Source organism: Symphalangus syndactylus, chromosome 19, assembly GCF_028878055.3.
Source record: "Symphalangus syndactylus isolate Jambi chromosome 19, NHGRI_mSymSyn1-v2.1_pri, whole genome shotgun sequence".
Taxonomy (NCBI): domain Eukaryota; kingdom Metazoa; phylum Chordata; class Mammalia; order Primates; family Hylobatidae; genus Symphalangus; species Symphalangus syndactylus.
The window spans coordinates 25,119,571-25,580,399 of NC_072434.2; the positions used below are offsets into that span (position 1 = coordinate 25,119,571).

Sequence of the window (460,829 nt, forward strand, 5' to 3'; positions counted from 1 at the left end):
TTAATGAAAGCTATTTATCATACAAGAAACAGCAAAGATAAGTCATCATACAGAGGTGTACACTAGAGGTGACATATGTAAAAGTGCATGCAGAGATTTCTGTTTAAAAAGGAAGTAATAAACAATAATGCTAAAATTACTGGGGTTTGATCCCTATACTCTTAAATGACTGATAGCTTTTCTTTGAATTTACAGTTGGAAAATGCCATTAACAGGACTAATACACATTAGCAAGCAGGTGAAATGAATGTTTTGGACTTTATTTTACAACTATTTGTGCTTGACAAATGTGTGAAATTTTTTTCAATAATAATTTTTTTCAAATATGGGGTGGGCACACTACTGCCAGGTTGCTCTGGTTTTGTACATGGTTTATCTAATTTTGTTTAAACCACATAATTTTAGGCCTTTAGTTGTGTTAGACACCATAAAGAACACAAGTTTTGTTAACATTCAGTAAATGACATTTAAGTCTCTCTCTCTCTCTTTTTTTTGGCTTAATAAATTTTTTAATGTATGATTATCATAACCTAATAGTGTCTTTGTCTTCACTGCAGTGGATTTCCGATCAAACTTTTCCCCTTCTTTTAATACTTTAGGGAATTTTCAAACGTCGGGATGTTTGGCTGTAATGCCCCAAGATTTGTTCTCCCTGAAAAAAATCATAGTGACAATTTATTAACTACAGAGCAACTTGGCTTTTAGGGGTCTGCAATTTCTATTTAGATTTACAAATATCCATTTGTGCTCAATAGACCTAACATGAAATCTTAATCATATTTAAGGTTTCTTTCCATGCAATTACTTTATATGCTAATTAGCCTTTTTATTCTAAAAATTGGACTGAGTCAAATCAGTGGGGCATTACTTTTGTTATAAGCAAATATATTCAAAGGTATTTCTAGGTTGAATTACATTGCATGTGCAACAATGTGTAACATTTCATATGAATCAGAAGTTTGGAAATCTAAAAACTATTTGTATGTTTAAATATTTCTAAAAATGTTGTATTACCATTTGAATAGCGTTTACATATAGATGCTGGAACACACTAGTACAGTTAAAACTTAAATAAAATTGATGGGAAAGAAAACTCCTTAGATTCAAAATGGTTTATTCACACAAATTTAATAGGATATATCACAATTGTTTGGTCCATAAATATTTAGGGGAAATAGTTTCTATACAATGCATTTATCAATAAACAAAGAAACATGGACAATTTTGCTAGACCACTTACTGTACTATAAACACGAAGCTCAATATATAAGATTATTGAATTTATCAACTATGTTTGAAAGAGTGCACAACTGCTTTCTATGACATGTTTGTCCCCTCTAACAGGATACACCATAAAAAGAGTTTCAGAAATAAGAGGTAAAACAGTACAAAACTAGTGAGGTGTCAAAAGGGCTTAAAACAGTTAATTTAACAAACAACACATATATCCTGATTTTTCACAAACTTACTTCCAAGTTATATCATAAGGCACATAGGAGAACTGAGTTATAATTAGTCTACTTAATAAAGTAGATCTATATAGTACCATATATTGTTCTGTCAAAGAACAAAATTTATAAGTGTCAATATTTTACCTGTAAAAGTGTATTAATAAGATCTCAGCCTTACCAAGGTTGTTTGGTCTGGTTAGTGGTAAATGCCCAAAATGTAATAGAAATATGAAAAGTCAAGATTTAAGCTCCATATAAGATGATAACCATACTTGCTAAATATATAATGGCAATCACACCTTTCTTCTGTTACAGTGTTAACTTATCTTCCATCAACTTTTTTTAAAAAATAAGCTACTTTCTGTGCTAATTTTCTAAAGACCCTGAGCAAAAGTTACAATAATGCACTTTAATGTGGGCAGTGAACTGTCAATATGTAACCACACATTTATACAGCCAGAAGGACACCTTTAAAATCTATTAAATAGCCACTTCGACCACCAAAGGAGATTTAAGGGGTCCAAAAAGTGGAGAATATGTGCAAAGTTATTCTTAACAATCCACTAAAGCAAGACATATATCTTGACTTCTTTTTTATTTTTTTAGGAAATCCACAATCTAATTGGTATTTAACTACAACAGAAGCGTAATAGATGAACATTCACCACTGCCCAGACCATTAAGATTTTAGCTTAAATTAAAAGAAAAAAAATGCTACTGTAAACTAGGAAATATATTCAGATCAGCATCCACAAGGCTTCTGAGTTTATCTACTTCAAGACTAATAAATTCAAATCTCTAATATCAGAAAAATTATTTCCAATACATAAGTCAACCTATGTCAAAATAAAATAAAACAAAACAAAACCAATTGTTGGTATAAGTCTACCAGGCTGGGTATTTTAAACATTATTCGTATAGAATGCCAGATACAATATCATGGTACAGCTGAAGCCAATTAATAGAGCTATTAATTAAATTATACTGATTTTTTTACTTCTTAAAACATTATATTTTGCTTATTTCCATTTTCCCTGGGAAAAAAAGTAACTAGAAAGAATGGTTTCCGAGCTATTGTTTTTAGCTTTAGGAGGTTAAAAGTATGGAATGTCAAAATCAATGCGGAATTTTCATGGATACATAGGGAGCTTAAGAATTTTTCAAATGTTGAAAAACAAATAACCAAGTAAAAAGTTTTTAGAGTTGTACACCCCTAAGAGAAGGAAAAGTCACATTCCTGTTATAGATTTCTCACCTAATTAATCATTACTATTTAAAATGTCTGTAGTTAATGCTTTTATTTCATCATATTCCTCACTTGAATTAACAGTTCAGGTAAGAAATAGAAATACTAAAAACAAGTTTTCAGTTTTAAGATTTAAAAAATGTAATGTTTTCAAAACTCCATAATCACACATACAATTGCAAGATTTAAAAAGAAACTAATTAATTATCTGGTTCTTTATTAACCTAATCATTTTAACTGGGAATATGATTATTTGCCCATAATAATACCACTCTTTTTCTTTTTTCTTCGAGATTCTGGAAATAAGTAACATACAATTTTAAGAGGCACTTATTAGAATTATTCAAAAACTCTCCTTACCAACTGAAAGATCTAATTAATTTTTTTTAAATCCAAATACACTTTGTAGACAAAATATATTCACTTAAAGGAGACAATACTGTAAACTCATTTGCCAAGTGGCTGCAGATGCTACACACCAAGCTGTTATTTTTATTCCCCAAATATCTTGTGGGTTAGAAGGAAAAAAAGTCTTGTAAATAATAAAATAATAATAATTAGAATAAAAAAAAAAAGAAGAGGAAGAATTTAAAAAAAAAAAAAAACCAATGTTAGAAAAGGTTCGTTAAGGTAGTTTGTGAGGGGCTTCCGGATTCGTGGCTGTCCATGTTAGAGGTCACGGATGTCACTACAGTGATAGTGGGATTGGTCAGGTCTGTTAAAGTGGTCGCAGTGCCGGGTGGAGTGAGAGCTCCGCTGTCTGCTGAGGGCGGGGCCGGAAGCGACGTGCCGTCAGCTTTATCAACACCCCCATTCTCCTGCCGCAAAAGGTTCCTTCTGAATTTGGCTCGTGCGTTTTGGAACCAAACCTGCAAACCAATCCCAATTGATTTCTTTACCGATGTTCATTTTTATTTTTCTTTTCTTTCTCTCTCACTTTTTCTTTTTTTCTTTTTTCTTTTTTTTTTTTGATATATGTTTCTCCTTTTAAATATAATTGTTTGTTTTTCTTAGGAGGAAAGGGGCTTTTTTTCCTTTCTTTTAAAACAGAGTTATTCAAGTAACACTACGGATTTATTCTCTCTCAACTGCACTTATTCCACCCTGCAGCATTAACAAGTGCCACTTGGAACAACTGATGCTTAAGTGGATATACCATGGAAATGAACACATGGTGATAAAAAAAAAAGGGGGAAATATACGGTGATTCCTCAACTGTTATCTTTTGAGAAGGGGTAGAAGCAGGGCCATTGAAAGTATGGCAAGGTAAGAATCACTCATATGAAATGGACATCACTGAAACAGACTTCAAGCCATTCCTGAGCCCAACACACGGTATATATTCTTCACATAGAAAAAACTCCCAGGGCCACAGACCTCAAACAGCCTGAAACTGTTCAGCAGAATTTAAAATGCCTGCTATTTGTCACCAAGAAGTGAGAGAAGATCACAGGGGACTCACAACAACCTATCATAATTTCATTAGTTATATGTTCTTGCCATGATGAGTTTAGGAAATCAATTGGACAGCAGAACTAACTTCCAGTATTTTGTTTTTAATTATGGTTTGTTAAGGCAGGAAAATACTTGCTCCAATTGGCTGCTGAAACACTAACCATACTTTTGGCTTTTCAGGAGTGGAAAAAAGGTTCCACCTGAATTTGGAAGGTGAGTGAGGCTGCCAAAAGTTTGCCGAGTTAAGACAGTGCCAACAGGTCCCTCTCAAGTCTGCGTACTGAGCATATTAATGGAAATCGATAAAGCCACGGCCTGTGCAAATAACATCACTCACATTTGCACAGCGGTGAGACAAGCTGTGCTGCCTTTGGAGGGCCCATCTCCACATATGTAGAGAGAATGTGGCTGTATTTAAAAAGACCCTGGGTCTCTGTTTGGGCACCCTCCAGGAAGCCCCTGCAAAATCTCAGAACACCCTCTAGGGAGATAGCTAAGATAAACTAGTAAGAAGCAATATAGGAAATATCTGCGTCGCTCTAACCAGGGAAGAGCACTATTTTTACTGGCAAGGGGAAGGGAAATGTATGCACAGTCAGTGATGCACGTGTCTTACCTGCAAAACTCTTTTGGTCAGACCTGTTTTCTGGGCAAGCTGCTTGAGGTCCTTGGCATCCGGGTTGTGGTTGATGGCAAAGTAGGATTTCATGGTCCGGAGCTGGTGATGCTTGAAAGAAGTTCGCATGCGCTTGGTCTTCTGCGAGGGTGGATAAGGCTGCTGGTCCCGGTCCAAGTGGTCTGCCTCATTCTCATTACAACCTGTTGCAGTAACAGTGAACAAACAACTGCTCAGTGGAAATTCTTGCATTAGCTGACATGATGGCAGGCTGTATGACACTGCTTTGGTAATAAAGCAGCAGTGAAAAAGGTTTTCAACCCAATTATGAGTAGTATCTAGACAAAAAGAAAGAAGATAATTGCTAAAGTAAGCTGAACTCGTCTGTTAATGTAGACACAACCAAAGCTTATGCAATACAAAAATATTGGTTAAATCCTCTCTTTTGTTTAATGGCTGCTAGAAGAATTTGAGAATATGAACAAACCCTAAGTAGTAAAGTGGGAGTGAGAGAGACCTACAAGAGTGAGAAGAAGAAACCCTTTTCTAATATAGTTATTTGTACCAGCTCTCCACTGCCCACACTCACAGTGTTTTAAGACTCTACCTTTTGTCTATATTTCTGGAATGAGACACACTGTGTGAAGGTATTGCTTTTTGTCATGAGACATAGAGAAACAAGTATTACCATTCTCTCAAGTCTGAAAGTTTCTGAGAGCCCACCAACTAACGAAGCATCTAGGTCAATTCTGAGGGTTAGCCTTTTCTCATATTCCTAGAGCTCCCTCAGTCAGGAGAAAGTTAGAAAAGGCTGAAAAAGGAGGAGAAGTTAGAAATTTAAAATTTGTGAATTTCTTATGTAAACATAAGAATATTATTTGTTTCAGCTTTTAGCTATGACTGGTTAACACAGGGCTATACCAGAAAGAAAATATTTTTCCCCCGGAGTGATTTTAATAAATATTTCTGAAAGAGAATGAGCCCAGACTTCCCTTCACACGGTTCATGCCTGAAGCGCTCCCCACAGCTCACAGTTGAGAGACACTAATGGTGCTTATTTCTAGGCTCAGATCTTAGTCCCTTTCGCTCCAGATGTGTGTGAGTGGGATGTGAGCTGTGCCCCTGGCTGGCCTGGCAGAGAGAGGGCGGCATTTTCTCTCCCCTCACAAAGACTTTCTTAGCACCAAGGGCAAAACAACCCAGTCTTTGAAACCAGCCAGAAAGTCATTATCCCCAGGATGCAAAGCTGCACATTTAAAGGGTCATTTCCAAGAATCTACTGGCTCTGCATAGGAAATACAATTGTAAAATGAAAACATTTTGTGAAATATTTACAAAACCAACTTCAGCCAACTTCACAAATTAAAGAACATGGCAATTTTTTTTCTTTAAATCCTTCCTTCAGATAGTTATATAAATTTAGATCTGATCATCCTGCCCTGTACTGCTTTATGATAGAAAATCTAAAACCAACCTGATCATGTCATTCCAGGGAGAAAGAAATCTGAATCTTAAAAAAGGGAGGCATCCCTTAATATGAGCTCTTTCAATCTGCTTAATAAAATGTTATCTGCCTGCTAGGCTCTGTTTAGAATTACTTTTTAAAAAATATTCAGCAAATCAGCATATTTACAGAAATACAGAAGTTTTGTAGTCATCAACCAAGAAGCCACATATAAAACTCACTTAACAAGAAATTCCTCCTAATGTAAAAAGACTAGACACAAACAAACGTCTCCTTTGTTTGTATTTCCGTAAGACGCGTAAGTAGGAGGACACACTTGGCAAAAGAACAGGTGAGTTCATTGAGGGAAATGACTATACCATACTCAACTTTGAATTGATTCCCCGAGTCAAACACAGGGGTAGGAGCTCAAGAAGCATTCAATCAAGATGTTGGGCCCTTTGTTCATCAGTAAATTACAAGTGAGTATTAATGCGAAATTAAATCAACTTGAAGTGGAATCCAAGTCAGATGTATACATTTGAATGTAAAACATAGGCTTTTTAAACTCCACCAGAAAGGGTACCATATGTCCAGAGATAACAGAAAGAGTATACATTACATTTTATCCTATTTTGGCCCAGTGGGGATATGTCAAGTTCAAATATTCTACAGAATTGCACTTCCATATCCTGAAATGGATGAAACAGCATCTCTATGACCTACTATAAAACTATACTTATCTCCAGTAAACTCAGCCATATTTCATAACCAGATTATAAATATACCCACAAAAAATAGTCAAAGAGGCACACGTTAGTTATCAGAGGGTTCTTCAAGCAAGATTTCTTTCCTATCATATGTAACATGTAACCTTTCCTGAACAACACATCAAATTGAATTTCACACTTGGGACAGAGGACTTGGTGTTTAAATAATGCCCTTGGCCATCTTTCCCCCACTCCACACCAGGGTAATATATAGAAATGAGTATGATTCCCAACCTGACTATATAATCATTGGTTCTTAAAATGAAATTTATGAAAAATAATTGTAGTAAGATTTAATGAAATTGCTTCCCTGAAAATGCATTCTATATCCGTTATTGCTGATTAAAAACTCAGCAGAGCCTTTTAGTGTGTTAAATACAGTTATAGGCCCTGTTTCCACATAAAATACACAATCCAATGTGTAAGGAGATAGCTCGTTGGGTCTTTATTAAACAGATATTACTATATATGATTTTCCTGTGACTGTTATATAATGCAACTTAATAGAGAAACCTATTTCTTCTACAGAGTAACAGTGCATTATCTGATATTATTTATGTTTAACTACACATGCGTTATATAAACTTGCAAATGACTCTTTCTCCAAGGCTTATTGCTAAAGCTGTAGGGGATTCCCCCACTCCCCGAATTACGAGACGAAATGATAACTCTTAAAGCCGTCTTAAATATCTACCTGTCAGTTCACATCCAGTATTATAAAGTTAATGAGAAGATCTAAGTATTTTATTTCCAGTCACTTATGCAATGGTCACCCATCCTAAAGTGAGTGTCGCTGTGAAGGTATGCATGCAGCCTTCTGAGAATGAACTGATCCCTGGAAGACCACTAGGGGTCAGTGCCAGGCTAATTTAACCACCAGGAGCCTTAAAAGTTTGGATAGGAAGAAAGGATTTAAGGAAAGGGTATTTTGAGAAGTGGCAAAAGTTTAATCTCTCAATTAATGTTTAAATTACACAAGTAAGAGCTTCCTATCCTAAACTAAATCTTCTGCTCATCCCTAGAGGGCTTTATTTCAAGCTAGCATTTCAGGTAAACTTTCCATGTCTCTTTCTAAAATATTTGTCTGATTAATTTGCACAGAGGTATAAACGAAACTAGGGACAGTCTCATTAAAAGGCATTTGCCCTATTAAGCACTAGCTGGCCTTTGCCAAGTTTCACATCTTCTCTGAGATTCTTTGAATCACAAACATGTTTTCTGCACATTTTGAAAACATATTGTGTAAATTATACTTAGTTTAGTATCAACCTTACCCTTTATGAGACTTGTTTACATTTAATGTTTACATTTAATGAAAGGTAGCAAGATAAAATCCAAAGAAGACTAAAATAATGAGTTAAAACTGGATTTATTTTATTTTTTACATTTTAACATGTGTTTAATTTGCTGAAGGGTTTCTTTCCCTAGTTTTGTAACAAAGTGGCATCAGATTCGCAAGCACTGTTTTAAATGATGGCCTGATTTCTGGTCAGGCATCTTCAAACCAATTCCCATAGATAATTTTAATCTAATCTTTAAAATATATATACTATTGAATAGTATCTCTGGGAAAAGTCCAGAAAGGATGGAGTAGATGTTAACTAAGAGGCATCCAGTTTGTAGTGGTGCGAGGTACAAACTCTTCAGGCTAAGGGGGCCTAAGCAATTTTTCCCTCCTTTGGGAGCAAGACAAAAGCGACCTTCTCCACAACAACTTGTAGCAGCATTAATTTGCAAACTAAAGACCTAAGTGGCTCAGAAGTATTCTTTTATTCTTCTTAAAAATAAATTTGTGCTCTCTAGTTATTTTCAGAGAAGTAAAAGAATCTAAATTCTACTGCTCTTAAAGCTCCTTGGATCTAACATGAAGATCCAAGGCGAAATCAAATTTAGCTAATTAGATTAAATAAACAATCAAAAAGTCAGGCTTGCCTACTGTTTGGCTAGAAATCTTCACCCTTTTGGACTTTATCCGGCCTGAGAGATCCCTTCTTTCCAAAAAAAAAAAAAAAAAAACTCACTAGTTGTGTATAAGTGGCTTGCTTTCTCTCTCTCTCTCTCTCTCTCTCTCTCTCTCTCTCTCGGGAATTAGGGCCTTGGTGAGTGGCTTGAGATTCCAATGTCACCTTCTATTAATAAAGAACAATTAGTGCCCTGCCTGCCCTGCCCCGGGGACCACGCATCAAAGAAGATGAAGTAAGCATGCTGGGCAAAGTGGCCCCTAACCAAATCTCCTGCCCCAGCACAGCAGGGGCCAGTGTGAGGGCACAGCCACTACCGACGGTTGCCAAAACCTGGGGCTTCGCCCGCTGCCCTTACACAGATTGACCGACCCTGGTGAGATTTGCAGTGAGCCGGCGGGTCCTATTCTTTTCGTCCAGCAACCCTGGTATGAATCCCCTAGGGACAAGTGCTGCCGCACAGTGTTCCCCATTGCTCCCTATTCTCCCTGCAAGGCCACCCGCTGTGCTTGCCCATAAAGGATTCTCCTCTTCAGTTAGATCAGGCGGTAGAGAACCCCAGGAGAGAGCCTAACGGAGGTCTGAGAGAGCGGCCACTCATCCTGTGTGGATCCCCCTGAAAACTCTAAACTCAGAGCAGGACTCTTAGCTTCACATTCACACTGGCTGTGTGATCTTGGGCAAATCGCTTAACTGGCTGGACACTGTTCTTTACCATTGACTAGCAATGTCAGGCACCATACCAGGCCCTGGGAACTGGAAGAGAAAAACAGGCAAGATCCTGTGCTCCGGGGTGCCCATGCTTGGTATCTGGGGGCATTCGTAGTAATAGAGTGGGGTTGCCATAATAAGGTCCTCAAGCTTCCTTCCAACAGAATGATCTCCCCTGTCCTGAGTGTCAGTCTGCTGAGATTCTCAGCCAGGTGTGGGCCAGGGCACTGAAAGCCAAAGCAGTTAAGGTCCTTAGGCTCCCCAAAGGTTAGCCAGGGCTTTCTAAAGCCTCTTTTTTCCAGTGATTGGGACGCACAAGAATAGCTTCTGTTCTGTTCAGAGTTAGATTATCATCTGCAGAGCCGATCACCATCCTCACCTGGAGGATGGGGAGTGGGGGCAGGCTACCAACAATGGGAAACTGATGCATGTGAGAGATTGATACATGATAGGCGTGTCCCCCAAAGCAAGGAAGAATGTGTTCTTGACTTGTCTGCATGTTGTTTTTAATGAAGAGAGGAGGTGGTTGAGTATAGATAAATGGTCTGAGATACCACTAAGCCTCTTCAGGAGGCCTGACCTGAAGGTACTTTCAGTTCCAGGGGTCTGGATGTCTGGATGGTCTATCACACCGAGAATGAGACGGCTGGATGAATATCCTGACTTAGGAAAGACACAGGCTAGCTCAGCTGTGGAGAGTGATTCCCACCCCTACAACTGCTTTTTGCCAAGATCAGGGATTAGGTTTTTCAACAGTCTTGCCAACTGTGTTCCTGATTAACTTTGGGCTGCTGACCACAGCCTCTGACCCCTCTAGACAGACTAGGGTTGGGCTCTGTAGACTTTTTTTTTTCTTCAGTATTTAGGAAACCTCCTCCAGGATCTATAATTTGGCCTCCACAAAGAAATTGCCCTGGGGCTGTTTTGCTCCAACTGAGAGCCAGAAACTAATGGGCTCATTAACTAATGGGCAACAAGGATTTGGCTCTGCCTGTTTGGGGAAAGTCACTACAGCCCCATAGTTATGAATGTGTTTTTTGCCACAACCTAAATAAAGTGCTGCCTCTCCCTCCCTTCCCCCTTCCTCCTCCCTCTCTCCCTTCCTTCAGAGTGAGAGGGAGTTGTAGTGAGAACAGAGGCATTGGGCAAAACACACTCTTGCAGCAAGACTTTGGACGGGGAGGGAGCTCTACGAATTTTCCTCAGGGAGGCCGGGGCTGCGCCGGGGGTGAGGATAGGGGGCACACCTGAGTTGTAATTGACGATGTCCACTCCCAGCGCTGGGCTCTTCCGCTTCCGGGGCCGCCCCTTCTGCACGGTGCCCGTACCGTTGAAGTAAGGCAGGGCCAGGCCGCCGCTCTTGGCCGCCAGCTCCGTGTAGCTCAGCTGCGGTGGATACTCTCCTTGCAAGAGGGTCTCGAAGTGGGCGCGGCAGTACACCAGGCTGTCCTTCATGCCGAAATGGTCGCCCGTGGTCAGAGTCTTGTTGCAAGTGGAGCAGGTGAAGCAGCTCAGGTGGTAGACAGAGTCTCGGGCGCGCATGACCATCTCCGAGGCGGAAATGCCAAGGTGGCAGCGGGCACATCTCTGCACAGAGAACCTTCTGGAAGGAAACAGTTGAGTCAGGGCGCTAGTTGAAGCAAGGCAGAGCCATCTCCCACCCGCGACACCTGGGTTTGGTCTGCAGTGGCCTGAGACTGGGACCTGGGAGGGTTCCAGGAGGACAGGACAGTGGGCATTAATTTTATTTGCTCATCGACATTTTCTGATAAACCAAGACAAAGGATCTTTACATTAAAGTCAGAAGAATCGGGCAACTAAGCCTTAGTTTTCTTCTCTGTAAAGTGAAAATTTTAAAAATTTAAAAAAATTAAAAAAGCAAACCACTAGTTAGCACTAGCTAACTCACAGTACTAGAATATTAAATTGCCATGCCAAGTGAAAACACTTAATCAATTACAAAATATTATATGAATGAAAGAAGATATAATTATTCCTGGATGTGCGCGGGTGTGGGAAAGCATGCAGACACAGTCCTGGAAAATGACGATTTTGTAGAGGACAGGTTATTATTTTTTTAACCACTTATCTTGCTTGCCTGAGAGCGGAACTAGGTCACCTGCACATAGTTCTGTCTTTCCCAATGCAGAAACATAACTGAGAAGAATCAATAAAGACGCCTGCTGCTGAGTTTTCTCCAATCTGGCGGGCATGGTTGTAACTAGCGATGAAAGGAACTCGGAATTGAGTGGCTTGGGTTTTGGCAATGGCATTTATTCCTTTTCATAGTCATTTACAGAGTCTCCTGCCACCTGCGAAAACCTAACACTCTGTTGCTGCTGCCCGAGCCACTAGTTCAGTTTCAAGGCGCAGAACTTGCCCAATTCGTAGCAAGCGGAAAACAAAAACACAATCAAGTCTCGGTCGACCGAGACCACGTCCATTTACTCTTCCCCAGATTTCCCCAAGTTCCGCCAGCCAAGCTGAGAAGTGATGGGAGCGTGTGGTATTCGCTGAGAAAGCTCTAGACCTTTAATGTCCCTCCCACCTACCCTCACCGTCGGTCAGGGAGATTGCAGCTTGAAGGCATATGCAGTGGGTTTCCCTGGTCTCCGAAATGATAACCGCACCCGGAATGGGGCAAAAGGTAGGGGACGGAGAGGGGATTCCGGGCTCAGGAAGATGGCCCCGCTAGGTGTACTCGGGCGTAGGAAGTGGGGGTGTAGGGGAGTACCTGTAGTAATCCTCCTTGCAGTAAATGCTACCGTCCTTGGCAAAGCAGGTGAGCTCGGACTCGAGGGCCAGCTTACATTCACAGCACTTCAGGCATCTCAGATGCCACTGTTTGTCCACAGCCAGCAGGTAGTACCTGTCCGAGATCTTGCCCCCGCAGCCGGCGCACAGGGCGGGCTTCTCCGGGCTGAGCGGGGGCATACCCTGCAAAGAAAGCACACCGCAAGGCTGAGGAGGGCGCGCGGTGTAGCCGCACGACGCGGGGTTCTCCCCCAGGCAGGCCGAGCCCAGGGCGTGCAGGGAACGCGGCAGGGGCCAGGGTCCACTGCACAAAGGCAAAAGTCAGGGGAAACATTTGTGATTTCTCTCTTTGCGGCTCGCTTTCTTTCTTCCGTGTCTGCCTGAACCGGCGTTCGCGTCCTCCCGGGACTATTAACCTAAAGACATCCCGGCCATCCGGAGCCTCGCTTAAAAAGGACTAGGAGAATATTGACTACAGTTTGGTGATCGTTTCCGAATTCAAATAATTACAAGCTAAAAATTGTGGTTTTCGACGCACACAAAATAAAACAACGGAATGATAAGGGAGTGAAAAGGAAATTTAAACGAGCACAGATTATTTTTAAACAAAAAATATTACAGTTCGATTTCTCTAAATTCTTATAAGCAGCATTGAAATCAAAAGCAAAGGGGAGATTATTGGACCTGCGCTCATAATTTGGTCGACTTTGTTTTAATTGAGATATATTTGGCAGACCCTGCTTTTCCCTAATTTTCAGGGCTATTGGTCCCGTTCCCAATAAGTGTGTAAAGTGGCTGTTCCCAAAGAGGGTCTGTTGTCCAGCCCGCTCTATACAGTCCCCTCTTTCCCTAGCATCAACAGGCGTACTGAGACCTTTGTCTTGAAAATCTGTTTAGTGCCCAAGTTACGCTTCCGTCTGGGTCCCACTGACCCGACTGGGGATGCCCCAGTGGCCCCACCTTGAGGAACCCAGCCCCGCTGCAAAATTTGGGTTTGGGTTGCTACTATTTGTTTTTAAACGTGATGACCAGAAAGAGGGAAAAGGAGTTAACCTCCAGACATTTCCCTCACGACTAGCAGAAATGGGTTGAACTTCCCCACGAAACTTCAGCGGGCCTGAAAAGGTAAAGTTTAGCCCTTTACTCCGACCAGGGGCCCCGGCACTGAATGAGTGTTACAAATATAGACACGTTCACCAGTTGGGCCACTTGGCCGGATCCAAAACCCAGCTGACAAGGACTAGAGCAGTCTCCTGATTAGTTTGGGCTACAAGTCCTACTGCGGTACCAAAGGATCTACACAGCTATGTTTGGCTGAAATCATTTCCGGAGACTTCTGTAGTTCCCCCCCTCCCGTTAGTAATCTGGAAAGGGAAGCGCTTAGATAAGTAATTAGTTTTCTTTATTAAAAGGACATGAGTTTATTATTATGGATAGTAGAAACAGTGGTAGTTGATTAGCTTGTTTAAGGGCTGGTTATAAAGTTCATGCGTTTCGACTGGGTGCCGCGCTCCTCCGTACGTTTTATTTGATTTCCCCCTACACATGACACCCGCCCGGTCCTGGCGCCAAACGTAGTGCTGTCTCGTTAGAGGGACTGAGTCTGGATGCTAGAAACCCTGAGATTCTCTCGGTTAGGGGTCCCAAGCCCCGAGCGTCTAGAGAACTGCAAATGACCCAGTCGCGTCCGAATCTACTCCAAAGGTGCGGTCATCAGGCCCAGAGACTAAGGCCACCTGGGCTCCTGCTTGGTTCGGACGCCTCGGCAGCGCGCCGTCCTCCTATTGCTTGCGCCCAGCTTGCCCTCGGAGCTGCGGATCCTCGCCGGGGAGATGCCCGCCCCGGAATCAAGGGAACCTTGAGGTCTGTAGAAGAGAACGCCACCGCCCCCCACCCCACCTCCTCCCAGTTCCTCTCCCTGCCCTTTCGGAATCAGCTGCGATAGAGGATAGCTAGCTAATGCAGACATTTCGATTCAGAAAAACGACCGTTTCTTAGCCCTGCAGACCTGGGTGGACGGGAGAAAACTCGCCCGCCACCCTCAAGTGGACGTCTGTACGGCCCGCCGCCCCGGATCTCCACCGGCCAGGGAGTCGGCTTGGTTTAACAGAGGGCGCAGAGGTGCCCGGCTACCGCTGCGGCGGAGCCCTTCCTTACCGCGTCGCGGCCGTTGAGCTGGGCGCCTTTGGCCAGACGGGCCTCAGTCTTGGATCTGCGCTCCATCTCCTCCATGATGCCTTGGATGTGGCCTCCGGAGATCCCGTGGAAGAGCATGGCTGGGGGGCGGAAAGGACACGTGTTGTCTTCTGCTCGGCACCCAACTATTTCCATATACACACGCCCGGGGCTTTCAGCTCATCCGAGTGAAGGAGGCAAGGGACCCGAGAGGGCTGCGCTGTGGGAGCGCAGAGACGCTCGAGGATGGAGGGAAAGAAGGAGAGAGAGGAGGAGAAGAAATAGATGGAGTGGAAATCGCTCTGCTTGGGGGGCCGAGGGGAAGTAAAAAGAACTGGGAAGAGTGGGGGGGAAGCCTCAGCGGCTCCCTGAAGGAGATGTGCAGAAAACAAACAATTCGGGCGGAGGGAAAAAGAGGCGTAGAAGGCGAATCTTACTGCTCTGAGAGATCGAGTTACTAATGGGAAACAACTGCAGCGGGGGGAGGAAAACAAAATCTGGTGAAGAAAGAAAATAGTTTTGAACAAAAAGAAAGAAAAAGACGTGCTATTTTCAGCGTTCCCTGGCTGCTTGCAAGTTCCCAGTGCCTGTAGGTTGGGTTGGGGACTGCTCCTGCCTGAGCTGTGTCCAATTTGTTAAGAGACTAAAGCCAGCCCATTTTTGATAATTTAGTAGGAGGAGTTCTCTCCCCGGAGCTGCCACGGATTTTTATTCAGACAACAAAGACCTGTCATACTCCTCTCAACCCCCTGGTGATGGGCAAGCAGGACAAACATTACAAAGGGGTGGGGGGATAGAGAGCGGGGAGGCAGGAGGAGGGGGCATTTACCTCCCCACAAAACACACACACGCGCGCGCGCGCGCGCACACACACACACATCCTTCCAAGAGTTCCCAGCAGTCATGTTTTAAAGGGGAAAAGGAGCTCTTGTTGTCCCCGCCCTGGTGCAGGAGGCCTAGAGCCCGCCTATTTGATCCGAGTTCAAGATCAGACCTTGGCTCAGGACACACAGAATATCAACTTCAAACTTTGAATTTCCTCCTTGTGGACTTTTTCATCCCCAGCCTGCAGGACTGTCACCCGAAATGCATAAATATTGAGCAGAAATGTAAGCACTTTACTGAAGTGGAGATAATGCTGGTTCCTCTCCTCCCCATCCCATCTTCCTCAATCCACTTTTAAAAGCAGCTGTCTGACAATTCATCTCTTTGCCTCACCTTCTTGAGGGCCGGAGACCCTACTAGATGCTGGCTTCATCCAAAGTGAAAAGGGCGTTTGGAGCGTCTGCATTTCTCAGGGTTACTTTTGGCAAAACAATTTTCTTTGAGAAAATTAGAGTGTAGGGGACAGGGCATGGACCTGTACACACGGGTACGCAATTGCGCCTTGGCCATAGGGCGGCTTATTCTCTTCCCCGGTTCAGGTTTGAAGGAAGGCTGCCGGAGATTCTAATGTCTCATTTGAAACTTGCCAATATGGGAAGCGACTTGAGGACTCCCGGGAGCTTGGCGCCTGCCCCCGCAGGACTGGGCGCTAGCCCCATCGCATGCTGCTCCCACTACCCTGGCAGGACAGAGGACTTGTAAAACTGGGTGCACCCGCACACTCAGAAGGGTGTGAAAGGGACTCTTTGCCGTGGAGGAGGGGAAGGTGAGAACTGACAAGCAGAATGGCAGACCTGCTCCTCACAAGAGGTGGGATTGTACCTGTCGCCCTCTGTTCCCGGTAGCGGCGGCCCCTCCCTGGCTCCATTAAAAAGTGTCCACAATACTATGATATTGTCGATTCATTCAAACGGCCAGAGGCCCCCCAGGGTACCGAAGCACAGCGCTGCGGCAGGAACCAACGCGGCTTTACCCAGAGATGAGGACGCGCCGGCCGCTCTCTATTCCTTTCGTCCCCATCGTCAGCCTGCGTTCCCCACTACTTCCCGCCGCCTTTCCCAGGACTGCGGTGCCTGTGTCCTGGCACATCCTAGATACCTCAGAAGAGCCGCCCGGCCGCAGACCCGCTTCCCTCCGCCCGGGGGAGCCCGACCGGGAACTGTGGCCAAAGCTAGAAAGACCACGGGAGAAAAGCCAGGGAGAGAGGGAGGGAGGGAAGACGGAAAGAATAAAAGAAGGGAGAAGATGAGAAGAAGGGGAAGGAAGGAAGGCAGAAATAAAGCGAGGGAGGAAACGACCCCTGGTGCAGCAGCCTGACTTCCTGTCCCAACGCGTTGCCTTCTGAGGCTGCTGGAGTGGCCTCTTCCATGAAACTCAAGACTCTACTGCTTCCTCTCCTTTTTTCTCAGGGTCAAAAATAATGTTATTTGCAGACTGGACGCAGTTTAGGTACTCCGGGTGCCAGAATGCAGCTCATAAAACACAATTTCACACAAAAATGAAGCCAATCAAGTGAACTAAGCTGGAGACATCCCCCTCCTCCTTACTTTGGCAGCTATACCTGACAGCAGGGCTGCTATTTACTGTAAGTAATGTAATTAGCCCCTTTGGATGGGAATCAATGAGCTTTTCAAACCCACGTGCACACAAGAAGGGCCCTGAGGAGGGGCTGGGGGCAGCAGTCCTTTCAGAGACAGCAGGTCCTCTCACAAAGGGGCAGATTGCCTTCACACAAGTCAGAGGCTAAACTGGCTCAGAGCTGGAGGAGGAGAGGGAGAAAGAGGAGGAGGAGGAGGAGGAGGAGGAGGAGGAGTCGTCTCTGAGAAGTCCCCTCAGTCAATTCACCCAAGGAAGCTCCAAGCAAAAAGTAAATACAGGACTTCAACCTACTTTGTGTAGTTTCTGTGCTAAACCCTCTCCCAACGCCCAAATGGGGGTGTTTGAAGTTAGGTTTGGTTCTTGTTGCATATTGCCCCTGCTCAGCAAAATCAACAACGAAGAACCCAAGAATACCACTGCTTCCTTGCAAGAGATAAAACTTTGGAGACTGCATGCAGGGAAAGTTAAACAACTCCAGGAAAAAGCCAGAACTTTACAGCATCTCCAGGGAAGCCAAACACAGAGGTTTTGTAAGCCCTCCAGTCATCCATTCATTCTTCTCTTCCACACAAGTTTGTTAATCATCTAGGTACAGGCAAGGCAGAACACCTTCTGCAATCAGTTTCCAAGTTGAATCCTAGCTATTCCTGCTCTTATAAAACTCAGGTTATAAGTTCCTGCATCCAGTGGCATTTGCTACTTCCTGTAAAGAAGAAAACTGCCAGGATTCTTCCTTCTCAGTGAACGCAGGAAGTCTGGAGAAAGCTGGGGGTGGGGTGGGGGTCAGCTGGAGTTTGGGAGGTCCTTGTTAGCTCTGCGGAAATAGGTCCCCATGGGTCCAGCCCTGCCTCCTCTCACAGTTCCTAAGGAGGAAGCCCATGAAGGGTGGGAAGGAATGCCCTCAAATTGGGTGTGTGACCCTGGGTTTTCTACTGTTTTTGTCTTGGAGCCCCCAAGAGAGATTGCCTAAGAGCTCCCCGCTCCTCATTCTCAAAGGACTTTAAATAAGCACTTTAAATAAGGAGAGCATCTTTGTACCTCTGCCTTCTTTCACCTCCCCAGCAGAGGGGCTGAGGCCCGGTGGCTGGGGACAAAAAAAAATGTTCCCCCTTCTCCCAGCTGTAGTCTGAATGGCCTGCAAGTGTTCTATAAAAATTAGAGTGTTCATTTTTTCACTTTCTGAGCTGAGGGACAGGTGCATGTGGTTTTCTCTAGCCTGCATCAGGGATAAGATCTTAAGTTTCCTCTAAATTCAAAGCTCTACCAGGTATAATGGGGCGGGTCCCTTGACCAGCACTGCTCTCCCTCACAACTGAGCACACGCAGTCCAGTAAGCTTTCTTTCCTTTCTATTCTGACAGCACCCATCCCGCTACTGTTGCCGCTTTTAGGAAAGTGGACGGCCGGACTATAGTGGAGCATAATAGTTGGAACTGAGAGTTCGGGATCTTAGAATCTCAATGAAGGTCAAAAAGACTGCAGCGCCCTTGTCGAGGGCTCAGGTGGGTCTACATGGGCAAAGAACCCTCACCCAGTAGAATTCCCTAGGGGGGAGGAAAGGGAAATTAAACCCACAGGACAGTTAGGGAAGAAGTAACCCAACAAATATGCATATTTTGAGAGCAAAGGTGACTTAAGGTCTCTTTCTACCTGAATTTTAGAGGCCATGATTCTGTGCCTCTAAGTTTGCCCTTTAAGAAGGAGGCGTTTGGGTATATACCCAAAGGACTATAAATCATGCTGCTATAAAGACACATGCACACGTATGTTTATTGCGGCACTATTCACAATAGCAAAGAGTTGGAACCAACCCAAATGTCCAACAACGATAGACTGGATTAAGAAAATGTGGCACATATACACCATGGAATACTATGCAGCCATAAAAAATGATGAGTTCGCGTCCTTTGTAGGGACATGGATGAAACTGGAAAACATCATTCTCAGTAAACTATCGCAAGGACAAAAAACCAAACACCGCATGTTCTCACTCATAGGTGGGAATTGAACAATGAGAACTCATGGACACAGGAAGGGGAACATCACACTCCGGGGACTGTTGTGGGATGGGGGGAGGGGGGAGGGACAGCATTAGGAGATACACCTAATGCTAAATGACGAGTTAATGGGTGCAGGAAATCAACATGGCACATGGATACATATGTAACAAACCTGCACAATGTGCACATGTACCCTAAAACCCTAAAGTATGATAAAAAAAAAAAAAAAAAAAAGAAGGAGGCGTTACCTTTCCTCCAGACCCTGTTAAGCTGGTTAAGGAGCCCCTTTGGTTTGAAAGGCGCGGCTCTTAAAACAGTATCCAGCGTCTGGCACTGTCCTGAGCACCCAAGGCCCAGTGAAACGTCAGCGTCAGCCTGAGGCTGGGAACCATGCGTTCAGAGCCGTGCCACCCGGCCCTGGGTGCCCGGGCTGCGCTGGATGGAAGGTGAGCGGATTGCCGGGACACGCTGGGGCCTTTCTCCAGACAGTGGAGACTGAGATACTCCCTGTGCAAAACTTCCGCCTACACTGAGGTTGGCAGATCCATACTGGGGCTGCTGCACGGGTGCACTTCTGATTCAGTCCTACTAGGGAGTCCTCCCTCAAGACAAATGGGAGTGAGCCAAGCAGAACTGGGACAGGGGGAGTTCGGCTGCCTGGAAAGGGGGACCCGAGGCCACGCTCCAGATGCGCACCCTTGCCAGCCTTTCGCTGGGCGGTACTCCCCGGCCAAGGCCCTGCCCTTTCGCTCGTTCTCTGCCTACCCTCACTCTTCGCGACAAAAAAAACCTCTCGCCAGCTTTTGCTTCCTTCAAACCTCTGTCCTCTATAGCCCCTGGGCTCTTCTCCCCAAAGGGGCCTGCGCCAAGTCTAGAATACAGCGCTTCTGAAATCTGATGCTCTTTAACCTGAGATGTGTTGCGCCGCCTGCCCTCAGCTCTGTAGAAATAAAGGGAGAAGTCCTGCACTGCGTCCGCTGAGATCAGGCGCAGAAACGGCTGCGCTGGGTTAGGACTGAATAACAACAAAAAAATGTGGGTGAAGCCAGTTTCCAGTTAACCCCTACAAGGGTGAGAAACGGTGTCTTCTCGGCCCCTCTTCCTTCCCTTCCAAGAAAGAGACACCCCCAGCAGTTCCCCGGAGGGTCAGGAGCACCTCCCTTGAGCAACTGACTACTGGAGGATCAGTGGAACCAGGACCTCTGCCTGGCGCCCCGGACGCTGATCCTGAGGAAAGTCAAAGACTATCAAAGAGAAAGGCAAAAGGAGGGAAACGAAGGTTTCAGGAATCCTATCGGGAGACTCTGAAAGAGAATGTGTATTTTTGAGCCTACGAAGCGAGGTTTAATTTTTAAGACAAACACACACTCCTCTTCGTTCCACCCAACGAAGGCGCACACACACGCACACACACTCACATGATATACGCACTGGCCCAAGGGGTAGAGAACATCCGAAGGAACCTGGCACATAACTCACCTGCCTCTAGAGTGGTACCGTTCAGCATTCTTAGAGGAAAATGAGTGGATCACGCCGTAATGGTGGTTGCACTGGCAGAGAAAAGCCGCGCGTCAGCCCGGCGGTACGGCCCGGCTTCCCCAAGCACTTCCTCCCATCCGGTGGGGCGCGTCCAAACCGCTCCTCCCGCGGAGACCTCAGGTAGGGACGCGGCTTGGAGCAAAGCCGGGCCTTCCTCCGGTAGTCTCCCAAGACCTCCCTGAAACTCCCGGCCGTCCGGGCGCACTCCGAGGGCAGAAAACTGCTCCGACTAAAACATCTCCATCAGCGTCTTACCTTGATGTCCAGATGTCAGACGTTTCCCCCACTAGAACTCGGTTCTCGGCGAGGAAAGGCGGGAGGCGGCGGCCAGAGGTGCGGGCCAGTCCCCGCGTCTCGCTGAGGGTCCCCCTGTTAATCCAAATAAATAAATAAAGCTTTGGATGAAAATTAATTTCTCCCTTCTCTCTCTCCCCCACCCCGTTGGAGTTGGTCTGATTCCCTCACCTCTGACCCTTAGCTCTCTCCACCTGTCTTTTATTTTCTGTTTATGCTTCCATATCGGGAGGGGGAGGAGGAAGGGGTGGGCAGAGGGCACAGACGCGGGCTGGTGCCCAGAGAAACGCTCTGAGGTTGCGTTCAGCCCTTCCAGCCTCTCAATAATCAGAGGAGGTGTTAATGGAGGACTCGGCGGTAACTGAACCTCATAAAGCCCAGAGCGTCTTGAGGCTGGGGCGCAGCAGGGGGGCTTGAGTCCCGCGGAGTGCCCTGGGCTCCCAGCCCCCCAGCCAGCTTTTGCCTCCCTGCAGCTTGTACCTAAAAGATGCTGCCGCCAGCTGGTGCTTGCATAGACGGTGAATGGGCGGTAGCTCCTGCGGGGAAACTAGGCTAAGCCATTGATTGTTCACCCACCGCCTCCCCCCCTTCCCCTCCCGGTCCCTCCTTCACTCTCCGCGCTCCCGGGCTGGGTATCAGGAACCCAGCACTCTGGGGAGTATTCTGCGCTCGAGGTCGGCGTTCGAGGCCGGGTCAAGGAGAGAGCCGGGGCATCTCTTCTTCCTGGGACCCGGCTAGGGGATGGGGGTGGTGATTAACCTTCCGGGAGAAAACCCTCACTTGGACCCGGGCAGGCAAGGGTTCGAGGGGATGCAGCCAGACCCGGGACGGGGCGGAGGCCACATTACCTGGTCTCAGGTTCCCGACGGGCTGTGTTGCCCGGGGCGCAGTCAGGCCGCGGGAAAGTGGAGGGAGAACCGGGAAGCTGGGCCTTGGGCGGTTATTTACCCATTCCCCCACCCGGTGCGCCCCTCACAGTCGGAGATGGGGAGGCTCCCGCGCCGGTAGGGAGGAGAGTATGAGCAGTGAGATTGGCCGCTCCAAGATGCTGGTCCGGGTGATGGTGCCGCCCTGCCTACCCGCCCCTCCTCCACGTGCCACCATAGCTATTCCTTGGCGGTACGTGGCGTGGGTCCAGGGCGCAGTGGGCGGGGTAGGGGGACGCCCGCTTGCCTCCCAGCCGCTTGCGAAAACCGCGTGGGATTGCTGCTGCATGTGGGGCACGTGGGGGTGGACGCCGCCTCCACGCCTGCCCTACAAGCTCCGCCATACAGTTTAGGGTCGGTAAGGAAAAAACCAGGAGCGGTTTAATTTTTAAGACAAACACACACCCCTTTTCGTTCCACCCAACGAAGGCGCACACACACGCACACACACTCACATGATATACGCACTGGCCCAAGGGGTAGAGAACATCCGAAGGAACCTGGCACATAACTCACCCGCCTCTAGAGTGGTACCGTTCAGCCCCCTGGCTTTCTCTTTTCACCTCAAATCCCGGAATGTCGCTCGGAGCACCTCCTACAAGATCTCTCTTCCTACCCAAACACTTGGCTTCGCTAACTAGTCCCACCAGCCCGGTCAGTCCCACCAGTTTACCTTTTAATCTCCCCCACACCTGACTTTCCTCTTTCCGCCCTGGCCTCCTTAGCTCTTTCTTCTAGAATCTCCCCTATATCGGTCAGGTTTCGCAGCCAGGAAGGGACAGTCCTTCCAGGTTCATCTTCTGTGCTCATCAGCGAGGCCATAGAATGGATGGACGGCGATACCCACCCGAAAACGCTTGGGTGCTTTCAACTCATTCCTGTCGAAAGCAACCGGGTTTAACCTCTTTGCGGTCCAATACCATTTTAGGTATTTGGTAACGACATGCATTCTACACACACGCACACACACACACACACACACACGCAGGCACACGCACACTGAAACGCGCACCAAAGCTCACACTTTAGAATACAATTTCTGCTAGGAGGATGTGGTCGTTAAGGATCTTCCAATTCCTCTAGAGTCCATGATTCCTTGGTTAACACTGTCTTTTATGCCTGCAGTGTCAGGAAGGAAAGCCGTGAATATGTGCGTTTTGTGTCGTGAGCCCAACCTCGAAGCTGTTTGCGGGGACAGAGGTCAACCCAGTGCCCTGGGCATCCCAGCACACATCAGAGCATCCAGAGGTCCAGGGTACGCTGGACATTCCAGGGATAGCTCAGTCTCTGGCTAAAGACAGCTGCGAGTTCTTCCACAACCTTTTTCTCAGAAATCAGGCTCTTCACAGAGATGGCAAAAAGGATGTAGACTTTCTCTGCCCTCCACCCCCGACTTAAATATCTTACTTTTTTAATGAGGGGAGGGGATAGTTTTGGCATCAAGGATTATGTCTTAATTTTTGCATGGTAATGAAAAAATATCACCGATTTTTCACTCCTCCACCACAGACATCCAATCCACTAACTCAAGCTGTGGCTTGAATGTTAGAAAAGATGAAATGGCAGGTGTCAGCAAGGAGTGGAGGGCGAGGTTCCTTTTGCACTAGCCAGGGGCTGTGGGATCTCAAAGTGCTCATAGGAAGGCAACATGCCAATTGCCATTTGTCTGGTAGTGAGCTCTCTTCTCCAGCCTTGTCTGGAGACAAATCTAAGATCCGCAGATTTCTGACAGTGGAACTGTGTGTGCGGAACAGACTTTGCCAGTGCCTTTGGAGAAGGGGTGCTGCACTGGAACAAAGACCTGCGCCAGGCCCAGAGAGCGCCTCCACTTCTCAGGGCGAACATGCCCTGTTTGGGAACCTTAAATTTTACTTGAAAAAATAAAAGCCCTTCTCTTCCCTGCTCTGTATAAACAGTGGGGGCAGTGCTGCCGCTTGAAGAAAGAGGAGTGTGCATCATGATCCACCTGCCACGACAATCAAGGCTGCAGGAATCCGTCTTCACACCCCATCCTGGCAACCCTCACAACAAGATTCCCCAGTTTCCGTTGGGTCGTTTCACATACGAAGCAATCTAAAAATCATTTTCCCTTGATTTATTGCACCCTGGGGCAGGAGTCTCCAGAAACCTTGAAAGTGAAGCAGCGCCAGAGTTGATTTAAACTCTAAAGTCTCCAAGTAAGTCTCTATTTCTTGGCATCCACATGTGTTTGTATATACACACCTAATAAGAAACCTGAATTTTACTTTACAATGTGCGAATACAATATAGCTTAAAGCTCTTACAGGGAGACCCCTTTACGTGGCCATATTGTATTTAATGTGGGAGCACTCGCCCCCGCTGCCACCTCTAACATGTAGTTCGCATGCATCCCTCTAGAACTACAGCAAACTTCAGCCCTCCTTCTGGCTCCAGGAGCAGGGAAGACTATAAGCATCTCTCTTCCCTAGTCCCAGCTGCAGCCCTCCAGCGGCTCCTTTGCTGTTTTTGCCCTCAAGGCTTGAAGTTCTGCCGGGGAAGAATTGCCGATAAGAATTACGAACGTCCCACATAAGGGTCCTCCGTGACAAACATCCTTTCTTTTTCAGCCGGTTTCCTACTACAGAAAGTGCACTGGGAAGAGGCAAGAGCTGCGGGTAGGAAGGAGGCATCTTTCCACCTGCTAAGGGGCTTTCTCAGAACAGTCTTACCTCAGACCCCTTTTCAAAATGAATTTCCTTTCTTCGTTCCACCATTCTCCAAAAAGATGACGTTTTAGACTCTTCTCTCTTGCGGGGGGAGGGGGCTGCTAAAGAAACACTATCTATACCCCACACAGAAAATGGCCTTGTTAATCTTCAAATCGAGCAGAAAACATGGAACTAGCTGGTTGCTTCTTGACCAAAAAATGGAAAGGAAACTGGCTCCCAGGAATCCCTATGCTTCTGTGGAAAACTGCTTCAATTATCATAATGCTGATCACCTTCTCCTATTCCTCTGAAAGTAATTTCCAGATAGGACAGTACCAGTCCACAGACACCACTCTTTTACATCCTGCTGTTACCTCTCAGGTCTCATGGGCAGTGTTACTTAGGGCACCATGGTTAGAACACCAGCAAAAGTAGGGCACCAAAAAAGCCAACAATTTGGAGAGACATTTTAATAGTTGACATTTAAAAATAAAAGACATAATCAAGAGGAAAATTAGAACCTTATTGGGCTTCTTCTCGCTCATTTCACGGTTAAGAATGGCTTTTATTTTGAATTGAATGTGGAAGAAGGTACCAAAACCTTTTGTTTGCTTAAGATTTCTAAAGCTCTTATTTGGGCCACAGGCAGAACCTGAGGCAGACCCCTGAGATGTCTTAGAACCTTTCAGATTCCACTGAGGGAAGGCTGGGAGTCAGCTCTGGGCAAAGCCAGTCTTCCAAGTGGGAAGCACCCTCATTTTTCTGAGCAGCTGCAACTGGTTAGCAAAGGGCTTCCTGGGGATTGCTGTCCTCATAGGAAGCAGAGAAGGTATGGAAAGAAGCTCTTGTAAGCTCCTGACTCAGGCTGGAGACTGATGCCCAGGGGTATCACCGCAGTGAATGAAATAAGTGTACAGCTAATAAAATGTTCAAAGATAGATTTGCCTAGGAAGTGCCAAAAGAAATACAGGAGGAAAGGGTAGGGGAGAAAAGAAAGGATGGTCTAAATGACACATCTTCAGCTGCCTGACCCTCAAGTCAAAATGATTTAAAGTTTTTATTGAAAGAACAGATGGAAGATGAGAGCATTTCTTGACGCAGGATGGCACTTCTTGGGCACTCATATGCTGCACGATATATTATATCAATCTCCGTATAGCTCAAGATATAAATAAAATGAAGAATATATCAAAACTCTTCTATTTGCCAGCAACCTCCCTGGGATTGCTAACACTGATGAGAAAACAGTAGAATGGAGGCTAAGAAAAACCAAGAGCTACTAATGTGACCTGATTGCTACTATTTATTTAATGGAACAGCCATTATTTCCTTTCTTCAACATATGTGTCTGATAATGAAGCAAAAAGAAAGGAAAATAACTATCAATGTGCCATTTCAGAAACACACAAACATTTGTTAGCTTTTTCATTTTATTGCTGTTCTTTTAATATATGTATTTAGGATTAAACTAGTGTTCAAGTACTAATAACCCAGTAATTCTGAATTAGGGCTTTATTTTTAAAAAAATACAAGCACAGTTAGGGAACAGAGATGAAATTGTTGTCAAACATAAAAATATGAATTGAATTGCTTCTTTTTAGATGGATCTTTAACATTGACTTGACCATATGGACACTGCAGAAGAAATAAAACAAATTATTATTAAATTATTTAACAATCATCTTGAAAAAGCACACTGCTCATGGTGACAAAAAGAGACTGTTGACAATTTTATATAGATCATTTGAACTATCAGGTCCTGCAGACTAAGATAAAAATATTGGCAACCTCAGGCAAATGGTCCTAATTAGAGTCCAAGAACCATTTCCTAAATTCATCCTTCCAAATTTAAGCATTTTACTGTCAAAAAATCCACTTTTAGAAAATTCTCAAATCCTCAATTTACAAAAAGCTCTCATGCATTTGATCAGAAACAGCTAAGGGCACAGGAACATACATAAAACGAAGGTTTAATTTTTAATCCTGGCTACAGTTAATACATGCATTTAGTGTCTATTCTTTATAGAGTGGCTAGTTAAAGGAAATTACACCTCCTTGCACCAAAACATACAAAGTGTTCTGTAAACAGAGGTTGTTACTGTTTATAACCTTGACTCTGTAACAATTTACCTCACTACTATGCCTTTAAAAAGTAATAGTGAAGAACTTATTCCCATTTATTTTTTGCTTATAACAGGGAAGGAGAAGTCTGTTTATCTTAATTAGTGAACATAGAGAGGTATCTATTGAAATAAACATTTTAGGAAATGTACAGGCACTACGTGCAGTATAATGTAGTTTCACAGTTATTTCAAATACAGACTGGAAAAGAGCCACAGAAAGGACCAGAGAGAGGAAGGTGGTGGTAGTGGGGGGGGGAACAGAGAGAGAGAGAGAGAGAGAGATGGAAAGAAGAGAGGAAAAAAGGGAGGGAGGGAAGGAAGGAAAGAAGAAAAGAAAAAATCATTATCTGAAGGAAACCTACCTCTCAATGCTGGGAGAGTTTCTATTTATTCAACTAATAAAGAAGAGGGATCTAGTTTGCAACATTCTAGATTTCTTTTCCTGCCCTCTTTGTACTTGCCTCATGAAAACAACTTATTTGAAACCCCATGAAAAGTTTCCTTGTAATAAAGAGCTCCCATGAATTTCAAATCACAGCATTTCAAGGAACTGATGCTCACAGTGAAACTTTACAAAATTCCATTAACTTTAAAGGTCCTACGTTGGTACTAAGGACTTCATTGTCGTTGGCTAAAGTAGCTTGTGAAAAGTTCACTCCAGGTCTATTTGGCTTTTTTATTTGACTTGTTGTTCAAATAATAGGTATTTACGAAGTTACAGAAGCACCGCAAACTGCTGCTGTAATGCGAGAATTGCTACTCACATGTCTGCAAGCAGAGCCACAACATTCACCTCTTTGCAAGTGGGCAATCTGTGTGAGCACCACATAGCCAGTAGCTGGATCCACATAGTTTAGCTGGCCAGCCTGAAGTGCAATAAAATGAAACAATTCATTAATCTCAATATTCATCATATCTCCTCACAATAATGTCTACTCATAAAATACAGCAGAAAAGTTTTAAACAATATTAAACTTCTTCCCAGCAGTTTTAGTGGCACTTGCAATTAAAGACCAAATGCACTCCAGCATTATACACAATCCAACTTTATGTGACATAAGGAGAAAATATACAGTTTGAGAAAAATGAGAAGTTGATGGAAAAACAAGAACTCCTCTGTACCTAATAACTATGTAGCCACTGCTCTGATATTTTTCATTTGGTTTCTAGGTAACAAGCTTAATAACAGGTGATTTAAATGATTTTAAGAGCTTAAGAGGCTGAAAATGAACTTTCACTCAGAAGTTGCAGTTGGAATTTCAGTACTTAAAATATGTGTATAATGATTTAAACTTACAGAAAAGGTGCTAATCAAAACCAACGGTCCTTATAGAAAAGTATTACCTTTGCTATTATTGAACACTTTCTTTACCTTCATGTGTTACTTCATTGCACATTTTATACTTTTTTTTTTTTTGCTGGTGTGTTATTAGTTGTATTTTTAAGTGAAAAAAAGTACTGTTTTAACATATTAACACTCACTGCTTTCACAAGTTTGATCAAAAGAAACTTCTATTGTACTATTTCAAATGTCAAGGAAGTATATTCTATCTACATTCAAACATGACTTAAAACGGTGCCTCAAGTACTTTGTGGGAAGGGAAAAGTAAATAACATAACCTTTTCTGTGGATTTGGGTCTTTTGGGTGATATTACTTAGCCTTGGGTTTTTGTAGAGGAACGTTCCCATGGACTTTTTGTATAACCTTTTTACCACTCAGTAACTCAGTGCATCAATCTTGTACAGAGCTTTTTTCATTAAAATACACATGAAACTTGCATGTCTTCTGACAAACACATTTTTGTACGAACCACCAACAACTTCTTCAGTGTCTTATTTAATGGCAGAATATTTTATTCCGGTTGAGGTTTTAACCCAATATGTTTCATGAATAAAGTGTGTAGCAAAAGGACAGGTACAGTTGAAGTCTAGCCTCACTCTAAGGCATTCCAGCAAAGCTAGAGCAGGGCAGGGCAGCAGAAATCCGAGCAGATCCCAAGGCTGGTCTGAGAGAGACTTCCCAAATCCAGGGGGACCACAGAAGCAGATTACATGAAATCAGGAGCACTCAGCACTGCCTTAGAATGACCGATTGTCAGGACCTCACTTCTTTATTTATTTACAAAGCTCGTGTTTGGAGACTTGGAAGAAAAACAAAAAAACACTAGGAACTCTGTAGCAGGCTTCTTTTCACTTTTCATAGCTTCTGGGAGTCTTCTGAGGGCAATTATCTGGCAACCTGGAAGCCTAACAGATTGCTCCTGCGCATGCGCCTGCTCTACAGCTTTCCATGTTGATTGAGCACCTCTGAGCTTGCTGCTGCCCACACAAACTTAATTTGTCCTCAGTAAATGAGCTTCACGTAATGGTGGTGGCCACAGACAAAGATGAAGCAAGGGTGATGACAGTTTGACTGGAGAGCAAGATGTTCAGTGATGCGCATCGGTACCCGGAGAAAGAGGTAAGAGAGCTATCTGTCTTGAGGCTGGAAGAAGGACCATAGTGAGGGGGCTCTGATTTGTCGAAAAAGAAAAACAAGCAGCTTGTTATTTACTGGGCTTATTTATGGTCTCCTGGATAGTCATTTAACCTGTGATACTGACACTGATGAAACAAGTGTGGATTTCCCGAGTGAGAAAAAGTTCCTTTCCTTCCCTAGACTGATTGAAAATTTCTTCACATGATACTGGTGTTTGCTCTAAAGAGAATGAAACTTTTCTTTAATATCTGCCATATCTATATGGTGAAGTATGAGAACAAATTGTACACATTATTTTTAAAAGGACAGCATAAACAAGAACAATCAAAAGCTGCCAGTCACTTCCTCATGAGTCTTTATTCAGTTTCAGCACTTGAATGGGTCAGACCGACAGTGGATTCTCAGGGCCTACTGTCATTATTTAAATAAGTCAATTTTAGGCAACCTCCGGGATTTTCTTCTTTACCCCTTTGGTTCAAGTCATACCACATAATCTTAGTCCCATCAAGTGCTGGAGGCACACACACACACAGCTTATTAAATGGGTTCATTTCATACTGCTTTTCTATCTTTATTATAGTCAGTTTCTCTTTTTTTCTCACTGTTTCTTTTGTAAAGGAAACCATGCTGCCTTTAAACTCACGCAGACTGTGTTAGAAGGCGTAAAGGGAGAGAAGTTTAGATACTGGTACTAACAGACAATTGTCAATCCGCAAAACAGGAGAAAACAGCCGAGTGTCTACAAATGCCAGATTGTAGTTCCCTATGTTCCGTTAACAGTTAAGAGAAAGGATAAGAAGGCAATGGAAAAAATAAAATAAATGTGTCAATGTCTTATTTTTTTCACTCTAAGAATCACTGGATGGCTAAGTGTTCAACTGACACTGCAGAAAAACACACAACACATTTTTGTTGTGACTTCTCAGTCCCTCCACCTTCTCCATCAATTCCTTAACACCGCCTTCCGCAACACACACACATACACCACAAAAGAGTGGTAGTGGGTCCCACACTGCGACCGGAGTTTAGCTCGGACGCTAATTGGAAAACAAATCACACTCATACCCAAGACAGATACAGGGTAAATAAACCCTTTGTCTGGAACGCGAACTGTGGCCAGTTTTCCCGCGAAAAGGTCGGGGCTGGAAGCTCGTGTGCGTGCGCGCGTGTCGCCCGAGGCAGGACCGCGCCGGTGTCCAGCAACCTTTGCCTCTGCCGGGCGGCCTCCGGGTCCGGAGAGGCCCGGGATGCGCAGGCGCGCCGAGCCCGGGGTGGCCGCGGCGGGGCGGGGCGGGGCGGGGCGGGGCGGGCAGGAGAGAGTCTCACCGCGCAGGCGGCAGTGTGCAGCTCCGCGATCCGTCGCTCCGCCGCGGTTAACTCTTCGCTCACCGAAGGCCTCGCCGCTCTCTCCGGCCTACCGGGCGTGCTGGGCGCGGAGCCGCCGCAGTTTCCCTCGTTAGCAGGGCAGAGGGTTAAGCTGAGCTGCTGTCGGAACCCAGCTCGTACCCAGAGAGGTGCTGGCGGCGAGGCGGCGGAAGGTTGCCTCCAGAGCGCGGGACCCGCCCGTGCCCAGAGCTGTCTGGCCGCCATGCCGCCGCCGGCCTTGGGAGGCGGAGCACCCGGCGCTGGGGCCAGGAGGGGCGACTAACGCGGGCCTGGGCGCGGCGAGCGGGTCTTGGGCAGCTCGTGGCCACCGCTGCGTGCGGTCGGTTCGTGCTGCCGGGGTAGCAGGTGGAGGCGGACGGACTGAACCTTCTGCCTTCACCACTGGGCCCGCTGCGGAAATAAAATGGGCTTTTAAGGCAGCTAACGAGGCTCTGATGAGCTGCCTGGACGGGGAAGAGCCTGGTGTTTCTACATCTTTGGACTTAAATTCTAAGCTCTTCTTCTCCCCCGCGCCCACCCAGCTGAAAGGTGGACATTTTTTGTTATGTCAAACTGGACTTGGGATCATTCAGTATAATCTCCACAACTGTTAAGATCCCAGAAGGTGATCAAAAGACCCGAGGTTTGTGAATAACCACCTTGGGCCTATCCAGAAAAGGCTGCGTGTTTCCAGGTAATATGTGATAGGAATAAAGGTGGAAGCGGAGCCTTCTTTGCATGGTTCTTTGGCCCATCCTAGAATAAGGGCCAAAAGTAAAATCGCACACTGAATAAGAAAAGGTGTTGTGTTCATGTTACTGAATATTTACAAAATCCAACGTAAAACTTATCTCCTTTCTGATGGATGAAAGTGATCTTGATACCGTCACAGAATTGAATTTGAGAAAATTACGGCAAGCCCGGGAAGTAATTTCAGGTGTTAGGATTAAATTAACACCACCCCATCTTCCTTCCCCCAGTCTGAGTTTCAAGAAAAGGAGGGCTGAAGAGTACAAATTTTGTTAGTGCTCTTCAATACTGAAGAACTGAGGGCAGGAATTGATCTTTGAGGACAAAAGTAGATTATTCAGTTGTACAGGAGAAAGGCGACTAAGCCACTATAGACTATCACTACGTGTTTTTTGGTTTCTGTGTTTACCATGCAACCCTGTAGTCATATTTTCATTTTCTTAAATCTTAGTAGGAGGTGATCGAAACAACCCTATTGGTTCATTAAAAATCTCAGTGAATTAATAAATTGGAATTCTATTTTGCAAATTGATTTTCTTTTTGTTGGAATAAAAAATCAGGATCTGGAGACTGTTCAAAGTAACCTGAGGAGAGTTTAAAATCTGGAAACCGGAGGAGGGACCCTAGAGAAAGCTGTGAAAGAGTGGGACCAAACTTGAGATCACCAAAAATGAACAACTGTGATGTTACTCACATTCACCATAAGTCAGGTCCCCTCACCAACAAAAACCTGAGATTGATTTATTGCATTGTCTTTAAAATTAAGGATCAGGATCCACTAATAGGCCATGACATCGATTCAAAGGGTAGAGACAGCATTTTACAGGAATGAAATAGACTAGACCAGATTTAAATAGAAAATAAATAGAACTATCTTATAGAGGAAGAGTACATATTGTTACATGAAACTTCTTTTGGTGGAGATGAGAGGGTGGAAGTGACTGTACAGGGCTTGAACAACAGAGATCTGTGGGTAACAGAATAATTCTGTATCTTGACCATGATGATTACACAAATTTACATGTGATAAGGTGCCATGGAGCTATACATACATTGTTTTCATGTCAAATCCCTGGTTTTCATATTGTAAGCATGTAAGGTGTAAGCATTGGGGGAACCTGCGTGAAGTAAATACAGTACCATATCTGCAACTGCATGTGAACCTGTAATTATTTCAAAATTTAAAAACAGTAATTTTTTTTTTTGAGACAGAGTCTTACTCTGTTGCCAAGGCTAGAGTGCAGTGGTGCAGTCATAGCTCACTGCAATCTCTAACTCCTGATTTCACGTCATCCTCCTACCTCAGCCTTCTGAGTAGCTGGAACTACAGGTGTGTGCCACCGTGCTTGGCCAACTTTTTATTTGTAGACACGGGGTCTCCCAATGTTGCACAGACTGCTCTTGAACTCCTAGGTTCAAGGGATCCTCCCACCTGGGCTTCCGAAAGTGCTGTGATTTCAGGTGTGAGCCACCACACCTGGCTTAAAAACAGCAATTTTAAAGAGATGTAGAAATGGATTTCAGATTATTTGGTAAGGCAGATTACTGAATTAACCAAAATTGACATTTTTTTCCTGTTTTCTCCATTCCCAGTATCATTTAGATGTTAAATAAATTATCTGCCGCCTTCAATTTTCATTTGATCTTCATACTTTAGAGTCAGTGTCATTTCTCACCAAGTAACTTTCATTCATTATGTCTCATTTTAGAAAGCCTCCTCAGGGCTTCACCCTTAGCTTATTCTATCATGTGTTCATTTCTCAGATTCTCTGTGCTCAAAGTAGACAAAACTGTATGAAAGTGGGGCACTAAGTCCCACCTTAGAGTGGTACATAAAGTTTGAACTTTATTTACAAAGCATTTACATTTAGATTTGCTCTAGAAAGAGTCATTTTGTACCACAACTCTGTGTGTAACATGTAATGTAATATTTGATATATTTTATAACATTTATTATATCATTTGGGATGTTTGTGTTAATATTGAACATGCTTGTTATGTCGGAGGTAAGGGATCAGAGAAATGCATTCCCCTACATTAATTTTTAAATAGGTATGTTGGGACTCTCTAGATTGCAAGATATAGATTACACAACTCAGTCTGGTTACAATAAAAGGAATGTGTTTGCTCATATAACCGTGAAGCATGACTTGATTCAGGATTCACCAGGGCTTGGTTTTCATTTTTCTGCTTTGCTTCTTCAGTGCTAAATCTCTTTTCAGGCAGGCGTTTTTCTCATTGGTGAAATAGAGCTGCAGACAGCTCCCATGGTTTCATCCTTTCTGGTCCTTGTCCAAGTTAAAAAAAAAAAAAAAAAGAGTCATGTTATGAAGCTCTAGGATAAGAGAAGCCCTTTTTCCCTTCTGAAAGTCCTGTCAGCCATATCTTTATCATGTGCCCACTTCAGAATCAGTCTTTTGAGTATAGAATTATATTTAAGCCAATCAGGGCCTATCCCTGGATCTGCCTATGGGCAACCAACCCAAATCTATTGCTGAAAATGGCCTGTATTAGTGCTGAGGACACAATTCACAAAAGTCCACTACAGCGTGACTTTCAAAAGCAAAGAAAATTCCGCCAGCCCACCCAGTCCTTTTTAATACTTAGTATTTAAATACTCATTTTTAAAGTTTTTTTATGTTCCTCTGTCCCCTCTAGAAGCCTTCTTTGATTTCTCACAATTATTTGTGCCATTTCAACTTTTTATATTTTTTTGCATTGTTTTCCCAACAGATCATAAGATGATAGGGAACATGTCATTTTCATCTTTTTATCTTCACAGCCCAACTTGTACTTCTGCAGAAAGTATTATGGCACATAGTGAATAATGAATTTTCGAATGGATAAATGAGTAAGCAGTTTTTTATTCTCAAATACATATTCCTAATTACTGGACAAAAATGTCATGAAATTTTAATATTCAATTTCTATACATAGTATTGCATATTTGAACATATATAGTTGCAAATATTTCTTTAAAAAACTAAGTGAAAAGGGGTACTAAATCTGAAATCTTATTAAATTATATTATTAAATAAAACGAGCTATTTTACTGGCAAACAAGACAGATGCCTATATTAAATGATCTGATCTAAGCCCTTGAAATGCTGCCTTTAATTGACTTTAAGTGTTATCTTTTAATGAATTATGAATATATTGAGCTGATAGTGGACAAATCATTACTGGAGCCACAGAGCTACCAACAGACTTCTTGTCCATTTATTGCCTGTTTTGCACACTTCCATTTGGACACTGATTATGTATTTCATGTTTTCCAAGTAGCCGAATGGTGTGTTATGACGTGTCATGCTCCTTGTAGAGTGGATTTTCACTATCAATTCTTATGATTGAGAGCAAATGTTACATGCCCCTAAGGTTGCCTATAGGGAGTCTTTGTTTCATTTAATCGGACATCCAGTGGCACACTTTGTTTCGCAGAGCTGGTCTTAGAAAATTCTTCTGGGAATTATAAACATTTCTATTTGCAAGCCCAGCAAATCTCTGCTGACTTCACAGAAGATGCTACTCCACCAGTATTACATGCCTAGAGCACTGCTGCATTTGGCGCCCATCTTTCCATTTTGTTTTTGTTATCTTGGATGAGTATAGATGAGCTATATAATATGAAGTAATCTAGCCATTTCATCTCCTCATCCACTCAGTCATTCTCTAACGGAGTAGTAGTCTGGCTTCTACCTGCACTGCCAACTTTAAGTGTTACTAAATCCAGTGCACTTATACAGTACTTCCCTAACTAACACTCCTTGTACTTTTAAGGTGGTCAGTAGTCTGCCCCTCAAAGCTATTCTCTTGACTTCTTGGACCCCATATTCTTAAAATTTGCTTTTTATTTTTAGGATTATTCTTTGAATTTTTAAAGAGCCCTTCTTCTCTCCTCTTCATCCTTAAATGTTGATTTTCTTCAGATTTCTTCAGCAATTCTCAGCCCACTGCTCTCACTGTATAATACTTCTCCAAGTGATTTTACCCATGCTTATGTTTTTAATCTATTACCATGTAATGATTCTTCATCGGGTTCAAAGCTTTTGAGAGCAACATACCTATCTAGCCATCTTCCTGCTAGACATAGATGTTTAAAATTACCCCAAACTCATCATGTCCAAAACAGACTTAATCACCATTATCTTTGAAATCTTACTTTCCCGTTTATTTTCAATTTTAAAGGCATGGGTGCCCAATCATTCATCAAATTCAGAGATCTTGGAGTAATTCTACTCTTTTTCTACATCTCCCCATCCAGACCATCACCAACTCTTGTCAGTTTTTTCTGTAAAGTCTCAAATTGTCTCTAATTTGTCAAAAAGTCTCAAGTCGGTCCTTTCCTTTGTTTCTATCATTGTTCATTATCTTTATCATTATCATTTCTTTCCCCTGACTACAACTATAACAGAATGGTTTCTTAATGGAAATAATATATAAGGAGGGCTTACTGTGTATCAGGGCACTCTGATAAGTGCTGCAGATTTATTATATTTTTCGCATGCTGTTTAGTCTGACAAAAAATACCGTATTCTCATCTCCACCTCAGTCTTTGATGAAGTTATACCTGTTTTTAAAGCCTCAGCCTATGTGTCACCTTCTCTAGTGAGCTTTTCCTGACTGCTTACTCTGCTCCTTGTCTCATTTCCCCAGTCCTCTCTGCAGGCTGGCTAGGCACGCCACCCCAAGGCTCTCATAATATCCAAAGCATGACTCTACATTTGCACTTTCCTATTGTATAATTTTATGTTTATGAGTTTTTACTGCCAGACTGTGAGGTCTTTAAGGATAAAGATTGTCTTAATAATCTGTATCTGCAGTAGCACAAGTTCATAGGAAATGCATAAAAAATGCTTGTTTAAACGAATAGATGAATGAATAATGGCAGCAAAAACCTACATATGAGTAACATAGCAAATAAATTATACAAATGTATTTTTCCTTAATATTTTGTGGTTATGAAGCAGTATTGGGTTTTGCCAATACATTAGTTGTTTTCTGGCTATTGTTTATGAGACACAATATACTAAAACAACAACATAACTGTGATTTTATTTGGCAATCCGTTTAGTAAGTTCCCCCAAGCAGTCATTGAATTAATGGTAAGTGCAGTGTATGAGCTGCATTCTAAATGAAGTAAGTGTATGTTGACAGTGAAGTGTAGCCTTGTTAACCCTGAACAATCATTTCAATTATAAACTACATGTACACAATCACTGTCGCATAAAATATCCAGACTAATTACTTCTAGCCCTTTTGTTATGCAAGTATTAGAAATGAAACCTACTCTTAGGTATATTTAGTATAACAGTGAAATCTCCAGGAACATCGTTAGAAAAAAAAAGGAAGAATTTTTACATTATTAAGATAAATGGATTAGCATCGTGCTTTTAAAATTGCATGGGCAGCCACTGTTTTGTAGGATTTCCCACATACCAACACATTTGTAACAGATCTTGGTTAAGGCCATAAATACAACATACAAATCAGAGCGTTGTTCTCTGCACTCTTGTGCTGCCTGAGGGAGAAAACCATGTCCACTGTTCCATGACTGGAATGAAAGGCACACTGAGTTTTAGGTCAAATATCCATGACATTGACGTGTATGACTAGTCTACTGAGTATGATACATGTTAATATCTTCCCAGTGGTGGGCACGAGTGATATGCCTCAGTGATCAACACAGCATGCACAACCCCTTTAGGTTTTCTACAGGTGTAAAATTGAAATTGATGCATCTTTGAAATCCTGTGGAATGTGATTCTTCTGTGCAGTTAAACTGTACTATTGCTATGTGAGTTTTCTTCTTTGTATAATTCTGTAAGAATGTCATCAACATCAGTTGCTCCATCTGATGATATTTTTGATGGCACATTTCAGACAGCATTATTATGAGCTAAACCTGTTTGCGTTGCATCGTTGGACCAATAAAAATAGAAGAAGCAAAGTTTCGTGGCTGACTGAGTGCTGCAAAATGTAAGTGCTATGCCCACATTGTGATTTCTGAAATGGTCAGTGGTATATTTGTAACATAATTGTGTAATTCATATACGATCTAAGTTTTATGATAGAAACATATATGCTCTGCCTATCATCTTATTCCACTGTTAAGGACAGTGACTAACCCATAATTCACTGAATGAATATGTTCTTGAGTGGTAGCATGGAATATTGAAAGAGCATTGTCTCTGAAGGCATGAAGACATGAATTGAATCTTAACCTATCCACTTTCTAATTCTGTGACACTGAGGTTATTTAAACTAAACCTTGGTTTCCTCCTCTGTGGAATGTGAATAGCATCTCAAAGCTGAATTATTGTGAAGGTTAAATTACATAGTATATATAAAACATCTGTCATGGTGTCTAGCACGTAGAGGGAGCTCATAAATATTAGCTGTTGTTACTACTGAACTGGGAAACCACTTTTGTGCTTTTAGCCTTTTTGTATGTTAGCCTTCAGCTGCTTAATAGTTGCCTGTTTTACCATCAATCCTTAATGAGATGAGGCTTAGGTTGTTTGAATGATGACTTTTTTTTTTATAAATGACAAAATCTTTTTATATACCTACATAATCAAACAGATTTTTCCATTAATTAAAAGCTTTGTACAGTGAGCTAAAATTATATGTTAAGATTCCAGAGATCATGTTTCCAAAGCATATTGACTGTAAGAATATAAATAACCTACTCCTTGAGTAGCCCTAAATAGTTATAGACAGTAAGTGATAAAGGTATTCAGAATAGGGAGATATCTTTGTAAGTTTCTTGGTGAGAAAAAGTTGTATGACAGAAGAAGAATTTGAACTGAGTATTAAAGAATGTTTATAATTTTGCTAAGAGCTATGAATGAATACCTTATTTTAGGCAAGAAAAAGATTTGAAGAAGAGAGCTTTTGTGGATGCTATTAGGATGCTTTTGGTTACAAGTGAAAGCAAATGGCAACTCTCTTTGCATAAAAATAACATTGATCATGTCACAAAAGAAGTCCAGAGCTAAGTACTGCAGGGTAGCCTGGCTTAATGGCTTTGTAGCAGCCCCAAGGACCTAAGTTCTTTGTCTTTCACCCTGGCATTCTGGGTGAGCCCACCTGATACTCTTACTGCTTGCCTTAGAATGACAGCCTGGCTTGCCGCAGTTTCAGGCATCATATCCAGACATGACAATGTTCAGTTGATATAGTTTGGATGTTTTGTCCCCTCCAAATCTCATGTTGAAATGTGACCTCTGGTGTTGAGATGGGCCTAATGGGAGGTGTCTGGGTCTTGGGGGCAGATTCCTCATGAATGGTTTCAAGTTGTCCTCAAAGCAATGAGCGAGTTCTCACTCTATGAGTTCACACAAGATCTGGTTGTTTAAAAGAGCCTGGCACCTCCTCCCTTTCCCTCTCGTGTACTCTCTCTCTCCTCTCCTGTCCTCGCTCTTGCTCTCTCACCATATGAAATGCTGGCTCCCACTGGCTCCCACTTTGCCTTCTACCATGATTGGAAGCTTCCTGAAGCCTCACCAGGAGAAGATGCTGGCACTGTGTTTCTTGTACACCCTGCAGAACTGTGAGCCAAAATAAACCTCTTTTCTTTATACATTATCCAGCCTTAGGTAGTCCTTTATAGCAATACAGATAGACTGTCACACCAGTGAAAGAGGAAGGATGAGTTTTCTTGTGCCTCTTAAATTTTGTTATGGATATGCAAACACACATACAAATATGAAGAGAGTATAACCAATACCCATATTCCTGTTACCCAGTTGAAAACATTAGAAACAAAGTTCTAACTCCCTGTGCATACCACTCCAAGCATATTTCTCTTCCCCACATTCTGAATTTATCATTTCTGGTGTGCTATGGCTTTAGTATATACGGTCCTCCAAAATTTTTGTGTTGAAACCTAATCAATAATGTGATGGTATTAGAAGGTGGAGCCTCTGGGAGGTGACTAGGTCATAAGCACTCTACCCTCATGAATGTGACTAATGTCCTTATAAAAAGACTGGAGGGAAGTAGCTAGGTTCTTTTACCCTTCCTTCCCTCTGCCTTGTGAAGACACAATGTTCATTCCTTTTTGTCCCCCTTTTTGTTCATTCCTTTTTGTCCCCCTTTTGCACCCATGTGAGGGTGCAGCAAGAGGCACCATCTTGGAAACAGCAGCCTTCACCAGGCATTGAATCTGCTGGCACCTTGATCTTGGACTTACCAGCCTCCAGAACTGTGATAAATAAATTCTTGTTATTTATAAATTACCCAGTATCAAATATTTTGTTGTAGCAGAAACAGACTAAGATACCATTCATCCCTTTCACTACATGCATATCCCTCAACAATGTAGTATTGCTCCTCAACAATATAGTATTGCTTAACAATATCGTATCCCTCAACGATATAGTATTGCTTTTTATGTTGTTCAACTTTACATAAATGATTTCATATAGCTATACAACCTTATAAAACTTGATTTTTCAGTTAACTTTGTGAGATGCACCTATGTTAATTCATGTAGCTTTAGCACATTCCTTTTCATCATGTATAGGATTCTATTTTGTAAATATAGCTAAAAGTGTTCAACATTAATAATTCGGAATGTAAATCAAAACTATAATGAGATATCTATTAGGATGGTTATCCAAAAATAATAATAAAATGAAAATAACAAGTGTTGGCAAGGATATGGCGGAAAGGGAACCCTAACATACACTGTCAGTGAGAAGGTGAATTGGTACAGCCACTATGGGAAACAATATGAAGGCTTCTCAAAAAATTAATAATAGAACTACAATATGATCCAGCAATCCCACTTCTGGTTATTTATCCAAAGGAATTGAAATCAGGATCTTGAAGAGATACCCATATTTATTGCAGCATTATGCAGAACAACCAAGACATAGAAGCAACCACAATGTTCATCGACAGATGAATGGATAAAGAAAATGTGGTATATACGTACAATGGAGTACTACTCAGCCATAAGGAGGAAGTCCTGCAATATGGGACAACATTGATGAAGCTGGGGGACGTTATGCTACACGAAATAAGCCAATCACAGAAGGACAACATGATACCACTCATATGGGAAATCTAAAGGAGTCAAACTCAAAGAAGCAGAGAGAATAGTTGCTAGGGATTTGGGGGAGGGGAAAACAGAGAGGTATTAGTCAAAGGGTACAAAGTTCCAGTTACGCAAGAGGAGTAAGTCCTAGTGATATACTGTATGTCATAGTGCCTATAGTTAACAATAATGTATACTGAAACATTGCAAAGAGATTAGATCTTAAAGTTCTCACCACAAAAAAAAAATATGTGAGGTGATGGATATGCAAATTAGCTTGATTCAATCATTTAACAATAAATACATTTAGGAAAACATCATATTGTACACCATAAATATAAGCTTCTGTCAATTCTACCTTGATAAAGCTGCAAAGGGGAAAAAGTTTATTTTTTACTTATCCAAAATCAACTGTTGATATTTCTCATCAGTCAGTTCTACTAGACAGTTTTCCATTAAGTAGTAGTCCAAGAAATCAGGCTCCTTTTATTTTTTTGCTGCAATTATTTGTAAGATATATCCTTTAAGTTTGCTGAAAGATACATAAACTACTCAGCCTGGAAGTGAGTTTACTTCACTCACCATTCATATTCCCTCAGTCTTCAACTTTACTTTCCATTTCTGACTTACCGCTGTTATCTTTTGTTCTTCGTACCTTTCTTTAACACAGGAAAATTTGTATGTCCCTTCTCCCAGCAGTTCCCAACACAATAAGCTATAACAGCCTTAAGGAATAGAGACACACCTACTAGGTCCTGTTGCAGTACCCACATTAAATCCTTACATATGGTCGAGATGCCCTAATGTTTATATAGTTTTACATAATTTTTGAAGTACATTCAGAAACTATAATTTTTACATTATTTTAAAATAAGTATTAAATATATAATCATCTCAGTTTTACCAATGAGAGAACTGGTCTTTATCACAGTATCAAATATATTTAAGGGCACCAAATACTTGCCTTTTTCTCCCGTACTTATCCTATATCCAACTGAATCACCAAATTCTATTTATTCTTCTCTCATAATTTGTCTCCCTTCCTTTGAATTTCTATTGTAATTTAACATGGTTTAGTTCATTATCATTTCATGCCTAAGTTACTGCAAAGCTCCCTAAATTATAATTACTGCCTCTAGTCTCTTCCCTGTCTAATTCATTCTCAACACTATTTACAAAATAGTACACACATTTTTATTGTCGTTTTCTGGTTCAGAAATCCTCAATATCACAACTGTACATGTAGGATAAAATATTAACTAATTACCTAGGCTTTTGTGGTACTCCCACACCTTGACGCCTGACATACCTTTTCAGTCTTATGTTCTGCTGCCTTCTAATTCAAACACAAGGTTCTAGTCAGACTAATCTGCCCATTCTCCCCTAAATTATCCATATTGCAGACATGCTATTTTTGTCTCCCCAAAAGCTATTCCCCCAATTCCCCAATTTTGTTTCATTGTCCATCACCTTCCTATGTGTCCCTGAGGTAAATCCTGACTAGTCTTTAATTAAATTTTGGAAACCACATTTTTCTTGCCATTGATTGATTTATGCAAGCAAGTGGCCAATGACAAACGAGAGGAAATTCTGCAGGGAGACTCCTGGGAAAAATTTTCTTAAGGGAATTTTGGTTTTCAAGAATATGGCATAGTAGATATCCTTAAAATGGAAAAATAAAACTATATCTTTTTTTATTTTATTATTTTTATACTTTAAGTTTTAGGGTACATGTGCACAACGTGCAGGTTTGTTACATATGTATACATGTGCCATGTTGGTGTGCTGCACCCATTAACTCGTCATTTAGCATTAGGTATATCTCCTAATGCTGTCCCTCCCCCTTCCCCCCACCCCACAACAGTCCCCAGAGTGTGATGATCCCCTTCCTGTGTCCATGTGTTCTCATTGTTCAATTCCCACCTGTGAGTGAGAACATGTGGTGTTTGGTTTTTTGTCCTTGCCATAGTTTACTGAGAATGATGATTTCCAGTTTCATCCGTGTCCCTACAAAGGACATGAACTCATCATTTTTATGGCTGCATAGTATTCCATGGTGTATATGTGCCACATTTTCTTAATCTAGTCTATCGTTGTTGGACATTTGGGTTGGTTCCAACTCTTTGCTATTGTGAATAGTGCCGCAATAAACATATGTGTGCATGTGTCTTTATAGCAGCATGATTTATAGTCCTTTGGGTATATACCCAGTAATGGGATGGCTGTGTCAAATGGTATTTCTAGTTCTAGATCCCTGAGGAATCACCACACTGATTTCCACAATGGTTGAACTAGTTTACAGTCCCACCAACAGTGTAAAAGTGTTCCTATTTCTCCACATCCTCTCCAGCACCTGTTGTTTCCTGACTTTTTAGTGATGGCCATTCTAACTGGTGTGAGATGGTATCTCATTGTGGTTTTGATTTGCATTTCTCTGATGGCCAGTGATGATGAGCATTTTTTCATGTGTTTTTTGGCTGCATAAATATCTTCTTTTGAGAAGTGTCTGTTCATGTCCTTTGCCCACTTTTTGATGGGGTTGTTTGTTTTTTTCTTGTAAATTTGTTTGAGTTCATTGTAGATTCTGGATATTAGCCCTTTGTCAGATGAGTAGGTTGCGAAAATTTTCTCCCATTTTGTAGGTTGCCTGTTCACTCTGATGGTAGTTTCTTTTGCTGTGCAGAAGCTCTTTAGTTTAATTAGATCCCATTTGTCAATTTTGGCTTTTGTTGCCATTGCTTTTGGTGTTTAGACATGAAGTCCTTGCCCATGCCTATGTCCTGAATGGTAATGCCTAGGTTTCCTTCTAGGGTTTCTATGGTTTTAGGTCTAACATGTAAGTCTTCAATCCATCTTGAATTAATTTTTGTATAAGGTGTAAGGAAGGGATCCAGTTTCAGCTTTCTACATATGGCTAGCCAGTTTTCCCAGCACCATTTATTAAATAGGGAATCCTTTCCCCATTGCTTGTTTTTGTCAGGTTTGTCAAAGATCAGATAGTTGTAGATATGCGGCATTATTTCTGAGGGCTCTGTTCTGTTTCATTGATCTATATCTCTGTTTTGGTACCAGTACCATGCTGTTTTGGTTACTGTAGCCTTGTAGTATAGTTTGAAGTCAGGTAGCGTGATGCCTCCAGCTTTGTTCTTTTGGCTTAGGATTGACTTGGTGATTGTAAAACTATATCTTAAAAATGTATACCTGAGCCTACATAAAGTAGAGACAATCTAGGCACTAAAAATTGAAAACTGAGCTAAACATTAGAGAGGTAATTTGTCTCTGGCACTACTGTTGCCCTGGTGAAATTTGTCAGTCTTTGTAACCATGATGATTGGGTTTTAGCGTCTGAATAGAGTCAGGAGTAAGAGCCTTGGCCTGTGCCAGGCGAGGAATTTAAGCCAAGATCCCTTTGTAAAATTGGAAAATTTAAAGAGCTATACCCTTAGTCAGGCCAGGACTAGGGTGAAGCAAGTAAGGAGCATACCTTAGTCACAGCCCGGCCCTTAGTGAATGAGTGTACTATAAACTAAATCTACCTGCCAATCATGGGACAAGGCAGAACACTTGTCTATCTCTGTCTAAGCTCCCCTGAAAATTTATGAAGAGATGTCTGCTCACACATGAGTTTGAGACTAAAAGTTATGTTTCCTAAGTAAAACCCACATCAGGAAAACCCTAGTGCAGTAAAATCCAATAACAAGAACTTGTCTTAGGTTGGTAAAATCCCTAGTTGCTTGAGAGAAGCAAGAAGAGAGAAATAAATTATCTGTAGAGAATTTACAAAAAAAAAAAAATGAACCTTAATCCTTGTCTCATAAGATTCCTATAGAAAAAGCCCTGCTGTGCCGGGCACGGTGGCTCACACCTGTAATCCCAGCACTTTGGGAGGCCGAGGTGGGCGGATCACGAGGTCAGGAGATCGAGACCATCCTGGCTAACACAGTGAAACCCCGTCTGTACTAAAAATACAAAAAATTAGCCAGGTGTTATGGCGGGCACCTGTAGTCTCAGCTACTCAGGAGGCTGAGGCAGGAGAATGGCATGAACCCAGGAGGCGGAGCTTGCAGTGAGCCGAGATGGCGCCACTGCACTCCAGCCTGGGCAATAGAGTGAGACTCCGTCTCAAAAAAAAAAAGAAAAAAAAAAAGAAAAAGAAAATGCCCTGCTGAGCATAATCCCACAGCCCAAAATTACAAAACACTTGAGGAATTTGGGCATCATGTAAACAGAAATAACAAACAGCATAATTTGACAATCAAAATTTCCAATAATGAAATTCTTGATGTTAAGAGAAAAACATTTGACAAACTAAACAGAGTTTAAATAAGCAAAGAACAATTTATGAATCAGGCAGCCCCTAGAACCAGAACAGGTTCAGATAAACTCCAGGGCTGCCACATGGTTGGATCACATTTATGGAGAGAAAAAAAAAATTGCATACAGAAAACAGAAGTAAGGTACAGAAACAGCTGGATTGGTTCAGCTAGGTGTTTACCTTATATGAACCTTACATAATTTTACCTTATATGATTTAAACAGTTGGCTGCGTATTGTTGACTAAATTTTAGCTACTGTGATTGGCTGATACTCCAATACTTGTTACAAGAGTAGGTTACATTCTGCTTACACATCAAGTTTTGTTACAGTTTATTATGTATGCAGAAATCTTTAGGCCAAACTTAAAATACATAAGGAGGCAGCCTTAGGCCAAACTTAATTTAATAGTGGATAGAGAATATAAAATAATGCTTTAAATTTGTGAGGAAACAAGAGTTAGAATTGGAACATGAGAAAGGAACAGGATAAAAGATTTTAAAAAGCCAGATAGATGTAAACAACAACTAAATGAAAATTCATCACTGAAAACAAGAATAGCTAACATTAAAAACTCAATGAGTGGGTTAAAGAGTAGGTTCAGCACAAGTGAAACAATAATTAGTTAATTAGAATTAGAGAAAAAGGGAGTGGTGGCTTGTGCCTATAGTCTTAGCTACACAGGAGGCTAAGGTGAGAAGACTGCTTAAGCCCAGGAATTTGAGACCAATCTGAGCAACATAGTGAGACATCATCTCTAAAAAAAATAATAATAATAATAATTTGAATTAATCAAAAATTAGAAAAAAATTCATATACAAGGAAATCCAGAATGAAGCACAGAAAGAGCAGAAATGTGAGGTTTTAAATGAGGTAAGGAGACATAAAAGACAATTAGAAGATCTATAATATAGATCTTCTAAAAGGAGATAATGGAGAGAATAGGAAAGAGCAGCAAGAATTTTGTTCTGTAATGGACTGGCAGGGTGGCTTATGCCTGTAATCCCAGCACTTTGGGACGCCAAGGCAGGTGGATCACTTTAGGCCAGGAGTTCAAGACCAGTCTGGCCAACGTGGTGAAACACTGTGTCTACTAAAAAAAGTGAAAATTCCAAAATTAGCCAGGCATGGTGGCACATGCCTGTAATCCCAGCTACTGGGGAGGCTGAGGCACAAGAATTGCTTGAACTTAGGAGGCGGATGTTCCAATGAGCCAAGATTGCACCACTGCACTCCAGCCTGGGCGACAGAGCAAGACTCCGTCTCAAAAAAAAAAAAAAAAAAAAAAAAAAAAAAAAAAAAAAAAGATTTTTGTTCTGTAACTGAAAGAACATATACACTCTGAGATTCAGGAGGTACACTGAATTCTTAACAGGATAAAAATAAATAGGCACTTATGAACACCATAGTGAATGTGCAGAACATTAAAACAAAGGGAAGATCTTTTTAAAAAGCCAGAGAGAAAGGCAAGTTATCTTCTCAGGAATTACAATTAGACTAACAGCTGACTTGAAAGCAGCAACAATAGAAACCAGAAGGCAATAATGGCATACTGTTTTCTAAATGCTGTGAAAAAATCTATCAACCTGGAATTGGATATCAAGGTAAACTACTGTTGGAGAATAGGGGTGAAAAATATTTTTCAGACATGAGCTTAAAATATTGACCAACAGTAGATACTAAAGGAACTCTTCAACGATGTACTGCAGAAAGGACTGAGATGTGTGAAGGGAAGGTAAGCAATGATAATTGTAAATATGTGAGTAAAGCTAAACAAAGGATGATTATTTGAAATTATGATCCTAATGTATAATTTATGGGATTTAAAAAACACTATTAAATCAAGCTAAAATAATAGTCAACAGTAGGATGTAAGCCTAGGGAGGGATAAGCAGAATTAAGGAGTTTTAAAATCTTGAATTGTTTGGAGGAGGAAAAAGTTATTATAACCTTAGATTTAGTTAAATATGCTTGCTAAAATTCAAAGGTAACCACAAAATGTATAGAAATAGAGTATACAATTTTGAAAACAGAAAAAAAATGACATAAACAAAAAAATCAGTCAATCCAAAATATGGCAGGAAGAGAAAAAAATTGGATAAGAATAAAATTAGGGAAATAAACTAAAATATATCAATAATCATTAGTAAAAGTGAACTAACTTCTTAAAATATAAAAATTATTAGAATGAGTTTTCAAATCTCTATGTTATTAAAAAGAAACACAAATAAAATATGAGTGCAGAAAGGTTGAAAGAGAAAAGAAGAAAAATATATACCAGGCAATTCTAACCAAGAGAAAGCTGTTATATTAATATCAGACCAAATAAACTTTGAGACAAAAACATTACTGGAATAAAAAGGAATGGCACATAAACATAAAAGGTTTAGTTAGCCAGAAAACTAGTATTTCTAAACAACTGTGTACATAGGATTAGAAAGAATCTTCCTAAAATGATTTAAACGTAGCTGGAAACATCGACCGCAAACATCATTCTAAATGGTGAAACTTTAGAAGACTGTACTTTAAAACATAGAATAAGAAAATGATATCTGCTATCACCACCTGTTTCCAACAATGTACTGAAATCCCTTATCAGCATTAAGACAAGGTAGATAAATAAAAAGTATAAACTTTGAAAAGATAGAAATAAAATATTATAAATTTGTCATAAAATACACAAAAAGTTTAATTACCTATTAGAACTAATATGAAAATGTACAGGGTTATTGGAGTTCAAAATTCATATTAAAAGCCAACTTCATTTTTTCTATATATGTTACAAATAATTAGAAGATAACAATTTTAAAAGACAGATTTATAATGCATCAAAAATAAAAAGTATCCAGGAACAAATAGAACAAAAAATGTGCAAGAATGTTTTGGAGAAACTTTTAAAACTTTATAGGAAGACGTAAAAGACAGCATAAACCAATGAAAAGCATTATAGATAGAGACCCAATATAATAGCAATATCAATGGTTCTTACACTGATCTCTATATTCAATGTATTTCCCATCATGAAAATCAACAGGGATTTTCATTGAACATGAAAAGCTGATTTTAAAATGAAATCATTCCAAGTGTAATCATTTTTTATGGAAGAGAAATGGGCAGACTACTACAGAAGACTTTGAAAAGAAAGAACAAGATATGGGGTAGTACTACCCTCTTAGATTTCCAGATGCATTGTAAAAGTAATGCAATTAAGACAACATGAACTTGGATAAGTGGTAGTAGACAAATAATTATTGGAACATAGCATACATCTCATAAACAGACACACAAATATATGGAAACTTGATATAATGCAGTGGTGGCATTGACGATCGGTGGGAAATATGTAGACTATTTAATCAATAGTTCTAGCTTATTTAGATAAGTATTTTTTTAAAAAAAGATGTCTATTTCACACTATATGTAAAACCTAGCTTCTGCTGAATAAAATACTTCAAAGTGAAAAGTAAAACTTTAAACTTTCCAAGACAATACATGAGATTACTTTATGACTTTTGAGTTAGGGGAATTTTTTTCAAACAAGATATAAAAAGTACAACACATAAAGAAAATGATAGATAAATTTGACTAAATTAAAATTAAACTTCTGTTCTTCAAAATACACCATAAAAGTAAAGAGAAAGGCCACAAACTGGGAGAAAATATTTGTAACATATAACTGACAAGAGATTATTGTCCAGAAATATAATAAACTCATATGAACCAGTAAGAACAATACAAATTAATAAAATGTCAAGTATTCCATGGTGTCAAAAGACATGAACAGTTATTTCAAGAGAAGAAAACATAAATGTCTAATAAAAGTATGAAGACTGAATTCCTTAGAACAATTCAAATTAATACCACAATTAGTTATTATTTTATACCAACAGATTGTAAAAAAAAAAAAAGTCTGAGAATATTGAGTATTGTCTAGAGAATGGAACAAAGGAAACAGTTACACTCTGTGGGTAGGAGTATAAATTGACACAAGTGTTTTGGAAAACAACTTGGAACTCTCATAAAGGCGAAGATGTGCATATCTTATAACCAATAATTTCACTTTTGACAATATATCTGCCGTGTTTCCCCCAAATTCATATGTTGAAACATAATCCCTAATGTGATAGTATTAAGCATACAGCATTTGGGAAGTGATTAGGTCATGAGGGCTCCACCTTCATGAATGGTGTTAGTGCTCTTATGTAAGAGGTTTGAGAACTGCCCTTCCACCATGTGAGGACATATAGAAGACACCATCTGTGAACCAGAGAGCCCTCACCGGACACTGAATCTGCTGGTGCCTTGATTTTGGACTTTCCAGCCTCCAGAACTGTCAGCAATACATTTCTGTTGTTTATACATTACCCAGTCTAAGGTATTTTGTTATAGCAGCTAGAGGAGACTAAGAAAGTATCATAAATGTGTGTCTGCAAACTTGTAGAAGATTGTTCCTAACAGCATAGTTTGTAAACAAAAACCTGTAGACCATGAATATGTCATCCAGCAATGTGATTCCAGACAGCAATGAAAGCAAATGAACTGCAGCTATACAAATCAACATGAAAGAATCTCACAAACATAATATTGATGAAAAAAAGTTTTGAAGAATATGTACATGCAAAATCATTTATATAAAGTTCAAAAACCATGCAAACATCAAACTTATTTACCTATGAACATATGTTTCAAAAATTATAAAGAAAAATTGGAGCATTCATAGTATGACAATGCTTGGTTAACAGTCAATATTCCTCAATCACTGATGTTCAGAAATCTGGTAAGATGCAACACAGCATGATTTTACAACTGTGTCTTTAAGCATTGATATGGCTTGGCTCTCATCTTGAACTGTAATTCCCATTGTTGGGAGGGACCTGATAGGAGGTGATTAAATCATGGGGGCAGATTTTCCCCTTGCTATTCTTCTGATAGTAAGTTCTCATGAGATCTGGTGCTTGAAAGTTTGTAGTAGCACTTCCCCCTTTGCACTCTAGCTCTTTCTCTCCTGCTCCACCATGGTAAGATGTGCTTGCTTCCTCTTCACTTTCTGCCATGATTGTAATTTTCCTGAGGCTTCCCAGCCATGCTTCCTTTATAGCTTGCCAAACTGTCAGTGAACTAAACCTCTTTCTTTATAAATTACCCAGTCTCAGGTAGTTCTTTATAGCAGTGTGAGAACAGATTAATACAAGCATTTCAAAAGCCAGTTTCTCCAATTATTTAAAGTTTTTGGAGGCTGGCAAGATGGTAAAATAGGAACAGCTCCAGTCTGTAGCTTCCATCAAGATCAATGCAGAAGGTGGGTGATCTCTGCATTTCCAACTGAGGTAACCAGTTCATGTCATTGGGACTGATTGGACAGTAGGTGCAGCCCATGAAAGGTGAGCCGAAGCAGGGTGGGGTGTCACCTCACATGGGAAGTGCAAGGGGTCAAGGGACTTCCCTCCCTTAGTCAAGGGAAGCCGTGAGAGACTTTACCGGAAGGTACAGTGCACTCTGGCCCAGATACTGCACTTTTCCCAGGGTCTTCACAACCGGCAGACCAGGAGATTCCCTCTGGTGCCTACGTCACCCAGGGCCCTGGGTTTCAACCACAAAACTGGGCGGCCATTTAGGCAGACACTGAACTAGCTGTAGGAGTTTTTTTTTCATACCCCAGTGGCACCTGGCGCCAGTGAGACAGAATCATTCACTCCCCTGGAAAGGGGGCTGAAGCCAGGGAGCCAAATGGTCTGGCTCAGCAGGTACCATCCCCGTGGAGTCTAGCAAGCTAAGATCCACTGGCTTGAAATTCTAACGACCAGAACAGCAGTGTGAGCTTGACCTGGGACATTTGAGCTTGGTGGGGGGAAGGGCATCTGCCCTTGCCAAGGCTTGAGTAGGCGATTTTCCCCTCACAGTGTAAACAAAGCTGCCTGGAAGTTCGAACTGGGAGGAGCCCACCGCAGCTCAGCAAGGCTGCTGTGGCCAGACTGCCTCTCTAGACTCCTCTCTGGGCAGGGCATATCTGAGAAAAAGGCAGCAGCCCCAGTCAGGGACTTATAGATAAAACCTCCATGGGACAGAGCACCTGGGGGAAGGGGTGGCTATGGGCACAGTTTCAGCAGACATGAACGTCCTTGCCTGACATCTCTGAATACAGCAGCGGATCTCCCACTGCAGCATTCGAGGTCTGATAAGGGACAGAATGCCTCCTCGAGTGGGTCCCTGACTCCTGTGCCTCCTGACAGGGAGATACCTCTCATCAGGGGTTGACAGACACCTCATACAGGAGAGCTCTGGCTGGCATCTGGCAGGTGACCCTCTGGGACGAAACTTCCAGAGGAAGGGACAGGCAACAATCTTTGCTGTTCTGTAGCTTTTGCTGGTGATATCCAGGAAAATAGGGTCTGGTGTGGACCTCCAGCAAACTCCAGCAGACCTGCAGCAGAGGGGCCTGACTGTTAGAAGGAAAACTAACAAACAGAAAGGAATAGTATCAACATCAACAAAAAGGATGTCCACTCAGAGACCCTATCCGAAGGTCACCAACATCAAAGGCCAAAGGAAGATATATTCACGAAGATGGGGAGAAACCAGCACAAAAAGGCTGAAAATTCCAAAAACCAGAATGCCTTTTCTCCTCCAAAGGATCACAGCTCCTTGCCAGCAAGAGAACTGGATGGAGAATGAGTTTGACGAACTGACAGAAGTAGGCTTCAGAAGGTGGGTAATAAACTTCTCCGAGGTAAAGGAGCATGTTCTAACCGAATGCAAGAACGCTAAGATCCTTGAAAAAAGGTTAGAGGAATTGCTAACTAGAATAACCAGTTTAGAGAAAAACATACATGACCTGATGGAGCTGAAAAACACAGCACAAGAACTTCACGAAGCATACATAAGTATCAATAGCTGAATTGATCAAGTGGAAGAAAGGATATCAGAGATTGAAGATCAACTCAAGGAAATAAAGTGAGAAGACAAGATTAGAGAAAAAAGAGTGAAAAGAAATGAACAAAGCCTCCAAGAAATATGGGACTATGTGAAAAGACCAAATCTACATTTGATTGATGTACCTGAAAGTGATGGGGAGAATGGAACCAAGTTGGAAAACACTCTTCAGGATATTATCCAGGAGAACTTCCCCAACCTAGCAAGGCAGGCCAACATTCAAATTCAGGAAATACATAGAACACCACAAAGATACTACTCAAGAAGAGCAACCCCAAGACATAATCATCAGATTCACTAAGGTTGAAATGAAGGAAAAAATGTTAAGGGCAGCCAGAGAGAAAGGTCAGGCTACTCACAAAGAGAAGTCCATCAGACTAACAGTGGATCTCTCAGCAGAAACCCTACAAGACAGAAGAGAGTGGGGTACTCCTGAAGGAAGCACTAAACATGGAAAGGAACAACTGGTACAAGCCACTGTAAAAACGTAAAAGTTGTAAAGACCATTGACTCTATGAAAAAATAGCATGAACTAATGGGCAAAATAATGAGCTAGCATCATAATGACAGGAACAATTTCACACATAACAATATTAACTTTAAATGTAAACAGGCTAAATGCCTCAATTAAAAGACACAGACTGGCAAATTGGATAAAGAGTCAAGACCCATTGGTGTGCTGTATTCGGGAGACCCATCTCACGTGCAAAGACACACATAGGCTCAAAATAAAGGGATGGAAGAATATTTACAAAGCAAATTGAAAGTAAAAAAAAAAAAAACGCAGGGGTTGCAATCCTAGTTTCTGATAAAACAGACTTTAAACCAACAAAGATCAAAAGAGACAAACAAGGGCATTACATAATGGTAAAAGGATCAATGCAACAAGAAGAGCTAACTATCCTAAATATAAATGCACACAATACAGGAGCACCCAGATTCATAAAGCAAGTTCTTACAGACCTACAAAGAGACTTAGACTCCCACACAATAATAGTGGGAGACTTTAACACCCCACTGTCAATATTAGACAGATCAACAAGACAGAAAATTAACCAAGATATCCAGGACTTGAACTCAGCTTTGGAACAACAGAACCTAATAGACATCCACAGAACTCTCCACCCCAAATTAACAGAATGTACATTCTTCTCAGAACCACATTGCACTTATTCTAAAGTTGACCACATAATTGGAAGTAAAACACTCCTCAGCAAATGCAAAAGAATGGAAATCATAACACTCTCTCAGACACAGTGCAATCAAATTAGAGCTCAGGATTAAGAAACTCACTCAAAACCGCAAAACTACATGGAAACTGAACAACGTGCTCCTGAACGACTACTGGGTAAATAACAAAATGAAGGCAGGAATAAAGATGTTCAATGAAACCGATGAGAACAAAGATACAACGTACCAGAATCTCTGGGACACATTTAAAGCAGTATGTAGAAGGAAATTTATAGCACTAAATGCTCACAAGAGAAAGCAGGAAAGATGTAAAATCGACACCCTAACATCACAATTAAAAGAACTAGAGAAGCAAGAGCAAACAAACTCAAAAGCAAGCAGAAGACAAGAAATAACTAAGATCAGAGCAGAACTGAAGGAGATAGAGACATGAAAAACCCTTCAAAAAAATCATTGAATCCAGGAGCTGTTTTTTTTTTTTTGAAAAGATCAACAAAGCAGATAGACCACTAGCCAGATTAATAAAGAAGAAAAAAGAGAAGAATCAAATGGATGCAATAAAAAATGATAAAGGGAATATCACCACTGATCCCACAGAAATACAAACTACCATCAGAGAATACTATAAACACCACTAAGCAAAAAAACAAAGAAAACACACTCAAAAAAAACCAAAAAAACTGAAAATCTAGAAGAAGTGGATAAATTCCTGGACACATACACCCCCCCAAGACTAAACCAGGAAGAAGTTGAATCCCTGAATAGATCAATGACAAGTTCTGAAATTGAGGTAGTAATTAATAGCCTACCAACCAAAAAAAGTCCAGGACCAGATGGATTCACAGCCGTGTTCTACCAGAGGTACAAAGGGGAGCTGGTACCATTCCTTCTGAAACTATTCCAAACAATAGAAACAGAGGGACTCCTCCCTAACTCATTTTTTGAGGCCAGCATCATCTTGGTACCAAAACCTGGCAGAGACACAACAAAAAAAGAACATTTTATGCCAGTATCCCTGATGAACATTGATGCGAAAATCTTCAGTAAAATACTGGCAAACTGAATCCATCAGCACATCAAAAAGCTTATCCACCATGATCAAGTCAGCTTCATCCCTGGGATGCAAGGTTGGTTCAACATATGCAAATGAATAAACGTAATCCATGACATAAACAGAACCAATGACAAAAACCACATGATTATCTCAATAGATGCAGTAAGGCCTTCGACAAAATTCAACACCACTTCATGCTAAAAACTCTTAATAAACTAGGAATTGATGGAATGTATCTCAAAATAATAAGAGCTATTTATGACAAACCCACAGCCAATATCATACTCAATGGGCAAAAACTGGAAGCATTCCCTTTGAAAACCGGCACAAGACAAGGATGCCCTGCTCCCCACTCCTATTCAACAGAGTATTGGAAGTTCTGGCCAGGGCAATCAGGCAAGAGAAAGAAATTAAGGGTATTCAATTAGGAAAAGAGGAAGTCAAATTGTCTCTTTTTGCAGATGACATAGCTGTATATTTAGAAAACCCCATCTTCTCAGCCCCAAATCTCCTTAAGCTGATAAGCAACTTCAGCAAAGTCTCAGGATACAAAATCAATGTGCAAAAATCACAAGCATTCCTATACACCAATAACAGACAAACAGAGAGCGAAACCATGAGTGAATTCCCATTCACAACTGCTACGAAGAGAATAAAATCCTAGGAATCCAACTTAACAAGGGATGTGAAGGACCTCTTCAAGGAGAACTACAAACCACTGCTTAAGGAAATAAGAGAGGACACAAACAAATGGAAAAGCATTCCATGCTCATGGATAGGAAGAATCAATATCATGAAAATGACCATACTGCCCAAAGTAATTTATAGATTCAATACTATCCCCATCAAGCTACCATTGACTTTCTTCACAGAATTGGAAAAAACTACTTTAAATTTCATGTGGAACCAAAAAAGAGCCTGCATAGCCAAGACAATCCTAACCAAAAAGAACAAAACTGGAGGCATCACACTACCTGACTTCAAACTATACTACAAAGGCTACAGTAACCAAAACAGCATGGTACTGGTACCAAAACAGATATGTAGACCAATAGAACAGAACAGAACAGAGGCCTCAGAAATAACACCACACATCTACAACCATCTGATCTTTGACAAATCTTGACACAAACAAGCAACGGGTAAAGGAATCCCTATTTAATAAATGGTGTTGGGAAAACTGGCTAGCCATATGCAGAAAGCTGAAACTGGATTCCTTCCTTACACCTTATACAAAAATCAACTCAAGATGGATCAAAGACTTAAACATAAGACCTAAAACCATAAAAACCCTAGAAGAAAACCTAGGTAATGCCATTCAGGACATAGGCATGGGTAAAGACTTCATGACTAAAATACCAAAAGCAATGGCAACAAAAGCCAAAATGGACAAATGGGATCTAATTAAACTAAAGAGCTTCTGCACAGCAAAAGAAACTGTTGCTGGGAGCGGTGGCTCACGCCTGTAATCCCAGCACTTTGGGAGGCTGAGGTGGGCAGATCACGAGGTCAGGAGATTAAGACCATCCTGGCTAACATGGTGAAACCTGTCTCTACTAAAAATACAAAAAATTAGCCGGGCATGATAGTGGGCACCTGTAGTCCCAGCTACTCAGGAGGCTGAGGGAGGAGAATGGCATGAACCTGGGAGGCGGAGCTTGCAGTGAGCCGAGCTCACGCCACTGCACTCCAGCCTGGGTGACAGAGCGAGACTCCGTCTCAAAAAAATAAATAAATAAATAAATAAATTAATTAATTAATTAAATAAACTATCATCAGAGAGAACAGGCAACCTACAGAATGGGAGAAAATTTTTGCAATCTATCCATCTGACAAAGGGCTAATATCCAGAATCTACAAAGAACTTAAACAAATTTACAAGAAAAAACAACCCCATCAAAAAGTGGGTGCAGTATATGAACAGATACTTCTCAAAAGAAGACATTTATTTGGCCAAAAAACATATGAAAAAAAGCTCATCATCATTGGTCATTAGAGAAATGCAAATCAAAACCACATTGAGATATCATCTCGTGCCAGTTAGAATGGCAATCATTAAAAAGTCAGGAAACAACAGATGCTGTAGAGGATGTGGAGAAATAGGAGCTTTTACACTGTTGGTGGGAGTGTAAATTAGTTCAAACATTGTGAAAGACAGTGTGGCGATTCCTCAAGGATCTAGAACCAGAAATACCATTTGACCCAGCAATCCCAATACTGGGTATATACCCAAAGGATTATAAATCATGCTGCTATAAAGACTCATGCACACGTATGTTTATTGCGGCACTGTTCACAATAGCAAAGACTTGGAACCAACCCAAATGCCCATCAATGATACACTGGATTAAGAAAATGTTGCACATATACACCATGGAATACCATGCAGCCATAAAAAAGATGAGTTCGTGTCCTTTGCAGGCACATGGATGAAGCTGGAAACCATCATTCTCAGCAAACTAACACAAGAACAGAAAACCAAATACCACATGTTCTCACTCATAAGTGGGAGTTGAACAATGAGAACACATGGACATACGTAGGGGAATATCACACACCAGGGCCTGTTGGGGGGTGTGGGGCTAGGGAAGGGATAGTATTAGGAGAAATACCTAATGTAGATGACAGGTTGATGGGTACAGCAAACCACCACAGCACATGTATACCTATGTAACAAACCTGCATGTTCTGCACATGTACCCCATAACTTCAAGTATAATAATAAAAAAAGAAGTGTTTTTCAGACCTCATTGACAGTGGTACACAGTCAAAAATAAAGTTTGCTTCAAGACATAGTACATATGTACTGAAATACAAGTTTTCATAAAATATATACACTCTAACAGAAAAGACTGTCCCACACGCTGGCTGGGACAAGGATGTTTTGGGAATATAAGCCACAAAACTCTTCTTGGAAATCAATTGTATGTCTGATTAAATGCTTAAGCAATTTTCTGACGAAAAAATAGAATCAAAAAGTTTTGTATACTTAGAAAAATTCTGGTTTATTTGACTAATTATTTCTGCTCTGCCATTTTTATTAGGAAAAGTAGAGGCAAAGGCCAAGTATGTAAAAATAGAGAATAAGATGGAATATCCTATCTGTCCAACAATTAGTGGATTACTTAAATTATGGCAGGTTTTAAAATATATGTATAGGATGATCCAATTTTTAAATAAAATGGAGCACACACATATACATACATGCAAATATATAAGAATAGAAAAAGATCTTAGTAGTATTAGCTGAATTTTCTCAGGGTAGATGGGATTATGTAAATTCATTATGTTATCCTTGTGATTATCTATGTTTTTTGATATTGCCTTTGTAATAAAACTTAGTCAAAGAAATTAGAAGAGAATCTTACAATTAGGCATTAGGTTGTTCCAACTAAACATGTACACATTCCTTGCCCATAACACTTAGCCATTAAATATGTTGAGTGAAAGTTTTTTCAAATCAATCTCTGTTTGGATATATGATTTTTTTTTCCAAAGTACCAAAGGGATATTTTGGTAACCACTTTGGTGGAATAATTTCAAAAGCATTGTCTTATAACATGTTTTCAGATTGCTACATATGAATACATATTGTTGATTCTAATTTTTAGAATCAACGATTTTTATTTGGTCAGCAAATACTCAACCTTCTTACTTAAACTGACACCTAAATATTTATTCTGGTTCATTTGCTTGAAGTACTTAGTATCTCCTCACCCAATCTAAATCTTGTTTCCCTAAAGAAAAGGGAAAACTTATGAGCTGTTCTTAGTTATATAGACTTTTTCACTAGTACTCTTTTTTATAATTTTTAAATGTCTCAGTGCTCTCTTAAATGAAGTGTTATATTTGAGTCTCAAAAAACTCTCATAAATTAGATTCAGTAGATGCTAAGTTACTCCTGTTTGACACACCAGAGAATTATTATAGAGAAATTAAATGAGTGATAATAATCATAGCTGTCATTTATTTTGATACACATTAAATATAAGAAGTCTCCCTAATTACTTAATGTAGGGGCCATAAAATATGCTGCTCAAATCACCAGCTGCAAGGAGCATAATTGACTGATGGACCCAGCTGCTGCCCCTCTTGATAAATATGGAGACAAAGACTCTCCCAGAAATGACAGCACCACTGGAGCACTAAGGCAGGCCCATTTGGGTAAGATGTGGGACTTGTTTCAGGGCCTGTCTGAATCTTTCTTGGAAATGCATTGCAGTCTGACACTTTTCTTACCCAATTCTCCCTCCTTCCCTCTCTCCTTCCATAGGTGTCAGACCTGTCTATGGTCTTAAAGCTCTCCCTGCCTTCTCTTACTGTCTCTTCCAAAAAGTATCTTGCATGTCCAATGCTGTCTTAGCATCTGCTTCTTGGTAGGCCCAACCTAACACAAGTGGCACTGAGCGTGGTCTGAGAAAACAAGTAGTAAGATGAAGATTTTTAACTGGCCCACTCACTACCAGGAACAAAGAGTATGTCATCCTAGTTGGTAGGCAGGTGGCACATGAATAGTCCTTGGCACAATGTGGTGGCCTAATTGCTAAAGATTTCACCAATAGTGACCTAGGAAAACATCTCATGGAGGGGAATGTCCTTCAGGTGTGATGATTCAGGTATTTGAGATATGGTGGGGAAATGCTTACATATAGTAGAGTTGGCTGATTACAGCTAAGCTGAATTAGTTCCCTGCAGAAAGAAAATGAGAAATTGAGGGCAATTAACAATCAGTCAAGGGTTAGGTGTGAGTGCCTGAAGGACTCTAGGGTAGCTTAAAACAGACCATTATCTTCCACAGTGGAAGAGCAGACACAGCTGAACAATAGACTGTAAGTCTGATAGAGTATGTTTGGATGCTCAGCCTAGACAGGTCTGGTGTACTAAAGTCAGTACTCCAGTTGGGGAGACCTGGAACCTTGAAACATGGGATTGAAATACCTGAATTTCAATACCTGGAGTACCCTGAAACTTCAAAGCTTGCAAGAGGTGGCCCATCCTTCTCTAATAATGGCTGGAAATTCCCCTCTGCTGGAAATTGCCTTAGAAGCCTCTCCTCCACAAGGCGAACAGTGCCTCCCTCAGGAGCTGCCCCCCGCCCCCCGCTCTTTTCCTGGCTTCTAGGCTGATATCTAGGGTTAAGTTCCAGCATAATCCAGCTGATGACAGCTGAATAAGAGACAAAAGAAAAAACCCACCAAGGAAGTACAAGAATTGTTAATACCATGTACCAGGAGAAGTCAGATGAGAATCTCTGAGACTGAATTTTCATGGCTAGAAAATAAGACTGGAATAATTTTTTGACTTAGAGAATCTTTCTTAGGATTTAATACCCTGTCAAGGGCTCCAGGATATCATTGCTAAAGTGGCTTTTATTTATTTATTGAAACAAAGTCTTGCTCTTTCAACCAGAATGGTGTGCAGTGGTGCAATCTTGGCTCACTGCAACCTCCGCCTCCCAGGATCAAGCGATTCTCCTGCCTCAGCTTCCCGAGTAGCTGAGATAACAGGCACGCACCACCACACCCAGCTTATTTTTGTATTTTTAGTAGAGATGGGGTTTTGCCATGTTGGCCAGGCTGGTCTCGAACTCCTGACCACAAGTCATCTGCCAGCCTCGACCTCCCAAAGTGCTGAGATTATAGGTGTGAGCCACTGTGCCTGGCCTAGAGTGGCTTTTACAAAGCTGAAAAAGGTGAAGGACAACACTGACTGGAGTGCAAATTCCCAAGATAGCCTAGGAAAAGGTAGAGGAAGGGATAAAGATGCTGAGAATGGATAGATTTTGTGAGGGTGGAAGACTCATAAGAGAAATATGTTCTCTGGAATGGCCCAGAGAATGTACTATTCACTAAGGCCATTTTAGGAATGCATTGGTTAGAGAGTTGCCAACATCATCAGTTATGGCTCTCCTCTAAAAGCCAGAGAGAAGGGGAGGTAGTAAACTGACCTTGCTGAAATCCAAGGGGATGATGGAGCTTTGATGGAACAGAGGCCAGGTGATGGGGCTTAAGCACCAGGGACCAAGAAGGCAGAATTACCATAATGTCTGGCTCAGTTGGAGGGGCAGCCAAAAGAGTTTGAACCACAGGAAGTTATAGAAATGGTTAATGAAGCATAGCATTCCTAGGGGCAAAATAGATAGCCAACAAAGCTACTACTTAATATCTGTGAACAACAAAAAGTGTCAAGAGTGGAAGAATATGATGATAAGGATGGCCACCCAATAAAATGTCCAATCTCTTGCTCAGTTACCTGAGCCAATTTTCAGTTCCAGAACTCATTAACTGAAGAGATTGCCAGGTTCCTAAGAAGGACCATGTGAACCATGTTAAGAACATCCTGTAATGATTCCCTCAACTCCTCTGTAGAGGCCATTTCCTTGAGTGAATGTATGTTAGGTAGAGATGAATCCCTAGGTATTTTGAGATCTATTGGATACAGAATCTGAGCTTATTTTGGTACTTAGAGATCTGAAGCATCTATGAGAATGCATCTGTCAGGTCTCTGCCTGATAGCCCCAGCTGCTGTGGTCTAAAATCCATTAGCACATTCATGCTGAGGCTGCACTCCTTCCCTCATGATGACTGAGCATGGCAGGGATACAAATGCAGGCTCACTCCTGGGAGGTGTGGGATTCCTCTGACCAGCAACTTTGGGCTTGAACACCCCCACACAGCCTTGTTGAACTTTACTTAGAATTGCAATGCTAAGACACTTCCGCCCGATCTTCCTGCCCTCTGTCCTTCAACTGGGGTCAGAACTGCGTCATGGTTTGATAGCTGTCCCAGTCTCTTCTGGCTGTCTCCCCATCTCTTCTGGCTGTCTCCCTGTAGGTTTTCCCCTCTGAATACATTTCTTGCATGTTCAACCCTATCTTGGTCTCTGCTTCTTGAATGACTTGGACCAACACAATGGTCCCTGTTAGATTGGGAATTGTAAGTGCTATGTAACAAATGAAGCTCTAGATAAAGTCTGGCTCATAGTAGGTCTTGTCCATTGTGGACACACAGTAGGTATGCAGATCCATCCAGTGGTCACATACCCAGGCCCTGAATGTCTTACCAGTATTGTTATATTTCGTGATTGGAGTAACCCAAACATTGAGTCCCTATCCTATGGTATAATAGCTATTACAGTGGTGAGGGCCAAGTGGAAACCTCAGCAACCACCTGCCTCTCTACCAAGATAGTTGTCCAAAAACCTTGTTGCATCCCAAGGTTCATGATGGAGATTTTTGTCACAATTGAAAACCTAAAGGATGCAGGGCTGACTTTCCGTGTCATATCAGCAGTCTGTCTCCTGTAGAATCTAGAGAATAGCTATAGACTACTGCAGACTTAACAAGCCTCATTGTGTTGCTATGCCAGATGTGGTACCAAGGATTGAACAGATTAATATGGTCTCAGGTACACAGTATAAGGCCATTGAAGTAGAGCATTCATTCCTTTTCATTTTGCTTAGAAAAGAGCTGGGGTCAAAAAACTATAGCCTGTTAGCCAAATTCAGCCAGCTGTCTCTTTTTGTAAATAAAGTGCTAATGGAACACAGCCATGATCATTTGCTTACCTATTGTCTGTTTGCTTTCACTCTACAATTTCAGAATTGAGTAGTTGCAACGGAGACCATATGTGAAGCCATAAATCTTTACTCCCTGGCCCACTACAGAAAATTTTGCTGGCTTTGAAAAAGAGAACACAAAACAGTTTGAATTCACATGGAATGGACAACAGTATTCACTTACAGTTTTGGGCACACAATGCTCTGTTAACTCTTTTGCCCCGTGTCATAATATAGTCTGAATAGATCAGGACAACCTAAACATCCTACAGAAAATCACTCTGGTCCATTACATTGGTTACATCATGCTGATTGGACACAATGAGCAGGGGGTGTCTAGTACAATGGAGAATTTTGTAAGGCACATGCATTCCAGTGGGTGGGATATAAATCCTAAGAACATCTGACAATTCAGTGAAGTTTTTAGAAATCTGGTAGTTAGGAGAGTTTTGGCATATCTCCTACTAAATAAAATTGTCATATTTTGAATCCTCTACCACAAAGAAGGGAGCACAATAGTTGATGGGCTTCTTTGGGTTTTGGAGGCAACATATTCCACACGTAAGAATACCTGTCCAGGTGATGTGTTGATTTACATGGAAGGCTGCTAGCTTTGAGTGGAATCCAGAGCACAAAAAATTCCATAGCAGGTTTTAAACTGCAATACAAGCAGCCCTACCACTTGGATCATACAATCCAGAAAATTCTATGGTGTCAGTCGTGGGAAAAGATACCATACCATGCTAATGATAAGCCCCAGGAGGAGAATCATAACAGATGCCTCTGGAACAAGACAGCATCTGCAGCAGAGTGTGATCCGTTTTTTTTTTGAAAAACAGATCTTGAAATTGTTACTGGACTCACAGAGAAAGAATACTTGACCATGGGGCACAAAAGTATTATACATCTAGAATAACACATTATGACCTAGACCAGACCCACCAAGTCATGGAGTCAGGTGGGCCCAGCAATAGTCTATCTTAAGCTAGAAATGATATATTGGGATCAAGCTTGAACAGGACCAAAAGACATGAGTAAGCTGCATGAGCAGTGTTATGGTCTGAATATTTGTATCCCTCCAAAATATATATATATTTAGGTTTAATTACCAGTGTGATGGTATTAGGAGCTGGGGCCTTTGGGAGGCAATTAAGTCATGAGGGTAGAGCCCTCATGAATGGGATTAGTGCCCTTAGAAGTAGCAATACAAGAGCTTGCTCTTTCTGCTCTCCACCATGTGAAGATACAAAGAGATGACTGCCACCTGCAAACCAGGAAATGGGCCCTCACTGGATAATGAATCTGCTGGCAGCTGGATCTTGGACTTCTCAGCCTTCGCAACTGTGAGAAATAAATGTTTGTTTAAGCCACCAAGTTTATGGTATGTTTGTTATAGCAGCCTGAACTAAGATAAAATATATCTCAGACTCTATGTTATCCACAACACCTGAACTAGTGTGTCCCTTCCACAGCTTGTCACTATGACCATATGGGGGGGTTTCATAGGACCAACCGAAGGAGGAGGAAGAGGCATGAGCTTGGTTTACAGAAAGGTCAGGCATTACATGAGTATAAACTAAAAATGGATGCTAGCTGCATCACAGACATATCTCAGGGGTAACCTTGAAAGACATTAGGAAGATGAAAAATCTTCCTAATGGGTGAAGCTGTGAGGAGTGCACCTGATTATTTATTTTCCACGACAGAAGAAGTGGCCTCATCCATCGCCCATAAGATATATAAAGATTCATGGGCAATGGCCCTTGACATGGCCATCTAGTCAGGAGTCAGAAAAAAAGAATGGAAGGTTGAAGACAAGAAGGTCCATGTTACAGGTGATGGACATATGAGAATAGGTACAGAGTATAGTGATTTTTGTTAACATCTACTAGAGAGCACTTGCCATAGAAGAGACACCAAGCAACCAAGTAGACAAAATGACTTAGTTGGTGAAATTGGTATGGTGAACACATATATGAGGTGACCATGTTGGCAAAGAGGGGGACTATGGATAGGCCTAGCAGAATAGACTACCACGTATAAGACTGATCTAGTTACTGCTGCCTCTGAATGTTCAACCTGTCAGCAACAGAAACTAGCACTGAGCTCCTGATGTGGCAGTACCCCTCAAGGACACCAGCTGGTTACTTGGTGGCATGTCAAGTATACTGAGCCCCTTTCATATTTGTAGGATCAGTGGTTTATCCTCACAGGGATATATACCTCATTCTAAGTATAACTTGCCTTTCCGCCTCAGCCAGCACCAGAATCCAGGGGCTTACAGAATGCCTGATCCATAGGCCTGGAATCCCATGCAACATAGCATCTAACTAAGGGACTCATTTCACAGTGAAAGAAGTGTGGGAGAGAGAGCAATGGTTAGGGCAGGCTGAGGACCTGCAGTCTTTTAGTACTTCAATTGCCACCAAATTTCGATTCCCGCTTGCCATTAATGGGAGATCAGCAGAGTGAACAGCAGCGGATGCTGCAACGCCACCAGTGCGAGAATAAAGTCACAGGCCCGCATCCAGAGCATGAACTCCGTCCCCAAGAGCGACAAGAAGAAAGCAGTTGCTCCGAGACGTGACCGAGATGGAGCAGAAGCACCGGCAGGAGTTGGGGAAGTTCCAAGATAACAGCAACCTCGATTCTGTCGCTGAAGATCTAGCCAAGATGGATCTGGAAAACCAGCCTCCCCGCCTCTTCAAGGAACAGAGAATGCGAGAAAGAAGGGTGGTCCTAAGAGGGATCTTCCAGTCCGAGAAGGAGAGGATCTTCCAGTCCGAGATGCAGCACTTGGCCAGCTTGAGGCGCGAGGAGGAAGAGAAGTTCGTCGTCTTCCTGGGGGCCAGGAATCTGGAGATGAAAGATATCCCGGCCGACCGCCACGTATGTGCCGCGCCATCCAAGACCAGCTGCTGTTCTCCGTGTCCGCGGAGAGCCTGCGCGGGCCGCATGGCCAACTACACGCAGAGGCACATTGACCTCTTGCTGCCCTTCTTCAACAACGCCGGAACTGGCGATGCCTAGGGCGGCGATGACTTCATGAGCTACTGCAACTACACCGTGCTCAGCGCGTCGTGAGGAGGCCAGGGGGAGCTGAGGGCCCTGTCACACGTCCTGCAGTCCCTCATCGAGGCGATCCAAGCCGACTCTCCCGTCGTCGTCATCAGGGAGGAGTCCGCGAAGAAGCCCCTCACCCTGGTCCACCTGCACCACGCCTGCAAGCCCGGGAAGCACCATAACTCCGTGAAGCTGCTCGAGGCCGGCGCCGTTGGGGGCGCGACTCCGCGCCTCTTCCAGGCCCGATGGCGCCGAAAACCTCCTCCATTGCTGTCGCCGTGGCTGTCGTCATCGCCGCCGGCGCCATTGCCGCGGCCGCAATGTCTCCTCAGGAAGCTCTGTTCTCCCCTCCCCCACCATTGCCCTCCCCCATCCCCCACCCGCTACCCCTGCTCCCCTGGCGCGCCCTTTGGGTTTTCTCCAGGTTTTTGTTTTTTGCCTTCGTTTTACTCAAAATTGCCTCCGCCTCCCCCACCTTCCTACCTTCTCATTCCTTCGTTGCTTCTTTCACCGGATGAGGGATGAATTTCGAGGAAAATACCTGCCTTGTACTACACGAGGGGCGTTAAGTGGGATATGCTCTGACCTCTTCTTGCCCTTCTGGGTCTTCATCTCCCTCACCGACTGAATATTGGTCATGTTGCGAATAACGTAGGGATACAAATAGAAGTTTTGGGTTTCACGTATTATGGGAAAAATAAATTTAGTTGACTAGCTCCAAGTCTTCAGATTTTCCTATGAATATATTGGATTACTCAGGTAAAACTGGAGTTTATGTCATCGAAATGCTTTGTGAGTGCCTTTTGCTGAGCTTTTTTTGAAAAATAATGTCATGGTTTGCTTTTTACTTAAACTGGGCTACTCAGGAGATGTCTCCAGTTATGAACAAGAGCTCCATTAGTACTCTGTTTTGTTCTTTTATCAAAACTTGTGTGGTTCCAAATTATTTTTTGTTGTTCAGATGTTTGTTAAATTCTAAATAATGGCATTTGTTAAACTTGTAAGGTAAATGCGTTTATAAATAGAGTAAATTTAGATAAACTGATAGGCTAGATAAGGTTTACTTTAAAGTGAAAGATCTGAACTTAATTTCTGACATGACTTTATTCAAATAGTTGATCCATTTCATCATCTCTACAACTGGTATAAAGCAAAAATAGAAAATGAATAGGTAGTTTAGCTTACTGTAAGGGGTGAAGATCTGAATCTAGTAAGTCTCCTTTAGATTACTACATTCATATCTTTCACACTCCAAACCAGTTGATAACAAGGTAGGTCATCTACTTGAATAAAGTCATAGCCTTTTATATATCTAAGAATAAAGGAAACTTAAAAATTTTTTAAATGGTATTTGTCTTTTAAATCATGTGGAAAACAAAGTGGAGTTACATATCATTGTTATAATAATACTAGCTTTTATAATTGCCCATATGTTTACCCTTACTACTTATTATTTCATATGGCATCAAGTTACTGTCTAGTATCCTTTATTTCAGCCTGCAGGACTCACTTTAGCATTCCTTACAGGGCAGTTCTCAGGTTTTTGTTTTTGTTTGCGTTTTTGGTTTTTTGTTTGTTGGTTGGTTGGTTTGTTTGACAGGGTCTCACTCCATTGCCCAGCCTGGAGTGCAGTGGCATGATCTTGGCTCACAGCAACCTCCACCTCCAGAGTTCAAGTGATTCTTCTGCCTCAGCCTCCCGAGTAGCTGAGATTACAGTCACGCGCCAACAGGCCCAACTATTTTTTTTTTGTATTTTTAGTAGAGACAGGGTTTCACCGTGTTGGTTAGGCTGCTCTTGACCCCTAACCTCAAATATACACCAGTCTCGGCCTCCTAAAGTGCTGGGATTACAGGTATGAGCCACTGCACCCAGTCGGTTCTCAGTTTTTGTTTATCTGGGAAGGTCTTAACTTTTGAAGGACAATTTTTGCCAAACATAGTATTATTGGTTGACAGGGTTTTTTCTTTTACCATTTTGAATATATTAGCTCACTGCCTTGTGGCCTTCAAAGTTTCTGATGAGAAATATGCGTTAATGTTATTAAGAATCCCTTTAAAATGTCCATTAAGAATGTTGGGAAAAGGTCTGAGGTTCATTTAGGCTTGCTACTGCCAGTTGGGTGACATCAGGCAAGTCATCTAATCTCTTTAAATCTAATCTCCAGATTTTATACATACATACATATATATATATATAAATACACTCCTCAAGAAGAGCAACTCTAAGACACATAATTGTCAGACTCACCAAAGTTGAAATGAAGGAAAAAATGTTAAGGGCAGCCAGAGAGAAAGGTTGGGTTACACACAAAGGGAAGCCCATCAGACTAACAGCAGATCTCTTGTCAGAAACCCTACAAGCCAGAAGAGAGTGGGGGCCAATATTCAACATTCTTAAAGAAAAGAATTTTCAACCTAGAATTTCATATCCAGCCAAACTAAGCTTCATAAGTGAAGGAGAAATAAAATCCTTTACAGACAAGCAAATACTGAGAGATTTTGTCACCACCAGGCCTGCCTTACAAGAGCTCCTGAAGGAAGCACTAAACATGGAAAGAAACAACCGATACCAGCCACTGCAAAAACATGCCAAATTGTAAAGACCATCAATGCTATGAAGAAACTGCATCAATTAGTGGCCAAAAATACAGCTAATATCATAATGACAGGATCAAATTCACACATAATCTATTAGCCTTAAATGTAAATAGGCTAAATCCCCCAATTAAAAGACACAGACTGGCAAATTGGATAAAGAGTCAAGACCCATCAGTATTCTATATTCAGGAGACCCATCTCACATGCAAAGACATACATAGGCTCAAAAGAAAGGGATGGAGGAAGATCTACCAAGCAAATGGAAAGCAAAAAAAAGCAGGGGTTGCAATCCTAGTCTCTGATCAAACATACTTTAAACCAACAAAGATCAAAAGAGACAAAGAAGGCCATTACATAATGGTAAAGGGATCAATTCAACAAGAAGAGCTAACCTAAATATATATGCACCCAATACAGGAGCACCCAGATTCATAAAGCAAGTCCTTAGAGACCTACAAAGAGACTTAGACTCCTACACAATAATAATGGGAGACTGTAACACCTCACTGTCAATATTAGACAGATCAATGAGACAGAAGGCTAACAAGGGTATCCAGGACATGAACTCAGCTCTGCAACAAACAGACCTAATAGACATCTACAGAACTCTCCACCCCAAAATCAACAGAATATATATTCTTCTCAGCACCACATCACACTTATTCTAAAATTGACCATATAATTGGAAGTAAAGCACTCCTCAGCAAATGTAAAAGAACAGAAATCACAACAAACTGTCTCTCAGACCACAGTGCAATCAAATTAGAACTCAGGATTAAGAAACTCACTCAAAACTGCACAACTACATGGAAACTGAACAACTTACTCCTGAATGACTACTGGGTAAATAACGAAATGAAGGCAGAAATAAAGATGTTCATTGAAACCAATGAGAACAAAAACACAATGTACCAGACTCTCTGGGACACATTTAAAGCAGTGTGTAGAGGGAAATTTATAGCACTAAATGCTAACGAGAAAGCAGGAAAGATCTAAAATCGAAACCTTAACTTCACAATTAAAAGAACTAGAGAAGCGAGAGCAAACAAATTCAAAAGCTAGCAGAAGACAAGAAATAACGAAGATCAGAGCAGAACTGAAACACATAGAGACACAAAAAACCCTTCAAAAAATCAATGAATCAAGGAGTTGGTTTTTTGAAAAGATCAACAAAATTGATAGACTGCTAGCAAGACTAACAGGAAAATAGAGAAGAATCAAATAGATGCAATAAAAAATGATAAAGGGGATATCACCACTGATCCCACAGAAATACAAACTACCATCAGAGAATACTATAAACATCTCAGTGCAAATAAACTAGAAAATCTAAAAGAAATGGCTAAATTCCTGGACACATATACCCTCCCAAGACTAAACCAGGAATAAATTGAATCTCTGAATAGACCAATAACAGGCTCTGAAATTGAGGCAATAATTAATAGCCTACCAACCAAAAAAAGTCCAGGACCAGACGGTTCACAGCTGAATTCCACCAGAGGTACAAGGCGGAGCTGGTACCATTCCTTCTGAAACTATTCCAATCAGGTGCAGTGGCTCATGCCTGTAATCCCAGCACTTTGGGAGGCCGAGGCAAGAGGATCACAAGGTCATGAGATCGAGACCATCCTGGCTAACATGGTGAAACCCCATCTCTACTAAAAATACAAAAAATTAGCTGCGCAAGATGGCAGGTGCCTGTAGTCCCAGCTACTCGGGAGGCTGAGGCAGGAGAATGGTCTGAACCCCTGGGGGCGGAGCCTGCAGTGAGCTGAGATCGCGCCACTGCACTCCAGCCTGGGCGGCAGTGAGACTCCATCTCAAAAAAAAAAAGAAGAAGAAAAAGAGGAAATACTCCCTAACTCATTTATTAGGCCAACATCATCCTGACACCAAAGCCTGGCAGAGACACAACAAAAAAAGAGAATTTTAGACCAATATCCTTGATGAACATCGATGCAAAAATCCTCAATAAAATACTGGCAAACCAAATCCAGCAGCACATAGACCAATATCCCTGATGAACATCGATGCAAAAATCCTCAATAAAATACTGGCAAACCAAATCCAGCAGCACATAAAAACCTTATCCACCACAGTCAAGTTAGCTTCGTCCCTGGGATGCAAGACTGGTTCAACATATGCAAATGAATAAACATAACACATCACGTAAATAGAACCAACAATAAAAACCACATGATTATCTCAATAGATGCAGAAAAGGCTTTTGACAAAATTCAACAGCCCTTCATGCTACAAACTCTTAATAAACTAGTATTGATGGAACGTATCTCAAAATAGTAAGATCTATTTATGACAAACCCACAGCCAATATCATACTCAATGGGCAAAAACTGGAAGCATTCCCTTTGAAAACTGGCACAAGACAAAGATGCCCTCTCTCACCACTCCTATTCAATAGAGTGTTGGAAGTTCTGGCCAGGGCAATCAGGCAAGAGAAAGAAATAAAGGGTATTTAATTAGGAAACGAGGAATTCAAATTTTTCCTCTTTGCAGATGACATGATTGTATACTTAGAAACTCCATCATCTCAGCCCCAAATCTCCTTAAGCTGATAAGCAACTTCAGCAAAGTCTCAGGATACAAAATCAATGTGCAAAAATCACAGGCATTCCTATACACCAATAACAGACAAACAGAGAGCCAAATCATGAGTGAATTCCCATTCACAGTTGCTACAAAGAGAATAAAATACCTAGGAATCCAACTTACAAGGGATGTGAAGGACCTTTTCAAGGAGACCTACAAACCACTGCTCAACGAAATAAGAGGACACAAACAAATGGAAGAATATTCCATGATCAAGGATAGGAAGAATCAATATCGTGAAAATGGCCATACTGCACAAAGTAATTTGTAGATTCAATGCCATCCCCGTCAAGCTACCAATGACTTTCTTCACAGAATTGGAAAAAACTACTTTAAATTTCATATGGAACCAAGAAAGAGCCCGCATAGCCAAGACAATCCTAAGCAAAAAGAACAAAGCTGGAAGCATCACGCTACCTGACTTCAAACTATCCTACAAGGCTACAGTAACCAAAACAGCATGGTACTGGTACCAAAACAGAGATATAGACCAATGGAACAGAACAGAGCCCTCAGAAATAATACCACACATCTACAACCATCTGATCTTTGACAAACCTGACAAAAACAAGAAATGGGGAAAGGATTCCCTATTTAATAAATGGTGCTGAGAAAACTGGCTAGCCATATGTAGAAAGCTGAAACTGGATCCCTTGATTATACCTTATACAATAATTAATTCAAGATGGATTAAAGACTTAAATGTTAGATCTAAAACCATAGAAACCCTAGAAGAAAATTTAGGCAATACCATTCAGGACATAGGCATTGGCAAGGACTTCATGACTAAAACACCAAAAGCAATGGCAACAAAAGCCAAAATGGACAAACAGGATCTAATTAAAGTAAAGAGCTTCTGTACAGCAAAAGAGACTACCATCAGAGTGAACAGGCAACCTACGGAATGGGAGAAAATTTTTGCAATCTACCTGTCTGACAAAGGGCTAATATTCAGAATTTACAAAGAACTCAAACAAAGTTACAAGAAAAAAAAAACAACTTCATCAACAAGTGGGAAAATGATATGAACAGACATTTCTCAAAAGAAGACATCTATGCAGCCAGCAGTCACATGAAAAAATGCTCATCATCACTGGTCATTAGAGAAATGCAAATCAAAACCACAGTGAGATACTATGTCATGCCAGTTAGAATGGCAATCATTAAAAAGTAGGAAACAACAGATGCTGGAGAGGATGTGGAGAAATAAGAACACTTTTACACTGCTGGTGGGAGTGTAAATTAGTTCAACCATTGTGGAAGACAGTGTGGCTATTCTTCAAGGATCTAGAACCAGAATTACCATTTCACCCAGCAATCCCATTACTGGATATATACCCAAAGGATTATAAATCATGCTACTATAAAGACACATACACTTGTATGTTTATTGCCACACTATTTACAATAGCAAGACCTGGAGCCAACCCAAATGTCCATCAATGATAGACTGGATTAAGAAAATGTGGCACATATACACCATGGAATACTATGCAGTCATAAAAAAGGATGAGCTCATGTCCTTTGCAGGGACATGGATGAAGCTGGAAACCAACATTCTCAGCAAACTATCACAAGGACAGAAAACCAAACACCGCATGTTCTCACTCATAGGTGGGAACTGAACAATGAGATCACTTGGACATAGAGCGGGGAACATCACACACTGGGGCCTGTCAGGGGTGGGGGGCTGGGGGAGGGATAGCGTTAGGAGAAATACCTAATGTAAATGATGAGTTGATGGGTGCAGCAAACCAACATGGCACATGTATACCTATGTATCAAACCTGCACGTTGTGCGCATGTACCCTAGAACTTAAAGTATAATAATAATAAAAAAGAATGTGAAAAAACAAAACAAAAAGAGAAATTACTTTAAATGTAAACTGATTAAACTGTCCAATCAAAAGACAGAAATTGGCAGAATGGACTTAAAAAACATGACCAAAGTATATGTTGAATATAAGAGACTCAGTTTAGATCCAAATGCACAAATAGGTTGAAAGTGAAGTAAGGGAAAAAGATATTTTCTTTCCATATACCATGCAACTAGTAACTAAGAGAGATTAAGGGTGACTACACTAATCTCAGACAAAATAGAATTTAAATCCAAAAAACTTACAGTAACAAAGACAGACATCATTCATCAATGAAAGCTTCAATACAGCAAAAGATATAGCAATTACAAACATTTTTGTACCCAATAATAGATCATCAAAATATGAACAAAACATCAACAAAATCGAAAGGAGAAATAGACAGTTCCACAATAATAGCTGGATATTTCAATACCCCACCCTCAGTATTGATAGAACACCCTGACAGAAGGCCAGGCATGGTGGCTTATGCCTGTAATCCTAGCAGCTTGTGAGGCTGAGGCAGGTGGATCACCTGAGGTCAGGAGTTTGAGACCAGTCTGGCCAACATGATGAAACCCCATCTCTACTAAAAATACAAAAATTAGTCAGGAGTGGTGGCGCATGCCTGTAATCCCAGCTACCCGGGAGGTTAAGGCAAGAGAATTGCTGGAGCCCAGGAGGCAGAGACTGCAGTGAGCCACAGTTGTGCCACTGCACTCCAGCCTGGGGAATGGAGTGAGACACTGTCTCAAAAAAGAAAAAAAAAAAAAAAGAACACCCTGACAGAACATAAGTAAAGAAATAGAGGACTTGAACAACACAATAATCCAACCAGATCTAACACATATACAGAACACTCTACTTAACAACACAGAATACATATTCTTAAGTGCAAATAGGATATTTTCCAAGGCAGACCACATGGGACAAATTAAGTCTCAATAGGTTTAAAAAGATAGATATCATACAAAGTATCTTCTCTGACCTCAACAGCGCAAAATTAGAAATCAATAATGAAAGATAAACTGTAAAATTTACAAATTTGTGGAAATTAAACAAAATGCTCTTAACCACTGGATCAAAGACTAAATTATAAGGGAAATACAAAATACTAAGAGACAAATGACAATAAAAATAACATACCAAAACTTATAGGACACAGGGAAAACAGTGCTAAGGAAAAAAAAGTATAGCTATAAATGCTCACATTAAAAAACAAGAAAGATATCAAATCAACAACCTAACTTTACAATTTAAGGAACTAGAAAAAGAACAAAGTAAACCCAAAGCCAGCAGAAGAAACGAAATAATAAAGATTAGGGCAGAGTTAAATGAAGTAGAGAGTAAAAAAAATAGAGAACAATCAATGAAACCAATAGGTTCTTTGAAAAGATCAACCAAATTGACAAATCTTTAGCTAGTAATCAAGAGAGATTAAGAGTGACTATGCTAATACGAGACAAAATAGTCTAAGAAAAAAGAGAGAAGACTCAAATTCTCAAATGACTAAAATCAGAAATAAAGTGGAAATGTTACTACTAATTCCATAGAAACAAAAAGGAATACTTTTAGCAATTATATGCCAACAAACTGAAAAGCCTATAAAATTGAAATATTACTAGAAATACAAACCCTATCACCACTAAGCCACAAAGAAGTAAAAAATCTGAATAGACCTATAACTAGTTAGTAGATTAAACCAGTAATTAAATATATCTCAACAAAGAAAAACCCTGAACCTGATGGGTTCACTGGTAAATTTTACCAAACATTTAAAGACAGACTAACAATCATTCTCAAACATTTCCAAAAAAATTGAAGAGAAAGAAACACTCTCTACACATTTTATGAGGCCAACATTGCCTTAATACCAAAGCCAGAAAATTACATACAAGAAAGCAATAGATCAATATCCCTTGTGAATATTGATACAAAAATCCTCTATAAAATACTAGCAAACCAAATTCAGCAGCATGTGAAAAGGATTATTCATCAAGTGGGATTTATTCCTGGAATGCAAGGATGGCTTAAAATATGAAAATTGATCAAAGTATTACACCACATTAACAGCATGAAAGGGAAAAAACCTGATCATCTCAATTGATGCAGAAAAATTATTTGACAAAAATCAACACTCTTTTATGACAAAAACACTCAAAAAATAGGAATGGAATAGAGCTACCTCAAAATGATAAAAGTCACATATGAAAAACCCACAGCAAATATCATATTTAGTGATAAAACACTGAAAGCTTTTCCTCTAAAAGCAGGAAGAAGGCAAGGATGCTTAATTTCACCATTTCTATTCAACATGGTACTGAAAGTCCTAGCCACAGCAATCAGATAAGAAAAAGAAATAAAGCATCCAAATGGAAAAGAAGAAGTAAAATGATCTCTGTTTGCAAATAATATGGTATTATATGTAGAAAACAAAAAATTCCACAAAAATATTAGAATTAATTAAGAAATTCGGCAAAATAACAGGATAAAAAGTAAACATACACCAGTTGCATTTCTATTCACTAACAATGAAAAATCTAAAAAAAAAAAAAAGGTAAGAAAACAGTTCCAGTTACAATAGCACTAAAAAAAATAAAGACAGGAATTAACCAAGGATAAGGAGGTTGTACACTGAAAACTACAAAAACTTTCTAAAGTAAATTAAAGAAAATATAAATAAGTGGAAAGCATAAATAAATCTAGAAATTTAATATTGTTCATATGTAAATACTACCTAAAGTGATCTACAGATTTAATGCAATGTTCGTCAATATCCTAATGACTTATTTTTTGCAGAAATAGAAAAACCCATTCTGAAATTCAAATGGAATCTCAAGTGACCCCAAATAGCCAAAACAATCTTGCAAAAAAAGAATAAAGAATACGTCCTGATTTCAAAACTTACTACAAAGCTACAGGAATCAAAACAGTGGGACATAAAAACAGACATATAGACCAATGGAATAGAATAGACAGTTCCAAAACAATCATTGCATATATTGCCAGATGATTTTAGACAAGGGTGTCAAGACCATTCAATAGGGAAAAGACAGTCTTTTTAAAGAAGTGGGGCTGGGAAAACTGGATATATCCACATCCAAAAGAATGAAGCTGGATCCTTATCTAACATCATATACAAAAATTAATTCAAGGCCAGGCGCGGTGGCTCACGCTTGTAATCCCAGCACTTTGGGAGGCCGAGGCGGGCGGATCATGAGGTCAGGAAATCGAGACCACGGTGAAACCCCATCTCTACTAAAAATACAAAAAATTATCCAGGCATGGTGGCAGGCGCCTGTAGTCCCAGCTACTCGGAGAGGCTGAGGCAGGAGAATGGCGTGAACCTGGGAGGCAGAGCTAGCAGTGAGCTGAGATCGTGCCACTGCACTCCAGCCTGGGTGACAGAGCGAGACTCCGTCTCAAAAAAAAAAAAAAAAAAAAAATTAATTCAAAATGGATCCACCAGCTAATGTAAGACCTAAAACTGGAAAACTGTTAGAAAACACAGGGCAAGAGTTTCACAACTTTGGATTTGGCAATTATTTCTTGGATATGACACCAAAGGCACAAGCAATAACAATAACAAAAAGACAAATTGGGAGGCTGAGGCAGGCGGATCACCTGAGGTCAGGATTTCAAGACCAGCCTGGCCAACATGGTGAAACCCCATCTCTACTAAACGTACAAAAAAATTAGCTGGGCACAGTGGTGCATGCCTATAATCCCAGCTAGTCAGGAGGCTGGGGCAGGAGAATCGCTTGAACCCAGGAGGCAGATGTTGCAGTGAATGGAGATCACACCACTGCACTCCAGCCTGGGTGACAGAGCGAGACTCTGTCTCAAAAAAAAAAAAAGAGAAATTGAATTTCATGGCCAGGTGTGGTGCTTATGCCTGTAATGACAGCACTTTTGGAGGCCAAATTGCAAGGATCACTTGAGCCCAGGAGTTCAAGACTAGCTTGGGCAACATTGCAAGCCCCTATCCTGGTATAAGAAAAAATAAAAATTGAACTTCATGAAAATGTAAAAATTTTGTGCATCAATAGACAACTATCAACAGAGTAAAAAGACAACCAAAAGGAAAAATATTTACAAATCATCTATTTCATAAGAAATTAATATCCAGAATATATAGAGAACTCCTAAAACTCAACAACCAAAAAACCCAAGCAATTTAATTCCAAAATGAGCAAAGAACTTAGACATTTCTCCAAACTAGATATATAAATGGCCAATAAGTCCATGAAGAGATGCTCAACAACACAAATCATTAGAAATACATATTAAAACCATAAAGAAATACCACCTCATACCTATTAGGATGGCTGATATAAAAATGAACAGAAAATAAGTGTTGGTGAGAATGTGAAGAAATTGGAACCCTTATGTTTTGTTGGTGGGAATGTAAAATGGTACAGCTGCTTTGGAAAACAGTATGGCAGTGTCTCAAGAAATTAAAAATAGAATTATCATATAATTTAGCAATTCCACTTCTTGGTATATACCCCAAATAATTGAAAGCAGGAGCTTGAAGAGGTATTTGTATGCTCATGTTGATAGCAGCATTATTCACAATAGCCAAGTGGTAAAAACAACCCAAATGTCCATGGATGGATGAATAAACAAAATGTGGCATAAACAAGCAGTGGAATATTATTTAATCTTAAAGAAGAAGGAAATTCTGACACGATACAATATGGACGAACCTTGAAGACATTATGCTAAGTGAAATAAGCCAGTCACACAAGGAGAAACATTGTGATTTCACTTACACTAGGTACGTGGAGTAGTCAAATTTATACAGGCAGAAAGTAGAATGGTAGTTGGCAGGGTCTGGGTGGAGGGGAATGAGAAATTATTGTTTAATGAGTACAGAGTTTTGCAAGATGAAGAGTTCTGGAGACGGATGATGGTGATATTTGCACAACAGTATGCATGTATTTAATGCCACTGAACCATACACTTAAAAATGGTTATGATGATAATTTTTATATTATGAGTATTTACCACAAATAAAAATAATTTTTAAAAACCCTGTTGTTCTAAAACAATGTTCTTTTTCTGGAGAAAGTACTTATTAGTTCAAAACAATGTACATGTCAGTTCTCTGCCTCATATAATCTTTTGTTTTCAGTGGAAGAAAATACGTTGGAAATATTTATGCCCCCTAGTTTCCTCCTCTCCCCAAATAATAAATGATAGGCGGGTGGTATAATCTTGTCTTTTCTACTTGGGTGATCTAATTTTGGTTTAAACACATGTGTTAGTAGGTGTACTTTTTTTCTGTTTTTAGATTCCATTTGAAAGAAAACATTTCTCTGCTTCACTAGTACACTCCAGCTACATTCTTTATGGCCTATTCTTTGTTGAGTGAGACTTTCTAAAATTAATGCCTACTCTTTATTGATTTCCCACCTGTGGCAGACATTTTGCAAACATTATCTTTCACTTTTTGAATAACCTTCAAATGAACTATTATTACCCCCAGTTTTCAGGTAGTGAAATGTAGATAGTAAGTAGTAAGCTCAGGATTTGAATGCAGGTCTAGCTCTAGAACCTTGAAAAGTTGACTGCATAAATCTTTACCTAAAAGTTAAAACAAAGCCACAGCCAGACAGACACTCAATCACCCCATCCATTCTCTTTTAAACAGAGGAAAGTTATCTCTATTTAATACATATGAGTTTCAGTTTGCAAAATGGGCAACAAATCTTCATAGTTTTATAAGTGAGTAATTTGTAAATCCCTGAAGAAATGGTTTGTACCAGATGATCTTTAAGGATTTATGATGTATATGTCAAAAATAGATTATGTGGATTGTAAATAGATTGTATGGATTGACAGATTGTCACAAATTGAACACACCTGTTTAACCAGCACCTAGATTAAGAAACAGAACATTGCCAATACCCTCCAAACACCCTTATGCCCCTAGCTGCTATATCTCCACTTTCAATAGCAATTGATTATTTTCACCTAAATGTTATTTACTTACTATTATGGACATTTAGTTTCCAGTTTTACTATTATGAACAGTGTTGTTATAAACATTCTTGTTCATGTCTTTTGGTGACACACACGCACACATATTTCTGCTGAGTATAAAACTATGAGTAGAATTAATTGCTGGATCACACTATATCCATGTGCTCAGCTGATATGGTTTGGCTCTGTGTCCCCACCCAAATCTCACCTTAAATTGTAGCTTCTGTAATTCCCATGTGTTGTGGGAGAGACCCGGTGGGAGATGATTTGAATCATGGAGGTGGTTTCCCCCATATTGTTCTCGTGGTAGTGAATAAGTCTCATGAGATCTGAGATGGTTTTATCAGGGGTTTCCACTTTTGCATCTTCCTCATTTTTCTCTTGCTGCCACCATATTAGAAGTGCCTTTTGCCTCCCACATGATTCTGAGGCCTCCCCAGCCATGTGGAACTGTAAGTCCAATTAAACTTTTTCTTCCCAGTCTTGGGTATGTCATTATCAGCGTGTGAAAATGAACTAATACAGTAAATTGGTAACACTAGAGTGGGATGTTGCTGAAAAGATACCCAAAAATGTGGACGCAACTTTGGAACTGGGTAACGGGAAGAGGTTGGAACAGTTTGGAGGACTCGGAAGAAGACAGGAAAATGTGGGAAAGTTTGGAACCTCCTAGGATTTATTGAATGGCTTTGACAAAAATGCTGATTATGATATGGACAATGAAATTCAGGCTAAGGTGGTCTCAGATGGAGATGAGAAACTTGTTGGGTACTGGAGCAAAGGTGACTTGTTATGTTTTAGCAAAGAGACTGGCAGCATTTTGTTCCTTCCCTGGAGATTTGTGGAACTTTGAACTTGAGAGAGATGATTTAAGGTATCTGGCAGAAGAAGTTTCTAAGCAGCAAAGCATTCAAGAGGTGACTTGAGTGCTGTTAAAGGCATTTAGTTTTAAAAGGGAAACAGAGCATAAAAGTTTGGAAAATTTGCAGCCTGACAATGTGATAGAAAACAAAATCCCATTTTCTGAGGAGTAATTCAAGCCAGCTGCAGAATTTGCATAAGTAACAAGAAACCCAATGTTAATCCCCAAGGCCATCGGGAAAATGTCTCCAGAGCATGTCAGAGGTCTTCACGGCAGCCCTTCCCATCACAGGCCTGGAGACCTAGGAGTAAAAAGTGGCTTCATGGGCCAGACCCAGAGTCCCCAATCTGTGTGTAGCCTAGGAACTTGGTGCCCTGTGTCCTAGCCACTCCAGCCATGGCTAAAAGGGGTCAACGTAGAGCTTGGGCCATGGCTTCAGAGGGTGGAAGCCCCAAGGTGGCAGCTTTGACATGGTGTTGAGCCTGCGGGTACACAGAAGTGAAGAATTGAGGTTTGGGAACCTCCACCTAGATTTCAGAAGATGTATGGAAACGCCTGGATGCCCAGGCAGAATTTTGCTGCAGGGGCGAGGCTCTCATGGAAAACCTCCACTAGGGCAGTGGGGAAGGCAAATGTGGGGTGGGAACCCCCACACAGAGTCCCTAACTGGGACACTGCCTAGTGGAGCTGTGAGAAGAGGGCCACCGTCCTCCAGACCCCAGAATGGTAGATCCACTGACAGCTTGCACTGTGCACCTGGAAAAGCCACAGACACTCAACACCAGCCTGTGAAAGCAGCCAAGAGGGAGGCTGTACCCTGCAAAACCACAGAGGTGGAGCTGCCCAAGACCATGAGAATATACCTCTTGCATTAGCATGACCTGGATGTGAGACCTGGAATCAAAGGAGATTCATTCTGGAGCTTTAAAATTTGACTGCCCTGCAGGATTTTGGACTTGCATGGGCCCTGTAACCCCTATGTTTTGGCCAATTTCTCCCCTTTGGAATGGCTGTTATTTACCCAATGCCTGTACCCCCATTGTATCTAGGAAGTAACTAGTTTGCTTTTGATTTTACAAGTTCATAGGCAGAAGGGACTTGCCTCGTCTCAGATAAGACTTTGGACTGTGGACTTTTGGCTTAATGCTGAAATGAGTTAAGACTTTGGGGGACTGTTGGGAAGGCGTGCTTGGTTTTGAAATGTGAGGACATGAGATTTGAAGGGGCCAGGGGCGGAATGATATGGTTTGGCTCTGTGTCCCCACCCAAAGCTCATCTGGAATTGTACTCCCATCATTCCCACATGTTACAGGAGGGACTGAGTGGGAGATAATTTGAATCATGGGGGTGGCTTCCCCCATACTGTTCTCATGGTAGTGAATAGGTCTCATGAGATCTGATGGTTTTCTCAGGGGTTTCTGCTTTTGCCTCTTCCTCATTTTTGTCTTGCTGCCACCATGTAAAAAGTGCCTTTTGCCTCCCACCATGATTCTGAGGCCGCCCCAGCCATGTGGAACTGTAAGTCCAATTAAACCTCTTTTTCTTCCCAGTTATCAGCAGCATGAAAATGAACTAATACATCAGCTTTAGTAAATATGGCAAGTTTTCCAAAGTATACATTAAATTTTTTTTACAAAGCATTAAGTAAAATACTGACAGCCAATAGAAGAATAGGTAAAAGACTTGACAAAAAGGATCCCAAGTAATAAGAATAGCACAACTTTTGAAAATTGTAAGTCTTTTTAACCTTAACATTCTCTGATGCAAAGAGGAAAAAAGTTATTCTATAAGTATATTTAAAATGTTTGTCTCAAGCTAGCCAATTCTCTATTATATGTTCTACAAAACAATTGTTTAAAATTTATGAAATAAATAGATACATCAATGGTTATGTTTTATCTGTAGCATAGTTGTTCAGAAGTTGAAAATACATGTATTATTTTTCATTAAAGTCCATATTTTTAAAAAGCTTATTTACTTCACTTAAATTTAGAAAACAAAATATTTTAAAATTTCCAAAGTGATAATATCTGGTTAAATTGTCTTCAATTTATTCAATTAATAATTAATAATCAAGCTGAAAGCAAACCAATAAAAGGGATATTCAGATAGATTTAACAATTATCTTGAGTCCACTACTTAAAAATAAATAAAACCAAATTTTTATAAATATATAAATTTTTTTACAAATTACAGATAAATGGAATACACACACACAAAATCCGTAATCACCTAACCTAGCTCTTCCTTTGTAGTTTTTATTTTAGTGTTTGGAAGGAATGTTTAGTGTTTAGTTCTAAATTATTGCAATGCAAGACTGCGATACAGGTTAGGCTGTTATCTTGAATGTAAAGTGATGATGAATGCATTGAAAAATAAGCAGTGAAAAAATGCAAGGCAGTTGCAGGAATAAAGCTCCATGTGCTCTTGACCTCACATGTGTACAAATTAACTTAGCAAAATAAAAGAACTATAATGTTAATGTGGCCTGGATTTTAAGAAAAATGCTAATTTTATTCTCTTTTCTGAGAGTGCAAAGGATAGAGAAAAAAAGTGAGAAGAAATAATTCTGTGACTAAAGAGATTATAAATGGAAAATATGGTCTAAATCTCAGGTATTTTAAGAGCAAAAAGCATGTTGATAGAGAGAGAGAGAGAGAAAGAGGGAGAGAGAGAGAGAGTCCCTATGTTAGTAAGATCAGCCTTACATTAGTGTATTCTTGCTGAATCTTTGATTGACATACCAGATGTTCATCACAGGCACACTTTACTTCTATTATGCCATCTGGTTTTGTTTGTTTTCTATTTGTGTTTCTACGGAATCCATTCTCTTGTGATAAATGTGGAAATTTTGGTTGTTTTAATTTTATGATTGTACCCGCCATTATCTTTGAATTCCTCTAACTGGAACATTATTAAACTTGTCTCTTATAAGTGCCGTACTCTCATTTGTCATTGTACTACTAAAGGACCTTAATCCTTTGGTATTTGAGGAAGTCTTTCTTGGAAGGACCTTTTAGGAACATGCATTTCACTGATGGATTTGACTGGGACTTTGGGAATATAATGGTTTTATGTTAATCTTGCCCATTAATGTTTATGTCTTAAGACTGGAGACTTGGCTCCTCCTCCTGAAATTTTTAGCCCTATTTCCTATAAAGACTCGTAGCTAGCTTGATTTGGGGTCTGCAATAAGTACGAGATTTGGTCACATCTTTTCTCTCTCTTGCTATTGGGTGGATTCTATGAGCTGATTTTTCTTAGTCTTCCATTAAACACACTTTTATTTCTAGAATTAAAGACAAATAGATAATCTCATCGCTATTTGCAAATATTGGTAGTATTTGCATATGCAACGGTTTAAAGAGAATTCTTGGAAACCAGCACAGTAGAAGTAGGGGCAATACAACAAAGCTACAGGAAGAAATGTTGGGCTTTGTATAGAGAGTTAGCATTCACAGTTTTCTAAACCTGCCTCTGGGAGGCAGTAGGGTGTAGAGGTTGAGTATGGCTTCCCATTGACTTCAAATCCAATATAACCACTCGCCTGTTGTGTGATCTGTGCCTTGGTTTATTCTGTGAAATAGGTATAATAGTAAAGGCTCCCCCATTGGGTTTTTGTGGGGATTAAATGAGATACTTCCTGCCGGGCACTTACAATTCTGTCTGGTACAGAATAAACGTTCAATAAAAGTTAGCTTTATTATTATGGAATAGGCTGTCTGCTTTTGTATGTTCTCCATCTTTAGAGGAATTTAAGCAGAGGTGAAATAATAAATTGGTAGAGATTTTATAGTTAAGATTCAAGCATTGGATAGCTCCTTCAGCCCCTCAGATTTGTGTTTCTATTATTTTGGTTCCAGTGAATATCAAGGTATCTTTCATATATGACAATGGTGGTATTAACCTGTATAACATGCTTTTTTTTGGTAGTTCAATTCCAATGATACAGTCTCCTGTAGTCAATCTGGGACCTCAGAGTACGACAAAGAAAACCACTGCTTAAGTCCAGTCTACATGCTGACCTTATGAAGCAAACCAGCTATAGATGACAGATACCTAAACAGATAGACTGTGAATTCAATTTGAGGAAAACACTGCAGAACAGTTCTTTTGATAATTTACAATCTTTCCTATCTGATGGCAAAAATTAAAAAGGGTTATAACATTCATTGTTGGTAAGACATAAATGGGAAAACGGACAGTGTAATATATTGTTAGTGGGTACATAAATAGCAAACATTTTGGAAAGAAAGCTGTCAATGTCTATTATAATTTTAAATATATATTCTCTTTGACCTGCCAACTCCACTTTTAAATGGCTTTCCTATATGTGTGTATATATGTGTATATACATACAAATATACACACACACATATATATACACACATATATATACATATATACATATATACATATTATTTAGGGCCTCATTAAGAAACCTCTATTGTGGCATTAATTATAGTAGTAAAAATATGGAAACAATATAATTGTCTATTAATAGGGCAATATTTAAATGCAGTAAGCTCTTACAATGGAATATTATTAAGTGACTGTTTAAAGAAATGATTTAGATTTCTATCTATTGACATGAGAGGTCTGTGATGTACTGCTAAGTGAATAAAGTAAGTTCCCGCATAATATTTATAGTATATTTGATGTTTGAAACAGCAAACAAACAAACAAAAACTTCAAACTGCCTTTGCATGCTTTTACATGTAAAGGGAGAAGTGAAGGTGGTCACCAGGTCGATGACCTTGGTTACCTCAGTGTTGGGGCTAAAAGAGAATCAGTGTTTTCTATATATATTTTTGCATGTTTTTACATGCAATAAATGAAATTTTTTGGAATGAAAAACTAGAAGGAAATAATTTTATTTAAAGAACTTAATAATTACAAAAATGTACCTACTATAATACATGCACAATAGGAACATGCATTTCACTGATGGATTTTACTGGGACTTTGCAAATATAATGGTATTATGTTAATCTTTCCCATTAATGTTTTATGTCTTAAGGCTGGAGACTTGATTCCTTCTCCTGAAATTTCTGGCACAATGCAAATTTCTTGAGAAAAATAATCCCACTCTCCCTTCCTGTCCTTATTATTATTCCTTTTTCTTCTGCCTTGTCTATAACTTTCTTCCGTATGCTTTTTCATTCCCACTTCCCCTCAAAAAAATAAAGTATTTTTGTGAAAATGGAAACGTATTACCAGTCAAAATGTTTTACAAGTCTGAAGATGATACAAAAAAGCAGTTCATTTTTTTCTCTTTTTCACCTCAAACTCTAAAAATATTTTGTAAAAACTATTTTTAGGTAGAATACAGGCCCTCCGACTCATATATGGTAAAGTTCTGCCATTTCTAGTGACATAGAGCTTCCTAGATCATGCTGTTCAGAAAGAACACAAAAACCAAATGCCTTCTACCCTTCTTTCCTCCCTCCATCCCTCCCTCCTTCCTTCCTTCCTTCCTTCCTTCCTTCCTTCCTTCCTTCCTTCCTCCTTCCTTCCTTTCTTCCCTCCTTCCTTCCTTCCTCCTTCCTTCCTTTCTTCCCTCCTTCCTTCCTTTTTGATAAATATTAGGAGCAGCAGCAGTATTTCTTCTTGTGGTAAGCAATAATGGCATGTGCTCTAAAAGAAAACTAGAATATTTTGACTCTGACTTTATGTGGACAAGGGCAAAAAAAAGAATAAAATACATTAATTAATCGAAATTCATTAAAAAGAGGCAAATATAACCAAGATTTTTTCATGTAGTAGTAACAATTAACTGTTATTAAACATTCATATAAACTAATTGAAATTTCTTTTCCTAAAATGGTATATCTTTAAGGTTTTAAAAAATTATGTAAACTCTGTAGTTGAACAAATTATATCATTTCTGAGTGAACCTTTTTAGGGTTGTTATTGTCTTCCATTACTTTTTCTGTTTTATTCTTTTTTTTTTTTTTTTTTTGACTTGAAGTCTCATTCTGTCACCCAGGCTGGAGTACACTGGCGGGATCTCAGCTCACTTCAACCTCTGCCTCCCAGGTTCAAGTGATTCTCCTGCCTCAACCTCATGAGTAGCTGGGACTACAGGCACGTGCCCACACCCCACTAATTTTTGTATTTTTAGTAGAGATGAGGCTTTGCCGTGTTAACCAGGCTGATCTCGAACTCCTGACTTCCAGTGATCTGCCCCCCTTGACCTCCTAAAGTGCTGGGATTACAGGCGTGAGCCTCCGCTCCTGGCCATGTCTTCCATTACTTTTCTGAGTTCTATTTTTGTTCTTTTTTTTATTACCTTAAAATCTTTACTGTAGAAATACAAAAGCATACAGAAAAAATGTAATGAATCCCCATGTATCATAGCAATTCTTGTTTCATCTACAGCCCATCTATCTTCTAAATATATTTTGTAGCAGACACCAAACACCGTAAATGTTTTAGTACTTATGCCTACAAGATATGAACTCTTTTAAAACATAATCACAATACTGTAAGTGTACCTAAACAAAGAGGGATATTTTCTTAATATCAACAAATAGGTACTGTTAAAATTCCTAATTGTCTCTTAAATGCCATAATTTTTTATAGTGTTTAATGTATAAATTTCTCCTTAGTACACTGTTTTCCACTTTGAAATTTATTTGTTGAATAAACTGAGTTCTTTTTACTTCGGCTCTAGAGACTGATCAGATTTAGATTAGTTTGTTTTTTCTTGCCAAGACACTTTATAGATATTGTTATATTTTATTGGGAGGCACAAAATATTTGACTGGCTCTCTTTTTGTGATGTTATTGGCTGTTAATGCTTAGTATCTACTTCCATTAATTTATTACAAAATAGTGATATTCTAATTGTAACCTTTGTTCTTTATTAGCTGAAATATCTCTCTAAAGAGAAAAATTCTACTTATCTATCATTTAGTTACTCAGTGTTACAGTTCATATAAAGCAAGCAAGATAAATGTTTGATTGTATCCCTTTATTTACTAGTTTTCATAATGTATTTGTTCCCTAGAATCATCGAACAGTGATTAATTAGGTTTTTAAGAGTTTTTTTAAATCACAACAAACATATGGGTTTAAATATATTTTAGTTATGTTTTAAGCCATTGCAGCTATTATTCTTTTTTTTTTTTTTTTTTGATACGGAGTTTTGCTCTCGTTGCCCAGGCTGCAGTGCAGTGGTGCAATCTCAGTTCATTGCAACCTCTGCCTCCCGAGTTCAAGCAATTCTCCTGCCTCAGCCTCCTAAGTAGCTGGGATTAGAGGCACCTGCCACCATGCCCGGCTAATTTTTTGTATTTTTAATAGAGATGGGGTTTTGCCATATTGGGCAGGCTGGTCTCAAATTCCTGACCTCAGGTGATCTGCCCGCCTCGGCCTCCCAAAGTGTTGGGATTACAGGCGTGAGCCACCATGCCCGGCATGCAGCTATTATTTGTATTGATGCTCTTCTTGGCCAATGTTCTAGATGGTGTGAGTTCTGTCGACATGATCTTAATAACCTTTGATGGTTTCTTTGCTACTTGGTATGACAAGGTGTTCCACACTCATTTTGTACTTTTCCTGTCTTAGATTTAGAACTAGCTGTATTAGTTCGTTTTCACACTGCTGATAAAGACATATACAAGACTGAGTAATTTATAAAAAAAAAAGAGGTTTAATGGACTCACAGTTCCACATTGCTGGGGAGGCCTCCTGATCATGGCAGAAGGCAAAAGGCACATCTTACATGCTGGCAGACAAGAGGGAAGTGACAACCAAGCAAAAGGGGTTTGCCCTTATGAAACCATCAGATCTCATGAGACTTATTCACTACCATGAGAACAGTATGGGGGAAACCCCTCCACGATTCAGTTTCCCACCGGATCTCCCCCACAAAACTTGGGAATTATGGGAGCTACAACTCAAGATGAGATTAGGATGGGGACACAGCAAAATAATAGCACTAGCCAAGACTCTTTTGAGTTTTTTTTTTTTTTTTTTTTGGTGGGTTTTTAGTTCTATTAGGGTGACTACTTCCAGGCCTTTTCAGTGAACACAGTAGGGATTATTTTTTCAAATAAAATATATTATGAGCTCATATTTATATTTTCAATTCAGAATTAGAGCAGTCTTACATCTGTAGTGCTTCTATTTCACATCAATATATCCTTTACACTGCTGATAATCCTAGTTCTCAAGGCTATGAAGGACAATATAATTAGACCATGTCATACTTGCTTATTTGCCATATTCTCAATAAACACACAGACATCTCAGCATAACAGTGCTAACCCCACTAGCAAAAATAAAAGTATTGAAAAGAGTTAATTTTTTTTTACAGTTTTAATTTTTTGCCATGTTGGTGGGTATGTAGTGGTATCTTTGTATGGCAAAGTTTTGACTGAATTCCAAACATTGTAGTTGCTGTTGTATTTTGCTGAATCTCCTTAGATACTATTAGATTTTGTTCTAGGATTCTGCTAAATTACTTGTAAACGATTTTACCCTTTCAAGTCTTTTTTCCAAACTTTGTTAGGGCAGGTCCAGAGCAGCTGTTCCTCTGAGGACTTATGCAATTCCACTGCTGAGGTAATAACCGTCTAAGGAGTCTACTCAATTCCCTACTTAATCAGGGGTCTTTCCCCGCTGATTGATTAGAACATGAAAGATTCCCTATCCCTTGGATCTCCAGGGAAAAGACCACCTATTCCCTTCTGTTGATCCTTTCTGAGGCTTTATGTAGTTTCCTCCACAATCTCCATATGCAGATCCAATACTCTGCCATAGACTAAAGCAGACTCCTGGACCTGGACAGAACTTTGGAGCCCATTTGTTTGTTTGTTTTTTGTGCAGCACTCTTCTTCCTGAAATTACACCCAGAAATCTAGCTGTTTTGCCTTTCTTAACTCTGAATTCTTTTCAGCTCAGCACTACTTTCAGGGTCTGTTTGGGGCCTCTTCTCACTACTATAGCCTGGAAGCCCTCTCTTTAAACAATAAACTGGGGTAATTGTAGGGGGCTTCTTTTGTTTCCCTTTTCTCAAAGATTATTGTTCTATACTGCTTGTCATCTAATGTTTCCAGTTCTTTAACATTGGAGGATTGATCTGGCCCCTGTTACTCCATGATAGTCAAAATTAAAATGCCATTAATTTTTAACACTGAAAATTGAAGATCTACTGTTTTCTCTGGCTTCTGTCTATACAGCTTCATATCCCATTGTCTCTAGTATTTCTTTTTCTCTTAATATACAGGATTCATCATCCAAACCAATAATAAAGATCAGCTCACTTTTGGTCTATTTGCTTAAAGGCATGAAGAATCTGAAATATCCAAGTGGTAGTCTTGGCTTCCAATTTAATAGTATCATTTTTGTGTACCTAGAGGAATCATTTCTTCCCTAAGTGTTGATATTTCCAAAAGGTTAGATCCCAGATTCACCATAACAGAAAGTATGTCACCTACAAACCTCTAGTTCATTGCACGGAGGCTCCAACTAGGTTCCCAGCTTTGAGCATCACTGCAGATGCTAGGACAGGACCCAGAGAAGTCCCAGGAGGGAAGGTCATTACTCAAGGAAAGAAAAGCATAGGCATTTGCCTAAGGCTATCTCTCCTTCAAGGCAGAGGGGACAAGATAAACCATTAAGAGGTTTTGTCTTCATACTCTCCTACACATGCTTTTTAAAGGGTCAACCCAGGATGGGGCTGTAAAGTGTCAGTTGTGAATTTCTGTCTGGTGCCAGTAAATTATACAGTAATACCTGTAAATAAGGCTTGCACTTTTCCCCTTCTGGTCAATTAATAATAAGAAACTCCCCATGAGTCATAAATAGAGATTGAAGGAGGATGGCAGGGTAAAATACATAGGCAAGTTGGGAATGAAAATCAGTTGTTAACTCAATTTACTTGTGTTTTCAGGGTCTACTTTGTCTAGAGCCATGTATTTCACTTCCATCTGAATAATGTAATGCCACTGAGTTTGTCTAAATCTATGACTAGGAAGTCAAATAACCCCAGTTTGTTATAGCAGTGGTGTCATGTTGCCACCCGATGTTCCAAAGTCAGACTTTCTTTTTGTTGTTGTTTTTATTTCTGAACCTAACATTATGAACATACCAAAGTCAGACTTCATTCTCTGCCAGGGACCAATCAAGTTAAGAGCTGTTTCTGAAAAGAGGGTTGTTATTGCTAAAATACATGGCTTTGCTTTTAGACCTTGGGAGCCAACACTAGATTTTTTTCCTCCAGATTTGCCAAAAGTGTCACAACTGATCATAGACATTTGAGTATGATTAAAGCTTCATTGTAATTGCATTACATTTTTGTTCAATTTACACTTGCGCTGGGATCCATTAAAAATATTCAGTCTTGGCCGGGAGCAGTGGCTCATGCCTGTAATCCCAGAACTTTGGGAGGCCAAAGCAGGCAGATCACTTGAGGCTAGGAGTTCGAGACCAGCCTGGCCAATGTGGCAAAACCCCATCCCTACTAAGAATACAAAAATTAGCTGGTGTGATGGCGTGCACCTGTAATCCCAGCTACTCCGGAGGCTGAGGCAGGAGAATCGCTTGAACCCAGGAGGCGGAGGTTGCAATGAGCCAAGATCCTGTCCCTGCACTCCAGCCTGGGCAACAGAGCCAGACTCTGTCTCAGAAAAACAGTATTCAGTCTTTTGGCAAATCTGACAAATGGATATAAATCGTATGTTTAAATATGATATTCGTTACTTCCAAAATGAAAAGATGTTTACCAAGCCCTGTGCCTTTTTTTTATAGTAGGCAGTGAGAAGGTACAAAAATTTCTCCTTTCCTTTGGAGAAGGTATCTTGACATACTCAATTTCACTGGCTCTTCAGGAATTTTATGGAAGTGGCAGCTCCCTGTATTTTGGTGGAATTAGTAACCAATGCTCTGGCACACAAGAATTTTATTAAGGCATCATGCATATCTGCCACTACATTGACATCAATGTAAGGGACCAGCATGAGCTCCTGTGAAATGACAATACAATAAATGTCTCCATGAGCTCAATTGTGGCATGGCACAGAAGAGGGAGTTGTCACCACTCTGGAACAAGATAGAAAAGATATCCTGCTGTCCTTTCAGGTGAAAGAAACTGCGTTTTTGATTAGCATAGAATGAAAGTATTTACCGCCCCAATAGCTGCGTGTCACGTGCCAGTGGTATCAGTTTGCTCCAGGAAAAAGACACATCTGCAGTAGTTGCTATAACTGGAGCCACAAATTAATAAAAACAATTATTTGTAAACCATAGAAAACATTTAATGTGATAGTGTTTTTTAGACAGAGATGTAAATGTTTATTTCTTGACTGCTTTTTTCTGATATGTATATTCAATAATTGGCAAATTTTAAGAGTAAATCACTTGATACAAATTAATAATATTTGAATTTAATACATAGAAAATAAATACAGTCTAGGGCAGTTTTATCTGATTCATATTTCTGTGTGACTCTGGAAGGCTGTTATGAATGGCCCCTTTTTAATATCTACTTTGAAGTAATAACTGTGTGTTTAAAAATGTATCCCTTATAATATCTTTTTTTTTGCTGGTCTATTTGCTTTCTGATTTATTATTTAACATTAATCAAAGATTTAAAGTTATATCAACCAGATAATGAACTTTATTCATTTTAAGAAACACTAATTTTAAGGAGGAAGTCATTTATTTATTTGTTCAATAGTAGACAATTCTGGTTATTTATCTAGACTTTTAACATAATGTGATTACTTACAACAGACTGGGTTTCTCTATTGTGAAAGATGAATACAATCATTTACTTGGGCCGTTTCTTGTGAAAATACATTTAATCTGGTAATATTTTATAATCTAACCCTGTGATTGCTTTTACTATACTAGAAGGATTTCAACTAGATACAATTGAATTATTAAACAGTAAATAATTCCCATTTTCTTGTGTGTCTAATTCTCTTGTTTTCAATTACAACTCCTGGTCATAAAAATGCAAATTTAATATGCAAATTAAATTCACTTCAGTAAATATATTCACAGCAGCTTTAGGTGAAAACAAAACTACCTTTCAGCTAATGCCAAAACATAAATCATGCCACTTTATAAAATAAGTGTGCATAATTTTCTTCAGGAAAAAAAAACACAAAATCTGTAACTGTAGTTTCTTTCAAGACTGTTATATTTATGAAAAAAAGGGCATGTGTTGAAAATTTAGATAAATCAAGCAGAATACATAGAGATATATGGCTTCAGTTATTTATTTATTTTTTTAATTTGTTCGTTTGTTCTTGAGACAGAGTCTGGCTCTGTCACCCAGGCTAGAGTGCAATGGCACTCTCTCGGCTCACTGCAGCCTTCGCCTCCCTGGTTCAAGTGATTCTGGTGCCTCAGCCTCTCAAATAGCTGGGATTAGAGACGTGTGCCACCATCCCTGGCTAATTTTTTTTTTTTTTTTGTATTTTTAGTAGAGACGGGGTTTTGCCATGTTAGCCAGGCTGGTCTTGAACTCCTGGCCTCAAGTGATCTGCCTGCCTTGGCCTCCCAAAGTGCTGGGATTGCAGGCATGAGCCACCGTGCCTGGCCTTCAGTGACTCTTTGAACAGATAAAATATTGAGCTATTGCAAGGATGTAAGCAATGGCTAAATAAACATTATTATATACCTAGTGTGCAAAAGCTGTATAAAATGCTAAGTATGTAAGCTCTGAGGCTGCTGACAATAATATCAAGTCATTGGCTATACTAATTTAACAAACACTTATTAAATGCCTATTAGGTACCAAATTTGTCTTAGACACTAGGGATTCAAAGATAAAGTCATAAACTTTATTCTTGAAGAGCTTACTTCCATACATAGGGAGAAAGGCATATAACAAATACTTATAATTCAATGTGCAGTAGTAGAGATTTTAAAATGTTAGAGAGTAGACTCACAGATTTGCATGGAGAAGTGGCAAAGGCTCCATAAAGGATATGAATTTTGAGCATTGGGAGATATAAAATATGGTAAATAAACTATATTTTGGTATTCAGAAAGTTGTTTATATAAGGTATTAAGGGCATAGCATGATTAACTCTATCTATTATCTATTGCTGTCTAACAAATCACCCCAAAGCCAGTGGCTTAAGACAAAAATACTTTATTATTGCAAGTAATGCATCCATAAAGACCATTTGAATTCTCACAGAAAGTTACTCTATTCTTATCTTGCACCCTTATACTATAGTTAGTGGTTTCCTTCTGTAGATAGTAGCTCAGCAAACTATTGTTCACAAGACAAGCTAGCCTGCCATCTAGTTTTGAAAATAAAGTTTTGTTTGTTTATAATCATGCTCATTTATTTACTTATTGTATATGGCTGCTTTTTGTGCCACAACAGCAGAGCTGAGTTGTTCAATAGTGATTGTATGGTTTGCAAAGCTGAAAACCACAGCCACCACCCCCCCAACTCTAGACCAGTATTGCCCAATAGAACTTTCTGTGATGTTAATGTGGCTATAGAGCACTTGAAATGTGGTTATTGTGACTGAGACACTGGATTTTAAAGTTTAATTTTAGTTAATTTAAGTTTAAATTGTTACATGAGACAAGTGACTACATATTGGACAGCCTAGTTCTAGACAGTAAGTTCCCTGAAGCCAGTGACCAACTTTGGATTATGTTTTTTACTCCATTATATCCCATCGTGCCCAGTATATAGCTTTATACTTAGCAGACTCAGTTGTTGTCTCAACAAATATTTGTTGAATTAAATTTATCATGGTTGTTTTTATTTATTTTGGTCGAACTTTGTGAAATAGTTAAAGTATTTTTCTTGGGATGATTAGTGTTTGACTCAGTTCAAATGCCTAATAACTTCCTGAAAATGTCTCCAAAGGTTCTAGCCTACAGGAATTTTTCTCTCTGAAGGAGCAGCCATCTTCAAGGGTGTAATCCACAGCATAAATAATTCAACTTACGATAATGGCCTCCAGCTGCATTCATGTTGCTGCAAAGGACACGATTTTGTTCTTTTTTATGACTGTGTAGTATTCCATAGTGTATATGTACCACATTTTCTTTATCCAATTAATTATCCTAAGCAAATTAACACAGGGACAGAAAACGAATCCCACATGTTCTCATATATAAGTGGGAGCTAAACATTGGGTATTCATGGGCATAAAGATGGGACCAATAGACACTGGGGACTACTAGAGGGAGGAGGGAACAAAGGGGGCAAGGGTTAGAAAACTAACTGTTGGATACTATGCTCTCTTACCTGGGTGACTGGATCATTCATACACCAAACCTCAGCATCACACATGTAACCAACATCCATGTAACAAACCTGCAAATGTAGCCCCTGAATCTAATATAAAAGTTGATATTTTTTAAAAAAAAATTACACTGAGTGCCCAGTTTGGCCACTATCTCAGATGCTGGGGCAAGGCCCTGCCCACCAGAGCAGCCCTGGGAGGGAAAGTGATTCCTCAGGGAAAGAAAAGCTCGCCTGGGATCACAAGGCCTATAGCTCTTAATGACCCGCTCTGACTTTCCACACAGTCACTGCGCCCAGTGCTGAAGTCAGCCTCAGGAGGACTGCAACAATGCTTCAGGAACTACAGTTCCCTTTCTCTCAAAGACTCAGTTGCAGGGGCTGGCTTATCCATGCTCTTTCTTTGTTACCTCAAGGTAAATTTATTTATAGGATTTTACCACCCTGCTCTACCACTGCATCTTGGAAGGAGCCCATCTGTTTTTTCCAGAAGTCTTGTAGACTTTGAGTATCAGAGAATAGGAATTGGAGTGCAGGTCATTCCTTCTCAGTGGCGTCTAATGCAAGTTGGTTCTTTATGTGCCAGGAAGAGGACAACCTTGTTAAATAAAAGGTGCTGTTATTCTTTCCAAAAGCAGGTGCCTTCTTGTCTTACATTTGCATAACTAAATAGTACCACTTGAAGGCTAGCAGAAAAGGGAAGTCAGCTTGGAGGCAACAATTTTTTGTTGTTGTTCTTTGTGACAGATGCTTTAATGAGCAAAATTTAGGTGCTTCCACTTATAGACTGATAGAAGGGAGGAATGAAGAAAAGAAAGAATGAAGGAAAGAAGAAAGGAAGAAAAAGGAAAAAGGAAAGAAAAAAATTAAAAATGCTTTGATAGACATGTTTATATAGTTTTTTCATTTTGTAGTATACCCAATCTGTTTCCTCAATCCTATATTGGTGGCCTTTTAACTTTTCATCCACTTTCACTATTATAAATAAGTGCAATTTTACATATATCCTTGTGTACCCGATAGGGTTTTTCTACAGGAAACATTAAGGGAATGCACAATTTATAATTTGATAGATTGACAAATTGCCTTCCAAAAATGTTTACCACATAAAAATCTGTATTTCTGTTTTCTCTTGGAAAATTGAAAGTTTGGCCATCCTGGGCCTAAATTCCTACTAGGTAACCAATGTGCAGCAGTTGAGCAAGAGCTTCAGGCTTTCAACTGGGCCTGTGTGGTCCAGTTCACTATTATTGTGCCCCCCCGTCCCTACTGCCTGTCTCTTTAGAGATACCTACCTATTTCATGAGGCCTTGAGTTTGCAACTCCTGCCTTAACACATAGCACACAGACACAAACAACAACAACAACACACAAACAAAAACAACCACTTCCCAGTAAGTGGTTGTTTTTGGAATAACCAGAAAAAAAATGGTTGCTCAACTCCTCCCCTGTAGTTTTAAAAGCTGGGGGAAAAAATGAGTAAAATCTATACAGCGTTTTGAAAATGCAACTAGATTTCGAAAGCCAGACTGACCGGGCACGGTGGCTCACACCTGTAATCCCAGCACTTTGGGAGGCCGAGGCGGGCAGATCACCTGAGGTCAGGAGTTCAAGACCAGCCTGACCAACATGGAGACACCCCTGTCTCTACTAAAAAAAAAAAAAAAAAAAAAGATTAGCCAAGCATGGTGGCACATGCCTGTAATCCCAGCTACCCAGGAGGCTGAGGCAGGAGAATCGCTGGAACCTGGGATGCAGAGGTTGCGGTGAGCCGAGATTGCACCATTTTTACTCCAGCCTGGGCAATGAGTGAAACTCCGTCTCAAAAAAAAAAATAAATAAATAAATAAAATAAATAAATAAATAAAATAAATAAGGCCAGACTGTTCATCAGTAGTAGGATATGGGAGCTATGATTCAGACATCATGAAATAATTTACCCTGCCACCAACTTGCTACTGTATAAATGTTGAAGTGAGCATTTCTTCTCTGATATATTCTGAGGAATCTAGAGAGCAGAGTATAATGGACTCATTTGTGTAAGAAGTAAACCACTATAGTTATTAGTTCAAAGTCAAAACTTGTTTTTCAAATTTTATTTTATTTATTTATTTTTTAACTTTTAAGTTCAGAGGTGCAAGTGCAGGTTTGTTACATAGGTAAACTTGTGACATGGGGGTTTATCTTACAGATTATTTCATCACTCAGATATTAAGCCTAGTACCCATTAGTTATTTCTCCTGATGCTCTCCTTCCTCCCACCCTCCATCCTCTGAAAGGGCCCAGGGTTTGTTGTTCCCCTCTAAGTGTTCATGTGTTCTCATCTGTGAGCTCCCACTTATAAGTGAAAACATGTGGTATTTGGTTTTCTGTTTCATTGTTTGTTAAGGACAATGGCCTCCAGCTCCATTTATGTCCCTGCAAAGGACATGGTCTCGTTCTTTTTTATGGCTGCATAGTATTCCGTGGTGTACATGTACCTCATTTTATTTATCCAGTCTACCATTGATGGGCATTTAGGTTGAATCTATGTCTTTGTTATCATGAATAGTGTTGCAATGAACATATGCATGCATGTGTCTTTATAATAGAATGATTTATATTCCTTTGGGTATATACCCAGGAATGGGATTGCTGGGTCAAATGATATTTCTGTATTCAGGTCTTTGAGGAATTGCCACACTTCTTTCCACAATGGTTGAACTAATTTACACTCCCAACAGCAGTGTATGTGTTCCTTTTTCTCCACAACCTCACCAACATTTGCTATTTTTTACTTTTTAGTAATAGCAGTTCTGACTGGTGTGAGATGGTATCTCATTGTGGTTTTTATTTGCATTTCTCTAATGATCAGTGATGTTGCAGAGCTCTTCTTTAAAAAATAGAAAGTTAATTCAATTTATTTGAAAATATAGAGTTATTTTGATGATGATATGAATAGATATATGTCAAACAAAGAAATGAGATAGGAAATAGGAAGTTCTTTTTCTCTCTAACTTACCTGCAAGTAGGCAGGGTATGAAATTGTTACTCGTTAAAAGATTGAACTACATCTTTACCTAAAATGCAGTGTTAGGCCATCTGGCAAAAGCCTTTTTAGCCCATAAGTAGTTGGCCGTAATACAACTTCCAATTCTTGAGAGCCTGTGTGGTCTTCAATCGTTCTCAACGTGTATATGAGTGACAGTGGAGGTAAGGACAGGTTTAGGGTGTCTGAAAAGTGGGTTCTCTCTAATAGACAGTACAAATGGTAACATTTACAGAGGGCTGAGAGGAGTGAGAGTATTGGGAGTAGGGCTGTAAAGGCGATGCAGGACAGGGTGTGAGATCAAGTCTCCGGTGGTGTGGGAAGGAGAGATGCAAGGTTTTCTATGTGTAGCAGCCAGGTGTTACTCAGCTCTACCTTCAAGAATAAAGGCAATTTAGCTAAAAGGAGTACAGCTAGCTGCTAGCTTCCAGTTGCAGTGCCTTCAGGATACATCTTAGCTTTGGGGCTGAGGAGATGCTCTTCCTGGGCAGCTTCCAACCAGTAACTGAATACTAAAGAAGTAATAAGACCTTGTCATTTCTGTCCAACATGGGACTCTTCTAACAGGCAATATTTTTTCCAAGCTATCCACTGGGTTGCTTGAGACTTTACCAGAGATGCCTCCTGGTTAGAACCACATTCTTCCTTTCTCCCTTTCCTTTCACATGAGCAACATGGTCTGAAGGCTTTCCCTGCCCAATTCTTCAGCCTCCTCTTTTTAATCGTTCACTGGTGTTATTTCTGAATAAACTGTTGGCTCTCCTAACCCTATACCAGTTATCTGCTTTTTAGAGGACCCAATGTAGTGTCAGCTCTATGTAAACTCACTACTCCAGGAACAGTTAACCCTTGAACAACATGGGTTTGAACTGCATGGGTCCACTTATACTTGGATTTTCTTCCATCTCTGCCACCCCTACTCAACGTGAAGACTAGGATGAAGACCTCTACGATGATCCACTTCCATTTAGTAAATAGTAAATACATTTTCTCTTCCTCATGATTTTCTTAATAACATTTCTTCTTCTAGCTTACTTCATTATAAGAATACAGTATATAATACATATAACACATAAAATGTGTTTATTGACTATATTATTAGTAAGGCTTCTGTTCAGCTGTAGACTATTAGTAGTTAAGTTTTCGGGAGTTAAATTTATACACCAATTTTTGACTACGCAAGTGTTGGTACTTCCAACCCCTGCAGTTGTTCAAGGGTAAACTATATATATATTTAAAGATTCACTAAGTCTGATGCAAATGCTACGAAGTATAGCAGATGAAATTAAATGTTTACAAATGCTGTGAAAACTTTTTACAGAATTAATTATATAATTCTAATTCTGCTTCATATTGCTTAATTTTTTAGTGGAAGAAAAACTGACTTTATGTATTTTCGATTTTTCATTGCCATTTCAGTGGGACCATTTGTATAATGTTTTCTCATATCATTTTCTTGAACAGAATGTGTTTGACGTGTTGAAATGCCTGATTTCTGAGGTTGCACAAGAGATTTATCTGCATCTCTTTTCTCCTGACATTGTAGCATCTGCTGAAAAGAAAATCGTATAGATTTTGGATTCATGTTCTTCTGTCTTTCAGAATTCATGAACCCAACATCTCCATACTTATAATTGGATTTGAATCCCTAAGATACTGTTTAAATTTTTTTCCCTTTTATGAGTTTTCTATTTCTTCAGTGAAAATCTTAAACATGTTATATCACTGGCTTGTCGATAAGGAAATAAATAATTAATTCAAAGAAAAACACAGCAAATACAAAAACATGTCTAAAAGCAAACCTCAAGTATAATTTTTATGTTTACAACATTTATGTTTTCCATATTTATGTTCACTGCAAGTAGCCATATGCATCTTTAAGTAATGTATATAAACAAGCAGACAAAGAAATGATGTATGTATTTGTTTACTTATATTTAAAGATGCTCTGGATATAGCTTAGGTGCAGAGAGCACAGGAAACAAAGTGTTAATCTAATCTGTGCGATGCCCCTTAAAGATACTTATTTATCTTTCTTTTTGTCCTAGGCAGCAAGCAAATTGTCAGGAATTTATCAAATTGTTTACTAAAAGACTTAAGATGGTACTCTATAGAAGGTAACTTGATAAAATCTTTATGCTTTAGGTCCAAGTTATTCCTTCAGTGTTTATTTATGTTTTTATAAGATTTTTTAAAGTAAGGATAATTAAAGTCTTTTTTTTTTTTTTTTTTGAGATGGAGTCTTGCTATGACGCCCAGGCTGGAGTGCAGTGGCGCGATCTCCACTCACTGCAAGCTCCGCCCCCTGGGTTCATGCCATTCTCCTGCCTCAGCTTCCCGACTAGCTGGGACTACAGGCGCCCGCCACCACACCCTAAAGCCTTTGTTTTTAAAGGCATCTTCAAGTAATTGCACATATTCTGTCAGCAGGCTTTTTTTGGTCTTTTTAAGAAAATGTGCTGGCCAGACGCGGTGGCTCACGCTTGTAATCCCAGCACTTTGGGAGGCCGAGGCGGGCGGATCACGAGGTCAGGAGATCGAGACCATGGTGAAACCCCGTCTCTACTAAAAATACAAAAAATTAGCCGGGCGTGGTGGCGGGCGCCTGTAGTCCCAGCTACCCGGAGAGGCTGAGGCAGGAGAATGGCGTGAACCCGGAGGCAGAGCTTGCAGCGAGCTGAGATTGCGCCACTGCACTCCAGCCTGGGCGACAGAGCGAGACTCCGTCTCAAAAAAAAAAAAATGTGCTTATGATTGCACTGTTCTTATCAGCATACTCGTTTACTTATTTGATGAATGGTGCATGTTTAATGTGTTTAATATTAGATAGTCTTTAATGCCAAATCATACTTCTGTCATCTCTTAGGTTTTCAAGTACAGTTTTTTATGTATATGTTCATTTGTGTTTTTTAAACTGTTCTGACACACTTCAAATGAGAACAGCTAAAAATAGTGTGTTAAAGAAGAGCATTCTCCGTGCAGAAAACTTCTATTAAATCGTTGATCATTTATTGGTAGCAGTCATTGAATTAGCCTATGTATATATGTGCATTAGGTTCCTAGGGGTTCCCTAACAAAATACCACAGCCTGGGTGGCTTTAAACAACAGAGATTTATTCTCTCACAGTTCTAGGGGTTAGACGTCCAAAGTCCAGGCGTCAGCAGGGATGGTTCCTTCGGAAGGTTCTGAAAGAGATCTGTCCATGTTTCTTCTCTAGCTTCTGGTGGTTGTCTGGAATCCTTGATGATCTTTGGCTTGCTGATGCACCCAATTTCTGCCTCTTTCTTCACACAGTATTTTCCCTTGTGTCTATCTCTTATGTTTCTTATATTTTCTCATTTATTTTCAAACTTGTCATTTCTTTCACTATGCATCTTTCTTTTGATGATGAATTGGAGGGAATTATTATGACTCATAATTGTCTCATATTTAATTCTGGAACCATTAATATTTATTGCTAGTGTGTGAAATACAACTTCTTCACTAAAAGTCTTGCAACATGAACTAGTTTAAATATTCTGAACACTTACATCAAAGTGTTCATCATCTGATACACAAACTCTCTTCTAAATCTCTCTCAATGTCTGATCAGAATCTCTCAATCTATTAATTGAACAATTAAGTTTTGTCATTTTCAGTTCCCTTATTCTAAAATATTTCAAAGTCACTTAAGTTTTAGGTTAAATGTCATGTCATATTATAAGCATGGCTCTCCTGTTGACACAGGAGCTTGGTATGTACTCAGAAAGACATGGAAGACAGGATGTGCAGTGAAGAAAACACAGGCTTTGGACAGAACCTGGATTCAAACCCTTGTTCTGCGACTATTAAATTTTTAATCTTGAACAAGTTAGTTACTTTATCTGTAAAATGGTGCTGGTCATTTGGAGAATTAAATGACAATAGCTAATGCTTATGTAGCATTGACAAGCATTGTTCTAAGTACGTTACATATATTAACTTTATTATCCCCATATTATAAAGAAGGGAAAGTGAGACACAAGAAAGTTTGGAAGCTTTCCCAAGTCGATTAACTAGTAATGATGCAGATGGAATTTGAACACAAGCATTCTGGTTTCTAAATCTGCACTCTGAATAACTCCATATTGCCTCTCCAGTGAATCATTTATCACAGAGCAGCCTGACCCAGTGACCTCTGTACCTTTCGGTTTTTCACGTGGAGATGCATTCAGGCACCTCTATATATCTGCAGATTAATGGAAAATTCTTTGTTTTTACTACAAAATTAGATTAACAAGGTTCTGATTATTCCAAGCTCAGAAAGACGGTTTTTACATTAAAAAAAAAAAAAAAAAGTCAAGCATAATGTCTTCGGAAGGATGTGGAAGCTATTTTCTGCCTCTGATCAGCATTTTTTTAAATTAATTTAATTTTGAAGATGCCTTACTTATTCTCTTCATGAATAGCTATGAAGGAGATTATCTTATAGTCTTTAATATGTCCTAATGAATATGAGAGTATCTGTTGCATAGGGAATGTTTAAATCATTCTTTAGAGTTTGAAATTATTCAGCAACAATTAAGTGGCCTGATAACACTTCAGAGTAACATACCAGACCTTTTAATGTTCTGTTCTCATCCTAGATGGCTGGACAGACTTAGAAATATGTGACTAATTTATAGAAAACTTCTGATGGGGGTCCATTATGGTCAACTCAAATACCTAAATTATAAACACTGCAGCAAACACAACAGAACATGAAAATACCTTCTTCACATACACAACAACAAGGCACGTTGCACTCTGGGGACAAAACACTGTCTTTGATGAACTAATCTTGTAACTTTGACATTCACCGGGGAGCAAAGTATAAATAATTTGAAGGTATATTTAACTGAAAGAGACAGTCAAGCTACTCAGCTAGAACTAGGGCTTTTTTGTTTAGGTAGATGTGAAGGGTTAATTTCTGGTTCATGGCACTAGATAGTGGTGGTTCACTATCTGAGGAGGGGCCAGGGGAATCCAGTAGGAGGGTAAATCAAAAGTGTCTGGTGTACATGAGCAGCAGGCTGTGGGAAGCCCTTGTTTGACTGCTGATAACATATCTGTCTCCCTGCATTGAGGCTGGATCATGGTATTTAAAATATAGTCAGAGTATATTTTATGTTTGTGACACTATGGAGGTATTTATACAAATTTAAATCTTTAATAAATTAAACTATGTAATATTTCAAACTCACCAAATATACAAAAAATAAAATGACACTCACTTAGATATGATACATGTTTAACCACTTGGTTGTAATAGATGTTAACATTTTTCTTGCTTGCATCCATTTTTCTTTCTTCTCCTCCTCCTTTTTTAAAAAAAGTATTAATATGACATTTCAAATATATAAAAGAAGAAACAACAATCTTGTTTCATCTATATACCTACCCACTTCTCCATCTCCTTAGATTATTTGGTAGCAAGTCCTAGACATCATTATCACTTCATCCATACATTTTTAAACATGAATCTTTAAAATAAAAGGATTAATTTAAAAATAGATCTACATTACCATATATATCACCTAAATAATTAATAGTAATTCCTTAACATCCTTGAGTATTCACTCAGTATTCAACAATTCCTGTGTTTTTCATAATTTATAAGTTTGTTTGAATCGGAACCAAAGTGATGTCCGTACATTGCAATTAGTTGATAGATTGCTTAGCTCTCATAATTTACACACTCTAAATTTTTCTGATTGCATCCCAATAGCTCCATTTAACACTTTTCTGTGTTCCCTATTTTTCAGAAAATTGGGGGTTGAAACTAGATGTTTATGTGGAGATAAGCTCTCTTTTTTTGAGCAAGAATATTTCATAAATACCTTGTGTACTTCTATTTGGGGCATATAATGTTGATTTTGTCTTCCTCTTATGATTACTGCTAAGATCATCTGAGCATTTTCTCTTTTATCATCCTCTCTTTAAAGAAATAAAATGTTATAGATACCATTAGAGTCCTATCCTACCTTCTTTCCCTCCCTAGAGGTAAATACTATTCTGAACTTTGTATGTTTTGTGTTCATACATGTTTTTACACCTGGGCTATATATGCAGATTTTTATAAACTAGATTTAAAGTGTGTTTACAGTAAGATGCAATGGTTCACTCTTATAATCCCAGCACTTTGGGAGTCCCAGGCAGTAGGATCACTTGAGCCCAGGAGTTTGAGACCAGCCTGAGTAACATAGTGAGACTCTGTCTCTACAAAAATTAAAATAAAAAAATTAGCCAGGTGTGGTGATGCATGCCTGTAGTCTCAGCTACTTGGTAGGCTGAGGTAGGAGGATCACTTGAGCCTGGGAGGTTGAGGCTGCAGTGAGCCACGATCATGCCGTGGCACTCCAGCTGGGCAACAGGGCCAGACCCTATCTGAAAAAAAAAGTGTTTTTATGTTGAAAAATTTTACACATTTGTTATCACATTGCATGAAGGCACTTACAGCTTTCTTTTGGGTTTGATCTATGTCAATATATGAGAATATAATTCATCTTTTAAAACTATAGTTTAATATTGCATTATATGAATGAATCCCACTTTATTTTATCAATATCTTTACTTTTGGACAAGTATGTCAGTTTCACTTTTTCCTATTATAAATAGCACTGCCATGAATATTCTTGTGCCTGAGTCCTTGTGCATATGGACTCAAGTTACTCCAGGGTAGGTACTTAAAAGGGAAATTTCTGAGTTGCAGTTGTGTGCTGGAGTTAACTCATGCTGTCTCATAGGAGCCTAATAAATTGTCAAAATTCTGTAAGGTGGCTATTAAAAATAAAAATTACTAAAAATTAAATTATATAAACTTATAATTGTGCAAATTATAATAAGAACAAAAGTAATAAATACCTAAAATTCATCACTTGCTAATTATTTTACTCCAATTTACAATGTTCCTATTGTACATACTACAATTATCTGTGCTCTTGGGGTTATGTACATCTATTGTAAATCTGCATGGAGGAAATACTATATAACAGCATGCTATCACTCATCTCTTCCCAACTCTGAGCTGAGTGGCATCACATTGGTAGCTTGAAATTAGCATAATGGGAGTATTTACACCACAGAAATTGGACACTTCTATAATACAAATCAGCACTTAATTTATTGTTTTGTTGGTGGTCTAGATTTGAGAAAGTGAGGGGAAAATGTTAATAATGCAGATTAATTTTTAAAGTCTATCATGCCGTGCTGGGCATGATGGCTCACATTTGTAATCCCAGCACTTTAGGGGGCCAAGGCAGGTGGATCGCTTGAAGCCAGGAATTCAAGACTAGACTCAGCAAAAAAGCAAGACCCCATCTCTACAAAATAAAATAAAATACAATAAAATTAGTTGGGTGCGATGGCACAGGCCTGTAGTCCTGGCTACTGTGGAGGCTGGGGTGGGAAAGTCACTTGAACCCAGGAATTTCAGGCTGCAGTGAGCTATGATCACACCACTGCACTCCAACCTGGTTGACAGAGCAAGACCTTATCTCAAAATAATAATAATAATAAAAAAAGTGTTTCATGTCTATAGCCATTATGTTGATTGCAAATAGCATTAAAAAATTGAGGATATATTCTTCCAATATTTGATTAAAGATATCAAAGGACAATGCATTTAAAAAATATATTTTACTGTAGAGATGGGGTCTCATCGTGTTGCCCAGGTTGGTTGGTCTTGAAATCCCACGTTTCCACTTTTTTTTTTTCTCTCTCTCTCTCTCTCTCCCCCGCTCCTTTCTTTTCTTTTCTTTTCTTTTTTTTTTTTTTTTTTTTTTTGAGGCAAGGTCTTACTCTGCCGCCCAGGCTGGAGTGCAGTGGCATGAACATGGCTCACTACAGCCTCGACCTCCTAGGCTCAAGAGATTCTCCCACCTCAGCAACGCCCCCCCATCCCCCAAGTAACTGGGAACACAGGCGCTTGCCATCATGGCTGGCTATTTTTTTCAGATTTTTGTAGAGTCAGGGTTTCACCATATTGCCTAGGCTCATCTCAAACTTCTAAGCTCAAGCCATTCTCCCCACTTGGCCTCCCAAAGTGCTGAGATTACGAGCATGAGCCACTGTGCCCAGCCCACATTTTTCTTCTGAAAGAAAATGTAAGAGAATATCTATGTGGCCAACAAGGAGGTATCACCCAGATCCATTTTCAGTAAAGGTCTCATTGGTCAGCTGCAATAAGTGTGGAAAGCTGTCAGCCTCTAGCTGTTAGCTTTGTCTGGATCCACGTCAGCTTTTAGCTCACGTTCGTGCTGTTCTTGTGGATGCCACCAGACAATGAGTGAGCAAGATGGTAGTCAATGTTCAAGCCATTTCCACCCAACACGGGATTCCTTGGATAGGCAGTCTTTGCTCTGGAGTCCCTCCTGGGCTCGTAGAAATGTATCAAATCTGCTTTTGGTTTGGCAGCCCAGTCCTGCGCTGTCTTTTTTTCATTCTTAGATGTTCAGCCCCAGTAAGATTTTTGCACACCTGACTTCATCTCAGGGTCTGCTTCCTGGGGAACCCCACCTTCACTAATCTTTATGACTTTGAGTTAGAACAGGATTTTTTCCTTTATTATTTAAAAAGTTCTATTACATGAGTCCATTGCATTTTTGTTGGAATTGCTGATCATGATCATGTTATGGTAGGGATTGCATACAATTCCACTGAGTTTGGAATTCTGAACACTGAATTCAGACTCGATTCTAAAAGCAATTATTTGCTGAAATATTAGGTGCAGTTGTCAGGGCTGGGTGCAGTGGCTCAAGCCTGTAATCCCAGCACTTTGGGAGGCCAAGGCAGGTGGATCTCTTGAGCCCAGGAGTTTGAGACTAGGCTGGGCAACATGGTGAGACCCATCTCTACAAAATATACAAAAAATTAGCTGGTCATGGTGGCATGCATATGTAGTCCTAGCTACACAGGCTGAGGTGGGAGGACCACCTGAGCCGGGGAGGTCAGGGCTGTTGTGAGCCATCATGGCCTCACTGCACTCCAACTTGGGAGGTAGAGTGAAACCATGTCTCAAAAAGAAAGGAAGGGAAGGCAAGGGAGGGGAGGGGAGGGAAGGGGAAGGGAGGGGAGGGGAGGGAAGGGGGGGAGGGGAAGGGAGAGGAAGGGAAGGGAAGGGAAGGGAAAAAGAAAGGAAAGGAAAAAGAAAGGAAAGGAAAGGAGAAAGAAAGGAAAGGAAAGGAGAAAGAAAGGAAAGGAAAGGAGAAAGAAAGGAGGAAAAAGAAAGGAAGAAAAAGAAAAGAAAAGTTGCTTTGGTTGGTAAAATTGTGGCTGAAATTTTTGTTTACTTATCTGTATTTTATCATTGATCTATAATTAACTTATTCTACTTTTATGCGAGTTGTGTTAAAAAGTATGTTTCTTTAGGATGGGTGTTTATAACAATGGCTGGGAGCTTGAACATTAATTCTATTCAATTCAACAAACATTTGTTGAGAACTCACAAGTTGCCAGATATCATTCTAAAACAGTAAGGGGATTCAAATACAAGTCAAATTGTCCTTGCTATTAAGAATCTTACAAACTAGAATCAAGGAGAGAGATACTTCGTAGGAGTGTTTTGACCAATTGATTGTATTCTATCTTATTTGGTTTGATCAAATTAGCTTTGCTGAGAAACTTTTTATTTCCAGTTTAACATGCTAACACCATTACCTCTAGAAAATGACCGTCCCTAGATTTACTTGAGGGGAGAAATCATTCCTTATTGGTGACACAGAATCTTTCTCACATTACTTCAAAATGGCACTAGGAAATGACTGTTATGTGAATGGGAAAATTTCTTCCAATACTTAGCTAGTTAGCTGGGACTCCGCTGTCTACATCAGCCGTGTCCCCGTTTGCTGGGGGCAGCATCTAAGTGTTGCTGCATCTATAAATAGAAAGGCTGTGCAAATACGCGTGGAGTGCTCTTCTGTTTCTACCACACACGTTACTGTTCTGAAATCCCTTTCCTGATCTCCGATAATCAGCCCTTTCCTCCCTTCCCTATAGTGGCAAGAAGATGAGTGCCATATGTTTAGAAATAGGAATAGGAATGAACATTGCAGCATTTCTGGGCAATAAAATAAGGTACAGTTTTTAAAAAGCGATTTAGATTAATATTGAATGAAGAATGTGTAGGAATGAAAAGGAAATAGTTGTGTTCTAAAACTTTAAAATAAGCTGACCAAAAATCCCTTATGACAGAGAGAAATATGTGTCTGATGAGGCCAGTGGCACTAGACTAAACTCAGTGATAGTGATGATTTAGAATCTGGCATTGCAAAGTTTTTAGTTCTGTGTGTAAATTGTAATGCCCCCACACCCACCGAATCTGAATTAGAAAAGATACTCCAACTCATCTCCGTCAACCTTCAAAGGAAAGCTAATCAGAAGAGGAGCTGGAGGAGAGGAGAGAGGACTAGTTTTATGTCTAACCTGTCAGGGCAGTAGTCTCTGAATTTAGTCTTTCCAAACAGAAAAGATTGCTTATTGTTTTCCTTGTAGACCTATCACATATCTGGCAATGTCCCAAAAACTCAATTTATTCTCTAGGGTCTCAGAACCAGAAAAAGACAAAGGAGAGCCTTTTCTCATGGTCACTCAGAGGAAATGGAATGAAAATCTTGTGCAGCTGTAGTTAAAAAGAAAAACCTCGAAAACTAAGGAATCCTCTATGCAATTTCTGTGTTTGGGCTATTTTTGAATTTAAAGTGGAGATGCCTGAGAAGAGATAATAATAAAATATTTCATAGAGAGTTTAGTTTAGTGGTGTTTACTTAGTTGAAACTCTTATGGCCAGATATTTGGGAAAGAAAAAAGAATGCGTGCAAAGTCATGAGTTCCTGGTAGCTTTCTACAGGGCATATGGCCGTGAACATGATGTACAGTCACAAACTCAGGCTAGAAACCTAAGAATTCAGGCCTTGAAACCCCTGACAAGGCAAGGGACTGCCCTTTACACATTTCTTCTTACTATCTCTATTTCCTAAACCTCCTAATCCATGGCGCCTCTGAAATTGGCTGTATTGTGATCCCTCACTTAGCAAAACTAGTACATTTCATCTATTTTAATATTTTTTCACATTTTTATTCATGTGAAATGAAATTTACCTTGATGGCCCATCATTATTTAGTTGGCAATATTTCCTTTTGTTCTTGGTGGGAAACAAAAGAATGGTTCATTTTATAATAGATTAGGAAAAATAACGCAATATTCATGACAAAAAATAGCTGCATTTTTGAGAACCTTATTTGTACTAGTCACTGTGCTAAGTACTTTACAATTAGTATCTTAAGTAATCTTCACAAAAACGTATGAGGATCAGTGGCACCTTATGTATTAGAAAACTGAGACCAGGAGACTTTAACTTGTAAGAAATAAGGCCTTCTAGAACCCAAGTCTATCTGATTCTAAACTCTATTCTCTTTCCACTATGTTACATTGCTTCTCAAATTAACCACAGCTACCCCTTTTTATCCAGTTTCAATAACAACAGCAACAATAGCAATGTTGTAATAGCAGCAAACACTTACATGGCATTTATGTGCCACACAATGTTTAGATATATCTAAATTCATTTAATACAACACACATATAAGGTCGGTACCATCATTACCCTTATTTCACAAAAGAGGAAACTGAGGCACAGGGCCACTGCCCAAAGGCAGACAGCTAGTCAGTGGCAGAGTCAGCATTGAGTCAGGCAGGCAGTGTGGCTCCAGAGTCTTGAGCAACCCCTACTAGAATTAGCAACCTTCACTAGGGACCTCTCCTACCATAAGAGCTCGTAGCCCAGTGTTCACAGGCTTTGAACACTCTTCATTTATTTGTTTTTGGGAAGCAGATCAATTTCTATTCCAGTTTATTATTTTGTCCTCATGTCCTATATGCCTCAATATAAAATAGGCTTTTTGTAGGTTGCAAAAAAAAGTGTATATAATACTCTTTTGGGGGATTCCATTGAAATACCAGGACTTAGACACATAAAACAATTAAATTATAGGGCAAAAAGGAATGGGATTCGCGTATTTAGTACATAATGTGAGCTAGGCATTTTGCTCAAGATACACATATAATCCTCATAATAATCTATTACTGTTCTCATTTCATAGATAAAGATTCTGGGCAAAGGTGAGAGGTATGAAATAATGTGAAGAAGGTCACATTGATAAGGGTAGAACATGTACTTCAACCTAGGTCTGTCTGGTGCCCAAGCTGATACACAATGGATATCTAAAATGTTTGTGGACAATAAAGGGAAGAATAGGAAGAAAGAGAAATCTGAGTTGGAATCCAACATGGGACGTCCCAGTAGTGGCATCTGAATGGAACTTGAGGATGGGGGCAGCATACTAGGAAGCTGTAGACACTATGAGGAAAAAGCATGAAAGTAGCAGTAGCATGTTGTATGTGGAGGACGGTGGCCCTGAAAGGATGAAAGTAATTTTGCAGGAGTGGGAGGTAAGCTTGGTGACCATTTGATTTCATAATGCTAGGCTTTAGAAGAACACATGAAAAGTTTGAACCTGATTAGGAGTCATTGTGAGGCATTATAAGCCCCCGAGAAGTGTCTGAAGAACAATGTCATAATTAGTGAAATGAAATAATTATTTAGTGAACATGAGAGAGAGCACATCCATTAAACTATGACTGAGATTAATGGAAATTCTGTGGTTAAAATTTAAAATCGGACGAATGATAAAGAAAATTCAGCCAAGCTTTTGCCACAAATCTGCTGCTTATAAAGAAATAGTCATAGACCCTCAAAATAATACCCAGGCAATTGAAAAAGTCAGCAGGTGATTTACAATATGCCACTGAATTGAAGAGCTTTGGAAGGAGGTTTACTTAAACCTCATGAACACAATGATTTAAAGCATGGAGTGGAGTCACCAGTGTGGGCAGAAATGAGAAAGGTTATTGTGAAAACAGCCTGTCTTCTCTTGCATGGAAAAAAAAACAGAAGCAGGGAGGATCTGTAGTCAATCAGCATGTCTAAATGACTATATCACCCTAAAAAATGCAGATCAACACTGGGCTTTTCAAAGTTAAGATGGATTTCACCTCCCTTCCTCTTCCCTCCTCCACATGCTCAAGATCCTGTACCACCATCCTTTGTGATCACCACAGGATTGAATTGGTGATGAGCTGGAACTGAGATTTGGAACAGAACACTGTGAAGTCAATACACCAGCTGGGCAGAAAGTCCAAGAAACATAAATTTCTTGGAAAGTGACCCCATATTTTGGCAATCATTACTGTGAATGAAAGTACTTCAGAATCTTAACCCAGAATAAAGTAGCAGACTTTGTCCCACAAACTCCTCTACAGTATGTTTTACTGTAATGTTTATCCCTGACTCACACTTGCAGGAAAAATGATGTTTATTCCTGAATTACTTTGAAGGATTTTATGCTCTAAAACAATTTCAGACTTTATTGTGTGCTATTAAAACTTTAAATTCTTTTTCTCACTATGAAGATTTTTCTTTTGAAGAATGTTATAAATGTATTTCTGTGAAATGCTTTAAAATAAAAAACAATATATTTAGAATCTACTAATGTTTATGGTTTAAACATTTCCATTTTCAAGTATTAAATTTGTTGTAGCAAGTCAGGCTAACCTAGAACCTCCTGTAATTAGGACCCCACAGCAGAAAAGAGACAAATTACAAGTGAAACACTTTTGCCATTTTCCTAATTGATTTCTTTTGGCAGTGTACACTAGGGAACCTGATGAATTCTACCTTATTCTATAGTAAGTAGAGTGTGCAAGTCCAAAGGTCTTTCTCTGCAGAAATAGTATTCTTTAAAAGTCTAGAAAAGGCCACGTGTAGTGGCTAAAGCCTGTAATCCCAGTGCCTTGGGAGGCTGAGGCAGCAGGATCACCTGACGCCAGGAGTTTGAGACCATCCTGGGCAACAAAGTGAGACACCCCTCTCTACAACACATAAAATTAGATGGGTGGCATTTGCTGTAGTCTCAGCTACTCAGGAGGCTGAGGTGGGAGAATTATCTGAGACCAGGAGTTTGAGGTTTCAGTGAGCTATGCTCGTACCACTGCACTCAAGCCTGGATGACAGAGTGAGACCCTGTCTCTAAAAATAAATGATAAATAAATAAATAAAAATAAAATAATAAATAACAGTCTACAAAGGACTTGTGACCTGGAGTTTGGGCAATCAGGGAGAATAAAACACCCTCTATACTGCTTTGTTAAGCCAGGGATGCCATCTTTTGCCTCCATGTTCCTTCTTGTATTCTCTTAATCTCTGAAAAGCAGCTGATAAACATAAGTGAAAATAACATGAGAACGGGCACTCCTCTTGGAGTAAAGCTCTGAGTTCTAGACACAGCTCTGCCATTTAACAGTATGGTCTTGTGGCTGAGCACAGTGGCTCACGCCTGTAATCCCAGCACTTTGGGAGGCCAAGGCGGGTGGATCACAAGGTCAGGAGATCAAGACCATCCTGGCTAACAGGGTGAAACCCCATTTCTACTAAAAATACAAAAAAATTAGCCGGGCATTGTGGCGGGCGCCTGTGGTCCCAGCTACTTGGGAGGCTGAGGCAGGAGAATGGCGTGAACCCGGGAGGCAGAGTTTGCAGTGAGCCGAGATCGCGCCACTGCACTCCAGCCTGGGTGACAGAGTGAGACTCCATCTCAAAACAACAACAACAACAACAAACAAAACAGTATAGTCTTGTACAGTTTTAACCTCTGAGCTTCAGTTTTTGTATTTTTGTTTGTTTTTGTCAACTCATTTATTCAAGCAATATTTACTCTGTGCTCTGAGTTAGGCACTGAAGTTATAGAAATGAACAATTTACACACAGATTCTGCCTTTGTGAAGCTTATGGCCTATGGAGGAAAATAGATACTAAACAAACAATTGCATTAATAATGAGTTGGTTATAGTTTTGATGAGTGCCAAGAGGGAACAGTACAGCAGACACTGATTCCTCGTAACAGAGGATCCCAAGCTTGCTCTTGTGGGTCCTAAATGACAAAATGTGCCTGGCACATAGTAGGTTCAATAAACGCAAGCTGAATCTGAAAATATGCTACTTGGCTAATGGATAAACTGGCAAAACAAAAAACAAAACTCCATGTATTAGTCCGTTTTCATGCTGCTGATAAAGACATACCCAAGACTGGGTAATTTATAAAGAAAAATAAGTTTAATGGACTCACAGTTCCACATGGCTGGGGAGGCCTCACAATCATGGCAGGAGGCAAAAGTCACATCTTACTTTTTTTTTTTTTTTTTTTTTTTTAATTATACTTTAGGGTTTTAGGGTACATGTGCACAATGTGCAGGTTTGTTACATATGTATCCATGTGCCATGTTGATTTCCTGCACCCATTAACTCGTCATTTAGCATTAGGTATATCTCCTAATGCTGTCCCTCACCCCTCCCCCCACCCCACAACAGTCCCCGGAGTGTGATGTTCCCCTTCCTGTGTCCATGAGTTCTCATTGTTCAATTCCCACCTATGAGTGAGAACATGCGGTGTTTGGTTTTTTGTCCTTGCGATAGTTTACTGAGAATGATGGTTTCCAGTTTCATCCATGTCCCTACAAAGGACACGAACTCATCATTTTTTATGGCTGCATAGTATTCCATGGTGTATATGTGCCACATTTTCTTAATCCAGTCTATCGTTGTTGGACATTTGGGTTGGTTCCAACTCTTTGCTATTGTGAATAGTGCCGCAATAAACATACGTGTGCATGTGTCTTTATAGCAGCATGATTTATAGTCCTTTGGGTATATACCCAGTAATGGGATGGCTGGGTCAAATGGTATTTCTAGTTCTAGATCCCTGAGGAATCGCCACACTGACTTCCACAATGGTTGAACTAGTTTACAGTCCCACCAACAGTGTAAAAGTGTTCCTATTTCTCCACATCCTCTTCAGCACCTGTTGTTTCCTGATTTTTTAATGATGGCCATTCTAACTGGTGTGAGATGGTATCTCACTGTGGTTTTGATTTGCATTTCTCTGATGGCCAGTGATGAGGAGCATTTCTTCATGTGTTTTTTGGCTGCATAAATGTCTTCTTTTGAGAAGTGTCTATTCATGTCCTCTGCCCACTTTTTGATGGGGTTGTTTGTTTTTTTCTTGTAAATTTGTTTGAGTTCATTGTAGATTCTGGATATTAGCCCTTTGTCAGATGAGTAGGTTGCAAAAATTTTCTCCCATTGTGTAGGTTGCCTGTTGACTCTGATGATAGTTTCTTTTGCTGTGCAGAAGCTCTTTAGTTTAATGAGATCCCATTTGTCGATTTTGGCTTTTGTTGCCATTGCTTTTGGTGTTTTAGACATGAAGTCCTTGCCCACGCCTATGTCCTGAATGGTATTGCCTAGGTTTTCTTGTAGGATTTTAATGGTTTTAGGTCTAACATATAAGTCTTTAATCCATCTTGAATTAATTTTTGTATAAGGTGTAAGGAAGGGATCCAGTTGCAGCTTTCTACATATGGCTAGCCAGTTTTCCCAGCACCATTTATTAAATAGGGAATCCTTTCCCCATTGCTTGTTTTTGTCAGGTTTGTCAAAGATCAGATAGTTGTAGATAAGCGGCATTATTTCTGAGGGCTCTGTTCTGTTTCATTGGTCTATATCTCTGTTTTGGTACCAGTACCATGCTGTTTTAGTTACTGTAGCCTTGTAGTATAGTTTGAAGTCAGAGAGCGTGATGCCTCCAGCTTTGTTCTTTTGGCTTAGGATTGACTTGGTGATGCGGTCTCTTTTTTGGTTCCATATGAACTTTAGTTTTTTCCAATTCTGTGAAGAAAGTCATTGGTAGCTTGATGGGGATGGCATTGAATCTATAAATTACCATGGGCAGTATGGCCATTTTCACGATATTGATTCTTCCAACCCATGAGCATGGAATGTTCTTCCATTTGTTTGTATCCTCTTTTATTTCATTGAGCAGTGGTTTGTAGTTATCCTTGAAGAGGTCTTTCACATCCCTTATAAGTTGGATTCCTAGGTATTTTATTCTCTTTGAAGCAATTGTGAATGGGAGTTCACTCATGATTTGGCTCTCTGTTTGTCTGTTATTGGTGTACAAGAATGCTTAGTCACATCTTACTTAATGGCAGACAAGAAAGAAGGAGAGCCAAGCGAAAGGGGTTTCCCCTTATAAAAACATCAGATCTCATAAGACTTATTCACTACCAAGAGAACAGTATGGGGAAAACTGTCCCCCCCATGATTCAAGTATCTCCCACCAGGTCCCTCCCACAACACGCAGGAATTATGGGAGCTACAATTCAAGATGAGATTTGGGTGGGGACACAGCCAAACTATATCACCCCAGTACCAAAGTTCTCTGATTGCTATTTTAGTTTCCTTGCCTACCAGAAAACTGATAGCAATCTTCCCATTCAGGGAGCTGACAGAAGAAAAGTGAAGAATTTCATGTAGCATGTGCTTTACCTTGAGGAGAGGTAGAACATATTTCAAGGACTCAAATTTAGTATATCTCTTGGGTATAAAGAAATCTTAAGGAATTCATGTAAGTGGCTTTTTTGTTCTCTCTCTCTCTGTGTGTGTGTGTGTGTGTGTGTGTGTGTGTTCCCCCATACTGCTTTGGTGTGTTACCCAAAACTTAAATCCTTTGACAAGTGATTTTCTTTTCCTTAGAAAGAAGCTTAAAATATGAAGCAATGACTCAGGTGCCATTGGGTAATATATTTAATAGAAATAAATTTAATTCAATTTTGTGCATTTTACCACATTTCTGTGAGGAAAAAAAGTAGGAGGAATCTGACCTGATAATTGAATAGAGCCTTGTTCTACTAGCACTCATTAAATTAAATGATTATTTTGCTGCAAGGCAAAATAAGGAATATTATAGCCCCAGGAGGCAACCCAGGAAGTGTCATAATGGCTCACCTGATGAACTCTAAATCTAAATTTTATGAGGAAAAATACTGCTGTTAGTAATGCAGTGGTTCTGTTTTTTATATCATTGCTTGAGATATTTAGGATATCTTGTATTGTTGTGGCCATCTTTAAGATCAAGAAACCAAAACAAAAAAAAGGAGGAAGTTACGTCCTCAAGGAAATGTTATTAGTCAGAAGTAAGGCCAGAAGTACATGTCTCTGACTCACAGGATTCAGCTTCAGGAGTCAGTGGTATGATGAGGAGAAATGGCAAAATAAAGAGGGGGATGCGAAGAGAAATGAAGTCCATAGAGAAAGAGGGGAGAAAGAAGGAAGCTGAAGGAGAGAAATTTTAAAAGGATTGCTTCTTCCATATTAATTTAGAGTGGCTGGGAATAACTTTATAGAAATTTTAATGAAAGTTACAACATCTGGGAAAGTTTTTCTTTATTTCTTTTCTTTTCTCTTTCTTTCTTCTTCCTCTTCTCCTTCTTTTTTTTTTTTTCTTGAAACAGGGTCTCACTCCTGTTGCCCAGGCTGGAGTGCAGTGGTGCCACAGCCCACTGTGGCCTTGACTTCCTGGGCTCAAGTGATGCTCCCACCTCAGCCCCTATGAGTAACTGGGACTATAGGGTGTGCCACCATGCCTAGATAATTTTTGTAATTTTAGTAGAGAAGGGGTTTTGCCATGTTTCCCAGGCTGATCTCAAACTCCTGGGCTCAAACGATCCACCCACCTCAGCCTCCCAAAGTGCTGGGATTACAGGCATGAGCCACCCTGATTGTTTCTTTGACTGTTTTTGAATGAAAATTCCAAAACATTGATAAGTTAAATGTTCAGAAGATCAAACTTTGGAAGGGATAACATGATTTTTTTAAGTGAAAGCAAGTTTATTAAGAAAGTAAAGGACTGGGCTGGGCGCGGTGGCTCACGCTTGTAATCCCAGCACTTTGGGAGGCCGAGGCGGGCGGATCACGAGGTCAGGAGATCGAGACCACGGTGAAACCCCGTCTCTACTAAAAATACAAAAAATTAGCCGGGCGTGGTGGCGGGCGCCTGTAGTCCCAGCTACTCGGAGAGGCTGAGGCAGGAGAATGGTGTGAACCCGGGAGGCGGAGCCTGCAGTGAGCCGAGATCGCGCCACTGCACTCCAGCCTGGGCGACAGAGCGAGACTCCGTCTCAAAAAAAAAAAAAATTAAAAAAAAATAAAGAAAGTAAAGGACTAAAGAATGGCTACTGCATAGGCAGAGCAGCGAGCTAACATGATTTTAAAATTTTTACAGATTGGAAAATTGGGCCAAAATAAGTAATACAAGCTGTAGGACTGATAAATTAAAATTTAACATTCAGATTCTTATCTAATGACACAAATCCTGTCTACCCTAGCTTTGTTCAGAGCCCATGATGACGTCATCCATAGGCTCTGTTTACTCCTTGCCCAACACCCAGGGCTAATGAAAGCTGGTCTTGTCAGTGTATTTGTAAGTCCTTCCTCAAATGTGCCATAGAAGGTACCACACGTAATAGTTAAGAGTGTGGGCTTTGTCATCAAAAGGACTTTTCTTTGGATTATGCATCCTGCTGTATGATGTTGAGAAAATTAACCTTTCTAAGTTTGAATTCCTTCATTTAGAAAATGTGATTAATGATAGTAACTAACCTAGAGGGTTGCTGTGAAGATTAAATGAAGTAACACACAACAAACTAGTTAAAAGCACACTTGGGAGCCAAAATGCCTGAGTTTGAATTCTACCTCTGCTAACTGTTGTCCATTTGAGTTTAGGCAAGTTGATTATATTCTTTATGTCTCAGTTTCCTCATCTGCAATATAGGAGTAATACATACTATCTACCCCATAGATTAGGGGGGTTAAATTAATTTAAGCAAAACACTTAGAATAGTACCTGGCATTTAGAAAGCACCCAATAAGTGATTATGATTATTATTATATAATTGATCAATATATATTAGCTACTATCATATGTCTTTATTTTTAATATTATTATTACCACTATATACTTTATCTCCCTGAGCAACAGGGGAAGCATTGATCCTAAACATCTCTATATAATGGCCATTTTATGTGTCAAATTTCAATAACTCTTTTCCTTATTTCTGATTTAAATTCAGGTCTCTTTTGGTCTAGTAGCCTCACTGTGAACCACTATTCTTACTCTCTCAGTTTGACCAGAATTCAGTTTCCCTCGTCCCAGTTTTAGATGGTAATTTCAGGATCCTCCAAGTATTGATTGGCTCTTGCACCAATGAAGACAGATTTCTATGGGATGGTAACTCTGAGACCCACCTGATGACAAGAATCTTCTCCTCCTTGGAAAGCCACCCATTGTAGTTTTTGGATATCCACGCTAGTCTGGATCAAAATCAAGTTTCATGGGCCTTTAAATTTTATGAGTTAGAATTCTACACCTCTCTCAGGACTAGGTTGTGGGAATACCTGGTTGGCTATGGATGAGTTATTTCAGTTCACTAGTCTCAATTTCTGGCAGGCATCACTAATATACAACTAATTTATATGGACCTAACAAAAGGTTAGTGTGCGGAGAGGAGAACATCTTAAAAGATCCAATATATGAATTCTCAATTTTTAAATACTGGGCATCAGTTTGATTGACAGGAATTATTAAGAGTATATCTAGTTCATTTTTTTTAAGTTATACTTTAAGATCTGGGATACATCTGCAGAACATGCAGGTTTGTTACATAGCTATACACATGCCATGGTGGTTTGCTGCACCCATCAACCCATCATCTACATTAGGTATTTCTCCTAATGCTATCCCTCCCCTACTCCCCTACCCCTTGACAGGCCCCAGTATGTGATGTTCCCCTCACTGTGTCCATGTGTTCTCATTGTTCAACTCCCACTTATGCGTGAGAACATGCAGTGTTTGGTTTTCTGTTCCTGTGTTAGTTTACTGAGAATGATGATTTCCAGCTTCATCCATGTCCCTGCAAAAGACATGAACTCATCCTTTTTTATGGCTGCATAGTATTCCACGGTGTATATGTGCCACATTTTCTTAATCCACTCTATTATTGATGGGCATTTGGGTTGGTTCCAAGCCTTTGCTATTGTGAATAGCACTGCAATAAACATACGTGTGCATGTGTCCTTATAGTAGAATGGTTTATAATCCTTTAGGGTATATACCCAGTATTGGGATTGCTGGGTCAAATGGTATTTCTGGTTCTAGATCCTTGAGGAATCGCCACACTGTCTTCCACAATGGTTGAACTAATTTACACTCCCACCAACAGTGTAAAAGCATTCCTATTTCTCCACATTTTCTCCAGAATCTGTTGTTTCCTGACTTTTTAATGATCGCCATTCTAACTGGCGTGAGATGGTATCTCAATGTGGTTTTGATTTGCATTTCTCTGATGACCAGTGATGATGAGTTTTTTTTCATATGTTTGTTGGCCACGTAAATGTCTTCTTTTGAAAAGTATCTGTTCATATCCTTCGCCCACATTTTGATGGGTTTTTTTTTTTTTCTTGTAAATTTGTTTACGTTCTTTGTAGATTCCGGATATTAGCCCTTTGTCAGATGGATGGATTGCAAAAATTTTCTCCCAATTTGTAGGTTGCCTGTTCACTATAATGATAGTTTCTTTTGCTGTGCAGAAGCTCTTTAGTTTAATTAAATACCATTTGTCAATTTTGGCATTTGTTGCCATTGTTTTTGGTGTTTTAGTCATGAAGTCTTTGCCCATGCCTATATCCTGAATGGTATTGCGTAGGTTTTCTTCTAGGGTTTTTATGGTTTTAGGTCTAACATTTAAGTCTTTAATCCATCTTGAGTTACTTTTTGTATAAGGTGTAAGGAAGGGGTCCAGTTTCAGTTTTCTGCATGTCACCAGCCAGTTTTCCCAAGACCATTTATGAAATAGGGAATCCTTTCCCCATTACTTGTTTTTCTCAGGTTTGTCAAAGATCAGATGGTTGTAGATGTGTGGCATTATTTCTGAGGCCTCTGTTCTGTTCCATTGGTCTATATATCTGATTTGGTACCAGTGCCATGCTGTTTTGGTTATTATAGACTTCTGGTATTGTTTGAAGTCAGGTAGTGTGATGCCTCCAGCTTTGTTCTTTTTGTGTAGGATTGTCTTGGCTATGTAGGCTCTTTTTTGATTCCATATGAAATTTAAAGCAGTTTATTCTAATTCTATAAAGAAAGCCAATGGTAGATTGATGGGGATAGCATTGAATCTATAAATTACTTTGGGCAGTACGGTCATTTTCACGATATTGATCCTTCCTATCCATGAGCATGGAGCATTCTTCCATTTGTTTGTGTCCTCTCTTATTTCCTTGAGTAGTGGTTTGTAGTTCTCCTTGAAGAGGTCCTTCACATGCCTTCTAAGTTCTATTCCTAGGTGTTTTATTCTCCTTGTAGCAATTGTGAATTGGAGTTTACTCATGGTTTGGCTATTATTGGTGTATAGGAATGCTTGTGATTTTTGCACATTGATTTTGTATCCTGAGACTTTGCTGAAGTTGCTTATCAGCTTGAGGAGATTTGGGGCTGAGACGATGGGGTTTTCTAAATGTACAATCATGTCATCTGCAAACAGAGACAATTTCACTTCCTGTCTTCCTATTCGAATACCCTTTATTTCTTTCTCTTGCCTGATTGCCCTGCCCAGGTCCCTCCCTCCACACATGGGGATTACAATTTGAGATGAGATTTGGGTGGTGACACAAAACCAAACCACATCACCTACAGAAGCCTCTCCCTTGAGCCTCTGGCAACCACTGATCTATTTACCATCCCTGTAATTGTGCTGTTTCCAGAATGTCATATAAATGAAATTAAATAGTATAGATTCTTTTCAGACTGGCTTCTTTCACTTAGCAATATGCATTTAAGATGCAGGTATGTCTTTTCATGGCTCGATAGAAACCTTTCATTATAACTTCCTTGTTGTTACTTGTTCATGTACTTTTTGGTTTCACCCACAGTAATATAAATTTTGTGAGGACAAAGACTCATCTTTCTTGTTCATTTTATCCCCAGTGCTTAGCACAGTGCCTTAGTAGATTTTTTTAAGTCAATAATTATTTGTTCAATAAATAGACTCAATCAAATCCTTTTGGATATAGTTGTATAAAAGCTGTTTGCTTGGTTCTACTTTGCTAATACAAATATTACAATTGTCAATATCTGCATCAGAAAAAGAGACCTTGCTTTCCAATTTTATTTCCTAATATTTTTGAATATTAGCAGATATTTCTTAGACTTTTCATAAATGCCATGTATGAGATAGTATTTCAATTGCAGCCTTATTTGTGACAAGTACGAATCTGTAAGAGTTAACTTGCTTATCTTTCTTGGTACAATGTATATAACTTGAACATATAAAAATAGCATTAAAAAAATCTTAGCAGTAAGTTTTGGCATTAAGTTTTACAACTTGAAAGAAGTCTCTATTCGTATTTATTTATATTTTAAGAAAATGAGAGCAGCCGGGCACGGTGGCTCATGCCTATAATCCCAGCACTTTAGGAGGCCGAGGCAGGCAGATTGCCTGAGGTCAGGAGTTCTAGACCTGCCTGGCTAAAATGGTGAAACCCCCTCTCTACTAAAAATACAAACATTAGCCTGGTGTGGTGGCAGGCGCCTGTAATCCCAGCTACTCAGGAGGCTGAGGCAGGAGAATCACTTGAAGCCAGGAGGAGGAGGTTGCAGCGAGCCGAGATTGCACCATTGCATTCCAGCCTGGGCGACAAGAGAGAGACTTCATCTCAAAAAAAAAAAAAAAGAAAAGAAAAATGAGAGCAATACTTTTTACATTATTAAACTCTTTATTGAAATAAAATGCAGCTACAGAACAATGCATCAATCATAGGTGTGCATCTCTATAACTTTTCCAAAATGAACACATTCAGTTTGCCTTCATCCAGATTAAGAAATAGGATGTTATCAGAACTTCAGTAGTTTCTGCCATGCCTTCTTTTAGTCACTACCTCCTACCAAGGGTAATCACCCTTCTGACTAATTTGCCTGTTTTTGAACTATTTAATTTCTTATGTTTGGATTATTTTACTCAACCTTATGTTTCTGAGATTCATTCATAATTTTGTGTAGATTTAGGTATTTTTTTCATTGCTACATAATATTCCCATACATGAATATGCCACAACTTATTTATTTGTTCAATTGTTGGTGGGAATTCAGATAGTTTCTAGTTTGCAGATATTTGGACAATGCTGCTCTAAAGATTGGAGTACATGATTTTGATGAACATAACATACATGATGTGTTGGCTGTATATCTAGGAATAGAATGGTTGTGTCATAGAGCATGTGTAATTTTACGGTATAATCTGTTTTTAAAACTATGTTGGAATTCTATTGATTGTCCAACAAAGCTAAAATTAAATGTTTTTCAAATGTGCAGTGTTTAATAAAAACATAGTATACTGTATTTCATTTAAGAATATGAATATACCTGTGGTGGGCAGAATAATGTCTCTCCCATCTTCTCATAGGTGTCCACTTCCTAACCCCTGGAATTTGTGAAAATGTTACCTTGCATGGCAAAAGAGTCTTTGAAGATACTATTAAATTGCCTTGAAAAGGGGAGGATATCCTGGATTAGCCAGGTGGGGATAATATAACTTAAAGAGTCCTTTTAATAGGCGGCAGGAAGATCAGGGATGGAGAAGGAGATACAATGACAGAAAAGCAGAGGTCAGAGAGAGAGAGAGAAAGAGATTTGAAGATTCTACACCACTGGCTTTGATGACAGAGAAAGGGGCCACGAGCCGAAGAACACAGGTGATCTCTAGAAGCTGGAAGAGAAAGGGAACAGATTCTTCCTATAAGGGTCATCAGCAAGGGAACCTAATCTCCCCCAAGAGCCTCCAGAAGACACACAGCCTTGCCAATCTTGATTTTGGCCCCATAAACCATTTCAGATTTCTCACCTCCAGAACTATGAGAGAATACATTTGCATTGTTTTAAGCCACTGAGTTTGTGGTAATTTGTTACAGCAGCCATAGGAAATAAGGCAATATCAAATGTGATCCTTTAATAATCAGCTATTTTAAGCTCTACTTAAATGTTTATTTCTTAATGATATCCCTATTTCACTTTAATATAGTTTCATTTTAACACTAATGATAACTCATCTTTTGTATGTTAAATTCTACAGCATAATATTGAATAAACATAGGTTAATTTCAACCAAGTACTTTTATTTATTTATTTATTGTGTATTTTTTGAGATGGAGTCTCACTCTGTCACTCAGGCTGGAGTGCAATGGCATGATCTCAGCTCACTGCAGCCTCCACCTCCCGGATTCAAGCAATTCTTCTACCTCAGCCTCCCAAGTACCTGGGATTACAGGTGTGAGCCACCACGCCTGGCTATTTCAACTAAATACTTTTGAAAGCTACTTTGAAAATATTACATTTATTTTAGTGATACCGTATGTATTTTTTAGCTTTTCTTCCATAGCTTTATTTTCCCACGTACTCATTTTTCTCTACTTTGTTTTGGCACCTGTCATTTTTTAAAGCTCTCTATAGTTCAGTTTATATTCCAAGACCACACTTTCTTGGAAGTGGCAAAAGTTTGCCACTCTCAACATCAGATACAGAAGAGCAACTTTTTGTGCTGAAATTTAGGAAAACAATAATTATTGGGCCTCATTTAGTTATATTTCTAAAATATGGTTTAGTAAATGAATTGGTGGGCACAGAACACAGAGAATTTTAGATTGTAAAAAATCACTGTATTATTAACTTCTTTGAACTCTATCTTAATTAAACTTGTTTTTGATCTAAGTTTGGACAAAATTAATTCGATCAGCCGGAAAAGACAAGAAAAATAAACACAGAACCTATTAATATTCTTTAAACTCTATCTTCACCTGATCTCCCTAAATGTTTTCATCTATGTTCTCGCACCTTTTCTTCTTCACTAGAACATAGCCCCTCTTTAACCCAGCAAAGGAATAATTAACACATGGATAAGGACTCGATATAAAGAAAAGCATGATAATTAATGGTAAGTCCAGGAAATTTTTGGTTCTCAACATGTATTTCTGGAAATTAGAATATTGCCACAGCCCCCAGAGCTAAACCCCAACCCCCAAGGCAGCAGCATGGTAGCATCTGGGTGGGGATTATCTGATTCTAGGGTTTTGTGTTGAAATAAATCTCAGGGAAATCAGATCCTCTTTAGGGACTCTGAGGCAATGTCTAAGTTGCAACAAAGACTCAAATGGCAAGATTTCTTAAAATTATAGATATCGTGGGGTTTTCTTGGTACAGATTAGAGGGGAAATACTTTAACCCTGTCTTAAAGTAGAAAGTTGGCCACTATAGTATTGGCAGTTCTAGGCATAATGTATCAGCTGTATAGATGAGTCATAAAGTTGGAAAACATCATGTAAAAGAGACAAATTAGAGAGTGATTATACCTATGTATGTATGTGTATATGTATGTGTGTATATAAGTATATACGTATGTATGTGTATATATGTATGTGTGTGTGTATAAAATTTTGTTTTGTAAAAGGATTCATAGAAAGTAACTCACACATTTAACATATGATTCTTACATAATTGGTGAATAATATTTTTTAATCTCTTCCTGTTTCTCCCCATCCTGGGTTTGCAGTCTTGTCTCATTAAGGGCTGGTCAGAAGTGAACTGTGCAATTCATTGCTGTGCACTAGTTAGAGTTCTTAGCCCTGAGATAGCCTGCTGCAGATGCCCTTTGTTGAACTGGTAGTCTTGGTCGGAAGGAGAGGATATTGTATCAGGGTTAGTGACTAGAAAGAAAATGTATGAATTCAGGGTAGTATAAGTAGGTCACCAAGGCTGGGAGAGAAACAGACAACACCAGGAAAAGAAACTCTGGAATATTTACTTTCTTTGAACCACAGAGATAAGATGAGCCAAGTACCCAAGTAGATTCAGGGTTTTAGTAAAGGTTGAATGAAAAATACTGCATTCCTAGTTGCCTTTGCAGAAGCCTCTTCCCCATGCTAAAGACATTAAAATGAAAGAAGATGCATGCAAATTAAGCAAATAGTAATTATAACTGAGTAACACATGTCTAAGGGGGGTTAGTCTGGGATGTGGTGGTGCTACAGAAAAAAGATTAAATCGTGAAGAAAAGAAGTGAAGTTATAGGTTAAAAAGGTAAAATAAAGCCTGCATGCTCAAGTGCCTGTGGGATGTTGGAGACTTTGGCTAAGTGTAGATAATAAATCCTGTGATTGAATATGAATATATTTTGCCTGGTCCAGTCATCTTTATTGTTGCTTAGAAGTAACGTTGGCCTAGGAAGTCGTAGATCCTCATTCTCTTCAAAGTCTGGGCAATTCGGCTGGGGATTGCAGAAATGGCCTCAGCCTATAGCTGCAATTGTTCATGTGTCCCATATGATCATTCTAAGAATTCCAATCCAGAATGAGAATAGAAAGGATGTTAATACTCTGCAATTCACTGGCCTCTCCCCACAGACTGGGGTGAGCCTACTCATTAAGGAACCGTTCCAAAAATAGACTCCTCTTTGAACCCTAACTGGCTGCTCTGGATTTCTCCATCATCTTTCCTCCACAGTGTACCTCATCCTTTCATTTTGAATGACTTATTGCTAAACCTGTGAATGTACAATTGTTAGGTACCACTGTGTATGTATGATGGGCCAAGATTTCCTCTTCACTGATTTATATACCATTATACTTTTATGATATCATCCTTTTATATTAGGCCTTTTCTATCTTTAAGAGGCTATGACTTTTAGAATACATCTGCCATTATAAACTGAGATCTTCTGTCATCTTAAATAGTGTACCTCTGTATGGTAATTTGGGAATGTGGAAAATGTTAACTTTGTGACAGAAAAGAGGAAAACAAGAATTTATACTTGATAATCTTCTTTTAACCTTTTAACTGAGGCATTACTTATATACTGTAAAGTATATGAATATTAAGAAAACAGTTCAATAAATTCTCACATATATATATATACCAAGTAACCACCACTTAGATCTAGATTAGAACATTTCCATCACTTAAAAAGCTTCCCTCATTCCTCCTCCCAGTGAATACTCTCTCTACAGACAATGTCTATTAGTACTTCTATCATTATAGATTAAATTTCCCTATTTTTCAGCTTTGTATGAATAGAATCATACAGAATATACTCTTGTGACTACCTCCTTTTGCTCAATATTATTTCAGTGAGAATCATTCATGTTGTTGCATATAGAAAAGCTACATTCTTTATATTGCTGAGTAGTATTCTATTATATGAATATATTCAAATTTATTTATATAAGTTCCTATGGATAGACATTTGAGTTGTTTTCAGGTTTTGGCTCTTATATATGGAGTTGCTATGAACATTCTCGGACATGTCTTTTGGTGGATATGTATACTTCTTTCTCTTGGGTGTACACCTAGAAGTGGAATTTTTCATGTTGTAGGGTATTGTACATGTCACATTGCCATAGATACTGCCAAAGACTTTTTCCAGGTGGTTGTATCATGTTACATTCCCACTCAAAATGTATAGGAGTTCCAGCTGTTCCAAATCCTTGCCAATAGTTGGTATTATCAATCTTTTTATAATTTTAGTCTTATGAAAAATATACTGTAAGATTTCTTTGGTTTTAATTTACATTTCCCTGATGACTAGCAATCTTGAGCAGTTTTTTAATGTGCTTATTATTCATTTGGATATCTTCTTTTACAAAGTGACCAAGTCTTTTGCCCATTTTATTGAGTTGCTTTTTTATTGGTTAGTAGGAGATTTTGAAACATTTTGAATATGAGCCATTTGTAAGATACCAAAATATATATGTTGGGTTTAATTGTATATATGTCAGGTGAAGACATATATGTATATATATGTTAGCTTTTTTTTTTTTTTTTTTTTGAGACAGAGTCTCACTCTGTTGCCATGGCTGGAGTTTAATGGCACAATCTTGGCTCACTGCAACCTCTACCTCTCAGGTTCAAGTGATTCTTGTGCCTCAGCCCCCCGAGTGGCTGAGATTACAGGCGGCCGCCACCACGCCTGGCTAATTTTTGTGTTTTTAGTAGAGAAGGGGTTTCACAATGTTCCCCAGCCTGGTCTTGAACTCTTGACCTCAGATGATCCACCCACCTGGCCTCCCAAAGTGCTGGGATTATAGGCATGAGCCACTGCACTCAGCCCGTTAGCCATATTTTTTTATATAGACCAGATATAGCTATGTCAAATATCTGTGTATCAGAGAATATACACACACATATATACTTTTCTCCAATCTGTACCTTGACTTTTTAATCTCTTTTAATAAAAATATTTCTTAATTTTAATAAAGTCTCTTGAGCCCAGGAGTTTGAGACCAGCCTGGGCAACATAGCACGACCAACAACAACCACCAGAAAAACCTGTTTACTTCACTTTCATAAATGTATTAATTGGAATACAAATATTTGACAATTTGATCCCTACTTTCATCTAATTAACAAACATATGAACAAGCTTTACTTCCACATATGGAAATTTAACTTCTTCCCTTTTTTGCCTTAAATTCATATTTACATTTTATCACAATGTAATATTTTTTATGCTTTAGTCTTTATTGAACACTCTATTATACTTCTGTTCACAAAAATGTGTGTAAATTCATATTTTCAACATGAAATATGAATATTTTCAAATATTTATTTGATATTAAAATTTTATTTTAACTGCTGCATGTATTAGACATAGTGTTAAACTTTTTTTCTGGACTGAATTTTGATTAGTACAAAAGGATTAAAATGTAATATAAATACTTGCTATGAATGGTAATATTAATATTTAAATGTGAATGTTTTAATTCTTTAAGTTTAAAAATAAATATGCTGTTAAATGAGTAAATTTTTAATGGAAATGCAACTTTTAACAAAATTAATAGACTTTAAGGATAGCATATGTCTCTGTGGATAAATATGACTTTTTGCTAATATGAAACAAAATTAAACCTGAATTTGTCATAGTTTCAGCCTGAACAGTTTTTATAGATGGAAGTGCTGAAATATTAATTGCCCACGCAAATACATAGGTGGGAAAAGAAGTTTTGTTGTAGCAGTGTCACTCAATTATTTGACTGTCTTTCAAGTTATACATCAAAAATCAAAAACTGATCTATCATTTAAAATTATTTTATAAATATATTGTATATTCGAAAGCTGCTAAGAGATTTCAAGTGTTCTTACCACAAAAGAAAGTACATGAGGCAATGCATATACGAATTATAATAGCTTCATTAGGCCATTCTACAATGTGTTCATATTTCAAACATCATGTTGTATACCATAAATATATACAATTTTTATTTGTTAATTTAAAAATAAAATTATTTTAATAATATATCAGCTAACAATTGTATTGGATCTTATTTTTTCAATTTTGCCTTTTTAAGAGCAATGAACTGGAAAACATCTTATGTATAAGGTGATTTATTACTAGTTATTAGAGTCATTTTTCTATTTTTGGAATATACACCAAATAGTTGTTACCAAGAAGTAGATACCTGTTAATTGTACTAGTTACCCTTTCACTTAGGGACATACTGTTTATTTTTATATATTAAGAAAAGTTTCGGAAAATAGAAATGTTTAATCTCATGAAACTTTTGGGTTTTTTGTTTTCTTTAATATAATAAAATGTATCTTATTACAAAACACTACAGCTGCATATTTGTCTTATTCAGTTTACAAAAAGTGCTTTTATGTAACCTAACTGGCAAAGCCAGATCTTTTTTTGTGGGTACATACTAGGTGTATATATTTATGGGGTACATGAGATATTTTGATACACGCATGTAATTCATAATAATCACATCAGGGTAAATGGGGTATCTATCACCTCAAGCATTTATCTTTCTTTGTGTTACAAACAATCCAATGATATTCTCTTAGTTATTTTTAAATGTACAATACATTATTGTTGACTGCAGTCACCCTGTTGTGCTATCACATGCTAGATCTTATTCATTCTATCTAACTATATTTTTGTACCCATTAACCATTCTCACTCCCCCTACCCCATACTACCCTACTCAGCCTCTGGTAACTATCATTCTACTCTCTGTCTCATGAGTTCAATTGTTTTAATTTTTAGCTACCACAAATAAATGAGAAGATATGAAGTTCGTCCTTCTGTGCCTGGCTTATTTCACTTAATGTCCTCCAGTTCCATCCATGTTGTTGCAAATTACAGGACCTCATTCTTCTTTGTGGCTGAATAGTGTCCCATTGTGTATACGTACCACATTTTCTTTATTAAATTTGGTTTTCCATAACCTTCTTGTACTTGAATATCGATATCTTTCTCTAGGTTTATGAAGTTCTCTATTATCCCTATGAATAAATTTTCTACCCTGATCTCTCTTTCTACCTCATCTTTAAGGACAAGAACTCATAGATCTGCCCTTTTGAGACTATTTTCTGGATATTGTAGGTGTGCTTCATTCTTTGTTATTTTTTTTCTTTTGTTTCCTCTGACTGTATTTTCAAATAGCCTGTATTCAGACTCACTAATTCTTTCTTCTGCTTGATCAATTCTGCTAAGATACTCTTCGAACTTCTTCAGTATGTAAATTGCATTTTTCAGCTCCATAATTTCTGCTTGATTCTTTGTAATTATTTTAATCTCTTTGTTAAATTTATCTGATAGGATTCATTCTTATCTTTAATTTCACTGGGCTTCCTCAAAACAGCTATTTTGAATTACCTGTCTGAAAGGTCACATATCTCCGTCTCTCTGGGATTGGCCACTGTCCTTTATTTAGTTTGTGTGGTGAGGTCATGTTTTGCTGATGGTCCTGATGCTTGTTTGTTGGTGTCTGGGCATTAAAGAGTTAGGTATCTATTGTAGTCTTCACAGTCTGGGCTTGTTTATACCTGTCCTTCTTGAAGGGGCTTTCCAGATATCCTAAGGGACTTAGATGTTGTGATCTAAGTCTTTAATCATTGCATCCATATCTGCATTAGGGGGCACCCAAAGCTGAGTCATGCTGTGGCTCTTACAGACTTACAGAGGTACCACCTTGGTAGTCTTGGGTAAAATCCGGGAGAATTTCCTTGATAACCAAGCAGAGACTCTTGTTCTCTTCCCTTATTTTCCCCCAAACAAATGGAGTCTCTCTCTGGGCTGAGCTTCCTGGAGCTGAGGGAGAAGTGATACAAGCCCCCTGTGGCTACCACCACTGGGACTGTGCTAGGTTAGACTCAAAGCAAGCAAAGCACTGGGTTTTGCCCAAGGCACACAGTGACCACTGCCTGGCTACCACTAATGTTCATTCAAGGCCCAAGAGCAGGGAGTGAATCCAGCCAGGCTTCTATTCTTCCCTTAAGGGTGGTGAGATTCCCCTGGCCCTAGGCAGATCCAGAGATACTGTCTGGGTGTCAGGGCCGCAGTTCAGAACCATAGGAACCTACCTGGTGCTCTATTCTAGTACAGCTGAGCTGGCACCCAAGCCTCAAGGCACAGTCCTTGCTACTCTTCTCTTCCCTTTCCTCAAGCAGAGGAGTCTCTCCTCAGGGGCACCACTGCCTTAGGCCCACAACAAGTACTGTCTGGCTACCACTGATGTTCACTCAAGGCCCAAGGGCTCTTCAGTCAGCTGTGGTGCATGCTGTCAGGCCTGGGTCTCTCCCTTCAGAGCAGTGGGTACCCCTCTGGCCCAGGGCAGGTCCAGAAATGCCATCCAGGAGCCAACGCCTGCAATTGGCAACCCCAGGAGCTAGCTTGGTGCTCTACTTCACTGTGGCCAAGCTGAAAGACAAAGTCTCCTTTATTCTTCCCTCTCCTTTCCTCAAGCAAAAGGAGGCTCTCCTGCAGCCACAGTAAGTGGAAACATCATGGGTCACACCTAAATCAAGCACTGCTCTGAGTTTCACTCAAGGCCCACGGTGAGTACTGCCTGGCCACCACTCACGATTATTCAGGGCCCTGGGGCTCTTTATTCAGCAGGTGGTGAATCCTGCTAGGACTGAGTCCTTCCCTTCAAGGCAGAGGTTTCCCTACTGGCTGTGGGTGTGTCTAGAAATGTCACCAGGAGCTAAGTCCTGGAATGGGGGCCTCAGGACTCTGCCTGGTGCCCTGTTCCACTATGGCTGAGCTGGTCTCCAAGTTGCAAGAGAAAGTTCTCTTTCCTCTCCCCTTTGCTCTCCTCAACAGAAGGAAGGACTCTTCCCTGGAGCTGTGACCTGTATTGCCTGGACTTGGAAGAGGGGTCATGCAAGTACTCCTTTAGCCGCCCAGGCTAGGTCACGTGTCCCCCAGGTCCACTGGCTGTGAGCCCAGCACAGCACCAGGACTTGCCCAGAGCACTTTCCTTCATGGTGGCAGGACTTGCTGGAACCTAGGTTTTGATGGCTGGGATTGTCGAATCACCTCTGGCTAGGGCTGGTCTAAATGCCCCCTCCACAGGCTCTAGCTAAATTCCGCCCTACGATGCTTTCTGCTGTGACAGGGTAGCACTGAGTTCCAATGTAAAGTCCCACAATCACTATGCTCTCCATCCCCCCAAAGCACAGATTCTCTTTGTGCCATGCAGCCACTGCTGGAGGATGGGGGGAGAGGTGGTGTAGACAATTCAAGACTGTCTTTCCTACCCTCTTCAGTGTCTTTCCTTAATATTGATGTTAAAACCAGGTACTGTGATTGCTCACATGATTTTTGATTCTTATGAAGGTGCTTTTTGGTGTGGATAGTCATTCAGTTTGGTGTTCCTGCAGCAGGGAATGATTGCTGGAGGCTTCTATTGAGTCATCTTCCTTTAACCTCATCTCTGATACTTTGCCTCCCAAAGCCAGATCTTATAGCCAAATATGTTGTAAAGTGTCTACCTATATTTTTCAAGTAAATGTGTAGTATGAATTTCAATGCACTTCAAAAAAAACTCTCAAGAATATATTGCCAAACATGCTTTAAAAGTATGTTATTGGCTGGGCACGGTGGCTCACGCTTGTAATCCCAGCACTTTGGGAGGCCGAGGTGGGCAGCTCACAAGGTCAGGCGTTCGAGATCAGCCTGGCCAACATGGTGAAACCCTGTCTCTATTAAAAGTACAAAAATTAGCCGGGCATGGTGGCGGGTGCCTATAATCCCAGCTACTTGGGAGTCTGAGGCAGGAGAATTGCTTGAACCCGGGAGGCGGAGGTTGCGGTGAGCCGAGATTGCGCCACTGCACTCCAGCCAGGGTGACAGAGTGAGACTCCGTCTCAAAATAAATAAATAAATAAATAAATAAATAAATAAATAAATAAATAAGTTATTAAAGCAGTCAAGATTAAAATGTGTATTTAACATTATTTATTGGCTGGGCATGGTGGCTTGTGCTTATAATTCCAGTACTTTGGGAGGCCAAGGCAGAAGGATTGCTTGAGGCCAGGAGGTTGGAACTAGACAACATAGAAAGAACCTGCCTCTACAAAAACAAACGTAATTTATCAATCTTGTAGATTACTAAAGTAATAAATAAAAATGTCCCTTCTCTTTACTTAATTAATAATATGAAGTATAGATAAAATTTTTTATTAATTTATGAAAAGGAAAATAAAGTCTATCTTTCCTTCAGTTAATGTGTGTGGGTATGCATGTATCTAGTACATCAAACTTCAATGTTTGAATTTTTGGAATCATTAGATGACAATTAGATATAAAAATCAAGAATAACTCCATTACTTTATCTGAATATTATAATCAAACATTTCTTATGTATTTCATGGAAGAGAAAATATATACACTGTTAAAACTTACTGGTCCAGCAGCTATCATAAGATTTTATTTTTCTGTTAATATGACAAAGGAGATAATAAACATTTTATAAGATGAGAATTGACTGTAAAGAAAATAAATATTTCATAATATAATTTGTAAAGAAGGCTTTATTACCCAATTGAATAACATACCATGATAAAATATTTATTTTTCTGTTTTATCTAATGTATCTTGGCATTTTTGATAGTCCAATATTTCAAGTAGTGACCACACATTAAACATGTATTTATTTTAATAATGAAGGAACCAGAATATGGGCAACCTGGTTTAAAGGAATATAGGATAGACTGGAGAATATATAGTCAATGCAAGAAAAATAACGCTAGCATAAGAATGCAGAATTTCAGTGTAAAGTTGACTAAATGATCTGCAGACAATACAACTGTAGTTTGGGTGTTATCATTCTGCCTGGAACAAGTTATTTTCTTTTTTTTGAGACGGAATCTTACTCTGTTACCCAGGCTGGAGTGTAGTGGTGCGATCACAGCTCACTGCAACCTCCACCTCCCAGGTTTAAGCGATTCTCCCACCTCAGCTTCCTAAGTAGCTGGGATTACAGGTGTGCACCACCACACCCAGCTAATTTTTTTATTTTTAGTAGAGATGGGGTTTCACCATGTTGACCAGGCTGGTTTCGAACTCCTGACCTCAAGTGATCTGTTGGCTTCTACCTCTCAAAGTGCTGGGTTTACAGGCATGAGCCACTGCGCCTGGACCAACAAGTTATTTTCATTTCTGCTAAACAAAAGTTATTTGTATCAATGTTCTACAGGTTAACATTTAACTTTACCTAATTTGAGCCATAAACATTAGTAAGTTGCAAGTCAAATGTGCATTCATGGCTGGGTATGGTGGTTCATGCCTGTAATTCCAACATTTTGGGAGGTCAAGGCCAGAGGATCACTCAAGGCCAGGAGTTCAAGACCAGGTTGGGCAACATAGTGAGACTACTGTCTCTTTTACAAAAAGATAAACATTTAAAAAAAATTATGAAGGTACATTCCCTGAGAGAATTAGGCATTCTTTAGGTTGGTCTGTAAGACAAGGCAGTGTTTCAGAATGACTTTAAAAGGCACATAATTATCATTTTGCCTTATTTTCATAATGTGGATAAGTTTTCTTAACACAAGAAGTATTTCTGTTATATTTAAAAGAGTTATCATGAACCTACAGTTCTTCAACTGTCCAAAAGTACCTGACTTTTTAACTAATGACATTGTAACTGTAATTTTCAAGTAACTATGTAATATGGATGAATGTTGATAATGGCCAAAAAGAATTATTTTTCATTTTTTTTTTTTTTTTTTTTTCTTTTTTTTTTATTATACTTTAGGGTTTTAGGGTACATGTGCACAATGTGCAGTTTTGTTACATATGTATCCATGTGCCATGTTGATTTTCTGCACCCATTAACTCGTCATTTAGCATTAGGTGTATCTCCTAATGCTGTCCCTCACCCCTCCCCCCACCCCACAACAGTCCCCGGAGTGTGATGTTCCCCTTCCTGTGTCCATGAGTTCTCATTGTTCAATTCCCACCTATGAGTGAGAACATGCGGTGTTTGGTTTTTTGTCCTTGCGATAGTTTACTGAGAATGATGTTTTCCAGTTTCATCCATGTCCCTACAAAGGACACGAACTCATCATTTTTCATGGCTGCATAGTATTCCATGGTGTATATGTGCCACATTTTCTTAATCCAGTCTATCGTTGTTGGACATTTGGGTTGGTTCCAACTCTTTGCTATTGTGAATAGTGCCGCAATAAACATACGTGTGCATGTGTCTTTATAGCAGCATGATTTATAGTCCTTTGGGTATATACCCAGTAATGGGATGGCTGGGTCAAATGGTATTTCTAGTTCGAGATCCCTGAGGAATCGCCACACTGACTTCCACAATGGTTGAACTAGTTTACAGTCCCACCAACAGTGTAAAAGTGTTCCTATTTCTCCACATCCTCTCCAGCACCTGTTGTTTCCTGATTTTTTAAGCAATGGCAACAAAAGCCAAAATCGACAAATGGGATCTCATTAAACTAAAGAGCTTCTGCACAGCAAAAGAAACTATCATCAGAGTGAACAGGCAACCTACACAATGGGAGAAAATTTTTGCAACCTACTCATCTGACAAAGGGCTAATATCCAGAATCTACAATGAACTCAAACAAATTTACAAGAAAAAAACAAACAACCCCATCAAAAAGTGGGCAGAGGACATGAACAGACACTTCTCAAAAGAAGACATTTATGCAGCCAAAAAACACATGAAGAAATGCTCCTCATCACTGGCCATCAGAGAAATGCAAATCAAAACCACAGTGAGATACCATCTCACACCAGTTAGAATGGCCATTATTTTTCATTTTAAACACAGGAAGAGGCAAAATCATATAACAAAACTTGTTACCACTTTAACAATCCATTCTTTCATATATTTAAATTAATGATAACCCAATATGGTCCAAAATACCCTGTTTTTAACAGGCTTCACATTTACAGAAATAAATGTGAGAATGGAAGAGGCAGGAAGCTCCAGAGATTTATGGGGCTTTCTCATTAAGAAATGCTCTCCCTTTATTTGGAGCCCAAGGAGTTTTATATATCCTTGTAAAATATCTTTTTTTAAGATTTTGGATAAGTAAAATATAGAACTTGCCATTGCAAAATGAGAGGCTCATTTTCAAGCTGAACATTTTAAAAATGTACACATATGAAAGTTGAACATCTGGAAATTGATACTTTTACAATTATCCCTGCCTGTATACCTCTTGGAAAGCATTTACATGTGGGAACACATGTGTGTTCTTTAACCTTCGTTTGAGAAATTCTGTATTAAAACATGTTATCATTCATAATTTGAGCTATTAATAACTTCGGTCAATTATCAGAATCTGAATGGTTTTATGGTGTGCTGGGTATCTTCCATTTGCCCCTTGTTACCACTCATCACCCTTCACCTTGCTTCTTACTCTGTGAGGCTAAACTTTAATGGATTAAATCAATAGGAGCCTCTGCCCTCTGACTAGCAGTAGGGTTTAATCACTGGGAATCCCTGGCAGGAAGCAAGAGAATGAGGACAGGGTATCAATAACCCTGCCTTTTCTCCTGAGGAGCTCCCTTGAGCTGGCCATGTCCCTCTTCTAAAGGTCACTGCTCTGCTCAATCTAATTTTCTCTCCTGGGTTTTGATAATCTCTGCCTTCAGCCTTTTGGCCCTAGAGGTAGGATAGTTCTGCTGTTGTTAGCCCAAGTTATTTTGTGGCTTTCCAACACTGCCACACCTTCTCAATTAGTCCCTCTGTAAATTAACCCTCCTTGAATTTGATCCCAATTTGAGAGTGCCATCTGCTTCCTGTTTGAGACCCCCAACTGATAACTCAATTTAGAGATTACTGGCTATGCCCAAATTCCCTCAGGAGAGTAACTCCAAACATGTTTTGGAGCCAAGGAGCTCAAATTGGGTATGGATGAGAGATACAGAGGCACAGGGCCATTCTGTTGGTTTCCTATCCCATCATCTGCTGCTACACCAGAATGAACAAGCATAAGAATTGTCTAAATTTGGAAGACCGCTGGGTATTGTGGAGGCCTTGCTGGATGGGCAGACTACACAGTATCCCTCAGGGTCATGGCAGACTCTGAAGTGATGGCAAAGACCACAGAAGGGCCATACATTCTAGAAGGAGATTCCTGACAACAGGGTAGACATGTTTAATTTTACTGAAGATTAGGGAAAATAAAAGGAATAACAGCAGAGGAAGGAAACAATGTAAAACGATTCCTTACGTTACTGGGACATCAAGGTTTGAAGGAAAAAATAACCAAATAAAATAAATAGACAAAAGATTCCTTAGCTATAACTTTCCCATGCTTAAGGGACACAAAAGTTCAAACACTATTTCTCATGTTCTAACACCAAAGAAGTTGATGAGTTTACCTAGAATTATCCTGAAGATGATCTCAGTTTCTAACTTGTGTTTTATGTCCCTGTCCCCCTCCAGGGGGTTTGTTTCCTTTAAATTCTGTGCAAAATTTTTACTTGTCTCTGGAGAATTCATAACTGCATACTTACCAGAGTTTATTATCCCAGGATCCAGCCTCTTTTGTCTTATAGTTAATATCCCTAAACCTGGGTATTCAGGGTTTTTTGTTGTTGTTGTTGTTTTTTGAGATGGAGTCTTGCTTTGTAGCCCAGGCTGGAGTGCAGCAGTGCGATCTCAGCTCACTGCAACTTTTGCCTCCCGAGTTCAAGCGATTCTCCTGCCTCTGCTTCCTGACTAGCTGGGATTACAGGCATGCGCTACCATGCCCGACTAATTTTTGTATTTTTAGTAGAGACGGGGTTTCGCCATGTTGGCCAGGCTGGTCTTGAACTCCTGACCTCAAGTGATCCACCCGCCTCAGCCTCCCAAAGTGCTGGGATTACAGGCCTGAGCCACCGAGCCCAGCTGGTATTCAGTTTTAATAACTTCAGCAGACCAGTCTGGGATAGGCTTTGGCCCTCCAAATCTCATCAAAAAGCCAAAGTGGAGAAGTGCATTTGAAATACCTTTTGCCTTTATCTCATGAGGCTGAGTGCAGCGCCTGCCAAATAGTAATCTCTGAATCAAGACAGATGTTAGTTCTAAGAGTATACACTTTTTAGACCCTTAAGGAGAAAGATAATCACTTTCCTAACTTCTTCTTTGCAAGGCTATCTACCCCTGCCTTCCACAGTTAGCTTTTACATTACTATGCAAAATGTTTAAATTGCTCATGTTCAATGGAGTTAACCTTCCACATTATTATGCAGAATGCTTTAAGTTATTTATGTTCCTCCTTTCCCAAACTCTACCACTATCCCTTTCTACACTGTGACCTCTAGTTCTAATAGGATTAAGGGCCATGATCATTATAGTGATATTCATCTCAATGGCTACTTCCTTAGCTACACTTAAAAATTAAAAAAAAAAAAAGAAAGAGAAAAAAAAGGCCAAAGCTCTGACCTTCAAGCTTTTAAAGTCCTATGGTACTAGCCTCACAATGAAAAACAGCAGTCAGTACCTGCCCCATTCATCCCCACTCTCTCTTCCCATTCCATTTAGCACCTTCATTTTTTTTAGTTCTTTTATTTTATATATTTCTGTAATTTTAAAAAGTATGCCTAGTCTGCAACTTCTGGATTTTAGCTTTTTTGATATACTGATTGAGGATGCTGTGATGAGCTGCACCTTTAGGAATAAAAAGACTTACCCCCCTAGCTGCTGTGAGTGCTTCTGTCAGACAACCCTAAGTTTTCAGGCGTCTGCATCTGAAGAGAAATGCCTTTGCCCCCTCCGCCCCCACAACCTCTTACCAGGGAGGCCTACTTTCAGTGAAGTTATATATACAGGAGCATAAATGACTAGTCCCCTTGCCCCAACTTGGGCCAAACAACTTTGTGGAACTATCCAGCATCACAGTTTCCTGTAGAATTAGCAGAGGCCTTCTTTGAGACTCTACTACAGCCCAGCTGCTCCTTCTGCCCAATTCTGCTTTTTTTCTCCTTCCAAAGAACATTCCCCCAATAAACTTCTAGCATGTCGGCATGTCGATCTCCGTCTCAGAGTCTGCTTTTGGGAAATTCAATATGGGGCATTACCCACTGACTTTCTGCTATGGTAGATGAGGATTTTTCTATTTTGCACAGCACTTCTCTATCCTCTGTCTCTATCTCAGCTTCCCCTCATTTCACCTTCTTTATGTAGTGATAGTGACATTTTTAGATAAATCAACATGCAATATAATCACAGTATAATATTCATGGCTGAGTCATAGTTTACTCTATATTTTATTTCATATACTTTTTTTACTTGATGCAGACTGTTGCCTCATATTTTTATTTCCTTAGCTTTTATACCAATTATCTCATTTCAATATTGGAACTAATTCTCCTCTAAACATGTTCGTAAATATCAGCTATACTCAATCCGTTTTATATTCGTCTTAGAGACATTGCTCTTAGAGGCCTCTGTCCTGCTCTATTCTGGTCTTTTTCTGTGTCCGCTGACTGCTGTTATCTTGGTATTTCTGTTCTCCACCATTCTGCAAATTCCTTTTACATTTTCCCTAAGTTGTATCCCTTGTTTCCTGAATCCCATATCTTTGTCTTTCTTGGTTTTATTGGAGCACATTTTCTAATAGCTTTCTGGAAAAGAGATCATGGGAGGTAAATTTTAAGAGCTTCTATTTCTGAAAATGTCTTTATTCTAGTCTCATATTTGACTAATAGTTTGGTTGGGTATAGAATTTTAAATTCCTTAGAATTTTAAAGGCATTTTTCCATTATCTTCCAACTTCCAGGGATGCTGGTAGAAGCAATGTATATTATTATTATTTTTAACAGAGATGAGGTCTTGCTTTGTTACCCAGGCTGGTCTTGAACTCCTGGGCTCAAGCAATCTTCCCACCTTGGCCTCCCAAAGTGCTGGGATTATGGGTGTGAGCCACCATGTCCAGACCTGGCTGCTAGTGTTTTGGGAAAAGGGAGCCAGAGATTGCAACTTTTAGTATGTTAGGTTTTTACTAATTATCATTTTAAGTCTGGGGTGTCTCCCTTTTACTTTACCCTCCCCCCAACCCCCCCAACCACATTAGCTCTGCCAGATGTACTTAAACTCCTATGGTTTGACTGCTCTAGAGACTAAATGCCATCTTCTGTTAGGAAGTCGTATTTGTCTCGTCGTATGAGGTAGGAGAGATCAGGGTTAAAATTCCACTTACTTTAAAAGACTTTCATGTCTTCTTCTTTTCAGTCTCATCCACAACACTGTCTTGTGAAGTACCCATTGCCTCCAATTCCTTTGTCTTTCCACAATTCTGCAATGGGAACTGATTTTCATCTTTCGGACATAGATGCTTAAATTTCAGCTTTCTTTTGGACTCCTAAGTCAATTCCCTTTTCTGTTTCAAGATTTTATCTTTTGTATGCTGGCATATATTATATTTTCTAGTTTATGTCTATGTTTGCCATTTTTCCTCTTTGCAATCCTTGTAGCAGGGTTTGAGGAGGGAGTCTCTGCATAAGAGACAGTCTCTCTTATGTCTCCCTTTTTTTCCATTTTAAATGACAGTCTGAGGGCGAGTATGTGAGTCTCATTCTTTTAGCTTCATGTTCAAGGACATTTTAAAGAGTATCATTTTCATTTAAAAGAATGGTCATGGCCGGGCGCGGTGGCTCACGCTTGTAATCCCAGCACTTTGGGAGGCCGAGGCGGGCGGATCACGAGGTCAGGAGATCGAGACCACGGTGAAACCCTGTCTCTACTAAAAATACAAAAAATTAGCCAGGCGTGGTGGCGGGCGCCTGTAGTCCCAGCTACTCAGAGAGGCTGAGGCAGGAGAATGGCGTGAACCTGGGAGGCGGAGCTTGCAGTGAGCCGAGATCGCGCCACTGCACTCCAGCCTGGGCGACAGAGCGAGACTCCGTCTCAAAAAAAAAAAAATAAATAAAATAAAAGAATGGTCACTGAGACTTCATGAACAGCCTGGTCATATAGTACAATTCAGTGTGAGTTAATTGTTACCCAAGGAGGCCCAGAGGTAAGAAAATACAGGATAGGAGGAGAGCATGATACTTAACAATCTTTGGATGATTCAAATAAATACATAGAACATGAGGACACAAATAGGAAGGGCAAGTTTTGGCCTTTAACCAGTCTGAGAGAAAGAAGAAACAAATTGGATAAGCGTGTCATCAAGATTTTTTTTCTCCTTTTCAATGTTTTACCCTCAATGCCTATTTGAATGCTGGATGAAAAAAAAATGAAGTTAAACAAGCAAATGCATTCATGCTGCTATTTTAGTATACATCAGTTGTGAATCTAGAGTTTATGACTTACTTACTTCAAAAGGGTAGAAGTAGTTTAATATGTTAAATAATACAAAATGAACCATGGGCTGAATATCTTCTATTTGCCCCTCTAGATGACTCCTCTAGTCTTCTTTACTCTGCTTTCTGCTCTGGGAGACTGACTTGGATAAGTTTGTTGTTGTTGTTGTTGTTGTTTGAGACGAAGTTTTGCTTTTATTGCCCAGGCTGTAGTGCAATGGCGCGATCTCAGCTCACTGCAACCTCCGCCTTCCGGTTTCAAGCAATTATCCTGCCTCGGCCTCCCAAGTAGCTGAGATTACAGGCATGCACAACCATGCCTGGCTAATTTTGTATTTTTAGTAGAGACAGTGTTTCACCATGTTGGTCAGGCTGGTCTCAAACTCCTGACCTCAGGTGATCTGCCCACCTTGGCCTCCCAAAGTGCTGGGATTACAGGCATGAGCCACAGCACCTGGACTGGATAAGTTCTTATACCAGCTGTGTTTTTTGTTGTTGTTGTTGTTGTTGTTGGATCCAACCTAAGGAAAGCTGCAACAGGAGATTCAAGAAAGAAGGGGAAATGAACAAGGTATTTCTTCCTCTGACTCCCTCCTTGCAGTATCTTCTCCAGCTGCCTTTCTCCCTCTCCAAAGGAGATTGCTCTTTCGAGGCTCCGCATTTACAGGACACTCTTCTTGTAGCCTACTCACCCCTTCTTATCATGCAAATAGCATCTCCTCTTGCTTTGTAATTTTGTTGGGAAATATAGCTGGGGCTACACCTGAACTTTCAAACAGGATGTAAAATGTCAACATTCTGAATGGTTGTAAACAACTTGATTCTGAATGGTTGTGAACAACTTGGGCTGTGTGCCTTCGGGACTGATGTACTACAGGTTGGAGAGAGGACTGGTTTTCTTTTTTCTTTCTTTCCTTTTTTTTTTTTGAGACCGAGTTCCCCTCTTGTTGGCCGGGCTGGACTGCAGTGGCGCAATCTCAGCTCACTGCAACCTCCGCCTTCCGGCTTCAAGCGATTATCCTGTCTCAGCCTCCCCAGTAGCTGGGATTACAGGTGCCTGCCACCATGCCCGGCTATTTTTTGTATTTTTAGTAGAGACAGGGTTTCACCATGTTGGCCAGGCTGTTCTTGAACTCCTGACCTCGTGATCCGTCTGCCTCGGCCTCCCAAAGTGCTGGGATTACAGGCATGAGCCACTGCACCCCGCCGAGGACTGGTTTTTCTTGGGTTTTTTCTTGCCTCTGAGTCCATGACTGAGGGATCCAAGTTACTAATATGTGAATTTAGTGTTTTAATGACTCTTCTTTCACACCCTCATGCCTAACAACTAAACTAAATGGATACGCTTCTATTTTGTTGGCATTGGCTAAGTACATATTTTGCAGATTGATTGATGTGAAAGGACTAAAAGAACAAAGAGAAGCCTCTATTCTTGAGGATGTATAGGATTCCAATGAGGAAGTCTTTCCCCCTGTTTCTACATATGCCACCTTCTTAGGGGCTAAGAGGGGAGACTGAATCCACGTTGATTCACATAAATTACATCATGTAGTCTGATTCTAACACAATATTGAAGCAAATCTATGTGTAAATTGGTCATTAGGCAAAGGCTTGTTAGAAATGTGAGACAGTAATACGGGATCACAAAAAAGTAAGGTTCAAGGCAGTTTAAGTGAGATCAACGGTAAAATTTTTATGGACTCACAAGTTATTTAAGTCAATTTTCAAAGTTAGCCTGTGCCATAAAAATGATGTCAAATTTCCTTTCTAGGCTATTCTATATCATAGCTGTTTTATTTAAATTAAATTTATTAAAAAATTATATACTTGGTAATTATTAAAATCTAAAAACAAAATATTTAAGAGAAAAAAGTTGGCATTAAAATAGATTATTTTCATTCTAGAAATTGTAAGTTCAGTCACTGATAGAGATAATGATTTTTAGGGGTGATATTTTAAAGAACCACTGATAGGAATACACCAGATAGCTGAGATATTTATTTTTGCATGGTTAACGTGCCTGATGATAGGATAGAAGACTGTATTTTTCCTGTCAATTTGTGAATATAAAACACCATGGACTAGTTACATAGATGTTGTACACTAGAATATATCAGGCAAAGGTTTTGAATGTAGATACCAAGCACTGCAGGTAACAGGTGTGCTGGAAACGTGTTAATTGATGGCCCTGCTAGTGTAAATGCATGGTGAGAGATCATGATTATTGTACGTTTCACGTGGTGCTGCAGAGGGAATATAGGTTTAAATGCAACTGCAAAGATTCTGACATAGTGAAATGCTTGAAGAAAAAGTAAGCTTTTGGTACACTTGTTATCAAAAGAAAAGTAAGCTTTTCTGTGTGCCTAAAGAACAAAGCACTATTTATGTGAAAGCAAAGCTGATAGCTGTTGGTCATGTTGGTCAAAGTTCTATTAAGGAATGTCTCAGTTAACTGGAGGTTTTAACATCACAGCCGAGCTACTCTATCCATAAATTCATGATCATCCATGAGAAACCATGAGGGAGTAGCTGCTGCAAAACTCGGAAGATGATGTGACAAGAGACCAAATTTCATCAACAACACCCTGAGAGGAGCCAGTCGGCCAAGGGGAACAGCAGGGGAAACCCTTACCACTTAAAGCAGAAAATGCTCGTAACAGCTCCACCTCTACATTTGCCACATCTGCTGCAAAATACTTCATCAGCCTGAAAGGCGAGGTGTGACTAAGGGGCAGCACCAACATGATCTACAACTGTGAGAGGTTCACAACTCATTGCTCTATGGAAGTACAGAAGACACATTTTTCAAACAAAACTTAACTGCTTTCTAACAACAAATACTAGGGTTATGCAGCTCAGTCACTATGGTTTCTAAATACCTAGAAGCTGGGAAAATAAGTACTAAAAAATAGTACGCAAAAAGAGACAAATGAATGAAATGCTAAGTAGGTTTGGTAAAATTTAGGGGAAAGGAGAAGCAGAAAAGTCTGGAAGGTACAGAAACTTATATTCGATAAGGTTAATCTGGTGCCTTTGTGAGAAATCTCTAAACTTTAATTGACTGATGTATCCTTGTTACTTGTTGAGGAATGCTCCTATTCTCCCCATCCTCAAACTATTAGAACAATAAAATAATTAAGCATTCATATGCTAAGCCATTTTGATTTCATGGATTATAATCTTTTTACAGAAAAATTCATATTCAGTTAATATTTATTTTCATTTTTCATTTCAGCTTTTAGCTTTTTAATTCATTCAAGCATAATTTCATGCATTGAGCTGAATGCCTTTTATCAAACTCTTACAGAAACAAAGTTTTGCAAATAAACCCCATCCTGGAAACAGTAAAATCCAGAGTCTTAAAAGTTTCAGAATAACAATAATAGTTGTGCCAAATCCCTATTGACTTCAGTGAGCATGGCACCACATTCAAGAGGCTGAAGAAACTAGAGCCAGGAAATGAGACATGGGGTTTTATTTTTACATACACGGAAGAGAGCCCAGTGGTGGCAGGCTTGGCAGGAGAACAGCAACTTCTTGCAAAAGGCATGCAGTTTATATAGCATTTTCACTTAACACTCTTTCCCTAACAACTTCCACGTGGCAACCTTTATTTAATGCAAAATTCAGGGCCTTAAGTTTCTGTATGGCCAGTGTTCCATGGGGAAATGGGGGGTGGAGGGCTGTATGGCTCCTCATAGATAAGGAATGGATCTGCGGGTTTGCCACTTCTGGATTCCCTTAGCTCAGAACTCCGAACATACATTCAGGTGCATCTGCTATACAGGGTCATTCTCAGGGTATGCCCAAGTCAAGTTATCACTGTCAGGTGTGTCTACCATGCAACAGTTTATCATTCTTCCTTTCCTTGCCTGGTGGTTGTCACACTAGTGTATTAATCAACCAGTAAACATTTACTGAATATCAAATGGCCCCCAAAGAGGGGGGGAACACACACACAAAGTAGGTATCATAGTTCCTGCTCCTAAGGTATTTATAGTTGGAAGTGCTTAAATTGTTGTATATATAATAAAGCAAGGAGCAGTTAAATATTGAGCAGCTAAAAATTGGCTAAAAGTGCCATAGGAACACAAAGGAGAGACATGTTACTATTGACTGAAACTAGCGGAAGGAGATTTTATGGAGGAGAGAAGATCTGAGCTGGACCCGGAAGGATGGGTAGGAGGGAGAGGAAGGGTCATACAAATGGGATGGGTCAGCAGGAACACAGGCATGAAAGCTGGAAGAAAAACAATGCTGATGCTTGCTACTCACTTCCCCCATTAGAAGCCAAAGTGAGGTGTGACTCTCATAGCAAGTAACTGATTGAAAGTACCAGGCTATTAATACATGAGGAGAAATGCTGCTTCAGTAAATAGATAGGTGGCATTATTGTTCGGAGACTAATTTGAGTCTTTATGTTTTGTGCCTGCAACAGATGTGCCGAAGATACTTAATTAGTGATTAAAGAAGCTCCCATCAGTATGGGAATAATGCTGCAATGAATATAGAAGTGCATACATCTCTTGAACTTACTAATTTCATTTATTTTTGATATATACCTAGTGGTGCAATTAATTGCTGGATTATATTATAACTGTATTTTTAATTTTTTGAGGAACCTCTACACCATTTTCCAAAAAGGCTGTACCAATTTACATTCTCACCAACAGTGTACAAGTCTTCATTTTTGTCCACATCCTCACCAACATTTGTTATTTTTTGTCTTTTTGATGATAGCCATTCTAACAAGTGTGAGGTGATATCTCATTGTGGTTTTGCTTTGTATTTCCCTGATGAGATAGTTTTCTTAGTTTCTTTTTCAGAGAGTTCATTGTTAGTGTATAGAAATGCCACTGATGGGGAAAGAGGAGCAACAATGAAAGCTTTGAAAGAGCAGCCATTGACTTTGAGGAAGCCCCAGGAAAGGATGGTGTTCAGGAAGTGGGAGAATAAACTTTTTCAATGTGGAGAGAGATCCCGATACTTCAGAAGCCCCTGATCATTCAAAAACAACCAGCTATGCCGTGGGATCAAAATCCAGAACAATCAACTGGAAATTACAGTGAAGATGAACAAAATGGAAAGCAGAAATAGAGAGAAGGAGGAGGAGAAGCAGGCAGAAAGAGAGAATGAGAAAAAGAAGAAAAAAATGAAAAGGAGCTGCAAGATGAACAGGGAAAAAAAAGGAAAAGAGAAAATGAGAAAGAGAAACAGTATCCCAAGAAAAGATTAGTCAGCAAATCCCCCATGGACACTCTGGGCAAAGTTTAAGTTAAACAGGTGCCCCACTATACAAGAGAGTTTATCACTCTCATTTGAATTTGACATGACACATAAACAGATAAGTCAATGGTTTTGTAAAATGAGGAAGAAATATAATAAAGAAATGTCCAAGAGAAAGCATAAGAGAAAACACACGAGATGGAGGTCTCTGTGTTGCTAAGGCTGGTCTTGAACTCCTGCCCTCAAGTGATCTTCCCACTTTGGCCTCCAGAAATGCTGTGATTACAAGCATGAGCCATCGCACTGGCTAAGACATTTTACATGACACCATTCTCACCAATAAATGGAGTTCTGAAAGGATAAACAAGAAAATATTAACAGTCATTGATTCCGTGGAGTAGAACTAAATGAGGGGAATGCAAAGAAGTGTTTATATGTTTTATTTTTACCCTACTATAGATTTAAAGTTTTTATAATGGATGTTAATTGATTTTATTTAAGAAAAAAAATCGAGTCAAGGCCGGGCACAGTGGAGCACGCCTGTAATCCCAGCACTTTGAGAGGCCAAGATGGGTGGATTACCTGAGGTCAGGAGTTCGAGACCAGCCTGACTAACACGATGAAACCCTGTCTCTACTAAATACAAAAAAATTAGCCAGGCATGGTAGTGCATGCCTGTAATCTGACTTACTTGGGAGGCTGAGACAGGAGAATCACTTGTACCCGGGAAGTGGAGGTTGCAGTGAGTCAAGGTTGCACAATTGCATTCCAGTCTGGGCAACAAGAGCGAAACTCTGTCTCAAAAAAAAAAAAGAAAAGAAAAAAATCAACGAAGAAATTACCAACCTGTGGAAATGTTTTGAGACTGAAAGGGAAATCCATTATAGAAGCTAACGGGTTCAGTGCCTTCTGCAATTTGTCAATATATCTCTAAACATCCCCTCCAAACATGACTTTTCTCTACAAATGTGATTACACTCCTGGAAGGGCAAAAAAAAAGAAAGAAATGCCATTGATTTTTGCATGATGATTATATATCATGCAACTTTGCTAAATATGCTTCTTAGTTCTAACCATTTTTTGGTACATGCTACCATCTGAATGTGTCCCCCAAATCGTATGTTGAAACTTAATTGCCAATGTGGTAATATTAAGAGATGGGCCTTTAAGAGATGATTAGGTCATAAGAGTGAAGCTCTCATAAAGGGAATTAGTGACTTTATAAGAGTTTAAAGGGAGCATCCTAATCTTTTTTGATATTCCACCTGCTGCCATGTGAGGACACAACAGGAGCTGTAATCCCAGCTACTAAGGAAGTTGAGGCAGGAGAATTGCTTAAACCTGGGAGGTAGAGGTTGCAGTGAACCGAGATCGTGCCATTGCACTCGCACTCCAGCCTGGGCAACAAGAGTGAAACTCTGACTCAAAAAATAAGAAAGAAATAAAAAAAAAGAAATTTATATTATTTATCAATTACCCAGTTTGTCATATTTTGTTATAGCAGCAGGAAAAGATGGATATAGTGGAGTCTTTAGGGTTTTCCATATATAAGATTATGTCATTGGCAAACAGAGTTAATTTTACTTCTGTTCTGATTTGGGTGCCTTTTATTTCTTTTTCTTGCCTAATTGCTCTGCCTAGGACTTACAGCACTATATCAAATAGAAATGACAAGAGTGGACATGCTTGTCTTGTTCCTGATCTTAGAAGAAAAGCTTTCAGCTTTCCATCACTGAATATGTTGGTAGCTATGGGCTTGTCACATATGGCATTTATTATGTTGAGGTGCAATCCTTCTATACCTAATTTGTTGAGAGTTTTTTTTTTAATCATAAAAGGATGTTGAGTTTAGTCAAATTCTTCTCCCCATCTATTTAGATAATAATATGATTTTTGTGCTTCATTGTGTTAATATGGTATATCACACTTACTGATTTATGTATCACACTTGCATCCTGGGGATAAATCCCACTTGATCATGGTGTATGATACTTTTAATGTGCTGTTGAAATTGTTTTGCTAGTATTTTGTTGAGTGGCTTTTAGGATGATTTTTGCATCAATGTTCATCATGAATATTGGAGTTTTGTTTTATTTTATTTTAATTTATTTTAATTTAATTTAATTTAATTTAATTTTATTTTATTTTATTTTATTTTATTTTTGACAGAGTCTCGCTCTTTCACTAGGCTGGAGCACAGTGGCATGATCTTGGCTCACTGTAACCTCCACCTCCCAGGTTCAAGCAATTCCCCTGCTTCAGACTCCCGAGTAGCTGGGATTACAAGCGTGTGCCACCATGCCCAGCTAATCTTTGTACTTTTAGTAGAGACGGGGTTTCACCATGTTGGCCAGGATGGTCTCGATCTCTTGACCTCATGATCTGCCCACCTCAGACTCCCAAAGTGCTGGGATTACAGGCATGAGCCACCGCGCCCGGCTATAATTTTATTTTCTTAAAATGTCCAAAGTCTGGCTTTGGTATCAGGATAAATTCTGGTCTCATAAAATGAGCTTAAAAGTGTTCCCTCCTCCTTAATTTTTTGGAATAGTTTGAGAATGATTGACATTAATTTTTAATTGTTTGGTAGAATTCACAGGTAAAGCCATTAGGTACTGGGCTTTTCTTTGATAGCAGATTTTTTTAAATTATAAATTTATTATCTTTGCTCATTGTTGATCTGTTTAGACTTTTATATCTTTGTGATTCAGTTTTGGTAGGTTGTAAGTTTTCAGGAATTTATCCATCTCATCTAGGTTATCCAATTTGGGGAAATATAATTATTCATAGTGGTCTCTTGTTACAGGATTCTTGGGGTGTCGCTTTGCCAACCAGAAATCTCTGTGAGCAGTGGCGCCTTTGCCCAAGTTTTGCTCAGGCCCACTGGGCTCGTTCTGCACACTTGGACTGGCAGGCTGCACTCAGCTTGTGCTACTGGCCTGGATCCCATGCCTGCCAAAGGTGAGCCAGGCACGGAGCAGCAAGGGGTGTGTGAGTGAGCATGGGGTCCTGCCACTACACACAACCAGGCATGCCGGCTGCAGCAGCATAGGCAGCTCCAGGCAGTAGTGTGGGCACTGGCTCCCTGTGAGGCTGTGGCTGGACCAGGACCAGGCATACCACAAGCACCTTCCATGGCTGACACTGGAGAATGCGAAGGTGCCTGTAAGCTTGGAGACACCAGGAACCATGGAAATCTCTGCAAGCAGTGGCGCCTTTGCCCAAGCTTAGCTCAGGCCCACTGGGCTCGTTCTGCCCACTTGGCCCTGTTCTGCCCACTTGGCCCTCTGTAGCTGGTTGTTCCATCATTCCTTCAGGTCTAGCTGAGTCCAGGGCTTTTATGGGCCTCAGTGGGGAGGAAGTGTGTGCTGATTGGTCAATGGGTGGCCATAGGTGGGCCCAGAAAAAGCAACACAAGTTCCCACTCTGGTCCACAGGACTGCCAGCCCAGCCCCCAGGCTTCAGGCCCTCCCTGGGTGGGGTTTCACTGGAGACTCATCCCTCTCTGCCCAGGAGCCTGTCTGCCTCCTGCCACCATTCATGTCACCCAGGCTGTTCATGCAAAGGAGTGCCTGCAGGCCAGCACTGAGCTGCTTTCAGCACCCTCTGGCCTCCCTCCCATGTTCATTGGTGCCCAAAGTCTGGAGGGAGCCAAGGCAGTAGAGGGCTGGCATGTCAGTACTGCCCTGAGTGTGCACACATCCAGCCAGGCTGTGACAGCACCCAGGCTCAGCCCCAACCTTGCTCTGAGATCAGAGTGGGCACTGGGAGTGGGGAGAAGGTAGGCAGTGGGAGCAGACACCTTCAAGCCTGCATTGGAAAGGGGAAGTCTTCCTGGGCCCCCAAGAGTGCAGAGATTCCTGGGTTCGCAGTTGCGACTTGGGCAGCTGCAGCTGTGCCTGGGAGGGTGAGGCTTCTATCTACCTGCAGCTCTGCTGGCTTCATGGAGCGTGGCACTGTCCCAAGACCAGCTCCACCTCAGGGCCCCTGTATGCCTGCCCTTCCATGCCTGATCACGCTGCTCCTCCACCAGTGGGTGACTCAGCCTGGCCCCATTGCAGTGGCTCCCTCGCTGGTGGGCAACTTTGTCCATCCCCATCACAGTTGCTCCCAGGGGCAGGCTCCAGCGACTGCTTGCCTCCTCTCCACATTTTCCCTGCAGTGGTGGCAGGCAAAATGAAGGTGGTGTGGTGTCCCTGGCCAACCCTGCACAAATGAACCCGACACTCTCGGGGCTGGCCCCATGAGTCCTGGCTGCACCTTCAGCCAGGTGCTCACAGGCTCCCAAGATGCAGCAAAGAGCAAAGTTGAGATTGTGGCGGAGGCTTCAGGCCTGGGAGCAAGACCTGCCCAGTCCTGCAAGGGTGGGGGCAGCACTGTTGGCTGCCTTGGGGACCTGGGGCACATGGGTCCCACTGCTGCCACTGCTGCTCCTCCCACCACCTTCTGTGCCTCTCTGCTGCAGCCAACATGATGCCAGTACTCTGGACAGCCCACCACTGCCATCATTATGATCCTTTATATTTCTGTCGTATTAGTTGCATATCTCCTCTTTCATTTATAATTTTATTTTTATTTACTTGAGTCTCTTCTCTCTTTTTTTGTAAAATTATTCTAGCCAAACATTTGTTAATTTTATCTTTCAAAAAAGCAACTCAGTTTTATTTATATTTTCTTTTTTTTTAGTCTTTATTACTTTGATTTATGCTCTGCTCTTTATTATTTCCTTTCTTCTACTAGACTTTGGGAATCACTTATTCTTTTTTCATTCTTATGATATAATGTTAGGCTGTTTATTTTAAATCTTTCTTTTTCATAATGTGGGTGTTTATTGCTATAAACTTCCATCTTAGAACTGCTTTTACTGCATCCTGTAAGTTTTAATATGTTGGGCTCATTTTCCTTTGTTTCAAGATTTTTAGAATTTGTTTTTATCCCATGCCAGGGCTCTCAGGCTGGCATCAGCTCTGGACTCCCTTGGGACAGAGTTCTCAGAGGGAGAGGCAGGCCACCATTTTTGCTGTCCTATAGCCCTTGCCACTCTTGTTTCAGGCTCTGAAGGGTGCATGGTGATTAGGGACTGGCATGGACTCCCAGCACAACACAGCCACCCCTTGGAAAAGTGGTAGATTGTTCATATAGATCCCCATCCCCACTTCTCACTGGATGAGGCTGGGACTCCAGTACAACTACCCTGCCCCCACCTGAACACTTCAGTTGGAGGTGGCTTTGCATTTCTCTGAAGAGAAAATCCCAGAGTCAACTCACAACCCATCTGCCATTGGAGCTGCAGTGGTACTGCCCTAACTACCCTCAGGCTGGGGTAGGGACAAAGGGCCTAGTTGATATGATGGCACCTCCAGCACACCAAAGCTACCACATGGAGAGGAGTCCAGTCTCTCTTTCTTGTGAGTCCCCACCTCCAACTCTTCACCAGGCAGGGCTCACAACTTAGGACCACAGATGAGTCACCCCACACATAGCTAAGCACACTTACTGGAAGTGGCTCTGAGATTCCCTGGGGATGGTCTCCCAGAGGCAACCAAAAGTCCCTCCTCTAAAGCCACAGCAGCAGTTCTCCTGCTGCCCTTGGTCTGGGGAATAAACAAGAGCCTGAGGGCTTTACCTGTACTTACAGCATGCCACAGTCACCATACTTACAGGAATCCAGTCTCTCTTCCCTGCGAGCCCTCGACCCCCAACTCCTCAACAAGTGGAGTCCCCAGCTCAGGCCAGCAGCTCAGCTGCCACTACCCCGGCTGAACATTCCGAGTAGCAGCAGCTCTGCATTTCTCTGAAGTGGAGCTCCCAGAAGCCCCCCTGCCAGTACCACTGCAGCTGCCCTTGCTGCCCTCAGACTGGGGAAGGAGCAAAGACCCTGAGTACTTTAACCACACCTCCAGCAAGCCACAGTTACTCTAAGGAGAAGAGGCCAGTCTGTCTCCCCTGAGTCCCGCCCACCCCCTTGCTTGTCATCAGGCAGGGATCCCCTGATTTGGGCTAACAGCACAGCTGCCCCATCCCAGACCAGTTGCACTGATTGATTGCAGCTTTGCATCTCTGTGGGGTGGAGCCCTAAGAGACAAGTGAAAGACCATCTGCCATAACCACTAGTAAGGTCACTTCCCCTGCTGCTTCCAAGCTGGGAGGGAACCCCAGAACTGCAGTGTGCAGCCTTGGAGGGCTAACCCAAGATCTGCAGCCAGCACTCAAGTGGGAGAGGAACAACAACTTCAGAGAATTGAGAGGGAGCATGGCCACAATCATGAGGAAATACAGACTGAGTAAGAGCCTACCTACTGGCCATTATGCTTAAGTGCCACTTACTGGATCACAGCCCAAAACTTCAACACTAAAAATGCTTTGTTAATATAACACCGCTGTTAAACCAAGGATAATAATTCAGCTACAAATAAAGACCTGACACAAAGCCTAGACTCTCTGAAAATATCCAGAAAAGAAATCTACTGACTGTATTCAAATTTACACCATAGTTAAAGAAACATCAGTCCACACAGATGAGAAAGAACCAGGGCAAGAATTCTGGCAATTCAGAAACCCAGAGTGTCTTCTTTCTTCCAAATGATTGCACTGGTTCCCCAGCAGGGGTTCTTAACTGTGCTGAAATGACTGAAATGACAGAAACAGAATTCAAAATATGGATAGGAATGAAGATCACTGAGATTAAGGAGAATGTCAAAACCCAATCCAAGGAATCTAAGAATCACAATAAAACCATACAGGAGCTGATAGACAAAATAACCATCATAAAAAATGAAACTGATCTGACAGCTGAAAAACACACTATATGTGTTTCATAGTTTAATCACAAATATTAACAGCAAAATATACCAAGCAAAGGAAAGGATCTCAGAGCTTGAAGAATGACTCTCTGAAACAACTCAGTCATACAGAAATTTTTAAAAAAAAAGAATAAAAAGGAATGAACAAAATCTCCAAGAAAAACATGGGATTATGGAAAGAGACCAAATACATGACTGATTGGCATCCCTGAAAAAGATGGGGAGAAAGCAAGCAACTTGGAAACATATTTCAGGATATCATCCATGAATACTTCCCCAACCTTGCTACAGAGGCCAACAGTCAAATTCAGGAAATGCAGAGAACACCTGCAAAATATTATCCAAGAAGACCATCCTCAAGATCCTCCAAGGTCAAAATGAAAGAAAAAATGTTAAAGGCAGCTAGAGACAAGGGACAAGTCACCTATAAAGGGAACCCCATTAGACTGGCAGTGGATCTTTCAGCAGAAACCCTACAACCCAGAAGAGATTGGAGACCTATATTCAGTGTTGTTAAGGAAAAAAATTTCCAACCAAGAATTTCATATCCAGCCAAACTAAGCTTCATAAATGAAGAAGAAATAAGATCCTTTTCAGATAAGCAAATGCTGAGGGAATTCATTACCATGAGACATGTATGAAAGAAGAGCTCCTTAAAAGAACACTAAATATGGAAAGGAAAGACTGTTACTAGCAACTACAAAAACACAGGTATATAGACCAGTGACACTCTAAGGCAACCATACAAACAAAGCTGCATAATAAATAACTAGCTAACAACATGTCAGGATCAAACCCACACATATCAACACTGATCTTGAATGTGAATGGGCTAAATGCCCCAATTAAAAGACAGAGTGATGGGCACATGTTCTTAGGTTCTCCTGAGGGCTATTTCAGGGAAAAAAGAAAAGGCATAGCATGGCAAGCTGGATAAAGAATGAGGACCCAATGGTATGCTGTCTTCAAGAGACCCATCTCACATGCAATTACACACATAGGCTCAAATTAAAGGGATGGAGAAAAATCTATCAAGCAAATGGAAAACAGAAAAAAGTAAGGGTTGCAATCCAAATTTCAAACCAAACAGACTTTGAACCATGATAGATCAAAAAAGACAAAGAAGGACATTACATAATGGTAAAGGGTTCAATTCAACAAGAAGACCTAACTATTCTAAATATATGCACCCCACACAGAAGAACCCAGATTCATAAAGCAGGCTCTTAGAGACCTATGAAAAAACTTAGTTTCCTAAGCAATAATAGTGGGAAATTTCAGCATCCCACTGACAGTATTAGAGAGATCATTGAGTAAGAAAATTAACCAAGATATCCAGGACCTGAACTCAACACTTGACCAAATGGACCTAAAAGACATTTACAGAACTCTCCACCCCAAACCAACAGAATATACTTTCTTCTCATTGCCAAATGGCACATACTCTAAAATCAACCACACAATCAGACATAAAACAATACTCATCAAATTCAAAAAATCTCAAGTCATACCAACCATACTCTTGGACCATGGCGAAAAACAGAAATCAATACTGAGAAAATCACTCTAAACCATACAATTACATGGAAATTAAACAACCTGCACTTGAATGACTTTTGGATAAATAATGAATTAAGGCAGAAGTCAAGAAATTCTTGGAAACTAATGAGAAAAAAAGATACAACATACCAGAATCTCTGGGACACAGTGAAGGCAGTGTTTGGAGGGAAGTTTATAGCACTAAATTCCCACATCAAAAAGTTATAAAGATCCCAAATGAACAGCTAAACATCAAAACTAGAACAACTAGAGAAGGAAGAGCAAACCAAACCCAAAGCTAGCGTAAGACAAGAAATAATCAAAAGCAAAGCTGAACTGAAGGAAATTAAGACACTAAAATATAATACAAAAGATAAATCCAGGAGTTGCTTTTTTGAAAAAATTAAAAAGATAGATATACCATTAGCTAGACTAATAAAGAAAAAAAGAGAAGATTCAAATAAATACAATTAGAAATGACAAAGAGAACATTTCTACCAAACCCACAGAAATACAAATAACCATCAGAGACCACTATGAAAACCTCTATGCACACAAACCAGGAAATCTAGAAGAAATTGATAAATTCCTAGACACATAGAATCTCCCAAGACTGATCCAGGAAGAAACTGAATTCCCAAACAGACCAATAAAGAGTTCAAAAATTGAATCAGTAATAAAACACATACCAAACAAAAAAAGTCCAGGAACAGATGAATTCACAGCTGAATTCTACCAGATATATAAAGAGGAGCTGGTACTATTCCTGCTGAAACTATTCCAAAAAAATCGAGGAGGAAGGACTCCTCTCCAACCCATTCTATAAGGCCAGCATCATCCTGATGCCAAAACCAGACAGAAAAGCAACAACAAAAATAAAAACATCTGGCCAATATCCTTGATGAACATTGATGCAAAATTCCTCAACAAAATGTTAACAAATTGAATCCAGCAGCACATCAAAAAGGGAACCCACCATGATTATGTAGGCTTTACCCCTGGGATGAAAGGTTGGTTCAATATACACAAAACCATAAATGTGATTCATCACATAAACAGAACTATATAGACAAAAACCACATGATTATCTCAATAGATGCAGAAAAGACTTTTTATAAAATACAACATCCATTCATATTAAAAATCCTCAATAAACTAGGCACTCAAGGAATATACTTCAAAGTAATAAGAGCCATCTATGACAAACCTGTAGCCAACATCATACTGAATGGGCAATAGATGGAAGCATTCCCCTTGAAAACTGGCATAATACAAGGATGCCCATGGTCACCACTCCTGTTCAACATGGGATTGCAAGTCCTGGCCAGAGCAATCAGGCAAGAGAAAGAAATGACAGGCATCCAAATGAGAAGAGAGGAATTCAAAACAATCTCTGTTTGTAGACTACATGATTCTATATCTAGAAACCCCCATAGCCTCTGCACAAAATTTCCTTGAGCAATAAACAACTTCAGCAATGTTTCGGGGTACAAAATCAATGTACAAAAATTAGTACCGTTTTTATACACTTAACAACATCCAAGCTGAGAATCAAATCAGGAAAGCAATTCCATTTACAGCTGCCACAAAAAGAATAAAAAAATCTAGAAATACAGCTAACAGGGAGGTGACAAATTTCTACTGTCACCTGAGAATGAGGTGACAAAATGAGAATGAGAATTACAAAACACTGCTAAAAAAGTCAGCGATGACACAAACAAATGGAAAAACATTTTATGCTCATGGATAGGAAAAATCACTATCATTAAAATGGCCATACTGTCCAAAGCAATTTACAGATTCAGTACTATTCCTATCAATTACATTCTTCACAGAATTAGAAAAAAACAACTGTAAAATTCATATGGAATGAAAAAAGAGCTCAAATAGCCAAGGCAATCCTAAGTAAAAAGAATAAAGCTGAAGGCATCATGCTACCTGACTTCAGATTTATACTGCAGGGCTATAGTAATCAAGACAGCATGGTACTGCTACAAAAACAGACACATGGGCCAATGGAACAGAATAGAGGGCCCAGAAATAAGGCTGCATACCAACAGACATGTGATCTTCAACAAAGCTGACAAAAACAAGCAATGGAAAAGGACTCCCTATTAAATAATTGGTGCTGGGATAACTGGCTAGCCATATGCAGAAGATCAAGACTTGACCCCTTCCTTATACCGTATACAAACATCAACTTAAGATGGATTACGCCAGGCGTAGTGGCTCACGCCTATAATCCCAGCACTTTGGGAAGCCGAGGCAGGCGGATCACAAGATCAGGAGTTTGAGACCAGCCTGGCAACACAGTAAAACCCTGTCCCTACTAAAAATACAAAAAATTAGCCAGGTGTGGTGGCAGGCACCTATAATCCCAGCTACTCTGGAGGTTGAGGCAGGAGAATCGCTTGAACCCCAGAGGCGGAGGTTGCAGTGAGCTGAGATTGCGCCAGCCAGGGCAATAGTGTGAGTCTCTGTCTCAAAAAAAAAAAAAAAAAAAAAAAAAGATGGATTAAATACTTAAATATAAAATGTAAAACTATAAAAACCCTGGAAGATAACCTAGGAAATATCATTCTGAACATAGGTACAGGGAAAGATTTCATGATGAAGATGCCAAAAGCAATTGCAACAAATAGAAAAATTGACAAATGGGATCTAATTAAAATAAAGAGCTTCTGCATAGCAGAAGAAACTATCAACAGAGTAAATAGACAACCTACAGAGTGGGAGAATGTATTTGCCAACTATGCATCCAGCAAAGGTCTAGAATCTATAAGGAACTTAAACATTACAAGCAAAAAAAAAACCCCATTAAAAGTGAGCAAAGAACATGAACAGACACTTTGTCTCTGTCTCTTTCTCTGCCTCTGTCTCTGTGTCTGTCTCTCTCTCTCTCTCTTTTTTTTTTTTTTTTGAGGCAAGCTCTTGCTCTGTTGCCCAGGCTGGAGCTTGGCTCACTGAAATCTCCACCTCCTGGGCTAAAGCCATCCTCCCATCTCAGCCTCCAGAGTAGCTGGGATCACAGGCACAACCACCACACCGAACTAACTTTTGTAATTTTGGTGGAGATGCAGTTTTGCCATGTTGCCCAGGCTCATCTCAAACTTCTAAGGTCAAACGATCCACCTGTCTCAGTCCTGCAAAATGCTGGGATTATAGGTATAAGCCACTGTGCTTGGCCAACAGACACTTTTCAGAAGAAACCATATATGTGGCCAAGAAGCATATGAAAAGATGCTCAACATTACTAATTATTAGAGAAGTACAAATCAAAACCACAATGAGATATCATCTCACACCAGTCAGAATGGCTATTATTAAAAAGTAAAAGAAAAATTATAGATGCTGGCATGATTGCAGAGAAAAGGGAATGCTTATCAACTGCTGGTGGGAGTGTAAATTAGTTCAGCCATTGTGAACAACAGTTGCAATCCTCAAAAAACTTAAAACAGAATTACCATTCTATCCGGCAATTCCACTACTGGGTATATACCCAAAATAATATAAATTATTCTACTATAAAATACATGCATGCATATGTTGATTGCAGCACTATTCACAACAGCAAATACATGGAATCAACCTAAATAACCATCAACAATAGATTGTGTAAAGAAAATATGTTACAAATACACTGTGGAATACTACACAGTCATAAAAAAGAATGAGATAATGTCCTTTGAAGCAACATGGATGGAGCTGGAGGCCATTATCCTAGGCAAACTAACACAGGAACAGAAAACCAAATACTGCATCCTCTTACTTGTAAGTGGGAGTAATACAACAAGAACACATGGACACTAAGAGGGGAACAACAGACATTGGGGACTACTTAAGGGCAGAGGATTGGAGGACAGAGAAGATCAGGAAAAACACCTATTGGGTACTATGTTTATTACCTGGGTAGTGAAATAATTTGTATCCCACATCCCTGTAACATGCAATTTACGTATACAACAAACCTGCACATGTACCCCCAAACCTAAAATAAAAGTTAAAATAAATGAATGAATGAATGAATAAATAAATGAATACAATTAAAATTTATTTTCATTTCCTCTTTGACTTTTCAGACGTGTTAATGGCCACATATTTGTAAATTTTCCAATTTTCTATGCTATTGATTTCTAGTTTTATATCATTGTGGTCAGAAAAGATATTTGATATGATTTCAATCTTCTCAAATTTGCTGAAACTTGTTTTCTAATCTATCATATGATTTATGCTACAGAATATTTCATGTGCACTAGAAATGCATGTGTATTCTGCTACTGTTGAATAGAATGTTCTATATGTATCCATTAGGTCCATTTGGTATACAGTGTTGTTCACATCCACTCTTTCCTTATTGATTTTTTATTTTTATTTTTTGGTATGGATGTTCTATCCATTGTTGAAAGTGAGATATTGAAATCCTTCACTACAACTATATTGCTCTTTGTTTCTCCCTTTAGTTCTGTTAATTACTATATATATTTAGGTGCTCTGATATTGGGTACATATGTATTTACAATTGTTATGTTCTCTTAATGAATTGATTCCTTTATCATTATATAATGACCCTCTTTGTGTCTCATTACGGTTTTCTGCTTAAAGTCTATTTTTTTTTTTTTTTTTTTTTTTGAGACAGAGTTTCGCTCTTTTTGCCTAGGCTGGAGTGCAATGGTACAATCTCGGCTCACTGCAACCTCCGCCTCCCAGGTTCAAGCAATTCTCCAGCCTCCCGAGTAGGTGGGATTACAGGCGTGAACCACTGCCCGGCCAAAGTCTATATTGACAGGTATAATTATAGACACTCATGCTCTCTTTTGGTTATCATTTGCTTAAAGTATTTTCTTCCATTCCATCATTTTCAGTGTATGTGGGTCCTTAAAGCTTAAGTGAGTCTTTTATAGGCAGCATATGGTCAGATATAGTTTTTAATAATCCATTCAGGAATTATATATCTTTGATTAGATAATTTAATTTACTTATATTTAAAATAATGATTGATAGGTAAGAATTTGCTATTGGCATTTTTGTTAGGTGCTTTTGTATTGCTTTGTTGTTCTTTTCCTCCTCTTACTGTCTTCCTTTGCGATTTAATGATTTTCCCTAATGGTATGCTTTGATTCCTTTATATTTGTCTTTTGTGTATCTACTACAGCTTTTTTATTTTTGGTTACCATGAGGATTACATAAATATCTCATAGTTTAAAAAAGTATATTTTAAGCTGATAAGAACATAATTTCTACTGCATACAAAACTACACTTTTATAAATGATCAAAAAGTGTATGAGAAAGGGCTCAACATCACTAATCAATAGGGAAATACAAATCAAAACCAATATGAGGTGTCACCTCACACCTGTTAGGATGGCTGTTATCAAAAAGACAGAAGATTACAAGTATTGGTGAAAATGTGGAGAGAAGGGAATCCTTGTACCCTATTGGGGGAGAGGGGATTTTACGTTGGTATAGCCATTATGAAAAACAGTGTGAAGTTTCCTCAAAAAATAAAATATGGCCAGGCGTGGTGGCTCACGCCTGTAATCCCAGCACTTTGGGAAGCCGAGGCGGGTGGATCACGAGGTCAGGAGATCAAGACCATCCTGGCTAACATGGTGAAATCCTGTCTCTACTAAAAGTACAAAAAATTAGCCAGGTGTGGTGGCAGGCACCTATAGTCCCAGCTACTCGGGAGGCTGAGGCAGGAGAATGGCATGAACCCAGGAGGTGGAGGTTGCAGTAAGCTGAGATCATGCCACTGCACTCCAGCCTGGGCGACAGAGTGAGACTCCATCTCAAAAAAAAAAAACTAAATAAATAAAAATCAGAACTAGCATATGATTTGACAATTCCACCACTGGGTATATATTCAAAGAAAATGAAATCATTATGTCAAAGAGATGTCTGCACTTCTATGTTCATTCCAGCATTGTTCACAATAGCCAAGATACGGAATCAATCTATGTGTCCATCAGTGAATGGACAAAAAAAAATGTCAGCTGGGTGCGGTGGCTCATGCCTGTAATCTCAGCACTGTGGGAGGCTGACGTGGGCAGATCACTTGAGCTCAGGAGTTCAAGACCAGCCTGGGCAACATGGTGAAACCCCGTCTCTACAAAACAAATAAACAAACAAACAAACAAAAATTAGCCAGGTGCGTGCCTGTAGTCATAGTTACTCAGAAGATTGACATGGGAGAATCACTTGTTCCTGGGAGGCAGAGGTTGCAGTGAGCCAAGATCATGACACTGCATTCCAGCCTGGGCAACAGAGCCAGACCCTGTCTCAAAAAAAAAAAAAAAAAAAAGTCATGTATTTATATACAATGGGATATTATTTAGCTTTAAGGAATTTCTGCCATTTGAAATAACATGAATGAACCTGGAGCATATTATGTTAAATGAAATAAACTAGACACCAAAAAATATACATTGCATGATCGCACATATATGTGGAATCTAAAAAATTTGAACTCATATAAACAGAGAGTAAAAGGATTGTTACCAAAATTTGAAGTGTGGGAGAAATGGAGAAATGTTGCTTCAAGTGCGCAAACTTTCAATCATAAGATGAATAAATTCTAGGGATTTAATATATATCATGGTGATTATAGTTAATAATACTGCGATGTATACTTTACATTTGCTAAGAGAATAGATCTTAAGTATACATATCACAGACACACAAACAAAACCAAATGTTTGAACTGATGGATATGTTATTTAGTGTGATTTTTGTGATTATTTTACAATGTATATGTGTAATAAAGCACCATGCTATACACCTTAAAAGTTGCTGAGCTTCCTTAAAGCAATTAATTTGAATTCTTTGTTGGAGAGTTCATAAATTTCCATTTCTTTAGGATTCGTTACTCGTGCTTTAATTTGTTCCTTTGGTGGTGTCCTATTTCCTTGATTGTGCTTGATCTCTGTGGCTGTTAGTGTCTGCACATTTGAAGTAGAGATTTATTCCAGTCTTTGCAAACTGACTTGGTTTGGGAAAAGCCCTTCACCAGTCAGCCTATGCAGAAATTCTTGGCAAGCTGTCTGGTATGGTTTGTGGGTAGGCTTGCTGTTCATTCTTAGGCAGGATGCCCTAGTGCCTGGGTTAACAGGTAGGTGGGCCTGGCACCAGGTCCATGGAGTTGGGCGTAGCACTTGAATTCATTGGGGTGGAACCTGTTGATTGAGTCCATGGGAGTGCACCTAGAGTCTAGGTCTGTGAATGCAGGCCTGGAGCCCATGTCTGTGTGACCTAGCCTGAAGCCTGGGTCTATAGGAGCTAACCTGGTGCTGGGGTGAGCCTTGAGCCTGAGTCCACAGGGGTCATTCAGGCAGTGGGATTGGCCTGGCATCTGGGTCCACTGGGATGGTCCTGCAGCCTGAGTCCACAGGAAACTATCTGGTGCTAAGGCATGCCTGGAGATTAAATTTGTGAGGGCAGGCCTGGGTCTTAGGTCCACAGGGGCTGGCTTAGAAAATAGATCTGCAGGGGTGGTCCTGGAGTCTCAGTTTACAGGGACTGGTCTAGCACCAGGGTGTACTATGGTGGTGGGCCTGGATAGAGTCTCCTGGAGCAGGCCTGGACCATGAGTCTACTGGAACCTAGTACCACAAGGACCAGTGTGGAGCTTGGGGCTGGCCTGCTGCTGGGGCAGGTGTGGAGCCTGGGTTTGTGGAGACTGGTTAGGAGCCTAGGACTGTGGATAGTGGCCTCACTAGCCATGGGGGCTGACCTGGAGCCTGGGGCTATGGGACCAGCCTGGAGTCTGGGTGTTTGGGTGCTGGCCTGGAGGTTAGGTGCAAGATCTGGCCTGGATACTGGGGCAATGGGAGCTGGCCTGGAGCTTGGATCCACTGGGGCAGTCCTGGATCCTGAGTCTGTGGGGCTAGCTCAGTACTAGGGTATATTGGGAGAGCCTGGACCATTGATATGCTGTAGTATAGGGCTGTAGGGGCCAGCTTGGAAGGTGGGGCTGCAGGGACTGGCCTGGTATTGGGCAAGCCTGGATCCTGTATCAGTGGGTGCTGGCCTTGGGCCTGAGGCCAGGGGACTTGCCTAAAGCCTGGGGCTGTGTGGGCTGACCTGGCTCTGGGCTGGTCTGGAACCTGGGGCAGGCATGAAACCTGGTGCTTCAGGGACTGGCCTGGCCGGCATGGACCTGGAGCCTGACTAGAGTCTGGGAGATTATATCTGCAGGGAAGTTCTGAAGCTGGAGTCTGCAAAAGCTTGCCTGGAGCTAGGGTGGGTGGGCCTGGAGCCTGGGGCCTGGGGCAGCAGGGGCTGCACTGTTGGAACCTAGGGCTGTCTTGGAACCTGGGACAGTGGAGGCCAGCCTGGTGCTGGAGTGGGCCTGGAGCCCAGGTCTGCAGGTGCCAGGCTGGTGGCTTGGTCTAGCCTCGTGCTGGGGTTCACTGAGGTGGGCCTGGTGCTGGGGTGTGCAGCAAAGTTGGGTGCTCGCTTCATTCTCCTTCCCTCATGCGAAGGTTATCCCTCTCTGAGCTGCTCTATCTGAGCTTGGGGAAGGGTGTAATATGAAACTATCCTTCCTACCCTCTTCAATGCATCTTATCTCCATGCTTCACCCAGGTGGCATAATCTCTCACCTTAATTCTTGTGAAGGTATTTTCTTGCATGTATGATTGTTCAAATTGATATTTCTGTGAGGGGATAAGCCCTAGAAAGTTCTATTCTATCATCTTGCTGATTCCACTCTCTATTATATTTTTTATTTGCAAACTTTCTGGCTACTCTGTGAAATTAGGGAGACCAGTAATTGGGGGATAAAAGGGCCAGATCTCTGTATATTTAGATTCTAGAGTGATTAAATTTGGGGGACACAATAGATGTAAACTCATTTGAGGGCCTTTGCTGTGAGGGGTTTCTACGGGCATTGTAGCATAAGGTAGTGAGGTAACACATAGGAATAGTTTAATTATTAGAGACTTTTTGACATTTCGTTATTATTTCACTTTTTTTTTTGTTTTTTAGATTTCTTTGTTAAAAGATGGGAATAGGGACACAGCAAAGTTTCCATAGAAATATTTCTGCCTTCTGTCATGATGATTTGAGTTTCACCTATGCTGGCCTTAGTATTTGGTAGCATTTAATGTCGTGTTTTTAAACTTACCACTTGAACTTGATTCTGTGCTTGCCAAGCGAACTAAATGGAGGATCTAAATGGAAGATCTCAGCTCAGGAAGCTTCTGTCCTATCATACTAATTAGCACATGCCTGATCTGACTGGACAGCCCAGGGCAGAGTGAGTCAACAATGGCGAATCTACTCTGTGCTTCTTATAGGAACTGTTTATAACCAGAGGTGCCCATTGCAGTGTGTGTGTCTGGCTGGGGCGACTTCTGCCCTTATGTTTACAGGACTTAAGGCCTGATTTCAGGACATGTTGGGGTGCTCTTACAAGTGATTTTAGTGATTCTATAGATCCTATCCAAGTTTATTAAGCTGCCAAGCACCCACCCGCTCCCATAACCCCCGTAGTACCCCTGAATTAGTGTCATAGAATGTGAGACAATCAGAGAGCATCTTAATGCCTCCATGGTGAGTGCAAGGACACTACTTGCCTCTTCTTTTGATTGAATTTATGGATGCTTTATTGCTATGTATTTTAAGCTTTTTGGTACATATTACCAAAATAATGGGGTTCTATCTTTCACTTTTGCAAAGGGTCTCCTGGGGGCAATCAATCATTAGAGAAAGCCCAGGGAAGAGGATAAAGTCTGAAAATTTCATCTGTCTTTCTGATAACCTGAGTCTGGAAAGCCTTACCAATCAATGGGCTCTTAGTGTACCAGTAAGCCAAAAGCATGCCTCAAAAACTTCAGTTGTCTTCCTACAATGCCTGGAAATTATAATGCTATCAGCTGAGGTTCATAGGATGGAATATGCAGGGTGATTTCCTTGAGTGACATCTGTCTAGGACACATCTTTACTTTGGTGTCTAATGGTATCTCAACCTTTTATTGCTTAAAGACAGAGAATAAGGCTTCCTGGCAAAGGGAACAGGTTAATCCAAGTCCCTGAGGCTGTCTATGTCACATCTTTACTTTGGTGTCTAATAGACATCTCAACATTTTAATGCTTAAAGTAGAACTTTTGGTTCCTTTCTCACCCCATACCCACACATCTATCCATACTTCTATTCCTTATCAAATGGCCCAAAAGCTAATAGTCACCTTCTTCTATCCACATCCAATCCATTGGTAATTCCCATGGGTAGATTGCTACACGTATTTGAAATCTGTCTACTTCTTATCATTTGCACTGCAACTATAATCCAGAACATTATTATTTCTCCTGAATTACACAGCAGCAGCCTCATAGTCTTCCTTAAACTCTGACTTTGCCCCATGATTATTTCCTTCTAGTAGCTTCCTATAGCAAGTAGAATAAAATAGAGTCTGCGCCATGGTTTGCAAAAGCTCTTCACAATCTAGCCTCTGCCTAGCTCTCAGGCCTTGTCTCCCACTACCCTTGCCTGTCGCCCTAGCTTTCCTTAAATGTACCAAGCTTCTTTCAGCCTCAGGGACTTGGATTAACCTGTTCTCTTTGCCAGGAAGGCTTATTCCCCGAATCCTTACACAACTGCTGTCTTCTCATCATTCCAGATGCAGTTCAAATGTCTTCATCTTAGAGAGGCCTGCTTTGTCTATCCTAGCTAAAATAGTCTTCTGCCCATCACTCTATCTCATTAATCTGTTTCTTTTTATTTTAGCACTCATTACTATCAGAAATTTTATTATTTATATATTTACATGCATATATATATATGTTTGTTTTTTTTTTTTTTTGAGATGGAGTCTCACTCTGTCACCCAGGCTGGAGTGCAGTGGCACGATCTTGGCTCACTGCAAGCTCCACCTCCCGGGTTCAGGCTATTCTCCTTCCTCAGCCTCCCAAGTAGCTGGGACTACAGGTGCCTGCAACCACACCCGGCTAATTTTTTGTATTTTTAGTAGAGACGGGGTTTCACCATGTTAGCCAGGACGGTCTTGATCTCCTGACCTCATGATCTGCCCGCCTGGCCTATATTTGGTCTTTATTAACTAGACTATAATCTCCATGGGGGCAGAAACTATATGGTCTCTAGTGACAAAAATAATACTAGTTTAGGCAAAGAAGCCAAACTTTACCAAAGAGTGTTATTAGTTTTATAACCATGTAAAGAATATGTATCAACTACTCCTTGGCTTTGGGAGTCAAGACACATATGGTCATCTGGGAGAGGTGAAGTCATGCAGAAAAAAATGCAAGATAGCTGGAAACAAAAGGAAGCTATCTTTGAAGGCTTTGTTCCTTCAAAGGAATAGGGCAAGATCTGGATGAGTCAAGGGCAACTACGTAGCATAGCCTAGAACCAGAGGAGGCAACTTGGAGAAGAAGTAGAAAACACAATGGACAAACCAAAAAAGATGAGATTTGAACACTGATTCAGGGCAAGTGATTGAGCCCATCATAAAATAATGCCAAATCAATTCCACCCTAGCAGCTGGTTCTAGACTCCATTTCAATAAAACATCTTGACTATGTACATAGCTTATCTTCATTGGCATTTTTTCCCTTTAGGCCCCCATGCTCCATTAAAGAACAAACCCTATTTCATATATATTTTTTACATAAGGGTTAAAAACTGTATGTTAAGTATCATACCACAAATACACAATAAAATAAATATAAAATGAAAAATAATCAATAGGTTCATTAGCAGAGTCATGACAGATTTATTTTCAATTTGTATAAATGTCCATAGAGAATTATTCTTTAGTTTTAGTTTTTTATTTTCATCTTTAAGAACCATGAAATCCAGTTTTTAGACAAAGCGTTTCTCTAAAAGATAGAGTTTGTCTATAGACTAATTTCATTAAGAAAATTTCTTTCAACATTAGCTTTCATTATCTGTAAAATGAGAGAGTAATAGCAAGTAATAAAAAAAAAATGACTCTTTCAGTTTCTCACATAAATGCCTTTTTTGTTGTTGTTGAGACAGAGTCTTGCTCTGCTCCCAGGCTGGAGCACAGTGGCACGATCTCTTCTTCCTGCAGCCTCCGCTTCCCAGGTTCAAGCGATTCTCCTGCCTCAGCCTCCGGAGTAGCTGGGACTACAGACCCATGCCACTGTGCCCGGCTAAGTTTTGTATTTTAAGTAGAGATAGGATTTCACTGTGTTGGCCAGGCTGGTCTAGAACTCCTGACCTCAAGTGATCTGCCCACCTCAGCCTCCCAAAGTGTTGGGATTACAGGCATGAGCCACCATGCCCAGCCCATAAATGCCTTTTTTAATCCTGCAACTTGTACAAAAAACTCTTAAAGAAAGATATGATTACAGAAGTGTTTAGTGTGGCTTGTAATTCATATTTAAAGATATCAACAAGGCATCACCTTGACTGAGGATTTAAAACAAATACAATATTAACAAGGGAGATGACATATGATAATAAATGTTTCTGAATTGAAATATAGACTCACTTGAGCTTTGCTCGCTTTTGATTTGAGAGAGAGAAAGCAAGAGAGAGTGAGTGAGGAGAGATGCATATGTGCTTTATGAAGAAAATGGCTTTTGTAAATGACTCAGTAGTATGCAGGCCGACTTTTATTTCCTGGTGCCTCTGGCAGACATGGGAAAGTGCATTCTTCCACACAGGCGTTCTTGGAATAAAATGTCCCTGGAGAGTTAGCTTCCTGCTTCATCATTTATAGTACCTGTTTTACCTACTAATCTATTTACCTCACAGAACTATTGAGAGGCCTAGCTAATAAAAAATGGTCATAAAGCACTTGGCAAAATCACAACAACTATAAAAAAGAATACATGCAAATGTGGTAAAGCTTGTCTTTCTGGCATGTCCATGAAGTCTTTGTGCATGAAATGATACACTGACTCAAATGTTAAAGTTTTTTTTTCTTTCACAAACTGGGAGTAGTTAAGCCATCTGGTTTGCTGGAGTGAGTTGTTTCTAGCTCAATAGTAGGACACTTGATTTAAAACCTTCCTACTAATTCTAATATTAAGCCTCTCCTCATGAATTCCTGCATACATTATGTAATAATTAATGCCTGCTTATTTAACGAGGAAGTACAACATGTTTGTGTCAAAAATCAGATAGGCATATAAATGGGTTGTGTAGTAATCAATGGCTGTACCTACATCATCACAGAATCTGAATTAGCAGCACCTATTTGGTGGTTTTATTAAGTAACCATAGGGAGAACATAGTATAATTACTATGCACAGTATACACACTAATGTCATATGTTCCTGATCCACAACTCAGTCCAAGAGGGAAGTGAAGGGAAGGCCCAGGAAACAGTTGTGCAGCAGGCAGAAAGAAGTCACTACACACTGATGCAGTAATTTTATTAAGTCACATGCATACGGTCAGGCAAACAGACAGGATCATGGGTCCAAAATCCTCCTTCCCATTCCAGCCAAGCCCAGCTGTCCTGATTGGCAGTCTCAAGAAGAAGGGAAGAAACTTCTAGAATTGTGCACCGTGAATGAAGAACAGTCAGGTGAGACTGCATCCTTTTTACAAAGGAAACATATAAGTTCTCACCAAACTAAGAAGACCTTGATCAGTTTTACAGATCCTTCTTTCTGTTCCTTCTTTCCCAGAGAAGATTACAAGCAAAAATGGTCTTACCAGACCATTTTTTGGCAAGTCTTAATTGCCTAAGACTTGGGTCTGTGACATCAGAAACAACAGCAGAGGGAAAGATGATGTCCATACTTTTGAAGCCCAGAAGAACTCTCAGTCCTTGTTCATTTTTATCTTGTTATAATTTGCAATAGTAAGAGATCTGGAGAGTTTGTCATCTATTTTGGAGTTACAAGTCTCTGTTTATTATTCATAGGAACTTCTGCTGTGGAATTATACCATTTGACCTGGTATTTGACTGAGTTGTATTTGCTGGAATGTTACACTTTTCCCCTTCTAGAATCGATCATATACAAATGCATGTAATGTTTGCCCAATTATTTTCTCATATTTTAGAAACGAAGAACTTGGCACATAGCAATTTGTTTTGATAATCTCTCTGTTTACATTAGGATTAGGGTTGCTTATAGGGGCTGCTGATTTTGTTGAACTATTATCATCATGTTAGATGATCATTTATGTTTCCTTCCAGTAAATTCTAATGACATTGCTCATTGGATGTGATTACTCATTCTCCTAAGAGTATTAAATGGGTGTGAGCAAAGCTGCCATACAAGGAAAACTGTATTTATGTGGAGTATCTTGTAGGTGGGGTTGGGAAATTATTTCCCGTGGAATGCCACAGGGTTACACAAACACAGCACTCTTTCTTGAAGTCCAAATGAGAATCCTCAAAGAATCTCTGAAGAAAATTTGACTCCACTGATTACCATCTGTTGGTGACACTCTGCTTCAATTATTCTTTGTTCTGAACTCCAAGGACTGTTTTAAGTTCTACAATGTCTGGCAGATTGAGGAACAAAGATAAGGGAGAACAAGCAGAAACTGATCAGAGGTAAGAAAATTTATTTACAATTTTTGGCAAATCACCTGAAAAAGGCAGAAGAAGATCTTTTGCTGTGCTGTATTATTTTTTAGAATTTTACTGTATTTTCTTACTAAAAGTTTAACAGCAAGATATACAAATATCATCATCAACCCCTTGAATTTTAGAAATATTTGGATATGTTCAGATTTGGTAGTAAAGATGTTAAAACTTATCTGAATTCTTTTGTCCACAAACTGGAAGACAACATTTTTATTAAATTGGATTTTAAATCAACAGAATGCTAACTCTATGAGCTATGAGGTGTGAAACAACTCAGAAAGGCATACTTTCAGGGAAGATATTGCTCTCGAATCCTCACCTCCATCTTCTCTTTATTTTAAAAGTATTTCACATGTCTTGTTGAGGGAGGTTTTACCTTCAGATTCAAATTCATGATATTGCTGCTAAGTATAAAAAGGACAACATGCCAGGAGGATGTTTTCCTTAACAACACTATCTCAGTCATTTTAAAAGGCAGGTCCTGATAAAATAATTGAAAGATAGTTTCCTAAGAGCTTCAATAAATTTGGTTTGTTAAATACTTAATAACTTTTCTTCTATAATAAATGAAGGTGGTAATACTATTAATAAATTTCACCTAAGAATAGTAATAAGAGGTTGTGCAGAGTTACAGTCTAGGAAATGCCTGCCTTGGATACATGTTAGCTACAACTCATGAGATGCTTGCCTCAAAAAATTCATTTCTAAGTTAATTGTTTGGAACTCAAAATCTTCATATATATTGGTGAGGCTTATGAGTCTAGTTAATTTATATTGAACCTGAAGCATTATTAATAATATTATTTTTAAAAATACCATTCTAGAGTTTATAATAGTGTTTATTATTTCACATTCAGAAGGGAAAGGAGCTGTCAACTTTAGTAGTCCTGGGTATCAGTAACTCTTCACTTTTGTTTAAGGCATATTACTACACAGATTCAGTGAATACGTGGTTGGGGTTGGGAAGTCAGGAGTTACCTTTCTAGTTGTCATAGTATACTGGAAATCAGGGCAGTTGGCTCACTAAAAGCCCTGAACTTGGGTTTCTCTACACCATTAATATATAAGGATATATAAATTGGGGACTTTTTGGACATGGTTTGAGGAAGGTGGACGTTATTAGGTGGATAAAAAGTTGCAATTCGTCCATTTTACATGACACTATAGTCAGAACTAAGTAATTATTTATTATAGTCTGATCAAAACTTTCATGAAAATCAACTAAAAATTCAGAATTAAGTATTTTTAAAAGTTTACAATGCATTAAAGAGCAGGCAATCAAGTGGGAATACTTAGGGGTGGAGGATGGGGGACAAATAAAAGTAGCTACAAGAGCCACCTTTCTCTGTAATCCCAGCACTTTGGGAGGCCGAGGTGGGTGGATCACGAGGTCAAGAGATGGAGACCATCCTGGCCAACATGGTGAAACCCCGTCTCTACTAAACATACAAAAATTAGCTAGGCATGATGGCAGGTGCCTGTAGTCCCAGCTACTCAGGAGGCTGCGGCAGGAGAATCACATGAACTCAGGAGGTGGAGGTTGCAGTGAGCCAAGATTGTGCCACGGCACTCTAGCCTGGTGACAGAGCGAGACTCCGTCTCAAAAAAAAAAAAAAAAAAAAAAAAAAAAAGCCACCTTTCATCTTCATCTTTAGGGTTTTTCCTAAGCTGAATGAACTGGAAGACCATGAACTGTTATCACGGTCTTATGGGGCTTCAGACCCTTCCTAATGTGGGAAATCCAACAGGATACTCTTCATAAAGCTGATACACCCCAAAGGTATTCAAGGACAATTGTCTCAAACAATGGAGCAGAGTTAAGGGGAAAAAAGCTTCCCAGAGGATTCATAGCTACAAACCAGGTCTCACATGAATGGTCTGAAGAATTTCAAGCTGAGAATTTAGTATTTATGTTTCTGAATTGCTAGTGATCCCAAGCATCTACCAGCAGTAAATTAATATCTTCTCCAGAGAACTCATTTTCATTTCAGCTGTCACTCAATTTCTATATATAAAGTTCTAAGGATCACATAACATAAAAAGAAATCACATACATAGAAGAAATCAAGAGACCATAAGTAAGAACAAGTAGAAAAAAGATCAGTTAGTAGAAGCGACCCACAAATGCTTCAGATATTGGAATTTTTAGAAATAGAATTTAAAGTATGTATATTAAATATTTTTAATAAATTAAAGAGAGGCTGAAAATATGAGTTAAGAGAATACAGATTTGGAAAATAACCAAACAGAACTTTAGAAATAAAAATAATATAAATTAAAAACTAAATGGATGACTTTGACAGAAAATGAGACAAAGCTGAAGAAAGAATTACTGAACAGGATAATATTTTTGAAATTTTCCAGAATACAGCATAGACAGATAAAGAGAGTCATACTATAAAAGAGATGTTTGACAAACACGGAGAGTAGAATAACACATGTGTTATCAGAGTCCCAGAAGGAATGGAAAGAAAGGAGTCCAGAATTTTCCAGAACTGATGAAAGTCACCAATCCAGAGACAAGAAAATTAAAGAAACCAAGAAAGATGGATGAATAAAAATCTACACCTAGATACTTTACAGTGAAACTATAGAAAACTAAAGACAAAAAAGAAAAATCATAAATGCAGTCAGAGAGAAAAAACATGACATTTTAAGGTTACTTTCAAAGTTCCAATTGTTACTAGGGAACTTAGAAGACAGTGTAATGATATTGATAATATGTGGAAAGAAATAATAGTAAACTTGAATTCTTCATCAGTGAAAATATTTTTCAAGAATGAGGGATAAATAAATACATTCCAACTCAAACAAAAAGGGAAAGAATTTTAGGCAGAAGGAAAGTGATCCTATATGGAAGATCCAAGATGAAAATACAAAAGAATAGTAAAGTTCTGAGTAAATCTAAACAAACATGGACTGTATAAAACAACATTCATAATGCATTTTTGGAGAGGATTTTAGTTTTGAAGGGGGTTTTAGAGGTCCTTGTATTGTTTGAGAGAGGGTGGATACACTTGTGAACCCTGGCTTTAATCAGTTAAAATGTACCTATTAAAATTTCTAGGATAACTCCTAAATGAATAGAAACAGAGTAACTTCCAAACTAGAAGAGGTGGGGGCAGAAATGAAAGCATAAATAGTAATCCTAAAGAATGCAAAAGTGAAAGAAAAAAACAGATCAGAAGAAACAAACGGGAAGTACAAAATTAGATGGCAGAAATAGATTTAAATTTAAATTTATCAGCATTTCTCTCTCTCTCTCTCTCTTTTTTTTTTTTTTTTTTTTTTTTTTTTTTAGACAGTGTCTCACTCTGTCAACCAGGCTGCAATGCAGTGGCATGATCTTGGCTCACTGCAACCTCTGCCTCCCAGGTTCAAGTGATTCTGAAGCCTCAGCCTCCTCATTATCTGGGACTACAGGCTTGCACCACCCACCATACCCAGCTAATTTTTGTATTTTTAGCAGACAGGGTTTCACCAAGTTGGCCAGGCTTGAACTCCAGCCTCAACTAATCTACCCGCCTTAGCCTCCCAAAGTGATGGGGTTACAGGCGTAAGCCACTGCACCCAGCCTAAATTTATCAACAGTTTTAATAAATGCAAATTGTTTAGGGGTTTGATGTAAGAGCCAAAGATGATCAGATTAGATTAAAAACCAAGACTAAAAATTTTAGATAAATTTGAAATATGATGGTTTAGAAAGTTTGAATGTAAAAGGATGAAAAGAGATATCCTAACATCAGACAAATACTATTCAGAAGAAAACTGTTTAGAATCTAAGGCAAAAGTACGATTGGAGGTAAAGAAAGTAACAACATAATGATGAATGGTTGTATTTATTAGGTAGATATAGAAATTATAAACTGATGTGTATATTATTACACAGCCCCAAACTGTGTAAGGTAGAACCTGAAAGAACTATAGGCTGAAATAGAAAAATCTACCATCATGTTAGGATATTTAAACTCATTTCTCCCATTAACTGAATTATGTCAAGCAGATGCAAATTCAGTAATAGAAGATGTCAACAACACAATCATCGTATTTGATCATGGACATATATTTAGAACACTGTACCCTAAAGCTGCAGAATATATATTCTTTACAAACCACATACAACATTTAAGTCTCGAAACATTAAAAAAATAACTAAATTAATTAATTAATAACAAATTAATTAATAAAGACCATGTTCTTTGACAACAATACAGACTATGTTCTTTGACGGGTATGGTCCTGAAAACTGTTAATATTAATTATCAAGTAGGAAATATCATTGCTGAAATATGATCTTGGGAAGATTTAAGACTAATTTGAAGGTTTGCCCTTTGTACACTTCTCTATCAGTCATATGGGAAGTTCTATATGAAATGAGTATTGCTAAAGTTATACCATTGATTTCATTAAAGCTATTACCAAGGTAAGTGTATACTATTTGTTTTCTAATTTTTTAACACCTCATGCATGTAACTCATGTACACCTATGTTTCTGTTCCTTTTACTTCAGTAATATCAGAACAGATAAATCTCTTCATTACGGTCAGCCTAAAAGTTCGCTTAAAAAGATTTGCTTTGGGATGCGAATGTGTAGTATTTCCCTCGATATACTTAACATAAATGGAATGAAGAACAATTTTATACTGTGCAAGGGTATGACTGTCATTTAAAAAAAAATCCCAACAATGAATGAGGAAAACAATTGTATATTATCTCCTCACACCAAATTAAAAAGTCCTCAATATGGTCACCCCAAGTAGGGTTCCTTTCTTTGGAAATAATTAATTATAATGAAAGGAGAAGTTTGAGAAATTCAGTAACAGTCGGGGCAGAAGTGGCTTTTAGTTTACGAATTTTTTTTTCAAGGCTTTGGAGTATGGTCACTTATGCAGAAAAATCTTTATTTGGGAAAAGAAAACTTGTGTAGTATAGTTTGCCTAATTGTGAAACTGAAATTCACAGAATAATTTCTCAAAAGATAATACAAATTTGTAGCAACTTTTTTACTTGAACATCACACTGCTCATGTGATATACAAGTAATAATTCCCATTTTACAAATGTAGGAACCGAGAAACTGAAGTGTCTCACCCCGAGTCAAGCTATGACAACACTTTATGATAAACACATGTTTTTTTTTGTTTCCCAATTATGGCCCGTCCTCATTTTTGACTAACAGGCCCATGGCTATACAATATTTCTCATCTTTTTGACCAAGTAGTACCCAATTTTGGCAAGAAAGTTTAAGGTTGTATAACTGAGTGCAACTTCAGGTTCTCTGACTCTAAGTTTTTTAATTCTTGAGACTCCTTTTCTGACTTTTATGTCTTATGACTCACACTACATTCATACCACATTTGGTTTCCTCTCATCATCTTCACTTCTGCATGAATAAAGTCTGAAGTAATCACCTTTTGGAAGAAACACTGTGGCTATGTATCAAGGGTGGCAGTGTTAGCTGGGAGAAGGCCTTCCCCAGAAGATCTCTGTGTAAGAGCCTGGCCTGCCACAGTAATTTGAATGTCCGTCATAAGACTTTTCTACCTGTCTTCTCAGTAGATCCTAAATATGAGACAGCAGAGGAGGGAGACAGGCAATATGAGGTAGAAGTAAATAATCAGCATCAGATAGACCTGGTGTGAACTCCAGCTTTGCCATTACTCCCTGGTTTCTTCATCTGTAAAATGCTGATGAAAGTATCTATCACATACCTATGACAAGTACTGGGTGAGAGTGCACATAGCCTGCTTCACATGTGCTTTAGGGCTGTGTAAATCAGTCCCTCTCACGCTTATTCAGTGGTGCCCTCCCTGAACTCGCCTAAACTGCCAGATTATGAGACCTGCGACTATGTACATGTGTTCAAAAGTTAGTCCTTGGTTATTACTGCAGTCTGTCGTATAGGAATGTCTGCCTTCCACATGCGCAGACAAGTGGGGGCACTACCATTTGGCCACTTGACAGGGCTATTTAGCAGGTGCACATGTCTGAACATTCCTGAATCAGGAGGGGGTAGCTCTGGATTTCAGAGAGCTGTAACCAGGCCACAGCTGGAGTGACGCAAGAGCCAGGGGCACAACTTGAGCTCTGAATTTGCAGTATGAAATGAAATGAACCCAAGTCCGTGTGTATGTGTGTGGAAAATACTGCAGGTCGAGGTACTTTTCCAGGTACTTCGCCCTTTGTGGGGTTGCAGCCCCGACGCCCTGGAATCTGGACTGGACCCAGAAAGGAAGCCGGTTGGTTCATGCTGAGGACATAGGGGCACCTTGCCTTTCTGGCTCGGTGGCAAAGCGGTACGTGGGCCATCCCGGCAGGCACTAGCGCTCCCCCTGCACCCTCTGGCCGCCCGGGCGCGGGGACATGGCCCCCGCCTCCTCCACAGCCTCTGACTTGCGAGCCGCACGGCCCAGGTGAAGCCGCTGGGCGCGTCCCCGCGCGCCCCTTCCCCCTCCCGGCGACTTCCTGATTTGCAAGAAGGTGCAGGAGCCGCAGCGGGCGGCCCCGGTCGCAGGAACTGAGAGGCCTCAGCTTTGGTGGCGGCTACCGGCGGAGACGGGGGCGGCGGCCACGCCACCGCTGCTGTCACAGAAAGGCTCTGGTGGGTGGGGTGGGAGGCGGGGAAGTGCCGGGGGCGCAGCCGACATGGGCCCGCCGCCACGGCTGCTGTGAGCAGCTTCTTTCCCGGTGTGGCCGCCGGCGTGGGCGGGGACGGCGCGACCCTCGCGCGGCCGGGCTGCGGGCTTCCAGGCCAGCGCGCGGGGGCCGGACGGACAGCCCCACACCGACATGTAACCATGGACTGCAGGACCAAGTGAGTGGGGGGGCCCGAGCGCGTCGGGGGCGGGCGTCCCTCGGCGGCCCCTCCCAGGCCAGCTCGGCTCCTCCGCGCCTCCACGCTCAACCGGCTTCCCGGGCGGCCGAGGTTGGCCTGGCGGGCTGGGGGTGCAGTCCGGCCCCCAAGCCTCTGGCCGGCCGGCGGGACGGCGCTAGGCCGCAAAGCCTGCCCGCCCTGCGTCCCCGGCCCTCCGGGGTTGGCGCGGCTCCTCCTGGAGAGGCCACTAGCGCCTTGTCGACGCCCGCCTTTCGGGGGACAGGGGGAGGCCGGGCGGCCTCTGACACCGCCGCTGAGGGGTTCTCGTGCTTCCCCGGAGTGTGTCAGATGTGACTCTCCTGGGGCTGCCTGTGTGCGTGTGGTGTCCGGGAGGGAGTCAGCGTTGAGGTTAAGAGATTATTATTCCGAGTGCTCTCTGAGCATTAATATAACCGGTGTTTTCTTAAGTCTGTTTGTTACTTTTGTCTTGGATGTTTTCTTATGATTCTGCTTATAAAATTAGATTGGTCTCTGGTGTTTCTTTATGGAGGAACTGTAGGTGCATGGTTCTTGCAAAACGGTATCCAATTAGAGGGTATTTTTATGTGTGTGCTAAAGTATTTATCAACGACTACTTTGCTCAGGAGATTAGGTAAAAAGCAATTTTAATAACGGTGGTGATTTGTTTCTAGGTATCTTAGAGGCATGAGTTTTATATTTTTCTTCTGAAACTTAACTTTGGAAAGAATTCCTTCTTACTTCGCTTACCCACCCTTTACTACTTCCTTCTCACAAAGTTTAAAATAATGGCATGTATATTTGTATTATTGTGAAAGGCTGTTTGAATTTCACATAAGTAAAACTGAGTCAATATGTAACTTTTACACCTAAGAGAAATTCTAAAGAATATTAGGGAAAGAGGGGAATTATGTAATAGAATTATTTTCTTCAGTGTGTTTGACATCATGGTGGGCAGGGTAAGTGAGTAAAAATAGTATGCTTCTTGACATTAATTGTTTTAAGAGGGAGGAAGTCATCTGAGCCCAGATTATTCCCATTGAAACAAGTTAATAGTGGAAAGGCTGAGAAAATGTATATTTGCATGTTAATTTATGTCTTGTCACTTCCTATGTTTCCAGATTCATATCTTATAAGAAAAGCTTCTAAAAACAGAAATATTTTTTTTTTTAAAGTCAGAGCTGGCATTCGTTTCTTGAAGGAAGTATATATGAAATACAGCCAATGTACAAAGGCACTAAGGTCTTGTTAGCAGGAATAACTGAGATATTAACACATTGGCCGTTGTGGTACCAGACTTAATCTTTTACCTTATGATGGAACGAGAGATTTAAACAGCAATGTTATGAAGAAAAAGTGTCTCAGTATATTTCAGTTCACTTTTTGAAATTTAACCAATGTTGCTTTGAAATTTTGCAAATATGGCAAGTTAGTAAAAAAGTCAATAACTTCTGAATTAAGCAAAGTAAACTTATACAGTTTCTAGTGGGAAAATCTAACGTGGAAGCAGATGACTAGTTTTTCCAAAGATAATGGATAAAAAGAAGCCTTTTTATGTTGTTAGCCTTAGAGCTACGAATAGTTTGCTACTTTAAATATGCATAAGTACAGTAAATACATTTTAAGAAAAGTATATGCAACGTATCACATTCATGGAGCATTATCAATGTTTTATGGTCATCTAGAACTTGGCAGGTGGAACCACGTGTTCATTATTTACACTTACATTGCAAGTCCTTTGGAGAGAGCCTAAGAACCTGTGTCAAACTCTGTTGGCAGGGTATAATGACACTTAGGGACACTCTGGCTTTTAAATTTGATCCAATAAGATAAAACCAATACTTTGCATTTTTGTAGCACTTAGTACTTATGAAGTACTTGCATATATGTTATTGGATTTATAATCCTCACTGTTATTCTGTGAAGTGGACAAGGCACCTCCCAGGTGAGGGAAAACAGTCTCAGAGTTTAAATGCTTTTCCCCAAGTGTCAGAATTCCTAAGTCTCAGCTCTTTTAAGTCGCTCAATTGAGAAAACAGTTTCATTGTTATTTCTACTACACTGTAGTAATATAGTCACATAAAATGTATTGAGACAAAAACAAGATTAGTTTTAGAATTAAGAAAATACAAGTTTCATAGAGATGTTTATTTGTCATAGGAAATTAATTTAAACTTTTTGCTTTTAGGGCAAATCCAGACAGAACCTTTGACTTGGTGTTGAAAGTGAAATGTCATGCCTCTGAAAATGAAGGTATGTGTCTTCTGTGTTCTGTTATTTGTCAAGGTCTCTTTTTTTTTGGACAAGATCTCATTCTGTTCCTCAGGCTGTGCAGTGGCATGATCAGGGCTCACCGCAGCCTCTCCTTACCAGGCTCAGGTGATCCTCCCACCTCAGCCTCCCCAGTGGCTGGAGCTACCAATGCACACCACCATTTTCAGCTAATTTTTGTATATTTTTTGTGGAGACGGGGTTTAACCATGTTGCACAGGCTGGTCTTGAACTCCTGGGCTCAAGTGATCCACCCACCTTGCCCTCCCAAATTGTTGGGATTACAGGTGTGAGCCACTGTGCCTGGCCTGTTGTGCTAATTCTTAAAATAATTGATTGAATCTGTCAAAGCAAGTGTTAATATTGTGGAATGCTGGAACATGATAGTAATAGGAAAATAATACTACTAAATGTGTATTCTGCATTGAGTGTCTCAAGTTGCTGGTAATAAAATAGGTGTTAAGTCTTTGCCCTGGGATTATAAAAATCATGAATGTTATCTGTGCAGCTTGAATTTCAGGTGTGTGTTAAGCCCATATAACTTACAACTCAGTTTCACCATTCGTTGGTAAAGTTATCGTTAGTTTTGGTGAAAGGGCGTGTCTTTTCATTTTCTTTCATTTATGTTTGGAAATTTAGTGTCTTTTTTTAAACATTAGTGCACATTCTCCTGCTAGTACCAATGGAAGCTACACCACTTTGCTTCTGATGTTTCCAGAACGCAGAATGCAGACTGAGTAGCCCCTTCTGCCGGATTTGCTCCAATAGCACAGCACTTTTGCAGGGAGGTAAACAATAGTGTGAAATTACGTGGAAGGGTTTCAGCTGTCAGTTCCTTACAATTTCCTGAAAAGATGAGAGCATAGTACTTGAATGTCATGATTTTCATCATTTCCCTCCACTTTTGTCGTATTGTGTATTGTGCATGTGTGTGGTAGGGGGCAGGATTAGCAGACAAGAATAAGGAATTCTTTTCTTGCCTGTTTTCTTTTAATGTGTTCTTGCATGGTATGTCTTTCTAGATACTTAAAGTATGTCTTTACTTGCTGTGTGCTTAGACCCTGGATAGCATGATGATTAAGCATAGGCGTTTTGTGGACTTATTGGTCATCCTAAAGCTTTGGAGGAAAGTCTGCTGACACTTCTAGCTTCAGAAACTATCCAGCAATTACATACTCTTAAGTAATTTGGAGCTGCACACCTTAAAATAGAGAAGCCCAACCCAGTTGTGGTGAAATGGGCATGGCTAATTTTAGTATGAAGTCACACATTGTTGGCTCCACCAGCCCTACTACTGTACTCCTGGTCTATTTGAACTGCAGCTGTGGTCAGGTTTGTCTGTTGGCAAGGAGTGATCCTAGGTTGTAGGGAGCCTTTTCTAGTTGATGAAGTTATCTTTTATTGTCCTATATGTAGTAAAGTTTGTCCATTTGCATTATTTTGAGCCCCAACCAGGTTCTCTTTGAAGAATGGATATAATAAGTAGAATGGATACTCAAATGGATACATTATATTTTCAGCTCCAATTTAATTCTGTTCTATAGTGGTTTATGATATGAGTTAATCTAAAAAATACCTACCACAACATTACCGAAGGTGTGTGAAGTAACGCTCATCTGATATTGCTTGTAAAGGCGTGGCACAGTGGCTCATGTCTATAATCCCAGCACTTTTGGAGGCCGAGGTGAACAGATCATTTGAGACCAGGAATTCGAGACCAGCCTGACCAATATGGTAAAACCCCATCTCTACTAAAAATACAGAAATTATGCAGGCATGGTGGCCTATGCCTGTAATCCCAGCTACTGGGGAGGCTGAGGCACGAGAATCAGTTGAACTGGGGATGTGGAGGTTGCAGTGCACCGAGACAGCGCCACCACACTCCAGCCTGGGTGACCAAGTGAGACTCTGTCTCCAAAAAAAAAAAATATATATATACACACACACACACACACACACACACACACAACAGGCTAATTTCACTTGGAAAATATGGATTCTCTAATTTTAAATGTGTATTAAAGTGATCTTGTTAAAAGATCAGTTTGCCTTATGTAACACCCAATCTATGCATGTGTCAGAGAGATTGTGACCTTTTTATAAAGACTTTTGAGTGATTTACTCCCTTCTTCCTCTTTTTGCTCTTTTCCACTTTTCATGAGCTAGTTATTCCAGTTTGTATCTTCTACTTCTGCCCTGCTTTAATATTATATCTTGTCTTTTTGCTGTTGTTATTTAAATCACTACTTTTTAGAAACATCTTCATTTGTATTTTAACAGTTTATATCTAGCCTGGTAAAGTTGTAAATACGATAAAAGGTTAAAGTAAATAATGTTGGCTTCTCTGTAGGTTGCAAATAATCCATTCTATATGGCTAATTGGCAGAAAATTCTAAAGATTTTAAAAAACTAAACTCAGCCATGTAAGCAGCAGTAACCTTTCTTCTTTTATTATGACTTAAATGGTATGAATATGGCTAATATTTTAGGATCTAACATATAATAACTATAATCAATAACTATTATAAATAACAAATGATAAAATAGTAACTATATAATAAAATCAATAACTATAAGAGGGCTATAAAAGTAAATTTTTTTGCCAAATTGAGAGATTTATGTTTCTGTAATATTTTATCAATGTTCTACTTTATAGCTAAATCTTAAATATATGAAAAATATTTTAAAAGTTATTGGAATCCTCCTATTTAACTGTTAGTACCTATTTGTTTTAATGAGGCTCTGATATGTGCATTATCAGCTTGTTTAAGGTACAATAATTTTTTTTTTGCTAACATTAAATGAGCATGGGTGAAATTCTTAAATAGCAATAGACTTGGAAAACAAAATGTATAAATTAGGATGCTTTGGAGTACAAACATAAGATTGGTTTAAATAATGGAGAAACTAGAGAAACTTAATATAGTTCACACAAGAAGTCGTCAAACATCCAGGTGCTTTCTGCTTCTCATTTCTGCCACTCACAGTAATGGTGTCATTGGAGGGCTTAGATTTCTTGCGGTTATAAGACTGTCGGTAGAAGTTGGAACTCTGCTTTTTCGTTTGTGACTGTGGGGGTGACAGACACTGGCTTTACATGTCTCTATTTAGAGCCAGAAAGTTTCTTTTTCAAATCCCCTAGAAAGCCTTTCCTTAGATCCTGGTAGCCTAAGTTGGCATGCGCCTGACCATTCCTGAAATTGTCATTGGTGGGGTAGAGGTAAAGGGGTGGGTGGCAAGACTATCGTGATTGATTTATTTAAATTGGCAATGAATAGATGTTGAGAAATCAATTAAAATGCCTTTGTTAAAGAACTCTCAGAATATTTATTTTTCGATGACTGGTCAAATAGAAAATATATTTAGAGTAAATTTGGTTTATACTAAGATTGGTGACATTATGTTAAGGTATTTGGCATGCTTCTCTTGTTCATTTTTAATAGATAGTCAATGTTTTCATTTATCCTGAGTAACTTAGATAAGTATCTTCAGAGACAGGTTGTTAATTAAATTTTAGTTAACAGTGTGAAATGACATTAGCTTTTAAAATATAACTTGATAAAGCTCCTCTGATAAGATTGTGATCTTTATCTGATCTACTGCTATTTGGACTTGTTTCAGAGGCATTATATTGATTTTTTTTTTTTTTTTTTGAGAACAACACATTTCAGAACATTCTGGAAAATAGCTTGTTAGTTTCATATGGAATGCTCTACAAATCTAAAAAAATGCCATAAGAGGGGTTGGTAGTATTTCCCTATAGTGTCCCCTATGTGTTAGTAGGATTTGTTCTGGTGGTGTCTGACAGATTAGTTGTGGCATTTTTTTTTTTAATGGAGGTTTCCCTGGCAGAACAGCGTCCCAGTAACTTCTGCTCCAGCTGTCCAAGAGTGAAGTGCCGAAATTCAGATCTTAATGCTCTTCCTGGTAGATCTCCAAGATAATTGCTAGTGTTCTTATTCTTTTTGTTGTCTGTCTTCCTTTTAGCAGGCAGGGAAGTACAGCCAGCAGTGATGGCCTCTCCTCAATTCTGTTAACAGAAGTCATTGTTACCATACTGTCCCCACCTTCCCCAAAGTGACTTAAGACTTCAGGGAAATGAAAAGTAACTTTTCGTCAATAAAAGATTGGGTATGCCTCTAAGTATTTCTCTTCTGGGAAGTAGCCTTGGTACTCTAGCTTTCTCTTTTTTTATTTTGTTGATAGTTTATTCCAAGTGGTAATAGTAGCAGTAGTGGGGGGGGGGAGGAGGAGGAAGAGGAAGAGAAGGAGGAGGACGAGGAGGAGGAAGAGGAAAAGGAGGAGGAGGAGGAGGAGGACAAGGAGGAGGACGAGGAGGAGGAGGAGGAAGAGGAGGAGGAGGAGGAAAAGGAGCAGCAGCTGCAGCAGCTAATATATTGTACTTATTCTGTGCTGGGCACAATTCTGGGTATTTTTCGTGTACTATTTAAGCCTCACAAAAATCTTATGATATAGGAAATGCTTGTTTCCATTTGGCACATGAAGAAACTGAACAGAGAAATGATGAAACTTGCCCAGGGTAGTCTGTCCAGAGTCTGTATTTTAACTACTGCTCTGTTGCCTCCCGTTGCATAGTGACTTCACCTGTATAGGTGGTTTTATCATGCGAGGAAATATTTGAGTATAAACTGTATGTGGTACAAATATTTTTTTCCAAACGGGAATACAGTGTGTTCCCTAAAATTAATGAATCCAATATAATTCCACCTAAAACAATTACTGAGTTTTTTCTTTGTGGTTGCAGACCCTAACTCATCCCATTTCCCTCCCTATCGCTTTTCATTTTTAGGATTTGCATCTTCATGTTTAGTGAATCTTTGATCTAATACTGGCTATTTAATAGTAGTTTTAAAACATCTTTAGCATGTCTTGTTTTCTTTATTCCTTTCTTTTTACCTAGAACAGTTTCTCTTAGGAACAAATTCTTCTTTGCTACCAGCTTTCTACTTTGATCTGCCTATCCAACCCAGTATCAAATTATCAATTTTCCTTATCTGCAACTTATGTTAACAGTTTAACTGCCTTTCACTTTTTTGTTAAATTAGAACCTTAAGCCAAAGAATTCTTAGTGTCCTCCATGCCCTGCACAAGAAAGGTATTTCTAAACTTACTTTTTGCATTCGATAACTTTTTGTCTATAGTGATACTATCTACACTAGACTCTACAACATTTTGCTTCTGCTTGCCATTTTAGCACTTACTGTATTATTATAGATATGTTTAATATGGTCATTTAGAGAAATACTGATGTGTCTAAATGTATGTTTGCCCTGCTTGAGGTAAGTTCTTCATGAACCAGAACTTATTAATTTGTATTCTTAAGGAAAAACTTAACACATCTCACATGTTTAGTGAATATTTACAGAATGAATAAAAGAAATTGGGGCTGGGTGCAGTGGTTCATGCCTGTAATTCCAGCACTTTGGGAGGGTGAGGCAGGTAGATCACTTGAGGTCAGGAGTTTGAGACCAGCCTGGCCAACATGGTGAATCCCTGTCTCTACTAAAAATACAAAAATTAGCAGGGTGTGGTGTCAAGAGCCTGTAGTCTGAACTACTTGAGAGGCTGAGTCAGGAGAATCACTTGAACCCAGGAGGTGGAGAGAGATTGCAGTGAGCTGAGATTGTGTCACTGCATTCCAGTCTAGGTGATAGAGGGAGATTCTATCTCTAAAAAATAAAAAATAAAAATAAATTGGACCTAGCTTAATGCTTGGCCATTGAATAAATGAATGTTGATTACATTAATCTACAGAGAGCTGCTTGTAGAAATGATTTTAAATGTGTGCTGGTATGACAGTATAGGTGCATTAGAAATAGAAGTCCATATATGTCTTGGAATGGGCTGTTTTGGAATACCCCATCCTCAAGCTCTTTTCATACAGTGCTTATGTCTCCTTTCCTCTCCTCATATCAAAAGATTTATAAGAACAGTTGCTATATATAATGTTTGTGAATTTACCTTAAAACTCATCTATAACCATTCATACATACCAAGACCCAACAAAACTCTTAACATTTAGAAGGTAGAACCTTGATGAATCATACTGATAATAAAGTAGTTTAGGAGGTATTGCATTAGTATCCAACATGGAAAAAGTCTGAGTAAAATGTGGTTACCATGATAGTTGTTTTTGCTGTAACTTTGTGTTCATTTAAGAACTCTCAGTCTCTCTCAATTCAGATGCACTAGGATAAATTAGAGTAATGCAAACTGTATAAGCTAAATTGTTGAAGAAAATGAAACTGTGACCAGGCATGGTGGCTGATACCTGTAATCCCAGCACTTTGGGAGAAAGAGGTGGGAGAATCCCTTGAGGTCAGAAAAAGACCAGGCTGGGCAACATAGCGAGGCCCCCACCTTTATTGAAAAATAAAATAAAATGGAACTGTTTTACTCTTTTACACTGCTAGCCAGGAACAAAATGTAATGTGATTCTTCAGAACCATGTCCTTGGGTTATGCCCTTCTTGATTTATATAGAAAATAGTTGAGCACATATGTACTTTTATATGTGGCTTGGGGCATTACATCCTCCACATAGCTGCCTGCAAGTGTAAAAAGCAAATCAAATTTCACTGTTCAGTATTTGTTGATTATTACTTTCATAGGTATGTTGCAAAGTTTACATTTTAATGGTTTGGTTATCACTTTCTCATTAGGTACTTTCATTTGTTTACATGTTCTTTATTTTTGCCGCTTTAATCTAAGGTGACCTCTTGGTTTTTGATGTTCATGATTTCCACTGTTAAATGTGAGAGGCTGCTTGGCGTCTGCTGCAGATTTCACAGTGGTATGCTTTAAGAGGGTCACTGCTGTGTTGCCACAGTGCAAGTTTATTCAGGTTTTCTCCTATAACTTTGTTTTCTCGACTTTCAAGGTGATATGTTCCTGATGTGCTTTTGATAATATTCTCTCATTTTCAGATTTTTCTTAGGCTCAGATAATATATTATTTTTCTCTAAATTTTCATGTTTTATTTGTAAGTTAGAGGATAATAATTTACTGTGTACAGTATACATTTTAAAGTGTTCATATAATACTAGCAATAGATATGTTTAGAATGCTTTACGCAGATGGCCATGGTATTTTAGATAACAATGAGAATATCACATTTGAGCTCCTGGATTTTTAATCATTTCCAAAATAATACTTCTTCCCTGGAAATAAGCTTAATGTTTAACATTGAAAAACTTTTCCCACTTTCAAACTGTTGATTTATTTCAAGTAGTAATTTAATTTTATCTATAGAAAGTAATGTCTTGGTTCGCGTTTCTGTGATAGGTCAGTCATTGGCCTTGTGGGGGAACTTGCTAAAAGGTGATCCTGACTTGACCTTTTGGAAGTATTTATTTAGGAGATTGTGGTACTAATTCTTATGACATTGAATAAGAGAAGAGTAGAATAACAGAACTTGAGTTTCCTTAAAGAGCACTTAGTATAATCACATGGAGTGTGGGGGGAATTGCTTTGATGCCTTTTACAATTCCTGGATCTCCTCTGCTGTCACCTTGTAGGTGCCATTATCATCATGCTGCCTGGTGACTGGTAAAAATTCTCACAATGAGCATTATATAGGCCTGCTCCACTAAGATTACCCCTCTTCTCTTCTCACGACTTTTCAACTAACAATTTCTTTTAAGTACACCGGTGTTACTTAAAGTGTATATCTGATTAATTAACAGTGAGGTGTGAACAACTGATAGCCTTCAGGGAAACATTTATTTTTATTTTTATTTTTTATTATGTATTTTTTAAGGGAACATTTTAATTTTAAAGAAAACCTTGTAAACTCAAATCAATTAAAAATAAGCAGTTTTTATAATGGAAAGATCTGTTGACTAAGGGTCAAATGTATCTGTAACTGCCGAATTCTGGTTTCATTTTACCATTTTTCCACCATATGTGTTGATACTCTTGTAATTGTGATTAACAACTTTAGTAAATGTGTGAGTATATTTAGTCAGAGTATTAATTCAGTGAATTTCATAAAGACTTGTTTTTACTGCCTAAAGTTCCTAGTTAATGAACTAAAGCTATAATGTCATGGTTACAGGACCTTATTTTTCAATTTATTTTCTCTGATTAGGCTTCTAGTTAGATGTTCTACATAAATAGTAATAGAAACTATTTATTTGGTATTTATAATATGTCAGAAAATGTACCAAGAGCCGACATCTTCCATTTGTCTTCACTTCAACTATAAAATTTACTGACTGTTATTCTTTTCAAAACATAAGGAAATTGAGGCTCAGAAAGGTTCAACAACTTGCCCAAAGCACACAGACTTAAGAGGTAAGACTAGGACTTGAACCTGTCTCTATGGTACTAGAGCCTGAGCTCTTAACAATTATGCTGTGCTACCTTTAGAACAACAGCAGTGAAATCTTCTGCAGCAACTTTAAAAAGCCACTCGTGTTAGAAAATCCCTGACTGATTGTAGGCTTGACCAGAATTATTGTGATATTCTAAACAGACATCAGAAGAAGAGCTTAAACACCATAGAAAGGATTCAGCCCTCTCATTCCTTCAGTGAATGTTTCTGAGTGCCAATTATGTGTCATGCACGGATGAAATGCAATTGAGATGGCATTCTTGAAGGGGAAGTGTCAATTTCAAGTCAATAATTAAGAGTACTAAAGGCTGTGGTAGAGGTTGTATAGCGCATATAACACTGAAGTATGAAGAAGGCACCTAACTCAGCTCATTGCTTAGGGAACAGTAGAGGAGTGGGGAGATCTTGGGGGTAGTTGTGAGGTAATAGAGGGAGAGACAATTGGGTGTCAGGTGGTTATCTTTTTCTAAAGTTAATTGGAATTCATATTCAAAATCTTGTGTGAATAGTTAAGAGTAAAGAATATATTGCTTTTGGTATAAATAGTTGCATCTAATGAAGAAGATAAAGAATCTCTCTGCTACAGTGTAACTTGCCTTGGCAGGGGATTGTTGCATTTAATTTTGTTTACTCAGAGCCTAAAACAGTGTCTGACTCATAGTATGTGCTCAGTAAATATTTGTTGATTTGTTAAACTGATAAAGGTACTGAGATGGCTTTTAAAGAAAAGGAATGGAAATGGTGTAGGGTATTATGGGCTTAATAATTGTTAAATTCCTTTCTTTTAAAAAAAGTATAATTACAGTATTAAACAGGTAAGATTTGTTAAGGTGAAGCTTCAGAAGTAAAAAAAAAAATGTAAAAAGAAGTGACAAAATTATAGCTCACTGCAGCCTCGAACTGGGCTCCAGGGATCCTCCCGCCTCAGTCTTCTGAGTAGCCAGTACTACAGGTGTATGTCACCATGTCTGGCTAATTTTTACATTTTTTATACAGATGGGGTCTCACTCTGTTGTGGAGGCTGGTCTTGAGCTCCTGACCTCAAGTAATCCTCCTGCCTTGGCCTCCCAAAGTGCTGGGATTACAGGTGTGAGCCACCGCCAAGCTGGCAGATGTCTTTACAAGGTGGTGATTTTTATCTTTTTTCCAGAAGAGGGATTGCTGGATCCTGTAGTAGTTCAGCAGAAGAATGGATAAAGAAAATGTGATGTGTATACATATATGCAATATGGTGGAGATAATGCCGTGTGCTACAACATGGATGGGCCTGGAGTACATTATGCTAAATGAAATATGTCAGACCCAGGAAGAACAATGTTGCATGATCTCACTTATATGTAGAATATATATTTTTAAATGCTTGGATACACAGAGATAGAGAATGAAACAGTGGTTACCATGGGTAGGGTGGGGGTAGAGGAAATGAGGCAAGGTAGGTCAAAGGATGCAAAATAGCAGATATACAGAATGAACAAGTCTAGAGATCCAATATACAATATGAGGACCAAAGTTAATAAAATTTTATTGTATTAGGGATTGTTATTAAATAAATGGATTTTAGCTGCTTCTGTTGCAAAGAGGAAAGTATGTGAGATGATAGATGTGTTAATTGGCTTCACTATAGCAACCATTTTACTATCTATATGTATTTCATCATGTTGGGCACCTCAAATAAACACGGTACAATTTTATTTAAAAAGCGTGGTGGCGGGCACCTGTAGTCTCAGCTACTCAGGATGCTGAGGCAGGAGAATGGCATGAACCCGGGAGGCAGAGCTTGCAGTGAGCCGAGACTGTGCCACTGCACTCCAGCCTGGGCGACAGAGCAAGACTCCATCTCAAAAAAAAAAAAAAAAAAATGCTGACTAATAAGCCTTTTGGTGTCTGTCTCATGGAAGTTAGTCTATCTTGAGCTAGGTCTTTATTGTCCTGATCTATGTTGTTTACTGGATTTCAGGCTTTTAAGGACAAGTACCTCTTTGAATCTCTTGCAGATTTTGGGACGGTATCTTACACGAGAATGGTGTTCAATGATTACTTGCTAAGTTATATTGTTATTACAGTAAAATTAGTAAAAGATTGTTCTGATTATCAATTCCTATTGAAGATTTCTTAAATCTTAAAAATATTTGAACGTAAAGGACTTTGAAAGCTTGCAGATTTTTGTCATCACAAGCAATGGGCACTTTATTTTAAAAAAAAACTTTTTTTTTTTTTTTTTTTTTTTTTTTTAAGTAGAGCTGTTGAAAAACCACAAACTGTAACTTTGTAGGCAGAACTGGTAAAGATCAAGATAGAGCCTTTTCCTTTTTCAGTTCCTTCTTAATTATCACTCGAATCTGAAGAAAAGCACACAACAACCAGTTTAGTTCATCTGATAGCCTTCTGCGGATATATATGATTCCAGAAATTACTCATTAAAAAAATAATTTTGTCTTGGTTTGGTAGCAGAAATGCACCAGCATGAGGGTGTGTTTAGTATTCAAATTTACTATTAATTAGAATTAAGCAGTCCTTTAAAATTTTATCACCTGGGTAGTTATAAAAACTTAGATGACTTTTATTTTCTTAAGATTATTATCAAATTAATTATAAGTTATTTGAAATTAACTTGTATGTTTATACAGAAAACATGGTTCAAATGAAAGCCAAATAAGTTCAAATGTGTTTTAATATACGGGAACATCATATGTCCTCAAGGTCTATGCATTAAAATTATAGGTGCTCTTAAACTTGCATGGAAGTGGTTCAGAAAGGATTCTTTTTTTTCTTCTTCAAGATTACAGTGTATTTTAGATATGATATTTGGAAGAGGAAGTAATATAATATTTAGAAAATATTTTTGAAGCTCTTCATCATTTTTACTCATATTAAAAGAGCAATTTCTGTTTAATAATTATAAGCAGTTAATGAAGTTAATTTTTTTGGTTTTTAGAAAATAATGTCTTTAGAATTTTTTTGTTCTTATTACTTCAAGACTTGAGAACTAAGTTTTGGAGTCTTAGTTTTACTATGAAATGTGTGATTCTGTTGATGAATACCTGCAGAGTAATCACTGACAATAAGGAGCAGCACAATTTCATCAAGATTATGTGTTGGTTCTTTCATGATGTACAGGTTTAGACATGTTAGAGAAGAAATAATAAGCTGAGAACTGTTACGTACAAAAATACTAGCTTCCAACTTTTAATGATTACTGTAGTGTTTGTTAGGGACATTAAATATATACCCTAAACGTGGAAATATTGAAATGGAATGCTAGTTGAAAGACAAAATTTTAATTTGTAAATATTTGCCTCATTTTAGCTTAATAGTTGAAGACATAAATGAATCCACAGTATAATGTTTAAGATGTCATTGTTGTAAACTTTGCCTTTGATAGAGCTGATATAGCTGTTTAAAATTCATTATAAAGCCCATTACTAAACCCATTGACTAATAATTTACTCTTCTTGGGGGATTATAAAATCTTTGGGTAATTTGTTTTTTTTGTTTTTTTTTTTTTTTTTGAGACAAGGTCACACTCTGTTGCCCAGGCTGAAGTGCAGTGACGTGATCTTGGCTCACTGCAACTTCCACCTCTTGGGCTCAATGTGATCTTCCCACCTCAGCCTCCCAAGTAGCTGGGATTACAGGTACACACCACCATGCCCAGCTAATTCTTGTAGAGATGGGGCTTTGCTATTTTGCCCAGACTGGTCTTGAACTCCTGAGCTTAAGCGACCTGCCTACCTTAGCCTCCCAAAGTGCTGGGATTATAGGTGTGAGCCACTATGCCTGGATGGTAACTTTTTGATTCATTTCTCTCAGTAATTGTCCAGATTAACAATGACCATTTTGTTTATAAATGGATATGGAAAGAAAGAGAGGAGATGGCATTCATATCAAATTTTCCACCTTAAACCTTGCATCACTTACTGCTACTTTCTTATATACTCAAAATATTGATCAAAGCATTAAAAATGTTTGAAGTCACTGAAGTCTTCTGGAATGCCTTGCAAATCATGAAGATTAGAATTGCCTTCTAGTTATCCTATACATTTTAAGATGGCTTACACTTTACCTTTTCAGGGTATCTTAGTTCTTCAAAAACATATAATTTACATTGTGTTTAATATATATGACAGACTAAACATATAATTTAAATTTATTTTAAAACAATTTTAATTATGATTAAAGTCGATCTTTTTAAGGTATGGCTGAATTGGTCAAAACACAAAAATTATTTATGTATTGCTGTTAAGGGATTTTTCAATCTCATTCTGAGTTAAAACTTAATTTAAAAGCTGGGTTTGAGAAGAGTAGATTGAGGGTGCTTTTGCCTGATTTATGGGGAAGAGATGAATAAGCTGGTGCTCTCTAAGAGGTATCTTCCTCCCACATACTTTTTTTTTTTTTTTTTGAGACGGAGTCTTGTTCAGTCACCCAGGCTGGAGTGCAGTGGCACCGTCTCGGCTCACTGCAACCTCCCCCTCCCGGGTTCATGCCATTCTTCTGCCTCAGCCTCCCGAGTAGCTGGAACTTGACAGGCATCCGCCACCACGCCCGGCTAATTTTTTTTTTGTTTGTATTTTTAGTAGAGACGGGGTTTCACCATGTTAGCCAGGATGGTCTTGATCTCTTGACCTCGTGATCCACCCACCTCGGCCTCCCAAAGTGCTGGGATTACAGGCGTAAGCCACCACGCCTGGCCCCACATACTTATTTTTAACCCAGAAGGTTGCAAGTGTTGAATCTTCTGCAAATAAGGGGGAGAACAAAGGTCCTGTCTTCTACTTGTGGGATGTGTAACCAGAAACTTGGCCCAAAGATGGCCTGCTGGTTCTTTGCACCACCTCATGCCACCTGCATGAAGATGGTGCAGATACTTTCATTTTGGAATTTGTATTTTTGCCTTGTCTAACTTTTATCTTCAATGTATTTGGTGTTTTTTTTTCATTTATTAGATATTTAATATTTTTATGTTACTTTAAAATGTTTTAGCTTAATTCTTTAGTTTCTAATTTTACTTTTAATTGTATTTTGCTTTTTATTATTTTATATTAATTTCTTTTATTTAGTTTTTAAAATTTTTTACTTTTTAAAGAAGTATTTAAGGCCAAGTATGGTGGCTTACACCTGTAATCCCAGCAATTTGGGAGGCTGAGGTGGGTGGATCACATGAGGCCAGGAGTTCGAGCAACCTGGGCAACATGTGAAACCCTGTCTCCACCAAAAAATACAAAAGTTAGCTGGGTGTGGTGGTGTGCACCTGTAGTCCCCAGCTATTTGGGAGGCTGAGGTAGGAGAATTGCTTGAACCTAGAAGGTGGATGTTGCATTGAGCCGAGATCACAGCACTGTACTGCAGCCTGGGCGACAGAGAGAGACTCTTATCTCAAACAAACAAAAAAAAATTTAATGAAGTACTGTCTATTCTTTGGGAAAAGTTGTGCTTTTTCTTGTTCTAATTAGTGTGCCTTTTGAACCTTTTTCCTTTTTGGTGAAGAAACAAGGAGAGAGAATTTCATAAGATGTAGCAGACACATTTTAATAAAACTAATACTTATGCTTTAATGGACTGTGAATAGGTAATTAAATCTCTGTTTCAAGGTGAGCAGGAGTAATGGGTTTGATGCCATGATTTTCTAAAAGTCTAAACTCTGGAATCCTCTTATAGATAAGACAGATATTTTACCTGATAGACATCATGGTGGAATGGGAAGATACTGGACCAAGAGTTGAAACATAGCTCTTGGTACTGGTGTCATTACTTGTTAGATGTCTGACTTTGATCAAGTCCTTTAAATTCTATTACTTTCATTTTTCACATTTGTAAAATATTTGCACTGCATATCTCTAATTGTTATGAGAGTCAAATACATAATAGTATGAAAATGCTTCATAAATTGTACCATGTAGATAGAAACTTTTATTTGGTTTCTGTGTTGTGGTTGTTAGCCGTGTGAAAAAAGGTATGATCACTTCAACAGAAATTGTTAGTAAAAAACTTTCCTCCTATTTTGATGTATGTGATCAATCTGGAAGATAGGAATGCTAAAGAAAGGTCACATAGTAACTTCCAAGTACCCTCTTTAATATTGCAGAAGTGTCAGGAACAAGGAGGATAGAAGACACTAACGTATTTTGGTATTTAGCTCTGTGATTAATGAATTACACTTTGAAAAGGATATTTAGCAGAGAGTAAGTTTGTAGTACTGAATCTGACAGCATCCATATAAATATTTGGTGAGGTCCAGAGAGGTCAAACAGGAGTTGAAAATTACAATGTGACTTTTCTTTAGCACTCTTTTCTTCCAAATTTTTCACATGTACAACTTCAGCAACAAAGTTAGAATTCCATATATGTGTAAGTTTTCAAACTTCTAAGAGCTAATATTGATAAGCTAGAAAGTTGTTAGAATAGAAATAACATTGGGCTTATATCCTCGAATAAATGATGATGAGCTAAAGTTAAGGATAATATTACACAAGTGTAGGGTTCTCAAAGGAAATATTAGTTGAGAGGTACAGTGTAATTGGTTGTGAGGTCTGTGTAAACAAATACTAAGTATTGCAACTTGTGAATGATTAAAAAATACAGAAAATTCAAGGCTATCTTGGTAATGACATTATTCCCATTTATTTGAATTCCTGTATAACTTTCTTGAGTGAATGCTAAATTTAAGTCCAGAAATTATCCTTGAAGCAAGATTCTGTTATATCATTGATATAAATCTCCTTTTTATAGGTAATTTAATCATGTTGATGAAGTTTATATTTTGTCAGACAAATTTATGTAAGACCATTCTGTAGATTCCCGAGTTCTCAATAACAGTGTTTCTTAATTTTATTTATATTATAACACATAGAAAATGACAATATTTGTATGGTATTTCTGGGCAAATGGACTTCATGCAATGATAGGAGGTAAATGGCTTGGGGTCTCCTAGGGTTGAGGGGATCAGTATGTTCTTATTTCTTCTTACCCATTAGAGAGGCACAGGCTGGGATGTTCTCTTTATGGTTTCTTTGGTGAGACTGGCTTTTTATTCACTACTTTTGTTCACTGTTGTTTTATGCTACTAGGTAGGATGGCAGAACTCTAGAGTTAGATTGGAGTTAGAAATTGCGGCCGAGCGCGGTGGCTCACCCTTGTAATCCCAGCCCTTTAGGAGGCCGAGGCGGGCGGATCACGAGGTCAGGAGATCGAGACGACGGTGAAACAACGTCTCTACTAAAAATACAAAAAATTAGCCGGGCGTGGTGGTGGGCGCCTGTAGTCCCAGCTACTCAGAGAGGCTGAGGCAGGAGAATGGCGTGAACCCGGGAGGCGGAGTTAGCAGTGAGCCGAGATCGCGCCACTGCACTCCAGCCTGGGCGACAGAGCGAGACTCCGTCTCAAAAAAAAAGAAAAAAAAAAAAAAGAAATTGGGTTGGAGTTCCAGTTGAACCACTCTGAGCCTGTTTCTTTGTCTTAAAATGAGAACAGTTATGATCCCCCTTCTCTTTCTTCTGTAAACCTATGATGATCAATAGAGATAATAAATTATATGAATATGCTTTTAAATAGATGGTTATTTTTAATATAATTTAAGCAAACGGCAGGTACATCTCTTGTAGCTTGCAAGAAGAAATATATTCTTTTGTTTTATATACATATATGTGTCTGTGTATATATATAGTGTGTGTATATATATATATAAATATATTTAACATATAATGGCATAGAGTCACAGTATATCAGTGAGGGCTTCTGACTCCAAAGCTAGGAGAGAGAATTGCAAAATTTAACAATGGCAATAAAAATTAAAGATTGTGAGAGATGTATTACATTTATGCAAATATTTCTTTCCCTCTCAGGCATAGTATTTTCTTTAATAATGATTAACTCTAATTATGGGTTCTGATAATTATTACACACAAGTATCTAATGTTCACATGTTTTAATGAATTTTTTAAATAAGAGGGATAATGAATAAAATTTACTATGAGTTTATTATTAGTGACCCATGCTTTTCTGAAAGTCGGGGTATTTATGCCATTGTTTTCCCTAAATAATAAATCTAATTGTTTAATGGAAGCATATTCTTTTTTTTTTTTTTTTTTTGAGATGGAGACTTGCTCTGTTGCCCAGTATGGAGTGCGGTGGCATGATCTTGGCTCACTGCAACCACTACCTCCTGGATTCAAAACTATTCTCCTGCCTCAGCCTCCTGAATAGCTGGGATTACAGGCGCATGCCACCACACCCGGCTAATTTTTGTGTTTTTAGTAGAGATGTGGTTTCGCTTTGTTAGCCAGGCTGGTCTTGAACTCCTGACCTCAAGTGATCTGCCTGCCTCCTCCTCCCAGAGTCCTGAGATTACAGGCCTGAGCCACCATGCCCAGCCTAATGAAAGCATATTCTAATTGTTGGAAAAACATTTAGGAACAAACAGCGTCTGGCCTGGTAGACTAAAATCCACAGAGGAACAGGTGAATATATTAATTCTGTCAATCAGTTAGTTAATCAAAATATTCTGTTCCTTAATTCTTCCTTCCTAGACTATGTGTAGGATAATTCTTGGCACTCTTAATGAAGTACTAGCCTGATGCCATTGGTGAAAAAGATTTTTTGGTTTTACTATACATTGTGTATATTTCCCTATACTTTTAAATGGACAGATTTTTTATCCTCTGTGTGACCACTTTGTAACTACTGACATGGGTTGGCTCTGTTTTCCCACCCAAATCTCATCTTGTTGCTCCCATAATTCCCACATGTTGTGGGAGGGACCCGCTGGGAGATGATTGAATTCTGGGGACAGGTCTTTCCTGTGCTGTTCTTGTGATAGTAAATGGGTCTCAGGAGATCTGATGGTTTTAAAAACGGGAGTTTCTCTGCACAAGCTCTTTCTTTGCCTGCTGCCATCCACAGAAGATGTGACTTGCTCTACCTTGCCTTCCACCATGGTTGTGAGGCCTCCCCAGCCATGTGGAACTGTAAGTCCAATAACAATAAACCTCTTTCTTTTGTAAATTGCCCAGTTTTGGGTATGTGTTTATCAGCAGTGTGAAAACAGACTAATACAACTACTTCTTCATTTATTTGATTTTTAAAAAAATGGAAATTCTTATTAGTTTAAGCTCATTTTATTTCCTTATTGTCTGCATATATTTCTTCACGTATTTTCTCTTTACTAGTTTTCTTCCCATTTTTAAAAGTCTGATCTTTTTTTCTTTTGTTTTGGCATCCTGTACCATTGTATTTTTTTTTCTGTTGGGCAGTATACTACTCTTAAGGGTATACTACCAATATTAATAATTTAGATACTTCCATTACTACTAATTTAGAAAGTATGTTGAGAAAGTATTTTTCATATGAATTAGTTATTTGATTCTCATACCTATCTTTTGATAGGATGTATACTCGTATTCCTATTTTACATTTGAGGAAGCTAGAGCACAGAAAAGTGAAGTGACCAAGCTGATACATATAACTGGCAGACTTGAACCAAAATTTCAACTCTAAAACCCACACTTTTTCCAGTAAACCTCAATTTTATATCAGATAAGTATAGTAACTGGAGAGACTTGCCTCTGATTACAGATTCAAGTGAACGATTTCTTTAGGTAGAATGAAATTTTTCTTTGCTAGGAGAAATTGGAAGTCAGAGTAGCCAAATACTGTCAGTATGTGTGTCTGTATATGTATGCCTATGTATGTGTATGAGTGTAAATGCCTTTATGTTTTATCAAAAAACTCCAGGCCCATTGCAAAAGATTCAAATAGAAGAAGAAAATAACATGAAGAGACTAGAATTCCATCACCCAGATAATATAATGGGTAATATTTTGTTGAACAATCTGTTACACATCTCTATATGAATATATTTGCATGAATATGCATTTTCCATAAACTGGTTCATCTGTTCATGGTATCCTATTATCTGACAATGGTCATTACCAATTGATAATTTGTTATGAACATCTTCCTGTGTCTGAAAATAGATCTACTGTATCAGTTTTTTTTTTTTTTTTGAGACAGAGTCTCGCTTTGTTGCCCAGGCTGGAGTGCGGTGGCACAATCTTGGCTTACTGCAGCCTTTGCCTCCTGGGTTCAAGTGGTTCTCATTCCTCAGCCACCTGAGTAAGTGGGTTGTACACATGTACCCTCGAACTTAAAGTATAATAATAATAAAAGAAAGAAAAAAAATTAGTCTTTGAAAAAAATTTCTATTTTTGGTGTTTTCGCCAAAGAGCTACTAAACTCAGGGAAAATCAGAAGTTAGTGTTTTCAATATATTTCTGATAAATTGCTTTATTACAATTACATCTTCAATGTATGTAGAAACTTAATTTAGTTGAATTATACTGATACTATTGTTTTAAATGTTTGATAGAATTCACCCATGAAGTTACCTAGGCCTAAAGGTTTCTTTGTGGGATTTTAATTATGAATTCAAATTCTTTAGCAGATAAATGATTAATCAGACTTTTGGATTCTGCTTGTGTCAGTTTTGGTAATTTTCAAGGAATTTGAAATTTAAACAAAATTCAGGAATTTTATTTAATTGTAAAAGGTATTGGCACAAAACCATTCATAGTATTTATCTTTTTAATTTTTATAAGATCTGCAGTGAGAAGCCCCCTTTTCTTCCAATATTAATAATTCGCATATCACCTCTCCTTTTTTATTAGTCTTGTTTAGGAGTTTATCAATTTCATTGATATTTTCAGAGAGCCAATATAGTATTTTGTTGATGTCTCCATTTTCTGTTTTCATTGATTTCTGCTTTCTTCCTCCTCTTCTTCTCCTTCTCCTCCTCCTCCTTCTTCCTCTCCTTCTTCTTCTCCTTCTTCTTCTCCTCCTCCTCCTCCCCCTCCTCTTCCTCCTCCTCCTCCTCCTTCTCTTCTTATTTTCCTTCTCCCCTCCTCCTCCTCCTCCTCCTCCTCTTTCCTCCTTCCTCCTCCTTTCTTCTTCCTTTCTTCTTCCTTTCTTCTTCCTTCCCCTCCCCTCCCCTCCCCTCCCCTCCCCTCCCCTTTCTCTTTTTCCCAGGCTGGAGTGTAGTGGCACGATCTTGGCTCACTGCAACCTCTGCCTCCTGGGTTCAAGTGATTCTCCTACCTCAGCCTCCTGAGTAGCTGGGATTAGAGGCACATGCCACCACGCCCTGATAATTTTTTTTTTTTTTTTTTTTTTGAGACAGAGTCTCGCTGTTGCCCAGGCTGGAGTGCAGTGGCGCGATCTCGGCTCACTGTAGACTCCGCCCCCCCGGGGTTCACGCCGTTCTCCTGCCTCCGCCTCCCCAGTAGCTGGGACTACAGGCGACTGCCACATCGCCCGGCTAATTTTTTTGTATTTTTAGTAGAGACGGGATTTCACTGTGTTAGCCAGGATGGTCTCGGTCTCCTGACCTCGGGATCTGCCCGCCTTGGCCTCCCAAAATTCTGGGATTACAAGCGTGAGCCACCGCGCCCGGCCACGCCCTGCTAATTTTTGTATTTTTAGTAGAGACAAGATTTCACCATGTTGACCAGGCTAGTCTCCCACTCCTGACCTCAAGTGATCCACCCGCCTCGGCCTCCCAAAGCGCTGGGATTACAGGTGTGAGCCACTGCGCCTGGCTGACGTTTATTATTTTCTTCTACTTTGGATTTAACTTTTTCTACCTTCTTAATGTGGAAGTTTAGAGGTTAATTTTTAAACCTGTCTTTTTTTCTAATGTAATCATAAATGTGTAAATTGACTTTTAAGCAATGTTTTAGCTGTGTCCTACAAATTTGGGTATATTGTGTTTTCATAGTTATGTAGCTGAAATTATTTTCTAGTTTCACTTATGAGTTTCTTGATCTGTGGGTTATTTAGAAATGGGGTGCTTAATTTCCAGATATTTGAGATTCTTTGTGATATATTTTTATTAGATATTTTTCATTTGACTTAGGTCAGAGAACATACTCTGTATGACTTCAATCCTTGGAAATAATGAGATTTGTTTTATGGCCCATGAGATGGTCTATCTTGGTTAAAATTCAGTGTGCACTTATATAGAATGTATATTTTGCAGTTGTTGGATGTATTGTTTAAATGCCAGTTTGATAAAGTTGACTGATAGTGCTTTTCAAACCTTTTATGTTTTTATTTTTTTGGATCTGTTTCTTTCACTTACTGGGAGAAGAGAGTTAAAATTTCCAACTATAATTGTGGGTTTCTTGGTTACCTCCTTCAGTGCTGTCAGGTTTTGCTTCATGTATTTTGAAGCTCTGTTGTGATAAGCATACACATTTACAACTATTATGTCTCCTTTATGAACTAACCATTTTAAAATATGAAATTTCTCTCTGTCTCTGTCTGTCTCTGACAGAGAGAAATTTCTGTCTCTGTCTCTTTTTCTCTGACAGAGAGAAATTTCTGTCTCTGTCTCTTTTTCTCTGACAGAGAGAAATTTCTGTCTCTGTCTCTTTTTCTCTGACAGAGAGAAATTTCATATGTTAAAAGGGTTAGTTCAAAAGGTTGTTTCTTTATTGTGGTTTTCAGAAATTTGCTTGTAATGCTTTTTGTCTTTAAGTTTACTTTTATATGAATAGAACTGCTCTGCCTTCCTCATGATTAGTGTTTGCATGAAATTCTTTTTCCATTCTTGTTTTCTAAATTGTCTTATGTCTAAACTGTCTGTATCTTTATCTGTCTATCTATCTATCTATCTATCTATCTATCAATCATCTATCTAGGTTTGCTTTTCTATCCAGTCTAACAGTCATTGCCTTTAATTAGAATGTTTGATACATTTGTATTCAGTGTAATTATTGATATGGTTAGGTTTAAATTCATTATCTTATTTGTTTTATGGTTGTACTTTTGGTTTTTGATTGTTGTTACCTTTTTGCTTCCTTCTCATCTTCTTCTAGATTAATGTAATTTTCTTTTTTTAGTATTTTATTCTTTTCTCTTCTCTTGGCTTTGTTTTTAGTAGGTCTAAGGATTACATTGTACTTGATGATTATGTCATATCTATTGTGATCATATCTACAGTGAATTAAAATTATACCACTGTGAGTATAAGAATCTTCCAAGAGTTCACTTATATTTTACTCCTTTCCTTCCTTTGTGCTATTGCTGTCATACACTATTTTTTCTATATGAAAGAAAATCCTGGCCAGGCATGGTGGCTCATGCCTATAGTCTCAGCAGTTTGGGAAGCTGAGGTGGGAGGATTGCTTGAGACCAGGAGTTCGAGACCAGCCTGGCCAAAATAGCGAGACCTCATCTCAACAAAACATAAAAAAATTAGCTGGGTGTGGTGGTGTGGACCTGTAGTCCCAGCTACTCTGGAGGGTTAGGGGAAGGATCGCTTGAGCCCAGGAGCTCCAGGCTGCAGTGGGCCCTGATGGTGCTACTGCATTCCAGCGTGGGCGACAGAGCAAGATCCTGTCTCAAAAAAAACAAGCAAACAAAAAACTTCACTATAAATTGAAATTATTAAATAAGAGAATCCCCATAATAAATTATTTTCGTTTAGACAATCAGTTCCTTTTTAAAAAAGTTAAGAAATGAAAAAAAAATCTTATGTACCTACTATTTACCATTTCTTGCATTCTTCCTTTATGTAAATTTGAAGTATGATCTGGTATCATTTTCTTTTAGCCTGAAGTATTAATTGTACATCAAGTCTGCTGGTGACACATTCTCTCAGATTTTATCTGCAAATGTCTTTATTATATCTTAATTTTTGAAGGATAATTTACTTGGGAATAGATTTCTAGTTTTTTTCTTTCAGCATTTTTAATAATGTTCTGTTGTCTTCTGGCTTGCATAGTTTTTGATGATACCCAAGCAGAAGTTTTTAATCATTATCTATGTGATGTCTTTTTTTTTCCTTTGTCTGCTTTTAAGGTTTTCCCTTTTTATTGTGGTTTTCAAAAATTTGGTTGTTATCTGCTAGGTTTAGTTTTCTTCATATTTATCCTGACTGGGATTTTTTGAGCTTCTTGGGTCTATAAATTTATATATATGTACATACATATATTCAGTAAAGTTTTGAACATGATTTTATTGAAGCTGTTTTTCTGTTTATCCTCCTTTATTCTTTTTCCCTTGGGGACACAGTACATGTGTGTTAGACTGATATTGTTTCATGAATCACAGGGACTCTGTTTTATTTTTCTCAGTATTTTTTCTTTCTGTGCCTCAGTTTGCACAGTTTCAATTATTCTGTACTTAGGTTCTCTAATCTTTTATTCTGCAGTATCCAATCTGCTGTTAAGCCCATACAGTGAATGTTTTTGTCTCAAATAATGTATTTTTTCAGTTCTAGATTTTCGTTTTGAATCTTTTTAATAGATTCTGTTTTTCTACTGAGGATTTCTGTTAATTCATTCTCTTTTCCTTTAAATACTTAGATGTAGTTTTAATAGCTTGTTTTAATTTCTTGTTTTGCTGTAACAAATTACCACAAACATAGTGGCTTAATATAAATTTATTATCTTACAGTTTTGGAAATTAGAAGGCTGAAATGGTACTCACTGAGCAAAAACCAAGATGTCAGCAGGGCTGTGTTTCTTTCTAGAAGCTCTAGGAAAGTGTTTTTTTTCCTTTTTCAGCTTCTAAGGGGCTGCCTGCCTTCCTTGGCTCTTGGCCTCCTTCTGTCTTCAAAGCCCACAATAGCCGATGAGTCTTTTTCCTAGTTTGTCACTCTGATACTGACACTTCTGCTTTGTCTTCAACATTTAAGGATCTTTGTGATTGTACCACTTGGATAATCTAGGATATGCTCCCTATTTTAAGGTCAGCTGATTGGCAACCTTAACTGCATCTGCAATCTTAATTCTCCTATGTTATGTAATACAGTCACAGGTTCTAGGCATTAGGATATAGATATCTTTGAGGGGCCACTGTTCTGCCTACTGCGTAATTCTTTTTAAAAATTCTTCTTTGGTAATTCTAATACCTGTTTCATTTTGGATTTGTTTCTGTTTACTTTTCATGCCCCCACTCCCACCCCACCCCACCCCTACTTCCCTGACATTTTATTGATTCCTTGCATGTCTGATAATTTTTTGTTACATGCTGAATATTTTGGATATCATATTATTGACAGTTTGAAATTTATCTTTTTTTAACTAAGTATCACATTTTGTTTTGGTGGGCAATCAAATTTTTGATGGGCCAATTAGATCATTTCAAGGTTTGTTTTTAATCTTTAGGTGGGTCTAGAGTATTTTACCTCTAAGGCTAAAGTAGCCTTCCTCCTAAGGTGTGTGTCAACAACTGTGTAGAGTTTGAGATTTTATTCTATTTACGTGCTAACTGGTTAGCCTCTCATGGTTTCATTGATGCTATCAGAAGACATGAGTTTCCATGATCAGAGATAGAGGACTTTATTATCTGTGGCACAAGTGACATGAGCATCAGTAATTTGTGTCAGTTTTCCTTGCCCCTAAATCACAGGAGTGGGGTGTGAATGCACCCAGGTGGTTGCCTGCAAATGCAGTTGGGTATGTTATAGAAGAGGAACCCTGAGTGTAGGAAACCCAAGTAGCATACAGTGTGCAGTAAGCATGCCTGCTTTTTGCTGTTGGAGGCAGATACTTTAGGCAAATCTTGTTTTATTACACTTTGCTTCGTTGTGCTTTTTAGGTATTGCATGTTTTAAAAACTGAAGGTTTGTAGCAGCCCTGCTTTGAGCAAGTCTACTGCTGCCATTTTTTTTTAACAGCATGTGCTCACTTTGTGTCTCTGTGTCACATTTTGGTAACTCTCCCAATATTTAAAACATTTTCTGACGGGGTCTTAAGATGGCTGCCAGGTGACTGCTTCCTGACAGAAGAAAAGATGTGGAGTGGGCTGCTACCTCCTGGCCTAAATGAAAGTGATGTTGAGTGAAACTCTGAAGATGAAGCTACATTGGACAACTCTGGACTTAGCATCAGAAAAACAGAAATCATAGATTCTCGATAGATGAACCCAAAATTGAAACTGAGTTGAATGGAAATGCCTATAAAGAGTGTCCTTCTGGAATTCCCCTAGATATGTAGAATAAATTTCAAGAATTGCATAAAAAACATTCTGAACAGAAAAACGCAACCTCAAGATTCAGAGGGAAAAAAAGAAAACACTCCAGAAAAGATAAATTGAGGAATGAAAAAGAATCTCCCAGTGAACAGTCCTCAAATGAAACCCAGTGGAAGGAGCTTACTCAGTATTTTGGAATCAGTGATTGAGTTGAACCCCATGTTCAAATCACCTCACACGGCCGGATACTCCTCTGAGACAAAACTTCCAGAGGAACAGTCAGGCAGCAGCATTTGTGGTTCACCAATATCTGCTCTTCTGCAGCCACCGCTGCTGATCCCCAGGCAAACAGGGTCTGGAGTGGACCTCTAGCAAACTCCAACAGACCTGCAGCTGAGGGTCCAGTCTGTTAGAAGGAAAACAGGACAGGAAGGACATCCACAGCAAAAACCCATCTGTACGTCACCATCATCAAAGACCAAAGGTAGATAAAACCACAAAGATGGGGAAAAAACAGAGCAGAAAAACTGGAAACTCTAAAAATCAGAGCACCTCTCCTCCTCCAAAGGAACGCAGCTCCTCACCAGCAACGGAACAAAGCTGGATGGAGAATGACTTTGACGAGTTGAGAGAAGAAGGCTTCAGACGATCAAACTACTCCGAGCTACAGGAGGAAGTTCAAATCAATGGCAAAGAAGTTAAAAACTTTGAAAAAAAATTAGATGAATGGATAACTAGAATAACCAATGCAGAGAAGTCCTTAAAGGACCTGATGGAGCTGAAAACCAAGGCATGAGAACTACGTGACGAATGCAGAAGCCTCAGGAGCCGATGCGATCAACTGGAAGAAAGGGTATCAGTGATGGAAGACAAAATGAATGGAATGAAGCAAGAAGAGAAGTTTAGGGAAAAAAGAATAAAAAGAAACGAACAAAGCCTCCAAGAAATATGGGACTATGTGAAAAGACCAAATCTACGTCTGATTGGTATACCTGAAAGTGACGGGGAGAAAGGAACCAAGTTGGAAAACACTCTGCAGTATATTATCCAGGAGAACTTCCCTAATCTAGCAAGGCAGGCCAACATTCAAATTCAGGAAATACACAGAATGCCACAAAGATACTCCTTGAGAAGAGCAACTCCAAGACACATAATTGTCAGATTCACCAAAGTGGAAATGAAGGAAAAAATTAAGGGCAGCCAGAGAGAAAGGTCAGGTTACCCACAAAGGGAAGCCCATCAGACTAACAGATCTCTCTGCAGGAACTCTACAAGCCAGAAGAGAGTGGGGGCCAATATTCAACATTCTTAAAGAAAAGAATTTTCAACCCAGAATTTCATATCCAGCCAAACTAAGCTTCATAAGTGAAGGAGAAAGAAAATCCTTTACAGACAAGCAAATGCTGAGAGATTTTGTCACCACCAGGCCTGCCCTAAAAGAGCTCCTGAAGGAAGCACTAAACATGGAAAGGAACAACCGGTATCAGCCACTGCAAAAACATGCCAAATTGTAAAGACCATCAAGGCTAGGAAGAAACTGCATCAACTAATGAGCAAAATAGCCAGCTGGCATCATAATGACAGGATCAAATTCACACATAACAAAATTAACTTTGAATGTAAATGGGCTAAATGCCCCAAATAAAAGACACAGACTGGCAAATTGGATAAAGAGTCAAGACCCATCAGTGTGCTGTATTCAGGAAAGCCATCTAACGTGCAGAGACACACATAGGCTCAAAATAAAGGAATGGAGGAAGATCTACCAAGCAAATGGAAAACAGAAAAAGGCAGGGGTTGCAATCCTAGTCTCTGATAAAATAGACTTTAAACCAACAAAGATCAAAAGAGACAAAGAAGGCCATTACATAATGGTAAAGGGATCAATTCAACAAGAAGAGCTAACCATCCTAAATATATATGCACCCAATACAGGAGCACTCAGATTGATAAAGCAAGTCCTTAGTGACCTACAAAGAGACTTAGACTCCCACACAATAATAATGGGAGACTTTAATACCCCATTGTCAACATTAGACAGATAATGAGACAGAAAGTTAACAAGGATACCCAGGAATTGAACTCAGCTCTGCACCAAGAGGGCTTAATAGACATCTACAGAACTCTCCACCCTAAATCAACAGAATATGCATTCTTTTCAGCACCACACCACACCTACTCCAAAATTGACCACATAATTGGAAGGGAAGCACTCCTCAGCAAATGTAAAAGAACAGAAATTATAACAACTGTCTCTCAGACCACAGTGCAATCAAACTAGAACTCAAGATTAAGAAACTCACTCAAAACTGCTGAACTACATGGAAACTGAACAACCTGCTCCTGAATGACTACTGGGTACATAATGAAATGAAGGCAGAAATAAAGATGTTCTTTGAAACCAACGAGAACAAAGACATAACATACCAGAATCTCTGGGACACATTCAAAGCAGTATGTAGAGGGAAATTTATAGCACTAAATGCCCACAAGAGAAAGCAGGAAAGATCTAAAATTGACACCCTAACATCACCATTAAAAGAACTAGAAAAGCAAGAGCAAACACATTCAAAACCAGCAGAAGGCAAGAAATAACTAAGATCAGAGCAGAACTGAAGGAAATAGAGACACAAAAAACCCTTCAAAAAATCAATGAATCCAGGAGCTGGTTTTTTGAAAAGATCAACAAAATTGATAGACCGCTAGCAAGACTAATAAAGAAGAAAAGAGAGAAGAATCAAATAGACGTAATAAAAAAATGATAAAGGGGATATCACCACCAATCCCACAGAAATACAAACTACCATCAGAGAATACTAGAAACACCTCTACGCAAATAAACTAGAAAATCTAGAAGAAATGGATAAATTCCTCGACACATACATCCTCCCAAGACTAAACCAGGAAGAAGTTGAATCTCTGAATAGACCAATAACAGGCTCTGAAATTGAGGCAATAATCAATAGGTTACCAACCAAAAAAAGTCCAGGACCAGATGGATTCACAGCCGAATTCTACCAGAGGTACAAAGAGGAGCTGGTGCCATTCCTTCTGAAACTATTCCAATCAATAGAAAAAGAGGGTATCCTCCCTAACTCATTTTATGAGGCCAGCATCATCCTGATATCAAAGCCTGGCAGAGACACAACAAAAAAAGAGAATTTTAGGCCAATATTCTTGATGAACGTTGATGCAAAAATCCTCAATAAAATACTGGCAAACCGAATCCAGCAGCACATCAAAAAGCTTATCCACCATGATCAAGTGGGCTTCATCCCTGGGATGCAAGGCTGGTTCATCATATGCAAATCAGTAAATGTAATCTAGCATATAAACAGAACCAAAGACAAAAACCACATGATTATCTCAATAGATGCAGAAAAGGCCTTTGACAAAATTCAACAACGCTTCATGCTAAAAACTCTCAATAAATTAGGTATTGATGGGACGTATCTCAAAATAATAAGAGCTATTTATGACAAACCCACAGCCAATATCATACTTCATGGGGAAAAACTGGAAGCATTCCCTTTGAAAACTGGCACAAGACAGGGATCCCCTCTCTCACCACTCCTATTTGACATAGTGTTGGAAGTTCTGGCCAGGGCAATCAGGCAGGAGAAGGAAATAAAGGGTATTCAATTAGGAAAAGAGGAAGTCAAATTGTCCCTGTTTGCAGATGACATGATTGTATATCTAGAAAACTGCATCGTCTCAGCCCAAAATCTCCTTAAGCTGATAAGCAACTTCAGCAAAGTCTCAGGATACATAATCAATGTACAAAAATCACAAGCATTCTTATACACCAATAACAGACAAACAGAGAGCCAAATCATGAGTGAACTCCCATTCACAATTGCTTCAAAGAGAATAAAATACCTAGGAATCCAACTTATAAGGGATGTGAAAGACCTCTTCAAGGATAACTACAAACCACTGCTCAATGAAATAAAAGAGGATACAAACAAATGGAAGAACATTCCATGCTCATGGGTTGGAAGAATCAATATCGTGAAAATGGCCATACTGCCCATGGTAATTTATAGATTCAATGCCATCCCCATCAAGCTACCAATGACTTTCTTCACAGAATTGGAAAAAACTAAAGTTCATATGGAACCAAAAAAGAGACCGCATCACCAAGTCAATCCTAAGCCAAAAGAACAAAGCTGGAGGCATCACGCTCTCTGACTTCAAACTATACTACAAGGCTACAGTAACCAAAACAGCATGGTACTGGTACCAAAACAGAGATATAGACCAATGAAACAGAACAGAGCCCTCAGAAATAATGCCGCTTATCTACAACTATCTGATCTTTGACAAACCTGACAAAAACAAGCAATGGGGAAAGGATTCCCTATTTAATAAATGGTGCTGGGAAAACTGGCTAGCCATATGTAGAAAGCTGAAACTGGATCCCTTCCTTACACCTTATACAAAAATTAATTCAAGATGGATTAAAGACTTACATGTTAGACCTAAAACCATAAAAACCCTAGAAGATATCCTAGGCAATACCATTCAGGACATAGGCATGGGCAAGGACTTCATGTCTAAAACACCAAAAGCAATGGCAACAAAAGCCAAAATTGACAAATGGGATCTAATTAAACTAAAGAGCTTCTGCACGGCAAAAGAAACTACCGTCAGAGTGAACAGGCAACCTACAGAATGGGAGAAAATTTTTGCAATCTACTCATCTGACAAAGGACTAATATCCAGAATCTACATTGAACTCAAACAAATTTACAAGAAAAAAACAAACAACCCCATCAAAAAGTGGGCGAAGAATATGAATAGACACTTCTCAAAAGAAGACATTTATGCAGCCAAAAAACACATGAAAAAATGCTCATCATCACTGGCCATCAGAGAAATGCAAATCAAAACCACAATGAGATACCATCTCACACCAGTTACAATGGCCATCATTAAAAAGTCAGGAAACAACAGGTGCTGGAGAGGCTGTGGAGAAATAGGAACACTTTTACACTGTTGGTGGGACTGTAAACTAGTTCAACCATTGTGGAAGTCAGTGTGGCGACTCCTCAGGGATCTAGAACTAGAAATACCATTTGACCCAGCCATCCCATTACTGGGTATATACCCAAAGGATTATAAATCATGCTGCTATAAAGACACATGCACACGTATGTTTATTGTGGTACTATTCACAATAGCAAAGACTTGGAACCAACCCAAATGTCCAACAACGATATACTGGATTAAGAAAATGTGGCACATATACACCATAGAATACTTTGCAGCCATAAAAAATGATGAGTTCATGTCCTTTGTAGGGACATGGTTGAAACTGGACACCATCATTCTCAGCAAACTATTGCAAGGACAAGAAACCAAACACTGCATGTTCTCACTCATAGGTGGGAATTGAACAATGAGAACTCATGGATACAGGAAGGGGAACATCACACCCTGGGGACCGTTGTGGGGTGGGAGGAGGGGGGAGGGACAGCATTAGGAGACATACCTAATGCTAAATGACAAGTTAATGGGTGCAGCACACCAACATGGCACATGTATACATATGTAACAAACCTACACGTTGTGCACATGTACCCTAAAACTTAAAGTATAATAATAATAAAATTTAAAAAAAAAAAAAAAGGAAAAATTTTGAGAAATCAGGCCTCGAAAAGAGGATAGACCAGGCTGTGGAGGAGTAGAATATTGAGACGACTGAGGAACTCAGAAACCAGCTAGCTACTCGAGAGCTTAGTGTAAAAATTGTCAAAGCAGTTGGCTGCCACAACTTTGTAAAAGCCAAAAAGGAGGTTGAAAATTCACAGGCTGCCCGCAAAAAGAAGAAACTCGCATGGGGATTTGAAGCAAAGAAGAGATGGGAAACCAAAAGCGACATAGGTTATGCATAATTTGCCAGAGTGCTTCAAGGCATTTGTAGACTCAAACGCTCAATTTACTGAGAACATTTTCCTGCTCGTGTTAAATATGTCAGAAAATTGATAGCACTAGAACAAAAATAAGCATAAAGTTTGGGAGTTTGATTATCAGTTCTTTTCAATCTTTCTCTAAGGGCTTTGTCCTATTGAAGTGAATAAAATGAAGCATTCTCATATTTGTATAAGAAATGTAAGAAAAAATATAGAAAAATAGAATTTTGTTTATTTATTTGTATAGACCCACAGTATAAAATCAGTTTTGCTGTTTTTCGTTCATTTGGTTTAGCGTAGTCAGTGAGCTTCTCGTACTTTCTTTCTTTCTTTTTTTTTTTTTTCTGAGACAGTCTCTGTCACCCAGGCTAGAGTGCGGTAGCATGATCTTGGCTCACTGCTACCATTGCCTCCTGGGTTCAAGTGATTCTCATGCGTCAGCCTCCCAAGTAGCTGGGATTACAGGCAAGTGCCACCATGCCCAGCTAATTTCTTTTTGTGTTTTTAGCAGAGACGGGTTTTGCTGGGTTGGTTAGGTTGGTCTTGAACTCCTGGCCTGATATGATCCATCTGCCTTGGCCTCCCAAAGTGCTGGAATTACAGGCATGAGCAAACATGCCGGCCTTGTACTTTCTTATCTGTATCCAGTGTAACTACACGTTTACTGGAACTGTGTTTTTAATATTAACAGTTGTTTATAATGGATTAGTCGTAAATGCCAAAAAGTTTCATTTGACACTGTCTTTACAAATGACTTGACCTTAATGTTATAAAAGGAGTTACTGATTTTTTTATTGGAGGCAGTAGACTTGATATTTCAGAATTGCATAGTAAAAGCAATTTACTAATTCTTTTTGTAGTTTCAAATAAACTGTTACAATAAAGAAAGGGGCAGAATGTAGTATTTGGAAGATGATTTAAATTCAGCAATGCCTAAAAATGTCTTCCTAAGTATCTTTCTCAGCCATGTCATTTTTTAAATTATGGGATGGTTCTTAGAAGTGAAAATGGTGTAATTGTATTAAGCAGACAGTTATAACTCAAGATAATATAACTTTGAACCTTCTAAAAATTTTCATTATTATTATATATTATATATATATATAAAATAAGGTGATCTGTTATCAGTGATCTTTGATGTTATTTTTATAATTGTTTTGCAGTACTATGAACCATGCCCATATAATATGGCAAACTTAATTGATAAATGTATGTGTCCTAACAAGAGAGATGGGGCACCCCAGACCAGCAGTTGCCCCATCTCTCTCCCTCTCCTGGGGCTCACTATTCCCTGAGACACAACAACATTGAAATTAGGCCAATTAATAACCCTACAATGGCCTCTAAGTGTCCAAGTGAAAGGAAGACTTACATGTATTTCACTTGAAATATAATGCTAGAAATGATAAAGCTTAGTGAGGAAGGCATTTAAAAAGCTGAGATAGGCTGAAAGCCAGGCCTTTTGCACCTGACTAAGTGTGCCAGGTTGTGAATGCAAAGGGAAATTCTTGAAGGAAAGGAAAAGTGCTACTCCAGTGCACACACAAATGATAAGTAAGCAAAACACCCTTATTGCTGAGGTGGAGAAAGTTTTAGTGGTCTTGATGGAACCATCCACAAACCATCCACAACATTGCTTTAAATCACAGCCTAATCCAGAGCAAGGTCTTACCTCTCTTCAATTCTGTGAAGGCTGAGAGAGATGTGGAAGCTGCAGAAGAAAAATTTGAAGCTAGCAGAGGTTGGTTCATGAGACAAGGAAAGAAGACGTCTCTGTAACATGAAAATGTGTATGGTGAAGCAGCAAGTGCTGATGTAGAAGCTGCAGGAAGTTATCCAGAAGATCTAGCTAAGATCATTGATGACGGTGGCTACATTAAACAACTGATTTTCAGTGTAGATGAAACAGCCTTATATTAAAAGAAAATGCCATGTAAGGCTTTCCGAGCTAGAAAGAAGTCAGTTACTGCCTTCTGAGTTTCAAAGTACAGGCTGACTCTTGTTATGGGCTAATGTAGCTAGTGACTTGAAGTTGAAGCCAGTGCTCGTTTATCAATTCAAAAATCCCAGGGCCCTTACAAGTTATGCTAAATCTACTCTGCCTGTGCTCTATAAATGGAATAACAAAGCCTGAATGACAGCACATCTGTTTGTAGCATGGCTTATTGAATATTCTAGGGCCACTGTTAAGACCTACTGCTTAGAAAAAAGATTTCTTTTAAAATATTGTTGCTCATTGACAATGTGCCTGTTTACCCAAGAGCTCTGATGGAGATATACAAGAAGACAAAAGTTTTAATGCTTGCTAACACAATATGCATTCTGCAGCCCATTGATCAAAGAGTAATTTTGACTTTCAAGTTTTGTATCAAGTCTAAATGTAAGAAATACATTTTGAAAGGTTATAGATGCCCAAGATTCTGATTCCTTTGATGGATCTTGGCAAAGTACATTGAAAAATCTCTTCGGTGAATGGAAAGGATTCACCATTCTAGATGTCATTAAGAACATTTCATGATTCATGGGAGGGGGTCAAAATATCAACATTAACAGAAGTTTGGAACAAATCGATTCCAACCTTCATGAATGACTTTGGAGGGGGTTTAAGTCTTCAGTGGCATAAGTAACACAGATGTGGTAGATATAACAAGAGAGCTAGAATTAGAAGTAAATCCTGAATATGTGACTGAATTGCTGCTATCTTATGATAAAACTTTGATGTATGAGGAGTTGCTTCTTATGGATGAGCAAAGAATGTGGTTTCTTAAGATGGAATCTACTGGTGAAGATGCTGTGAACATTGTTGAGATGACAACCAAGGGTTTAGAATATTACATAAACTTATATGATAAATCAGGGAAGGGTTTGAGAGGATTGAATCCAATTTCTTTTTCTGTGATGGGGTCTTGCTATGTTGCCCAGGCTGGCCTTGAACACCTGGGCTCAAGCAGTCCTACTACCTCAGCCTGCCTAGCAGCTAGGACTTCAGGCCTGCACTATTGTAACCAGCTTAGATTGACTCTAATTTTGAAAGATGTTCTACTGTGGATAAAATGCTATCAAGCCACATCTTATGATACAAAGAAATCTTTTGTGAAAGGAAGAATCAATTGATGTGGCAAACTTAATTGTTGCCTTATTTTAAGAAATTCCAGAGCCATCCTAGCCTTCAGCAACCCCCATGCTGATCAGTTAGCAGCCATCAACACTGAGGCAGACCCTCCACCAACAAAACGATTACAACTTGCTGAAGGCCCAGAAGATTGTTAGCATTTTTTAAAGCAATAACATATTTTAAAATTAGGGTTTGTATATTTTTAAAGACATAATGCTATTGCACACTTAATAGACTACAGTACAGTGTGAACATAACTTTTATATGCACTAGGAAACCACAAAATTTGTGTGACTTGCTTTATTGTGATACTCATTTTATTGAGGTGATGCAGAACTGAACCTGCAGTATCTTCAAGGTATATCTGTGTTTCTGTCTTCCAAGGCTATGAGGTAATGTGCACTCTGCTTGGGATGGAGACTGTTTTCTAAAGGTGTTTGCTTTAATCTTGTTAATATTGTGTTAATAGTTTAAAACTTTGTTAATTGTTACTTCTCCTGTCGGTCAGTCATCCTGGAAAAGATAGTCTGGAATAAAACCCAGTCATCTATCCGGGCTCTAAAGAGTGAAGTGAAGTGAGAGACCCCTGGAATTGTCTCCTAACAGTGTGACCTTTCTGAGGTGTCTCAATTGAATTCCTCACATGTCCATGGTTTTATCTGCTTGTTCTGTCTCTTGGTTCTATGTGACCACCAGAATCTCCATTCAGCTATTTACTGCCAGGCATTGTCAAGAGTGTCACCCTGCACATGTGCAACCTAGTGTTTGGCCAAAGACTTAATATGACCCTTATACAGATTTCTGATGCTTCTTGTATTTGATATTTTCTTCCACAAATTTTGCTTCATCTCCAAACTTTATTCTCTTTTTCCGCTGCTCAGAAAGACTGTAGTTCTTTGTGTGCTACAGTTCTGAAAGTGCCTTCAGACAGAAAGCCAGAGAGATTGTAGTGCTCTTTTTCCCAGAGACCACAGTCTTGCTTTTCCTATTGCTCAACTTTTAAAAATATTTGTTTCAAATATTTTGTACAGTTTTACTTTATTTTACATTGTTTATGGTGGGCCAGCTGGTTTGTGCCTGTTACTGCCTCATGACCAAAAGTGAAGTCTCCTATCACTTTAATTTGTATTATTTATGAACATATAGTATTATGCCAGCTAGACTGAAAAATTGGTAAAGTCAGAGATGTTATCTTTTCTTCTTTTAAAAATTCTTTAGAGTATTATATAAGTAGGTACTCAGTAAGTGTGTCTTGTTCCACAAAGCACACAGTAGAAATATGAGAGTGAAGTATAAAAATTCTGTCCCTTTATATTATTGTTGTGGTAATGATGAGAATTAGGATGTTATATGACAGATTAGTTTGTGGTTATTTACTTCTAGGTAAACATATGCCTACAGTTGATAACATAAAACTTTTTATGAACTGAGTTTTTGAAAGAAAAAAATTACTAAAGACATTAGATTGCTATATTAGATAGTATCGACTAAGACTTGAAATAGTGCCATTGTATTATATTTAGCATTTCTCCTTGTAATGTAAATTTGTGTACTAATTTATAGATTGAAAGGGATTTTACATATATTATTTTAAATTAATTTTGTTTTTCTCAGCAACTCTATGTTAGGTTCAATAGCTATGCTCATTTTATTGAGCAAATTAAAGCTCAGTGAAGTTCTTTCATACTTAAGATTCCTAAGTTATAAAGTGGAAGAGCTGAGACTGCAAACTGAATCTCTAAATGAAGTTTAATGTTCTTTCTGCCTTTCTGCATACCACAGGTGTGGGTTGCCATGTTTATTTTAGTTCTTTTTTTTTCTTTTTGAGTGTACGTAGTTTATGCCCATTTTATTCATTCTGTGTATAGGATTATGGAACTGAAATTTTAAATTCTTTACCTGGTGAGATTGTATAGATACCAATGTTTTAAGTTTTCTGCCTATTAAATATTTGAAACTACTTTTAGAAGTTTTTTAAAATAGTAAATCTTTAGTAATGGCATAAAAGGTATGTTTTTGTGTTACTTTATAATTACTTTAAATTGTCAAGTTGATAATTAGGTTCAAACCATTGTGCAGAAATGTATTAAAGATTGTGTATTGACAGTCTCGCATTAGACTTGTTCTACTTTGAAGATTAATATTCTAACATTAGAATTTTAAAAGTATATTTGTAGCTTAAAACTGCTTTAATGATTATTTGCTCTATAAATATGCGTAAATAAGGATGGCATCATTGTAATTGCTTTAAACCCTTTTTTGGGTAATACATCCTTAGTTGGGTTGAGTTGGAAGTGATGATCTTTGGAATATGCACATGAATTAATTGGTTACTCTATCTTGGGATATGTCAGAAGTACTACTGCTTCAGTGAGAGGACTCTGGCAGGAGATGTTATTTTTTTACCAGCCAGTGGTGTTTATCTTGATTTGAAGGAAGCAAGCTTTATCAACATAGAGGATGATGATTTACTTGTCTTATCCTTTCTCTTTGTAGCCTAGAGAAATTCCAGAAAATAAAGTCTTTTTTTTTTAGGAAGAAAATACAGTCTTCATATGAAAAGCTTTGTATGCTTTTCTGATCAAAATACAGAAGGATTTTTATCTTTTGATCCACTAAATTTACTTATCAACATAGGTGTTAGCTTTGCTTTTCACTCCTTCCTTCAAAATTGTAGGACAGAAATTTGGAAGTCAGGAAAGCAAGTGAATGTGACAAATGCTTATTTATCTTGCAAAAGTGCTTTACAAGTATAGTCTTTTCTTCAGCTTGTCCTTCATACCATTGATAAACTGGAGTTTAAGAGAACTTATTAATGAAGGTGGCAATTTAGTTCTGTCTGAACCAACAACTAGTTATATGATCCTGCATAAATCATTTTCCCTTTCTTGACTCAAGTTCCTTCAGGTAAACAAAAGCTATAGACTATCTGAAAGCCCCTTGTAGTTTAAACATTCTGTCATTTTAATTGTATTATTGTTTAGTTTTTCAACTACATTATCAACTCACTGAAGCAAGGATTTCATCTTCCTTTTGATAGTTCTCACAATATATTGTGTAGTGTATTTGATATAATAATAGAAATTTGTCTACAACCTCAATTCTCAAACCTTGACTTTCTGAGACTCAGTCTTCCCCATATAGGGATCTCTTGCTCATAATTCCTTTTCTACTCATCCCTCTGCCTTTTCAAATCATTCAAATAAAAGACTTGCCAGGGACCCACAAGGCTCCGTGTAACTGGCTCAAATCCCCCTTGTTTACATTTCTAACCTCATCCTTTCCCACTTTTCTCCCTTGCTCTCCTAACTGCAACCACACTGGCTTCTTGCTATCCCTGGAACAACATCAAGCATGCTCCTTCAAGGGTTTGCGTTTTTTGTTTACTTCTAATACACTTTTCCAAGATGTCTGCACAAGTAATTTCTTTACCTTTTTCAAGTTTTTGTTCATTGTCAATAGTCTCACTTTAACCAACTTAACAGAGTTAAAATTGCACTCTCCTTCCTTTTGCGCTCATAATTAGGTAATATGCCTGCCCACCCCCAAATCAAACACAAGTTCAGGGCTGTAGTGATTGTCTTTGCTAATGCAAAATTATATTTGATAGTGCAAAATTTTCATAGGGTAACTGAAAGGAACTATTAAGAATATCTTAGAACATTACATATTCTAATTTAGAGGTAAAGATCTGATTTCTTAGAAATTGGTGGAAGCATTTTAAGACTTAATTATGTTTTATTAAGATGAAATCATTTGCTTGTTTTCCATCTGTGTATCTTCTTTGGTGAAATGTCTGTTCAGCTTTTCTCTTATATTTTCTTTATTGGGTTGGTTTCTTATTACTGAGTTTTGAAAGATTTTAATATATCCAGGATACAATGACTTTGTTGGATTTGCATTTTTTCTCCCATCTGTATCTTGTCTTTTCATGCTTTTAGCTAATATTGTCTTTCACAGAGAATAGTCCTTACTTTTGATCCATTTATCAGTTTTGTTTTTATTTTCATTTGGAGTTCATTTAGATTTTCATTTCCTTTTGATTTCTTCTTTGACCATTGGGTTATTTAGAAGTATGTTATTTAAGTTACAAATATTTGGGGATTTTCCTGTGATGTTTCTGTTATATTTTGATAATGTAATTCCAGAGAATATCGTGGTATGACTTGAATCCTTTTAAATCAGTTAGGACTTGCTTTGTGGTGCATTATATGCTTTCTTCTCTTGTATGTCCCATATGCAGTTAAGGTTTGTTTTAGATTACAGTTAAGTTATTTGGAAACAGAACATTTGAGGCTTGCTTTTAAGCTTTGGTAGGTGAAACCAGAGTCATCTTCAGTCCAGTGCTGATTTTCTCCCACTGCTAAGGTATTACCCTCTGAGTACTGTACAGGATACTCTGTTGATTATGAGGTTTTCCCACTCTGGGTGGTGTGAATGTCAGCTGATCCTGGGATTTCCCCCCATTTCTTTTGGGTAATTCTTTCCTCTGTGTCTGGTAGTTTCCTCATATGTGTGCACTGATCATCAGCACTAAAGTCTTGGGTGGGTTGGTGGTGAACCTTCTGCAGCTCTCCAGAGCTCTATTCCTGTGCAGCTTTTTCTTCTGTTCTCTTCGTGGAGTCTAGATGCTTTGGCTTTCCAACCTCATCTCAGGAAGACCACCGGGCTCTGCCTGGGTTTCTCCCACCTTGTGCCACATCCCGGAAATTCCAGATAGTAAGAGCGATTGTAAGGCTTACCTTGTTTGTTTTATCTCCGTCAGGGATCACTGTCCTGCATTTACTAATGTCTGAAAATTGTTTAATGTCTTTTTAGATTTTTAGTTCTTAAAGAGAGAGAGAGCAAATACAGTTTGTACTTTCTCTTGGCTGGAAGCAGATGTCCTGTTTATGGATGTAAAAGTGCTGCTTTAACATTCTGCATCTATGGTTAGAAGAAAAGCTATGGTAACTAAGTATATGGGTAAATAATGTTTGGGAATATAGTTACCATGGAAGTTCTGAGGATCTTCTGTCATCTTTCTGCCAAAAAGTGATTCTGCATAGCATCTTCCATGTTGTGTTTCACAGTTCATAACCCAAGTCTTCTATGAGAAAGAAACTGGCCCAGATTAGGTCATGTGTTTGACTTATCAGCTCTGGCCTGAGGTCACATTCACCAATTGCGGATGCAACTACTGAAAACCCACCCTGGGTATAAGATGTAGCTCCCAGAAAACAGGGAATTGTTGTGACCTGGCTGTCATTCTCTATGTGGATTTAATGTTGATATTTTTTGGCTTTGAAAGGAAGATACTTCTATGTCTAAATGAGAAAAATAGCACCTTAAATTCAAAATTCAGCATTATTTCAAAATCATTTGTCATGAAAGCTTCTTTTCCAGTTATAATATAAGATACTCCCCTTTGTCCTGTTATATAACAGAGAGTACTCATGCATGCTAATGCATACTGGATCAGTGACAGAGAGGAGAAGAAATGTAATAAACAGGTGTCAGAGAAATCTGTGTAAACACAGTTGAAGGGGAAAGTAAATAGGGACAATAAATTATAGGCAATTAGGAGGCAATCAAAACCTGCTGGAAGAAAATGAGCTGAGTTATCTGCTTTCGAGGTCAGATATCTATGTTACCCTCTGCTTTCTAATACAATTTCAGCATAATACTGGAAATTTTGTCTTAGAACTAAGTAATGCTTTATTTCCTCAAGGTGATTGGAAAATACAGTTCTACCAGACTAAAGGGAGATGTGTAACTCAACAGGCAGACATAGCTTTACTTGTTTTTCTTTTTTGAAGCAGAATTCTAAGTATTTATTTTTAAATTCACCAATTTTTACATAATTAGAATCTTGAGGCTTCCCTACCTGTCGTAAATTAGATCTTGGATACCTATGTGAATGTTTTTCTTGTCTAGCTAAGAAAAGGCCTAAAAATGAATAAGAATCATTGCCGCATTCTCACCGTAATGATTAAGTAGGAGAATCTCCTATAATGCTTAGTAGATAGAGGCAAACAAGTCTAATAGAGTGCAAAAATCTCCTTGTTTTCAGCGGCCTGTGGAGTTTTGTCATACCTCCAAGATGGAATGTTTAATGTTGCTAGACAGATGTCCACAAGTGTTTAGAAAGAGCTGCTATTCAGTGTTTGTCAGTATGTGTTTTAGAGCTATAGATGATTTATTGAGAAGTCAGGATCCTGGGACATACTTTGATTATTTTAAGGATGGAGATGGGAGTGTAATCTACATTTTGGAAAAGTTTCCCAGGTGATTGTTATGCATCTGAAAGTTTGAAGCCATTGTCTAAAGGAATAGGGCTATGGTGGTGCTTAGATCCAACCACTTCAACATAGGGCAGATGATTTTCCCACTATTCTGTTGGAGATGTTGCTGTCAGGTTTATTGGTATGCTGCCTTATAGCTGATTGTAGGAAAGGAGCAGTGTCTCTGATATGCCCTATGTGTGCAATTGGAAGAACTGGGATAGAGTTAGGAATGGATGAGGGCTTATCAAAGATGAAGTATGATTTAGACTCAGAATAGGCTTTTTTATGTGCAATTAGGCAGTCTTCGGTGATTTTCAAGAGACAGCAACAGTTTTGATGTCTTGCATAAATGCTAGTATTGAGAAATCTCATTTATGAAGTAGAGACATTCAAAAGAATAGATGCTTGGGTGTGTACTCAGCAGTCGCAAATAGAGAGGAAGCTGTTTTCAGAATGAGTGGTATAACAAAAATATGGATAGCAGTCTAAGAGAAAGGCAAGCAAGATCAGTAGAGCCTTGGGGCTAATGAATAGCCATTCCAGTACAACGGGAATGCAGTATGGGCATTTGTAAAGAAAGGTTATAGTAACACATTTATCACAGATTATCTCAGGGATGATTTTTATGACATATGTAGGATTTATTATTTTAATTTAAAACATAAGAGGCTGTGCATTGTGGCTCACACCTCTAATCCCAGTGCTTTGTGAGGCCAAGGTGTGAGGATTGCTTCAGGCCAGGAGTTCAAGACTAGTTTGGACAACATAGTGAGACCCTGTCTGTACAAATTATTATTTTTTTTAATTAGCTGGGTGTGGTGGCACACACCTGTAGTCTTAGCTATTTGGGAGGCTGAGGCAGCCTCATCTGAGGCTGCAGTAAGCTATGATTGTGCCTCTGTACTCCAACCTGGGCAAGAGAGCAAGATCCTGTCTCGATAGATAGAGAGACAGACAGACAGATAGAAAGAAAGAATTGGGCAAACCGCCGGGCACGGTGGCTCACCTTGTAATCCCAGCACTTTGGGAGGCCGAGGCGGGCAGATCACGAGGTCAGCAGATCGAGACCACGGTGAAACCACGTCTCTACTAAAAATACAAACAAAAATTAGCCGGGCGTGGTGGCGGGCGCCTGTAGTCCCAGCTACTCGGAGAGGCTGAGGCAGGAGAATGGCGGGAACCCGGGAGGCGGAAATTGCAGTGAGCCGAGATCGCGCTACTGCACTCCAGCCTGGGAGACAGAGCAAGACTCCATCTCAAAAAAAAAAAAAAAAAAAAAAAAAAAGAATTGGGCAAACCATTTAATCCTAAGTCTCAAAATGAGTAGATCTTATGTTCTCTCTGACTCAAAATTTTTGCTATTCAAATTCAATAAAAGTTGGAATCTGCAGCTTAAAATTGAGCTTGAAATAAAAAGAGTGGGTTGTTTTGCAGTATTCCAACCTATATTTTCTTTTTTTTTTTAAGTCCAATATTTATTTAAAAATCTAATCTGCCAGCTTAGCGTTTTCCACCAACTGGAGAACTGAAACTTTCACAGGCTTCACAATCACTTGCTTAGGTGCTGCCTTTGTAGGTGCCTTAACAGCAGCCATTGCAGTGTTTTTAGATACTTGCTTAGCCCTTTTTTGCTTCCTTAGCAGCCCTGATACCTTGTTCTCATTGAGCCTTTCTAACTTCAGGTTTCTGATTCCTCTTGGCCATTATATCAGCAAGAGAGGCACCAGTAATAGCGGCTCCCTGCAATTTGACTGCTCGGCAGGTTCTTTTGAATTTCTTCCAATTGTTCCTTTTTGTGCTTCTTTCTGTAGAGGACAGTCCAGTTTATCTGCCAAGGAGTCCCCTTGGAAAAGTACGCCGATTCGCATTTTGCATTAAGAAACTGGAAAACTTTCCTGTCGGTCCTGGCGTAGCGCCTCCCGTGTCCAGGGTAGACCTTGTACCTGCTGAAACCGCATAGCTCGACCTTCATGGCGGCAGCTCCACGGGAGGAGAAAAGATGGCCCCAACCTATATTTTCGAATAATACCCTTTAAAATTCATAAAAGTCTAAGAACGCTTTGGAAATGGAATGTTTCATAGTTCACACTAAAGTGAACATAAACTGTTAAGCAAAACTTTAGATCACTTCTTCTAACAAAGGAAATGTACCCGAGAACCCATGAGAAGTAGCTTCAGAGTATTTTTTTTTTTTTAACAGTGAATACTCTGAGGTCTTGGACTTTTAAATTTTATTTAGTTTAATTGCCAAAAGCCAAGGTGGAGCTGTGTAGCATTCTGAGGAAATAAAACCACTTGAAGCAGAGGTATTTTGCAGAACATATAGTAGAATAAAGCCATTCTGCCTCCAATATTTGGGTGGATGTATTTGGTACCGTAATCATTTTACAGATTGCTAATTCATTCATATAAAAAATACTCAATGGTAGGCATGTTGGACCCATTCAATATTGGTTTTTGTACCATTCTGTTAACTTTTGTATTATTCATATATAATATAGATTTAACCAAATCTATTTTCTTATAATTGCATAATTATTGTTTTATGAAATGTTCTTTTAAATTTTGTTAAAGTTTTGTCCGTTTTTTCTACAGAAGTAGGAATGAAATATTTAACATTTTCTGCCAGTTCTCACTTATTCACTGTGTTCCAGAGTCTTCAATTTAAATATTTTTGTTTGCCAGGCTTAGATTTTCATGTGTCTTTTAAAAGAGTAGGAACATACTCCTCCATGCCAGACATCTGCTATGTATAAGCATTGATTTTTTTCCCCCTTAAGAATTAATGTATTTCTTTTGTTAAGTTTGTTGTAGGTTTTAAAAAAAAACACATTTATGTTTCTCCTAAAATTTGGGAAATCAATTTATATTCCCGTATGGAGTATGTAACAAATAATGTATTCTTTAATTCAGAATTGTGTATACAGTAGTTACACCCTTATCTTTCATTAATTGCTGTCCATTTGTAGGGTTTTGAACTATTCTGATTATTCTGCAAAGTTGATTTTTTAAATTACTAATGTAATGTATTGCAGTCAATTTTGAAAGAAGGAAAAAGATTTTTCTTTTTATACCAATAACACAAAACATCTATTTTTGTGCATTCCTTTTTAGATTTCAATATGAGCTTATTAAATGTGGTTGTAATCATATATAGTTTTCACTTAATAATTTTCAATATTGGTTGTTGCTATTGGTTTAAATTACAAAATATTTCATAAACTGCAGCAGTCCCCAAAGCCCCTTGTAAATATTCATGAACTCAACCACAACTTAATATACTTGAAAGAATCATCTTTTACTGCCATCATATGACCAAATTTAAATTTATCTAATGTGTTTAACTTTTTACAGGTTAAAAAATTTACAAATAGTTTTTATAAGAATGCTTTGGTTTATATACTCTATTTTCATTTCTAGGTTTTAATCGGTTTTCTACTTTTTAGTTTACTGTTTCTCTTTTGTTCAATATTTTAAAACATTCAGGAATATGAAAAGATATGACAGTTTTATTTTGACTTCTGCATTTTGATTGGGTCCTTCAGTGAAAAATACAGTAGCAAAATTTCTAATGATAAATATTTAATGTAAATACTGCAAATAAAATATAATTTCTTGTAATTTTTTTGAATGTATCTTTTAGTTGCACAGATTTTTAAATGCAAGAGATTAGAATGTCATAAATAAGCCTATGTATTATTTTAAGAGCACGTATAGGGAAGGGGTTGTATGTTGGTAAAATACATTTACTGACCCATGTGTGAATTGGTGACCAGGATTGTTAAAGCATTGAGTTCTAAAAGTTTTTCTCTTATCTTTATGTTCAACAATAGAAAGTTTTACCGTATGGTCAAATAACATCTTCATCAGGTTCTCAACAGGATACCTTAGTTAATTTTCAGCTGAGTGCTTGACAGGATTTTCTCTTTGGCTAGCTGGTTGGATGAGAGTCTAGACACTGAGAGGCCAGGCTTTCGTGGGGCCTCACAATATCATTATTGTGCATGTTGAGTAGGAGCAGCTTCCTCTGATGTAGGGGCTCCATGCCCAAACAACGAAGACAAAGACAGAGCTTTTGTTCTCGAAGAGAAGAGCTAATCCGACTGCTGCACACTGTGAAAAACCTTTTATGAGAGAGGAAAAAAAACTTTCCTGGAAGGTGAAGGGTTAGCAGTTTAACCTCTGACCGTAAAATAAGCTGGTAAGGGGGAAAAAGTGTTGGGTAAGGTAGAAGAATAACAGGAGAAACTTTCATCAAGGTCTGTATGCTGTGTTTATAAAAACAGGTTAAGCAAATAACTGTCAGGGGTGGATACTTGAGTTCTAATAATACATGCATATTTCCAATTTTTTTTTTGTTTATTCTTTAACATAGGTGTTTAAACTTCTTAATTTGAAGAGTGTATATCGCAGACCACACTATAAATGTAGGAAACAGTAGATGTCTAGTATTTACTTTTTTTTCCTAAGAAGCTCCATTATAGACTTCTGTTAAGTTCTGAATATTTATTTTCTTGTTGAGTGAGTACAAAATCTTGATCCTTTTTCTTCATTGTTTTTTCCCCCAACTTCCTTGCTTAATATGATCACGTTTGTCTATAGAAATAAAGAAGTAGGACACTGCATATCTGCGGTACATAATTAAGACTCTCTCCAATTTGGTATTTGGCATTTTGATACCTATTCTGTTGATACCTAGGTCTGGTGGGCAGTGTTATTATACAACTCCTTGGAGGAGATGGTTGCAATCTTGGTGTACAAAGAATCCGGAGACTCTGTCTGGTCTTATATTGGCATTATCAATACTGGGAATGTAGTTACAGTCCATTTAAAGGTGATGGAAGTTAAGTTGCTAATAACTGTGTCATCTGTCTGCTTTTATTTACCAACCTGGACTAATTCCTTCTCCTTCTCTTGTTAGTCACATATCAATCTTGAGCAATAATTAAGGTTTTATGCACTTGGGCTTCTTGCTTGGATGTATTAATGTATGTAACTTATTCCTGAGAATAATTGTACATATGGGGAAGCAGCAGCTTATATTGTATTATTTGAGTCATATTCTAAGGATCAGTGTGCCATGGTGTCTTTTAACTAACTTAATGTTTCTTCTGTTATTCAGATTCCCTTTGGTAACAATACACATTCCTTCCTGTAGTTACCCAGTTTCACTTTTACCATGACAGAAAATGAGAAAAGGAGATAGAGAAGGTGAGAGAGAGGAGAGATTGTGCTGGCGATTGAGTGACAATGAGGTAAGGGCGAAGAGATAAGTATAGAAAATAGAAGTTGAGAGTGAGTGGAAAGAAAGAAAAACACGTGAAACACATATGTGGATCAGTTAGGAATGGGTGGTGAGCTGTTGTGCAGCACTCTTAAGTTTTGAACTAATAATTAGTTGACCATAAATGTAAAAATTTCATAAGGAATTACTCTCTAAGACAGAAGTATAGAAGGATGGCATTACAAAACAAGTGACCAGACTTGGGAAGTTCCTGGGTGAGAGGAGGTAAATTTATATGAAGAGAAAGAAAGAGCCAGTAATAACCTATCATTTTGCTTAATGCATTATCTCTGTTCACTATGGTCAAATTTCTGCATCAGTATCTCAGCATTTTTTCCATCTTGCCTTACAACAATGAATTAAAGTGATAGTGAATAGTGATAGTGAATGCATATAATGATATAGTGAATATATATAATCTCCACTCATCCTATCAATATCTCTCAAGGTGGCTATTATCACTACTTTACATTGGAGAAAAGTGAGGCACAGAGTGCTGTGTAGCTTGAGAAAGACATGTATAGCAAGCTTGTCCAAACTATGGCCTCAGGCTGCATGTGGCCAGGACAGGTTTGAATGTGGCCAAAAAATTCATAAACTTTCTTAAAGCATTTTAAAAGTTTTTCCTTTTTTTTTTTTTTTTTTTTTTTTTTGCTCATCAGCTATTTTTAGTATATTTTATGTGGGGCCTCAGATGATTCTCCTTCTTCCAGTGTGGCCCAGGGAAGCCAAAAGATTGGACACCCCTGGTGTATAATGAGTGAATGGCAATGCATGACATGTCTATATGAAGTTTGACTTCAGTATCCAGCCACGTAACTACCATGCCGTGAATTCTTTAAGAATTCACTGAAGATATAATTATATACTACTGAAAGTTTTAAACTTCAAATGATAATCCCCCAACTCTTTTCTTGTTTTACTCCCTTACTACTTTTTTTTAGGACAACCTAAATGGGAATTAATTGCTCACTTTCCTAGAGGATAGATTAGAATATACAACAAATATAAGCATATTTTTGGTCTGAGGTCATGAATTTCAAATTTATTCTTTTTCTTTCAGTTTGTTTTCCTGCTATAGTTTCTCAGCCAATAATTATTTTTCTAAATGTGTGATTCTGTTTGTTGTTCCAAAGGACATAATTCTTCTCTTTATGAGTTCTTTGCTAATCTGTTTTAATCATTTTGGCTGTCTCATTTTCTCATTGTTTCTTACAAGTTGTGATGTAAATACTCTCAAGAAGTTACCAGAATAAAGTGTGTCTGCTGTTCCTCGAAACTTTGTAGTGGCCAGTATCCTCCCAGATTTCAATTGTCCTTTATGTTGAATCATGAAGTTGTCTGATGGTAATATCAACATTGTGGGCTCTAGTAAGCTAATTTTTAAAGTGATCAACCCTATTCTGAGATTGTATTTTCTTTTAATAGTGTGCCTATAAAATTCAGACATCTCAAAAATGTCAAATAATATGCATATGTAATGTATATATGTATCGATTCTGATTAAACGTCTTGTATCTAACTTATTTTTTAAATGTTCTTAAGTTCAAGGAAACAGGTTTAATAATGTCCATGTTCATTTTCTTTTAAAATGTTAACCTTAGAATCTGCAAAATTAGGATTAATTTTCCTGCATTTGGTGTGGCACATTTGAAAAAAATTAGATAAAAAGTATTTTCAGTCTAAAAGCCACCATAACAGATTAAAAAATTCAAGTAGCCCTTTACTTTAAGCATGTGATTAACCTTAAATAATTTTTTCTTTTCTAATTTAAGTTCCCATGTCGTAATACAGAGATACAAAATAATGGCCCCGTGACACACCTTATTTGGTTCACATGGTATTCATGAAATGTTTAATTATTTTTCCGAACTTAAAAATTAGGTGATTTTATTTTCATAAATATTCTGGATTTTCTTGAAAAATCGAAAGTATCTGTCAACACTGAGCCCACATTCCACATGGCTGGAGCTGAATAATGGTTGCTTTTTTGGGAAGGGGAGTGGGATCTATTTTTTACTACATGTCCTTTTATAGTCTGTCTTCTATAAGCTCACTATACTTATTTATATTTCCTATATATCCTAAAGGCATTTAACCTTGAAATCTCCCCTTTGTCTTTTCTACCTGTAAAAAGGGAATATATTTGTGTAATAAATAAATAATTATACCTTGACTTTTTCTCAGGTTTTAAAGAAAATCTTAATTAGAAAACAAGTTTTATACCATACATAAAAACATTATTTTAATCTGTTTTTAAAATTCTTTGTGATATACTTTTGGTTCTCAAAGTGTAGTCTAGGGGCCTGTGGCGGTTCCCTGGAGTACTGCAGGAGTTCTGTGAGGTCAGAACTTTTTTCGTAGTAGTGAGACGTTATTAGCCTTTTTCACTCCCGTTTCTCACGAGTGTATGGTAGGTTTTTGCATAGGCTTCAGGATGTGATGAAGTTATAACTGATGATTAATGAAGTGTGTACTTGGAAATTTTTGTGCTTTACTAATTTTTAAGTTTTGATTTTTAATACATAAATGTCATTTACTCACCTAAACAAAAGTTATTTGACGACCTCATTGATATTTAAGAGAATAAATCAGTCCTGAGACCAAAAAGCTTGAGAGGTATTGTGCTGTACATTACGGGGGCTAACTAAAAACATGTCAGCGGCAGATGCCCAAGGATAATTTGTATAATTCCTATTTATTTATTCTATGTGATTACTATTTAATTGCCTATTTCTTTCTTGAAGTATGGGGCCTTCTTAATTAGTAATGGCTTTACTCTGCTGATTTGCTTGTTATCTTTAGTGAAAATATGTAGTGAAAATAAGGGCAGATCACTTCACTCTCTTTGGTGTTAACAGTTACTTGATTTATTATATTACCTTTAAATCGGAATTGATCAGGTTTATGTTAGAGTAAGCTAGCTACTTCTTAAAATAAGCACATTAAAATAAGCAAATTAAGTTTATGACATTTACTGTGAAAAATTGGTATGATAGAGAATAATTTTATTTGCATTATATATATCCATTAAATGGAAGGAATGGAAAATATACTCAATAAAAAACTGAAAAAGCTACCTTTGTAAAGTATACATTAAAATTTGAAACATGATTCTTGCTTTCAGGAGCTTTGTTTAAATGAGGAGACAAAAATAAGATGGTTAGGTAGCAATGGTTATTGTCTGGAAGTGGGATAGTCTGTGTGGTTGTAGTGTTTTGAGAAGGTCTCATAGCATAGATCAGGAATAATGCATTGATTTTTGAGAGACAGAGAAAAGTGAACATAGGATTTCAGAAGGGGGTGCAGCATGTGTTGGAGTATAAGTAAATCCTTGGAATTGGGAATAAATTTTATTTATGTGAAAGGACACTGGGATTGAGTAGAAAATTTGCATTGGAGTTGGTGGGAAATACATTTAGATAGGTAGGATGGAATTGGGTAGGAAGTGCAGAATTTTGCAACACTGGTTTTAATATATGGAGTTATGTTAAAATTTGAAAGTTCTATATGAGGCATTAAATATTAACACAGTTTGATGAGTTGGGTTTTGTTAAGCAGTAGTGAGCCACTGAATATTTTTCTGTGAGGGGAGGAATAATAAAAACTCTTAAGATTAATTTAGTGACAGTGAGTTGAGAAGAGCTGAGTGGCAAGAAGACTAATTAGGCAATAAGAATTTAGAGTAAGATGAATATGGAAGAGGAGGGATGGATGACAGCTACATTTTGAAGAAATACTTAACGTGGTTAGGCAGCTGATTAGACGTAGAGGATGAAGGCATGTGAAGGCTGATTCTGAAACTTTTAGCATTGGTGTCTGGGTTCCATAGGTAGAGTGAGAGGGATGTGGTTCAGCGTTGGACACTAGTCAAGGGGATGGTGTAATCATGTCATTGGGAAAATTGAATTTGAGATACAGAATTTTTGCTTCATTTATGCTTATGAATATCTATAAAAACACTTAGTTTTAGATATCACATTATATATTATTTCTTGTTTTTAGTCCGGTTTAAAACAATATTTGAAACTTGAAAAACGGCAGAAGGTTTTTAAAAGGCTTGAGAAAAATTTCTTTACAGAAAGATTTGTGGCAGTAGTTTTCAACCAGAACAGCACATAAGAATCACCTGGGGAGTTTTTAAACAATTGTAGATGTGTCTAGAATGGTATTGGGTGGGGTGAAGGGTCACTTTTTAAAGATTTAAATGACCTTCCTTAGATAATCTAATGAACAGAAAGGGTTGAGAACCACTGTGTAAATATATAGGAAATAATTCTGAACAATGGGAAATAGAATTTCAGTAAAAGTTTTTGAATTTGTTTTAAATTATATGTGGGGGTGATACCATTTTTTTTTTCACAGCTCTTCAACGAGAGAGAAAATAAATTATCTTCTGAGAGAATTAGTTGGACATTGGGAAGAACTTTCACCTATTTATTTGACACTTTAGGAGGGAAGCTGGGAGATTTGGAGCAGTCCCTGTATACGTGTAGAATATAAAAGGATGTGCCTTTTTTTAGTGGAACATAAAGGAGCCTGCCATGTAGGGAGAGGAAACAAGGTCTCTTGTGACCCTTCTTACCTCTGATCTATGATATATGGCAATTTTGTGTAATATCACATGACAAATTATCCTTGTGAACTTGTGTTTGCTCTTGAATTCTACTTAGTAGAGTCCAGTCCAATTGGCCTCAAAATCAGATCACTGTTTTCTATTTGAAATACATAGCATTTTTAATATAATTCCCAGTAACTTGATAATTATATGTTTTCTTTCTTTCTTTTTTTTTTTTTTTGAGAAGGAGTCTCGCTCTGTCTCCCAGGCTGGAGTGCAGTGGTGTGATCTGAGCTCACTGCAAGCTCTGCCTCCGGGGTTCATGCCGTTCTCCCGCCTCAGCCTCCCAAGTAGCTGGGACTACAGGTATCTGCCACCACGCCTGGCTAATTTTTTGTGTTTTTAGTAGAGATGGGGTTTCACTGTGTTAGCCAGGATGGTCTCAATCTCCTGACCTCATGATCCACCCGCCTCAGCCTCCCAAAGTGCTGGGATTACAGGCATGAGCCACCGCGCCTGGCACTAATTATATGTTTTAAGAAAAATGGGTGAAAATTACTGCAGGACTTAATTATTAGTAAGCATGTTCAGACTAATAGTTTTCTGCCCCTTCAAAGAAATGATTATTTTTGCCAATATCATAGTGTTGTACTTACCAGTCATAATATTGACCTCAAAGCTTAATGATATTTACCCATTACTAGTTTAAGGAAATTCTGGATACCATCGGGGAAGATTTTAGCAATAAAACAACATATTTAATTAGAAACAGAATAAAATATTCACATCTCTACTTTCATTTGCTTTTCATTCTACATCAACAGAGACCTGTGAACTGAAATGTAATAGCTATGTTGTGTTCATTTTATTATTATAGTTTTACGTTAACAAGTTTCTTAGTTTTTATTATGAACATTTGAAAGGTGTTCCCCGCAAGTCCTTAGGTTTCTCTAACATGAAGGTGTAGATGACATCACATCACACTGATATTTAGATTCAGTTTTTTTCCAGCTTGATAACCTTTGTCTGAGTACATTCTGGGTCTCGATCCCATTTTGAGGTATTCATTCTCTTTTAGTATTTCTGTGGCCCTCCAGGGGTATCTCATAAGTACTGAGGAATTGCTTGTCTACCTCAACTACTATGCTTCATGCCTTTGCTCTTAATGTCTCACTGCGATTATTTCCATGTCACTGATGCAATCATTTGTCTAGGCCTTGTTTTAGTGCTTCACCTAGGATTATGCTTCTGACACTGGTGGGTGCTCACAGTGATATTCACCCTCAGCCCACTGTTTGAAGTATATCCTATTTCATTATTGCTGCACTTGGCTCCTGGACTGCCATTCATGATGATGTTCCTAGTCACAGGTCTTTGTAGTTTTAATGTCATATGATCCTTCACAGCCTGGGTTGCGTTTCTGCAAAGTGAGTAAGGAGGGCTTATCATCATCTGTGCTGAAGTTCTGCAGATCTAGAACTCATTTAGTTGTATAAAACACTATTCTTTCCTGTCCAGAGTATTTATATCCAGCAAGATCACTGGGTCCAGGTCAGATTCATAAAACACCCACTATAATCTACTGGGAGAGTTTCCATTGGACTCTTGGACCCTTATTGCCCTTGCCATGAATTCTGTCTCAGAAGGGTAGATCATCTTGTAAATTTTATGTTATCTGCTTCCTTCCCTGATATTTTACCACAAATTGTCTATATGTATGTATATGTGTGTGTATATATATATATGTGTGTATCTATATATCTATATATCTGAGTCATTCATATATATATATATATATATATATATGAATGATATAAGTTCTTTTCCTAAGAGGTTCATTTTAAATATTATCTGTAGCATCATAACTGGGTTCATTATTTTATTATCTTTCAGTTTATACTCAACACAGAAGCCAGGGTGATGCTGTTAAAATATGTCAGAGCATGTCTCCTCTCTATTCAAATGCTGCTGTGGCTCCCTTTCCCAGAGTGTAAGCAGGTTCCTTTTTATCACTCTTAAGGCCCTTTATGTTCTGCTTGTTCCCCCTTAACTCTCTGACCTCACTTTGTCTCATTATTTTCATTTATCACTCTTTTAGATTTTTTTCATATGAACAAATATAACTTTTTTTTTCAAGGCTATAGTCTTTTTCAGGGTTGTATAGTGTTTCATAGAATAATAATAGTATAATCATTTTCATATTGATGGACATATAGGTTATCTTTCAAAACTTTGCTAATTGTAAACAGTGCTTCAGTAAACGTTTTGTATATATGTTTGCATAAAAGAAATATATAATTTCTTGCATTTTATAAAAAAGGAGAATTTTTCTGTTACAATTTCTTTAGCTGCTCCTTTAGAAAGGGTCTATTCTTGGTAAATCTTTCAGTTTTGTCTTTCCGAAAATATATTTATTTTCCCTACATTCCTGTTTGCACAGTTCTTAAGTTTTTGAGTATATTATTCCACTGTCTTCTGGCTTCCATTGCTGCTATTGAGAAGTCTGCTGTCAGTGTAATAATGTATGTAGTTTTCTACTTACCTCTTTTCTCTCTAGGATGCTTTAAAAGGTATCCATATCTTTTTATACTTTGGAATTTCATTGTGATGTCTCTAGTCATGTCTTTCTTGAGATCTTGCTTGGGTTTGTTGTCATTTCCAAATCTAAAGATTGTCTTTTATCAGTTTTGGAAAATCAGCCTTTATTTCTTCTAATATTATTTTCTTCCCTCCTCCATTATACACACTCTGGTGTCTTTGGTCTGATCTTTTAGAAATTTAAATAGATTTATTTTATTCTGGTCTCTATTTTTCTTAACCTTTTTTATTTTTCTCATTTATTTTTTCTCTTTATGGCTCAGTCTGTTTAATATCATTTGTTTCTGACTTAGTTCACTATTTCTGTCTTCAGTTTTATAAGATGTGCTATTCTATTCATTGAGCTTTTAATTTCATAGATTATATTTTTATATTTTTAAAAGTTCTAGTTTTCAAAATTTGCTAGTTCATGTTTTATTATTTTATTGTATAACATTTTAAATATCCTTATAATATATGCAGTTTCAGGTAATTTTAATATCTGAAGCCTGTGTGGGAGGAACAAAAAAAATTAGTATCTTAATTCCATTCTTTGTGTCTGATGGTTGTAATCACAGGTGTTTAGATTTTCTTTAGTAATTTTGAATACACATTTATGTTAGGCAATACCTGAGTTGAGTGTTTCTTCTTCAAGAGGGCATTTGTACTTTCCTTTTGTCATGTGCCTGAGGTGCCATCTCTTTGGACAGGATCCATTCCTAGGCTTTGTAGATACAAAGATAAATAAGAGTTATTGCATTTACAGTAAGTTTCTTAGTGACTTTATTATATTTGTTAGAATCTTAAATTTATTCTACATTTACTTTTATTCTAACTTGAAAGTATCCTGAAAGAAAGGTCATGCATGGTTTAATTTGGTTCTTTGATGTTTTGTTTTAATGTATTTTTCATTTGAAAATTAATTTTAAAATATTTTTAGCAGTTATTCTTAATGTAGCTTATATATGTTTTTATGTTAGTGAACTTTAAGTCATTTTTGTAGTTAGTATGATTCTGTTCATGAATTTTAGCTTATTCCCAAATCATTGAAACTGTGTCTATTATATCCAGGAGTATTAGAAGTCTACTGTACTTCAGACCATCTTTATATCAAACAAGAAAGCTTTGAAGCATTTGCACATCTACCCAAAATTACTTTTTGGTGTAATAAGAACATGATTTTAAATGTCATGAATAAAACGAAGCTGTTTTATGAGCAGTTCAGTTAATTTTACATTCTGAAGTTTCACATTAAGACTGTTTCTTGAAAATGTTTTACTTCAAAGAGTTAAGTATAATGAGTGTTGTGAATAAAAAATACATGTCTTCTTTTTACTTAACCATATACTTGCTTTTTTATAATTATAAAAATTATAAAGAATTATAACAAACAACAGTCTCACGCTAACTTAAGCATGGCCTCTTACCTTCTTTCCTCCTTAAAGGAATCGTAATAAAAGCTATTGCTTTAGGATATGATCTTAAGGCAACTTTAAGATCTTAGCTGACTCAAAGGTATATTAGGTTCTGTATGACAGATCATCTTTCTACAAGCAACCTATTAACTTTTTTTCCCTGTGTTCTTACAAAAACATTTGTGTTGGCTTATAATGATTAGTATCTGAAAAATGTCAAAACATTGATTCTCAGTTGTTAAGTTCCTTGTCATAGATTAATCAAGATTGAACATCTGTGGTACAGCATTTCTTTCCCTTTTTGATTGTTGGTTTTTTTTTAAAACTCTCATGAAGGGCCCTTGGGACAGATGGCCCCTCACTGTTGATGGTTCGATTACCATGATCACCCACAGCTTCAGAGGAGTGCGAAGAAAAGAAATTGCTTTCTTTGTCAAGGTGTTTTCAATTCAATTCTCACCCATTAGCCCTGTTTGGTTAAGTTTGGAATTACTCTATCAGGTGATTGATGAGGGTTTTCATTTTATTATAATAGGTCTTGTTTAAAAGGAATGGATGTAGCAAAATGATATATCTAACATGCTATGAGTTATATTTTCCTAAGGTTCTTTGAAGTTCCATTTTCATTACCTTAGTTAGAATTTGCTAATATTTGCTCAAAAAAGAGCTTCCTTATTTTAAGTTGTGATGCTGATTTTACATCTTTCTAGAAATATTTAGAAAGGTTAGAATTATCCATTATCCAAATTGTTTTTTAAGGTTTGAGTTTCAAAAACACCAAAATTATTTTAAAATGCTGGTTTGATTTTCCAGGATGGCTTATTCGAATGAGGATAATCACAATGGATCATTACATTAAATTTTATTTCCACCATTGCTTATGTGCATTTTTAGAATGGTGAACAAATGGACATATTTTCAAAATTGCTTACTTTTAATTTTAAATGTATGCGTTATGTAAAACAACAAATAGAAGTGTGATCTCTATTTTTGCAAGTGATTATAAAGTAAAAGATCTTGAAATAATGTTTTCATTTCTGTGAGGTTTTTGTATGTGTGAATCAAACTTACATGATTAAATGAAGAATTATTTTAATTTCAGATTGAGAAGGTATTGATTCGAGTATTATTAGTAATTAATCTCTTTTTCTTGGTTTCTTCACATACAAATTTCCAAGTATTGTTCAAAGGAAGTCTGTAAGATTTAGGCCATTGTTTTACAAAATACAAATATTTGGCTTGGTGAGAATGTCTTCCTATAGATAACTAAGAAACTTTTAGACTTGTGGATGTTCTTTAAATTACTGTCTAATGAATGAACAGTAAAATCAAAGATCAACCAAGTATAGCAAATTGCAGCAGCATATTTTAGAAAGGATGTTATATAAGAAGCAAGGATACCTGAATCCTAGTCTTGGCTTCAATAGTTACTAGCTCTAGACACAGGATACAGTATAACTTTGGGTGATTAAAAAAAAAGAATATTTAATTTCCTTTCTCATTCAGAAAATACAAAGTTTCTATCCATATATAATGAACCTTTTCTTGAAATACCAAATAAGTAAATAAAAGAGGCCTTATTATTATTATTATATTTTGCATTCACGGATATTCTTTCTGTTGTTCATATTGGAACTAATTGCTTAAATTCATGAAAGAAAGCATTGTAAGACAGCACAGCAAGAAAAATTTTCTCACATATCTGAGTTGGAAAAGTACAAAAGGACATCTATCTTGTTTAGGTATGGACTACCAATATGTATGTATACAGCATACAGCATATAAATTTAGAAGGAATAATAGGCAGTATATCTTGTGTACACATAACTATAGTCCTCCATAATTGTTCCTTAAATCATATGGTTCCAGTGTCACAAAACACTCAATTTTGAAATAAAATTCTTTTCATTGGGATATGGAAATAGAATTATAGTATCAGTAGTATTTGGGTTTTAAAACATTTTGGTGGTATTTTTCTTGCTAAAATTATTTTCTGCTGTAAGTGGCATAGTCGATGTTTCTTTCTAGCCCTATGAAGATATATTTGTTGTCATATCAAGTATATATGTAATAAAGGAAAATATAAATTATTTATTGTCATATTTTAAGGAATATTTATATTTTTTATAAATGTATAAAAATGTCATGCATACTAGTTCTTCACTCTAGAATGTTCTTCCCTGCCCACTTTAGGGCCCAGGTTATCCTTTGCTTGTCTAACTTGTGTCAGTTTATGTCCTTTCCTTTTGAAGGAAATATTAAATTTCTTAACATGTGACACATAATGCTAATCATTGTGAGAGATACATAGTCCATGCTGTCAGTTCTCAAAGTGTGGTCCTGAGACCAGTAGCATCAGTATCACCTGAGAGCTTTTTAGAAATGCAGTTTCTTGGTTGGGTGCAGTGGCTCAAGCCTGTAATCCCAGCAGTTTGGGAGGCTGAGGCAGGCGGATCACCAGGTCAGGAGATCGAGACCATCCTGGCTAACATGATGAAACCCGTCTCTACTAAAAATAAAAAAAAATTAGCTGGGTGTGGTGGTGGGCGCCTGTAGTCCCAGCTACTCGGGAGGCTGAGGCAGGAGATTGGTGTAAACCCGGGAGGCGGAGCTTGCAGTGAGCAGAGATTGTGCCACTGCACTCCAGCCTGGGCAACAGAGTGAGACTACGTCTCAAAAAAAAAAAAAAAAAGAAAGAAAGAAATGCAGTTTCTCAGGCCCACCTCAGAAGTTTTGTGTGTGGGACCCAGCAATCTGTTTGCGTAGATATTTTTGTTGACGTTTGAGCACTACTGAATTAGACCTTTAAGAAGATGCTAAAATGAAATATTATCATCTATAGGTTAACTTCAAAATAATTTGTACAAACATCTGCTTATATATGTTTTATCAAGATTAGATGTAGTCTGAATTTAAGACTTTCCAACAATGAATTTGTTTTTATTTTTACTGTTGCTTATAGTCTTAAGGTTTATAATACAATTTATCATACTATTCTTTTTTGAGTGGATCAGTGAAGCTTTTTATTACTACTTTGTCAAAATGAGTGATATCTTTCTATCATGCAGTAAATCTGTGTTTTGCTGGAGTCTGTGCCAAGGAAAAATGGCAAAAGTGTTGATCTTCTGGATCTCTGGCTTCACCAAAGTCATTTGTGGCCCTAAATGATTGAGTGAATTATTTCTTTAAACCCTTTTTTTTTCAATCAGGCTGAATATAAAATTATGGTAAGTCTGAGTGTGTCGGCTCGCACCTGTAATCGTAGCACTTTGGGAGGCTGAGGCAGTGCGATCACCTGAGCCCACGAGTTCAAGACCAGCCTGGGCAACATAGCGAGACCTCATCTTTACAAACAAACAAAAAAATTAGTTGGGCATGGTGGTGCATGTCTATAGTCCCAGCTACTTGGGAGACTGAGATGGAAGGGATTGCTTGAGGCCAAGAGAGTGAGGCTGCAGTGAGCCATGCTCATGCCACTGTACTCTACCCTGGGTGACAGAGTGAGACCCTGTCTCAAAAAAAATTACAATAATTAATGAGTTTGAAAATTATTTTGGCATATGTAATAAAATACAATTTTAACCATAATTATTAAATTACATGCTTATCAAACTTTTTCAAAAATAGCACATGTCAAAAAAGGTATTTATATAGTACAGTTGGATAAATAGATGAGACTCTTTTAAGATCAACCTAGAGAGTCTGAGGGAGAAAGAGACAAGGAAATTGATTTGCTATTTTTCAAAACCTACTTCTGATCATACACAGAAAGCATTGTGTTATTCATAAGTAGAAGACCCAGACTTCACCTATGTGATTTCATAATTCTACATATACTTCCATTTATTTATGTCATCTTATTTTTGAATCCTACGGTCTTCAGTTATATGTTGTAGACCTTTAACTGAAACTATGCTGTTTTAAAATACATTTGTATGATTTGGTATAACATATAATATTAATGGACTTTTCAGAAGATATGACCTCCTTTTTATTAGCTTTAGATACGTAATTCAGGTCTGCAGCCACTCTTTTAGATTATCTTCCCATCTTCTGACTAACAGAAACCTCACCCCGGCAGAATCCACCAATTGAGAGAAATCCCACTTTGCTGCCATTAAATGCCATGTTGGATATCTACCTATATTGAAAACTCTGCCTGAAACGGTCATTTCATACCTCCTCCTTAAAGCTCCAACAGCTTTTTTTTTGTGTTTTAGCAGAAAGCTTAGCTTTAGAGAACTACCTACTACATAGAAAAATATTAGCAGTTTTTTTCACAAAACTCGTATTTTTGCACTACAAATTTACTTGGCTTTATGTCTTTCCTCTTCTCTTTTTCCTATAAAATGGAAAACATACTTCAGCTTCTGTCTTAGGCTCCTCTCACTGTCTTGGTCTGAATTCCAACTATCCTGTCTTCTCAGGGATCTTGTATTCCTTCTTTGCTGGCTCTCTGCTAGCTCATTAATTCCCATAGCCTTTTAAACATGTTCAAGTCTGTACCAGTCAAAAGAAAAAAACAAATATCTCTAGCTTAATCTTTCTGTCTACCTTTACTTTCCTCTACTTTGTGTATCCTTTCTTAAGTAAATTGCCTCTGTACATACTGCCTCTCTTTCCTCATACTCACTCATTCCATAATCTTAAATCGGCCACCTCCTTCCTACCCTTTCACTGAGGCTCATCTTACTGTGGTGTTATGTCTTTTAATATAGTTGCCATTCTTCATTCATCATCTCTCAATGTGTTGCAGCATTTGTTTGAGGATTTCTTTTAGATATGCCCTCTTCTCTTGACTTTCATAACAACACACACTCTAGCTGCATTCTCCCTTTCTGGTTGTTCTTTCTCACTTGATTTATACTACTGTCTGCTTCAGTGGCTTCCCTTGCCAATCCAGCTTTATCTCTAGACATTTTCTCCCTCTTAGTCTACATTCTAGATATGTTAGATGATTTTTCAGTTTCTAAAAGGTATTCTGCTTTCTTTTAACCTTCAAGATGTCATGCATGTTGGTTCTTCACTCTAGAATGTTCTCCCCTGCCCATTTTATGGCCCAGATTATCCTTTGCTTGTCTAACTTGTGTCAATTTATGTCCTTTCCTTTTGAAGTCCTCTAGTGACTCTCTAAATTAGATTTCCTTATTATGTGCTCCTGCAGTACTCCTTCTTCTAGTATCATAAAAATGCATTGTTTTATTACATTATATGTTTAGATGCTCCTCTTTTCTGTAAGTGGTAGACCTGTTTTGTTTAGTTCACCATTATATGTCCACAGGTGAAAGAATAAAAATCATACATTACCAAAAAATCACACATTTTCTTTAATGATTTTTGCTTATTTATATTCAGAAAACATCACTGCTTCATTAGGAACATTTTTTTTTTTTTTTTACATTTTTAAGCCAATGAATTTTCAAGTTGAGTTCAGATGTTCCTATGGGATCCCTCACTTAAAAGAATATTTTGTACAAAAACGAAATTGCCCTTTGACGTTTCTCTCTGTGAATGTTGTAGGGCATTGTAACGCAGGGACTTTTCCTCTTTCTTCAGCACTGCATAGATTTTTGAATGAAATAAATTGAACTTAAGTTAAATGGGCCACAAAAATGTGTGAATTATGGAAATTATTTAAAACATGTGCTCCTCACATCTCAATAAAGAAAGCTGTAACCTCGGACATTACCTAGCTACATGAGTAAATCACACTCCTCATTGTTTTGACCTCAATTTCTTCATACATATTCTTCTACAGTGTGGGTATATCAGGCGCTGAAACCCGTAATCAAGAAAAATACGAATATTATATATTATACTTTTCCAAAAGTATGTAGTCTCTGAACTGAGATTTTACAAATGCATAAATTTGAAGATACTGTATATTTAATCATCTTTGAATTCCACAGAATTAAGTAAATATTATCCTTTTGTGCAAATTGGAGATCTTTTACTGCATACTCTTTTTGTAGTATAGTAGAATCACACTGGTGTTCTAAGTTAATTTAATTTTGTTTTCAGTTAAGGGCCAGGAAATGTGAAATATTTGATTGGGAAAGAAAATATTACTGACTTTATCTTACTTTACATTTTAAAAAAGGCTGAATAGTGAATTTGGAATTCTTATGTTGATGATGCACAAATCATACTTTAAATATTCATCTTCTAAAGTTACTGATTTAATAAAAATTTGTATTTTTTTCTTACTATGCTGTAACATTATCTCTCATTAAACTAAGAGATTAAATATATTTATTTCAAAATTAAGTATTCTTCCTTTTATATTTATTTGGTTTCTAGAATGTTGGCAGTAAAGTTTTTTTCTTTAATTAAGATATGGAGTCTCCTTTGATTTACTGGTAGACATTGGAAAAAAGAGAAACACAGTGTATATCAGTCATAACTGGCAACGATGATTCCCACCAGCAGTTCTCATCCTTTCACCCATAAAATCAGCATAAAATTGACCTAACATTGCCAGATCAGATTGAGTATCTGGAAAGTAATCCTCAGGGAACAGAAAATTCAGTCTTTGTGCATAAAGTTGTTGAATCGGATTATTTTTTTCAGAGCCCTTTTGTTTCTTCCTTTGCAGTACTTCTGAAAAGTTGCTACAAAGATGTGTCAGATGTGGTCTAAATCTAATCACATAGGCAGTAACTAAGTTAATCCATTTCAAAATATGGATGCACATGATTATAATAATTTTTTGTGTGCTGAAGGGTAAAATTCATTTAATGAAAAGAGCTGGGATATTTTCTGCTTTGTGCTTAAACCAATAGATGCAGTTTTCATGTACTTATTTGTTCTCTCTCCGAAAAAACAGAGTATACAGAAAAAAATGGTAGTGAGGAAAAGTCAGGCAGCAAAACATATTTAGGTAAATGCTACAAACAGCAAGGGCAAATTGTAAGCTATTCAATAACATAAATATCCTTATTTAAGACATAATTGTAAGAAAGTTGTCACAAACATCTTCTCAAATAGTAATTACAAAGTTGAGGTTACTTAAAAGGGATATTTTAAATATTCACATTGAAACCCTGTAATTTCATTATTCACGAGAAAGAACTGTTCTGTATTTCTGCATGAGGATTTGTTTATGTAGCCATTAGTAACTGTATTACTTTCATTTAATATTTTATGAAAATTCTGTCATATGCCTTTGTTTTATGAGATTCAAATTTCAGCAGCTACCATTTTGGTAAAACTGCCATATAAATATATGTCTATTTTTTAAATTGGGAATATAATTATCCACAAGACATTTACGTTTGAGTGTTTTTAGGTGATGTGTAATTCATTCCACATTCATTTTAGAAATGTATACATTTTGTTTTACATGAGGATATAATCATTTAATATTACCTTCATAAATTTGTAATGTATTATTCTTATATAAGATGTTTTAAATTATTGATTTTTATTATTTATATGGAAACTTTTTAGTCCTTAATAAATAAAAAGTTTAATTGTCGAAAGCTTACTTTTTAATTTAAAATACCTGAAAAAAATTCTGTGGAACTTAAGTATAAACACAAAAGGAGCCAGCTCATGCTAAAAATGTTGCTAGACATTTATTGAGTTTTAGAATTAAAAGTTTTGAAATATATATATATCCTTAGGTTGTGTTTTTAAGAAAATGGCATGAAATATTGGAAATAATAGAATCAAGCTAGAAGTTTTCACTGATTGGTACATGAAGTGTTGTCTTTGATCCATAAGTCCTTTTACTTGGCATGGAGTTCAAACCCTGTCATATGGGTGGTACTTGTTACTCACATAAGTCTTATCTTGGGCTTTCAAGTTGTTTTTGTTTGCCCAGAAGAAATAATCCATTATACACTATCCCTTTAAAACACATTTGAAGTATTCAGAGGTTTATTTTTGACAGAATTAAACAATAAGTATATGGCTAAAATATTTATTAGTGCTTACTAAACTAAGATCTTAGCATTTTAGTGTGCTAAGTAGAAGAGAAATACTGTGAGAAACAAAGAAAATGAAAAACCAGTGTGAATATTTATAAAACAATATTGATTTATATATATTAATTACTAGATAATACATGTTAGAAAAATTTCTGTGAAATGCCTTGCAAATATCAATTGTATTTTAAATGAACTGCTTTATATCTACTTAGCAACTTATCTATTACTGCAAATATGAGATTTAAAAACTGATATAAGGCAAATATTACAGTTTTTATAAATCTTAATTGGAATTTTAAATGGATATTTACGGTGTATTTTGGTCTAGTCTCTGAGGGCTATAATATATTTTATTACATACTTGATAAATTTATATTTTTCTTTTCAAAGTAATACCAGTATTTTAAAAGTGTAGTTAAAATAGAAAATTCAGAGTTTAAAATCGTAAAATCTAAGGTATGTAAATAAAAAGTGAGTTGCTAAAAGAAATACAGTAATGATTTTTAATAACCTGACCAAGTTATTAATATCATTTATTTCTATTTTGAAGGTCATTAAATTTCTTAAAAAATCAAAATATTTAAATTATAGAAAGGAAAAGAAGTGAATGTCATCAACTATAAATGTTTAAAGAAAAATTTAAATGTTGTAATTAAAGTAGCTTTGACAATTTTAAGAGTGCTTAACCAAGACTGTTCCTTTAAATGTGTTCTTTTGCTGCTGCTTAATTATACATGTCAATTATTTACAGATCCTGTGGTATTGTGGAAATTCCCAGAGGACTTTGGAGACCAGGTTGGTACCACATAATTTTTTAAAAAATTTAAAGTTGAAGTATTATGATAGTTGCTACTATTACTGCTGCTGTTGCTAGTATAACTACTAGTGAACATGGATTGCTAAAATTATTTTCTCTTGATCAACTGTGAGAAAAATGCATATGTGCGTAATGTATGGAAGAATCTTTTAAAGTTACCAAGTAGATGGGTGATGAAGAAGTCCTTATATTGAAATTCATAGGGACTAGATGTTTAAACTTTCAACATATTTTATACTTGTTTATCTATAGAATATATATTTGAAAATATTAAAAACAATAAAAAGTTGACAATAGGAAATCTTTGTTAAATATACTCTTATTATTTCTGTGTACTTAGACGTAAGCATTACTGCCATAAATAAGTGATCAGTTCTCTTCTTGTCACGGTAATATCTGAGTCATTTACATATAGAAGTTGAATTATCACTTTTTTATTTTAAAATAGTTCTTACCTATAGCTTACTTTCTTTAAAAAATATGGCATGCAAGACTACTGGATGAATTTATTCCATTTGCATTTTATATTATAGTCTTCTATAGTTCCTCAAATATTTAGTATGACCAAAATGATGCAGGAGTTTTACATGATATATGTAAATAGAAAAATCATTTAAACCTTATGTTATAGATTTATCATTTTGATGTTGCTTTGTATATAATATATGGTAAACAATACAGATTTAAGGATATTTTTGCCAATTTTTTTTGCTTTTTTAAAAATTGATATGGCTGGGCGCAGTGGCTCACGCCTGTAATCCTAGCACTTTGGGAGGCTGAGGTGTGCAGATCATGAGGTCAGGAGTTTGAGACCAGCCTGACCAACATGGTGAAACCTCGTCTCTACTAAAATTACAAAACATAGCTGTGTGTGGTGGCATGCGCCTGTAATCTCAGCTACTTGGGAGGCTGAGGCCGGAGAATCACTTGAACCTGGGAAGCGGAGGTTGCAGTGAGCCGAGATCGCGCCACTGCACTCCAGCCTGGGCAACAAGAGCGAGACTCTGTCTAAAAAAAAAAAAAAGGACATATAATTATACATATATATGGACATATATATGGGTACACTGTGATATTTTGATACATGTATACAATATGTAATGATCAAATCCGGGTAATCAGCATATCCATCACCTCAAACATTTATCATTTCTTTCACTGGGAATATTCAAAATCTGCTCTTCTAGTTATTTGAAAATATATGATAAATTCTTGTTAATTATAATCACCCTACAGTGTTGTAGAACACTAGAACACCATTCCTCCTATCTATCTAGCTGCGATTTTGGATCCATTAACTAACCTCTGGCTATCAGCCCCAAGCCCCTGCCTGCCCTTCTCAGCCTCCAGTAACCACTATTCTACTCTACTTCTATGAGATCGATTTTTTAAGCTTCCAATATGAGTGAGAACATGAGACATCTGTCTTTCTGTGCCTGACTTATTTCACTTAACATAATGTCCTCCAAGCCCATCTGTGTTGCCATGAATGACAGGATTTTGTTCTTTTTTATAGCTGAATAGTATTCCATTCTGTATGTATACCATATTTTTTAATCCATTCATTTGTTTATGGACACTTAGGTTGATTCCATATCTTGGATCTTGTGCTGCAATAAACGTGTATCTCTTTGGCATACTGATTTTCTTTCTTTTGGATATATACCCAGTAGTGGGATTGCTGGATCATATGATAGTTCTGTTTTTAGTTTTTTGAGGAACCTCCATACTATTTTTTATATAATTGCTATACTAATTTACATTCCCACCAAGAGTGTGTGGAGTTCCCCTTTCTCTGCCTCCTTGCCAGCATTTGTTAGTTTTTGTCTCTTTGATAATAACTGTTGTAACTGGGGTGAGATGATAACTCTTTGTGGTTTTGATTTGCATTTCCCTGATGATTAGTGATGTTGAGATTGTTTGATGTGCCTATTGGCCATTTTTATGTCTTTTCTTGAGAGATGTCTATTCAGCTCATTTGCCCATTTTAAAATTGTATTATTTGTGTTTTTGCTGTTGTTTGAGTTCCTTGTATATTCTGGATCTTAATAATTTGTCAGATGATTAGTTTACATATACATTCTCCCATTCTGTTGGTTGTCTCTTCAGTCTGCTGGTTGTTTCTTTTGCTGTGCTGAAGCTTTTTAGTTTGATATAATCTCATTTGTCTATTTTTGCTTCTGTTGCTCGTGCTTTTAAGGTTTTCTTTATGAAATCTTTGCCCAACGCAACATCCTGAAGTGTTTATCCTATGTTTTGTCCTACTAGCTTCACGCATTATTCCAGGTTTTATATTATACAAATTTATGTTTTGATAGAAATAAGTACTTTTTGCTGGATGCCTGATGAGCAGGTTCCTTTCTTATGTCTTCAAATAAATGGGATAAGACAGTCTTGTCACTGTTAAATTCAAAATACACAAACTTACTATAATTTAAGTCCACAGATGCAGTTCTCACAATTTGCAAACATGAAAGCTGATAAAAGTATGTATTTAAAGCAGTTCATTCAGAAATAAGCCTACAGACGTGATTTTGAATAAACATGAAAGAATACTTTTCTAGATGTGAAAGTCAATCTGAAAGACTTAGAAATTACACTCAAAAAGTCTGATAAATGGGCATGATAAATATTAATTACATCTAGTACAACCTTTGACCATGGTTTCACATAAAAAGAGGGTATAGAATTATAATTTGATTTTAGCTTTTTAGATTTATAAATATCTTAAGTATGTAAAAGAACTCCCTACAGTGAAGACATGACTTGGGAATAAGAAGTTTGAGTTTGTTCTCAAGTAGCTTGTAGTTAGATTAGAGCCTTGCTCACTCATTTTACCATTCATATATATATATATATATATATATATATATATATTTTTTTTTTTTTTTTTTTTTTTTTTAGTCTTCTCAATTCTGTCTTGTCTGTTCAACCAATTACAAACCTCCTATTCCTGTTCATTACAAACCTCCTATTCCTGTTCAGCCAATTACAAACCTCCTATTCCTGTTCAGCCCTTTTTTTTTTTTTTTTTTTTAAATTCTACCTTTTACTTTATAAACTGCCCCTGAGCATTTTTAGGGGTTCTGAAGACTACTAACTTTGGGTTCACATGAGAGTGATAATGTACGTGTCAGGTCCAGCTTGGAATTTTTTTATTTGGGGCTTAATTGTTGTTCTCTTTCTGAAATTGTGAGATCAGTGGAACATCAATAAGCCCTCATATACTTAGTGAAATACAGAAGCGCTTAACCATGTAATGGTAATGGTAATGAACTCTTGGGATTTTAGTTTACAACAATTCTTATAGCCTTCTTGAAGTTTAGAGCTGAAAGGAACTTTAGATTCCATTTTGTGTATCTATTTCATTTTACATCTAAAGAAATCAAGCTTTACATGAGAATCTAGTCAAGGGCCTTGAATAATTGTTTTGCTGTATACTTTTTAGGGAATTTATTGAATTCTGCAGAAGACCCAAGTACTCTGTGTATATTTCTTAACGCTTTTCCCTTTTACTGCTTTTCTCTACCAACTGCCTTTTCCTTAACTAGCCTTTTCTCTGGATCTGAGGCTACCTCAGTAATTATAATCTTAAAAAGCTCTTTGTTTCACTCTTACCATGCACTGGGCACTATACTAGGTGCTTTATGTGCATACTTCATTTTATTTTTAAATCCTCCCAGGGCTAATAGGAGATACTATTATACCTGAACTGAGTCTTAAGTAAGAAACTTAGCTGAGGTCACAGTGCTTGTAAGAGGCAGAGCTAAGATTTGAAGACATGTTTGTCTGACTCAAAAGCATTTATTCTTAAATTTTTAGCTTTATTGTTTTTTTTTCTGCTTGGAATGTTGTCTCAAACTTTCCTCACTTATTTTTGCTCCCTTAAAAAAGATTATTGTAATAATTTTTCTCTTGGTATCTTTAGAATTTAAAAGCAATATGTAATTTAGTCCAAAGAAATAATATCAATCCATTTATCATAACATGGAGTTGTTAGTCCCTGTAGGCACTGGTTTACTATATGCTTCTCGCAGTATGTTTTCCTTCTTTTGGCAATTGAAGAACCAATGGGACAATTGACATGGCATTTCAGGAGCTTTGATTATATATATATATTTTTTTGATACAGTGGAGGGTTTTGTACAGGAGAGTATTGGGAGATAAAACTATAAAAGTAAATGAGCTGGGTTTTGGCACAGTTTGCCTTGCTAAAGAGTTGGTCCTTCAAGTGGGAGAGATTTCAGTATGGATTGGTTTTGGTAGAAACTAGAGGCGAGGAAATTAGTTTGGTAGTTATTTTAGTAGTTCAGTGAAAAGTAAGAAGGATCTGAAATAGTTACATTAGGAATGGAAAAGAGTATAAGTGTAAGGGAAAAGAGATTGCATGAAAAAAATTTTTATTTTTTATTGATTGATTGAGGCAGTATCTTAACCTGTTGCCCAGGCTGGAGTACAGTAGTGCCCTCATGACTGGCTTCCAGACTAAAGCGATCCTCCCACCTCAACCTCAAGCAGTCCTCCCACCCCAGCCACCAAAGTGGCTAGGACTACAGGCACGCACCACCACTTCTGGCTAATGTTTTTTATTTTTTGTAGAGATGGAGTCTCACCCTATTGCCCAGGCTGGTCTTGAACTCCTGGGCTCAAGTAATTTTTTCCACCTTGGTCTCCCAGAGTCCTGGGATTACAGGCATGAGTCTGGCCAGAAGGTTTATTTTTGAGGGACTGGGGAGAGATGGAGAAAACTAAAGAAGAGAGGATGAGTTTGATTTTTATCATTTCAAGAAATGTTGAACAATTTTCTATGTGAGTGAAGAGAGGAGGCATCAGAGATTTGAAAAGAATGGAGAATGTTTGCAACCTAAGAAAATAAAGAAGTGTGAGTATTCAAATTTGAGAATTGCCAGAGGTAGGAATAACTTTCTTATTGTAGGCAAAAAAATTAATCAGTAAGCCAGGAAAGCAAACCCATCAAAATTGACTGAAGTTTATTTTAACAATTTTTGTAGTTTCTTTTTAGAATCAGATATTATCAAACAAGACAAAAATCAGATTTTATTCCCTTGTGTGCTCATGTTCAAGAGCAAACCCTTCAAGACATCTCAGAGGTCTGCAAAGTCAAAATGATGATGATGAAAAGTAATACATCATTTATGGTATTTGTGTTAACATCCAACAGATTCATGATTGCTATTATATGGATCCATACCTCTTAAAAAATGTATCAAGTTTAATTTCTAATATAATACATTTCAATAGTTATACATGAACAACAGCTCTCCAGGGTCCTTAATAAGTCCCAATAAGGAAAAGGAGTATAGAGGTGTTTTTTTTTTTTATTCTTTCTTTCTTTCTTTTTTTTTTTTTTTTTTTTTTTCTGTAAAAGCAAAGCTGAAGTGGGCCGAGTGCTGTGGCACACGCCTATAATCCCAGCACTTTGGAGGCCGAGGCAGGCAGATCACTTGAAGTCAGGAGTTTGAGACCAACCTGGCCAACTGGTGAAACCCTGTCTCTACTAAAAACAAAACAATTAGCCGGGCCTGGTGGTGCAGGCCTGTAATCTGAGCTACTTGGGAGACCGAGGCAGGAGAGTTACTTGAACCAGGGAGGCGGAGGTTGCAGTGAGCTGAGATGCTGCTACTGCACTCCAGCCTGGGCGACAGAGTGAGACCCTATCTCAAAAATAAAAACAAAAACAAAACAAAACAAAAAAGCAAAGCTGAAGTGAATTGCTGATTTAGGGCAAAATAATTCTTTTTCTTTAAAAAACAAAAGTATATACTGCGTTGTTTCTTTGACAGTGTTGCCCCTAATGTAGTCTTAAACACTCATAGTATTATAATTATAACTTTAAATCTAAGTAACTAATGTCTTACAGGAAAACAACAACAACAACAGCACTTGAGGGGTAGATGATTGAGAACTTTCTGTCATACACAAGCATTTTAACAGACTGCCAGAGCTGCCCACATCTCTTTTACGTTTTAGTAAAATAGGAAAAATGACCACATTTGTTAACATAACTCAAATTGCCTTTTGATGGCATACAAAAATAAGAAGAAAAAGTATATAGACAAATTGTGCTTAGTAATTAATGTTTTAGTGTTCTGAGGAATTATCCATTGATTAAGTCAATTTAATATCAATTCCACATTTTGGTTACCTAAAGATTTTGGAAATTATATTCAAGTAGATGTACTACATAATGTAATCACTGCTGACATAAAGTTTTCCAGAATAGTGATTAAGTTTGGTTAAATAGAAATTTACGTGTTATATCATGTCATAGTTGCTTATTAGTTCAATAACTTGTATACATTTGGGAAAAACATACCCAAGTAGAATAAAATGTGTACTTGTTCTGTCCTTAACATTATTAAATCAGAGAAGACATGGCTATTTTTATTAAGCCAAAGTTATAAAACTTGAGTTTTCTAAAGATTTACCTTAATAATGTGAATTTGAATCCTGTAAGAATTATTTTGAAAGTCTAGCTCATTTGAAATATTAGAAGTTCAACTTCCTTATTTTATAGATGTTTTGGGAATATTCTATTTATGTACATTTCTCTCTAGAAGTTAGAACAGTGTCTTTATGAGGCTTTATAATCTACTTTATTGATACACTACAGAGATAGGGAAACATTTCATACTAACACAACAAGAGCAAAGGCCTTTATGAAATATAGACATACAGTCTCACAGGCATCAATATTTTTGGTGTTTTTAGTTATACTGTGTATAATAAATAGATTAAATAGGTATGTAGGAAAATTGAAAGAATTATAAAAGTAATGCTATTTTTTAAGGCATTTTAAGTTATATTTTTAATTGTTACTCTTAAATTAGAGATGAAAAATTTTACCAAATATTAAGCAAATGAACGTAGCCTAGGCAATTAGCATGTAGCTTTAGTTGTCTTAAGAATTTAAAATTACTCGTAGAGTACTTTGAAAGGTGCTTGTCTGGCACAATAAAGCTGTAAAGAAGACGATGTGGTTCTTGCCTTCCAGAAGTCTGTTAGGAGAAGGAAGATTGGACTAGGAATCAGATGTGAGCTGTTCTGGCTTTTCTTCTTCTTTCTTCTTTCTTCTTCTATCTGCTTTCTTAAAAAAAAAGGCAGGGGGGCGGGCTACAAGTACAGAACCTGTAGGTTTGTTACATAGGCATACATGTGCCAGGGTGGTTTGCTACATCTATTCACCTGTCCGCTAAGTTCCTTCCCCTCACCCCTGGCCCCCGAATGGGCCCTGGTGTGTGTTGTCCCCCTTTCTGTATCCATGTATTCTCATTGTTCAACTCCCACTTATAAGTGAGAAAATACGGTGTTTGGTTTTCTGTTCCTGTGTTAGTTTGCTGAGGAAGATGGCTTCCAGCTTCATCCATGTCCCTGCAAAGGACATTATCTCATTCCTTTGCATGGCAGTATAGTATTCCATGGTGTATATGTACCACATTTTCTTTATCCAGTCTATCATTGATGGGCATTTGGGTTGGTTCCATGACTTGGCTATTGTAAATAGTGCTGCAGCAAACGCATGTGTACGTGTGTCTTTATAGTAGAATGGTTTATATTCCTTTGGGTATATGCTTAGTAATGGGATTGCTGGGTCAAATGGTTATTTCTGATTCTAGATCCTTGAGGAATCACCACACTGTCTTCTACAATGGTTGAACTAATTTACATTCCTACCAACAAAGCATTCCTATTTCTCCACAGCCTCGCCAGCATCTATTGTTTCCTGACTTTTTAATAATTACCATTCTGACTGTCATGAGATGATATCTCATTGTGGTTTTGATTTGCATTTCTGTGGTGATCAGTGATCAGAAGAAGTGATGTTAAGCTTCTCCTCATATGTTTGTTGGCTGCATAAATGTCTTCTTTTGAGTAGTGTCTGTTGATATCCTTTGCCTGCTTTTTGATGGGGTTGTTTTTTTCTTGTAAATTTGTTTAAGTTCCTTGTAAATTCTGGATATTAGACCTTTGCCAGATAGGTGGATTGCAAAAATTTTCTCCCATTCTGTAGGTTGCCTGTTCGTTCTGATGATAGTTTCTTTTGCTGTTAGTTTAATTACATCTCATTTATCAATTTTGGCTTTTGTTGAAGTTGTTTTTGTCATTAAGTCTTTGCCCATGTCTGTGTCCTGAATAATATTGCCTAGGTTTTCTTCTAGAGTTTTTATGGTTTTGGGTTTTACATTTAAATCTTTAATCCATCTTGTGTTAATTTTTGTATAAGGTGTAAGGCAGGGGTCCAGTTTCAGTTTTCTGCATATGGCTAGCCAGTTTTCCTAGCTCCTGAATAGGAGATCCTTTCCCCATTGCTTGTTTTTGTCAGGTTTGCCAAAGATCAGATGGTTGTAGATGTGTGGCGTTATTTCTGAGGTCTCTGTTCTGTTCCGTTGGTCTATATGTTTGTTTTGGTACCAGTACCATGCTGTTTTGGTTACTGTAGCCTTGTAGTATAGTCTGAAGTCAGGTAGCATGATGCCTCCAACTTTGTTCTTTTTACTTAGGATTTTACTTTTTACTTGGCTCTATGGAGTCTCCTTTGATTCCATATGAAATTTAAAATAGTTTTTTTCTAATTCTATGAAGAATTCAATGGTAGTTTGATGGAAATAACATTGAATCTATAAATTACTTTGGACAATATGGCCATCTTCATGATATTGATTCTTCCTATTCATGAGGATGGAATGCTTTTCCATTTGTTTGTGTCCTCTCTTATTTCCTTGAGCAGTGGTTTGTAGTTCTCCTTGAAGAGGTCCTTCACGTCCCTTGTTAGCTGTATTCCTAAGTATTTTATTCTCTTTGTAGCGATTGTGAATGGGAGTTCATTCATGATTTATTTGGTTCTCTGCTTGGTTATTTCTAGTTTATTTGCATAGAGGTATTTATATTATTCTCTGATGGTAGTTTGTAAAGGAATACTTTGTGATTTTTGAACATTGATTTTGTATCCTGAGACTTTGCTGAAGTTGCTTATCAGTTTAAGGAGTTTTTAGGCTGAGATGATGGGGTTTTCTAAATATAAAATCATGTTGTCTGCAAACAGACACAGTAGTTTGACTTCCTCTCTTCCTATTTGAATGCCCTTTATTTCTTTCTCTTGCCTGATTGCCCTGGCCAGAACATCCAATACTATGTTGAATAGGAGTAGTGAGAGAGGGCATCCTTGTCTTATACCAGTTTTCAAAGGGAATGTTTCCAGCTTTTGCCCATTCAGTGATATTGGCTGTGGGTTTGTCATAAATAACTCTTATTATTTTGGAATGTGTTTCATCAATATCTATTTTATTGAGAGTTTTTAACCTGAAGAGATGTCGAATTTTATCAAAGGCCTTTTCTGCATCTATTGAAATAATCATGTGGTTTTTGTTTTTGGCTCCGTTTGTGTGATGGATTATGTTTATTGATTTGCATATGTTGAACCAGCCTCGCATCCCAGGGATGAAGCTGACTTGATCGTGGTGGATAAGTTTTATGATATGCTGCTGGATTTGATTTGCCAGTATGTTTTGAGAATTTTTCGCATTGGTGTTCATCGGAGATATTGGCCTGAAGTTTTCCCTTTTTTGTGTGTCTCTTTCTGATTTTGGTATCAGGATTATGCTGACTTCATTAAATGAGTTAGGGAGGTGTCCCTCCTTTTCAGTTATTTGTAATAGTTTCAGAAGGAATGGTACCAGCTCCTGTTTGTATATCTGGTAGAATTCAGCTGAATTCAGCTGTGAATCCATCTGGTCCTGGGCTTTTTTTGGTTGGTAGGCTATTAATTACTGCCTCAATTTCAGAACTTGTTATTGGTCTATTCAGGGATTCGACTTCTTCCTGGTTTAGTCCTGGGAGGGTGTATGTGTCCAGGAATTTATCCATTTCTTCTAGATTTTCTTGTTTATTTGCATAGAGGTGTTTATATTATTCTCTAATGGTAGTTTGTATTTCTGTGGGATCAGTGGTGATATCTCCATTATCATTTTTTATTGTGTCTATTTGATTCTTCTCCCTTTATTAGTCTAGCTAATGGTCTGTTTTGTTAATTTAGAAAAAAAACAGCTTCTGGTTTCATTGATTTTTTTTTTTTGGTGAGTTTTTCATGTCTCTATCTCCTTCAGTTCTTCTATGATCTTAGTTATTTCTTGTCTTCTGCTAGCTTTTGGATTAGTTTGATCTTGCTTCTCTAGCTCTTTTAATTGTGATGTTAGGGCATCAGTTTGAGATCTTTCTAGCTTTCTCATGTGGCCATTTAGTGCTATAAATTTCCCTCTTAACACTGCTTTAGCTGTGTACCAGAGATTCTGGTGTGTTGTCTCTTTGTTCTCATTGGTTTCAAAGAACTTCTTGATTTCTGTCTAATTTCATTATGTATCCAGGAGTCATTCAGGAGCAGGTTGTTCAATTTCCATGTAATTGTGGGGTTTTGAGTGAATGTCTTAATCTTGAGTTCTAATTTGATTGCACTGTGGTCTGAGAGACTGTTTTGATTTCTGTTCTTTTGCATTTGCTGAGGAGTGTTTTACTTCCAATTATGTGGTCGATTTTAGAATAAGTGCATTGTGGCACTGAGAAGAATATATATTCTGTTGATTTGGGGTAGAAAGTTCTGTAGACGTCTACCAGGTCCACTTGATCCAGAGCTGAGTTCACATCCTGAATATCCTTGTTAATTTTCTGTCTCGTTGATCTGTCTGATACTGACAGTGGGATGTTAAAGTCTCCCACTATTATTGTGTGGGAGTCTAAGTTTCTTTGTAGGTCTCTAAGAACTTGTTTTATGAATCTGGGTGCTCCAATATTGGGTGCATATATATTTAGAATGGTTAACTCTTCTTGTGGAATTGTTCCCTTTACCATTATGTAATGCCCTTCTTTGTCTTTTTTGGTCTTTGTTGGTTTAAAGTCTATTTTGTCAGACTAGGACTGCAATCCCTGCTTTTTTTTTTTTTTTTTTTTTTTTTTTGGTTTCCATTTGCTTGGTAAATTTTCCTCCATCCCTTTATTTTGAGCCTATGTGTATCTTTGCATGTGAGATGGGTCTCCTGAATGTAGCACACCGATGGGTCTTGACTATCCAATTTGTGTTCTGACTCTTCTTCTAACTGGAGTACGAGACTGAGATTCATGAGGAAATGCTGATGTTTAGGAGGAGTACATAGAAGGTGATCTTTAAGCCTTATTTTTTGATCACTGAGTTTTGTCCTTTAGTTGGTCCTCTTCTTAGGGTGAGAGTGGAGGACACTGCCATATAGTTCAGATAATTGAGTGTGAAACCCTATTGTAGCAGAAAGACAGAATGATGAAATTAATTCATGATTTGAAGTTGTAGTAGAGTGATAGAGACGTTGGAATGTTATTTCTTTTATTTAATTGAAGATTTACATAAATTTTTGGTAATATAGATGTGAGTTTGAATCCTAACCCTGTCAGTTGTATGGGTTTTGCCATCAAAAAATATCCCCTGCTATCAGTGACATGATAGTTCGCAGGATTCATTGTAGGAGTTGAGGTCTGTCTGAAGCACTGTGGTAGATACTCAGCAAATGAGAGGGCATGGTCAGACTTCCTTCACACACTATCCCTGTCTTCTTAGGTTTTGTTTCTTTTCCTTTTTTTTTTTTTTGTGGAATTTCTGTTTTTACTTTTCCATTCTGTTTCTTCTTTTCCATTCTGTTTCTTCTTTTCCATTCTGTTTCTTCTTTTGTGTGGTCTAGTTCTATTTATTGAAACTCAGTTTGAAAATTAATCCTACTTTGAAGGCTTTCCTGAACCTCCAAGGCAACCTGTCTGTACTTCCTTAGCTTCTTGTATGTACCTCTAATTCTAAACTATATTTTCATTTTTTTTTTTTTGGCATGTGTCTATCTCTCCTAGGCTGTATGTATGTTTCTTGCAGGAAAAGGGGCAGAACTTTCTCATTTTTCAATCTCCGCATCTAGTAGAATGGCTGGAACATAAGATATGAGTAAGTGTTTTTGAACGGCTAGTTGAATGAGTGACAAGTCAGAGGAAGTTGAATAAACTCATGATAACTTATCTTAATCTTCTTAGAAAAATATAGGCAAGGTAATTTAAGAAGGATGGATTTAAGAGTGGTGTTTCACCTTAAATTTGGAAAGATTTGAAACTGGTGTTATGACACATATCGTAGGAATTCAACAAAGTCTGAATGAAATCATGTAACTTAGCAGAGGGGTTAGGTAGCATAGGTCCTTGACTGTTCACGATAGTACCTGACTTGTTTGTACTCTCCTCTGCCCCTCATTTCTGTAGGAGGTGAAATTAAATTTCAGTATATACTGACAACCTAGTATGTGCTTCCATGATAAATAATGAAAATGCATTAAGAAATACTTTTAGAAAAGTGCATATGTTACATGATTATTTTAAATTATAACAATAATAAAAATTCCATTAATTAATCAAATCTTGGTAGAAATTATCTGGAAACAGTTTAAAGTATAACTGTAAGAATGAATAGTAATAAAAATTATGTATTATACAAAAATAGCAGAGAATTGTAAATTTTACCCTTCAGCTGCATCTTCATAGGAATGAATGGCAGGCAGCCAGCTACTTAGCTGACATTAAATCCAGTATACTCAGCACTATATACAGTTTTGTTTTTATATTTAATAATAACTAATGGGTCCTTATTGAATATAAAAAGGATGGGTCATTATTGAATAAAAAAAGGATGCAGGTAGGAGTTAAGGTCTGCATGGTTTAGGAACAATGCCTGTTTTATTAGTAAACTTTTTTTTATACATTCATAATTAAAAAAATTTGTATTTATTTAAAAGGCATTTGGGAGGAATGATTAGTTTTTCATTATTTGAAATTGAGACACATTGAGTATTCTATAATTTTGCTTCTTGCATCATCATAAAGAAGAACTAAATTATTCAGAAATAATTTATTAAATTCTAATACTTTGAAAATAAATATTTAAATGATTGTGGATTTCTAAAAATTGGATATTTTTTGGTTGTTTGGGCTTGATTCTGTCATTTTTAACTACCAGTCAATTACATCAGACAGAAAATAATTTCATTGCATTCTGTATCAACTATTGTTTTTCCAAATGTAAAGAATGAAATGTCTTGAACCAATTTTTGATATGTGATAGTAAATTCCCTATGAATGTTATATATAAACTCATTTTTCTAACCCTGTGAATATTATATATAAACTCATATTTCTAAAACAAATTGATTTCTTAATGTTTAATTAAATAAAATTATATAAATTTTGTAGAGATGATGGGTAAATGTAAGATAATTATCATTATATTATGGCTGTTTACTTGGTTTCATATTCCAAAAATTTTATTAGTCATGTATTTCAGCAATGCTAAAATAGCAATTATTTTCTTTCGGCTTCTTTGTAGATATAACCACTATACCAATATACTATTGGTATATTCTTATGACTAAAAAAGATGAATCAGAATGAAACATTATAAGGGGCAAACGTGGAAAAATGTATAAAAGTAAATCTAAAATCATCATCATAAACATATCTTTGTATCTATCTTTATGTAGACTAGATTTTTATTTCTTTAGCAGGTGTAGTTTAGGAAGCTCAAGGCAAAACATAATCACATTCTTATTTTACCTGCATGCTTATTTTATATTCTCTACTGCTAAAATTTTAAAATTTTAATGCAAACAGGGAAACTAATTTGGAAAAACATAATGATATTTTATGAACTTTGCTTTATAGTTGAAGTATTTGCTGGAATATTTCATCTAGCAGACTCCCATTGAAAAGAATATTTTTGCATGTATTTTTGATAATAAAATTGTATTTGAAAACCCCTGTACAAATGACCTTATTTTTCTGTTGAAGAGTGAACAGATTTTTACTTTAATGAGATCTTAGAGGTGAGGTTTTTATATCTATTTTTATGGCAGTGAAATTTATATTCTAACTATATAAATGATTCAAGCCAGACCTGGAAGGTCTGATGTTATGCAGCATCTATAGAAATTAAATAATGATAAACGATTCTGATTGAAAGAAATAAATGTGGTTTCCTAAAAGCTTACTCTTTATTAAGCTGTAAACATTTGTCAAAAGTGAAACTAGAATTTAGTTCTATAAAGAGTTCTGAATCTTTGAGAGAAGTAGAGTGGAGAAATTATTTTTTCAAGGTTACCTAACATAGGCTGATGAATTAGAAGCAATTCTCCCAAAGTCGGGAGAAAAAACATAAATATAACATGACATGAAAATCTCTCTGCTAGTTCAAAGTTTTGCATTTCAAATTTATCTTTAGTTTGAAAAGAAGTTAAAGTTAGTTAACTGTGAAGTGAAACAATAATGGAAACAAGAGTAGCATTTAAAATGTTACTTGGTAGAAAATAAAGTCCTGCAAAATTGGCATAAAGTCATTATTAACTCAGAAAATATGTTACTTTGAAATAATTTTGTTTATTATAACTGTATATTGCTTTAAAATGACTTTTAGGGGAATTTTTCTAATTTTTTTTTAAAAAAAATAAGGCCAAGTTGAGTATGTTATAAAATGAATAATCATCCCTGAATTGCCATTTCACCTTTCTCTTTGGTGTGATTTCTATTTTTCCTTCCCCCTTTCACATTATTAATAGATAAACGATTTAAAGGAAGTATTGCCAGGTTGCTTATTAATGTTTAAAATGTAAGCCTGAAATACACTTTAGGAGAAGAAGTAGGTATGAAGGTACTTCATTATTAAAATTTTTAAGTTTAAAACTATTGTGTATTAGCTGAAAATATTGAACTTGATCAACATATGTTACCAGCTAGCCTCTTCCCCACCCGATCTTTTGTTATCTTGTTATTGTTATAAGGCTTAATGACAGTTGTAGGCCATAGTTCTGGATGTGGGGGTTATTCTACCCTGGGGAGAAGAGGAGGAAACAGCAGTGTGGATTATGGAAATATGGACTGATCTAAAAAGAGACCTCTTGTAAAAGAATGGAGCTCAAAGAAAAGCTAGAAGAAACTGATGAAAAGATGATGGAATATGATGTGAAAATGATAATTTGAAATCTTTCATTCCCAGCTGCCATGTTTTGGAGAAAAGGAATGCATTTGTATATTAAGAGAGAGCTAAAAGAGTCCAGATGAATGGTATTACTTATTAGATATATTTTCATTTTGATTCAGATAAATTATGTGCATTTTGATAGACCTTTACATATTTAGACATTTTAAATCTTAAAGATGTAATGTTAGGTATGATATTTCATAGAAATATTTTAAGTAGTATACAATATTTGCTTAATATTTGGGCATCTTTAAATGAACCTAATTTCAAAAATTAACTTCATGGTTGTTAAATTTAAGCATTTTAACTAATTGTGATGGTGAATGTTTTATTTAAAGTATGAATTATTTTGTTACCTTGTAACAATTATTTAAACACACAGTCACATGTTTACTTATGTTTATTTTTCTAGATAAGTGACAATATTGCAGCTTATCTTGGTGAATTAGTACTAAGTGGTAACATAGAGCTATATCCTTAGCCTATTTGACCAGACAACAATGCAATCTAGTGGTCATTTTTGTAAAATGCAGACACAGAGTTCATGTGGTTTTAACTAGTTATTGATGTGTTAATAAAGGAAAGGTTGTTCCCTGATTCTAAAGTTTGCAAAAGGTTAGATTAGGAAAAAATTAGCATGAAAATGTAAAAATAAGGCATATGGTAAGAGGATCATATTTTGAGAGAAGATGATGTTTTTAATTTTGGATGTGCCAGGCATTCGAATAGGAATGTCTTCTAAGTAGAAGGAAATCTCTGACTGGAGTTCAGAAAGAGGATGATGGTATGGAATTTACTTCTGTGGATGAACTTACCAGGCAAAGTTTAGGGAAAGAGAAGAATCTCCAAGAACAACTGCTTTTATAGGCCCCAACCTATGTCTTTAAATCCATACTGAAAAATACAATTTCATAATCATACCCTATGACCCTTATAAATACTTTGGTTTTTAAGTGGTAAACCATATGTTTCCCTTCCTCCTTTTGATATAACCAGCTAGGATTATTTAATATGTTTTGCACTGCAAATTGTAATAGTCTGAAGTTTTACATGATTGTCTGTGGAGTTATTATTTATAGGATATGGGACATTAAGGAGGAAGATTAACATCAGATAACTCCAATTTGAGCCATAGGGAATGGAAGAAGTAACAAAATATTAAATTAAGCACAAGAACTTGTTCAAATAACTGCTAATTTAATGTGGTTGGAGTGTGGGATATATGGAACTTGATACTGAGGCTACAAAGGTAGTTTGGTCAGATTTTGAAGAACTTTGTATACTATGCTGACTGCTTTGGCATTGACTAATAGGAAATAACCATAAAATGGTACATATTTAGGAGGCTTCCACATCACATCTATATTTTAAAGAGGTAACTTTAGATTTAGGTGCTTTGAATTGGATAAAAGGAGCCTGTTGGAGACATAGAGACTAGTTAGAAGGCTACGGTAATTGTTTAGTAGAACTGTTGAGAACCTCAACTAGAGAAAGGTTAAAGAGAAAGTGGGAAAGGGAATGGATTTGAGATTCTTTTTTATTGTGGAGGCACAGATACATGAGATCTACTCTATAAACAAATTGTTAAGTTTATGGTACAGTATTGTTAACTATAAGCACAGGGTTGTATATCAGACCCCTAGAACTTATTCATGTTATATAACTGAACTTTGTACCTGTGAACAGCAACTTGCCATTTCTTTCTACTCGCAGACCCTGGCTGGCAACCAGCATTCTACTTTCTGCTTCTGTGAGTTTGACTATTTTTGATGTCTCATTTAAGTGGAATCATGCAGTATTTGTCTTTTTGAGACTGGCTTATTTCACTTAGTGTAATGTTCTCCAGATTCATTCATGTTGTGGCAAATGACAGGATTTTCTTTCTTTTTTTAAGGCTGAGTAATTTTCCATTGTGTGTATATAACACATTTTCACTATCCATTCATCTGTTGATGGACATGTAGGGTATTTCCACATCTTTGCTATTCTGAGTAATGCTACAGAGAACATGGAAGAGCAAATATCCCTTTAAGATCCTGATTTCAGTTATTTTGGATAAATACCCAGGAGTGGGATTGCTGGATCATGTGGTAGTTCTATTTTTAATTTTTTGAGAAACTGTTTTCCGTAGCTGCTGTAGCATTTGATATTCCCACCAACAGTATACAAGGGTGCCAATTTTCTACACTCTCTCCAACACTTATCTTTGTTTATTTGGTTGTTGATAATGGGCATTCTCACAGGTGTGAGATGATATCCAACTATAATTTGCATTTCCTTCATAATTAGTGATGTTGAGCATGTCTTCATATAACTCTTAGCCATTTGTATGACTTCTTTGGAGAAATGTCTGTTTAAGTCCTTTGATCAGTTTTTGATCAGGTCTTTTTTTTTTTTTTGCTGTTAAGTTATAGGAGTTCCTTATATGCTTTGGATAGTAACCCTTTGTCATATGTATGGTTTGCAAATATTTTCTTAGATGTTATAGGTTGCCTTTCACTCTTCAGGATGTTTTCTTTGCGGTGCAGAAGTTTTTTAGTTTGACGTAATTCCACTTATCTATTTTTGCCTTAGTTGCCTGTGCATATGTTTATAAACATCCATATCATATATCCATGATTGGTGTTGTAGCCAAGAAATTATTGCCAAGACCAATGTCATGAAAGTTTTTCCATGTTTTCTTCTAAGAGTTTTACACTTTTCATGTCTTATGTTTAAGTCTATTTTTTTCATTAAAATATATTTTAATGGGTTTCAAAATTCCATGACAGATTTTTTTGGTCAGGTTATTTCTATGAAGAAGTAATTGTTTTAAAGACTAACAACTTAAGAACTCTCACACACAAAAAAACAAGAATGTTCCATAAAATGTTCTCCTTTCCTTCTGAAGGTTTTATAATGCATTGGTATCATTAACCAGTTTTTTGCTATGAAACTTAAAATGGCCTATTCAGGCAAATACTTCTGGGACTGTTCTTCAACCACTGAATAAAACTAGGGTGCAGGTATTAGGGATAATATTCATTTAGCCTCCTGAACTTTCTGGGCAGACTTGCTGACCTTCCCAACTCTAGCAGCCCTCTTGTCCACTGCTTTGAAGACACCCACAGCAACTGTCTGTCTCATATTATGAACGGTAAAATGACCAAGAGGGGGATGGTCAGAGAAGCTCTCAACACTCCAGCAACCAGCTGAACGATGGCAGCTCACTAGATTTCAAGAGTTTAGGGCCACCTTCCAGCTTCTTACCAGAGTGGCAATCAATCTTGCTTCAATCAAGCAAACTTGCAAGCAACATAAGCTGTGTGACAGTCTAGTATAGGAGGATAACCAGAACCTATTTGGCCTGAATGGCTCAAGATAATCACGTGAGCAGTGCAGTCAGCTGCTTCCATTGATGAGTCATTTTTGCTGTCACCAGCAACATTGCCATGACGAGTATCTTTGACAGACACATTCTTGACATCGAAGCCCACATTATCCTTAGGAAGAGCTTCACTCAAAGCTTTTTGGTGCATTTCAACAGGCTCTACTTCAGTTGTAGTGTTAACTGGTGCAAAAGTAGACCACATGCTGGGTTTGAGAATAGCAGTCTCCACTAGCCCCAAAGGGACAATGCCAATATCACCAATTTGTAGACATTAGGTAGGGGCAGACACAAGAGCTTGTCAACTGAATGAATTGATGGTAGGATGCAATTCAGAGCTTTAAGCAGCATGGTTTCACTGGTATTGCCATCTTTACAGGTGACTTTCCATCTCTTGAGCCAAGGTATGTTAGCACTTGACTCCAGCATATTGTCAACATTCTAACATTGATGGCAGGGTCTGTTTCTTGTTCACGGCTGCACCTCAGTGCCAAGCATAGTGCCTGGTAGGTAATAGACTCCTTAAGTTTTGTTGAATTAATAAAGGATGGATTAAAAAAAAAAAGAATTGGCACAAATGCTACTGTAGCAGGTCTGTAGCCAGTTTTCTTAATATGGGTGCTGATTTCCTTAGTGATTTTCTCATATCTCTTCTGGCTCTAGGGTGAGTCGGTGGAATCTGTTTTGTTAACGTGAACAGTTGGTTGTTTTACAATCAATGTGAAAGCCAGAGGGATATGCTCATGAGTCTGCTCATTCTTGGAGATACCAAGTTCAGATTCATCAGCACCAGCAGCAACAGTAAGGATAGCACAGTCAATTTGATATTGACATGGTTTGTCTCTGTGTCTCCACCCAAATCTCATCTTGAATTGTACCTCCCATAATTCCCACATGTTGTGGGAGGGACCTGGTGGGAGATAATTGAATTGCAGGGGGCAGTCTCCCCCATACTGTGTTCATGGTAGTGAGTAAGTCTCACGAGATTTGATGGTTTTATAGCAGGTTCTCCTTTCACTTTATTCTCTTTCTCTCTTTGCCTGCTGCCATGTAAGACATGACTTTGTTCTTCCCTCACCTTCTAACATGATTATGAGACCTCCCCAGCCATATGGGACTGTGAGTCCATTAAACCTCCTTTTCTTTATAAATTACCCAGTCTCAGGTATGTCTTTATCAGCAGTGTGAAAATGGACTAATACAATAAATGTTTCTGTAATCATGTTTTTGATAAATTCTCTGTGTCCTGGGGCATCAATGATAGTCACATAGTAGTATTTGGTGATCTCAGATTCCCATGTGGAGATATCAGTGGTGATACCATGCTCAAGCTCAGCTTTCAATTTATCCAAGACCCAGGCATACTTGAAGGACCCCTTTCCCATCTCAGCAGTCTTGTCCTCACATTTTTTTAATGGTTCTTTGGTCAGTTCCACCACATTTATAGACTGGATGGCAAGTAGTAATGGACTTGAATGAATCTACATGTCCAGTGATGATGATGTTGATATGAGTCTTTTTCTTTCCCATTTTTGGTTTGATTTAAGGGTAGATTTCATGACACCTGTATTCTGGTGGCAAACCCTTTGCCAAAAAGCTGCTTAGGTCTTTTGTCCATTTTGAGTAGATTTTTGTGTATAGTGCAAGATAAGGGTCTAATTTCGTTCTTTTGCATGTAGACATCCAGTTTTCCCAAGTGTTTGTTGAAGAGACTATCCTTGCTTCATTGTATATTCCTGGTACCCTTGTTGAAAATTAGTTGAACATATTTGCATGGGTTTATTTCTGAGCTATTTTGTTCCATTGGTTATATGTCTGTCTTTCTGCCAGTACCATACTGTTTTAATTACTGTGGCTTTGTAATATACTTTGAAATCAGGAAATATGATGCCTCCACCTTTGTTCTTCTTTCTCAAGATTGTTTTAGCTATTTGGGGTCCTTTGTGGTTCCATATGAATTTTAGGTTGGTTTTTTCTATTTCCATGAAAAATGCCATTGGGATTTTGATAGGGATTGCATTGAATCTGTAGATTGCTTTGTGTATTATGGCTATTGTAATGATCTTGAAGTATTCCAATTCATGAACGTGGGATGTCTTTTTATTTATTTGTGTCTCTTAAAATTTATTTCATCAGTGTTTTATAGTTTTTCATTTGCACATCTTTCATTTCCTTGGTCAATGTTATTCCTAAGTATTTTATTCTTTTTGATCTTATAGTAAATGAGATTGTTTTCTTAATTTGCTTTCAAATAGTTTGATGTGATTGTATACAGACACAGCTGATTTTGTATGTTGATTTTTATATCCTACAACAAATTTTTCTGAATTTATTTAGTATGTCTAATAAATTTTTGATGCGCTCTTCAGGGTTTTCTACATATAAGGTCATGTCATCTGTGAACAGAAATAATTTTACTTCTTCCTTTCTAATTTGGATACCCTTTATTTCTTTTTGTTGCCTAATTGCTCTGACTGTGACTTCCAGTACTATATTGAATGGAGGTGGTAAGAAGAGGCATTTTGGCTTTGTTTCTGATCTTAAGGAAAGACTTTCAGTTTTTCGCTATTAAGTATAATGTTAACTGTGAGTTTTTCATATATGGCCTTCATTATTTTGAGATAGTCTCACTCTGTTTGTAGTTTGTTGAGATTTTTTATTGTGAAAAAGTGTTGATTTTTGTCAAATGCCTTTCTGCATCTATTAAGAGATCTTGAAGAAAGTGAAGAGTAAAGAGTTACTGAAATTTCTTGCTTAGAAGATTAGATAAATGGTGATGCTATTAATTAAGGGAAAGTAGAAATTTTTGAAGAAGATAAATAGATAAGTCTTAGACATAATGTGTTTTATTTCTTCAAACATTCTGGTTAAAATATCAAAGTAACAGTTGTTACAAATGGAAAAAATATACAGCTCCGAGGAGACATTGGAAGCATCGATAATACTTAGAAAAACCTTACCTAATGCTGCCCCAAGCACTTTACTCTTGTAAATTCATCTAATTCTCACTGTAACACTACAAAGTAGGTATTAGTTGTTATCTTATTTTATAGATGAGAAAGCTGAGGCACAGAGAGGCCATGTCACTCACCCGAGGTTCCACGGCTTTTAAGTGGCAGAACATTGATTTGAGTCAATGCATTCTGGACTCTGCATTCATGTTCTCAACTATTTATACTATTCTGCTTCAGAAATAAAGACTCCCATTTACTAAGCATTTTAACATGCTAGACATTGTATTGAACATTATTTGTATTATATCAATTATCTAATCCTCAATACAGCTGTTTTATTTCACAGAATAGGAAATTGAAGCAAAGAGAGGAAAAGTTGCATGAACGATTTTACACAGCTGTTAGGTCGTTCAACTGGATTCTGAACCTAGCATTCTGGCTGGAGAGCCCAAGCTTTTATCAGTTGTGTATAGCAGTGAGAGTAGATTCCCCATGGAAAGGTAAGAGCTGAATACAGAGTCCAGAGGGAACACCAATATGAAGAAGGAGTTGTGAAGCAGCCTGAAAAGAAATGACAAAGATAGGAGAGTTACAAAAAAAAAGAGAGATATCTAGGAAGATACTTTTCAGTGGGAGATTAGTCTAAAATCTTGGTTTTCTTAGATTAAGGAGCAGAGTACTTTCATCTTTGAATCCTAGTTTCGTACATAGTACATTTCTTTTTTTTTTTATTATTATACTTTAGGTTTTAGGGTACATGTGCACAATGTGCAGATTTGTTACATATGTATCCATGTGCCATGTTGTTTTGCTGCACCCATTAACTCGTCATTTAGCATTAGGTATATCTCCTAATGCTGTCCCTCCCCCTTCCCCCACCCCACAACAGTCCCCGGAGTGTGATGTTCCCCTTCTTGTGTCCATGAGTTCTCATTGTTCAATTCCCACCTATGAGTAAGAACATGCGGTGTTTGGTTTTTTGTCCTTGTGATAGTTTACTGAGAATGATGTTTTCCAGTTTCATCCATGTCCCTACAAAGGACATGAACTCATCATTTTTTATGGCTGCATAGTATTCCATGGTGTATATGTGCCACATTTTCTTAATCCAGTCTATCGTTGTTGGACATTTGGGTTGGTTCCAACTCTTTGCTATTGTGAATAGTGCCGCAATAAACATATGTGTGCATGTGTCTTTATAGCAGCATGATTTATAGTCCTTTGGGTATATACCCAGTAATGGGATGGCTGGGTCAAATGGTATTTCTAGTTCTAGATCCCTGAGGAATCGCCACACTGACTTCCACACTGGTTGAACTAGTTTACAGTCCCACCAACAGTGTAAAAGTGTTCCTATTTCTCCACATCCTCTCCAGCACCTGTTGTTTCCTGACTTTTTAATGATGGCCATTGTAACTGGTGTGAGATGGTATCTCATTGTGGTTTTGATTTGCATTTCTCTGATGGCCAGTGATGCCGAGCATTTTTTCATGTGTTTTTTGGCTGCATAAATGTCTTCTTTTGAGAAGTGTCTGTTCATGTCCTTTGCCCACTTTTTGATGGGGTTGTTTGTTTTTTTCTTGTAAATTTGTTTGAGTTCATTGTAGATTCTGGATATTAGCCCTTTGTCAGGTGAGTAGATTGCAAAAATTTTCTCCCATTCTGTAGGTTGCCTGTTCACTCTGATGGTAGTTTCTTTTGCTGTGCAGAAGCTCTTTAGTTTAATTAGATCCCATTTGTCAATTTTGGCTTTTGTTGCCATTGCTTTTGGTGTTTTAGACATGAAGTCCTTGCCCACACCTATGTCCTGAATGGTATGCAGATGACATGATTGTATATCTAGAAAACCCCATTGTCTCAGCCTAAAATCTCCTTAAGCTGATTAGCAACTTCAGCAAAGTCTCAGGATACAAAATCAATGTACAAAAATCACAAGCATTCTTGTACACCAATCACAGACAAACAGAGAGCCAAATCATGAGTGAACTCCCATTCACAATTGCTTCAAAGAGAATAAAATACCTAGGAATCCAACTTACAAGGGATGTGAAGGACCTCTTCAAGGAGAACTACAAACCACTGCTCGATGAAATAAAAGAGGATACAAACAAATGGAAGAACATTCCATGCTCATGGGTTGAAAGAATCAATATCGTGAAAATGGCCATACTGCCCAAGGTAATTTATAGATTCAATGTCATCCCCATCAAGCTACCAATGACTTTCTTCACAGAATTGGAAAAAACTACTTTAAAGTTCATATGGAACCAATAAAGAGCCCGCATCGCCAAGTCAATCCTAAGCCAAAAGAACAAAGCTGGAGGCATCACGCTACCTGACTTCAAACTATACTACAAGGCTACAGTAACCAAAACAGCATGGTACTGGTACCACAACAGAGACATAGAGCAATGGAACAGAAAAGAGCCCTCAGAAATGATGCCGCATATCTACAACTATCTGATCTTTGACAAACCTGACAAAAACAAGAAATGGGGAAAGGATTCCCTATTTAATAAATGGTGCTGGGAAAACTGGCTAGCCATATGTAGAAAGCTGAAACTGGATCCCTTCCTTACACCTTATACAAGAATTAATTCAAGATGGATTAAAGACTTAAATGTTAGACCTAAAACCATTAAAATCCTACAAGAAAACCTAGGCATAGTACATTTCTGAATAAACACATGTTAAAGTCATTGAGCGAGGTGTCACACATTTTAGAAAAGTTAAATATGATAAAGAATGGAAAAGGGCTATTAAATGTAGAAACTAGAGATTACTAGTGGCAGCATGCTGAGAAAACTCAGTAGCAAAATGTGGTAGAGACTTGTTGAATGTATTATGCTTTCAAGGAAATTTTCAGTGAAAGGAATAACTATTTTAGTTATTCTTTTTAGCTGATCTAAGGTTAAATCTAACTTCACAGAATTTACCTTAATCTGCTTTTATAAATTAGTCATTCCTGTTTTATTTTGTCCCTTATTTATGATATATTTCCATAAAATGTAAGAATAAGTAGAAGGCATGATATAATTTATTCAGGAGAATTATTTATTTTTAAATGAGAAAGCTTGTTAAGGAATTTTATTTATAGTTCCTCCCTTATTGAGTACAATCCTCTGTAAGAGACTTAGGAAATTGTGTTTTCTGTTTAAGTTCTCTTGTGCCAAAGCAGACTAAACTGGAGTGATCAAAACTCATTGCTATTTGGTAAGGGTTCTTTGATGGCTTTCTGTTATGTAAAAACAACGGGTATTCCTATTTCAGTTTATCATAGAAAGCATTCTACATGATAAGAACTAAGAACAAAATTGGCATCTTCACTTATAAACTCAGCAAGAGGCCAAAGATTACATCAGCAGGAAGTGTGAACTAAATTTTTATTCCATGAGGTGAGTCTTCTATAATGGATAAGGTAGTATAAGTTTGCAAAATATTAGCTCCCAATATTTCTATTTGGAATTTCAAGAAACACTCAATTAAAAAAAAACACTTAGGACTTCAGATTTTAAATTTTGGGGCTGGTCTGAGTGCAGTAGTTTTTACAACTAATTGATCACTATCAGTTAACATTTCTTTGTTCCTTCTCTACTTCCACTACTTTGTTTGACTAGCCTTAAAAAATGAATACATAAATAACATTAATGGGCATGTGCATTTTTGTAGAAGAAAAATCTTGTGTAATTTAAGATAACCTAAAAATACAGAAAACAATTAGGATCTCCTAGATTCTTGATTTTTTTTAGTACACTTTGCTGACTAAATAAAACCTGAATATAATTTTATTTTACTTGCTAAGTACTTAGTTCCTGCTTTAAGTTGAAGGAGTTACAAGAAGTCTAACAATGTTTACTGAATAAAATTGCTAAAAGTATAACAACTGACCCCAGGTTGTCTCCCTTCCAAGTTACATGTCTTTATCTGACCACCAGGCATAGACAGCTTTGTCTTATTTACAGATTCGCAATCCTGAGCTTAAGATGAAATAGTCTGTCAACATATATTTCTCTATTATTATTGACCTTGCTTAATCTCATCCTGCCTGTTATTCTAGTATTATTTGTTTGTTCTGATATGATTCTTGTTCTCAATATGACATATAATTTGCTTCAGTTTTGTTTTGTTTTGTTTTGTTTTTTGAGATGGAGTCTCACACTGTCGCCCAGGTTAAAGTGCAGTGGTGCGATCTTGGCTCACTGCAACCTCCGCCCCCTGGGTTCAAGCGATTCTCCTGCCTCAGCCTCCCGAGTAGCTGGGATTACAGGCACCCACTGCGATACCCAGCTAATTTTTTGTATTTTTAGTAGAGATGGGGTTTTTACCATGTTGGCCAGGCTGGTCTCGAACTCCTGACCTCGTGATTCACCTGCCTCGGCCTTCCAAAGTGCTGGGATTACAGGCATGAGCCACTGTGCCTGGTCCAGATTTTAAATAAAATGCCTCAAATTTAATTACTTGGTGTTTTGCTCATCTGTGAGAAGGAATCAGTTTAAGCTCTTATTTATAAGTCTATTACTTGAAAAGAGTTAAATACATGTTTTTACTGTAAATCTGATATTCTCACTAGCAACAAATAAGCATAGATATAAGTAACATTTTTTTTTTTTTTTGGCCTCACGGTATAATTTCAAGGGAATAGAACAATCTATGGCAGATAAGACTCTCATTTGTTATGACATATTGTCTCATCTACCATTCTTTCATACCCCATCCCTTTATTTTTTTATATACCAGATTGAACCTTGGTTCTGAAGTATTTATTGTATAATCTTAACTCTTTATGTATATGGATAATATACACTGTATAAGGATCAAGTAGGCATCAGATTTAGGCATCTGCTGATTATAGATTGCAATCTCGATGAAAACAATGTAAAAAAATACAAAGGGTTGGGGCATAATGGTTTGAAGCTTCAGGCTTTGTTTTCAAATCCTAACTCTATTATTTGCTAGCTGTTTGACTTTGGACAAGCTACTTAGCCTCTCAATCACTCTATTTAATTTTTTTTCACACATAAAAGGGAATGAAACATGGGTTGTTGTAAGGTTAAATGGGATAACGTATGCTAAGTGCTTAGGTCAGAACTTGGCACAGAGTAAGCATTTATTTTATCTTGTCTTTATTAGGAAGATAAAGTAAGCATGCAGACTCTTTTAAATCATATTACTTGAAATGTCTATCAGGGCAAATTGATTCTGATGGTGCTAAAATGGTGTCGTTTTACATGAGTTCAGATTTTTTCTTAGCGTGGGTAATGTGCCAGGCACTGATTAGGCCCTAGGGCACCTCCGAAGTTGAAAACAGCTGCAAAAACTTTGGAGACATACTTGTTCCAACTGATCTTTCCAACTGTAACAACTAGAGCTTTCTGATTCACCACTAACTCTATTGATCTGGTTGCTAACTAATCAATCACATATTGTGATTATAAGATCAAAAGTGGTTGAACACATTAAAACCTGTGTCTTGATACAAGTGGTTAGGAAAATAAAGATACATGTTTTCATCGTTGTAAGAGAAAATTTAGTGATTTCATACTTGAGAATATGATAATAAAGTTGCTTATTGATGGGAGTATAAAAATATGAAGAAGGATATTTATATTTCATAACATTGGAGAATACAATAATAATATCTCTTATTGCTTTTATATCTTTTAATCAGTGCGAGTCCCAGACCAGGTTCTCTCTGTGGAGCACCAGAAATTTTGTCCAGCTACCTCTTGTATGTCTCCATTTTTACTCCTCTGTATATCTCAGTTTCGTGCCTGTTTCTGCATTCTTGCTGCAGCTATCTTATTTCAGGCCAGCACCATACACTTCACTTACTGTAAAAGCATTATATCTGATCCCCCAGCCTTTAGTCTTACCCCTTTTCAGACTTCTCACACTATAGCCAGAGTGATCTTGCTAAAATTGAAGTCCAATCATATCCCTTCCTTGCTTTAAACCCTTCAAATTGCCTTTATTTCCCTTAGGGTAGCTATATGATTTATTGTTCAAACTGAGATATTTATTAATTTATTTTTGAGCTATAATTTATATGTGGTGAAATGCAGATCTTAAATATACAATGAGATTAGTTTTGACATATGCATACAACTGTGTAACCCATATTCTTTTCAAGATACCTTGTATTAATCTATCACTCCAGGAAGTTCCCTCCTGCTGCTTCCTGGTTAATCTATTTAATATCCACTCTGATTCCTCATTCCACTCCTCCCCCTACCCCAGACAAACACTGGCTGATTTCCACTAATGTAAATTATAACTCAGATACTTTTGAAAGTAAAAGAGAATGCTACTGATAATTATAATAAGAAGATATATGTAAAGTGTTGCCAGAAGGAATGGTTTCCTTACCCTTTGTATTAAGTCTTAAATTTTTAATTGGCCTAAAGGCCTTATATAATCAGTCCCCTGGTTATTTCTCAATCTAATTTGTCTTATTACTTACTATCTCAACATTTGTACTTCTTTTTCAACTCCAGACCTTTCTTTGCACATATGTTTTCATATGATGGAAGGACCACCCCTATATCCCCTCCACCACTCTTTCCTCATGCTGTAGCCTGGCCAACTTCTTATTTGCTCTTCATTTCTCTATTTACATAGGATTTCTTCCTTTGGGACTTTTCTCCTAGACCTGTCACACATTGATTTATATGTCTGTCTTCTAGAGTCCCTACTATTTTTCAATTTACCTACCAATGCTCTTACTACTCTACATTGTTATTAGCTGTGATTGCTATTCTAATGTATTAAATATTTGCAAAGTGAATATACATAAAAATTAGTTATTTGTATAATTTCACGTTGAGTTTGTAAATATATGAGTGGTACTGACTAGACTTTATACCTTTTAAGTAAATAGTCTTCATTAAATAATCTGTTTTTAAAAATTGTGTAATTATAATTTAGTTCCTCTAGACAAAGCTTCCAAATAACTGAATGAAAAATCAGTTATGATTTTTCCAAACTTTTCAAATACACCACGAATCTCATTTCTACTGGGTGATCTCATAGACTTCCAAGACATTCAAGGCTTAAATAAATAATTAATAATATGCCACTGACGCCAGAATATAAGAACTAGCTAAAGGTATATTTTTACACACTTTAAAATGTAGAGTCCCTGATTTATTCTTGAAAACTAAAGGCCTTATTGTTTCTTGAAGCAACTAGATAAACCACAAGAGTCCTATCTGGTTTATCACAGGATTTACTATTTTGGGAAAACAAACAGTTTAGGGATAGTTCTGAACTAGGTTCCAGGCAGAACCAGAAAAAAAAAAAAAAAAAAAAACCAAAGTTAATTATAATTTATTGCTCTGGAACATATTTTATCACTATGTTCCATCTGTTTCACAAAAATCAGTTTTCTAATATATGGCCTGGGCAGTTAATGGAGAATATTTGCATGAATATGATGACAGAAAGATAATATGAACATAGACTAGGTGTGAAGACTAAGAGAAATAATATGGTGGTTTGGTGTCTACAAGACTGAGGAGAAATGTAAAATAGAGACTGACAAAGAACAAAGAAAGATTGCTTCAAAAGTAAAATAGAAACCAAAATTCTGCAATACAAGGCAATAATACAAAAAGGATGTTTTCTAAGGTTACCTTTAGCAATACCCTTTGTCAAGATAGTTGAAGACAAAGCCTACTTTTAGGTTGTAGATGAGACCAATAAATACTTCTGTTCCTCAAACTGGCCAGTACCTTACGTAGAGTTGGTAATTAATCTTTATTATTGGATTGTTGAATAAGTACATGAATAAAAGAATTTGATCAGTATGTCCCCCTTAAATTGAAAATATCTGTTGATATGACTCTGAAGGTATTTTTAATTTGAAAGAAAGCAGCCAATGTAGTAGTCCAAAGTAAGCTTTTTGTATGTGATGAAATCATTAGGTAGGTACATTTGGATAACTTTGCAATGTTAACAGTGTTTGCTTCTATTGTGTTTGGTTAGATAGAAGTAGTTGCATATATTAAAATATATATTTGTACATACATCTGTATCCACATCCATACCTACTTACAAAATACATGAAAAATCTTCAAAAGAGCAGATAGGTTATTCAGTATAATGCTTTTCATCATGTTATATCTCAGTATGTTAAAGTTTTGGCAACAAGCACTGGACACAGGACCTTTAATATTATACTGTGCTTAGTAAACACTTGTTAAATATATGTGAATTTAAATTCATATAACAAGAGTTATTAGAACAAATAGCTGACTAATAAAAGAGCTAACAGTTGTTGGGGGTGGTTAATGTGCTTGATAGTATCCTAATCATTTTATATGGATTTTTATTTTATTTTCACTTAATCCTCATATAAATTCCTCAAGTAAATCCTTGTGTGATCTTATGAGATAGACACTAATTTTTGCCCGTTTCCTAGATGAGGAAACTGGAGCACATAACCAGTAGTTTGCAGAACCAGAATTTGAATGAGTTAAGTACGTCATGCACTTGGCTACTTTGATATGCTGCCTAATGTGTGTGTGCTTGTGTACATGTGAATATCCATCTATTTTCTTTTTTAAATCTAAGAATATAATTTTATTTTATTTTCAATAAAACACATACTTTAAAATGTATGTATTTATTGGGTTGCACACATCTATTTTCTAATGATCTAAAGTCTCCTTAGTTTTGAAAATTAGGAATTGTATTTCCTTTACTATCAATAGCACATAGCTGTGGGTTGGAGTCATGGTAACTGATCATTAGTCAACTGCTGTAAAACTTGTTTCTTTCTAAAACTTGAAGCTTTTTCCTACTTATCTTAAGTCTACTTATCTTGATTTAAATGATTGCTTGATATTCATTTAAAAATACATTAGTATCTAGAAATGTAAGCAAATATGGGCAGTGTTCTATTTTATGATCTATTTCTTTGATCTAGAAAATATTATTAGTTAGTATAGGAGTGAATGAAGCAGAGATATATTTAGTCTGAAGGGGGTAAGAGGTTATATGGTTATCAAGGGAAAAGAGTGGTAGTCTTCCCAAATGTCTTTTTCTTAGATAGAGCTGGGTAATTTCTATTCAAATGTCTGCTTAAAAGCTAGTGTTAACCTGGGGACACAACTTTTTTTAAGAGAGAGGGTCCCTGTCACCTAGTAAAGTGGAGTGAAGTAGTGTGATCACCTCCAGGGCTCAAGCAATCCTTCCACCTCAGCCTCTTGAGCAGCTGGGACTATAGGTGCATGCCACCATGCCTGGCAAATTTTTGTATATTTTTTTAGAAACAGGGTTTCACCATGTTGCCCAGGCTGGTCTCGAACTCCTTGGCTCAAGCAATCCGCCTGCCTTGGCCTCCTAAAGTGCTGGGATTACAGGTGTGAGCCACCGTGCCTGGCTGGGGCATAACTTTGAAGACAGTTTTTAATAGAATTTTTGAAAAAAAAAAAACAAAACCCTTGGAAACCCATATTCTTATATATACACTTTGATTTTTTAAAATACTTCTCTTTTCTTAAACTAATGAGAATAAATGTATTTTGCCTTTTATTTGCCAAGCACACCACTTGTCTTGTTGTAAATATAGATTATATATATAAATATATACATACACAAAATATTTGGATACATATATATTTTTATAATATATGTAAGTAAATACATGGAATATGTGTGTATATATATAATCCTATTGGTTTGGGATCCCCATGGATACCAAAATTCCACAGATGCTTAAGTCCTTTGTATAAAATGAGACTTTTGTTTTGCATATAACTATGCACATCCTCCCATATATTTTAGATCATCTCTAGATTTCTTAAACTATCTAATATGGTGTAAATGCTCTATTAATAGTTGTTATAGTATATTGGTTTTTTATATGTATTATTTGTATTTTTTCCAAATAGTTTTAATCCACAGTTGGTTGAATCTGCATAATCTTCTGGTTTTTTTTTTTTTTTTGGTAATGTCACTCTCCACTGCTTCCAATCTAGTCTTTTTCATTGACATTGGATCAAACTAAGGTGATTGCATAGGTTTCATCACCTAAGACTTATGCACATAGAACTGACATTCCTGAAATTTATATTTTATAACATAGTTCTTTTTATAGCGGAATGTATTTGCTTCATGGCAGTTATTTTAATATTCTAATAATATAAATTTATTTTAAATTCTTGATAGTGAAAAATAACTTGATCAGATTTAATAACCTAAGTAGTTTTAGTGTTGGAATTCACAGACTTAGAGTGCTTTCCCTAATTGAAGGAGGAGGGGTAAAAGAGGGATTTATTTCTAACGAAAACACTACATAAAAGTAAAATCCAAGAGAAAAATTCCGCACTGGGCATAGTTGTCCTGACAGTTCCTTTTTGGCCCTAAGTTTAAAAATGTATTCTCCAAGGGACATGGATGAAGCTGGAAACCATCATCCTCAGAAAACTTAACACAGGAATAGAAAACCAAACACTGCATATTCTCACTCATAAGTGAGAGTAGAACACTTCTTAAAAAATAAAAGATGATAGAGAGGCTATCTCTGTAATTTGACAAATTAATATAATTCCCCCTATAAAATGCATTTTGATTTAATCACCCTGTTAATATAACTTTGTTTCCCTTGAAAATTTAAAATATCTGACAGTGTCCCTGAGAGTTTGCTGTGGTGCCCTGGAACATCTAAGTGCTGTTTGGGAATCTCAGTTATTACTCTCTTGTGTAAAGTATAAATAAATTGAATGAATGTGTAGTATTAGGTAATTCTCACTTATTTGGGGGTTAATATTCAAAATTAAGTAATCATTGTTTCAGAAATTCATGGCCTTTGTGAAAAATTAGATTAAAATGGACAAGTAGCCCATTTAGTTGTAGCAAAATGATTCTGAAAGTGTTATTCATATGAAATAAAATTACAGATAGTTTAAAATTGTCCTTATATGATATGGTGTAATATTTTTATTGAGAATTTTAGTATAAACATAATATTTGATTAATATTATGAGGATTCTTAAGAAGTAAAATATACTTCACTTGTATTTCTCTATAATTACATGTGTCATGGTTATTGGGAGATGAATGGGTTGAATTCTGACTTTTACTCTAACTAGTCTAAGGCTAAACTGAGCATAGATAACCATTTCCCTTGCCAGGGATTAGTTTAGGAGTGGCTTATGACCCTGTGGCTAATTAAATGTAATGGGAAAGTCAGGGATCAGACTTCTGGGAAAGGTTTCCTCACTGATAAAAAGACTGACAGAAAGGGAGGTTTCTTTCACTGAACACTGATGTATCTTCATGGGATGAGCTGAACTCTGGAAGCTCATTTTGTGATCATGAGTAGAGATAGCTGAGGAAAAAGCCAACAAATTTAGCCCAGCAGGGCAGGAGGGAAGACTTCTGGGTCCATGAGGTAGATGTTGAATTAAACAGTCTCTAAACAAGTCAACCATGTCATTTCTTGCTATGAGAGTATAACTTTTCCTTACATACATTAAGCACCCTTAACTGATACAGTTACTCCTAGTCTTTAATTATTGGTGCTATTCAAACTGAAGTTAAAGTCTCAAGACCCTCGTGGGTTTCGTGTAGGCAATCAAATTTGTGTTGTGAAAAACACTCCCAAGTGATTCTAAAACCTCTTCATCTTCTTTCTAATCCTTTCCACCCTCCATTGAGAACATCTGGAGCAAGATAGTTATGAAATTGAATGAAAGGACTTGGTGAGTGATTAATTATATGTGGGGGTCAGGGAAAAGGAGGGGTCATGGTAACTACTATGTTTCTGATTTGGGTAACTAGGTAGATGGTGCTGCCAGTTTAGGTGATAAGGACCATAAGTAAAAGAACAACTTCGGTTTTGTACATTCTTCGTCAGAGGTGTCTGGGAACATTTAGAAAGTCATACTAGAAAGTAGTTAGAGCTATAATCCTGGAGAAATATCTAAACTACAAGACTAAGAGATTTAGTAGTTGAAACTATGGGTATAGATGAGATTGCTTACAGGTATATCTTACTGAGTAGGGAAGAGAAGAAACTATGGAATTTCAGAGAACACTAGTATTTCAGTGTACAGTGGAGGACGAAGTGGTTGAGAAGGAGGAATAACAATTAGTGATATTGACAATGACACATCTCATTTTATCTTAGATTTTTCTCAGATAAATTCAAAGACCTTTGTTCTAAGAACAAATTCTAAGAACTTTGATTAAGATGTAAACTTTAGTGTTTTTTTTTTTTTGAAGTAAATTCTTTCTTAAATGCTTGTTTTCCTTTTCAGTTGATCAATTTATGGTGCTAAATGGTAACCTGTTGGGATAAATAATTATTATACCACTCTAACACTAGCAGTTGGCTCTAGTTCTCTCTTACAAGATCAATTTCATTGTAATGCGTATTACTAGAGATACACTGGTATGGAACCCCAAACCCCCCAAAATATAAATTTTCATCAGTCCTTGTTTCCAGTCATTAACATGATAGTAGAAGTGCTGTTTTAGGACATACACAGAAATATGTATTATTACCTCTTTCATTTTGCTGTTCATAATTTTGTATTCTATTCCATCCATTCTTTTTGTTATTCCTGTTTTTATCATTTGACATGTGTTAGCCAATATACTCTTTTGGCATAAAAATAAAATATTTTGGAGAGTTAGGCGGATTCTGAATCCCAAATAATTTTTCTTGGTTAAGGAGTATTCTTTAAATGCAGAAGTCTGTAGAAAAAGGAAAAATTGACAACTTCTGTAGAGTATTGTCTTAAAGCTTTCACATAATCTGTGGATGCTAACCTAGGATTTTGTGTGTGCGTGTGTGTGTGTGTTTGTATATGTGTCATATTAAAAACACTGTGTAGTGAAAATACCAGCCTTTATACACACGTTTGTAATAAATGTGGAAGTATAATTTTCAATTAATACTGTTGCTAAGAGGATCCATAAAAGCTATTTGCATGCATTTTATGCTTCCCTCCAAGTCTCTCTCTTTTCTTTTTACACTTCAGTTTCAATAGCACCTGTAATTAAGGAAGAAAACCAAGCCCTGGGAGCTAGGTAGGACTTCCAGCTATTGATCTGTGTAAACCCAGTTTATACTGTCAGGGGAGAAACAGTCAACTGCTGAGCTGCTTTGTCACTGACATAAGCTGCGAGAGGATTTTTTTTTTTTTTTTTTTTTTTTTTTTGTCTATACTGTTTATACACTAGTCTATAGACCTGCTGGCTGGTTGAATTTTAAAGAGTGCAGAGGTTTAAAGACTTGTCCCCTGAGGGATGCTTCTGCCAGTTGGGAAGCGAGCTGAGGCTGTTTCGCAGAAGTGTATGCATGTGTGTTGCTTGTGGAAGAAGGGAGGGGGAGGGTGTGAAAGATTGAGCAACTAACTGGGAAGCGTTCATCCTAATTTGAGTCTTAAAATTGATGTGAAATGTATTACTAATTTGTGTATTTAGAGGCAGATACTGAATTTTGAATATATGTTCTTTATTGTTACAGAAATTATGTGGACAGTTTTATAGGAGGAGGTCTGAATAGTGTTCACATGTATAGTAAAAATGGTGAATGGTTTCACTTTATGAAGTACAAGATAAGGATTAAGCAATGGTCAAGTGAAAATGAACTGGTCTCATTTGCAATGAACTGTTTTTCAGTTTACAAAATTTAACTTACTGCAAGTTTAGTAACTCTTTTAACGACATTTAAGAAAATATTGTCAGTGGTGAAACAGTTAGCTTTTGCTTAATATGGAGTCTGTGCTCATATTTTTAAAGGTACATGATTATGATTATAAGCAATCCAGGGTACCCTGCCCTAAGAGTAGATTTTTTTTTTTTTTTTTTTTTTTTTTTTACAAGATCCTTTTCTTTCTGCTTATGTGCGTTAAGGCACTGAAGCTTTCTTAGGTATTGGTATTGGAATTTTATAATGTTTTATTTTTAGTTGACACTTTATTGTAGTCTACCTTTTTAAAAGAATGCAAGAAATTCTACTTTAAAACACTCAAGGCTATATTTATGTATAGGGTTTAAATATTCAGATATTGATGACTTCTGTAGACCTTAGTTTTAGTGGCAAAGAAGTGGTAGCAAAAATATATCGTTCAGTGAGGATGACTGCTGCATTAAGATATTTGCTTTTTTTCTTTTTAATGGGAAACATCCTTATAAAACTCTTTGTCTTGTAAAATTGCCTGACTTTGAAGTTGTATGATGTTGTCTTCAAGTTTAAAGTTTAACTTTTGAATCAGACTTAAAGTTATTTTTCAAATATAACAAAATAGATTTTTAAGACTTTGCCAACTAGCTGATAATTATTTGTATTTTATTATAGTTTTTAATGTGTATGGTTTCTAAAAGATTTTAAAATTATTTTTAATGACTGTTAAATAACTGAAGGTTTCAAAATCATTCAGATTATTTTCTGTGTTTTAGTAAAGCATTGATTTTCATATTAGGCAATTCTTAAATGAAAGTGCACAGAATAGAAGCTATATTTTTGAAAGCTTGTTTTTAGACACACATTTCTTTAAGAGTGTTAAGATAAAACTTAATACCAAGAATTGAATCATGTAAATGTTTCTTTGGCTATAGAAAGTCTCTCTCTCTCTCTCTCTTTTTTTTTTTTTAACTGTTTGACTATGGGACATGTAGGGTTGTTATACCTCTCAGTAATTCATTCTGCTGCCAACTTCATTCCCTTTTCTCTGCCTGCATTTTAATTGAAACAACATTTATATTTTTGAGCCAGGATCTGTCAGAAGTCCCTATGGCTAGACTGTGGTACAAGTAGCAGCAGACGTAGCTTACCCATATGGTGCGGTGCTTCTTGTAAAATCCATATGGCCTTGTTGAAGGGAATCCCAGCGGGGATGTGAAGGGTGTTAATACCCTTCAGGCCAGGCCTTTCCCCCCTGGGGTTTCTGTGGCATTGTCAGTGCAATCTGCCAAAGCACAAACTTAATTCCTTTTTAATAATCAATTATTTTAGTCTAGGAACCTGTGCTATTTTTCTTAAGGACAAAGAAAGCAACTTTTTCTCCTAGAAAATGTCTCAAAGAAGTTTTAACTGCATCTTAAAAAATATTCTAAAACTTATTTCTTTTTTTTGAAATTTCCATTTGTAGGAAATACTACAGAGTGTGCCAAAGTTCTGTTTTCCCTTTGACGTTGAAAGGTACAGTATAAGCATCATTTAAAATAAATGTAGATTATTATAGTACATACTTAAAATGATTACATGTGCCTTTTTATAAAATAAAATGTCCCTTCTCTTTACTGCTTCTCACAAAAAGGCTAGAGATTGAAAAGAGGTTGAAAATTTATTAATATGTGGAAGAGGAAGCCTTTTAAATCACATCTTTTATTTTCTCTACTATGACCAGTTAAGACAAGTCTGAAAACACATTGCCAATAGGTTCTATTTTTTCCCTTTATTCTCTCTTCTTCAGGTAGAAATTGTGAGCACTAGTGGAAAAAAATATTAATATGACCTTGATTGGAGTCTTAGAATTATGTCTTGATGTATGTTTCCTGGTTTCTATCTCACTTCATCCTCATTGAAAAGACCATCTGTGTCATGCTGTAAAACTCATGGCTACTTGTCTCTCAAGAATAGCTTTATAGAGGTAGTGTAATATTATGGAAAGCTATAGGGAAACTCCTCTAGTTTTGACAATCTTGTTTTTATATTTCACTGAACAAATACTGAATGATGAAATTGCATAGAGTTGAAATTTCATGGAACATACAGCCCTATGAGCATAACAGATCATTTATTGTTTTTCATGTGATTTTTTATACTCTATTTTCAGTTTACCTAAGAGGGTGGTATGAAGGGTTTTTGAAAGAATATTTATTTTAGGAAAATACTTTGCCAAAGTAAGTATTAGTGAGTCTTTATGATTTTACTGTATTAAAGATAAAGCCTTCTGAATGATGGACTAATCAGTACTAATAAGCATTGCTGATGAATGATATTCCCTGTTTTACCTCATCTGAGGAATCATTGCCCTACCCCCACCAAAAATGTTACAAGTTTCATATTAATAGTAAGGAAGATTTAGGATCCAGCTACAAAAAGATATTATGAATCTTGGGCACTAGAGGTCACATTTGTCACTAGAGGGTTGTTTTTTTTTTAAGTTTATTAAAGTGTAAGAAAAACCTATCCACTGAAAAGTGTAGTTGTTAAATGTTCAGCATTTGAAATGCAACATTTCCTGACAAAACTGTTTGTAGCATTGATACTGGCAGTAATTTATTTCCTTCTGCACAATCCCTATGGCTATTTCAAAACCAAAGTGTAGGCATCATGGATATTTTATTTTGGGACAAGGAAGCAAAAGTTCAGTTATGGTTATCTAATGGCAAGATTACAGCCAGTACTAGGAAATATATTCATATATTTTAAATAGAAATAAAGATTCAGTCTAACGTTTTATATTGCCCCTTATACCAAAATGTGACACATATTATGGTAGTATGATACTTCAAAGTTGACTAAAATTCTTTACAGCTTAGCTGATAAGCCTTTTGTTTTTTGGTAGAAATTATATTTGTATTTTGTACTTGGAAATTTATTCCTCAGTATGTTGATAGCTGTACAAGAGAATTCTAGAAAAAATATACCAAGGGTATTTTTGTAGGGTACTTTATTGGGTGAGAATGTCAACAGGAGAAGCAATTAAACAGAGTTGGTAGTGGCTGCCATTAGATTCTAAAGTGACATGATTTGCTATCTAAGCAATTTTAGAATAATTAAGAAAAGAGGCTAAAGTTGAAGAAAGGGACTTAGTCATCATTTCTAGCTTCTTCTACAGTTTCAGTAATAATATTTTGATAATTTATGAAATATGAGCACTTTTAGTCTTATGAACATTTATGGTAGACTACCTTATGATTTCCTAGTAAGAGATTAATATATGCTGAACTGTTCAGTCTATGAGGTATTACAACTTATTTTGGTGTTTACTTTACATGTTTCACACTTGCTTTAGTTTTAGAACATAGTTCTATCTTCAAGAACCAACTGATTAGAAAGATGAAACCAATGTCACATATAAATATACTCTTGTTTTTGTTTTTCTTGAAGAAAATTGTCAAACAAGGCACAATGTTTCATAATGTTACTATATTTTAGGGTGTCTCAGAATCAAGTTGGACAGCACTTTACCTTTGTACTGACAGACATTGAAAGTAAACAGAGATTTGGATTCTGCAGACTGACGTCAGGAGGCACAATTTGTTTATGCATTCTTAGGTGAGTATTTGTAGTAAAAAAAATTAGATGCAAAATAGGTAACTATCTCTCTTTTGTACCTTTTTGTGCTTGGGATGAAGAAAAACTTGTTTTCTTTAAAAACAAGTTGAAAAATAATTTTCCTGATTTTCTGTATACAGAATCAGTTAAGTTTAAAGATTTACCGTTAACATAGTGGAACTTTCCTTGAAATAATCGATTTTTTACCCAAGATTAGATTTATGTAGAATTATTTTTGAAAACTAAATATAAAGAGATGGATTCAAATAATATATGAGTTTCACCTATTAAATGGAATACAAAAAAAAATAAGTTAAATTAATGTATGCCATTTTCTGTCACTGAACCAGAACTTGGATTTTTAGAAGTGAACTGCTGCTTTAAGACAGAGGTTGCAAACTGATGAACCTGGTAGAAGCATTTAGAAGTTTTCGTTTGGCTACTGGGTGTTTTAAAAATTTTAAGGGACTTTAACCTTATGAATTTTAGGAAGTTTTGTATGTAGTTCATATTTCGAATTCCTTTTGAAAAGTGAGGCTATCTATTAATTCTGCCATGGCAACAAAGCTGGAACTGAATAGCAGATTTTTAGTTGTGTCATGAGCTTGCTAGTTTCCACAGGTCCTATCTGTCCTGCCTAATTGCCTCCATTATTTGCCTTGATTCAGTAGGTAGTTTAGAGTATGTCTGCTGCCTGTGGACTTGGGATCTGAGTTGCTGACTGTTAGGAAGAAAGGGTTCTAAAGGTTAGCATTCTTGCAATATGTCCTGATGAATCAGAAATCCAGATGTAGTCTATAAAGATAGGACTCCAAACTATTATTATAATATGGATATTGGTCAAGCTAGATTTCTTAGAAATGCTTATAGGAAAAGAAATAATTTATGAAATAACATTACAAAGAAAACTTTGGTATAAAATTAGTCTTCTTGTTCATTTGCTATTAATATTTAGCTACAGTTATATCATTCATTGAGAGGTTGTTAATTTACTTAGAACATTGGTTAGACCTGGAGAGTTCTTTTCAATCTTTATTCAAAAGTAAGTGCTTAACTGCTTTATAAGTAATAGAATTGTGAATGTGCCCTCATTGTCTCTTTAGCACAACTTTTTCATCTGGATAACAATTGTGCTTAAAACTTACACTTTATCCAAAAGAATGTCATGCTTAAAACTGTAGGTTAATTTTTTGAACTTGGAGCAGGTTGGCTGGGCAGTGGGGGTGGAGATGACAGTGTGGGAAATGGTGGGGAGAGTTCCTTTTATCATTGTTTCATGCTGAAATTTCAAAAGCTACAGTTTAAAGGGGAGTATATCTTTATGCACTGTGCCCGAGATGGATTTGCCCTAATGGAAAGACCAAAACTGTATATGCTTTCTTATTTTTCTCAATGAATTTTTGAAACTTTTCATTAAAAAATTGAGATTTACAGAAAAATTTTCATGGTACAGTAAACTTTTATATAAACATTACCTAGATTCATCAGTTGTTAGCATGCATTTCTCTGCCTCTCTCCCCGTCTCCCCTACTCTCCCTTTCTCTCTCAATAAACACACACACACACACACTCTCTCCCCCCCACCTTTATTGTTGTTTTTGTGCACCTATTTGAGAGTAAATATCATTTTCAGGTAAGATTTGAGTCTGTATTTTATAGCTTACCTCACTGCCTCTAAACTGACCTCCTGATATTTATAATTTAAAAGTCTGAGCCGTTTGTTTTGAACTCTTAAAATACTTTGAATACATTGAACTTATTAATCATTCACAAATAACTAGTGAATGTTTAGAATAGTTTCTATAAATGTGCTTGTGGAATAAATATTCTTAGGAATTTCTGTTTAAATTGAGGAAAACTATCATTACTTGGAAATATTTATACAAAACAACTATAACTATTTGTTAATCGACTGAAAGAATAATATAATGTCCATATCGACAACCCAATTGTCATTGATTTGTAGAAAACAAACTCTAAAGCAAATACAATAATCAAATTATTTTTATCTGCAGTTCTAAACTTGTATATGTAGAAGAATGCCTGAATGTTGTGGTATATTCTTTGAAGTAGGAAGAGTTTTTAACCTGCAGAAAATATGATTATATTATATAAAGATAATGAAAACCAAAAGTAAAATCGTGTATTCCAATAAAGAGAACATTTCACAATAAGTATTATTGAATATTTTATCTTTTATTTAAAATAATTTTTCCTTTTATATTTATTTTTGTCATTTGACAGTGCTTTTGGTAGATAAGAAGTAGGAGGGGTCAAAACTTTATGAAAAAATCATAGAGGAAAATCTAAATTTAGAAAATTCTATTCTCCAGCTTATTTTTCCTAGTAAAGTAGAAAAATATTGCCATTTTAAGATTTTAATGGCATATCTTAATATTTTTTCTGAAAGACAGTATGTGAAGGGATTCTTTGAGAACAGCTGATTTAGAGAATAACCAGCAAATTAGATAACTATTTAATTTTAATAGTGAATGCAGGATTCAAATATAATAGAATTCAGCATCTTATTCAGAAAACTGGAAAATTATAGATAGATAAATGTCTATTTGTAAGCTATAATCAGTGTATCCCCTGGAAAGGAATTTCGACAGAATTCTCTAAGTGCTACAATAAGAGTAGTTATGGTGCTTTTGGTCCGAGTTTATCCACTTAGTTTGATGGGTCCTTCACCACTTTTAGCTTTAAAACTGTTGAAAGGATGGATAAAGCTATAAATGTCAACTAGAAGAAAAAAAGTACTGTGGCAGCGAGAGTCTACATGGAATCCCTAAAATATTTGTGTATTTGAGCACATAATGATGAAAATGCTTGTATGGTGACAAGTATAATAAAATTTAAAAAACAAATAATAAACTGGTGGAAATATATTTACAACCACTATAAGAAAGGGTTAATAGCCAAAATACATAATAAGCACCTACAAGTTAATAAGAAAAATAATCTGATAGAAAAATAAGTAAAGCATCTGATAACTTACAGAGGAAATGTAAATAAAATATGCAGCTATGAATGATGCTCAGCATTGCTGAGGGTAAAAAAAAATGAGCCCATTAAGATTAGCAGAATTGAAAAAATTTTTAAATAGGCATGAGGGAAAACACACTTCATTGCTGTTTGTAGGACTAAAAAATGGTACAAGCTTTTGAAGGAAAATTTAGTAATATCTATTAGAATTATAAAATCTCATATTTCTTCAGTCAGTAATTTCAGTTCTAGGAATTTAAATCCAGGATTAATTCTAAGAATGAGGAGAAAAGTATGAACAAAGGTATTTATTACAACATGGTTTATAGTAGGAAAAATGCTAATTAGCTAGATTTAGTCATTCCACAATGTATATGTATATGAAAACATTGTTTTCAAGTATATACAAACCATGAGAGTAACATTCTGGTGGGAGAGAAGGGAAGAGGTTGTGGGACAGAGAGGAGGTTATACTTGAAAAGAAAGTATATGCAATAAGTACATAGAATTTTATCTGTCAATTTAAAGAAATAATAAAAAGTAAATTTAAAAGTGTTGACAACATGAATGCCCCTCAATAGGAATTGATTAGGTATATTGTGGTACATTTTGTAACCTCCTCTCTGTCCCACTACTCCTTCCCTTCTTTCCCACCAGAATGTTACCCTCATGAAGGCAGGGATTTTTTTCTTTTGTTTACTCATATATTCCCAGTGTCTACAATAGTGCCTGGCACATAATTCTTAATAGACTTGATAGATAATTATTGAATAAATGAATGAATAATGCAGCAACCTTTTTTTGCTATTAAGAAAAACATACAAACATGTACACCCTGACTTAGACAAATGTTTATGATCTGTTGTAACATGATGAAAAATTTCAAAATAATATTTATAGTATGTTCTTATATTTGTAGAGAACAAGTTATATGTGTATGTAAATGTATATGTATTTTAAGAAATAGCTGACACATAAATATTTGTATCTTAATATATGATTGTATGTACTTATAAAAAAGTCTAAAAGGATATACCCTGAATTTTTTTTACTTTATTCACTTCAGCATTTATCTACTTTTTATAATAAGCAAAAATCATTTCAATTTTTTCCTGCTCTAAAACTCTGAGATGTTATGATATAGATAATAAACTATAAATATGTAACTACAGGTATTATATTAAAAATTAGTAGGAATTTAGCTAGATCATTTTTTGCCAGGTAAAATATGTGCGTGTTTGCAGGATGGGAAATTATCTTACTAGTATGTTTTAGTATAGGCACTCCATACAAGTCAGGTGATCATGGTGACATAGCAGAATTAAGAATGGAATTGGGGGCTTGGCGCAGGGGCCCACACTTGTAATCCCAGTGCTTTAGGAGGCCGAGGCGGGCAGATTACGAGGTCAAGAAACCCCGTATCTACTAAAAATACAAAAATTAGCTGGGCATGGTGGCACACGCCTATAATACCAGCTACTTGGGAGGCTGAAGCAGGAGAATTGCTTGAACCCAGGAGGCGGAGGTTGCAGTTAGCCAAGATCGTGCCACTGTACTCCGGCCTGGCGACAGAGAGACTCTGTCTCAAAAAAAGTAATAATAATAATAAATAAAAAGAATGGGAATGGGACGGTTTCATTCTGTGTCCTTGAAAATTGGGATTTAAAGAGAAAGAGATATTGCTGATGGGGTGGCTTTACAATCTTCGAGCCAGATATTGATGTTTCTCTCTAATTTCAACACAAAATGTTCAACCAGATGGGAATGATTTATAAGATGGTTGGAGAAATTCTCTGACACCTAAAATTAATTTCTTTTTTCTCCTCCTCCAACAGTGGTTACTTAATTTTACTGTACCCTTAAGATGTGGTTGAAAAAGTTTGTCTTTTTTTTTTTTTGAGATGGAGTCTCGCTCTGTCACCAGGCTGGAGTGCAGTGGCGCGATCTTGGCTCACCGCCCTCTCCGCCTCTCGGGTTCAAGCGATTCTCCTGCCTCAGCCTCCAGAGTAGCTGGGAATACAGACCCGTGCCACCACACCCAGCTAATTTTTGTATTTTTTGGTAGAGATGAGGTTTCACCATGTTGGCCAGGATGGTCTCAATCGCCTGACCTCGTGATCAGCCTGCTTTGGCCTTCCAAAGTGTTGGGATTACAGGCGTGAGCCACTGCCCCCAGCCTAGTTTGTCTTATTTAACTGTGAAACCAAGACTTAGATTTTAACTAGTAAGTTTAGGGGGAAAAGGAAGGTAGGATTATCTAATGAGCTATTCAAACAATGGTTTAGGATAGTCAGGTCTCTTAATTTACAGGCCAGTTTCCTTTATAACAGACTGTGCTGCTTCCAGAATTATATGAGAGAAGATCAACTATGCTCATTTTCTGAGTTATTTATGAGTAGCTGGCAAAAGCCTTTTTGTTTGCAGTCAGTTTTGTAGGAGTGACCTCACTTTTAGAATTCATGTGCTTAATAGGGCCAAAATTTGTTGAGAAGTATGATAAAATCCTTGCATAAGCAAGACATAGACATATGCCTTTAACCATATTTTCTGATAACAAAAATAATTTATTTTACTATAGAAAATTTGGAGGATCCAGAGAAGTTTAAAAGATAAAAGTCACTTATATTTGTGAACACATAATTGTCACTTATGTTTTGGTATTTCTAGTTTTATTTCAAAAGACTTGCTAAGATACATTTACAAATTTTTCTATGTCAAAATAAATGATTAACTGTAGTCTTTATTCACAGTTTGTAAAATGAATGAATGCGTCTAAAGCAGCTCATAAATTGAAAAAGCTACAGTGGCTTTCATATTATAGTCCATAATTGCCTAGAATGTTTACACATGCTTAATCTGACAATTGTTCATTGCTGTTGTTTCTTTTCTTATAAGTTGAGATTTCACACAAAAATATTTCCCTTCGGGCCGGGCGCGGTGGCTCACGCTTGTAATCCCAGCACTTTGGGAGGCCGAGGCGGGCGGATCACGAGGTCAGGAGATCGAGACCACGGTGAAACCCCGTCTCTACTAAAAAAATACAAAAAATTAGCCGGGCGCGGTGGCGGGCGCCTGTAGTCCCAGCTACTCGGAGGCTGAGGCAGGAGAATGGCGTGAACCCGGGAGGCGGAGCTTGCAGTGAGCCGAGATTGCGCCACTGCACTCCAGCCCGGGCGATAGAGCGAGACTCTGTCTCAAAAAAAAAAAAAAAAAAAAAAAAAAAAAAAAAAAAAAAAAAAAAATATTTCCCTTCTGAATATAGGTTATATTTAATCACTTTCTTATATCTTTACCAGAAATGTATTATGACTTTTGGATGTTGAAAAATGTTAATACCTTCTCCTTAAAGATGCCTTTTGTGCAAAGTTAGTTCCTTTATACTGAAGCATTCTCCATTTGTGGGTATTCTACTGTGAGATAATAATGGCTTGATTATCCAGAGTTCATTGTCAGTAGCAAAGGAATTAAGATTCTTGGATAGAAATTAATTGATGTTTTTCCTGTTGTCTTTCCAATATCCTAAACACTAATTTTTTTCTATTGTGATAAAAAATATTTTCATAAAAATCTTCTCATTTGTGAGTTATCTTCTACTGTTTGAATTTGTCTTTTAATCCAAAAATTGTAAAAGAAAAATATTTATGAATGTCTCTTGAGTTTTTGTTGATATTGAACTATTTAAAATATTTTAGGTCCTTATGAAAGCATAGACATAATTAAAATGCCATACATTTAAGAAGCTTTAAGATATTTCAATACAAAGTAAAATATAACAGTACAAATTGATAGAATATTTTCGTTAGAAATAGCAGAAAATAATTTTGTTTGGATTTCTTGACTGGCAGAGACTCTTTTAGGTTAAAGATGTTGATACTAATGATACTACGTGGCAATTAATTAACAGCAACATCATTTAGTGTTTGTTTACCATAGCCAAGTGGTCTGCTTAGTGACATGTGTGCATTAGTTAAAAAAAAACCCAAAAACTATCCTAGTCCTTAGAGTTCTAAACTAGAACATGTGTATATAATGCTTTAAAGCTGCTTTTATCTACTCCTGGATGATGCTATTATAGGACTTGAAATTACTGTAGTCTGCATTTACCTTGGAGTTCTAAGTGAGAAAATTGCACGCTATGCTATATAAACCACGTGTCCGTTTTCTCCTGGATTTATGCCATTACAAGATTTGAAAGTACATTTCTTTGATTTCTATTTATTTTGTTCACCTTTTAGAAAAAAAATGAGAATTTAGGCCTATTTAATACAAAAGTTGATATTTAATTTTGAGCCCCTGTTTTGTTCTTTTGTTCTTTCTATGACATGTCTATCCTACTTTTGACAAGATTTCAAAAATATCCTGAGATATTACTAATTTAAATCTGGCAATTGTTTGTATTTAGAATTGTTTCATATGCTAGCAAAAATGCAAGAAATAACTTTTTTACCTAATTCGATTAACATAATTTTATAACTATAAAATTGTCGCCAAGGGTTCAAAATGAAATACTCCAATAAGGAAGACAGATTTATGTTTAGGGCCTTTGTAGTTCCCCCTCCCCCCTTTAACTCATACCAAACTTGAAGCTTTCACACTCTTCCTTTGGGCAAATCCCTTAGAAGCAGAATGTTTCAATTTTACACATTATGTGTCAATTTTCCAGACAGAAAAACAGCCTCTAGACATTAGACGTTTTCCTACGGAAAGGCAGTTTCCTTAGTTTTATTTGATTACTATAAGTTAGGTTCCTGCTGATCGCTTAGACTTTAGTGGTTACCTGACTATTTGACAAAAAACATTTCCTTTCCTTTATTTAACCTTTGACTTTTGAATGTAAAAGTTTTATCAGCTCTGTAGTGGAAGTAGAAGTGTGGGGGAAGTCTTCTTACTACCACAAAATGGACTCATGACTTTATGTATATCTCTCTCTTTTGCCTTACGTCTTTACAGAAAATTAAGGAAATGATCTTAAAATTACATTTAACTAATCTCCTGTACTTTGTTTTAAAATAATTGCTCATAATGTTTTACATTTATATATGTTGGCAAGACTACGACGGTCACAGTTATTCTTTGTTCAATTAAAAAAATTCAAGTGAAATATCTTATTCACTTATTACAATATGTCAAGTACTTTTTTTTTAACTTCCTAGGATTTTTGTGGTCTGTTGTAAGAATATAGACTTTGACTGTCTTTGGGACTATAAAATTTAGTGAAAAACATTTTAACATTTTACCTTATTGATAATCAGTTTAAAATTAGTTGTTTTGAACATATATTGTTTGAAAATTCCCTAAGAAACCACAAAATAAAGACTTGAAAATAACATTTCTTACTCTAGCAACATAAGCTTATATAATTTACAGTATTTTTTATCTCTGTGTGTGTGTGTGTGTGTGTGTGTTTCAAAAGTTTTGGACATAATATTCTTTTAAAAAATGATGTTATTTTTGCCATATATTTAGACTTAAAGTGTACATAGAGTATAGTTAAAATTGGAATTACTAGACTAGCTGGTATACCCTAGGTCATTTTCTTGTCAGATAAGGAAGTGAGTAGTCAGTAGGATTTCCTGTTGAGCAGTTGCTTCTTATCAGGAGTTGTGAATTCAGTTACCTATGTGGACCAGGTAAGGGAATCAAATGAGAGAAACCTGTTAGGTGCCTAACAATAGGAAGTTGGGCTAAGTATCGTGATCTGAATAGTACACGCCACACTCAAAGACAGAAGCCACAACTCAGCCCTAGGGATTTGTTGCACAGTGAAAAATGTGTGGCAAGTATTACCCGTTCTTTTGACTTTTAAGTGAAACAAGAAGTCCACATTTTTACAGCGAATTATCTCAGATTTGGAAGTTGGCAACTTATTTAATTAAACAACAATACAGTGTTGACGAAACAAAATATGCCCTTAGGCTAGAAGCAGCCTGCAAATAGCCAGTTAGCACTCTTTGCTGTAGATGCTATTTATTAACAACAGAAAATGTCCTTGCTTTCTTGACGTTTCTAGGAGCAATGGCTATGTTATAGAGTAGTTCCACTTTTATATGTGATGTTTTTATTTAAAAATATGAATGATATGTACTCTTTAAAAGGAGAAAGTTATCACTGAGAGCCAGTACATGTTTACAAAGAGAGCATTGTTTAAAACTAGGCTTGGTTTATTATGGTGATAGTACATAGTGATGTAACAGGGAGTGCTGTAGTTGAAATTTGAGTCTGTTCTAATATTTCACAAACAAATTATGTGTAGAGAAAAGTGTTGGTTAGATGATACAATTATAAGTCTTTCGATTAGGTTGAAATTTCATGCTTAGAATGTTGATAAATAATTGGTGTTACTTTGGGAGGCATCTTGAACACTTTTGCAGGCCATATCCTTTTCAAAATTTTTATCCACAGTGATGAACACGGAAGCAATACCAAACTTAAAATTGGAAGGATTTACCAAAATGTTAGTTTAAAGAATCACATTGAATAGATCTTTATTTGTTGGGAAATTTGCCCCAATGACCAAACTATAATTTAAAAGTCATAAAGGTAACGCTCTGAATGTTAAACAAACAGATGAATTTTGGAAGATAGAATTTGCTTCAGTGGATAGGACATACAGGCAGGCTGATTTAAGATACAACAGAATGATTTTTGTCACAGTTCATTTAGCTGCCTGAAATGCCTGGTCATTGAACATGTTTATTAAAAGGCTCACTATACATTAGGAGATATACCTAATGTAAATGATGAGTTAATGGGTGCAGCACACCAACATGGCACATGTATACATATGTAACAAACCTGCACGTTGTGCACATGTACCCTAGAACTTAAAGTATACGTTAAAAAAAAAGGCTCGCTATATAGAAATACATGCCAAGATAGGGTGATAGACTGTCTGTGGTAAACCCCTGAGCATACGTTACTCAGGGTTCCAATCCCAAGATTGCCATTCCATAGCTTTGTGACCCTAGATAAGTTGCTTTATCTTAGCTTAGTCAAGTATGTATCAAAGCATTAGTGTAAGAATTAAATGAGATAATACATGTAAGTATCCAATGTACTGTCATTCATATAGTTACTCCTTAAGTAATTTTACTTCCTGCACTTCGAATTTTTTTTTTTATAATACAGGTGGCATTTATTATATGGTATCCAGCATTTAATGATGTTTCCAAAGAGAGTGTTCACAATTTTTTAGTCTACCATATTCTTAGAAACAGAAATATTGGCCAAGAAACAAGCACATCAGGTATTCTCCTGCCTCAAGTCTTTTTCACTAGCTAGTACCTTCTCTGGCCACCCTATCTAAAATTTCAAGTCTTTTTTTTCTTTTTCTTTTTTTATTATTATACTTTAAGTTTTAGGGTACATGTGCACAACGTGCAGGTTTGTTACATATGTATACATGTGCCATGTTGGTGTGCTGCACCCATTAACTCATCATTTAGCATTAGGTATATCTCCTAATGCTATCCCTCCCCCCTCCCCCCACCCCACAACAGGCCCCGGTGTGTGATGTTTCCCTTCCTGTGTCCATGTGTTCTCATTGTTCAATTCCCACCTATGAGTGAGAACATGCTGTGTTTGGTTTTTTGTCCTTGCGATAGTTTGCTGAGAATGATGGTTTCCAGATTCATCCATGTCTCTACAAAGGACATGAACTCATCATTTTTTATGGCTGCATAGTATTCCATGGTGTATCTGTGCCCCATTTTCTTAATCCAGTCTATCGTTGTTGGACATTTGGGTTGGTTCCAAGTCTTTGCTATTGTAAATAGTGCGACTATAAACATACGTGTGCATGTGTCTTTATAGCAGCATGATTTATAATCCTTTGGGTATATACCCAGTAATGGGATGGCTGGGTCAAATGATATTTCTAGTTCTAGATCCCTGAGGAATCGCCACACTGACTTCCACAATGGTTGAACTAGTTTACAGTCCCACCAACAGTGTAAAAGTGTTCCTATTTCTCCACAGCCTCTCCAGCACCTGTTGTTTCCTGACTTTTTAATGATGGCCATTGTAACTGGTGTGAGATGGTATCTCACTGTGGTTTTGATTTGCATTTCTCTGATGGCCAGTGATGATGAGCATTTTTTCATGTGTTTTTTGGCTGCATAAATGTCTTCTTTTGAGAAGTGTCTATTCATATCCTTCGCCCACTTTTTGATGGGGTTGTTTGTTTTTTTCTTGTAAATTTGTTTGAGTTCATTGTAGATTCTGGATATTAGCCCTTTGTCAGATGAGTAGGTTGCAAAAATTTTCTCCCATTCTGTAGGTTGCCTGTTCACTCTGATGGTAGTTTCTTTTGCTGTGCAGAAGCTCTTTAGTTTAATTAGATCCCATTTGTCAATTTTGGCTTTTGTTGCCATTGCTTTTGGTGTTTTAGACGTGAAGTCCTTGCCCATGCCTATGTCCTGAATGGTATTGTCTAGGTTTTCTTCTAGGGTTTTTATGGTTTTAGGTCTAACATTTAAGTCTTTAATCCATCTTGAATTAATTTTTGTATAAGGTGCAAGGTAGGGATCTGGTTTCAGCCTTCTGCATATGGCTAGCCAGTTTTCCCAGCACCATTTATTAAATAGGGAATCCTTTCCCCATTGCTTGTTTTTGTCAGGTTTGTCAAAGATCAGATAGTTGTAGATATGCGGCATTATTTCTGAGGGCTCTGTTCTGTTCCATTGGTCTATATATCTGTTTTGGTACCAGTACCATGCTGTTTTGGTTACTGTAGCCTTGTAGTATAGTTTGAAGTCAGGTAGCGTGATGTCTCCAGCTTTATTCTTTTGGCTTAGGATTGACTTGGTGATGTGGTCTCTTTTTTGGTTCCATATGAACTTTAAAGTAGTTTTTTCCAATTCTGTGAAGAAAGTCGTTGGTAGCTTCATGGGGATGACATTGAATCTATAAATTACCCTGGGCAGTGTGGCCATTTTCACGATATTGATTCTTCCTACCCATGAGCATGGAATGTTCTTCCATTTGTTTGTATCCTCTTTTATTTCATTGAGCAGTGTTTTGTAGTTCTTGAAGAGGTCCTTCACATCCCTTGTAAGTTGGATTCCTAGGTATTTTATTCTCTTTGAAGCAATTGTGAATGGGAGTTCACTCATGATTTGGCTCTCTGTTTGTCTGTTATTGGTGTATAAGAATGCTTGTGATTTTTGTACATTGATTTTGTATCCTGAGACTTTGCTGAAGTTTCTCATCAGCTGGAGGAGATTTTGGGCTGAGACGATGCGGTTTTCTAGATATACAACCATGTCATCTGCAAACAGGGACAATTTGACTTCCTCTTTTCCTAATTGAATACCCTTTATTTCCTTCTCCTGCCTGACTGTCCTGGCCAGAACTTCCAACACTATGTTGAATAGGAGTGGTGAGAGAGGGCATCCCTGTCTTGTGCCCGTTTTCAAAAGGAATGCTCCCAGTTTTTGCCCATTCAGTATGATATTGCCTGTGGGTTTGTCATAGATAGCTCTTATTATTTTGAGATACGTCCCATCAATACCTAATTTATTGAGAGTTTTTAGCATGAAGAGTTGTTGAATTTTATCAAAAGCCTTTTCTGCATCTATTGAGATAATCATGTGGTTTTTGTCTTTGGTTCTGTTTATATGCTGGATTACATTTATTGATTTGCGTACATTGAACCAGCCTTGCATCCCAGGGATGAAGCCCACTTGATCATGGTGGATAAGCTTTTTGATATGCTGCTGGATTTGGTTTGCCAGTATTTTATTGAGGATTTTTACATGAATGTTCATCAAGGATATTGGTCTAAAATTCTCTTTTTTGGTTATGTCTCTGCCAGGCTTTGGTATCAGGATGATGCTGGCCTCTGAGTTAGGGAGGATTCCCTCTTTTTCTATTGATTGGAATAGTTTCAGAAGGAATGGTACCAGGTCCTCATTGTACATCTGGTAGAATTCAGCTGTGAATCCATCTGGTCCTGGACTTTTTTTGGTTGGTAAGCTATTGATTATTGCCTCAATTTCAGAGCCTTTATTGATCTATTCAGAGATTCAACTTCTTCCTTTAGTCTTGGGAGTCTTTACTCCCAAGACTTATTGTGTGGGAGTCTAAGTCTCTTTGTAGGTCACTAAGGACTTGCTTTATGAATCTGGGTGCTCCTATATTGGGTGCATATATATTTAGGATAGTTAGCTCTTCTTGTTGAAGATCCCTTTACCATTATGTAATGGCCTTCTTTGTCTCTTTTGATCTTTGTTGGTTTAAAGTCTGTTTTATCAGAGGCTAGGATTGCAACCCCTGCCTTTTTGTGTTTTCTATTTGCTCGGAAGATCTTCCTCCATCCCTTTATTTTGAGCCTATGTGTGTCTCTGCCCATGAGATGGGTTTCCTGAATACAGCACACTGATGGGTCTTGACTCTTTATCCAGTTTGCCAGTCTGTGTCTTTTAATTGGAGCATTTAGTCTATTTACATTTAAAGTTAATATTGTTATGTGTGAATTTGATCCTGTCATTATGATGTTAGCTGGTTATTTTGCTCATTAGTTGATGCAGTTTCTTCCTAGCCTTGATGGTCTTTACAATTTGGCATGTTTTTGCAGTGGCTGAAACCAGTTGCTCCTTTCCATATTTAGTGCTTCCTTCAGGAGCTCTTTTAGGGCAGGCCTGGTGGTGACAAAATCTCTCAGCATTTGCTTGTCTATAGAGGATTTTATTTCTCCTTCACTTATGAAGCTTAGTTTGGCTGGATATGAAATTCTAGGTTGAAAATTCTTTTCTTTAAGAATGTTGAATATTGGTCCCCACTCTCTTCTGGCTTGTAGAGTTTCTGTCAAGAGATCAACTGTTAGTCTGATGGGCTTCCCTTTGTGGGTAACCCGACCTTTCTCTCTGGCTGCCCTTAACATTTTTTCCTTCATTTCAACTTTGGTGAATCTGTCAATTATGTGTCTTGGAGTTGCTCTTCTCAAGGAGTATCTTTGTGGCATTCTGTGTATTTCCTGAAATTGAATGTTGGCCTGCCTTGCTAGATTGGGGAAGTTCTCCCAGATAACATCCTTCAGAGTGTTTTCCCACTTGGTTCCATTCTCCCCATCACTTTCAGGTATACCAATCAGTTGTAGATTTGGTCTTTTCACATAGTCCCATATTTCTTGGAGGCTTTGTTTGTTTCTTTTTATTCTTTTTAAACTTCTCTTCTCACTTCATTTCATTCATTTCGTCTTCCATCGCTGATACCCTTTCTTCCAGTTGATCGCATCAGCTACTGAGGCTTCTGCATTCTTCACGTAGCGCTCTTGCCTTGGTTTTCAGCTCCATCAGGTCCTTTAAGGACTTCTCTGCATTGTTTATTCTAGCTATCCATTTGTCTAATTTTTTTTTTTTTCAAAGATTTTAATTTCTTTGCCATTGGTTTGAATTTCCTCCTGTAGCTTGGGGTAGTTTGATCGTCTGAAGCCTTCTTCTCTCAATTCATCAAAGTCATTCTCCATCCAGCTTTGTTCCATTGCTGGCGAGGAGCTGCGTTCCTTTGGAGGAGGAGAGGCGCTCTGATTTTTAGAGTTTCCAGTTTTTCTGCTCTGTTTTTTTCCCATCTTTGTGGTTTTATCTACCTTTGGTCTTTGATGATGTTGACGTACTGATGGGTTTTTGGTGTGGCTGTCCTTTCTGTTTGTTAGTTTTGCTTCTACCAGACAGGGCCCTCAGCTGCAGGTCTGTTGGAGTTTGCTAGAGGTCTACTCCAGACCTTGTTTGCCTGGGTATCAGCAGTTGGTGGCTGCAGAACAGCGGATGTTGGTGAACCCCAAATGCTGCTGCCTGATTGTTCCTCTGGGAGTTTTGTCTCAGAGGAGTACCCGGCCGTGTGAGGTGTCAGTCTGCCCCTACTGGGGGGTGCCTCCCAGTTAGGCTATTTGGGGGTCAGGGACCCCCTTGAGGAGGCAGTCTGCCCATTGTCGAATCTCAAACTGCATGCTGGGAGAACCGCTGCTCTCTTCAAAGCTGTCAGAGAGGGACATTTAAGTCTGTAGAGGTTACTGCTGTCTTTTTGTTTGTCTGTGACCTGCTCCCAGAGGTGGAGCGTACAGAGGCAGGCAGGCCTCCTTGAGCTGTGGTGGGCTTCACCCAGTTCCAGCTTCCCAACCGCTTTGTTTACCTAATCAAACAACTAACTCGGCAATGGCGGGCGCCCCTCCCGCAGCCTCACTGCCGCCTTGCCGTTTGATCTCGGACTGCTATGCTAGCAATGAGCAAGACTCCGTGGGCGTAGGACCCTCCCAGCCAGGTGCGGGATATAATCTCCTGGTGTGCCCTTTTTTAAGCCTGTTGGAAAAGCGCAGTATTAGGGTGGGAGTGACCCGATTTTCCAGGTGCCGTCTGTTACCCCTTTCTTTGACTAGGCAAGGGAATTCCCTGACCCCTTGCGCTTCCCGGGTGAGGCGATGCCTCGCCCTGCTTCGGCTCATGCACGGTGTGCTGCACCCACTGTCCTGCACCTACTGTCTGGCACTCCCCAGTGAGATGAACCTGGTACCTCAGTTAGAAATGCAGAAATCACCCGTTTTCTGTGTCGCTCACGCTGGGAGCTGTAGACCAGAGCTGTTCCTATTCGGCCATCTTGGCTCCTCCCCTCCAGTTATTTTAACACATAAATTCTATGATTCTTAGATTCTGCTCTCAACCCCCAGATGACGTATAACTAACTAGTGAGTTATACTCCCCAAACAGAAATAATAAAGTATTTTGGGCCTTACAGATGACTATGAGAAATATCCCATAAGGGTAAAGCTTATTTCCAAACAGTGTTAGTTTAATTTGTAGATGAAGTCATAGCCTGGTATCAGGATGAAATTCAATAAAGCTTATTATCTTGGACATGTAAAAAACTAATAATTATGTAGATACCAAAATGCCTAGCACAAATAAAAACTGTTTAAATTCTTAAAAGTAACCTAAATATGGATATATTAATCAATTATTTATTCAAAGACAAGGATATAATCTTACAGATAAATTATACTTATCTGTATAAATTAGCTTCTTAATGAAAAATCTGATTCTGATGTGCCTTCACAATTTGAAACGAATTTAAAAGGGGAAGATAACCAGTGAGAAACAATAATACAAAGTTCAGAAAACCAGAACATTGAAAGAAATGTTAAGAGTTTTTGGTCTAGAAAGAAAAACATTATCTCACTTTCTAATAACATAATTATTATATATATATAGTTTTTATACTGGACCATGAAAGAAAAATTAAGGTTACCAAAGGCCTCACTTTATTTAAATAAGGTGAAAATGGCAGTGTAAGCATTAACAGGTAGACATGCAGCCACCTACAATCAATACATTTTGCTTTGTCTAAAGCTCCTTGAGAGATGGGTAGAAACAGACCAGCACGTTCTTTGAATAGATTAGGTCTTATCTTATCTGAATTTTTAGGTCTGAACTACATGACACATTGAAATTGTCTGGAAATAGCAATTTCTTCAGGCTATTAAAAGTTGAAATATGAGTTTGAAATGATGGCAAATGAAAGCAATTAGGCTCTAACTAAGGATTATGTGTCTTGGTAGAAGGTAGAAATTTGCCGTGAAAACTATTTCTTCGAGTTATAGTGAATGCAGAAACTATGATGTGCTGATTTGCATTATATTTAGTTAGTAATATAACAGTATTAGTAATTTTTAAGGGTTTTATTTGTAAGTGGAAGATACGCATAGTAAAATCGCCATCTAAGCACTGGGGCTTGACGTGTTAAATAATTTAAGTAGGAAAATTGAGATTACCAATAGTAATTTCTAATATTTAGATTCCCCAAAAGCTGTCACAGATGTGTCACATACCTGTCCAGATTTTTCCAGGCTTCCAGGCAAAGTTGTCAATATGCTTATTGTAAATACCCTGTTCCAGCATCTCCCTCCTAGAGCCTTCATTCCTGTTTCAGTCTGGACTGGTTGCTCTTGAGGCCTTTGCACAACTGTTCTTCCATGGTCTTAGATTTCCTGCCTCCTACATCCTTGTATTCCTTCTTTTTCGTCTCCTTTATTTTGTTTTAGCCATCCTTTAGGATGTCTTAGGAGGTGAAGTTTTGAGTCCTTGCTTGACTGAAAATGCTGTTAATCTCTTCTCACACTTTATTGATAGTTTGTCTGGACATAGAAGTCTTGAGTGCAAAGAATTTAACCTTTGTATTTTGAAGGCATTATCTTCTAACTTTCATTATTGCTGTTGAGAGGTTTGATGACATTTTTGAACTTGATCCCTTTGTTACTTGTTTTGTCTCTTTGGAAACTCTTAGGCACTCCTCTATCCCTTGTTTTGGAATTTCACAGTGATACTCTGGTTTGGAACATTGTTTGTGCTGTTCATTCACTCATTCTTTCAGTCTGGAGACTCATGTCTGAAGTTCTGGGAATATTTCCAGTAATTCTTTAAAATGAAACTTTCATTCATTTCTTTCCTCTATTTTTTCTTTATGGAATGACTATAGCTACATGATAGTTGAGATTGATGGCCTGATAGTGTAATATTTTTTCTCTTATTATTTATCTTTTTTGTTATGAATATAAATTATTATTATTTATTATACTTTAAGTTCTGGGATCCATGTGCAGAACGTGCAGGTTTGTTACATAGGTATACACATGCCATGGTGGTTCGCTGCTACAAAGAGAATAAAATACCTAGGAATACAACTTACAAGGGTTGTTTATCTTTTTATTCTAGTTTCTGGGAGATTTTCTGGAGTTATCATCTAAACTTTCTATTGACTTTAATTTTTTTCTGACTTTAGAATTTCTTTTTTTTTTTTTTTTGTCTTTGGGAGGAAATTTTTTTTTTTTTTTTTTATTATACTTTAGGGTTTTAGGGTACATGTGCACAATGTGCAGGTTTGTTACATATGTATCCATGTGCCATGTTGATTTCCTGCACCCATTAACTCGTCATTTAGCATTAGGTGCATCTCCTAATGCTGTCCCTCCCCCCTCCCCCCACCCCACAACAGTCCCCGGAGTGTGATGTTCCCCTTCCTGTGTCCATGAGTTCTCATTGTTCAATTCCCACCTATGAGTGAGAACATGCGGTGTTTGGTTTTTTGTCCTTGCGATAGTTTACTGAGAATGATGTTTTCCAGTTTCATCCATGTCCCTACAAAGGACACGAGCTCATCATTTTTTATGGCTGCATAGTATTCCATGGTGTATATGTGCCACATTTTCTTAATCCAGTCTATCGTTGTTGGACATTTGGGTTGGTTCCAAGTCTTTGCTATTGTGAATAGTGCCGCAATAAACATACGTGTGCATGTGTCTTTATAGCAGCATGATTTATAGTCCTTTGGGTATATACCCAGTAATGGGATGGCTGGGTCAAATGGTATTTCTAGTTCGAGATCCCTGAGGAATCGCCACACTGACTTCCACAATGGTTGAACTAGTTTACAGTCCCACCAACAGTGTAAAAGTGTTCCTATTTCTCCACATCCTCTCCAGCACCTGTTGTTTCCTGATTTTTTAATGATGGCCATTCTAACTGGTGTGAGATGGTATCTCACTGTGGTTTTGATTTGCATTTCTCTGATGGCCAGTGATGATGAGCATTTCTTCATGTGTTTTTTGGCTGCATAAATGTCTTCTTTTGAGAAGTGTCTGTTCATGTCCTCTGCCCACTTTTTGATGGGGTTGTTTGTTTTTTTCTTGTAAATTTGTTTGAGTTCATTGTAGATTCTGGATATTAGCCCTTTGTCAGATGAGTAGGTTGCAAAAATTTTCTCCCATTCTGTGGGTTGTCTGTTCACTCTGATGATAGTTTCTTTTGCTGTGCAGAAGCTCTTTAGTTTAATGAGATCCCATTTGTCGATTTTGGCTTTTGTTGCCATTGCTTTTGGTGTTTTAGACATGAAGTCCTTGCCCACGCCTATGTCCTGAATGGTATTGCCTAGGTTTTCTTGTAGGATTTTAATGGTTTTAGGTCTAACATATAAGTCTTTAATCCATCTTGAATTAATTTTTGTATAAGGTGTAAGGAAGGGATCCAGTTTCAGCTTTCTACATACGGCTAGCCAGTTTTCCCAGCACCATTTATTAAATAGGGAATCCTTTCCCCATTTCTTGTTTTTGTCAGGTTTGTCAAAGATCAGATAGTTGTAGCTATGCGGCATCATTTCTGAGAGCTCTGTTCTGTTCCATTGATCTATGTCTCTGTTGTGGTACCAGTACCATGCTGTTTTGGCTATTGTAGCCTTGTAGTATAGTTTAAAGTCAGGTAGCGTGATTCCTCCAGCTTTGTTCTTTTGGCTTAGGATTGACTTGGCGATGCGGGCTCTTTTTTGGTTCCATATGAACTTTAAAGTAGTTTTTTCCAATTCTGTGAAGAAAGTCACTGGTAGCTTGATGGGGATGGCATTGAATCTATAAATTACCTTGGGCAGTATGGCCATTTTCACGATATTGATTCTTCCAACCCATGAGCATGGAATGTTCTTCCATTTGTTTGTATCCTCTTTTATTTCATTGAGCAGTGCTTTGTAGTTCTCCTTGAAGAGGTCCTTCACATCCCTTGTAAGTTGGATTCCTAGGTATTTTATTCTCTTTGAAGCAATTGTGAATGGGAGTTCACTCATGATTTGGCTCTCTGTTTGTCTGTTATTGGTGTACAAGAATGCTTGTGATTTTTGTATATTAATTTTGTATCCTGAGACTTTGCTGAAGTTGCTAATCAGCTTAAGGAGATTTTGGGCTGAGACGATGGGGTTTTCTAGATATACAATCATATCATCTGCAAACAGGGACAATTTGACTTCCTCTTTTCCTAATTGAATACCCTTTATTTCCTTCTCCTGCCTGATTGCTCTGGCCAGAACTTCCAGCACTATGTTGAATAGGAGAGGTGAGAGAGGGCATCCCTGCGTTGTGCCAGTTTTCAGAGGGAATGCTTCCAGTTTTTGCCCATTCAGTATGATATTGGCTGTGGGTTTGTCGTAGATAGCTCTTATTATTTTGAGATACGTCCCATCAATACCTAATTTATTGAGAGTTTTTAGCATGAAGGGTTGTTGAATTTTGTCAAAGGCCTTTTCTGCATCTATTGAGATAATCATGTGGTTTTTGTCTTTGGTTCTGTTTATATGCTGGATTACATTTATTGATTTGCATATGTTGAACCAGCCTTGCATCCCAGGGATGAAGCCCACTTGATCATGGTGGATAAGCTTTTTGATGTGCTGCTGGATTCGGTTTGCCAGTATTTTATTGAGGATTTTTGCATCAATGTTCATCAAGGATATTGGTCTGAAATTCTCTTTTTTGGTTATGTCTCTGCCAGGTTTTGGTATCAGGACGATGCTGGCTTCGTAAAATGTGTTAGGGAGGATTCCCTCTTTTTCTATCGATTGGAATAATTTCAGAAGGAATGGTACCAGTTCCTCCTTGTACCTCTGGTAGAATTCAGCTGTGAATCCATCAGGTCCTGGACTCTTTTTGGTTGGTAAGCTATTGATTATTGCCACAATTTCAGAACCTGTTATTGGTCTATTCAGAGATTCAACTTCTTCCTGGTTTAGTCCTGGGAGGGTGTATTTGTCGAGGAATTTATCCATTTCTTCTAGATTTTCTAATTTATTTGCATAGAGGTGTTTGTAGTATTCTCTGATGGTAGATTGTATTTCTGTGGGATCGGTGGTGATATCCCCTTTTTCGTTTTTTATTGCATCTAGTTGATTCTTCTCTCTTTTCTTCTTTATTAGTCTTGCTAGTGGTCCATCAATTTTGTTGATCTTTTCAAAAAACCAGCTCCTGGATTCATTAATTTTTTGAAGGGTTTTTTGTGTCTCTATTTCCTTCAGTTCTGCTCTGATTTTAGTTATTTCTAGCCTTCTGCTAGCTTCTGAATGTGTTTGCTCTTGCTTTTCTAGTTCTTTTAATTGTGATGTTAGGGTGTCAATTTTGGATCTTTCCTGCTTTCTCTTGTGGGCATTTAGTGCTATAAATTTCCCTCTACACACTGCTTTGAACGTGTCCCAGAGATTCTGGTATGTTGTGTCTTTGTTCTCATTGGTTTCAAAGAACATCTTTATTTCTGCCTTCATTTCATTATGAACCCAATAGTCATTCAGGAGCAGGTTGTTCAGTTTCCATGTAGTTGAGCGGTTTCGAGTGAGTTTCTTGATCCTGAGTTCTAGTTTGATTGCACTGTGGTCTGAGAGACAGTTTGTTATAATTTCTGTTCTTTTACATTTGCTGAGGAGAGCTTTACTTCCAACTATGTGGTCAATTTTGGAATAGGTGTGGTGTGGTGCTGAAAAAAATGTATATTCTGTTGACTTGGGGTGGAGAGTTCTGTAGATGTCTATTAGGTCCACTTTATGTAGAGCTGAGTTCAATTCCTGGATATCCTTGTTAACTTTCTGTCTCGTTGATCTGTCTAATGCTGACAGTGGGGTGTTAAAATCTCCCATTATTATTGTATGGGAGTTTAAGTCCCTTTGTAGGTCACTGAGGACTTGCTTTATGAATCTGGGTGCTCCTGTGTTGGGTGCATATATATTTAGGATAGTTAGCTCTTCTTGTTGAATTGATCCCTTTACCATTATGTAATGGCCTTCTTTGTCTCTTTTGATCTTTGTTGGTTTAAAGTCTATTTTATCAGAGACTAGGATTGCAACCCCTGCCTTTTTTTGTTTTCCAGTTGCTTGATAGATCTTCCTCCATCCCTTTATTTTGAGTCTATGTGTGTCTCTGCACGTGAGATGGGTTTCCTGAATACAGCACACTGATGGGTCCTGACTCCTTATCCAGTTTGCCAGTCTGTGTCTTTTGATTGGAGCATTTAGCCCATTTACATTTAACGTTAATATTGTTATGTGTGAATCTGATCCTGTCATTATGATGTTAGTTGTTTATTTTGCTCATTAGATGCTATAGTTTCTTCCTAGCCTTGATGGTCTTTACAGTTTGGCATGTTTTTGCAGTGGCTGGTACCAGTTGTTCCTTTCCATGTTTAGTGCTTCCTTCAGGAGCTCTTTTAGGGCAGGCCTGGTGGTGACAAAATCACTCAGCGTTTGCTTGTCTGTAAAGTATTTTATTTCTCCTTCACTTATGAAGCTTAGTTTGGCGGGATAGGAAATTCTGGGTTGAAAATTCTTTTCTTTAAGAATGGTGAATATCGGCCCCCACTCTCTTCTGGCTTGTAGAGTTTCTGCTGAGAGATCAGCTGTTAGTCTGATGGGCTTCCCTTTGTGGGTAACCCGACCTTTCTCTCTGGCTGCCCTTAACATTTTTTCCTTCATTTCAACTTTGGTGAATCTGACAATTATGTGTCTTGGAGTTGCCCTTCTCGAGGAGTATCTTTGTGGCGTTCTCTGTATTTCCTGAATCTGAATGCTGGCCTGCCTTGCTAGATTGGGGAAGTTCTCCTGGATAATATCTTGCAGAGTGTTTTCCAACTTGGTTCCATTCTCCCCATCATTTTCAGGTACACCAATCAGACGTAGGTTTGGTCTTTTCACATAGTCCCAAATTTCTTGGAGGCTTTGTTCATTTCTTTTTATTCTTTTTTCTCTAAACTTTCCTTCTCTCTTCATTTCATTCATTTCATCTTCCATCAGCGATACCCTTTCTTCCAGTTGATCGCATCTGCTACTGAGGCTTCTGCAATCTTCGCGTAGTTCTCGAAACTTGGCTTTCAGCTCCATCAGCTCTTTGAAGCCCTTCTCTCCATTGGTTATTCTAGTTATCCATTCTTCTAATTTTTTTTCAAAGTTTTTAACTTCTTTGCTATTGTTTTGAATTTCCTCTCGTAGCTCAGAGTAGTTTGATCGTCTGAAGCCTTCTTCTCTCAACTCATCAAAGTCATCCTCCATCCAGCTTTGTTCCGTTGCTGGTGAGGAACTGCGTTCCTTTGGAGGAGGAGAGGTGCTCTGTTTTCTAGAGTTTCCATTTTTTTTGGTCTGTTTTTTCCCCATCTTTGAGGTTTTATTTACTTTTTGTCTTTGATGATGGTGATGTACAGATGGATTTTTGGTGTGGATGTCCTTTCTGTTTGTTAGTTTTCCTTCTACCAGACAGGACCCTCAGCTGCAGGTCTGTTGGAGTTTACTAGAGGTCCACTCCAGACCCTGTTTGGCTGGGTGTCAGCAGCGGTGGCTGCAGAACAGTGGATTTTCGTGAGACCACAAATTCAGCTGTCTGATAGTTCCTCTGAAAGTTTTGTCTCAGAGGAGTACCCGGTTGAATGAGGTGTCAGTCTGTCCCTACTGGGGGGGTGCCTCCCAGTTAGGCTGCTCAGGGGTGAGGGACCCACTTTAGGAGGCAGTCTGTCTGTTCTCAGATCTCCAGCTGCATGCTGGGAGAACCACTACTCTCTTCAAAGCTGTCAGTCAGACAGGGACATTTAAGTCTGTGGAGGTTCTTGCTGGGTTTTTGTTTGTCTGTGCCCTGCCCCCAGAGGTGGAGCCTACAGAGGCAGGCAGGCCTCCTTGAGCTGTGGTGGGCTCCACCCAGTTCGAGCTTCCTGGCTGCTTTGTTTACCTAAGCAAGCCTGGGCAATGGCGGGCGCCCCTCCCCCAGCCTCGCTGCCGCCTTGCAGGGTGATCTCAGACTGCTGTGCTAGCAATCAGCGAGACTCCGTGGGCATAGGACCCTCTGAGCCAGGTGCGGGACACAATCTCCTAGTGTGCCGTTTTCCAGGCCCGTTGGAAAAGCGCAGTATTAGGATGGGACTGACCCGATATTCCAGGTGCCGTCTGTTTCCCCTTTCTTTGACTAGGAAAGGGAACTCCCTGACCCCTTGCGCTTCCCGAGTGAGGCAATGCCTCGCCCTGCTTCGGCTCGCGCACAGTGCGCTTCACTGACTGTCCTGCACCCACTGTTAGGCACTCGCTAGTGAGATGAAACCGGTACCTCAAGCAGAAATGCAGAAATCACCAGTCTTCTGTGTCGCTGGGGCTGGGAGCTGGAGACCGGAGCTGTTCCTATTCCGCAAAGCTCTTTCTTCCTGTCTAAAATTTTCTATCTTTATTTTTTAGAAAAGTTTAGTTTTTTTTAATAGCTTCCTGCTCTTAATTCAGCTCCTAAGGATATTAGATATAAGTTTTGGAGTTCTCTTCAGCTGTTTGTATTGTCTATGTTTACTTGTAGTTCTTTTTATGTTGTTCAATATAAACATCATTTTGTATTTGTGTTTCCTCAAATATCTGGTGGTTGGCTATTAATTTGTGTTCAAAAGGAAGGTATTAAACTGATTTGGAAACACTGCATGTATAGTAGTGGGTTTCATTCCAAGAAAATAGGACTTCGAGGGGCTTTTTTTTTGAGATACTGTTAAATCAGTGTTTCAGAACTCTGTGGGGAGCACTTCTGCTGGTCCTTTTCCTTTCTAATGGCATTTAGGTTTTGGTTTCCTTGCTTCTGCTGTTAGTTATCTTTCTGCTTACCATATTTACAAAGTCATCCACCTGCATTGCTATTGTTTTTTCCTCCATTTTGCTTGTATTCATTAATATATACCCTTTTTATTCATTTATTATCATTTTGCAGTTATTTCCAGAGGACACAGAGATAAATACATACAGTCAATATGTTAGATTTAACCAGAGTTGGGTAGATATTTTAAAGTATCATATCAATTTTCATATCATTACTTAGTATTTGTAATTATCATTTTAAATAACTCTATAATATTCTGCTGAGTAAAGATACTGTAGTTTACCTAACTTCCTCTTTTATTACTACTTTCAGTTTCTGATTCAAATGACATCATTCATAGTCACTAACAAATCAGACATTATATGAAAAAAATCCTGGTAGAATTCTGTTTTTACATTCTACTTACTGATTTTTAAATTTTACGTGTTATGTGTATGTACTGTTAATCTGTGTACAATTATGTAGTAAAAGCATCACAATATTTTCTCTTAAAAGTAGCATGTTGTATTAATGCTTTGAAGAAAAGTCTTGAGTATTTGTCAATTGATAATTAACAACAGTGTATTTTGTGATTTCCTCTTATTCTACATGAAAAGTGTACAGTGTAACATTAAAATCTTTAGACATGTAAAAATATACTAATATTTTAATTTTTAATAAGGAATATAGATTTTGTTTTATATAAATGATTTTTAGATTTAATATTTAGCTATCATTAAAAATATAGTTTTATCTAGTACAATGAATTAAATTTTGAATTATATTTGGTTTTGATATATGAAAGTCATTTAAAATTTTTTATAATTTTAGAATAGTCTTTTTGATATTTGTATTGAGTTATTTTGAAATTTGCCATCATTCTTAAACAACATTTCTGAAGAATTGAAAAACACATAGTTCTGTTGTATTATATACTCCAGTAACATATTAAAAGGAGATATTTTTGATATCTTTTGTTTTAAAAGCTTTTTAAAACTAGTTTTTATATGATTTTTTTACAATGGTTAAGTTTTATCTTATGCATGCTTTTATTGAATGCCATGAAAATAATTTTAAATATTGCTGATGTAAAATAGAAGTATGTAATGAACAACTTTTTAAGTAGAACTCTAGATTCTGATTTGTTTTATGAAAACTAGTAATAAATAATATGTAAAACTTTGCTGAAAAAGTAAAGAAAATGGGTATAGTTCTTTTTTGACCTCCAGGATTAACCTATTTGAATTAATATGAATTAAATGTTTATATTGTCTGTTTTCTGATTCTGAATTTTATGTATATACATTTTAAAATAATTATTTTACAGTTACCTTCCCTGGTTTGAAGTGTATTACAAGCTTCTAAATACTCTTGCAGATTACTTGGCTAAGGAACTGGTAAGCTATTTTTTCCCCATTTTTAAACTGTAGTAAAATATTTATAACACAAAACTGACCATTTTAACCATTTTTAAGTGTATAGTTTTGTGACATTAAGTACATTAATGTTGATCTGCAATCATCAATCATACATCTTTTTTTCTTGCCAGTCTAAAACTCTGTCTGTATGCATTAAACAGTATCTACTAATTCCTCCCCAACCCTCACCATCCCTGGCAACCACCATTGTATCATCTGTATGAATTTGAATAGTCTATGTATCTCATATAAGTGGACTCACACAGTATTTGTCCTTATTTGCCAAGTGACTGGCTTATTTCATTTAGCATAACGTCTTCAAGATTCATCCATGTTGTAGCATGTGTCAGAATTTTTTCTTTTTAAGACTGAATATGAATACACCCCAGTTTGTTCATTCCTTCTTCTGTCAATGGACACTGAGGGGTGCTTCCTCTCCTTTTTGGCTATTGTGAATAATACAGCTATGAAAATGTTTGTACAAATAATGTTCCAGCCCTTGGGTTCAATTATTTTGGGTATATACCTAAAAGTGGAATTACTGGGTAGTATGGTAATTTTGCATTTAATTTTTTTGAGGAGTCATGAGAGCATTTTCCACAGTGGCCACACTATTTTTCATTCCCATCAGTAATGTACAAGGGTTCTGTTTCCCTCACAATCTTGCCAATACTTGCTCTTTTCTTTTCTCTTTTCTTTTCTTTTCTTTTTTGGTTAATAGTGTCGTAATGTGTGTGCAAAGTGGTGTATTGTGGTTTTAATTTGCATTTCCTTAATGGTTAGTGATATTGGACATTTACTTGCCATTTTTATATCTTCTTTGGAGAAGGTCTTTAATTGTGCAGACAGAAAATTGCAACCCAGGATAAATGCTCTGGGAACACAGCAAGCATCACCTAAGTCAACCTGGAGAGTCAGGAAAAGTCTCTAGAGAAGTACTTGTTGGAACTCTTTTATCTGTGTCTCAATAGCAAATAGGTATTGAGTCAAAAGTTGTAGAAGGTCTGTTCAAGTCCTTTGCCCATTTTTAAATCATGCTGCGTTTTTTGTTGTTGAATTGTAGGAGTTCTTCATATATTCAAATATTCATTTCTTATTAGATAGATGATTTGCGAGTATTCTATCCCAATCTGTGGTTTGCCTGCCTTTTTGTTCTTTTGATAGTATTGTTTGATGCACAAAAGTTTTTAATTTTAATGAAGTCCAATTTATCTACTTTTTATCTTTTGTTGCCTGTGCTTTTGCTGTCATATCCAAGAAATCTTTTCCAAATCCAGTCTTTCAAAGCTTTCTTCATATGTTTTCTTCTAAGAATTTTATAGTTTTAGTTCTCAATAAAAGTCTTTATGCTTTTTTTTCTTAAAAAATAGAAATAAAAGCTGAAGTTTGCTTTTGAATGAACAAAATTCTCTGGGATAATGATTTTAATTTTTTTTTTGCTTGATCTTTGATTTTTTTTTTAAATTTTTTTGGAGACAGAGTCTTTGCTCTGTTGCCCAGAGCTGGAGCGCTGTGGTACAATCATCACTCACTGCAGCCTCAGCCTCCTAGGATCAAGCAATCCACTTACCTCAGTCTCCCAGTTAGCTGGAACTATGGGTGTGTGCCACCACAGATAGCTAATTTTAAAATTTTTTTTGTACAGATGGAGTCTTACTATGTTGCTTAGGCTGGTCTCAAATTCTTGGCCTCAAGGGATCTTCCTGCCTCTGCTTCCCATCTGCCAAGCCTGGCCATTCTTTGATGTTTTTAACAAGAGCTAATTTACTAAAACATTAGATATGCTATTTGATACAATTTAATTGAAATAAAATGTGTTTTAAAAGTTCTTTATAATTGTCTATTGTCTATTAATTTTTGCATTTAGGGTGTGCTCTCCATTCTCTGGTTATCTGTTTAAATTCTTATTTGGCACTCTATCACTCTTGACATTGTGGTTTTCTGGATTTCCCTGACATTATCTCTTCTTTGTTTTACTTATGTCCTCAGCTTCTCTTTTGGGCCTTTTTTGCCCATCTAGACCTAAAGTTTTGGTGTTATTTATCTTATATTCTTGGTTCTCTTTTCTCTAGATACTATTTATGGGTATTTCAGACACACTCTTTATCTACATACCACTCTTTTCTCTTCAATATGAACTTTCTGAAAACTGATTTTATTCCACTGCTTACAATCGCTTCATAGTCTCCTCTTTTTCTCAGAATAAAATTTAAACTTGTATGCAGCATGACATATAATAACTTTATGATCTGGCTTCTGACCTTCTCTTCAAATTAATCTGCTCCCACTCATCTGCTGCACATAATGTACTATCTAATTATTTTGAGCCACTTAAATTTCCCAGAACATAACTCTATACAGTTGTGATAGATTACAGACCACTCACTAATTGTTACTGGTAGAATACTTATCTTTTAAGAGTTAATGGGCCGGGCGCGGTGGCTCACGCCTGTAATCCCAGCACTTTGGGAGGCTGAGGCAGGCGGATCACGAGGTCAGGAGATAGAGACCATCCTGGCTAACACTGTGAAACCCCGTCTCTAATAAAAATACAAAAAAATTAGCCTGGTGTGGTGGCGGGTGCCTGTAGTCCCAGCTACTCAGGAGGCTGAGGCAGGAGAATGGCATGAACCCAGGAGGCGGAGCTTGCAGTGAACCGAGATCGCGCCAGTGCACTCCAGCCTGGGCGACAGAGCGAGACTCCATCTCAAAAAAAAAAAAAAAAAAGAGTTAATGTAGCTATCTGTTGAAACAAACCTAATTTCAGCACAAGTACCTCTCTAGAGACTTTTCCTGACTCTCCAGGTTAAGTTAGGTGATGCTTTCTGTAGGTTACACTGGGTTGTAACTGTGTCTGCACAACTAAAGTAATAATTGAGAATTGGAGCTGTGCTATCTCTGTGTCTCCCATAGCAAATAGATATTGAGTCAAAAGGTGTAGAATAAATAAAAATACGTTAGAAAGTTTCTAATATTCAGTTTTTAGCTCTCCATTTTATAATTGTAGAAACTAATATCCAGCTATTGTGACTTTTTTGTTCACTGGATTCTGTATGCCCGTGCTTTAACGTCAATCATAGACAAAATTGTTGATGAAATTTTTAAAATAGGAATATAGTGAGACAGAATGTTATTTCCCTCACTCTAAATTTTTCCATAGGAAAAGCTTATTTTCAGCTTTTTAGTATACGATCATTTATTTCTTTATATTGTTTTAAAAGTTCTGTTGACTGAATCTGGAGGAAAATATCCTCCTGGGCGTAGTATTTTGAGTTTTTATTTAATTTTTAAAAATTATATAGTTTTGGTAGATACAGTTCAGCTAAAATGGTATAGACATTTCTGTCTGCCCAGTATGGCGAAACAGGCACTATGTTAAACATGGATGCAGACTATATTTGAAAATAAGCTTGTAAGAATAAAAATTAGTGATTTTGATAAATCAGCTGAAATCCTTCGTTTGCCTTAAGTGGTGGTGGTCACAAGTAAAGGTGAGTGTGGTCACTTTAGAATTAAAATCTTTATAAATGTTCCCAGGAAACTTAATGCAGTATTGATAATACAGAGGTAACTGGGCTTTTGGCAATGTGGTTTGATTGAACCCTGAAATCCTGGATTTAAATTCTTTTTTTTTTTTTTTTTTTGAGATGGAGTCACGCTCTGTCACCCAGGCTGAAGTGCAGTGGTGCGATCTCATCTCACTGCAACCTCCACCTCCCGGGTTCAAGCGATTATTCTGCCTCACCCTCCCAAGTAGATGGGACTACAGGCATGTGCCACCACGCCTGGATAATTTTTATATTTTTAGTAGAGACGCGGTTTCACTGTATTGGCCAGGCTGATCTCAAACTCCTGACCTCTTGATCCACCCCCCTCGGCCCCCCAAAGTGCTGGGGATTACAGGCGGGAGCCATCACTCCCGGCCTAAGTTATATTTTCTAATAATCTTGTGACTTTGATTAAAGTACAGTGTTTATAAGTCAGATAATCAGTTCTGTCACTTGGAAAGTAAGGGAGGTATTATTTATATAAATAGGATTTAAATGTGTTATTAAGGTAGTCCTTTTACTGTTCTAAAATTGTCAACCAATTTCTTATAATGTAATTGCAAGTTTTAATGTTTGTCAAAAGTCTAGTTGTTTATGTGTATGTGTTTGTGCATGTAAATATTTTTCTCTATATAGTTGATTGCTTAATTCTATGAAGTATATTTTAACATCATTTTACAGTTGAATAATTTTATGTGGAAGCTGTACAGACATTCACTTGCCTAAGAAAATAACTGGAAATACAACTATTTATTTTTTTGCAATGAAAAGTCAAAACCAGAATTCTGGTTAAATTATTCATGATAATTTCTTGTTCTTTGTTTTTGTGAATGTACATGTGGAATTCACATTAATTATATTAGTTGTCTAAATTTTGAATACTTTTCCTTTATTTAGTAATTTTAGTAACTCTTACTGATAAATTATTATCTCCATACTGTGTATCTTTCTTTTTTCCTGAAACCATCAGTAATACTGGAATACATAAAAGAAAATAGCTATGAGCAAATTTATATAATTTTGTCTTTCTGAGAAGAGGAAATAGGGGAGGCTCCATTTGTGTTCTTTATTTGAGGAAGAAATAAGTTTATAGCATTAATTAAACCAGAAATAAATCTGTAATTGTAGTACTTTTTTCTGTTCATTTCTAATTCAGTGCCATAGGTTAATTAAGTAACTTTTACAGTTCAAGTTTTCCTTACTTGATCAATGTAAGAAAGTGCAAAGAATTTTTAAAAGCTAGTCTAAAAATTTTTGTACCTATAAGAATTTTGTATAAACAGATTATCAATATGATCCACAATTTTCTATGGTATGCTTCATTGTTTAAAAGTCCAAGAGGTAAATTATTTATTTCACAGTCCTTCTACAAGGTAATTCTAAAACATAACCATATGAGCCTCTTTTACAAAAGGGATTGGTATTATCTGCAGTATTCTCTGATACATTTCGTTGTTTAAGTGATCAAGAAATACATTGTTTTTGGTCTTTTTATGTCATTCTGAAGAGTACTTCAAATAGGTAGTTTTGAATGAATACTTTTGAAAGTAGTTACAGAGTTCTGATTTATTAAGTTTTGGTATAAGTGGATAGACAAGGCATAAGAAAGATCGTGAGAAGTCTATGTCTCGTATCCAAACTTATTCAAATTGCTAACTTCTCTAAACAATTGCCTTTTCCTTTGATTTATTCTCTCCAACATGAAAATAGAGAATAAGGGTAGTTATGTCTATAAAAATCTTTGTATATTTATTACTGGATTTGTAGTATGTGATGCAGAAAAATTGAGGGTGCACATCAAGGCATATTATTATTATACAAATCCTATGAAGTAGATTTGTTGTATGTTTTATTTAATCCCATTTATTGTGGGTCAAGTAGTGACCAGTAGCAATGTAGAAAAGAAATATTTAGAATAACCTCTACATTGCATTTCAGTGCAATAATCTTACTTAAATTGTTTCTATTCCTTAAAAATTGCTTTGGGATTTTAAAATGAAAATGGAAAATGAGAGTACTCTGTGATCTGATAAAAAGTTGTATTACTATTTTTATTCAATCCAGTTGTTCTTATTGGATTTAATGATTTAGATAATTTCTTTTTATAGCATTAGTATATTTTATAATAACTAAGTTTTTCAAATACACATTTATACTAAATAGAAATATTGCCATTATTCTTCTGGATAAAGGGATTTAAATATGTTTTCATATTTATTAGACTCCAATATTTGAATTTCAGGTATTTGAACTGTTTCTGTGGAAAACATTTATATAAAATATGTCTAATATGAAAAGCCATAGTAGACTTTTATCAAGTAGTTTTAATTGCAGTTGCTTGGTATATGTTTTATTTATAAAATGTACTTTTTCTTTTGCCCTAGGAAAGTGATTTGAATGAAACTCTCAAATCACTGTATAACCACCCAGTACCAAAGGCAAATACTCCTGTAAATTTGAGTGTGGTAAGTATTCAATCAGTAATTGTTTTTGGGAGTCATAGCTACGTCTCAATTTCGTTAAGAGCATGTGAACCTTCAGGCAATTCTTTATCAAGTCATCTCTGCTTTCAGGAAGACTTCATTGCTAGTACTAACATAACAAGGTGATAATATTGTGTCTTTTTAACATGCTGTAATTATCATAACTTGATATATCAAGTGTGTTGAATTTAAAAAATTTTATTGTAAACTAAAAGTAACCAAATCTATGAGGATATTTCACTTTTAAGAAACACTGATTTGGCCGGGCCCGGTGGCTCATGGGTGTAATCCCAGCACTTTGGGAGGCCGAGGCGGGTGGATCACAAGGTCAGGAGATCGAGACCATCTTGGCTAACACGGTGAAACGCTGTCTCTACTAAAAATACAAAAAATTAGCCGGGCGTGGTGGCAGGCGCCTGTAGTCCCAGCTACTCAGGAGGCCGAGGCAGGAGAATGGCGTGAACCTGGGAGGCGGTGCTTACAGTCAGCCGAGATCATGCCACTGCACTCCAGCCTGGGTGACAGAGCAAGACTCCGTCTCAAAAAAAAAAAAAAAAAAAAAGGAACATTGATTTTCAGGTGTAATCCGTGCATTATAAAGGAATATACACACATGCTTAATAACCCTCCTAAAATGAAAACAGTACTTAGTAAGAATAGAAAATGACATATAACATATAAATATGTGATAAAAATTCTGGGTGAAAGTTTCATCTTATTTCCCTGTACAGTAATATGTCTTCTAGTATAATCACAAAATACTGGAAATATGATTGAATTGCTGTTTGTCAGACAACAAGCCTGTGATGGGATAGATTATTTATTGTACTATTGAAACTTTTAATGAAGTGTACCATCTATATCTAAAAACACTCATGTTTTGGGAGTTTTTGTAAATTCTTAAAGTTCAAAACCATAAAATATGGATGTTTTTATTAATTTTCTTCATGGTTTTGGCATACAGGCTAGACTATTAAAATTTATTTATATTAATTTTGTTTCTTCTAAAATAATAAACTTTTCCTAATAAAGAATAAAAAATATAATGTCGCAAGAGAAAATGAGAGAAAAGCTAACTCAAAGTATATATAATAGTAAGTCTTTTGTGTTTTTGTGAGACAGGGAAGTTGTTATCTTTATTATATTTTCTTTGGTAATAACTTTTGTCTTTTTAAAAATTAATTAATTTTTTAATTTTTCCATAAGTTATTGGGGTACAGGTGGTGTTTGGTTACATGAGTAAGTTCTTTAGGTGAGTCGTGATATTTTGGTGCACCCATCACTCTAGCAGTATACACTACACCATATTCATAGTCTTTTATCCCTCACCCTCCCTCCACTCTTCTCCCCAAGTCCCCAAAGTCCATTATATCATTCTTACGCTTTTGCGTCCTCATAGCTTAGCTACCACATATCAGTGAGAACATATGATGTTTGATTTTCCATTCCTGAGGCACTTCACTTAGAATAATAGTCTTCAGTCTCATCCAGGTTGCTGCAAATGCGGTTAATTCATTCCTTTTTATGGCTGAGTAGTATTCCATCATGTATATATATACCGCAGTTTCTTTATCCACTTGTTGATTACTGGTCATTTGGGTTGATTCCACAATTTTGCAGTTGTGAAGTGTGCTGCTATAAACGTGTGTGCAAGTATGTTTTTCATGTAATGACTTTTTTCCTCTTGATAGATACCCAGTACTGGGATTGCTAGATCAGATGGTAGTTCTACTTTTAGTTCTTTAAGGAATCTCAACACTGTTTTTCATAGTGGCTGTACTAGTTTACATTCCCACCAGCAGTGTAGAAGTGTTCTTTGATCACCACATCCAGGCCAACATCTGTTATTGATGTGGATGCAGTGATCATGTGATCAGTTTAATATTTGTTTAGTAGATGTGTGAGGATCATATTTTGGGATAACTACATGTGTAAGAAGTTTTAAACATTGAAAAGTTATGTTTTATTGCTGTTTGCTAAATAATATGGTGACTGATGTTTACAAAAGTATTTTGATTTTTTGATTATGACCATTCTTGCAAAAGTAAGGTGGTATCACATTGTGGTTTTGATTTGCATTTCCCTGATTCATTAGTGATGTTAAGCTTTTTTTTTTTCATATGTTTGTTGGCCATTTGAATATCTTCTTTTGAGAAATGTCTACTCATGTCCTTAGCTCACTTTTTAATGGGATTGTTTCTTCTTACTGATTTGTTTGAATTCATTGTAGATTCTGGATGTCAAATGTATAGACTGTGAAGATTTTCTCCCATTCTGTGTGTTGTCTGTTTACTCTGCTTACTGTACCTTTTGCCCTGCGAAAGCTCTTTAGCTTAATTAAGTCCCAACTATTTATCTTTGTTTTTATTGCATTTGCTTTTGGTTTCTTGGTCATGAAATCCTTGCCTAAGCCAATGTCTAGAAGGGTTTTCCCCGTGTTATATTCTAGAAGTTTTACAGTTTCAGATCTTATATTTAAGTCCTTAATCCATCTTGAGTTGGTTTTTGTATAAGCTGAGAGATGAGGATCCAGTTTCATTCTCCTACATATGGCTAGCCAATTATCCCAGCACCATTTGTTGAAAAGAGTGTCATTTCTCTGCTTTATGTTTTTGTTTGCTTTGTCGAAGATCAGCTGGCTGTTAGTATTTGGGTTTATTTCTGGGTTCTCTATTCTGTTCCATTTGTCTATGTGTCTTGAGCAAATTTCATCCTGTGATTTCTTGTGATAGTAGTGTTCTCTTACATTATTCCATTTTTTAACCACTACTATTAGTAGTAGACTAAGGTGGTTAGCACCTTAGTTCTGGTGCTTAGTACTTCAAAGAATTCTTAGTCTAGAGCCTCTCCTTCCAGTCATTTCTACAAAAGACTGTCAGATGAAACTTACGCTATATAAAGTCTCCTGTTGAAAACCTTTTGTAGCTCCCCATTTTCTATAGAATTTGTCCAAACTTTGGCCAGGCTTTCAGGACCATCCATTTTTTAGATTCAATCCAACTTTTAATTTTCCTCCTCTATTCTGGTCACATTGCTTTGTTCAGCTTCTTGAATGAACATCATGCTTTCCTTTTGGACTAAAGCCTCTTTGTTGACTGTGTTGTTAGTCTAGAACTTGCTCAGTCTTCAACTTTGTGAAACCTCTTGTCATACAACTTAATGCAGTGTTTTTTCTTTCCTGTGACCCTCTCTGCTGCTTTATGTCTGCATCTTCTTTTGTTGCACACTGTCAAAGTGGAAAGGTTTAATAGTCATTTGTAGACTGGGTGATAAAAGACTAAGGATAACCTGGAATTTTTAACCCAAATTTGGGAGTCAGCAGCAGACGTAGTTGTAGCTATTTAAAGGATAAAATATAGAAGAGCACAGAGCAGAGGCTAAGTTGTAATTGCCCAAATAGGCTATAGGTAAAAGGAAAGGAGATCCAGTGAAAGAATTGGGGGAAAGAGCAGTTAAGGAGAAACTTAGACTTGTAGGTCATTGATGCCCAAAGAATCCAAGGTTTATAGTCAGTGGAAATACAGTAGAAAGACCAAGGGAAAGGTCAAGGAGAATAAAGAAGAGCCTGGGATTTTCCAAAAAATGGTAATTTTTCTTTGAAAGTGTTATATTTATAAAGTTATTCTAACACTCTTAAAGAGTTAAGGAAAATAAAGGTGCTAAGACAGTGGAGGTGGCATTAATGAGAAATACAAATGTGTTCTCCCTTTAAATTTGAGTATCATATTTGCTCAGGGGTAAATAAATACCTTACAAAAATACATCTCAAAACTACCAACTATTGAAACACTTTATCTTTATTAATAAGAATGATAAATTAAAGATTTTTACCCCTTTTTACCTAGGATTAGAAGATTTGGGGTTAAGTTACAGTCACTAAGTGTGTAATGTTAGTCAAGAAAGTTAATCTCTTTAGATGATCCTTTTTTTCCATTTGAGAAATCGAGCATGTCAACTTTTGAGAAAGTTGTTTTGGTAATCAAATAAAATGATATATCTAGATATACCATGAAGAGCTATTCAGGTGTTGGTTGGTAGTAAATTGAAGTTTCATCTCATATGGAGAAAATACTTTCTTCTGAAATAGCTAAATTGTAGCTGAAATAATCTTGTCAAAGGAATTTGAGTGGCTGTGTTCTGTTCCTATGTATAATAGTTATTTCCATAATTAAGCCTTCTTATACACACTTGAATTAATAGTCTGATAGTTTCAAGTCTTGTATACCTATTTTAAAGTTAAGATATCTTTTTTTTTTTTTTTTCTTTTGAAGTGGAGTTTCGCTCTTGTTGCCTGGGCTGGAAAACAATGGCGTGATCTCAGCTCAGTGCAAACTCCACCTCCAGTTTTGAGCGATTCTCCTGCCTCGGCCTCCTGAGTAGCTGGAATTAAAGGCACCCGCCACCACACCGGGCTAATTTTGTATATTTAGTAGAGATGGGGTTTCACCATGTTGGTCAGGCTGGTCTCAAACTCCTAATCTCAGATGTTCTGCCCACCTTGGCCTCCCAAAGTGCTGGGAGTACAGGCGTGAGCCACTGCATCCGGCCTAGTTATAATATCTTAAGTATTGATAAAATCAGCTGTTATGTTTGTTTACCATGAATAATTAATTGCATTTGATTTCAATAACAGACACCTCAAGTACTGTATCTGGTGTTACACTGTTAAATAAGTGACAAATTTGGGACTAGGACACTTGTCTTCAGCTACTAGAGGAGATTTTAGTTTTATGATGCAAGATTAAAATGGATGATTATGGAAGTTTTTGTTCCTGTACAAGTGGATAATGGCCATTAGTAATCAGAGATTTTTATAAAAAGTTAATGTCTAATGAGAATGCTTTTTTTTGAAACATTTCAAAATCGTTAAATATCCACAGCATTCTCTACTCTTGTAATATGAAAATACTTTCATTAGGATTTTTCTAGCATAAAATTAGCAAATCAGCATTTAAAATAATATTTATAATTAGTATTATTCAAGTATTTTTTAGTGGCTAATTTGGCTACATGGGTTTGTCTCAATTACACAGCGAATTGTTGTGTAAGCTTCTCCCATGAAAGTAAAATATTCATTTTTTTCTCTCATGTATTATAAGAACCAAGAGATATTTATTGCCTGTGAGCAAGTTCTGAAAGATCAGCCTGCTCTAGTACCGGTGAGTTAAAAGGACATTGGCTTCTAAAAATCGCTATTAAATAGGAAAAATAATCATTTATTTCACTATGCCTTTAAGCTTCACTCCAGCCCTTTGGGAAATGGTAAATTTGACTCTTTTAAGAAAATTAATCATTTGGAATATATAATATTTTCTGTTTATACCATCTTTTAAAGCGTAATTTTATGAAATATAGTACTATTAAAAACTATTCCAAATAAAAGTAGGTTATAGAGACCAAAATCTTTACATATTCTCCATTTTCAGTAGTAGTAATTTTAAAGTATATTCGCAGCACGAGATTTGTCACACTTTTTGGTCCCAAGATCACAAAAGATCTTGTGATTTATCTCCTATTGTTCTTCTACCCTGGAAAATTATACATTATGACTGTGTTAACTAGCCTTGTTCAGACTAGTTTAACTGTGCTCAAATATTGGCTAAAATGTTTCTTTTCTAATCATTAATAATAAGATAGTATTAAATATGTCCTTATGTGATTAAGATATTAAAATAATTTTGGAGATTAATATGAACAGAAAATAAAACTTTTTTGATGATTAAATTGCACTTTGATTCTGGGTGGTAAAATTTGGGAACATTGTGGGAAACGTGAAGGCATATATACACAATGTATTCTTTACGTAAGTATTGTGATGAACTGTTTTACTTCTTTGAACATTACAGAAGCTAATTAATATTTGGCAGATGTGTAACAATCATATTTTGGGATTACTACATGTTTAAGAAGTTTTAAACATTGAAAAATTATGTTTTATTGCTATTTGCTAAATAATAGGGTGGTTGATGTTTACAAAAGAGATTTCTTGTGACTTACCATAGAAACTCAGGAATCCTAATAGATTTTGATATATATTTGGTTAGCAAGCTTTAATTTTTCCAGTCTACCTCAACTAAATGTGTTTTAATAATATATATGTTTATATGTATGTATAGGTGTATATGTCTCTATATACTATATATACACATACGTATATATGTATATATGTACAAAATAAACCTTTCAGTAATGTACTCTTTTTTTGCCTTAACATTTTTTCCTTATTTTTATTTTGATTTTAAGATCAAATATTTTTAACCAAGTCTTAACTTTTTGTATGGTAATGTAATTGTTAAATCTCATATAAACCTGCTAACTCATTTAAGAATCTCTCAAATTCAACAAATCCTGAATGTCAGTCCATGGCATTTATTAATTTACTCAATATGTTTTTTCTGATTTTCATTACAAATTATATGTTACCAGTTTTAATTATCTTTTTCATATGTGATTTATTTGTATTGATTAGCATTCCTACTTCATTGCCCCTGATGTAACTGGACTCCCAACAATACCCGAGAGTGTAAGTTTCCTATTTTCTACTTTAATTATTCTTATATTATTAATTTTGTTTATTTTGGTCTCACTGTTTATGCATTTTTATATAGAGAAATAGGATACATTGTAATTATCTGTGTTTGTGAGAAATAATGAAGAAATAAGGAATAACGATATTATTTTCTTTTCTTCCTTTTATATCTGCCCCTTTACCTTCTTCTTAATATCTGGTTGTGGATAAGGAAAATTAAAGACAATAATATAAGGAAAACTATTTCTGTCAGTTGTAGTAATTAGGTAGGATCACATATATTCAATTAGGTCTTCAGCTTCACTGTGTATGATAGAAGAGATACCTCAGGAGATGGCTTCTACTTGTGGAGAAGAATTCTAGCAATGGGAAATGTCTTCACACAAATCGTTATTTTAGTGAAATTGACATAGTATTTTATATTCCTTGTATATAATGCTTCAAATAGTAGATGAACTGTTCTTAATTTCCTGATTTTAATTTAAAGTAATACATATCTTGCAAGGTTTGGTGGCTATTGTAAGAAATTTTAAAAATTGCTAAAATTTTCATTTTATTTAGAGTCCTAATTCTAGCCATACTAGAAATATTTTCAGTATTTTAATAGTTATTACACATTAGTATTTTGTAGAAATGTTTAGATAGAGAAGTCAAAGTAACAAATACGCTTTTATGATTTTGGATAACTGTGTGGAAATGAAATATTCCCTTATGTAATTTTTCTTCAGCTTCCCTTGGAAAGTTAAAATGAATCAGTAGGAATAATTCAATCAAAAGTAAAGGAAAAAGCAACAGGAAAAAAATATTTCAATATATACTTATTATTTACTTTGGGATTCTAGTGTTTTTCCAAATGTTTTCAAATGTACTGTTTGGTTTCTAAAAGCACTTGGGTAGTGAAGGAAGTCCAAGAAGACAATTGTAAATTTTCTGATATCAAACCAAGACTGTCAATGGTGTTTTCAGTACAGATGGATCCAAAAAACCCTTATGAAAAGCTTTGCATCAAGTTGCTCGTATGGGCCTGAGATAGATAATCAAAGCTCTCAGGTTACATAATAGATCCTAAAGTCTTGACTGCTGTACATTGTGGGCCAGGTACTCCTTGTTAATGTTTTCTTTAAGGCTGACTGACCATGCCTTGACTTATATGACCCTTGTCCCTTCACTTCAGAGTTTCAAAGTCAAATTTGCTTCCGTCTACTCTCTCTTCTATTTACCTTTCTCTTACGTTTACTAACAAATAATAGCTTGATTTAACAAATGTCACATTTTAAAAAAATGATTACTTTGAAAGTTTCAAAGAAACAAACATTCAAAGGAAAAACTGCCACTGAGAATGTGTATTTTTCCGTGTTTATTAACATGTTTTATTTTGCAGAAAGTCCTCTTTAGGGAAAAGAAAGCAAGAGAATAAGCATAAGGCAGCACTCTATGTTGAGAAATAATTCCCCAAATAAAGATTACCTTTCTTTTAGATTATAGGAAATATACTAATCTTGAATGACTTGAATTTTTTTTTTTTTTTTTTTTTTTTTTTGAGACGGAGTCTTTCTCTGTCCCCCAGGCTGGAGTGCAGTTGCGCGATCTCGGCTCACTGCAAGCTCCGCCTCCTGGGTTCACGCCATTCTCCTGCCTCAGCCTCCCGAGTAGCTGGGATTACAAGCGCCTGCCACCACGCCCGGCTAATTTTTTGTATTTTTAGTAGAGACGGGGTTTCACCGTGTTAGCCAGGATGGTCTCGATCTCCTGACCTCGTGATCCTCCCGCCTTGGCCTCCCAAAGTGCTGGGATTACAGGCTTCAGCCACCGTGCCTGGCCGAATGACTTGAATTTTTATATGGAGAGTTGAATTGGAAAGTGAGAAAGCAAGAAATAAACCTCTTCCCATCAAATTCAACATCACCCACTGATAGTTACAGGTTCTATTGATGTGCTCTGTCATGATTACCAATTTGTGGTGGTAAAGTTTCTATCTTCTGGAAATTGAAGAAGTAATTGGATTTCTTATATTCTTGCCAGACTAAAAGTTTTAGCCTACTAGGTCATAGCCCACCTGATGCTACAGTTTTTGTTTGTTATATCTTATTCAATCCCTTAATTAGTTTGTTGCTTTCTGATGTATTTGTTTCATTATAGAAAATTAAAAATAAATAATAAGAAAGGAGAAAATCTAAAAGTCAAAGTTAATGTAGTAGCTTATCCCAGTTTCATTCTCATGTGGGGGATAAGAGTGCTAAATTAAGGAATCAATTTAGAACATCATCAAATTATATTTGATTATAGTGGATATAAAGCAAGCCTGACATGAAGTATAAACAAGGTAATTTCCTTAATAAAGTACCAAAGGGCTGTTTTATAAATTCACCTCATTCTTTGGGTACCTTGTGCATGCTGTGTCATATCAGATGATGATTGGGCCTGCATAGTGAATGGCAAACATGAAAAGACTCAAATGTATTGTCTGGGGCAGCGGTTTCTGAAGCATCAGTGTATATAAGAATCACCAGAAGTATTTGTTTAAAAAGCAGATTCTTGGTCAGGTGTGGTGTCTCATGCCTGTAATCCCAGCACTTTGGGAGGCCGAGGTGGACAGATCATCTGAGGTCAGGAGTTCAAGACCAACCCGGCCAACATGGTGAAACCCCATCTCTCTACTAAAAATACAAAAATTAGCTGGACGTGGTGGCGTGCATCTGTAATCCTAGCTACTCTGGTGGCTGAAGCACGAAAATCACTTGAACCCAGGAGGCGGAGGTTGCAGTGAGCCAAGATCTCACCACTGCACTCCAGCCTGGATGACAAAAAAGAAAAAAACAAGCAGATTCTTGGGGACATACACTAAAGATGACAATTCAACAGAGCAGCTCTAGGTTGGGGCCCAGGAAATTAGCTTTTTTTCAAATACTTAGCGGGTAAGAAAGTTGGGAAATCTGTGATCTGATCATCCTTTGCAAATACTTTCCTTGAGTAGGGTTATGTTTCAACTAATAATAGACTATTATGTGCTTTATGTGGCAGCAGACTAGTATTACACTTAATTATTTTAATGAATACCATTTTAAATAATAATATCCTTTGAACTTCAAGACTTTCTGGTAAATGTGTAAAATGTTTTTCTTCACATTCACTATGAGCTGTAACTTACACAATTGTTTTTTACTTGTACAGAGAAATCTTACAGAATATTTTGTTGCCGTGGATGTGAACAACATGCTGCAGCTGTATGCCAGTATGCTGCATGAAAGGCGCATCGTGATTACCTCGAGCAAATTAAGCACTGTAAGTACTTCACACTTCTTTTAAGTAGCAGGTATTGAGTGTTTCACAAAAAGACCTAAAAACCTCTACAGATTTAGAAATGTGCTATGTGTGCTTATAAGACAATATCTACATACGTTTTTGATATATGGTTTTAATCTGGCTCTTGAAGTACAAAAGTCTGATTTATAGGAAGCCTTCTCAGATGCATTAAGTCAGGTTAATTATTTTTTCTTATCAGGAGATGAGAGTTTTTTTTTTTTTTCTTTTTAACTCTCCAGAGTTCATTTTAGTGCCTTCTACTATATAAAGAAGAGCTATTATGAGATTTTTATTATTCACTTGTGGCTTTTTCCATTGGAGCTACTTGAAAGAAATCAAGGGGCCATGATAATAGCTGCTATCCTAACCTGGTAATAGGTAGATTCATCTTTGTTGCCAAGTAGTGGTTTGGGAGTAGATTGTATAATAGTTTGATTTAGAGCAGCTCTTCAGGCTGATAATAACTTAAAAGTCAAAGTAGCATTTTTTATAAATCACAGGTTTTATGACATTCACTAAAATGTTCTTTTGGTAGGTCTTTCTTAATATGGTAAAGGCAGTGAGAGAAAGATTTTTCTTGGGTCATAGAAAAATATTCAAAAGTATTTTGCTAGATTTTTAAATTTTTTTCTAATTTAAGCTTTAAAAATTTAATATTTTCAACTTAAATTTTTAAATACAAATTTAAATATAGTTTTAAGTAATCTATGATGTATTTATTTAGCAAAAACTATTATTTAATATTGTATGAATTTTCTTCTTCACAAATTTGATTAATTGATAAATAAAACCATATTTATAATGTTTTCTTCTCCTATAGTAGAAATAAAAACCTTAATCTGTATTTTAGCATTTAAAATAGAAGGAGTTTCAGGATTTCTGTAGGATATCTGTTTAACATTTAACAGTGATAAAGGTGTTTTCAGTGAGATTAAATGACCACTTCAAGGCCAAACAGCTAGTTAGAGACAGATAATGTGAAATTGAGTCTTTTGATTCTAATTTTTGGGTTATTTCCATTACTCTACAATTGAAAAAAATACATACAATTGTACATATAATTTGTATGAATTTATAATTCACACAAATCTCAAAAATACGATTTTGAGATTTTGAATTGTAATTTGATATGCTCACTCCTAAAAGTTGAAAATGCCCTTTACATACTGAAAAATATATGCATTTAAAAGAGTAAGGGTGGATAAATGATGCAGTAATATCAGAGAATAAGTGCTAGTCAATAACAAGTAATTTTTTTCTTACACATCTTAGAGATGTCAAGAAATTCAGTTTGACTCATTTGATATTTTAATTTGCCTATCTGCTATTTTTTAACTTACTATTGAAATGAAACATTCTTCTTCTTTCCCCCCAGCTCCTCCTCCTCATTTTTTAAACATGATTTTTTTTAAGATTAAAAAGGATATTTTTAAATGGATATTGTCCTCAAAATTAAAAAGACTGTATAATAGGCCTTGGAACTAATTTTTATCAGTATTAATTCCTGTAACAAATGTTTATTAGGCACATACTATGTGCCAGGCACTTTCTAGACATTAACCATATTTGACTGGCATGAAACAGATTGTAAACAAGTGAGCAAACAAATAGCAATTATTTATTAGCTAGGGTTACATAATGGATAAAGTGAGTGGATGTACAGGGTAGACGGTGATGGACAGGTTTCCATTTTATGTAAGGAAGGCCTCTCCAATGAGGTAGTATTTTGTTTGTTTTTTTGAGACAGGGTCTTGCTATGTTGCCCAGGCTGGTCTCAAACTCCTGGGCTCAATGGATCCTCCTGCCTTGGGTTTCCAAGTAGCTGGGACTATAGGCACATGCCGCTGTGCCCAACTCAGTGAGGTAGTATTTGACCAGAGATCCAAAGAAAGTGAGGGAATAAGCTATGTGAGTGAAGCATAGGCTACTCTATTTGTGTATCAGAAATAAATCTGAGTATATGTTTTTGAAAAATATTGGTGTTTTGTTTTAATTTATATCCACCTCTTAATGACCAAGTAATCTGTTTGACTCAGTTTCTTTAAGTGTAGAGTAGGAGCAATAGTAGCCTTAGTCTCATAGGATTGATGTAAAGATTAAGGAAATACATATATATGAAGTGCTTAGAATGGTATCTGCATAGAATAAATGTTTAGTAATTATGAGCTATAATTATATTTTAGTTTATATTTAATTTTTTTTTTTTTTGAGACGGAGTCTCACTTTGTCACCCAGGCTAGAGTGCAGTGGCACAATCTTGGCTCACTCTAACCTCTGCCTTCCAGGTTCAAGTGATTCTCCTACCTCTGCCTCCCAAGTAGCTGGGACTACAGGCGCCTGCCACCACACCTAGCTAATTTTTGTATTTTTAGTAGAGACAGGGTTTCACTGTGTTCGTCAGGCTGGTCTCGAACTCCTAACCTCAAGCAATCCACCCGTCTTGTCCTCCCAAAGTGCTGGGATTACAGACGTGAGCCACCGCACCCAGCCTCTACATTTAATTTTATAATAGTCTACATCTACAGTTAGAGTAAAAATTAACATTACTGTCTTTTAACTTAGTATTTGGCTTTAAAAACAAATTATTATCATAAAGGCTTAGTATGTTGGGGGAGTTGTTTTCTATGTTTGATGTCAATTTATTATCAACTGTTTATAGCAGTTCATGAAAACTTGATGGTGATGTCACCTCTAAGTTACCAGATCTGTTTTGGTTCACTCTCTGGGACCATTGGGCTGATAAAAGAAACATAATTCAAGTTCTCTTTCATGATCTTAGTCTTCTTTTATGGAGGAAGCTGCTTTGCTTGAATCTATCTTGAATAATTCTTTTATATATACAGTATATAAAATATATCTGCTATAAATTCCATGCATAGTGGCATTTAAGGTCAAAGACTCATTTCTTAACATAAATTAAAAGTAATTTATGTAAATTAAAAGTAAATTAAAAGTAAAATCAATGAATTTACTTGTTTTTAAGCTTTTTATACTCATATTTTTATATATCACGGAGACTATAATGTATTTAATGTTAGAAATTACGTTTTATCCATTTTTAATTTTTAAAGTATACAGCCCAACTCTTAATTTTTAGAAGAATATATGTAAAGGTGGCCTAACATTCATAATTCTATTGTAGTTTTAGAAATTTCATTTGTCTCAGTTATTTACTTTTTGACAATCATGATTTTTCATAGTTATAATAGAATGATAATTATAAACCTTACATCTTGCTGTAGGTTTTAGTGATGACACTCTCATTAGAGAATCAGCTAGCTTGAGGTTCCTTTTCTTTAGGTGCTGTTTGTGGTTAAATATGATAATTTCTTGCCGGACGCAGTGGCCCACGCCTGTAATCCCAGCACTTTGGGAGGCTGAGGTGGGCAGATCACCTAAGGTCAGGAGTTCGAGACCAGCCTGGCCAACATGGCGAAACGCCACCTCTACTAAAAATACAAAAATTAGCCAGGCATGGTGCCATGCACCTGTAGTCCCAGCTACTTGGGAGGCTGAGGCAGGAGAATCACTTGAACCCGGGAGACGGAGGTTGCAGTGAGCCAAGATCATGCCATTGCACTCCTGCTTGGGTGACAGAGCGAGACTATGTCAAAAAAAAAAAAAAAAGTAATTTTTAACCTTTAAAAGATAAAAAATTTAAAATTAAAAAAATTAACTTTAAGATATGTAAGCACAGATATCAAGAATATTGTTATGTTTTCAACATTCTAATAGATTTTCTCCCTATATTTTAAAGTGTGGTATTGTGTTAGTACCTATTATTATATTTTTGCATGTTTGAGTTTAATGAATTGAGATATAATCAGTTTTGTTATTATTCTGTTGATTCATACATTATTCTGTTGATTTATACATTGTCAAGTACACATGGAAAGGTTTCTGGTAATCCTGAACAAGAACATTGATTTTATCCATGCTGTAGGTAGGCCATAGATGTTTAAGCCCCAAGTGAATCTTGGTAGACTAGCAGAACATCATATTAGAGTCTCGTATATTCAAAGCAGAGGCATAAATCATGATATTACAAGGGGATATCAGTTGACTTATTGCTGTTTTGTGACCATAGGTAGGTTGGATTGCTGTTTAAAGCCATGTCAGTGGTTCTCAAATCAGTCAGGCATGAAGCCTTGTCATATGCCTCTATAATTGTACCTCACCAGACTTTCTCTAACTAGTCAGCTGGGGCTGTGCATTTTGTCTCAAACACCCGGCTGGCCAGCATCTGACAGGAGCTTTCTCATCATCCTGTCAGTAATATGTTAACTAGAGTGTATCTTTGTGGCCTGTAGAAGCAGGTGGAAGGGATGCTTCTTTTAAAAGCAGATGTCTAAATGTTAGCTATTATTTTGACCATTATTTAGTTAGTAAATTCACCCTCAGAAAGTCTATAAGCATATTAGTTACAGAGATTTGATTGTGTAGTGCATGTTATTTTGGGGATATTTAGAGCAAGCAATATGTTATGAGTGCTGGAATTACGTTAATAAACTGTAATTTCTTCCTTTGTTATAGTTGCCCCCAGGCATTTAAGCATATGCTTTTCTCTCCTCTCATTAATTCCATCAAGGGCATATGTAAAAAGAAATCTTTCGATCTCTGGAAAATCAGCTATTAAATGTAGATTTTACAGGTTTAGTCAGACTGAAAGGCAGTCCAGAGGATTTTAACCTGTTTATCTGGATTATACATATTCTTGATTCGTCTCTTAATGGTGCCACCTGTGTCAGCATTTTATCCGAAACCTGAAGTGCAGAGGCTCTTTCTGGAGATGAGGAATTGAACATTTGGTGAGAGAACAAAGATTACATAGTCCTGTTTCCTAGTTAAGGTTATTAAAGTATATTTTTGCGCCTCATGTTTTTAAAGCTGCAGCAGAGTGGTGCAGTTAAAAGTTGTTATCATGATCTCTCAGGGAAAGATTCTAGAAGCAATTTTTAGATTTTTAATTCTTCCCCAAACCCATAAGCAACCAGTTATGTCATCTGAAACTGTGAATAATTCTACTTACCAGTTTATCATTTCACATGTACACAGCTATTCCGAACATTGTATTTTTAGTCAGTGCTAAGTGAATATGACTAGAGTGGGGAAAAGGTACTGTTGAGGTCATCGGGAAACAGTTTATTGGAAGGGATGTGTGAAGGTTATTTGGAGGAGACTTCTGTTACAGGAAAACTAGAGGTGTTTGTATCTTCCAACTCCTGTAGTGATAATGGCTCTCTTTTTCATGAAAATAAACACATATTTCTGCCTTATGATTTAGTACATTTGTGTTCTAAAAGTAAATAATTGGCTTTTAATTCACAAGGAAGAATTTTTTAATTTAACAATTATGGAATTATCAAAGAGTTGTTATTAACTTGTCATTCCCCTAGGTTCTGTAAGCTTTGTTCCTGTATGATAATACAAAAATGACCTTGGATGATTTCAGTTTACCAAGCATTTTTTTTTCTTTTTTTCTTATCCTTATAGCTTATAGACAGTGTTAATGTTAGTATTTTTTATATGGAACAGTGACAGTTTTGTGCTGATGGTGGTAATCAACATTAAATAAAAGAAAACAATGTATGTGTTTATTGGTTTTGTTTCTTTAATAAAACTGTTGAGGGAAGTGTGTTTATTTTAAAATGTACCTTCTATATTTATATGTTTTTACATACTATAATTTTTTTCATTTTACAGTTAGGCAAGTTTTTCTCTTCCAGTGAGCTTTCTTACAGTGCAGTTTAGCTCATTGTTGACATCCCATTCAATACTTCCAAAATGGAACTCGCCATCTTTTCTCCATAGTCTCCTTCTCCTACTATAAAGGGCTAATTTGGTGAATCACTCCTCCCTCTCATGTGTTTTCCCCACCTACATCCTATAAGTTCTACCTCCTTAATCTTTTCTTCTCCAATTCCTGTTCTCCATTTCAACTGCCCACTGTCTTAGTTCAGCAGTTACTACTTTCCACAGATATTATTTTCAGATCATATATGCTGAATTCACTTACATAAAATGATGATGTTATTAATAATTATAGCCAATATATAATATAGGGCATGCTTCGCGCTACTTACCCTACTGAGAAATTTATTTAAACTAACTCATTTAATTATTATGTATTATGTGGTAGGTACAGTTGTTATCCACGGTAGACAGATGAAAATGTGGATTTTTGAAATTGAGAGGGAGTAAGTTGATCAAGGCCATAGTACTAGGAATTGGTTTAACCAGTTCTGTATGATTCCAAAGTATATGCTTACAATCTTTACGCAATTTTGCCTCTCACAATGACCATTTTATAAAAGCAAATGCATCCCTACCTTCTGCCCCAATATAGTATCCCTTCCCTTAAGGAGCCTCAGTTTATTATTTGAATTACTTACAGTGAACTGACTTTTTTCCTTGTCTTTGCAGGTCTAGTCGATTATCTTTCAATATGTCATATTTATACCTTTCTCTTATTTTGAGTACCACTTTTAGGGCTAGCACTTATCTCCTGTTTGGACCTCTCATTTTCCATTTTCTCATCTTTTAGATTCATTCTATATGTAATTACTCAATCCTTCAGAATGAAAAAACATCTATTGGTTACTCATTGCCTATAAACTGCTAAGTCTGGTAAAAAACTATCCATTATCTGATCCTAAACTTGTCTTTCTAAGTTTTTCGATTACTTATAGTCCACGCAGATCTTTAGACAGTAAAGTTATCAGGGCAGGTTTTTTTTTTTCTTTTTCTTTTCTTTTTTTTTTTTTTTAATCTGGTTCAGTCAGTCACTACAATGTATCTGTCTCTTAGGACAGTGATGATATATATCCATAGAAGGTTTTAACAATAATTTTCTGAGTGAATGGATGAAATTGCACTTTTTGCTCTTCCTCATATGTGTTTTAAATCTCCCACATGCATGCTTCTGAATGTTTTTCAAAATCTGGTTTGCTTTACAGAAGGCTTAGTTTTTATGAGTAACCAGTGTAACATCTTTCATCTCTGAACTATCATAGCATTTACCACATACCCTTCTCAAATTTTAATTATTAGTGAATATGTCAAGCTCTTGTATTAGATATCGATCTCTTTAAAAATTAAAAACCTGTCTGGCATGGTAGCTCATGCCTGTAATCCCAGCACTTCGGGAGGCTGAGGTGAGAGGATTGCTTAAGCCCAGCAGTTTGAGAATAGCCTGCGCAATGTAGTGAGACCCTGTCTCTACCAAAAATTAAGGAAATTAGCTGGGTGTGGTGTCACACGCTTGTAATCCCAGATACTCAGGAGGCTGAGATGGAAGGATTGCTTGAGCCCAGGAGTTTAATACTGTAGTGAGCCATAATCGCACTACTGCATTCCAGCCTGGCAACAGAATGAGACCCTGTATAAAAAAATAAAATAAATAAAACCATGTGTGTCTGTGGGTGTGTTCATGTATGTATTGAAGAATAAATTTAACCATTTAAATTGTGTCAGAAAAGTTTTTAAAATAAAAAATTATTAGCGTAAAATATAAAGTGTTCATCTGATACTGAAAATGCCAGAGTAGAAACTGTATCTTTGTCAAGTAGAAATGTATCCCTTGATTTATCTCTTTGACATTTGTCTCTTTAAATAATAAAAGTTTCTTTGTAGATCTTGAAGTTTCCAAGTTAGGTGCTAATTACTTTTCTTTTCTTTCTTTTCTCCTTCCTTCCTTTCTTTCTTTTCTTTCTTTCTTTCTTTCTTTCTTTCTTTCTTTCTTTCTTTCTTTCTTTCTTTCTTTGTTTCTTTCCTTTCTTTCTTTCCCTTCCTTCCTTCCTTCCTTCCTTCCTTCCTTCCTTTCTTTCTTTCTTTCTTTCTTTCTTTCTTTCTTTCTTTCTTTCTTTCTTTCTTTCTTTCTTTCTCTTTCTCTCTCTTCCTTCTTCCCTCCCTCCCTTCCTTCCTTCCTTCCTTCCTTCCTTCCTTCCTTCCTTCCTTCCTTCCTTCCTTCCTCCCTTCCTTCCCTCCCTCCTTCCCTCCTTCCTTCCTTCCTTCACACAGAGTTGCACTCTGTCGCCAAGGTGTTGGAGTGTAGTGGCGTGATCTGGGCCCACTGCAGCTTCTGCCCGCTGATCTCAGGCATCTTCCCACACCTCAGCCTCCCAAGTAGCTGGACTACAGGCATGCACCTCTGTGCCTGGCAGATTTTTGTATTTTTTTATAGAGATGGGGGTTTCACCATGTGGCCCAGGCCGGTCTTGAACTCCTGGACTCAAGCAACACTCCTGCCTCGGCCTCCCAAAGTTGCTGGGATCACAGGCGTGAGCTACTGTGCCTGGCCTAGGCACTAATTTCTGTGTAGGTTTTGTCTTTAAAAGATTTGTGTTTAGCTATTTTCTACTAGATAATTTTTTTGAAAAGTCTATGCCAAAACGGTAGTGCCTTAGGGAAAAATGTATTAATACATCTTAAACCCTTTTCAGATGCATGAATTTGTATTGCAGTTATGACTCTTATTCAGCCTATACAGGAACTTAGTTTGGTATTCTTTGGTCTTCATATAGTCCTAAATAGAAAGTTTATTACTTTATTTCTATGAAAAATGTTCATTTGTTCATTCATTGAATCATTCCTCATTTAAGGAATGCTTAACTCATGCCAGGCAGTGTTCTATAGGTGAAATCATAAAGTAACAGCCTTTGTATCAGTCTGGATATGACCAGGAAAGAGAAATTACATAGTAATTTGAACAAGGAAAGTTTAATATAAAGAATTTAAAAACTATAACATGGGATTGGGGTAACAAGGGATGGGCTACTGGTAAGTGAAGGAAATTCTGAAGACTATAGAAATACCAAATATAAAGCAGCTACTAGTCTTAGGGCTGAGACGGAGCACCCAGGGAAGAAGCCCCATCTGGGTGTGAGATCCAGGCCCCAATGGAGAGGGCACAGCTGTGGTTCATTGGATAGCAGAGAAGTTGCTGTGGTGCCACACTGGCAGAATTTTCTGGAATCCTGCCCTTTGGGGTGCTCAGGAAAGCTGCCCTCAGAGAAATGCCATTCCTTAGAACTTGTTGGAAAGCCATATGAGAGGTACTGGGGAAGCTGTTTTCAGAGAGATGCCTCACTCGCAGCAGACTACTATAAAGCCTCCTAAGGTGAAGCTATTAACTAGGATTGTGTTACTGGAGAAACTCCCTTAAAAAACTAACAAAGGGAAGCTGCTGGCCACTTGGTACTGTTGGAAATTGTACGGTCCAATAATCAGGTGCAGGAGATGCCTCCTGTGCTGCAGGAACCAGGCACTAGAAAGGCTTCAAGTGCTGCAAGAGCCAGAGGTACTCTGCTATAAGGTAGGGGAATGCTGAGGGAGACCTTTGGCTGCCAGTACCTGCAGGAGCTAGGCACTGCAGAAACTGCCCACTGCATAGCAGCCTGGTGGACACCTGTGCTATAGGAAATGGGCCCTAGGGAAGCTGCATGTACAATAGGAGCCAGCCCTTGATGAGCCATAAGCTTTGCAGGAGCCTGCAGAGTGTCTCACTGGAACCAGGAGCAAGTTCTCTCTTTTTGCATTGTCTCTTTAGTACCCTCTCCTGACAAAGTTTGACATCATGCCAGTTGCTAAAAGGAAAAATAGCCAGAGTCCAGATCCATTTTCACAGACCAGGCAGTGAGGGGCAGATTTGGAGCTGGGAGGCAATAAGTTGATAATTGGTACAGTCCACCCCTTTGGATACTCAGCCTCTATTTGTACCCTTCTACACACATTTGAATTCCTGTACAATAAAACAAATCTATATTTCTACCTAATAACATACAGCTATCATTTTTGACAAATGTACACATTCTCACCCTTTCCTCTAAAGGAGAAGCCCTTGTTTATGTAACTGGTCAAGAGGCCATAATTGGTATGTATTTCCTTTTATTACCCATTCTATATTTCTCTCACCCTCAGCTAGAACTTCACCTGAACAGGATCTTTATCTGGTAAAATGTCCCATTCTCAAAGAATCTCAATCCTCAAAGATTTAGCTGTGTTTTGGTTGTTGTAGTTTTTCATTAACTTTTACTTTAGGCGTGCAAGTCCTGAGGCACCATAGAGAATCCCCTGGTTCAAGACACATTTCTCTTTGCCAAACTATTATGTGGAAGCATCCCAGTTTCCCTTCGGTTATTGAGAAGAATCACTCAAGTCGGTAGATTAACTTCCTCTTTTTCAGCCTGTTGATCCAGTGGCATATGGTACCCCAGTTAGCCAAGTGGCATCTTAAAATTCAAGTAGAAGCATTCTACTTGAATGCTTCTACTTGAATTTTAAATAGGAAGGAGTTAAAAATAGTTAACCACCTGAGAAGGAAAGAAATGCCTTTATTTTGAAATAAATATTTGGCATGAGTAGAGTTTCCAAAGATAAGGCATATAAGTATTTATTCATTTGTGCATTGATAAATGCTATTAGTTGCCAGGTACTAAGTACTGGGAATTTCAGAGTTACTAATTTGTGATTCTATAACAGTGTCAGTGAGTCAAGGACAGTCAGTGTGATAAAAATTCTAACATGGGAGATATTAGGAGGTAGAGTGGTAGACTACAGAGTTTACTTCAATATGATACCTCATTCTTGAAAGGAATTTGTATCATTTCTAGGAAATATATCTTTAATATATTACTGTTTGTGTGTGTGTGTGTGTATGTTTGTATATGGAGAGAGTGGGAGAGAGAGAAATCAGACTACAAAATCTATTTGGGGATATAAACAGTGGCCAGATTGTGAAGAATCACATTTGCTAATTTAAGAGGTTTGGCTTTTATCCAACAGATTGTGGGGAAGCAAATGAGGTACATGACATGATAAGTTTTGTTTTGGAGAAGATAACACTGGTGGCCTTATAAGAGAAGAAATGCAGTAGGGGAAATCCAACTGACAGGAGATCAGTTAAAAGATTGTTAGAGTAATAAAAGCAAGAGATGATTGGCACCTGAACTGGGACAGTGACCTTAAGAGGGAGGTGAGGTTGGGTTTTAGAAACATTTCCAAGCAAAAGTCTTTTGCTTGTGGTATTAGCTTAAGAGTAGGTAAGAAAAAGGAGAGTGTAGAATGGCACACACAGGACAAGTCTTTACCAAATGTTTACTTAGTATCTGCTTTATAAGGGGACAGTTCTTGATATCATTTACTAACAGCAAATTTCACTTCATAATTATGTGTATGCATATACACATATATACATACATATATTCACATATATATGATATGCATGCTAAATATACACATGTATGTTAAACATACATAAGATAAAGGTGTATATATAGTAATTTTAACATTAAAATACGTATAATTGTTTATTATTTAATTACAAATTATTATATTTGTTAACTCTAAACATTTACAATTTACTTTGTTGTTCTGCCATTGTGATTGTCTCTTTTTCAGTTGCTGGTGGTTTGCAATCAGTTTTATTTTGTTCTGGGTGAAAGATATTTTAAATTATGATTTCAAATATGACTGATAAAGAGTAGCTTTAATCAGTTTTTGTTTACTATTTATTTGAAATATTGTCTGAATATATGGTAGTAATGTGTTTATATTAATAATATCTTCTAAAATTAGAGATTTGTGTTTTAGTCCTAACTACTCTACCTTCTTATAATTCATCAGCTACCTTCTTATAATTCATTTAATTTCTTTTACCCTGAAATTTCTTGTCTAAAAAATGAAAAAATTGAACAAGCATGATCTCTAGGATCCTTTCTAGTTGTTAAATACAATGATTCTTATATTGTATAATTTATTTTTTAAAAATGATTGCCAAATTATGTAATTTTTGTATAAACCATATCCTAACCTTTCATCCTCCAGAATGTAGAGTTTAGATATTTGTGAAGAGAAAATATAGACAGATTTGAGGAGTGTTGTAGTGTTACACTCTTTAATTTTGGTGGAAAAGTAGAAGGGCCTTCTCTAGGAAAAGAAAAACTGCTATTGAATTGACTTTGAGAGTGAGAATTAGAAAGAAGTAAATTTAGTGATAGGGAAATGTCATGTAGGTGAGGAGAAGTATTTGAGGGTATTGGCATTTATGTATAATGTGATAGCACAGAAATCCAAAGAGTTGTGAAGAGGTGGGTACAACAGTAATGGTGGTATATAGAGGGTAACTAGAATGTAACTTCCTTGAGAGTACAGGTTTTTGTATGTTTTGTTCATTACTGTATCCTTGCCACTAATAATAGTGTCTGGCACAGGTTTGGTGCCCCACTTACTGGCTTAGTAATCTTGGGCAATTGACTTAACTTTGCCTCAGTTTCTCCAACTATGAAATGAAAGAAAGAATGAATACTTGAAGGAAGCAAGCAAGAAAGAAAAATTTAGAATTATTTGGCTAGGAAGAGCTAATAAACCAACGACTAAATGTGAGATGGTTAGAACTTTCCAAAGGACTTGGGTATGATGGAAATAGTTTAGAATAAACTTTTAGCAATGAAGTATCAGAATTTACCATCTGCTGTGGTCTGACTATGTCCCCTAAAATTTATATTTTTGGAATTTAAACCCTAATATGATAGTATTAAGAGTTAGGGCCTTTAGGAAGTAATGAAATCATGAGCCCTCATAAATGCAATTAGTGACCTTACAAAAGAGCTTCAAGGGAGCTGTTCAGTCCCTCCTGCCGTGTGAGGATGCAGTAACAAGGTGTCATCTATGGAGAAGAGAGCAAGCCTTTACCAGGCACTGAATCTGCTGGTACCTTGATGTTGGATTTCCCAGCCTCCAGAATGGTGAGAAATAAACTCCTATTATTAATAAGTTACCTACTCTAAGGTATTTTGTTATAGTAGCCCAAAGAGACTAAGATACTATCCTAAGAGAATAAAGGAAGAAAATAAAGTATAAAAAATTTAGGTTGATTTGAAAGCACCAAAATGTCTTCCAGAGTGGCTGTACCATTTTGTATTCCCACCGTAAATGAATGGGAGTTTCTTTTCCACATCTTCATCAGCATTTGTTGTCAGTGTTCTGGATTTTGGCCATTCTAATAGGTGTGTAGTGGTATCTCATTGTTTTAATTTGCCTTTCCCTGATGACATGTGATGGGGAACATCTTTTCATATGCTCATTTGTCATTTGTATATCTTTGTTGAGGTTGGTGAGGCGTCAGTTACAGTTTTTGACCCATTTCTTAATTGGGTTGTTTGTTTTCTTATTATAGAATTTTAAGAGTTTTGTATATTTTGGATAACAGCCTCTTACCAGATATGCCTTCTGCAAATATTTCCTCTTAGTCCATGACTGCTTTTTAAATTTTCTTGACAGTGTTTTTCACAGAACAAAAATTTTAAATTTAATGAAATCCAGCTTATCAATTAATTTTTTCATGGTCTATGGCTTTGGCGTTGTCTCTAAAAGTCATTGCCAAGCCCTAGGTCATGTAGATTTTCTCCTCTATTATCCTCTAGGAGTTTTATAGTTTTGCATTTTACATTTAGGTCTGTGATTCGTTTTGAGTAAATTTTCATGAAAAGTGTAAGGACTGTATCTAGATTCATTTTTTTGGCATGTGGATGTCCACTTGTTCCAGCACCATTTATTGATAAGACTGTCTTTTATTCATTGTATTGCCTTTGCTTGTTTGTCAAAGATTAACAAGTTGATTATATTTATGTGGGTCTATTTGTGGGCTCTCTATTCTGTTTCATTGATCTAATTGTATGTTCTTTTATAAATGCTACACTGTTTAGAATATTGTAGCTTTATAATAAGTTTGAACTCAGATAGTGTCAGTCCTCCAACTTTGTTCTTTCAGAATTGTGTTGACTATTCTGTGTCTTTTGCTTCTCGATAGAAACTTTAGAATCGGCTTCTTGTTTTCCACAAGAAAACTTGCTGGGATTTTGATTGGGATTGTAATCTATAGATCAAGTTGGAAGGACTGACATCTTGACAGTATTGAGTCTTCCTACCCATGAACATGGAATATCTCTCCATTTATTTAGTTTTTCTTTGATTTCTTTTATCAGAATCTTTAGTTTTCCTTATATAGATTGTATACATATTTTGTTAGATTTATATGTAATTATTTAATAGAGCATTTTTATGATACTATAATGGTGGATACATGTCACTGTAAATTTGTTTATATCCTAGAGTGTGAACTCTGATGTAAATTAGGGACTCAGATGACAATGATATATCAAGATAGGTTCATCGACTGTAACAATGTACCAGTGTGAGTGGGTGTGTTGATAATGGAGGAAGCCATGGGTGTGTGAGGGCAGGGAGAATATGAGACATTTCTATGCTTTCTGCTCAGTTTTGCTATGAACCTAAAAGTATTCTAAAAAATAAATTCTATTTTTAAAAAGTGTACAAAATATCGTTTTTGCATTATGTAAAATTTCTACTTTCCAAACATTTTCCTATAAGTCTCACTTAATTTGAATATTAGAGTTTTGCTTAAGTGAGACTATTTAGTAGTTAATGTTGTGGTTTTCAAATACCTTGCTGCTACCATTTTTGGTCTAAACTTTAAAATGTGAATATAAATTAAATGTGTTTAAGCAGGTATTTTCTTTATGGTTTCCACTAATTTTTTAAAAAATTTTATGAGGAATTCATTACATTCCCATCTGCAGCAGTTTACTCTTTATACTTATAGTTATTTATGGTGCTTAAATTTCTAAACTAAGTATTGATTCAGTTAAAAATCAGGTGAGGTCTCTAATACATGTTTCTTGGATTTTATTAATAAATGCTTTCTTAGGGAATATAAATCTGCCCCTCAGTAACTCATTTAACCCTGCAGTAACTCATTTAACTCTAGTTGAAGTGTAGGATTTCTACAAAAGAATGAGGCACAATCTAGATAGGTGATACAGAGGCTAGAATAGTGTGAGTAGCAATGTGTCTATATGATACCTTTACCTGTAAGGCATGCTAGTTAAAATTGTGCTATTTTTCATAGTGGTGATTATACTAGATGGATTGTCTTTCTGCTGTGTCCATGGGAGTCTGATAAATGTCTTTTTCTCTTCCCTCAAAATACATGCCTATTTAATTGCTTAAAACAATTCTAGTTTTATTAATAGACTGATTTCTTCTAATAAATATAGTTTAAGAAGAAGGAACAAATCAGATTTTGTATCACAAAGCAGGACAACTTTGGTTCAGTTTCAAACTTAGGTGTACTCACAGACAATGATAACTTGTAGAATTTGTATCTATGATCTTATCCTTTTAACATTTTCTGGGAGAGTCTGTCTTATTAGTTTCCTGCTGTAGTTACAGTCTGTGTTGCCTGAGGAAAGTTTTGTAAATCAGATCTCTGTCTGTTATAGATTTGTCGTACAAAGGTCAATGGTTCTTGTTTGATTGTCTGGTCCAAAGATGCATTCTCTATTATACAATTAGTATAAAACACAATATTTTCAGTCAGTGGATGCTATTCAAAGCCTCATAATGATGATAATTTAAAATCTTTGTATATTGAAGGCAGTTTGAAATAGTGGTTACTGTACTTTGGATCTAGCCTGCCTCCACTTGTATCCTGGCTTTGCTGTTTATAAGCTGTATGATCATGGGCAGTTGGTTGAACTTTGTTTTAGTGTCTTGATCTGTTAAGTAGAAATAATGATAATAGTACTTGATGAGGTTGTTGTGAGGATTAGATATGAGTAGTTCAAGTACTCATAACAGTTCTTGGCACATGGTAAGCATTATATAAACATTTGTTGTTGCTATTATTTTCAATGGCACTACCGATGTTTAGACCTGGTGACCTGGGACCAGAAGTTTCAAATGCCTTTGTTCTATGACTGAGTTAACTGTTGCTGACCTTTGCTGTCAGGTTTCTCTGTCTGGTTTCACGGGCATTAGTTCTTGTCCCTTCTCATGATTCCCATATATACTTATGTTGTAATTGAAGTCCATAGTAAATCAGTATTCCCAATGTTTCTATTTTGCATTAGTCAGCTCTCTGGAACTGTGTTAGTTCAATATATTGGGTATGCTTTATGAAAATATATGTGCATTTTAAATAACATATGCCACATGAAGATAAGAAATTTTTTCCCATAAACCTTTATTTGGTAAATTCATTTTTCTCTGAAAATTATAACAGTGTATTATTCAGTTTCAGGGTATAATGCCAGAGATACGTTTGAACTGAAACATGGAAATTCTTTCCTTTACCCTTTTCTCTGCTTTCATGAGGAACAATTGTGGTATTAAAGAAGCAACTGACGATATTAGAAAAGCAATGTGGAGTCTTGGCCCTGTCACTAATCAGACATATGATACTTGGGTAATTCTAGCCCAAAGAAAGACTATATGATATTTCATTTTTCTTAAAGCTTAAAGATTCAATATATCATAAATAACTTTAAATTAATAAGATTCTTCTTACTTGGCTTATTAAATTGTTCTCATTTCTTTGTAGTACTTTATATTGCAAACCAAACTTCTAAAATATGTAGTTTATTTTCCTTTAATTTGTATGTTCTCAAAATGTTCCAGGTAAATAGTTTATTATGATAGCATTCTCTTCAGAGGTATGTAAAAATGTCATCCAGAATAATATTTAGAGTCTTTTTCATGTCCTAGAAGGCTCTCCATCATTGATTCTGCTTCTCTGTCTGACCTCATCTCCTGCCATTCTCCCACTTCCTCCGGTCTAATCTCACTGGCTTCCCCATTGCTCTGTGAAGATGCCAAGCATGTTCTCACCTGGGACTTCTGAATGCCTCGTTTAATTTACCTGGAATGCTCTTCTTCCCAAATCCACGAGTTTGCTCTCTCTCTTCAGTTAGGTTTCAGTTCATATGTCACCACATTAGAGTTCTTCTGTAATCCCCCTATCTAAAATAGCCCCCCACCCCCATCATTCCCTACTTTAGGTCTCTTTATAGATCTAATCTCTGACAATATTTATTTTACTTGTTTATTGTTTGCTTTCTCCACTAACACGTAAGCTCCATAGAAACGGGGACTTTGTTCTGTTTAGTGCTGTGTCCTTGTTGCTTAATAGGGATTTCGATTGCATATAGCAGGCACTCAAAATTTTTGTTGAATTAAGCAAATAAATTATTATAATATTTTCAGTTGCATAATTACCTTATGGACTTTAGAGCACCTAGAGACTTTATGAAAGTACTTTAAAGCACTTAAACTTTTAGATATATTTTGAAAGTGGATCTGAATTATAGTCCAGTCATAGTATTCCGTTAGCCACCAGGATAGAAGAAATCTCAATACATAAGAATATAAAAAAGATAGAATTGATCTGATCTAAAAATAAAGAATGTTTAATCTATGAGAGAAAATACTTACAGATCATCTAGCATAGAGTTCTTATTTTAAAGATCACAAAACTGAGACATGGTTATATTTGTAGATGTGCCAGAGGTCACGTGGCTTGTTGGTGGCAGAGCCCTAATTTTGTGTCTGTAATATACATGTTATGATTTTATGCAATTTACATATAAATGTGTTACATTTTCTAGTAAATTTGTTTTATTCTATTTACTTGCAACTTTGCTATCGTCTCTAAAAGAATATGCCATAATAGTATTTTCTCATTTTTTTTTTAAGTTACATAGCTCTTGCATGCTACTAGGTGAATATATGGGGGATCATCTTTGGGATGCTTTCGTCTTCTTTGGAAATCTCCATTTAGGTGTCTCATGGTTAACAGAATAAATATTTGCCAAAGCAGATTCCTTATAATTCTACTTAAACCTGACACTTTTGCTATATTACCTTTAATAATTCATTCTGGTTGCTTAGTTCCAGAACTGTGGTTGGGGAGGAGTTGTCATATATTTTATATATATATAATTCAACAAAAATTTTGAGTGCCTGATAAGTCCTTGTCACTTATACCCCACATCCAGAAAGTTACCAAGTCCTGTAGAGCTTGCTTCTCTCCTGGTAGATCTTGATTAGCAGGCATAACTCTCTACCAGATGCTGGCCATTGAAGAAATTTTGTGACTCTGCATATAATTACAGAAACCATCCTCTAAGAAATCAGTCAAATTCATCACATAATGTTGAATTTTGTTAGCAAATAACTAATAAAACTTCATTTAAGGATGACCAGTAAGGAGGCAGGAAAAGTCTTTACATGGCATTTAGTAGAGTGCTTTGGACTCTGGGTATGCCCAGTGAAATAAATGGCCCAGTGAAATAAAGTGCGGTATTAAATATAATACCTCACATTAAGAACGTGTTTTTCCTCTTGCTACAGTTTTTATTTGCTCAGTAACAAAAAAAGAACACTTTCTCTTTTTTGTTGTTTTTAAGGCTTTAAATGAGCTGTTTAAAAAGTCATCTGTGTGCAGATTGAGAAATTGAATAATTAGCTGCGTTTCAAAGCTGCATAAGCTCTTTTAGCCCATCAGGTTAAAAAGGGGGTGGAAAGAGTTAATACAGTTTTAAAGAGGCCTAATTTACAACTAAGGAGTACCTGAGAGCTCTTGGAGAATTTGACACAATGAGTTAGATCAACCCCATTTTCATTTCCCTCTAGCTGCAGTTTGTAACATAAATAAATCCATGGTCTATAATTGTTAAATGGAAGTATTTGAATGCCTCCTAGTGGCATATTGTAGGCTCTAATTAAGGAATTTAAAAAGTAATATTTATTGAAGGAATACTATGATAACCTATTAAAGCTTGTAAGTACAAGGTAGTAAAATCCTTTAATAATAACATGCTAAGTAAAATCAGAATACATTATTTGCCATACAAAACTGATTAAAAACGTGGCTGGAAAAAATGTAATACATATGGCAAAGATGAATATACTTTGATTAAAAATTTTTGGTTTTGGTTCAAATCGAATTATTTTAATTGACTTTATGTAGTGGATCTATTTTGCACTTAAACATAGACAAATGTGGCTAATAACAGGATTTGGATCGCTTTGTGTACATTCACTTTTTAAAATTAATTGTGCTTATCATGTAGTTTCTTTAAATATCTTTGTATAATAATAGAGAAAATGGTTTATAGAAGGTCTGGTTCATTGTCAGATTTTTTTTTAATTCTGATCTTCAAGTTGAATAAAATAATCGGTAACCTTGAAATACAGACTATAGCAAAACTTTAAAATGATTAAGAATGCTGATTTAATTATTGCTTTATGCATAAAAATGGCTTTACATCTACAGAAATATAATTTGAAATGGAAAGAAAGTCACATTGAAAGAATTCTGATGAGGGTCAGAAGGTGGGAGAAAAAAGTGATATCCTTTTGTTAAGCACTAAAAAATGTTTAACTGCTTACCAAAACAAAACAATTAAAATGGCAATTACGTTTAAAATAGCAACAATGTAATTACAGCTGTTGTGATATAAAGCTAGGAAACAAAATGTTAATCTGGAATGAACAGTTTAAATATGAAATTATGATATACTTGGCTTCCTGTAGTACAGCTGTCAAGCTTGGGCAGTTCGCTGGTCAATAGTGACATTCTATGTGTCAGTGAACAGAGTCTCTTGATACCATAACCCGCAGTTCACACATTACTGAAGCTCCAACTGTCGAACATTCAAGTCCCCTGATATTATTGCAGCTTCCAGACTCTCCTGACTGGCTCATGTTTCATTCTTTGGCAATTTGCCCTAATGATATCCCTCAGGAGCTTTCAGCCTCTCTTCCTTTCCATATTTAATCATGTTATATTAATCTGAGTGATACACAAACTATGCTGTACAAATTGTAATTTCCTACAATTTTTCTAAGATGCACACCTAATTTTTCAGTTTTACTTTTACTTATGTTCTAAGTTTTCAATCCCAAGCTCTGTATTTTCAGATGATTATAACTATCTACATGATTCCCAAGAAGCTTCTTTTGCTGTTTATATATGTTTCAGAGGGGCCTCTGAGACATAAGACTTTTTACATGTAGAATTGGTAAAGACAATGTGATTTATGTAGTTATGTAAATTGTTCTGTGATTACTGTTCATTGTTGATACATTGAACATTGCTTTTTGTTTGGAAAGTCAGCAGCTACTTATTTTTGTTATCCTTTTACAAATTTTAGTTAACTGCCTGTATCCATGGATCAGCTGCTCTTCTATACCCAATGTATTGGCAACACATATACATCCCAGTGCTTCCTCCACACCTGCTGGACTACTGCTGGTAAGCTGGCCTTTGCCAGACTCCTTTAAGTTTAGGTTTCATGATTAGATATCTGTTTATTTGTGAATTAGGTAAACTTGGGGGCATATTTAAAAGAAATCACAGAAACTTATATTTTAATAAATAGTAAAGATGGCTTTTATGAAGGACAGAATAATTCTGTACAAAGGTAGCACAAGTTTATACTTAGCAAACATAAAGTTCTTTAGATTTTGTGAATTTCTTCTGCAGTCATTTAGATAGCTCAATGCAAAACAGAAAAAACTCACAGTCTTAAGTTGTGTTTAGGAAAACTGTATAGAAGTTATGGTGTCAGTTAGAGAACCCAGCATCCCAGGTGTCAGAATTTGTCTGGCAAATCTGCCGGAAACCACACTGTCTCCATCAGGGCAGACTCCTGTTACCTTTACTTCAGAATACACTTCTTTACCCCTTTTTTCAATAATAGCACACCAAATACCAAGTACTGACAAAGGGGTTGTCTCTAATACAAGAATTCTTGTTTTTTGTTTAAGTCAAAGTCTCAGCCTTGAGCCACCCTGAAAGGCAATGTTGAAAAGTATTGGGAATAGTTCTGAAAAGTTTCCTGGCATTAGACACAATTCCTAAAAGATCCCACCCAATAACCAGGCTTCTAGACCCTTCTTGTTCTCTTCGCCTGGAAGAGTCTGCATATTTATCATGAGTCTAAACAAGGATTAGACTTCTAAATAGCAGCTTCTGGGCCTTCGTCAAGACTGGGGGGGAAATGTTATCTTCATTGCATAATCATCTTCTGCAGGTATAGCCTAATTCTTAAGACATGTGATGGGATTTTTCCTCTAAATAATTGTGCACACACATAGAAGGAAACAGTTTTGACCTTAATCTGTTTGCTTATTTCACAGCTAATGTTACTAAAACACAGCACTTTTAGAATCAATGCATTCATTTAACTTTCTTATTTCATAAAAGGCAGAAAGTATTAAGGATTAAAAATGATTTAAGCATACATAGAGGGTTTCTATTAACTTTTTATCCCTCTTCAGAACAAGTGATTATAGTGACAACACATGTACTTGGCCACATATTGATTATGTTAATATATTGGTGTGTTTCCACAGAATGGTAATATTATTAGTACTGATAATGCTGTGAAGTAGGTGCCCAGTGACCTAACATTGCTATTATGCTGTTTGAGAACTAGAAAGGAGAAACTGTTTGGCAGGAAACTATAGGAATGTAGTTTATATTGTTAAGTGTCACACACACAAGTCTAAGAATAAAGCTAAATCCATAAATAGGCCGTTTGTTATTCATTTTAGAGTTTTTCTTTAACCAACATACCTATAATATTTTAGCATTCCTTAAAGGGATGGTCTCTCCTTTATTTATGTTGACATATGCAGTGGATCTTTGTATATGCTGTTCAGTAATTAAACTTTACTTATTTAAAAATATATTTTACAGCAGTATTTGGAAATATATTGATATATGATTTTACATAATATATCTTTAGAATTACATTTTATATATGTTAGTGCCATCTTAATTTTTCTATTAAAATGTTCTAACCTCTTAAGAGATAACACACCTTTAATTAAGTTCAATTATCTGTAATGAATTACACATTCAAGACTTTCTAAAATGTTATTTAGAAATTACTATATGACACAGGCTGTTCTGTACTAACTTTTTCCAGAGCTTTTCCGATCGTTTCTACCCCTGCCATAAAATTCAGTGACATAAGCTTCTTTCATATTTCAGTCCCTGGAATTTTCTTTCTAGTGTCTAATGTCTGAAATAGCGTTTGGGTTGAGTTCTAACAGCTTCCATGCCAAAAACCTCCCTGGTTCAAAGAGTAAGTCAGTGATATTCAAACAAGAAGTTATCTGAAACTTCCTGAACCTTAAGGTCACAATGATAGGCTCAGCTTCTATCGTAAGAACTGAGTAGTATAATATAATTATTTTTTTTAAAGAATAGCCATCAGAAAACTTGGTAAACTAAACTGTTTCCTAGGGTAAACAGTTTTCTTCCATTTCCATCCTTGAGGTTAAAAAATCATACTGATCTACATGTAAAAGGGAAAAAAATTACAGATCATCCCTTCAATCTCATAGTATTTGATTAAACTTTTTATGAATATTCCAGTTCAAAAATAGTGTCATGAAGATTTGATAGGAAAAGATATATCTTTGCAAACTCTTTGGCATGATTGGAACTTTCTGAATCCTGAGGTAATCCTACCCTCTATAAAGTATTTCTGTTTTTGCAACTGGTAGCTCTGGTGTGGGTTGGACTGTGGAGAGCCATAATGCCATCTTGTGACGATGGATGAATATCGCATCTTGGTCCACCAATAAAGCCTTGCTACTTTGTTGATTCATTCATCCATTCATTTGTTCATTAAACATTTAGTGACCATCTATTAATATTTGCCAAGCTATGAGTATGTAATGTAATGAATAAGATTTAGTTTCTGCCATTGCAGGATTCACAGATAGCAAGAAATACACACATACTTACATGTGCACATATGCACACACATAGCACAGTGTAATACTGCAATACTATAAGTATTACAGAATAGGCATACAAAGGACCATGGATGGCAACACATAAGAAGAAGAAGCTACAGTCCCTGGTAGATTAGGGAAGGTGCCTGGGAGGAAATGACACCGTCTGCATTTTCCCCTAATCAGCCAATGTAAGAGTACTTTAATGTGGCAAGTCTATGATGTTGCAAGACAGTCTTAACCTATCTAAGTCCGTAAACACATGGCAGATAGTGTGACTTTAGGACTAGTAAAATTATAATTATCTAATTTGTTCATGAATGGTTGAGTCACTATTTAGGCTATATGACTCTTCTTTTTATGAAAGGAGCAGATTTAGCTTCTGAGAGAATAGGTTTTTTTTTTAAAAAAATGGAAAATTATATTCTTTAGACTACCCCAATAGACTGCTGTTATAGTCTGTGTCATGGGTGGTCTCTTTGTAAGAAAACCTAAAAAGAAAAAAAAGCTATTCTTAAGTACAGATGAATTGCTACCAAAAAGAAGCAGCAATCATATGGAGGCTTCTGTATCCTATCTTTGCAAAATAACTTCATTGAAAGAAAGATTTAGGACAGTTTTGCACATAGAGGACAAAACATCTGTGTTGCCAAGAATCTCTTCTTGACTTGTTAATGCCCTTATCTAATTAGGAAATTTAAGCTAGGTTTGCAAAGTTACTTTTCATGAGATTTGGGTGATTTCATATTAGGATTACACAATCCAGTTTTTGTGAGAAAGGAACAACTATTCACTCTATATTCTGCAAAATGTTATTATTTTAGGAAATTAGTCTCTAGGGTAATAATGTTTACAGTTCTAACATCTGTGTTTTGAATTTTGTGAGAAATTGGTGAGAAGAGAACATGTGGAGATAACAAGTGATCCCATTTTAAAAGTTTCAAGTTATTATGTGATTAAATTTTGCATACAAGCTTTTTAATGGATATTTTTATGCCAGCTTAACAATTTTTATAAATGTGTTTTTTATATTTCTAAAGATAAGTATATCTTCCATAAAGTTTAAAAAAATGTTTTCCTAGAGGTATTCGGTAGGTTATTTAGCAGTCTGCTTCTGATTTTAAGAAACTTTGACCCACCCATTTATCCCACCAACATTTGTAAAATGGACTTAGTAATTATTGTTTTTAGAAGGCTTACCTATTTTAAAACTCTTTCATTAAAATGTACTTTGAAATTTCAGACAGCATGGGTTTTCTGCATTATAAATCTTGTGAGTAGAATAAACTAACCTGAGGTTAATTGGAAGTTTACACAGTGACTTTAATAATTTTATGCTATTTTGGACATAGGCAGGGCTTGAGATATTGAAGATCATGGGAGTTGCCTAACTTCATTTTGTTAAAGTTATCAAAACCTTGTTGTGGAAGCCTAGATTTGTTAGTGATATGCATTTTATGTCTTCTTCTCTGGAGACCCAGAAGGAATTCAGGGATGAGAACTTGAATTAGGGAAGTAGTGGAACATCCACATTTGTTCCTCCTGTTTCCTTTTGAAGGTAGAAAATCTGTTAGGTCTTAAGGATATCAAGGCCTATAAATAGTTTTCAACTTTGAGCCAAGTGAAGTATCCAGAATATCAGATCAATTCCAGATGGTCTCTTGCATTCAAATTTTAAAAAAATAGGAAGGAACAAAGCTACAAAGGGCAAAGACAACTGGGAATTAGAATCTAGTACAATAAGAAGTAATGAACTAGAATGTACAGGCTAACGAGGAGTAAAATAAGAACTTTAACATTTATTTTGTAAATTCTGGATATATAGATTAGTGGTTAGCCATTTTTAAATAAATTTGGAACTTTTTAAAGGTTACTTTGAAATCTCTGGGTCTGTCAGGGTGGCTGTGTAATCTATTGCTGGTTCTCAGTAGCAAAGTGAACACACGGAAATTTGAACAGCTCTGTTCTAATAATGACAATGATGTTTAGAAAATTATGCAAATCCTTTGAGAAAGAGGATTATCTGTTTGCATTAACAGAAAAGGTGTGTGATAATAGAGCACAAAGATGCCTGTAAAAGAATTGCCAAAAATGTTTTATTTTAAAATAGCTATTTATTCATATATCTGCTATTGACTTCGTAGATATCTGTCAATTCTCATGTTTTTCTGTTAGATAATATTTTAGGTTTGAAATGTCAAGTTGAATAATTTTCTTCTTGTATTTCATGAGAATATTTCTGAAATAACCAGCAATTCTTATTTTATGTATTAAAAATTTAATATCTATATTTTTTGCAAGAGTATAAAATCCATAGGGAATATATTCTGTTTATGTTGTCTATTATTGTTCCCAAGTTTCTACCCTAAGGCCTGGCACCTGCTATGCCCCAAATATCATATGTTGAATTAATTAATTCAAGATTATTCTCACACTTGAGTATTTTTAAATTGATTAAAATTATTTTATTAATAAAAGTGAAAGTTGGATAAATCTGAATTTATAAAATTAGGTAAATAAAAGACTATGTACATGAGGGGAAAGATAGCACAGTAGGTGAGGAAATTGTTTCCTTTTGTACATCCAGTTCCAGAACAGTGCCTGACAAACAATAAGTCTTGATAGATATTTGCAGACTGACCCTCTGACCCAAATATTTGGTGACATAGGAGGTATGTATCAATGAAGATATATATTAAGAATGTCATAGAAATAAGAATATAATTGAGTAGGAAAAGATGTGCAAAAGGGATGTAAATAAATTTGATGATCATTTAAGATATATTTGCTATGAGGTATATGGAAAAGATTCAATTCGATTATGGCCTAGACCTTGATATTCTTAAGTTAAAAACAAACCAACAAACAAACTTTTTAGGCATTATAACTCTTGATTAAATTATAAATGATTTTATGATGTTTATAAAAAGCAATCTTAAATATATTAATGGCCTCTAAGATTAAATTTGAGCTTTATATATTGAATAATTTTGAATATCTATAATGTGTTATGCTGGAACTGAGCATTTAATACATTTAATTTTTAATCATTTTGAATTATACTGTTGTTTCAGTTTTAATGAGCTATATGAATCTATGCATATATATATTTTTAATTTAGTGCCCCAATGCCGTACCTGATTGGAATACACTCCAGCCTCATAGAGGTGAGTATCTTTCAGACATGAGATAGTGATAAAATTAACATAAAGTAATAGTTAAAACAGTTTTGTTTTGAAGGAGTATCAGTAGTATAGGACAAAGAAGTGACTAGTTTCATATTTAGAGTATGCCTATCATTTTTAAAAAGACAACATTGAAATAATTTCATTTAAATTAACATACTAAATGACCATTTTTTATGGCATGAAATCCATAAAAATAGGTTATGTTTGGTAGAAATCATATGGTAAGTTTTAAATACTAAAACTTCAGTCCTTGATCAGTTGCCTTTTTTTATGGCAACTTAAGATCATTTATATCTCTTTTTCAGACCTATATTTTGAAAGTCAAAATTTATGTACTTACGAGTCATGAAGTAAAATTTTTTATTTTGCAGACTTCATTATGTTCCCATTTATCAGTGTATACATTTTGAATGTGGTTTTAATATACTAATCATGAACTTTAGAATATAGCCTTAAGTTTTAATTTTCAGTTCTGTTGGGGGATATAAAATTTAGTAATTTTTTTCCACCATTACCACATCATTTTAAAATTATTTTTGACACTTAGGTTATTCCTGTAGTGAAAGACCTTGAACTATTAACACCATGAACTTGAAATTAGGGAGATTTCCAGGAAGGTCTTGGTATAGGATCAGCATCTAATAAAATGAGCAAAAGGCTTGAATTAAAACAAAGGCTTGGGTCAATTGAGTGGTGTTATTATGCTAGATGCTGTCAGTTTTATTCAGATAAATTTGTCTTTTTTTGCTGATTGTACAGATTGTACTTTAACCCAGTTTCTAATGAGCAATCTAAATGAGTTAGCTTTGATTTTCCTCTTAGTTGCCGTCACTGTATACCCTCCATCAGTCCTTACTTTGATCAAAGATGAGTCTGTTGATATATTTTAAAACTCCTGAGGATCATATTGGGAGAGAGTCATGCCCCTTTAGGAGGCCCAGGTTGTGGATTCCGACCGGTACTCTAGCTTCGGGCATTTTTTCTTATCACAAAATGCTAGAGCAACATTTTGTATTTGTTTCACCAATAACAAAAAAAAATATTTAAATAAATGTCTTTAGTAGGTTTGTAATATTGAAGTCTGAGTTGGATAACTTTATGACTCCTTATTTTTTATTCATTTCTAGAAAACTTATTCTTACTTGCCAAGGTACTTTCAGTGAAAGGATGAATTACATAAAATAAAATATGAATGAGTAGGTACTTAATTTGTTATTAGATTGTGGAATATATGACTAGCATTTAATTTATCAGTAATTTGACTTTATTTAAAAATCTAACCTTGGTTGGATTCTTTTCTAAAAAGAGTCATCAAATTTGATTTTTTTTTTTTTTTTTTTTTTTTGAGACGGAGTCTCGCTCTGTCGCCCAGGCTAGAGTGCAGTGGCGCAATCTCGGCTCACTGCAAGCTCCGGCTCCCGGGTTCACGCCATTCTCCTGCCTCAGCCTCTCCGAGTAGCTGGGACTACAGGTGCCCGCCACCGCGCCCGGCTAATTTTTTGTATTTTTAGTAGAGACGGGGTTTCACCGTGGTCTCGATCTCCTGACCTCGTGATCCGCCCGCCTCGGCCTCCCAAAGTGCTGGGATTACAAGCGTGAGCCACCGCGCCCGGCCATCAAATTTGATTTTTATATTAGTGTACTTGTTGCTTCTTAATGAATCTAATAGGATACATAATTTTTATAACATGTTTATTTATAGAGATGAAAAATATTTAAAGTTGTTGGTTACCTGTTGACGTTATAGTTTTTTTTTGCATAATGATTCTACATCAACTTTTAAAACAAATGATTCAGCGTTTCCAAAATACTGTATAAAAGGGTATATATTTTAAACATTCAATTAAATTTATCATATATTCTTTGATACCCAGAAAACCAATACTGTTTTTAAGTAGCAAATTTAAGAATTATTTGCTCCTTAAAAAGTGTCGTCTTAGAGAATAATCCATTCTAACTTTAAATTGGCTCTTATTATTAAATGAGAATATTTGAAGCCATTATTAGACTGGTTGAAATCTCTGTATTTTTCATACTCTGGACTTATTGTCTTAATAGTCAGCCTTATTTTGTTTAATTGGTTTATTAGTGAATGAGAAGCTATACTGGGGACTTCAGGAATTCTTTTAAAACAATTGGATACCATTCAGCAACTTTCTTGTTAATCTATTACAAGATGATGTAAATCCTGCAAATTTCATTCTTGTTATGCCACTATTAGGCAGATTTTTTCACTAAAATTTCAATCTTTTATGCTCTTTAATTTTACCAAAATGGTCTCATAATTAAAATATTGATATGCTATTTACATATTTAGTATGTAAGACTGAACTGAGTAAATGTTTGCATTTTGCTTGGCAGTTACAACCAATTTTTTCTTTAAGGAATAATTAAAATGTTTTCTTATTTCCTCTCTTGGTCAAGAGAGTTTCAACACATTTTATTGTGTTATTAGGTTGGTGAAAAAGTAATTGCTGTTTTTGCTATTTTTTTTTAATGGCAAAAACTGCAGTTAATTTTGCACCAACCGAATGTAACAACTTCTAAATGTAGTTGTTCAAAGACATGAAATTAATATCCCTTAGCATCTTTCTTTCATTTGTTTTAATGAAATTATGAGTAAAGGATGGCCAGATCTTTTTAAAATACAAATTTCCTTCTAAAATAAAGGTTAAAGACATTTTGTTCTGCCTGAAAACTTAGACTTTGGGGATGAACTCAAGGCAGACTAAGGCCTGCAGGTCATTAGGAATAAATTAGTAAAGGCTACAAATGTGAGGATTATCTTGTTTGTTTTAACGTACAACGGATTCTAAATAAAATGTTGACCCAGTTTTATAAGATCATGTGATTGCTGCCACTGTGTCATTTCTTTGTATTAATGTGCAAAAGTACCTTTGTAGCCATATTGTATGGAAAAGTTAAACATAGAGGGTGTGAGAAAGACTTCACTAACTTCACCACCTTACAGTTGTTCTTAATAAGCATTTCAGTCTATGTCTAATATTATTTTCTTATTTTTGAAGAAAAAGACAATTTTTTAAATTTTCTTAATTTTGTATCTCGTAACTTTATGAGATGTAATAGTGAGACACAGAAAGAGCTACCATTTTATATACCACATGACTTCCCATGCCTATTTAGAAAAAAAAAAATAGCTGAAGTCTAATTTGGAGAGAAAAAATAGATGAAATATTGATACTAATCCAAATAAAAAAAATTGTTACACTCTATTTTTTCCTGTTTTGTTAATGTATTAATAGAATTATTTTCATGTTAGGGAATCTCAGTTTGTTATTTGAAATGAATATATTTTTCTATTCTTTTTCGAGTGGTCCCTTAAATAAAATTTAATATTCAGCAATTACCAGATTTTTAAAACTAAGAGCAGTTTAGAAAAAAGTGTATATGTCATAGTAGTACCAATTTCTTTGTTCTGAGTTTAGTGATAATGTCCTCACAAAACACTTTGGGGGCACATAGCTTTATCTTAGGCTATTTACAGACTAACTCATTTTATCCCTTAAGAAATACATCAGGTTTATTAGATTATCTTTACAGTTTCTGTCGTAAAATGACAAAGTTGATGAAAATCAAAATTATGACATGTTTTTTCACACAAATGCAATTAATATAGTTTATATTTTTACTTATAAAATAGGTTATTGTAGTTATACTATAGTTACTTTATAGGTAACTACACATATATGTACTTAAAGCTTTTTACATATATGTAAACATGTGAAAAGAAAAGGAAATAAGTGTATTTGTAAATATTTTTGCAGTAGTATCAGTAGTATCACTATAAGTGATTCTCTGCTAATATCCTAGAAGTGGCCATCTTTTAAGTCTTTATGATAAAGAAGACAGATTTTTAGAATCATCTGTCCTCACTGTAGAAATTATGCCTTTCTTAACATGTGGAAATTCTCTGCTTTAGACTACCATTGCTTTAGAAAGTTTAACATTCTAATATGCAGAGATTTGAAATTGTAAATGGATCAGAGAAATTTTAATTATGATCAACTTAAAATAACCAGTTTGGCCAATTTAAAATATAAGGTAATAAGGTTTTAAGTGATAATTTTCAAAAATGACTATTATTGTAGGCCACCACTTGAAAAATACTACACTAAAATTATTAACCTATTGCTAGTTGACTTATACAATTATGAAATTCAGAGTTCATAAATATATTTAATCAATGAGCACTTATCACTAAGGAATAATACTATTTGTTACAAATTAAATAAGACTAATAAAATTATATGAATTGTTTAAGTATACCTATTAGTTTAAGTAGGAAAAATGAACCATAAGTTTTTTCTTCAAGGGTGAAAAATATGATAAAATTCTTATTTACTATTATTTGCAGACATATTGAGATAATTTGACTATTTTGACTAAACGTTCAGACAAATGGAACAAGTCAAGATAGTCTGATAGGCTATTAAATTTGGTACCTTCTGTTGAAATTCATGTGAGAAATATTACTAACAATAAATTCCATATTACTATCCTTTTATTTTCTCTTATTCAGCTTTCAGTCCTCATCACCTTTTGGTATGGAATATAGATTAAAAATTTAAATTATAGTTTAATGCTGTAGTCATAGTTATTGGTTTATGTTATCCTTGCAATATGATTTATGCTAAACATAGGTATAGAGCTGGTCATGAATTCTTGTATCATGGGACTGAACTTAAATGGATAAATTTTAAAGAATATAATTCGTTTACAGTTTGATATAACTGTGCTTATCTTATAAGAATTTTTGTTGTAGTTATGTCTAATATAAGATGAGGAAATATTCAGTTTTAAGCATTTTTACTAAATCTTTTTGTATGAGTTGTAGTCAGACTTTCTCAGGAGGCAAAGTTGTTTCTATCCTTTTGTAATATAGGATTTTCCTTTTATCTTTTCCCAAGCCTAATGCATTAAGATAGTATTTTCTGTTTCCAAGCTCATCATAACTTTGTAAAGTAAATATACTGATTTGTATTCATAATTGTGTTTTTTTAATAGAGAGTGAAAAATAAATCATTGGAAGATGTTGTTATGTTAAATGTTGATACAAACACATTAGAATCACCATTTAGTGACTTGAACAACCTACCAAGTGATGTGGTAAGTATGAAGGCTATTCAGTGGTGAACATACATGTTTTCTCCTGGACCTCTGAATTACTAATTTATTTTTCCCACTTTTAATATCTGAAATAAAAGGGTTGGGTATTTGCATGGGTTGTGAGAGAAATCAATGTTGATTCTATAATTAATATTTTTACCTTTTAGCAGTTGAGATTTTGAATGGAACATCATATTCCTTATTGTAAAAGTAAGATCATAATTAAAAAGCTAGATGCATTCATTAGGCAGAGTTTCTTTAAACCTAAGTCTCTTCATCTCATCTTAATCATTATATTACAAAGTAGGCATTTCTGTCTGCCTAGTGGCATGTCTTGCAAAAGAATGAGAGAGTTTTTGAAGGCAAGAAGAAGAAGGGGGCCAATTATCGGCTTTTGCTTCCCTGCCACCTGCCAGCGCTTTTCCTTTTAATTAATGATCTGATGTTACTGGTCAATATAATAAGAAATGCTTGTACAGTTGGGGTCAGAAAATTCTGGCTTTGATCTCCCTCAACTTTCTGAAACATTTATTTGTTTTCTGTAAATTATTTCAGTTTTATTTTAATCTTTTCTATCCTGCTGAGGGCCGCAAGAATGAAAACCTACACTGTTTGTCATTTGCTTTGGCAGAGCAAAGACTGCTTACTTAGAATTCTATTTGTAAATTAAACTGCAAACCCAGTTTGTCATAAAAGACATCTGATCCTTTTGAAATGACGAAAACTGTCTTTTGTCTGTAAAGGCTGATAAATTAAGTGCCAGTTCTCTTCTGGTCTTTGATCTTGTGGAGGGTTGTGTGTGTGTGTGCGTGTGTCTGCAGCTTATAATGGGACATATTCTGTATGTCACATTAAATAGTCTCCAAAAGTGCATTATTTTTGGCCTTCATATTCCTTAGTACAGGAAACTAGTACTGTCTCTGTATATATTTTAATGGCTACTTAAAAATATCTTTATAACGTAGTTCTAAGTTAAAATAACTTCCTTTTCTAAAAAACAAAGCATTTATTCTTTATATGGATATTAAAATTTGTGAATAAAAATGCCTTCAGAGCATATTTTTCTGTAATATTGAACTACTTTGAAATCCATTATTAAGGAGTTTGAGAAAGTGAATTTAAAAATCCTAAACTCAAAAATACACTTAGCCTTGATTGTCCTCTGTCTAATGATAGGAAAAATATGATTTTAAAGTCAAAATCAGATTATTTATGCCCATAATAACCTAAAATACTTGCTGACCTTGAGACATATTAAAATTGAACTACCTTATCTTACTGTAGTAAAACTTATGCTATGAATTTAAAAATCTAATCCTAGGCCAGTGAACAATTACATCTTTTTAGCTCATTACAACTATATTACCTCATTATAAAATTTTTGCAAAAACAAAATCACAAAGAAATTATTAGAGTTACTCATTTAAAAATCAATCAAATATTATTCAATGGATAGAGAAATAATTATGAAAATAGAATTCCAAATTTTAAGAATGCTTTCCTTATATGCATGTGCTTCCTACCATTAATGCCCTAGGGAGAAAGATTGTTTGTTAAAAAGAGAAGGAAAAAAAGAGAAAGAAATTCAGCTTTTCTGTATGTGATATTAAAATTTTTATAGGCAGCTTCAATCAATGATAGATGATTCTTGAAAAAATAATCTTTGAAATTTTATTTTTTGATAGGTGATTATTTTTTAAATTGAAAAGTACTACTTTCCTAGTAGAATTAGTTTGATGATTAGAACATTTATTTAAATATATGGAGAAGTTAAATAATATTCACACATGTAAAGGCCTAAATATATAAAATGACAGAAGAGACCATCTTGTTATTTACTTATAAACAACAATATAAACATAACTGAAATATTTAAAAATATAGATAAAAATTATACTGAAAGGTGGTGTAGATTGATTAAATAAATATATGCTTGAAATTCAGGGACACAGACTTATAGAGAAATTTAAAGAAGAGACAAATAAAAATAGTTCTGAGATGGAGCTAGGACCATTTACTGAAAGTGTGAGATGGTTTAAAGTTATAGTAATTTTCTAAAAATATTTTGGGTGATTTTTAGAACCTATTTATAATAAATACAGCTTTTTCATCAATTTTATAAAGTTATCTCTTATAATTTTGGTGGAAATAGGATGAAGCATCACATCATATTTTAGAAGCTCCCCTGCCCCACTAGACAGAACAGGACAATTGTAAATGTTTTAAATGAGATGTGTTAAAATCACCAATGATCTTACTAAAATTTTTTGTGTGTGATTTAAATTGATAAAATGTACTTGAAACCTGAAAAATGTTACTATTAGCATTGTTTGATTGTTTAATAGGTTAACTGCGATTTAAATGGGGGGGTCCTTTTAAAATCCTTCACCAAAGCATTTAAATTATACTTACAGGCTGGTTGACTTTCTATGCATGTGTACTCTATTATTGTGTCAGATTGACCAGTGGTCTTGGCTGTTCAAAGGTCAGTGGTCACAGTTGTCCTGAATTACTAGTTCTTTTTTCCTGTGGACCCTCTGCTGTGTTGCATGCTGTAATCTTCTTAATGGCTTCATTCCAATATTCACACATAATATTTTAGATTTATTGACTGTTAGAAATACTACCATGCCAGTAGCAGTTCCGCTACTCTTAAGGTATTTAAAATTGGAAAAATAAATCAGGGCAAAGCTTTCAGGATTCCTTTGTTTTCGTTAAGGGAGGGGGAAAACCTCTTTTCCTGTCTTCTGACAAGAACACTTGTTTTTTGATTTCATCATTTCACTGTAGATTTGGATCATTAAAAGAAAAAAAAACAAATATTTTATTGGGAGTGATTTTAATGATATTGATTATTACATGGAATAACTTTTAAAGGCAGTAGATCCAATAAAATATACTCTTGTAGTTTTTGTCTATTAATATATTGTGACTTTATTTTTTTAGTGGCTGTGCCAAATAGACACCTTCAAACATCTGTAGTATAGTTTGAATGTTTTGAAATAAAAGAAAGTAAATGTTAGGACTCAGTTACAGCATCAATCACAGTGTTATTGTGGTCTGTTTATAAGGGTGAGAAAAAGAACCAATTGAATTAAATATAACATTTGAAATCTCAAATGAGTTGATTTTAATTTATGAAAATGCAGTATTAAAACCTCCTATTCCAAATCTGTATACAATTTAGTTTTAATTGCATAATAATTTAAAATCTATTTCTGAGATATTCCTGCTCATTTTAATTTTTATCGTCAACATTTTTAAAAGCAATTTGGAGGTTGTTACTATTTCAAACATAAATAGAATTACTCTCTTACTAGGAATTAAGCTAATAATTAGAATTATAAGATTTAGGAATCCTCTCATATGAATATTAAATTAAACAATTATAAATTCCTATAGATGAAAGCACATTAGAATTGACATCTGAAAAAGTTACATGTATCAGAATATTCATTACAACAGGCAAGTTTTTTTTTGCCTGTATTGCTTAACTGTCTCTAATAATTTAAACTCATTAGATTGTAAGAATAGTAATAATATTGATAGGTCAATATGCTATTCCTATTTTAGATAAGAAAATCAAGGCACAGAAAGTATACTGTTAATGGTGTATCTAGAGATTCAGTTCATAGAGGTTGATCCTCAGGCCTGTGTCCGAAACAGTAGACCATGGTCCCTTTCATATAAATGTGATATACAATGTAATGAATAACTCATTTAAAATATGTTACAGAAGCTTACTTGCCACTTAAACTTGTTAAAGAGATATCAGTTTGATCCATTTGATTTAAATTAGGATTTTCAGCACTTTTTAAAACTTCATTTTCATCTTAAATATAATACTATTGGAAAATAATTTTCTGTTTTCTACTATGAGGGTATATAGAAAATATGGTACACTTAAGAGTTATTGTACAAGTCACTGTAGACCACTGTATGTTACAGGATAGCTATATTTTATATGAAGCATATTTAATTACTAAAACTTTGAAAAGACCTTGTTATAATGATGCTATCTAAAATATCATATATATTATAGTGAAGCTTTCAGGAATCATAAGGAGTGCATTAAATGGCTTTATTGTGATAAAAAAAGGAAAGACACAAATTGCTCTGAATCACCAAAAATCATTAAGAGCATGTAAGAACTGGAGAAAACCTCTAAAACTCTGATATCAAATATTTGAATATCTACATTCAAGTGAATTTATTAATTTGGGGATAAGTTTGAAAGAATTAGTTTTTTCAGAGAATTCTAAAATAAACTTTTCAAAAAATATTAAGTTATGTAAGCAAATTAAACTCTTAGAACCACACAGATGGTCAATGGATATGTTTAATTCATTGAATATTTCCTGTAATCTAACATGAAGGTTTAACATGTTAAATTGTCATAATATATGTTATAAAGAAAAAAAAGGGCCCCAGAGAATATTATATTAGTTCCAGGTTTGCCACAGTTCTGCTGTAATCCTTATTGTGTTTAATGGTAAATGAAGTCCCTAACAAATTTCTAGGGTGTTCAGGTTAGAAAGATTCATTCAGCTTCTAGAGTAATTTGGAGAACATTTTATTACTTCAGGAGACAAATATTGCTTTCAGTTTGCCCTTGGAAAACTATAGTCATGCTTTTTCTCCTCTCAATCTCCAATCGTTAGAACTCAGGTATCTAGTTGTACCTTGCCTCCACCACACAGCCTTGGTACAGTGCTTTGTAAATAGGCATTCAATAAGTGATTGCTGAAAGGAAATATAATTGCACTTCTTTTATCTTCTGTAATAGAAGCTTGCTTTTAAATTCTGTTTACAGTTACCTCCTAGAACATTTTATAAGGATATTTCCATTTGGCTTTAATAATAATAATGAAAATGAGAAACCTGGACGCATGTATAAAGTATACTTTTTGCCTATGAGTATAACCTTTTATTTCCTGTATTTAGAAAAAGAGACCATGTTGTGATGGCATTCATTGTGCTTCTGCATACCCAGCTGAGTGCCTGTGGAAACTCAGCTATTCTTTTAAATAGTTATTATCAGAGATAAAATTATTTACAAAGTAGTTTTTTTGTTTGTAGGTAAACTATTATAGATTTTGCTGTTCTCCCAACTGTTTTCTTGGTGTATATTTTGAAAATATAAACCTTAAATGCTAGAACAAAGAAAACAAAAGCAAAACCCAAAAACCTTAACTGTGCTTCTAAACATTTAAAATATTTTTGTTAGTTACTCTCAATTGAATAAGAGAACCTGGTTTTCCCACAGCAATGATCCAGGCTTTGGTAATCCCCCCCTTTATGTCTCTGTACTTTTGCCATTCTAAAGTTGATTTATTGTTTGTTACTTTTAGTGATTTTAAGTGCTCAGTGAAGTTCCTTGACTTTCTCATGGCTTTTCATTTCCAACTAAATTACCTAGCCTTTCTTTTAATGTCTTCCTCCCACCCACCATGTATTATCTTAATAGCATGCTTCTTTCTCTTGTTACTGCAGATATTTTTTTTTCTGAAAAAGGTAAACCTTGATTTTGGCTTTTAAAATTATTTCCAATTTATTTCTGGTCCTTTAAATTCTTGATTTTTCCATATCCAAGCAACTTTTTGTGTGTAATATTGTGAGCACTGTCACAATAGCAGTTCCCAAATCTTGCCGATATCATAATGACCTGGTGACCTTTTAAATGAATTATGTTTCTGAGCACCATCACAGATACTTTGATTGAGTCAACTAGAGGAATAAATGTAGAATTGTGCCTGGAACAGGTTGTTAGATTTGTTCATTTATTCATTCATTCAACAGGTATTTATCAAATATCTACTATGTACACGCATTGTGCTAAGAACTGGGTATATAGTGGTGAACAAGCAAACATACTCTGATTTCACAGAGTTTATGGTGTGTTAACACTCATCTAGTATTACAAATAGAGACAAATGTTATAAAAGAACAGGGTGCAGTTGGAGAGAATTACAGTGGTATCCTAATTTAGATTAAGGGTGAGATAGGTAGAGGCTGGGCCTGTTGTAGCTCAGTGATGCAGGAAAAAAACCATGTGTGCCTCTGTGGGGCAGCAAGGCATTATCTTATGTGGTAGTGCATAAATTCTTGGGGGCTCAAGTGTTCTTCTCCAGCTTATTAGTAAAGGCTGCAAGCCTGAGGTTTCATTTTTCTTATGACGTGGCAGGAACCTGATGCTGTGCCAGTTGCACTGAGGATGGGATTTCAGGTGCACCAGTATGAGAAAGTATGGAAGCAGTTAGGAGCTTGGTCTATATTCTTATTTCATATCTCTCATATATCCTTTATACTGTTTGTTTATTATCCTTTATACTGTTTATTATCCTCTATACTGTTTGGTATATTTATTAGGGTACAAGCTAAGCTGCTATAACAGAGAGACCTAAATACTCATTCTTAGATAAAAATAGAAATGTATTTCTCTATTGTATAACAATTAAGAGGTAAGTTTTCCAGAGATGTGGGACAACTCTGCCATCCTCAATACATAGCATCCAACTCCAGGTTTAAGGTGTGCTCTTTGTCTACCTTGCCCCGAATAAAGAGGAGAATCCACAGAGGGGTATTCATATCCCTTTTAGGGACAGCCTGAAAATGTCATGTTCCTCAACTCAACATTCCATTTGTCTGAACCCAGCCATATTGACACACCAAGTTCCAAGGGATGTTGGAAACTAGCTGAGTAACCTAGTTTTGTTAAATATGCACCAGTCCAAACTTAAGATTTCCATTAGCAAAGAAAGGGAGAATAGACGTTGGTGGACTTAAAGCCATCTCTGCTGTAAGTAAACTGATATGAAAATAATTTTAGCCAAACTGAGATGCCATTTTTACTAGTCTGCACTCTCAGATCAGCCTTTTGTGGTCCAGCCAAGCTCAGTGTATCAGGAACATCTTTCTGCAGAATTGGCCTCAATGATGATGAGTATGAGTAAGCCAAATGGGAGGAGGAAGAAGAGGGGGAGGAGAGATAACATATATAAAGGTTTTCCTGTGGGGAAGAGGTTGATTAATTCAAGACCTATATAGCTGTAGTGAAATAAACAAAAGAATTATGCAAAAAGAGATAGTAGAGATAGACAGGGACGATCATAAAAGATGTGTAGTTCTTGTTAAAGACCTTTGGATTTTATTGGAAATTCGTTGTATACTTGTAGATGATGCCATATTAGTTAGGATTTGACAGGTACTTTAAACATACAACGAAACAATGTAATGATACGCTCTGTAGGGAAGTGTATCATATGCTTTTCATTTAATAAATGTTAAAGGTTACTGTTTTAATCTTCAAATAGAGACTTGTTAGAAAATTATTAAGAGAGAAGTGTTAATTTTTTTTCTTAATAAACTGAACTTTAGAAAGTTTAAAGAAGTGTAGGGATTTAATATCTAATTCGTGTGATAACTATAACATGATTCATGGGAGAATAAAAGTTTTCAAATTTATAACTTTGTTCTACAGATGATTATTTGACACTCTAACTTTTCTAAATGTATGTAGTTTTTAGAGAACAGTTTAGTTATATGAAAGGAAATATTTAAAAATATCTTAGGAGTGTTTTAGGTTGTGTAGATTATCTATATATTATTTTGGAACACTTATTTTTATCTTCTGTTCTTTACACTGATGTTTCTCTTTGTGATCATTAAAAGTAAAATAAAAATTTCTAGGTATAGCAGTTAATATGTTTTTACTGCAAAAACATATCTAGATATCACATCTAAAAGTTAAGTAAAAGAAAATATCTGTTACTTCTCGGAAAAACTCAACCCCCTTATATGCTCTGCCTTCCTGGCTTACTGTCCTTTGGTATAATTACTTCATTACTTAGACTGGGTGCACATGGCTTGCACTCTTTTAACGTGTACCTGTTTGCTGTGTTTACTCATGTAATTCTGTCTTTTTATTCATAGTCACTTCAGTGCTAAGAGGGTAAAAGTGGGGAATTGGTGGTGATATTATTCATGCTGCAGTGAATTCCCAGCGTGCTAAAATCCAGGTTATAATTCTTCCCATGGATGGCTGCTTGGAGGTCTGAATTCTCACTGAAAGGAATTTAAAACATTTGATAAGAGCAATTAATTGATGCTTATTTCTGAATTTTCCTTTCATTGTTTAACTTTTCCTTTGTGATCTATCCTAATACTAAATTAGACTAAAAAAATGTATTTACAGAGTGTAAAGTCTCTAAAGACAATAAAATAAAATGTCCTTGGTGAAGTAATCCTTAGCCATTGGAGGTTGAGGCTAGCTTGCTTTCTTAAAAATAAAAATAGAAAACAATTGGTACTTTTTCAGTATTAATATGATTATATGATAATAGCCATATGACTAAGGTTCCAAATGCTTTTCTGTATTCAGAGTTATGTGTGAGTATAAGCCTTAGGATTTCATGGGAAGAGATACATTTATTTCATAACTAAACTTAGAAGTTTGGAAATTAAAGCAGAAAATGCTCTTTCCTAGACCAGGTATTAAAAAGTACAGGACAGACACCATCATTTTTATAGATAAAAACTGCTAAAAGCTAATTAGCACTGCAAAGGGCATTGGTAACTGGTGATAATTTACTCCAGTGATGTAAAGACCAGAAACACAGCAAGGTTGATGCAATCATTTTATATTAATATCCTTATATCTAAAACTGATTTTTAAAAAACAATTGTTTTCTTACAGACTATTTTTGAGCATTCATTTGCCCATGTAGAAACACTTAGCTGCCCTTCTGGTCTCTGAAAAACAGGAACAACCTCAGATGTACTGACAATTGAAGCCCACTAGAGTAGGTCAAGGAAAAATTATTTTTATGTAATTTGTAGAAGTTGAAATAATGTAGAAAGAGGCAAAGGAGAAATATAACTATATTTCTTGCCAGGCAATTTTAGTTTAAAATCTATATGAAATTATATAGTATACTCATGTAGAATAACATTGTCCAAAAAAAAAGTGAGCCACGTGTATGATTGTTTTCTTGTAGCCACATTAAATCATAAAAGAAATAGGTGAAATTAATTTTAATGATATATTTTATTTAACCCTATATATAAATATTGTTGCTTCCAAATATAATCAATATAAGCATTATTGAGTTTTTTTTTTTGTACTGAGTCTTCTAAATACAGTGTCTGTTTACTCTTATGGCAAATCTCAGTTGAGACAAGTCAAATATCAAGTGCATGTATGACTGATAGCTACCTTATTGGCCAGCATAGTTCCAGAACAAGTACTTTCTTTTCCTATTTTCTACACATCCACAGGGAGCTCAGGAGTTATCATTGACTAGTTTTGGAAGTGAAGGCTGCATATTTATGATTTGGTTCGGAATGGATTGTGGCATTGTGTTTAATAGTCCCTTATAACTCAGGCAACAATTATGCAGTCAAGGACTTGGTATAATAAAGGCTGAGGAATGGCTTGACTTGCCTGTATTCTTAGTGAGCATACGTGTTGTGATTGTCTGGAGAACATTGTGTTCTTGATTTGTGGAGAACTGAGTTGTGAATTTCATGTTTTATTTTAAAAAATACACATTAAGGAATTTTCTTTTGCAGAGATGTAAGGTGCATTTTATTTTTTTATTTTCTGAAGTAAAAATCTTTTTAAAAAACTATTTATATATAATACTACTTTAAAAACACTGGAATCATATTCCTTACATCGTAATCTTTTTTGGGGGTGGAGGTAGTAATTAAATATGTATATTGATATTCACTCCCATTGTTATTGAAGGCATTTGAAACTTAAAAGTAGCATTAGAAGTTTCAGAATAAAGGACATTAATTTAGATTTATTTTTGTAATTATTATTGTTTGAATATGTGGGTTACCAAAAATGCATTTATTGAGATTAGATTTTAATAATAAAAATCCCTCTTAAATGAATCCTGGTTTATGCACTTTGTGGGCTAAATGAGTTAGGCTCTGAACTTTTATCTGAATCTATGGAGCTTGGATATAAATTGAAAAGATCACAGCTATGGGGAGAAGACCTACACTGCAAAGGCCTTTCTGCATAGATTATGAACATAACTCAATAATTTTTTCAAAACTGTGGTTATAATTGGACCCAATGGGGGTCTGTTTCTTTGATCAGATCACAGTAACTGTGACTTTACACTGGAAAATGTCACCACTGTGAAGGTTTATCACCTGTAGAGCTGGTCTTTCCTCTGATGCTGTGTTCATTTCTCATTAGCATTATTCAAAGTTTAGTTGTTAATTAGGTTGACAGTTCAATTACAATCGTCTACAAGTAAAGTCAGGGCTACTTGCATAAAGAAATAAAAATAACCCTTCTTGCATAGATATATATGTGCGTGTGTTTGTGTGTATATGTGTGCGTGTGTATGTATGTGTGTATATGTTTGCATATATATGTATGCACATATATACCTAAAAAGGAGAAATGACACTATTTTGTTATATGATAGTTTCATAAGGGTAAGAATATGCTCTGTTAAGTGAGTATTCTTTCCAAAATTTGTTGTACCAGTTTTTTTCTAAATAAAACAGAATTGTTACACAACTTAATATGTTTCCATTTTAAGCACTGATGAATGTATATGAGAACCAATATTTTTAAATGAACAGAATATAGTTTTCTATTTTATGTGAAAGGAATTGGTACAGTGAGTTGGATACATAGGAGCATTTTATATCTCCTCCTCCTTAAAAAATAAGAGTTTACATCAGGAGTATGATCTCACTTAAAATTCTGTTCACAAATAATATGTATTTTCTAAAATACATAGCACTTGAAATTGAAAGATAGAAAAATGTATGAAAAATTAAAACAAACTTAAATACCTTTTAAAATTATGCAAATTTTTAGATACGTTTTTCTTTGATTTAGAAACATTAGTGTTTTAATCTGATTACTGGTTCATGAGACAATGATATTGAACTCAAACTCACCATGTGGTAGTGGAAAAAACTGGAGAGAACTAGGTTTAGATCCCAGCTTTGCCACTTATTAGCTACATAGTAAGGGCAAATGAATTCACATCTTTGTTCCTCTATTTCTTCATTCATAAATGGGAATATGAATGCTTTTCTTAGAAGACTGTTGTGAAGATTAAATGACACAATGTATAATATTTGCATAAAATTCTCCACTCATGATATAATTTCAATAACTTTATCTCCTCTCCCCTCTTCTTTATCTCATAATGACAAAAACTATTCAACAAATGACTGGAAAATTATATATGCAAATGAGACTTCCAAAAATAAAATTAAATGGTAAGTGATCCTGGAGGACCTGAAACAACCTTACATAGCAAAAACGAACAAAACCTAACCTGCTTCATCTCAAAACAAGTAGACACATGTTGTAATTGCTAGAAATCTGTAGAAATGTGGCTCACAAGCAGTTTATTGTAAAATAATTAAAGCTTATTTATGTCAAGAGGCCTTGGGAAAAAAAGAGAGCATAAACCAATTTGCATTAGCACGTTACTCTCCTCTCCTGCTTTCGTTTCAATTAACAGACCAGCAGGTGCTCTCTGCAGTTAAAAAGATAAGCTATCAGGGAGGAGGATGAATTTTTGGCTGACCTGCAGACACTGTGGTTTGCCTGCTGATTGGGTTCCTACCTCGCTGTACCAGTTTCTGAGGTGTTAATTTAACTGTTCCTCTCTGTCATGCAGGTCTCGGCCTTGAAAAATAAACTGAAGAAACAGTCTACAGCTACGGGTGATGGAGTAGCTAGGGCCTTTCTTAGAGCACAGGCTGCTTTGTTTGGATCCTACAGAGATGCACTGAGATACAAACCTGTAAGCGTTTTGTTTCATCACTGTTTTAATTTGCTTTTTTATGGCTCTTTGGAATGAGACAGAAAAAAAAGAGACATCATTTTAATATTACACCTTCAAAAAGCATCATGGAAATCTTTTAAGATCTAAAATAGTATGTTTTAAAACATATATTTCATCTCCAATTTTTGACTTTTTATTTTTAGTTTTGTTTAGTACTCTTTCATTAGTATTTCCCAAAGTCTTTGTGTTACCTTATTAATGCTCTAGAATTGGAATACTTACTCCTTAACTAATTAAAGAATTGTATTACTGTATTTTAAAACACTTACCTGATCTTGTTAAGATCCTTAAGAAATTCACAAGACAATTGGGCTTTTTAGATTAATGAGTTTAGAAATGACAGGTACAAAGTCATACTTAAGAAAAATAGAACTTGAAGGTTTTACAATATTTGGAAATTTGTTGTCTTCTTAATTCATGACCCTTTGCCAAGGTGGGTTTATCTCTTTAGCATATCTTAGCTCATTTTCTCATTCTTTCTGTTTTAATACTGTAATTATTATTGTGTAGAATTATAGCCAAGTTTTTAAGAGTATCCAAAAAGGTGCAAGTCAAAATACATTAGTTGCTGTCTCTGAATTGTTGATTAGAGCATGTTAGGCTGATTTTACAGAAATTATTACACTATTCTTCCTTCACTGGGTGAATAAGTTGTAAGATATAAAACCATTGATTTAGTAATAAGAAGACCTGCTGTCTAATAGGAGTTGTTACTAAGCTGTGTAACCTTGACCCATTTCCTTAGTCTCTCTAGATTTTGATCTTCATGTTTGTAAAATGAGAATTCTTATACCTTCCCCTTCTATCTTTCAGGGTAACTCAATTGTAACTCAGTTAAACTCAATTGTAAACTCTGAAGCACTAAGCAAATGTGAATGGGTTATATCTTTTGTAAACTGACTTCTGAATTAGTGGTTCCCACTCAGGTGGTCCTTATAGTTCTAAAAGGTCATCTAATTATTGGAAGCATTCCTTAAATGCATGGGCAGATCAGCTGCTGTTTCTATAAGTGTGTTTGTCTAGTTTACGTGCTAATCTTTTTGAGATATGTGTATATTTTTAAAGCATTATATAATTCATAGTACTATACAGAGTATACATATCTCACATGGGGGAGTCTTAAAAAGTTGTTCATAGTTATAAGGGTCTCATTCTTTAAAAGACTGGAAACCAATAATCTATACTACAGTAGAGCATATTCGTATTTTAATTGTTCAGCATCAGTTAAAACATAAAAATGAGTTTGAAACACAAAATTGGTGATTGATTCTGGTTATGTTGAATTTTTAAAATAGAGATTGATTTCAAGTTTACAGTACAGGAAGGAAAGTTAAAAATATCACTTTGCTTGAATTTTGACATATTTAAGTACGTATTCATCTTTATAAACTAACCTTCATTCTTATTTTAAAATTTGTTGAGTACTTCAGATTTGAAGAAAGGAGCAAATCGAAGTGAGAACATTTTCTAAAATGATTTAAACTATCAGTTTGTTGGGTGCTGAGTGACATTAATAAAATATCCCATCTTTAATATTAGTTACTGTAGATTTCATTGTTTAATTTTCTCACGCTTTAAGCTTCATTGAACAGATAGGAGTATAAGATTTCAGTGACTTTTTAAAAAGAAAATCTTGAAAGCCAGATTGTTACTATCTGTGAAAAATGTTTAATTTTATCTTAGAGTATCTTTCTTGTTTATTGATCACATTTTGTTATAAATTTATTTGTTAGTTTCCTACATTTTTTTCTTTTTACATTTGATATTTTCCTGTTTTCATTTCTGCTGCTAGTTTTTTTAGGAGTATTTTCATTTTCTGTGCCTTTACATTTCTTCTGGCTCAATCTTTGAATGAAAGCTTCCTTTTTAATGTATACTGAATGCATTTAGATGATTATTTTCCATTTATTTATTTTCACAAGAGATAGTTTTTAAGGAAAATGATTTATTTCTTTTAGTGCATAAACTATGTTTTTTCAACCATTATCTTTATAAATTACTTGTATCATAATTTATTAAAAGTATATTAATGTTTTGTTTTATAATTCTTTTTGGTCATTGATATAATAGACCAATGTCTTCTCTCTTCCCTTAGACCTTTTTTTAATATCAACCGAAAATATTTTATATCAATCAAATGTATTTTGGTTGATATTAAAAAAGGGCTAAGTTCAGAGAGAAGTTTCAAAAACATATTTAAGGAGCATCCTGTAGCTATTATAGTACAATTGGAAAGGAAAATATTACTCAATAGGTGTTAATAATGTGAATTATTTTACTAGACATTACTTTTTAAAATTTTATGATTGTTTATACGTATAAAAATAAACCATTATTTCCCTTACTTTTGACAGAACTAAACCTGTAGGTTAGACCAATGACAGATCAGTCTCAGGGGCCATCTCTTCACCTGGCATTCAAGGCCCTTACCATGGGCAGGCAGTCTGTTATCTCTTTTTCCTAAACTTTGACCTCAGTTCAGAGAATTCTGCCTATGGCTTCGAATGTCCCAAGCTTCTCAGGCTTCCACACATTTACTTATAATGTTCTTTCTTCCTGGCAACCCTTTTAATCCTCACTTTTAATAGCCATCTAGTTCCTTCATGATCCTGGAAGCTGTAGTTTGTACTGACCCCTTCTTTCTATGAATTAATTATACTTATTTTAACATATTTCTTCAGCCTTATTCACATATGATTTGTTAATTACATTGTTATTTTGACTGATATTCATAGTTTTTGATCACTATTAAAACATTAACTGACCATTGAGCACCCACTGGATGCCAGGCATTGATAGGCCCTTTAGATAAGTGTTCTTATTGGATTTTTACAAGCCTTCAAAATATTACTCTTTATATTTTAAAGATGAGGAAAATGATACTCATAGAATTTAAGTAACCTCACTGTTTCTCTAGCTAGTGAAGAGTGGGGCTTAGGTTTGAATCTGTTTTTTTCACGGTCCCTCTTTTCCTGTAGTGTGGCATATTTCTGTTCTACCTTGCCTCTGTTATCATATGATGCTTTTTTTTTTTTTTTTTTTTTTTTTTTGAGATGGAATCTCACTCTGTCTCCCAGCCTGGAGTGCAGTGGCGCGATCTCAGCTCGCTGCAAGCTCTGCCTCCCGGGTTCACGCCATTCTCCTGCCTCAGTGTCCCGAGTAGCTGGGACTACAGGCGCCCGCCACCATGCCCAGCTAATTTTTGTATTTTTAGTAGAGACGGGGTTTTGCCGTGTTAGCCAGGATGGTCTTGATCTCCTGACCTCGTGATCCGCCCGCCTCGGCCTCCAAAGTGCTGGGACTACAGGCGTGAGCTACCGCGCCCGGCCGTGATACACTTCTTACGATATGTTTCCTGAACATGCATTACTTCTAAATGAAGATACACAAAAGGCATTCAGTATTCACTAATGGAAAGACCAAACTGAATACAAAGTCTTAGGAATTTTCTTAATGGAAACAGGCGGTATAGGCATCTCATAATGGGTATATAAATTGGAGAAATTATTTGATATTTATGCTGTCTATTTCCATTTATGGTTTTGTTTACCTGGAATAACTACTACTACTCAAACAGCTTCATCCTCTTCCCTTCAGTCTTCTAATTCTTCTCTTCCCTTCTTTGTCTTAATACTCTACACAGCAGGACTGAATATGTTGTACTGAAAGGGAATTTTGATTTGTCTATTTTTCTCTTTCTGTAGAAAATCATCTAAAGTAAAAGTCAATGACAAGATGCTTCATTGTATAGGAATATACTTCTTCTGTTTATTAGGATGCATTATAGATATAATTTATGTTTATCAGATATATGTTGAATGCAGCTATAATAGGCCCTCTCTGAAGCTTCTGGACCAAAAAATAATGTTCAGCATGTGCCCACCCCCCGCTTCCCCGTCCCCGCAGGAGCTTATAGTGATAAAGGGTGATATAGTCATTTCTTCTCTAGCAGTAGTAAACAAAATGAATCCGAAAATTATAAAAGAAAATTATATTTCGAAATATATGGGAAACAAGAAACCTGGGAGATAACTATTGAATGTATGCGTTTTTCATGTCTTTCACCATGTTCTCAAAAAAGAATAAAACCAAAAAGGGTTAGGATTCACTCCTATAGAGGCAGCAGAACCAGTCATAAATGACCTTTCAATCAGGAGAGTTTCAGCTTTATCTTACAATTAATGCACAGTGTTTACAATTATTTATCATGGGAATGCAGTGCTTAGTGTTGTGTATTAGAAAGATCACTTTTATGATGTTCATGTTAGATCAAACGTGAGCAAGACCAGAGGTGGGGAGACAGGTGTAGCTATTATGGTCTTACTGAAGAAGAGGAAGAAAGGACCTTGGTGAATATCCTGAAGGCTCAAATCTCAAAGACCTTAGGAAGACAGGAGTACTGGGGAACCAGTGGATGTGGATTATGAGAAAAATACCCACCAGGATGATTTGCATATCCCTATACAGATACTAAATACATATGCTAAATACCGCTAAAGAGTAACTTATTTTATAAGTTAAGTACTTAAAACGTCTAAGCTGGCAACCCTAAATTGTTACTTACAGTGCATAATCCATTCTCTGTAAATGTTACCTTGGCATGATTGGCAAATAAATTGTACCTACCCTTAATTACAGAGAAAAATATAAAACTCCTTAAAGTTGTTGGGAATTTAAATAAAGTAATGAATATTTTACTCTTTTTTGGATTTTAGCCAACAGCAAGTTAGCTACTTTTTAAGAATTGAAAAATGTGAGATAAAATTAATGTACTAAATGAATGGAAGAAAAGTGGTAAGAGCACAAGACTCTAACCATACTGCCTGGATTCATCCTCATTCTGTGACCAACTAGTTGTATGACTTGGGGCAAATTAACCTATTAGTGCTTTGGTGTTTGCATTTGTTAAAAAAAAGTAATGATACTTCTTGGGTTGGCATGTAGTAAATGCTGTTTATGTCATCATTATTAAAAATAAAATATTAAAATCAGTAGATTTAGTAAGGAAAATCCCTTTAGCATAACCACAAACAAAGCATCTTTCCAGAAAGGAAAACACTGCCTTAAACATGATAATACTTTTAAGTGATTGTATTAAATAACTAAGAAATCGTCTTTAGTTATACCTCTGTGTATCACTTGTGTCACAAGCTATAAAAAATAAGTCAAATTTTTGAATAACAGCTAATGCTGAAGAAATGTTTGTTTGAGTTAAAATATTGTTTAGTATATTCAAAGGCGTACTTGATTATCCTGTCTGAGAGCACAGAAGTAACACTCAAGTTTATTCCCTTTAATGCTTAAGGTGCTGTCATGTGTTTCCATCACTCAAGCTTTCCTGGGCTGCCTTGAACCTTGCTAATGGATAAAAAATAAGTTACTTTAAAAATAAAGATTGGTTAGTAATCCGGGCCTCCGTTTGACAAGTTGGAGGAGTTATCTTTCAAACATTTTTTGATTATTTTCTTTAAAACATTATCAGTAAGTAATGTTGTTGTATTTAGTGATTAAGCTCAAGCAATTTAAACACAGGGTTGGCATCCATAATTTAAAAGGCCATTCACTAAATCTTTGTCTTAACATTTCCATTTAAGAAATTTGTAATTGTCAACTTGTTAGAGTTTTAAAAATCCAAGTTGAAAAGTACTACTCCTCACAGTTTTATGGTTACTAAAACATTTTACGCATCCTTTCATGTCATTACTCTTGCTTGAGCACAGATAGACCTGTTGACTTGAGAGATGGTTACCACCAAAGAAATATTTGGTGTGCGTCTGGCTTTCTAATGGATAAAAGTTGTTTTATGGCACTTTCTTTCTGCTCATTTCTAATTAGTAGGGAGAGAATTTTGCTTAATTGCTTCAGTAATAATATACAGTTTCTCCTCAAGTACTTTGGAACAGATAGAACTAGGGACTTGGGTAGTAAGTGTTCCATTTATATATCACTGATATGTTTTAAGAGAATGGAGAGTGTTTTTCTTACTGCCTTAAGTTGTGGGGAAGAAAAATGTATTTTTTAATAATATGAACAAAGTTAATGCATAATCTATTAATTTTTTCTAAGTATTTAAATTCACACAAAAAGCTAGAAACAGCAATGTCTAATTTAGAAAAATTAGTTCCTTTTTCTATCTTAAGTTGCTGAATCATAGGTAAATAGAACATTAGTAGGTAGCTGTAGTTTTTCTTTTTTCAAGACAGATCCAGCAACTTGAGGATAAAGTAATAAAATAATATGTACAAATAGAATATTTTGATGCTGATGATTAAACTTTATAGTTTGACTGTGAGGTTCTTTTTCATTGACTTCTAGCTAAAGTGCCAACAATGGAAGAAAATTACTATTTCTATGGTTAATATACTCTGAGAGTAGAGTTGCTGTACCTTACATAATAATAGCATTGGGACATGTAGAAGAAAAATGCTATATAACCTGGAAATCATTTATTAGTATTTCCTGTGAGAATCTGCAAATATTTGAACATTCCCATGAGATATCTGACAGCAGAGTCTTTCAGATATTTTAAATTTAAAATAGCCATCAATATGCAGGCATTTTTGCTTAGTTTGTTTATACTCCTTTTGTAATATGACATTACATTGAGTCCAGGTGCATTAAGGAACTGAATAAGTATAATGTTGATGTTTTGGATTATATTTCACATTTTTTACATTATCATTCTTTCTGATGCCCTAATTTTCTTTCACAGTGAACTCTTGCTAAGTCATACACATCCTGATAGTAAAGATCTAATCTATGTTTTAAGTATTTTCTTGTTTTTACAAAGTTTTCTACTCCAGGTACAATATATAGAACTTTAAAGATACTCATTCTTAAAACAAACAAACACAAACAGTATGTCAATAATGATTATCACTCTGAAGTTGAACAGAATACTAGGGTAGAAAAACAGCTGTATTTCATCCATAACTTACTTGTGGCTTAATTATTCTATATAAATAATTCATGTAGTAACTAGCAGATATTTATTTAACACTCAAAATGCAGGGTACTGGGTTGGGTGCTGCAGGGCAGGGATTCCCAGCTCCTGTTAGGAACCAGGCCAGATGGCAGGAGGTGAGCGGCAGGTGAGGCAATGAAGCTTCATTTGTATTTACAACTGCTCCCCATGGCTCACATTACTGCTTGAACTCCACCTCCTGTCTCATAGGAGCAAAACCCCTATTATGAACTGCATATGCAAGGGATCTAGGTTGCATGCTCCTTATGAGAATCTAATGCCTGACAATCTGTCACTGTCTCCCATTACCCCCAGATAAGACCATCTAGTTGCAAGAAAACAAGCTCAGGGCTCCCACTGATTGATTCTACATTATAGTGAATTGTAGAATTATTTCATTATGTATTACAATGTAATAATAATATAAATAAAGTACACAATAAATGTAATGTGCTTGAATTACCCCACAACCATTCCCCCCTCCTCTGGTCCGTGAAAAAATTGTCTTCCACAAAACCCATGTCTGGTGCCAAAAAGTTTGGGGACCACTGCCATAGGGAATGCAAAGATGAACAAGAATTTAGTCCCAGACCTCCAGAGTTCACAGATAAGATACATGAAAATAACCTTGAATATATGGCAGAAAATAAGTCTCTAAGAAAATCTGTTTCTCTTCTCTGTAATATAAACTTTATTCCGATTCTACTGCAGATTATGTTTTCCTGATAGCTGTTTATGTTCCTTTGTTGGGCTTTCCATTGAAATGACTGCTTTTGATTCCTTTCTTTTCACCCCATCACTGTTTTATGGAGCAAAATATTCACTTGTTTTTCTCTCACGTCAGAATTATCTCATGAAGAGATTTTCTTTTCCATTGTTTTATGTTTCTACGTGGTTACTTTATGTCTCTACAGAATCGTATGTTTACTTACTTTTCTGTGAATGAATAGTACAACATTTATAAAAATAGGTTATAGATGGGTATTTCTCAATTGCATAAGTGTTTTCTGTGAGTAGATTGATCAGCTCAACTTTAATATTCAAGTCTGTACAGATAATTCTTAAGTATGTATTAAATAACAAATTTTCCTAACACGAGTTTCTAGCTTTGTGCTACATATCTTCATGTATTTCACAAACATCTGTAGTAGATATTGTTGATGCCCTGCCTGGATGCCCTGTACTTGTTGCCGTTTTGTGAAAAATTGCACTTAGCTAAATGGGAGTGCCTCACCGGGAAAACTATGTTCAACCCTCATCTTTGCACCTCTCACCATTGAAAAAGACCACTTCTTATACGGGATATAAGAAGCTGGCCTCTCTGCCTCAAAGTGGGATCAACTCTGTGGTACAGTCAGTGCTTTCCCATGGGATTCGGCTGAAGCTCATCTCCAGTTGAGACCATATTCTTGCTTGACTTTTTCCTCTGCCCTGTCTTGTTTTCTTTAATACCTTTTTCCTGAGAGTGATCTGCGAAAATCAATTGAACAAGAACCCCTGTCTCAGGCTCCAGTAGGAGTACTACCGAAAACATTTGCCAAAATTGATTTTATCAGCTTCTCCTTAAATGTGGTTTTCTTTCTATATTTTCAGTCTCTAATAAATAATGTCATTTTATGACCCTTAATCTAGAAATCTGGAAGTCACCTTTGACCCCTACTTGTTACTGTATATCAGTAGTTCTCAAACATTTTGGTCTCTGGATGTCTTTATACTCTTAAAAATTATCAAAGAACCTTCATTTATGTGAGGTATATATATAAATATTTACCATATTAGAAATTAAAACAAAAAATATACATTTATTTAAAAAGCAATATAAACTAATTAAATATGAATATAAAACATTTTTATGAAAAATTGCTATATTCCTAAACAAATTTAGTCTGAACAATATCGTTTTACATTTTTTTCAGATCTTTTTAATATCTGACTTAATAGAAGTCAGCTGGATTCTGATATTTGATTCCATATTCAGTCTATCACAGTATTGCCAACCATGTAGCTTTTGGGAAACACTGTTGGATCTCAGGAGAAAATGAGAGCGAAGAGTGCCAATAATGACTTACATTATTATGAAAATATTTTTGTTGTTACAGATCCTGTGGAAAAGTCTGACCTTGGATTACACTTTGAAAAACATCACTGCATATCAGTTGACAAACTAGTCCTATTGATTTTGCCACGAAATGTTTAACAATGTAGTTAACCACATGAACTTCAAATACTCATAACCTGGGTTAAAATCATAGGCAGAATTCTTCTCATGTCATTCAATTCAACTATGATTTTAAAGAACTCATACTGAGGAGTCATTTACTAATATGTTTCATAGCATATGCCTTAAGGATGACAATAATTGAGGCTTCCAATGATGGCAGTAATTGAGGTTCCTGTATATTAATATATACAACTTTAAAGCATTATTAATAAAGACTTATTTTTTTCCTTGAGAGAAAATTCTAATGTGTCAGTGCTTTGTCTTTTGTTATTATCAGAGATTCTTAGTAAATAAACCGTGTTAATCAAATTGAAGGTTTAGTTCAAAGTTTTTCCGTGATTTGTGTCATCACAAGTGGATGGACAGCAAATCTGAGCTTTATCTTTACTTGTTCTCTGGAGAGATTGAAAGTACTCAGAGGTTAATGAGGACAGAATTCTTCCGGCTTAATTCACATAGGCTAATAATTAAACTATGCCCAACTCTTAAGAAAGCATAGACTTTAGTCTCATCCATTTCTTCTTGTCTTGAAATACATCTTTACATGTTTAAGGAAAAATCTATCACATAAAAACTAAAGTTACTATTAGTCCTGATTACTTTGTAATACCAGTGATGCCAGGACTGCCATTAGGGGCAATTACTTATGTTTATTTTTAAAATTGTATTTATTTTTGTGAAGATGATATGTCATATGGAATAAGGCTTAGTTCATTTGCGATTTTTATTTTATTTTTAAAATTCAATCATAAAACATTTATTGGGCTCCCAGTGTAACTAGGGATGATGCTAGTACTAGAGATTAGAAAACAATAGACCTTTATTTTTAACAGGCTTGCCTGTTATAGATTTTCTTCCTCCGATAGATTATAAATTCTGTGATAGTGGAAAATATAGTACATTTGTGATCATCCAAAATATATTTATGTAAATTAGTCCAGTTTAAAAAATATGTAATTTAAAGATCATTTGTAACTCTTTACCATTGGCAATAATAGGCTGGGTTGGTGGCTTATGCCTAGAATTCCAGCTTTTTGGGTGGCCGACGTGGGGAGATCTCTTGAGCCCAGGAGTTTGAGACCAACCTGGTCAACATAGTGAAAACCCTTTCTCTACAGAAAATACAAAATGTTAGCCGGACATGGTGGCATGTGCCTGTAGTCCCAGCTACTTGGGAGGCTGAGGTGGGAGGATCGCTTGAGCCCAGGAGGTAAAGGCTGCAGTGAGCCATGAATGAACCACTATAATCCTGCCTGCATGGCAGAATGACACCCTCCCCAACCCCTCCCCCTTGAAAAAAATTGGCAATCATCTGTATAAAAATGTATAATGACATTTTTATGATGAATCATTGGCTGGTGGCTGATAGTAGGTGACACCGCTTAAGAGTTTATCGAATTGTCTTCTTTAATAATTTGTTTGAATTTTGTTTTCTTTTTTCTTTTTTTTTTTTCTCTTTTTTTTTTATATTTTTTTATTTTTTATTTTTTATTTTTTATTATACTTTAGGGTTTTAGGGTACGTGTGCACAATGTGCAGGTTTGTTACATATGTATCCATGTGCCATGTTGATTTCCTGTACCCATTAACCCGTCATTTAGCATTAGGTGTATCTCCTAATGCTGTCCCTCCCCCCTCCCCCCACCCCACAACAGTCCCCGGAGTGTGATGTTCCCCTTCCTGTGTCCATGAGTTCTCATTGTTCAATTCCCACCTATGAGTGAGAACATGTGGTGTTTGGTTTTTTGTCCTTGCGATAGTTTACTGAGAATGATGTTTTCCAGTTTCATCCATGTCCCTACAAAGGACACGAACTCATCATTTTTTATGGCTGCATAGTATTCCATGGTGTATATGTGCCACATTTTCTTAATCCAGTCTATCATTGTTGGACATTTGGGTTGGTTGCAACTCTTTGCTATTGTGAATAGTGCCGCAATAAACATATGTGTGCATGTGTCTTTATAGCAGCATGATTTATAGTCCTTTGGGTATATACCCAGTAATGGGATGGCTGGGTCAAATGGTATTTCTAGTTCTAGATCCCTGAGGAATCGCCACACTGACTTCCACAATGGTTGAACTAGTTTACAGTCCCACCAACAGTGTAAAAGTGTTCCTATTTCTCCACATCCTCTCCAGCACCTGTTGTTTCCTGATTTTTTAATGATGGCCATTCTAACTGGTGTGAGATGGTATCTCACTGTGGTTTTGATTTGCATTTCTCTGATGGCCAGTGATGATGAGCATTTCTTCATGTGTTTTTTGGCTGCATAAATGTCTTCTTTTGAGAAGTGTCTGTTCATGTCCTCTGCCCACTTTTTGATGGGGTTGTTTGTTTTTTTCTTGTAAATTTGTTTGAGTTCATTGTAGATTCTGGATATTAGCCCTTTGTCAGATGAGTAGGTTGCAAAAATTTTCTCCCATTGTGTAGGTTGCCTGTTCACTCTGATGATAGTTTCTTTTGCTGTGCAGAAGCTCTTTAGTTTAATGAGATCCCATTTGTCGATTTTGGCTTTTGTTGCCATTGCTTTTGGTGTTTTAGACATGAAGTCCTTGCCCACGCCTATGTCCTGAATGGTATTGCCTAGGTTTTCTTGTAGGATTTTAATGGTTTTAGGTCTAACATATAAGTCTTTAATCCATCTTGAATTAATTTTTGTATAAGGTGTAAGGAAGGGATCCAGTTGCAGCTTTCTACATATGGCTAGCCAGTTTTCCCAGCACCATTTATTAAATAGGGAATCCTTTCCCCATTTCTTGTTTTTCTCAGGCTTGTCAAAGATCAAATAGTTGTAGCTATGCGGCATCATTTCTGAGGGCTCTGTTCTGTTCCATTGATCTATGTCTCTGTTGTGGTACCAGTACCATGCTGTTTTGGTTACTGTAGCCTTGTAGTAGAGTTTAAAGTCAGGTAGCGTGATGCCTCCAGCTTTGTTCTTTTGGCTTAGGATTGACTTGGCGATGCGGGCTCTTTTTTGGTTCCATATGAACGTTAAAGTAGTTTTTTCCAATTCTGTGAAGAAAGTCATTGGTAGCTTGATGGGGATGGCATTGAATCTATAAATTACCTTGGGCAGTATGGCCATTTTCACGATATTGATTCTTCCAACCCATGAGCATGGAATGTTCTTCCATTTGTTTGTATCCTCTTTTATTTCATTGAGCAGTGGTTTGTAGTTCTCCTTGAAGAGGTCTTTCACATCCCTTGTAAGTTGGATTCCTAGGTATTTTATTCTCTTTGAAGCAATTGTGAATGGGAGTTCACTCATGATTTGGCTCTCTGTTTGTCTGTTATTGGTGTACAAGAATGCTTGTGATTTTTGTACATTAATTTTGTATCCTGAGACTTTGCTGAAGTTGCTAATCAGCTTAAGGAGATTTTGGGCTGAGACAATGGGGTTTTCTAGATATACAATCATGTCATCTGCAAACAGGGACAATTTGACTTCCTCTTTTCCTAATTGAATACCCTTTATTTCCTCCTCCTGCCTGATTGCTCTGGCCAGAACTTCCAGCACTATGTTGAATAGGAGAGGTGAGAGAGGGCATCCCTGTCTTGTGCCAGTTTTCAGAGGGAATGCTTCCAGTTTTTGCCCATTCAGTATGATATTGGCTGTGGGTTTGTCATAGATAGCTGTTATTATTTTGAGATATGTCCCATCAATACCTAATTTATTGAGAGTTTTTAGCATGAAGCGTTGTTGAATTTTGTCAAAGGCCTTTTCTGCATCTATTGAGATAATCATGTGGTTTTTGTCTTTGGTTCTGTTTATATGCTGGATTACATTGACTGATTTGCGTATGTTGAACCAGCCTTGCATCCCAGGGATGAAGCCCACTTGATCATGGTGGATAAGCTTTTTGATGTGCTGCTGGATTCGGTTTGCCAGTATTTTATTGAGGATTTTTGCATCAATGTTCATCAAGGATATTGGTCTGAAATTCTCTTTTTTGGTTAAGTCTCTGCCAGGTTTTGGTATCAGGACGATGCTGGCTTCGTAAAATGTGTTAGGGAGGATTCCCTCTTTTTCTATCGATTGGAATAGTTTCAGAAGGAATGGTACCAGTTCCTCCTTGTACCTCTGGTAGAATTCAGCTGTGAATCCATCAGGTCCTGGACTCTTTTTGGTTGGTAAGCTATTGATTATTGCCACAATTTCAGAACCTGTTATTGGTCTATTCAGAGATTCAACTTCTTCCTGGTTTAGTCTTGGGAGGGTGTATTTGTCGAGGAATTTATCCATTTCTTCTAGATTTTCTAGTTTATTTGCATAGAGGTGTTTGTAGTATTCTCTGATGGTAGATTGTATTTCTGTGGGATCGGTGGTGATATCCCCTTTTTCGTTTTTTATTGCATCTATTTGATTCTTCTCTCTTTTCTTCTTTATTAGTCTTGCTAGCGGTCCATCAATTTTGTTGATCTTTTCAAAAAACCAGCTCCTGGATTCATTAATTTTTTGAAGAGTTTTTTGTGTCTCTATTTCCTTCAGTTCTGCTCTGATTTTAGTTATTTCTAGCCTTCTGCTAGCTTTTGAATGTGTTTGCTCTTGCTTTTCTAGTTCTTTTAATTGTGATGTTAGGGTGTCAGTTTTGGATCTTTCCTGCTTTCTCTTGTGGGCATTTAGTGCTATAAATTTCCCTCTACACACTGCTTTGAATGTGTCCCAGAGATTCTGGTATGTTGTGTCTTTGTTCTCGTTGGTTTCAAAGAACATCTTTATTTCTGCCTTCATTTCATTATGTACCCAGTAGTCATTCAGGAGCAGGTTGTTCAGTTTCCATGTAGATGAGCGGTTTTGAGTGAGTTTCTTAATCCTGAGTTCTAGTTTGATTGCACTGTGGTCTGAGAGACAGTTTGTTATAATTTCTGTTCTTTTACATTTGCTGAGGAGAGCTTTACTTCCAACTATGTGGTCAATTTTGGAATAGGTGTGGTATGGTGCTGAAAAAAATGTGTATTCTGTTGACTTGGGGTGGAGAGTTCTGTAGATGTCTATTAGGTCCACTTTATGTAGAGCTGAGTTCAATTCCTGGATATCCTTGTTAACTTTCTGTCTCGTTGATCTGTCTAATGCTGACAGTGGGGTGTTAAAATCTCCCATTATTATTGTGTGGGAGTTTAAGTCCCTTTGTAGGTCACTGAGGACTTGCTTTATGAATCTGGGTGCTCCTGTGTTGGGTGCATATATATTTAGGATAGTTAGCTCTTCTTGTTGAATTGATCCCTTTACCATTATGTAATGGCCTTCTTTGTCTCTTTTGATCTTTGTTGGTTTAAAGTCTATTTTATCAGAGACTAGGATTGCAACCCCTGCCTTTTTTTGATTTCCAGTTGCTTGATAGATCTTCCTCCATCCCTTTATTTTGAGTCTATGTGTGTCTCTGCACGTGAGATGGGTTTCCTGAATACAGCACACTGATGGGTCCTGACTCCTTATCCAGTTTGCCAGTCTGTGTCTTTTGATTGGAGCATTTAGCCCATTTACATTTAACGTTAATATTGTTATGTGTGAATCTGATCCTGTCATTATGATGTTAGTTGGTTATTTTGCTCGTTAGTTGCTATAGTTTCTTCCTAGCCTCGATGGTCTTTACAATTTCGCATGTTTTTGCAGTGGCTGGTACCGGTTGTTCCTTTCCATGTTTAGTGCTTCCTTCAGGAGCTCTTTTAGGGCAGGCCTGGTGGTAACAAAATCACTCAGCGTTTGCTTGTCTGTAAAGTATTTTATTTCTCCTTCACTTATGAAGCTTAGTTTGGCGGGATAGGAGATTCTGGGTTGAAAATACTTTTCTTTAAGAATGGTGAATATCGGCCCCCACTCTCTTCTGGCTTGTAGAGTTTCTGCTGAGAGATCAGCTGTTAGTCTGATGGGCTTCCCTTTGTGGGTAACCCGACCTTTCTCTCTGGCTGCCCTTAACATTTTTTCCTTCATTTCAACTTTGGTGAATCTGACAATTATGTGTCTTGGAGTTGCCCTTCTCGAGGAGTATCTTTGTGGCGTTCTCTGTATTTCCTGAATCTGAATGCTGGCCTGCCTTGCTAGATTGGGGAAGTTCTCCTGGATAATATCTTGCAGAGTGTTTTCCAACTTGGTTCCATTCTCTCCATCATTTTCAGGTACACCAATCAGACGTAGGTTTGGTCTTTTCACATAGTCCCAAATTTCTTGGAGGCTTTGTTCATTTCTTTTTATTCTTTTTTCTCTAAACTTTCCTTCTCTCTTCATTTCATTCATTTCATCTTCCATCAGCGATACCCTTTCTTCCAGTTGATCTCATCTGCTACTGAGGCTTCTGCAATCTTCGCGTAGTTCTCGAAACTTGGCTTTCAGCTCCATCATCTCCTTTAAGCCCTTCTCTCCATTGGTTATTCTAGTTATCCATTCTTCTAATTTTTTTTCAAAGTTTTTAACTTCTTTGCTATTGTTTTGAATTTCCTCTCGTAGCTCAGAGTAGTTTGATCGTCTGAAGCCTTCTTCTCTCTTCTCATCAAAGTCATCCTCCATCCAGCTTTGTTCCGTTGCTGGTGAGGAACTGCGTTCTTTTGGAGGACGAGAGGTGCTCTGTTTTTTAGAGTTTCCAGTTTTTGTGCTCTGTTTTTTCCCCATCTTTGTGGTTTTATCTACTTTTTGTCTTTGATGATGGTGATGTACAGATGGGTTTTTGGTGTGGATGTCCTTCCTGTTTGTTAGTTTTCCTTCTACCAGACAGGACCCTCAGCTGCAGGTCTGTTGGAGTTTACTAGAGGTCCACTCCAGACCCTGTTTGGCTGGGTGTCAGCAGCGGTGGCTGCAGAGCAGTGGATTTTCGTGAGACCACAAATTCAGCTGTCTGATAGTTCCTCTGAAAGTTTTGTCTCAGAGGAGTACCGGGTTGAATGAGGTGTCAGTCTGTCCCTACTGGGGGTGTGCCTCCCAGTTAGGCTGCTCAGGGGTGAGGGACCCACTTTAGGAGGCAGTCTGTCCGTTCTCAGATCTCCAGCTGCATGCTGGGGGAACCACTACTCTCTTCAAAGCTGTCAGTCAGACAGGGACATTTAAGTCTGTGGAGGTTCTTGCTGAGTTTTTGTTTGTCTGTGCCCTGCCCCCAGAGGTGGAGCCTACAGAGGCAGGCAGGCCTCCTTGAGCTGTGGTGGGCTCCACCCAGTTCGAGCTTCCTGGCTGCTTTGTTTACCTAAGCAAGCCTGGGCAATGGCGGGCGCCCCTCCCCCAGCCTCGCTGCCGCCTTGCAGCGTGATCTCAGACTGCTGTGCTAGCAATCAGCGAGACTCCGTGGGCATAGAACCCTCCGAGCCAGGTGCGGGACACAATCTCCTAGTGTGCCGTTTTCCAGGCCCGTTGGAAAAGCGCAGTATTAGGATGGGACTGACTCGATATTCCAGGTGCCGTCTGTTTCCCCTTTCTTTGACTAGGAAAGGGAACTCCCTGACCCCTTGCGCTTCCCGAGTGAGGCAATGCCTCGCCCTGCTTCGGCTCGCGCACAGTGCGCTTCACCGACTGTCCTGCACCCACTGTTAGGCACTCCCTAGTGAGATGAAACCGGTACCTCAAGCAGAATTGCAGAAATCACCAGTCTTCTGTGTCGCTGGGGCTGGGAGCTGGAGACGGGAGCTGTTCCTATTCGGCCATCTTGGCCTGTTTTCTTTTTTCTATAGCAGTGCTATCCAGGAAAACTTTTTATGCTAAAGGAAATGTTCTATATCTGTGCTGTTCAATATAGTAGCCACTAACCACATGTGACCATTGAGCAGTTCAAATGTGGCTAGTATGACTGAGGAACTGAAGTTTTAATTAATCTTCATAAATTTACATTTACATAGCTACATGTGACTAGTGTCTACTGAATGTGACAGTACAGTTCTATAGTGTATTAACTTTATCAGAAAGTGGTAATAGTTTAATTACATAGTTACTCTCGTTATTTTATTTATACAGGAACCTATTTTCAGAATTGTACTTAAAGATATCTGTAATAATGTTGAGTCTTCCTTAAGATTAAATTATCATTGTGATTAAATTATAATTTTTTTTTCGAAGTTCTATTAGAAGGTAAACAGGCACACTTTTTCCTTTTTCCTATGACATAAATATTGCTACAATGTGCATTGTAATGAATGAATCATTTTTATTCATCTCTGTTTTCATTTTTTGTCATAAAGTTTAGTCACTTATCTTTGTGTTGAATGGGCTAGAGGGCTGTTCAGGCTGATGAGGGAAATAGCAGGTGGTAGGAATTAGCAGTGGGTGATGATTTTCTGCATTCATGCAAAGGAATAAATAGAAAAAAATGGAATCAGTAGGACTTGAGATTTAAGTCCTTGGTGGTTTGGAGGACCATTTGGTAGAGCTACCACAAGACACTTGCAAAAATATGATTATTTAACGCAAAAGATTAATGAAAGCAGATGCCAAGTAGAACTTATCCTGGAAAGTATCCAGCCTGAGTTGTTTTGCAGTCATGGAGAGAAGGTGATTGTAAAATCTTTTCATTAATTAAAAAACAAATTAATGATCATAACAACTAAGTGCAAATGTCAAAAGTCATGCAGCAGTTTTTATAGTAACAATGTTTTCTAATCAGGATGCAATAAAATGATGTGATATTTTCAGGTATGTGTGCTCTGTTTAATACTCATAATTCAATCTGATGATGTCAAATCTTTATTTTTAGGGGATTTACTTTTACTCGAGGGACTAAAATTGAGCAATTTTAAGAGTACATGGGATCCTGGATTAGAAAGCTGTAGTACAGGCTTAGTAGAGGAGTATTTCTACTAGCATCAACTATTCTGTGTAAGGAACGGTCTGTTGCTTCTGCACCTTACACTTCCTCTATCACTCTCCATATACCTATTTAAAGAGACTAGTTCTCTCTGACTAACCTTTTATTGATGCCCTTAAAATCTTTATTTCTATCTAGGGTGAGCCCGTCACTTTCTGTGAGGAGAGTTTTGTAAAGCACCGCTCAAGCGTGATGAAACAGTTCCTGGAAACTGCCATTAACCTCCAGCTTTTTAAGCAGGTAAGAGTGGACCTCCACATTTTTCTTTTGTAAGAGAACATTGTCAGTTTTACACATTTGTATTACTGTAAAACTATGTACACACCCTGAGTAGCATTTTTTCTAGAATGTCAGGAAATTTTTGTTTCTTTTGTAACTCATAGCTGGTTATGACATAGCACTCTAGAAATATTATGTAATAACTTTGCTATTAAAAAATTTCTCACCAAATGTGGCTGAGCTTAAAGTCTCATTGAGGAAGAATATACATTCACAGAAGAAGCAGCAACATGACTAGTTTTACTTATATAAGGCATCTTAGAAGAAGTTATTTTGGTATGGTGGATTGATATGGTAAACTAAAAAACTGTATTTTTATAGGATTATTCCATTGTAATATAGTTTATAAAATAGTTCATAAAATGAATATTTAACTTTTTAAGCTTTGTAAGACTTTTTAGTACTCATACATTCAGAATTAATAATAAGACTCATAGTTATGCTGTTTGTCCTGATTTTTGGTTCAGAAAATGTAATTGCTATTTCAAAAAAGCAGTAACTAGACATCAGATTTCAGAAATTTTGGATGCACTGCTTCTGTCATTCCATTGTGTAATCATAGCAAGTCTCATAAATTGGGTTGTCTTAGTTTCTGTATACAAAATTTTAATTAAGTTCTTAACACCTGTTTTTCTTATTCCATGTAAAGTTTAAAGTTTACTTTAAACTATTAAGTGTAAAGTTTACTATGTGAATTAAACATTTAATGACGACCTACTGTGTGTCATAAACTGTGCTCAGGGCCAGGATACAAATATGAATAAAAACTCAGTAATGCCCTTGAGAAGCTGACAGTCTAATAATTTTTTTTGAACTGTTAGAAGGGAAGATACTATATCACTCAAAATAACCTTCAAATTAGGTCAGTAAAGAAGTCAGCATGGCAACAATTAATGCTACTACTTCTGAAGAAATTTTAAAAAATAAGCTGAGATTACAAAATACTCTGGGGCAGGGGAGATACCTGTCTTCCAATAAGTGAAGTTTTACATTAAGGAAAGGGTTAAGGTTATCCTATACACAAACTTAAGGAGCATGGATTTCAGGATCAGAGATGTCTTGTGAATTTCCAAAAAAGAGTGGCTGCTTTTGGAGCTTTTTGTCCCTAGAGGTCTCCAAGCATAGACTCAATTACTTCCCAGGGTTGAAAGGAAGATCAAGTGATAGTGCTTTATAAATGCTGAAGTATAGCACAGTACAGTCCTAAGCTAGTCATGCAGTGCATGCTTGTTGAGTAAAATATCAGCACCTTTTCGTATTTTTCTCTATCAAGAAGAGGCACTGTCTTCCATTATCAAAACTGAGTTGTGAAGATTAAATTTTATGGGAGTTAGGGATTGAATGGGTAGGTAGAATATCTAACTTACTTCCCTTTGATCATGAGCTTCTGTAACTAGTTCCTTACCACTTAATAAAGTTAATAAAACAGTAATTTTTTTGCATAGTTGCAGAAGCATTTACTTTTTAGGAGTCACGTATAGTTGGGTTACATCTTGACTGTATCAGAGAATATCTGTTTTACATGAGTACATATTTCTTTTTCTTTAAAATAGAAATATTACCACCTACCTCACAGGATTATAATAAGGTTTATGTGAAGTAACACATGTACACTCTCAGCACAGTGCATGGTGCCTTGTTGATGCTCAGCAAATCTTAATGTCTGCCTCATTCTTAGAGAAATTACATTAACAAAATACATATCTGTGTAGGACTTTTAAAAAATACAGTTTGGTCAAGGAAGTTAAATGTAAAATATGAAAATGGTCAATCAAACAACTAATTATGTGGACAATGTGGATAGTCTTACTTGCACAAATTGACTGTCTTCTAGAACTTGATATGCTCATGATTCTTAAAAAAGTGATACGTGAAGATAGTCCTGAAAGGATTGAAAAGATTCTTGTTGACAGAGTTTCACAAACTTCTAAAAGAAGAGTCAATTGGTAAAAAACTAACACAGATGAATCCTCAAAGATACTACTGATATGGCTGAAAAAGTATAAAAATATTTATTAGGTACAAAAGATTTATGACTATGACTTTGTGATCCATTATAGGTCTAGAATTATTCAGGTTATCTCTTAGAACAGCTTATGCTTCAAATTTGAGAGGACTTTGACCCAGGAAAGCAGCATATAATTTTAAGGAAAGAGTTAAAGTGAAGTTTTATTTCTGATAATATGGCAGGGTAGGATCCATAGATAACCTACATACTACAATTTAAAAGTAATATTTAAAGAACTCCTTATGTTGAGACAGTATAGGAGACAAAACCTAGTGCTCACTTTACAAGATGAGAAGTGTAATAGGAAACCCAATTCCTGTAATTCTGAGAAGACTTAATGTACAAGTAAACTAGAAATAAAGGTGTTTGCTTTCTCAGTCAGTTTCATGGGGATCTGTAAGGAAACTCATACATGCAAAGCATTAGTGCTGGGTAGAGGGAAGGGAAAAGTGCTGTTAAGAAGTAACTACATGTCAGTCTGCACAGAAATTTGCAGCCTGAATTAATATTTTCAGATTTTGGCTGACAAAACTCAAAGCAAATTTAAAGGACCCTAAATGTTAGTGCCCCCAGACCTCAGGAAGAGGCAAACATATATTCACTCTTCAGGAAATCACCTTCAGCCAGGCATCAAATAATTCTTCCAGCTAAAATTCCAAAAGGAAATTTTACTGTTAAAAATTATTAAAAGGGCCGGGCGCAGTGACTCACAGGAGAAAAAATTATTAGATCCTAGCAACGGGTACCTGTAATCCCAGCACTTTGGGAGGCCGAGGCGGGCAGATCACGAGGTCAGGAGATCGAGACCATCCTGGCTAATACGGTGATACCCCGTCTCTACTAAAAAAAAAAAAAATCCAAAAAAATTAGCTGGGCGTGGTGGCAGGTGCCTATAGTCCCAGCTACTTGGGAGGCTGAGGCAGAAGAATGGCATGAACCTGGGAGGAGGAGCTTGCAGTGACTGAGATTGTGCCACTGCACTCCAGCCTGGGCAACAGAGTGAGACTCTGTCTCAAAAAAAAAAAAAAAAGAAAAAATTATTAAAAATACAACGAAAGAAATTATAAATGAGAGCTGGCAGAAACAACAGATGAAACTGACTGCAAAGACATTAAATATTGGAATTATCAGAAATAGAATATGAAAATATCCGTGTTTAACATGTTGAAAGAAGAAACAAGCTTTAAAATGTTCAGAGAAGAAAAACTTTAAAGAGTGCAAAGCCAATTTTGAAAAGGTTGCAAATAAACTTCTGTTAAGGAAACATGTAATAATTGAAATTAAATAAGTTGATGGGTGTAATTTCAGATCAAATCTAAGTGAAGAGAGGTTTGCTAAGCTGAAGATATATTTGAAAAAGAAGTTATACAGAATATGGTATGGAAAGACAGAGAGATAGAAAATATAGGAAGTTGATAGACATAGAGGGTAGACTAAGAATGTCCTTAAATTCGTATAGTCAGTTCTAATAGGTGAGGACAGAAAATGGAACACAGACAGTAGTTGAAAGGATAGTGCCAGAACCAATGAAAATACACTTCATAAATTTACAAATTTATGAAGTCTTAACATCCAAACTGAATAAAGAAGAATCTATGCCCACACACAGTGTATATTCAGCTATAAAACACTAAAGAAAAGGGAAATTTTTTTAAATAGGAGAAAAAAGATTACCTTCAAAGGAGCAACATATTGACAGCTTACTTCGCAGCAGCAACAATGGAATCTAGAAGATACTGGCATGATATCTTCAATGTGTTGAGAAAAAATATGTAGAATTCTGTGTCAAACAAAACACCTTTTAATTATGAGTGACATGAGGACATTTCCCAACAAAAACTGAGTTTGCCCCCCTTGTGTTGGTTTTATTAATGTGTCCACTTGGCTAGGCTACCATCCCCAATTATTCCATCAAACTAATTTAGGTTTTGCTATGAAAGGATTTTAAAGATAAAATTAAAACTCCTAATCATTTGACTATAAATAAAGAAGATTATTCTAGATAATCTAATTGGTGGACCTATCTGAATCACTTGGAAAGCCTTAAAAAGAGGACTAACCAGCCTGGGCAGCATAGTGAAACCCTGTTTCTACAAAAAATACAAAAATTAGCTGGATGTGATGGTGCACACCTATAGTCCCAGCTACTATGGAGGCTAACGTGGATCACCTGAGCCCAGGAGGTTGAGACTGCAGTGAGCTGTGAGCATGCCTGCCACTGCACTCCAGCCTGGGCGACAGAGTGAGACCCTGTGTCAAAACAAGCAAACAACAACAACAGCAACAAAACAGGTGTAAGGTTTCCTTCAGAGAGAGAATAATTCTACTTATGGAAGACAGCTTGGGCCTTTGCCCCTTAGTTCAAGACTGCCCATGATTTTCCCTTACTGACAACCTGTCCTGTGAATTTCACACTTGCTTAGCCAGCCCTACGATCATGTAGGACAATTCCTTCTCATAAATCTCATGTGTGTATGTATATATATAGAATCTCCAACAGTTTTTTCTTCTCTGGTTGAACCCTGACTGATACACCTACAGCAAAAAGAAATCCTTAAGGAAGTACTTTAAGGAAGTACCTCAGGGAGAAAATTTTCTCAAATGAAAGAACCAGGTTGTAAGGTCCGAGATACAAGGAGTAAGGAAGAGCAAAAGATGTGTTAAATATATGGATTAAATTGAAGCAGTGTTGACTGTATAAGGCAGGCAAATTATTCCATATGTTCAAGAATCAAATGGCTCCAATTCAAATTCCAAAAAGTTCCTGTTTTGCTTATTGCAAAATCATACGAAATTTTCAAACACTAAAAAATTTCCCTCTGAGAAAGGTGTCAGCTGTTTTTTTTTGTTTTTTTTTTTGTTTTGTTTTGTTTTGACACAGGGTCTTGCTCTGTTGCCCAGGCTGGAGTGCAGTGGCGTGATCTCGGCTCACTACAACCTCTGCCTCCTAGGTTCAAGCAATCCTCCTGCCTCAGCCTCCTGAGTAGCTGGGATTACTGGCACATGCCATGATGTCAGCTATTCTTATTGGAACTCCTAGCATATACAGTTTAGCAAAAAAAAAAAAAAAAAAAAAAAAAAAATGTGTAAAGATTTAGAAACAAACATACCAAACTGACATTTTTCTTTGGAGATAGATGTTTCTTAAGACATGATGGAATAAATTTGACTTGATTGAAATTCAGAACATTTAGTCATCAAAAAACAGTATATTTGCAATACGTACAAATTGTTCAAGGATTTAGAATCTACAGTATAATAAACAAACTACCACATGCCAGTAAAAACGTATCATCCAATATAATTTAATTGTTCAAAAGATTTGAATAGGCACATGCAGATGAAGAAACTTACATCACTAATAATGATCAGCAAGTTACACAGCCTCATTTGTAATCAGAGAATGTCAAATAAAAAACAATGAAATAGTACTTCACAGTCACCAGACTGGCCAAGTTTTAAAAACCTGAAAATCCCCAATTTGGGCAAAAACATAGAGCAAGGGACAAAGATTTAACTCTTTATTGGAGTGTAAATCTGCACAAGTTAACACTTTGGTACTACCCTTTTATTTTTAGAATATGAATTTCCTATGACCCAGAAATTGCATTCTGAAACGTGCACCAAAAGTCATTTACCAAAATTGCTCATGAAAGCAAAGTCTGGATGTAATCTTAGATATCCATCAGTGTTAAAATCAATAGATTGTTATATCCATACAACAGAACACTAAACATCAGGGAAATGAATTAACTACAGCCAAACTGAAAATGAGTGAATCGAAAGGAACAAGTTGCTGAAGAAGGTACATGATGAGACATTTTATGTAATGTTCAAAACCAAGAAAAGCTAAATAATATATTATTTAGGTAAACATTTATGTGATAAAATCATAAAAAAAGGCAAATCTTGACTGTTACATAAAGTGTTCTATAAATATAACCACTATTCTTTGTAAGCTATTTAAAATAAATTTTAAAGTCTGTCAAATAAGCACCAATATTGTGATTTTGATCCTCAAGAAAAAAAAAGCAAAGAAAAAATAAACTGAAAGGATTGTGGACTCCTCTATAGAAAGGAAGAAGAAAGAATATAATATAAAGAAAAAAGAATCTATGCCCACACACAGTGTATATTCAGCTATAAAACATTAAAGAAAAAGGGACATCTTTTTCTTTAAATAGGAGAAGAAAGATTACCTTCAAAGGAGCAACATATTGACTGCTTACTTCACATCAGTAACAATGGAATCTAGAAGATGCTGGCATGACATCTTCAATGTGTTGAGAAAGAAATACCTAAAATTCTATGCCAAACAAAACACCTTTTAATTATAAGTGACATGAGGACATTTCCCAACAAAAACTGAGTTTGCCCCCCTTGTGTTGGTTTTATTAATGTGTCCACTTGGCTAGGCTACCATCCCCAATTATTCTATCAAACAGTAATTTAAGTTTTGTTATGAAGGTATTTTAAAGATAAAATTAAAACTCTTAATCATTTGACTATAAATAAGATTATTCTAGATAATCTAATTGGTGGACCTATCTGAATCACTCGGAAAGCCTTAAAAAGAGGACTAACCAGCCTGGGCAGCATAGTGAAACCGTGTTTCTACAAAAAATACAAAAGTGAGCTGGATGTGGTGGTGCACACCTGTAGTTCTAGCTACTGGGTGAGGCTAACTAGGGAGATACTTAAAGGGGGGGACTTTTTTTAAAAATTATACTTTAAGTTTTAGGGTACACGTGCACAACATGCAGGTTTGTTACATATGTATAAGGAAAGACAGTGTTCTCCTAGTTTACTTATCATTTTAAAAATATTTCAGTTGTGTAATTTTTGTTGTATTTTTTAAAAATTTTAATTGACAACAGTGTGTGTTTATGGGGTACAATGTGATGTTTCGATATACACATACACGTAATAGAATGATTATATCAAGCTAATTAACATGTCTATCACCACACATTTTTTAGAATGCTGAGGACATTTATAATCTACTTTTTTAGGCCAGTCACAGTGGCTCATGCTGGTGAGCCCAGCACTTTGTGAGGCTGATGAGGGTGGATCACCTGAGGTCAGGAGTTTGAGACCAACCTGGCCAACATGGTGAAACCCCATCTCTAATAAAAATACAAAAATTAGCTAGGCAAGGTGTCACATGCCTGTAATCCCAGCTACACAGGAGGCTGAAGCAGAAGAATAGCTTGAACCCGGGCGGCAGAGGTTGCAGTGAGCCGAGGTTGTGCCAGTGCACTCCAGCCTGGGCGACAGAGCAAGACTCCATCTCAAAGAAACAACAACAACAACAACAAAAAGCAAAAACCCTATTCTTTTAGCAATTTTGAAGTACAATACATTAGTATTAACTGTGGTCACTATACCATGCAGTAGATCTCAAAAACCTATTTCTCTTGTCTAACTGAAACTTTGTATCCTTTGATCAAAATCTTCCCCTCCCCTGGACACTCCTTCCTTCAGTCAACAAAGCATAAGCTACTAACTATCCTTGCTTTATTATTATTATTTAAATTGTTAATATTTAATTAAAGTATTGTGTTAAAATATATATATTTTTAATGTCTATACATCATCCAGTAATAGGCTGTATTTTCATTGACAGTTGACTTCTTAACCTCTTTTGGTCTCAGTTTCTGCATCTGTAACATGAGTTAGAGTAAAAGATCACTGAGTTTGAGATACCTCTCATCTCTAACATTCCATGATACTTTGAAATAAACATAGCTTAGATGGATGATAGTGGGTTCCATTTGTATGAATTTCTCTTTAGATAATGGATTTGGAAGGAATCCCAGAAACAGTTCCTTAAATCCACAACTCTGACATTACTGTCTTTCTTTAGCTAGCAGCTTTACAAAGATTTAAGCCATTATTTTCAGGTCTCTTACTTTTATCTCATACTAATACAATGAAGGAAATTATTTTCTTCTGTACGTTGCTTGTTATTAAGGCCCCTGGAACTGAAGTTTTTTCTGCTTATCTTACCATACATTCGCCGTGGCTAAGGACCATGGCAAAACCAAACTTTTCCCCCAAAACCTTTCCTACCATTCATATAGTAATATAAATGTGTATTTCTCAAACTTTTCTATCCAACAGAGTGCCCCCCATGGCAGAAGAGAATGCATTTTTTAAAGAGTATGGGGGTGGCTGTATGAGCTCACTGATAAGCACATTTTAGGAAGCATTCTGCATTTTTCCAAAACATTTATACATGTTGTACATTCTATATCACAACATAGCAGTGTTTATTTTAAAGTGAAAGCATTTTAAATACTGGTTGTATTACCCTCTTCTTACCTTCATATTAAAATAAAATTAAGATTTCAGTTAAATATACCGTATACATCCTTTGGCTTTGTGTTCTTGGTCACACCATTGAGTGTCACTAGTGGCAGGTCTGTACCCCTGTGAAGAGTATTGGCTTGGAATCCAATAGATCTGGATTTGTATCCTGGTTCTGCCACTTTCATGGAGTATCACACTATATAAGGTGCTTGGTCCATCTCTAGGCTCCAAATCCTTGCCCAATTTCCTATTCTAATATAATATGCAATCACACTGAACGTTCCTTCACACATACATTTCACAATGTCAGGTTTTGTCTATGCCGTACTATACCACCAGTGTTAATATGCTTCCCTCTTCAAACGTCAACCCTTACATTGATCATTCTGTCTTTTCTATTCTTCAGATTTTTTTCTTTTTTCTTTTTCTTTTTCTGTTTCATTTTTAAATTATACTTTAAGTTCTAGGGTACATGTCCACAATGTACAGGTTTGTTACATAGGTATACATGTGCCATGTTGGTTTGCTGCACCCATTAACTCATCATTTACATTAGGTATTTCTCCTAATGCCATCCCTCTCCCAGGCCCCTACCTGCCAACAGGCCCTGGTGTGTGATGTTCCCGCCCTGTGTCCAAGTGTTCTCATTGTTCAATTCCCACCTATGAGTGATAACATGCAATGTTTGGTTTTCTGTCCTTGTAATAGTTTGCTGAGAATGATGGTTTCCAGCTTCATCCATGTCCCTGCAAAGGACATGAACTCATCATTTTTTATGGCTGCATAGTATTCCATGGTGTATATGTGCCACATTTTCTTAATCCAGTTTATCATTGATGGACATTTGGGTTGTTTCCAAGTCTTTGCTATTGTGAATGGTGCTGCAATCAACATATGTCTTTATAGTAGCATAATTTATAATCCTTTGGGTATATACCCAGTAATGGAATAGCTGGGTCAAATGGTATTTCTAGTTCTAGATCTTGAGGAATCGTCACACTTTTTTCCACAATGGTTGAACTAATTTATACTGCCATCAACAGCGTGAAGGGATGTTGAATTTTGCGTGAAAGCTTTTCTATTTCTCCACATCCTCTCCAGCATCTGTTGTTTCTTACCTTTTTAATGATTGCCATTTTAATGGCATGAGATGGTATCTCATTGTGGTTTTGATTTGCATTTCTCTGATGACCAGTGATGATGACCATTTTTTCATACGTCTGTTGGCAGCATAAATATCTTCTTTTGAGAAGTGTCTGTTCATATCCTTCGCCCACTTTTTGATGGGGTGGTTTTTTTCTTGTAAATTTGTTTAAGTTCTTTATAGATTCTGGGTATTAGCCCTTTGTCAGATGGGTAGATTGCAAAAATTTTCTCCCATTCTGTAGGTTGCCTGTTCACTCTGATGGTAGTTTCTTTTGCCATGCAGAAGTTGTTTAGTTGAATTAGATCCCATTTGTCTATTTTGGTTTTTGTTGCCATTGCTTTTGGTATTTTAGTCATGAAGTCCTTGCCCATGCCTATGTCCTGAATGGTATTGCCTAGGTTTTCTAAGGTTTTTATGGTTTTAGATCTAACATTTAAGTCTCTAATCCATCTTGAATTAATTTTTATATAAGGTGTAAAGAAGGGATCCAGGTTCAGCTTTCTACATGTGGCTAGCCAGTTTTCCCAGCACCATTTATTAAATCGGGAATCCTTTCCCCATTTCTTGTTTTTGTCAGATTTGTCAAAGATCAGATGGTTGTAGTTGTGTGGTGTTATTTCTGAGGCCTCTGTTCTGTTCCATTGCTCTATATCTCTGTTTTGGTACCAGTACCATGCTGTTTTGGTTACTGTAGCCTTGTAGTATATTTTGAAGTTAGGTAGCGTGATGCCTCTAGCTTTGTTCTTTTTGCTTAGGATTGTCTTGGCAATGCGGGCTCTTTTTTGGTTCCATATGAACTTTAAAGTAGTTTTCTTCCAATTCTGTGAAGAAAGTCATTGGTAGCTTGATGGGGATGGCATTGAATCCATAAATTACCATGGGCAGTATGGCCATTTTCACAATATTGATTCTTCCTATCCATGAGTATGGAATGTTCTTCCATTTGTTTGTGTCCTCTTTTATTTTGTTGAGCAGTAGTTTGTAGTTCTCCTTGAAGAGGTCCTTCACATCCCTTGTAAGTTGGATTCCTAGGTATTTTGTTCTCTTTGTAGCAATTGTGAATGGGAGTTCACTCATGATTTGGCTCTCTGTTTATCTGTTATTGGTGTATAGGAATGCTTGTGATTTTTGCACATTGATTTTGTATCCTGAGACTTTGCTGAAGTTGCTTACCAGATTAAGGAGATTTGGGGCTGAGATGATGGGGTTTTCTAAATAGACCATCATGTCATCTGCAAACAGGGACAATTTGACTTCCTCTTTTCCTACTTGAATACACTTTATTTCTTTCTCTTGCCTGATTTCCCTGGCTAGAACTTCCAACACTATGTTGAATAGGAGAGAGGGCATCCTTGTGCCAGTTTTCAAAGGGAATGCTTCCAGTTTTTGCCCATTCAGTATGATATTGGCTGTGGGTTTGTCATAAATAGCTCTTATTGTTTTGAGATATGTTCCATCAATACCTAGTTTATTGTGAGTTTTTAGCATGAAGGGATGTTGAATTTTGCCGAAGGCCTTTTCTGCATCTATTGAAATAATCATGTGGTTTTTGTCATTGGTTCTGTTTATGTGATGGATTATGTTTATTGATTTGCGTATGTTAAACCAGCCCTGAATCCCAGGGATGAAGCCGACTTGATAGTGGTGGATAAGCTTTTTGATGTGCTGCTGGATTCAGTTTGCCAGTATTTTATTGAGGATTTTTGCATCAATGTCCGTCAGAAATATTGGTCTAAAATTCTCTTTTTTTGTTGTCTTTGCCAGCCTTTGGTATCCAGATGATACTGGCCTCATAAAATGAGTTAGGGAGGATTCCCTCTTTTTCTATTGATTGTAATAGTTTCAGAAGGAATGGTGCCAGCTCCTCTTTGTACCTCTGGTAGAATTTGGCTGTGAATCCGTCTGGTCCTGGACCTTTTTTGGTTGGTAGGCTGTTAATTATTGCCTCAATTTCAGAGCCTGTTTATTGGTCTATTCAGAGATTCAACTTCTTCCTGGTTTAGTCTTGGGAGGGTGTATGTGTTCAGGAATTTACTCATTTCTTCTAGATTTTCTAGTTTATTTTCATAGAGCTGTTGCTAGTATTCTCTGATGGTAGTTTGTATTTCTAGGGGATCGGTGGTGATATTCCCCTTTATCATTTTTTATTGCATCGATTTGATTCTTCTCTCTTTTCTTCTTTTTATTCTTGCTAGTGGTCTATCAATTTTGTTGATCGTTTGAAAAAACCAGCTGCTGGACTCATTGATTTTTTGAAGGGTTTTTTTGTGTCTCTATCTCTTTCAGTTCTGCTCTGATCTCAGTTATTTCTTGCCTTCTGCTAGCTTTTGAAATTGTTTGCTCTTGCTTCTCTAGTTCTTTTAATGGTGATGTTAGGGTGTCAATCTTAGATCTTTCCTGCTTTCTCTTGTGGGCATTTAGTAGTATATATTTCCCTCTACACACTGCTTTAAATGTGTCCCAGAGATTCTGGTACATTGTGTCTTTGTTCTCATTGGTTTCAAAGAACGTCTTTATTTCTGCCTTCATTTATTTATTTACCCAGTAGTCATTCAGGAGTAGGCTATTCAGTCTCCGTGTAGTTGTGCGGTCTTGAGTGAGTTTCTTAATCCTGAGTTCTAATTTGATTGCACTGTGGTCTGAGAGACAGTTTTGATTTCTGTTCTTTTGCATTTGCTGAGGAATGCTTTGCTTCCAACTATGTGGTCAATTTTGGAATAAGTGTGATGTGGTGCTGAGAAGAATGTATATTCTGTTGATTTGGGGTGGAGAGTTCTGTAGATTTCTATTAGATCCACTTGTTCCAGAGCTGAGTTCAAGTCCTGGTTATCCTTGTTAACCTTCTGTCTCGTTGATCTGTCTAATATTGACAGTGTGGTGTTAAGGTCTCCCATTATTATTGTGTGGGATTCTAAGTCTCTTTGCAGGTCTCTAAGGACTTGCTTTATGAACCTGGGTGCTCCTGTATTGAGTGCATATATATTTAGGATAGTTAGCTCTTCTTGTTGAATTGATCCATTTACCATTATGTATGGCCTTCTTTGTCTCTTTTGATCTTTGTTGGTTTAAAGTCTGTTTTATTAAAGACTAGGATTGCAACCCCTGCTTTTTTTTTTTTTTTTTGCTTTGCATTTGCTTGGTAGATCTTCCTCCATCCCTTTATTTTGAGGCTGTGTGTGTCTCTGCACATAAGATGGGTTTCCTGAATACAGCACACTGATGGGTCTTGACTGTTCATCTATTTTGCCAGTCTGTCTTTTAATTGGGGCGTTTAGCCCATTTGCATTTAAGGTTAATATTGTTACGTGTGAATTTGATCCTGTCATTATGATGTTAGCTGGTTATTTTGCCCATTAATTGATGCCGTTTCTTCATAGCATCAATGGTCATTACAATTTGGCATGTTTTTGCAGTGTCTGGTACTGGTTGTTCCTTTCTGTTTAGTGCTTCCTTCAGGAGCTGTTGTAAGACAGGCCTGCTGGTGACAAAATCTCTCAGCATTTGCTTGTCTATAAAGGATTTTATTTCTCCTTCACTTATGAAGCTTAGTTTGGCTGGATATGAAATTCTGGGTTGAAAATTCTTTTCTTTAAGAATGTTGAATATTGGCCCACTCTCTCTTCTGGCTTGCAGGGTTTCTGCCAAGAGATCCACTGATAGGCTTCCCTTTGTGGGTAATCCAGCCTTTCTCTCTGGCTGCCCTTAACATTTTTTTCTTCATTTCAACCTTGGTGAATCTGACAATTATGTGTCTTTGAGTTCCTGTTCTTGAGGAGTATCTTTGTGATGTTCTCTGTATTTCCTGAATTTGAATGTTGGCCTGCCTTGCTAGGTTGGGGAAGTTCTTCTGGATAATATCCTGAAGAGTGTTTTCCAACTTGGCTCCATTCTCCCCGTAGCTTCAGGTACACCAATCAAATGTAGATTTGGTCTTTTCATAGTCCCATATTTCTTGGAGGCTTTTTTTTTTTCTTTTTACTCTTTTTTCTCTAAACTTGTCTTGTCACTTTATTTCATTAATTTGATCTTCAATCACTGATATCCTTTCTTCCTCTTGATCGAATTGGCTATTGAAGCTTGTACATGTGTCACAAAGTTCTCATGCCATAGTTTTCAGCTCCATCAGGTCATTTTAGGTCTTCTCGACAGTGTTTATTCTCATTAGCTGTTCGTCTAACCTTTTTTCAAGGTTTTTAGCTTCCTTGTGATGGGTTAGAACATGCTCCTTTAGCTCGGAGACGTTTGTTACCGACCTTCTGAAGCTTACTTCTGTCAACTTATCAAAGTCATTCTCCGTCCAGCTTTGTTCCATTGCTGGCAAAGAGCTGTGGCCCTTCAGAGGAGAAGAGGCGCTCTCCTGTTTTGGAATTTTCAGCTTGTCTGCTCTGGTTTCTCCCCATCTTTGTGGTTTTATCTACCATTGTTTTTTGATGTTGGTTGACTACAGATGGAGTTTTGGCGTGGATGTCCTTTTTGTTGATGTTGATGCTATTCCTTTCTGTTTGTTAGTTTTCCTTCTAACAGTCAGGTCCGTCAGCTGCAGGTCGGTTGGAGTTTGCTGGAGGTCCACTCCAGAGCCTGTTTGCCTGAGTTTCAACAGTGGAGGCTGCAGAACAGTAAATATTGCTGCCTGATCTTCCTCTGGAAGCTTCCTTCCAGTGGGGTACCCGCCTGTATGAGGTGTCTGTTAGCCCCTACTGGGAGGTGTCTCCCAGTTAGGCTACAGGGAATCAGGGACCTGCTTGAGGAGGCAGTCTGTCCATTCTCAGAGCTCAAATGTCGTGCTGGGAGAACCACTGCTCCCTTCAGAGCTGTCAGGGACGTTTAAGTCTGCAGAAGTTTCTGCTGCCTGTTGTTCAGCTATTCCCTGCCCACAGAGGTGGAGTCTATAGAGGCAGTAGGCCTTGCTGAGCTGCAGTGGCCTCCATTCAGTTTGAGCTTCCCGGCTCCTTTATTTACCTACTCAAGCTTCAGCAATGGCGGATGCCCCTACCCTCACCAGGCTGCTGCCTCACAGGTCAATCTCAGACTGCTGCGCTAGCAGTGAGCAAGGCTCCATGGGCATGGGACCCACTGAGCCAGGCACAGAAGAGACTCTCCTGGTCTGCTGATTGCTAAGACCATGGGAAAAGCGCAGTACATGGGCAGAAATGTCCCATTTCTCCGGGCACAGTCTGTCATGATTTCCCTTGGCTAGGAAAGGGAAATCCCCCAACCCCTTGTGCTTCCTGGGTGAGGCGATGCCCCACCCTGCTTCGGCTCTCCCTCTGTGGGCTGCACCCACTGCCCAACCAGTCCCAGTGAGATGAACCGTGTACCTCAATTGGAAATGCAGAAATCACCGGTCTTCTGCATTGATCACGCTGGAAGCTGCAGACCAGAGCTGTTCCTATTTGGCCATCTTGGATCTGATCCCTCCTTTAGATTTTTGTTCATGTCTCACTTGTAGCATTTATCCCATGTTATTGTAATTTCTCTTTTTAATATGTATTTTCACCTCTCTAAAGTCTTCCCTGAGCGTTCTTCTCTGTCACTAAGTGTGTACTCTTTTTTCTGTGCATCTGTTAGTTTGAACACATTTTATTTGTTTATTCACTCTAACAATTACATATGGATTATTTATTTTGTCAGGTGCTGCTACTCCAAGCACTTGAGATTCAGAGATGTGTAGCCTTCTGTTATGAAGCTGATATTTCTAGTGAAGGAAATGGGTTAACAAACAAACAAACAGCAAATAAGAAAAATATCAGCAAGCAAAAAGTTCAGAGCATATGAGACATTGACTGGATGGCCAATTTAGATTGAGTGACCAGAAAAGGCACTACTGAAAAGGTGATATTTAGGCTACATCTAAAGAAGGAATCAGTTTTGAGATATGAAAAGAAGAACATGATTACAGGTAGAGGGAACTGTTGTTACAAAGACCTAAAGGAGGGAAAGAACCTGGCATTTTCTTTTTTTTTTTTTTTTTTTTTTTTTTTTTGAGACAGAGTCTCACTCTGTCACCCAGGCTGGAGTGCAGTGGCGCAATCTCGGCTCACTGCAAGCTCCACCTCCCGGGTTCACGCCATTCTCCTGCCTCAGCCTCTCCGAGTAGCTGGGACTACAGGCGCCCGCCACCACGCTCGGCTAATTTTTTTGTATTTTTAGTAGAGACGGGGTTTCACCGTGGTCTCGATTTCCTGACCTCGTGATCCGCCCGCCTCGGCCTCCCAAAGTGCTGGGATTACAAGCATGAGACACCGCGCCCGGCCGAACCTGGCATTTTCTAAGATCAGAATAAATGAAATGTGGGCACGGAAAGGAGTTGTACTAAATGAGGTTAGAATGGCATAAAAGGGACAGATCATACAAGGCTTTGAAGGCATAAGGAGTTTACCTTTTATTCTAAATGGAACAGTATGCTATAGGGAAGTTTTAGCTAGCACATGATTGGATCTGATCTATATTTTATAAAGGTTGCCCAGATTACTATGTGAAAATATGTTAGAGGAGAGAGAGGTGGCAAAAGTCCAATTATGAGGCTTTTGCAGTTGTCCAGGAGAGAAGTGATGGTGGTAGTAAACAAGATGGAGTGAAGCAGGACAGAATTTGTTTATGTTTGAGAGGTAGAATTGTCAACTCTTACTTATGGGTTAGACAGAGTAGAGAGAAATAAGAAATCAAAGATAATGCTCATATGTCTTTTTATATTGACATTTTTAATAACTGTCTTATTCATTTACATATCAATTTTCTCAATAGATTATGAACCTTTCTAATACTGGGACCATTTATGATTCCATTCTGTATATCCAGTTTCTTGCATAGGACCTTGTCAATGTTGGGTGCTAAATAAATTTTAGTCAAATCTCTCCTTAACATGTTTTTTATTATTACACATAAAAAGTGATTTTGAATACTTAAATATTTACATATGACAGTGATAACAACCATAAATAATAAGTAAGGACTCTAAGATTAGGGAGATAGGGAGATTTCTGTTTCATTAAAGGTAACCTCTTTATGACCAAAAGAGAACACTAAGATAACATAGTACATTCACTAAAGTGTATAAATTATAATATTAGGGTAAAAATCCTCAAGATCATCCACCTCTAATAAAATCACCATTCCGTTTTGTAAACATGCCCTCAGTTCTATCAAATATTTATGTAATTTTATTGACATAAATTGAAAAATCTTATTTTTGTTTCTTAAGATTATTCTTACCAGGTAATTGAATAAAAATTTATTTCAAAAGTCTCTGGTGGGCCTTGAATAACTATATTGTTATTGTGAGGAAACATCTGAGTACTTATTATTTGATAACATAAATCCCATGTAGTTTTGGAGGGGGGAGATCATTCTCAACTAATCTTCGGTACTTCTTTGGAGATACATTCCCATGTCACATAAGGAAAATTCAGTAACCATGGTATAGCCTGGTTTAATTTTTTTTTTTTTTTTTTTGGAGATATGGGATCTTGCTATGTTGCTTAGGCTATTCTTGATCTCCTGATCTCAGGTGATTCTCTCACCTCAGCCTCCTAATGTTTTGGGGTTGCAGGCATGAACCAGTGTGCCTGGCCATTATTTTTTTGACAAATAAAAATTCTATATATTTATGATATATAACATGATGTTCTGATACTGGAATTTGATTATAGAATGGCTAAATTAATTAACAACAATTTTGATTGTGGAATGACTAAATCAAGCTAAGTAACATATCAGTTACCTCATATAATTAACATTTTTTGTGGTGAGAACATTTAAAATCTCTTCTAGCAATCTTCAAGTATTTAATACATAGTTACTAACTATTCATTATAGTTATTAACTGTACTCTCCATGTTGAACAATAGAATTCCTGAACTTATTATTCCTCTTGTCTAATTAAAATTTTGTCTGCTTTACCCCAACCCATGGTAACTACCATTCTATTCTCTGCTTCTCTGAGTTTGACTTTTTTAGTGAAATCATGTACTATTTGTCTTTTGATGCCTGGCTTATTTTACTTAGCATAATGTCCTCCAGATTCAATCATGTTGTTGCAATTGACAGGATTTTCTTCTTTATAAAGGGTTAATAGTGTTCCATTGTCTCTGTGTGTGTGTGTGTGTGTGTAGCATATTTTGTTTTTGTATTCATCCATTCATGGACAGTTAGGTTGATTCCATATATTTGTTATTGTTTAGTAACACTGTATTGAACATGTAATGCAGATAGATCTTCAGCATACTGATTTCATTTCCTTTGGATATATTGCTAGAAGTGGAGTTGCTGGATCATATAATAGTTCTATTTCTGGTTTTTTGAGAAGCTTCCATACTGTTTTCCATAATGGTTATACTAATTTACATTCCCACCAGTAAGGTACAAGGGTTACCTTTTCTCCACATCCTGGCCAAAACTTATCTCTTGTCTTTTTGATAATAAAAATCCTAACAGGTATGACATGATGTCTCACTGTGGTTTTAATTTGAAGTTCTCTGATGATAAGTGATGTTGAACATTTTTTCACTGTTGGCCATTTGTATGTCTTCTTATGATCAATGTTTTTTTTTTCAAATATTTTGTCCATTTTTAATTGGGTTATTTATTTTCTTGTTATTAATTTGTTTGAGTTCTTTATATATTTTGGATATAAATTCCTTATCAGATATAATTTACAAATATTTTCTCCCATTGCAGAGATTGTCTCTTCACTCTGTTATTTCCTTTGTGTAATCACATTTGCCTATTTTTTTTTTTTTTTGATACGGAGTCTCACTCTGTCACCCAGGCTGGAGTGCAGTGGCGCAATCTCGGTTCACTCCTAGCTCCGCCTCCCGGGTTCACGCCATTCTCCTGCCTCAGCCTCTCCGAGTAGCTGGGACTACAGGTGCCCGCCACCACGCCCGGCTAATTTTTTTGTATTTTTAGTAGAGACGGGGTTTCACCATGGTCTCGATCTCCTGACCTCATGATCCGCCCGCCTCGGCCTCCCAAAGTGCTGGGATTACAAGTGTGAGCCACCGCGCCCGGCCCTTATTTGTCTATTTTTGCTTTGATTGCCTGCACTTTTGAAGCCATGATCCAAAAAATCTTTGCTCAGACCAGTGTTGAGAAGCTTTTCCCCCGTGTTTTCTTCTTGTAGTTTTATGGTTTCAGGTCTTATGTTTGTAAATCCATTTTGAATTGATTTTTATATATAATCTGAGATAAGTGCCCTATTTTATTCTTCTGCACATGGATATCCTTCTTCATTTTGTGTTCTTAGCACCTCAGTTGAAGATCAGTTGATGGGAAATGTATGGATTTATTTTTGGGTTTTCTATTCTATTTCATATGTCTGTGTATCTGTTTTTGTGCTAGTACCATGCCATTTTGGTTATTATGGCTTCATAGTATATTTTGAGATCAGATAATGTGATGTCTCCAGCTTTCTCCTTTTATTCAAGATTGTTTTGTCTATTTGAGGTCTTTTGTGGTTCCATATGAATTTTAGGTTTGATTTTTATATTTCTGAGAAAAATATCATTGGAACCTTGGTAGGAATTACATTGAACTGTAGATCCCTTTGGGTAGTATGGATAGTTTAGCAATGCTAATCCTTCCATGAACACATGAACATGGAATATTTTTCTATTTATTTTGTGATTTTCAGTTTCTTTTATTAGTGTTATAGCTTTCATTGTATAGGTCTTTCACTTCTTTGGTTAATTTTATTCCCAATTTTTTTTTATGCTATTGTAAATTTAATTGTTTTCTTGCTTTCTTTTTAGATAGTTATTAATGTATAGAAATGCTACTTTTTAATATGTTGATTGTGTATCTTGCTACTTTACTGAATTTGCTTATTAGTTTCAACGGTTTTTTTGGTCAAGTCTTTAGAGTTTTCCACATGTAATATTATGCCATGAGCAAACAATTTCCCTCCCTCCCTCCTTTCCTCCCTCCCTGCCTGCCTGCCTTCCCTCCCTTCCTTCCTTCCTTCCCTCCCCTCGTCTCCCCTGTTTGGATGCCTTTTATTTCTATTTCCTCATGAATTGCTCTAACTAGGATTTCCACTTCTGTGTTTAAAATAAGTGGTGAGAATGAGAACTCTTGTCTTGTTCCTTATCTTAGATGAAAAGTTTTTTTTACCTTTTTACCATTGACTATTATATTAGCTGTGAACTTGTTATATTTTTCCTTTTATTGTGGTGAGATAAATTATTTTATACATAATTTGTTAAGTGTTTTCGTCATGAGTGTTGATTTTTGTCAAATGCCTTTCTGCATCTGTTGATGTGATCATAAGGTTTTTGCCGTTTATTCTGTTAATGTGGTATATCACATTTATTGATTTGTGAATGTTGAACCATCCTTGCATTCCAGGGATAAATCCCACTTGATCATGGTGGATGATCCTTTTAAAACACTGTTGAATTTGGTTTGCTAGTATTTTGTTGAAGATTTTTGCATCTATGTTTAAGGGACATTGGATGTAATTCTCTTTTTTTTTTGGAGTCTCCTTGTCTGGCTTTGGTGTGAGAGTAATGCTGGCCACATAAAATAACTTTGGAAATATTCTCTCCTTTTCAGTTTTTTTGAAGAGTTTGAAGATTGGTATTCTTTAAATATTTGTTACAATTCAGCAGTGGAGTCAGCAGGTCTGGCGTTTTGTTTGATGGAAGATTTTTGACTACTGATAATCTTATTCATTATTTGATTATTTGTTAATTCATAATTCAGTTTTTATAGGTTGTATGTTTCTAGGAATTTATTCATTTCTTCTGGGTTTTTCAATTTGTTGGTGTATAGTTGTTGATTATAGTAGACTCTTATGGTTCTTTATATTTCTGTAGTATCAGTTTAACTGTGTACTCTTCCATTTCCAATTTTACTTATTTGAGCCTTTATTTTTTTCTTTAGACTAGCTAAAGTTTTGTCAGTTTAACTTTTCAGAATCTAATGTTCAGTTTCATTGATCTTTTCTATTGCCTTTCTAGTTTCTATTTCATTTAGTTTTGTTCTAATCTTTATTTACTGTCACTATTTCTTTATTTACTGTCATTAGTCATTATGATATACTGTCCCTCTAGGAATAAATGAATGAAGAAATGCACATATGCTTGTTGTTCTTGTTTTCTCTGCTTTGAATAACCTCTCTCCATTTTATATTTCCACAACTCAGTCTATTCTTTCTTTAAGACCAAGCTCAGATACACCTTTTCCAGGAATTTTGTTTTTACCTCTAATACTTCTATGAATTTCCCTTCTTTTAGCACCATATGATATTTGTTGGTTTGTTTGGCTCCTTCTTGTGTTGTAGACTCTGTAAAAACAAGGATCATGCTTTAAGTGTTTTTGTATCCTAATAGCTAATACATAATAGGCATTTAATTTTATTAAATAAATAAATGAAAAGTTGATGAGTGATTACCTATTATAAGGAATATGCATGAAAATATTTTGACAGTTTTAGTAGATGAAGAGTTTATGAAAATTAATGTAATGAAACTTATCTAAGAGCTGTATGAAAATTATAGGAGTAAAGTGTTACTGTATTTTAAATAAAATGATATCTACAATTTTAAACATGGAGTAACATAGTGGTATAGCATGTAGAAGTGGAAATTCTATGAGATCCTGAGCCCATGCTCTGTTTTGTGCTGTGATCTACTTTCCCTGACATAATAAGATGCTGAATAAAAGGAGTGGGACCAAAGCGAAACATTTCCTTTTATGTTAGCTACAGATTTTCGGAAGATATTTAAAAGCTTTTAATGTAAAAAATTGTTACAGATTTCTAAATTTTCCTATTATTCTTTTTCATGATAGTGATTCATGGTGTGTAATCTATAGCTAATGTCAGCACATGTATTACTAGTAAATAAAGATTCAACAGTTTTGGAGTGTTAAGAAAGATTTGAGTTATGAATAGATGGGAGATGGTAATTGCATCAAGCATATATTTTATAACATGAAAAATGATAAAATGTAATGTGACATGGGGGAATGTAGAGACTTAATGAGAGAAAGAAGAAATGTACAAGAGGAGACAGTTTATCAGGATAAAGGATACTTTTTTTTCCCAGCATCTCTTGTTAACTGATTTCAATATCCTAAATAGTGTTTCTCAGAGTGTGGTCTCAGACTGCTTGCTCTCTTCTGGTAAGACTCACTTACCTGGAGATCCTGTTAAACATGCATATTCTTGAGTCTCACCTTCAAAACTAATGATTCAAGAGGCCTGGATTAAGCCCAGAAATATACATTATTAATGAAATGCCATAAAAAGTAAGAACACTAAAATTTAAGAAACACTTTTTAAGTATTCTTTACTCATACCTCAGAGATAGTGTGGGTTCAGTTCCAGACCACTGCAATAAAGTGAATATTGCAATAAAGTGAATTACACAAAGTTTTTTGTTTACCAGTGCATATAAACATTAGGTTTATACTGTCCTATAGTCTATTAAGTATGCAATAACATTGTGTCTAAAAAATGTACATACCTTAATTGAAAAATACTTTATTACTAAAATATGGTAATGATAATCTGAGCTTTTAACAAATTATCATTTTTTTTTGCTGGTGGAGGTTCTTGCCTCAGTATTGACGGCTGCTGACAGATTAGGGAGGTGGCTGTAGAAGGTTGGGGTGGTTGTTTTTTTCTTAAAATAAGACAGTAATGATATTTGCCACATCAGTTGACTCCTACCTTCATGAGAGATTTCTTTGTAGCGTATGGTGCTATTTGATAGCATTTTATCCACAGTAGAACTTCTTTCAAAATTGGAGTCAATCTTCTCAAACCCTCTGCTGCTTAATCAACTAAGTTTATGTAATATTCTAAATTCATTATTGTCAACACTCTTCACAGCATCTTCACCAGGAGTAGATTTCATCTCATGAAACTGCTTTCTTTCCTCATCCATAAGAAGTAACTCCTCATCTGTTCAAGTTTTATTACGATATTACAGCAATTTAGTCACATATTCAGGTTCCACTTAGAATTCTAGTTCGCTTGCTGTTTCCATCACATCTGCAGTTACTTCCTCGAAGAAGTCTTGGACCCCTTAAAGTCATCCATGAGAGCTGGTTGGAATCAACTTTTTCCAAACTCCTGTTAATGTTGCTGTTTTGACCTCTTCCTATGAATCATGAATGTTCTTAATGACATCTAGAATGGTGAATCCTTTCCAGAAGGTCTTCAATTTACTTTGCCCAGATTTATTGGAAGAATAACTACCTATGGTAGCTGTAGCCCTAATGAAATGTATTTCTTAAATAATAAGACTTGAAAGTCAAAATTACTCCTTGATCCATGGGTTGCAGAATGAATATTGTTTCAGCAGGCATGAAAACAACATTAATCTCCTTTTATATCTCTATTAGAGTTTCTTGGGTGGCCAGGTGCATTGTCAGTGAGCAGTCATGTTTTGAAAGGAGTCTTTGTTTCTGAGCAGCAGATCTCAACAGTGGGCTTAGAATGTTCAGTAAAACATGGTGTAAGCAGATGTATTGTCATCTGGGCTTTGTTTTATTTATAGAGCACAGGCAGAGTAGACTCAGCATAATTCGTAAGGGCCCTAGGATTTTTTAAATGGCAAATGAGCATTGGCTTCAATTAAAGTCACCAGCTGCATTACCGCCTAACCAGAGAGTTGGCCTGTCCTTTGAAGCTTTGAAGCCTTGAAGCCAGGCATTGACTTCTCCTCTCTAGCTATGAATGTCTTGGATGATATCTTCTTCCAATAGAAGGTTGTTTCATCCTCATTGGGAAATGTGTTGTTTAGCCACTTTCATCAATAATCTTAGCTAGATCTTTTGGATAACTTGCTACAGCTTCTGCATCAGCATTTGCTGCTTTACCGTGTACTTTTATGTGTAGAGATGGCTTCTTTCCCTAAATCTCATGAACCAATGTCTCCTAGCTTCATAATTTTCTCCTACAGCTTTCTCACATGTCTCACCCTTCATATAATTGAAGAGAGTTAGGACCTTGCTCTAGATTAGGCTTTGGATTAGGGGAATGTCATGGCTGGTTTGATTTTTCTGTCCAGACCACTCAAACATTCTCCATCTCAGCAATAAGGCTGTTTCACCTTCTTGTCATACGTGTGGGCACTGCAGTAGCACTTTCCATTTCCTTCAAGAACTTTTCCTTTGCATCCACAACTTGGCTAATTGCTTGGTGCAAGAGGCCTGGCTTTCAGGCTGTCTCAGTTTTTGACATGCCTTCCTCACAAGCTTCATCATTTTTAGCTTTTTCCCTTGGATGCGTGGAGGTCATTGTAAGGTTATTAATTAGGCAATAGGAAAGCCTGAGGAGAGGGAGAGAGATGGGAGAATAGCCAGTCAGTGGAGCAGTCAGGACACACACAACATTTATCAGTTAAGCTTGCTGACTTATGTGGAGGTGGTTCCTGGTGCCCTAAAACAATTACAATAGTTACATCAAAGATCACTGATCACAGATCACCATAACAACTATAATTATATAATCCTGTAATTCTAATATGATTATAATGAAAAAGTTTGAAATATTGCAAGAGTTTCCAAAATATGACACAGGGACACAAAGTAAGCAGATGCTGTTGGAAAAATGGCACTGATAGACTTGCTCAATGGAGGGTTGCCACAAACCTTCAATTTGTAAAAGCTGTCTTTGAAGGGCAGTAAAGTGAAGTTCAATTAAATGAGATATGCCTGTATCCATTGTATAATAGGCAGTGTTTTGTGGGGGGTACATCAGAGAACAAAAAAGAAGACAATCTCTGACTTTGTGAAGCTTTTATTTCTAATAACAAATTATAATTTAAAAATAATATTGATTTTCAAAGGTCAGAAGTACTATGGGAAAGTAGATAGAACAGGGTATATTAAATGGGGACTACTAGAGGTGAGGGTGGGATTACAATTTAAAATAATATAGTCAATGTAGATTTCCTGGAATATGTGTCACTTCAGCGGTATCCTGTGGGGTGGCCAAAAGTGGAAACAGAGAGAAAGAAGATTTAGAAGACTATTGCTATCATCTAGGTGAGAAATTGATGGCAGTGTGGAACTATATTGATTGATGATATGATGAGATTTGGTCAGAATATGGGTTTATTTTATAAATAAAGCCAGTAGATATTCTGAAGGATTTGATATAAAGATGAGAGAAAGCAGAGTCATGGATGATTCCATGTTATCTCATCTGAGAAACTGGAGGGAAGTATTTGTCTCAATTGAAATTGAGATTGGGAAGATTGTGGGCAGAAGATGATTTTGTCAAGAAGAACAAGAGTTGAGTTTCAGGCATATTAAGTCAAGATGTCTGTTGGAGATGCAAGCAGGATATTGATTAGGTAAGTGGATGGATAAAGGAGGAGAGGAGAAAGCTGGACTGGAGGTATACATTTTGGAGTCATCAGCATGTAGATAGAATTTAAAGCCACCAGCCTGTAGATTAGATGAGATTACCAAAGGAAAAAGTATAGAAATGATAAGATAGTAGTATAAGAGGGCACTAGCAACAGAGGCTATGAAAGAGTGGATGAACAATTAGGTAGGACAGAAACCAGAAGAGTACTTTATATTAGCAGCCAATAAGAATACCAAAGAGGGAGGGATCAACACTGTCAAATGCTCATGACAGGCTGATTAAAACAAAGACCTAGAATTGATTACTGAATTTAGTAACCGTGGATATATGATGACCTTAGCAAGAGCAATTTTGCTGACGTGGTGAGACAGAAATTGTGATTGAAGCATGAGAGGAGAGGACGTAGACACAAAGTACTGACAGCTCTTTTGAATTTTACTGTGAAGAATAGAATAGCACATAACTAGAGAAGTAAGTGGGGTCAAGAGAAGAAATAACATGTTTGTATGCTGCTGGGAAGATCTAGTTAAGAAATAAAACTATATTCAGAATAGAGAAGGAAAAATTGTTGGAGAAGTTAGTCTTTGCAAGGAGCACAGGCAGACTATTCATAACAGGAGAAAAGGCAGTCTGTGAGCAGAGATGGAGGAGGTAGGTAAATGTGTGACGTAGAGCTTGTAGAATTTCTCTTTTAATTTGTTTTTTTCTTTTTTGTGAAATTAGGAAGCAAGATCATCAACTGAAAGAGAATGGGAGAGGTCGTTAAACATTTAAGGAGAAAGAAGATAGGACATTGTGAAATGGATGGGGAGAGTGAATGGAGTGACTGCAAAGTAAAATAGAATTGCTTGGTATTCAAATCCTATTGGAGGTTGAGGTTTATAAATTTTGAGTGCAAATAGTCATTATGGCTGGTGGGATTTTCTCTTGATACTTGGAGCCTCCCACAGGCCTACTGAGTACCTGCCTGTTCCTACTCCAGCATGGGTATTTACTCTAGCTAGTCCCTTTGCCTGGAATCCTCTTCTCCCATTAAACCTCCTCATGGCTTTGAAGACTTGGCTTAAATGCTGTCTTCACGAGACCTACCCTGACCACACTATTTAAAATAGAAAGTTCCTTGCCCTAGATTTCCTAACTTCCCTTAGGAAGTGTATCTTATTCTCTAACACTCATCACTTTCTCACATACTACATCATTTGTTGTTTCTTATTTCATGCTATAACTCTCTTCCTCTACCTCCACTACATGTTTAAGCATCACAAGGGCTTGGATTTTTGCCTGCTTCATTTATTCCTGTATTTCAGGTATCTAGGAAAGTGCCTGGAATATAGCATATATATTCAGTGAAATATTCACTGAATAATATAATTAGTTGATTCTTTTGGTCTGGTGATCATAAGGTTCAGCAGACTAAATTCTTTAGCACATTATTTAATGTCAATTGACATATCCTTGAAAGCAGTATTGTTGTCTTATTACTGTTATTTTAGGTTATTAGTTTTAATAATACATTGCACTGAGTGGGCTCTTAATACTCTTCATAGTGTTTTCCTGTTCATGATACCATGGTAGTCTAATTTAGTATACTGGAGCCTGATAGTCATCTCATTACCTAATGGCATAAAAATAACAATTTATTTATATTCTTCCACGTACTTAATTTTCTTAGTGTGAGCTGACCTACGTTACTTATTCCCACTTATTATAGGCAGTTTGTGTTTATATATAGCTACTAACTGAATGGCTTGCATTTAGCAGGTGTCTATAAATATCTGTTGATGTAATTTATTGTAACACTTCAGTATAGTTTTCACTAACCTGTCAAGGTTTACTGAACATTTCTAAGAAGAAATATTTAAATTAGACTACTTATTAAATTTTTAGCCCAGAGCATTATATAAAAGGGCAAATTTTAAAGATTCATAAGAAATTAGTTTATTTTTGAAAGTAATTTTTTACTGTATTTAGATTTTTTTCCTTAAATTGCTGATTGATTTTTAAAACTATTTTTCTCTAGCTCTCAAGACTTGAATCTATTAGTTACCTCTTATCTTTGTACCTAAGAAGGGTTTCTAATGTGAGATAAATTTCTGAGCCATGGTAATGTTTCCTCCAGGCTGAAGAAGGAATTTGGGTGTGTAGATTTGTTTATTGTGTTGCTTCAGCACTTCTGCAGCTTTGCTTCAGTAACAGGACTGCCATGTTAGCAAAAAAAACAACACTGAATCTTGCTACTTCCTCAGCTCGGCAGAGAATTACACCACTGCCTCATCTCCCTACCAGAATCTTTTTTATAAGGATTTTAAAAAGATCAAATATTTCTTTTAAAATGATACTAGAATCCTGAAATTCAGTTGTCATAGAGTTTTGATGTAGTGATTGCAATTAAATATTTATATAATGTGTCTAGACCACTAAGGGAATTAGAACACTGATAATAGCATAACTTGTTTTAGGAATTTTAGATTCAGTGCTGGAAATACACTGACTGGTAAATAATTAAAGAATTGTAAAAGGTATATGACTTATCTCTTAGAGGACATATACATTCCTATCAGTTTACTGGCAGCTATATTGAAGTATAATCTGTGACTTTGATCAAAACATATTCTTTATATTTTTTGGAAAGAAGCCTCCTATGGAGTCTACTCTTTATATTACATATTTGAAACATTCATTTTATATTTAATTGTATTTAAAAAATGAATTTGAATAGTGAATGTTAATTTTCATTTAACAGTATTACTGAAGTATATTTGAAGCAACAGATAATTTCTTTAAATTGACTCAATGTTGTATTAGGTGGCTATTTGAAGATAAAAACACTTAAAAAACCTTAGTGACATCAATATCAAAAAGAAGAGCCAGAAGCAGTTTTGCTGCTTGAAAATATTTATCTTGTAACCTGTCACAGTACTTTAAGATCATGTCATAAGCAAGGTTGAAAGGAAACCTGCAAACCTGAGTGCCCTCACCCTGGGAGGCATTCCTATAGTATAATGGACTGGACTAATTATTAATGATTCTATATATATTATTTTGATGTAACGGACCCGTGATTGAAAACTAGGGGGTGGCCTCTGGTGTTATGTAACATGTATATTTGTTTTTGTCCATGGTTCCTGGCTCATAGCTCCTAAAATCCTTGTCATCTCCAAAAGCAAAAAGATCATGTCATAAAGATTAACAAAATCTGATTCTTGCAATTGTTGATGATTTAGAGGGAATAATTCATTGATTTTGAGAATTACATATATTATTATTTAAATCAATTTTATCTATAATTTATGAAATTATGGAATCCATGCTATGGGATAACATCTATGAATTTTTGTAAGATTTCCAGTTATGTTGTTTATGTTTTGGCGTGATTAATTAACATGTTTAGATCTAGATTTTAATTTTTTTCTTTTGGAATAAAAAAGTTAAGATTTATGTAAAAGCATCATCTTAAAGCAAATTCTTAAGTTCTTTTAAAAATCTACTTGCAACCTAATTTTATGTTATATCTATGTCAATTTTATTGTTATTAACAATGTTATTTGTCATTACTTGTAACAACAAACTAATTCTTTCAAAACTTATGTCTTCCAATTACCAGTAGATATGTGTTTACTAAATGAAATAGGTAACTGTTTATCAGGCAACATGTGATAGCACATTATAGAGTCACAGCTTTTCCAACAGAGATGATTTTTTATTAGTTCAAAATTATTTCTCCGCATCAGTAACTAAAAATGTTCTCATCTCTTTTACTTATTATGAAATGCTCCCGAGTTATTAAAGTGGTATAACCATGAACCAACTCCACTTGGGGAAAAAATAGCTGTTATTGAATAAAAATAGAAAAAGGTGTTTGAAAAACTGTTAAATTCAGCACTCTTCTCATTAATAACGCTTTTCAGTTTATTCCTGGATGTCTATTTATATGCATCTATATGTAATATATGTATGTATATGCATGAAATCAATCTTTTGTTATAAGAACAAACATTTTCACTCATTGTGTACATTGGTGTCTGCCACTGACAGGATTGTTTGCAAAGTCAGTGATAACACGTGTCATTTTACTAAGTGATTAATTTCTATTGGCTCAAATCACTAGGTTAGTAAGACAAAGTAGTTACTCATACTCAAAAATGCATAATCAGTAAATAGTTTTGGGATTTATCGCTTTTTAGACTTGAACTGTTCCACTTATTTCTGAAATGGATGGATTATTTCCAGTAAACACAAAAATGAAAACCTTTTAGCAAGTCTTCTAGTCTTAATCTTTTAGAGCAAATTAAGTCCTTTAAAAGGATGTCTTCGTTTGTTCTATTTGTCAGTAATGTATTACTTTCACTTTATCATTTTGCTTTCACTTTATTTTTAAAAAAATTATAACTAGTCCATCAAATTAGATCACTTTGATTTATAATACTGTGTTACAAATGTGTGCAAGTCAAATTTTGCATGCATTTTAAACCACCTTATTTAAAAATTACCATTATGTGTAGCAAAGATGGCAACAGTATAAGTTCCTAGCTTTGAGATCAAGATAGAATGAAATGAATTAGTTCTATGCATTATAATTATTTAACTTTAAAACTGGGTAAAAGTATATGAACTTCAGCATGTACTTCAGTCTTTCCACAACATTTACTTAGTTCAAACTTTATGGCAGGTATTCTGCCAGGTGTTGAAGATGCATACATGAGAAAGACAGTGATCCTTCCTGTCTTTGGGAGCTTTGGGAAGCTCATAAAAATTTGACAGAGATAGAAAAGGTGGTGGTACTGGGGGAAAGTGGACTTTATTATTTAGCATTTATTGGGTACACACAATGCAGACACTTTGTATTATTTTAATTAGCTCTTGCAATACCCCATAAGGTATTTTTATTACTCCCATTTTACAGAAGGAGAAATAGTCTTAGAGGTGACAAGTGGCCCAAGATCATAAAACTAGTAAGTGGCCAAGTTGTGATGCAGGCCTTTGATACTCCACACTCCATGTTAATTTATACTATAGGAAACCTTTTGTATGCCAAGCATAATGAAGATGTGAAAATGGGTAATGTATGGTCCCTGTCCTCAAATAGTTCTAAGTTTTGTGACAACAACTCATGCTCTAAAAAATCTAAGATTCCATTATTTTAGGCTATGTTTATTTAAACCTGTCTTACCACAGTTTCACTCAAAAGCATTAGATGATGATAAAAGGATGATTAAACCACATTTTTCCATTAATAGTTGTTTTCATTCATTCATTATTTTAGGCTCAGAGGTACATATGTAGGTTTCGTACATGGGTATGTTACATGATGCTGAGGTTTGGGCTTCTAATAATCCCATATCCCAGATAATGAACGTAGTACCCAATAGGTAGTTTTTCAACCTCTGCCCCACTCGCACCTTTCCCCACAATTTGGACTCTCCAGTGTTTATAGTTCCCATCTTTGTGACCCTGTATACCCAATGTTTACTTCCCACTTTTAAGTGAAAACTTACAGTATTTGATTTTATTTCTGCATGGATTTGCTTAAGATAATGGCCTCCAGCATCATTTATTGGTTGCAAATGACATGATTTCATTCTTTTATATGGCTGCAAAGTATTCCATGGTGTATATGTACCACATTTTCTTTATCCAGTCTGCTGGTAAAAGGCACCTGGGTTGAATCCATGTCTTTGCTATGTGAATAGTGCTGGGATAAACATACAAATGCAGGTGTCTTTTTGGAGGAATTATTTATTTTCCTTTGGCTATATACCCAATATGGGGATTGCTGCATCGAATGGTAATTCTATTTTTAGTTCCTTGAGAAATGTCCAAGCTGCTTTTCACAGGGCCTGAACTAATTTGCACTCTCACCGGCAGTGTATAAGTGTTCCCTTTCTCCACAAACTTGTTAAAATCTGTTACTTTTTGACCTTTTAATAATAGTCATTCTGACTGGTGTGAGGTGGTATCTCATTGTGGTTTTGATTTGCATCTCTCTGATGATTAGTGATGTTGAGCATTCTTTCATATGTTTGTTGGCCACTTAAATCTTCTTTTGAGCAGTGTCTGTTCATGTCCTTTGCCCAATTTTTAATGGAGTTACTTGTTTTTTTCTTGTTGGTTTAAGTTTCTTATAGATTCTGGATATTAGTCCTTTGTTGGATGCATAGTTTGCCAGTATTTTCTCCCATTCTATAGATTGTCTGTTTACTCTATTGATAGTTTCTTTTGCTGTGCAGAAGCTCTTTAGTTTAATTGGGCCCCAATTTTCAGTTTTTGGTTTTGTTACATTTACTTCTGAAGACTTAGTCATAGGTTATTTGTCTAGGCAAGTGACTGGAAGGGTATTTCCTAGGTTTTCTTCTAGGAAGAAAGGTTTTTAGTTTGAGGTCTTACATTTAAGTCTTTAATTCACCTTGAGTTAATTTTTTTTGTATCTTGAGATGTAAGACTCCAGTTTCATTCTTCTGCATATGGTTAGCCAGTTTTCCTGGCACATATATTGTGAATAGGGTGTCTTTCCGCATTACTTATTTTTGTCAATTTTGTTAAAGATCAGTTGGTTGTAGGTGTGCAGCTTTATTTCAGGTGTCTCTACTCTGTTCCCTTGGTCTGGGTAAACCACATTTTGAACATGAATCTGTTGATTCATTTTCTATTCTTTCTTAATTTTTTCTGTAAGAGATTTTTGTATCAAAATCTTATAACTGGTGTGGCTTACTGCTATTAATTATCTTCCCCCCCCTCCTTTTTTTTTTTTTTTTTTTTTGAGATGGAGTCTTGTTCTGTTGCCAGGCTGGAGTGCAGTGGTGCAATCTCGGCTCACTGCAACCTCCACCTCCTGGGTTCAAGCGATTCTCCTGCCTCAGCCACCCGAGTAGCTGGGACTACAGGCGTGCGCCACCACGTCCAGCTAATATTTTTTGTATTTTTTAGTAGAGATGGAGTTTCACCATGTTGGCTAGGATGGTCTCGATCTCTTGACCTTGTGATCCCTCCACCTCGGCCTCCCAAAATGCTGGTATTACAGGCATGAGGCACCACGCCAAGCCTATTAATTATCTTAAATTGCTGCTGAGGAATATTGTATTGTCCTATACAACTCATCTCTATTACTTTTGTTCATTAACCGTTCAAATAGAAAACCAGGGAGGTATCTGAGTTTTTCTTTTTAAATACCAGCTACTTTATTTTAGTTCAGGTAAAATTTAAATTTCTAGGGTAAAAAATTATGGTCAGGATTAGTTAGTTTTTGGATGCAGCTCAACATTTTAATCCATCTTCAAGTCCTCCTTGCAAAAAGCATGTAAATCTTTCCTATGTTATCAAGATACTTCATCATAATTATGGATGGAGTAAACCACAACATATCAAATTCTAGGTGCCACAAATCAACAAAATAAAAGATAACCAAGTGCTAGTAGTGTGTGTGTGTGTGTGTGTGTGTGTATAATCATTGATTTTCACCTTGAGTTGGTCATATAAAAATACCCAGGATACTTTTCAAATGCAGCATTAATACCATGAGATTTTGACATGCTATGTGTGTTGGAACAGGTAAGGACTGGAGCAGAACAGGCATTGGAAGATAGTCTCCAGGATATCTGGATTTCTGCGCTTTGAAAAAGATCTTCGGGTGCTTTTGATAGTTTCAGTTTCCCACTCCTCCAACCTCTTTTTTAAGAACACTGAAAAATATTGCCTAAAATAACCTCATGCATGTCAAGTCAATATGCATTTACCTCAACTGTATTTAACTTAATAATCATAATTCTTGTCGTTCAGTGAGAATGTATGCCAGGAACTATGAAAGTTGTATTGATTTTATTGTAAATAGTTAAAATTATTTGGTGCTCTATTATGCTTTAGTATATAATAGTTTAGACAAGTAATGTTTTATTTTACTGAATGAAGTTAATACGCTGAAAACAGATAATGTCTAACATCTCACAGATACTTGCTGTGTCACATTTCCTAGATTAATCTAATTTGTTGTTTGCAGCAACACCGTGAGGCAGGGACTGGGAAAACAGGCCTGGCTGGGGAAGACAGAGCCCCATGGGTAAATGGCTTGGCAAGGCAACAGTACCTTTGTACAAACTCCTCTGCAGAGATTGTGCATTGAGCAACCTATCCAGAGCCTATGTTCTTTACTACTGCACTTTGCTATTTTTTGCTAATAAGTTAGAGTTAGACTCTTTGCTGTAAATTTGCAATTTAATTAATTAGTTGCTGTTTACTGAGCACCTGTTCTTTCCATGGTTTGAGAATTTTCGTGTGTGTGTATATATACACCATATATGTGTAATTTATACAAGTCTGTTATTAATGTTTTTGATGTGAGTAAAAATCTAACCTTATAAAATGAAAAATTAATGTTTTATTGGATATTTTATTTGATACATTTTATTTGACACTTTTTAATTCTAGTTTATCGATGGTCGACTGGCAAAACTAAATGCAGGAAGGGGTTTCTCTGATGTATTTGAAGAAGAGATCACTTCAGGTGGCTTTTGTGGAGGTAAAGACAAGTTACAATATGATTATCCATTTTCTCAATAACAATTATCTTGGTCTTTGCACTTGTGTCTGATAAAACCTATTTCATAAACAACTAATGATTTTCTCCTAAATATGTAATGTCTTAAATACATTTTCCATCTTAGAAAAGCTATGAAATTAGCTTATTTTGCCTGATATCTGTTACTCAAGGCATTAAGTTGGCCTCATGAATTGGTAGCTGTTGGCCTGGATAATCTCTTAATATTGCTGGAAATTAGTAATACAGAAATCCAATCAACTCATATCTTCCTGTCTTTCCTTCCGAATAGTAGTAGTCTCTGCTAGAAAACTACTAGTGATGGTTATTACTGAGTATGAATTTAAGAACTGAGGTTATGATTGGTAATACAATCCAAAAAGAAGGGTCTGAACACCAAAATTCTTTATACATATTTAAGTAACTATTATTATTATACAGATGTCTTTACCTTTTTTACTTTATAGATCACTGCAGCATTAGGAAAGTTTCCAGTTTACCATTCCATAAGTACAATTAATCCTTCTAGTGTAAATGTTCAAATACTGTTATAATTATCTAGGCAATTAATAATTTATAAACTGATATTTTTGCATGATTGTTGTGGTGTATAGTCTTGACTTGCAGAGCATTTTGCTTGAGTCCTTGAAATGTCCTGTTCATTCGTTGAGTATTTGCTGAGTGCTTACAATGTATTAGGCACTGTTCTAAATATTAGGTGTACTAAATAAACAAAAATCCCTGTATTCTGTATCTTAGTGTGTTAAATTTTGGCCTGGTATAATAGCAATTTTTTAAACTTCTTTGTATGTTTGTTTTGAAGGAAAAAAATTTCAGTCTGTGTAAATAAATAGATGCTGGAATTCAGAAATGAAACATGAAAAGACAAAACATAATAGGTACTCATCTACACATTTCACAAAATTTAACGTTATTTTTAAGATTCATTTTCCCACCATGAAAATATAGAAACCATTGAGATAATTGGTTCATTAAAGGAGGTACAAATGAACTCAGTAGTTGTGGACCTTCATCTGATGTAAGTATAGCATTTCACTGAAAGCATTTAGCTTGGGGAAAAGTTAGTTTGCTTGACTCAGCAAGTAAGCTGAATGTGGAATCATTCAGCTCCTTGCTTCCTTCAGTTCATGGGTAAAAATTTAGCTTCAATGGAACTTTTGTGTTAAAATAACACTTTTTTACTTCTCAACTCAGACAAGCAAAATTTTGTCAGCTCATGGACAAGTTGCTTAAGGCATCTATTCAGTATTTGCATAACTGCTGTCTCATTATCTTTATGACCCGTGGGGCTAGCAGCTTTTATAGAATTGAAGATGACATTTTGTGACAATAAAAGGCTAGAACTATGTTCCTTTTGTGCAGTTAAATTCTGTAGTCTTAACCATTGGTCCAGGTACTTTTGTAATAGAGTAGAGATAGGTGGCTTTTCTGGTGGGAGGGCCCACTAAAATTTTTCACAAAAAGCCTTATTGTTTAAAAAAGATTAGGAGAATATGATTACCGATTAGTATCTGACTTAGAAACTGCTGCATTTTCAATATAACTTAATGCCCACTACTTTGTTGTTCTTTATTAAAATGAAAAGGTTTTGAACTCTTATTTTAATTTGAAAGAGCCAATACTTATCTAAAAGGAAAGCCTAATTTGACAAATATTTATTCCAGTGAGTACAGCAAAAAAGTCCCTTAGAAATTTGTGCCTGTCAAGCATTATTTTTAAATTATTCTGTTATGTTATTTTATACATAGACTTTTTTTGTAGATGAAAATAAAGCAAAATATGTTAGGATTTGAAATAAAAAGATGACTAATACAATAAAAATTAGCAGTGTTCTAACTATTAATTAGAAGATATCCATCTGTCTAGGGTGTGTGTGTATGTGTGTGTGTGCGCGTGTGTTTATAAAATGGTTCCTAGAGGTCAGTTCCAAACATGTCATTCACATTACCCTTGTGAGAAAGAATAATATATTGATGTCATGAAATTAACCTGTTGTTCAAAGAAGTAAACTGATCTAACTTTGTTTCTCTCATAATAATAGTAATATAATAATTGCTCATATTTATTGAGCACTAATTTGTGGCAGAAACTTTCCCAAGAGCTCTACAAATATTATCTCATTTAATCCTCACAACACCCAAAGAGGTACTTTTCTTTTTTTTTTTTTTTTTGTATTATACTTTAAGTTTTAGGGTACACGTGCACAATGTGCAGGTTAGTTACATATGTATACATGTGCCATGTTGGTGTGCTGCACCCAGTAACTCGTCATTTAACATTAGGTATATCTCCTAATGCTGTCCCTCCCCCCGCCCCCCACCCCACAACAGGCCCCAGTGTGTGACGTTCCCCTTCCTGTGTCCATGTGTTCTCATTGTTCAGTTCCCACCTATGAGTGAGAACATGCGGTGTTTGGTTTTTTGTCCTTGCGATACTTTGCTGAGAACAATGGTTTCCAGCTTCATCCATATCCCTACAAAGGACATGAAATCATCATTTTTTATGGCTGCATAGTATTCCATGGTGTATAGGTGCCACATTTTCTTAATCCAGCCAAGGAGGTACTTTCATTACCTCATTTTTATTGAGTATTCAGCTCAATAATTTACTCAAGGTCACACAGCCAGTAGTGGCCAGAGTCTCAATTCCACATGTGTCTATGTGGCTTCAAAGATATACTGTTTTTTACAGTAGATTTTCTTAATGCAAAAACATTCAGTAAACAAGAGTAATACTTAACCCCTTCCTACTCTGATTGAATCAAAGCAAAATTCTTATCTCTTTTGAATTTCTTGTAGATTTTTTACACATGAAGTCCTAGAAAGACCACCATGGCAGAAATTAACATTAACTAAAATTAAGAAAAAATTATGTTCCTTTAAGCAACAATAATTAGGAAATTTCAGAGAAACACCTATTTTCTCCTCTTTATCATTGCAGTAGTAGTTTATACACTATTTTTGTTAATGCCGATGGTTATGATAAAATGAATATGAATATGATGGAGCTTTATCATTATTGTGGCTCTGATTAAAAATATACAGTGCAGGACAGTCAGATAAGGAACATCTAGTTTCACATTTGAATCTAGAACTGTATGGTTAAAGAATCTGTGAATACATGCATTTTTTCAAAAACTGCCTCTGCCCTGTGAGCCCTCATCAGGACTATTAAGGAAATCCACGTCACACCTTATTCCTTCATGAGACCCTTGCAAAATCTTCGACCTTAACTTAAAAGGAAAATTTTAACTTAACTTAAAAGGAATGTGTGAAGGGAAGAGTAACCATGGGGTTTAAAAGATAATAAAACAGGACAGGAGTAGAACAAAGGATGCATTTAAATAAACACAATGTTGGTCTGTGAAAAAGCAGGTAAGGAATATTGAGTAGTTAAGAACATATTCTTTCTTTAAATACTTTTTTTCATTTAAAATGAAACTAGTTTTTACATTTACATCAACTTTAAATAGGAGAAATATTTTCAGAGTCATTTTATGAGGAGTGTGGTTACTCTCTATCACTAGCATGTGTTTCTTCCTTAGTTTACACATATAATCTGATGAGTCTTTTATTTGTTCATTTATTTATTTTTCCATTCTTATTTAGTTTTACTGACTAAGGTATCAAAGGAATTTGAAGAAGTGATAGGTAATATCAGTTTAGTGGCATTTTTCTGGCCTTGTTGAACAATTTAGACCAATTTATGTTTTGAGATAAATAAGTACAAATTACTGGAATTTAAGCAAGTACATTTGAAGAGAAAGTCTTGGCATAAATGAGAAATAGATATTTTGTCCTCGAGTGTGAGAAAATCACTTGTTTTATTAACAAAAATAATGTTAAGAATTTCCTCAGTAATGCCTATTATTGCCATAATCCAGTTATTTTAAAAGAAGGATTCTTAGGGATTTCTTTAACATTCAAATTAATTTTTAGAAGAATAACAGCTACCAAAGAATAATGTGCTTTTCTCATAAATACTGTGGAAATAGGAACCTTAAATCATAAAAGCACTAAAATTTAAAGGCACAATTAACCCTTAAAACTTTTAAAATAGGAATCTACCTAAATTGTACCATGTTTTCCTAACATCGAAGCAAGGGACTTCTTCTTTGCCCCTATACTATGAAATTTTAGATTATTACTGGTAATTCTCTCTATTAACCTTCTTTTTCAGGGTATTAGCCTTGAGCAGCCCCTTTCCCTTTCAAATATAATTGCTTTGGGTGTGATACAGAGGAAACTCTGTATAACTTAACTTTTAATCACATTTTATTTAGCAGTCTTAGAGGGAGTTTTTCAGAGTTGAAGGAATAATGAACTGGGGATTAAATTCCTAGATTCTTATTCTTTTTCAGTTGCTAGCCTTGAGAACATCGCTGAATAATACGTCATCATAGAACCTCAGTTTTCTATTTTGGCAAATTATTTATAGTAATAACGATCATTTATGATATTTCTTCAATATACTATGTACCATACTAAACATTGTTTAATCGTTATCTTTCATCCTCGCAATAATCCCGAAGGACAATGACTATTATGCTTATTTGATGAGTGAAGAACCTGATGCTCAGCCAAGTTAAGGACCTCATCCCAAATCACATCCTTCACAAAGATAGAGTAGGCCTGAGCTCCAAAGGTCCATTGGACTCCAAAGCCCACTTCCTTCTCATTGAACTGACTGCTTATGGCACTGTTTGCCTATTTTACAGTAGAAAAAGACAGTTCAAATAATGTAGATAAAAACATGCGATGACTTGTACAGAGCTGAAAATTAGCTTTTTTATTCCTCATAGTTCTAAATAAGACCCTAACCTTTCTACAGTAGTTTGAAACTTTTATGATAGCTAGTTTCTTTGTGGTTCAGAGGTTTAAAAAAATTGTTTTCTGGATTGACAAAGGTTACAGAATGCTAAACTGGTGTTTCTTCTTCCACTTTCTTACATTCATTTTGGGAAAATAATTAAAACACTTTCCAGAATACTGTGAATAATAACAAAGTCTTAAATATGTGATTTCCACTCAACCATTTTTAGTAGAGAAGTAAAAAGTATATGAACTGATGAGAGCTTTTTAATACAGAAAGAAACACATATGAATAATCTGGATGAATAAAGATCTGTGGGGTTTTTTTGTTGTTGTTTAAAAAATCTCTTTGAGAAATAAATTGGTAGAATAACTTGGAATGTTTTATTATTTTACAAGAGAAATATACTTTTAAAAGTTTAGTCAAGCCAAATACCACCTGAAACTCATACCTTTTAAACAGGGCAACTTATTGTTACAAAGGTTATTTTAGGTAGTTACATTTTGCTGTAGTTGTTTCACAAGTTAAGAAAAAAAAATTTGTCTTCATATTTCATCCTCCAGAAAAGGTGCAATGCTGTGTTCTGAGTAGTCAGAGATGTTTTTCAGAATAAAAATTGTTTTTTGATATTTCTTTTAAATTAGAGTAAGATTTTAAATGTAGAAGTGAATCCAGAGCTGGACACTTCTTGCCTGATGTTGATTAGGGATGCAAAGATAACAGCTAGAAAGAAATTTTGGGGCTGAGATCATTTTGTCTCTATTTTGTAAGAGCAAGGTGATACATCTTTTAAAATCCACAGCCACAAAGTAGAGGAGAACAGTATGTTTTAGGAGTTCTTTGTACTGGATAGTGTCTGAGTAGCCACTGGGACTTTAAAAAAAAAAAGAGATGGGGTCTTGCCCTGTCTCCCAGGCTGGAGTGCAGTGGCATAATCTTAGCACACTGCAACCTGGAACTCCTGGGCTCAAACAGTGCCCTGGCCACAGCCTTTCAAGTAGCTGGCACTATAGGTGGGAGCCACCACACCAGGCCTCGGATTTTGTTTTTTTACTGTGACTTTTTACCCTTGTGACTTAGGGAGTATTTAAGCTTTTAAACAAGAAAGTAGCTGAAATCTAACTGAGATCAGTTGATGGGAAAGATTAGATAAGTTGTATATGTATTTCTTTTTTTACCTTCTGATATCATCTTATTGACTAAATTATTTATCAATTTGGAACCAGATATGTTGATCGCCAGATTTTATTAGAACTACTTTTCTTAGCCCTTGAGCTTTTTCATAATCATGTCAGCCTATAACCTAAAAGCTGCATTTGCTTCACGTTTCCTTGGGTAATAGTTTTCTAACTTACAGATTTACAACTAGAGGATATTTTCAAAACTAAAACTGCAAGTTTACCTTAAAATAAAGTTAGCTACTAATCTCTGTTAATTTAGCAGCTGTAGAAGAATGCTTTTTTGTTGCCAAGGTTCTTTGCATTTCTAAATTTTCTTCTAGTTTTTTAAAAGTTCCCTATGTACATGAAATATTATTTTAAAAACAAACAAACAAAACAAATAAACCCAACTGTGTAAAGGAAGCAAAGTTTACAAAACAACATAGATGTTAAACATTGAAAAATCAGTTTGAAAAACATAAGAATTTTGGATTTCAAAAGAGAGGTTGGTTATATTTTCTCCTCTGAGGCTAATATTAAAGTGAAAGAAGATTGAACACTGTTAGCTTCATATATGGATGAAGAAAAAGTGATTCTCTGTTATTCCTAAAATTGCGAATTACTCTATTCCTAAGATTTAGAGCAATTTATTAGTTCTTATGATGTCATAGCCTTTATTGCTTCTTTTACAACATTGCATATAAAATTTGCCTACTAAAAATTGTTCAAATACTAGTTCTTGATACATTTTGGTTTACAGATTTATTTTTGATCAACCATTCCTGGCATCTCATTTTTATATATTCCAGGGAACCCGAGGTCATATCAACAATGGGTGCATACAGTCAAGGTAATCATAAGCTTTCAAATGTTATTCTTTCACTCTAATATAAATGGAGAAATGTTCAGCAAAAGTATGCTGTTTATACTTATGCTGTTTATTTGAAATATTTGAAATGTTTGTATATTTTGTCACATTTTAAATATTCTTACTTTATGTTTATAGTTTGTTGATACTCATTAAGATAATTTTTAAATGGAAAGTTTTGGTCCAAAGATAAATGGCTCATTTTGAAAAGCAAGATTTTACTGCCAAATTTTGTTTTTCTTATATTATTTTCCAGAAGAAGAAATTAGGTGGGTTAGTAGGATTTGATGGCAATTTTATAATTTGTGGTAATGTAGTTTTGTTAATATGATTTTTAAATATGAAACTTTCTCCCCCAGCCTGAGACTTTATTTGCCCGATATTAAAACAGCTGATAAACTTGTATTTCTTTCTTATTAAGCTTTAAATATGTTCAAATTGCTAGTCATATTGCTCAAGTCTACCTAAGCTTCAAGGAAGAAATGATCTTTAAAGTGATGTATTATATCAACTAAAGAACAAAATGGAAAGGGTACATTTTGTTTGAAATTATAGTACATAGAAACTTGAAAACACTGAACATGAAATAATTTGTATAGGTCTTTAAGTTGTGAGTAAAGCTCTTTCTTTTTTTATACAATTTACTATAATACTTTGTTTTCAGGACATTTTGGCTAAAAGTTTTTGGAAATATGTTTCTGTTTTCCTTTTGCAGAAGGGAGGTGCACTGTTCAACACAGCAATGACCAAAGCAACGCCTGCTGTACGGACAGCATATAAATTTGTAAGTTTTTTTGATATTTAAAAATCCTATTTATGAAATTATAAAACATTTTCCTAGACAATAGACATATAAATTCTGAATATTTTCTATTTTTTTTTAAATAAACCTAAAAAAAATTTAGGATTAATATTGACCAAAGCAAATTCAATTGTTAAAATTGTAACATTGCATGCAGAAGGTAGTTTCTTTTATATAATCTAAAAATGGTTCTCATTTTATTTCAAAGCTACCAGCAAAGTTGTGCAGCAAATTGAAACAGTTCTTGATGGGGTGCCATTTTGTAAAATATCATTATTTCATTTAACAACATTTTATATTCTTGCTGTGTATTTGTGGCTCAAGTGGAAAAAAAAAAAAAGAAAAATATAGCGAGATCTTTTCCCTCAAAGATGCATTGACTGTCTATTAACATTCTTCAGTGAGTCTCCAAGGCAAGCTTGTCCAACCCATGGCCTGTGGGCTGCATGCGACCTAGGATAGCTTTGAATGTGGCCTAACACAAATTCTTTTTTTTTGAGATGAAGTCTTGCTCTGTCACCTAGGCTGGAGTGCAGTGGCACGATCTCGGCTCACTGTAACCTCCGCCTTCTAGGTTCAAGTAGCTGGGATTACAGGCACCCACCACCACGCCTGGCTAATTTTTGTATTCTTAGTAGAAACGGGGTTTCATTATGTTGGCCAGGCTGGTCTCAAACCCCTGACCTCAAGTGATCTGCCCGCCTCGGCCTCTCAAAGTGCTGGGATTATAGGTGTGAGCCACTGCGCCCAGCCGCAACAGAAATTCTTAAACTTTCTTAAAACATTCCAAGATTTTTCTTGGAATTTTTCTTCTTCTTCTTCTTTTTTTTTTTTTTTTTAGCTTATCAGCTTTTGTTAATGTTAGTGTATTTTATGTGTGGCTCAACTCAATTCTTCTTCCTCTAATGTGGCCCAAGGAAGCCAAAAGATTGGACACCGCTGCTGTAAGACTTGCAGAAAAAAATAACGGGAATAATAGTAAGAATAATAAAGTAAATAATAAATGATAAAGTAAAAAAACTCTTTAATATGACAATTAAGACCCTTCAAAACCCAACCCTTCATGTCTAGTTCCTTTTCCCCCTACTCCTCAGAACGTTCCATATCTCTGAAGATACTTAGCTACTCCTCATTTCATGAATGTAAGATATTCTCCTCTGCCTTTTGATTCTTGCTCAAGCCATTCCTATTAATTGTAATGTCAGTTTCTTGGCCTTTATCCACCTAGTCAACACCAGTTCATTTCATAGGACTTAGTTCAGACATTATTTCCCCTGAAAAAATTTTTCTGAACCCTACACAATAAAAGTTTATATACATATTTTTGTCTTCTCAACCCTACACAAAAAATGTTTATATACATATTTTTGTCTTCTCAACCCTGCACAAAAATGTTTATATACATATTTTTGTATCTGTAGGACCTTCTGTTTCAACACTTGTTTTGTCCGTGTACATTTCTCTCTTAATACTAGTCTAGTAACTTCTCAGGAGAGAAGCTAGTGGGTTGTGTTCAATAATTTTTTTAAAATTCAATAGGTCAGATATTTTATATTTCTAAAAATATTTAAGGCAAGGGTTTTGATTTTGTAAGAATTTGTCTTCAAAAGCTTTTCTCGGTTAATGAGTTGATGTGATTGAATTAATAATAAAATAGTATATTTTAATAAAAGTTTAGAACTTCTGTTATTCCTTGACTTAAAATTGTGATATGAATGTGGCCACCCTTTCTGTTTAAAAATTCCATTCAAATATTAAATTTTATAGTAGGGAAGCTAATCTATAGAGTTGATTAAAAACTACAGTCCCAAAGTTATAATTATTTGATCCCTAACCATAAAGCCAAAGTAAGACAAGGTTATCATTTTCCCTTAGAAACCTCAGCCTCTGCGTTTTGTTTGGTTGTTCTATGGCTTTCCTAGGAAACCTCTCTGGTGGTTTAAGTGCAGTTTTTGAAGATTTTTTTTTTACAATGAAATAGCACACAACTACCATGTGAAAAAGCAAAGTAATGTTGATCCTTGTTTCTCACATTCATTTAAGATTCTAAAAATGGTTTCACAGTCAATAGCCCTTCATTTGCTTCTGGAGCAGGCAGTTGAGGGTTTTTTTTAGGCTTAGAGAAGTTGTATTATTTTGCCAAATATGTGTCTTGCCTTGATTTCACTCATATTTTTCACAAAAGCACAGCAATGAAGCAAACATGTTCAAAACCCTATTCATTATTTTAAAATTTATCATTCTAATCAGTGGAGTATTTTACTTTGAACCCTTCTCTGCAAGGAAGTAAAATCTTTTCAAATTAAAAATTCTATTCTTTGGGCCGGGTGCTATGGCTCACACCTGTAATCCCAGCACCTGGGAAGCCAAGGCAGGTGGATCGCTTGAGGTCAGGAGTTTGAGACCAGCCTGGCCAACATGGTGAAACCCCATCTCTATTGAAAATACAAAAATTACCCAGGTATGGTGGAATGCTCCTATGGTCCCAGCTACTTGGGAGGCTGAGGCAGGAGAATTGCTGGAGCCTGGGAGGTGGAGGTTGCAGTGAGCCAAGATTGTGCCACCGTACTCCAGCCTGGGCCACAAAGTGAGACTCTGTCTCAGAAAAAAAAATAATAATAATTCTACTCTGGAGAATTATTCCCTAAATTAATTTCAGGTGAATCAAGATCTTTAGAATATACCTAATCTCTTTTATCATTTATCTTGTGATCGTACCATCCCTGAATCGAGAGGTTTGGGGCAGGTAAGTCAGTCATTCTGTGACCTTTGTAGTTGTATCTAAAACTGATTTTTCCAGACTGCTCATTTTCTGAAATCTGTACATTGAAATTCCTTCTTTGACCACAAATTGCTATGAATAAAACTCGCAATTTCTGTTGTGTGGTATAACAGAATTTACTTACCTTGGTTTTCTATAGATGGTAAATTTTTCAAAAGTAGGAATCATGTTTTTACCTCTATCTCATTTATTCAATAAATTATTTGAGTGCCTATCATGAACTAGGCCTTATACTCATCATTGGAGTTATAGCAGAACATGAAGGTACAGTAAGAGATACTGTCCCTACTTTTATATTTGTTTTCCTATCACTTTGCTCTGCACTTTGAACATACTACAGAAATACTGAATATGTGTTTGTCAAAGCAAATAATGATTCCATCCTGTTCTTATAACATTTTTATACTTATTTTTATGGTTAAAAATTTTTTCCTATACTTTTCATGCATATGTTTTTCTATGCTGATGGGGGCCATAAAGAAAACTAGAGTTATCATATACACTTGTATAAATTTAAGAATAACAGCAAAGTGGAATTCATATTTTATTTGGCTAAATGGTTTTCAGAGTCATCTTTCTTGTTAGGTCTCCATTTTAAATTATTACCAAAGCCATTTGCTTGGAGCATTTCTCTGGAGAATACTTGCATTTTGTTAAGCTTCAAATTGGTAAGTTGAAAAGGATAGAGAGAACCTATATCCCGTCTTCCAGGTAATCTGAAGGAAGTCAGAGGAGGACATAGGACAACAATTATTTTAATTAATCAGTACACTATGGAATTATAGAACCATGGAAGAGACTGATAGTAGTAGCTTCAACTCTGTATACTAAAGAGCATCTGAAAAGATTAGTGTGATCAGGTGGATTTGAGGATAGTTAGCTAGATTACAGTCTCCCTGAGTCACTTTCCTTATTTTAAAACGTGATCATAGTAGTACTAATCTTACAGAATTGTTGTGATAACTATCTAAGATAATGCATGCTAAGCACCCAGCACACAGTCATATATTTAGGAAACAAAATAAATATGAATTCCTTTTCTCTTGTTTTTCACCTTTGCCACTGTGAGTAGGAATTTCTAGTGGAACAAAGGCTAAGGCTTTTATGAAAGCCCCCAGTTGTCTTAAGTTATACCCCACAGGAATCACAGCAGGATGCGAGAAACTCAAATGCTGGGGCCAGGTTCCCTGTGAAACATGAGGATAGCTTTAAATTGTTAAATGACTTTTAATTTTTACCAGTAAAACTATATATGAAATACCATTCCATTAAGATGGCTCTGCTAATAAAATTCTGTGTCTGCCTGTAAAAGCTCTTAATAAAGCTTTGTAAAATTGCCAGAGTTTCTTCAAGTTCAAACATCTACCCAAATAATTTGCTGCTGGGATGTACTTTCTCTGTTCCTCCAGTTTGTTACAGTTTTAACATTAGTAATCTGGTTTATTCCTTTTGTGTTCTTTATAGTTTAGGAAACAAAATAGTCTAAATGTTAGCCTTCGTATGATGCTTGTATACAAAGAAGAGACTAATGGTTTTACCAACTGATTTAGGTGTAATAAAATAGTAAGTGATATGTGTATCCCTGAAAATAGAGTGTGAGATTATAATCTGTTCTTTTTCTAAATCATATGAATAGTTAGTGATTGTCATTAAATTTGATCTTGTATACTTATTCTTTAAATGGTAATGGAACCATCCTGAGCCAGGCACATTTATTATCATTTTCTAGGCAAAAAATCATGCAAAGCTGGGACTAAAGGAAGTGAAGAGTAAACTAAAACACAAGGTATGTCATATTCATTTTTTTCCATTTTACCTTGATTTTTGTATTAGTTTGAAGTTTATACTTACAAATTAGAAATTTGTGTTTTTAATGACATTTGAAATACGCTTAGCCCTTTGTTCAAGAATGTATTTTTTATAACAAGCCCTCTGGCAACTATCTGCTATTCTGTATGCATTCACTGAATAATCTCTTTACTGTTTGAATATTTTATCACAGAACTATGGAAATCTTCAAACATGTTTTAACAGGATGTATGTTTTCATAAAGTTAATTGCCTTGATATCACAATTGAAGTTCTTGCTTTATGCTAAGAATTTTTTTAAAAGATATCTTTTGTGTAGAAGTAACCCAGGAATGCCATCATTTGTTTTGATAGTCTCATTCCAATAGTAGTTACTTTAAAATGAAGAATGTTCTTCATTTACAAAATATTATGTATGTATTTAAGCTATGAATATTGCAGATATGTAAATATGTGTGTATGTGTGTTTATTTTAATTTGTATCTTCGCAGATTTTATTATCAGTTGTTATGTTTTGAATTTTTACCTTTGGAGAAAACATACTACTTAAATCTTCCATTGTAGTGATAGCAAATTATCTTTTTATAAATTTTATTCAGATTATTCAAAGTAATCAAAGAGTTTTATTTATTTTTATTAAATTAAATTTATCAATATAAATAATTAAGATCATTAACCTTATTTAATTAAATTTATTAATTTTGATTATAGAAAAATGCACTTCTTAAATAGATTCTTTACACTTAAAGCTGAAGTGTTATTTTGCTACTTGTATGTATATGAGATACTTTGTTTATTAATCTAATACGTTAGTAATAAAAGGAGTACTTTATAATTATTGCTGGTACATTTTTCATGTGTAGGAAAATGAAGAAGATTATGGGACCTGTTCTAGTTCTGTACAATATACACCAGTTTACAAATTACACAATGAAAAGGGAGGAAACTCAGAAAAGCGTAAGCTTGCTCAGGTAAGTAAGGTTGTTTACCCCGCATTCCTCCACATTCTCAAATTATATAATTCCAATAAATTATTTGGGAACAATTTGGATCCATTAATTTTTTATCTTATAAGAAAAACTGCAGTATTGGTCAAGGGGAGGAGTACGTGGAACCTGGGAAGGCTACAAGGGGATTGAGAGTCAAATGTTTCAGATATCAGTCTCTACATGCTTTGTTAGCCCATGCCCTCATAGATTGATAGTCCAATGAGGGAAAAGACAATTGAATGTGTAATTCTTATAGAGTGTGAATAGCTTGATGATAAACTGGAAATCACAGGATTCCTTTACTACAAAAATAAAATCAATCTTATACATGGGTATTTGGCCATTAAAATAGTCTATAGAAATTAATCTGAACTACTATAAGTCTATCCTTTTCTAAAGTTAGATTATTTTATTTGCTATAAATATTTAAAGCTTCTTTTTATATGCTGATGCTACTTAAAATATTGTTTCAAGTGACAGAGTGTTCAGAATCATAGCTATAAGTGTTTCTGGTTTTTTTTTTTCATAAGTACATTTATGAAGGCTCTAACTAAACAAAATTGGTATATACCAAATTGTATCTTAAGTGGCCTTAGAAACTAGCTTCAAAAAAGAATTCTTGAGTGGACTCTAGCTACAAAATTACAGAACTGGAAGTGGCTGCAAAGCTTCATTTATAACAGTTGCCAAAGTTTGCAGATGAGAAAGTTGATAGCTGGAATGGTCACAACACTTGCCATAAGTCTCATAACTGATCAGTGGCAGAAGGAGGCGAAAACCCATCTCTGATGCTCAGTTAGCTTTCCTGGATAGCCAGGCACCACAGAAGTATACATGGCCATAAGGTGCTTCCATGGGTCTTTGTCTTTGAGCCCATTTTGTGCTGCTGTACCAGAATACCTGAGGCTGGGTAATTTGTAAAGAACGGAAGTTTATTTCTCACAGTTCTGGAGGCTGGAAAGTCCAAGATCAAGGCACTGGCACCTTATGAGGCCCTTCTTGCTGTGTCATCCCATGGTGGAAGGCAGAAAGGCAAGAGAGATGAGGGGGCCAAACTCACCCTTTTATAACAGCACTAATCCCACCCAAGAGGGTGGAACCCTCATGGCCCAATAACCTCTTAAAAGTCCCACTTCTTAATACCATTACAATGGCAATTAAATTTCAACATGAGATTTTGAGAGGACAAAATTCAAACTGTAACAACAGTCTTGAAGAATGGGAAAGGATAGTGAAGCTGTACTGAAACTCTAGGCCTTTGTAAAAAAAAAAAAAAATCCCATCAATTCAGTCATTCATCAACACTATATGCCAGACACTTTTCTAGATACCAGGTATATATAAAAGGAAAACACAAAAATTCTCTACCTTCATGGGACTATTTTTGTAACATACTATTTCGTTCTGATTTATTCATTTATTAAGCTGATATTTTCACATTAGAATTACATAATTGTAGCATACTGATAGTCAATACTGATTGTCTGTTCTAAAATAAACCCTCAATAAAATAATTATTCCAGAAGTCAGAAACCTTTTCTTGTTACTGCTGTTAACTGGAGAACATTTATTAATGTGTGAACTAATAATGGATTTGCTGTTGATTTTTCTGTTGTTTTTTTTCCTACCACTAATATGTTCAATTCTTGTCTGTTTTCAAGCTTTAACATCTCAAATACTGTTGTAAAATGTTTACTGGCTTAATATTGGAGCATTTAGGTTATCTTTACCGTGGCGAGTAGATTTTCTGTGAAAAAGAATATGAGATCTTTGTTACCTATAGGATACTTTAAGATGTAAAAAAAAATGATTTATATTGGAGAAACACGTTTCCTAAATACCAGTTTCAATTTACGACAACTACTATTAGCTCCTCATATTTTAATTAATTTATTTTTCATTACAAGTTGATGGTTTATAATTATATAAATTTATAGGGTCTAAAGTAATGTTATGATTCATGAATGTAATGTGGAATAATTAAATAAAGCTAGTTAACATATCCATCACGTCAAATACTTAACATTTTTTGCGGGAAGAACATCTGAAATTTACTCTCTTAGCAATTTTGAAATGCACAGTACTCTCTTAATTATATTCACCATGCTGTAAAGTAGATCTAAAAACAATTTTAAAGCCTTCTTTCCTTTAACATGCATAGCATTTTTATGATAATGTAATTACAAAATACATTACTGATTTCTGTTTTTGTTTTCTGTTAACTTCTAGAGACAATTTCTTTTTTTATTATATATGTTTAACGTGTATAACATGATGTTTTGATATACATATACATGACGAAATGATTACTACACTCAAGCAAATTAATACATCTATTATCTTACCTGTTTTTTTGCAAAGTAAGAACACCTAAAATCTATTCTCTTAGTAATTTTCTAGTATACAATACAGTACTATTAACTATAGTCCTCACACTGTACATTCTGATAGAGAAAATTGTATTAGGTTATGGAAAACCTTATAGAATAATGGGTTCCATTCAGTGTATACTTATACTAAGTCTTCAGGGCTACTATGTATTATCATTAATTCAGTTATCTGCATTGATTAGCATTTTATGGTTTACAGTAGACATGACAGCAATAACTATAACAGGAATTGAGAGGAGTAGGGCTTATTCTTTAAGAATTCTAACATGATTTTCCTACTTGCTCTATAGGAATTTGTTAAACGTACATGTTTAGAATTGTGATGCAAATGTTGATAGTATCTGAATAACAATCTTTAGGTTTCAAATGATAAATATCTGAGTTTCAGGAAACATGTATACCCAGTATATATGTTTCTTTTTATTCGTTATGTGTCCCATTATATAAGTAGGTAAATATATCTGTGTGTTGTATATATCTTTTTTTTTTTTTTTCTCTGAAACGGAGTCTTGCTCTGTCCCCCAGGCTGGAGTGCAGTGGTGCGATGTCGGCTCACTGAAAGCTCCGCCTCCTGGGTTCACGCCATTCTCCTGCCTCAGCCTCCCAAGTAGCTGGGACTACAGGCGCCCGCCACCACGCCTGACTAATTTTGTTTTTGTATTTTTAGTAGAGACGGGGTTTCACCATGTTAGCCAAGATGGTCTCGATCTGCTGATGTCATGATCTGCCCACCTCGGCCTCCCAAAGTGCTGGGATTACAGGCATGAGCCACTGAGCCCGGCCTGTGTTGTATATATCTTAATAGCAAAATTTTTAAGAGTTCATATCCTGCCTATTAATATCTATTATAATTTAGTATTTTGCTTGCATTTTTTTCTGTAATTGAAATTTGATTTTTTAGTTTTAGATTCACATATGTATTTAACAAAGAGCTAAATTTTGGGCCCTCTAGCAATTGTTTTCTGCTACATTTCACCCTTATTTTTTTTTTCCCAAGGCTTCCAGAGTCCATGCTATCTTGCATTACTAATGTTACTTCTTTGAATTGATGTTGAGTTGTTACTACTTTGAAATGATAGCCAATTGGTGGCCAACAGTTTATTTATAAAAGCAGAGCAGGGTACGTTTACATTGAAATTATCTCCAAATCCTTGATTTTAATTATTTAGTTTTAATAGTGTTAGCAAACTCACAAATTAAATAAAATAATATCAAGCCATTTATTATAAGGATATAAGCATTCTTCAGGACATCTAATTGCAGGAATATATCTAGGCTTCCAGTAGGATTAGAACTAGGAAATGGAAAAAGTAATCAGGGAAGAATATCAGCTTCTCTCCCTACCCTACTCGTCTCGTCTCGTCTCGTCTCGTCTCGTCTCGTCTAGTCTCATCTCGTCTGTCTGTCTCTCTCTCTCTCTCTCTCTCTCCCTCCCTCCCTCTCTCCCTCCCCATCTCTCCCTCCCTGTCTCTCTCTCCCTCTCTTCCTCTCTCTGTCTCTGTCCCTTTTCTTCTTCCTCTTCTTTTCTTCATCTTCCTCCCTCTCCCCTCCCCTGTTCCTTCATTTCTCTCCTCCCCTCCCACTCCCCCTTTAATGCTTGGCCTGTTCTTTCTGCTTATTTGTTCATTGTGCATTCTGTAGACTGGTTTTCTCAGCTTCTCTGTGTCCTTGACACAGATCTTATAGGCCCTCAGTTGAAGCAGCCACTAGAAATGGATAATAATTCTAGAATCCAGCTTCTTAAGGAAGAATGTAATCAGCTCACTTGGACCAGGCATTAATCCTTGGTTCAGTAAACTCCAGCCAGAGAGGCAAGGAGAGTACCATGTTACCAAGGACACAGGAAGGGCAGTAGGGGTGAGTGGGGTGAACAGGGGAAGCAGTTCTCAGAGAAGTGGTTTTAAGGACTGTGACAATATCTCATAAGATGTCTACTGTTTCTAATTGCTTCACACTATTTTGCTTTTCAAGGTTTCATTTACCTGCAGTCAGTGTGGTCAAAACATATTAAATGAAAAATCTCAGAAATAAATAATTCATAAACTTTTAATTACATGCTGTTCTGAGTATTAATACAATTGTTCTTTTTCAGTATCAGTTATTGTTGTTAATCTCTTACTGTGCCTCATTTATAAATGAAACTTTATCATAGGTATGTATGTTTAGGAAAAAACATAGTTTGTATAGGGTTTGGTGCTAACTGTACTTTCAGGTACCCAGTGGGGGTCTTGGAACATATGCCCCATGGGTAAGGGGGAACTGCTGTAATGCTATTTGCCAAAAAGTCATATTTGCAAAATAACAAAAACAGATCTGCATTTTTAAAGGCCTGGAGGCTGGAAATTTGTGCCACAAATCTGGGGTTTGATAAGTTTAAGGTCAGCCTACCCTAATGGATTGATGTTGCCTTAATTCTCTCCTGAGAATTGAGCTACTTACACTAACAAAAAAGGCTACAGGTGGAAATGAATTTAGGGTACTATATTTGCACATTGGGCAAGGAAATCAAAAGGCATCAGCCGTAGTCTGCTGCCTTTTCTTTGCAGTCTGATATTGCAGAAGCTTCTTTGGTTCGCTTTTTTGGAGATAATCGAGCCCCATTGATTTAACTGAAATATGATACAGTATGTTATGGAAGAGGCAGAAAGCTGATGCTAGAGCCACGGGCATACTGTCGTATGATGATTACCAAATCCAGGAATTCTCTTACTCCTAACTCTCCAAGTAAAATAATACTGGGATCTGAGCATATTAAGATTTTCAACTAAATATGTAATATTTCTAGAAATATTTGGATGTGGTTAAAGCCAAAGTCTAGTTATCAATATGTATGTCAGAGAAACTAATGTCTATTCATTTATATTCTACCTATTTCCAAAAATACTTTAATATCTTACAAAGAACCATAAAAAGATTAAACTGTATTAAAATTAGGTAAGTTTTAAGGCGGAGAAAATGTTAAATATAGTAAGAAGCTGTTAAGGCCTATTCCCTGCACAACCAAAAAGAAGAGAAAAGCACAGCTACATGATTCATAATCCTCAAAGTTTTGGTTTTTAAAAAGTTGCTTATGAATTACCCAATCATTCCAAAGAAATAGAGTAGATGTTTTAGATCCACAAATCTTTTCAGTGTCACAAGAGCTCACATACTGGTGGAGGTACCTAGCAGAGGCAAAGATTTTTGTTTTGGAAGACAGAAATTTCGTTTTCTTCATTTAGTCTTTTCTGTGCCATTTCTATTATTTGAAATGCTCAGTCTCATTAATACCTCTCTCAAAGACAGCTTAGTTTACTAGCTGAACCTCAACTAGCTGTTGAACCTCATTAAAAAAGGTGAAAACGGGTACAAGTGGAAATAAAATACACTCTTCCTACTGTAAAGCTACTGAAGAGTAGCGTCACTGTCATGTTAGAACTGGCTCAAGTATCCAAATGTGGCACATATACACCATGGAATACTATGCAGCCATAAAAAATGATGAGTTCATGTCCTTTGTAGGGACATGGATGAAACTGGAAAACATCATTCTCAGTAAACTATCGCAAGGACAAAAAACCAAACACCGCATGTTCTCACTCATAGGTGGGAATTGAACAATGAGAACTCATGGACACAGGAAGGGGAACATCACGCTCCGGGGACTGTTGTGGGATGGGGGGAGGGGGGAGGGACAGCATTAGGAGATACACCTAATGCTAAATGACGAGTTAATGGGTGCAGGAAATCAACATGGCACATGGATACATATGTAACAAACCTGCACATTGTGCACATGTACCCTAAAACCCTAAAGTATAATAAAAAAAAAAAAAAAAAAAAAAGATTTGTTAAGTGGTGAATTTAATTGCCTAAAGGCAAATTTCTGCAGGGACTTTTGTGATTTTGTAATCTAGATAATTTTCATGTTCCTACTGCTATTTTTCAAACTTCAATTTTATACAGTTGAAATAATAGAAAAATGCACTAGAGCAGCCTCAGAAGACCTGGGGAAGATGGACAGTTTTGTGATAACAGTGAGGCTGTCTGTGTATGTTTGTATTTACGTGATTCATTTAAAACTTCCAACAATCCAACAAAAATGGGGCAAGAATTATTATCCCCATTTTTCAGATTTAGAAACAAATGGAGACTAATAAATGTGCCCAGAGTTCTACAAGTAATAAATAGCAGAATAGGAATTAAAAGCAGGCAGACTGATTCTAGAACTTAGGTACCTAACCACTATTATCATGCCTTTACGTTGGATGGAGTGATTGTAGAAGAGGGATAGTTAGAAATGAGGATATGGAGTTTAGAGCCAGACAGAGCTTAACTTTGAAAAAGGCACTAGGATTTAACATTGAGCAAAACAAAATATCCCTAAACCTTAATGTTTACATTTGTAAAATAATAATACAAGTTATTTTCCCAGGATGCTACAGGCATTATAGATAAAATATATAAAATATCTGCCACATAATAGGTACTTGATAATCGGTAGCTGTTTGTTTATGGTTACCGTATCATATATCTTGAACTCCAGGTCTCTGTAGCAGTGGCACCATCTGATTTCTCTCTTGGTAGTTATAATCCAGGATCACTAATAATCTCTAATCATTAAAGTAGTTAGGACTCCGAAAATTATCCGTCTTCATTCTAAGTAGGGATGACCATAGATCCCAGTATATGACTTGAATAGAAATATAAAACTTACTGTACCAAGAAGTATCTTATTTATAAGTTTATAAGACCTTGAGTATGTCATTTTATTGTGAGTAAAATTGAGTATAGTCTTCACTCATCCTATTCCTAGTCCATTTGATTATTCATTTCAGAAGTGGATCTCACTTGTCTAAAGAACTTTACATTTCCAGTTTCCAGCTAGACTTGTCAGTGAGAGACTTTATTTTCATCTGTTTTTCAAAAGATGAAAATGGGATTATGATCATTTGAATTCCAAGAATGTATTTTAAAGTAAAACATTATGAAGTTTTGCAATCTGTGTGCTGTAGAAAAGAACAAAGTTCTAAGCCTGTGTTTTAAACCTGTTCTCCATTATTTAGCTTATCTTTGGAATAGATTGTGAATCTATAGTCCACCTCCAACAAATAGTAATTTGTGTGCTGGTCTGCTAATTAGTATGGCTATTGCTCGTTTTGTTGATGAGGCTTAAATAAATGTCAAGGGTACAGCCATGAAGATCTCCCAATTAGGCTCCACATTTGTAAAACCCAACCCTTTTCCCTTTTGTGTAAAGATGACAGTTCCAACAGCAGCCCCAGCCTAACAGGACTCCAGGGAAAGGATCCTTCTCTGGTTTTATTGAAAACAGGGCCAGTGAGTCCATTGAGAATATGGCCGCTGGTCATGGTGCAGAACAGTCTTAATCCTATGTACTTATGTTCTTTCATCAGTTTTATTTTAGAATACAATACTGGAGACTTAGTGAAAAATATAAGATAACATAAATCTATAATCTGAAATTATGTTTAAAAATACTTACTTGTAAACATTTACTAACATTTTCTAAGAATAAGAAATTTCTTTAAATAATATGTAAAATTTATATATATCTGAGATATTGCTCCATATTAGCCATACGTGGCTTAGTCTAGCAGTTATAATGTGTATGTTTCTGTGTGTCTTCATGAGACTCACAGACACCTCAACTATACTAGTGAACAAGCATGAGAGCTTAGCTGTATTACAAGTCAACATTAACAGATGGATGGCCCTAAGCAAGGCAAAATCACCACAACAAAACCTAGGGAAAGTGGGGTACTGAAGCTTTTTGTTGTTAAGCCCTATTAAAACCCTGGCACACGCACACGCACACACACACACGCACGCACACACACACATATATATGTGATATATATATATATATATATATATATATATATATATATATATATATCACTTTTAACTATTTCATGTCTGGGACAAATAGCAATCTTTTTAGATTTTCAACCTCCAGTTAATTATGTAAAAACAGCATGAGAAAATGAGTGGAAAGTTATTTTTCATTTGCATTGTGATACAAAGCAGTACGCTCGTTGATAAATACTCTCACTTGGAATGTTACCCAAATATAGCGTTTACAAATAGAAATATGTTTAATAGTCACAATTTCTACTATTAGACCAAGCACTATTAAACTGATGGATGTTTATTTTACTTAATATAGTCACATACAGACTAATAGTTTGAGGTATAAATAGTTGTCTTTTGAATGCACAAATAAGAATGTTTTAACCATAAAATATAATCTGTGATTTTATATTTTTATCCATTATGCAAGGTGATATCACACTTAAAAATGAAACTTTTTGTCTTTTTGAATCTTTATGTATTTAATGGTTTATAAAACATTCTAATGGATTTGTGGAACATAGCACAATAGCTATGAGTTCATTTTATAGTTGATGAGTAACATACTTTTATATTTTAAAATATTCTCAGAAGTCATATATACTTTTATGAATGCAATGCAGAGACTTACCAGTAAAGCATTTCAAAGCCATGTTTTGACTGAATAGGGACTTAAGAGAAATCTCAATATGTTAGCATCTTATTTAAAAATATGAGCAAATAGTTTATTTTTATATATAATAAATGTCATATTTTAAAATGCTGCAGATGAAATTTTCTGTGAAACTTATAAGAAAAGATAATATCTTAGGTTCTCTTAAATTACTTAGTTCCTAAGCATAAGAAAAGATGGGATGTCCACACCTAGTAGGGTGTGGTTTATAGTATTGTATTTATGAAACACTTTTATTCATAGGAATTCATTGGACTCTGGGAATAAAATGAATGTAATTAAATACAGTGTTCCTTGTTCGGATGATGTAATAGATTTCGGAAAACTGTATACTTGTTGGGATCTTTGGAAAAATACTATCTATTGAATAGTTTGCCTTACTGGTCAGGAAAGAAATGGTATACTCAGTGTTTATAGAGGAAAGTAACCACTTACTTTTGACCAGGTAAAAAAGTGATTGTAAATCAAAAAAAGAAAGATAGTTGTTACATGGGGTGGGGGTAGGGCAGAAAATTGGAAAGAATACTTTACTTTGAAAAATAAATGTTTACAAAACAATACAAATAATTGAATCAAATCATGATAAGCAAGACAATCTTTATTTTTATCACTGTGTAATTTGGCTCAGTATTGAGAACACTATTATCAAGCTGAAATGTTAAAGTAATAAGAAAATATTGTAAAACTTCAAGCGATAGGCTGGGCACAGTTGCTCACGCCTGTAATCCCAGCACGTTTGGAGGCCGAGGCAGGCGGATCACTTGAGGTCAGGAGTTCGAGACCAGCCTGGCCAACATGGAGAAACCCCATCTCTACTAAAAATACAAAACTAGCCGGGCGTGGTGGCTCATGCCTGTAATCCCAACTACTCGGGAGGCTGAGGCAGGAGAATCACTTGAACCTGGGAGGCAGAGGTTGTGGTGAGCCGAGATCATGCCAAACTCCACCTCAAAAAAAAAACAAAAAAAAAACCTTCAAGCGATCAACTCTTTTGAAATAAGTTAAGTGAATGTTCTTCTTTTAACACATGTCCATGTCCATAAAAAAAATACCGCCTAAATGAAAACACATTTTAGCAGTCAGTGTTCCAAAGATATATGTAGTTTAATTATATTAATACTAATGTCAATAATTTATAAAATTGATCTTTTGAGTTCACTTTGAAAAATACGCCCTCCATATTGTTAATGTGAAAGAACGTTATTTTTCTCTTTTGTTTCTCTCTTAAAATAATACTAATTTCCAAAATATTAAATTTGATTATAATTAAATGTTTTAAATCAGTTATGGATTACAAGGGTGCCCTCTAGTGGACATTATGTAGTACTTTCCTTAAAAGAAGATAGTTACACAAAAAATTTTTAGCACCTTTCAGAATAGTGTGTCTTTTAGAAACACAACAGAATACACATTGAGACATTTATATTGTCATAAGATTATTCAAGAACATAATTCTATCAGAGAAATAATTTAAAACCAGCTCCTTTCAATAACTTGCTTGGACTTCATTTTTTAAATGTTTAGCTCTGCTGAACAATACCTAGTATATTAATAACATAATGGAAGATAATCTTTTTATGTGAGCATGTTCAGTATATATTTTGAGACATTTTAAAGCTGACATGTACCTTAATGTTATAATTTTACTCTTAAAATTTATTGCCAGAAATGACTGTCATTTATTACAATGTCTTGAAACAAACAAAGGTACTCAATTTCTCCATTTAGTAAATCTAGTGAATACTACCATTCTAGACTTTACATCAGTAATCACATCATTAATATTTTTTCCTCCCTATATTTTGTCCTATTTGACTTTGTTTTTCCCTGTTGCCTTTTTTGTTTGTAAGGGGTCTTGATTAAATTAACAACAGTTCTCTATTCCAAAAGTGCCTACCTTTTGTAAACAAATTATTATTGTTTTCCAAGAATCTTAGGATAAAGAAATGCCGATTTTCTTCTGGTTTTGAATATAGAGCTGCTTTTAAAGTTTGTCAGAGATCATCAATGCTGGTGTTGATGAAAGGAAAAACCTGTCTTTTCTTTGTAGGGCTACTGCTGCTGCCTATTAGTGTCCCCCAAGAGAAAGGAATTTTCAGAAATGTCAGTAGATCTCTAACTATGGAGGTATAATAGGATCTTATAATTTGAGCTGGATTTGTATCTGCTACACATTGTTATATTTCCTAACATGTTTTCCTAACATAAAACACTAGAATAATACATAAATATCTTAAGTTGGCCTGTGCGCCCACACTAATTACAAAATAGGACTATGTTTTTCAACCTTCTCTGAAGTTCTTTATGGCTTTTCTAACAGATGAATATAATACCAGTTATTTCACAGATCTGTTCTCTTTTTGCCTTTATTAGTGTCTTTGACGTTTATAGTAAATGCTTTTGAAAACTAGTATTATTTGATTCTGAGACCAAAATGTAATTGCAATTTCTTTTAAGACCTTTGATTCATTTAACACCAGAAGCATTTTAATACTCTGTCTACTTATGTATGATTCCACACATACACACACATTTATGCTCATTATATATTAATATGGTAAATCTGAGAAATAAAATGCAGCTATAATTATTTTACTAACAAATATTTTAATCCTTAGCTATATATTTTTGAAAACATAATTTACTAAGGTGATTGAAAATAATACGGTTCTTTTCTTCAGTACTGACTTTTAAATTATTTATCCCTGCTAGAAAAGTCATCTTCACATTAGTTAGTGAGAGGAACTGAATTCTGTGTCTTATTGAAAATACAGTAGACTTGTCATGTATTAAGAAACCTTTTTAAATGTTGAAATATTGAAACCTTGTCAACAAAAGTGAAATTGCAAATAGCTTACCATTTATCAAAGCGTTACTGACTTATTTTGTTTCGAGAATACTATTGAATAGTCTTATAAAACTTGTATTTGCACTGATCAATAATCTCTTGGTCCTGAAAAGTTACTGCAGGGTCTTTGGTAGAATTTGCATTTTCAAATATTAAAAACCAAAAAAAAAAAATGAAACAATGTATTTTAAAAATTTAAAATTGATATAATTACTTGGCATATGAACTGTCTTTAAAAGTTGGCTAAAAGTATTAACAGTTCACAACCATATTACATATAAACACAGGTGAATAATGAGACCTCCTGTGAATACAAGACCTTCCTTCTACCTGTTAACACACTTCAGTGAGGGACAGTCTTTTAGAATCCCTGATAGAGTGTTGCCATTGAATGGGTTTTTATGTAGTTTCTGATTAACAATGGGGAAATGAATTATAAACTACTGTGTTTCTGGGATATTTTAGATAGAAACTAAACTTCCTAATCTGTGTTCAGTGAAAGCACTCTGTAAAGGGGTCAGTTCTGATTTCCCATATTCTCTCTAAAATCTAAGATGCAGATTTCTTTAGTCAAATTCTAGAACAGACCCCAACTTAGCATTAATAAGCATTTAATGCAATGTGAACAGAATGGACATGCCATAATGAAGAGTCTGTCTAATTCAGTTCAACACAACCAGTATCTAGCGTGTGCTGGTTTACAGCTTTCGAGTTTGTATACCTCCTCTGAACACCTACTTTGTGCTAGGCCTGCTGATCTAGCGTTTTCAAGATCACTTATCTCGTCTTAACTTACTAAGGACCATTATTTACAAATTCAGAAAGACTTTACTTCATAGATGTTTATTTTTACTCTTCCTTTTTGCATCCAACCATCACCCTCATCACTTAATAGAAAGACCCCCTGTGGGAGTGTAAAGATTCCAGGCTTTGTAGTATAAGAGATCAGGACCAGAGCAGTACTGCCACTTGGATGGTATGTGAACTTGAGTAACTTTCCTAACTTCTGTAATCCTCTTAGCCCTCAGATCTATAAAATGTTGATAATTATATCCACTTCTATAGAGTTATTGTGAAGATTAGAATTAGTGTAGTGACAGAATTTGTTCTTCCAGCAGTCACCAGAAGTTTCATAAATATTAGTAATATTGTTTATATCCTGTCAACTTTAATAACAACATACCACAAAAAATTAATGAATGCCAACTATGTGTTGGGAGCAGAATGAATTAGACTGGTTGCTAATGTCCCTCAGTTCTTGGATGCTGTGTTTTGTTTCTTCTTGTTGATTTTTTTGTTTGTCTTATTTTTCCTGCTGTCTTTTTCCTTTGTGTTTCATTTTGAATAATTTCTATTGACCTGTCTTAAAGATCACAGAATCTTTCCTTAGTGTTCCAATGGGCCCATCAGAAGAATTCTTCGTGTCTTACATCATTTAAATTTTTTTTATCACTTGACTTTAAAAAAAAACAGATTCAGTTTCTCTGCTATGATTCCATCTATTCATGCATGTTGTCCATCTTTATTTTTCTTGCTTTTTCATGTCTCATAATTCTTAATTGAACAATGGACCCCATGTATAGATAAACAGTATTTACGCCCAGAAATGGGTAGAAACAGTTAAATAGTATTTACACCTAGAAATTGGCAGGCTCTTCTTCTATAATGCTGTTTGTGTAAGAGGCTGAGTCCATTGGAAGATGAACTGGATTTTGATTTTGTTGATATCATTACCTGTAATGGGCTGCTATTACCTTGTGCTTAGAGTACTTCTAAAGAAGGTACTAGAAAGCTTTCTCAGTGTTCTTGCTTCACTCTGAGCTATCAGCAGTCCTGGAACCCCTGAGCTATGTAGTGGGTTTTCTTTCAATGTTTTTGCCCCTCCAAAGCAGTTAACATCTGTGACTAGTTAGTTGATCCTAGCCTTATGTATTTTCTATGCTTGTCTTAAGTGGGCCGTGCGCCACCGTGCCTTAGGAGTGGGGCTTTCTTAGCATCCTTCCACTTTTTTTTCATGGCAGAGCAACTTCCTTATATCTGTGATTGGTCTTAGGTGGCTGAGGCTTTTCTGCCCTGCCCAGTGGTAGTAGACCTCTGCTTGGCATCAGTATAGGATTCTGTGCTTAAGAAGGTTTCTTATTCTTCCCTAGGGCAGATAAAGGTTTTACTTCTACATTTCCCCCAGCAGTCTTGGGAGGCACTGAGTTTGTCAGCAGTTTAAGGCTTTTGTTTTATGTAAATGAATATCCTCAAAGGTCAGTGGGACTTCATGCCTGTCCCTGTGCAGCCTGTCACCTCCTGCAAGCCTGAACCACCAAGGGGAGTGCTTTTCAGTCTCCTATACTGCTCCCAATTTTTCTTATGAGCACGAGGTAGTAGAGTTACCTCAATTGGAAATAAAATTACAGAAATTTATACATGGAAAAGAACTTGCATGCGCAAACTCCCCCTGTCTTTGAGACACCCAGCTATTCTAAGCTGACATGTTAGCCCATAGTTGGCCTTTAAGACCTTATTAACATTTTTGCAGATTTTTTTCTTACCTGTTTATATGGCAGCTACCTCTTTCCCTGTGCTTTGCCAATGGTGAAATTAATCCTGTCTCTCATCTCTCCTTGGAGGAGCTTGTAATATATGAAATTCAGTGTACTTGGTTGACTTGCAACACAGGTCTCATAGGTTCAAGAAAAATTATGATTTTTTAAAAAGATTATCCACCTTTTTCTCATTGTTAGGATGGGAGTGACATTCTCTTGCAGGTTTTGCCTTCTATGTTGAAGTGGAAGTGATATTAGAAGCAAAACAAACAAAAAGATGTGATTCTTAGTCTCAAGGATTTGGTAAGAGAGGAATGTACTTAAAATTAAACACTGCCTTTATAATGGAGAATATATCAGGTGACAGTTGAGTGGGAGAGAAATAAGTGAATAAAACTGACGAGGAATCTGAAATCACTACGGACTGGGAGAATTGGTAAAGGGTCCTTGGATGTGTCAGGGCCACATCAGAATCTTCCCTAGTGACCTAGTCTCACATAGCAGTCACCTGCTCAAGGAGTGTAATTCTGATGCTTGTGTAAAATTTTGTGTTCTTAGCCTAATAATAACAGCCCTTAATCAACTGAATTCATCAGACTTCACCAAATACATATCTTGATAATCTTCCAGTTTACCTTTTTGCCCCGACAGGTATGTTTTCAGCATATTTGGCAAAGTATGTTCAGCTGTTGTCTCTTCATCCTGACATCTCACCTCCCTGGAACATTAGCACTCTTATTATTCTGTAACTACCACCTGCCTTAAAAAATGAGATTTAAAGGTTGTCATTTTTAGAGCTAGCCTTTCTCGGGCTGGTTCTTGGACATTTATTTCTTCTGGGTCTCTCTGGACTTATTTATCTAGCATAGTTATGATGAAAACAGTTCTGTTCATGAGTCAGAACACTTGGGTTGGAGTCACATTCTGTCACTTATGATTTACCTTGTCTTGCCCAAGTCACTTTGCTTTGTTAATCTTTTGGTTTCCTAATATGTAAAATAGAGAAAATGTTCACCAAATTTGTTGTATAGTAGATATTTAAATGAAATAAAATACAGTACATAAAATAGCTAACACACTGAAGCAAGCCAATCATGGGTAAGTCTTTTAACTCTTTAGTTATTACCTATACAAATTAAAACACATCTTTTTAAAGCTCGTTTTGAATTATAAACTGCCATGCATTTTAAGATGTCACCATTATAATTCTATATTATTCTTTAATTTATTCACATTATTTCATGCAGGTATTTTTTTCTTAGGCTGCAAAATGCATAAGCTTGGGGATTTGTTGTAGACTTTAGATAAGCAAGGTGACACTTCTGGATCTCAGTTGCCTCAACTCTAAAATGGAGGTAGCAGTACAGATTGTACATACTTGCAAAAAATTTATGTATTACATGCGTCTTAATTTTCTTATGTCTAAATAGTTATATTTTCTCATTCGTCTGCCTATATCCCTTATTCCTCCCCCTCCCAAGCCCCAGGAATTTAAATTTACCCTGCATTTTGCCTTTTTAATATTTGTCTGCCACCTGGTGATCAAAATGGTAACTGCAAGGTTAACAGTCTCCTTGGTGCATCAGGGGAGTGATTTTCATCATTCTACTTTCTGATTCACTTTCTGGAAACCATTGCAGTGAAAAGAAAGATTTATTTTGCTTACTGTAACAAAACTAAACTTAATTCTTGAGGTCTCCTCAGACATTAAGTTCTGTGATTTTGTGTCTTGATCCTTCTACCTCTGTCACATTCTGTGTACATTTTCTATTTTTTTCTTTTATATAAAATACTTTTCCTTCTTGTCTTTGCCAGTATATTTTTTAAACTCAGTGTCCACCTGTAGGGTCAGTGTCGCTAGTAGAATATCTCCTCTAATAAGTTGTATTCCATGCTGATAGCCTTTCTTTTTCGTTAATTTAGTACCTTTTCACATTCCTAGCAAGCATCCCTTGTTATACGAATGTTCACTTCATGAATTTTTACATATATTAGATGTGTACTTGACATTTTACATTTTCAGGGGAGCAAAACTTTTACAATTATGTGTGTTTAGGCCCTAGGAGCAGTCTAATTGAGGTTGTGTGACATCCAATTCCCCATTTTATTCTTAATTCTTTGTATCAGAATGATGTAAAACTTTGCTTATTTTGTTTTCTCATGATGTATTTTACATCCAAAAAAAAAGTACCCTTGTTTTGTGTAGTACTGTCTTTCGAGAGAGTTACTAATTTGCACAGTCTCAACATGACTAGTGTAATAACCAGTGTTAATGTGATAGCTATACCAGGTCTGTACAGTTCAGAAACTTCTATACCTTCTTATTTGATCTCAGAATTTACCAATGTTTATAATATGTAGTTACAGTCATATTATTAGCTGACTGAACCTATTTTTTCATTGTTTAGAAACACCAACAATTTGACACTACTTATCAGTATTAATGGTCATTTATGTAAGATTTTCATCTATGATCAAAAAGTTTATCAATTATGTTCATACAATGAGGAATAAAGTTTTTATTTATAACTGCTCTACTATATGTAGTATTTTGGCATTTCACCCTATGTTTTTTAAGTGTCTTGAGAAAAGGGAACATCTTTTTCATTTATTTTGTTATGCTTCACAGCATGAAAGGCAGTAGTATGCATGTAATAAGTGCTTAATGGATGTTGAAGTGAAGAGATGCTAAGAACTGAAAGAAAAATGAGATACAGCTACTAACTTTCAGGGAATACACAGTAGCAGCTTTCAGTAGCAGCTTTCAGTAGGTTCTCAATAAATATTTGTTAATTAATTGACTTTCTATTGCTCCTCATTATCAGGACTTGTAAGTCCAGAGGCTATCCCATGCCTGCCTGCCCCTACTAAATTCTCATCTCCCATACTTTCTTGCTAAATCTATGATTTCCCCCACCTTACTATTATAATCCCCCTTGAATTTAAATTTCCAGCTTTTGCCTTCTTAATATATGTCTGCCATCTAGTGATTAAGAGGATAACTGCAAGTTTTAATGGGCCCCTTAAAAACTCCCATGTACCAACATAAGCCCCAATCCACAAAGCACCAATAGTTACCTTTCATTCCTTAATATTAGCCCCGATTGTCCCACCACTGGACATTTGCACATATTGCTACATCTTCCATCATCTAACTAACCTACTAACTTTTCAGAGCTCAACTCAAATATCTTTCAGAGAAAGACTTCCCTTGACCTCCCACACTAGGTCAACTTCCTGAAGGGTTTTCCTAGCAATCATAGTTTAGTATAAATTAACTGAAGTCATAATTTTTATGCTTATTTGTATGACTGTTCAATTTAATTCATGTCTCATTTACTAGAATATAATATCCATGAGGACAAGGAGCCTCTTCATTGTACCCTAGCATGTAGCCCAATGCTTGGCACAAAGCAGGCATTTCTTTAATCTTTGTTGAATGAATGACTATAATACCCTTCTGTGCCTCATGGACACTAAAAATGTTTGTCAATGAACTAGTATAGTACCTTATCCTTTATATTTTTCTTATCAGTTCATTAATAGGTTCTCAGCAAAAACTACCTACTATGTATAAAGATATTCATTTATTCAGAAAACATTTCTGCCTGCCCTAAAGAATAATTTTACAATAAAAATAAACTTATGACTCATATTTTAATTAGCTCATTAATTAATATGGAAACCCCAGTAAGGTGGTATAAAGGACAATCTGAAAAGCAGAAACACTCTAGAGTACTGAAATGTATATGCTGACAGATACAAAACCATAATATCCACGATGTAATAATTACATCTTCACTGGACAAAATTTACTTGCATCTCTATGGACAAGAAACATTTGCATTACCGTCAGTCTTTCACAAGTTAATTTCTATCTTTACAGAGCTATGAAATAGAACTCATGAATGGTGCAGACCTGTATAGTATCCGAAAATCCTGGAAAAGAATGCTAGACAGCACTCAGCATTCCACTGGGAGGACGGCAATATTTTTTTTGCCCATTTCAAAGTCTTTCACAATTTTCCTGACAGTCTCCCCACTTGTGTTCATAATAATCTCTAAGATTATTCTGAGTCACATAAAGAAGGCTGTTCTTACTAGATTTGGCCTATTTATGTTGGGGCAACCAGAAAGTTAATTAACCATTTAAGCCTCCTTGAGTTTGCTTTGTAAATCTAGAGCCATGCAGTATTGACTAGCTAAGGCTTCAGAATTTGCTTATTTATGTAAATTTTCATAAGAAACCTCAGATTGAGCTTATATAGTCTCTGCTATTTGCTATCTTGAAGCTAAGCAACTAAGCCCAAGAAACCTTGCCACCATATGGTTTACCTGAAACATCTGTAAATTAAGGTGAGTTCTTCTTGAGATTCTCCAAATTTGCTAAGGTTCCTGGTTTTCTAGAAAAGGGCCTTTCTTACCCCAGTAAGGTTGGACTTTCTCAGGCAGGCAGCATATAAGTTTTCCTGGGAGGGTTTTGTGGGCATTAACTGCATAAATACAACAATCTCTTTGTTCCATTATAGTGGATTGTCATTACTGCCACTTCAGATAAGGCCTTGGTTGTATAATTTGTCCAATTATATCCTGGCAAGATAGTTAAAGACAATGAAAGATGCAGAGCACTATAGAACTTGATAACCCCCACAGGACCTTCTAGACAGCATTCATAATTCCACTGGTCAGACACCTCATAATCATTTTGCTCCTTTTAGAGTCTTTTGCAGTTTTCCTGGAACTAGTATGTACCACACAATGTGCTAGATTCTGAGGGCACAAGAGATAAATTAGCAAGGCAAGGGGTCTGCCCTCAAAAGCCTACTGTATGGTGGGAGAGAGACTGTAATGGCATATAAATTAATTGGTGAGCAAGGGAGTGTTTCCTGAAAGATAAACTGTTGAGCCAAGGTTTGAAAGATTAAAAAAAAAAAAAAAACATGGGGAGGCTGGGGGAAAGAGCCAGGAAGAAAGAAGTTTTGTCAGCCCACGTGTAGGACAGAGGCAGAAGACATTGAGAGGTATACAAGAAAAGGAGACGGTTTGGTAGTGTGGCGCAAACATCTCTATGGCAGGTGCCTCCAGAGAGGCTGCTGTAGCCAGATCCCTCTGTGCAGGGCAAGGAGTATGAGCTTTATCCTGAAAACTGTAAGGGGCCATTGAAGGATTTCTTTAAATAGTGGTATAGCATGATTAGGTTTGCCTTTTAAAAAGATCACCCTGTCAGCAATTTACAGACTGTAGCATTCTACAAGACAGAATAATAGAGACTCAATATGGGGTAGGCAGTTGCTACATATTTTTGAATGAAAATAGAGGTGTATAGACAAAGACAGTGCAAAGACGATAAATGTAAGAGAAAAGCTTTTCTTGTAAAGGAATCATATGCAAAGGTCCTGTGCTCGGACAAATCAGGACAAATATAAGGGGTTGAAGAAGGCCATGGTGATACCTTTGGTTAGAACAAAGGGAACCCTAGGTTGCAGACCTTGAACTTGCAGGACCCAATGAATGAAAGGCAAGCGAATGTCATTTATTCCTTTTTGTTTTTTCATCAGCAAATAGTTATTGAGAACCTTCTGTAAGCTGCTATTCTGTACTTCCCCAAAGTAAGGCAGCAGCCACATTTAATTATTCTCTGAATTTCTAGCATCTCTTTAATCCACAAACACCCAGTAAGCACATACTGCATTCATGCTACTGTCTTCCATGCTAGGAAGGCATACAATAGGGTGCAAAGGGCACAAAGAAATATGAAATTTGAATCCCACTTATAGAGAGCTCTGAGTGTAGTGGTGCAGGCAGACACATGAGCAGATAACACAATGAGATTAATAGTACATTTGCCAAATGTTTACCAAATATATGGCCATACAGAGGAACACTTACCAGATAAAGCTTTCCAGAGGCTACATTTGAGCTGGATGTTGAAGGATAAGTCACTGTACTCAGTTGTGTTAAAATAATGTCTATATTTTTATTTTTATTGTGTGGGTTGAGATTATTTTTCTCTATCATAGTCATTTACATTGAGGTCCTGCGTAGTTCATATGCATGTTTTTAATAATGATAGGTCTGTGATGTGTTAACCTGGATGAAGATGTACTGTTACTGGCTGGGTATTGGCACCCTTAAGAATACACAATATGTTTTCTGCAGTCTAAGCTTACTTACTACCATCTCCCCACAAAAGACCTTTATTTTTAAGATTGTGACCAGGCCTTTTTGCCCTGTGTTGTATGTATGTTCTGAACATGGAGAAAACTGTCCTTTATTTCCCCTGAAAGCACTGTGCCTCAGAGTCGCAATCCACCAGAACACCATCAGCTGCTGAGCTTGTATGGACCCAGATTATCTCTACTGCTGTTCTTCTCTATCTTAAATGTCGATTACATCATGATTATTTTTCTCCTCAATTTTTTTTTTGTGACCTTAACAAAATTATATAGAAGTCATCAAGCAATTGACATATTCTATCACCTGTTTGGACATTGTTATTTCTTACATATAAATTGCAGTTCCTAATGCAGGTTGATATATATTCAGTGACTATTAATTAGAAGAAGCTTATTTCATGTATGTAAATAATTTTAAGTACATGTATAATAAGTATGGATAACACAAAGGTTAACAGCCAAGGAAAGGAAAACAACATATTAATCAGTTTTACTTCTGTTTCTAATTTTACTTTTAGTGTTAAAACTTATCATAAGATACACTGTTTAGGCCGGGGGCGGTGGCTCACGCTTGTAATCCCAGCACTTTGGGAGGCCGAGGCGGGTGGATCACGAGGTCAGGAGATCGAGACCATGGTGAAACCCCGTCTCTACTAAAAATACAAAAAAAAATATTAGCCGGGCGTGGTGGCAGGCGCCTGTAGTCCCAGCTACTCGGAGAGGCTGAGGCAGGAGAATGGCTTGAACCCGGGAGGCGGAGCTTGCAGTGAGCCGAGATTGCACCACTGCACTCCAGCCTGGGCAACAGAGCGAGACTCCGTCTCAAAAAAAAAAAAAAAAAAAAAAAGAAAAAAGATACACTGTTTAACATCCCTATATGGAAATAGATAGAATGCTTGTCTAGCTAGGAAACATGAAACTAAAATTTAAATGTATCTGTGAAGCTTATTTCATGATGTAGATGTTTGTGCAAAAAGCAGTAACTTCATAAAAAAAGTTGGACTTAAAAAATAGAGAAGCTATGGTATATGCTGACAGCTACAGAATATAAAGGTAACTTTTGTGGAAGAAAATGAACAAGGGACTTGCAACACAATAGGGAAAGACGTAAGCTCTGTTTTCTGGTTCCTAGTTTTGATAAAGTGTGTGTCCTTGGGCAAATTATATACTTCTCTGGGAATACCTCCAGATTTATTGTAGGGTCCATTAGACTTAGAGCTGTTTAGTGTCAAAGACTTGACTTAATTTAACTTCGTATTCCCTGTGTGTATGTGAGAGTGTTTTGCAAAGTACTCCACAAATATAAACACTGTTGAGTATGTATTGTCTAATCTTTCTGTATTAATTCTTAAGTAGTAGTGATTTTAATTGATAGCAATATAAAGTCTCAGCTTCCTCATAGACTTTGTTTGTTTCAGTTTGTTTCATTTGTAAACAAAAACTTAAATGCAGGATCTGCTAGCTGGTATAAAGCCAAGCATATACAGAGCTCGGTGTAATAATAATGGCTTGTCTTCAGAAACAAAGGATTGTATCACATTTTGTGAGTTTTGGAGAGAGTAGGTGAAATATATTTTTCCCACAGAAATATTGCTGTGAGTGGTGGCTTTGTTCTTAGGCTACTCTGCAGATTTCTGTTTAACTCATGTACCTTAAACTTATAACTGTAAAGTGATAGGCCCCAGTTTCAGACAGTTAAAGGCCCCAGATACATTTCTAATCCCTGAACTTATGGGAACCTCACTACACATTCCGAGTAGGGGTTATAAGAACATATTTTACTACTCTTTCCTTCGTTTCTGCCACTCACAAGCAGTGGCATAGAGGGAGTGGAGTAGGAATCAGTCCTATAGGTTCCATAAATTTGCTTACTTTGTGGCTGCAATAAAAGAAGACAGTTATCTAGGTTGGGAACTCAAAATCAGAAGGCAGAAAGTTATTCCTCTCTGGTGTCATGGTTGAAGTCTCCAAATTCAAGTTTACTGTTGTTCATTCAAAAGGACAGCTTGCAGCCATAAGCACCCATAGCACCCAGACTCGAACCTTTAAATGCCATTTCCTATCTACAGAAACCAGTGTTTTTTAGAAGAAATGGCTGATTCCAGGTTTGATGCAGAAAAATTCTAAGTTGAAATGAGACATCTTATTGTGCCAAAAACAGGAAGCTTACTAAACACTTCTGAGTCTATGTCAAAGGACACAGGAATCAACTTGAAAGGGCTACCACTGGTAACAGATGGGGTCATTAAAAAAAAACAAAACTTTATTTTGAAAATTTCAAACATATGCAGAAGGAAGGAGAAGCTTATAAAAATCCCCAGGAACCGTTTATGTAGCTTTCACCAGTTATCAACTCACGGCCAATCTTATTTCAGTTACAGCCTCACCTATGCTCTTTCTCCACCATTAAATTATTTTGAAGTAAATACCCAAAAGCATATCATTTAATCTGGGAATATTTCAAGATATAGCTCTAAAAGATAAGGACTATTTTAAAAACATAATCATGGTATATTTCAAAGATGGAACAATTTGAACATCAAGAAGAAGAATTGTGGTGGGTTGAACAACATCACGTATCTACTAATAATGGGAATTTTTAAAAAAAAACCCTCATGACTTGCCTTTAGAGATTGTTAGGACACTAGCTTAGCTCATCACTCTCAAAACTGTTAAAAAGAAAGAAATCAAGGATTTGTCCTGCCTTTCCCATACATTGTATTTTGGAATAGTCAAATAGTTGGTAAGGTAAAGCTCTTCTTTATAGAATGCCAGCAAATAAATATAGAAGGAATGCTCTAGAAAAGCGTAATTCTTTAGCCACTAATGAAATAGCGGATTTAGCCAATGGTTATCATGGAATGCTAAAATCTTCAAGTCAAAAGTTGATAATGAAGTGTATAATGGATCACACAATGAATCATACCTGAAGTCATTAATGAATCTTAGTACCACCAAAAATGAGATATTTAAACATTATGTGCCTATACATGATACAGTAAAAATGCACATATCAATACCCATGTAATATTCTTGCCAAAATCAAAGGAAGATGAAAAAGAAACTGAGGGTAAGCTTCCAGAGGTAGCTACCAATTTGTAGGAAGTGAGGACAGGATAATATGTTAAAGGGTATGTATGGCTTATAGGAGAGGGAAGGTTGAACTGAGTCCCCTGAAAGAGACCTGAGAAACATATCTACCAAATACAATGTTAACTTTGTTGGGATTCTGGTCCAAAGAAGCGTACTAAAAAATCTGGGGAGAAATAGAGAAATATGAATATGGCCTGAGTAATATAAGATATTAAAGAACAATTATTAACTTGCTAGGTATGATAATGATATTTTGGTTATGTTTTTAAAACAGTTGTTAAAAATACATAGTGAAGTACTTCAGGTGAATCAATAGGTTACCTGGGATTTGCCTCAAAAACTGAATGATTTAAAGTGTGACCCTGCCAGGTTCGGTGGTATTGACCTTACCTAAGAGCTTGTTAGAAATGCAGAAATTCAAACACTATAGAACCAGAATCTACACTTTTACATTTTTATAAGTCCCTAAGCGATTTACACACACATTAAGATTTGAGAAGCACAGCTTTAAAATACTTGGGGTGGAGGAGAGTGTGGGCCGGAGATAAAAGAAACAAAATTAGCAAATACTGTTAATTGTTGAAACTGTGTGATGGGTGCTTGAGGGTATAATTGAGTATAAGTCAAGTATTCCTAAATCAGGGCCTGAAAGTCTGTGTGACTGTGCATATGCATTCAATCCAGTGATTTTTTTTTTTTATTGGTTTGAGAAGTTAGTAAGTGTTGAGATAAATATACCTTATTGCTTCCCTTTCTTCCTGTCCCAGTTTGTCAAGTTACTGGGTAATATTCAAAAACCCTGAACGTATATTTCTTGCAAAAGTGCTTCTTATCAAATCACATTGTTGCTTTAAAATTTGCTAAAGAGCCTTATTTTAAACTGCCAATGCCAATTTATTGTCAATCTCTCTCTCCAGGCACGCTTAAAAAGGCCTCTTAAGAGCCTTGATGGTGCTCTATATGATGATGATGATGGTGATGACATTGAAAGAGCAAGCAAGTGAGTAATGGATTTTGGTGTCCTATTAAGTGGTATGGCTTAACAGCAGAAGTTTTTGGTGATAAAGGGTATTTCAAAGAGTATGCACTCCTAGAGCTCAGATGTTGCCCTTTTACAGTGTTCTTCAGCAAAAGGACCCAGTGCTCCTGGAATGTTATGGGGGATATCTTGGGACAGGAAACTAAGATGGACCTTAAATATCTTGTTCTTGGAAAGCAATAGTGTCTACAGAGATATCTAGGATAGTGTTAAAGGGGCAATAGAAGCCCATCTAAATTAGGCTCTTACTCATTCCGAAGAGAGGAAGGTTAAATATCAGGAATGGTGATAATAGTCAATAGAAAGAAATGGAATTGAGGGTGCAGGAGACTTAAGTCTATGGTGATATCAGAAGATGAAAATTTAATAAAAAGTATTAAAAATTAATTTTAATATAAGGGAAATAATATATGTTTAGCTTTTTACAATTGATGTACGACAATGACAAAATGAACATTCTTTTTTCTTCGTTAAATATATCTCTGTCTATGTGAAGGAATATGCATTCTCCTCTAAAATAAGTGAATAAATAAAGGAAAACCATATTAAATATTGAAAGTGAATTTAGGCTATAGCAAACTTTCCAAGTAGTTCAGTCTAATATTCCTAAAGTAAAGGTCCCAAATTCCACAGAATTAAACTGTGAAAATCCCTACTTCTACTTTCAGTTTCATAAGGTACCGTAAACTTTTTATTTGTTCTTAATGCATGTACAAAATATTTCCATATTGGAATTAGTATACAAATCACTATAAAGAATTTGGTCATTAACCAATTATTGATTTTGTTGTTAACTCTCTCATTAGTGTAATGTAACTGCTGAGAGATTACTTACATGCAGCAAATATGGTTATTTACCTACTACTGCGTGTTATTTTTCTTCAGGTTATCTTCTGAAGATGGTGAAGAAGCTTCTGCTTATCTCTATGAGAGTGATGACTCTGTTGAAACAAGAGTGAAGACTCCTTACTCAGGTGAAATGGACTTACTAGGAGAGATTCTTGATACATTAAGCACACACAGCTCAGATCAGGGGAAGCTGGCAGCTGCAAAGAGCTTGGATTTCTTTAGATCAATGGATGACATTGATTACAAACCTACGGTTAGTAGATTTTTTTTACTTATAAAATTAGAAGAAAATATTCTTGCCTCTGCTGTAATTACTGGATCTTATAATCGTTTTTGGTAGAAGCATTTAACCTCTAAATACGTAAGGGTCAAAACTTCAAAAATGTGATAAAATTTAATCACTAGAGATTATTTCTATTATTAAAATTCTAGTATTTTCCCTTTCATTTATCTAGTTCTGGTGGTTATTGTCATTAATTGAAATTATTTTGTCAAGCAATAATGTTTTCTTGCAATCTAATTTTATACTTGTCTCTGGGGAATTTTTAAAATGTGAAATGTTTTCACTTTTTCCCCCGTATTTCCTGAGTTTTCAAAAAAACTTCACTAAATATATTCATTCAAATCATTTTTTCTTACCCAAAAATGAACATGATTTTATTTTTGAACATTATTTTATGCAAATTCAACTGAATGCTTAAAAACAGCAGAGATAGAAGTATGAGTAATGACAATCCTGTTCTGATAGTAAGTGACTTCAGAACTTGGCATTAATTATATAATCTAGTTTGAATGTGATAGGTGACAGCTGCAAGGCAATGGAAACCAAAGTCCGTTCCATTTCATCCCTGTTAATAGAGCCATTTGGAAATGTTTAAAATTAACTCTCAATGCTGTATTTTCTCTAGGAAGAACTTAACGCTATTAACATTTATTTCAAAATGAGAAAAATGAACTAAATTAATGCTTATTAAAAGTTTTCTGAATTTGTTGTTTCTTCTTTTTTCAGAATAAATCTAATACTCCTAGTGAGAATAACCTGGCTTTCCTCTGTGGTGGTTCTGGTGACCAAGCAGAGTGGAATCTTGGGCAAGACGATAGTGCCCTCCATGGCAAACACCTCCCTCCATCTCCTAGGAAGCGGGTTTCCTCTAGTGGTTTGACAGATTCTCTGTTTATCCTGAAAGAGGAAAACAGTGACAAGCACCTCAGTGCTGACAATGTGAGTGACCCTACTTCAGGACTGGATTTCCAACCCACTTCCCCTGAAATTTCCCAGACTGATAAAGGAAAAACAGAAAAGAGGGAAACACTAAGCCAGATTTCAGATGATCTGCTTATACCCGGTCTTGGGCGGCATTCATCGACTTTTGTTCCTTGGGAGAAAGAAGGGAAAGAAGCCAAAGAGACTTCAGAAGATATTGGACTGCTACATGAAGTAGTGTCTTTATGTCATATGACATCTGACTTCCAACAAAGCTTGAACATTTCAGACAAAAACACAAATGGAAACCAAGCTTAAATCTTGCATCCAAGCTTCTGTGGAGACATTTTGAAATTCACTGCAATCTGTGTAATAAACAGAATTATTTGTAGGAATAGCAACTCATACTATTTAAATTTTTTTTTTTGCATTTGGAACATTTTCCTCACTTGTTCATTTCGAGGATATATGAAATGCATTGATTTTTAAATATAAAGCAAATTCTACTGTGCTTTTAAATCAGGTACTAGTTTGTATGTATGTTTAAAGTATGTATTGAACATGAGATTTCCCAGTGTTTGGTGCTTAATGCCATTCATTTTATTTAAGCTAAGAATGCATATGTAACCCATGCACATAACCAGTAGCTACTATACTAATCTGGTTGAGCATGAACTGATCAAGATATCAAAACTTATCAAAACTAGCCTGAAACTGATGAAACTGTTAACCCACTAATTGCCTTAATCTTAAAGCTATATTAAGCATACTTAAATAATGTATGAAAGTATGTATAAAGTTTGAAGGATAAGTTATTAGTGTTCTGCAGAGCAATAATGCCTTTTTCTATTCATCAAATCAAGGTCAAAATTCATCTTTTCAAGATTAAAAAGCTCTCTTAATGGAAATACTTAATTTGCTTATATAAAGCACTATAGCCATGTTTTCCAAAAAGTATAAAAATATACATTTACCTTTCATTCAGTGACATATAGGAAGTGCTGAATTACAATGTGAAGTTAATGACTTCTGTTTACAAATGAGACACTCTAGTGAGTTTTCACAGTCTCTCTGTATGCCTTTGCTGTTTAGGGGTCCACCCCAAGAAAGCCAAATACAACATAAACTGTCCTAACAAAAAAAAAAAATCTTTTTTTAACTAATAATTCTCTATCAAAATGCTTCATATCATCATCTCAAATTTACGTTTTAAAATAATTGACTTTGTATTTTAGAAGTTTTACAGAAAAATTGCAAAGATAGTACAGAGAGTTCCCATCTACCCTGTTTACTAACATCTTACGTTACTATGGTACATCTGCCCCAATTAATGAACCAATATTGATAGTCCATACTTTATTCAGATTTTCTTAGTTTTCTCCTAATTTCCATTTTCCACATCAAGATCCTATTCAGAATACCACATTATATTGAGTTGGAATGTCTCCTTAGGCTCCTCTTGCCTGTGACAGTTTCTTAGACTTTCCTTATTTTTGATGACATTGACAGCTTTGAAGAGTACTGTCAGATAAATTGTAGCGTGCTCCTCTCTTGGAGTTTGTTGGATATTTTTCTCATGATTAGACTGGGATTATGGGTTTTGAGGAGATGATCACAGAAGTAAAGTGCCATTTTCATCAGTTCATATCAAGAGTACGTACTGTCAACATGATTTGTGAATGCTGACACGGACCTTGATAACCTGGCTGAGGTAGCGTTTGTCACTCTATAGTTCTTCCTGCCCTTTCCATGCTGTCGTTTTTGGAAGGAAGTCACTACATGCAGGAGTGAGGAGTCATAATTCCCCTTCTTTAGGGCAGAGAAGTATCTACATAAATTACTGGGAATTCTGTATAGAAAATTTGTTTCTTCTTTCTCAAATTCACTGTTGAGCTTTGGAATTCATCTGAGAAGGAATCATGTACTAATTACTTCATGATAGACTAGATGAACAGGCACAATCAGGGAAAAAAGCAGTGAGAATATGGTTAAGTTGTTATTAGCATTTTCAGTATATCCACTCTGTACATCCCCAATCATGATTTTTTTTTACATTTCTTTTTAGAAAAGATGTTCAAGAAATCATTAAAGAAGCCCAATGAGACTATATTCTAAATATTTATTGAAAGAATATAATTTCAGCTAAAATCCTAGAAGAGGTTTGAAATAATTTAAAGAAAATGACCAAGCTTTTTTAAAACCTACATTTCAAAATCTAAATGGATATGTGTTATTTGGGACACTTACTCATTATGATTATATAAGAAGACAAGTCTTGTTTCCCTTGTAAGTATGGACTATATACATTAAAGAAAACAATGTTTAATCCTTATTTTTTAATACAGAAGACTCAAGGTTCTTGTCAAATTTTGCCTTTATAAGCTTATTACAAAATTACAACTTACTTTACTGAAGCTTATAATGGAAGAAGTCCATATAACAAAAGAGCTGTTTTAAATCAGAAGGAAAAAAGGTTACTCTGGTTGTTAATCTGCTTGGCAAATATTCCTTCATAATTTGTGAAAAGAATGCAAATCAGCATTTTAATATGAATTTTGAAATGAGGCATGGTTTTTTGCTTTGTTTTTACAGAACTCAGTCTGAAGAACAACTGTGAGTGTAGCACAGGTCAAATTTGGTTTTTAGTCCATTTGCTTAATTGACATCATAGCTCCAGAAATCCAAATTTTGTTCTTTTCAGCCACCTTTCAAGGTGTTTTGTTATAATACTCTGTTGTTTTGAGGATATTTAGCCACTCATAAATAATTGTCTCAAGGTATTTAAAAGTGATTTGTGCCTTATTTTAATGCAAAATTGGCGGTTTTATTCTATTTTAAAAACAAAAGCAGAAAAACAATTCTGCATGTTATTCTTTAAAAACATCCAGAATAATACTACCAAGTATTTGTATTTCAAACCAGTAAAATTTTGAATATTCAAAGTCTGCTCTTAAACTTAGAATTCCTAGTATTATGGTGGATATAGTGAGAATGAAGTTAAACTGGGGTGAGTTCCGAAATAAAGGAAAGTGTTATCTTATATTCTACAGTGCCCATATTTTCTATGGTAACTAAACCAAATATTTGTAAGCTCCTCTGCTTTTTGAAATTATTTTTCAACAGAATTGTATAAACTAAGAAGACTTTTGGCCTTGGTACATAGTCTTTATCTGGCCTGCAATGGAGTCATGGTTCTTTCTGAATCCCACTCTTACTTTTTTCTTTTTACCCTTAGATATTGCATCCGTGGTATTTCAGGGGTATAGAGAAATAGTATTGGAATTTAGGAGCTATTTTTTTAAGTGAAAATATTACTAAGTGGTATATTTTGATGATTACCTACTTTAATGTGTCTTAGAAAAGCAACAAAATATAGCATGATTATTTTTTCAGTTAAAGTTAGTTAATAACATGTTCATTTAAAAACTATTCATTGACTTTTTGTGCCAGTCATATGCAGGGTACAGTAACTGAGGATATGGGGAATAAAATAACTGACATAGTCCGTGCTCTGAAGAAACAAAGGAAAAGAAATTGCAAATTTTTATTAAAATAATAATAATAATAATAATAATAATAATGTGTTTTGCCTGGAAGTTATTAGCTGAGATTCTAACACACAAAAAGTTTTCCTTTAAAAAAAAATCTAGCTGCTTAATTTAAAGCATGCTCTAAGTATGAACCATAGTATCATTTCTAATTTCATTAACTTTCTCAATTATTATGCTAAGCATATTATGCTGCTAAGATACCCACATTTAAAGGGCAGATTCAGAGACTCCCTTAGAAACTGAGTGTCTTTATTTATCTTATTATCAGATAACCAGGCTGCACAGGGCTCTCTATAATGGAATGATGCTCCTTTTCAATACTTAGAGCCACTGTATTCAGTTTAGGAGCAACTGAAGTTGTGGATGCATGTTAATGGGAATCCAATTTTTACTATTTTTATATTAATAACAGCGTTCTGTAGAAACAGTCTCTCCCTTCTAAATAAAAACTATGTGACTGCTGTTACTAGTGCTATTCTATGCGAATATCCTAATAATAGAATTCAGGAATTCTAATGAATTGTTTCTTAATTAAAGTGAACAAGTAGACTCCTGATAAGAGGAGAACACTGTGAATGTCTCCTAATCAATAGACCTTCATTCTCTTGTAGAAAATGTGGATTTTCAGGAAAAGATTGATTATTTTCATGAATAAATTTTCTTATATGAATTCCATTTTGTTTGGCATAAAAGACCCTGAATCTTAAGGTATTTGTAAATCAGAATATTTAAGACTGTAAAATGAATCCCCAAATCTAGTTTCCTCCAAAGCACTTCTTAATGTAGGAAATAGTTTTTACAAACCCTATGTCAGTACTAATGTTCCTGGGTCAAACCCAGTAATATTGTTAGTGTATGTTGTTAAACCTTATTTAAGAGGCAGAGTGGTTTTGAGCAAGCCAGTTAACATGATTTGATGAAGAAATAAGGAATTATGTACATTTAGACAGAAGAATATTTTATTTTGAAAATAATAGGATTTTGTGCAATAATTTTTCTTGCATAACGTAGTTCATATAAATATGTACATCTGTTTTTCTGGCAGATGCCTTAAGGTCATGTTTTTCAGTATTTGAGTAAATCTGTATGTAGCAATGTTCTCATTGATTTCAGAAAAAAATATATTCTTTATATTGTTGCCAGGAGAAATGTTTTTGTTTATTTAAAATTATTATGGATATTGTGTTGTTGTATCATAACTAACTGCCTCAGCAACAATAAATATGCAATAAGAAAATCCTGTACCTTAGATTAGATTGACAATACTGTTACTTTAAAAGAAATATATACGGTACAAATTGCTGATTCTACATGTGTACATTTAAGAGATACTCAGTTCTGCACCACCTAAATCAAAATGGCATTTTTATGCTGATGATCACATATGTGGATTGTAGTATCCTTTGTGATGAATCTTTGATAAGATTTATAAAGGGCATTGCCAATACTTTTTGACTGTGTAAATTAATTTTTTGTATGATGTACAGTTTGTTTAACCTTAAAGCTTCTATAGATTTCTACTTTATTATACTTGAATGAGGCAGAAAAGCACTGTGGAAAATCTGTAGCTCTGGATGCAACATGCAAACATACCAAAAAAATAATAAAGCAAGGTACTGAAGAGCAATGTTAACAGAATGCTTTATATCCAGAAAGCTATGTTTTTTTCAAGCCACATTTTAGTTGAATGAAGTTATTCAATCTTTTATTTTAAAATGTTGGAAAGTCACAAATGATTACCTCTTTGATATGATGAACCTATAAGTCTATTCATCTCTGTTATTTCATTTCTCAAATGTGAGCCTTGTTGAGGTCCATTATCAAATCTACGCTTTGGTTGATTACATGTTTAGGACAAGGCAGAATTTAAAAACTGCATGTTTAGTGCATCACATGTCAAGTCACCATCCTTCAGACAGTGTAACTTCCATAAGGTTATTTTGAGAACCATTTAATAATCATATTTGAAAAACTGGATTTCTTGAGTCTGTTATAGTTTAGTACTTATAGCAGTGCCTAAAACAGCAACAAATATGAACTGCATGAGTCCTACAACTTAAAATGCATAAAGCTTTTTTATGTAAAAGCCACAGGAGGGGTTCAAACTTGAACTTTTCCAAAGTTTATTTCTCTTGCATTAGATGAAGAACTATTTAAAAGGACTGAAAACCCTGAGCTTTTTGCTCGTCTTGGTAGCAGATATCTGTAAAAACCTACCCAGAATTGTGATTTACTTCATTGTTCTTGCATCCTTGAGGCTACAGTATAAATCATCTCCAAACTTGACTACTATTGGGAAGATGTGTATAAAGGCATCGCTTTGGGAATTTTTTTTAAAATATGCAAAAATAAATATTGAATAAAATCTACATTACCATAAAACACCCAACAATGCAGTTCTAAAATAAAATTGGTCACAATTAAACTTTGCATGGTGATGACTCTTCTTTTACAATTGCCCAGTTATCTCCCGATAGTGTTCTAGCTAGACTGCTGTGAGAACCCTAATACCTTTATCTCTGAGCTTTGTAACTGCTGCAGTGTAAATTTAAGCCTGCATCTTTCTGACAGGCGTACCTGAGAGGTATACTTTATTTTATTCTTTTATGTATAGTCAACGGATTTTATTAGGCTCTAAAGTCATAGGAGAATTGTTAAGTAATTATAATGTCACTAAGAATATAAGAGTTGTACTATCCAAGTCAAACAACTGTGTTTATTGACCCCCACTTAAGGTTTAAGGACAGAGATGAAATGTAGTCAAGTATGTACATGAACAATGTTCCAGGGACCAGAAAGATGAGCTTCTCATCCAAGAGCTCTGATGGTTTCATCTAAAGCAGAGGTCAAATTCCTGTTGAAATAAGCACATTTCCCTCTGGGTGCAGAATATCTGGGAGTAATATGCTGAACCTTTCTTATTTATATAGAAGAAGCAAAAGCCTGACAATAAGAAAAGAAATATTATCCCTGCAAGCCTAAGTTTCTGCTATTTTTTGTTGATTTTGATTGTGAAAACTTTGCCAGCTACCATCAAAGGGATTATTAGTCTCATTACCTCTCAGTGTCTCTGTATGAGAGGCCTGGTCACATCTTCATTTTATAGATGCAGAAAAAAAATCTCAGCTTGTGTTTACATATAAATAAAATAACCTACTTAGAGTATTATTATGGTAGTAGGTCTGGGAATTTCCTTTCCTAGAAGTAACAATGAATTATTATATATGCATACAATTTTGTACATATATGGAAAATAGTGCATTAATAGCACAAAAATAAGACAGTATATTGTGGAAGGTTCCAGATGAATAAGAATTCCCCAGATTCTGCCATTGATTTGGCCTTGTTACTTCATGCCCCCAAAGCATTATTTCTCTAAAATAAACGTCTTGTTAGAATGAATTATTCAATATTTATTGAAAAACTTCTATGTATATAGCAGCTGCAATATAGTTTGAAAGGGAGAAAATATTTCTAAATATCTAATTTAGTGTGAATTCATGGTGGTTTGGTGTGTACAACTGCTTTAGTTTGGGTTTGTGTCCCTGCCCAAGTGTAATCCTCAGTGTTGGAGGAGAGGCCTGCTGGGAGGTGACTGGGTCATGGGGGCAGATTTCCCCCTTGCTGTTCTTGTGATGGTGAGAGAGTTCTCGTGAGATTTGGTTGTTTAAAGGTGTATAGCACCTCCCATTTCTCTCTCTTCCTCCTTCTGGTCATGTAAGACGTGCCTACTTCCCCTTGCCTTCTGCCATTATTGTAAGTTTCCTGAGGCCTCCCCAGCCATGCTTCCTGTACAGCCTGTAGAACTGTGAGTCAGTTAACCTCTTTTCTTTATAAATTAACCAGTCTCAGGTAGTTCTTCACAGCAATGCAAGAACAGTCTAATACAACAACCACAAAATATAACTATAGAATCTTAGACTTTTATCTCATCCACAGGCTCCCAAACCTAGTCTTTCATTAGATTCACCTGGAGATCTTTTTTTAAAAAAACAAAACAAAACAAAACAAAATACAGAGAACACACACAGACACACACACACACAAAGACACACACAAACACAAAACAAATGCCTGGACCATGCTCCTAGAGTTTCTGGAGTAGGTACTTAATTAGTCTTTTGTAGAGTTGAGGAAACCAAGATAGAAAAAGGATAAATTATATCCTTAATGTCCCATAGCAGCAAATGACCAAGCTGGGATTTGAACCCCACAGCTGGGCTTTAGCCCCCTTGCTATTAGACAGAAGTACAGGGCTGAACTCAAATGGCGTGACTATCATGAATTCCCTACAGAACTTTCTTTTCTATCTCAACTTTCTCCTGCAAGTATTGGACAATCCTTTTTTGACAAAATATTCTATGCAAGTTTCTTATTTGTTTGTTTGTTTTTATCTTGAGTACAGAATTTCCTAAATCTTTTTGGGAGATTGCATTAATGTTCAGTCCCTCCCTCCCTCCCTCCCTTCCTTCTTCCTTCCTTCCTTTTCTTCCTTCTTCCTTCCTTCCTCTTCCTTCTTCCTTCCTTCCTTCCTTCCTCTTTCTCTCTCTTTCTTTCCTTCTCCACACTTTCCAGCGTAGTCTATAATCTCATCTCAAATAATCTGTCTTATATATACATGTTCTCCGTGGCATCTATCTCCTCTCTCTTTCTCTTAATTGTATGTGCGCATATTAGTTGGTGGAGTGGGGAGTTTTACCTGGATTATTGTATAACTATATTGAAAACTATAGGAGCATGCTTGAGGACATACAAAGGCATAACTTGTGAATTTTTTCATATGGAACCATTATTGACACTTAAAGGTGCTGAGAACATCTAAAGATCTCTTGCAGAATATCCACAGATGTCATCTACAAAGTTGTTTTTCTCATGTTCAAGAGCAGCACTTAAGACAAACTGCTTATTCTTCAGTTTTGTTATTTTATAATCAACCTACTTTAAATATGGAGTGTATTTCAGATTTATGTGTTTTTTAGTAACACCATTTAAACATTAATTTTAAATAATGTATTTAAAATATACAAATTACTTTTTGTAACTCCAGTTCTAATTTAGGGACTAATTTTAAGATATCTATCTATCTATCTATCTATCTATCTATCTATCTATCTATCCATCTATTTCCAGATATATATCCATTAGATATCTATCTTATGGATATGTACATATGTAATCTTATGAATATATATCTAGATATATAATATATATTTATAAATAGCACACATATCTTATGAATACATATATATAATATATAACATTCATTTAGTATTTCATTCTGTTTTCTCCAAAATCTAATACTT

General features: G+C 36.7%; 3 protein-coding genes and 3 pseudogenes across 19 annotated transcripts; 3 read left to right on the forward strand and 3 right to left on the reverse strand.

Annotated features, from left to right (window-relative positions):
- Positions 1-239: 239 nt before the first annotated feature.
- Positions 240-20,915, reverse strand: LHX9 (LIM homeobox 9). Of its 5 annotated transcripts, XM_063613712.1 has the most exons (7): positions 20,861-20,915; positions 20,546-20,616; positions 14,566-14,684; positions 12,389-12,591; positions 10,902-11,257; positions 4,769-4,971; positions 3,144-3,566 (listed from the first exon to the last, which is right to left on the reverse strand). In XM_063613712.1, exons 2-7 carry the CDS (start codon positions 20,571-20,573, stop codon positions 3,309-3,311), a joined length of 1,167 nt encoding a protein of 388 aa, XP_063469782.1. In that variant the 5' UTR covers positions 20,574-20,616; positions 20,861-20,915; the 3' UTR covers positions 3,144-3,308. The 5 variants fall into 5 exon arrangements, with proteins under 5 accessions (XP_055089996.1, XP_055089999.1, XP_055089995.1 ...); XM_055234021.1 differs by lacking the exon at positions 20,861-20,915 and having other exon boundaries at positions 240-3,566; positions 20,546-20,641; XM_055234024.1 differs by lacking the exons at positions 3,144-3,566; positions 20,546-20,616; positions 20,861-20,915 and adding exons at positions 240-652; positions 15,802-16,478.
- A 4,991-nt stretch (positions 20,916-25,906) lies between these two features.
- Positions 25,907-30,750, reverse strand: C19H1orf53 (chromosome 19 C1orf53 homolog). Its single transcript, XM_055234184.2, has 3 exons — positions 30,424-30,750; positions 27,382-27,483; positions 25,907-26,129 (listed from the first exon to the last, which is right to left on the reverse strand). The coding sequence occupies exons 1-3, from the start codon at positions 30,685-30,687 to the stop codon at positions 26,058-26,060; spliced, it is 438 nt and encodes a 145-aa protein (XP_055090159.1). The 5' UTR covers positions 30,688-30,750; the 3' UTR covers positions 25,907-26,057.
- A 106,676-nt stretch (positions 30,751-137,426) lies between these two features.
- On the forward strand, positions 137,427-143,562 carry LOC129458400 (NANOG neighbor homeobox-like; annotated as a pseudogene).
- A 22,383-nt stretch (positions 143,563-165,945) lies between these two features.
- On the forward strand, positions 165,946-457,951 carry DENND1B (DENN domain containing 1B). 13 transcript variants are annotated; one of them, XM_055234175.2, is made up of 23 exons: positions 165,946-166,156; positions 175,209-175,273; positions 237,431-237,474; positions 273,965-274,014; positions 275,980-276,099; positions 301,791-301,860; positions 307,814-307,894; positions 313,012-313,071; positions 314,382-314,435; positions 317,613-317,723; positions 337,757-337,857; positions 343,477-343,522; positions 348,569-348,670; positions 360,337-360,462; positions 378,612-378,713; positions 411,963-412,053; positions 418,874-418,914; positions 419,648-419,716; positions 424,246-424,302; positions 425,188-425,295; positions 449,801-449,883; positions 450,808-451,024; positions 451,781-457,951. In XM_055234175.2, exons 1-23 carry the CDS (start codon positions 166,101-166,103, stop codon positions 452,291-452,293), a joined length of 2,367 nt encoding a protein of 788 aa, XP_055090150.1. In that variant the 5' UTR covers positions 165,946-166,100; the 3' UTR covers positions 452,294-457,951. The 13 variants fall into 13 exon arrangements, with proteins under 13 accessions (XP_055090150.1, XP_055090152.1, XP_063469799.1 ...); XM_063613728.1 differs by lacking the exon at positions 165,946-166,156 and adding an exon at positions 172,320-172,484; XM_055234176.2 differs by lacking the exon at positions 165,946-166,156 and adding an exon at positions 172,648-173,002.
- On the forward strand, positions 198,939-205,753 carry LOC129458397 (protein FAM204A-like; annotated as a pseudogene).
- Positions 255,561-257,501, reverse strand: LOC129458396 (elongation factor 1-alpha 1-like; annotated as a pseudogene).
- Positions 457,952-460,829: the final 2,878 nt, after the last annotated feature.

Excerpts from the sequence above, each read along its gene's own strand:
- LHX9 (XM_055234022.2), bottom strand. The coding sequence starts at position 14,739 with ATGGAAATAGTTGGGTGCCGAGCAGAAGACAACACGTGTCCTTTCCGC. Across the intron at positions 11,258-12,388 it reads TGCAAGGAGGATTACTACAG|AAGGTTCTCTGTGCAGAGAT; the intron begins GTACTCCCCTAC and ends GTTTCCTTCCAG. Across the intron at positions 3,567-4,768 it reads TGACCAAAAGAGTTTTGCAG|GTTTGGTTCCAAAACGCACG; the intron begins GTAAGACACGTG and ends ATTGGTTTGCAG.
- C19H1orf53 (XM_055234184.2), bottom strand. The coding sequence starts at position 30,687 with ATGGCGGCCAGACAGCTCTGGGCACGGGCGGGTCCCGCGCTCTGGAGG. Across the intron at positions 27,484-30,423 it reads TGCACACTGCCGCCTGCGCG|GCTGGCCAGCTAAACTATGT; the intron begins GTGAGACTCTCT and ends ATTGCACTTCAG. Across the intron at positions 26,130-27,381 it reads GTGGCTCTGCTTGCAGACAT|TGTCCATATGGTCAAGTCAA; the intron begins GTGAGTAGCAAT and ends TTTCTTCTGCAG.
- DENND1B (XM_055234175.2), top strand. The coding sequence starts at position 166,101 with ATGTCTGGCAGATTGAGGAACAAAGATAAGGGAGAACAAGCAGAAACT. Across the intron at positions 276,100-301,790 it reads ATTTGTTTATGCATTCTTAG|TTACCTTCCCTGGTTTGAAG; the intron begins GTGAGTATTTGT and ends ATTATTTTACAG. Across the intron at positions 343,523-348,568 it reads TACACTCCAGCCTCATAGAG|AGAGTGAAAAATAAATCATT; the intron begins GTGAGTATCTTT and ends TTTTTTTAATAG.